Genomic DNA, 576716 nt, shown 5'->3' on the forward strand with positions numbered 1-576716 from the left:
ATATGTTTCTTTTTAATGAAATCGCCTAGTAAATATTTTTCAAAGATTTAGAAGTAGTGAAAAATGTTAACATAACAGGACTGTAGTGTTACACTTTGCCAGTTTAGCATTTGTCTCCAGAAGTCTAGAAGAGAAACCTTTTATCTCGACAATACTACATTCTTCCATTTATAACAGTTTCTGATTTATAAGCAATTTCTATTCAAAACATCTTTTATTACCTGATACAAACGCGCCTTTCTTTATACAATCAGGTAACCTGGCACGCGTGCCCTTTTTCCTTAGAACCTTTTCATCTTGAGTGCTTGATGCCTCTGACCCCACCTCCCGCCTCAGGGTGTATGTATTCTGTTTTGCTTCTAAAGGTCTCCTTTTCCCCCACATTTTAACCTGTAAGTTGCTCAAGACCTCTTGAAAGTACCTAGTGACATGTCTTAAATAAATAAAAATAAATTGATGTGTTTCTGACTAGTTGCAGATGAATGGAATTTCTAAGAAATCAGCCGCAGATTAAATATCAAAGGGGAAAACTTCACTTACAGGAAGCCCATGCATCCTTTTGTAATGCAAACTAGCAAATCCTTCTGTTTTATCATTTTAGATTTCCTATTTTGTATTTTCTTACAACAAGATGCACCTGGACCAGATGGTGGCTTTTATCATAGACTTTGGCTTTTTTTTAAGATCCTTGGTAAATGATCAGTGGGTACCTTGAGTTCAGGCCCTATTGCCTTTCAGTTCCTTGTTGCCTCAGATTCCTTGGGGACAGTGCCTCGGGCCAATATGTTGACAATCATGTCTCCACTGGACAGGACCTCAAAATTCTTCCTCCCAGACCCACTGCACAGAATTCTAGTAAAGATAAATGTGAAGATAAAATACAGTGTCGCATATTCCATAGAACCCAAAATAGCTGAAACCATTAGATACTTCATGCTGAAAACATTTATCTCAACCCCCGAGAGTGCCTGAAGCTTGATTTCCAACAGCTCCTTCTTCGGGGAAAATAGTGAAGGTGTTCCCTGGTGGGATGGGGGCGGAGGGGGGGGTTGCCTTTTGCTTCTGAGCATCATAGGCAGCCTCAGCTTTGGAGATATGGAAATAAACAATAACTCTTGAGCTAGAGCCTGGACCTGGCCACGTTTATTAAATAGCTGATGTAAATAAGATTTGCTGCCAGAGGCTCTGCGTTGTGGTCCCTCTGCCTCCTGCTGTGTCCCCGCATAGCCCATGTGGACTGTGACACTCTCTCAGGGCTGCAGTGAGTCCTGGCAGAAGGCAGAGAGCACAAGAGTCTCTCTGCAAGATACAGCCACCTACCCTGCCTGGGTGATCATTGTCTTGGCCCAATTCAGGGCTTCAAAATGATCATACCAATGACATGGTCCTGGCCCTAAGTTCTGCTAACAGTGGCACCAATGGATTCTGGAGTCAAACAGGGAACAGGCGGGCCTCTTACCTCTTTTTTCCTAAAAACAGCTCAAAAATGTGGTTATGCAATGGACTATAAGCATTCAATCGTCTCTCAAAAATCTCCTGATTTTTCCCTCTAGTGAGCCTGCTTCAGTGAGTGAAAGGATCCTCTAACACTCAAACACAATTTTCCTTACAACCTATCACTCCAATCATTTGGGTCTCCTTTTTGCATTTGCTCACAGAAAAACACTGGCTTCTTCTTAAACATCGAAAATGAAAGTGAACAATTCAACACCCGATAAATATGTATTGAGCAATCATTAAATCCATTTCTTCAACCACCATGGATGAAGAATCACTTTATCAATGGGGAGAGTAGATGCCACTCTCTGAAAATGCTCCAGCCGTGTCTCCTGTCTCCTGCCGGTTTGGAAGTCAGAACCATCCAGGGAAACTGTTACTGGCTCTGTCTCATTAACACTCCTGCGACCTGCAAACAAGCGGCAAGGAAAAAAAGGTGCTGAATTCCTGCTGTTGAGAATGCCAAAAAAAAGACACCACTGGTTTCATTCTGAATCTTAGAAATTAGCAGCTCACTGATTTGGGCAAAGGAGGTAAATACACTCTCATTTTCACCCTATGGAAGTGGCTGTTAATGAGTGATGTTTCCGAAAGTGTGATACTGTGATGAGCCCCTCAACCCCGGGACCTACTGCCTCTGCCCTCCTGGGAAGCCCCTACCTTCCCCTCTGGCTGGTCTGGGCTCCTCTGGTCCAGTCTGAGACCTGCCTCCTCCAGGAAGACAGCCCAGCTCTTACAGATCATCCCTTGCACCCCCACAACTGAGCACAGTCCTATGTTTCTTGATAACAACCTCTGTTACCTTAACCTCTGTCAAGAACAAGAACCTAGTCCTTCATTCGGCTGCCTCGGTCCATTTTGAGGAACAGGCAGGGTACAAATGAGTGGAGTGTGAACCACCTTAGAACTTCCCTGTATTCCTGAGAGCACCCAGCACAGCGCTGAGCACGCAGGAGGTTCTCAGCAAATGGCTGATTGATTAGTATGTGCCTTTGTGACACATCACAGAGCACGGTGGCTACAGTGAAAATTCAGCAGCTGTGACTTCTTACTTCCTGCTTTAATCAACGCCGTAAGGTTAAAAGGCTGGGCACACAGTAGGTGCTAAATAGATTTTTATGGATTGATTAATCACTGGAGGGACAATGACTTATGTAGGATTTATTAATGATTTGATGCCAAATGGGGGTTGTTTTAGTGAAGCATAATGTTAGAAAGACAAAACAGCAAACACGAAACTCCATTTGGCGGAGAGGCAGGCTCTTATTCTGTTTATGCCCACTGAGCTCTTGGAGACAGATGTCCTCTCAGGCCCGAGGGCTGCTGATGAGATGTCCACCTTCCAAGTGACCTGTGTGGTCAGTAATCAAAGGGATGCTTTTCCCTCTTCTACATCAGTCCTCTGGATCCTAAGACTGATTTCCAGTTCTGGGTCCAGCCCTGGCTGCTGATAAAAGGCAAAATCAGCATCCACTGTGTCTACTCAAAGGGAAAAGCACTGGGCTAATGACAAAAGAAATAGCATTCATGCGTTGAGTGTGGTGGAAAGACAAGAAGCTTTGCAACTAACTACACTCAGATTCCAGCTCAGCCACTTCCTGGCGGTGTGATTATAGGAGATCACCTATCCTCTCTGTGACTCAGCTTTTGGAGCTGATAACACTAATTTCACAAGTTGCTGTAATGATTAATAAGATATCATGGGTAGAATACCTGGTATAATGCTTGGCAAGTAGTAGCTACTGAATAAATGATTATTTTGTTGTGGTTATTCTTAGAAATGCAAATAAGGAGCAAAGTCCATCTGAGCCCCAGTGAGCATGTGTGGCACTCCCTGATGTGGCTTCCTTTGGTGTCTCTCTAGGTGACAATTGTAGTCTTTCCAGCACAAAACCCTTGTCTGATTGACTGCACAAATAATGATCTATGGCCTTAGCAGGGACTGGATGTCCTGGAGCATTTCAGTCTACTGCCTTGTGTATTCTAAGTCCACACCTTCACAATCCATCTGCTTGGAGTATATACATTAGTCCTGATCCAGAGCCCAGCTTGAGGCATTATGATCAGGGTGTCAGGATTGGGGGAGGGGGGGCATTTGAAGCACACTTCACAGTGCTGATCATGTGTTTTGTGGTAAAATCTTTGATCAGGGCTGAAGAAGTTCCTATGTACAACATCCAACAAATCTCATGTACTATGTTGAGAGATTATGCCAAGTGTGAACCGCATCCTGTATACCACAGGGCAGTGAATAATCCAGAACACATCCCAGATCCCAGCAAGAGAGAAAATCCAGAACACATAGATCAAGTTTATGTTGCCAAGACCCTGGGGGAATTGGGGCAGATGACTTGAACACAATGCTCCAGATGAAATAGTGCTCATGTCTAGACTCTAGCAACCTTTCCTAAGCAGCTGTGACCAAACCCAACAGCTCCCAGCTAGGCGGAGCCACACTGCAGAGGAAGATCTTGGCTTCAAACTCTGGAAATTCTTATTTGCATTCAGGCTCTGGGATGGAAGAAGGGTGGGGTGAGGAGAGGGTAGACAAGCCCACTGTGATTCTAATTCACATAGCTTTTCTCAGTCTCCTGATGAGCTGGACCTCCCAGTGAGCTGTTATCAAGCTCCAAGCCCAGAAGCATTGCAACAATCCAGGGCCAGGACTCTAGGCACCACCGAGGCCAAAGGAGGTACTCCTCTCTGAGCAAGCGGGCTTAGCACAGCCTCTCTACTCTGATCAAGCCAGCAGGGAAACTGGGAGAATCCTTATACCTGCACCAGAAATGGAGCTGAGGAAAGATTCTTTGATGCATAGTTTCTTCTTTCACTAGAGGATCATTCAAAATGATCTGCAAGACATAGGATTGATTCAGATCGCCAGATCATAACCTATCCCAGACCCTGCAAACCTTAGACACATTTTCATATCGCCTATAGCTGTCTTGTGTGCTGCTCCAGAACGCAGAGGGGGAAGGGGATTCCTGCAAGCTCGCAGTGGGTGGGTCCGCGCGGAGCACTTCAGGGAGCATGAATGGACACTGACTCCCCAGTGCCCTTGTTCTCCTTCTCTCTGCCTTGTGTTGACTGAGATCTTACCTGTGTATCTTTTGAAAATCCCAGGTAATCCCTGTTTCTCCCTTTTCCTGCCTACATTACTCTTCTATCATTTTTCATGCACCATTTTCAGAATTCAGCATTCAAACCACATCTCTGTTCCCCTTCAGGTGTTCCAGGGACCTTGATGAACTCGCCTCCCCTGGCTGCCGCCCTGCTCCCCCTTCAGAGCACCCTCTGTCATCCCCTCTAAACGACACACCACTTTTCCTGGCAGACCCACCATCAAGGGTGGATTCCTCTCTGTAGTGCTTTGCTCTGTCCCCTCCCCTGCCCCCCAGGCTTCAGACACCAAAACTTCATTCGATTATTTTTTTCCAGGAAATGCAGTTACTCTAACACCAACAGGCCATTTCCCTGGTGTCCTCATTCCCTTTCACTGACATTCCTCCTGCTACCCTCAGTAGATTATTATTATTTATTATTTATCAGCCGCCACACTGTACTCTGCTTCCTACAAGATATGAAAGAAGACACAATCCCTGCACTGAGTTTACAGCCAAGGAGAGCAGAGGCCTGGATTCACGTATTACAGGAGTGAGCTGAGAGGAAGGGATTTTACCGACCAAGTCCTTCCTCAGGCTGCCCTGGCAGTGGGGGCGGGGCCTGGCAGTGGGGGCGGGGCCTGCGGGGCCCGCCCCAGGCCGGCTCCTCCCAGTTATTGCCCCAGAGCCAGGGGCTCCCTACCTAACCACACCCCCACACCCCCAATACTCTCTCTCTCTCTCTCTCTCTCTCTCTCTCTCTCTCTCTCTCTCTCTCTCTCTCTCTCCCTCCTTACATACAACTTCAGGCCTCAGCATCATTGCCAAAGGATGTGGAAGGAGGTGAAGTGGGAGAGGGGGTTGACGCCTACAAGCCTTTTACATTTAGATGAGGGGTGAGAAATAGGGGTGACAGATATTTCTAATGAAATTCAAAAGCAGATTAGAGGGAGGTCCGGGAGGAGGGAGAGGTCAAGGAATAATATTCAGATCTAGAGAGTTACTAGTAAAGGTGAGACTGATGTTGAAAATTCTGGCGAGAGGAAAAGCCTTCGCGGTGCTGACACGGGCCTCCAGCTCTCCTATTCGGGTTGGAGTTAGGGTCTGTGAAGACAGCATGTCTAGACACAGAGGTGGTAGGACTAAGGAAGTTAAGTTTAGGCCGTGTGAGAGACTTAGAAGTGGGGCGCTGGACAGTGTAGACAATGCAAGGCCGGGGTGGCGTGAGTAGGGGCTGTCTAAACAGAGAGGTGGGTGGATTTAAGACGGTCAGTGTAAACTGGGGAGATCGAGTCGGGACAGACTCAAGAGGGTCGATGGTCAGGATCTGAAAGACTAGCGGTGGTTCTTCAGAGGTTGGGACAATTCCTGCTCCTCTCCGTGGCTGGAGTGTTAGAGGGAGGACGGAAACTGAAAGACGATTGGACTTTTCGTTCTCAAACTTTTCTGCCCGTTTCCTCAGATGTTGGGAGTAGACCAGGAGCTCTGCCGCGGTTCAGTCCCCCACCCTGGGCCGGCGGGGCAGGAGGCCGGGACCGAGCAGCCAAGCCCCTCGCTGCGCATCTGCCGGAGCGGCCACCGAGCCCGGCGAGCCAGGAGCCACGGCAGGAGGGCGGGGGCGGCGGACGGACGGATGGACACAGGCGCCAGCACTCAGCCCCGACCGGGCTCGCGGCTGCCGGGGATCCCTGGGGCGCGGGGAGCAGCGCCGGGTGCCCTGCCGGGGGCGCCCCGCCTCCCCTCCCTTCCACCCCCGCCCACTCGGGCGCCGGCGATTGGCTCCGCCCGCCCCTGGCTGCGCGCCGAGGCCCGCCTCCCTCGCAGCTAAAGCAGACGGTACCCGAAGCGGAGCAAGCCAGAAGGGAGCATGGTCCCCGCGCCGCGGCCGCGCCAGCCCCCGCGCCGCCGCCGCTGTCCCCGCCGCCGAGGACCTCGCTGCAGCGCCAGCCCCGGCCCCGGCCCCGGCCCCGCAGCACCCGCCAGCAGCCCCCGCGGCCGCCGCGCCTGAGCGCAGCCCCCGCCCGGAGCCGGAGCCCGAGCCCCGAGCCCGGAGCCAGCCCAGCCCCGCGGCCGCCGCGGCTGCGGGGAGAGGGCGGGGGCGATGCTGCCGGAGCCGCCGCCGCCGCCGCCGCCGCCGCCTCGGTGAGAGCCGCGCCGCGCGTAGCCGCACAGGCTGACAGGCTGAAGGACTGACTACCCTCTCCGGGCATCCTCCCTGGGCTGCCGGGAGGCGGCGGTGGAGGAGGAGGAGAAGGACTAGGGGAGCAGGCGGGCAGCAGGAACGCGAGGAGGTGGACCTGGATCCGTTTCTCCCGGCCAGGACCCGAGCGGCCCCAGCCACCGCTACCCGCCGGCGCCGTCTGCTATCCATCAGCCCTCCTGAGCCCACCCGCGACCCCCGGCTCTCGACGCGTTGGGCCGGGGCTGGAGCCGCGCGGCAGGAGGTAAGAGCCGAGCTAGAGCGCCACGGATGCGGCGCCGGGGACCTGGGGTCCTGACCGCCGCGCGGGGCCGGGCCGGGCATGGGAGCGGGGCCCGAGAACCCGGAACGCTGGGCTCGGCTCCCGCGGTGGCGGCGGCGGCGGCGCAGGAGCCTCCCGAGTCTGGACTCGCCAGGCTGCAGGAGCCCTTGCGCCTGCGCTGCTACAGTGGGGGGAAAACCGGGGGGAAAAAACTTCCTGCCCCCCGGGTGTATATGCTCCCGGGCTGCCCCGGGCCAATGTCGCGGAGATGCTGGAAGCGAGTGTCACTCCCGGCCCCGGGGCAGTCCCCTGGCTGGGCCCGCAGCGCGCGTCCCTCTCTAGGCCACCTCCCCTGAGAGGCCCAGGGCCCGGGCCGTGCTGGGGGCCAGGAGGAGGCACTCGAGAGCTGGACCCTGGGGGCGGCCGTGCGCCCTGCCCTTTGGTAAGGTGCGCACCTCTGTACAGCGAAAAGCCAGGTTAGGGTTTCTGCCCTCTCCCGTCCTCAAACCCCGCAGTTGGGGACCGGGTCTCTTTACTTAATCCCAAGTAACTTTCGAGGTAGAGGAGCTTGAAAACCATCGGGAACGGACCCGCACAGGCCTTGTTATGACCCCCCCCCCCTTAACACCTGGTGGGTGCCACAGTGTTTGGGGGCGCGGAAAGGCCAGCTTGCGAGGGCGGCGAGGATGCGGTGTCAGGTAGGGAGGGGTTGTTTATGTATGGGATAGTGTGGACTGGGAGATGTGCAATGTCGGAGTATAGACGCGCACCCCGCTTTTCTCGGGGGAGTGCAGGATGGTCGAGGGCTCACGTCCCGGTCTCCGGGGCCTGGAGTGCGCTGAGGGTTGTCTGCGGTCGGTCGTAGCTCGCGTGAGGACTCCGGGCAGCCCCGACCCCCAGCCCCGAGGGACGGGGGCGCGCTCACCGAGAAGGGTAGGCTCGAGGCAGCTCCCGGGGCAGGTCGAGTCTGCGCTGGCTGGGGAAGGCGGGGACACGCTGCTAGTCTGCTGCGGTCGTCACGGAGGAGGGGATGGGGGCAAAGAGCGAGTCTCAGATGCCTGGGTTCGCCTGCTGTGAAGCCAGTTGTCATTCCTAGGCTCTGGAACCCAACAGTAGTCACAATCTGTTGGCGAGTCCTCCGGCAGGTCCCCAGGGATGCTGATGGGTGAGGAGCCGCCGCCTCTGCCATCGCTGCTGCTCTGCAAACGCTCTTCTCGCTCCCTACGGTGCTTGCGCCACGGCGCGCCCCGGGCGAATCGTGGACGCAGGTATTTATGTAGCATTAGGCTATTGGCGCTGGAGGGACCGCACCGCTGAGGACGCGGAGCTGCTGCTGCCCGCCAAACTTCCACTTCGTCAGCTCAGGGACATTCAGGCTCCACTGCTTGCGGCTCCAACTCTAGTCAACCAAGTTACGGTGGGATTTGGAATCCTCTTGCAGTGACAGGTCTGTCCTGTTTACAGCTGCCTTTATCCTAATTTCAGTCTATTAAAAGTCATCTGTCTACTCACTACAGAGTTCTTCCCTTGCCCTTTGGTCTGATCTCTAACTCAGCCCTGGAAGGGCAGAGTTAAGGATTTATTTCAGTTTAGGACGAATGGTATCAGAGTTTATTAGCATCATTCCTGATGTAATAAAAAATTACATTGGGGGTGTGTAAAGCTAACTTTTTCACTCTTTTGGGGGAAGGGTCGTGAACAATTTTATAGATTGTTCATCCTGACACTGGTCAAAACATCTGATAACACATAGGTGAATACTTTACACGCTGGGTGGTATGGATGTATTTGAGTAAGTCATGTATTCTAGGTGTTTTTACAGGTCTGTGTGCCACTTACGAATATAGACTTGGACCCACAGATTGTTCTGGGTGCATTTAATTTATTATTCTGCTGTAAAATTAGAGGACTATTAGCATATGTACCCTTAAACTCTATATGAATTTAATGGCATTTAAATTGGTTTATGGGCTGATGCATTTAACCCATTTTAATAACTCTTTGCACAAGCATCTAATAAGCCATATTTGTCCGTGATTAAGAAAAACGTTTTCTTCTATGCCTTCTCTCCATTTGTAGCAGTTAACAGAAAATTTTAAGTCTCTAACTTTCATCTGCAAGCAGCAATCCAAACAAAACACCTAGAGTTGTACTGAAATAAAATATCCTATGGTAGCCATGGTAACAAATAGATTAAGGGTTATTGGTTTTCATCTGTATGTGGTGGGGGGAGGAATCTAGTGTTGTGTCTTTTTAATTATGTTTCTAATGAGTGGTGGTCATACTTCAAGTACTCAGTGTGGAAGATAAGCAAGGCTGCGAATTCAGTTTTGTGGAAGGTTTATTGGAACAAAGACTTGTAGAGCCCAAGAGGATGACTTCTGCTAACTGCAGCTCCTCATATCCAGAAAGCAAATGAATAAAACCTTTTTTGTATTTCAAGTAGTTGAGAACTGAGTCAGTTCCTTTAAGATAAAGAAACATATTTTGCTTTTAAGCTCTTATTAAACGAACCCTTTAAATCCAGCATCTGTTTTCTAGGAATAAACATGTTAGAAGTGTGGATGTTGGTGTGGATTGAGTGTTACAGTTGTTATCCACACCTGTCAGTCTAAGTGAGGCATATCATTAGTCTATTCAAATCTTGTCTATTTCAATATTCATGTATTTCCATGGTGATCCATTCCATCTTTGTTTACTTAGCCAACCTTACAAATCTTTGGCATCAATCTCAGTTGTGCCATCTATTTTTCTTTTAATTATCGATTTGGCTGCAAATCATTCCCACTTAATGCATTTTCTATTTCCCCTTCTAGTTCTCAAAAGTTTACTCTATTCCTTGTTACACACAGTTATAAAGGGGTTAAATTTTTTAATAGACCCAAATAACACCACTGGTGCTAATGTAGTTTTTTAGCATCTTATTTGATATGTGTGCACGCGCGTGTGAACACACACACACACACACACACACACACACACGGGTATTTTCTTTCTTCCTGCTGGCTTATGGTAAAGCTGTCTCGCTTTATGGCCCGGCGACGTCAATCCAATCCAGCAGAACTGACTAATGTTTCTCATTTCTTTCTTCCTTGTTTTCTTTTCTTCTTCTTCCTCCTCCTCCTCTTCTTCTCCTCCCCCTCCTCCTCCCCCTCCTCCCCCCTCCCCCCCCTCCTCCTTCTTCTTCTTCTTCTTTTTCCCAAGCCCGTGTGATTCAAGGACTTTTTATATCTGACTCAAACAGATTTTAGGACTTTAGTTTATTAGAATGGGCCTGTTCTTCTGGGATCTTTTATTTTCCAGTAGTAGTCAAAGACAGAAGGTCTGGAGCACCAGAATTCTCAAATGCAGTGTACATTTAGTCACAGCATAGCGCATCCCTAGGATCATAGTAACCTTGTAAGTTCACTGAACAGGCAGTTTTGCTTAAAGTGAGTGATGATTTGCTCACCTGCTTTCAACTTTGCTTTCTAATGATGCAGGCCCATGCTAATCACACCCTGTATTCTTCAGAAATATGAAGGTGAGCATTAGTACGCTACTGGCATGTTAGAATCAGGTGAAGTAATTGGAACACTTAAGTTCAAAGTCAGACGGAGAAATGGAATTATTAGCAACCTTGTGATTCTATAATCAGTCAACTAAGTGTCTACTTGGGGGGTGGGGGAGAAATATGTGAATAAGAAAATCTGGCCAGTGGTTGCGGCAGTTGAAAACACACCAAGGCAGAGACCATGTAGGATGACAAGAGAACACAAACTCTCTTGGCAGACAGAAATGTCACCTGTAGACCCAAGTGTTTAAAGCTAGAAGAATATTTGCTGTTTGTACAGAAGATCTCATTTCTTATTTCTCATGGAATTAGGGGTCACTTTCTAATATGCAATATTGCTAACAATCTCTGGAAAGTATTTTCATTTAAAGTAATTTTAGCGTAGAAATGTTCGTCATAATTTTGGTGAAGAAGGGAAAATGTGTCTGAATTCTCTACCTGCTCATTGGATCAGAAACGCTGAGACCAGGACCTCTCCAGAAGCAGACTCTGTGTCTGCCTACGGCGGCCACATACATGCTTCCTTTCCCAAAGTTCTTGGTCACAAAGGTATTCTGTACTTTCTTCAACGAAATCACTTGAAAACAGGGACAAGGAAGCTGCAAATTGAGATGAAGGAAGTTGATCACTGGAAGCAGCACAGTTATTCATGGGACGAACTTGATTATCTCGGGACATTTCCTCCTCTAGGGTGAGGAGGGGGAAATTTCTCATTTCCTGTGGGAGGATGTATGCATAAAATTCAAATGGTTCAGAGACTCTTAATCTGCAACCTCCAACGAGGATTGGGAAACTACTAGAACAGGAATGGTCGAGGATTATTACATTACAGGATCGCACTTAGGCCATGACATCAACTCCCTAAATATTTAAAGGCATTTATAATTATTTTACAATTATATTGTAAATATATAATTAATTGTTTCTAATTACTTTATAGAGTTTTGAAATTTTTAAATCATTGACTCTTTTAAAGATATCTATACATACATATATATCCTGTCACTTTTATTTCTTTAAGTTGTGGTTTAAAAGCCCACATAAACATAAAATTAACCACCTTTACTATTTTTAAGTATTATACAGTTCAGTAGGGTGAATATTCACGTTGTTGTGCAAGGAAGGGATCTCCAGAATTATTTTACCATGCAAACTGAAACCATTGACCACTAGTTGCCCAATTCCCTCTCGCCAAGACCCCGGCAACGCCATTCAACTTTCCTTTATGAACTTGACTTCTTTAGCTGCCTCATATAAGCGGACTCTTAGAAGTTTATGATCATGGGTGTGCAGATATCTCTTCGAGGGTCTGCTTTCAATTCTTTTGGGTATATACCCAGAAGTGGGGTTGCTGTATTCTAATACTTTTTACATTTACTGTATTTGTTGATCTGTTATTTAAGAGATTTGATGAAAATGCTGTCAACAGAGCACAGATAAAGGATGCACAGTCACAGATGTAACTGACATTTGTTCTACTTTTTCTGGGCGTACATTTCCTTGCAAATCTCTCCAGTCTCTCATGCGTTGCTTTTCGGGCTTGCCGAAGTGCCTACCATATTGCAGAGCGGGTAAAGGCAGGGGCCTCATGTCAGAGTTTAAGTTCAATCTCTGGTGCCTGCTAGCTGTGTGACCTTGGAAAGATCCTTGATCTCAGTGAGCTTCAGTTTTGTTTTGCTTTGTTTTTATGGAAATGGAGGTAATAACTGTGGTTGCAATAACCCCAATAAAACCTGTGTTACAGTATCTGGCCTGGAGCAGTGCCCTAGAAAGTGCTCTAGAAAGGAGAGCTTAAGTCACAGTCATAGAAGAGGCAGCAGCAACCCTGGAGATCTCAGAAGCCGTAGACACCCATCCTGTTCAATTTGATCGTAAACATTTTCATGGAATGCTGAATGTGTATACACTGTAGTCTGAGTCTCGTTATTGGTACTTATTCTAAAATGCATAAGAGATTTGCATCACAGTTGCAATAGTTCAAAATATCCTTGAGTGGATTTGACATATGGACTTTTAATTCTGTTTTTAATATCATAATTTTAAAATTGAAGTGGATTCTAGAGTTCAGCTAATCCACCTGTTATTCAATCACCAAACCTGTATCAAGCCCCAACAACAACAACAACAATAATAATAATAATAATAATAGCTTCCAGTTATGGCTGCCCACTCTGTTTTAGTACTTTACATATATTAACTCTAATCCTTGTGGCAACTCTGCAAGGTAGGGATAATCCACATTTTACAAATGAAGATGAGACTCCGAAAGATAATCAACTGGCCTGAGGCCACCAGTCTAGCCACATTATACAGCTGGGTGTGAACCCAGATCCATCAGCTGCCAGTCCGGCCATGTTTTCGTGTGTGTGTGTGTGTGTGTGTGTGTGTGTGTGTGTGTGTGTGTGTTTCTAACACTCCAGACTGGGTCTCAGTGCACTGGCACCACCTCACATTGCCTGCTATGTGCCTGATACTGCCTTGCCTATGCCAGTTAACATTAACATAGAGAGAAGGTGAGCTTAAATAAAATATTTACCAGGTCTGACCAACATTCATCATACTTTTGGGCTTGCCCGGCTACTTACATTTACTCTGGTTCCTAGAAAGCTAATGAGAAAAACTTTTAGATGCTTGAACGGCATCTATTTCCACATGGAGCACTGTAATAAATCAGTAGCAAATGAAGAATAGAACCCTTGTAGGCAGGATGGAGGATGCCCAGGGATGACTAAGGACTGACCTAGGCTCTCTTGAATCCCTAGTACCTAGCACAGTGCTTGGCACAAACCTATTCAGGAAAAATGTTTGCCTGGATAGCTTGGTGTCCAGAGACAGCAGCGGGTAATAGACCTCAAAGCCTATATTTTGGGTTTTATTTTTTTCACTCCCTGGCTATGTACTTAACTATTCATGGTTTTTCATTGTGCAGAATTTTAGATGCTACATTTGGCCATATATCTGTTAAATATGCTTGTTGATGAATTCTAACTAATCTAAATGGAATCTTCTAGGATTTATGACTTGAAACTTTGAAGACTAATTTCCTTGGAGCTTCTTCATTCCGGTGATAACCTGAATGTATTTGACAATTTGATAGTTGACACGAAGTCCGTCCTTCAGATCACGCTTACTTGTAAGGTGTCGTCCTCCCTAAGATTTTTAAAAATTTTTGGTATTTCACAAGGGCGTTGTTTTAAATAAAATGAAACGCCTAGAAATTGTACGGACCAATATGAACAAGCAGGATCACTGTATTTTCCTACTTCAGTCTTGTATTTATTCTTTAGATTGGTGGGGTGTTTGTCTGTTTTGTTTTGTTTTTTGGAGAAGGGTACGAGTTATGAATAAAGCTTAGAGCAGACCTCACAAAGATGTGTTTGCTCCCTCTTTCAACTCTTCCAACTCTCATTCAGCCAAGTCGTGACTTCCCCAGTCTGAACCTCACAGTGAGAAAGCCATGCTTACAGTGCTTGTGATCAAACCTGTAACTGAGTGACGGCACAGAAAATGCTGGGTGAGGGTGACAATGCAGAGGGGCCGCTGTCCCTGGGCTGGCACATCCGCTACTGTGTCCTGCCTGCCCAGCCTCACCCACCCCTCCCTCCCAGCTTGTTTCTACCCTAAAGGTAAAATCAGGGTGAGGCTTCCTTCTTCTTAATGCATCCCTGCAAAACTCAGAACCCGGGCGGGTTGTCTGGTCTCAGGGGAGTGAAGGGAGACAAGGGACTCTGTCATGCTGTGACAAACAAAAGCTAGGATCACTGTGTGGTCTCTCCTGCCCACAACACCATTGCCATTTGAGGTGAGCCGTGAGCAGGGGTGCCCACCTTGCACTTGTCTGTATCCCCGGGAGTCTCCCTGATGCTGAGAGAGAGCATTGGGTCTAAGCTCAGGAACCTCACACCCACATTGATCTTACTTCTGCACAGTTCTGACCTCTTGAGGTCTGGGTAGGTTTTTCTTGCCACTGAATTAACTTGCTCGTTTTGGGTTGTGTTATTTGGCCATTGAATTGGCTTGTTTGGTTGATGTGAAAAAACAGAAGATGATCACGTTCTGATTCTGGCTTTCTGAACCAAAAGCAAGAGCCACAGAATTTGGGAAGTATAAGCAATGCATTGGAAGTTGAGTAAGTGAGACCTGGAGGTGGCATGGACGGGGTGTGTGTGTGTGTGTGTGTGTGTGCGTGTGTGTGTGTCCGATCTAGCTCACGAAGAGCCTGCTGTAGGAGGACTGCTGTAATCTATTCGGTTCATGCTGTTCCAAGCAGCTTTAATCATCACAACTTGAATAATATTCAAACTGTGAAAGGAACATATTTCTTGCTGAAGCCTAGGTGTGCTAGTGGAAGTGCCAAAGCTTCTTAATCTACCGATCCACGGCAGCACATCGCAAAGAAAGAGAGGGAGCACATCGCAAAGGGAGGGAGCACCTGGGGTGCTTCACGTGACGTGAGGAAGCTGCCTTTCTCCACAACCAGAGGCACTGAGATTTAAAATTTCCTCCTTTCCACCCCAGAAGAGAAAAATGGTTTTTACGAAAGCCGTGCTTCGCAGAAGTCACCACCTCTCTTGTGAGCTGATAGAACATCCCCCACCTGGCCTCAGCTATCTGAAGGGGAGGTCTGGTAGTGCAGGGCCCACGGGGCTCCCTGGAGGAAGGGGATGTGAGTGGTGTGACTTGGAAGGCACCAGCGGGACCTAGGGGAAGGTCATGGCAGCTGTAGAGACTAGAAGGGAAGCCGCTTCAGCTACTGCCTCACTGGATAAAGACACCCAGCCTGTCACCTGTGGCAAGGGCCCAGCGCCGGCTTCTCGATGGCAGTGCCTGCCTGTCCCCACGCTCTGCACCCCCAGTGAGGACGGCATTCTAGCACCACCGCCCCGCTCAGGTTCCCACTTAGGAATATAAAGCTCATCTCGTCGCTTCTGCAGAAACTGCACAAAGCCATCTCTGCTGGTGAGAGTTCTTGGGGGAAGCTGCTGGGGTGGGGTGGGCACTCACCACACTGCGAAGTCACAATTTGAGAGCTGTCACTGTCAGCAGCTTTCATTCTAGGTGTGTCTCCCAGGCTTTCTGGTCTTCAGAAACATTTTGTTGATATCTGGAATAGACGTCCAGGTCAGATATAGTCTCCTGGGTCTTAGGAAAAGGAGAAAGCAGCTGCAGTCTGACTGTGTTCCTGTGCTGCAGGTGACCAGTGGGCCACTGGGCATGGGAACCCCGCTAGGGGATGTGAGATTGACATCTAGGGACTGAGCATGGAACAGCGTGGAGGGCAAGACTGTTCTCAGTCCTGCACAAAGTTACAGTTAAAATGAATTTACTTCCAATTCAACAACAAACAGCCTGACTAAAAAATGGGCAAAGGACTTGAATGGACATTTCTCTAATGAAGATCCACCAATAACTAATAAGCATATGAAAAGATGCTCAACACCACACTGATCATTAGAGAAATACAAATAACAAGCACAGTGAGCTACCCCTTTACATCATTAGGATGACTATTGTAGAAACAAACATAAAATAACAAGTGTCGGTGGGGATGTGGAGAAACGGGAACCCTTACATGCTGCTCATGGGATGTAAAATTGTGTGACCGCTATAGAACACGGTATGGCAGTTCCTCAGAAAAAGTAAACTCACAATTACCATAGGATCCAGCAATTCTACTCTGGGTGTGCACCCAAAAGAAGTGATAGCAAGGACTTGAATAGGTATTTATGGGCCCATGTTCATAGCAGCATTATTCACAAGGGCCAAAATGTGGACGTGACCCAAGTATTCACCAGTGGATGAATGGATAAATAAAATGTGCCATGTACATACAATGGACTAATATCCAGCTTTCAAAAAGGAGGGAAATTCTGAAACGTGCAGCAACGTGGATGAACGTTGGCATTATGCTAAGTGGAATAAACCAGTCACACACAAAAAGAGACTATTGTAGGATGCTACATATGAGAGGCACTGAAAGTCATCAAATTCATCAAGACAAAGTAGAATGTGTTTGAGGGGGAGGTTCTGGCCACGGATGGTGGTGGCGGTTGCACAACAATGTGAACATACCTAGTGCTGCTGAACTGTACCCTTAAACGGTTAAAATGATATGTTTTATGTCATGTGTTTTGCCACAGGAAAAAAAAGCGTTTAAGCATGTCCTAAACCAGTTCTGATTTTTTAAATAATTCGCTTAAGGGGGAGAATAAGGCATTTCTTAAACAGTCCAACAACTCTTATGGAGCTCTTGTTGCGTACCTAATCCTGTGCTAGACACTGTGTGTATTCATTTTATTTGAGGTGGAATCACAGTCTTAAGTGTTCAGGGCACTGAGCCTTGATAATTGTATACACCTGTGTAGCCAACATCCAAAACAAAACATAAAACATTTCCATTGCCCCAGAAAGTTTCTTTGTGACCTCTCCAGGCAATCCCCCCCCCAGCCCCACCCCATCCCCAACTGCTTTCTGAGGCCCGTCAGCATAGGTTAGCTTTGCCTGCTGTTGACTTCCATATAAACAGAATGTCCGGCTGGTTTCCCTCAGTGAACCGTGTCTGCCATGAATCCGTGTTGACGCATGTCTCCATAGCTGGTTCTTTATAGCTCAGTAGTAGTCCATGGCATGCTCCACACAGTGTGTGTCCGTTCTCCTGTGGACGGACACGGTGGCACTGTGTTTGGAGACAGCCTGCAGTGAGAGAGGATGTTAGCTGGCCAGCTGGGAGTGCCCTGCAGGGTGGGGTTGGCATGCAGCTTCTCTGTGCTGGGGGTTGTCCTGCTGGACGGGCAGCATACACGGAGTTGAATGGTCTCCAGGTAATGGTGTTTTGGTGACTGACACTAAAAATATGGCATCCAGTGAGCCAGATGCATGTGCTGCTGCTGAGCAGATTTCTCCCCTGAAGGCACGTCACCCTGGAAGCTGACTGTCTATCAGGAGGCTGCACTGGGGAGATGAAGTGCTCCATGGTCCAGAAGGTCAGCATCACAAGCTGGGTCTGCGCCATCTCCTGCTCAGATGGCCACCCACAGAATTGACTGGATGCCCGTGGTGGGCTGGGGGCAGAGTGCCATCCCCTTGGGACAGGACTAGGGTGGCCAGCCCCTGTCTCAGTTCCTTCCTTTCTGCTTTGGAACCTCTGGCCTGGCTGACCTGTTCTTTCTGTAACCATGTTAACACCTTGAGTCTGAAACAGAAGCAGGAGCATTAGTCTCTCCTTACAGATACTTTACAATTCAGGCGTCCCCAGACTACGGCCCGCGGGCCGCAATGTGGCCCCCTGAGGCCATTTATCCAGCCCCCACTGCACTTCTGGAAGGGGCACCTCTTTCATTGGTGGTCAGTGAGAGGACCACTGTATTTGGCAGCCCTCCAATGGTCTGAGGGACAGTGAACTGGCCCCCTGTGTAAAAAGTTTAGAGACCCCTGCTTTACACACTGTTGTGGTGGTCTCCGGTGAGGCGCCTGTCTGACTCTGAGACCAGGGTCCCCATCTCCACATTTCTGGGCAGTGTCTTGTCTCGGGGAATAGTGAGGTCTTATGTTCTGAGCCATGACATTCACTGCCGGCTAGATCTGGGCTCAACACCCTCGCAGGGCCACCTGCACATGGTGAGACCGTAGACAAGTTACTTCATCTCTTGGAACGTAGCAACCTCCTATGACACAAATAATAGCTTTGCTGAGCTGTGTCCTGCCAGGAACAGGCCTGCTAGGGGCTGGGGGTGGAAGGGTGGTCCTTGCCTTCCAGGAACTCAGACAGAATCCATCTGTGTGAAAGCTGAATTCAGTTGTCTCCCCTGTTTCCACATTCCTGGGCAATGCCTCATCGCATGACGTCGACGATACAAGTGGAGAGAGTGTGTGTGACAGCTCAGACTGTTGCTGTACCCTGGAAAGCAGTGGAGATACAGGGAGCCTGGCCAGGGTGGGCCATGGTCACAGGGAAGCTCCACAGAGCAGGGAGGATTTGGAGGACCCTCAAGGGTAAGTGGACTTACGATGGTCTCCCTCCTTCCATTCAGCATCCCTCTGCATCCCTGGTGGCCGTCCCAAGTCCCCAGCTCACAAGTTAACACAGCTAACAATTTCCTCTCCCCTGTGAGAGGTGACTAGAGGACCCAGCTTGGGGTTGTGCAGTGATGTCTAAAAGATGCCTTGCTCTGAGTCACCTCTCAGAGAGTTCAGTGGCAGGGCTGGGGTACCTGAGCCCGGTGACTACTGTGCTTGGCGCCCTCGACAGCACCCACAGTGTTGATGCTCATGGGACGGAGGAGTGGAGTGAAGTGTGGAATCCCTCTCAGCAAGGCAGGGCCCAAGGAGACACACCTGCCCGCCGAGGACCCCGGGAACTGCGTCCCTGGTGTGACCGGAGAGTTGCAAGAGGACAAGTTGACAGAAGGACTGTCCGCTGGCTCCAAGGAGCCACTCTCTGGCCAGGCTGAGGCCGGTCTCGCTTCCCCCCTCCCTCTTTCTTCTCTAGAAGGCTCGGACATCTCTGTGCCCCCTGTGGGTCCTGCCTGTCTTTTACAGCTTCCCCCAGCGAGAGCTCCACCTGCAGGGACGACCTGACCCATGTTCTCCACGCACCTGCTTCATAGGGTCGCCCGCTAACCTGGTGCTCCTGGGGGAATTGACCTCCTCACCGTTGGTTTCTAGTCCTTTGATGACTTTCCTCTTAGGGCCGGGGCCAGTGCTAGGCACATGTCACAGTGTGAGCAAGCCAGGCCCAGAGGAAGGGAGCAGCACCTAAAACTTGACAGGCAGAGGCAGGGTTGGGACCAGACTCGCAAATCCTTGAACACGGGAAGAGCATCACGGACCCTGCGAGGAGGGGTGGGAGTGAGGGCTCTGGGTGAAGAATCCACTCCGTGGTCCTGATGCTGCTTCAAGCTGTTCTGGATGGAAAAGTGAATTCCCGGGAGAATTTTCTCTCTGTGTGTGTTGCTTATTGTCAAATGCAAGTAGGGATGATTTTTTTTTTTTAATGTGTGACTAGATAAGTGATGCCTTCACCAGGATCTGAAATAACTGCATCCAAACCCGACCCACCACAAGACAATCATAGCTCCATTTTTACAGCACACCAGACACAAATCTCTCCAGGACACTAACCTGTGTGCTCATCTTAAGTTCTTGGGCCTTGGGGGGGGGGGTCTTTTGGGGAGAACCCAGCTTGTATTTGGCTCCCAGGTTTTGCCTGTGTCCCCCGATCCTCTTTCTGTCCCTCGCCCTAGCCCCTGGGTTTGTTTCTCCCTTTGCCCATCTGTGAACCACCTGGCTGGGTTTGCCTTGGGAAAGCCTGTCTGTGGACGTGTGTTTGGGCATGGCGGGGGGGGGGGGGGGGGGCAAATAAAAGGTGGCCTGAAAACCTTCCCTGGCCCTTCCTCTGGGCAGGAAACCACGAGGAAAAATACCAAACACTTCCTTGGAGATTGAGAACAAAATTTTCAAAGTAACTTACTTTAACATGAGCCTGGTTTTTCGAGAGAGGCTAGTGTGTAAGAAGGGAGCGTGGTTAGTTAGAAGAAATCAGGAATGTAGGCATTATGATGTCAAGTATGTAACACACAAGAACATGGAAAAACTGAAAATATGCCATAAGGTTAGCAGTAGTCATATTTCTACTTTCAAATTCTCTGGGTTTTAAAAAATAATCAACATGTTTTTTTCATAACAGACAGGATGAAAACTTGTTTAGCAAGGAGAAGAAATTTAACCGTAATGACGGTTAATTAGGCCCCTGCGGTGTGTTTGTGCCCGTGCCACACAACCCGATGACAATGTGGAAAGGACAGGCCAAAATGCAGAAGAAATTTTCTTCAAATAGACTAGTTTTTAAAGGGGAGGAAAGAACAAAATAGTTTCACATAATTCCATATCTAATATCCTTCACTGCAAATCTCAGACTCGCCTTAAAGGAACAATTCTCTCAGGGTTCGCTTTCATTCTGGGGCTCCTGCAGGTTCCAAGACTGGGGGCAGGGGCCGGGGGGGCACTTTCTTCTTAAAGGTAGCAAAGCTAAGGGGACCGGCTGTCCTTTAAAGCCTGCCTTGTTGCAGGCAGAGGCAGCTTTCTCCTATAACTGTGCCCCCAAGTGGTCGCTTGTACCTGTATATTACATCCCCAGGAAAGATCGCAATTAACCAGGTTCTGCAAAGCAGGGCGAAGTTTTTTTTTTTATCATCACCCTGAATCAATTACTATTTAATGATGATGATGACAATACACAACACAAAGGAGTGAGAAGGGAGGAACGCAAATTGCTCTGTGTGTGTGTGCTCAAGAGTGTGCGAGCTCATGCCCAGGTGCAAAGGGGCCTGGCCAGAGGGGTGTGGACGGCTGTGAGCAGAGTCTTCCCAAGATGCTGGGGACTTTGCTTCTCTGTCTCAGGAGCGTTCCCTGCGCCTTGGGGACCTGTGTCTCTGCAGCGAGACTTCTGTGATGGTCTCTCTTGGTAGTCTTGCCAGAGGCTGTTGTTGTGGAGAGAATTGCATTTTAATAAAAGGCTTTACCTCTGATACAGGTTTAAAGTGTGGAAGAAACTTTCTGTTTCTCAGCCACAGTGAAATACATTTCGCTTCTTGTGAAATGCTTGTGATTACAAGCTCATCTTACATAATTTTATTTCTTTTTTCAGTTGCTGCCTGTGAATCTCAGGGAGCAAAAAGGAGGCATATTTTGAGGATAATTAAAAAAAAAAAGTCACCTACTCATTAGCAAATCATATAGAAGTTTGGGAAGGAGAATAATTATCTTTGTGAGGACGCTGTTTAAGATCATCAGAACTTTAATTGCTAAGTGAGACAGGAGTGAATCGAGGACTATTTGGCTTTTTAGAAAATGTACTTTTGCTTCAACAAAGGGTTGATGTTCAAAAAAAAATTTTTTTTAATCTAACAAAGAAATCCTCTTAAATAACCACATTTTCAGAAATCTCTTCTACTACCAAGGTGGTCCACTGTCACGCCCACAAGAGGGCATTTTCTCATCAACTACAGTAAAAACGATTTGTTTTCTAAAGAGAAGCTGGGAGGCCAGGTGAAAGAGTGTTAATCAGAAGCAGGGGATGGAGAGCCACTTGCAACTGAGTTGTACGTATGCTTTCACTTCATATGTTCTGCTGGTGCACGTGAGCCAGTGCTACTGGCCAGGAATTCTGCTCACTGTGTTTCCTCTGTTTAATGTCTTATTCCCAGAATGACTGGGCACCAAAGGAAACCTTTACCAGAGTTTTCCCGTTGTTTTATTTCTCCCTAGATACAAGATACCACATGCTAGTATGTAGCTGGGACGTAGTGTACGTAGCTAGAATTCATTCCTAGAACTGGTATTACCCATCAGTGACTTCGGCACAGATTTGATTTGCTAATGTTTTAGGACTCTGGCTCAAATCCTCCAATACAAAGAACCCTCCACCTTCTCTGGCTGCCAGTCCCTTCCTTTATTTATTTAACAGATATTTATTTGGCACCTACAACTATGCGCCATGGTGAGCCAGGCTAAGACCCTGTGCTCAAGGAACACCCGTTCTCCAAGGGACACAGCATAAAAAGAAAACAACTAGAAACTGGAGTGTCATCTAGATCATTATAAATGCTGTGTGGGCAAAGGAAAGAGGTAGTTACTTGGGACTGGGGTAGTTAGGAATACTTCTCTAAAGAATAATATAGTCTAGCTTTATTTAATCAGCACTAACACTATTTGGATTACAAATGTTATAAATCCTATAGACACCTCTCTTTGCTTCAGAAAAGTTAGTTGCACTGTTTACTATCTTACGGACCATGAAACATGATGACAGTGGGGGCAGCAACATGGAGCTGCCCATCATTTGTTTGTTAAGTAGCATTTTTAAATTACCACCTACTCTTCACCCAATCATTTCAAAATAACAAGGACAATTTTAACAACAAGGAGTAGGAAGGATATAATCACAGAATATAAGACAGTTGAATAAATGTGGTGGTTTGGAAAACTCCTACATACCTTTTTAGTTTTCTGATTTTCCATGGACTTTGAGAACTTGATCACGGGCTTGTCCTGTTCATGATACTTGTCCTCACTTTCCCTGACCATGAGGACCAAGCTCCAGAAGGTACAGTAGTGGTGGCTCTGTGAGCACCAGTTCCACAGGCCTGCCCACCTCATAGCCTGACATAACAAAACACAAGAGCAGACAGTGTTATACTCCCCACCCTGGGGTTCTAGAATACTTGGAGGGGAGTCTACCCCAAGAAGTTATGGTGGCTTAAGAAACCTATGTGACATTTTCTCAAGCCAAGAGTCAAAGCTCTACTATGAAGACATGTTTTGGAAGGTCAGAACAATATGGGCTGGGCAAACCAAAGGGGGCTTCATAGGGGAGGTGTGCCTTCAACTTGGCCTTAAAGGATGGGTAGGTATAAAGAACAGGATAATGGATTATGAGGGGTGATATGTTCATTTTTTTTTCTTAAGTTAATAGGAACATTCTTTGGTAATAAAAGCAATACCCATCTATTGTATAATATTTTCAGGCATGACAATATAATAATTTTTAACAAACTATTATCTGGAGCAAGGGTAGTCAACCTTTTTATACCTACCGCCCACTTTTGTTTCTCTGTTAGTAGTAAAATTTTCTAATCGCCCACCGGTTCCACAGTAATGGTGATTTATAAAGTAGGGAAGTAACTTTACTTTATAAAATTTATAAAGCAGAGTTACAGCAAGTTAAAGCATATAATAATAATAATTACTTACCAAGTACTTTATGTTGGATTTTTACTAAGTTTGGCAGAATAAATCTTTATAAAACAACTTACTATAGTTAAATCTATCTTTTTATTTATACTTTGGTTGCTCCACTACTGCCCACCATGAAAGCTAGAATGCCCACTAGTAGGAGGTAGGGACCAGGTTGACTACCACCGAGAGGTAGCCAATGTTAATACTTTATCATCTTTTCTTCAAGTTTTCCATTTTATTTATTTATTTATTTTGTATTTTTACAATAACTGGGGCCATGTTATATATGAAATTTTGTGTCTTGTTGTTGTTTTTTTTTAAACTTTAGAAGACTTTCCTCTGTCATTGAAAATGATCCTTGGCCTGACCTGTGGTGGTGCAGTGGATGAAGCGTCGACCTGGAAATGCTTAGGTTGCCGGTTCGAAACCCTGGGCTTGCCTGGTCAAGGCACATATGGGAGTTGATGCTTCCAGCTCCTCCCCACCTTCTCTTTCTGTCTCTCTCTCCTCTCTCTCTCCTCTCTTTCTCCCTCTGTGTCTTTCTCCTTTTCTCTCTCCTCTCTAAAATGAATAAATAAAATTTAAAAAAAAAAAGAAAGAAAACGATTCTTAAACATCACTTCTTTATGCTGATAGTCCATTGGGCCTGCAGTTTGGTTTACTCAGCCATTCCCATTAGGTGTCTCTTTTTTTCCCTACTCTAATATTCTGGTGAGTGTTCTCATGTATTATTTTGGATCATAATTTTGGTGTCAGATAGATCTGACAAGATCCAGCTCTGAGGGTCACATCAGGCTCATTACATGGTCCATCGGGCCTCATCTTTCTCATGTCACATGGACATAACAGCACCAGCCAATGGGGTGGTGGTGGTAGTTACATGAGAGAATGTTTTGGATAGAGTTCTAGAAATAGAATTATCAAGGCTTGATGTTTTAAAATTTTTATAACTTTCTAGTTATAAGAGTAATCTCTATGGAAATTTTTAACAAACAGGGAAATCATGCCTACTGTCATCACTATAAGATAAAAACAATTAATATTTTAGAATCTATTTTTATCACTTTAGCAGAATTGGGATTGTTCTCTCTCATATATATTTACATATAAAATTTTGTCACCTGCTTTTATCTCTCTTAACCTTGTGTTGATTTCCTATTGTCATTATATATTCAGAAACATGATTTTAAAAGGCTATATTCCATTCTGTTATATTAATGTGCCACATTTAATTTCACTCACTCCTTATTGTAGAATATGGAAATGATTCAGTGATTTGCTATTATAAATAACATCACAATCAAATATTGTTGGGCATAAATATCTGCAGACCTTTTGGATTATTTCCTTGGGATCAATTCCTAGAACTGGTACTACCAAATCGGATCTAGGGACAGACATACCGAAAACATTGACCCGTATCGACACATTGCCCCCAGAAAGCCTGTTCTGTTCCCTCTCCCACAAATAGCACGTGAACACCCATATGCCGCAGTCTTACCTATTATAATTTTTAAACATATCTTAGACTGTTGGACAAATGAGCAATAGTGTCTCGTGGTCTCAGTTTGCCCTCCCTTGATTACCAGTGGGCCAGAGCATTTGTTTCTGTGTTTCTTGACATTCCTGTCCTTTGCCTGTTTTTTCTGTTTATATTCATCTTTTTCTTATTGATTTGTGAGAGCTCTTTATGCATAAGAGGATATTAACCTTTTGATGTAATGTTAGAAATGTTTTTCCCAGTTTGCCATTTGTCTTTTAAATTCTTTTATGGTTCTGCTGTTGGACAGAAGCCTTTAATTTGCTATTTATCAGCCTTTTTACTTTGATGTTTCCTCTTGTTTTTTGTGCTTCAAAAATCCTCTCCTAGCCCAACTTTTAGATATTTGTTCATTTACATTTTCTTCTACTTGTTTGATGATTTCGTTTTACAGATTCAACTTTTTATCCAGTTCTAAGTTACTTCATTTTGTTCGGAAGATGTAAGGTAGGAATTTAACTTTTTTCTTCATAGTTAAAGTAATTCTTCCAGTTCTGTTTATTGAATGATCTTTCTTCCTTCCTGGTTTGAAAAGTTACTTCTCTCTCACACTAAATTCTCATACAAGCTGGGGCATGTTTCTCTCTAACCTGGTCTATATACCACATAAATATAATATTTTGTTTTAAAAGCTGGTACTACAGATCATCATCATTATTACTATTTTCCAAAATGTTTTTAGCTACTATCTCTGACATATCTAATAGCCTGGATGAACCTTAGAATCTCTGGCCAAACTAGAAAAATCTTTGGTTGACTTTCTTTTTTACATGATATTCATATGAATTAGATAAGTATTTATAAATTGATGCATAAAGAATTGACATCCTTACCATAATAGTGAGTCTTCTTATTCAAGAATATGATGTTCAATTTACTCTCTTTCTCTCTCTCTCTCTCTCTCTGTTTCTTTAAGTTTACTTTCATATCTCTGTAAACACTTGTGGTTTTCTGCATATCAGCTCTTTACTGTTCTCAGAAACTTCACTCCTCCATGCTACGTGTAGATAGAGATCTTTCTGTCCAATTTCATTTTCTAATGAGTTATTACTGATGAATAAGAAAGATGATCATTTTTTATGTATTTAATTTGTACCTTGCCAGGTAACTGAACTTGCTTATGAATAGAATTATTTTAAGGCTTTTAAAACATGCTGATCCTCTTACCAAAAGGATGTATGTACAACCAGCAGTGTCTGGGAAAGCCCATATGATCATTTTTAAGACTTTATTAATTTGGAGGAAAATAATATCCCGTTGTCTCATATATCCATGTCAATGAAATGTCTGATGCTAAGCCTGAGTCCCGGTAAATACGACTTATTTCAGGCGCGTGACCTCAGAATGCCGTGCCTGTGTGTCGGCCTGTCCCAAAGCGATGGTGATAGCTGTGGAGGCTCTGACGCGCGGAAGGGTGCGGTTCTGAAACATGAGCGTGAGGCTCACAGCTCTGCCTTGTGGGAAGGGTGGGAGGGGCCAGCCATAAAGAAAAAGTGAGGGGCTAGCTCTGGACTTCCGGACATCTGTCCCAGACTATTTGGGTAGAGCTAACTATTATTGATGTGGTTTAATTTCACCCAGATGTACCCTCACAGCCATACAAACTTGAATGTGAAGAAACAGTCAGAAACCATTTGCCCTTTTGTTGAGCCCTGAAGGACACTCAAGGTTTCCATTCATGGCATGACAACAACCCCTTAAAGTGAGCAAAGAGAAGCGGACGGCCGACTGGAACTATAACCGTAATGTCTAGGTGTCGCTCTCAGCAGCTGTACCGGGCTCATGTGCTGGCTTTCCGTCCATTTCAGGGAAGAAAAGGATTTCTCCTATCCTGATTCTCCCGAGCATATGGCTGGGGGTTGGGGCGGGATCTCCCCTTGTCCCCACACAGAAGGCTTGTGAATGTACCGACGGGTGTGCATTTCCTCCGTTAGACAACTCTGCTTTTATGCCAGTTTGGGAAGGTTGTTTCTTTCCCACTTGAAAATCTTCCCCAGAAAGAACAGGTTGCCATCAGCAAGTCCCCTGTGCTGTAACTATCTCCTGTGAAGCCACACTGGCAGGCAAGGCCTCTTCCCTCAATGAAACCCAAATCCATTATTTGTGATTCAACCACTCTCAGTGTCTTTGGTGTGCCCAGAGCTAGCCCCAGCAGTGTGCTGGGCACCGGAACCCCATGGTGAGCAAGGACGCGCCTGGTTCTCTCCCTCAGTGAGCTCACAGCTGTGGAGGAGGCAGATGTTTGCCAGAGTTCAGATAGAAAGCATGCTGTGCTGTCACAGGGAGCCGAGCCTCCAGCCTGGATTCCAGGGATAGGAATGACTGATCTTAGCTATGAAGGAGTGCTTGGTCTCAGGATTTAATGGGAAAGGATTGTGCGTTGTAGGGAGAGGGGACAGGTGTCCTGTAACCCTAACGGGAGCGAGCACAGCCTGTTCAGGGAAAGGAGAGACGGCCAGGGTGGCTGGAGCTGAGGACGCAAGGGGCTGCGTTGTCCAGGAGGAGTCTGGGGACAAGGAGAGGCTGTGCAGGGTCTTACTGGCCACAGTTAGGACCTCTGTCTTTATTGCAAGAGCACTGACTGACTTTGATGGTCTCTAAGCAAGGAAATGGTATTTTTGAAGAGATGGTGCAGGCTGCCTGTGGGACCCTTCTGAAGACTACTAAGGAAGGAGGAGGGCTCCATCAGCACGGATAGCCGGCGTCCGGGTGAGAGTCGACCGCTGCAGGGCACAAGGTGATGGTGCAGGTGGGGAGAGGCAAAGGAGTTAGAGTCGTATAAAAAGTGGAGTTGTCGGGCCCCAGTGGCAGGGTAGACATGGGGAAGTAACAGAGAGGGATGTCCAACAGATGACACCTAGATTTCTAGTCTAAGGAACCAGATGGACAAGGTGCTACCATTGATGGTGTTGGGATCTCTGGGAGGGGGTCAGCTGTTCGAGATGCTAGATTTTGTTTAGGACTAGGTGTGGGGGCTCCTGAGACACAGCAGTGGTGGCAGGCAGGCAGTTCAATGTATGAGCCTGGCTCTCGCTCAAGGAAGAGGTCAGAGCCAGAGGTGTACCTTGTGAGGGTCCATCCAGATGAGACTGAAGAAGAGGTAAGGAACAGGTTGTAGTGCCTGCCGCTGGCCATAGTCCTCTTGGTGCTGCTGCTGTGTTCTGGCTTCCAGAGGTGGTGCTTCCCCAGGGGGTGGGGACTTCCTGTGTGTCCTCCACCGTGCGCTGGCTGAGTCCGCGCCAGGGCAGTAAAGGGGCATAAACACAGGGAGACCTCAGGCCTCAGCAGTCCGCTCTGTGAGCTTCTGCTTGCTTTCCAGGCTCCGAGGCCCCGCCCTTCATGGTGTGTCTCTGACAGAACCAGGGTCTCCCCGGCCCCACCCTCCTCCATCCTGAGCATTCCCTGCCTCCCAGTCCCTGACTTCTGAGTGAAGAGCCAACCATTTGGTTACATGAGCTAAGAAGAACATTAAATTTGCTTCAACTCGAGATTGTTTATTTAACCATACATTCAATAAGTCTGTATTAAATACATCTGCTATGTGCCAGGCACCGTAGCGTGGATAAAAATGTGAACAAAGCATGGCCATGCATACCCCTGCTAAGGCACTTCTAGTCTAGGGGAGGGGACAAAAGATGGAAGAGGTGGGATTATGGCGTTAGTGTGACACATGCTGCAAGAGGAGACTGTCCAAAATCTCATATGAGTCCAGGCGACAGAGATGGACACGTAAGATGCAGCAAAGGGCAGGGGCAGGGCAGCAGGGGCATTTGGGGCAGAAGAAACAGACGGGTAGGAGGAGCTATTTGGGGAATGTGAGGTGGTTTCCATGACTGGGAAGTATTGCAGATGTGTTGGAAAGGTCTGTGTGTGTGTGAGAGAAAGAGATTGGGGTGACAGGGATGGGTAATGGGGGTGGATTCAGGGAGATGGGGCGTGATGTCGCAGTTGCCTGGGGGCCAGCACCCAGATAGCGCAGGGCCTCACAGGGGGAGTTGTGAGGTCGCAGACTCGCCTTTGTTGTGGGTGCAAGGGCAGTGCTCTCGGCCTCTCCGGGTCCTGCTGTCAGGAGACGAGATGAGACGAATATATCCTCATTCTTCTCGCATTGCGGAATGAAAGCCTAGACTGAAATCTTAGCAGATACTGCCGGTTCTGCCTCCTCTGCCTCCCAGATGTGAAGATGGCAGCTCCCAACGTCAGCAGCACCAAGTGATTTGTTCTGGGGCTCTCCTTGGGCTCTTGGGGTAGAGCTGAGCAAGTTAAACTTCTATCTGAGTCACATAGGGCCTGTGCACGGGCCCAATCTAGTAACTACCTCCTGGAAGCACCAAAATTTAAGTTATGATGTTTTCTGACTCATGTTCTCTCACTGGAGTGACCTTTAGCTGCCTGTGGGCGTATCTTCATTAGGAAATGTCCTGGGGCTCTGACCCAAAGCAGCGGAAGCTGGGCTTCCCCCAGCCCCTCAGAACAGATCTGAGGGGCTGGGGTGCTGCAGGGTGGGGAGTCGCTAGCTTGCACCTGGACCTGCTCAGGGCTTGCTAATAGTTGAGGAATTTTGGAGAAGGAATATCAACAAATCCATTGCTCTGAATTCAGGTCCCGAGCAGTGTTTATGATTCCTGGACGAGGCTGTCATCAGTTCTCTATTGGCTCCTCGGCCAAGTTAGCTGTGGACACTGGGGGCGGAGGGAAGATGAGTGGAGGGCAGAGGCGCAGGAAGGAGACAAGGCAGGTGGGGCTGCCTGGCGAGCCTGTGGAATGCAGTGCTCGGGCTGAACCGACGGAGAAATAGTGCCACCTAGACTGAGTCACCCTGCAAGGCTGGGGAGAGGCTGGAGGACCTGACCGTCACTGTCTGGGCAAAGAGGGACTGTGGCTCCCTAAATCTCGCGATGGTGCGAAAACAGAGAGAGTGGCCCGAAGCATCTTGAAAGGTCTTCTGAGCACATGGCCCTTTCAAAGATAACCATCCTACATTTGGTAGAGGGAGAAGGTGGTGGGCAGCAGGCTTGGATCACTGCATGAGCACCTGCCTGGGTGTCTTCTGCTCAGGGGTCAAAGGCAAGACTGCAGAACTTCTCTGCCAGGCCTGACGAGGCTGACCAGGGTCCAGTGATGCTCCAAAGATTACTTATCTCCTTCTAAAGAAGCTCATCGCTTGCGTGTCCTTCCACAAATGGGAAAATAGCCAGGCCTGTCGAGGGGGTGGCTATTCCAGGCTGGTGCAGGCTTCCTCCCTCTGCTCTGACTGTCTGATTGTTTCCAAGTCACCTTTAATGTTGTAAACCACTGCTTGTCACTTTGCCAAATTCCCATGCTCTTACTTAAGCGTGATTCACGCACTGGATGTTTTTGACATTTGAAGATTACTTGGTTCTTTGGGCAATTTTCTTCTTTGCCTTCAAGAAAATGCCTGCAGTATTTCATTTGGGGGCAGGTGAGGCCCAGGAAGTATATAATGAACTTGCTGAACCACAGGATGCTGGGACCAGGGACCTTGCAGAGTGTGGCTGAGCTACCAGGTTTTTGCTCCTAAAAGGATCAAGGCAATGCCTCAAGTTCATGTTAGGGATCCTTTGCAAGTAATGATAATTCATCTTCAGAATCACATCGGCACTGAGTTGGTCCTATGAGACCTTCTCTGTGAGGATGCCAACCATACAACTGGCGCTTGGGTGGGGGAGGCACTTGGTTGGTAGCTGTCCTAACAGCACCCATGTGCTATGAGATCCTTTTACTCTGTGGCGAAGAGTCAGGCACTCCAGACCTGTGGACCCGGTTGTCACAGAATTGTTTTTTCCCCTCCACTGAGCCAGGACTGCCATTACTGGGGAGAGGTTAGTTAAGATTTCATGTAATTACCCACTCACTTATTAAGCTTCACTTACTCCCATTCTCCCAACCACCTAACCACCCTTTCCCAATGCCACAGCTGACTTTTAGCCCCTGTGGGAGACAGAAGGAAGAATGATGTGGTCCTCACCTTGAAGGAAACCATTGACCTTGTGGCGAAAAACCACAGATTCATGTACTGCTCCTTTGAAAATGTTTAACTTTTCCTGTTAGCTCCCTATTTAAACTGTCCATCACTCTCCACCCAAACCTCGTGCTCCACACCTGGCCGCCGAAGCCGCAGTTTATCCACACCACCCTCCCTTCCTCAGACATCTGGGGTGAGGACCCGGTGCCTGGCGGTGGGGTAAGACGGCATCAGGCAAAAAGATACTGAACCAAGGCAGTCTTTGGTAAATAGCCAGGTAATTCCACTTGGTAAATGATCGGAGGAGAGGCTGCTGCCCTCACGGTCGGCTCTGAGCCCCATGTGGAGCTCCTCAGCCTTCCCAGGTACGGGGCTCCTCGGATGGAGTCCACTCCATTCAAGCACTGGGAAACAGGACTCAAAGACAGGATTAAAGGTTAGAGATGATTTCATTTCAAAAGACAGAGGCTGAGGAGGGACTTAATTGTCTTTGAAGGGCACTCCTGCAGAACACATAGATGAGTTGTTCTCACCAACAGAGAGAAGACAGGAGGGTCTCAGAGGAGCAAATGAAACTCTCGGTGGCCACCCCCACCCCCCTCCTGAAGATGCATGGGGACTGGCCTGGCAGGTGGGCGGCTGGAAAGGCTGTGCCACGCTGGCAGCCGTGCTGGTGCAGGCAGTGCTGTGGGGTGGAGGGGAGGTGGAGGGGGGGGAGCTCAGCCCTCTCTTTGAAAGACAATTTTAAAAAGCAAGGAATTAACAGGGATAGCAAGACTGTGAAATCTTGGGAGCAGGAGAGATCTCCAGGGCTGGGGAAGCAGGGCTGCAGGACGGCCACAAGGATGGGCAGAACTTCTAAAAGCAGAAAGCGAGGTTGGGGCCTGGACGATGGTGAGAAAAAAGGGAGACGTGGGAATAAGCTGAGCTCATCCTGCAGACTGAAGCTCAGAGTTCCTGGAGAAAGCACAGGGCGGGGGGGAGCCCGAGAGGTTGGTTGTAACCTTTACCCACGGGCAGTGGGGACCCACTGGTGAGGCTCCAGTGGGCGGTAACCCATTCTGTGGCGCCTGGTTCTTGCAGGGGGGGGGGGCGGGGAAGCAGAAGAGCCATCCGCAGCCTCATTCTGCAGGCCCCTCCCTGCCTGTCCCGGGCTGGCCTGCAAGGAAAGGAGAAAATGACAGCCACTGTGTGGTGAGTGTTTCATAGAACTAAATGCATTTCATTTAAAGTGCTATCCTATCCGTCAAGATTCTAAGTAGCAAACAACAGAAACCAATTCTGGCTAATCGAAGCAGAAAATGAATTTATTAAAAGGATATTAGGCAGCTCAGAGTCTCTAGGAGGGTGGAGAACCAGGTTCAGAGGCCACACGGCCAGGAATGACAGCCACTCGTGCCCAGATCTGACCCAGCGAAGACCCCACTGCTGCCCTGCTGGGTCAGGCTTCGGGGTGCCTGCCACCACCAGCAACAGCTTCAAACAGCAGAGCTGCTGCCAGGCTCCTGCAGCACCAGCCCCCCTTCTTTGCATTCCTGGCTTCTGCAGAAGTGGGGGTCGCTGAGTCTGGCTGGTGGAGCGAGGGACGGAAGGCTGTTTGCCCTTTGCAGCTTCTGCAGCGGAAGGTGGGCCTTGTCTCCTGGGGAGGGCATTCCCAGACGCAGAGGGGTGTGGGTGCTGAGAGCCAGGTGAGATGACAGGAGCTTCTCCAGCGTGCCCTTCCTCCTCAAGTGTGTGTGCACACTTGTCTGTGCACCTGCATGTTCAGAATGGCCTTCCTTTGGTGAAGAAAGATGATGGGTTTGTTTGATGTTTAAGATGTTATTATTTGGTAAAAAACAAACAAACATGAAATTGGGCAACCTATTATTTGTCCCCAAGTGTTTTGGAAGTTGAGTAGCCCATGCAACGCAAAAGACTGGGGACCACGGGGCTAGACTATGCCCTTGGGAGCCAGACCCCTGGGTCCACATCCCAGGCTGTCTCTCAGTAGCAAGCTGAGTAATGATGTAAGATTTCTAAGTCCCCGTCTTCTTATATGTGCGTAAAAAATAACAATCCTTGTTTCTCAGGGTTGTAGTGAGCAGAATAAGAAAATGTGGATAAAGTGAAAATCAGTGATCAATAGGAATGAATGATTCTGTTAAATTGCAGGATCAGAATTGGCCAGAATAGCTTTCTAGGGACAGATCCAAAATAAACCAGGACAGCTGAGACTGTTCTGTTGCCTGCTAGAGGTACACCTTCATAGTAATAGGTATCTGGGGACATCCTTAACCCCTGGGTGGCCTAATTTATTTCTTCTCTGCTAACACCTGTAGGCTGGAAGGAAGCTGCTGTATTCCCAAACACTGACAGAGCTCCAGTTCAGAGCCCTGCTACTGGAAACACACTCAGAGGACCCAAACCCGCTGGCACAAGGGGATTTGGTGTTTCAGGGCTGTGGTTTGCTGGGTATTCCCCCCTTGTCACTTTCTCTCTTCTTCTTTAGCTCTTTGCTGGGATGGAGAATACACGTTGTGTTGTCCTGTCTAATTGTGTGCCTCAGTTTTCTCATTTGGCAAAAGGGAAATGGCTGATCAAGATTACTTGGTGAGAGAGTTGGTGGCAGAAGCCAGACTGAAGTCTTGTATTCATGCAAATATAAGAGATGCTATATAAAGTTAGAGTCCTGGGCTAGAGACTGTAGTCCCCTTCTGCCTGTGAGATTCATGCCACCCTGTCCGTTGGGTTGTTTCAATTCATTGGGTTGTCTCAGTATATTGCTGGAAGTACATACAGCAACCGTCATGGCCAAGGTCACTTTTCTTCCCCTTCCTGGGACTTCATCTTTGTTCTTTTACTCTAGTAATGCTCTATACTCCCAAAACAAGGGTTCCAAAATCCCTATCTTCAGCACAGACCCCACTACTGACCATAAGATCCATAAAACCAGCCCACTGAGGAAGCTCCCTGTGGGACAACCCACAGTCACCTGCACTTCAACCCTCCTGTAACTGACCACAGTTTCCCTGCCCAGCTCCACCCACACCTAGTTCTCTCCCTCCACGGTCTTGGTGGCCGCCCACCCTGTGTGAGATGCACGGGCCCGGGCTGTCTTAGCTGCACCTTGAGAGGTCCGCACTCCTTAGCTGGGCCTAGGGACAGACCCTTCCCCTTCCTGCCCCTGTGGCCTGTGGCGGGGATGGTGCGGGAGTGCGGAGGGGCCAGCACAACGAGTGCTTTGCTTTGGAAATGCTAGACTTCAGCATGATTTAGTGCCCTGGCATTTCTGAGCTAGTTTACAGTAATCAGGCATTTGTTAATGTTCACTTTCTCCTCCACGGACTGTTGCTGACACAGGAACTTTTTTTTGTTGATTAGATTTCCGCCTGTACTAAACAGTAAGCAGTGTGGGGTAGTGGGGAAAGGTGGACTCCAGCAGCTACAGTCACGTGGAGACTGGATGCCTGCACTGTCACTAACTTTGTTGGCAGCTTAACCCCTGTGAGTCCCAGCCATTTCAACTGTGAAGCAGGCACAACCCTGCCTTTCCCTGTAAGGTTATTGTGGGGATTAAAAGAGAAAGAAAGCATTCTGCTTGACTCATAGTATGTGCTTAATAAATATTTATCCCCTTTTTATTGTCCCCTAGTACCCAGGTGAAGTCGTGCTGGAACCTTTGTTCTTAAAGGTGTCCAATGGCACTTTGGAGTAAAAAGAATAGCTGTGTGATGAATGGGCTTTCTTCGCTTCTAATGAGGTTGAAGCACTGCTGCTGTTGCCCCCTGCCCAGTCCCATTCCCCATCACTCTTCTTAGCATCCAGAGCTGTGGACTACAAAGACTAGTAAATTGTCTTATAACTAAATTAAAATGGGTGGAGTCAGCAACTAGGCTTCTAGATTCCCACGCCAGTATGATTCACCCAAAAAGAAGAGATTCCATGAAGTCAGATTTGACTTGAAATTTTGAACCTTGCAGATACTGGCCCTGAGCCCCCTCAGAACCATCTCCCTCTTCTCTTTCTCCTTACTTTCTTGTGCGCACGTCATCAGTTTTGCCATGTCCAGAGTCAGTGAAGGTGGAGGCTATGTGAAGGCCAAGGCTTCCCAGGGGTTCCCATTGGCCTGATGGGTCCTGGCTGGTGTGCAGATGGCCACAGCAGAACCTGATGGGTGATCTGCTTGCCCACGCCTTCTGGGGATCCCAGCATGGGCCTGTGGCTGGACATTTGTGTGACGACAAGGCAGTGTGACCCCTCCCCTGTTCTCCGTGTGTGGTGGGGCCCAGGAAGCCCACTCTGGATATAAGAGAGGGAGGCTGGCATTGTCCCCAGCCAGCCCCCAGAGGCCATTCTGTCTGTGGCTCCAGGGAACGGCCCATCACTGGGACTCAGGACAGATGATTTATCTCCTTTTAATCACGCTGGACTCAGACGGTTTATGTTATTTTCAGGACGTCTTCTCAATTTCATTCTAAAAATACATCTTCATTCTATTCAGAACAGATTTTTAATTGCCCTTCCCTGGAAAATGTTGAGCAAAATTAGTCTTCAGAATACCAGCAGTCTTAATGAGGAGTCCGGCTTTCCACTCGCGCCCAAGGCTCACATTCGAGCCGAGTCGGCGTGGCTCCCGGTCAGGCTGCGTGTGGGGGCAGCCAGTTTCTTCATGGAGGCCTGCCTCTCTTACTCCAGGGTGCTCTGTCACTAGTTCCTAGGCGGTATGTGGAGAGGAATGGACATCTGTCATTTTGGGACTGGGGCACTGGTCCCAGCTGACCCTTGACTGGCTAGGCAACTTCTCACAACTCCCTTCTCTCTAAGCCTCCAGGGCCTCATGTATAAGTTGTCATGGAAGCCAGGTCAGCACCTCCCCATTTGTTTATTTCATGGGACATGCACAGAGATCCTTGCTTCTCATGGTGACCAGCCAGGGGGCTCCAGCTGTCCCGGAAACTGAGGGACTATATGGCAGCACATGGTGGCCATTGCCTCGTCCCACCATTGGGACTCTGGGCCAAATGACCTTAAAATCCCACCAACTAAGTTCATGTCCTCTCTGTCCCCTCCTGCCATTGATCCTCATGGACTCTCCCACATGCAATCAAATAAAAGCCAACTCCTTAGCCATTCAATGGCATCCACAGTTAGGAACTCATGCAACACTTTGGTTGTCCCTTGGTACCCATCCTTCCTGTTCCCCACTGACAATGTTACCGCCGCCTCTTACCCTTCTGGCTACGAGGGTCAGAGGCTCACTTAAGGGAGGCAGAATCCCGTGGGAACTGAAGGCCGACTGGCTGCACGGACCAGACTGTCCTGTTGGGCTTCTCCCTGTTTACACATTGTCACCTCTGTCACCCCGGGCATCTGCCCACCAAGTAATTTCTCCCTATCAGTCCTGCCTCTGCTTTCTTGTCTTTTTTCTTTTTCTTCCTGCCAATGGATAATGTATATTTTTGGTAAAATAATAATAATATATCCGAAGGAAGGGAGTCCAGTGGGCTTAGCTAATTGGCACTGCCCCCATGGGACAGAGCGCTCTGTGCAGGGCATCGTCACAGTGTGTCTGCTTGACGGTGTGCTCGCTGTGTGTCTGTGCTTCGGGGTGTCTGTGTCTGTCTTTCTGTTGTGTGTGTTTGTATGTAGGAATATGTGTCTCTGTGTGTCTGCGTCTGCTTCTGTGCATGTCTGTGTGTCTCCGTGTGCCTGTGTGAGTTTGTGTGTGTGTGATGCATGGCCGTGTGTGTGTCCATCTGCACACACAGGTAGGCAGTGAGCAGGCAGGGGCGTGGCCTTGCGTTCCTGACAGATGATGCTGTGCTCCCCCAGGTGGCCTCTAATTTCCCATTCGGTGCCAAGCCTGCGAGGGATCCAGTCACCCGCCCACACCTCCGTCAGTAAAATGCCAGCGAGCCATTTATGTCCCTGTTTCTTAGAAAATGAAAGACTTGAGTCGTTCAACAAAAGCAGCCTATGAATGGGTCTTGCCGACTTGCCTTTCAGGACCATGGGGGTGGCCTCTGAGAACTGGAGGCTCTGCTGGGACACAGGTCGGCCCCCGGGGTGGGCACGGGACCATGGGGGTGGCCTCTGAGAACTGGAGGCTCTGCTGGGACACAGGTCGGCCCCCAGGGTGGGCAGAGGTACAGCTGAGAGCCCCCCCCCCACTGTTCACCTGGAAGTGAGCTTGGACCGGGAGATGAATGTCGTTGTCCCCATTCCCCGGCTGTGTGGCGAGGTGGACAAAGGCCTGGGGAGGGTGAGAGAGGGCTCCAGCTGGGGGTGCGCTCGTTGTCCTGCCAAATCAGAAGATGAGTGGGTGCAGGCCCGCACGCTGAAGCCTGACACTGCTGAGAATGTGACCTCAGAGGTGTGTGTGGGTGCATCATGCTGAGTGGATTTCTGGGGGTGATCCTGCCTCTTCAAGCATTGTCGATGCCAGGTGGGGCCTCCGGGTGTGGGTGGAGCTTGCACAGGGCTGGCAGGCTGGGTGCCATCGCCGTTGTAGCCTGCAGCTGTGGGGCCCAGGTGAGGCGGCTCTGGTGGGGTTCCACAGGTGGTCCTCAGAGAAGCCACTTGTGTGGTGGGAAGTGGTTTTTGCCCACCTGCTTATCATTTCTTTTCTCTTTGGGATCCTCCCAAGGGGCCGTTCTGGGGTGTGGCTGGGACTGGGGGCAGTGAGCCTCTTCTGGGGACGGCTGCCCCAGACGGTGTTTGCTGAGCAAGGAGACACCGGCACGGTCACCTCCCCAATGGACCCCCTGTGAGCCAGCTCCTCATGTCTGGGGTTGCTTCTCTTCACAGAGGGGGGCCCCCATGCCCTGCTAGGGGCTCCCCTGGGCTCTGCTGTCCTTTGCCTTCACATCCTCTTTGAGAACTTCTTAAACCCCTGCACAATTAATACTTTTTCCTCTCTACTTCCCAAATGACTGAAAGAAATCCAGACTCGCCCTGGCCGGTTGGCTCAGTGGTAAAGCGTTGGCCTGGTGTATGGAAATCCCGGGTTTGATTCCTGGTCAGGGCACACAGGGGAAGCCCATCTTGCTTCTCCACCCCTCCCCCTCTCCTTCCTCTCTGTCTCTCTCTTCCCCTCCCGCAGCCAAGGCTCCATTGGAGCAAAGTTGATCTGGGCGCTGAGGATGGCTCCATGGCCTCTGCCTCAGGATAGCCTCAGAATAGCTCCGGTTGCAGCAGAGCAACGGCCCAGATGGGCAGAGCATCGCCCCCTGGTGGGCGTGCCAGGTGGATCCTGGTCGGGCACATGCAGGAGGAGCCTGTCTCTTAGCCTCCCTGCTTCTTCTCACTTCAGTAAAAAAAAGGAAAAAGGAAGGAAAGGAAGGAAAGGAGGGAGGGAGGGAAGGAAGGAAGGAAGGAAGGAAGGAAGGAAGGAAGGAAGGAAGGAAGGAAGGAATCCAGACTCATGTTTCCCACAAAGAGGAATGGCCTCTGTGATTTCCGAAGTGTGTGGTCCCCCTATGGCTTGGTGGGTCTGGTGCTGGTAGCAGAGTCAGTGAGGAGAGGCCAGCCTCAGAGAGAGGGGGACTTCATCCAGGCCTTCACTGACAGGTGTGTCCAAGCTTCGTGCCCAAGGGGGTTGTGGCTTATGCTCAGGGACTCCCTCTGAGCCCCTCCATCCTGGGCTGTCCCTGCCAGGTAACTCAGGCACAGCCACAACCCCCATGGCCCCATGTCCAGCAGTGATGCATATGAAATAGCATGTCTTTCTCCCTGCACAGAAATATGGAGCTTTGCTACAGTTTTCATGAAAAGGGTTGCAGAGGGAGCCACACATCACACCCCCAGGGTGCCTCCCACATTCTCTTTGGCGCCTCTTACCTCCAGGAAGGTTCCCTGCCCGGACCGCTCACTGCACACATTGCCTTGGCTCTCTCCTCACTCACCTCCTGGGCAGCTCCCCACCCTTCGACGCTCACAGGCCTGACCATCTGGCCCCTACACACCAGCTCCCTGTGGGACAGTTGGTGTCACCCCTCTGCTTTTCTTACAATAAAAGCATGGGCCACCCACCCTCCTTCTCCGACTTAGAACTAATACTTCTAGATCAAGTGCATGGAGCCCACTGTCGTTATAGATGATAAATGCATCTGTTTCACATTACATATTTTTAAACTGACTATTTACATAGTTTTTCCTAAAATGGAACTTTGGGAGCCTCTGTGTGCATGCATGTGCGTGTGTATGCACGCATGTGTGTGTGCGTGTATTGTGTGAGCTTACATGGCTAGTGGAAATCAGGTGACCATGCTTATTGGTCACCACCTGGTTTATCATTTTGGTTCACTTTGACCGCTATATAACTTATAAATTGTTTTTATTATTTTTCATATGGTTCCATTTATAGCCATAGTAGATAGCTTTGGCTACAAACAAGTGACAAAGACAGGAAACATAAAGAACATTTATGTTGAACCACCCTAAGCTAATGAGGAGCCTAAGAATGATAGTACTGGAAATGTGCTTCCAAAGTCATTTTTTCCAGATTTGTAAGTTGTGATTATCTGATCCAAGTCCTTATATAAGTCATTTAAGTGTCATCTAAGTGCCTTTAGTATGTTAAATGGGGGGAGGGGGGTAGAAAATACAGAGATAGTTTAACTCCCTTGTCCTTTTATTGATATGGGAAAAAATTATTGCCAGCAATGTATTATTTTGAAGAATTTATAAATTTCTCTGAATCCCTCTTTATCTTATTATTTAGAAAGCATGTGAACATTCCAAAAATAATAGAGTTGTTTTTTGTTTTTTTTCTTAAGCTCAAAATACAAGAATTCTAACAACCAGGGCACAAAAACAGTTTTATCTATTTTTGAAGCTGATACACACAATTAAGTTTTAAACATATATTGGTCCCGGCCCTGGCCGGTTGGCTCAGCGGTAGAGCGTCGGCCTGGCGTGCGGGGGACCCGGGTTCGATTCCTGGCCAGGGCACATAGGAGAAGCGCCCATTTGCTTCTCCACCCCCCCCCCTTCCTCTCTGTCTCTCTCTTCCCCTCCCGCAGCCAAGGCTCCATTGGAGCAAAGATGGCCCGGGCGCTGGGGATGGCTCCTTGGCCTCTGCCCCAGGCGCTAGAGTGGCTCTGGTGGTAACAGGGCGACGCCCAGGATGGGCAGAGCATCGCCCCCTGGTGGGTGTGCCGGGTGGATCCCGATCCGGCGCATGCGGGAGTCTGTCTGACTGCCTCTCCCCGTTTCCAGCTTCAGAAAAATACAAAAAATATAAAAAAATAAAAAAATAAACATATATTGGTCCCAAGACCTAAAGGTTATTTTTTATTTGTCAACAAATCAGCAATTCCTTGCACAATTAATTTCAAGGAAATAAAGTGTTGTTTATCACTTGTTAAGTGGGAAAATGTTGAAATGTATCCTTCTATAGAAAATGAACATTATTAAAAATTGCCTTTTAATGCTTATTAATGTAATCTTTGAATAATATACTCATATAAAATATTTAATTAAAAATCTTTTTTTTACCGTAAGCCATGCAGAAATGATAAAGCGATTTTTTTTTTTGTAATTGTAGGGGGTTTGTGAAATTACAGATTACTGTGAATGGAGTTCATTAGTCAAACGCGGGAGTAGAAATGCTGATCTAGAGACACCGGACTCAGTAGGAAACTCTCAGGGGCGAGGGGAGAGAGGTGAGCTGTCCGTGAGGGCAGGCAGGGACTGGCCTCTCGTGGTGTGGTGTGTGCACTTTCTTCGTGGGTCTCAGTAAGTACCCCTTGTACCCACCAGAGCCTGTTTCCACAGCAAACACCCAAAGCAAGCTAGGGGTGAGGGCCCTGATCCGTGTGGTTTCCTCAGACTACTTCACAGGGAAGTAAGTGTACCCTTCAGAGCATGGAGCCTGCACCTAAGACAAGCAGCGCACCTAAGACCTGCTCCTAGAGCCACCAGCAAAGCGTGTGTCTCCCCAGACATCAGCCCCAAAAGGTGCGCTCCAAGCTAATCCCCAGCTAAGCTGCTTTCCTGGCCTGCCTTAGATTAGATGAGCCGGACAGGGTGCAGGTGACGTCATTTCCGAGAACTGGCTGTCACATGACTTGGGAAGAGGCTAGCAGCCGGGCGGGATTTCATTCCCCGTACCACTTGGGAGAGCTGGGAGCACTGGACACTGGTCATCCCGGCCAGGTCTCTTTCTGTATAGGAGACCAGTCGAGGCCCAAAAGTGGGAAGAGGTTTGCACGCAGCTTCCCAGTAGCCCAAGAGGGTCCCATGTGTGCATTCCTCCAGGAAATCTTCAAGAGTGGTGTAGTTCAAGAGTCCAGAGGATGACTTCACCCTTCCCCTGCCTTGGTCATCGGTCTCAGGGGAGGGCGGAAGTGGGCGGGGCAGCATGACTGCACCCTCCCCATGCCTTGGGCGGGGGTCTTAGGGTCGTGGGGAAAGGATGCTGGGAGGGCGGAAGTGGGCGGGGCAGCATGACTGCACCCTCCCCATGCCTTGGGCGGCGGTCTCAGGGTCGTGGGGAAAGGCTGCTGGGAGGGCGGAAGTGGGCGGGGCAGCATGACTGCACCCTCCCCATGCCTTGGGCGGCGGTCTCAGGGTCGTGGGGAAAGGAGGCTGGGAGGGCGGAAGTGGGCGGGGCAGCACAGCCCGGAGGAAGGAACGTGTTGAGGGCAGAGGAGGAAGTTCACCAACAGCAGGAACCATTTTACTGTGGTCAGGGCTGTAGGTGCTTTCTGACCCATCCTGTGGGGACATTTATTTGTATCTATTCCAGTTGGTTGACCTGCCACAGCCCATCCTTAAATGTATCAATCCCAGGTACAATTATTTATAGAATCATTGACTCAAGCTCTCCAGGGCTCCCCTGCCAAGTGACTTCCCAGCGACTGCTAGTCACCTGCAGGGGCCGGAATGCACTGCCCGCCCGCCTGTCCAGTCCTTCAGGTGCACCCTGACTGAGGGGAAGCCCCCCACTCGCTTTGCCCCTCCAGTTCTTTCTGCCCTTTGGTGTCACCTAGACCAGTGGTTCCCAACCTTTTTTGGACTACGGACCATTTAATGTCAGAAAATATTTTCATGGACCGGCCTTTAGGGTGGGACAGATAAATGTATCACATGACTGAGACAAGCGTCAAGAGTGAGTCTTAAACGGATGTAACAGAGGGAATCTGGTCATTTTTTTAAAAATAAAACATCGTTCAGACTTAAATATAAATAAAACTGAAATAATGTAAGTTATTTATTCTTTCTCTGCGGACCCGTACCAGTCCGCGGCCCGGGGGTTGGGGACCACTGACCTAGACCACGCCTGGCCTACTTGCCCTAGGACGGCCTTTCTGGTCTGTGCAGACAGCAACAAGACACTCTCTGTTGCTGCCGGGGGAGCAGTAACACCTCCTCCCCTGTTCTTCACACAGACTTTTCAAGTCCTCTTAGCGTCTCGGTCACACGTCTCTCAGTGAGCCTTAGTCTGTCCACACCCGATGGAAAGTGTGGCTCGGGAACCAAATGCAGCACTTGGAGCGATGACCAGCCCAGGGCTGGTCGATGACCAGAGCCAAGGCAAGGGCTGCCCGCTCCAGGTGCCACAGCTCAGTGAACAGCTGGACCCAGTTACAACTGGCGCGCTTCTTGAAGCTTCTGTGTTCTGGTGGGGGCGATGTTGTTTGGAGTGAAGGTGAGGTGGGCATGAGGGACGGTGGACTCTGACCTCTAAAGAGACCTTTGTTTCGTTTGGAAAGAACATCTCTTTCCAATACCTTTTTCTGTTCCAACCGGAAAATCGCAATCTCAGTCTTTTACAGAATGATATGGACTTGAGACTTCAAAGTTCGTACTTAATGATAGCCTCGTGTTTCACGGGCCCCCTGATCTCCAGCGTCACCTCCGAATGTCCCAACTCTCATTCTCAAACCCAAGGACCTCAGGGTTCCTTGAAATTTCACAAGAAGTCATCGGCTGATGACACAGTGGCATCCTCACGAGAGAGCCTCCTCTGAGAAGAGCGGCTTGCGACCTGTTGATCATTCAAGGCTGAATATTTTTACGGCATTCTGCTATTCTCTCTTGACGCCAAAATGGAGGTGAACTTCACAAGATGGTGTGATCACAGGAAATGAATGAATCTGTCAAAAATCACTCCTTCCTGAATGACTTCTTTAACCCCAGTTGCCAGGAAAGCCTATCATGGTGGGAAGTCACGCTCTGAATGATGATGTGTCCTGATAGAAACTTGATACTGGTGGAAATAACATTTTTAAGAATTCTGGATATTAACAGTCTCTTTGTGTGCTGTGTGAGGCGCACAGGAGTGGCACATCCTGCGTGTCCAGAAACGTGTTCATTAGTTTTGTAACCTTCCACCGTGGCATAGTCCATCATCCCAGCAAAATTGCCACCTCTCAGCGCCTGTGGACAGTCACGTGAAAGTGGCTTTGAGGGAGAGGTGGCTCATGCAGTCAGGCATTTTGGTGTCACACTCAATTGGCTAAACATAGTCATTTGGGGTTCTATTATTGACTAATTTGAGTAATTCACCTACTGAGAAATGTTAAAGATAAAAATGTAAAATCCTGTCGGCTCCTGAGCGAGGTCCTCGGTGTCAGTCTTGTGACATATTTTTAAACACGGGAGGCTGTTCTGAAGGAACATTCTGGCATGTTGTAGTTAAGTGAAACAATGTTGAGAGCCCATCAGCTGTCTGTCTGCCCATCTTTCCTGCTCAGGGAGGCTTCTATCAGGGTAGCTATTTTATACCTGGGTGGCTCCATTTTAATAGAGAATGCCATTAACCAGCATGCCAGAGTGTGTCCCCGTCTGGAGCCTTGATTAGCCATCAGCATGCTCACAAGCTCATTTCTTGATTGGTGTTGAAATATGTCACACCCCAGTGGAGCGTTGCAGGCTGTCGCCGCTGACGGATTAATGACAGAGCACCTGCCGCTCAGCCTCACCTATGACAGCAGCCGTCCAGAGGGAACGGAGACTTTGGCTGTGTGTGCAGGGGTTCTCGGGATGCCGAGTGGGCAGCACGTAGCAGTCTGCAAGGGCCAGAGTGGAGGGACGCAGAGCCGCTCTGTGACAGGCTGCTGCGTCTTCCTGTGTTCCCTGCATGTCAGGTTTGGGAGCTCAAGGCCCAGGTTCCCCTGGGAAATGTTTTAGAGGTGTTCAGGGTCTGACACGGGCATAGCATTTTACCTAATTTTCACTCCTCCTTCCTGGCGTCCCCTAATCAGTTTAACCTGTCTTGCGTTGTGAGGGATGTGTCCTCTTTATCTACCCACACTAACAATGACCACATCCCCCTGCGTGCAGCCAGCATTGCCAGAGTGAATGTGGGTAATAAATACCTGGGGTCATGAAGGGCAACCTCCTGCACCTCACATGTTGTTGTGTTACCTGGGCTGAGCTGTGGGACATACTCAGTGCAGAGAGCTGCAACTCATCACACAGGAACTTAGGGCTGAGTAGATAGGAAGGGCCCTTCTTCTGTGTCTAGTTGGAGCTCAGCACACCCTGAAGATTTGACAAGATTTCACAAGATGCGAGGAATAATCTGAGAGCTTCGACTCTCCCAGCAGAAACAGCAGGGCCTCCAAATGCTACCCTGGTGTTTGCTTTCTGAACCCCAGTCTTTCCCATCCAGGCACCTCACCAGACAATCCCCGGGAAGTCCTCAGCCCCCTTCTCTCAGCCCAGGCGTGAGCAAGGCTGGGCGCGGGGCTCTCCCCGGACTCTGACGCGAGGTGTGACCTTGGTCGAGTGTCTCCTGTCTGGGCCTCAGCTTCCCCGTGTACACGACAAGGGGGCGTGGCACGAATGGCCAGCTCTCTGAGTTACAGTGGACATTGACCTCCCACTGACATAAGCCTGCACTTGCGTGCATGTATGTACACACACACGCACACACGTGTGTACACATGTGCTCACCTGGGTTCTGATTTCTCACTGACGAGCTCAAGGTCTGTCCCTTCCATGAGAGTCCCTCTGTTCAGCCCAGGAAGCTGTGGTTGCTAGTGTTGGGCCCTGGGCACCCACATGTCCTGCACCCTGCAGCCTCACCACGTCAACTTCTACCTGGCCCTCAAGGACAGAGCAGCGCCCCAGTCCAGGGCTCTCATTGTGCTATCTAAGTGTTTCTCTTTTGCGTTATAAGTAACATAAGTGCCCTACCAAAAGTTCAGAACTAGAGGTAAGGGGGAGAGGAATCAGCCACAACCCTTCCCCAATGCTACCACTGTCCTCTCCTAAGTTTCCCTTCCATGACTTCTCAAATGTATCCTTTAGTTCTTTTTTCATGCCTGCCACTGGACCCAGCACTTTGCGTTTATTAAGTACTTGGCTCTTTGCAACAATCCTTGGTAGGAATGACTGGGCCTCATTTTATTGAGGAGAAAATCGTCCGGGCTGCCGAGGACATTCAGCCGCCGGGGCTGGAGTGCGAACTCTTGCCTTGTGACCTCTGAACTTCTCCTCCTTCCGTTGGCACAGTGGGTCAAATGTCACCTGCATGAGAACTGCCTGCGAGCCTTGTTAGAACACAGACTGCTGCCTGGCCTGTGGTGGCACAGTGGATAAAGCGTCGACCTGGAACTCTGAGGTCGCCGGTTCGAAACCCTGGGCTTGACTGGTTGAGGCACATATGGGAGTTGATGCTTCCTGCTCCTCCCCCTTTATTTCAGCCCCCCCCCACTCTAAAGTGAATAAATTAAAAAAAAAAGGAACACAGATTGCTAGGCCCATCTCCACAGCTTCTGATTCAGAAGGTTTGGGCCTAGGGTTCTGCATTTCCTGCGAAGCCCCAGATGCCGCCGGCCCGGGGAAGCAGGCTTTGAGAACCGCGGTACTGCTCTGACTGCTTCCTTGTGTGGACCGAGGTCTAGACCCTGATCTCTACTCATCCTGAAAGCATCCCCCTATATCGCCACATGGCTCCACAAACATCACTCTCAGTGGCTATGTGGTGTGGTGTGTGTTCGTTAAAACAAATCTATTGGTTATTTGATGCACTGGGATTCACATACCATGCCTTCAGCTCAGCACCCAGGAAAATCACCCACAGTTAACTCCCTCCCAAGAAGGGCTCTCTGACCCTCCAGCGGATCCAAAAGTGACAGTATCTTAGATCATTACATCAGTGCCCAATGCCATTTCCAGTTACCTAAACCTGACCCATTCTCCAAGGCACACGCCAGCTCTCCCCCCCCCCCCCCGCCAGGAAGCCCCCCTGTCTGCACCGATTCCTAGGAAGTTCTTCCTTGCTGAGCACAGTAACATGGCTGCTGTTTTGGCTGATGGACTAGTTGAGAACCTGGAGATGAATTTTTTCTCTTCCAGAGAGTGATCCTCACATTCAGAGCCACAGACCACCAGCCCTGCCGGGTCTTTGGAGGACATTTAGTCCAGCCTCCTCATTTTATAAGTAAAGAGAATTGTCCCAGGTCACATAGAGCACTGTGCCTAAAAACTCCATTTTGAAATTAACTCAGGACAACTGTAGATTTGTTTTTTGACCTGACAGCTGTATTTGCTGCTTGCGTGACTTCCCAGATATCCGTACCCTGAGAGCATGCAGCCCGGAGACAGGCCTAGGGAAGCAGCTGCCCTCCCTCTAGCCCGCGGCCGGCTACGTGCTGCCTGGGGACCGCCTCTGGAGCCACTGCCACAGCTCTGCCCGGAGGTGCTCTCGCACCTGTGTGGGTCCTATTCCAAACGTTTACAAGGAATCCACCTGCACCACAGCACTCTGGACTCTTCTGACTCTCCAGGGCCTGTGGCTGAGTTCACAGGTGCCCGGAGTCTGCAGATGGGCCCTTTATGTACAAGTGCGACCTCTGTGCAGAGCTCAGGGTGGAGAGCGGCAAGGGGGTGAATAATGTAGAAGGAAGCCCCAGCCGGCCTTCCCCGTGGGAAGGAACTATGCCTGGAGGCTTTTGTTTCGCATCTACGCAGTGTGTTTTCTCAGAAGCAGACTCAACTGGGAGAGAATAACTGTTTCCGTGGCCCCCACCGGGCCGCCTTGGCCCCCTCCTCGCAGGAGTTGGGGACAGGCTCTCTGCTGCCCGGCTCCCTCTGCCCGGCCTCCTGGAGTTGCTCCTTGGTGGCTGCTGTGAACATGGATGGCAGCAGATTATTATTCTTCATCTCAAATTTACTGTCATGTTTTTTTATTACCAACACCATATACGTACATTATTTAAAGTCAGAAAATACAAACAAGAAAGCAGTGAATAAAATATCTATAATACCACCCACCCTGAAGATAACCAGAGCATAAAACTAATGAGTATCAATTCCAGGTCATCGTACCCTTTTTCTCATTCTCTTTCATTTCCGGTTTCTGTGTAAATAGAAACATGCTATTTAGTGTTCTAAGATTGTTGTTTTTGTTTTGTTTTTTTACCATAAATAAAATCATGCTTCTGCATACTGTAACCTGTTTTCACACAGAGTTTCCTGGGCCCCTTGCCATGTCAGTGCTCAGAGATATAACTCATCTTTGTTAAACAGCACTCACTAATTAATAATGCTGAAGTATTGATTTCCACAAACCTCTTTTGTTGGTCATTTCAATTATTTTCAAATGCTGCCCTACGAGCGATGCACACATCTTTCTGCCCAGTTACCTCCAGGTAGTTCGCAGGGTATTTTTAAATGGCAGAGCTTATTTATTATTCGTTCGAGCAGATGTTTACTGAGCTCCTGCTATGTGCCACATGCTGAGGCTACAATAGTGCACAAGACAAGGTCCCTGTCTCTGCACTTCCAGAGGAGGGATGTGGTTCATCAATAAGAAACAAGTAAAATTTTTAAATCACTGCAGACTGTGAGAAGTGCTGTATAGAATCCGCAGGGCGTGCGGCAGAGACTGAGGGAGGCGGGCAGGGGAGAGGCAGTGGAGGGTGGAGGAAAGCTCCCTCCCGGAGGAGAAGCCAGGACTGAGCAAGCCAGGCCCAGCAGGAGAGGAGAGGGTGTGGCTGAATGATGGGCTGGAGGCAGAGAAGAGGGAGTTGGGATCACTGGTCTAAGAGAAGGCTGGAGAGATCAGACCAGAGTCCTCCGGACCCCACCGACTGCAGTCAGCGTGTGGATTTCATTCTGGGGCCAATGTGACACAGCAGTGGCAGAGACCAAAAAGGGATCTGAGATTTACTTTTGAGTTGTGAGCACAGGACACAGTGATGGGGCCTGGCAGGGAGGAGCAGGGAAAGAGGAATACAGGAAACTTATAGTTTTTTCCATGAGGAGCCTCCTCACTGATTTCCAGAGTGAGCACCCCAAATCAGCAGGGTGCAGGGCACCCAGGGGTCTACCAATGCAACCCTCCCCAGGGATGGACACCTCTTGGGCTCCTCCAGCAGAAGAAGGCTTAGCTCCCTGACAAGAAAAGCGCCGGAAGCACATACTGAAATCTCTTTACCCAGTTACCAGGACACCTGCATTTTGGGGGCTAGACACCTATTTGGATGTTGCCCAGATGCTGTTATTCTAAAGACTTAGTTGCACCACTGCCCCAGGAGTGAGTCTGGGGTTGAGTGGGGGCAGGGCAGTGGCCACAGAAGCCATGGACCTGCACTTCCCCGTGCGGTGCTGGCCAGGCGTCCTGGTACCTGTGGGATACAGGACTGAGCGTGCCCGGCACCCCTGCAGTAGCTGGGGCGAGGCAGGCACTGATAGGCACATCACAGGGACAAGCACATCCCTGTGCAGGGTTTACAAAGCAGTAACAGAGCCTTTGAACTGGATGAGAAGCGCAGCTGTTGGAGTGAAGTTTGTTTCCTCCCTCTGAGAGTTGGGGAAGGTGGGGGTGTGTAAGGGTGTGGAGTCCTTTTTAAAAAGCCAGTATAATATGGTATGTCATCTGTAATTGAAAAGATTTTTTAAAATTATTTAAAGAAAAAATAAGTAAAAACAAAAATCCCAGGCCCATGGGTCATGGTCCAAAGCCAGAAACTCTGTGCTTTGACAAAGTGCAGAGCCACGGTCCTGTTCTCTCAGCAGGAGAGGAAGGCCTGTCCAAACCCTCCCCTCAGATGAGGGCACCAGGCAAGAATGCAGCCCTAATTAAAACTCTAGGCAGTCAATAAATTGCTGCTCCAGAGTGGGCCGGAGTCCTGATTTCATGCTTGGCCCTTTTGGACAGGAAGGAAAAGAGATGAGGTCCCTTCCCCTGGGCGATTCCTGGTGAACCAGTTACTGAGGTTTTATACACACTTTTACAAAAGGACAAATATTTGGGTCAGATGAAGTGGCTTTGTGGGGGGCTGTGTTTTGACATGCTGTAAATGGTTGTCCATAATGGGGTGAGACGGGCCACACTGAGCCGTTAGCATGATTAAATCCTCGTCCTCCTCAGGGCCCACGACTGTGGGTTCAGCTGTGAGCTGAACCCAGACGTCCTGTCATCATGTGGTCCAGGCAGGCTGTGCGTGCAAGGCCTGGGGTGCAGGGCAGTGAGTGGCCGGGGAAATGAGCTGTCTCACCGCCTGCCCAACGGAGGGTCTGGAGAGCGGGAGTCGGTCTGGGCTAGGACCGGCTGGGGAGACTGACAGTGTTACTGTAAATAAGACCCACCGTAAACAAGACCCACTCCTGTCCTCACACAGCGCATGCAATCATCAGCTCATGGCTCCACGATCTGGGCTAGTGTGAGGCAGAAACTGGGTGTGATGGAGGGGTGAAGAGGGTACGATTCATTGTGAAAACACCCAAAAAGTGGTGGCATTTGAGAGTGGCCTTCAGAATAGGGCATGTCAGCTGCTGTGGCAGAAAGGTGAGGTGCATTCTGGGTAGTGGGAACCATGGGGTCAATGGTGTGAAGACATGAAAACACAGGTTGAGCGTGGAAGGCACATAGTGGGCTGCTGGGGGTAGACAGGTGGATTTTGAATGATCTCAAAAGCCATCCTGAAGCATATATACTATATTTTTCGCTCCTTTAGACGTATCTGACCATAAGACACACCTAGGGTTTTAAGGAGAAAAATAGAAAAAAAAAATATTCTGAACCAAATGGTGTGTTAAAATATTTAATAAAATACCGTATTTTTTGCCCTATAAGACTCATGGGCATTTCCCCCTCTACTTTTAGGGGAAAAAAGTACATCTTATGGAGCAAAAAATACGCTAGCTCCTTCAGGCTACGGGAGCCATTGGAGGGCTCTGAGCATGTGAGTGATGGCGCCTGCATTGGAAAGATGGCTGCCAAGCAGGGACTGAAGCTAGAGGTCACTGGGGCTCATGGCATCCAGGTGACTAGGACAACACTGATCAGAACAACCCTAGTGGGCATGACAGAGGATCAGCAGGGCTGGGAATCCCTTTGGAGGACAAGGTGAAGGAGAAGTGAAACTCCCAAGTTTGGAAAATGAGCTGCTGTTATAAGTCAGTCAGTGTTCTGTTTCACTAAGTGTAGTCACTTGAAGGGCCCAAACTTAACTCTTTGGGCATAGAACGCTTTCTAAATAGCGACCATGGAACAGCACCCTCCGCCATTTTTTTAAATTTAGACAATTACATCTGACAGGGTGACATTGGTCAACTAGCCCAGAGCACATAGGTTTAGAGAGAACATCTCCAATCACTTGGACAGTCGATTATGCTGTACACCCATCACCCAAAGTCAAATCATCCTCCGTCACCCGTATTTGTTTCTCTTTATGCCCCTCCCCCCTCCTCCCTTCCCAAAGTGAGACCCTCTGCTTTTTAAGCACAGGAAGGGGAACATAACTAACCACCGTTTTGGTGGGACTGTTACTGTGCATAGCTGCAACTGTCCTCATTGTCACAGCTGCAACTGTCCTCATTGTCACCTGCCTCAAGGCCTGATGAGGTGTTTGGGACCCTTTGCCCCAGCACTGAATAGCCCCGGGCTGTTGTACTTAGGTATTTCTGGGTCTTCTCTTAAAAAGAAAAAAAAAACCCAAAACCCTTTTTTTTTAAAAAAAAATAAAAAAGCTCTTACTTCTCCCTGTTCTTCCCTGGTTTGCTCCTAGCTGTCATTTCTCAGTTGTCGAGCTTTGAGGATTCTCGTTCTCCTTCTATTTCCAAACTTCTGCCCCGAGCTTTTTGTATCTACAGTTCTTCTTAAAATAAAGTATATGTCCATTCCAGTGGCTGTTTCTCTCATTAGCTGGCGGCTCCTTTCAGTCCCTTCCACTCCCCTCGTGTTACTGCAGATGACGGAGCTGTGAGCGCAGGAGATGTTTCCAGATTCCTTTGGTATTACCAGCAGTGCCTGGCCTGCCCTGAGCTCGATGTCAGTAAACACCTATGGATGTGAGAGATGTAAATAGCTTTCTGTTTTATTTTCCCCGTCATCAGAGTTTACCTTCGGCCCCTTGAAAGCTGGTGTTACAAAGCCATCGTGGAGAGCCAGTATATCCTCCCTTAAACGGGGTGTTAATTGTTTGGCAATTGCCTGCCTGCAGCCCCGTGGAAGCCTGCATTTCAGGAGCAGCATAACTCTGCCTTTTCGCATTGTCTGTGGACTTAGGCACCTCGCGCAGCACAGAGAAAGCCGATGAGTCATCTGTGTGGGTCTGCAGATCCGCTGGGTGGCTCTTGTCGTTAAGCAGTACAAAGCCACAGGTGTGCATTCAGCAGTGGGAAGCAGGGAGAGGAGCCTTGACCATTTGGAGGGTCTCAGGGTCAAGTTAGTTACACGTCGACTTGAAAATGCTTTGGGGATGCAGCCAGGCTTCAGGCACCGTGGAGAAAATGAGAATGATTTTTGCTGTTTGCTGTAGGGGCACCATTTAAGCCCATGTCTTGCTAGGTCAATGGTTTCACGCCTGGAGCTATAAATTAAAAATATGCCTTAGACATGGGTGTTGTTTCTCTGACTAGAAGCAGGGTCTGTTTATTCCTTTGTAGTTGCTAGGGGGGCATTGTAGACCAGAAGGAAGGGAATGGAGGATGAATGATTTTAAGCCTATTTTCTAAGAGAAATGAAACTGCAAACGTCAATTCCCACAGACCAGAAAGTAACTGGTTTACAACCAGTGTAGCAAAAGCTCGTGACCAAGATCAAGACTGCCTGAGAGTCAGTCCCTGGTGCTATGGTTTAGCAGGATCCGCTGACATGATTGAAAGCTCTAATTCAGCAGGACACACTGTAAAGGTGCAGTAAGTAGGCCAACCCTGTATGCAAATCAGCATCCGAATTGGTTACTTACAACAGACTTGGGTAAAACAAATCATCAATCTAACCTAGTTCATCCGGGAGCAGCAGTTTATCTCACAACCTCATTTAATGCCATGAGATTGAGGTTGGATTCTTGATACATCAGATTGAAACTGCAGAGATCCTGTAGCATTCTGGATCTTTTTAAATTCCTGTAGTGTGAAATTTAAAAACAGATCTAGGTACTGGGGAAGCTCCTTCTAGGGCCACTTAACAGATAAAGCTGGGAATATATTTATTTAATAAAGTATGTGTTCAAATTTATATTTCCAATTCAGATTTAATACTCCCAAGTTTATTCTTAACTTCTTGGTTTTTAAAATCTATGTGTATCTCCTCACACTGAAATTTTGAATCCGATACATTAACATTATTTACCGACTTGTACATAATACTCGTAAAGACTTAATATAGTTTCAAACTTGCAGCACCAATCTTACTTATTCCTAACAATAAAACTGAGTGAAGTTTGTGTTTGTGTGTGTTGTTGTTGTTGTTTTACCTAGACAATATCCCTTTTCATAAGTACAGAGCACCGTGTTCTAAAGTCATTCTTGGCTGGTCCGATGGTAGTGGGTTATCAGAACTTATTAACTTAGTGTCACTAAAGTCATTCTTCATGTGATTCTGTTATCAATTTGATAAACAAGCTCATTTGTTGACATTTTTTGGGATCGTAAGATTTGCCCCCTCTTTCTTTTTAAATTAATTTTGGTTTATTTATTTATTTATTTATTTATTTTAGAAAACGTAAAACATTTGCGTGGTTTAAAAATTAAAACTCTATAATAAGATATCTCTTAGAAATCTCGAGATTTCTAATACCTGTCTTTTCCCCACTGTCCCCCTACATAGGTATCCATTTTGTTAGCTTTTGATTTCTCTTTCCGGTGCATCCTTTTGTAAACCTAGCAGATTTTATATTTAAGCCTCTCTCCCCTTCTTTCTTAGACAGGAGTAACATAGTGTATATAGCCTGCTCGTGTGTTTTGTCCCTTTGTCATCGAGGCCCTGAGGTCCCTCCTTTACAGCCCATCGAAGCTGCCTTCCGTCTCCCTTGCACGCGGGACACCACGTAGTGGCATGACCACAGCAGGGTGAATCGGCCAGTCCCCACCCACGCGCTGTTGGGTCCTCTCCAGCCTTTGCTTTTACCCATAATACCACAAGGCATAATCGCTAGCGCATGTCTTTTCATATATATGAATGTCCATCAAGTGGGATTAATGGGTCAAATGATAAAAAACGTATGTAATTTCATCAACTAGGGCTAAATTCTCCTCTCTGGCCGTTGTACCTTTCTGCATTCTCCCAGTGATATGTGAGAATGCCCGGGTCTCCACAGCCTTAACCACAAGTGCTGTCAAACTTGGGGGTTTTGCCAGTATGATGAGTAAGAGACGGTATTTTAGTCTAGTTTTTGTTTATACTTATCTTATGCGATACAGGTTGAGTAGTGTTTTGTAGGCCTGAAGGCCATTTCTGTTTTCCTTTCTGTGAACTGTGTCAAACTTTTTGTTCATTATTCTGTAATTTGGCCTTTTACTTCTCAATTTTAAGAGATTTTCTATATTAAGAGAGATTAGACATTTACCTCTGATATAAGTTGCAAATGTTTCCCTTTCTTAGTTGGGTCATCTGTCTTTTGAGTTTACTTCTATGTATTTTACCATGCATTTGTCTTATGCACTTGACTTATGTTTATATAGACAAATTTATCGTTCTTGTACTGCCTCTGGATTTTGAGTCATAATTAGAAAGGCTTTTCTCTCCCAGGTTATCAGGGAATTTGCCCATGTTTTCTTGTAGTGTGTGCATAATTTCATTGTCCATTGAACATCTAGTCCGTTTGGAGTTTATTTTAGTGAATAGTGTCGGAGATGGATTCAATTTTATGTCGTTCCAAAAGGCCATGCTTCTTTCCCCGGAAGTTTTCGATGCCTCCTTTATCATATATCAAATGTCCACAGGTACTTGGGTCTACTTACCAGTTTTCTATTCTGTTTACTGATCTGTCATACCTGAGATTCACGAGCATCACCGTAACCCACCTCTGAGTGGAAGGACAGTGTGTCTCTGTCATATTCTTACATGGTCCAGACTCAGCCCTATCCCAGAGGGTGAACGTCTATGACTGAGCACTTATCCTCAGTGGAGTCACTGTAGTCCATAGCGTCAAGTTGCAATTGACATCATAGACCCTCTACAACCCAGATCACACCAACAGCTTCACCCAGCACAACTGTTTACAGAGGGACTCGGGGACAGCCAGTGCATCTAGTCCAGGGGTCCCCAAACTACGGCCCCCTGAGGCCATTTATCCGGCCCCCGCCGCACTTCCGGAAGGGGCACCTCTTTCATTGGTGGTCAGTGAGAGGAGCACATTGACCATCTCATTAGCCAAAAGCAGGCCCATAGTTCCCATTGAAATACTGGTCAGTTTGTTGATTTAAATTTACTTGTTCTTTATTTTAAATATTGTATTTGTTCCCATTTTGTTTTTTTACTTTAAAATAAGATATGTGCAGTGTGCATAGGGATTTGTTCATAGTTTTTTTTATAGTCTGGCCCTCCAACGGTCTGAGGGACAGTGAACTGGCCCCCTGTGTAAAAAGTTTGGGGACCCCTGATCTAGTCCTTGGGCGAGATGCTCCAAAAGCTCCTCCTGGGTCACGCTGGACCGTTAGGTACCATGTACCAATCTATACTACTTTGGGGCCCTGTGAAATTGCTCTCAGTGAACAACACTTTATTGACAAGTCATGGTCCTGTATCGACGAATGCGCTAGGAAAAAACCCTGTGACAATTCCAGGGTGTTGGTGAGCACTCACAGTATCATTCTATCACTGCTGGTTTCATTTCACCTTTCTATATCTATCCTGATTTCCTGACATGATCTACTTGCGTCTCTTTCTTTTTTTCAATGTTAACGCATCTTTCAAACTGTTTTGGAGTAGGGGTGTATATTTTCGAAGGAGAAGGGAAGAGAGGAAGGGGCCTGCAGGGCGATGGCTTTGCCCGCCGACATGTGCAAACAAGGTGTCATGCTTGGTTTCAGGCTGCACTGGCTGCACTTCTCTAAGGCACTCATCTTTGACAGGTTTACCTAATGCTGAAAAACACCTGTGCTTCCAGGTCAAGCAGCTCTCATCCTTTAAGTCTTATCATTTTAGATCACAGAGGAAAAAATGATGAATCCTTTTTAAAGCGATACAGGCTCAGGCAAGTGTTCTAGTGACCAAAGTCAGCTTGAGACGTTTGTGTTGGCCTTGTTTGAGCAAGTCTGCACCCTAACTCACCTTGGTCTTCGTGGACCTGGGCCGGAGGGAACACTGCATTGCCCCACAGTCCAAATGCAGACCTTTTTGCTGTCATTCATCACCATTCTCCCCTCCTGGTACTTCTCCTTTGGTCCAGCAGCCCTTTTAACCTGTGTGTAGACCACACTACCTCAAGGAAGCCTTGACTACCTCATTCCCTTTGAACCCCTTGCTCCGATCTCCCCAGCCCTGGGCCCTGCTTGTACCTAAGGTGACTAAATTGACCTTGCTTCTCTGCTTTCATATTCATTTGTACCTTTCTCTGAGGTGTGTGCACAGCATCCTGGCTGTCCTGTGGGAACAGTCCTGTGGGTAGGACATGGACCCTGTCCCGCAGGGGTGCTGAGGAATATGCCTGGCACCAGGACTCACGGTGCAGGCTCTGCAGGGGACACAGTGAGTGAGGAAATGGGGTCCTGAGACTGCTGCATAGGGAGACCCAGACTGTAGGGAAAATAAACCTCAGAATTAAACTGCTGCCGCCATATGGTTCCTGGACACTGGAGACTGCTGGTTCAAAGCCTGCAGCCTCCTCCTGGGCTCTGTTACTCTCGTGTTCTTCCCACAGTGATGAAACTGCCCTCTTCGCTTCCAGACATCTCTTCCTTTGGTTTCTTGTCTCTCTGTTCTTTTAAATGTCGAAAAAGAGAAGAGCTTTGCTAAAGTCATTGCTTGGGAGGTGCCTGCCTTTGTTGCATTTGATCAAGCGTCCTTAAAACTCTAAAACGTTGCTCATCACAAATCAGCCTGCCACGCCTCCCAGATGCTGATGAGTGCCGTGCCTGGGACCCAGCCAACCTCCTTCCCCTCACACTCAGCCCACAGGCCGTGTCACCTCAGTTTTCCTTATGCAAAGGCTCATATCACTTACCCAAAAATCTGAAATAGAAAAAGCCCTGGAAACAGGAAGTCATTTGACAGCAAACCTGACCTAAACTGACATGAAGCCATTTATTGTCCTTATTTATCCCGTTAAGTGTAAATATTCATGCCTCTTTGCTATGGAAATATTAATATGTCTGATTCTGGGAGAATCACAGTATACAGCATTTGTGTTCTGAATTCTCCAGCAGGTCTGGTGCCGGGGATTGGGAATAATGGATTATAGACCTGGATAAAACCAGAGGCCTGAGACGCCTGTGATTTCATTCTATGTGACTGACAAGATAACTCATGCATCGAATTGACCCATGCCACCAAGAGTGAATATATATGATGCCCAAGACTTTGAAAATATCCAAACCCAATTAGTATACTCAAGGCTTTCTCATCCTTTGGAAATCCACAAGACATGCATGAAACCTAGAGAAAGGTCCCCCCAAATGGACTGTAACTGGATGTCTTGCAGTCCCCGGAGTTTTTCAACTCTGGGTACCCTGCCAGTAGCAGGTTTGTAGAAATCTAATGATGATAGGATTTTTAAATGTTTTTCATATGCCAGGCACTATTCTTATCACCTGCTATGGCTGAGCTAATCCAATTCTGTGACAGCACTTTGAGGTATAAAATATCAATATTCGTTTACAGATGAGGCAACTGAAGTCCTGAGAAATTAAGTGTGTCCATGAGGGGGCAGATGCCAAACAAACAAACAAACAAAAACCTCTCTGGCTATTTGAGCAGAAATTAATAGAAGAGGCCAAGCGTTTCCAAAATTATTAGAAGGTCAGGATTTAGGCTCAGCATCCAGAGATGATTCCCAATCACACAGTGGAAACCAGGCTGCCAGGGTTGCTGCTTCCACAGTTGGAAAGGTGGGGAGTCAGGACCCCACTGTAGGAACTATAGACCTCAGAAACACTCAGCTTAGCTGCCACCTGGGAACCAGGAGGGGTCACTGCAACCGCTGGTTCAGAGTTGTGTCTCCTATACAGGTGCTCTACTCTGCAACACACCCACAAAGGCCTGTGACTGGTCCCCTGGGCTCTGCTGGGCAGACAGCAGAATCTACTGCCATTTGGCACCCACCTCACTGCCTTGGCCTCTCAGATCTTATACAAGCACATCTGCTTAGTGGAACCTAAAATACATCTAGATCCCTGGCGGTGCAGGGGAGGATACCATTTTAGCTTTCTCATCTTTGAAATACAGGAAGGCACGTCAGTTGAATGGATGTTGATTGAGCCAATATCCACGTTTCATGCATTAAATAACTTCCCCAGATGACAAGGAAGTGGCAGAACCAGATTTGAAGCCCGACTGTCTCTGTAAGTTCAGTTCTCCTGCCGCTCCGACCTCACGAGCTCAAGCCAGGGCTGGCCATGCCATGTCTTCTTCATGCTTCCTTACTTGGCTGGTCCATGTGTCTGAATGGGACACAGAGGCCACTAGAGCCTAGACTCTGAGACCTTCTGGGTTTGGGATAGATGATTTCCATATACCAGGTATTAGTTAACTACTGACCCAGCAGGGATGCACAACAAGCCACCCCAAAACTGAATGATGTAAGAAAATAAACATCTGGTATTGCTTATATAGTTTGTATGTAGGTTGGCTGGTTCTTCGGGTTTTTGTTGGGTTCCTTCGTGCCTGAGTGGTCAGCTGTGGTCACCTAGGTGGTTCTGTTGTCTTGGCTGGTGGATCCCGGTTGGGTAGGCTGGTCTGTCATCTTCCAGCAAGCCCCGCCGTCGTGTTCTTATAGCAGTTTCCAAGAAGTGAGAAAGTGGAAATATGCAGCCAGGCTTCCAAGTCAAGTCACATGGTCATGCTCAAGGTCACGATGTAAAGGTCACTACCAAGTTATAAGTCAAAGAAGGCCATTAGCCTGGGCCATCAATATAAGCATTCTACCTCATTGAAGGACGTTGGGCACAATCTTTAACCTCTCAGACCATCCCCGGCGCCTGTGTGCCTTAGAAAGCACTGCTTGGATGGGACACATGCAGGGCTGAGCCTTCAGGGACCCACAGGGTCAAGTCTAATGCAGAATTCAGCAGCCAGGGGCAGTCCAGGAAGTTTCAGCATGAACTAAGTCATGTTTTCATTTCGCTGGTTCGGTTCTGTGCTTGCTCAAGCCAGGCTCACCAGCTGACTCAAGGGATGCAGCCATTAATGCACAGGGCCTCTGCTTACACAGAGCCACTTCTTAACAAAGACGGTCTTTTGACATTTCAGTGGCACAGCTGCTCGCTCGCCAATTAAAACGCTCCTGTCCTCAACGTGGCAAATACCAGGGAAAACAACTCTGCGATTCAGAGCACAAGCGGGAAGAACATGAAGCGAGTTTATCATGAATCAGGCGCCGGCCTTGTACCGGCTTTCATCTGGCTTCTTGGTGAGACAAAACACAACTCTCGCAAAATGTCCTGCGTGGCACGGCCACGCTGCCCAGGCGAGACATGCTGCCAGGCAGAGCTGGTTCGGCGGCTCCACGAAATCATGTGGAGGGTCAGGGTTGTTTCTCCGTAGCTTAGATTCCGGCAGGCAGATCTTTCGTTTTCTTAATTCATATTTAATAACCTGACAGAGCTGTCCAGTGGCTATGCTGTGCAGCCAGAGCCAAGCCCAAGGGCCCCCCCTCCCCTGGTACACCCCAGATCCCTCGGCTCCCCTTCCCTGCAGAACAGCGCCTGCCCCCAGGAGGGCTCAATCGGCAGCTCTGATTTTGGAAGACACTAAAGAGAAAGACATCCCCCCCCCCCTTTTTTTTTATTTGGATCCATTTCCCTTTGAAGCAAAGTTGCATTGTCTCCCTGGGCCCCCAGGGACAGCAGAGTTGTATATTCTCTGGTTTCCTTCTCAAGAGATTAGTTTTAACTAAAAGAAAGAAACAGAGAGAGAGAGAGAGAGAGAGAGAGAGAAAGAAAAGGAAGAAAGAAAAGCTTTAGTGCGATATAATTCACATGCCATAGAGTTCACTCATTTAAGATGTACAGTTCAGTGGTTTTTAATATGTTCACAGATATGACAACCATCGCCATGGTCAATACTAGGACATTTTTATCATCTGAAAAAGAAACCCAAACCTATTAGCAAATCACTCAGCATCCCCACCTGCCCGAGCCCCTGGCAACCACTAATCTACTTTCTCTGTAGTACCCTAATTCTGGACAGAGCAAATGAATAGAGTCACGTAACATAGGGCCTTTTGTGAATGGATTCTTCCACTTAACACAAACAAGGTTAATTTTTTAAAGTCTAGTCTTTGAAGACAGATAGATGACTGGCTTTGAATCCTGGTTCCACAGTGCACCAGCTGTGTAGTTTTAGGCAAATGGCTTAACCGCTTTGTGCCTCAGTTTCCCCACCTTAACACAAAGAGAGTTCCATCGCTCCCTCCCACAGAATTCACCGGTGAACACGTGTGGGCTCCGAGCAGTGCCTGGGTGCGGGGCTCGGTAACTCTGAGTTCTTACCACCTTTCTGGTCCTGACCTACCTTCCCCCAAGACCTGGCTGGCTTTGTCTGGGAGGCCCTGCCTCTGTTTTCGTCCCCTCAACAGACATGGGCTGCAGTGTGCACAGCGTCTCCCAGGGGCTGCGCCCAGTGAGGGCCTCGCTAACTCTCACCCAGGGCGGGCCTCCTGCACCCACCTCCTTCTCCGCAGGCAGTCTCATGACCCCTCTCTGGGACTTCGGGCCCAGAGTGTTCTGGGAATGCCACCTGGAGGGAGACGGCCTGGAGGACGTCCACCTGGCCTACTCACGGTTGCCCACCCCGCTGCCTCCCCACTATCTTTATTCTCAGTCGGGAAGAGAGTTCCTCACAGCCCTTGTTGAAAGGATCTCTCTTCCTCTTCCCTTTGCTCTTATGCGCTGATGTGCGGTGATATAGTAATATTATTAATTATAAAAATGACGCAAACACATTAGGAAAGGTCACAGATGAAATCAGGGAGATGGCGCGACCTCCCCGGAGCCCCAGAGCTGCCTCTGTGTAGCTGCTCCATTTATGCCGGGACTGTGGTTTCTTTGTGTGTTTTTATGTCTTTTCCATGTCTGGGCTTTTCTCCCCTGAGAGGCTGTAAATGTTGAAAAGAACAAGAACCGTGTTGTCTCCTTTTAGAGAGTGTGCATTTTGCAAAAACTAAGTAAAAGTAAAAATTTTCCATGTTCCTTATCTAAGCCCACACCGCTGTCTTATTGACACGAGGTCCGGGGTCTGCAGCCGTCGGGCAGACCCTCCCTGGCCCCGCTGAGCGGAGCCGGGGCCTAGCCCTTGTGCCTGTCCAGCTGCCTCTTTGTCCCAGAGCTACCTATGCTGTATACGTTGCCAGGAGAGTGTGGCCAGGGTCGGGCTGAGAAGCGGGATGTGGAAGAAGCTTCAGGATTCTGTTTGCTCATCGGGCATCTCCCATATTGAAGCTTTGCAAGAATGCTATTCAAAGGGAGAAGTGTGTGTATAGCAGTGGTCCCCAACCTTTTTTGGGGGTCACGGACCGGTTTAATGTTAGAAAATATTTTCATGGACCAGTCTTTAGGGTGGGATGGATAAATGTATCACGTGACCAAGACAAGCCTCAAGAGTGAGTCTTAGACGGATGGAACAGAGGGAATCTGGTCATTTTTTAAAAATAAAACATCGTTCAGACTTAAATATAAATAAAACAGAAGTAATGTAAGTTATTTATTCTTTCTCTGCGGACCGGTACCAAATGGCCCACGGACTGATACCTGTCCACGGCCTGGGGGTTGGGGACCACTGGTATATAGCATTTTTCTCCCTGCCAGGGGGGGGATTCTGGAAAAGGGACCCGCCCCTTATTCCAGGCCTTTGCTTCATTTCAGACCTTGGAGGAGGAAGGAAGAGCATTTGTGGAGTAAAGCCTCACTGTGGTCTGACACTGGGCCGTGATATATAATAAAGGTGGTTAGTGCTTACTGAATGCTGCCCTGGGCCAGGCCCTGCCCTAAGCCCTCACGTGTATTACTGTCGCATCTCATCCTTGCGAAAACCCTCTGAGAAAGAGATGCCCCTTTGCCAGTAAGGAAACTGGGGCACAGAAAGGAGTCATGACCTCAAAGTCCCAAAGCTCATCGTGGTGGAGCCAGTACAAGTCCACGGCAGCTACCCCTGACAACACAGAGCGACCTCGTCCTCCAGGGGCAGTCCAGGTTTGAACGGTGCTTCGTTGTGGGCAAAGCACCAGCTGTGTTTTCTCACCGGAGTCTCCTGAGCATCTTTGCAGGGTAAGGAGCATGTCAGTGGGGCCCAAGGTCCATGCCTGGTATTCACTGACTCCTCATCTATTATAGTTATCGCTTCTTTCTTAACTGTTCAAAAAGAAGAGGAGGAACTTCTCATTAAATCGTCACAACAGTCCCACAGACCTCAAGCAGTAGCGTCCCCAGAAAGGATAGGAGCTTGGTCTACCACAGGAGGTTTGTGACTATGAATGCAGAAGTATATAGTTTTCAAGTGAAAGTTAGCATGCCCTTTGATTTGTGGGTGTAGACAATAAATCAGAATTGTATTTGCCATACTTGTGACTTTGTCACCAGTAGGAATCACAGGTATCCTTGTGGTACATCTCAAAATGTCATTTACACTCATCACTACTTTGAAATTATGATAATTTAAACATGACACTAGACCTTATTATTTAATGCATTAATAAAGTGCATTGACTACTATATTAACATTTTGTCTTTTAATGTTTTGATAACTGTGCTTTTGAAAGTAATTGGTTTCTGTTATCATTTAATGTGCTTTGTTTTATGCATTTGGAGGAGACATGATTCTGAAAAAAGGTCCCCAGGCTTCCCCAGGCTGCCAAGGTGTTTGTGGTCCCTGGTGAACTCATGTTAACAGTTCCCAGCAGAGCACTTTGGAGGATTCCAAGATGGAGAATGCAGAAGGCCGGTCTCTCTCTGTCTCTCCTACACAAAATGTTAATATAGTAGTCAATGCACTTTATTAATGCATTAAATAATAAGGTCTAGTGTCATGTTTAAACTATCATAATTTCAAGGTAGTGATGAGTGTAAATGACATTTTGAGATGTACCACAAGGATACCTGTGATTCCTACTGGTGACAAAGTCACAAGTGTGGCAAATACAACTCTGATTTATTGTCTACCCCCACAAATCAAAGGGCATGCTAACTTTCACTTGAAAGTACAACACACACACACACACACATATCCTTGCTGAGTGTGTAACGGTTCCCCCAGAACCTGCCCCCTGCAGGGTGCTGGCAGCCCTGTGACGGATGCCTCACTGAGTTCTGCTGCTCTGTGCGCCCTGAGACATGGAAACCAGCTCCCTTGACTCATGGCAGAGACACAGCTTCAATTAAAGCCAGAGAAACACAATTTATTACCAGCATGTTTTCAGTTCCAGGCGATGCCTTGAAAAGGTCAGCTTATATGAATATTTAGAAAAAAGCAAGATCATAAAATAAGAGGGACTTGGTATTTTGCTTCTTTTTTTTCTTTTTTCTTGGATGAAGAAAATTCAGGCTCACTCTTAACAACTGGCAAACTCCAGCACTTTTTGCTCGACCTGCATTGACTCTTGAAAAAGGAGGATGTGTTGGAACAGTGTTGGAGGGGAAGTTCTATGTTAAGGGGATTTTGACACATTGGAAACCAGAACAGTGAGCCCTAATCTATAGGACCAATGGAACCCTGGCTGTCTAATGTCCACTGAAGACGGCACGAGAAGACACGTCTGCTCAGACGATCCTGTTCAGTGCCTAATTGTTTGTGTTTGTTTCAGCTGATGACTACTGTTTTCATTCAGGGCTTTTCACCAGTGAGTCATCTTTTGAAAACACAAACTTGATGGCGTCAGAACCTTCACTGGCTCCCGCTTTGCCGGAGGAGGAAGTACAAACTCCCAAACCGCATAGCCAGGCTCTTCTGCTCTGGCCGCCGCCCCACGCTCCGCCTCTCCTGCCTCCTCTCCCGACCCGCTCACATCGTGGTGGAGACTGACTGAGTGACAGAGTGTTGATTCTTTATTTCAGATAGTAATTGTGTTTTTTTTAAATATAACTTTATTTTTATGTTGAGAAGGATGGATTTTATTTAAACTCCTAGGCTTTAAATTGGTCTGTAGAATGTATAGTCTTGATGTTTTACATAACCTTGATATATATATTTTTTACAAAATTCTGGGTTTGTTTTTTGAAAGGATGCAGATTATACATTTTAAAGCAGCTATTTATTCTGCTTTTTCTGTTTCCTTTTATAACCAAATCAGAGAACTGAGCAATGGGTTACGTGCTCCATCGAGATGGGTAGAAGGCTCTGCCCACAGTTGCACTGTGATGTTTCCTCACCCTCTCTCCCCGCATTTTTCTATATTCTTCCCCCTGCCCAGACCTCTTCCACGGTGCATGTGGTTTTTTAAATTCCAAACAAGTATTTCTTGGTGCCTACTGCCCACCAGACGGCATGCCAAGTAAATGCCAGGTGGACAGTCTGGGGTATACAGCCCGGCGACCTGTCCCTTGGGGCTCAGCCTCCCGTCCACGGGGCCTTTAGCTTACAGAGAGCCAAGGGTTTGCACTGACAACTTGTAGACATGGGGGTGGGGGTTGGCACACTTGCTTTTTCATCACATACCCACCCTGTGTTCAATCAGTTTGTAGTCTCTGGAGATACACTTACTGTGAATTAACTAAGACCTCCCTTCAGTGCCTCCAGAATAGTCTGTCTTCTTGGGTCTGGCTTCTTGGGTAGAGTTGTCTTTAGTCTTTATGGAGTATTTAAGAGTTTTGGTTTACCCATAGAATTAGACCACCTCTGTAGTCCATGGCCTCTTGAAGCACTCTGTAAAAATGTCAACTAAATATATGTTATAAATATATAACTGCACACACACAATGTACTAAATATATGTTATAAATATATAACTGCACACACAATGTACTAAATATATGTTATAAATATATAACTGCACACACAGGTCAGAGTTACATTTGAGGTTTAAAACAATGCTTCTCAACATTAATCTATTTTACGTTAACAGTGTTTATAGCTTTGCTTGGTATGATCAGTGATTGGTTGGTCCTCTATGACTATTGTCATCATTGATTTGTCTGTTTTTAGTGAAGGCCTTTGTTAAAAATAAATAAATAAAGTAAACTCCAGTTAATGGGAGATATTGTGGTTATGCATCTTATTCAGTTTTCTGTTCAAGAACTTCCTTGGAGGGCAGATGAGTTTGCCGCTGGGCGACGTGTCAGCAGGGGGGTGATCTCCTGATTCCCTTAGTTCAACCACAATGTGGTACAATGTGCTCTTTGCCTCATCTGTTAGTCACTGTTATGCACTGAATTTGTCCCCCCAGAATTTATATGTTGAAGCCCTAACAGTACTTTGAGTAAGGCCTTTAAAGAAATAATTAAGATTCAGTGAGGTCAGATGGGTGGACCCTAATCCAACCCGACTCATGTCCTTATAGAAAGAGAAAATGAAGGCTCAGAGCCACTGGGGAGATGTGCACACACAGAGGACAATGTGAGGACACGGTGAGAAGGCAGCCATCTGTGAGCCAAGGCAAGAGGCCCCAGGAGAACCCAAAACTGCTGACAACTGAGCTTGCACTTCTAGCCTCCAGACTGTGAGATGATACATTTCCGTTGTTTAAGCCGCTCAGTCTGTTGTATTTGCTGCAGCAGCCCTAGCAGACTAACAGAGCCACCACCAAGCCTATTTCAAAGGATTCCTCTTTGGAGCAGATCCCCCTGGGGTGACAGGAGTCAGCATCCACTCCATTTTTGTCAAGGCAGAGAAGATCCCGGGCAGGGGCAGGCTGGACAGGGAGGAGCCTCTTTCAGGGTCCCCTTAGTGGCCTAGTGTCCATGCAGCCGTGCCAGGGCCCAGGACGATGCAGGCAGACCAGGTGTTCTAGAACCCTGGAAGCAGTGACTGGGGCTTTGTGCAGGAGTGTTCACTTTCTTTCCCATGAACCTTCGAAAAACATCTGAGAACTACATCTGAAACGCTTTCCTCTGGTAAAGGCACATGACGCGTGCGTCTAGCACCCATGAATGAAGAGCCAGGAGCGTCCCCCGCCAGCTCTGCAGGTTTCTGGCAATTTGCGCTTTGGTGTAAATGCTCACATTGCGCTTTCTGTTCCTGCCACTTTAACACTTCAGCCCAAATGCAGCTTTATCGCTGCTTTGGGAATTTTCTACAACTATTTATGGGTATTAAAATTATGGAGTCTTCCCACAGGAAAAAAAAAAGTGGGGTGAGGGGTGGCTTATTGTTGACTTTGAAATTTTCCCAGGATGGCAGGTTTAGAATAGCCCTGCATGGAGTCCAGTAACCTGCAGGGCTGGAGGGTGATGCACCCAGGCTGGGTGAAATGTGCTGACGGGCCCGGCTGAGAGCGCTGAGCAGAGGGAGGAGCGAGGCAGGGTCGTTCCAGGCCATGCACGCCACGGAAGAAGCAGGCCTGGGCAGCAGGGAGCTGGGTGGCAGCCATTCGCATCTCAAGTGTCAGGCACAGTGCAGCTCGGATCAAGTGCGTTCCTAGGTCTCTTCACCTCTCCCAGGTGTTTGCTGAGACCCTCCTGTGTGCCGTGCTTGTGCCTTCCTGGTGCAGGGGTTAGAGCTGGAATGGGTGGGACAGGGGCAGGAGTAGGACAAAGCAGGTTCTGCTCTGAGATAACACAGTTAGAGAGAGTGACCCTCATGCAAACACAGAGACCAGTATAGGATGATGTTGACCAACGAGTGACCCTAAAATGGGCTCTGAACAAGAAATAACCAGGTCTTTGGGGGCTGGAATAACTACGACAATTTCTCCCTTTGGGTAGTGGTGGCACCGAGCTTTGAGCTGCCGGTTCCAGGAGGCTTCGGCTAGGAAGATGCACAGCCGGGGGTCAGCTGTCTCTTCTTCATCCCCTCCATGTCCCTCCTGTGGTTCTGTCACTTTGGGGGTTTTGGTGTGTTTCTGAGTTCCTTCCCCACCCAGGACCCCCCTCCCCTGTGTGGTTGAGATGTCTTCAGACCCATGGAGCCCCCCCCCCATGTCCCTGAGCTGGGTGTGTCTCTGGAAATCCCTGTTCTTCCTTAGAGTTGTCACAGGATCGTGTCAGGGTCCAGCTGGTGTGGGGTGGCCAGTGAGAATTCCCAGTCTCTGACGTACCAGGACCCTGTAGGTAAATGAAAGTCCCCCCCCCCCCTTGCATGGCGTGAACTGTTAGCTAGGAATCCAAAGAAATTCAAGGGTTCCCACTCTGGGGAAGAGAGAGCAGGTCAGCTTGGTCCTAACTGCCCCGCAGGCCCCGTGCAGGTCTGCAGGGCCAGCGTGGCCCTAGAGAGGCCGGGAGTCGCTCACTCAGCAGGCATCCCAGCATCTGTTAACAGACACTCGCCCACTTATTCATTCATTTAACAAATTTGTATTGAATGGCTGCTCCCTTCTAGGCACTGGTGGCCCTGACTAGAGCAGAGCCTGGCAGATGTTTTCTGTAGAGAAAATATTATAGGCTTTGAGGTCCACGTTGTCTCTGTTGCCAACTATTCAACTCTTGCAGGACAAAAGCAGCCACAGACAAACATCAATGTGGAGGTGGCTCTCCGCCACTAAAACTTGAGTGACACACGCAGGCACTGGGCTGGGTTTGGCCCATGCGTAGTTTGCTGACCGCTGGACTAGAAACGCAGGTGAACAAAAGGGGACGTGGTCTCCGTCTATATGGAGCTTATACCGTAGGCAAGGAAAGCCATAATTAATCACACAGTCACAAACAAATTATAATTATGAACACTGGCGCTAGAAGGAAAGATGTATTCTCGTAGCTCTACACACAGGGAGGTGTTATTGTCTCAGGTAAGGGAAGGCTTTCATCAAGCTTTGATGCTTGTGTTGGGCTCTGAATCAGCACAAACCAGGTGTCAAAGGTATACAATTAGATGGTTAGTGGTGCTGCCCACTGAGGCCGGAAGCACTGGAGAAGTCCTGGGTTTTGTTTTGTTTTGTGTTTGGGTCAGAGGAAGAGGCATGACAGGTTGTGTTGCCTTTGAGACATCAAATCAGAGGTGTCAGATGAGCAGGTGAGATGTAGAGGTCTGGAGCTCAGAGGACAGGGAGGGGCTGGAGATGATCTGGAGAGTCAGCAGCAGCTGAGGCGCAATGAGGCCCCGAGCAGGAATTAGGTCATCTGAGGGGACAAAAATCAAGTCAAAAAAAGAGAAGAAGGCCTGACCTGTGGTGGCGCAGTGGATAAAGCATTGGCCTGGAACCCTGAGGTCGCCAGTTCGAAACCCCAGGCTTGCCTGGCCAAGGCACATATGGGACTTGATGCTTCCTGCTCCTCCTCTGTTCTCTCTATCTCTTTCTTCTCTCTCTCTCTCTAATAATAAAAATGAATAAATAAAATTTAAAAAAAGAGAGAGAAGAAGGACCAGGGAAAAAATCCCTAAGGAGCTAGGTCTTCTATTTAATAGCCGGAAAGAGGAGGATCATCCTGTAAAATAGACCAGGAAACTAGGGGGAAATATAGGCGATTACTGTGTCATGGAATCTAAGGGAAGAAGTGTTTCAAGCAAGGCTGGAGTTCAGCCTGCACACGCAGCACAGTGGGACTGACCACTGATGGCCAGTGACCATTCACTAGTCAGTGCATACCCTGTACCTAGTAAGTGCCCATGCCATACCAGCAGTTACGTATCATGATCATCTGACGAGGCGGCGGCACAGTGGATAGAGCATTGGCCTGGAATACTGAGGACCTAGGTTCAAAACCCCAAGGCCACCGGTTTGAGTATGGGATCATAGACATGACCCTGTGGTTGCTGGCATGAGCTCAAGGTCGCTGGCTTGAGCAAGTGGTCACTGGTTCAGCTGGAGCCCCTTAGTCAAGAAACATGAGAAAGCAATCAATGAACAACTAAGGTGCCACAAAGAAAAACTGATGCTTCTCATCTCTCTCCCTTCCTGTCAGTCTGTCCCTATCTGACCCTCTCTCTCTGTCTCTCTCTCTCTCTCTTGCTAAAAAAAAAGAATCATGATCATTATTCCTGCTTTCAACGTATGGCCATCAGTAAAGGCTTCTGGGATAGCAAACAAAATGAAGACTGGGAACTTCCCTTGGATTTAGCAACACAGAGCTCGTTGGTGATTTTAGCAAGAGAACTTGAGACAGGGCTCTGGGCTGAGGAGAGAGCTGAGGAGCGGTCGGGAGGCGAGTGTGTAGATGGAGGCCCAGGCAATTCCTGAAGACTGGGTGCAGAGGAGCTGAGTGGGCAGGGAGAGGGGAAGCCGGAAGGGGAAAGCGGGTTGACATTTTTCTTTAATAAGGTGTTGAAATAGTGCGAGGGACTTACTCATTGAACATAGCTGTGTTTCTGGTCACTTAGATTCTTTCTGTATCTCATTCATGTATTATATGCTCCCACACACTTAGCTCATTCTTGGGGGAGGTTTTTACTGTATTCTGAGCATGAGATTGACTTTAGGGCCTTCCTTCCTTTTCAGGAGCCATTTATTGAGCACGTACTATTTGCCAAGTACTGGACCATGCCCCAGGGATACAGAAATGAATAAGTTATAGCCTGTGTGTTCAGGGTGCTGTGGTTATCAACTGATTTTATTCTCTTTCCTTCCCTGGGAGACACTGAGCAATCGCTGGAGATATTTTTGGTTGTCATAAATTGGGAGCGGGGGAGAGAAGGGATGCTGCTGGCATCTAGTGGGTGGAGGCTAGGCATGCTGCTAGATGTCTTACAATGCACAGGACAGCCCCCACCACAGAAAACTATTCAGTCCACAATGAGCATAGGGTGCAAAGTGCCTCAGTAAATGTGTATGCATGTGGAAAGTGCAGAAGCTCAGAGGCTGGGCACTTGGGCATGCACTGTGGACTGGCCAAGCAGGAGGTGAGGGACAGGCAAGACAGGTGGAGGCACCAGCTGTGGGAAGGTGTGGGGCCACGAGGATGCTCCCAGTGGTTCAGAATGGTGACACTATGGCCAATAAGGGCAAGAGTCACTTGTGTAGGGCTGGGAGTCATAGACATCATGCCAAGTATTTTGGATTTTGTCTGTTCAGTGGAAAACCAGCCACTAAAGGACTCCAAACAAGTGGAAACAAATTCGTGCCTAAGGAAATCATTCTAGTGGCAGAGGTTATCCAACAGTAATCGCTAATGTTTCCTGAGAATCCACCACCTGTCAGGCACTTTTCTGAGTACGTCACTGAAGTACCTCATTTAAGCTCTCAGCGACCCTAAGGAGGAAGTGCTCTTGTTGGCCCATCTTACATCTGAGGAGACTGAGGCAGAGGCGCCACGAGGCTTGCTCCCTGTCATGTGGCTAGTAAACGGGGAGCCAGGACTCGACTGAGCGAGCTCGTACACGAGCGTGAGACAGCCGTGCTTTCCTCTGCCTCCCTGTGGCGTCCGGGCTCTGGAACCAGACTGGAGCCCCCACCAGGTCTCAGGTCATGTTCATACGTGTTCCAGCGTTTCCTGTGGCTTCCCCAGAAGTTCCGTCCCTGCAGTTTTGAGGAGTGTGGCCTTGAGGTAGCTAGTTTAATTCTTTCTAATTAGAAGTTCTCGTGTACCTGTTAATTTTTTAGGCACTTCGTTGCTGAAATGCCCCCATCAAAAGATGAACACTTGAGGAAAGTGTACTTGCAGGAAATCAAAACCACTCTTTGCTGTCTGAGACCTTTAAGTGGAGCCTAGTTCCCACATATAACTCCTCCAACAGAACACCTCCACCCCGCTCTCAGATGCACCCTTTCTCCTCTTTGATGCGAAGGAGTGGTCTTACTAATAAAGTTTAACAAGTAGGTCACAGGGCCCAAAGCTCCATCATTAGCCAACACAGGTCCTACTTCCCAAATTTTCATTACGGAGACTTCTCCTCCCTTTAGAGAGATGGTCTACTGTGTCAGCCCCTGGCCTGGGACTGACAGGCAGGAAGAGCAGGAGCCCAGGGCTTGCAGGTGAAGACCTGCTCCAGGCCAGATGGGAGAAGAGATTTGGCAGCTCAGGGAGGCCAGAGGTAACAGACAGAGGTGGGCCCAGGGGACGAATCCCGCCTGGCACATTTCAGCAGTGCTCATCTTGCTTGAAAGAAGATTGGACACATGTTCTCACGTTTATGTAGCTTTTAAATAAACATGTCTTCATTTATTAGGCAGTGGCAGGGTTCTGGCAGGGCGCAGGGGATGTAAGCATATCTGTGATCCGGAGGGAAACCCTCTTAGAGAGAAGGCAGGTGTCCTGGTACCTCAGACTAGGCTACCACAGGCAGTGGCCAGATTAACCTGCTCCACGTGAGCCCACAGCCCCAGCCCAAATGACCCACCTGACAGATGAAGAGCCCTAGGCCCAGCCACTGTCCCGTGGTGTGCTGGGACAGGCTGTGTTCCCAAGTCTCGGCTTTTTTCTAGGTCTCACGTCTTCCTTTAAGGATTCCATGGTAGGACAGAGAATTCTCCGGGCTTCCGTTCTTCCATCTTCACAATGAAGGGGTGGTTGGACCAAGGACCCGCTGGTGTCCCTAGTGGCTTTGGCTTGGAGATGAAACTGGGTTGTTGCCAGGGTGGCGGCTGCCCACCTACCGTGCTGAGAAAATTAATGGTACACCCAAATACAGCAGGTCCCCACTTTCCCAAAGGAAAGCTCTCCAAAAGGATTTTTTAGCCAACCTAAATATACAAAATTCTTTAGAATATAGAAGAAACTGTTGACTTAAAATATTTCATTAATCACTTTAGTGACACATCTTTAAAATTACAAAATATATAAAATATTAATTTTAAAGTGCTGCTTTTTGCACTTTTATATTTTATGGGTCATTCGCCAAACCTGTCATGTGCAGTTGCAGTTCCTGTGTGTGTTTTGTCCCCAGTATATATTTTTTATTATAGATAGCCCTTTAACCATCTTCCAGAGCTAATGGTGCTCGTTTCCACCCAGGTTTTCAAGAAATGGCTTTTTTTCTTTTTTTTTTTTTTTTATTCTGGGGATTATACCTTTCTTTAAAATTTTGTCACAGGTTTCAATTCTTATAAAGTGAAACCTTTATTTTCTTTTTTCATTTGCCTAATAGGTGAATATTCACAGTCTCTTACAGAAATTCACCATTGCTGTTTTTTAAGTGACCTTTAAAAGTCTTATTTGTAAATCATCCAAACACTAAAATTATGAAGTCATAATCCCAAGAATAATTCCTACATCTGCTTCAACGAAATTAGGTCGGAGAATACACTGTAAAATGAGTCTTTTCACTGACGTAGAGTTCTCATTTGATATATGGGACATGTTGAATAGACAGCAACACCCATTTATTTTTCTGAGGCATAACAGGAGACGAGGGAGAAAGATGGCCACGTGAGTGAGCGTAGATAAAAAGTTTTAACTTACCAAATTCTTCTTTAAAACCCAGCAGCTTGTTACACCATGCGTCTGAGCATTTCTTTACTGCCTGTTCGGTGGCCAGTATCTGAATGTAGGCAGAGGTATCCAATGGAGTCAGATCCCGAAGGATGGTGCTGGGTCTACCGGACCCCGCCCCCAACAGCTCTGGCCCCCAGCTTTCCCCACTTTCCAGACATCAGAGAGTCCCAGCCCCTTTGGCCACCATTCTGCTGACCTGTCCCTGGGCTTTTATGTAGTTTAATGAGCACAGAGTCATTGGGAAATATGTGCTGTGCTCCACAGAAGGAAATAGTAACATAATCAGAAATGATTATGATCCAGCCATTCAGCACTGTTGCTATTATTAATGTCCATTATCACTGTATCACCTAGAATGTGTTTAACAGTCACAGTTACTAATCAAGGTGCCTGTCCTGGAAAATGTGTATTCTCTCTGTCTGGATCACAATGTGTATTGTGTTGTTACTGTTTTACTTTTTTCCCCCCAATAATTGGAACCTGCGACTTCATACTCTGAAAAGTAATGTAGTGGGTGAAGCCCTGAGAGGTTCCCAGCCTACGCTTTCATCAGGAAATCATGCAATTTCCATGCAAAATGATTATAATGTTGTTCAGTGATTACATGGGGCGGGGGGGTCTGTGTTTGTTAGACTTTTGAAAGCGGCAAATTGAATTCCATCCAAGGAATCGGACGTTATGACTTTCCAGTGCACGCAGTGTGTTTGCACAGGTTGGAGGCCCATTTCCCCGGGGTCCTCCCCAGCCCGGTGTCCCCAGAGCCCTTGCTGACCACGTGGGGCAGACCGAACGTGCCAGGGAGTTTATTCCCTGGCAGCAGCTCTCAGCAGATGAGAACTAGGAGTTGCCAAACACTCCAGCTCCCTCACACCTTGGGGTGGGGGGAGGGACACCTCTGAGTCGCGCCCCTCTCTGTCCAGAGGTCCCAGTGGGGTGGGCCCAGGCACCCACCGTGGTGACCTGCTCGTTGAGGGCCATCTGGGTTGGCCTCCTTCACTTCCTCACCGCACTTCTTTACTCACCTACCTGAGCTTTCTGGGATGGCTCCCCAAATAAACCACTTGCCCCAAAGCCTTGTCTGGCTCCTACTTTGAAGGAAAGGCTCTCCTGACTCCTGACCTCCCTCCACCCTCCTCCCATCTTCAGGGTGCCAGGAGCCTCTCTGGGTTCCTCTGTTCTGTAGCCCATTTTGTGCGGTCCTCTGCAGTCTTGGTGTTTCCGGGCATCACTATCCTGAAAAACAAAAATTCTGGGTTTTTTTTTTTTTTTTTTTTGTCAGAAGGTAATGGGTATAATTTATTTCTCCCACCTCTTCTCTTAATTATTATTACCCCATTCAAGAGAGACAAGATGATTTAATCTGGGTTGTATTTAATATGCCCATGAAAAATGTCCTCATTTTGAACATGTATCTATGTGCTCTTAGATAATTTATATATAATTTTAATAGATCTGTCAACAACAGCCCTCCCTCGTTTAAGCAGGCTGCTTGCAGACAGATCACTTAATTTGCTCCTCAGTGTTATTTTTCATACATGGCTGCTGCCCGGCCGACAGATCGCAGATGATCCCATTACAAACACATTTGACACAGCGTGTACTGTGGGGGTGAGCAAACCCAGGCTCTCTTACTGTGGCAAGCAGGGTGTGTCTCCTTCCCACTCAGAAGGGTGGGGTCCCAGAGACCAAGGCCCCCGGCCAGGTGCGGAGGCTGCCATTCCCTGCGGAAGCCCGGTGCTGAGCAGAGCTTGCAGCTCCTTGCCGTCACGGAGACTGTCAGGGTCCAATCCCTTCCTCAGCCTGGACATCTCCTGCTGCCAGTTCCTGCTTCCTGCCCCTCTCTGTGTGAGGGTGCCCAGCCCTCTCATGGAGCAGCTAGAGGCACGGAGGGCTGCTATCCCGGAACCACCCATCAGTCAGTGAAAGGGAGAGGTGATGAACAAATACCCCAGCCTCCTTCCCCACCTCCGGGTCCCCAACAGGATTAAGCCCAATCGCCCACAGTGGCACCCTTCTCGTTGATGTGTGCCTGACCGGCTTTTCTCCTGTCCTATCTCACATCCCTATTTTCTCAGTGCTTCCTTGGATCAACTACCCTCTCCCCTCCCCCAAAATAAGTGCATCCAAATCCATGTTTTTGGTCCACTTTGGAGGCAAAGCCAGACTAAGAAGCTTGCCCCTCGGAATGTGTCCATATTGATGTTTCCAATGCTGTCATCCTCCAGGACCTAGATTAGGTCCTGACGAGCCCCCTCAGCCAGGAGCTCTCCCTCCTCTGGCCACCTGCAGTCCCCTAGCATAGTTGAGTCAGCACTCGTGATCTGTAGCCAGGTGCCATCCTGTAGATCCTGAGCAGGGGAGTGTCCCTGAAAGGAATCACACACATTTGTGTCATTCCACAATTCCAGGTGTATTCAAGAAGACCTCCCCAATCAGCCAATAGAGTCACATGCAGGTTACATACAGTGGAGTGGGGATGAGGGGACTTAAGCAACAGAAGCAAGCAGAACAAATGTCTGGCTCAAAGTCACAGTCACTGGCAGCATCCACTGATGGAGAGGCAGGTGTCAGTCTCGAGCAATGTGGCTGCAGTGGTGGCATGTGTCCGGTGGAATGGAAATCTAGCAAGGCTTCCAGAATGACCCATGGTACAGCCGAACTTGTGCATTGGGTGGTCAGAACTCTTGACCTCCAGGGGTCGAGGTCCTACTCATATAAATGTCCAGATGGAGGCCTCACCCACGTGTACAGACCTGTGGTTCTGGGCATTCCCTTTATGCTCCACTACCCCATCTTGACATAGCACTTGGCATAACTGGCATGGCTGACCGTGACTCCAGATTGGATTGTCCAGAAAGTCCGCTCTGCTCTTGCTCTGTGTGATGGGGCAGCCGCCAACTCTGCCAGCTCCTAGCTGACCTGAACATCCATCTGAGAGCTGATGGTGCTCCAGGCACATCCTAATTTGGAGTGAAGACCAGAGATGCCCAGCAGGGTGGAGGATGGGGTAGCTAGACAGTGCCAAGAGTGCACCCTTTGGGGAAAGAAAATGTACAAAAACCCCCGCCTTTCAGAGACTAACGTGAGTGCTGATGGAGTCTTTCTGCCGTTTCCGTCTGCTGGGGTGATGAAGAGGCACGCGTTGTGTTCCAAAGGAAAAGTGTTCCCCTGACGCGGTAATCTTTGCCATGCTGGCTTGTGACAGAGAGAACCACAACAACTTTCTCAATGGAGCGAGATGTGTGCAATGTGTAAATACACTATACATAAGCCTCTAAGAAGCATCTATGTGTTTCTTATTATCAACCTTTAGCTGTGTGCAAGCCAACTATAATGTTATATGAATCCTATATGATATGGAGTATTTTTATTTGGTACTTCATTGCTCAATGGTTTTTATAAAACAGAAGAAGGAAAAAAGAAAGAAAGAAAACCACTCAGCCCCACAGACAAAAGAAGCAGATGGCTGAATGTGACCGTGGGAGAGAAGCAGAGAAGCAGTGAATGGAGAGGGTTCTGAATGAAGGCTCCCCCTCCTGGGGACAGGCTGGGATGGCGTGGAGGGAAATGGGTTGTGTGGTTGGCTTACCTGTGTCCGTTAGCCATTTACTTTCCCTGGATTTTAAGGAGGCTATTAGTATTCAGAAGAATCTACAGGTATCTTTGTTATGGCTTTTTTTTATCTCTTAAATGTACATATAAATGAGTGTATTATTTATAGATGTCTTTGGATTTGGAAACATCAAGCCTGAGAAGTAATGCAGCAAGGAATGTTTGATTTACTGCTCGCTGGAGAGAGAAGGCGGGGACTTTCCACAGGAAGGAAGGCTGGGCTGTGATAACTTGTTTCACCTTCAGAGGGGACTTTCCTGGATCCTCAGTTGCAGTTCAACTGTAGAGAGGGACGACTGGGAGAAAGAAAGAGCAGCAGCCAGAGGTTAGGAAGCCAGCATTGTCCTCCTAGCCCTCCTGCGCATCAGCTCGGTGAACTTGAGCTTGTCAATCACTTTCTTTCCTTTGGTTTCCTGCCTGTGTCTGGACACCAGGCCGTGCCAGGCTGCGGCTCAGCGATTTGGTGCGTTTGTATTGACTGCTCTGGGCTCTGGCTTGACTCCTGGGTTGCGGGGCTCACTTGCAGAAGTGCGGTGAGGTTGGCGGGCCGTGCCTCTGTTCTCTTTTTCAGATGGAACGGAAAGCCATGTGTGATCAAGCCACTTGCCTGCACACGCTGGTAGAGATCAGGAGAACCGAATTAGCTTCTAACTCTATTTTCAGTTCCTAGGCTGTTTCTATATTGGCCAAGAAAAACAGAGAACTTACAGAAATTCTTGGGAATGACTACTTTCTGCCTGGGTACAGGGAAAAATGCCTGTCTGCGGTTTATTTTTAAATGGATAACTCATCATATCTGAGTAGAAACTACTGTAATCTCCAAAGGCTTTTCTTTCACAATTTTTTTTTCCCTGGGAGTATGGAAACAGCCGTAGATCCATTCAGACGAAGTGGCTTTTTACTGGGGGAGGAAGCAGTGCCTCTCAGACTCTCTTGGGGGCTGGACGGGGTTTTCAGCCACTGACCTTACAGGCAGGAGTGAAGAGGAGCGAGGAAGGAGGGAGTGGAAGCCATAGCAGCATCGTCCCTCAGGCCTGCACTTTGGTTTACCCATTGCTGGGGGTGGGAAGAGAAGAGGAAGGATGGTCAAGGCTGAAACTGTCCTCGTGGAGGAGATTCTAGGAAAGAGCTGTAGGGAGCAGGGGTGGTAGCTGACCACTGATCGCCTAGGACTCCTCTACTCCTGGTCACCCCACTGGTTCAACTAGCTCCCTTCCCATTCATTTGTTCTTCAGGCTCATTTCTGTGGGTGTTGGTAGCAGAGTAGGCACCCTTAGTGTGACTCCCAGTCCTCCCACAGGCACCGTATGTATCTTGCGGACACCTGTGTTTCACTGGCAGGCACGGAAATAACAAAGGTTGAAGCCACCTGTTACATGTACCATGTGCTCTGCTGAGGGCCTTTCTAATAGTGAAGCATTTGCTCTCGGAACAACATAGATTTTGGTAAGATCATCCCCATTGTACAGAGGAGGAGGTGGAGGCAGGGGTGGGAGTGGAGTGGTGGGGGCCGCCAATGTGATCTCTCTGCCATCACGGCAGAGCTGAGATGGAGGAGGGGGAGGCAGGGGTGGGGGTGGAGGGGTGGGGGCCGCCAATGTGATCTCTCTGCCATCATGGCAGAGCTGAGATGGAGGAGGGGGAGGCAGGGGTGGGGGTGGAGGGGTGGGGGCCGCCAAGGTGATCTCTCTGCCATCACGGCAGGGCTGAGATGGAGGAGGGGGAGGCAGGGGTGGGGGTGGAGGGGTGGGGGCCGCCAATGTGATCTCTCTGCCAGCATGGCAGGGCTGAGATGGAGGAGGGGGAGGCAGGGGTGGGGATGGAGGGGTGGGGGCCGCCAATGTGATCTCTCTGCCAGCATGGCAGGGCTGAGATGGAGGAGGGGGAGGCAGGGGTGGGGGTGGAGGGGTGGGGGCCGCCAATGTGATCTCTCTGCCATCACGGCAGAGCTGAGATGGAGGAGGGGGAGGCAGGGGGTGGGGGTGGAGGGGTGGGGGCCGCCAATGTGATCTCTCTGCCATCATGGCAGAGCTGAGATGGAGGAGGGGGAGGCAGGGGTGGGGGTGGAGGGGTGGGGGCCGCCAATGTGATCTCTCTGCCAGCATGGCAGAGCTGGGATTTAGACCCGGGTCTCTGGGATTATACACTTTCCAGGCCCTTGACAGCTACATGGCCCGAGCGAGCCCCAGACCCCGGTGTGTCAGGAACGAAGGTGAAAATCCAGGGTGAAGCCCCAGTCATGCTGTACAGGCCATGAGCATGGCCACAGGATTCAGACTTGGGAGAAGGGGTTCTCAAACCTCTCTGTGTCTTCATGATGGGAGCAAAAACCCACTGGGCCTAAAAGCCCACCTCGTTTTACTCTGTGAGGTCACTTTTGCCCCATCACTCCTCTCTAAAGTTGTCAAGAGGCCAAGGCCCCAAAGGGCAGGGGGTGCAGAGAGACCCTGAGCACTAGCAGCCGAGGCGTCGACCAGGCCAGTTAATGCTAACCCCGGCAGTGAGCAGACGCGGGACCCAGGAAACTTGTCTAGTGGCCGCCTCTCCTGTCCCCACACTGTCTCCAGCCCCCTGGTATGAACAGCTGGGACCCAGAACGAGGCCTCAAGGAGGTTTCTGGTGTGGCTGGCTACTTGAGTGCTTGGGGTACAGGCAAGAGGCTCCCACAACGAACTGAGGGTCGGTTACCCTGAGCCCCAGGGTCGGTCGCCAGGAAAGAGGCGGGCAGGTGGAAGGGAGGAGGAAGGTCCTATCTCTCTGGGCTCTGCCTGTGGGGTCCAGACTTGAGGTGGGCCCTTGCCTAGATGTGATTTCCTCTGTGGCTGATGCTAAGATGGGACACCGCAGTGGAGATGGGATGGGCCTTCGTGAAGAAGCTGCAGGTCACTCCTCCTTCCCACTGCTCTCAGCCACCTCCTGGCCTCTTGTTCAGTTTGACTCCGAAGACTTGAGACAAGTCTTGTTGAAGTATTCCAACCTGGCCCCTGGAGTGTCAAAGAAAACCAAAGCAGGGGGCTTGTCCACATTTGAGTCAGACTTTGAAGTAGGCAGTGCTGCCCTGGCCAACATGGTGCTGGGGGTGAAGCCCCCATGGATGCCCCACCTGGCCCGGTGACCTGGCAGGGGCAGGAAAAGAGGAAGGGGGGGGCCCATCCCCATCACAATCCCACAAGGGAGCGTCGGCAGCTGGCCTCCCTGTCAGTAAATTAGGGATGTCGGCGCGGCCCGGCCTCTCCCGGGGTCCACACGGCACTCTAATGAAGGAGAGGAGATGCGGAAACACTCCAAAGAGCCCACAGCACCAGCAAATGCAAGCGTCATTATGAAAAGCTTAAATTTATGGGTCTGAAGGAGAAGCAACATCTGGGAAGGAATTATTGCGATTTAAAGGGAGGATGGGTCTGTTTATAAGAACGAAATCTGGGAAGCAGTGTCTGACATTTTTTTTTAAGTGATTTGTATTCCAATCATGAAACTGTGGCGTGAACTTCCAGATGGTCAAAGCAAAACTGTCAAAAATGAGTTTAGTCTTGTCGGCATTTTCCTTCCTTTAGCAGAGCTTTACTGAGCAGCTACTGCGTGTCAGCCGCTGCCTGCTCTGCTGACATCTTAAATGCCACTGTGGGCCTGGCAGGCTGAGGGCCAGCGGCTCCCCTGCAGGGGCCAGGCCAGTTCTGGTTTCAGAGACAAGCAAGTCTGCATGAACTAGGTGTGAGGGCCACCTGTGCTGGCCCTGAGTGGGGGGACTCAGTCAGGTGAACCCTAGTTAATGTCATTGCTGAGGAGGAGTCTATTGTGTGAAAACAAAATGAGTTTTTTGGGGGGGTGAGGGGAGTTGACTTGCTTTTTCTTTTTTCTAGAGTGTTTCGGTCTGAGTTTCTGGCAGAGTCTTGGCATGATGTGACTTAGGTTCCAATTGGGCTGCAGGTTCCTTATCTGCTCATTCTCGGTGTCCAAATGAGATGAGAGGGACCCGGAGAAGGGCCACCAAGAAGCCTCCCTGGGTGACACGCGTGCCGTTGGTGACATTCTCTTATTGTGATTTGCCTCAAGAGTGTCTGTATTCTGGAGAGGAGTTTTCAGGAGGAAACGGAGAGAAGGCAGGTGGGAGGGGGCCTGGGGTGGGGCCTGGTGGTGTCCAGTCACAGATGCAGAGGGGAGCTCCAGTGTCTGAGGGACAGGAGGCCCGCGCAGCACAGGACACTGGGGAGAGGCCGGGTCTCCTGAGTTCTCTGGGGCCATGCCCCTGGGGGGGTGCGCTGTTTCTGTGATCCAGGTGGGAGGTGGGGAGGCCTAGACCTGGACAGCATAGTGGGGATCGGAGAGGACAGGTCACTGTTCCGAACAGTGCTGAGTGTGGCAGGAACCAGAGGGAGGAGGAGGATGGGGGCTTTGAGGACAGGGAGGCGGCAGTGCCGGTCCCTGAGATAGGGGTCCAGACAGAGCAGATTTGGAGAAAGTCAGTCAGTTCATCCATGCTGCGTCAGCGGCGGGAGGGAAGTGGAAACTGATTCTGGGCGTGGGAAAAGGGAGCAAACACCCTCAGATGTGACCAACAGTTGATGACTCTCCGAAGCGCCACCCTACCCGACAAAACCTTACGCCTGAGAATTGAATGTCTTTCATTAGAAAAAAATTTTTTTTTAATTTTTCTCTTGGAGGTGGCTGATAATGAAAAAAGGTTGAGAAAACACAAAGTTATTAGTAGTGGAGAATCTGTGAAGTGCCTTCCTGCTGAGAGAGGTTTGTGGTTGGATGTAGGGGGTAGTCTGTGGCCTCTCTGTGGAGAAGGGAATGCAGTCACCCCCCAAACATCTGGGGGCTTCAGGAAGTGGGCAGTGGGGCCTAGGGGGACGCAGTCGGTCACAGGGTTGGTGTGAGCTCACCCAGACTGATTGGAATGAGGACTTCTGCTGCTACCTCTACTTCTGTTCAGCCCGGAGATGGTGACGTCAGGGTGAACCCAAGACAACCCTGATCTCATCACTGGGGGCCCCGGACATAAGGTGGCCGGGTAATTTGGAACAAGGGATGAGAGGCACAAATCTGGATTTCCAGTTCTACCTCCCTTTCTTCCTCATTATTTGCCATTTAACTTTGAGCAATTCTTGTTTTCCACCAGCCTTGGTCTCCTCGTGTATAAAAATGGGAACTATAGTAGTGATCAGCTCACCAACGTGCTAGAAGATGTGAGAAAATGTGAGGGCGTCGGGCACAGGCCACCTTGGGCATGATGAAAATGTTATTACGTCTCCATCAGAAGTCAAGGCCTCCGAAGCTCCTTTCTTTGGACAACATGTGCGCACTCGGAAGCTTGCCAGGCCCTGCATCCCAGGCACTGAGGATAAGTAATGGGTCTCCTCAGTGGCCAGTTCTGGCTCCTTAATGGAAAGAGGAAATTTCTGCATTGCGCTGGATGGGTTGTCCTAGGTACTCCATCTTTGCGTCTTCCTCCGCCGCCCCTCCCCCCCTTTAAAAGCCATGCTTTCCGGAGGGGCCCCGTGGCCCCATGACCTGTCATGGACCTGATGGATAAACCTTCTGAGAGCGTTTATTTTGGAGTTGGCACAACGCCCGCAAGCTCTGGTGAACCCATGGCTGATATTATTAATAGATGTCTTGTTTTCCTCTCCTCTTTAAAGAGAACGTGAGTGAGAGCGGCCCTTGCAGGGTACATTCAGCACGGACATCCGTGTCCTCACCCGCACGGACAGGAGGGGGTGGGGGCGGGAGCTGGTTGCCTCACTGCAGTTTTCAGCCTCCAGTTCCTTTGCTTTTTTCTTCCAAGGAAGAAAGAGTCTTCATTTCCCGGCTGGTTGAGGGGTGGTGAGTGACTCCGTGCTGGAGCCATAATTGGGTAGCGTGGTCAAGACCCAGGCACGGCTGCTCTGTGATCCTGCATCAAACAAGAGAATCCCTGCTGGGTTTCTCCTATCTTAAGGCAGTTTCTTTCCCAAAAAAATTGATCTCTTTTACAAGGAAATTTTTTCAAAAAATGCTGGGGCCCTTGTTTATATTTCTTTTGGCTATTAATTTGCTTATTTATAGACTTACACTTAGAAAGGATCTCAAACATTTCTTTGAGTTTAATTTTCAAGAACTCCTAGCATTTAGCCAGTTATTAACCCAAAAGGCCCACTGAAGAGTCTTGCTTCCATATTGGTCTTTATGCCCTGTCACACGCAGTTAGCATCTCTCAAGTTACTTGGGAACATGAATAACGTAAGACCCATTTCATAGGCATTGACTTATTACCTCTTGTATTTTTAAAACGAGATGCAAAGAGTCCTTCATCTTTTAGCTTTTTAATTTTATTGTCCTTAAGCTTGGAAGCTGTCCTTTGATGATGAAGAGAAAGGGTCAATTTGACCAGAGATGTCAAAAGTCAAGTTCCAAGGTAGCACCTTCCTCTCATCTGAAAGTGGAAACCTAACCTCTCTCCACGTGGTCTCCTGGGTTCATTCCTGAGATTCATTCCTCTACGCAATGACCTTTGAAAAACTTAAGCTTTCATGATATTAACTTGGGAACCAAATTATTACTAGAAATCAGTTTCTAGTCATTTATTTTAAAAACCACTTGAAATGCCATGCATCTCGTTAGCGTAGAACACGCTCAAGTGCATGGATATAGTTTCTTGGCCTCCGAAGAAGAAAGAATAATGAATGAATGGTCCGTTATACACCGCCATGTGAGGGCGCTGAGGAGCAGGACTCAAATATTAAGGTAATGTCTGTTCTCAGGATGCCTAGGGTTTGACAGCAAGGAGTGGAGGTGGGGGAGAAGGAAGACGTGCAAGAAGAGGAAATAAATAAGACCACTGAGACACACACTAATGCCAGTGTGAGCTGAGGGCACTTAGAGAAACCCCTTAAGGGAGGAGCTCCCGGCCAGGGTGGGCAAAGACGTCTTGAGCGGGGTATTCATTACGTGAGACTTAGTGGGTGATAGCAAGACTGAGATGTTGATGCTGAGCATGAGGATGAGGGTTATGTACCAGTGTCTCTAGTTTTAAGAATGGGAAAGGAAGGTTTACAGGAATTTAGTAACTTTGCCATGTCATCAAGAGTAAGAGGCAGTGTTGGAATTCTAATTCAGATCTGTCTGTTTCCAAAGCCCTGCTTTTAACCATCTCTGAGAATGTATCCCTCAGGGTCTCAACAGGAAAAGACACATTCATATGTGTGATTTGAAGAGAGTCAAACAGAAAGGACTATTTACAAAGGTGTAGGCACAGTGTGAAGATATCATAACAGGGTGATACCCCAGGGCTCATAATGGGTGTGGGCGTATTATGGGCTCTAAGTTAAAGGGGTAGAGAGGGAGCAGTGGGCAGCCCTCCCTCGCCAGCCAGAGCCGTGACCTTCAGCTGAGGGACACGGCCAGCCCGTGAAGTCACTACAGCAAAGGGAAATGGCGGGGGGGGGGGGGCAGTCTCCAGCCGGCGCCTCCACTGGCTGAACCTAACCAGAGTTGTGCCGAGTCTCAGAGCTCCAGCGATGCCCTCCTCACAGATCAGGTGAGCCTCCCGAGGCCCAGGATGGGAGGAGAGCACCTGGAGGGGGAGGCAGAAGCTAGCTAGCACAGCCTGGGATATCTAACGCGTCAGCTCTTGTTAGGATCTTCTTATGAACACGATAGGGAGAAGTCCCAATGAACTGGGCTTTGCATGAGATTTATTTTTGTTCAGAATCTCATTTGAGTTATGTCCTCTAGAAATGGCCTCTGGGGGCCACCAAGGAGGAAGGAAGAGGCCATTGTCATCAGAACAAGTTAGACAGCCTGGCGGCTGGCCTCCCTCTGAACTCCTGCCTGGCCTGTGCCGTATTCATCCCACACAGCCTGGAGAGTTGACCACCTGGGTTAAGCTGACATCGGCTTCAGGGAGGTCTTTCTCAGGAGAATGGGAGCTCCTTCTAAACCTTGGTGGCCAGGATCTTTGGGCTCTTAATTAGCTAATAGCCTTTACAGTGGCTCCCCTCCCTAGCCTTACCTCCCTGGTCCGACCACAGGGCCTCTTGCCTCCACCGGGAACAGCCATGCTCCCACCAGTGTTTGCACTTGCTCTTCACTGTGCCCGGAACGCTGTCCCCAGGGACCTGCACACCCCACCCCCTTCTCACCTTCATGTATGCGCACACTCCGTATTCTCACGGGCTTACCCTGACCACCACCCCCAAAACGGCACCACAGTCCCCCAACACACACGCCTAGTTTTATTTCCTCTCTAATAAGTACCATTGACCACAATTTGTACTTCTTTTTGTTCCTGTTGATTGTGTTGTGTGCCCATCTCCCAAAGTCAAACCATTTCCCATCACTGTGGATGTATTTGTCCCTGTTTCTGCCCCCACTTCTGGAAGATGAGCGCCATGAGGCAGGGGTTTTTGTTTTCTGTGTTGTTTGCTCCTGTATTCCCAGTACCTAGATGACAGCCTGACACAGAGCAGGCCTCAATAAATATCTATGGAGTGAATGGATGCATAAATGAATGAATGAGATTCTCAAGGATCTAAAAATGGTCTGACCACTGTCTCCCAGACCTCTCTCTTCACCAGCACATATCTACCAAAGATCTTTCCCAGAAATACATCGATCATCTCATTATCGCCAGTACTGTCAATACTTTGTGGCCAAAAGCATAGACTCAGGCACGGGTTTCATATATCCTTGGAGAAAAGCACTCGGGACCTCAGCTCTGTGTCAGAACTAAGTAGTGACCGGGGCTTACTTGGCTGCCCCGCGGTGCTTATTTCTTCACCGTAAAGGGAACACGCTCTCCTTGGGGAAAATAATATTTTTGCCACCTTCAGCTTTAAAATGGCTATTTGATATGGCTGGTGTGTGCATCTGTCAGTGGCGGCTGAAAAAGCTTAGGTTGGGAGGCTCCAAGAAAGACCCGTCGTGTTGTCGGAGAGAAGCCCGTTGTAAGGTGGAATCTGTTTACAATAACTTATTTACCTGTCCAAATCCTTCATATCACATTATAGCTTTCGTCTGCTATCGGGGACTCTGGAGTGCTAAGAGGAAAAAGGAAAATCAATTGATAATGATATATTCAGTTTAGAAAAATATATTGATTCCCAGGTAATGACAGTCGTGCATTTTTGCAGGGGAGGATGCCATTTCCTGTCATGAAGATGGCTTTCTCATAGATTACATGTGAAAGAGAGGACCAGGAGCAGCCCTGCCTCTCCGGAGTAGATATTCTTTCTTCTAGGTGTTTTTCTTTTTTAAAAAAGCTCTCCAGGGAACCCGTCTTTCTTCAAGGTCTTCTTGCCCATTGTCCAAAAAAAAAAAAATTATTTGTTTTGTTTTAATTCTGGTGTCTATGTCCTATTTTCTTTTCAGCCTTAGATGAAAGACTTTAATTTCTTACTATTTCCTATCTCTGGGATTTCTTGGTTTGGATCAGATGGAAGTCAGTACCATTACTCTCTCCCTTGTTCAATGTTAATGGTTCCATTTTGGGGATCAGGGCTTTGGATGTTTGGGGGGGGGAGGGATAGTAGTGTCTGCTCCTGGGGTTCTCTGCAGCCCACTTGGGCCCACCCTGTGTGAGACAGCCACAAATCCAGTATAGGGACAAGCTTCCACTCAGGGTGATCCAAGATACTGGAGTCCCACAGAGACCTTGGCAAGGGGATACCTTTTCCCCACCCCACCCCACCTTTTTTCCTTCTGTTTCCAGACTGTCTGGACTCCTGGTGATGCTTACACTGTGCTGAGTGTTGGTGGCCATCGAGGGTGCATCCTGGGGACGAATCCTGAGCTTTCCAGAGACGGACGGTGCAAGGTAGGTCTTCTGAGCTGAGGAATAAGAAAGACATCAGACCTGGGCACAGCCAGTGTTCTCTAACACTGATTTTGTGGGGGAAGGGAGGAAAATGCAGCTGGGTCTCTCATCCTTCTAGTGGCTGACATCTTGCCATAGATGTGGGACCAACTGGTGCTCAGAGCCTAGCTAAGCCCCTGGCCCTGATCTTTCCGGAATCAACCTCCTAGTGTGTTAAAGCTCTTCTGCACTTTCCTGGGTCTTGGGGTCGTCATGACATTGAAGCTGAGGGTGGCCAGTGGTTAGGTGACCTTTATTTAAGCTCCTCAAAACTGTAATTCTTCTTTTGTAATTTAACTTTCCTCGCGAATAAAATAGCATTATTGTCATTAAAATATTTGTTCATGATAAAAGTGTTTGAAAGATAGTACCTAAAATTATATGAATTATTATAATCCTGAGAAACAACAATTTTAGTGTCTCTTTCTGGGCTTTTTTCCTGGATACATTCATAAAGTGTGCATGCAAACATGTACACACATGTGCACACATGCTTAGGTATACACACACATGCACACATGCTCAGGCATGCACACACACATGCACATATGCTCGTGCATGCACACACATGCTTAGGCGTTCACACACACACAAATGGGATTGCACTATATGTACTGCTTGATGACATGTTGTTTTTACTCCATAGCATATCACAGGTACCTTTTTTATGTCAGTAAATAGAAATCTATAGTGTTTTTAAAGGCTTTATATATATATATATACACACACAATTATATATGTATATATAAAACTTTTGAAACATATATGTACATATATACACACATACATATAATAATCTATATATATATATATGTGCATTTTGTGTGTGTGTGTGTGTGTGTGTGTGTGTGTGTATATCCAGCCATATCCAAGTTCTCTGCTGGCCAGAGAGCTCTCTTTGAACCCAGAGACAGTGGGTTTGGGTCGCGCCCTTCATTCCCAGAGCCCTTGCACAGAGACAAGAAAATGTAGTCCCAGGATCTTAGGTTGTGGGTAGCGTGGTTGTCAGCAGGGAGCAGGAGGAGGCTCCCGGCTGGGCCAGGATCAGCTGCCGTAATGGAAGAAATGTCCACTGTGCAATCCAGCCTGCTGCCACCCAGCCGCCCAGTGGGGGCGGCCAGTGGGGCAGATGGCTTTCTGACCCTGGGAGCTGTTGGCACATGTCCAATGCACCTATGGATCAGCTAGACAGCTGTCCTGGTTGCTTCTGTGACTGTCAGGTTGGAGGAGAGCTGGAGAGCTAGACAGCCAGGCCTAGATCTGGTGACCAGGGCATTCCCAGCTCCGGGGGGCGGGGGGCAGGCAGAAGCAGAGTGAGCGTCCAGGACAAGATTCAGGAGATGGTCTGCATGGAAGCCGGCTTTCCCCGGATATGCCCTTGGTGTGTAGGCACTGTGAGTGTGGTAGGGGAGAAAGGGAGAGAGAAGATGGGAGTGGTGGTTTTGATCATTCTTCTCTTGGGCCTGCTGTACTCCACCAGTGACGGGGGTGGCACAGGGTTCTTGCTCCTCCCAGCCTTCGAGATGCGTGTGCTTCAGGGTGAGGGAGAAGGGGCAGACCTGACAGAGCACACCTCGTATGGCTTCAAATCCCTGCACCCCTCAGACTGAGTCCCCGCTTGAACTCTGCGAGTCTTCCCTACCATGGGGGGAAGGTCCCGGGGATACCGGCCAGTGCCTGTGGGACAGAATCCTGTCTGACTCGTCTGTTCTCCCCTCCACCGCTCCCACCCATCGTGCTGGGGCTCTCAGAAACTACATCGCCGCACACCCCACGCCACCCTTCCTGGGAGCACCGCGGCAGTGGCCTGGAGCTGGGTTGCACTTTGCTCTCACGTGCAGGACTCCCGTTGATTCCCAAGAAGATAGGAAGGTTCCACAGGCCACCATGGCCCCAGGTGCCCATTGGAAGGAGCTATCACTTTCCTGTGGAAACTGGGCCACATCACCGGGCTGTGTGTGTCTTGCTCCAAAATGTAAACATGGAGGGCTGCTCTGCACATGCCAGTGGTTTGATGAAAATCCCCCCATAACCAAGGGTGTGGCCAGAGCCAGCTAACAGGAGTGGCATCTGATGCCTCACTACCATGTGTGACCCTGGCTGGGATGGGGCTCAGAGGAGGCCAAGCTGAGGACCTGGTTTTTGCAGAACCAAGGCTGAGCCAAGCATGGCATTACCTAGGCTTCGGAGGTGACGAAAGGCAGGCGCCAGTCCCCATCCGTGCTGAGGAACACCCCTGCTGTCATCCCCAGCCTCCATCCCTGCGACTGTCTCTCAGCACCGTCCCCAGGCCCTTTGTCCTCTCCAAGTCCTGCATCCTGTGAGGCATTGCAAATGTCTCCAGAACTAACGAGACCTGGAATGGTTCGGCCAGAGAGCACCATGCGCTGAGCCTGGCACTTGCGTGTTCACAGCAGCCTCACTGGGCAAAGCTGAAGGTGCCCTTGCTGACCGCACCTCGTCCTTTCCGTCCTCACTCCCTCGCTCCAGACAGCCTCGCTTCCTTGGCTCCTGGTCCCTCCACCCTCCTCTTCTGTTGGATCCCTCCCCCTCTGGCCTCCGTGGCTTCCACCTCAAGGACAGACCTGTGGGCAGACGTTTCCATGCGGCTACTACCAAGACGTACACTCTGTCATCCGCTTGTCCTTTGTTCTTGCTGCCTATCCCGGCCCTGCTCAGGGAACATCAGTAGCCCCCACCTCCAGTGGCGATCTGGGCACCGAGACCCCTGAGGGGACCGTATAACCACGCCAGCTGGCTTGGCACAGATGCTTTCTTAGCCAAACCTCAGCCCTGCCCGGGCACCATTTACATGCCACGGGCCCATCCTCTTCCCAGTCCCTGCAGCTGTCCCCACCTTTCCCATGGTTCCCACACCTCCAGCCTGCCCAGCCCCCCTCAGGATCAGCAAAGGGACAATCCTTTGCATGCTGGGTGCATGGGAAAAGGGAGCCCTCTCCCCTCGGCTCAGGTGGGCTGGTCACTCCGTCCTCTGGCCACGCAGCCCTCCTGCGCCAGCTGCCGGTATGGGTAGCTGGTTTTGCCACAAGGCTTCCCTCAGCTCCCTCTCAGCGCTGCCTCTGCCCCCTCTGCATTAGCTGTCCCCAGGGCCTGGTTCTCAGACGGCACCCCTGTCCCAAGGTCCCGACCATTTCTTCAGCTGAGTCCTAAGAATCAGTTACCAACCTGAGTTGCATCTCAAACTCAGCCTGGCCAAAGCAAGGCCACCCCATTGCTCCCTCTGATGCAGTTCTTGCCCTCACATACAGGACTCCTATTGATTCCCAAGAAGATAGGAAGGTTCCACGGGCCAAAGCAAGGTGGGTTGACACCTCAACCCACACCCTTTCTGGGCTGTGAACCTCTTACCTCCTTTGTTTTGGAATCCTTGTCTTCCTTCCTGGACCATGAGCTTAAGGACAGGGACCATTCTTTTATCTGCACGTCATGAGATCAGATGATCTTATTCGGATCAGAGATCACAGGACCAGAGGAGAGAGTGACGTCACACTCAGGGTCATGGGTGGGCCGTTGACTGGGAGGGAGGCCGCTGGGCTCTCATCCCAAGTCCACCATGAACTCTGGGCAAGCCCCACAGGGCTTTCTGAGCCTCAGTCTCCTCGGTTTGCAGTTTAGAAGTCCTGGCTCCCAGGAGAAGATTGACAGGGTCAGAGTGAGGACAGTGCTACCTGGGCCAGCAGTACTTAGCCTACTGGAATGACCCAGAGAGCTTTCAGAAATACAGGTGCCTGAGTCCTTCCCCCAGGCCTTCTAATTTAATTATTCTCATGAGGGTGGGCCTCGGTGTATCTGAAAAAGTTCACCATCACTCTCAACTCAAAGGTGTTAGCAAATTCCTGGATTTAAGCTGTGAGGAATTGAGATGGAAGTTAAGGAGATTTTGCAAAAACAAAACTCCTGGGTAATGTGCAGGTATTTACTCTTTCAGATATTCTAAAATCAACCCCCTGGATCAAGTTGTCTGAAAGCTGGGCACCTTGTCTGTGTCACACCATCAGCCCTGTCCTCTCTGTCCCTCTCACCCCCACAGTGCTTTTACGGGAACCCCGCGGGCTGCCGGAACATCTCGTTTTCTGGAGGACACATCGGTGTGCCCACACTTAGGATTCTGTGTGGTTAATGTTTGTCGTGGCGCCGTGACCCCTTCGCTGGGACCCTTGGGGGAAGTGCCTCTGATTTCAGCACAAATTCTTCTCTGGGGCCATTGTCACAGTGTCTCGTATCTATTCATGTTGTGAGGATCAGATTCTTGTTCGCCTCTTCCAAGTCTAAGCAGTGGCACTCAACTCTGGCTTCTTATTAAAATCACTAGGGAAATGTTTAAAATCCTGATATCTAGGCTTCACACCAGATCAGTTCGGGACAGGACCCAGACATTTGTATTTTTGTGAAGCCCCCCATGAAATTCCAACGGGATGTGAAGGTCAGAGGCGCTGCCACCTGGAGGCCAACCTGTGACCCACCTGTAGCTCACAGATGGGACTTTTCTCATATGGTTTCATGGAGGCGGCCGCCCCTGCACCACTTTCTGCTCCTCTCTTTCCTGCTTTTCATTGGCGTTGTCTTACGTGTATCCTTTTAAGTCACCGGCTGTCCTCTCTGGAAATCAGTGAGGTGAAAGCAAACAGAATAGAAAGCTTCCTGCTTCTCCCTGGCCGGGCCCTGGGCACAGCTTCTGCCCCGGCGAGGCCTCAGAGGAGAGAGGGCTGGAGACCCTGTCCCCACCCGCAGCGCAGGGGGTGCCTCCCTGTTCCTGTCACCCTGCAATGGGGAATCGCGGCCAGTTCTGCCGAGAGCTCCCCATGGCCGAGGGGAGAGGCTCGGTCAGCTCACAGCGTCTGCGTGCTGACACGGGAGTGAGGTCAAGAGGGGACTGGCGGGGCGGTGTCACTCTGCCCAGGACAGTGGCTGTGCCACCCCTGTCTGCCTTCCTCGGTCCGGGAGACTCAGCCCCACGCCGCACAACATGCTGAGCTCATGGGGCAGAGGCAGGAGGTTCCTGGGGGTGGAATCTTCCTCATTTCTGGAAGCAAAGGTGTTCAGAAGGGGGCAGGGGGTGCATGTTTGTCACTGGGGGAGCCTGACGAGCAGGACAGGAGCAGCGCCTTCTGGGAGGCACTTCTGTTCAAAGGAGAGCAGAAGTTTCCGCTGTTTCAACCTGTTCTAGGATGCAGCAAGGCGAACCCTACTCTTGGGCTGCGTCTGCCAGTCCTGACCACCCGGTGACTGCAATAGGAGAGGTCAGAAGGATAAAAAGAGCCCTTTCTCCAGCTGGTGACCGCAGTTATTAAGAAATGAGCATGCCTGGGAACCACTGTGGCTTCCTCTACCACACGGCTTGGCCTCAGAGGTTTGTGCAACATTCCAGATGTGTGACAGTTATAGGGCCCAGCATCCAGCAACTCCGGCCTGTTCTTTGAAGTGCCCAAGGCCCTCCGGGACTCTAGGCCTCAGGAGGTGGCTGCACGGTGCTGATAGTGCACTCCTACCGTGGAGAAACTGAGGCTGGAGACCCACAGCAGTAAGGGAGACACCGTGCAGGGACCTCCATGACCAGGGCCTCTGGGCTGGTCTTTGAAAGGAACTTACAGGCATAGGGTGTGTTGCTGGCCTTGCTGGGGGCGGGGGCAGTATGGGCAGGAGAGGAGCCTCTCCTGGCACAGCTAACCCAATCCTAAAGGCCAACCCACATCACCCATACCGTGCCACCTGGGCCAAAGCTCCTTCCTCCCGCTGCAGCTCCTCACGGGAGCGTGACCAGAGGCTGCCCTGACTCCCTGATCAGGAGAAGGGTGCCGGCCTCTGAGAGGGTGGGACACAGTGACCTGAGGACATCCTCCACCACTCCCGACTTCCCCTGTGCCCTTGGTTTGGCCTCCACTAACAAGCCTCCTCATACCACCAACCAGCTGACCAGCCCTGTGAAGCTGTGGCCCTCAGCCTCTACGAACGCCGCCTGGGCCCCTCCCTTGGTGACGGAGACAAGAGGGGGAACTGAGGCCTCCAGGGCTCCCACGTAGGTCGGAGGACACAGGTCATAGAAGACAAAGGCCAGACCAGTGCCTGGGAAGTTACAGATGACAGTGGAGGAACTGGGACACGCTGGTTTAGAGTGAGAGCTCTCAGATCACACCCCACTAAACCCCAGACCCACACCTTGAAGACCTTGGATAAGTTATCTGGCCTCTCTGAACCTCAATGTGCTTCTCTGTAAAGGGGACGATAACAGTCACCACATCCATAGGCTAACATTGGGAGGGTGCGGAAGAAAGTGCGTGTAGATCACTTAGCACAGCCCTTGGTACTCGGGCAGTGCTCAGTGCCATTGTTGGTATTCCAGAGACTCCACCCTGCCTGAGCGCAGGGGCGGGGTAATGCCTCGGTCAGGGATGGGGAGGGAGGGCTTCAGAGAGGCCCTGCTCCAGCCACTCTTGAGTACGGGCGGCCAACACTGCAGGCGAGGAGGATGCACCGAGGACGCCGCGTCCCACTGCCTGAGCCCTGGCCAAGACTCGTTCCAAATGGATTACTGTTTATTGGCGGCTTATCCCCTCTAGAGTCATAAATTATTTACCAGATAATGACTTCATAATTGTTAATGACTGATGCCCCAAGAACATGCTGACATACCTTCTGAGCCACAGTGTTAATTGTGGCAAAGTCCCAGAAGCCCCCAAGTGGCCACATCCAGAGTGGGGTCTGTCTCCCTCGGGCATCAAACATGAATCTAACCCCCTCACAATAGAGATCAGACAAAACACCCAAGGGTGGGCACGCTGACGCCTCCCTTGAAGGAGCATGTGGGTCCTGAAGAGTATGAATTAAGTCCACAACTCGGTGCGAACTTGGAATAATAGCAAACCCTTGTCTAGAACTCTGTTTGATGCACTATTCTCGGTGCTTTGTTCCATGAACACATCTAATCCCATATGAGGTAGGTGATGTTATAATCCCTATTCTGCAGATGGAGAAACTGAGGCATGGAGAGGTTCAGTATAATCTGGAAGTTGCACAGCTGATAATGGGCAGGAACCGTTCTACAATGCTGTGTATTGTAAGTGTTTCCCAGATGACTGAATAAACTAATATGGTGAGGTCCCTTTGGATATGGGACATGCCTTTCTCAATACGGCCCACATGTGAAATTGAGCATATTGAGACCCTGGGTTGTTCAGCAGAGACCAGGGAGGCCTGTCTTGCTCCTGGACTGTGACGTGTGCGCAGAACAGTGGAAAGGAGAGCGCTGACCTGGGTGCGTGGTGTCCTCTTGGGACAGAGACCTTGGAGGGACAGAGTCAGTCCATTGCCGTGCAGGGGCAGCTGTAAGCTGGTCGGACAGGTATGGTGAGACCGTGAGCAAACAGGTGAGACAGTTTAAATGGGATGCTTCTGAGGAAAGCACACATGCCAGCACTTCTCATTCCAGAGCCTTCTTTGTGCCAAGCTCTGGGGAGGGACCATGACTGAGACAGCCTCTGCCCCCGGGAGACTCCCAGCTGTCTCCCAAGGCAGACTAGAAAGCAGCCAGGTGCCAGGCAAGAGGCTTGTGTGATAGAGAGGAAGCGGAGGGCCCAGGAGCACAGGGAGAGGCCGTGGGAGTTGACTCTCCATTGCCAGTGCCTCTGCAGTGGTTAGTATGTGCCAGCTCTGCAGAGAGCTCCCTGCCCCCCAGAGCTTCCCGGGGGCGGGGAATAAGCCTCGACCACACTGGAGAGTGCAAGGACCGCTGGGGGCCCAAGGAGGAGCAAATGGGTGCTGGAGAGAATAGCCACGTCAGGACATCCGAGGAGAGAAAATTCCCGTGGGTGGTTGGGCTGGGAGCACTTTGCTAGGAGATGGATGGGAGGGGACAGGAGAGGCTCTTCTGGGAGGTTCAGGCTTACCAGGGCGCGTGCCCGGCGGTATGATGCACATGTGCAGGTCAGTCAGGGGCGCAGGGATCTGTCTGGACAGGAGCAGAGGCCTTGCGTGTGTGCGCCCTGGGGGTGGGGCTCACAGGAGGGGAGTCTGGCTCGCTGGTGTGGGGTCGGACTTACTCTCAAGTCGGTAGCGCAGCTGAGCACGCTCCTGTGCAAGATGGCAAAGCACTCTGAGTGCATTTCAGAAAGCCTTGACTGGTGCTAAATAAATAATCGCACTGTTTATTCTGGGATGGAGAGGCAGATGCCTCCTCGCGTGCTAATGGGAGGGCGGGCCTCTCTGGCTGGCTCGTGGGGGCTGCCTCGTGCACATCCGCGAACACTGCCCTGAGAAGGGACCCTGGCTAGACCTCCATGTCCCGACTTTCATCTCCCACTTTCAGCACCAGTCTGTGTGCCTGGAGAAGAGGGCTGGGTTAATTGTTCCCTCCTGCGCTGTGTGACTAGGTGACTTTGTAAAAACGGAAATAGGCTTTTAATGATTTTTGTTGTTGTTGTTGCTACTTTACAAACCAGATGCTTTTATCCAAATGAGTTGCTACAAATCAAAAGGAAGGCCCTGAGGGTTGCTAAGGAGAGACTGTCACACAAGGGCTAGCTCTAGCTCTGAGAATGAAGCTGAAGTCTCCTGTCCCTTCAGCAGTCTGCTCACTTACAAATAAGAGTCAGCACATGGAGTGGCAGCTGTGATTAATGCACCTCTGAGTGGTCCAGGTGCGAGGGCTTACTGAGGGCACTCCAGCCAGTGATGGCAGTTCTGGTTCCTGTTTGTCTTGGTACAGGTGAGTGACAACCTTGGTCTGGCCGACCCATGGTCTTCAGGCCTCTTGGGTCATGGTGGGTGACCCAAGGAAGGACAACCCAGTTGTGACTCTTTTTATATTCTTCCTGGGTGGGGTCAGGATGACACTGAAGCCCAAAGGATGGTCACTCATGCTGGGCTAGACACATAGTAGGTGCTCAACTAATGTTTGTGGAAGACAGGCAGGCACATGATTGACACTGGCTCAGGGCTCTTTAGGCTTCAATACAAGGACTGGCAGTGGACATGGAGGCAGGAGGCATCTCTGGATTAGGAACCAAGAGACAACTCTAGTTTCCATTCTGGTTTGACTGGTTGTGTGACCTTGGGCAAGACAGTGACACTCTCTGGGCCTCTACTGCTGCTTGGTATAATAAATGGCAGTAATAATCCCTCTGACCCCACCCCCCTCTGGACCAAGTACAGGGAATTATGTGAAAACACTTAGCAAACTAAAAGTACTAGGTCACAGGAAGAGGTAAAATAAGTCCTTGGACTCTCTAACAAATTGGGGTGGGGGGGCAGTGACTGCCCAGAGCATGAGTCTCTGAGCTCTCTTATTTTTCTATACCTCCAGGCCTTTGCACGAACTGTTCTCTTCCCCACCCCAAACCTAGACTTCAATTTCCAGCTTACAGCCACCTCTTCCTGAAAGCTTGTGGTTCTGACCACGCTACATTGCTGAGCGCCCTCATCCCTTCCAATGTGAGTTCTGAATCAGGGCTTTTGCCTCATATAGTCACTGCTGTGTCCCCAGTGCCTAAAATGATGCCTGACACATAGTAGCTACTCAAGAAATAATTGTTGAGTGAATGAGTTGTCCTCTCTAACCCTTTGTATAAATTCTTGTTGTAGTATTTATTAAATCTTATAGGAATACATTTTCTTGCTGGTCTCCCCACTGGATTGCTAGCTCTTTGAGGTCAGGGCTTTTTGTCTGACCCTGCTGGGTCCCGAACCTAGAACAATACACACTGTGGCTGAAGAAATGAAGGAATAAATGGTGGTGGAGGGAGCCCCATCTCTCCTGCAACTGTCATATTATGAGAGAAAGAGAGCACATTTATGAGTAGAATACAAAAAACTTAAAAGTTCTTTTGAATGACCTGTGACTCATCAAAAAGGAACAGAAAGAAGCTCAAGAACTTGAACATGTCTTCACACGGTCACGGGACAAATGTAGGTGCTTTCCTGAGCAGGACTCTGGCAGGGCACCTACTAGCCTCGTCGGCATTTTTGTGCAAATTAGAAATAGCACCCCCCCCCCGCCCTCTGAGCACGCAGCATGCACTGCAAAGCTTGCAGAGTGCAGGCTGGGTGTCACCCTCATGCCCGCCTGAGCCAGGTGCCCTCCGGCAGATCCAGACTCCCAATGGTGCCCGCAGCCCTGTGCTCTGGGGCAGGTGCAAGGTAAGGAAGGAGACAGGTCACCTGGAAAATCAAACTTGGCCACAAAAATAAACTCTGAGGTTTGCAGATAAGCTATTTCGAGCCCGGGTGCCAAACGAGGCTTGATAGCTATAGCGAGCTGCTGTATACGCCGCCCCAGAGGAACCGCTCTGTGTGTCTGCTGTTCCTGAACACCTCTGCTTCCAGAAATGACGAAGATTCCACCCCCAGGCACCTCCTGCCTCTGCCCCATGAGCTCAGCATGTTGTGCGGCGTGGGGCTGAGTCTCCCGGACCGAGGAAGGCAGACAGGGGTGGCACAGCCACTGTCCTGGGCAGAGTGACACCACTCCGCCAATCCCCTCTTGACCTCACTCCCGTGTCAGCACGCAGACGCTGTGAGCTGACCGAGCCTCTCCCCTGGGCCGTGGGGAGCTCTCGGCAGAACTGGCCGCGATTCCCCATTGCAGGGTGACAGGAACAGGGAGGCACCCCCTGCGCTGTGGGTGGGGACAGGGTCTCCAGCCCTCTCTCCTCTGAGGCCTCGCCGGGGCAGAAGCTGTGCCCAGGGCCCGGCCAGGGAGAAGCAGGAAGCTTTCTATTCTGTTTGCTTTCACCTCACTGATTTCCAGAGAGGACAGCCGGTGACTTAAAAGAATACGCGTAAGACAACGCCAATGAGAAGCAGGAAAGAGAGGAGCAGGAAGTGGCGCAGGGGCGGCTGCCTCCATGAAACCATATGGAAAAAGTCCCATCTGTGAGCTACAGGTGGGTCACAGGTTGGCCTCCAGGTGTGGCAGCGCCTCTGACCTTGGTCCCCTGTTGGAATTGCCTCAGGCTGCTGGTGACTAATGTGAGACACTCTAAATCTTACTTGCCCCAAAAGTTGGAGGGGCCCACCACCGTGTTCAGGGCTTGGTTCTGTGGACCCTCTGCTTCCTGTCACTCTGGCAGCTGTGACGTGAGGCCCCGTGGTGCTGCTCTCAGGATGTAAGGAGGCTTCCACATCCAGCCACTGGGACATGACTCTCCATAGCCGCCCAGTTGTGGATGGATTGACAGCAAACAAAACTATGAGTTAGGGCCCGGGAGGGGAGGCTTCAGGAGGGGGAAATTGGCCTCCGTTGTGAGGCAGCGCGCACGGCATGTCGGTGGGCTGTAGCGATAGAGCCTCCAACCTTCTAGCAGCTCCCAGAAACACTGCGCTGACACATGTTCCCGTGATCTGCCCTCCTGCTCTCAGCGAGGGAGCCACGGGGCTGCTAAGCGATGCACCGCAGGGAGGCGAGGACCTGCCAGGCCTGCTGTCACTCTCCCGTCCTGCATCAGCCCTGGGGACGGATCAGCCTTGACACTGAAGCTGCTCCCAGAGATCTCCAGGGAAGGAAATTCCATCAGCTCCCAGAGTCCCCATTCCGGTGGCTCCTGCAGACTTTTCTTCTATCTGACCTAAATCTCCCTGGCTGCAATTGAAGCCCATTTTCCCTTGTTTTGCTTTGAGTGGAAATGGAGAGCTGCGAGTCCCCAGCTGCCTCGTACCTCTGACGGAGCTGAAGCCCTCTCCGAAGCCCGCCCTGTTGAGTCCCCACCCACTGAGGCCTCCACGGAACAGCTTTCGTATTATTGCGGGAGACAGGCCCCATCTCGGGGAGCCTGGGGATGGCAAAGCCCCTCTGATGGGTGCAGCGTCGAGGTGGCCCCTGGGGTGAATGGGGGAACACAGCGGAGAAGGGCCTGTGCACAGACCGGCATCACACAGGGATGTGCTGGGAGGGACTCTGGCCAGGACGCTGGGGACCTGCCTGCCGGAGGAGGGGTGTCTGCAGCACCTGCTGGGGAATGAGAGAGAGGGCCCTTCAGGGAAATGTGGGAAAATTCTCATCCACTCCAGGTCCCACGTTTGGGTTTGAGGAAATCATTTTTTTCCTCATTCCCCTTTCTCCCAGCACCTGAACAGCCTTTTTTCCAGCCTGAGCGGCTGGTGGCGGAAGGGGAGCTCCACACCCTAGGCATTTGCGCGCCTGCACGATCTGCAGTGTTTCTGTTGGCCTTTTGATCTCCTGGACCCGTAGGTCTCCATCTTGTTTTTGTGCCTCTTTACTTCTGGGAACAAACAGCCCCCACTTGTTTCTGCTAAACATAAGCTATTTTGTAGGCCATCAAAGCCAGTTCCCAGAAGAGTTGGGTTCATAGGAGGAAAAAAAAATTTTTTTTTAAATTTGATTGTAAAACAGTAGGATTCAGCTAAGTTCTGGGTTTGAAAGGCAGTGCTGTGAGTGTGCCCCACAGCGCTGAGGAGGGCGCAGGGACACCGGCCTAGCATCCCCGCTTCCCCGAGGCCGCTGGAAGCACAGCCTTCCTGCCCTGTAGGAAAAATGGATGGAAACTGAATCCCTTTTTCCTATGCGGTTATCTAACTGAAATCCTGAGATGTGAGCAACGTCACTAAACTTTTTGTTTCCATTGCTTGTCAAGAGCTCCCTCCAAACTAACTTGGCTTCAACACGAAGGAACAAAGGAAAAAATTGATTAAGTTTAAATAATGGAATTGCCATTAATAGCTTCCATAAAAGATGATTGATTCTGACTTGGATTTGTGGGAAGTGGGGGCTCATAAGAGTAAACAGAGTGACAGTCGTTCAATATTAATGCGCTTTATGTACCCACCCCCTTCAGGGCCGGTTAACTAGATGGGCTCCTGGCCTACCCCTTCCCCCGTGCCAGCAGCTGGGTAACAGGGGCCTCTGGAGGTGGGGAGGGCAATCCGGGCCCAGTCCAGATTCCCAGGTGCCAGTCTAGGAAGCCAGGCTGCACCCCCCTTCCTTCACATCATTAGATCCTAATATGAAAATGACTGCCCTTTTTATCACGAGGCAGCAGGTGCCCCAGCCCCTGGGGGCCCAGCAGCTTTCACCCACTTCCCCTAGTTGGACTGAGGCCCCCCGAGGGGCTCTCCCTCTCCCTGTGCCCTTACAGGCTCCTCCCTTCACCTGGCATGCACAAGCGGGTGCCTGTAGGAACAATGTCAGCCTCTAGTGCTGTCGTGCTCACAGCCCAGGGCTCAGAAGGACAGACCTTCAGTGCAGGGACCTGTGGGCTGGGGGTTTCGGAGGAGTTTCTCCAGTGACTCTATACCTGCTGGCTTGTAAGAAGGTGGAGGTGAGGCCTGCATCCCACAGGAAGTGGTGGCAGAGCTGGAGTGACCTCCAGCTCCTGGGAGAGCCAGGTGATTGAGCGGCTTGGGGGACGTCGATCACGTGGCTGTCACCATGTGCATGGCTTCCACTCGTGCCTGCCTCCCTCCCAGCAGGGCCGTGAGCTCTGCGCCCACTCCTCTCACTCCCAGGGGGCTGCCTCTTTCGTCCCCATCCTGTGGTTTGAAACCCTTATCACTGTCTTCCAGTCCTCCAGGTGCTATTGATCTGTCCCTCAGCTATGAACGGGCAGCTCCCAGATCTACCCGCAGGGTCTGTCCAACATGCCGCCCGGCCCCTCCCCGGGAGACCCCTCAGGAGCCACCAGGCCTCACAGAACTGATCGCCTGTCTTCCAGCCCGCTCCTCTTCCTCAGCACCCCACCTCTGGGATGGCCACACCCTCTGCCCTGCCCCCGAATCAGACATGTGGAGTGTCTCCAGCCCTGTCCCTGTCACTCTCCAGAGTCTCCGACGTCTGTACGCTAAAGCCCAGAATCTATCTGCCTTTAGAAACCCGCATGGCCCCCATGCCAACAGCACCGTCCGTGGCCACATGGCAGTTCTGTAAGCCCGCATGGCCCCCATGCCAACAGCACCGTCCGTGGCCACGTGGCAGTTCTGTAAACCCGCACGGCCCCCATGCCAACAGCACCGTCTGTGGCCACGTGGCAGTTCTGTAAACCCGCACGGCCCCCATGCCGACAGCACCGTCCGTGGCCACGTGGCAGTTCTGTAAACCCGCACGGCCCCCATGCCGACAGCACCGTCCGTGGCCACGTGGCAGTTCTGTAAGCCCGCACGGCCCCCATGCCGACAGCACCGTCCGTGGCCACGTGGCAGTTCTGTAAACCCGCGTGGCCCCCACGCCGACAGCACCATCCGTGGCCACGTGGCAGTTCTGTACACCACAGGCCCTTTCTGAGCTCCTCCTCCGCCGCCGGGAGCTGTTCCCATAGCCCCTCCAGACCTGCCACCTGGGCCTCGGCCAAGGCAGAGTCAGCCATTCCCCACTTTGTGCTCTGTGACTTGCTGCTCAGACCTTCGGTGCAGGAGAGGAAATGAACCTTCAAGGGCTTCTTGTATCAGACACTCTTGAGGCTGCCCGCCCTTCCCGCACTACCTTCTGGAAATAGCTGCACGCACCCACAACCCCTGTTGCTGATAGCAGCCCTCCAGCCCCGGCTTACTGAGGGGTAGGTTCCTGACTTTCAGGACACCCTTCCACAGAGGGGTCCTGACTTGATGAAATTAGCTAGACCAGTAAGATCTCCCTCCTCTGGCGTGGGAGCAGAGAGCTCCATCTGGAGCCAGCACTTAGGCTAAGTAGTAATATGGATGCACGACAAGGATGATTGTTCTGGGCCCTGTGCATCGCAAGACTGAGTCTCAAAGGCAGCTGCTTGGGGAGGGCAGAAGGGAGCCGATGTCCCGGGAAAAGGAGCACTCTCAGTGAGAGAATGCTCATCGGGGCTGCTCCCTGAAGCTCTTCCTGTTTCCGCCCCTCTGCGGGTGTCCTGCGCACCCGTGCATAGCGCCCTCACGTTCCTCCCTGAAGCTCTTCCTGTTTCCGCCCCTCTGCGGGCGTCCTGCGCACCCGTGCCTAGCGCCCTCACGTTCCTCCCTGGAGCTCTTCCTGTTTCCGCCCCTCTGCGGGCGTCCTGCGCACCCGTGCCTAGCGCCCTCACGTTCCTCCCTGGAGCTCTTCCTGTTTCCGCCCCTCTGCGGGCGTCCTGCGCACCCCGTGCCTAGCGCCCTAACGTTCCTCCCTGGAGCGAGAGCCAGTGTGGGTGGGTTCTCTATAGGGAACCCATGAGCCCCAGGCAGAATAACTACCTTTAGAGCTTTGCAGTAAGACAGGCAAGTAAGAATTACTGAGCTGGTTCCACACACAGACCCTCACCTGCTGTAAAAATTGCTGTTTTTACCTATGAGTCAACTGAGGCCCCAAAATTATACACAATAGGCTCATGGTCACAGGGCCAGTGAAGAAGGACAGAGCCGAGATGCGGGCCAGGTTTCTCACCCATGGCCAAGGGTCCTTCCTTGCCGTCTCTTGTTGCATCTCGTCCTCGTTGGCTGTGTTCTCAGTCCCTTGTCTCCCACTCAGGGCTCTGAAGTCCTTGAAGACAGGAGCTGTGTCTCCCTCACCATCACCCCCCACTGCCCACTGCAGGCCCTGGCACACAGCAGGCCTCAAGTGTCTGGTGGGTACAATTCAGCTTCTCTGCAGCCTCAGAAAAGGCATTTTACTCTGAGCCCCAAGCCAGAACTCGGGTCCTGCCTCTCTCCACTGGGACTGTGTCCCCTTGGGTGGGTCACTGTACTCTCTCCCTCACCTGCAACAGAGACATAACCTGTGTTGTAATGAGCATTTGAACAAGATGATTGCTGGCGTCTTTTCCTGTGTCTCACAGATGCCCTGCCTACCCCCCAGGAACGACGTAAAGTAGAAAAGTTAGAAAGCACTCCACGTGCTCCGCCAGCTGGGGGTTTGCCTCAGCCTGTTCTTGCAAACAGCGCTGCCCTTACCCACGGCCTCGTCGGCTCAGCGCCATTTCCCGAGGCCCCCTCGCTGCAAACTTCTCTCACTGCTCGCCTTTCGGAGGGAGTTGTGCCGCGGCCAGGAGGCCACGGTGCTCACACACCCCTGCTAGCAGCTTCTTCTAATGAGGATGAGTTGCTTACACATTATTTTCATTCTTTAAAAAAAAAAATCAGCTATTAATTTGTCAGAATTATTCATACTTTACTGATATTTTCCATGTATCTAATCAGGGAGCTCATGAATAGAAATGAAACTATTTAAATACAGAGAGGGTGTACATTGTAAGATCTTGTTTCCTCAAGCTGCTTCATAATGCAGTGAATACATTTATTTCTTCCAAAAACAGGTTTTGAAACCATCAGAATTTTTTTAAGTCTTTGATTAAATATGACTCTACTCTGCTGAAGAGTGTGAGTGGCAAGTGTGTGTTTGCACACTTGTGTGTGTGGTCACTTGAAGCATGTACGCTATTTTCTGACTTTCTCCATGGGGACAGGACACTGTTTTCAGTGAGGAAAAGTGGAAGACGCACTTGAATCAAATCTTTAGGATGGATAGGTGGGAATGTGAAAATACAAATTGAAATCAGGCTGAGTAATATTTGAGATCATTATTTTGTGCAGATAGACTTTTAAATGGTTCAGAATTCCAGCCACACTTACCTACGTTGATAGAGGCTTAGCCTGACCAGGCGGTGGTGCAGTGGATAGAGCGTCGAAATGGGACAAGGAGGACCCAGGTATGAGACCCCGAGGTCGCCAGCTTGAGCGCAGGCTCATCTGATTTTAGCAAGGCTCATCAACTTGAGTCCAAGGTCGCTGGCTTGAGCAAGGGGTCACTCGATGCTGTAGCCCCCCAGTCAAGGCACATATGAGAAAGCAATCAATGAACAACTAAGGTGCCGCAACAAGGAATTGATGCTTCTCATCTCTCTCCCTTCCTGTCTGTCTGTCCCTATCTGTCCCTCTCTGTGTCTCTCTCTGACTCTGTCACAAAAGAAAAAGAAAGAGGCTTAGAATCATTGAACAAACCCAGATATTAAATATACTACTGCTATCTCTCAAAATATTAGCACGCAATGTAAAACACATGGCATCTACTCAGTGGAAAATCTGAGAATACAAATTATAATAGTTGTCTTATAAGACCTCTGGGAAGCTCGAACTAAATTGCTTAATTCCATTAATAACAAACTATTACTCTAGCTATTAAAGTAACATAAGGTAATAGAGATCATGTCAGGAGATTACACGGAGGCTCCTTCTTCACCTAGCACAAATTTATTCAGAGGCATTGATAGATTTTAATTGACTATGGCAACTGAATAGCAACAAAGGAAATTGAATGTCTTTTGAAAAGCTTCCACATTTGGTAGGAGCAAATAGCAACGCGGGAATGAGGGTTTGAGAATGCTGAGAGAGGCAGGAAGGACACTTGCACCCGCAGCCCCCCTTGAAGATGCCTTCCTGTGTGTGACTTTAACAAGAATCATCTTGGGAGCAGGGAGGCCACAGGCCTGAGCCCCTTTTTCATTTTTTTTTATCTCCGTGGAATCCAAGCTAAAACGCAACCAACCCACGCTACTGTAAAGACACGTGCTCTGTCATGAATATCCATGGGACACGCTTCCAAAATAGGGGACTGGAGGGACCTTCAAGCAGGCGGCGAAGTCCTCCCAGAAGAGTTCTAAGAATAGGCCTTGTTTCAGGCCTGAGCCCTGGTCCTGGCACGAGTGACCCTTCCTCTGGGCTCTGAAGCTGAGGACCACTAGGCTGCCAGTCTAGTCCAGGATGGATTCTGGTGGCCTGTCTCCTACTTTTCTCTTCCACTTTTTGGTTCTCTGACCATTACTTGTGGTCCTTCTGTCTTCTTGCCATACCCCATTGTCCTCGGGGAGGGTGTCTTTCTGTCCTGCACATCACATGTGCCTTGTTTTACATAAAGTTAGTTTTTGAGTTAGTGAGCTTGGGCTGCCACACAGCATACCGCAGGCTGGGTTAAGAAACAGACATTTCGTTTCTCACAGTTCTGGAGGCTGGGACCCCTGGATCAGGGCCCCAGCATATTCCGGTGAGAGCTTTCATCCTGGCTCCCAGGTGGCTGCCTTCTTGCTGTGTCTTCCAAGTCGGGGAGGAATGAGGGAGGGAGAGGAATGAGCAAGAGGTGAGCACTTTCTGGGGTCTCCTCCTATAGGACACTAATCCTACTCGATTACTCAATCAGGGCCCCACCGTTAGGACATCATTTAACCTTAACTGGGCTCATAAGTATTCTGTCTCCAAATGCAGTCACATTGGGGGTTAGGGCTCCAACATGATTGGGGGATGGGGGCTGCCATTTCATCCACAGCAGTTTGGGTGCCTCCTTGCATCCTTTTGGGCTCATCGCGCCTTTCCCACTCACCCTCAGCCCCAGCGACCTAGGGCTTCAGTGCTGCCTCAATTTCTCTGTTTGAAGGAAAATCCATTTTAAAGGAAACTGTATCAAGGTGCGAGGGGCTCCTGGAAACATTCTTGTGTTGGCATTCGAGCAGGTGGTAGGCAGCCCTGCAGGCGGTGGAGGAGGTGGCAGGGAGGACACCCCTGCTCACCCCCAGACCATGCTTGTTGGTGGGTTGGTTCTGGATCAGTGTGCTGCTTGGCTGACGGGCACACAGCCGTGTTGCTGCAGAGGTGTTTGCAGGCTGTGTCGTCTGATAGTGAGGCTGTCCCCTGGCTTTTGTGTGTGTCCTGAACATCATCTCACTTCAACCTGAAGCTGCTCATTATCTTCTGCCCTGGGTGGCAGCAAGTGTAAGGTTCAACTCTGCTGCATCCACTGGGATCAGGGACATTCTCTCACCCACTGCTTGTGGGTCCCAAGCTCATCTTCAGGACATCACAGAGGAGCTTTGGGATGGGCCGCTCCTCACACCATCACCTCTGTGCCCATGGCCCCAGCCAGGGTGCCAGCCCTTCTTCCCTCTGTCAGAGCTGGGCTGAGTGTAACCCCGGAGCAGGCAGTGCGCACCGGCCTCGTGGCGCTGGGAGAATGTAATCCCGCCACGAGTGCAGCACACGCATGTGTTTGAGAACCTGCTTGGCAGGCAGGACCTCCTAATTTTTTTCCACTTCTTGTGATTAGCATTGCAGACTAATCCTAGCACCAGACTCAACACCAGTTGTTCTGCTTGTTTTTACTTATAAACCAAATCCTGGAGCTATTGCCACATTGGTTGGTCCACTGCTCCCTGAGCCCAAGCTGCAGCTGATCACCTATGGCCTGACCTCAAGTGAGTTATCTATCTGTCTCCTGGCTGCCTCTGTCCCTCAGAGGGCTGGTGAGGGCCAAAGTCGGTTCCAAAGAGATCTTCAACATACCTGCGAAGCCAGTTAGCTAGCACAGTTCCCAGAGCCAAACTGATCTTAGAAATTTGATTTTGCATCCTGAGAAATCAGGCAACACTGGATACCATCTACAATTCTTGAACTAAGAAGACATATTCAAAATAACACACACAACATTAAGTCAGTTGTGTAAGTTAACAATAAAAGGAACACGTGATCCTACCTCTGAACTTAAGAACCAGAACAGTGCCCAACTATTACTGGGTGATTTTGCTCAGTTCTTCCCAATGTCCCTTAAATTTGAAGAGGTCTGCAGGCAGAGCACTGGCCTTGGCAGCTGTCTCCCCCCGCCCCTGACTTTGCTGTCATCTGGAGGACCAGGACCTTCTTCCAGGGAGCCCCCAGTTTGCAACAGCCGCCCACCACTGCTCAGTGGGCGGCCTGCCCAGGAAGCAAGGCCTCAGTGGCCTCCAGCCCAGCAGGAGGGGCCCCAGAGCTGTCTTGTGAGGTCCAGGGAGGGTGGACTTCTCTGGCATGTGCTCTTCTTCCCATAGCTTCCGCGCAGGGCTTGGTGGGAGGTTATTTACAGCACACAGACTGGGCTCTCAGACTCTGCACCCTTAGATGTCATCAATTTGCATTTCCATGCGAATTTCTCACATACCTAGAAGGCCATAGAAACAAATCAGGGAGTGTGGCATATGGAACATTTGCCCTCCAAACACTCCGGAGTCAAGAAGAATTGCGATTGTCAGAAATATCATATTCCTGTCGAGAGCACATGAAATCAGCTCTGTATATTGGGAAGCATCAGTCACGGTTACATTATGAGTTCTGCACCACGAGGATCACGAGCTTCTCCTAGGGGCGGAAACAGAACCAAACAGAACTGTGAACCCTTTCAGAAGGCCTTTCATATCCAGTCATAGCCGCCTCTCCCCGGCTGGGCTGTTTTTCTGGGTGCAGCATTTCAGAATGTTTCTGTCCTCGCATGTCTGGGTCAGGTTGGTCTCTTGCTTGGCAACTGCAGTGTACTTGAAAACAATGAAAGGAAATCACTCTTTGTTTTCCTCATTGGCACTGTCTCCGCGGTTTTGCCTCCCCAGTGCATGCTGTCCGTTTGGTTCTTTTTCCTCTTTTCTCTCCGTTCCTCCGTCCCTCACTTTGTTCAGGTTCGTGAATGGGGACACCCTGGAGCGGAGTGGTGGTCAGCGCCTCACATGGTGCACAGGTGTGCGTACTACTCTGACATCCTCTCCCCCCCGCAACGTTTCAGTTACCCAGGCCGGCTGGAGGTGGGGGTGTCAGCACCACAGTGACTCAGCTAGGATGAGCAGAAATAGCCCTGAAGTCACCTCTGCCCAGAGAGACGGAGCCTGGCTGGAGGTAGTCTGGGATCTCAGGGAGAGACAGAGGCCTGGAGGGGGCGAGGAAGGTCTGTTAGCCCCAAGCATCCTCCGCTGGGTCCTACCAAGCCATGTGATCTTGAGCTCTGTGGAGACAAGGGAAAACGCCAGCTGAGGAGAGAGGAGGCTGGTGTGTGTGTGCGCACGGCGCGAGGACAGCCCGAGCTGCCTCACCGTGGTCAGGAGTGGGGTCCTGGGGCGTTGCCTCCACACGGAAGTCAAGCAGAAGCAGCCACCTGGAACCATTCTGAAAAAGAAGCCTGTGTTGCCTGAGCACTGAGGAGAGAGTGTCTGGGGAGGGCGGGGGGCAAAGATTGGTCTAAGGACTGCAGAGATGTTTGACTCAGGATTGCAGGCCAGACTCCTAGGATGTTATCTGCTGGCAGGGAAAGCGAGAACCTGTGGGCTCCCAAACTCAAAGACTGGGCAGGACCGTTTTTTGTTTGTTTTGATGTAAAAGTCATCACCTGGAAGGCAGGCAAGGACTTCCCTGACAATCAGGAAGTTGGGGCTCAGGCAGCAGTAGATCTGTCTCCTTTCTCTGCAGTCCCCGTGTAGACACCGTTCTTTCGTCTCTACTGACCTCAGAGCCCAGCAGGCTGGAGGCTGGAGTGCCAGCGGGGGACCTGGACATCTGGGGAATGTGGCAGATCAGGGCAGAGGCCGCCCTGCAAGATGGAGGTGAAGGTCCGCCGCCTGGGGCCTCCCCACGCTCCCTCGGCAGAGCGGGGGGGGGGGGGGGGGGGAGTAGCCTGGGGCCCCCCCACGCTCCCTCGGCAGAGCGGGGGGCGGGGGGGAGTAGCCTGGAAGAGGAACGTGGCTCTGCTCTAGCCAGCACCCAGCCACACCACGGCTTTCCTGATGCCTCCGTTAGGAAATCCAGACAGCCAAGGACTGCCTAACCAGTCCCGTCACAGCCCAGAACTCTGCAGTCACAGAAATATTCTGTGCCGTGCTGTCTGCTGCAATGGAGCACTTAGGATGTGGTTCGTGGGGAATGGGGGACCGAATTTTTTAAATTCTATTCAAGTTCAATTAAATTTAATTGAAATGGCCTCATTGGCTAGAAGCCACTGTATTAGCAAGCATACTGACCCTAGAAGACCCAAGGCAGGGTGAGGCTGTGCCAGGCCCCCCTAGAGCCCAGGAGGTCTTTGTGTCCCTTTCTATGCCTTCAGGTGGCAGATCCTACCGAGCTCAGAGGGAAACTGTCCCAAACAGGAGGCTGGCCGGACGCTCACAGAGGCCCCTGCACCAGGCACGTTTCCTTCAGGGATAGGAGAATCGTGTTAGGCACCAGAGAAGACCCTACAGATGTTTCCAAAGCCTTTTTCTCTCTTGCTGAACAGAGTTTCCTCTCCTCCGCTGTCTGAGGAAATGGTTTTGCAAGGCGTTATTTTCAGATTTTTGGGCATATTCACCGACGTCGCCTCTGGGTTTCCGCTTTCCCTTTGACTCCTGGCTGCTGGGGGTTCACTTCTGCCCGGGGCCGTGGGCTTTTCTTTGGACCAGTGTATAGTTGTCCCTACCTGCCCCTTCTTAGGGCGTGTTGGGTGATTGGAGAGGGAATTGAGGGGCTAACTGACACCCTTGTAGGAAATGGGCCGATGGGGGCAATTTGGTCAGCATTCTACGGAAATACCTGCCTTCTTTGGTTGCAAGTTAAGAATGTCTGGAATGATGTGTGTTTTTTCGCTCTAGAACTGTCAGGCCCAAGCAGTGGCTGGATTTCTGGTGGTTTGGTGAAGTGCCCTGGTTCTGGGGTAACGGACAGGGCAATGAGAATGTGGCTCAGAACCAGGGACAAAGAGGAACAGGTCTTTAGCCCTTAGAGGACGTAGAGGCAGCGCCTGGTCCGTCCCCATTCCCACCAGCCTCCGAGGAGGTACACTTAGGATGGATTTCTGAGAGGAACGGGGCATGGAGACCCAGACTCTCCCAGACCCCTAGCGTGTTTCTTAGGAAACAGTGGAGGGGTGACGGAAATAGCTTGTCAGTCTTGTGTGCTTATGATACGTCTTCTCTCCATGGACTGCGTAGGACTCGAAAGCCTTCATCTCTGAGGCCCACTCTCTAGACATAGAGCCCTTGTCCCCTGGCTGAGAAGGGGAGGAACAGGTAAACAGAGGTTTTTCCTTTTCCCAGGTTAGAGGCTTAATGGTCTATTTAAGTGCATTTGCGTGGGGTTGAGCATTGGAGGAGTCATTAATATATATGGTACTCTCCATAAACCCACAAATATTTATTAATGCCAACTGTATGGCAGGCCCTGTGCTGTCTGTCCCCAAGCAGGAGACCCCAGCAGGGCCTGGGAGGGAAGGGCAAGATATTTAGACACTATTAACAAGGAAGAACACAGAGTAGGATGGTCATGCCAGACACTACTGTGCAGAAGCTGGCAAATCCAGGAGGGCTTCCTGGAAGGAGAAACTTGACCTGAATTTTGAGATGAGGAGCAGCCTTCAGATAATCTGGAAAGACTGAAGGAGGACATTCAATAGTTAGAACAAAGATGGAGAGGTGAGAAAAATAAGCCGGTACATGATGGGAAGCCGTGGAGAAAGTTTTATTATGATTTTCAATTAATTGTGTATATACTTGCTATGTTTAAACCTTATGAATTTGCAAACTACCTGGTGTCATTTTCTTAGATCCTGGTTTGTGGGTCTCGAAAATCAAGACCAATGCCAGGAAAAAGTTTTGTCTTCACGACCTAGAGATGCCCCTTGCCATTACCAGCCACCCCCACCTCACCCCCAGGCCAGAAAAATGGAGAAACAGACAAGATTCTGATAATAGAGACACGATTCTTTATGTGCCTGTCAATCAGCTGTGACTCTGAAACTACTTTTAACACATTTTCTCTGATTTAAAAACCTGTTTGAAGCTTTTGGAAGTCAATTTCCAGGTTTAGAAAAAAACAAAACAGTCTATTCTGAGTTTGGAAACATAATTAACTATTTCCTAGAAAAGAGTTTTCAAATCTGGTTCCTTTCTCCCCAACTCTGCATCTACTTGAAGGTCCTTTTTAAAAATCAGATTTCAAACCATGCATGAGTAGCTTTTCCAAGTTCGGTTATGCGGCTGCACTTTGACATGCTTTTCCACATCAAAATACTTTTATAAATTGTGATTACACTACTGTCTAATGAGAACAAAAGAGGCAGTCGCATCTGCTTGTCTGCGCGGAGCATCTCCCGGGCTGCGTGTGCTGTCTGGAAAAGTTGTGGCCCCGTCTGGAGAGCTGATGAGCTTCTTGATTAGCTGAAATTGCTTCCTGCGGTAGTTTGGGGCCATCAGTGCCATGATGAACTGGGTCATCTCCGGGATCCAGGACGCAGGAGCAGGAGACAGCTGCTCAAGTGACTGATGGTCCAGACTCGAGTCGGACATCCCAGCCCTTCCCAGGATGGACACACGGGCCAGCAGCTCTTCTGGTCCAGGTGGGGGTCTCGGGGTCAATTCCTTGGTGGACTAGGAGCTTCTTCAGGGCAGATACAGGGACTGACACAAGTTGCACCGAGCCTAATTGAGAGCGGCAGCTGGTTATGGGGAAAGAGACGGTGGTGGCACGGGCAGTGTCCCTAAGGTGGAGAAAGGAGGCAGCCGGAAGCAGTGGAGGGAGCTCTGCAGTGTGGACGCTGAGGGGAACTTCAGGTCAGACACTCAATTCCATTGTCATTCGGCCCAATCCTTGATGTTCAGGTTGAAGGGCCTGTGTCCACAAAGGAGAACTAAAAGTTTGGTGTTCTTTGTTTTATACATTTTAGAATGTTGCAGCATGTTAGTCTTCTTTTAAAAATAGTGAAACTAAAAATGTTTCTGATTTTTAAACTGCTACCATTTTTATCTGCAAAATTCATTGTTCCAGAAGTCCTTACCACGCCACCCTAAGGCTCCTGTCCAAATAAAGTTTTATGTCACATCCATCCGACAAGATGCCTAGATCTCAGGGGTACAGTTCAACATCCACGGAACCCACATCCCTATCAAGAAAATGAACATTTCTGTCAGCAAGTTCCTTGAGCCCCTTCCTTGTCAGCTCCCCAACTCCAGAAGAAGCCACTGAATGGTTTGTTTTTAAGATGCATTTTAATTTGATGTTTTCAGTTAAAACATCACCCACAAGTCAAAACTGAAAAGGACTGCTTCCTCCGAGGAAGGTCCACAGCCAGTTCCTGCGCACACTGCTGCCTCGATGGTAGCCAGGTCCAGGGGACGTTCTTCAGAGGCTGTCTGAAGTCTCGTCAGCTACACGACTGCACCCCTGGAATCGCAGGCCCTGGCAAGGCCTCGAGAAGAACGGATGGCGGGGAAACTCCTCGTGTGCCTATTTCAGGATCTCTGGCACGCAGCGGTGCCGGCTGCTGGAGGACTCCATGTTAGAGGCGGAGAGAGGGGCCCACTCATCGGCCCGCATAATCAGCACCAGGCATATTTCTGCCCCGACAAAGAGAACAGTGTGTTCCCCAGACGCTGCCGTGAGGATCCGGGGCTCGCTGGTGGGCGGTTCTCCTGAGAGGGAGTTGGAGTTTTCAGCAGCTCCCTGCACACCCACCACACCCCCCTCTGTTTGCCCTGTTTCTTCTGGCTCCCGAGGAGGGGGCAGTCATATAGATCCAAGCAGAGGACAGAGGCAGTTCTGGCCCCTCTGACCCTCATGTAATAGGATTCCTGCAAAACCACCTGTCTGCCCAGTTGGTTCCTCCTCTCAGTTCACCTCTTCAGGCGTGAGGCATTAGCCTCCATGGCCAGCAGGCATCCAGACCACCATTTTGGTCACTGTTCTTGTTTCTTTAGATGCAGCTCCCACTGCATCTTGTTCCCATGATGCTGAGGGGCACCCCACATTCTTAGGGGCTGTGCTAGGTTCCCAGTGACCTGTCACTCTCTCCAACGAGTCATCAGCAGCACTGTGCTGGGCACTACGGACATGTCCAGAGAGGCAGCCAGGCTGCTGGCTTGCAAGACAAAAGTGAACTAATAACCAGGCTGGGGGTGGGGGGACCCAGCCCCTTCTAGCTCAGGTCTCTCCTCTGTGGCCATCTGGAGTTGACTCTATTGGTTTGGTCACTAAAACCTCATGAGGATTCAGGTCTGTTTGGAGTGACCAGTGGTGGGAAACTAATTGATTTATTTTCTTATTTATTTCTCTTACCTGTAATTGTATTTTCCTCTTTAATCAAAGGGATTTAAATCAGGAAAAATAACCTGACACTATACATGCTTTATTTAAATGTCACAATTGTGCTCTTTGTAGAATTACCCTAAGGCACAAGGATTAAAGATGTAGAGAATTAAGGTGCATAGGACTGCAGTGGGGGCGGATCAGATCTGATGTACCCTGTGGTGCACCGGAGGACCCCGCCCTGGACGGGGTGCAGGGGCCGGGCCTGCCTTCACTCTGCCTCTCTTGTCCTTCTGGACGGGGTGCAGGGCCCGGGCCTGCCTTCACTCTGCCTCTCTTGTCCTTCTGGACGGGGTGCAGGGCCCGGGCCTGCCTTCACTCTGCCTCTCTTGTCCTTCTGGACGGGGTACAGGGGCCGGGCCTGCCTTCACTCTGCCTCTCTTGTCCTTCTGGACGGGGTACAGGGGCCGGGCCTGCCTTCACTCTGCCTCTCTTGTCCTTCTGGACGGGGTACAGGGGCCGGGCCTGCCTTCACTCTGCCTCTCTTGTCCTTCTGGATGGGGTGCAGGGCCCGGGCCTGCCTTCACTCTGCCTCTCTTGTCCTTCTGGACGGGGTGCAGGGCCCCGGCCTGCCTTCACTCGGCCTCTCTTGTCCTTCTGGCTGCTCACAGATCATTTCCTGGCCTGTGCCTCAGTGACTCCATCAGGGGGAGGGTCGGACTACAAGGTGACTAAGGTGACTTCCAGTAGAACCCTCTGCGTTTCCACAGTTCCTTTGACATCACTGATCGTTTATGTATTTTCCCTGATCACTGCCAATGAGACCGCTAAAGTTTAGGAGGTTTTAGAGGCTCGATTGAGGAAATACAGAAAAGGCCACGTGAGTTAGTGCTGCTGCATCAATGGTTTGTGTATAGTTCATGTGGACACCTGGCATGTCACCACGCCGTCACCACGCCTCCACCACTGCCTGGAGCCGCCCGCCCATCAGACGGCACAGCCTCAGTTATCCAGCCTGCAGGCCCCTGCACTTTGTTTTGTAGAAGCAGCCCCATCGTCGTGCTCTGGCTCCCACACAGCCCCCCCCTTGAGTAAAATCAGGCCACAGGACCCCCGGTGGGGGGGTCCTGACCCCGCGAGGCAGCGGCTGCCGGCAAAGGAGGCGGAGGGAGCAGAGTGAGGCTCTCGGCACGGCCTCGCTGCCTCCCGCCCGGCACACTCCTCCACACGTGGTTTTCTTTGCTTAAATAAAGACGGGATTGTCCCTCGAAGCCATAGGAATGTCAGACCCTCTGTGTGCCCGCGTCCTTCCCCCTCCTCTGATGGGAACCTCTTGCTTCAGCTCCAGTGAGTCCACTGGACTGGGAATGTCGTAGAAATGCACTGTTTGCACCAGCCAGTGAGGTCCCCAAATGCAGGACCAAACCACAGTCTTCAGGACGCTCCCATAGGGCCTTAGGGCCAGAGAGAGCTCCAGACACCCTGACAGTTTAGCTAGGTGACAGCTCAGGCCAATAGTAGGTCTTCTTGGGACAATTCCAGGTCACAGAGGGAAGGGAATGCCATGCTCCATATACCACATTTACACCCAGACAAGTTTATAGTACATTTCAGAAGTGTTTCTCATCTAAAAGCAATTCTCTTTTTTTAAAAAATTAGTACTTAGTGCTGAAAGTGACAAATGTCAGTTCCTTGGAAAATCCACTCATTTGGAAAAAATTCAGGCAGAGAGTTTGTGCTCTGATAGCCCACCAGCCTAACCTTTTTTGGAGCACGGGCCCCTAAGGCCCTTACAGGGGCTGCTGGTGAGTGAAGCAGCGGCCGTGGGGTGTCCACACTGGGGGCTCCCGCGCCAGCCCTGCGCCGGCTCCAGCAGAGGCTGCAGCTACAGGCGGGAATTCGGCCCCGTGTGTTTCACGGGGCAGCAGAGGTGGGCCTGGCCAGCCGGACCCTCCAGAGCTGCAGGGGCAAGTCCTAGGGTTCCCATCTAGGGGCGCTGGGGCCAGAGCCTGGCTCAGAAACTTCTCTGAAAGGGAGTCACAGCTCCTGTTACGGCTAGAATTAGAGAGGGACAGGCACTGGTTGGGCCAGAAGAAGGACGGGGCTATGGATGTGATCTGGTTCTATCTAGTGCAGGTAGCACAGAATCAGACTGCAGTTTCAGTGGCCCCCGGAGGAGGCCTGCCCTCTGGCCAGCACATTCTGGGCACAAGGCTGGGAGCCACAGCCAGGCAGCTGTAGCCCCGGGCTCCCAGCCCAGCTCGGGGGTGAAGCCCTGGCCCGTGGGTATGCCCCCAGCCCTCCTCCCAAGCCCCTCAGCCTGGTGGTCTCGGTGACCTCGTCTCCCACCTGGCAGCCAGCTCAAGCCGCCATGGGCGAGCCTGAGCAATGCAGTCTGCCAACCTCCTGCCAAGAGGCAGGTGTTTTCAGAAGGTCCCTCTGCCTCTCATCTTCCACGGAGAACAGACCCCCTTCACTCCTCTCCTCTCTTCTGCTAGAATGCATAGTCTTCTGTCCTGCTGGCCATTCACACACTGTACATACGTGTGAGGTATAAGCTGTTCATTACTGTCCCTCACTTTCTGCTGCCAGATGCCTTTGCAAGTGGGGAAACTGAGGCTCAGGCACTGAGGGGAGGACCGAGGTTAAGAGCCCTATTCAGGATATTGGGAGACACTAGCCTGAGTGTCCCCTGTCCCACTGACCACTTCCCATCACGGAGGATGGTGCCCCTGCAGTATGCACCGAGCGCTGGGGAGGTGCTCTCTGGATGGGTGGGACCAGCCTCCTGCGGGGGAGGCCAAGCCTGGGGTTAAGCTGCTTCTCCCCTGCATTCTGAACCCGCTCTCCTAGCCATCCTGCGTCCACGTATTCTGCCTCCTGCCCCGACATGCACCATTCAGCTGGGGAGTCTGGGTGACCCTGGCTCGGTGCTACCTTGCCTCTGGGTGAGTCCTGCCTCCTCCCTGCACCCTGCGCAGGCTCGCAGAACCCCAGCCCGAGTCTGCTGCCCAGGGTGAGTCCTGCCTCCTCCCTGCACCCTGCGCAGGCTCGCAGAACCCCAGCCCGAGTCTGCTGCCCAGGCCCTGGCATCCAGAAGGGGCGTTCCCCCAGAACCACCTGCAGACAGGTCCAGAGAGCAGGTGAAACGCCTTCTGGACCAACTTGGTGACCGGAAGGAGCGTTTTCCAGAGTGCTGCCCAATCACCGAGACTTGGGAAGAGTCCAGAGGATGGTGGGGGCATGGGCGGGTGTGTGTGGCTGTGTCTGCATCAGAAGCTCCTTCCCAGCCCCGCCCTGGGGGGGTGGGCTCCAGAGGACACCTGACCCAGTTTGGGACAGCCTCGCGGCCCTGGAGGTGTCTGAAGAGGACAGTCATCTGTCACTGCCACGCCAGGCAGCTCACCGCCAAGCTAATTAGGTCAGCGGCCCTCCCTACCCAGCCGGGTACTGGCCATGAGGCCACACTCAGGTGTGAGAACTGACCAACTTGATCACTGCCCCCACGGTGACCCAGCACCCTGTGCACGCAAATGCCCAGCACTCATGATTCTTCTTCAGGACAATGATGAGGAAACAGGCCAGCTTCCCCTGAGCGGTGGACACTGTCCACATCTACTCCATGTGGGGCCCCCGTCCTGCCGCTGGTGGTTCATCGTCCAGTAGGCTGGGCCGCTCGCTGGCTTTGTGAACAGGTCATTCGTTAGAGATGGAGCTGCTTATGTCCGTGCAGTTAGTTGCATATGCCAAGGCTCACATCCTGACCCTCAGCCACACGTGTGACTTAGATGCGTAGCCCTGCGTGGCTCCACTGTGCCGCTCTGCCTTGATTAGTAAAGTGGGTTCCCCCGTTGGCGCTAAAGAGAATCGCTGCGCGGAGTGGGGACATGGGGGAATCAGGATCCTATAAGGGAGGGGGCAGGAACGGAGCTAAGACTTGCAGGATACTTAATGGGAGGGGAAGCATACGCCACAGGGAGGAGTACCCACTGCAGAAGCCTGTTTGTGTGCTCTGACCTCCCGGATAATAGGATTACACATTTCTTATCGCCAGCGCCGACGGCTCGGTGCCAGCGCCAGTCTGAGCAGTGTGACAGTGGGACATCTGTCCTTCCTCTCCTGCTCCGCATCCTTAGCTGCAGGCACTTTGTTGGGATCTGACATCCCCAGGGGTTCAGCCTCAGGGAAGAAGTGAACATGTCTTAAGCCTAAATTTTTTGGTGTCTGCTCTCGAGTGTGACTTTACCCATCTGTTGACTCAGGAAGCCCCGACTGGAGGCCCAGGCTGTGCATCGCTGTGGGCAGTTCGGAGGGGCCTGGCCCGTGGACGTGCGCCCAGAGCGGTGTGTTAGCTCCTGCAGGCTGTGTCTGTTCACGGTCTGTCGGGCTCTACTCTCGGCTCCCCAGCCAGGGTCTGGGCCGAGCCCCCTGTGGCCTGATGCTGAGCCGGGTCAGGAAGTAGTGAGTGACAGCCACCAGGGAGACTCTGCGACCTGCATCTGTTCCAGTCATTGTTGATCTATAATTAACCATCCCCAAACGAGAGGTGTAGGAACCGTGTTTATGCTCGGAGTCTGTGGGTCAGGACTCCAGACAGCACCGTGGAGAGAGCTTGTCACGGCGATGTCTTGGACCTCACTGGGTAACTCCCCTGCAGGCCCCGGATCTCAGAGGCACCTTCTCTCACAAGTCCGGCAGGGACGCTGCCGACGTAGACTCTACCGCTGGGGCACCTGCAGGGAGCCTCTCCTCTTGCCTTGCGCTTCCTCACAGTACGGTGGCCTCAGGGGGCTGGATTCTTACATGGAAGCTCAAAGTTGGGGGGAAGGGGTGTCCCAACAACTGAAAGCCACATTGCCTTTGATGACTTAACCTCAGAAGACACGCCTTGTCACTTCTGCTCCCTTCTGTTGGTTGCAAGTAAATCACAAGTCTGCCTGGACTCAAGCAGAGGGAAATTAGATGCCTCTTTTGATGAGGTAGGAATGGGGTTCAAGAAAAGCATGAGACGACTCAAGCAGTTCAGAAACCAGCTCCCAGCGACAGTGACTTCTTATGGGAACATTTAACATGAAGCAGCTTGACACAGCGAAAGGCAGCTTCCATAGAGCAACAGAAGCAGAGACTCAGCTAGACTGCTGGCTCCAGGGCCGGCGCCGCCACTGACTGTGTGACCTTGGACAAGGTGCTTAAGTTCTCTGTGCCTCTGTTCCCTCATCTATGAAATATGGATGACAAAACAGTGCCTCCTGCATTATTAGTAGTCAGCCTAGGCTGCCATAACAGAACACCATAGACTCAGTGGCCAAAACAAGAAACATTTATATTCTCACAGTCCTGGAGGCTGGAAGTCCAAGACCAAGGTGCTGGCCTGGCCGCTTCCTGGTGAGCACTCTCTCTGGGCTTTCGCAGAGATGACCGCCTTCTCCCTGTGTTCTCACGTGGCAGCCTCATGAGGCTGTCTAGTATCTCCAGGACACGACTCCCATCAACCCTTCCCTGAGGCTCCACCTGTGTGACCTCATCAGCCTAGTCACCTGCCCCAGGTCCTACCTCCAAATACCATCACATTCGAGGGGAGGGCTTCAACATATGAATCGGGGGTGGGGGGGAGGCAGCCCAATTCAGTGCAAGCAGCTCCGTGTAGAGCTTCCAGGCAGATGGAATGATTGACTGTTTGGGAGGTGCCCAGAATGGTGCTCAGCCTGTGGTAGCCATAAAAAGCAAATGGAAAAAATCAAGGGAACAGCCCAAGGTAGGAAGCAGCCACTCGGGTGTCCAGGAGGACTGTGGCCTGTGGAGTCCTAGGAACTCTGCCTCTGCCTTGCAAAGACTCACATCCTTGATGTGAGTGACAAATGATACCCGCATGGGCTGGGAAGTGCTGAGTGGGGTGACAGGGCTGGCTGCCCAGTCCAGGGTCTTGCATTTGATTGCAGTGGAGAGATGTTACCTTTCCTCATTTTTGCAACATATGTGTTTAAGTTCATAACTTATTCTCCTCCATGGGTTTGGGAAGGGGGGAGCCGAAGATGTCTTAAATTAAATATTGCCACTCTCTCCTCCTTAAGGTCATTTAAAGTCAATAAGGAGGAGGAGAAATATCTCTTTAGAAGACCTTGCAAATGAAAAAATGCACACTACTGAATGCAAAAAATAAAGTTCTTATCTAGTCTGCATCCTTCCTTCAGTTGTGGTTTAATATGTGCACAGTGCAATATAGAAATACAAAGCAGCTTGGAAAAAGGTCTCAACCCTAAGAATCTTATAGTATTAAAATTCAAATAGTTCTACACGAAAGAATAATATTGCAAAGCCCAGGCTTGGCCCCTGCAAACTTGTGTGCTCTACCCCCTGTGGTCCGGAGGCTGTGGGACATTTCCAGGGAGGCGAAGCATGGGCTGCTTTTGACAACCCAATATTGCTAACTGTTTTTTCATTACTCCTGATGGGCCTGGCAATGAACTCTTATCAGTGTATTGTGGCAAGTACAAGTCAATTAGTTTCTTTTAAATAACTTCAACTGAAATCCTATTTGATTTATATTCCAAAAATTATTTCCATTTCATTCCTTCCTGAGATTATAGTCCTGGTTGAGTTAATCACCTGGTCTGCATGGTCACCCACACCCCAGGGAGAACCAGGATCAAGGAGAGAAGGAAATGAGAAGAAGGTGATCTGAGAGCATCCTAAAGACATATGGCTTGTTGGGGCTACCTGAGACATGGTGGGGGTGACAAAAGGCTGTCACTGTGAGCAGGGCTCCAACAGGCTTTCCTGCCAGTCTACCCATCTCCCATACAGAGGCAGGGACAGCAGACGTGACACCTTCCTGAGGGTCTCCCTGCCCACAGGGCCCCTGTTTGTCACCAGCCAGGCTTTCCAGGGGGTAATGCCTGGCTCATCCAGCAGGCGAGAGGACAGCCACACCGTCTCAGAGGAGAGGCATGAGCTGGGTGGCACTGGCCCCAGAGAGCACAGCTTAGTGAGTGGCTGATGTCAGTGATGAGAGGTTGGATCTCCACGGGGCAGGTGCTGTGGCTGAATCCCAAGGCTGGGCAGGTGTGGGGCTGGTGAGAGATGCCTAGTCAAGCTATCTTCTGCCCCAACGCCAGGCTGCTGAGTCGGACCTGGCAGGCTGCTGGCAACAACAGATCACTGCCCTCGGTAGGAATATCCGGTGAAGAATTCAGGGCAGTTAAAAGTTTGGCAAAGATGCATTTTGAAAAAAAAAAAAAAAAGAAATAAAGGTATTTGCAAAATCTCTTCTATGGGTGCTGTATCAGTTTGCTAGCTGCTGTAACAAAGTGGTCAAACTGGGCACTCAAACAACACCCTTTTTTCTCTATGGTTCTAGAGACTAGAAGTCCAAGATCAAAGTGTTGAAGGGGTTGGGTCCCCTCCAGAGCATGAGGATCTGTTCCAGGCCTTTCTCTGCGGCCTGTGGATGACCATCTTCTCCCTTTGCCTTCGCATCTGTGCCTTCCGCACCTGTCTTTGTACAGATTTCCTCTTCTTATAAAACACCAGTCATGTTGGCTGAGGGTCCACCCTACAGACCTCATTTTAATTTAATCACCTTTTTAAAGATACACAACCCCCAAATAGGGTTGCATCCCAAGCCCCTGGGGTTAGAACTTGAATGTGTGAATTCGGAGAAAGGACACAGAGCGGGCCATACAGGGCTGACCTGGAGAGGCAAGCTAGCACTGTTTCCCGAAGCGTGCACCTCAGAATGCCACCCTCAGAAGCATTGATTTAGCTCTTGATAAAAACGTGAATTTCTGAGGCATCCACCCGATTTACTGAATCAAAATCTCTAGGAGTGTGGCTCAGGATTTGGCATTTAAATAAATAAACTAAATTAGCACCCCAAGTGACTCTAACCTGCTGCTACATGGGGGGGGAGGCGAGGGGTGGCCATGGGGTGACAGCCCCACCTTCAAGGAGCTCTGTAATCTAAGAAAAGATCTCTCTGAGACAATCAGAGAAAACACAATGCAGTATATCATCAAGTGACCAACTGGTCAGCCCAGACCAAGAGACCATGGTAACTCAAGAGGGAGAAGATTCCCATGAAGTGGGGAGTGTTAGGGAAGCATCCCAGAGGGCGATGTTTCACGCATCTTTCTCTGTGTGAAAACAATTCAAGGCCAACGCTTAGAAACTGTAAGGACAAGGTGCTGGAAGACGTGAGGGTCTGTACGAAAACTTATCTCAGGGTTAAGAATATCTCCGAGCGGTGTGTGGCTCCTGTCTTCATCAGAAAGCAAGCTTTGTTTTGTGTTTCTGGAATTCCTGCTTGCTGTGTTGAGATGTCGTCAATGCCTGACACCAACACTCAGCAAAGGTCTGCTGACTTGCCGGTTTGGGTACAGTCTGTGTGGTTTGTGGCTATGGTGGCCGATCTCTCAGGAGAGAAGCATGTGGCTGGCGGGGACATTCAGCTGGCAGGGAACGGCAGACTGGAAAGGTTTGGGCACTGCTGGCAACTTCTGGCTCCGGCAGGTGAGTCTTTGATGTTTTGTTTTAAGTGACATCCATCCCACCTGTCTTCTTATACACATATTGATCCCCTGGCCAAGGAAGTCTTGACAGGGAAGCACACAGAAAGAGGTGTGGCGGGGCTCCCAGTGGAAAGAAGGTGTGCGGAATGGGCAGGAACCACAGCGAGGCCTGTGCACGTTGGAACTGGGTCTGTGCTTCCTGGCTGAGTGACCTGGGCGAGTTCCCCTCCTTCTTTGCACCTCAGCTTTCTCCTGTATACTGTAAGAAGGATGATAATGCCTATGACATAGTTTTGTGGTGAGCACTAACTAAGTTAGTTATGAAAGGAGTTCAGGACATTGCCTGGAATGTAAGTGTGCAGTAAATATTAGCGTTTGATAAGGTTTTTCCCACCTGGGTAGTACTCTGTGGATTTACTTCAAGCAAGATATCACAGCTGTTCCCTAGGGACTCGGTCATCACTAACAAATCCATTTTCCTTATTGTAATCTGTATAGCTCAGTGACTTTCCTGCTCTCTGCTCCAAGCTAAGGCAAGAGATCTTCGCCTCCCAGCCTGAAATGATGCACAAGCTAGCACAGGATCACACCTTCTTAAATGGGGCAGGGCCATGGCTGTGGTGTGTGTGTGTGTGTGTGTGTGTGCGTGCGCGCGCACGCATGCATGCACACGCATGTGAGCTCACACTCCTTCCTTCAATTCCAAGGGGGCTGCGTATTGACTAGGGGGTGCTTTTTCCAGCTCCTAGAAATTCCGGGAACACACAGCCTGCCAGGTGCCTGCAGTCTGTGTAGTGAGGGCTCTCCTTCCTGTGGGCAGTGCCATGATGCACACATTTCACCCTAGAACCAAGCCCTGTGCAGAGGCCATGGGCATAGCCAAGGTGGCACGGTGTACAGTGCACTGTCACTTACCTTGGTTGGGGCTCCACATGCAGTGGCCCCGTGAGAGGAGAGGGCAAGGTCCTAGGAGCATGCCTCTTCCCCAAGGTCCCCACTGTCACTCTGTCTAGGAGTGAGTTTTTCCCGTGCCTGTCCTTTAAATCATGGTGAAGTGTTGAATTCGAGGAGAGGGAAAAAAGCCAGAGGCAGAAATCGCTGACTCCTATGTGGGGGTTACTTATCTAGTCCAATTTTTTTTTTTTTTTGGCAAGTAATTTTATGGAAACCCCCTGGAGATGATTAATAGAAACAGAGCTCCCTGCCATCCCCCCATGGAGTCCTAGGGTGTTGGAGAACTCCTGCTCCATTCTGGGCGTCCTCCTTGTTTTCTGAGCCCACCCCTCCTGCTGGCCTCTGCTCTTGACAGTGTCCACAGCATCTCCCTGCAGAGTGACAGGACAGGGTCCAGGAGAGAAGAGACCACTCCTGCCACACCTGGGCCAGTTTCCTTTAGGATCATCATTGCAGACCTCTTGACACAAATGCACTACTTGAACTTGGCTTTCCGGCACTCTCCCAGTGCCTGGCGACTAGCAGTAACGGAGGCCATTAGCAGGAAAGTTGAACAGCTTGATGCGTTAATCCAGACTGTCTCTTAGCCCACTCAGGTTACTGGTCTCCGCCCTCCCCGTCACTCAGAAGTGCAGGACAGCAGGAATTGAGACCTACTGAGGATGCGTGGGCGTTGTCGGGGGAGCACACAAACCCTGAGTGGCTCTGTCATTAGACTTTTACATCCGCCCACCACCACCCCAACTTTTCTATTATTATTTTAACACCACATTGGCCCTATTTTTAAAATCTGCTGCGCTTGAGTGATTTTTTTTTCTGACGTCAGCTGGCTGCCTACAACTCTGCTTGAAAACAAGAATAACCAAGTCTTCTAAGGAGTAATGCTGAGCCTGCTTCAAATGCAATAAATCACAAAAACCATTGTTTACGATAAGTGGTATCTGATTGCTGTTAGAACCTGTGTTTATTGCTTTTGTGCATTACGGGCTCTTGTAATTTGGACAGCCAGAAATTGTATTCCTTTATGCAGTGCGTAGGAAGGGTTTGTAAGGAGGGAGGCATCTGTAATTATGCTACCAGGGAGTGGGCTTGGGGAGCCTCCCAGGAACATGAAATGCAATCACCTGTTTCTCCTCCGCGGAGCCGTGCACAGGGCTTCCCACTCTCGGTTCCTGGAACACGCCAGGCTCCTTCAGAGAGCTGGGCAGAGGCACACAGCAGGCGGCGGGCGATGATCACAGAGCCCCTGAGTGGCTTCCGGAGTGCAGAGTGGGTTGGGAGGGTGGATGCGACCCCAAAGGAAGGTGGACAGGTGGTTTTTCCTGGAGATTGCCTCAGACACCCCTGCAGGTGGCTTCCCTCAGTCTCGCCCATCCTGACAAGTGCCCACTTACTTGGCTTTGCTGATGAGGGCTGATGGCAGGGGTCCGAAGCAGCTGCGGGTGGTATTCCCGGTGCCTCTGCAACATTAGAGACGCTGCTTGGCCTCAGAGCCTGCCACCTGACACAGGTGCTCAGTCGTCCGTCCTTAGTCAGTGAGTCGCTGAATTAATTTTTTTTAAGGTACTTTTAGAAAGAGGGGTTGTAATTAGGGCATGGTGGGTGAGCGCCCATTCTCATGACTCAAAACATCAGGACTCAGGGAAGGGGGTTGAGTTTCTTTTTCATCTAAATAGACCCCGCTTTGTCTGCCTTCACTGTCTGCTTCTGGGGTTCCCGGCCCGGAAGGCTCCTCCTTGGCCGCTTCCCCGGGTAGGACCCACGCAGCCCTCACGTTCCTCTGCTCCATCCAGGGCATCCCTGGTTGTGTTCCTCCTCCAACAGTCTCGATCTCAGTAGAATTGCACCAGCTCCACCCAGTTTCTCAAGCCTAGAAGCTACATTCGTCCTAGACGTGCTGTTCCCCCACCCCAGTGCTACCTCAGCACTCGGAAGGCGCTCATTAGTGAACCCAATAGCCAATCCACTGCCAAGTCTGATCAGGATCGCCTCCTGACTACTTTCTTCATCGTGCCCCTCGCCCGTACACCTGCCACCACTGCCCTAAGGCGGGCCCTTGGCGGTTCTCAGCTGGACGCCCCTGCCAGACCCACCACTCAGGGACTTGGCTGGTGTTCAGGGCCACGTCTTGACCTCTGCCCCCACCCTCATCTCCCTCCGTTCCCCCCTCACCTGTTTTGCTCCATGGACCCCAAGCCCCTCTCGGCTTCCTGCCTCTGTGTTCACTGTGAAGGGAACTTTCTCTGCCTGAAATGCCCTTCCCCCTTCTTCACCTGGCGCCCCTCCTTGGAGCCAGCTTGGGCCCTGTCTCCTCGCATAAGCGTTTTCCTCCTGTGCCTTTGCGCCTCAGGGGCCCCGTCTCTGCCCCCACAACTCATTTTTCCTGCTGATAACTCCTCCTGCAATTAGGATAAGCTATGACTGTCTCCCCTTAATGCAGGAACACCTGTGTTGTCTGTCTTAATGCCCCTTGTGCCTAGTACACCAGGCCCGTAGGGGGTATCCTGCAAACCTGGCTCTCTGCTGAACTTGCACTAAAGCTCAGAGAGCGTTCAAAGAGCGTGGGGAAGGCAGAGTTCATTTCAGCCCCATGTTGTGCACGACTGTGTGTGAGAGCAGGTTCGTGGACGGCCCGCTAAGGAAACCTCCGCAGTCAGGGTCGAGGTCCTTGCACAGCCCCTGGGCATCCGTGCACCTGCCTCCCCTGAGGACCTGAGCAGTTGGCCTGAGGAGTTCCAGCCCGGCAGCATCTGAGCACAGAGCAGAGGCTCCTCCGTGGAGGCTCTTTGAGTGAGCGAAGGCACGTGGGAGAAGCCCGGCCTCACATGTTGACTGATACTTATCCCTCACAAAGGACAGGGCTAGTTGGGCATACTTTCCTGCAGAGGTAAATGATTGGTTGCGATTCTCAAGCTCTGAGTTCTGGCCTGATTGCCCGAGCCTTGGCCTCAACACACACAGCTGGACAACAGGCTTCCCCGGGGCCCTGGTGCTCAGACAGGCTCTCTGAGGTCCCTGGACTTGGACTTCAGGGTAGCAGACGGATGCCTCCTGCCCTGCCCAGACTGGCATTGGAGCAGCAGAGGGAGTGGGGAGAGAAGCCAAGGCAGGGCCCCATTTCCAGAAGACCCTCATTTTTGGGGCTGTGGGCACCTGCCTGCTGGGCTGATTGAGAGCAAATGATCAGAGACGGTCCCCTGCACACAGCCCTGCCATTGCACTTATCAAGGCCAAGGTCTCAGTTTCCAGATTAGTTGATTTCAACAAGACTCCCTTTAATATACACACACATGCATGCACACACACAAACACACCCATTCACGCACACACTGGAATGCTAAAGATACAAAGAGACACGTTCCCTCTCTCCCTACCCCACCCTGCAGACCCTCCTGGGAGAGGCACCGATGCACGTCATTCGGGCTTTGGGCCACGGCTCAGCAAGCTGGATTATGACATCAGCCTCTGTGGTCTTACTAGCAGCCCTATGACCACGGATGGCTTTGTCTCTATGGGGAAGTACAGTCTGACTTTCAACAGCTGATTTCCTGGGAGACTTTTTTGGAATGCTCACAAGCAAAGGCCTGTCAGAAGTAGACCCTTGGGCCAGTGGCCAATCAGCAAATCTGCGGGGACCCTGGTCTGATCTGGGCCCTGGGGAGGCCCAGCAGCAGTTAATGTGCAGAACCCCTGCTTCCAAAGCCTTCAGGGTCAGGTCTAGGTTGGGGGCAGAGGTGTTCTGGGTACAGAACCAAGTTCCTCCGCCCGTGTGTGTCCATGCTGATAGCTCTGAGGTGGGCAGTGGGCTTTCGGAAGGGGACACAGAGTGGGCTGGGGCAGGCTGGTGACTGGAGTGCCCCTGCCGGTCACGTTGAGTGCAGGACTGGCCCCTTTATCCGCTGCCTCAGAGCCCAGGCCACGCGGTCCAGCAGGGAGGACGTGAGGAGAGAGCACAGTGCTGCTGTGCCTCCGTGAGCCCTGTCCAAGGTCCAGGCCCACCAGCCCCTTTCTCGCTCGCTCTCCTCGGGCCCAGGGGCCTGCCATCTGCAGACTTCTTTTTTTCTTTAAACTTAGAAACTCAAGCAATTTTTTAGAAAAAAAATTTAACCCAATTAATATAAAATTTGAAATAATTGGCCTTTCCAAATGCTTCTCCCTTCTTTTCAACATGCAGAGTGGATACCAGACTCTCGTGGTTCCCGTTTCTCTCTTAATGGGACTCGGCTTCCATGTCCCATATGTCAGAGTCCATAGCACGCGGCTGGCTGGGCGCCGAGGGGCCTTGACCAGACGAGCCCGCTCCCCAGCTCCACCCTTAGAAAAGCGCGTGAGTGCCACCCCTTCTTCTCTGAGGTGTGCTTGGCTTTCCTTTCTGCGAACGTGTGAGGTGAACGATGGGGAAGAGGGAAGTGGGGGTTTGGGTTCCCCCCAGACTGTTGAGGTTCAAATCTTGACTCCATTAGCTACTAGAAGTCATTTTTTTTTACTTCTGTGCCTCAGTTTTCTCATCTATAAAATGGGCATGATACAAAAACCCGTCTCAGAGGGTTGTCATGAAGAGTAAATAAGGTAATGTGTGGCTCATAAGAAATACTTAATAAAGGATAGGAGAAAAGTCATAATTATCATAAATGCTACTTTTAATGAATATCACTAGAGTTACTGTTATTGTTGTGGGAAAGCAGACAGGTTCCGTGGGCTGGGGGCTCACTTCCCCAGCATATCTGGAGCTATCAGGAACATCCAGTTAACTAGTGCAGGCCCCAGGCCTGGCCAGAGACCCCTTCCCCGACCCCCTCTGTGGGGTCTAGAACAGAGGAGACAGGAAAGGTGGCCTGTGGTCACTTTGCTCGTGCCACCTTGATCCTTTAAGATTTGCATTAAATGTTGGGGGTGGAGTTCTCACTTAGAAGATAAAGTTGGGGTCCTCCTGGTTGAGAGTGAGGTGAGCCTCCAGGGAAGGGTGAGCCTCTGAGCCCCAGGAAAGGAGCCTGATTGGTCCCTTTTCCCTGGGAGATGGTCTGCACACGCTCGTGCCCAGCCTCGCTGTCTGCTGGGCCCTACTTTCCTCACTTGGGCTGTGGTTCTGCCATTTCCTTGGCCTGGAAAGTGAACCCCAGAAATCCTGCTCAGGCCTAGGCCAACACGGTCTTCTCCAGGAAGCCTCTGTGCTCCTCCACCCCAGCGCAGGCTCCCCCAGGCCCAGTCCCCAGCGCAGCCCCTCTCAGGGTGCTCTGTCCCACGCCTTAGCACCCTCTGTCCTGTGCCAATGCCTGGACACCTCTCAGTGCCTCAGTAGGCACCGTCCATGCTCAGGTCTCACACCCCACAGAGCCTAGCCCAGAGCCACCCCCTGCCAGGTCCCTGTTCCTGGGCCCTGGGCTGTCACCTGTGCCCCACAGTCCCTCCCAGCTCTGCCCCACCCCACAGCTGTTCCCCTCCTTCTACCCCCATGTCATAAATCCAGTGACTGTCCCCTGAGAGAGGCTCTGGGTGCTGTGGGAGCTGCAAGTCCCAGACCAAGTGGGTTTTTTTTGTTTGTTTGTTTGTTTGTTTTTTGTTGTTGTTGTTTTTACAGAGACAGAGAGAGAGTCAGAGAGAGGGATAGATAGGGACAGACAGACAGGAACGGAGAGAGATGAGAAGCATCAATCATCAGTTTTTCGTTGTGACACCTCAGTTGTTCATTGATTGCTTTCTCATATGTGCCTTGACCACGGGCCTTCAGCAGACTGAGTAACCCCTTGCTCAAGCCAGGGACCTTGGGTCCAAGCTGGTGAGCTTTGCTCAAACCAGATGAGCCCGCGCTCAAGCCGGCGACCTCCAGGTCTCAAACCTGGGTCATCTGCATCCCAGTCCAACGCTGTATCCACTGCGCCACCACCTGGTCAGGCCCAGACCAGGTCTTATAACAACCAAGTGTCCCATCCCCTTGCAGCACTCCGAGCAGTGCTCCATTTCTATAGTGGGCATGGGGAGGGCCTGCCCGTGAGCCAGGCAGCATGCGGAGAAGGAGCCTGCCCCTCACAGTGCCCTCGGGGGCACTCTCCGGCCCGGGCTGTTCTGAGCTCCACAGCAGCCTGTGCTCAGGGCTCCAGCCGAGCTGCCGTCGCCAGGCGGGGGTGGGCCTCCCCAAGGAAATGGACCTGTGCTGCTCCTCCCCTGCGGTCAGGCTTGGCCCATCCACTCTCCCTCTCCTCCCCCGCCCCCCGTCCTCCACCCAGGACACTTCTTCCAGCCAGCTTCCATTTTCACCTCCTCAGGCTCTGCAACCCCAGGGCTCCTGCCCGCCCCTCCTCCTCCTGGGCATCCTCACCTGCAGGCTCAGCCCCAGAATGTGCCTCCAACGGTGTCATGGCCTCTGGTCAGCAGCTGTGGCCGCCAGCCAGCCTCAGCCAGCCCCACAGCAGGACTGGGCTCGGGCCCAGGACTGGGGTGTCACCCTGGCTGATGTCTGTCAGCAGAAGGGGTGTCATCATAAACCACCTTTGAGTGTCACCCGCCTGCCAGGAGAGAAGCCAGGCAAGGGAGACACAGGGAGAGCAGGACGGGACGGTAAGCCTCCCACCCCACTGAACGGCTCCGTGGCCCCGCCGGGGGAAGGGGAAGGCCTCAGTCAGATGGACTCCTGCCCAGGTAGGCCAGTCCCCTTGAAATGGGGTCCTGGGTAGGGTATACCCTGGGTTAATTTTTCTTAGGTGTGGCCTTTACAATTTCATGGGATCCAGAGCAAGTATCTGCACCTCCCAGGGCCTCAATTTCCTAATCTGTGCAATGGGAGGGCAGGAGGGAGAGGAGCCTGCAGAAACCTTTCCGTCTGACATTCTGTGACTCATTGACTTTAAGACAGGGCTGGGCGTCGAGGAGAGGGAGCACAAAGCTGGCCTTGTGTGCTGGTGTTGGCATCAAGGCACGGACTCCCTGGGATTTCCCACCCTTGCTGGAGGTCAAGGCCAGGGCACTGCCCTGACTCCTGTTCCCTGGGTCCTGAGACCATGAGAACAGCAGAGCACACTGGGAAAGAGAGATGCCAGGGATTAATTACACAGTCTTTTCTTTCAGTGGGTTGTTTACATACCTCCACTCCTCAGGGGAAAGGGGATTTCTCTATTCTAGCGAATGAAAGGTTCTCATGCTTTAAGATCACTTTTTCATACATTTTTTTTTCCTTAGGACAATACACATCCTCATTATAGCTATTTCTGTATTTTAGTAAAGGGAACCATACTGAGTAATGAGATCCCCGAATAAAGTTCAGTTCATTTTCGCTTCTTTTTCTTCCCAAATATTATTGCTGGAAATGTTACATTATTACTGTAACCAGAGTTCAGGCTGCATATAGGGTTTTCAACAATTATAGTTTTCTTCTGGATACAAATTCTGATTACTACCCACGTTTTACAAAGAGCCCTCTCCGTCACTCTGGTGTTTTCTTTGTGGGCATTTCTCTTTGCTGGATACACAATCCAGATTATGAGCATTAGGAGGGTTTATGATGGAGTGTCCCCGTGTCCCCAGCTGACCATCTGGACGAGGAGCCTGAGGAAGGGGTGGGGGTGGGCTTCCCCAGAGGACCCTCCTTTGACAGTCCTTTCCCAACCCTGGAGAAGGCTCAGGGCCTGAGGTCTCCTTGCTGGGCCCCTCCCTGCAGGAAGAGGGGCTCCCACATGGCACCCTTGGTGGCAAAGCTCATGTCTTGGAAGTTTCCAGGCAGACTTCCTTCACCTCAGCCGTGTCACGTACCCCCAGCGGGGTCAGTGCTCAGACTTAACGGGGCTGGGGGGGGGGGGTCAAGGCCCTTCTGTCTGGTTCAGCAGCCTGCCCTCCGGGCCGGCATCCGGGCCAGTGCGGTGGTCATTACTGGGAGCACCTCTGGCCTGCCCTGGTCCAGCAGCTGCTCCTCTCCGCCCCCTCCCTGGTGTCTGCAAAGATCTCCCTGTGGACTTTCTGCAAAGCCTCTCCCTCACTCCCCCCTACATGGTGTAGAGGTTAAGAAACTGGCTTTGGACTCAGGTAAATCTGTATTGGAATTTCACTTACGAGCTGGATAACCTTAGGAAAGTGTCTTCACTTCTGTGAGAGATCCTGCATCTGTCTCGTGGCATTTTGTAGTAACTACGACCAAGTTGGGAGGATGGAATTACGTCACACACTTCAGGCGCCTCAGCCAGTGCCTGGCACCCACAGGTGCTCTGTGGTGGTGCGGGAGCTGTGCCCGTCTTCTTTCTTACCCACACTCCCTCCAGCTTCTCTGCTGGGTCTTCCCTTTGTCACTGTCACCCCTGATAAAGCCCTTTCTGGTATGTTTACCATCTTAGAAAAGTCACCCACTCTTCTCTTCCACGGCACATTTAATTTGAGGGCGCATCCTTTGCGTGACCCCGGCGTTGACCACCAAGCACTTTATAGGCCACCTCCTCCCACAGCTGAAAGTGGCAACTGCTTGTCTCCCCATTTCCTAGGAGGGAACAGAAGCTCAGAGAGTTCAAGCCAGTCGCTCAAGGACACGCAGATGATAAATGTCAGAGCCAGGGTGTAAGGCTCTGGAGCATGCACTCTGAACCTGTTTGCAGCCTTAAGAGTATCATTTTTTACGCAGGGAAGCCTTGATGCCCAGGAGCCCATGGAGGAAGTTAGGATGCTTGACTCTGAGCAAAATAACCAGGGGTTGCTGTGCGGGCTGAGGCTGTACTCCTGCCTTTCCCCAGTCATTCCCATTGTAGTTGTTGTTGCTGAAGCAATGGCACCCCCCCACACACACCCCTGCTGTGGATCTGCTCGTTAGAATTGTGTGCAAAGGAGATGTTCATAGGCTATAAGCAAGGATGCTGGGCCTTCCCCATGAGCAAGGGACTCTTGCATTGCAATGCCATCTGGTTTGCTTGTACCAAGGCTCTGTTTGACTGCTTTTTGACCTGTGGCTGTGTTTGGGATGAAGAAAGGGCAGCTCTTCCTTATTTCTGGACAGATTGGAGAACTTTTACCATTTTTGAAATCTGATCAGGAAAAAAAGAGAAAGTGTACTCTTGCAAGGTTGAGTAGTCATCCAAGTGGGGTAGGAAGGTGAGGCAGGCCTTCCCACAGCATGGGCTGGTTGCTCCAAAGGAACCCAAGGTTCTGGGCCGCAAGAGGAGAACCCTGAGACCCAGGCCCTGGGGAGAGGCTTTGGTCTCCTTTAAACCCAGCCCCGAGTCTGGACCCCCAGCTCTTACTCCTGACTCCAGTGTCAGGGTTCTTTAGAGGATGCCGCGTCATCTAGCATCTTCAGGATCCAGCTGCAAATCAGTGATAGGGCATGTGGCAGCCCCCCACTGTGCCCCCGAGTTTACACAGAGAGTAGACTGCCCACAGGGGCAGCAAGTGTGGTGCAGATGTAAGGACTTGCCGTGGGGATCTGACTGTGTGGTTGCCCTGATCACGGTCCTCAAAGAGCTGACCCCAACGGACAGGTGTTAGAGCAGTTTCTGTGGAGTGGAGTTAGAATCCGTGCAGTCGCCCCACAAGGCGGTGATGGTGGAGGTGGTCACATTCCGCGTCCATGGGTTCCTTTCCCAGTCTCAGTCTGCATTTTGTTCAGCAGACTCCGAGCAGAAAAAGCTTGCAGGCCGGGTGCCTGTGGGTAAGAGCGCAGTGCGTGTGGGGCGAGCGGGGACAGAGGGCCCGCCTTTCACAGGAGAGCAAAGAGGGTGCTGAGGGATTCTCCAGAGAGAGGGTTTTTTGAATCCCTCTTATGATCCTCCCTCCATTCTAAAGCAAAGGACGTAAATGCTAAACTATGGTTCTTGCCAGTGCTGATAAGGAAAACTAGTGAATGCAGGCATCTCATTAAGAAAATCCTAAAATTTTCGTCTTATCACCGCTGCAACATAATACAGTAAGTATGTTAATTCTAACCTCCCTGGGCTCCCCTGCCCCCTGAAATCCCTTTCAGCGAAGGCTGGCAGAATGAGCTGCCACTCCCACAGCCGCCTGAAGTCCTGTCTGATTCGGATTTGTCCCCTTGCCTTGGCATTATGGAGTGAATCTCCAACTTGAGTGGGCAGGGCTTTGCCCCCCGCACGCCTCCAGAGGCCTCTGCAGTTATTCGAGTCAACACACGTTGTCTCAGTCCCTACTGTGTGCAGGGTCCGGAGCGGGAGCTGTGAAATGTCAGAGTCGAGCTGAGTTCATCTCTTTGCGAGAGCCAATGAGCTGGGCGGGAGCACTGATTTATAGGCCGAGCCTGCCAGCCGACCTTGTCCCCAGCAAAGACTCATTTCAACAGGCTTCTCGTCCAAGTGATTCTTCGCCGTTTGCACCGCTCAAACTTGGCAGGGATTCCACAATTCCTGTTAGCAAGAGGAAACAGGAACCTTGAAGTAAGTACTTATCTCGTAAAGAGACGAGTCAGGGAGGAAGGCTCTGCCTCTCTCGGGAGCTTGCCTGGACACCTGCAGCCCTGCCCTGTAATGACTTTCTTGCTAGCATGCTCTGCCCTTCCAAGTTCCTTGCCCATCTGGGTTTCTTTCGCTCCCCACGACACCTCGGGAGGTAGGTTGGATTGACTCAAGTGCTCCCTTTCTCAGAGAAGGGAGCTGGTGCCCGAGAGGGGAGACGGCAGCCCAGTGCTGAGCGAGGGAGTGGCAGAGCCCGCCCAAACCGAGTGCCCAGTGCAGGCTCCTCATCCGCATCTCTCCTTCCACCACACCAGCACCGCAGCCTGCCCTGGCCTGGCCGGGAGGGCAGAGGCCTGCGTGGCGCAGGTGCCGGCGGCCCTGCCTGGCTCCGCGCAGAGGCTGGCGCTCACCGGGCCGAGGAACCCGGAGATGCGGGGCCGCCCGGGACGCTCAGGAGGGGCCTGGGACGCGCGGGGCCGCAGCTGCCGAGTCACGGTGATCGGTGTTCTCAGCTAACGGGTGTGTGCGCTCGTGCCAGGGTGGCCGTGCTGCTGGCAGGCCGGCGGGCCAGGCATCGCATGTCAGCAACATGATCTCGGCACAGCGTGAGCGAGGGGCAACGTGCCCGCCAGGCGTCTGTGGTCCTGAGCTCGCAGAGGGGCCGGGGCGGGGGCCCACGGTGTCGGAACCTCTCTGGTTCTGTGCCCTGTCTTGGCCGGCCTTGTCGGCTTTTCCAGAATAAGCGATGCTGTGTCCTCCCCAAGACCCCCTAAGAAAAGTCATGCGTGTAAGTCGGAGTTTCTGAAGGACCTCGCAGTGAGAGGAGCACACTTGGCATGAAAACGTTCCCGGAAAACAAAAGCCTCCCACACTCCGTGCCTCCCGGCAGAAAGAATTAGAAAGGCACTCTCCCGGGGAAGCGGGGGCAGGAGAGAGGCAACCTCCAGCTCCTCGGGGTCCTATTTGAAAGCCATTTTGCTCCCTGTCATTTTTTCTTCAAAACCCTCTCAGACTTTGTTTCTCAGCTGGGTGACTTAGTGATCTCCCAGATTTGCCCGCATTCTGGCCTGGAAGAACACATACTGTTACTTTCAGTGACTGGAATTTGTTTTGAAAAGGTTTCCCTGCGCCGGAGGAGGACCCAAGTGCAGCCACAGTGCTGGTCCCGGGGAAGGGAGGCTGAGTGCCCGACGAGAGGGTGCTGGGGGCCAGAGTCCCGTCTAGACACGGGGGCAGGACAGGAACGCAGAGGACGCTGGGGCTCTGTGAACCAGAGGGGCCTGGCCTGCGCCTGAGAGAGAAGAACTCTCCCTTTGTCCGACTGCCCACTGCTTGTCCCTGAGCCTGGCCCCTTGGGAGGTCAGAGCCTGGAGAATTCCTTTCTTCTTCTCTTGCTTCCTTCTGCCACGTGACTCCAGATCATGACATTTCTGTGCGATGCTGTCAGCGCCTTGGTTTGAGGGGAATGTCTGTGTGCCCAGGTCCCTTGGCCAAGAAGAAAGGTGCCTGGAGCCTGCTGGCATCTGCCCCTGCCCTCTGCCCCTGCCCTGTCTCCCTCTTTCACATGACCAGCAGATAAGGAGCAGTGCCCTTGCCCAGGCAGTGGGCAGAGCTAAACTGGAGGTGATGGGCCGGCCAGGCCCCCAGCCCAGAGCGTGCGTGTCAGGCTGCGGCTCAGCATCAGCCCTGCCCGGGGAGCCCGAAGTACAGAACCAGCATGCTTGCCTCACTCCTCTGAAACTTAGTAATCAAATATCTGTGTGCCCGGCCCCTGCCCCTTCTCAGAGGGGAGCCTACAGAGCCATGGCCCACCAGCTATTTTTAGAAGGCTATCAGGTGCACAGGACGCCCGGTTGCCTTTTTCCACCTGTTTGCGGTCATTCTGAGGATCCTGTGTCGCTGCCACAGAACCTGCCTGTTATGCCGTGAGAGTGTCACTGCGGCTGGAACGGACACTAAGCTCCCTCTCAATATAACTTGGCCATCTCTCTGGACTTGCCCGGCCATGGCAAGTGAGTCACTTTCCCTTTGGAAGCACAGATGTTGGACACTAACACATGCCCTCCTCAGCTCCCATGAGAGGGAGTTTTCAAAGGTCAGAAGTAAAGTCAGTTCAGGAAGAAATCCTGACTTGGGAGCCCACAGGGGAGAGGTGTTGATCCAATGAGCAGAAGGTCCCAGAGTCCTCGTTCCACCAGGAGGGTGCACAGTGCATGCAGCCAAGCCGGGGCTTGCCCGTGGAGGTCACTGCCAGCAGGTGCAGGGAGCTGTGGGTGCTCAGAGGAAGCCGCAGAACACACTCCTCAGGTGGAGTGTGACCTCAGCCTGGAAGGACAGGCAGGGGTGGGCCCGGGACGGTGGGAGCGGAGTGTCCCGCGCAAAGGGAACTTTGTAAGCTGCACTGTTGGCCGGGAAGTGGCCCAAGGTGTCGGTAACCTCAAGGAGACGGTGAGGCTGGCACACAAGACCCTGCAGGGACAGCAGGGGGGGAGCAGGAAGAGTGTGAGGTGGTGCCAGATGCGAAAAGCCTGGCGTGCCGTGTGAGGCACTTGGCGGGGCGGCTCAGAGCAGGGAGAGAGGGGAGCATGGCAGTGCGGTGGCCAGCTCTGCTCCCCAGTGCCAGGATGACGCGGGGTCTTTCTGGTCACAGAGCAGCAGCAGCCGCCGCTTTGAGGTGGCATCTTCTGGGCCCTGCCCGCCACCTCTTACTGACAAGGCCCTCGAGCGAGCGAGCGCAGTGAGCTGGGGCTTCCCCGGTGGTTCCCAGGAGCCCGTTGTCTACGTCTCCTCCCAGCCCCGCGTCCTGTGACATCGTATTGGTGGTGTTGGTTGCCCAAAATTGAAGTGGAAATATTTATACAACGGAGGCTGGCCAACGCTTCGGGTCAGGGTCTAGCGGATTTAGTTTGTGCGTGTGCTTTGCCCCCGACCACCATCAGCACCGGTGGTTAAGCATTCGTCAGCACAGCACTGAGAGACGAGGAGGCCCTGCAGGGACCGCTGCTGAGGCCTCAGCGTGGGGTCAGCAGTGACACCCTGAGCCGGCAGAGTGCCTTTCTGGACACGCGTCGTCCCTGTGCCCCCTGGAGGAGGTTGGAGGGTGGAAGGGGGACGGGGCCTCTGCCAGGAGAATTGAGCAGGATCAGCCACTTGCTGGCCAGTTCTGGAACCAAACTCCTTAGCCTGGACTCCGAGACCTCTGACCTTCCTCACCTGGAGGGATGCGTGAGCCCTCCCTCCCTTCCCATGTCTGCTCTGCCGCAGCCACATGGAACGGCATTCAGCTTCTTAGATGCGGTCTGCTTCCCCTTCCACGCATGGCCTGTGCCAGCCCTCAAATCATCCTCAGCTCACCTCTCATGTAGCCCCTGCCATCTTGGGCACTGAAACCCCGGGCTGGGCTGGCACTTGGGGCGACCCGGCGGATGCACGCCTGTCTGTGGCTCTCCTGCTGCGGGCTCTCCTGCTGCGTGCAAGCAGAGCCCAAGAACCAATGGGGGGACTGTTCTCCCGGGTGGGACAGACAAGCTTACTGGTGGAAAAGCACATAAGCAGGGCTTTCTTTCTTAACAGTGAGTCTGGGTCGTCGTGGCTGCATGATGAGAGCACCACGATTTTGCACAGTGCTTCACAGTGACAAAGCCTTTAGTCCATAGACTCCACCCAACAGCCTTGTGAGACGAGTAGCCCTCCCATTTTAGAGACGGGGAAACTGAGGGCCAACAGGTAGACCGCAGGCCTCAATCCTGACTCCTGAGACCCTACGTCCGGAGCTGGCTGCCCGAACTGAGGGCTCAGGTCCTTCCTTCACCCCATGCGAACTCAGACGTCGGGAGCCCTGCAGCCTCCCCCAGGGGACCAGGGAGCAAGGCCTGACTCCCGAGATGGGTGTGCAAACCCTGTGACCCCCCCCCCCCAGGACTGGCTTTGTAAACACGGGCATCGGTGGCGGTGACGAATTCACGGTTTCTTTTGTTGCTCTTTTGGGAAAAGAAAAGCCTGGCTTCTTAGAGCTGTTGTATTTTATTTTTCTGTGAAAAAATTAATTTTAGTCTTTCTTTTTGGTTTAAAATGTTGTTCTTTGCTTTTTTCCGCCCTACAATTTAAAAGGAAACACTTGTCTGTTGAGAATAGAAATGATAATTATAGACTAAAAAATTGTTTCTATTCTGATTTGGAAAAGTAACAAAAAAAAACCCCAAAAAAACCAAAACCCCACTCCCTCACACAGATTGGAGCCCCGCTGATGGAGGGTGCCCAACGCCGGAGTCCCAGGCCGCTTTGTGGCTCAGAGTGGCATCGAGGTGGATTTGGGTCCCAGCCTCGTCTGAGCGAGGGGCTTTATCTGAGTCTGGTCTCCCGTTCGGATGCTCATCTGCAGTCCCTATGGGGTCGGGACATGAGTCCTCCATGTGGGTGGCCAGTGAGAGGAAGGAGACGTCATTGATCAGCTGCCCCAGGGATTGCGTGGCCCGTCTGGTGAGCTGTGTGGACGAGGCCGCGTGCGCAGGAGCCCCTAGCTTTATTCCGTGAGCTCAGAGTGAGGCTTTTCAGCCTCACGAAACTGCGGTTGCTCCAAGTCCTTTAATCGATAAAGCAGGAAACTGATTAGGCTGTGACATTAAACTAATGATGTCACGTTATTAACCCTCGACCAGCTGGGAAAGAGCTCAAAGTGAAGGCTGTTTCCTGAATCCGCAGGACCCCTTGGATACACGTACTCATTTTTTTGGAAGTTCTCTTAGGAGCAAACGCGTCCCCCGGGCCCCTCCCTGGTTCCTGCAGACACAGTCAGTGCTGCCCGCATGCGTTCTGAGAGGTCAGGGCAGGCCGGGGTGGCCGTGTCTGCCAGGGGGCGGGGGTACAGAAGTCCTCTGGTCCTTGGGGTGCACTCAGGTCCTTCCTGTGACCAGGAACTCCTTTTGGGGGTTAAGGCCGGGCCATCCCCTAACCAGATCTGGGGCCCAACCAACTATATAGCTCTGGCTGGAAAGTTCCTTTTTAAAATCTTATATGATTCTGAGGCTCACACCACGACCACGTGGGGTTTGCTGAGCCCTGTGGGCGTTTAACCCAGGAGGGAGAGCAGTGGTCATGGTCCTTCTGTCTCCTCCTCCTGCCCCCTCCACGGCCGCCCTCCTCCCCGAGCACAGACTGTTGGCAGAGGCATGAGCACACCTGAGAGTGAGGGGCAGGTGTTGGGGCTCTTTTCTGATATATCCCGATCAATTTCAAGAGCCAGTTTGGGGGTAGAATATAGTTCTTGTCTAGAAAAGCAGTCCAGCTAGGACCGACCTCCACCTGGGAGCCTGGCCCGGGGGGACCAGGGGGGACTCTCTGTCTGAGACAACTTGGACCTGGGAGCCTGGCCCTGGGGGACCAGAGGGGATTCTCTGTCTGAGACAACCTGGACCTGGGAGCCTGGCCCTGGGGGACCAGGGGGGACTCTCTGTCTGAGACAACCTGGACCTGGGAGCCTGGCCCTGGGGGACCAGGGGGGACTCTCTGTCTGAGACAATCTGGACCTGGGAGCCTGGCCCTGGGGGACCAGGGGGGATTCTCTGTCTGAGACAACCTGGACCTGGGAGCCTGGCCCTGGGGGACCAGGGGGGACTCTCTGTCTGAGACAACCTGGACCTGGGAGCCTGGCCCTGGGGGACCAGGGGGGACTCTCTGTCTGAGACAACCTGGACCTGGGAGCCTGGCCCTGGGGGACCAGGGGGGACTCTCTGTCTGAGACAACCTGGACCTGGGAGCCTGGCCCTGGGGGACCAGGGGGGACTGCCTCTGCTGAGACAACCTGGACAGCCAGCAATGCAGACTGGGCTCCAGCCACAATACCCCCAAGGCTCACTTGTCACAGGGTCAGGGACTCCGTCTCTGGGGTGGGCAGGTCCTGAGAGGCCGCCCCTCTCACTCACCCAACAGCTGAGTGTGGACCGTGCTGAGCCTCAAACATGAGCATCGAGCACCCATTCAACGGCATCTCTTTCTACCTCCCGCTGTTCCCGTGTGCTCTGCACTGCATCTCCTGGCCCTGCAGAGCAGGGAAGGCAGGCGTGATTGACCCCCACTTCAGGGATGCATACACTGAGGCTGAGTGATAGAGGCACTTGTGTGGCCACACAGCTGAAGATGACACGAGCCCGGCTCTAGGATGCTGGCCCAGAGCCCTTAGGTTGCCTGGTTCTCCCCAGGGGGCTGCTCTGGAGCTAGCACCGTCTTTGTCCTTCCCTGGCTTTGCCCCTGAAGAGAAGTGCAGCATGCCTTTCCCTCCGCTTGCCCCCCTGCGAGACCTGTCAGTCCTGCCACAGTGGAACGTGGCCAGGGATCAGACCCTCTCTCTAAAAGTGGTGATGGTATTTAATAACTAATTACTCTAATGATCCTGCAGAAATTCTGGAGACCTGTTTTAGGAGAGATGTCAATTAGAGCCATCTGCACGGTGAATAAGGGAGTCCTGCCCCAGCTGTACTGTTGAAACATGTTAGCGTTTTCCTACCAGCGGCCATATGGTACTTAACGAAAGTGAATTGTTGGCACTGCATAGCCCGTGCCTCCCAATGAATACTAGCATTTTGTTTTGGAAAATAGTTCTTCCATCGTGTGGAATATTTTTCAATGCAATAAGTAGCAATTTGGAAGCCGGCAAAGCCCTTGAATGCAAAAAGACTTCCATCACCTCAAGATGCTCTTCCTATCACCCCAGCCCCACCCCGTCTCCCACATCCCACCTGTGCCCAGTTCTCAGCATCTGTTTCCGAATCTACTCAGGAGCGCCACGGCTGCAGGGGGCGAGGGGTGCTGTGGGGGGGTAAGGGGGGCTCCCCCATTGCCCCACCCCGCCTCCGTGCTTCCATTTGTGTGGCATGAGAAGCAGGAGGTCTGAAGCCATGCGAAGTGAGAGTGCGGAGCTCATTCTGGAAGGGCACAAAACACTGAGCAGAAGTTCCCCAAGAGCTGAAAAGTAAGTAGTGCAGGGCGTTTCATAGGACACGTGGTTTCAAGGAAGGGCTCACCATCCATATGTGGTCTGTCCCTCTGCAGTAGTGCAAATTCAGGTTGACACCTGGATGCTCTGAGGTGGAGGACGGGTGTTTCTAGGACTCGAGGGCACAGCCTGAATCCTCTGTCCTCGGCGCCAGCCCAGGCAAGGCAGCCAGTCAGTAGTGATTGAAGGTCATTGCCACCCGGTGGCCAATCTGTGACCTGTGACCGCAGGAGCCATGCAGCCATCCTGTGGGTTCTGTAGACTGCAAACAGACCTGTGTCAGAAGCAGACCCTTGCAAGATCAAGCCTGTTGTGCCAGGATGTGCGCTGGTGATTGTGCCCTGAGAGAGTGCCCCTACCACCCACCCACGGCCAGGTCATGCAGGGCAAGACAACCCTCCCCACCCCCCACCCCCCTTGGGGCTCTGTGGCCGGGGGAGCCGACGGCCCTGCTGTCAGAGCCACCAGGAGGAGGCTGTTTCATTGCAATCTGCTCTGGGACTAACAGGATTTCACTTGCCAGCAATGTCTATTCCGGAACTTTCCCTAGAACCGAAGTCACTTATTAAAGCTTAATAAAAGGCAAGATTGACTGCAGTTAGGGATACAGAAAATCTGCTGCAAGCTCTGACACTCGAGATGTGCCTCGGAAAACCGCGGTTCCATAAATCTCACTTATTTCCAATTCAGCAGCAACTGATCCCAAGTTACAATAATGATCCTAAGTTCAGCCAAACACGTCCTCAAAGGAAATCCTTCTGGGTGAAAATAGCAGACTTGTGCTCACACGGGTCCCCGATCTGTAGACTGTGCCATTTGCTTCCCGCATCTACACCGTGGGTATTTTCTCATTCTCCCTGATACCTGGTACCATAACAGAAAGAACCAGGTCAGGCGATGCCCAGGTGGCCATCTCAGCAAGGCCACCAAGGCCTGGGGCTGCCTCTATTGCCCTGCCATGAAAGGTACCAGAGCATCTCCAATAAGTCACCAGCCTTTCCAGGAGGCTGATTCTAGAACAATCTAGAGACCAGAACCCACCCTGCTGCCCTTTTTACACCCAGTTTGAGGCCATGCCCGGCAGTTACACTAAAGAGTTAACCTTTCTTCACTGGGGGGGGGGGGCAGGGAAGGCTGGGGCCAGTCTGACACAGGATGCCTGGGCTGAACGAGGAGGCTGTACTCAGACACTGAATTTGATGAATTGCATTGTAAAATTTAAAAACAAATTTAAAACTCTATTAACTCCCTGTAATGGCCTCCTCCTGGGGTGCACAGACAGCAGCGGCTACCGGCACGGAGGAAAGAGACTCGTCTACAGCGGGCTCCCCTTGCAGCAGAGCAGAGACGGGCAGGGCGGCTGAGCGGGTGGCGGCCCACACCCCCTCCACGCTGAGCACTGCTCCTTGCTCCCAGGTCACTAGCAGGACCCTGCAAGCAGACCAACACGGGGGTGCACATCCCAGGGCGAGACTTGAACTGGCTCCTATGTTAACATCTAAATTCTGCTTTCTTTTGAGGCTAAAAGATTTCTTTCAAGACCATGGGAGTGATGAGCTTACAAGACAGGGCTGCGGCCTGGGGGGCGGGCAGGTGGCCCATTCACACTAGAGGCCTATGGTTTGTGGGTCACATGTGCGCGGCAGGCAGGAGGAGACATGTCTCCGCAGCCACCCACCCCACGGTCTGCACGGGGAGAGCGTCAGCACAGCAGAGCTGGTTGTTCACTGCGGCCTCTGCAGATCGAAAGGCGCTCGGGGGTAGGAGTGGACTGGCCCGGCTCCAGGCTGCCCACTGGAGAGAGATGAACTTCTGTTGAGGAAGGAGGCCGCTCCGCAGCTGTGCGTGCACATGGGCAGGGAGGAGGGGCCCGCTGGCAGAAGTCCTGTGCCAGGGGCGAGTTCCCTCCACGTCCCTGCAACTCAAGAGACCCCAAGCTGAGGAGGACAGGGGGTTCCAGTCATAGGGAGCTCGGGAGGTTTCCTGCTGGACAGCAGCCCCTCTGTGTGAAAGACAGCTCCCAGTCCTCCCATGGCGTAAACATTTTGGAGATGTTTGCGGAGTGGTTTATCCCTATGGCAGGCCTGGCTGGCCAAAGGCAGCAGAGAAGCCGTGTGTCCATGTGTGTGTGTGGATGAGAGTGCATGGCCACTTGCAGATCTGTATATGTAAAAGTAACCTGTGCCCGACGATGGGCTGCTCGTTGGCCATTCCTGAAACTATGGGTTTAGCGTAGTCTCCTGATCGGGGACGTCTGTCTTTCTGAGAACACCCTTCCGGGCTAGTGATTTACCCATGTTGGGGAAGAGGTTAGGGTTAGCAGAACTGGGGTCCTGAGGATGCTCAAAGCTCCAGGCCAGGCAGGACTCATTGCATTTGGTTTCAGAGACTGCGTGAGCCTCTCCCAAGAGTTAAGCTACTGATGCAATGTAAGGAGCTCCAGGCCATGGGCACAGTTTCTGTGTGGCCTCAAGGGAGACTTGACCTTGACCAGCATATAAAAGCCAGGGAGGTCCTAGAATGTTCCTCTCCCGGCAGTTCTGGACTGGGGGTGGGGCAGGGCGTTAGGAGTGAAGGGAAGGGAGGTAACAATTTTGATAGTTTGAGGATGCCCCTGTCTCCTGGGACTAACATTATAAGCAAGAATTAGGGACATCCCCGGTAATACAGAAAACAAAATTTCCCTGTGCAAGTACACTCTCTAGAACATCCATTCATGGACTGTTGTGCTAATTACAGGCCAACTGAGCTTCCAACCTTTGTGAGCCTGCTTTGGGCCATTTTGTCCAAATGAGTGCTTTTAGAAAAAATAATGTTACTAATTAGCCCTCGTTATTTTAAATAAAAGAGATTTCCCTATGTCACTTTAAAAAAAGAGAAAAAGAAACAGAGATCTATGTATGCATGATGCAGAGTTTACAGAGTTTCTGTGAGGGTAATATTGCTCCCGCCATTTACAGGAAATCTGAACCAAGGGAGGAACCACCAATCGCCGAAAGCCACTACACATTGTGGTGACAGGCCCTTTCCCACGGCGGCCACTGCTTCCATTCTAGTGTATTTCTCCCCACACACGTTTCTTTTCAGAGCACAGCACGCAGCAGAACCACATGGGCTGCAGAAACACCCAGACCCAGGCTGAGTCCAGCTCACTGCTCCATAAGCCTGGCATGTCCCTTAGCCACACTGCACCCAGCATGGCTTCCCTTGTAAGGGTACTTGTCTTCCTTATGATTTTATTTTTGTTAAACAAAATCCTGAATGTGTGAAAACCGAGCCCAATGCCTGTTGCGGAGTAGGCATTTAATAAATGATAGTTCTTAAGTCTCATCGCCTTTGTCAAACACACGCTATCCTCCCAGCCTGGGATTTTCTCCTGTTTCTTGAAACCCTGTGCATGCATCCTTTAAAGGACTAGCCCGAATGCCCCTGCCTCCAGAAAGTCAGAAAGTCCTCCTTGTTGGCTCAGTCAGGAGAGAGCATGCCTTTGTAGCATCACAAGACGCACATGTGTTTTCCAGCCCAGATGTCATTCTCTCTCTCTTCTGCCCACTGTCTCCCCAGCTGCACTGAGTTCTGTGCCTGTAGGGACCGTTCTTTCCCCTTCAGCTAGCAAGGCAGTGCCCAGCCCCATGCTTGGCACAGAGCGGGTGCTCAGGACAGGCCTGTGTAAGGGAATGGGCTTTGAATTGTTGAGTGGAACAGGTTCCCCAGTCTGCTTGGGGCTCCAGTGGCTCAGAACTTCCCTTGCCAGAGCACTGCAAAATTAGAAAGAGAACAAAGTGCCTTTTGTGGGGCTCGGGCTTCTTACAAGTCCCCCACCCCTGCCAATGCCACAGCAGCGTGGGCTGGCCTAGAGGAGGTTGCTGAAGTGCAGTCTGGCACAAAGGGACTTTCTGGGCTGATGGAAATGGTCTTGATTGTGTGGTGGTTACGAGGATGCATACATTTGTCAGAACTTTTCAAACTGCACCTGAGAAGTTACTGTGAGAAAATTACACCTCCACAAATTAGTTAAAAGAGTGCAGATGGGCCAGGCAGAGGCCCATTCCGGTCTTCGTCTCCTCCCTCCTGCTGGACGGGCAAGGCGGCACCAAGAAGTGTGGCTAAAGCCAGTGTGGCACGGATCGCTCTGGGAGGAGAGGGACAGACGGCCTCTGTGTCGTGGAATGCTAATCCCCACAATCCTGAGCTCGGCCTCCCTGCATAGGTGGCCCCCAGCCCCCACCCCGAGACCTCACCCACGCCTGCCTTTGAGGAACTGCCCAGCGCCAGCTCTCAGCTTTGCAGCCTTGCTCGGCCACGAGCCAGAGCCCGCCTCCCACCAGAGGGGAGAGGATTCACACTAATGTAAACCCCAAGACCCCTCCAGACATCCCCTCCATGGACATTTGCACACCCATGTGTGTAATAGCAGTGTTCACAGCAGCCAAAAGGTAGAAGCAACCCAAGTGTCCATCATCGAATGAATGAATGGGAAAAAAATGTGGTATAGACATACAATGGGATATTATTTCAGCCTGAAAAAAGAAGAAACTCCTGCACTCGTGGGTATTTACACAACACAGACAAGCCTCGAGGACATTATGCCAGATGAAGGAAGCTAGACACAAAGGGCAAGCGTTGTGGGGTACCCCGTATAGGAGGTGTCTAGACAGAGTCATAGAGACAGGAAGTAGCAGGTGGTGGCCAGAGGCAGGCGGGGAGGCAGGAATAGAGAGTTATTGTTTAATGAGTGTAATTTCAGTTGGAGAAGATGAGAAGTCCTTGAGATGGACAGTGGCAATTGTTACACAACATTGTGAATGTACTGGTGCCATTAAAGTATTCACTTAAAATGGTTAAAATGGTCAATTTGGTGCCCTGTATAGTTTACCACCAAAAAAAAAAAAAAAAAAATCCAGAGCCTAATAAGCCTGCTCTCCGGCCCCCTTGCATTCTGACATCTGTCTCAGAGGTGTTTTACTGAGATCTCATTTCCAGTCATGAAGACAAAGGTGTAGAAAATGCAGGCCATCTCTGACTTAAAGTCAGAGTACAGGCCCTTTCAGATTGACAAGTATCCGTCCTGAAAGCCAGGGTCCTTTTGTCAAGACAGACACAATCACACCACTGATTTAACTTGATGTGCTCATGTTGACGCGCTCAAGTGACCCGTGGCCTCAACCGTGACAACCACGGGTGGCTTTTCCTTTGTGGCTCCAGAAACTCCCAGCATTATAATTGGAGTGACCCCATCCTCAAGACCCCAGGGACCCCAAGCTACAGAAATTAGCACAGTCTGTCGAAGGGGCCTGGCTGTCAGGGTGGGTTGGCTCTTCGCTGGTAATTCAGAGTGACACCTAGCAGTTGTCACAGCGGGAAGCCGAGCCCAGGACAGGCACAGAGCGGTGGATTTAAAGGAGACACCCTCTCACCTCTGCTCGGGGCCCAGATTGGATTTGTCTTGCGAATGTCATGAGGCTGCTCCCACAAGCACCTCAAACTCCCGGCTGACACTTTGCGCACATGGAGGAGGACCGTCTCCTCACGGCAGCCTTCTGCAAGGGGCTGCTGACCTTTTTGTTTGAAAAACAGACCAGGAACATTGAGTCCTAATCGCTCTGGCCTTGTTGCATTTAGGCGTTGAGAGGATCTCTGAAAAAGGGCTGAACCCCTATAGTGGAAAGAAACTATATACTGTGTACCCCAGGGTCACTATAAATAAATACATACCTGACATTGTAAACAAGGATGGCAACATTCTAAGACAAACTCCTGGCTTCTCCTCCCACCTAATAAATAGTGAAAAACAAAACACCCGCACACACGCATGGACACACATGCACACACACTTCCCAGGCATGGTGAAAAGGACTGTTCTGGGCCTGCCGGGCATCCTCTCTTGAGTGATGGAGCCCAGATGAGTGGACGTTGCCCGTGCCCCACACCAGCCTACGCCTGGTTGTCATCTTCCTACAGTCTAGCTTTCCATCTCTGTGCTTGCATTTGTCCTGAGTTCACTCTTGGGCTGTCTGTAGCCGTGAACCTCGAGTGGCTGCTGGCCTCCCTGCCTCCCTGCCTCCCTCCTTGCCTCCCTGCCTCCCTGCCTCCCTCCCTCCCTGCCTCCCACCCTCCCTCCTTCCCTGCCTCCCTGCCTCCCTCCCTCCCTGCCTCCCTGCCTCCCTCCCTCCCTGCCTCCCTGCCTCCCACCCTCCCTCCTTCCCTGCCTCCCTCCCTCCCTCCCTCCCTGCCTCCCACCCTCCCTCCTTCCCTGCCTCCCTGCCTCCCTCCCTCCCTGCCTCCCACCCTCCCTCCTTCCCTGCCTCCCTGCCTCCCTCCCTCCCTGCCTCCCTCCCTCCCTGCCTGCGTCCCTGCCTCCCTCCCTCCCTCCCTGCCTCCCTGCCTCCCTCCCTCCCTGCCTCCCTGCCTCCCTCCCTGCTTCTCTCCCTCCCTGTCTGCCTCCCTGCCTCCCTCCCTCCCTCCCTGCCTCCCTGCCTCCCTCCCTCCCTCCCTCCCTCTCTCCCTGCCTCCCTGCCTCCCTGCCTGCCTCCCTCCCTCCCTCCCTCTCTCCCTGCCTCCCTGCCTCCCTGCCTCCCTCCCTCCCTCCCTGCCTCCCTCCCTCCCTCCCTCTCTCCCTGCCTCCCTTCCTCCCTGCCTCCCTCCCTCCTTCCCTGCCTCCCTCCCTCCCTGCCTGCCTCCCACGGGCAGCCTGCAAACTCAAGGTAGGGGTCTGCTTCTATCTTTTGCCCCCTCCATCATGCTACTATGAAGGGAAGGGCATTTAAAGCCCGTTAGGGAGGCAGAATCACTCCTCGGTTGGGTTTCAGTTGTGGAGTCCAGCAGTGGGCAGGGAGCTGGACTCCATGCCACTTTACATATGACACAGTTACACACAGACATGTCCAGCAGATCAGCGAACGGTATCCTCTGTGACCGCTCGTGACCAATAATATGTCAGCTGCATTAGTGCTTGGAATGCAGAGTTGTTTGAACAATAAATATACCAGGATTTATCTGCTGGCGGAATTTAGAGCTCAGAACTAGGGGGTCTAAAGAAAGCAGGAAGTCCCGACTGGTCTTTGGGATGGAATGGTCCCGGGGCCCTTTGCTGAGATTCTGATATTTAGGGCTTGGCCACCTGTGACAAACCACCTGTGGAGCGGAATAGAAGGGCAGGTCTTGGTCCAGCCTGGCACCTCTGTACACTCCGTCAGGGGCTGACGGGCTGGACCTTAATGATGCTCGCTGGACCCTTGGTTTGATATTTGGGGCTGCTGGAGGCTTTCACAACAATAAGAGGTGCTTCTGAAAGCCCATGATGACCTCTCCATGAGGAGAAAGGACACTCTGGACTATAAAGTGAAGGCTCTGTTGGCATGCGGTCACCTGCAGACCTCACGTTGACAGATCGGGGGTGCGTCATTGAGCCCACTGGGCTGGACCCCGGTTAGCACTTGGGAAAACAGGGGCCAGAAAGGAGAAAGGACTTAGCCACATTCACACCATGTATAAGCGACAGAACTAGGGCTGAAGCCCAGGTTTCTCGGGACTCCCGACACAGGGACCTTTGGCCAGCTCTCTGAACTGGATAATGAACAGATCATGAACTGGATCAGGCAGCACTTCTCAAAGTGAACCTGCTTCATCTGAGGGCCTGTTCCAATGCAGCCTCTGATTCCGCGCCTGGGGTGGGGGTCTGGGGTTCTGTGTTTCTCACGTGCTCTCAAGTGCTGCTGTCACTGCTGGCCTGGCGCCACGCCCTGAGAAACCAAGCTGCCGAAGGCAGTGTCGCTGGCCAGGAGGCCGGGTGGTTGGGTGCGAAGCTGGAATGCATCATTCTCCCTCGTATCCACTTGGCTCCATTCTTGTTCTGCTATATGTTTACCAAGATGTCTCAAAGCTGTTGGCCTAGACTCCCCGACTAGGAGGTTATCTGTCACCCTTTGTCAGTGCTTTGCTACCCGGATCCCCGGTCCCCGCCGGCTCTGGCAGGCAGCAAGCCAGGATCCTGCCCGGCACGTGCACTCCAGACACTGGGAGGAGGGCGCCTGTGGCTCTGTGGGGGTGAGCATGAGAAACGACCTCCAGTGGCGGGAGGGACGCTTGGTGGAGTGTGTCACTCTGTTAGTTGTCGGGTCTGCAGCTGGATTAACTCTAGTGGATACTTTCCGTCTTCAGCATATGCGAGGATGCGACAGTGCCTGCCACTGATCTCTCAGAGTAAGATAGCCTCTCGCCAAGACTGTCAGGGCCTCTGCTTTTCCCACCAGTTCTCTCTTATCTGGAATCCTCTCCAACCCACTCAGAGCCTGGGTTGAGAGAAGACCAGAAAGCGGTTCTGAGAGGCTGACCAAGCAAATAGGGACCCCCATTGTGTGTGCCCCAGATCTGGTCCTTTCTTCATTCTCAACCCCTTGGGCATTCATTTATAAAATTGTTCTTTTAAAAATATATACACAAACTGGCTTATACGATTCTAAATTCGAAGCCATTTTTGCACGCTCCCAACCTGGCAAGAGTAGAAGGTTCAGAAAGATAACAGAAGCAGGAGACATTTGCTAGAAGCTAATCGGAGATGCAGCAACTGCAAAATGCTAGACATGGATGTGCATGCAGTCTTTGGGGACACTGCAGCCTGGGGCCAGGCGGTGCGGGGACACGGTTCTTACAGGGCTCCTCTGGGCCCAGATACGGCGCTATGTCACAGCCCAGGGTCTCTGTTAGGTTAAGCGTAATTCTGTTCAGCATATTGGGAAGCATGCCGTATATTTCAGAATATTCGGTCCTTAAAATGGCTAAGATATTTTGTTCTTGTTTAGGATTGGATAGTTAAAGGAATCAATTTCAGTTATCTCAAGAATATGTCTGCGTATAAGAAAAAATGAGACTTCCATTCATAATCCCAGCAGATGTGGACGATGCTATGCTGTCCTTTTCTGCCTCCTTCTGGTTACTCCACACATCTCTCTTCCTTGTCCTTTTTCTGGCCTGTTGGAGCCTTGCAATATATGTACTTTTATCCTACTATAGTTTGACCAGTCTGACCCCCTAAATCCCAGGGAATCCAAACACTTGTGTCTCCAGACCCTGACTTCCTGTGCAACGACCTTCCCCATCCTGGTGTCCCCCCACCTCTGAGTCTGTATACCCAAATCAAAATCCTGCATTTCCTGGCGTTCTGCACTGCGGCTGTGGTGAAGGATCCTACCGTCCCCCAGCCCTGTGAGTTGGCTCTGGTGTCTTCTCCTTTGAAACTTCTCATTCCTGGCTCCCCCCTGTCGTCTCCGCCACAGTGCAGACCCTCCTCCACCCTCCCCTGGGCTGTTCGCATCAGCGTCCCAGATGGTCTCCGTCTCCAGCTCTGCACCTGGAACCCACCTCCCTCGTGGCTTCCCGGTCCTCAGAAGGGCTGCCTCTTTGTCACACTCTCTCCCTGGGGCCTTGGTCCACACCTGCATTGTCCAGTATGGTAGCCTCCAGCCAGGTATACTCTTTATTTTATTTTATTTTTTTTTAATTTTTTCTTTATTTTTTATTTATTCATTTTAGACAGGAGAGAGGGAGAGACAGAGAGAGAGGAGAGACAGAGAGAGAGAAGAGGGGAGGAGCTGGAAGCATCAACTCCCATATGTGCCTTGACCAGGCAAGCCCAGGGTTTCGAACCGGCAACCTCAGCATTTCCAGGTCGACAATTTATCCACTGCGCCACCACAGGTCAGGCCAGGTATACTCTTTAAATTAATTGAAATTAAACAGAATTTAGGACTTCAGTTCCTCGATTATATTAGCCAATTTCCGAGCACTTGGTGGGTACACAGGGTCGGACGGTGCTGCGCCCTCGCTGGACAGGGTCGGACGGTGCTGCGCCCTCGCGGGACAGGGTCGGACGGTGCTGCGCCCTCGCGGGACAGGGTCGGACGGTGCTGCGCCCTCGCGGGACAGGGTCGGACGGTGCTGCGCCCTCGCTGGACAGTGTCGGACAGTGCTGCATCCTCGCAGGATAGGGTCGGACAGTGCTGGTCCACCCTGTTTTTGACCCCGAGCATCTTTCCTTCTCTTTCCTTCTCCCTGTTTCCCAAAGACTCACAGAGAAGCCTCCTTACATCCCAAACCTCATCTAAAGCAGTTTTATGAGGGTATATTAGAACACATTATACCTCTTGACTGCAGCAGACAGGTACTTAACCCAAATTAATTTAAACCAAAAACGGAATGCGTTAGTTTTTGTCCCTGAAAGGTGTAGCAACAGCTTCTGTCACAGCCAGACCCAGGAGTTCACAGAACATCCGAACTCCCATCAGCCCCTCAGCTCTGCTTGTCTCTGTGTCTGGCTGCATTCCCTGCTCTGCAGAACACTCCCCCCCCCCCCCATGGCAAGAGGTACAGTGGCCAGGAGCTGTTCCAACTTACAACATCCGTACTGTCACAGTCCCGAGGGCAGAGAGACCCTCGCTTTCTGAGTTCATGTATCAGATTTGGGTCTGTTTGGGTGATAAACACTGACTCAGGAATCATGGCCAGGGGATAGTTGGTAGTAAGTACACCGGTAGTAAGTCAGAAACACCCAAGCCATATCTAATGGGCTGCACATGGGAAATGATCTGCTATCAGACGGGGGAGGGGGTGAGTATCAGACAACAGAATTTACTACTGAGTTCTGCTCGGAAGCACTCTCACCTTCCTCATTTGAGGGTGATCTGGATGTCAGGCCGATGATCTGCACAAACAATCAGCAAACAGTCAAAGCACTAATGGTGGAGAACTGAATCAATGGGTGGTGGAGGGGTGGGCGGAAGAGTGAGTGTGGGATGAATGCATGGACGGAAGGATGGGTACGTAAATGCCCAGGTAACACTCTGGGCTTCTGTGAGGAAGGCCTGAGGAGAGAACCAGGTCCCAGAACTTAAGGGGCCCCTTGAGTCTCCCCACGCTCATGCCCCTCAGAAGTGGCTCTTCCTGTCTGATTCTCTGAGATGCTCTTGAGGACCAGTCTACCCATCAGAACGAGGCTCCTTGGGGTTATCCTCTGCCAAATACCTGCCTGCCACCCCCCACAGCCCTGGCACAGTGCTGAGAACTAGCCAAGGCTGTGCACCTTCTGTTTCAGAAGGCCAGCAAGGCAGGGGCCAACCAGCCACACAGCGTTATTCTCTGTGGCTGCAGCTTTCCCTGGGTTCCTGGTCCCAGACGCACTGTACTCAGCATTCTTACTTAAGCCCCTCACAATTAAAAACATGTTTTCTATTTTAAGAAGTCCAAGCCAAAAAGTCCATAGAATGGGCATTCCCCACAGACGGCAGCAAAGTGGGTGCCTCTTTCTCCTGCGAGAGGATATGTGGGTTTTGGCCCCGGGTTCAGCCCCAGGGAAACAGGAGGCGTGTCCTCCATGCGGAAGCTCTTGTTTCTGGCAGTGGCCGCAGCACCACCCTGCTGGAACTGTCTAGTAGACTGAAGAATTAATCCTGGGAAGTAATTAGCACTCCGGGGAGTGGTCAGGGTGTGGGCAGCGTTGTCAGTGCCGTTGTGCTGGTGGCCTTGGGAAGCAGCAAGCAGTTAACCGGCCAACAGGGCTCAGTCAGGCGGCTGGGGTGGTGTGTTCTGTTTTGTTCTTCTCTTAATTTCCATCGTTTTAATCTCTGGTTTAAAATAGCCTCTCAGAATTTAGCCCTTTTGACTCTGGTTTAAAATAGCCTCTCAGAATTTAGCCCTTTTGACTCGGTCAGTCACTGCTTTCCCATCCTTTCTTTAATCGCATCTTTTTCTGTGCACACGTTCATCAAGGAGCAGAAATTTGCTGGGCGCCTAGAGGACTTATTTCAGCCTCCGTAGAGCCTTCGGTCTGGTAGCTGTACAGGAGGGATGCTCCCGCGGATGAGAGGCCCATCTGAGCGGGGTCAGCCGTTGGCTGTCGCCAGGTCTGCCCGGGGGGCACTCCCCACCTCTGTCCATCTCTTGTTCTGTGTCCCCACTGCACGTGTGCTCCAGTGGGGTGGCCTCCCTCAGGGTTTAGCTATTTGGGGAGTTGCTGAGTCCCTGCTTTCTGGAGTTGACCTTTTCTACAGAGCACGTGCGATCCATCGGGCTAGTCGGCATTTGGGAGAAGACAGTCCCCGGGGAGTCAGCATCCAGCCCCTGTCCTTCCTGCTTTCTCTCCCCAGGGTGGAGGCAGGGGAGGGGCAGTTTCCTGTGTGGATCCCCACGGAGTCAGCCTCAGTGTTGCTCAGCCCGGGGGAGCTGAACCTGGAGGACGGGGGCAGAACAGCTGCCTCGGCCCCTCCCCTGGGGCATCTGAGTGGGGAGGGGGTGACCAGGTCTTGTCAACACTCACATGGCTCCTGCATGCCTGGATCCAGGCTCTTGGTGACTTTGGGCAGGTCACTTTCAAGTCTCTCAGCATCCGTTTCCCTCCCTGTAAAATGAAGATTGCCTTAGTCAGGGCAGGCTAGCTGCGAGACAACCCCAGTAGGTAGTAGCTTAATCCAGTCGAAGCTTATGTCCTTCCCAGGACGCAGGGTTGGCAAGAAGGAGCTCTACTCTGTGAGCCCGACAGGAAGCAAGGCTTCTCCCGTTCTCCCGTGCTGTGTCTCCGGCGTCTGGGCCTTGTCCTTCCCGAAGTGGACCGGGAATGAGAAACTGTGACCATGTAACCTTAGGGACACCCACATCACTTGTGCACATCTCACATACAGTGGTGAGAACTAGCCACACAGCCCCAGCTAGAATCGAGTGGTCCTGGGGAGTGTTGTCCCACTCTAGCCCCTAAGAAAGAGGGGGCAACCGCATGGGGAGCACCAGTGTCCTTTGCCACCAAGACAACAATCACATGGCCATGCCCAGGCCACCTGTGAGGCTTAAATATAGAATGTGCCATTTTTTTAAGCACAGTGCCTGGCCCCGGAGATGCAAAGAAATTGTTATTTTTCTTTTCTTGAGGTTATTCCCATGAGGTTTATGCAAATAACAGAGACCAAGGCAAGAAATTAAATACGTCCCTCACCTCTGAAGCTGCTTATTTCCCTGTTTCCTCACAGTGTAACATTTCATTAGACCTTGCAGATGGAAAGAGCGAGCAGATTAAGAGTCCGATAGTGCCTGGAAGCCCACTCCATTGGTTTTGAGGATGGCTGGGGCTTCAACACTATTTGGTATTTCCACGTCGGAAAGGCCTCCTCGGGAGCAGTTGTGTTTTAATAAATGGCCGCCTGAGTAATTTTCCTGGAAGGAATTGCACTGTCTTCTCCTGGGGGGGCGCTGGCTGCCCTCTCCGCGTGCCAGCGCTGCCGGGGCATTGTGAACAGGGTGCTCGGAGCTGCAGGAGCCCACCAGCTGTGCCCGCCCTGTGGTCGTGGTGCTCCCCCCTGATGCACCCAGCAGACTCACCAAGCTTCTGTGGGAGGCACTGAATGGGAAAGAGGCGTGGGAGCCTGGCTGTGCCGCGTGAGGGTCTTGACCACGGTTCTGAGGGGATGATTTGTCCACCGAGCCCGTCCCTTCCCTCTGGCCATAAGCAGAAAGAACCATTTTAAGGCGCAGATGCATTTAAGGAGCAGATGCATTTCCTTAACTGACCTTGACTGACATTGCCCCCATTGGGTATGGGTGACCCAGGATGAGACAGCATAGGAGGCGACAACAGACAGAATCTCTGTCTGTAGGGAGAGAGGACGGCACCAGAACCACCCTGTCATGGGACTTCAGTGGTCACTCATTCCTTCATTCATTCATTATTTCCTGAGAGCTCACAAAAGGTCAGGCACCGCCTGAGCCAAGATGTATCAGTGAACAGAACCGGGGGCCAAGAGCATGGGGGCTGAGAGCAGCACTGCCTGGGTTCAAATCCTGGTTCTGCCGCATGCTGGCTGGGTGAGTTTGGGCAAGTTGCTTGACCTTTCTGTCCTTCAGTTTCCCCGTTGGAAAATGGAGATAGCCATCATAATAGTTGACTGTTCTGCAGATTAGATGAACAATATTTATAAAAATCTCTACCATTTTAGAAATTACAACCCAGTAGGGGGGAGACAGAGAAATCAAAGTAAATTGTGTCATCTAAAAGAAGCTCTCAAAAAAAAAAAAAAGGAAGAAAAAAATATGCAAAGAGTTTGCCATTTTAAAATAAGACGGACAGTGAAAGCCTCACTGAGAAGGTGATGTCTGAGAAGAGACCTAAAGAAAATGAGAGTGCTAGCCACGTGGATGACTGGAAAAGAGTGGGACAGCAGCGCAAGCAGCATGAGCAAAGGTCCTGAGGCAGGAGGGGCTTTATCATGCCAGAAGAGCAGAAAAGAAGTCAGTGTGCTGGAGCAGAGTCTTGAAGGAAAGGTAAAGCAAGAGAAGAAAGTGGGCCAGGGTCTCATGGAGCTTAGAAGGGTTTGGCTTTTTCTCAGGGCGAGGTGGGCGGCCATTGCAGGGACTTGAACCTCAGAGTCAGATGACCTGATTGGGGTTTTGTCAGGATCACTCTAGCTGCTGTGTGTGTAGACTATGCTGAATGAGGGCAAGAGAAGGAGGGAGATGAGTTAGGAGAGAGGTCGGGAACCTATGGCTCGCAAGCCAGATATGGCTCTTTTGATGGCTACATCTGGCTCGCAGACAAATCTTTAATAAAAATAATAATAACGTTAAAAATATAAAACATTCTCATGTATTACAATCCATTCATTTCCTACCGCTCATGTTCATGGTTGTGGGTGGCTGGAGCCAATCACAGCTGTCCTCTGGGACAACACCAAATTTTTATTGGATAATGTGTAACGTACACGGGTTGTTGTATGGCTTTCACGGAATTACATTTTAAAATATGTGGCATTCATGGCTCTCAGCCAAAAAGGTTCCCGACCCCTCAGAGGCTCTTGCAGAAACTTAAATGAAACATATTAGCAGCTCAGACCAAGGTGGCCAGGCGAGGGGGAGGGAGAAGTTGTCCCAAGTCAGGAAGTAACTTACAGCTGTCAGTCAAAGGGGGGTGGGCCTATAAGAAGCATAGTGAGTTTGGGGCAAAGGATCAGCACTGGCCTCAAAACCAAATACAAGAACTTGGCTCTTGGTACCACCACTTCCTCCCTTTGTGGCCTTGAGCAAGCCAGCTAATCTTTGAGTCTCAGTTTCCCCCTCTACAAAATAAAAGCAGTGCTATGACTTATGGTGAAAGTGTCTTTCAGAGTGACAGGCACACTGCAGGTGCTCGGCAAAGGCTGCTGCCTCTCCTCCCCGTCTGTGCAGCCGAGAGAGGGAGCCTCCACACGACAAGGCGGGGCCCCCGGGTCAGGAGGCTGACACTGGCCACAGGGCGCAGGGTGTGGAGGGTAATGCAGACACCAGCTCATGCCCACGTCCCTGACTTCATGGGTCTCCCATAGGTGGGAGTCCCTAGTGGCTTCGGAGTGAGCACGCCCTACAGCTGCTCCTGGGGCGGGGTCACTTCCTAGGTGGCCAGGGAATGGGTGCCAGACCAGCCCTCTTCTCTGGCATGAGTTATACTGAGCTTCTTTTATTCTGGTCCCAGAAGTCCATCTTGATGGTGCCAGGCTGGCATCTGACACCAGGTCCTCCCGACTCGGGCAGGGACTCTATTCCTCCCTCCCCCGTCCTAGCCCAGACCTTTGCAGCGTCCTTTGTTGAACCCAGACAGTGGGGTGTCGGCCCCGCTCTGGGCACCCGCTGCAGGCTGGTGCTCTGTAAATGGACCACTTGTGTGTGCAGACTGGCTACACTGAGCCATGAACAGATGGCCGTCTCACCCCTCTCCCAGGGGCTGCTGCAGCTGAGATCTGGCCTGCAGAAAGCTCCCCAGCACCCAGTCAGCGGCCCCAACCCGGTTGTCCCCATTTGTCCTCAGGGTGCCCATTCCCTTGCCATCAGTAGACTCTGGGACTGAGCTCTGTGCAGCTGGGACCTGTACAAATGGGACTGTGGACAAAGGACATGACTGGTCGGTGTAAGTAGGATTTCTTTGCAGGCGACAGGTAGGGGATAGCCAATGCGATGTGTTTGCAGAGTGTGATACGTGATCAAGCATGTGGGACCCTGCAGAACCAGGGCTAAGAGGCAGTGGGGCCAAAAGGTAAAGCCAAGGCCATGTGGTATTATCAGGGAGGCTTCCTAGAGGAGGTGAGAACTGAGCTGGAAAATGAGTGACTTATCTGTAGCAAGATTTTAAATTAGACTGTTCCTATTTCTGGGAGTCTCAGACAAGTCCCAAGGCTGAGCATGAAAGGCACCAATCTCCCACATTAAACAGGGAGGACTAGGTAGCCCCAGGCTACCTCCCTGCCTTCCCCAGCCCATAAGTTAGGAAAGTCTGGCAATGACTATAGGCAGTATCATTCCTGAGAAGAGAGTTGTCCTAGAAGGGAGAGCTGAGGCTTTGCCCTCCCATCCTGGGGCAGTGCCATCAAGAGAGTGCTCTGTGGGACCTGGTGTTACCCTGAAACTAGAGCACTTGGGAGGGAGGATGTGACCCATGGTCCCTATGGCTGGGGATACCAAGACTGTGCCTGACTCTGCAAGATGAGTTGGCCAGTGAAGGTAATGTCACAGGCATGCTTCCAAAGTGGACACTGCACAAGGGATCCAGACTTGAGCCATCTTGGAAGAGCCCTCAGAGCCCTGCAGGGAGCACCCTCAGCACCGCCAGACCATTCCAGTCACTCTAAGGACCCACAGCAGTGCTCACAGGCAGCAGAGCCATGCCTTGCCGTTGTTTCAGCATCCCTCCTGTCCACTCTAGGAAAGCCAGAATCAGTAGTTAACGAGTGAGAGGATAGCAGGACCTGGAGAGAGCCAACCCCCCACCCCATGACAGGATGCTGAGCTGGGTCAGCAGGAGCTGGGGTGGGAGGCTGGCTCTGTATTGGATATGAGATCAAAGTTCCAGTAAAAGATTGGGCTTGGGCCCTGGCTGGTTGGAGAAGCACCCATCTGCTTCTCCACCCCTCCCCCTCTCACCTCTCTCTACCCGCCCCACCCTGCTCACAGCCATGATTCAATTGGAACGAGTTGGCCCCAGGCACTGAGAATGGCTCCACGGCCTCTGCTTCAGGCGCTAAGAAAAGCTTGGTTGCTGAGCAGTGGAGCAGCACCCCAGGGTGGGCAGAGCATCACCCCCTAGTGGGCTTTCCAGGTGGATCCTGGTTGGGGTGCATGTGGAGTCTGTCTTTCCACTTACCCTCTTCTCACTGAATTAAAAAAAAAAATACTGGGCTTGGCCAAGCCAAAGATGAGATTGTTTTTAGAGTTGACCTTGCCAGTTATTGACTGTGTGGCCACATAGGTCACTTTAAGCTGTAAGTTACTTAAGCCTCTCTGTGCTTTGGTTTCATGAAAGTACCCACTTGATAGATCTACTCTGGGGATGGAAAGAGCTGACACACAGGCAGCCCTGAGCACAGTGCCAGGCACGGCAAGTGCTCAGTACGCATCGGCTGTTGGTAGTAGAAGTAGCAGCAGCAGGGATAATAATAATAATAGAAGTAGTACCCCAGAATGGCCCCCCCAAAAAAGCTGTTTGCATGCAACAGTATAGTAGTGGGAGGAAAAGAAATCTGCTTGCTGCTGCTGGTCCACCGAGTTCAGCCTATCTAATAATCCCATTATATGATGATCATTGCTTCATAGAATCTGCAAAAGGAGACGAGAGCCGTCTGGGTGCTACAGAAGGCCTGGGCAGCTAGCCCTCCTACCTGGGCGGGCTAGGGGAGGTCGCTTGGCTTGGGAATGGCAGGTCTGGGGTCTAGTTCTGTCCCTGCCCTAACACTCTGTGCCTCAGTTCCCACTCTTGTCCAAGGGGGTTGGTTGCTGACCCCAGAGCTGCCATGAGAATGCAGCACAGTGTGGCTAGAGCAGTCTTTTGGGACCTGGGAGTCCAGAAACAGCTGGCAGGCATCCTGCATTTATTAGCTTCCCTGCCTTGGACCCTGGGGGCCATGGTGAAGACCAAACCCAGGGTGGTCTGGTGCAGGACAAACCCAGGACACAGGGGACCCAGAGGGCAGATGGTGATCCTTACTGCTGGCAGGCACAGGGCCAGTGGTCCCAGGCTGCCCGACAGAGGTAGAAGTGGCAGCCTGGAAGCCAAGCCTCTCTGCTTGGTTAATCTAAAAATAAACAGATAGGCAACAAAAATCTATGTTTCAATTACTGCACACAAGCTGTTCAAATAGCCAGCTCTGCACTGGAGATGTGAACTTGTCAACAGAGGCTACCTCATTTGCATGCTTGGGTGGTGATAAAACACATAACCTCGCAACAGGCTGGCCTCTGGTCTGGGTGCGTTTTTTTAATTAAATTAAATTAGAACCACGGACACTGAATAAAGACAGTGAAAATCTGAAGCGAGTACATTGAGATAAGACAGCAGCTTCCACAACAAAGGCGGAGGAGCCTCTGGGGTCTGAGATAAGCCTGCTCTCGGCAGAGAGGTCAGCAGGAGTGTGGCCAAAACAAGGGGTCAGTGGCCAGAACCAGGGGACAAAAGTCTCAGTTGGCCCAAAACACCCTTCCTGCTGATCCTGGAGGGAGCCCCAATGTGCAGTGTAGGCCGTCAGCTCTAGTGGCAAAGCGAAGGCCTTTACGGTGCCCCCGCTACACCACGAAAAGGTGTGTTGCAGCCCACGAATGTGGGCCGCGCTGCAGCCCAGGCGCACGGCAGGCAAAGCTGCATTTCCACCCTTGGCCATGCTGCATTCACTCCGTCACCCACGTGCCCGGCCTCAAGTAAGTCTTTCCTCTGAAACGCCTGGAGCCCCATAAAGCTGAGCTACCCTGGCTCCAGAGCCCCCTGCCGCCCCTGATGGCTCCAGCCCAGGCCAACCGCTTCCTCCCCTGAGCCCTGGCCTGCTCTCCCATGTCCTGACTGGCATTGTCCTCCTGAGCAGCCCCACTGTCCCCAAAGGCGGGGGCCATCCGTGCCTGCTTTCAGTGTCTTGCACAGAGCCGCGTAAGGGGACAGGGGGTGGACAGTGAACTTGATGTGATTTAAAGAGGACTATGCAGATCACGTTCTAACCCAAGGGCATGCCTAGAGGTTTACTGGGGAGGGAGAAGGGGCACAGGGTCCTGACTCCTAGAGTGGTGCCGGAAGAGGAAGCCAGCTACTCTCCGGGTTCCAGGGGATGAATTCAGATCAACAGAGCCCACCAGAGGTGGAGACAAGAAGCAGCGTGCTCCCACTAACGCATGTGGAGGTTCCACAGATCCTGCGTGCTGACGCGGCTGTCGGTTCTGCATCCACCTGGACAAGGACTTGAATGTCCCAGACCTCAGTATAATTCTGCAGCCGTCAGCCCAGACGCGACTTACACGGGGAAATAAAAGAGCAATGGAGTTTCTCCCAAGGAAGATAATACCCTGTCATAGGTGGTGTGATCTGCCAGCCATGTGACGGCTATTCCCTGATGTTTCCAAATAGACTTAAATAGACTCTTGCCTGGAAGAAAGCAAATTATAAGAGCCTTTTCTTTTTTTTTTTTCTTTTTTTTTTTGGTATCCAAATAAAAAGCAAACAGCAGTCCTTCTTCTTTGCAACTCTTGCTCAGGGTCTGGCTCCAGGCACCTGGTAGGGTTCATTTATCCACTTGGATCACTAATGAACACCATTTGCTGTGCAGAGAGGTCTCGTTGAATTAGTTCTGCAAGATTCAAAATAATCAGGTGTGGGCTGCGAGAGGCAGGAGGCCCTCTTGGAGAAGAGAGTAGCTGCAAAGCCAAGCTCCCAATACTGCAATCATGTGTTTGCAGGTCCATGAGCAAGCGGGCTCCACATTTTAATGTTTTCATCCTCTGTGGAGCCACCACAAAGGAAGAGTCAGAAGGGGCAACGGTGGTGACTCGTAATGGTCACTCTGGTTAACCCTTCTGTAAGCTATCAAACCAGACCTGCCCTCCATAGCAGCCTCATTGTCCTGATGTTACCAAGCCCCTATTTTACACACGCCTCTCTTCTTACCTTGGTTTATGCTGCTACTATGTTGCCAACTATCATTTCTGGAATTTTTTTTTTTTTTTATTTCTCAGTATCACCATTATAATGATTTACACCAGTAGCAATAGCACAAATGGGTAGTCAGTGAGTCCTCATGAGGAAAGTCTGAATCAAGTGTGTCTTTTCGGGGAAAAAAAAAATCACTCCATCAAAACCCACAGCCAGATTTTCTCAAAGCAAAGGGAAGGGAGGGAAGTGGGAGGCTTGTTCTTTTAATATTGTTCATCTAAAACAGGCACTGGGTACCACCTTCCTGAGACAGGGAGTTTGTTTTTTTGCATAAGAAATTGTGCCCAGGAAAGGAATTGGTAGTTTTCCCGAAACCTGTTATCAGAAAAGTGTTTCTGAAACATTTGTCTTTTAGCTCACGTATTAAACCCTGTAATTGTGGAATATGGCTTTTCCCCCAAATGCCTCTGTCCCCCAGGGCTGTCTGAGGACCACAGTGCAGCAGGGAGCATTGACAGAGTGTGGCAATGCCTGGGTCCTGGGGTAACTCTGGTCCTGCTGATGATCAGATCTCAGGCTCTCACCTGCTTTGGAGTCCCATCCCCACCAAGGACCGCACCCCACCCCACCCCATCTTATTAAAAATGCAAACTCCGACTTAGTTTTGCTGGGGTGGGGCCGAGAGTGTGCGTTTCTAAGGAACACTCGGGTGGTGTGGATGCCGCCAACCACAGACCCCGTGCTGGGTCCAGGGGCCAAGGCCATTCTCCCAGCCCTCGGCTTCATCCTCTTCTCTCGTTTTGCTCACTTAGGAGAAGCATTGGGGCATCCCTGCCTGTGCCCTGGGATGCCCCTGGGGTGCTGTGGAAAACAGCTGACATGCAGCTCTTCCTTGTTCTACTTGTGAAGAGAGTAAGAACCCATTAGGACTAAGAGACCGTACTGTTGTCGCTGCGGCCACTGCTGGACTCCCTCCCTGCCGAGTAGGGTCTCAGACCTGCTGGGCTGTGTCTCCCCAAAGCTGTGGGCCAACAGAGACTGGGAACTGCGTGTGGGTCTACCTGGCAGTGAGTAGTGCAGGTTCCCATCTTCTCTTTATTTCTGGCACAGCCCGTATAATTTTAATGACCCCCTTGGGAGAGAGGGAAGGTCAAACTACCCACTTTTGAAGACATCTCAAAGGTGTCTGGCATTTTGGTTCAGAAAGGATTTGGCTCACTCTTTCTCTGGCTTAGGATACTAAACGGCACATAGACTTTGTTCAACGGCTCTGGGCTGGGGTGGGACAGAGAGTGGACAGGGAGGTGGCCTGGGACAGCTGGGCAGAGCAGGGGGTGGGCCCAAGCTCTTGTGGCTGCGGTTCCAGAGCAGTGGGCTGGCGAGTGGGGCAGTGACGCCCACCACAGCAGCACCTGCCCAGGGCAGTGGGCTGGTGAGCGGGGGGCAGTGACACCCACCACAGCAGCACCTGCCCGGCCTGAGGCTCCGAATCCACCCTGCCCGCCACCTCTGTCCACAGGAACTCAAGCTCACCCCTGGGCACATCTCCTTAAAGGCAAAGCTCATACCCTGAAGCCCTCTGTTACAGAGACTGATGCCTCCTGGAGAGTGGAAGAGGAGGTCAGAGGTCACTGACTTGTCACACCCCTGACTCCACTCTCGTCCCAGCCTGGAGGGCCTGGTGGAGCCGTGCTTGATTGGGTTAGACCCTGGGGCCACTGCATGTCTTGATGGAACCTGCTGAGCAGGGCCTGACAGGGAGGTGGCCAGGGAAGGTAGCTGGGGAAAGCGGGCTCAGGGGTATAGTCACACGAGGGCAGTGGTTACTCTGGGCTGGGCAAGGTGAGGTGGAGGGGAAAGGCCCTTTCAGAGCGGAGGTGAAATGTGAGAACGAAGACTGTTCAGCTCACTGGGACCTTGGTCTTTTAAGGAAAGAAACTATAATTATAATAAAAGTCCATCTTAGGTCACTCATCCTGCAGAAGGAACAGGGAGAGGCCGGCTTCTCCCTATTAGCTTGTGATAGCTCCAGAGCTCTCTTGGCTGCTGAGCTGGTCCAAAGGATTTGAAATGAGGTGTTGGGCCCAGGCTGGCGTGTATGCTGGCTCCTACTACCTACACATTCCATGCCTGTTGAAGGTGCTAAGTGCCTGCACGCCCCTGGGGGGTAGCTCACCCTTAGGGGTGGTTAAGCAGGGCCAGGACAAGGGCAGGGCGGGCTAGGCAAATGCAAGGACGTTTCCCTTCCAAGGCTGCAAGTACAGAGTGGACCCTGCCAGGGAGGCCTGGCATATCTTCACCCTAGGTACTTTTCTTCACTCAGCCTAGGCCCCAACCTGCCCTGTGCTCCAAGCTAGAAAGCGTCCGTTCCTGATTCTGGGAGCATTTCCTAAGCCCAACCCCACATGCCCAGCCTGTGTTCAGTTTGCCACATGGAGGAAATGGGGTGGGGGTCCTCTCTTTAGGGAGCACCCTTGCAAGAGCTGTACTCACCTAAGGGGACGGGTGATGTGCCAGTCCATCACTGGATCATAGGCCTGCCCCTGTGAGCTCTGCTGAGAGGGCTGGTCAGAGAAGGCCTCCTGCAGGAGGAGGCTGACCCCCCCCCCCAGCCTCAGCCAGAAGCAAGGCTTCTGATTCAGCAAGGACTCGGTGGGGTTGGGGGTCAGTGGGAGCTGGAGTGACCCCAGGGAGCAGAGAGGCACTTCCGAGAGGTGCCCCCGCTCCAACTAACGATTTGTGCCAACTCCTGGCCGGCGTCTCCATAACCACCCGGAGAATTCCTTTGTGTTACGTTTGCCAAGATGGTGTTCTGACTGGTGTTTATTATTTTGCTTTAGAAGAAAGGCTAAAAGATGCAGAGAAGGAAATGAAAATAAGAAAGATGGGCACGGGCTGTTCCACCCGACTTGGCTGTGCGTCGTCCCCAAACGAGGCAATCATACGTCTTCCATTCGGGGCTGGACGGCCGTGTCAGCACCCCATCTGGAGGCAGCGCGGGCCCCCGACCTTCCTGTGGATTAATCATGCCTCCGGGCCCTCACAGCCTCCACCCACTCCTCCACGTGCCTTAATGACAAGCATGAGGGAAGGGTCATTAGCCACCTGTGATTCTGGGCGCGGCACGCGCACAGGGGACGTGGTCGTAGGTGCAGGCCATTACTGGTTTCCAGACTGCACCGACTGGGTCCTCGCACACAGAGTTTGTGGACAGTGGCCGCCGGGCTCCAGCCCCACATGGTCAGTACAAATGACCGTGGTACACGAGATTCCTAATTATTTACTCATGAATTATTCATAATGAGGCAAATCTGTGCGGCTGGGCCACTGATCTGGTATCCAGCAAGTGTCCAGGAGACAGAATTACAGAGGCACAGCCAGGCACTGGGGCTGAGCCTGGTGTCAGCTAATCCCCTCTTCCGGGCCATCCTGAGGCCCCAGGTGACCCAAGCCTCTTGTAAGCCTGCGCCTGAGTTCACTAGGGTACCCCTGAACCACAAGAAGAAGCCCACCCATCAAGGCAGGCTCTGGGGTTTCTGAAAAGCAAGCCCCAGGTCATGGGTGCCCAGAGGATGCCCTCCTCCCTCCCCAGGCTGTTATCTCAGTGTCCCTGGGTGACAGAGCCCCCTACAAAGTCCTGCCCCCCTAGCACAGGGTGCCTGGGGGAGTCCATGCTGTGTGTTTCAGATGCCAGACCACAGACAGCTTCAGAACTGCCAGCCTCCTTTGTCCTCGTCCTGGACCCTGGCCAGTCACTGTGAGCCTTGAGGTCACAGGCCTCTTCTTCCCTGCCCTGTGACCTTAGGACCTGAGCAATACCTGAGACAAGGCCCTTTTAACAGGGTTGGCCCCTGCGGAGAGAATGGAGGAAAGGGGTGCGGGGTGGAGCCCCAGCATGCTAGCTAGCTGGGTGTCAGGAGCAGAGAGGAGCTATAGGGAGATGGGGGTTCTGGGGACAGGCCTTGGACAAAGGTTTTGGATAGGAGCTAGAAAAAAGTCAGGGGCTGAGGCAATTTTGCCATTTTTCAAAAAGACTTCTATTAATTTTTTTTGTTTTGTTTTCGAGAGAGAGAGGAAGCGGGAAAGAGAGAGAAACATCGATTTGTTGTCCCACTTATTTATGTATTCATTAGTTGATTCTTGTATGTGCCCTGGCCAGGGATCAAACCCACAAACTTGGGATGTCAGGATGACACTCCAACCAACTGAGCTACCCGGCCAGGGCTGTCATTGGTTTTTATCCTAATTAGCAACCCGGCGTCTCCTCCAAGGGACCCGAAAGAGCCCAGGTGCAGGTGGTCCTTCAGTCACTCCTGGTGCCCAGTGGTACCTGGCAAGTGGAGGACTTGGGCCAGCAGCCAGCAGGCAGGGACGCTGACTTCTGTTCACTCCTGAGGCCAGAGGAGCCCAAGGTGAGCAGGTGTGGGGAGGCCCTGGGAGGCCCCGTTTGGGGCGGGGGCCTTTGCGGTGGGCACTCTGCCATCGTGGGGACCACACCCCATTCCTCAGAGGTAGCGCGGTCCACAGGAGTAGCTCCCCTCGCTCTCTCTAAGAGGAGCCCATGGGCAATAGGGTGCCACTGGGCACACTTAGGGGGGGCCTCTGTGCCACTGCTGAGGGGACATCTCTGTTGTGAGGCAGCTGAGCTTGACAGATATGACTGAGCTGGTCATTGTGGCATTGCTGAGTTTCTGGGATGCTAGGGGACTTCTGGGATTGGGCTGTGCCTGTGTGTACTTAGGGACAGGCATGTGTGGCTCAGAAGGAGGGAGCTGGGGGTGGGGCTGAGCAGCGGGACCAGCAGCTGAATGCTTCCCCTCAGGCCTGTAGCATCGTGAGGCATCCCCATCTTGCTCTGGTTCTGTAAAGCAGCGGTCCCCAACCTTTTTTCAGCCACAGATCGGTTTAAATGTCAGAAAATATTTTCATGGACTGGCCTTTAGGGTGGGATGGATAAATATCACGTGACCAAGACAAGCATCAAGAGTGAGTCTTAGACGAATGTAACAGAGGGAATCTGGTCATTTTTAAAAAATAAAAACATTGTTCAGACTTAAATATAAATAAAACGGAAGTAATGTAAATTATTTATTCTTTCTCTGCAGACCAGTACCAAATGGCCCACAGACCGGTACCGGTCCGTGGCCTGGGGGTTGGGGACCACTGCTGTAAAGGGCCTCTGCTCCCCCTCTGCTCCCTGCGGGAGGAGAGGTGTGAGCACACAGAAGGGACCTGGGCACCAGAGGCCGGCTGGCTCCTGTGGTGGTGTCCTGGGCCCAAGCCCCAGCCTCTCAGGCTCCGGATCTGGCTCTGAGGAAAGACCTGGATGTCTGCACATGGGGCCACCACGTGAGCTTTTAGAAGGACATGTAGTTTGTCAAGTGGGAGGTTCTGTGCAAGCCTGAGACTTCAGGCAAACAAAGTAGGGTTTTGCCCCGCTCGGAAAGGACCCAGCCCCCCTTCCCTTCTCTGCCAGCCCAGCACCCCTGGGATGGTGCAGAGGGCAGTGAGTGTGGCAGAAAAACTGGCCAGGCTACGCAGGACCCCAGAGGCCAGAGCTGAGTTCTGCGCATAAAACGCCCCTCCAGGAGACGTTTCAGGCTGAGCCCAGACCCGCACCAAACATCTCTACCCTGGCCCGTGGTGTGGCCGGCCTCCGCCCACCAGTACCAGACTTTCTCGACCCCGGAGCTCTTTCTTCACACATGTGCATGTAATTTAAACACATACCACCCAGAGTTCTGGCTTCTTTATAAACAGTCCCCCGCCACACTCAGAGGAATGGCCGCTGTCCAGACCACCTCCCTCTCTCGCCGGAGGGCCCCAGGGCCAGGCTGTGCGGGTACACAGGCAGCCTGCCAGGCAAAGGTGCCCACCTTGACAAGGAAGCAGTTCTACGGGTTTTATCCGTGATGGCTTGAGCAGTCTCGTCTGAGACACCCCTCCCGCCTGCTGCGCACGGCCTGCTGCCTCCCCCACAAGTGGCCCAGCGCACTGTGGGGCCCTGGTGACATGATGGCTACGTGCCCAGCAGGGAAACTTAAGTTGCCACCTCTGGAGCGAGCCCTCCGCCAGCTCACCCAGGGTAAACTGTGCAGCCTGTCTTTCATTCCATCTGAAAGAGGTAATTAAATTGAGGGATGAAATCCAACCCAAACCTGGCATGCAAACGGCTGACCTTTGTTTTGAACACACTTCATAAGCCTAAAACCAGATTGCATGGCCTCCGGCTGCCTGGGTCTCGTCTTCTCGCTAGCGTTTCAAATGCAGACTTGAAGAGAGTAGTGGGGGGTGGGGGGCTGCGAAGGCACGGGCTGCTGGGGCTGTGAGGACAGTGGAGCCACCCCGTGGTCCAGCAGGGGTCCCCAAGGCAGCCCTCGTTGACGTCAAAGATGTCACTGTAGCTAAGGAGGCCCCTTTGACCTGACCCCATGCACCCTCTGCCACCTGTGGGCACCTCAAAGAACCCGCCCGCCCCATCTCCACCCTCCCCAGCTGGAGGGAGATGATGTCTTTTCCTCGAGGAAGCAAATATACACCAGGCATTTCTGGTGAGAGGGCTGCGGGCACCAGGTGTTCAGGGGACAAGGGAGGTCTCTTGCTGCACCCGAATGGGCAGGTCAGGGCAGCCTCCTGCTAGAGTCAGCGTCTGAGCTGAGTCATCGCAGACGTGCAGAATGTAGCCAGGGGGAAAGAGGGAAGCCACTCCTGCAAAGGAGCCATGTGGGCTCGGACCCAGAGCTGACAGGTGCCTTCAGGCACTGTCAGGCATTTGGAGTGGCCGGGCGTCGCCTCAGGGGTGACAAGAGTGACCACGGTACTAGAAAAGGGAGCTGTCCAGACCCTCATGTCCTCTGGGCCCCCCGAGGAGCCTGGACCTTATTCTGAAGGATAGGACTTAGAGCAAGAAAGTCAAGTGTCGCCCTGGCCAGTTGGCTCAGTGGTAGAGCATTGGCCTGGCGTTCAGGGGTCCCGGGTTCGATTCCCGGCCAGGGCACACAGGAGAAGCCCCATCTGCTTCTCCACCCCTCCCCCTCTCCTTCCTTTCTGTCTCTCTCTTCCCCTCTCACAGCCAAGGCTCCATTGGAGTAAAGTTGGCCCGGGCGCTGAGGATGGCTCTGTGGCTTCTGCCTCAGGCGCTAGAGTGGCTCTGATTGCAACAGAGTGACGCCCCAGATGGGCAGAGCATCGCCCCCTAGTGGGCATGCTGGGTGGATCCGGTCGGGTGCATGGGGAAGTCTGTCTGACTGCCTCCCCGTTTCCAACTTCAGAAAAATACACACACAAAAAAAGAAAGTCAAGTGTCATGGTCAGATCTGCGCTTTAGAATGTTATTTATCTGGCCCTTGGGTTGGGGGTGGGGGAAAAGAGTGAAACCAGGGGCGGGAAGACTGGCTGAGGTCACCCATGTGTGAGACGGTGACTCGGGTGGTGAGTGTGCAGGTGACAAGGGGGGTGGGTTTGGGAAGTGACCGAGGCAGAAGAATCAAGGACCCTGCTGTGGGATGGGGGGTGGCAATGGGACAGTGGCCCTCCCCAAGAGGGAATTTCTGCACATGAGTGTCCAGCGAAAAAACAGTGAGTTCATTTGGGGACATGCAGGATTTAGGGACCTGGGGACCAGCCAAGTAAAGGTGTATTGCAGGCAGCAGGGTGGTGGGTGTGATGCTCAGGATGGGGAGGGAGTCGTTGGTGAAGAGGTGACAGCTGAATGAGGCCACCAGGGAGAATGTGCAGGGAGGGGACGTGGATCCTCAGGCTGAGCAGAGAAAAAGGAGGAGCAGCAAAGAGGGAGGGGGTCCCAGAAACCACCAAGATGTTTCAGAAAAAGAGAGAGGGGATCGACCACGTCAAATGTGGGAGAAGTGAGAAAGACAAGGACACACATGCCCACTGGGCGGAACCAGCAGAACCTTCCTGTCGGGAGAACAACTTGCCAGGCGTGGCCAGAGCGGAAGCCACACCGGAGCAGGCTGAGCGAGAGGAGGAAAAGTGGCCGCGCCGAGTGCGGACACCCTCTGAGGAAGAACCTGGGAGGGGTGGTCAAAGAGGGGACTCATTTGTATTTTTTGTTATTAAAGACATCCTTTTGTGGCATTGTATAAGCCATGAAGCATAATGATGAAATAGACAGGGAGCCTACCGTCCGACTTAAGATGCCATGGTCAGCTCTGCTTCAGGTGGACCTCAGGCTTAGCTCAGGTCTGCTCCATGTGCCAGGCAGAGGGGACCGTACCAAGGGAGGGATCAGTGGCTGCCAGGGGCTGGCCAACCACACAGTGGGACACAGGTAACAGATTGCTAGGGTTGGCCCACACTCTGGCACTAGAAGCTGACAACCGGGTCTGGATATGCAAGGACCTGAGTAGGATCATGCTTGTGGCCTGTCCATCCACTAGCCCACAATCCCAGAGCCCCCACCAGGGCCAAGATGGATTGGCGGGAGGGGAATTGAGCCAGGAGCCATCGCTGACCTCCAGGAGCTTACCACAGACAGGACATGACTGGAAAATGGAAAAGAGTGAAAGAAAAGCAAGTCACGCCTGAGCCGTGACCAGGACTGGGCGTGCGACTTGCAGGGTAGATGCCACCCTAGCCCTCGGTCTGTGCCCTGGTACCACCATAACCTCTGCCCTCTGCCTCACTGAGCCCCTTGGGCTGAGACAGCCTCTCTCTTCTTTACGTCCTTCCTTACCGAAGGGGGCATTGGGCCCAGCTGGGCGGGGAGCCAGGCCAGTCACCGGAATGCCAAGCAAAACGCAATCATTATGATGCTGAAGGCCCTCCGAGGATCTTGGTGTGTCTTAGTCTCCATGACAACACGGGAGGCCTTATGTTCAAATTCAGGAAAGTCACGTGGGAGTTGGTCTGGTTAACAGAGGCCAGGGAGCATGGGGTCTCCGGGGACAACAGCTGAATCGTGGGTTTATAAGGGAGAAGTCTAACTTCTGGAGGCTTAACACCTTCTCAGACTTGAGTCCTGTGTTGAGCAGCAGCAGGAATGCCGGGATCCTGGCCACATGCTCACCTTCTAGTTCTCTGACCTCGAAGAAATCGCTTGTTCTTAATGAGCTCTCTGGTCCATATACTGGGGACGGCCCAGCCCCTGCCAGCTCGCAAGCTACTGTGAGGATCAACGAGATTTGCATAAAGGGCTTTGTCCACTAAAGTGAGAGTCCGGTCTTGGCTACTGTTACCCCAAACGTGGCCTGAGGAGTCCATGGCGTCTCGCGTTCACAGTGGGGAGGTCGGGATAGAATCCCAACCCTAATTAAAGTCTCCCATCTGAGCCACTCTGGGAAGTGTGATGCAGGAGAACAAAAAGCATTACTTTACACTGTGACCAGGTTCAAATCCTGTCTACTACACCTTTGTCATGTGATCCTGAGCAAATCATTTAGTCCTCGCCTGGAAGGTGGGGCTAGTGGCCCACACTCGGTGAGCTCGCTGAGGATGTGAGGGGAGCTAACGTCTGAAAGTCCTGTCACACAGCAGGTGCTGACCCGGTGCTGACAGGGGTTGCCACCCCCTCGCGTGCTAGCACGGCCGCCGTTTGTCTAAACCTCCCTCCTCTCCACTCTGTGCCAGCAGGTCCGGCCTCTGCTTCCCCGTGAGGAGCTGCTGCAGCCCACCGAGATGTCCCGGCACCACAGCCGCTTCGAAAGAGAGTACCGCGTGGGCTGGGACCGCCGTGAGTGGAGTGCTAATGGGACGCACGGGACCACCAGCATCTGCAGCACCACCGCCGGGGCTGGGTGTGGCACAGCCAGCAGCCTCAGCGCCCGGCCCGGCCTCCTGCCACTGCCGGTGGTGCCCTCCCGGCTGCCCACGCCCGCCACAGTGCCCGCTCCCTGCACCACAGGGAGCAGTGAGGCCATCACCAGCCTCGTAGCCAGCTCTGCCTCCGCCATCACCACCAAGGTAAGACCCTGTGTCCTCTCTGAGCCGGCCCAGGCCAGCGCCACAAGCTCATAGCCTGTACACGAGACACTGCGTTCTACGGAGTGCTGGCCTCCCCAGAGCTGGGCTGGACATCTGTTTAAGTTAAAGTTAACTTGGTTTTATAAATCCCCTCTCTGTGCCTGGCTTGGAGGAAGGAGGACAGGCAGGTGCCGAAGCCACTCCTTGTCAAATACTGTGTTTATTAAATGCTATTTAACGAGTGAAACAACAGTGAGTTGAACGTACAGGATCCCTAAAGAGGTGAAGTCAGACCAGGCAGGTCCCCCTGCTGTCACCAGTGACTTAGGTTTGCAAGAAGATACCGACTGGCAGGATGTCATAAATGATCATAAACCCACCACTTAGTCACCGCTGTGGTGAGAATTCTCACACCCACTTTCCCCGTGTTGCAGCTGAGAATGTGCAGGTACACCAAGGTCAGGGGCCCAGCCAAGCCTTGGGCCCCAGCAGTCAGACGTGGGGACGTTCACTGCAAGCCATTCCCTCTCTTCGGGAGGTGGCTCCTCGAGAATGACAGCAGTTTCCAGGCTGTGTTGTGAACTGAAATGTCGAAATGAAAATGTCAGCAAGGCTCTTGCCGGGCTTTGGTTAGAGCTGGTCCCCTGTTACGCTGCTCAGAGCCCCAGGGCTGGGGCTGGTGGCAGGAAGCCCGTTCCTCATCATCCATCCCGTCTCCTTGTCTGCCAAACGGGGGCTCCACGGGCCGCCTGTCAGGGGCCCTTCTGGGGCCTGAGTACACACGTGTATGTATGTGTGTGCAGGCATGTCTCATCTTTTCTTTCCTGCTCTCATATAAGTTGCCAGAGAAGTTAAAGGCGGGCGCCCGACCCAGCCATTGTGAGGCCCCCGTGGCATTGGAAAGCCACACGCCAGGTGTGCTGCGCCTTTGTCTCTGGGATTTTCAAAGCCCCTTTCAGGCCTGCTTCCCATTAATAACAGCGAGTGCTGCCGGCATGGAGCCTGGCGAGGCCCGCGACAATGGAGCTCCTGGAGGCCAGCTCGGAGCACGCCGCCGTCTCGCTGCAGTGCTTATTGATTTTATTTTCCTGTTATGAAAACACCACCCCGCTGAGGTGGGGAGGGAAGGAATGTTGGATGGGGAAGAGGAAAGGGAGGATTATTTGGGCACAATGCCCCCAGACTAGCCAAACACATTTGTCCTCTAGACGCCAGCCCCCAGGACTGGCCCGAGGTGGAGACCTCTGGACCCAGCCGGCTGCCCTGCCGGTCACATCTGGCTGCCACTCCGCAAAGCCAGCTGTTGGCCATCTGGAGAATGGCAGATTCTGGAGCTGACCGCTGGAGGCTCCAGATGGGGAGAAAGTGGACCTGCGCGCCCACTTCATGGTTTCTTCCCTCAAGGATGGAAGCCTTGTTAGGGCTGGCATCATGCTGTGCCCCGGGTGGGCGTTGGGCCCTGCCAGGCCAGGGATGTTGAGGAGACACCGCAGTGCGGGCCTCCCACAGGGCTACCCTGCCTCTACTCTGCTCTCAGGCAGCTTAGTATTCACCATCCCCGCCTGGCCGGGCCCCAGACCACAGCACGTGGGAGGAAAGGAACCCAGCCTCAGACAGAAAACAACAGCTGGGCAAGAGCTGAGGCCAGTGGCCAGGAGGGGAGAAGGGGCAAAAGTTCAGGCCTGTGCGGACAGCCAGCTCCTTGGCACCCTTCTCCTCCGTAACCAGCTCCAGCCCAGTCTCAAACCTGCAGGGGCTTGTCCCATCCAGCACAGGCGCCTGGGTCTGCCCTGCATTCTCTGGGTGCTCAGGAGATGGGGGCGTGCGGGGAGAGGGAGGGCAGCCGCCAGCAGTGGCTTCTGTCGATGCTCCTGTTGAAGTTGAGCCATGCGCTTTGCTGCCATTCAGCCCTGGCCACTGCCCCCAGATGCCTGTCCCCAGCATGTTTGTCTAAACCCATGTGAGCGCCACATCAGTTGACAGGCCGCGGAACTGAGAGATCTGTGGTTTCCCTGGTCAACAAACAGTCTCACTGAGCAGCCAAGGGCCACTCCTGCCCTCAGGGAGGTCACGGGCTGGGCTAGAATGAATCTGCGGCCTGGACAGGGTGACCAGATGACCTGAGAATGTCTCTCCCGTTGAGGTTATTGGTAGAGGCAGCTCGGTGAAGTGAATAAACACAGACTTTGGAGCCAGGCTGCCTGGATTTGAATTCTGCTCTATCACTTCGTAGCTGAGCTACCTTGGATAAGCTATCTAACCTCTCTGGGCCTCACTTCTATACAAGGGGAACAGGTAGCAGTACCTGCCTGACTGCATTGTTGTGAGGGTCATGTGGGTTAAAACACATGTGAAGTGCTCAGAACAGAGCCACGCCTGGCACATGGTGAGTTCTATACACGTATTGTTGTCACTGCCATCACCATTGTCCTGTTACCCAGGCAAGACCTATGGGACAGGTCCATGTCCCTATAAGGAAAAATGATCACTTCTAGCCTCACAAAGAGGGCAAGCTAAGTCTTCAGATAAGAAACAGCAAGTGAGTGGGGAAAGGAAATTGTGTTTCTGAGTGTTTGGGGCTCAAGGTGACCTTATGACATAGAGGCATGATATAACTCAGGTGACATGGCAGCAGAAGGGATAGAAGGAAGAGGGTTTCTAGTGGGTGCCCCACTGATACTGATTCAGCACCCTGGTAAGCCAGATGATGGTGTGAAATGTTGTTAATGCTCTTCCCAGCCATGGGGCCCTGTCCTCACAGGAAAGCTCAGTGTGTAAACAGGGCTGAGACCCTGCTCCGAGGGAAGCGAGAAGTGTGGGAGGGAGCTGCAGAGCAGCCAAGGGCAGAGTTGTGTGCTCCCCTCTGTGCTCCCCTCTGTGTGCTCCCCTCTGTGTGCTCCTCTGTGTGCCCCTCTCTGTGTGCTCCTCTGTGTGCTCCTCTGTGTGCCCCTCTCTGTGTGCTCCTCTGTGTGCTCTCCTCTGTGTGCTCCTCTGTGTGCTCCTCTGTGTGCTCCCCTCTGTGTGCTCCTCTGTGTGCTCCCCTCTGTGTGCTCCTCTTTGTGCTCCTCTGTGTGCTCCTCTGTGTGCTCCCCTCTGTGTGCTCCTCTGTGTGCTCCCCTCTGTGTGCTCCTCTGTGTGCTCCTCTGTGTGCTCCTCTGTGTGCTCCCCTCTTTGTGCTCCTCTGTGTGCTCCCCTCTGTGTGCTCCTCTTTGTGTTCCTCTGTATGCTCCTCTGTGTGCTCCCCTCTGTGTGCTTCCCTCTGTGTGCTCCTCTGTGTGCTCCCCTCTGTGTGCTCCTCTGTGTGCTCCCCTCTGTGTGCTCCTCTGTGTGCTCCCCTCTGTGTGTTCCTCTGTGTGCTCCTCTGTGTGCTTCCCTCTGTGTGCTACTCTTTGTGTTCCTCTGTGTGCTCCTCTGTGTGCTCCCCTCTGTGTGTTCCTGCTGCCCCAGAGTTTGCTTCAATGTATGGACCCGGCTTTCTTGGTGAAAGCCTAGTGTCATGCCTGAGGACTCAGGGACAGGTGTCAGCACTGTCAGGCCTTAGCATCCATCCTTCCTGGGCTGGACCTAGAGAAGCAGGATGAGCATCACATGAGCTGAGGACTGGGGACAACCACCAGCACCCAGGCCGCCACTCTGGTGGAGAGACAGCCTGCCCTCCCTGTCTCCTCCCTGCAGCCCCATGGGCCCAGTGGCAAGCTCATCCCTGGGCGGTGGGTCCACTGGGATCTGTGGGGTGGGCAAGGCTGGCTGTCTCCCTGCGGCTTATTAGGTGACGACGATTCTTGTTGTCACTGCTACCTTTGGGCCAGGGTTGATTTTTCTGTTTCTTCCTTTTTCCACGGCCTGAGGAATTCTTGCAGGTCTCTGATGAAGGTCTATTGGACAAGCACAGACTCCTGGGTCACTGAGGCATGGGGAGGACCTGGCCAGATGCAACACGCACATGCACACACGCATGCACACCAGTCTGACTTGTATACTCATTGCTCAGACCAATAACCTCCTTTCCTAGGGCCTGTATCAGCTTGTGAACCTCCAGGACACAACCTTCAGAACCCAGGAGGAGCTGGGTGATGAGGCCTCCAGGCCTTCCGTTTTGAGGTCAGAAGAGTGAGGCCCAGAGAAATCAAGACCTGCCAAGGTCCCTTAGAGAGCGAGAAACAGAGCAGGCCAGGTCTGGCTCCCTTCCAGCCTAGGCTGCCTGGCATACTATTGCGTTCACCATGGTAACCACTATGGCTGCACTGTGGTGGGAACTTTCCCTCCTATCCTCCACCTAGCTGACCGCATACGCCAACTCTCAGTGAGAAAAGGGGCACACTGCAGGTGTCCAGATAACTGTTCAACATCATTTCGTTATAACATTGACAAGAAAAAAATCCCTTCCCAGCCAGGGCCCTGTCTGCGAGGAGTTGGCACGTGCTCCCCATGGCTGCGGAGGTTTTCTCCGGGGGCCCTGGTCTCCCCCACATCCCAGAGCTGCTGTGTGAGATGGATTGGTGTGTGTCAGTAGCCTCAGTCTGAGTGAGTGTGTGTGCGTAGGTGTGAGTGGCCCTGCGATGGATGGGTGTCCTGTCCGGGGGTGGGGGTCCCACCTTGTCCCCTGAGCTGCTAGGAGAGGCTCTGGCCACGCAGGACCCTGAACTGGAATAAGTGGGTTGGAAAAGTATTCTCTTTCTTGTTTTTATTCACCTTTCTTAAATGTATCTAATACTCACATTTATTTCAATATTTAATATTAGAAATGTTTGGGGGTCTTTCTATAGAAGTGTGGTGATGTTTTTATGACCAGATATATGCCTTAGGAACTTAACTTCTCATAGATATGTTAGCCTGTGGTTTCGTTACACATCATTTTGTCTAAAGTCATCGTCTCCAAGAACCAATCCATGACGTTATTTCCTGCCTGTGTTAGAGGTGGCAAAACTCAGGTCGAAGTTTAAGTGGGACCCTGCATGCACTGCTGGTGAGAGCTCCAATCTCTCAATTCAGACAGAAGTGGGCGGAGCCCAGCCTTTGCCACCTAGGGGCTGAGTGAGTCTCTGAGTCTCAGTTTGTCTTTAACATGGAAATGACAGTAGTATCTTCCCGACGGAGACGTGAGGATTGGTTAACTTAGTGTGAGTGGAAAAGCTCAGAATAGCACAGAACACTTGTTAAGCACTCAATAAAAGTTAAGTTTAAACAGTTAAATCAGAGAAAAATGAAAAAAAAAGGTTAAATCAGAGATCTGGTCAGACCAAGTATCCACACATTCAGGGAGAAACGAGTGCCCCTGGCAGTTGGTGCTGGTGGGCTGTTGGGAGGCTCACTGGACTGTCCCCTCCCCTGATGGATGTGACCTGAGGCGAAGCTGAGAGCTGGGACAGCACCAGTCCCTGGCCCGCCATGCCACGGGTGCTCAGCTCCAGGCGGTCAGGCCCCAGGGGCAGAGTGGTCCATGCTGAGCAGTAGAAACCAGGGACTCTGCACCAGCCTGACTGTGGGATGGAGAGGAAGCCGCGCTGCCCCACAGTGGCAGCTGCATGAAATTTGAATTATTCTCAGCAACCTGCTTGACAGATTAAACCGGAAAGGGACAGCTTCATAAAATGCAATTTTGTTCTTGAAAGAATGGACTTTGCAGAATCCTGGCGGATGTCTGTGAAATGTATTGGGTTTTGTTTTTTAATTCGTTGTGGTCAGGAGCACTCATGCTGAAACATTCCCTTCGTTCCTGGGAGCTAAGCCCTGGAAAATAATTTGGGGCTGGGCAGAGAGAAACTTCACCAGTGTCTGAGGCCCGAGGACACCGAAGGAGGCTGTGACATTTGCAGGCTCTGTCCTCTGAGCACCAAACACCCAGAGTTTTGACACTTCTGGGCATTTAGGGTTTTCAGGGTGTTTATTTGTCATCATAAGGATGACCCCGGAGACCATGTCCTCCCCGTGCAACCTGAAATTTTCCAGTGAGGTGTTCCTCTTGGTGGAGACGGTCTGGGATTTCTGCGGGGAGTCATGGGAGTGAGCATGAGGCCCCTCTCTCTTGTGGTTCTAAGGTTCCATGCGTGGACAGAGGCGCTGTCGCACAGAGTGAGGGTCAGACCTGCTTTCCTCTTGTATTTGTGTGGAAAACCGAAAGCTGCGAGCAGGGTTGGTTGGGAGAATCACTTGAGCCCTTTTGCGGTGAATTGCTAGACAGTGCGTGACTTTCCCCAGAAGACTGTTTCTTGCTCCATACATGAGAATCTGTGGTTTCCCTAGTGATGAATTAACAGGCACTGGTGATGCGTGTGAGACAACTTGTGCGTGCACATTCTGGGCTAATGGCTTTGCTTGTTCTTTTCGCTGCAACCACAGCTTGGACTGTATCTTCATTGACTTAAAATCCATCTGTCATGAAGTGTGTACAAACCTGAAGGATGTCACAACTTCCAAAGCACCCATTTCAAAGCCTACAGTTTAGGGAGGGTAAGTTTGAGGTATTCAGGCTTAAATTTCAAAGGCCAAAAAGAGGAGAGAAGATTGTGTATTTTCCTGTTTCTAAAGGGATGAACTGGAGTCCAAAGGAAAGTTATTAGAAAAGGCCACTGATTAGAGCCAGATGTATATAAGTTAGCTTTTGCTGCATAACAAGCATCCCAAAACTTCACGGCTTAAAACCATCCCAGCTCTGTGAGTTGGCTGTCAGCTCTGGCCTGGACTGGCTTGACTGATCTCTGCTGGGTTCTCCCATTGGTCTTTGCTCAGTTACCAGTTGGCATGTGGCTAGTAGCTCTTGGCTTATCTAGGATGGCCTCACTCATATCTGTGCTTAGCCGGCTATTGGCCAAGGCATCTCAGTTCTCCTCCATGTGGCCTGTCATCCCCCATCTGGCTAGCTCAGGCTTATTCACATGGTAGTTTGAGGTTTCCAAGGGTAGCAAGAAGGCAAGGTTCAGAGCACTAGTGGTTTTCAGATCTCTGTTTGAGATACTTTCACTAGAATCTCATTGGCTGAAGCAATCACATGGCCAAACCAGGTTAGAGGAGTGGCCAAGGAGATCCAGCCTCCTATTAGGAGGTGCTGCAAGGGCACATTACAAAGGGGAAACATTGAAATGTTTCCAGCACAATTGCTTAAACACAGTTATTTACCCTCTAGATTCCATGGCTCAGGCAGAAAGAATAAACTCAGTCTATTACTCTCCTCTGAATGACCTGATGTCAGGAATCAGGAACACATCTGGGCTTACACGCATCCCATCCTCACCAAGAGCTGCCTGGTGGCATCTGAGAGAAGACACCCAGCAGGGATTGTGTGGCCAGAGAGAAAGCGGTGTAGCTGGCCCCCAGGGAACCTCGGCGGGTACATTTCCCTTGACAGTCCACAACTGGCCAGTTCCTGGCCCCCGGTCCTGAAGGCTCCAACACTTGATCCTGTCTCTGTTGTGGAGTTGGTGGGACTGGGACACCGCTCTTCGCAGGACATTCACAAGGACAGGTGTTAACCTCCTTGATTCAAAATAAAAAAAACTCCACCCCAAGGAGAGCACCTTCATGGATTGTGACCAGTGATTTTTCTTCCAGTGAGAATCCACATGGGAAAATGAATTCTGACCAGATGACTTTCTGATGAGCCTGAAATAAGGAAAGGAAGCCAGTTCCGTGATGTAAATGCCCAGGAACCGGAGATCAGACAGCCTGATGGCTCTTTCTCCCTAATAGAGTGAATCCCGTGCAGTTCCCAAAAAACCCTTGGAAAGGCCTATTCTTAAATTAAATTAGGTTTTCTGCAGACAGCATCATTCAAGATGAACATAAATCCACTTCTTATTCGGTTTTAATGGTTTTCCTTGTTTCATTTAGTTACTCATGTTGCAATTAAACAATTTTTTTTTTCATTGCAAAAGGACAGTGTCTAAGCTACATTATGAGTTTAATAGGCTTTGAAGAACTAGCCTGCAAATCTCATCATCATTTATAACATTGTTGATGTTTTTTTATCGGGGGAAAGTATGTTCCAAAATCTAAACAACCAAATTACAAATGAACTTTCAGAACCCAACCCATTTGTTAACTGGGAACTGTCTGTAGTGCTAAAAATAACTCAGGGAAATAAGCATAAAAAGGAGAGCTGAATGCCCCTCCGTATTGTCTGTTCCTCATCGGCCTCTATAGATTCAGTTTCATTTCAAGAAAGACAATTTCCTTCAAATCCAGACTGGCCCTGGCCCTGGCCCTGTTTTACTCACCTTCATGACACAGGCAGCCAAATTGACGTGAGTTCCTCCAAAGCACAGTGTCACCAAGAAGAACCATTGCGAAGTCCCTGCAGAGCTCAGTCGACGTCACATAGCCGGGTATCAGTCAGCTTCAACGCTCCGCTTCCCTATGATGAAGGCTTAGGAGAACTCTGCACCAGTCCAGCGGCAGCCTCAGCCAGGCATGCCATGTGAATATACCTCTCTAGAACCTGCAGGCAAGACACCTCATTTTCCTCTCGTAAATCGAGAGCCGCAAGAGCTCCACTGAGCGTCAGGTGTGCCTGTGGAGGTGCCTGCCACACACCTTTTTTCCTGGCTGGGGTAGGAGTCCCGCATCTCCAGCCTCTCCTGGGGGAGATGGGTGAGTACTGTGGACGCTGGAGATGGAGCTAGGTGCATTCCCAGATCGCAGGCTTTGTAGTGGGGAAAAAGTTCTACTCTTTCTCTTGTTCCCATAAAACTTGTGTTTATGTCCCTATGCTATACGTAGGCAGCGAACTCCGTAGAGACAATCCCCACGTGATGACCAATATGTAGAGGTTCTCAGTAAGAGGTTGAGGACAGAATGAGTGAATTGACGCCTATGTGTACATTTATTCGTGGGAATGAATTGATGCATATATCTGGCTCCTCTTGATGAGGTGGGAAGGATGAATGCCTTTGATATCATCTTTACCTATGTGGTGGGTCAATCTTCAAAAAATGAGCGTTTCAGTGGGTGCCCATGAGGGCAAAGATGAGGACGGGCCTGCACGGTGAGCCGGCATGGGCTCGCTGAGGGGCCAGCTAACGGAGCCACGCCAGCAGTGTGGGCTTCACGTGTGCAGGTCTCTGCCGTGGGTTCTGCACTCCCTCCCACCGCTCCAAAGCGTTTGGATTTACAACCTCGCCTCTCAGATATTAGTAGTTCCTTGGGATTGTTCTTTCATTGGCCTGTACTTCTTTCTCAACAGCCTTTTGCATTTATTTTATTCAAGGTGTTGTCTAGCAATTACTTTGTTTCGGGCATGATGCTAAGCGCCTTCCCAGCATTAGCTTTGAAGTCTTCGCCATAGCCCACCGAGGTGACTCTGATCGCCGCCACTCAGAGATGGGAGAGGCTAGTGACCTGTCAAGGAGCACTTAGCCGGACGGGAGCATCTCCCCGATCAGGCCGACTGCAGGCGTGTAGCTCTGCACAGGCCGGGCCATAATGCTCTCAGTGAAATTTGTCAACTAGGCAACTAGTTATCTTTTCACTAACATTTTTCCCTGGGGCTAGCAGCATCTCCTAGACAGATGGCTACAGTCTCCCCACGGAAGCCGTTTTGCTCATCGGCTGTTTAAAACAACCTCAGATGTCAGGACCACGGCTCGTGGGGGTATGTGTAGTCCATTCCCACACCAGCTAGGGGCCCAGGCACAGTTCTGTTCAATTTCTCTCTGACTGGCTGACCTTCTTTCCTTTACAGCCCAGCCATGTGGGTGACATAGACCCTGCTCAGATGCAGGATCATGGGGACTGTTGAGCCTTGAGGGCACAGCCTCTCTCTCTCTCTCTCTCTCTCTCTCTCTCTCTCTCTCGGGGTTTCTGACTTTGGTCCAGGACAAGTGTGTGGCTGGTGCCTGCTGGACCAGCTGCTGTCAAAGCTGCTTTGGCCCGTTCCGCCCCAGAAGGGCAGTATGGGCTGTCACAACAGCCCACGAGTATTTCAGGGTAGGCTTGGAACAATACCCAAGTTCGGGAGGCAGGGGAGTTCCCTTGTGTTGTTGGTTCCTCAGCTGGTCTGGTGGGTTTAAACGTGGCCTGAGGAGTGGAGATGCCGTAGCGTCATGGGTGACTCTGGAGAGGTAGGAGCAGCCCTGGTGGCTCCTGCTTCTCTGCTGACTCAGCACTGCTCTCGAGGACAGAGAGAAAGGACAGGTTCCTGTCTGTCAGGGGTTCCATCTCCAGCCCCTCCTCACTAGGGGCAGTCCTCTGGGGATAGAGGGAAAGGCCACATTTGAGAAGGAGCCTGGGTTGAGGGAAAAGCCCTAGGCTGAGGGCAGCAGACGGGGTTCCAGGCCCACGTCCACGCTTCACGCACTGAGTGAGCTCAGTTGGAACACTTGAGCTCTCTGAGACTCAGTTTCCTGGCCTGTGAGCTGGGTACAACACAGCCCACTTTGCTGGGCTGTTATGAGGTCTATGTGAAATAGCCAGGTAAAAGCACATTAAAATAAATTAATAAATAAATGCTGTAATTCATAGAGACAGAAAGTAGTAGATGCGAGATTAGAGGTTACCCGGGGCTCAAGTGGAGGGATGGTGGATGGCGTGTTATTATTTAATGGGTAGAGTTTCTGTTTGGGGTAGTGGAGAAGGCTTCAGAAGTGAATAGTGGTGATGGTTGCATGACATTGTGAATGTAGCGAATGCTCCTGAATTGTACACTTAAAAATGGTAAAAAGGGCAAATTTTATGTCATATCTATTTTACCACAATAAAAAAAAAATTTTTAGATAAGTATGTGCTCCACCATCCAAAAGGAGAGAAAATATCTGTGAATTCAGGGAGAGTTGACACACCAAGTAATTTCCTTTATTAAAAGAAATGGAAGTGCCAATCACAGTGGCCACAGTGGGGCCAGTCAAAGGATGGTACTTATTGCAGACCAGCATAGGCTTGATGGAAACGAACTCCTGAGGCGCGCGCGGCGGGCGACCCCGCCCCCAGGAGGCTCCTGGGTAATTGTGGGGTTGGTGTCACAGAGGAGTCTCTGTCATGACTCGCGGCAGCCTGACTGCCTTGGGGAGGAGCTCAGCCGTCCCACTCGGTTCTCTCTCAACTGCAAAAGCCCCTCAGGCTCTGGGACTGCCCAGCAACAGCAAGGTGACAGCCACGCACAGTAAGAAAGCCGACCTTTGAGAAGGAGGGTTCTGGGGGAAGCCTGAACCATGAGTGGGCTTAGTTTGGGTCATTTTCACCAGCACTCCAAGAGCTGGGGCTGCAGGTAAAGCTCAGCTAGGCTGTTGAGTGGTAGTTATAAATCTCACCAGCAGCCGGGACTCCACACTAGAGATACAGACCTTCCTGACACAAGTGTGCCTTTTAACCCTGTGCACTCAGAACCTATCTTAGGAAGCAACTCAGTGCTGCCACCAACTTGGACACTACATATGTCCTTGGGATTGCCACTACCCTCATTATCACTATCATCATCACCATCATCATCACCATCACCACCATCATCATCACCATCACCACCATCACCATCATCACCATCATCATCACCATCACCACCATCATCATCACCATCACCACCATCACCATCATCACCATCACCATCATCATTACCATCACCATCACCATCATAACCATCATCATCATCATTATCACCATCATCACCATCACCACCATCACCATCACCATCATCACCATCACCATCAGTAATGGTTACTGAGCGCTCACTATGAGCCAGCCTAGGTTCTAAGTGGTTTTGCTCATGGTAACCCCCTGCATCCCACAGAGATCGTACGAGGCAGGTGCCATCACCGTCCTCATTCCCCAACTACAGTGAGACTAGGCACTGTCCAGGCCTGCATGGCTAGCACGGACCGTCCAGCTCACTATTTCTTATTATGATTCTGTAACATGGAGACAAAGGCCACGGTGAGGCGGGGACAACCTGGTGCTCTGGAGGTGAGTGTAATCCTAGGAAAGGGCCGTGAGGAGGAAATATTCATGCCACCCCCGTTCACCCCAACTGTGCTGGCGGGCCTTGCCCACCATCTGCCCAACACGGAGCCTCCGCCCCAGCCAGGAGCAGACAGACCCCAGATGCTGTCACTCCGTGCATCAATAATATGCTGAGGGTCTGATTTTTATTCCCCCACCATATTAGGCTGGGGAGAGGATATTGGGCATAATACACTGTACCCGTAATTCATATTAATGGGAATTCAGTAGTGGCAACTTGTCCTCTGCCAAGATTAGAAGGGAATATTGTGAAATTTGTGTTCTAAAGGCATTAAAACGGTGTTACAAATTAGATTCTACTGCACCACATCGGATTCCTTGTAAATAATTGAGGAAGAAACTGGTGCTCGAGTTTGGGATTATCCGTTTTTGAGATCCCAGCAGTTCCCTCACCAGGCTGATGGGGCCCGCATTGATCTGACAGGTCCCACGACAAGGAAAGCCTGCACCTGGCAGGCCCGGAGGCACCACAAAACAAGCGTTACACTTTCAGAAATGCTCTTCCTCCCCTCGGAAATTAGTAACTGCCACCTTCAGCAGACCCGAGACTATGGGTCTTTCCTGCACAACCTTCCCGAGTCTGAGTACCTGTCTCCCTCACCTCCAGTCTCTGGAGCTCGGGCTTCACTGCCAGGGCCCCGGCAGGCCCTGGGGCACGTCCGGGTCAGCAGCAGCCTGCCCACCGTCGTTCATGCCCACCTCAGTGGCAAGGGTCTGAGAACCAAGGCAGCCATGTGAGCAGCTGGTCAAGCGTCAGCAGCTTCAGCCCTGTGGAAAGAGCTCTGGCCAGATAACAGCCACCTCCAGGGGACTTCTCAGTCCTGCTCTGCCAGCCTGGCTGTGCCACCTCTTAGCTCAGCCCCTGCTGTGGTGTCTCCCCTATGAACAATAAACGGGGCTTCCTGGCTGGGGCCTGGTTCTGTCTTTTGTTACCAAATCCAAGAACCTAGCTTGGAGCAGAGGAGTGGCTGTCTCTAAGGAGAATCTGAAAGAGGACAAGTAGGGGAAGAAGCTCAGAGTCTTGGCCCCACCTACAGAACAGGTGGACACTCATCCTGTGTCCTGGATTTGACTGTTCAAAAGTCACTCCATAGCTGACCCTGCCCCATCTAGGGACTGCAGGGTCTGGAGAAGTTCTCTAATGACCACTGCCAACTTTGTGGACAGTTCTGAAACAGCTGGTCATTGGTAAATTAGTGATTCCCCCTTGTCATTAGAGGTGGTGTTCCAGGATTTCAAATTTAACATCTGTTGGCTGGCATGCCAGGGGGAGGGGAAAGGGCTGTCATTAAGGGACAGTCAGGGCTGTCCCTCACATGGAAGGTGAAATGATTAGTTGGTTAGGCAATCGCTTTAGTCAATCCTGGTTAGGATACCTGCTGCCCACCAATATGTATATAAGTACTTAGCACACTTCTTTGCCAACACAGTGATGGGGTTAGGAATACACACTCCAGATTCAGCCTTCCCAAGTTCAACTCCTGACCCTTCTACCTTCTAGTTGTGTAACCTTTAGCAAGTTACTTACCCACTGAGAGCCTGGTTTCCTCTTCTGCAAAATGGGATGATAATACCATCTATTTCATTGGGCCATGATGGGGCAGGTGGGAGGCAGATTAACTGAATTAACAATGCACATGTGTACACTAGGGTCTGGAGTCTAACACATATACTGTAGATGTGATCTGTTGTATAGATATATATCACCCTGGCCTTTAGTAAGTAGCCTTCACCAACAGATCCTGTCTTCTTCAGTTTCAAATTTCTAGCACCTCGCACCTGCCGGCTCTGTGCTCAGTAAATATGTGTTGATCGCCTGACCAGGTGGTGGCGCAGTGGATAGAGCATAGAACTGGGATGCGGAAGACCCGGGTTCAAGACCCCAAGGTCGCCAGCTTGAGCGCGGGCTCATCTGGTTTGAGCAAAAGCTCACCAGCTTGGATCCAAGGTCGCTGGCTCGAGCAAGGGGTTACTTGGTCTGCTGAAGGCCCGCGGTCAAGGCACATATGAGAAAGCAATCAATGAACAACTAAAGTGTCACAACGAAAAAAAATGTGTTGATCTATCAGAGTGAACTGTGGGTAGAAGGAGGTGTAGTCATGGAGCTGCACTTGCTTTACTGAACAAAGAGCTGTGCACTCTTGGAGATCACGCTCCACTTGTCCACGGTCACACGGTCTCACTTCAGAAAGGCTCCCTGACTCTCTCTTTCTTCGTTCTTGGGAAGGCTGGCAGCTCCGTGAGCGCAGCCGACAAGCCCGTCAAATGCAGATCTGAAATGCACGTAGCTCCTCACCAGTTTGCGACATCCCCAAGGAAGGCATTTAGCAATGTGGTTGCTGTGCTTCCCAGCACGAAAACTCACCTCCCTGTTGGATGAGCTACAATCTAGAACCCGCGCCCGCGAGGCCTGGGCTCCAGCCACCTTCTGTGTCTTGGTGGTCGGTTGTGCTGGTAGTTATGTTTATTGTTGTCGTTGTTTTGTTTTGTTTCCTTATCATTTATAGAGGCCCAAACCAAGAGCTTCACGTGTTTTATCTCAGTTCTGACAATAACCCCATGTGGTCAGTCTGCGAGTATCCCCGTTTTACACATGAGGAAACTGAGTCCCAGAGCCTGGGGAAGGTGCTGAGTGCTCTGGCTCATAAGAGGCAAAAGTGAGGTTTGAATTCAGATCTTTCTGCCTCAAGCCTGTGTCTCTGACTCCCAGTACTTTTTCCTGGAGGTCTGCCCTTAGACATCTGCCGGGAGGCTCAGGTATAAAATGCTCAGAATTATTTAATTCTGAGCCCATATCCCCAGCCTTGGACCTGTCCTCCTCCCTGGCACACCTGGCTGAGAGGCAGGTGCGTCACCACCTGGCTGTGCAAGCCGCTGGACGGCCCCTCCCCTCTCCTCACCGCCCACCCTGCCTCCAGATGCTTCTCGGGTCCTCCATTCCCCCCTTTTCCACTCTCCCTGCCGTGGTCTGGGCCACCATGGGACCTCACTTAGGGAACAGAGGCAGGCTCCCTGCCCGTATCCCCGCCTCCAGTCAGCCTGCTCCCTCTCATCCGTTCTCCCCACCACCGGAAATCTGCGCTTCCCACGCCTCTGCTTTAAAAGAAAAAAAAAGTGCAATTTCTCCACACTTGCCCTGAGGATAAAGTGGCTTAAGGCCCTTGGTTATCCCCTCTCTGCTCACCTTGCCAAGCCTTGCCCCTCACCTCTGGGTTTCCACCATCCCCCCTGCCCCGTATCACACATGTCAGCCACACATCAGCGGCAAGCCCCAACTCTGCTGCAGGGGAGTCTGGCTACAGCGTGCCTGTGTGTGCCCGTGGGGCCATGCCCGGCAGGCCTTAGAGGTGGGTGGTGTGCCCGTGGGGCCGTGCCCGGCAGGCCTTAGAGATGGGTGGTGTGTGTGCCCGTGGGGCCGTGCCCGGCAGGCCTTAGAGACGGGCAGTGTGTGTGCCCATGGGGCTGTGCCCAGCAGGTCTTAGAGACGGGCAGTGTGTGTGCCCCTGGGGCTGTGCCCAGCAGGTCTTAGAGGTGGGTGGTGTGTGTGCCATGGGGCCGTGCCCGGCAGGCCTTAGAGATGGGCAGTGTGTGTGCCCGTGGGGCTGTGTGCCCAGCAGGTCTTAGAGACGGGCAGTGTGTGTGCCCCTGGGGCCATGCCCGGCAGGCCTTAGAGGTGGGTGGTGTGTGTGCCCGTGGGGCCGTGCCTGGCAGGCCTTAGAGATGGGTGGTGTGTGTGCCCGTGGGGCCATGCCCAGCTGGTCTTAGAGACGGTCAGTGTGTGTGCCCGTGGGGCCATGCCCAGCAGGCCTTAGAGATGGGTGGTGTGTGTGCCCATGGGGCCATGCCCAGCAGGCCTTAGAGGTGGGTGGTGTGTATGCCCGTGGGGCCGTGCCCAGCAGGCCTTAGAGTGGGGTGGTGTGTGTGCCCGTGGGGCTGTGCCCGGCAGGTCTTAGAGACGGGCAGTGTGTGTGCCCGTGGGGCCGTGCCCGGCAGGTCTTAGACACGGGCGGTGTGTGTGCCTGTGGGGCCAAGCCCGGCAGGCCTTAGAGATGGGTTTTGTGTGTGCCTGTGGGGTTGTGCCCAGCAGGTCTTAGAGACGGACAGAGTGTGTGCCTGTGGGGCCGTGCCCAGCAGGTCTTAGAGACGGACAGAGTGTGTGCCTGTGGGGCCGTGCCCGGCAGGCCTTAGAGACGGGCAGTGTGTGTGCCCGTGGGGCCATGCCCGGCAGGCCTTAGAGATGGGTGGTGTGTGTGCCCGTGGGGCCGTGCCTGGCAGAGCCCGGAAACACGCCTTAGAGATGCAGCCTGGGGCTCACATCTTTGGTAGGTTGCTAACCGTCTGTGCCCTCATTCTTTTCATCTGTAAAACAGGGATAACAACATATACAACGGGAGTTGTATATGAATTAGAGAAATTCCAGGTTAAAAAAAAAAGCCTAGCTCATCACTGGGCAAACAGCAGGTACAGGTGGTGATAGTATGTGAAATACGAGTTTTGTTTTAAACAAATTCCTGGGGGGTTAATTTTTTAAAGCAATGGACTCTCGTCTGAGAAAACACAAAGTCTGCGCCTCTGAATGAGGTCTTGCCAGTTCTTTCCCCATGTTCCTGAGTGAGCCGCACAGCTCTGGCCTCGTGTTGCTCCTTGCGTGAAACTCGGGCCTTTCGGTGTGGGTGGGTGGCCTCTCCTTCTGCCCCCACATCTGCCCAAAATTTTGCACATCTTGGCCTCCTCTCTTCATTCATTCATTCATTCATTCATTCATTCAGCACATGTGCTCACTTTGTCCACTGAGAAGATTCCTGTGGCTCAGTTGGTCTGGCTTGGACTTCTGTGAAGGCAGCCTCCCTGCTGGAGATGAGCCCCAGGGCCCTCCCCTTTGGGCGTCCTGTGACAAGGATGTGGCAGGTTGTGGGCACTGACTGTCCGTAGCCGTAGACCGTCTGTTGCATCCACACATCCCTACCCTGGCCCTGTGGAGCACAGAATGACTGTGAAAGTACTGGTGTTCGTCTTTGAAAAAGTGGGTTGAGATATTAGGTCCTGAAGGGTAGCCTGTCCTCCATCCTCCCCGCCCTGGGTCCGGCCTCCTGGTGACTGCACGAGAGAACCAGAGCAGATGCTGTACGGGTCAGAACCAGAGGCCTCGCTTAGAGGTAACACCCCTGCCCCGGCTCCCACCTCCAGAGTCCCCCCAAACTCCAGGGGCTTGCTCAGCAGGGCAGGCAACAAAACAAGGAAGAAAACTCTTTTTAGACTGAAAAAACGGGGCTGCTGCTGTTTTATGGTGGTGTGGTTTATAGTTTTCAAACGTTTTAATTGGTTTCATATTTTAATATAAACACACCCTGATGTTTTGTGCAGGAAGGGCACCGTTCTTAAAACCTCAGCCATAAAGTAGGAAAATGACAGATGGGCTATTAAAGTGTCACACTCAGATGTGTTATTATTATTATTGTTATTTAACATTTCTGGGCGCCAATCCTGAGTCAGGTGTGGTGATGGGGGGTGGAGCATGAGAAGACCCAAGGGTGCCTACATGTTAGGTGTTAGTGTTAGAGGCTCCCCGAGGCCTGGCGTGTGCATCTCAGCTGCCTGAGACCGCCCTGCCCCCGGGAAATGTCTCAGGATGCCATCAGCCATCTACTTTATGGGCTGAGAACACAATGGGGGTCTAGGCTTTGTGCTCCAACCCTGTCTTATGGCCTCTTGTGATGTCGCTAACATTTGCCAGTTTCCCGAGCCACCCAGGTAGGGCTCTGAGCCCTACTTTAGGCAGGCCTCCCCCAGAGCAACCCATCTCTTCTTTAAAAATCGGAATCGATAAGAAAGCAGGGTTAGATGGACAGGACTCTACTTTCTGGGCATTCTCTGGCTAGTGGTTTGAATAGTGGCCCCCAAGTTGTATGTCTTCCCAGAACCTCCGAGTGTGGCCTTGTTTGGAATTAGGGTCTTTGCAGGTGTAATTAAGGTAAAGTCCCCAAGATGGGATCATCCTGAATCAGGATGGGCCCTAAATCTAGGGGGAAATATTCTTTTAGGAGAAAGGAGAGAGGATTCGGCAGAGAGAAGACGGCAGGGGAGGAGATGGGAGTGATGCTGTCGTAAACCAGGGACAGCCGGGACCATCAGAAGCTGAAAGGGATGAAGCCTTCTCCGTTAGTGAGAGCCTTCAGAGAGATCGCGGCCTGCTGACCCCTTGACTTTGAGCTTCTGGCCTCCGGAACTGAGAGAGGATAACTCTCTGTCATGGAAGCCACGCAGTTTGTGATCATTTGTGGGGGCCGCCCCAGGAAACTACCTCGCTCTGTGAACGGCTCTCTTGCTAGCACCTCCTTAAAGGAAGCCCACCCAGTGGGGCTGGTCTTGATGCTCTGACTTCAATCCAGGAGCAAGGATGGCCTGCTGACCTCCTCTCTGCTTCGATGACATGAAACGCCGTTGCACCTCTTTCCTTGAGGTCAGAAAGTGTTTCCCCAAGCTTTCTAACGGCCACCTGCCTGCTCCCGGTGCACGGGGCCTCCAATTAGGACAGCTTTCAAAGGGCAGTGAAAGCGAGAGGCTCCCGGCCTCCCACGTCCCTCTCACAACCTACAGCGGTGTCCCGGTCTCCTGGGCACGGGGAGGCGCCCGGCCCTCATTTACATGTGCCCGTGTCCGCAAAGGGTGCGGGTGCCTGAGTGCGGTGGGACTTCCGCAGTGGCCTCCATCTGAAGAGTGTCCCAGCAGCGGGAATCAGGAAACGGGGGGGACAGGCTCTGCTGGGGCCTCCTCTGGCCAAAGCCTCTTGATCAAACTCGGAGAGTCATCAAGGACAGTCTTTAAATCAAAAAAGAAAGAGAAACCACACCAGCCAAATAAAAGCTCCAAGCACCAACTGCACCCGTCTCCTCACTGACTTTCATTCAGAAGAAAATTCTCTTTGCTGCCATCCCCAGCCCTCTTTATCTCGTGGTAATTGAAAGGAGAAAAAAATTGCCAAAGCTGTGGTCTTGGGCATTCCACCTCTTCAAAGGTCGCACGTTGGCCATGGCATTTCTAACAGTTGCTGGCCCCCAGGACCCAAGGTGGGCCCTCCACGGGCAGAGGCCTCTCTAACCCACACACCCACCTCGATGATACTGCCCAAATGAAGCCAAGGTTTATGGGCCTATTTCAGAGGACGAGAGATCCCCAGGCAGGCTCCAGTCAGTCTAGCGGGTCTGGGCTGTGTCTTTTCCCCAGCTGTTCCCTGGAGTCTGGGTATGAAATTAGATTGCAGCCCAATTGTTTACCCAGCTGTTGCTGGCAGCCCAGAGCCCACACCGGAGAAGGCAGCAATGCTGGTCAAAAGATATTTATTCCTCAGCCATCAGGATTGGAAGCAGAGCTGTGAACCATGCTCCTGGAAAAAAACCCTCCTCCCAGATTTGCCCTCTGGGCATTAGAAAGAAGGGCAGGAATTCTGGGAGCAGAGGATCTGCATTTGGAAGTATTGGGCTGCCCAGTGGTGTTCATCTAACTTAGGTCTTGGAAGTGACTTAATGACTTGGGTTTAATTTCTTTAGAGAAACAAATGAACCATTTGAGTTAACCATGTCCCTCCAAGCCTTTGGTGGCATTGCAGCCCCAAGCTGGCAGTGCTGGCATCCTGAGGCACAAAGACTGGGGGGTGACGGGGTGGAGGGGCACAGAGAAACCAAGGGCACCACCTCTTGGTGTAGAAAATTACACTCAACCAGGGAGATTCAGTGGAAGCCACAGACCAGGGGACTGACCGGACCCCACAGTAGAAACTACCACCAGTGGGTACAGATGCTTTGGGGGACACCGAGAGTCTCTCAGAAAGCCCACATGAATGAACGGATTGGCTCGGTTTTCCAAGTTTGCAGAAGACTGCTCCGAAAACGGTGCCTTTAAAGGTCAGGGCAGTCCTTCAGCAACATGGCAGCTGAAGTCGGTAGAAGGAAGAAGATAGATTACAGGAGGTGGAATCCGTTACTGAAAGATTTTTGGAGGCTAGCAGCGATAGCCACAGCTCACTGCTAACCGGGAGATTTATGTGACAAGATTATCGATGGTATTAAGCACATTTAGAAGAGAGGATTATACCTACTTCTGGGTCAGTTCTGTGCCATCAGGCCCCAGTCTAGCCAGCGTGTTAACAGATAGACTGCTGACTGGATGAAGGTGAAGCTAAATATTTGCAGTCACAGGAAGGGGGGATTCAGCTGATGAGCTCAATGCTGGGTGGTAAGTTCATGTCCAAGGGAAGGATCTGGCTTAGGGTCTCTGCCAGTCTGAGGAGAGCTCCGTCTCCCCCTCCTTCCTTTCTTCTCCCCCCCGGCACCCCAAGCCCTGGCGGCCTCCCAAGATCTCTGGCTTGGCGATCTCCCCTAAACCCTGGGGTGGTGTCCTGAGGCAGTAAGGAGTGACAGGAAGGAGAGGCTATGCTGAACCCACCACCACCACCACCACGTACCCAGAAGTGAGCTTCTTCTCTGCCATGGCGGACTCCTCTCAAGAGAAACAGTAGCTCTGCCACAGAAGCGGGTTTGAAATGAGACCAGGCCAAGTTCCAGAGATTATGCTGTAGGGAGCAGTTTGTGGTGACCTTTCAGAGAGTGGCTGTGATGTGGCCCCATGGGCTCTTTCCCTCTCTGGTGTGTCAGCCCAGCCGGAGGCCAGGACGGTGCAGAGAGAGCGAGCGGCCAGCCTCCGAGAGGACTTCGCTGAACTCTGAGGATGCCGCACCATCTCGGGTTGTCGGCTAACCCTGGAAGTGGCACCCATGCTTAAATAAAATCAGACCTTGGAAAACATTACTTTGTAAAAGAAAATCAGAGTAAAAACATACAGACACATAAAATCCACCATTTTCCATTGCACAACTCAGTGGCATTTAGTGCGTTCAAAGGTTTTACAGCCGTCATCACTCTCCGGGTCCAGAACGTTTCTGTTGCCCCGAATGGAAACCCAGACCCAGGCAGCAGTCACTCACTCCCCATCCCCTGCTCCCCGGAAGTCTCACTTCTCACAGAATGGACGCATGGAACGCCCACTTGGCCCCACACAGGAGGAGGGGCAAGGCCTTGTGCTTGGCAATCTGCCGTCCTTGGCAGACAGCAAGCGCCCCTGCCTGAGCGCACACCGCCCTGTGCTGGAGTCGTCTCAACTCTCTCTGTCCCCATGGCCTTGTGATCCAGAGGCTGCTCTGTGACCTCAGCTCCTAACCTAGCCACTGCCACATAGCAAGTCTCAGAAACACTGATTGGATGGAAGGCTAGAAAAGCCAGCAATTCAGTAGCTGAGATGCTACTTCTTGTTGTTTAGGGACGTCACTCTGCCCTTGCGTTGTCATACATTTGAACCCTGCCCCGAAGGAAGCAAAGCCCAGCGCAGAAAGAGCAGGCCCTTCGCAGCACTCCCTTTAATTGGACGCCCTGTGGAATGGCCGCGATTTTGCACAGTGGGTCCCTCTCAGCGCGTCTGGGCGCTCTGAGGAAGGAAGCTCTTCACCAAGGAAGCCAGGAGATCGTGTTCTTCTTTTCCTCCTTATTTTTCTTTGAAGATCCTACTTTACTTTTTCTTTTTTGACAGTTTGCTTTGTGCCTGTGCCGTTCATTGAGATTTGTGTATATAACAATGCCCCTTTCGCAGAGGAGGTGCAGGTGGCGCAGTGGGTCCCTCGGGGCGCCCCCACTGATCACTCCTGATGGAGTGAGACTTGGAGAATCAATTCTCTTGCCTGACAGGCTGAAGAAATTCACTGTTTTCTCACCCTTTTACGTGGAAATATAAGCCACCCGGAGAGCTCAGCTCCAGTGTCCCTCTCCACCACCTCCCTGGGCCACCCAGTCCCCCCTCCGCTGTCTGGCGGGACCTGGAAAGATCAAAGGGACAGATGACAGTGCTTGGTGCCCATTTGTCACTCCATTGGAGCGAACCAGTTGCACTGTTAACAGTCAGGCCTTGTCCCGTGTTTCATGAATATTTTAGGATGTTTGCAGGCAGAATTCTTACTGCGCTGTGTCCTCCTCGGCATACGTGTCACCCATATTCCAGAGTTTAATCGGAGCTCCGTGGGAAGGGAGCGCCGCTTCTCCATCCGTCTTCTTTACGATCCTGCAGCATGCCGGCCAAGCTGTGCCGTGTCCCGGTCCCAAGCCACATGGTCCTGCTGATTGTTGCCCCACACCGGATCCTGACCAGGGCAGGGAAAGCGGTTCCGTCACGATTGACCGAAAGCTGAGGGGCTAGAGTAGGACCAGCCCGTGTGCCGGCCCCACTGGAGCGTTTTTCTTGTGCGTCTTCCAGCCTGTTCCTCTGAGCTGGTCTGTTTCTGAAAAGCTGTCTCTCCTGCCTTCCACCCGAATCCCAGCTGTGGCCCACCACCTCCGGTCAGCCTTCAAAGAAACCTCTGGCAATGCTGGGCATCCTCGTCCCCCCTGTGCACTGTGGGCTTGGTGTGGCCCCTTGGCAGGGACCCAGGACAGGCCTGCTCTTCCTCCTGGCCTCCTCACTGCCCAGCTGGAAACCACGTGCGCCTCAAGCTGGGGGCTGAATTGGGAAGAAGCCACATGGTGCCCGGGCCTCTCCCTTTGCCCAGTGGGAAAACGTACCCGCCCACATGGGAGCAGGCCCAGGAGGGGCCTCAGCCCCCCTCACCAGCTGCCAGGCCAGAGTTCCAAGGGGTCCCCTCCAGCCACACCGAGCCCTTCCTGGGCCTTCCTCGGCACCCGGGCATTGCAGACACATGCTCCAGGCACAGGTGGGTCTGTTTTCCCTTCACACGGCAGCACCTCCGGGTTTTTCTCAGGCCCCATCTTTGTGACCAGACCTGCCTAGGCTCTCTGGGGACAGAGGCTGTCATCACAAAGCTGTTTTTAAGAGAGACAGAGCAGTTGACTCTCTCCTCTGCTAAGCAGTCACATGGACTCCCAATTTGTGGACAAAAATGTGACTGTGTGTGCTGAGTGTCTCCAACCCCCGGAAATGGAAAAATGCCCTGAATCCCTAATTCCTGACCAGCTCCCCTTAAAAGAGGCTCCCCCTTGGCAGACTGTGAACCAATCACCTTGCACAAGGCAGGCTCTGGAGCGGCCAGGTGAGAGCCGCCACCAACCTGGAGACAAGCCAGCCGGGTTCAATGAGGGCCATCCTGGTGCTCGATCTGGGCCCAGCTCAGCGGGCTCTGCACTAGGAACCTCGGAGGTGAGGCTGGTGTGGACCCTGCCCATGATGGAGTCCGGTGGGGGATTCAGGACAGCCAGCAAGTTAAACAGCATCCAGAAATGAGCACGCCTCCTCAGAAGGACATGCTGTCGTGCCCGTCACCCCCATATCTCCTCAGAAGGGTCTAGAGCTGTCGTACCTGTCACCCCATATCTCCCGTGACACCTGAGGAACAAGGGAAGGGTGGGTTGTATTAAATCTTTGGGAATGTGGAATTTGCATTCTTCTTGGACCGAGGATTCTGATACACACACACTCATGCTCCACTGGCTTTGAGGTCTGTAAGCGCAGAACTGGAAAGATTCCCCCCTAGGTTACTGTCAGGGGAGGCTTCCTGGGGCCACACGTAGACACGCAGGTATGTGGTGCAGAGGTCGGTGGCCTGGGGCCAGGTGGCCTGGGGTCAGGTGGCCTGGGGTCAGGTGGCCTGGGGCCAGCTCTGCAGCCCCTCATCCACACTGTCTCACCCTGAGAGTCATCCTAGCACTTCATTCAGCAGCTGCTGACCCCACGCCATGGGGGCTGTCGGGAGGGAGTAAAGGGGCTGAGGGGGCATGGATGCCCCCGGCCTTGCCCCAGGAACCCAAGTCCATCCCTCGGGTGCCTGTGGAAGAGGCAAATTCCCAGGTGCTGCCTCTCCCACGACCAGGGTTTACTGGTTCCGACTCTCCAGGGCTGCACTTAGCTCCGCATGGCCAGCAAGCCTGGCAAGGCGCTCTCTGCACGGAGGGCTGCAGCCAGGGCCGGTCGGGCTGTCTCCGCGGGTGGGCTGGAGGATAAAGAGGGGGAGGCAGAGAGGTGTGGTCCTGGGCCCGACCTGGAGACTCTCCAGTCCAGGAGGACCTGCCTCAGCCGCAGCTCCCGTTAGGCCCGGTGAGGTTTGGGGGTGCTGCCTCAACAAAGACAGGCCTCCCTGCACCCTCCGGTTGTGAGCCCTGTGGGGGTGTGGCGGATCCGGTTCACCTTTGTGTCAGGCACTTGACTGTGCCTCAGATGGATGACTTCAGACTCAGGTCCTCTGGCCCTGTCCTGCCTGCCCCCCTTACATGTCACACCATAATTTTTTGTTTAGATGTGTCTCCTGCAACGCAGGGCTCCTCCAGGCTCAGGACCCGTCTTACTTATCCTTCTCTCCCTCGAGATCGGGTTTGACATGTTGACGGTGGTCAATAAATGTCTGTTCATCTAATGTAATCGAATTGCTGAATTGAGGCAGAAAAGGGCCTGGCGGCCTGTGTGCCCCTGGCCGTGGACCCAGCCAGCAGGGGTGGAGGGAGGGCCTGGCCTGTCACCGGAAGCCCTTATACCTCCCCTGGTAGAGGAAATATTGATTCTGCTGTTTGTTTTGCAAGGAAGCTGTCCCCACTGGGACAGCCAGATCCAGTGCAAGAGAAATGGAAACTGAAGGAGGCGGGGCTCTCCCAGCTGGTCTATTAATAGGGCGGTCCTGGCATGTCCAGGCCAGGAGAGGCCAAGGCGTGGGGCCGCCCTGGACCTTTGGGCTTGGGGGGTTTCTCTGGAATCCCACCCACCCTCCCACCTCAGCTCGGGCCCACTTCGCACTGCTGTAGACAGAGACGGGAATGCGTCTGTGTCAACCCAGGTCACCTTTTAAGTGGGAGCCAAGCTGAGCAGCCCTGGCCCAGGACTCCAGAGAAGAACTCCTAAAACTCCAGCTGGACGCCGCACAGGGTCAGCAAACGAGGCCCACGTGGGACCGGCGTGGGAGCAAGGCTTTCCTTTCCGCTTCAGAAGAAACCTTGAGTTGAGCAAAGCAGGTTCGAGCAAGCAGCCATCTGGATGCTACACAGCCCCGAAGCTAAATCCAGGACCCCCATTACCCAGAGCAGTGGTCGGAGCAGCCTTCCCAGATATCGGGGCTGGATGGTCCTGAAAGGGGGTGCTAGTGTCTGACGTACGGGCCAGATAAGGCTGCCCATACCACAGCACAAGCTGTGCCCTGAGTGACTGTGGACTTCCATTCTGGGTCCTGCCCGTTGTCATAAGTTACAAGGGGACGTGACTGGCGTCCTGCGGGAGCCCAGCTCTCCTACCTGAAGGAGGCCACCTGAGTACCAAGAAGTGGGGCAGCTAGCAGACCAGCAGGCCCGTGTTTGAGCCTCTCCTGTGCAGATAAAGACAGAGGTGGGGGGGGCGTGGCCACGGTCACCTACCGTCTTCGGCAGAGCTGACTGTATAGCCTGGCCTCCTGGCACCTCCTGCCTCTTATTACCTTTTCTCCTTGATTTTTCTTACATTCTACCTGCCCTGGAGCCAGTGAGGGGTGCCGCCTTGAAGGGAGCCGTGTTCTGGAGTTTCCTGTCTCTTCCCAAGCAGCAGTCCGAGGGGGTTGTTCTCGAGGCCCCAGGCTAGGCTGGCTCTTCTGCCTGCTGTTTGTTCAGGCGAAGGCCCATATGTTTTGTCCATTTCACGCTCCCCGTCCAGCTCTCCCCAGGTTATTTCCTGTAGTTCTGAGGTTTTATTTTTTGCCTCTGCCCCTGCCAAGGTATGTGGGTTGATGTTCAAGCCCTAAAAACTCAGGGAGCCTTCAGAGCAATAAATTCCATCTGAAGCCCAAGTGCACTGCCCGGGCATTGCATTCCTCTCTAGACGTGTGTGAGGCTCGGGGGTGAGGCTCAGGGTGGCTGAGCACGTGCTGATACCACCACCCACAGAGAGGGAGAGGATGCATTTCAGCCTCTAGACAGTAGGGGCAGCATCGGAAGCCCAGGCCACCTGGAAGGAAGGGTCCCGAGGAGCCCTTCTAGGACTTGAAGCCTTCAACCCCCAGACTCAGAGCGAGGCTGAGAGGGCACCAGCCTGAGACAGCAGCAAACCAAGGTGTCCTTTATTCAGTGGAGGTGGGGGTAGGGCTAGCCAGAGGCCAGGAATGGACTCATTCCTCACTCAATAAACATGTTTACTTAACTCCTACTGTGTGCCTAACCAAACAAACATCCCTGCCTTTATGGCACTTAACATGTTCATGGAGACGATAATAAAATTAATGACTATCAAGTGGTGGCAAGTGCTGCAGAGAAGGAAGCACAGGAGGAAGTCAGAGAGGCCAGGGTGGAAAGCGGGGTTCACTGAGATTTTGAAGGCCTGTTGAGATGACATTTGACCAAAGACCGGGAGCAAGTCAGGAGAGCTGTGTGGATTTCGGGGCAGGAGCATTGAAGGCAGAGGGTGAGAACATGGAAAGGCCGAGGGGGAAGTGCGCCAGCCGGTGTGAGGGGGCTGAGGCCAGTGCCTGGGACACTGGGACTGGACCCCTCCGGCTGCCACAGGAGGGAGGGAACTGAGAGGGGCGGGGGCAGAGCTGGGACACAGTGCAGAGGCTCCCACACCCCCTCCAGTCAGGCTGGCCCTCTTCCTGGGCTCCCAGTCCATACAACCAGCCGCTTCCTGAGCAAAGCTGTGGGTGCCTCTGGGGCCCGCCGACTCCCCTCACAGAACCCTGACCTCTCACCCTCCTGCTGAGTTTCCTGACTCATCTCCCCTCGTCCAACCCAGGTGTCCGTCCCTGACTCCTCCACCCTTTCCCCCTTCCCCACCCAGCCCCTCCTCTCCCTCTGGTGGCCACAGTGCCAGATCCTCGCCCAGACTTCCCTGGGTCTCCCAGCATTCGGCCCCTGTCCCTCCGGCCTGTCTCCCCACCTCCGAGACCCCTCCTCACCAGGATGGAACCCCCCCCCATTCTACTGCAGCCTCATCAGCTGTTCCTCAGCGTGGCATCCCCAGTGTAGGTGCATTTCAGCCTGTCCCCTCCTTCCTCCTCCTCCTGCAAAGCCCCATCATCCCACCTGGGGGACACTCGCTGGTCTCCCAAGACGTGGCCCCATCTCCTCCTCTCTGAGTCTTTCCTGCCAGCCCCCAACCCCCAAAGGTGGAATGGCGTCTTCCCAGTCTGACACATGGAGTCCTGGGAAGTGTCAAATGGAGAAATGAGGACTCTTGACGGTCCCCAAACTCCTTCCCTCAGCACCTGTCCACCCTGGTGTCTGGGCTGCTCTGGGGCCTGCTGGGCTGCGGGCGAGGATAGTGCACAGTAAATGCTCGGTGAGAGAGGGGGCACGTCTTGAGTCCCTACTTGAGCCAGCCCGCACCCGCTCACCACTGTGGAAGAGAGGGCCCAGAGCAGCCTCCTGGGGAGGGGCCCTCCTCGTCAGTGCCCCCAGCCAGCCCATGGCAGCCGTGGGCTTCACAAAAGGCCAGGGCCTCAGGATGGTGTTAGAAGCCTGGGCATTAGGCTCCAGGATGGCAGCTCGGAGCGGGGGCACCGGGGATCCTTCAGTCCCAGGGAGTGATTCCCACGTTGACCCCCATGCTTCCCGTCCAGAGCTACAGGTCACTTTGACCCGAAGACCCAGGCGTCCTAGAGGCTCAACCCACTCATCTGGGCTCAGCCTCCCAGAGCTGTGTCCTAGGATGGCTGCACAGGCCCATGGTTACTGAGGGACAGGGAGTGCAGGCGAGCCACCCCACAGAGGAGCCCAGGGTCTGCAGGCCCGAAGCCTCTTGGGGAACACAGAGATCCGTCCAGGCCCCCACCGGGCCACTGCAGCCTGGGTCTGCCCTGGATCAGACCCCGCTTTGGGGTCTAATAGCTTTCTTAGCAGGAATAACCAGTTCCTTTCTGGCATGGCCATGCCGGGGGTGCGGCTTTATCTGTCCGTCATGGGGTCGCACAGAAGTGAGCAAGCAGGAGGAAAAGAGGGTCCTGAGTATCCTCACGGCATTAGGGTGGCCACAGATGTCCCATGGGAAAGGGCTCTGGGAGTACTTGGCAGATTGTCACCCAAGCTGGAAAGAGAATATCTCTGTCATGAGGGTGCCTCATCTGGTGTGTGTTTGACAGGTCTGTGATTTCTGATGTCTGAGATTCAGAAGTGGAGAAAACGAGTCACTTTCCCCAGTGTTTTGTTTGCACACCTGAGTGGTGTGGAGCCGTTCAGACCCTGAGGGGTGTGGGCCGGTGCTTCCCCTTCTCTACCTGGATAAGCGGTGCACTGTGTCAGAGAGTGGACGGGTTCGGGGTGGGACAGAGCCACAGGCCTTTCTCCCTCCGAGAGCCCGCTCCCACAATGCTGCCGATTCTGGGTCCCCCCGATGGCAGAGTATGGGGGCCCCTCTTTCCCGTGCCAGGGTCACCTCTCCCACCCCTCTCCTGGGGCAGGGGTGAAGGAATGGGAGGACATCAGACCCCTCAGGGGACGTGGGGTCAGCTTCTCCATCCCCACGTACAGGTCCCCAATTACATAAGAGCACCAGCTGGGGACGGACCAAATCCTCTGAGCTCCTGTGCCCCAGTGTCCCTGCCTGTGCAGCTGGGATAACCACCTGTGCCCCGCCCATTTCACAAAGGAGTACAAGGCTGCAATGAGAGGCTAGGTATGGCAGGCTGGGAGGGGGAGAATGGAAAGGGTGTGGATATGTTTATTATACAGCAGCGGTTGAGCATTTCAGAGTTTCTGCCTGGTGTCCCTAGGCTGGCCTCCGGGAGCCCAGAGAGCTGCAGGCTTCAGGGAACGCGCATAATTTCATGGTGCCACGGACGCTGGGCTGTCGGCATGTGATTGGGGGGTGGAGGGGGGCGTGCATCTGGAACTGATTGACATCTTCCCGAAGCCAGAGGCTGTCTGCAGACTTCCTGCCCGGCTTCTGCGGGCCCTGGAACGGTTCCCACCTGGACCCAGCACCAGGGACCTGTCATTACCCTGGATGATTTGTGTCCCAGACCTGGGAGAGCCCACCCCCAGCCAGCAGCAGGGCCATTCCTGGCCAGCTCCTTTTCATCTTCTTTCTGTAAACACATTAAAAACGGCCTTCCCGAGTTCCAGGTCTCCACCTCTCGTACAGTCGTCTGGCCTCCCCTGATTTCAGCCTCCAGGATTGAAATTCTTTTTCTTCGTCTCTGTGAGGAATTGGTGGAAACAGGAAAAAAAGCAGGAAATTAATGTCCCGGCCTCGGGGCTCCGCACAGCATTAGATGGAATTAAAGCAGAATAATGAGTCGATACACAAAACTCTGTTGTCTTTCATTTTCCTTTCAAAATTCATGTAGTGAACGCTTCCTCCATCCCACACCATCTTGGGCTGGGAGACCCTGAATGAATTTACATACCAAATGGGTTTTAATTTTATATTTTCCCCTTAAGGTCAGGACATTTATTTATTATCATTATTTATTACTGAAGCACGAATGGTTTTAATTATATTAGTGTTCCTCCTACAAAGCAGGGTCGCTGCTAGCGCCGGAACATTTTCTGTTTCCGCTCACATAAATAATATAGTTTTTAATTTCATGAAGATTTAGTGTTCATCCGCTTTGTAAATTAAAGTCATTGCTTACCACAACAGAGACGGAGTGTTCGGCACGTCCTGGTGGGCTTCGTCCGCGTCCCCTTTGGTGACCCCCTTTCCCAACTCTGATCATGTTGTGCCCATGCCCAGAAGGAGGGCCGTGCGTTCCGGCCGGGAGGGAAGAGGACAGGGGGTGTGGGAGGGAAGAGGACAGGGGGTGTGGGAGGGAGGAGGACAGGGGGTGTGGGAGGGAAGGGGACAGGGGGTGTGGGAGGGAGGAGGACAGGGGGTGTGGGAGGGAAGGGGACAGGGGGTGTGGGAGGGAAGGGGACAGGGGGTGTGGGAGGGAAGGGGACAGGGGGTGTGGGAGGGAGGAGGACAGGGGGTGTGGGAGTGAAGAGGACAGGGGGTGTGGGAGGGAAGAGGACAGGGGGTGTGGGAGTGAAGAGGACAGGGGGTGTGGGAGGGAGGAGGACAGGGGGTGTGGGAGGGAAGAGGACAGGGGGTGTGGGAGGGAAGAGGATGGGGTGTGGGAGGGAAGGGGACAGGGGGTGTGGGAGGGAAGGGGACAGGGGGTATGGGAGGGAGGAGGACAGGGGGTGTGGGAGGGAAGGGGACAGGGGGTGTGGGAGGGAAGGGGACAGGGGGTGTGGGAGGGAAGAGGACAGGGGGTGTGGGAGGGCAGGAATGCAGGCAGGGAAGTGAACCGCTTCTGTCATGAGATGTCTCTTGCTCTCACACATACCCCCCCTCCACTGGGCAGAGGCCGGCGGAGACTTTGGCCGGCACGGGTGGGAGCAGAAACAGAAGGAAGGAGCACGCAGTATGGACAGACGACCTCGGCCACTGGCCAGGCCGTGGGTGTGACTGTGTGTATCCAGGTAGATGAGGAAGCATCGCGTTTGTCTTGGGGGCAGAGACGCTCAGTGCTGTCTACACACAGTGTCCCCCATATACCGACAGAAAATGTACTCCAGCTCTTCCCTGGAGTAGCTGAATCTTGGGGAACTCCCCTCCCCATTGTCTCCCCTCCCCCCCCCCCACTTTTTTTTTTTCACCTGATCCTTATCTCTTTCTGGGAGGTGGCCAGTCAGTAAATTACAAGCTCGCAGCACAGGGCGAATCCCCACCGTATCTGGGGTTGCTTGTCTGTAATTCACTGTCCTGCCTCTTTGAGGCCCTCCCTGGGCTGCTGCACCCTCCGGAGGCATCCTCAGAAGGCAGCAAAGGTCAATCGGGAAGTTTTTTTACACTCCCAGCATTTGTCACGAGGACACTGTTCTATGGGACCAGGTCCACTTTGCTGCCAGCGTAGCCTCTGGAAGGAGCAGGCTGTTTGGGGTTGCCATGGAGAAGCTGGGCCCTTTGGTGGTTTGAGCCACACTATGGTAATCGAAGGCCCTCTCCCACCAGCCAGGGCAGCAGTCTCACTCCCGGTGCCCTCCCTGGACAGCCAGCCTCATCCCATCCCTTAGGGCTGTTCACAGGTGAAAAACATGAAATTTAAATGACAGCAGCTCCATTCTACATGGGTTTTCTTGAGTTGTCATCCAGGCTCCTGCCACAAGTCAACCCCTAGGAGACTCAGTCCCCAAGCAGTGGTCTTCATGTCCTGGTCACCGTGTCCTGGGGGAGAGGACGGGGTCGGTTTCATAACCGCGTTTATGTCAGCACCAACCAGAGTGGCTCAGACACACGCTCACCATGATTAATCAGAGGCCCCGCCACACTCTCCATGTGCACCATGTGGCTTAAAGGGAAGGAAAAAACAGAGCTCAGGCTGAGTCATCCTTCTCCATAGCAGAGGATGAGACTGTGTTTCGGGGAATGCAGCGTGTGAGGAGTCCCCTGCCAGAGCGGCGATGTCCCTCTTCAGCGCATCTTGAATCCCTCTCCTGTGAGCATCTCCCGCTAAACGAGGGAGCTGGGAAGACGGCAGTGCTGGGCAAAGCCACCTCTTCCCTGGAATGATGAAATTCTTTTCTCCGTCTCCGACATTGGCTCCCCAGGGGGACACACGCATGAGAGCTTCCTGGTATGCACTTGACTCATTCTTCAGCTTTTCTTCCTTCTTGCTCACACACTAACGGAAGTGGTACTGCTGGACTGGTACCAGCCAGATAGGCACGGGGGGAGGGGGGTCTGAAAGTCTCAGGGCTGCATTTCGAATTAAATGGTTAATGGCGAAGTCCCTTCCCACTGAAAAGGGACATAAAATAGCTTTCAGCATTGGATCTCTTACTGCTTTAAACAGGGCGCCCAGCTTTTGGGAGGCAGACTCCCCCTGAAATCCAGACCCGTGCATTCAAAAGACATTTTTAACTTTCTTTTAAAAGGTGCACTTAGGCATTTGATTAGCGTGTACCCTGTTTCGCAGAGGAGAGGGTGGAAGCCCAGTGATTGAGGGGCCGGCCTGCTCACGTAGCTGGGAAGAGACATGCCTCCTGCTCTCAAACCTGGAAGCCGGTTCTGTGAACTATTTTTTGAGAGTCCAGGTGGGTCCAGGCCTCTGATGAGAATATTGTTTCCTCTGCTCAGCCCTGCACCTGCCCTTAGGGACCCACAGTCTGGCTGTATAAGCAGAACTAGGCGAGGGGAAAGTCAGGGAACAAGATGAGGCCATTCATAAGCTTCTGGTGACAGCAGGCATGGCGGCGTCCTGCAGGAGTCTGGAAGGGTGGGTTTGGGTGGACAGAGACTGGGAAGGGCAGGTCAAGGGGAAGCAGGGTGGTCAGGGGAACCAGCCCAGCGGGAGCAGATGGTGCCCAGCCGAGAACGGGAGAACGAGGCTGCGCAAGGGACGGAGGAGAGAGCGAGGCTCCGATGCCTGGAGGAGACACTGGGCTTGGGAAGCTGTACATGGGAAAGCAGTTTCAGAGTCAAAGTCCAAAGCCCCAACCCTCCTCCAGACTCTGTGGTCCCTTCGCCCGTCTCTAATACAAGCGTCTGTAAGGTCTGCTGTGCCCCTGACATGCTCCCAATCCAGGACAGGACGTGGGCAGCCCTGGCAGCTTCTTCTAAAGAGATGCAACAGGAGGCTTCCATGGAGGCAGATGCATCTTCTGGGTCCCTGGGTCCTCTGCCACCCTGCCTGTGGAGCCCTGGGGCCTCACCCTGGGACGGCTGCCCCTCCAAACTCAGACCCCCTCTGGGCCTGGCGCCCGGTCAGGCTGCTCCTTTCCAATCAGGGGAGCACTTGGCTGTGCAGGACTTGGAGGCACCAGAAAGCCAGCCGGGTGGCTCACAGGGCATGGGGGAAAGGGCGCCACATCACAGGGACACTAATAACCAGGCTGAGCTCACGCGACGTTGGTCATAAGAGCGACAGTAATAATGATTGACATTACAAGCACACATTTTTGTAGCAAATCCTTTAAGACAAATATTATCCCCATTCTAAGATGAGAAAACTGAGATTTAGGAAAGTTCATTTACCAGGATTATTTGCAAAGTACATGACTTGCCCAGGTTTTGACTCTAAGGTTCATCTGACTCTAAGGCTATGCAAGAGTTTAACACCCTTGTGTTTGCCCCAAGAAATTGAAAATTCAGGTGGCATTCCTTGTACTTCTTGCATACACGTGGGCACACTCACACACCTGCTGTGCACGGACACACACAGCCCTGTCCTGGTCTTACCCACATTCCCCCGATGTGCAGTGTCCCCGGCAGTTGTGGGTGGCTGCGTGGGATCTCTCACCACACCATCACAGAGAGAACTGGTGTCCCCTTGCCAAGGACAGATCACAAACTCACAGCACAGCAGGGTCTGCCACAGAACACTGCCTGAGTGCCTGTTCTGGCCCCGTGGCGGCCCAGGGGAAGGTTCCGCAGAGGCCTGGGCCACAGTGCATTTTGCCCATGTTGGGAGCCTGCTAGCTCGCATTGACCGGCATTGAAATGAGGCACAGATCACAGGAGCGGCCTTCTTCAGACCCAGAAGGCATGGGGAGAGGTGGGCAGGGGAAAGCCAGCCCAGCCTGGAAGCCCTTAGGACTCCGTCCAGTCTGGCCAGCTTGCCTGGGGAGGGTCCCCAGAAGCCCCTGATTCCTACCTCAGCATTCTTTCCTATGGTAAGGGGTGTCTATTACTTGAGCAGCTGCACTGAGGCCAGCAGGGACACGGGAAGGAGGAACTGTTAGGTTGCTCAAGGTCTGAGAGCACTGCGGAGAAAAGAGCATCGTGCAGAATGGTCTGACCCTGGTTGGTGACCAGGATGCTGGCTGCACTTCTAGCCCAGGGTTCAAGGCCCAGGTGTGCCTCTGGCCTTGCTGAAGTCTCTTAGACTGTCTCGTTCCGCTTCCTCATTCATTAAGTGGGAGAAACACAATAGCCCTGATTAGCTCACAGGCAGTTTCAGAAAATGTCAAGGAGCTCTCCAAATGAGCAAGCCAGGCCTTCTCCCACCAGAAACAACAAGAACAAAAGGTATGGAAGAAAACGTGTTTCTTTTGCCTACTTTTCAATTACCATCAACTCTGAAAGGGATGAACTCTCTTTAAATATATTAAAATATGTTATATGTTATGTAATATACCTTATACACTTAATGTAGAAAATTTAAATATTTGTATATTTACACACATCTGTACACATAAATATACACAAACACATATACAAGACCTGGCCAGTTGTCTCAGCGTTAGACCGTTGACCCAGCGTGTAGAATTCTTGGGTTCGATTCCTGGCCAGGGCACACAGGAGAAGCATCCATCTGCTTCTCCACCCCTCTACCTCTCCTTTCTCTCTATCTCTCTCTTCTCCTCCCACAGCCAAGGCTCCATTGGAGCAAAGTTGGCCCGGGCACTAAGGGTAGCTCCATGGCCTCCATCTCAAGTGCTAGAATGGCTCCTGTCACATCGGAGCAATACCACAGATGGGCAGAGCATTGCTCCCTGGTGGGCATGCCTGTCGGGTGCATGCAGGAGTCTGTCAGTCTTCCTCCCCACTTCTCACTTCAGAAAAATACCAAAAAAAAAAAAAAAAGAACCCACACACATACACATATGTATTCTGGAAAAGACAGAACAAGAGGAATTCTAAATGAGGATACTGACCCTAGCCAGCTGGCTCAGTGGATAGAGCATTAATCCAATATACAGTTATTCTGGGTTTGATTCCTAGTCAGGGGACAGAGAAGAAGCAACTATCTGCTTCTCTCCCTTCTCCCCCTTTTTTCCCTCTTCTCATCATGCAGCCATTGGCTCCACTGGTTCAAGCGTCAGCCGTAGGGCACTAAAATTAGCTGGTTCATTGGTCCAAGCGTTGGCCTCAGGCACTAAAAGTAGCTCAGTTGATTTGAGCATCAGCCTCAGAAGGGGATTGCTGGGTAGATCCCCATCAGGGTACATGCAGGCGTCTGTCTCACTATCTCCTCTTCTCTCACATTAAAACTAAATAAAAAAACAAAAAAAAAAACAACTAACTAAATGAGGATACTGGTACTCACTCTTAATTGTAGTCATAGTTGTTGTTTTATTTGGGGTTTGTTTTTTTGTTTTTGTTTTTTGTCCTCTAGCATTTTCTATTGTGTGGTCAAGGATTGTGTACATTACTTTTTTTATTTTTGAGAGAGAAGGAGAGAGGAAGGGAGAGAAATAAGAAGCATCTCCTCGTAGTTGTGGCACTTTAGTTGTTCATTGGTTGCTTCTCGTATGTGCCTTGACTGGGAGGCTCAAGCCAAACCAGCAACCTTGGGTTTCAAGCCAGCAATCTTGAGATCGTGTTGATGATCCCATGCTCAAGCTGGTGAGCCTGCACTTAAGCCAGCAACCTCAGAGTTTCAAACCTGGGACCTCAGCATCCCAGGTCAGCACTCTGTCCACTGTGCCACCACTGGTCAGACATGTATGTATTACTTTTTGCAGCCTCTATCCAAGGTGCCGCTGGGTGCTGTGTCCCCTCTTACGCTTCCTTCCACAAGTTGGTTACATTGAGCACCTCTGGGTTCAGCCATGGCTGCCCAGGTTTCTCACTCCGCAGCCTTCCTCACGGTGTCCCCAAAGGCCCTGGCCCTGCCTCACATTCTGCAGCAAACATACATCTATGCCACTTGAGAAGATATGGCACGTTAACTGGAAGGTCTCTTTATATCTTATGTGTGGGCCTAGGTAGGAGTGACGAGGGAACTCATCCCCACACATTAGCTGGAACACAGCCCAAGCTGGAGGTTGGTGACACCAAAATAATTGGAGGTAAGAGCTGTGAGGCCATTAAGATAAATTTTTGACATAAAAATGTAGGCTGGTTCATAAAAGGTTGCAATGACAATAGGTTATAGTGACAGCTTTTCAACAACTGAATAAGCCTCCAGATGGAAGGGAATTCGGCGTAATGAATTATGGGCAGTCTGGACAACACAGCATCTTTTTATAGGCGTAGATCTAAGGGGAGAATAAAGCTCTTCAGACTGACCCGTGTTAAATAACATTATTGTTAAAGCAGGAGCAGAGTCAGAGGAAAAGGCCGAGCTACTTAAAGACTCAGCTTCTGAGGCAGAAAGGCCTTGGTCTTCCAACCTGGGCACTGGGCCCATGGGGCTCCATTCTCCCGCCTAATGAGTGTCTCTGCCCACAGGATCCTGAGCTGACATCCACGATTGTTCAGCAGGGCTCCCGGGCCTTCCTGTGAAGGCCACCCCCATCTTTGTATCTCCACAACTCAGCTCTTTGTGCAGTTGTACCCTTTTTTTTTTTTTTTTTTTTTGTATTTTTCTGAAGCTGGAAACGGGGAGAGACAGTCAGACAGATTCCCGCATGCGCCCGACCGGGATCCACCTGGCACGCCCACCAGGAGCGACGCTCTACCCACCAGGGGGCGATGCTCTGCCCATCCTGGGCGTCACTATGCTGTGACCAGAGCCACTCTAGCACCTGAGGCAGAAGCCACAGAGCCATCCCCAGCGCCTGGGCCATCCTTGCTCCAATGGAACTTTGGCTGTGGAGGGGAAGAGAGAGACAGAGAGGAAGGAGAGGGGAGGGGTGGAGAAACAGATGGGCGCCTCTCCTGTGTGCCCTGGCCGGGAATCGAACCCGGGACTTCTGCACGCCAGGCCGACACTCTACCACTAAGCCAACCGGCCAGGGCCAGTTGTACCCTTTTGACGAAATCGCCTCCATTCACGCGTGGCTGAAACACGTGTGACCCTTCCTAAGCGGGCTGTTCTCTGGCTGGGAGAATCTAGCTGGAAAAAAGAAGGCTCTGGGAAGGAATGGCATCCGCTGGGCAGATAGGTGGAGAAAGGCCTGTCTCCCACCAAACCCTCCGTTCCAGAGTCTGCTCCTGACCTCTGATCAAGTTCTTGTCTGAGTCAGAGAACACCTTTACTTAGCAAACAGGTAATAATAACGGCCACAATGATAGCCACCAATTCCTGAGTGCCTACAGTGTATCTGACCCTGCAATGAGCACTTTTCATCACCTCATATGAGGCTCATGGTAACCCTAGGACAGGGGTTGGGAACCTGTGGCTCGCGAGCCAGATGTGGCTCTTTTGATGGCTGCATCTGGCTCGTAGACAAATCTTTAATTAAAAAAAATAACATTAAAAATATAAAACATTCTCATGTATTACGATCCATTCATTTCCTACCGCTCATGTTCATGGTTGCAGGTGGCTGGAGCCAATCACAGCTGTCCTCTGGGATAACACCAAATTTTTATTGGATAATACGTAATATACACAGGTCGTTGTGAGGTCAGGAAGTAAACTTCCCTCCTTTTAATCAAGTAGTCAGCTAGCTAATTGCAGAAACCCTTTTGACAAAGAAGATGGCTAAAAGAAAAAAAGATGAGTATCGTACTTTTCAGCAGGAATGGACAGAGGAATTCACCTTTGTGGAGAGAGCAGGTTCTGCAGTATGTCTAATATGCAATGATAAAATTGCATCGATGAAACAGTCAAATATAAAGCGGCACTTCGACACACACCATACCACATTTGCATTGAAATATCCAGCTGGGGACAGCAGGAAGAAAGCATGTCAAGAGCTACTGTGCAGAGTGCAAGCTAGTCAGCAGCAACTCCGTGTTTGGACCCAACAAGGTGACTGGAATTCGGCTAGCTTTGCTGGTGCTTTAGCCATTGTGAGAAACGGAAAGCCATTCACAGATGGGGAATATGCCAAAACATTCATGCTTGATATTGCCAATGAACTTTTTGGCGACTTTTTGGATAAAGACAAGATAATCAAACGAATAAAAGACATGCCTCTGTCGGCAAGAACTGTTCACGATCGTACCATCATGATGGCAAATCAAATTGAGGCAACACAAGTGAAGGACATAAATGCAGCACCATTCTTTTCTGTCATTTTGGATGAGTCAACAGACGTAAGCCATTTATCCCAGTTCAGTGTGATTGCAAGATATACTGTTGGCGATACACTATGTGAGGAAAGTCTTGCTGTTTTGCCTATGAAAGAGACAACAAGAGGGGAGGATTTATTCAAGTCTTTCACTGAGTTCGCTAAAGAAAAAAATCTACTGATGGATAAACTTATTTCGGTGTGTACTGATGCTGCTCCATGCATGGTGGGGAAAACCAGAGGATTCGTAGCGCTTCTTCCTGAACATGAAAAGAGACCCATCCTAAGTTTTCACTGCATCCTACATCAGGAGGCACTTTGTGCTCAGATGAGCAGCTTGGTGAGATGATGTCACTGGTCACTTGGGTGGTCAACTTTATTCTTTCCTGACATTTAAATGATTGCCAGTTTAAAAAACACTGCTGGATAAAGTTGGGAATAATTATCCTGGTCTGCTTCTGCACAGCAATGTGCATTGGTTGTCAAGAAGGAAGGTGCTCAGCCATTCTGTGGCTTGTCTGAGCGAAATCCGGACTTTTCTTGAAATGAAAAACGTCGAGCATTCTGAATTAGCTAACACTGAGTGGCTCCTGAAGTTCTACTATCTTGTGGACATGACTGAACATCTGAATTAGCTCAATGTGAAAATGCAAGGTATTAGAAATACATTCTTATCCCTTCAACAAGCAGTGTTTGCATTTGAAAACAAGCTGGAACCTCTTCCTCACCGACATTGAAACAGGTCATTTACTACACTTTGAAAAACTGGGAGAGTTTAAAGATGCATGCACAGCAAGTGACCCTGCTCAACATCTTGATCTCCAGCAGCTAGTGGGCTTCACATCTAATCTCCTGCAGTCATTTAAAGCATGCTTTGGAGAATTTTGTGAGTGCACTCATCTTTTTAAGTTCATCACCCATCCACACGAGTGTGCAGTGGACAGCGCTGACCTGAGTTATATCCCCGTCAGAGATTTTGAGCTACAAGCTGCTGACCTGGAGCCTCAGACATGTGGGTGAATAAGTTCAAGTCACTGAATGAAGATTTGGAAAGACTTGCACAACAGCAAGCAGAGTTGGCGAGCAAACACAAGTGGGGAGAAATGAAAAAACTTCAACTCGTGGACCACCTGATTGTCAAAACTTGGAACGCGCTTCCTGTCACATACCACACACTGCAGCGTGTGAGTATTGCTGTACTGACAGTGTTTGGCTCTACGTATGCATGTGAGCAGTCTTTCTCACATCTAAAGAATGTTAAGACCAACCTACGATCACGTTTAACGGATGGAAGTCTCAATGCCTGCATGAAGCTTAACCTCACCACGTATCAACCAGACTACAAAGCCAACAGCAAAACCATGCAGCACCAGAAGTTGCATTAATGGTAAGAAGTACTTTATTCATCGTTGGTTAGTAACAGCATAACAACATTATTAAAAAGAATTCAGAGACTTATTGTACTTTAAAAGTGTTGGTCTTACATAAAATGCACACATTTACTTGTATTTAGTGTTAAACATATTGTATGGCTCTCACAGAATTACGTTTTAAAATATGTGGCGTTCATGGCTCTCTCAGCCAAAAAGGTTCCTGACCCGTGGCTGCCCTAGGACGTAAGTATTGTTATCCCTGTTTTACAGATAAAAACACTAAGGCTAGTTGAAGTTAATCTACAGCTGGCTAATGTTCAAACGGTTTGGAATTTAAATCTGCATCTGTCTGACCCCCGAGTCTGGAGTCCTGACCCCCGCACAGTAGTGTATCAGCCCGTGAACATTCACACGCTCAGAATTGAACGAAAGCATCATCAAGACCGGGAGAGAGCTTGTGAATGACTTCTAGGGCTCAGCCAGTGAGGATGCAAGTTTTGTTCTGCTGCTAAAATCCGCACACATTTTAAATAGGCTTTGGTTGGGAGGAAAAGCGTCCCTGATAGTAAAGTGTCTGAGTTCAGTGATTTTTCTGGGCATGTGAATTTATATTAATCATTTGCTAATGGCAGTTAAATGAGATGAAGTAATTTATGTGGCTATAAGGGAGCAAATTTCCACACAGGAACGGACATCTGTCTTCATGCCCCCGCTCTGCGTGGCCTGCTGTAGGAGAGCTCTGGCAGGTTTGGGGTCCTGTTAAACCAGGCTTCTGCTTGGGAGTGAGGCCCTCGGGGGTCGCTGCCCTCAGTAAAGGGCAGACCCTTTAAGGACCATTTCAGTCCCCAGGGAATTCAGGGCCAAGCCAGGGTCACTGAGAGCTGAGATGTAATTTCCTTTCTCAGTTCTGGAACAAGAACAAATTCCTCCAGCCCAGACCATGGGAGTGTGGGGAGATATGCTCTTAGCTCTGAGATGCCCACTCAATTTCGTGAGTGCACTTCTGCCTTCATCTGGCTGCAATAACAAAAATAGTGTAGACTGAGCAGCTTCTAAACAGAATTTTATTTCTCACATTTCCGGGGGCTGGAAGCCCAAGATCAGGGTGCTGGTGTGGTGGGGTTCTGATGAAGTCTCTCTCCCAGCTTGCCAACTGCCAACTTCTTGTATCCATACATGGCAGAAAGAGCACAAGAGAGCTCTCTGGGGTCCCTTTTATAAGAGCACTGATCCCATTCATAAGGACTCCACCCTCATAACCTCCCAAGGGCCCCACATCCTAATAGCATCACATTAGGAGTTAGGATTTCAACATATGAATGGGGGTGGGGCACAAACATTCAGTCCATAGTCCATAACAACCTCCTCACTACACAGTGCTTCTTTGGCTGTTAGGTTTTTAGGTTAGTCCACCGCACTGGCTGAGACGGTCTTGCCTGATGACTCTTCTGTGTTGTCCCCAGGGCTTCCATTCATATCCTAGCAGGTCACCTCCTTGTGCCCGAACCCATTTTGGGTCATGCTGGATACACACTGAGCCCTCCCTGTGTTGGGCACATGTGGAGCTCACCAAACAGCTACAGCTTCCATGACACGCAGTGAAGAAAACTCTCGGGCCCTGGGTCCGGAGGAGGGTGAGTGAGCAGGCTGAGGCAGGGCGGAGGGATAGAGTCCACTGGTCATGGCAGTCGTGGCCCTGGAGAAATTCACCCGGGGACGGAGGGCAATAGGAAAGGTCCCTGGTTGTGTCCCTGTTCCTCTGTGGCCCCAGAGGCTTCCTAGGCCATGCCTACTTTCTGAAGAATTTGGAGACAACCAGAGCGTCCTTACCCTAACAAGGGTACGGGCGTGCCACGCAGTTAGAGATGACATCGCCCCTGTGTCTCCCAGAGCATCTCCTGAGTCATCTGCCCCTCCCCCCACAGGGCGTGTCCAAGGCAGACGTGTTGTGTTACCCTTTCTCCTTGGGCTTTTCTTAGTAACAGCGCTGGCTAGGCGGCCGCACGGAGGCCTCCTGGAGACATTCTGTCCTGGGCAGCCACAAGGCTGACGCTGAGGCAATGTGTCCACCCCACCCAGGGGCCCTTCTTCCTACCCTGGGTGAGGTCAGTGGCACAGAGGGGGTCAAGAATGCCAGGGCTGTGGCATATAAGTTGGTGACTGTCCCTCCCAGCCATGGAACAGCTCCATGCAGCTGTTCTAAGTGAGATGCTTATTTAAACTCCGCTCTCCTGAGGATCTGATTCTTGGGTCTGAAGGAATGACCTGGAGGTGTGTGAGGCTGGATCTCAGGTGCTGCCCAGGCCTGGCCACACCCCAACGGGGGCAGCACCCTATTGGCTCAGAGAGATCAGAAAGTAGGGAGAGCCTGCCTAGCCTGGACCACCTTGAACTGGCCAGGAGCTCTGGACTCTGCTGATTTCTCAGGAAAAGATGTCACAGCTCTTGCCAATTGGCAAATGGGACACTGAATATGGAGAGCACAGTCCCCTGCGCCCTGCCTTGTGGTGCAATCAGGGATGAGATCATGGCTCAGGGCAGTGCCACTCCTCAGGGTGGGTCAAGGTCAGGGCAGTGTACCCCCAACCCCAGGGCAAGTAAGGGCTTAGAAAAGCAGGTCTGAGATGCGAGGTTCAGTTGGGCAGAATTCTCGGCACCTGGAGTGGAGGTGTGCCTCGCCTGTAAGGGCTCTGGTGCCCCCTTATGTGCTCTATAGGCCTGGAGCCTGTTCAGGCCAGAAAAGGCAGCCAGCTGGGCCTCAAACCACAAGTGGCCTCTCACCTTACCCAGCAGTCAGGGGGTTCCTAAGCTGGACACTGCAGGATCAAGGGGTCAGGACAGGGTGTGTGCCCCAGAGAGGGCAGCCTGACCCTGGGCTGTTGGAGCCTCAGACGGCCTCCAGCTGGCCCTGAGCTCTGTGTCTCAGCCCCAAAATCAGAGATTCCAGAGTCCCGCGAGCCTCGAGGTCTCCCTGCCGGCCATCAGGGTTCAGTTGGACTCTGACTTGCAGGCCCTTTACCAGGCCCTGGATGTCTGGAGGAAGACTCTCCCCTGGATGATGCTCTGAAAGAGGAGGCAGGGCGGGGTGGCCAGGGCAGCGTGCCCTCTCCCTGGCGCTGGGGTCCAGGAAAGCCGTAAGCACCGTTTGTGTCCACACCCCACAGCCCCTCCCTGGACCTGTCTCACATTTGCCGGGCCCTGGGGAGCAGCCACCCGATCGTGGAGCCTGGTGGACCTATTATCAGAGGCCCCAATGCAGCTGCCGTTGGGATCCACAGGGAAAAGGAGCCTCGCTGGGCTCCCGGAGCTTAGTGCAGGGACGTGTCCTGTGCGGCTGGCCACCCCTGGTGACCCAACACTGTTCCTTCTCCTCCCGGGGTACCGTGCCCAGAGGTGAGGCATGGGTTTGTGGGGTGGCGGCTGTGACACCCTGGGGTCAGTACCACAGGTCTGCGTGCCTGGTAGAAAGTCTGACTGTGGGTCTAGACTCAGCACCCAGGTGCGGGGCAGCCTCAGAGGGGCTGTTGCCACCCAGCAGGAGGCATTTGGACCCTGGAACGTGGGGCGGCTGAATGATCATTTCCCCTCTTGTAACTGAGGCACTAGCTGCTGGTTACGAGGCCTGCTGTTAAGTGGTCCCACTGGGACAAGTGTGTCACCAGAGGAAAGAATTGACAATGATGAAAGTGGCAGACTTCCTGGGAGACAGTGTCCCTTCCAGGCAACAGCAGGAGCCCTGGAGGTGGACACTAAGAGCTTTTCTTTCTGGTTTTGACACTGAACTTGCCCTGAGGACTCAGGCCCCTGCAGCACCAGGTGCCTGTCTGCAAAATGGAAAGACCAAGTCACTTTGGGTCATTTGAGTTCATCGTACATATAGAGGAGCAAGAGCAGGCGTTATAACGGATAGGATTTTACAACATGCACACATGCTACCCCGCCCCTCTGAAACTAGACAGGACCCCTTCCTGGACACCTGTCTCCTTCCCTTCCTCTCCCACACCACCTATCTGTACACTCGGCTGCCTGTTGACATGAGGATCCCATCCTGACTTGGGCTCCCTACCGTCACCCAGGGCTGAAGCCGAGGCCTGGAAGCAGCTGCCCTAATGGCCAGGCCTCTGTGATCATCAAGAGGAAGGTTTCACAGGATCCTCCGCTGAGGGTCCCATCTTCCTTGTTGGGACCTGACCCAGCCTGACCTGACCTCCTTCCTCCATGAGACCCTCGAGTCAGACCTCGGCCCCTTGGAGGACAGCATGGCCCTGGAGGGTGCCCTGAGAGGTCCAGCCTTGCCCTGACAGAATGTGTCCCTGGTTCCCAAGGGACTGCTGTCCTATGAGGGGCACATGGAGGAAGCCCTCACGCTTCATCTTCTCTCAATTTTTCTGAGATATAAAGTAAACTTTGTCATGTTATTAGAAAATGTAAATCTATATTGATTAAATTGCCCATGTAAATTAAAACCACAATGAGATATCACCTCACCCCTGTCGGAATGGCCATCATCAATAAATTCACAAACAAGTGCTGGCGAGGATGTGGAGAAAAGGGAACTTTCCTGCACTGTTGGTGGGAATGCAAACTGGTGCAGCCACTGTGGGAAATAGTATGGAGATTCCTCAAAAAATTAAAAATCGAACTGCCTTATGACCCAGTGATTCCACTTCTGGGAATATAACTGAAGAAACCCAAAACACTGATTCGAAAGAATATATACACCCCTCTGTTCATCCTATGTTCGTTGCAACATTATTTACAAGAGGCAAGATTTGGAAGCAGCCCAAGTGCCCATCAGTTCCATCAGTAGATAAATGGATAAAAAAGCTGTGGTACGTTTACACAATGGATCACTACTCAGCTGAAAAAATAAAAAAGGAAATCTTACCGTCTGTGACAGCATGGATGGACCCGGAGAGCGCTGTGCTAAGTGAAATAAGCCAGTCAGAGAAATAAATCATTTCACTTTTATGTGGAATCTAATGAACAAAGTAAATGAACAAAGCAGAAACAGACTCACAGACACAGAACAGACTGACAGCTGTCAGAGGGGAGGGGGTAGAAGCTGGATGAAAAGTTGAAGGGATTAAGCAAAAAACAAAAACAAAAAAACACCTCATAGACACAGACAATGTGGCCATTCCCAGAGGGAAAGGGTGGTTAGGGGAGGTAGGAGAGGCGGCAGGGGGAATAAAGGTGATGGGAGGAGACTTGAGTTGGCTTGGTGAACACACATTACAATATACAGATGATGCGTTGTAGAATTATAAACCTGAAACATATATAAATAATTTTATTAACCAATATCACCCAAATAAGTTAATTTAAAAATAATTAATAAGTAAATAAATTGTTCATGTAAATCAACACATATTCTTTCCTCTGAGCCTGAAAGAAGGAGGAACTATGATAAAAGCAGAAAAGGTATCCAGAACCTTTCTTCTCAGGGACTTCAGCCTGGGGGAGTTCTATCAGGTATTCAGGAACTGGGAAAACTTGTCCTGAAGGACAGTTTAGGGCAGGGGTAGTCAACTTTTTTATACCTACTGCCCACTTTTGTATCTCTGTTAGTAGTAAAATTTTCTAACTGCCCACTGGTTCCACAGTATGGTGATTTATAAAGTAGAGAAGTATCTTTATAAAATTTATAAAGCAGAGTTACAGCAAGTTAAAGCATATAATAATTACTTACCAAGTACTTTATGTCAGATTTTCACTCAGTTTGGCAGAATAAATCTTTATAAAACAACTTACTATAGTTAAATCTATCTTTTTATTTATACTTTGGTTGCTCCGCTACCGCCCACCATGAAAGCTGGAATGCCCCCCAGTGGGCGGTAGGGACCAGGTTGACTACCACTAGGTTAGGGAATATGGAGGTCAGGTCAGGGACCTGTGAATGTGTGTGTGTGGGGGGGGGGGGGGGTATGGGTGTGTGTAGGGAAAAAGAGAAAGAGATTGATTAGTTCCAGAACATTCTGTTCATACTCAGAAAATGGCAGAAGTAGAGGCCGTGCTTCAACTGCAACACTGGGCCTTGCATGCAGTAGGTGCTCAGGGCTGTCTGCCCGAGGAGTGGTCGGGGCGATGCCACCGGACAGACAGGAGACGGTGCCTCAGAGCCAGCCAGCCCGGTGCCCAGAGCACAGAGAAGCAGAGAGGGGCAGGCAGTTTGAAAGGAGGCCTTCTGACTTCAGAAAAGACTGTCCTCCCCCTCGCTGGGGGCGCCAAGAGGGATGGGGTGGGAGGGAAACATGATGGAGGAATGCGGGGGGTGGGGGGAGGCAGAAAAGGAGGTGGGAGACTACCAGTGACTCATTTCGGTTCTTCCAGTCTTGGACCAAATAGAACGCTTAATTTTAACTGGACATCTGAAATTGAATCCTATCCAATAACACGTACACTTGGTACCTCATTCCTTGACGGGCCCTGAACTCGTTTCTTCCGTGAGCAAGGCTCTGCCGTGACTGCCGTCCCCCAGTTTGTCCGTTTGGCTGGTGTGGATTCTCACACGCCCCTCTCTCGCTGGGCCTTGAACTGGCCCAGGATGGGAAGGAGGGGCAGTGAGGCTGCAGCTGAGAGGCTATCTGTGGTGTAGAGGTTATCTGTACATAGGGCTTGTCGACACAAACACAGTCGTATTCGTCTCTGTTCCTGGTAGGACCGGGGAGAAATAGGCGATGCCCAGAAATAATTTGGAAGATGTTACTACATACAGAAGGGAGTAACACTGTGTCTGTAAACACTAAAATGGTAGTGTCTGCTGGTGAAGTTTTAGTCTTTTAATTTGTTTTCCTCCTAAACCTATCTTCAATGTATTTTCCGTGCCAGGAGCTCCCTGGGAGAGCCTGCGCCCCAAATCCCAGCTGAACACTGGTTAGGTTTTGTGCGCACCCCGCTTCCCCAGCAAGGCTGCGGTCTCCTCCAGGTGGGGGGGCCTGGCTCTTCTCTCCCTGTCTTATCTCCAGTGCCCAGGGTATCACAGGAGCTCCTAAAGTGTTTGTTGTTTTGTGTTTATTCAAAGTTACAGCTATAATTCACAAAATACACACCTCACATGGACTCAGGTAAATTCTTTCTTTAATTGAAATGCATTCATTTAGAGAAAGCGATGCTGATAGGAGCCAGGTAACCGGAGAAATGATGATTTTCTAAGCATTCTGGGTCCCGCAGGATGTGAATTACAATGTGGAACATTTAGATACCAAACCTGGGGGGGGGGCACCGACCATTATCCGTTCTCGCACCAAGCACTCAGTCCCAACCCCAGCTCCTATTAATTAAAAATTCTAAATCACGTAATTTTTTTTCTGGAAATACTTTTATGCTCTGTTTTATTTACCACCATTAATAATAATGATAATGATAATGATAACAATAAAACCACTGTGTGATTAAGGTGCAGATACGCAATTAGGAAACAAAATACAGGTTTTTCATGAGCCTTGAGCTAGAAACAGAATAATTACAAGGAGGTTCATAGGAGAACTGGTTCCAGAAGATTCTTCGATTGGGAGTTAACCCGTTTCCTGATATCAATCAGTCACTCATCCATTTGATAAATATGTGTGACGTGTCTCATACATGCCAGGCAGTGTGCCAGAGGCTGGGGTGCGATGGTAACTAGAACCATCCCCCCTCTCTAGGTCTGAGAGCGGTTACAGACAGGTGTGTGTCTCTTACAGCAAGACGTGACGTGGTCGGCAATGGCGGTGGTAGGTGCAGCGGGCTCTATGGGTATCTGTCCAAGCTGGGACCTATAGGATGAGTCGGAGATACAGGGTGGAAGTGGGCCAGTGGGGGAGAGAGAGTTCCCTGGGGAGGCCCAGTGATGAAAAAGAGCTTAGTGCTTTGGAGGACTCGGAGTAGCTCAGTCCCTTTACTAAGAAGGGTAGCAGACAGACATGCGCGGGAGAGTCCAGTTTGGACGACATCCTGAGAACAGTAGGGAGCCACTGCAGGTTCTAACGGGATAACGGTCAGGTGTGCACCTCAGAATGTTCTCTCTGACTAGCAGTGTGATGTCCTGAGACAGAGGGCAAGGATGTCAGCGTGGAGACAGATGCAGAAACTCAGGATGATGGTGGCCCAGACATTATACATAGCTGTGAGGGAAAGAGGAAAGAGAAGGGTTTGAGAGACTCGGGAAAGGCAATAATAATAACAAGGACATGTACTTAGCGAGCTCATACCATGCGCCAGACCAGTAGTAAGTGCTTTACGTGTTTATATGGTGTACTCTTTAAACAAGACCTATTATCCCTGTTTTGTGGGTGAGGAAACTAAGGCCCAAAGGCGTTCATTGATGGGCCCAAGACACACCACTAATCTGGGTGGCAAATGTGAACCATACTCCTATTTGGATTTGAACCCAGATCCCTTCTTAATTTCAGATCCTGTGGTTATGGGAAGTCTGTTACTCAGGTGGGAAGGGTGGGCTGAGCAGACGAGTGTTGTGACACAACAGACAGCCCCTCGGGCGTCAGTGGAGAGCCTGTATCGCCAGGGTGGCCTTCTCCCTGTCCACAAAGACGTTTTCCCCAAGGCTTAGACATACTCGGGGTGGGGGTGGGTGGGAGAAGGGGCACATCCTCCCTCTGCCCTCTCAGGCCCACTGAGCTGTCCCCAGACCAGGCGGGGAGAGCTCGTGCCCAATGCACCCTGACGTATTCGCTCTCATGCGCCTCGAGAACCAATTAATCTCACAGCTCCCTGTCTCGTCACCATCTGAGCAAGCTTTTATGGAGAGTTGGCTACTCTCTGAAGTTTGTTTTTGTTTTTTTGTGTTTGTTTTTTTTTTTACAGAGACAGAGAGAGAGTCAGAGTGAGGGATAGACAGGGACAGACAGACAGGAATGGAGAGATGAGAAGCATCAATCATTAGTTTTTCGTTGCGCATTGCGACACCTTAGTTGTTCATTGATTGCTTTCTCATATGTGCCTTGACCGTGGGCCTTCAGCAGATCGAATAACCCCTTGCTCGAGCCAGCGACCTTGGGTCCAAGCTGGCGAGCTTTTTTTTGCTCAAGCCAGATGAGCCCACGCTCAAGCTGGAGACCTCGGGGTCTGGAACCTGATCTTCCGCATCCCAGTCTGATGCTCTATCCACTGCGCCACCGCCTGGTCAGGCTCTCCGAAGTTTTTTATGGACATTTTCTTCACTTGTTTGCCTGAAATAAAGTTCATAAGTTGGTGTTTTTGGAGGCAGGGCACAGAATGAGCTGAAGGAGCAGCAGTTTAAAAACACAGTTGCCCCTCACTTTCTGCTCTGCCAGCCCCGTTCCGCATCTGTCCTGCGGGACTTGGTGGAGTCTGATCCTGAGAGTCTCCGTTTCATCAGTTACCTGGGGAGCCTGTTCCTCCTTGTCACCACTCCAGCCTTGTCCCTGGTCCCAGGACAGGAAAGTAGCTTCATGCGGTGGGGATGAGTACCCTGAAATGCTACTCCGAAGCCCCGGGTCCTGACTTACCCCAAATCACTACAGAAACTTGGCCCAAGTCACCTCACTGTCTGGACTGCACATACTTCTATAAAAATAGAAATGCCAGTTTCTGCTTGTTGGTTAAATCTTGTGGCTGTAGAGTCAGATAATAGCTTCAGGCATGTATTCGCCCCACTATGTGTTCAGCACCTACTGTGCACCAAGCCCAGTTTCAGGTGCTCTGGATAGAGCCGTGCACTAAACAGATGGGATGTACTGCTGTCAGGGAGCTTGGCTTCCAGTGAATGGGAAGACAATAAGGCAGTCAGTAACAAAAATATATAATGTGTTACATCATAGGAAGTGCTGGTGAGTTCCATGAGCAAGGTGGTAGAGCAGGGCATTCTGACCAGTCCTTCTGCTCCTTGGGCATTTATGAGGGAGTGGGGAAGGACAGAGGCACAGGGCTAAGCCCAGCATCCTGGGTCAGTTCTCCCCTTGGACTGTTGGTCAGTTCTGAAGGGACAACTGAGAGCTAATCAAGACTTTCAACAGCCTGTGGGGTCACAGGGACAGGATTGGAGTCCCGAGACTCCCCGGGGCCAGTGGAAACCGGCGACCCCCCCTTGCTGTGCCCGGGGCCCCCTCCACGTCACATCGTCTCAGTTCTCCAGACTGAACTCAGGTGATCTCAGCATGCTTGTGCACCCAGGTGCCGTGGAAGCAAACAAACCGTCTTGCAAGGAAGATAGCCTCACCCTGGGGCTCAAGTTGTTGTTTTTTAAAGTAATGTGCAAAGACAGAATCCAGCACACAATAAAAAATAAAAATAAAGAACTAAACACAAGGACGCAAGATGAGCAAACATCAGTGGAAACAACAGAAGTTAGAAACAGAACCCCACAGGGCTCCAGATATACTGGAGTCATCAGATACAGACTTTATACTTATCCTGACCGAGGCGTTAAAAGTCAGAACTGAGGTTGTCAGCAGTGAGCTATAAATGATACTTTGGAAAAGAACCCAATGTCAGTAATACCCCAAATGAAGAACTCAATAGTGGGTTTAACAGATGCAACCGAGGAGAAAATTGTGAACTAAAAAGACTGGTTAGAAGAAATGTCCAACGTTAAGTACAGAGAGATGGGGGGGGGAACCAAACAGAGAAGGTGAGAGGCATTGGGGTTGCAGTGGAAAGGGCTAACGTAGGGATGATCGGAATTCCAGAGAGAGCGGAGAGAGAAAACGGGCCAGAAGCCATCGTGCAGGAGATAAAGGGTGACAGCGTTCCTAAACCATTGAGAAGACATCGAGTCGCTGGTTCCAGGCACGCTGGGACTCCGAGCAGGGTGGGGAGGAAGGACTGCGGCCCTCTGGGATACTCCCGCACCCCGGACCTGCGCACACCTGCCCCATCAGGCGCTGTCTCTCCTCTTCATGAACCTGGAGACAGGCATTGTCACTCCCATTTCACAGATGGAAAAACTGTGTCCAGGACGTGAGCACTTTTGAAAACCCAGTCTCCTTACAGATGCTCCTACGACCTCCCATTGGAACTGAAACCAGGTTCTGCTGCTGGCCCAGTCTGCAAAGCAGCCACCTCCAGCAGCCACCAGTCTTCCTCCCACCCTGTAGGTATCTCTGGGCCCAGAAAACCAGTCAGGATGCTCGGAGTCTCCCATAGGCATGTCCAGTCACCCCCGGATAATACCTTCAACATCCCTCACTACCTGACAACGTATTATACCTTAAATCATCTTGTCTCATTTTTGTCTCTCAATCCCACTAGACCCATCAGAATGGGGACAGGGTCCTTGTTGGGTTTTGTGTGTTTGTTTTCTAGTTCTGTCTCCCAAGCAGCTAGAATAATGCTGACCTGTGGCAGGAGCTTAGTAACTATTTGGTGAATGAATGATTGAATGAGGCTGGTATTATTATCGCATTTGATAGTTGGAAAGACCAAGACCCAGAGACATGATGAGCTGGGGAACCTCCAGGAAGCTGCAGGAGCCACACTCAGGGTCTCTTACCTCCGAGGCACACTCCGTTCACCACACCCAGAGTTCCAAGTTCCTGCGATAGCAGAGAGAGGATCGGGTGCTTTGGAAACTACTCTGGATACAGATGGCCCCAGAGCCTCAATCCTGGCTCTTCCGAATTGGTGTACAACATCTCTAACACTGGGTGGGTTTATTCGAAGTTGAGCATGGTTTGAAATGCCTGAATAAAATTAGCAGAAACGTCAAAGCACTTTTCGCAGTCCTTCATGTTGCAGCATTCGGCTAGTCCACGCGTGGGGAAGATACCTGTCCCTTCCCCAAGGCTGCTTTTGATTTCGGAGTGATTAGATGTCTTCAGAGCTCACTGAAATCAGCACACCCTCAGAGAAAGCCACGTTCATGGCCCAAGGCTGGGAGCCCACATGTCCAGGGGCCTCTCTCTACTGAAATCTGCTTGAGAGTGACATTGTTGAAAGGGGATTCATGCCAGGGAGCAGGTCCCAGATTCTTTGGAACTGGGTCCATCTAACAGTGGATAGTAGGCCCAGCGCGTGGGCAGCACAGGGTGGGAAGAAACATTGCTGATTCTTCACTTTGTATGGACTTCCCACCCCAGCTCCTTGGAGAGCACCCATTATTCCAGTCTGGGTGGTTTCACACCCACGGTCACCTGCACACTCGCATTTGCAGCGAGTTGATTACGCACCTGTTGGGGTCATGGTGTGGACGTGGCGGGCACTGGCTGTTTGGGTTTAAAATGCAGTGGGCCATATCAGTCCAGTTTGGCTGCGCCAGCCTTCAGCAGAGCAACGTTAACATCTTCCTTGTTCAACACAAGCCACTGCTCATTTCTGTCCCCAACCAGAAAACATTGCACCCCTGCTCAGGGCACAGGACCCGGCCCTGCTTCTCTTTTGGGAACCAGGATCACTGTGGCCTCTGGTCTTCCTGGCCTGGTGGCCTCACTTCCTCCTCATGAGAGATCCCAGGGTCCGTGCCCTCGGGGCCCCTGAGCATGACCTTGCTGGCCTGTGGGTCCGCCGGGGTATCGACCTCTCTGTTCCTCCCACTGAGCCAGGCCGGCTCCCGCCACACCCCCCACATGGCAGTGTGTGCCCAGGTTAACCCCTCCCCGCAGCCACACTGGGCAGTGTGTGCCCAGGTTACCCCTCCCCGCAGCCACACTGGGCAGTGTGTGCCCAGGTTACCCCTCCCCGCAGCCACACTGGGCAGTGTGTGCCCAGGTTACCCCTCCCCGCAGCCACACCGGGCCTGCCCACTGATCCTTGCCCAGGCAGCCCCAGACAGCCCAGGAGCAGTCACCCTTCCTCTTCGGTCCCGGCTTCTAGTCTACTGCGCGCCACACGGAGATCACGCCCAGCCGGCTTTGTCTTAGTCTTCAGTTCTGCGACAGGAAGGCTGTGTGGGTTGTTGGAGTCTCGTAGCTATCACTTCACCTAAAATAACCTTTCTTAAATTCTGGGGGGCTGGAAAGGGTGTGGAGGGAGCAACCAAAGGAAGAAAAAGAAAATGTGGCAATGGGCATTAATGTGAGAGATTTGCGAGTATCTAAATAGTGTACTCACCACGCTCCCAATTTCTCAGAAGAAAACAGGGGTGCCTTCAGGCCTCTTTTAAATCAAGATTTTATTAAAGAGAAACAAAGTTGTAATCACCGAGCAAACAAGTCACAAAGACATGGTCTGGAATAACAAGAATAACAAAAGCTATCATTTTGGAGGTCAGAGTCCCCACCCGGCCCTGGGCTGTGCGTCTGACGTCCATCCTTCCTGCCTACCCCATGTTCTTACTTCCTGTAGATCAGGATACAGGTTCAGAGATGTCTGGCGACCTGTGCAAGGACACAGAGCACGGGCGAGGTGGTTCTGTGACTTGCACCAGGTCTGGGTGGATCTGGCACTGTCCCCAGGACCACTGACAGTGGAAGCCCGCTCAGGTGGAGGCAGGCAGCCAGAAGCCACGGGGAGCCTCCTCCTAGGTAGGGGACCCGCTGCAGCCTGAAGCTCGTCTGAGTCCCAGAGCGGAGGGGAGGTCACAGCGGGATCCCGCATTCGGTGTCTGTCTCTCACTTCTGAGTTTTTTCTCTGAATGGGAGCTGTGACCATGTCACACCATGTTGGCCCAGCCCGGTTTGAATTGTGAGCTAGCGCAACAGAAATATCCCTTGTGAAAATATGAATGCACTCTTGCTTACCAAAATGGTAAACTAAGCCTTTCACTGGTCGGAAGGTTTCCATCTTTCTGCCTTTCGTTTCTCCTTAGCTTGCTTGGATTGCCCATAACATTAACCTTCCGAAAGAAATGAGGGTAAACAACCAGGCGAATCCAAAAGCTCCTGATTTCCCGGCTGCCCCTGCAGCAGGCCCTCAAGGGAGTTACCTGGCAGGGAGGCCTCACAGCCACCCCACACCTGTCCCCCGTCTTTATGGGGGAAGGGACTCCTTGCTGGGCGCCTACGTAACCACTCACCTGGCTGGCGCTCCGTCCAGCTGGCTCTGCAGGGCTGGTGCAGCTCTGTGCTCAGGGCTCCACGACTGGGAAGGAAAGCGCAGTCCGTGCAGGACTTGTTCTTGCTGTAGAAACCATCTGTGTTATTTTGGGGGTGCTGTGTTCATAGGGGAAGGCTGTTTCTTGGAAAATACCGCCTTCATGCACTGTGACTCTCTTTCGGATCAGAGAAAAGCACATTAGGCAGACACTCGGAAATACAGCAGCTCCCTTTCTTGAGAGGGGGGACAGGGGCGGACGACTACAGGCACGTCCGGCAGTGGCCGTGCGGAGCGGGAATCTGCCGCGGTTGCCTTCCTAATCAGCCCGCAGTCTGGATAATATCAGCAATACCAAAGGTTACAGCTTTTTCTGTGATATATTGCTTCTTCAGAGAGTATTAAAGTGTTTTGAATCTATTTTTTAGGCATCTTGAAACCGCCAGTGGAACATTTCTGATGTTGTGGGTAATGCATAAAGCAGCCGCTTGGGAAGGCTGGGCCTGGAGAGGTACCCAGGGTGGCTGCAAGCGTGGAAGGCTCTACTGGTTACAGTTTGAGCAGTGAGGACGGGAGCTTGGGGGGGGAGGCACATGCTGAGATGGGGGAGCAGATGTGGCTAGGCAGCGGCACTGTTTCTTTTTCTTTTTTTTTTTTAAGATTTTATTTATTCATTTTAGAGAGAGGAGACAGACAGAGAGAGAGAAGGGGGGAGGAGCAGGAAGCATCAACTCCCATATGTGCCTTGACCAGGGAAGCCCAGGGTTTCGAACCAGCGACCTCAGTGTTCCAGGTCGACGCTTTTACCCACTGTACCACCGCAGGTCAGGCGGCACTGTTTCTTTTCTGCGCCAAGAGGGCGGGGTGTGATGGGAGGAAGCAGCCCTGCCTCTCCTGGGAGTGGACATTTATTCAGAAGGGAGAGCTGAAGAAAAAGTTCTGTCATCACGGAAGGAATTCTTATTGTTTGGGCCTTTTTTTTTTTTTTTTTTTTTTTGGTCCTGCCTTACCCAAAGCACAGGTTCCTATAAAAGAAATGATCTAATTGTGTGTAGATGTTATAGTCGACAGTGGGATAGTTAATTTTGTGTGTCAATGTGACTGGGCCCAGGGGTGCCCAGGCGTTTGGTCAAACATTAATTAGTCTGGCTGTGCCTGGAGAGTGTTTCCGGAGCAGATGCGCATCTGACTCCCTGGCATGAGGACAGGGGACTGCCCTCCCTGTCGTGGGTGGGCCTCATCTCATCAGTGGAAGGTCAGAATGATTCAGAAGGCTGACTGAGACCCCCACGAGTTAAAGGGAAATCCTCCTGCCTGACTGTTTGAGCTGGGACATTGATTTTGTTTGGGTTTTTTTGCCTCTGAACTTGCACTGAAACGTCAGCTCTTCTCGGGCCTCGTGCTGACCAGTTTTGGACCAGAACTTCCACCGCCGGACACCTGAGTTCCCAGTTTGCCGACTGCATGCGATTCTTGGGACTTCTCTGCCTCCATAATCCCGTGGACCGTATATATATATACACACATTTTGTTGGCTTCATTTCCCTGGAGAGTCCTGAATAATGCAGATGACATTAATAAGGCAGGGACTGAGATATTAAAGTCTTACCTGAATTCATAACCTGACCAGATTAGCTGTGTCTTCTATGAGGAAAAAAAAGGGTCCCTGAATCCCCAAAGTGTTCAGAATGAGGCCAGTGGCTCCGGGAAGCTCTGTGGCCATTCCTCTCTGCTGAGAAAGTCGGAGGCTGTGAATTGTATGAATGGAAACAAGGAGAGGGTGACATGCGGGACAGGGAAACGTGCATGGCCCTGGCCTCTCTCACCTGGTACCTCCCGCCCCCCCCCCCACAGAATGCACTTGGAAGAGCAAAGGACTCAGGCCCCGCCCCACGGCCCCCACCCCCAGACTGACTTGAGCTTCTCCCAGTAGTAGGCCCAGCCCCCTGGTCCTGCTGGGCTCCTGGAAATGACACTTAACACTGTCCGAGTGCCTAGACACCCTCTGACTGTGATTGAGACCCAGGCCCTTGCAAGAGTCCCTCCCACACCCTCAGGACTGCTTTGGTGGGAAAGAGAGAGAGAGAGAGAGAGAGAGAGAAAGAGAGAGAGAGAGAGAGAACCCTCCTGCAGCCCTCCTCTCCCAACTGCAGCTCTCTCAGAGTGGTCCTGACCTCTTTTTACCAGCACAGCCTCGGTTTCTGCCCAGACGATGGGGCCCTGGGGCCGGTGGGAGGGGCAGGAAGGGGGGCCACACAAACCTGAGACTGGAAACCGAGAGAAGCTGAGGTCCCTGACTCAGAGGCGAGGGCTCCCCGGCATCCACACCCAATGGGCAGCTGTGGTCTGGGGGGTTGATGGAGTTCCTATGGGGTAGGGACTTCAACTGATGCAGACTCCACGGCCCACCTAGGCACTTTTTCCAAGGATGAAAATGACCCTAGGCCCTGTAGCTCAGTGGTTAGGCACACAGGTGTTCTAATCAGATCCAGCTTCATAGCTTCTCAGCAAGTTAAGTAACGTCGCAGAGACTCGCCTGTGAACCTTGTTATGAGGAATAGATCCAATTGTGTAGTAAAGAGTTGCACTCTGTATTTAAAAGGATTAGTGCTCCATCAAATGTTATCATTTTCTGTTTAAACCGTCAGCACTTTTTACCAGATATCAATACCCCTAAGATGACCCATACCTTTCAGGTCTTGGAAAAGAACAGCATTCTGTCTGTGGAAATAGTGTAAAAATGAGTCTGAGTGAGCCACTAAAATATTTTAAGGGAGGAAGCCCCAAGAGAAGCCATGTGAAGTGACCAATTTCATTTGTACTCTCATTCATTCATTCATTCATTCATCAAACACATATTATGCCAGCTATGTTCTTGGCCCATGCCCTTGGGGAACTCACAGGCTAGAGGAGAAAACCCCAGATCAGGATCAGCCCTGAGACCCATCACAGCCCAGAGAAGAAAAATACAGCTCAGAGTTGGGCATAAAGAATCATCAGGGAAGGTCTTCCTGGAGGAGGTAATGCCTATACTGAAAGGTAGGCCCCAGCTAGGCTAGCAGAGATGGTGGCAGAGCACTGTGGCTACAAAGGCAGAGGGACCGGAAAAGAATGGAGAGGGTGCAAGAGAGGGTGCAAGAGAGGGTAAGGAGTGTGGGAGGCCTGGGCTGAGGACCAGACTGAGCCCGGTCTTGGGTGGACTCGTGGGCTTCACGGCAAGGCCCTGAGGACAGAGGAGGGCCCCTGAGGAGCTTGCAACAGGAGCCGTGTGGCCTGGTTTGCGTTTTGGAAAGTGGGGGGACCTGCTAGGCTCCCAGCCTTGGGATTCTCCCTTCTAAGAACGTCACCAAGGCCTGACCCGCCAGAATCCGGAGTCCTTCGGCCAGGGCATGCCTCGGCATCCACTAGAGATGCAGTGCACATGTGTGTATATGTGTATATATGCATATATATACAATACCCAATATTTATTTTAACTAATTGGCTCATGTGATTATAGAGCTTAGCAAGTCCAAAATCTACAGGGTGGCTTATCAGGCTGGACACCCAGAGAAGAGTTAATGTTGCAGTTCAAGTTCAAAGCCATCTGCCAGCAAAATGTCCTCTTGCTCAGGGTGGTCAGTCTTTTGTTCTAGATAGACCTTCAACTGATTAAGTGAGGCCCACTTACATTAGAGAGGACAATCTTGTTTATTCAAATGTCAACGATTTAAATGTAAATCTCACCCAAAACACAGTCACTGAAACACCCAATATAATGTATGACCGCATAGCTGGGCACCATGGCCCAGCCAAACTGATACAGAAAATTAACCATCCCAGGCACCCGGCCAGGTCAACATAACCCTTGGCCAGGCGCCCACTCAGGTGAGCAGAGAAAGGTGCTGTACAAGGACAGACATATGCTGCCCCCCGCACTGTGTCTGTGGGTCTCTGCTCTCTAGCCTCTTGCCTGCTACCTGTCCCTGGACCAAACCTGTGGCTGCCAGGAGACGGGGCAGGGAGTCACACCCAGCGTCCCTGCAGCTCCTCAGCCGGGAAAGGACACTCTCTCGATTGCAGGTGGTAGGTTCCATTCAGAGCCCCTGCTCGTTGGTCCCCAGACCCAGTGACTGCCCCTCTGCTCACCCCCTACAAGAAGGGGAAGGAAATGTGAATGAAATGTTTTAAAATAATGGTTTTGTGATTGTCCCCACAGCAAGTGAGGCTCTGAGCCTAACACGTCACACATGGGGGCTTCTCCAGGCAAGCCGAGAGCTAGGATTAGCTTCTCCTGCAGGGTTAAGTACATGGTCCCTGCCCGGGCCAGTGGGATACTTTGAGTCACTAGGTGCTCTCGGAGAGGCCGGGGGCCTCAAAGCGACTGGAGAATGAGGAGAGTTGGTTGGAGAATCGGGTCCACCCCTGCAGGCCGTGTCGAGGGCTCCTGTGGATTGGGGTCCCAGTGGGCACACGCTGAGCTGGAGGTTCAGGCAGACACCCAAGTGCAGATGTCCGGCGGGCACTTGAATATGCGGGACACGGTCTTTAAAGGGGACACAGGCAGATCTGGCAGTTGTGCGACACTTAAGTCTAGAAGCATGAGCAGGAGTCCATCTGGGTGTGTGAATAGCACATTATAGCATCCTGAGAAACAGCAACACTTAGACAAAGACAGACAAGGCCACAGAGATGGATGTATAGACAGAGGCCAGTGTCCGCCATGGAGCGTGAGAACTACCCATGTGAACAGACCTACCTGGGAAGCCAGACCCCCCCTCCTGGGACCAGTGTGCAGGGAACGAGGGAGCCAGACCCCCCTCCTGGGACCAGTGTGCAGGGAACGAGGGAGCCAGACCCCCCTCCTGGGACCAGTGTGCAGGGAACGAGGGAGCCAGACCCCCATCCTGGGACCAGTGTGCAGGGAGCGAGGGAGCCAGACCCCCATCCTGGGACCAGTGTGCAGGGAGCGAGGGAGCCAGACCCCCATCCTGGGACCAGTGTGCAGGGAGCGAGGGAGCCAGACCCCCATCCTGGGACCAGTGTGCAGGGAACGAGGGAGCCAGACCCCCATCCTGGGACCAGTGTGCAGGGAACGAGGGAGCCAGACCCCCATCCTGGGACCAGTGTGCAGGGAACGAGGGAGCCAGACCCCCATCCTGGGACCAGTGTGCAGGGAGCGAGGGAGCCAGACCCCCATCCTGGGACCAGTGTGCAGGGAACGAGGGAGCCAGACCCCCATCCTGGGACCAGTGTGCAGGGAACGAGGGAGCCAGACCCCCCTCCTGGGACCAGTGTTCAGGGAACGAGGGAGCCAGACCCCCCTCCTGGGACCAGTGTTCAGGGAACGAGGAAGCCAGACCCCCCTCCTGGGACCAGTGTTCAGGGAACGAGGGAGCCAGACCCCCTCCTGGGACCAGTGTGCAGGGAACGAGGGAGCCAGACCCCCATCCTGGGACCAGTGTGCAGGGAGCGAGGGAGCCAGACCCCCCTCCTGGGACCAGTGTGCAGGGAACGAGGGAGCCAGACCCCCATCCTGGGACCAGTGTGCAGGGAACGAGGGAGCCAGACCCCCCTCCTGGGACCAGTGTGCAGGGAACAAGTGGGACATTGTAGGTGCTCAGCCTGGCAGCTCAAGGCAACATCTCCCCTGCGAGGACAGCGCAGACCTGCTGCTCGTTTCCAAGTGCCCGTTTTTCTAATGAGTCTCAGAGGTGAGAAGGGCCTTGTCCAGGTCACACAGCGCCCAGGCCTCCAGCTCCCCGTCTGCTGCCCAGCCCCTGGGGAGGCCTGGGGACCACGTGGCAGAGGGCGGAGCCCGGAGACAGCAGTGGGAGGCTGCAGCATGTGGGAGGAGCGGAGTGTGCCGGTCCCTGGTGCTAACGGGACAGACTCCTTCAGGCAGGAAAGTGGGCAGACTGAAAAGAAGTAGGAAATGCTGACCCCCTGCCCTCCCTTCCCCAGGAGAATAAGAAGGAACGTCGATATGTTTTAAAATAGGAGCTGCCAAAATAGGATGTAGCAGAAAGCCTCCCTGCTGCACTGTGGGGTGCTTACCAGACAGGCCGCCTGATTCTCATTCGTAACGGACCCCGGGGTGGGGTGCAAGGAAGGATGAAATATATCCTCCCTCCCTTCCTCCCAAGCCCCTGCGCCTGCTTGCTGCCGGCCACACAAAAGGAGCCCAGAATCATATCATTCTGTGAGGGGTAAATGCAGCCCTCCTTATCCAGGGCCCTGGACCAGGGGCAGCCACGGCACACACCCAGCGGTTAAAGGCTCAGCGGAGTCGAGGGGCTGGGAGAGGGAACCTGGTGTGAGCAAATGGGGAGCTTTGGGGTGTACAGCGCATGCCAGCTGACATCTCTTTACACCCTTGTACGTGGCCACGCGAGAGGCAGCATGCGTCAGCTCAGGCTGCCTTAGCAAAGTCCATGCATAACCCGGGCAGCTTATGAACGACAGACATGTGTATCTTACCGTTCTGGGGGCTGGAAGGCTATCGAGGCACCAGCATGATTCACTTCTGGTGAGAGCCCGTTCCAGGACGCCGACTGCCTGCTCTCTTCACATGGGGAGAAGTTGGGTCCTCACGTGGCAGAGAAAGACAAGAGACGCAAGCTCTCCCGTGGTCTCTTGTAAAGGCACAGTCCCTTTTGTGAGGGGTTTGTGACCTACTCACCTCCCCAAGGACTCACTGCCTGAAACCATCACATGGAGGTTAGGATTTCAACATGAGAATTACGGAGGACAGAAACATTCAGTCCATAGCAGGGTGAGGACACTTGTGATCAACTGGGGTGCTAAGGAGTGTGTGTGCCACGTGAGAACTTGTGTGTGTGAATGCATCTAAGAACGGGACACAGGGGACAATTCCTGTCCAAAAGACAGGGTCACAGCAGCCACTGTGGTGAGCATTTCAGTCAAGCCAACACTTTTTATTTTATTTTAGTGAGAGCAAAGGAGCAGAGACAGACTCCTACATGTACCCCAACTGGGATCCACCCAGCAAGCCCACCAGGGGGGCGATGCTGTGCCTATCTGGGACCACTGCTTTGTTGCTCAGCACCTGAGCCTTTATTTTTTTAGTACTTGAGATGGAGGGCACAAGTACACCTCGGTGCAGTGCCTGAGGCCGAGTTGCTCAAACCAATGGAGCCATGGCTGTGGGAGGGGAAGAGAGAGAGAGGGAGAGAAGGGGGGAAGTGGAGAAGCAGATGGGCATTTCTCCTGTGTGCCCTGACTGGGAATCGAACCCAGGACATCCATACACCAGCCAATGCTCTACCACTGAGCCAACCAGCCAGGGCCAAGCTGGCACTTGATACACATCCTGACGTCCATGCTTCACAGGCCTGGGAAGGAGACTAATTCTTGTGCAGGTGGGGACAATGAGGCTCAGAGAAATTAAATCCTTGCCTGGGGCCTCCAGTAAGGACTCAAACCCCTCATTCTCAAAGGCGCTGTGCTCTCTGTGCACCCCCACGCCCCTCCTCCTGTCGCTCCAGCCTCAGCCTCCTCCTGCAGGAAGCTTTCTTGGACCCACTCAGCTGGAGTACGTGCTACCCTCTGTCACAGCACTTGATCTCTCTAGATTCCTTGCCTTTCTCTCCACCAATCTGATCTGCTGGAGGGCAGACCCCTTTTCCTGCTCAAACCACAAAGGATGGACAAAGGGTGGTCCTAAGAGACGGAACATGGCACAAGACCACAGGCCTGGGCATCTGCTCCCAGACCCTCCGACACCCCACACCAACAGCAGAACTTATCCAAACTTCTGCACATGTCCTCCCCTGCTTGGAATACCTATCCGTCCTTCAGGGCACAGCTTACGGCCTGCCTCTTCATCCCTCCGCCTGGCAGGCCTTGACTGACACTGAGTGAGGACCAGGCAAGAAGCAGTTCTCCACGTGGGAAATAACAAGACAGCTTCCACACGCACCCCTGTGCGCCAGCCTAGCTATGAGTTCCTTGCAGGTATTAATTCATCATCCCATGGTGTAGGTTCTAGAATTATCTTTATTTGTTGGGTGAGGGAATAATGCACAGAGAAATTGGCTTGCCCCTGCTCACCCCACTTGTAACTCAGGACTTGCATTTGCACCAGACGGCCTGGCTCCAACCACCGCGCACAGGAAGAGGCACTCCTGCCCTCAGGCTGCTGCACAGCCACGTGAGGAGGTGGTGAGGGCCCGCCCAGTGTGCCCAGTGTGCGGGCGCTCAATGCCTGTCCTTTCCTCCCTGGAGACCTAGCAGCTTGCAGGGTCTTGTGGGCCAGCCCTACGGTGCCTGGAGCCCTTTGTGGCCCCTCCGAAGCAGGGGTTACACAGGAGTGGCCGTGGGATGATGTGCGGTCTGGGACGGTACGTTTGCCTGCTCTGCAGAGGGAATGGCTCTGCTTTCTCCTTCCTGTAATTGTGACCATCTGGTTCCCGCCATCGTGTTTGTTGATGTTTTCTTGTTTTAAAACTGAAATGAGTCAGTTGGATGTGGGTTTAGGAAAAAGTGTCTGGCAGGGAAGGAAGCTCCAAGTGGCCATGGGGGCTCTGTCTCAGAGCCACTGAAGAAAACAAAGATTTGTGGGACAGGCGGGGGCGTCTGCCAGGGTCTCCTGTCCTGGGGGGGCTGCAGCCCCCCACGACCTGAGCAGGCAGGGGAGCCATGGGTTTGCATGGGGGAGTGAAGGCATGCGTGTGGGCTTGGTGTGTACGTAGGTGAATGCGTGTGTGTGCGCACTCACACACCTGTGTGTTGTCGGAGGGGCTGTAGTACACAGACAGTGTGGGTGGTGAGTCCTGTGTGGAGAAGGTATGCAGAAGGAGGGGGCCACAGGCTGGCCATGGCCACGGTCTGGAGAGTCCCCCATCTCTGAGCAATGCAGATGGTGATGTCAGTGCTGAACCCACATGAGGATGAGCGAAGGGCTGGGCTGTGTGGGTACGGGTTGATAGCCCCCAGAGGTAACGTTTACAAGGGGGCCTTGGCATTGAGCGCAAGATGTACACAGCTGCGTGGAGCCTCCCTTTCTGGGGCACCTATCACCTGGAGGATTCTATTGCCCTGTCTGCCCCACCCCCGGGCTAAGCTTAGGGTTTCTCTGTAGGGCCAGGAGGTTTCGGTGTCCTGCCAAGCACCACGGGGTAGGGATAGGCTTCCTGAGCCAATAACACAGAGGCCATTAGCTGCCATTTACCGGGAATTTTGAGTCAGTGTCTTGTGCCTCCCTCTTCCTGTTCCCAAATACCAGTCACCTTAGACTCTTGGCTCCTAACTGCTGTTATTTAAGCCAAGGAAGGGTGCCCTGTGGCTCTGCCCCTGCTAACTGGGTCTGCAAGCTCCACACAGCTCTGCGACCTTGATGTGAATTCAGATCGGCTGCCACCAGAGCCAGCGGCCCTGGCTTTGGTCTCCTGGCCAAACATCTCGGCTTCCTGTAGACATGGTGTGGGTCGTGGGGTCCAGCCTGCTACCCTCTCTTCTTGTCCCCCCCTGTCGGGAATTCTCTGGGCCCAGCAACCAGACAGAACTGATACAGAAGACTGCCGTGGGCCCAGCATCCTTCTGCCATGCGAGGGCCCCTCATAGTAATATTTGCTGCCATTTGCTGAGCTCTGTCCCAGCTGCTGTGCCAAGGCCCTGGAAGCAGAGGAGTTTCACTCCTCACTGAAATCAGTCTTTGGAAGAAGACTTAAAATGCCTGTTTCATAGCTGAAGGGGGGGAGGGGCTAGTGCAAGGTCACAAGGCAAGTTGGAGGGGGAGCAGACCTCAAACCCAGACCTTCTGCCCGCCAGGCCAGAGCTCTGATGATTCTGGAAGGGGAGGCCCTTCAGGGGACCTGCGTGCTCTCTGCCTGAGGATGGATGTGTGGCCACCCAGGCTGGCTGGGCTTCCAGCAGCAGCTCTGCAGTCCTGCTCTGCCCCCACCTCTCATCCTGAGTTGCTCCTCGCTCGCAAGCCGCCTGGTGTGTGCTCGGCCTAACTGCACGAGGCAGACAGTGCAACTCCCCTTCCTGTGATGCTAAGGAGCGCGCCAGGGAAACTTCTCGGGTCTGCATATTTAAGCGTTTTTATTAAGTGGAACAAGCTATTTCTGAACACGAGAATGGCCAACAGCCTTAGAGGAAATTAAAATGAACCATGACAATGGAAAATTGCACAGGGGCACGGCAGATTCTCTGGAGATAAATACAACAAGCCTTTCAACAGCGTTTGGGAAAGACTAGAGATCATGGAGATTATGTTGTGAGAGAAAAAAAGCAAAGCATCAGAAAATTAGAGCTCAGGCTGGAGGGAGGACCGTATGCTGGTCAACCCCGTGGTGTCCCTCCGTTAGAACCCCCCACCCTGCGGCCTGGAGGACAAAGTGGGGCAGAGAGAGCTCCATTCAACTCAGCCAGCATTTTCTGAGCACCTACTCCGTGCATGCTGTGTGGGTGCAATGGATCCCCAGTTCATACATTGAGTCCCTGGCTGCACTGTGATGGTGTTCAGAGATGGGTCCTTTGGGAGATAATCTGGTTTAGATGAGGTTACGAGGATGGGGACCCCGTGATAGGACTATGAAAGAGGAAGAGACTAGACTGTCCTTTCTCTTTCTCTCTCTCTCTCTCTCTCTGCCATGTGAGGGCACAGCATGAATGCAGCCGTCTGCAAGCCTGGAGGATTTCTCACCGGAAGCCAACCAGAACCCTGATCTGGGACTTCTAGTGTCCAGAACTGTGAGGAATAAGCTTCTGTTGTTATGTCACCCGGTCTGCAGTATTCTGTATGGCAGCAGAGGTGACTAATGCAGTGGGGGAGGGAGGCAGATACCCAGACCTTGGCTTCAAAAAACTCCCGGGTTCTGAGGGTTATAAGCTGGCACATCTAAGGGTTCAATCGGTATTACAGTAGCTGTTCCGGTTATGATTATAATTACGATTCCTCCATTAGCCGATGTGCTCCCCTAGGCCAGAGACTATTCACTGTTGTGTCTGCAGTACAGACTAGCTTCTCAATAAGAGTAGGGTGGACAGATGGATGGACGGACGGATGGACAGATGAGTGAATGAATGAATGATGCACCTGAAAGGGATTGGCCCCTGCACGGAGTGGATGGCGCTGTGGCAGCCAGGGGGTGCTTCCTGCAGGTCAAGGGAAGGAAGGCCTGGCCCAGGCTACGTGGCCCCTGCTAAGGAAGGGGCACTGTAGAGGGTGCTTGTCTGGAACCCCCTCCCCCTGACCCTGGTACACACGCGAGCAGCCACAAGCGGAACGCCCGGCAGCCCTCTCCATGGTGGACCAGGCCCCGCAGGCCCATGAGTTGGGACAGGGGTTGCCCCGCCTCTCACCAAGCACGCCAGAGCCTCACACAACTCCCGTCACCCAGAGCCTCACTTCTCCTCTGAGGTCACAGCCCAGGAAAAGAAGTCGATCTGTCCATGTACCCAGGAGGGCTTCTTCTCTGTGTCTCCCGCCCCTCCCACCGCCTCCTGAGAACCTTACCCCTCGCTCTCTGCACCCGGATCTCCAGTGGGTGGACTCTGTCTGCCCAGCGAGCGTTCTGAAGCCCAAAGAGAGGGGCTGGTGCAAAAGAATGCCGTTTCCCTTCAAGAAAATCACTTAAACTCTCTCATTCTGCACAAAGGGAGCTGAGCTGGGCTGTGACCAGAGGACACGCCTGTCCATGGGCCCCCTGCCTGGCCGCCCGGGGCTCTCGAGCCCAAGTGGAAGGGGAAGCCAGGCACCTGGGAAGATGTAAACGGGGTGCTCGTGTGCTTCTGGAGAGTTCCACTGCAGACCTGGTCAGTCCGCTGGGCTCCAAAGCCAGGCTCCAGTCCTGAGTCGCACCTTGGGCCCGGACTTGCTTCGGGGAGGCTTGAAGTCCCGGCTGTAAACTGCTCCAGCTCCTTCAGCTGCTCCGCCCGTCTGAGGACCTGCCTCACAGGGACGTTTGTGCCGCCTTGTTTGTTTCTTTGTCCTGCCTGACCTCGGGGTGACCCTGCCACAATCCTCGTTCTTGTTAGGCCTCTAATGAGGTCACTGAAGACGCCTGTGCCGCGCTGGGCGTGGAGTGGAGCTCGGACTTGGCGTGTGAGTCGCACGGGAGGCTTCAGGATTCAGAAGTGCTCCTGTCGCCAGCAAGCCTTTGTCTGCGGCAGAAAGAGGCGGCAGTCTGTCCAGGCCCACCGCTCAGAAGGCGGGTGGAGGGGGCTTTAAGAAGCATCGGGTATTTGTTGAAGAAGGGGCCCTGCAGGAGTACAGATGGTCGGCAAGGACTCAGTCTTGGGGTTCTTTCTGGCTCTGGGTGGGCCCTGCACCCAAGGGGGCTTATTTTATCTGGGAACGCTATCTTGTGGGGCAGAGGGACCCCGCCAGCCCCTGACGGAGCCGTTCTGAGGAGTATGATGCTGCCCCTGGGCCAATGAGCAGCGGTCTGCAGGAGGGCTTCGCTAGCGTGGTTTAAAATTAATATTAGGACTCGGAGTCTAGGCCTCTGAGGACCAGGTGGGAGCATCACACAGTCCAGTAGGGGACCTGCGTGCGTCCCCACGCTCTCGCTCAGCTCAGCCGCCCACACAGAGGGCTTTTCCTCCCCAGCTTCACTGGGGATTTTGACCCTGCAAATAACAAAGGCTCCTGGAAATGGCTGATGTCTGATGTGTGTCTGTGAGTCTGCAGCTGACCCTGGGAGAGACAGGCATGTCACAGGCTCTGAGGCTGGGAGGCCGAGGGGTGGTCCCAGAGTCACTGCCTGCGGGGCCAGCATTTGGGAAATGTCCCATCAAAGGCCAGAGCGGGACTGCCCCTGCCCTGCCTGTCTTCCCGCCCACCTCAGCAACAAGAATGACGGGGGTCACTGCTGCCCAGGGGGACCCGCCTTGTCACAGACGCTGAGGTGAGCAGGGGCAGGCAGGGCGGCTGGGCCTCCGAGCAGGACCGCAGGCTGGGGAGCCGCGAGGGCCGAGGGGAGGGGTCGATGGGAGGCCCGCCCCAGTGCTGCAAGCAGGCGCCCTCGCCCTCCTCCTCCTCGCTGTCCTCCCGGCCGCTAGCTCACATCACAGGCTCTGCCGAGGGCCAGGCCTGCCCTGCCCCTTTCAGCCGAATGAAAGGGAAGCTGCTATCAGAAGGGCGCTGAAGCCCAGGAAAGGGCCTCTGTCTTTTCAAAGACTTCCATTTATGATGGGCTTTTTTTTTTTTCTAGGTGATCTTATTTCAAAGCCCCTTTGAAAATTGTGTGGGTTTTGTAATGGATGAAAAGTTACTTGGAAAATGGGACTAAGAAGTTTTCCGTTGTAAGTTGTTAGAGGAAAGTTGAAAGCTTTGAGCTGCAAGTTCGGCAGATTTATCATTTCTTTTGTCCACAAGGCCCTCCGTTGGGACAGGTTCCAGGGGCCGGGACAGGGCACACACGAGAGCACGTGTGTGGAAATCCAGCCCCGGCCGTGGTCGTTTTACACGTGCGAGGGCAGCCATCTGTGCTGAACTTTGAGCAAAAATGTCTCTAAGGTGTAGACTTTGAAGTCGGAAAGCGGAAAAGCAAATATACTTACAGAATATTATAGGAAGCTGGGTCCTATCAGAGACAATGGCTACCACACAGATGTTCCATATCAGAAAATAATCATGAAAGAACATGGGCCTGAGAGATGGAGGGGAAGACGCTTGGAAGGAGCCCTGGGCACGTCCACATGGGAGAACGGGCAGGAGAAGCCAGTGAACGGCGCGGGAGGGACAGAAAGCCGGGGGAGGCATTGTTGCAGCAGCAGGAGGGGGGAGTTTCGGAAGGAGAGGCAGGAAGCTCGCGGGCGGGGTCGGAGAAAGAGGCTGGGAAAAGCCACTGGGTCTGCAGCGGAGAGGAGGGGTGGTCTCACTGCGGTGCTGAGGTGGGCAGCGTTCAAAGGTGAAAGTGACAGAAATAGAGTCCCAGGTGTTCTGAGCCCCCGTGGAGGGGAATGACAAGGAGAGGGGAGAAGGCAGAGGGTGCTGGAACAGCAGGTGGAGTGCTCAGACAGGGCTGTCTCTGTCTCCACGTGGGAAAGCCAAGGGGAAGGGGCTCACGGGGTGGGGGGAGTAGAAGAGGAGAGAGAGATGTGAAGGATGGACCCTGCCAGCTTTGGAGAGGGGTGGAGGTGTCAGTCTGTGCCGCTCTGGTCTGAGACTGAAGAACTGGCCCCAATGAAAAGGTCCAAGGCCACACTGGCAGAGGTTGAGGGAACACGTCACTGGCCTAGGGCCAAGGGGGTCTGAAGAGAGATGGCCTGGGAACATTCCAGCCATCCCAGAGTCTTAGGATAGCATAGGCTGGTTAGAATCCCAAGCCTGGCATGCTCTAGCTGTTAGGGCCCTGCTCCAGGCCTACTCCCTCATCCACAAAGTGAAGGGGAGAGCACGGAACTCCTCAGGAGGAAAATCATGTCATGCCCAGGCCTGGCCTGTAGGAGGCGCTCATACATAGGAGCTGTTAAGATGGCAGCAGGCCGCCTGGCGTGCGGGGGACCCAGGTTCAATTCCCGGCCAGGGCACATAGGAGAAGTGTCCATTTGCTTCTCCACCCCTCCCCCTCCTTCCTCTCTGTCTCTCTCTTCCCCTCCTGCAGCCAAGGCTCCATTGGAGCAAAGATGGCCCAGGCGCTGGGGATGGCTCCTTGGCCTCTGCCCCAGGCGCTAGAGTGGCTCTGGTCCCAGTAGAGCGATGCCCCGGAGGGGCAGAGCATCGCCCCCTGGGTGCCGGGTGGATCCCGGTCGGGCGTATGCGGGAGTCTGTCTGACTGTCTCTCCCCGTTTCCAGCTTCAGAAAAATACAAAAAAAAAAAAAAGATGGCAACAGGCCGGGCCACTTTATGGCTGGGGCTTCTTGGGTCCCTATGGTGATCCAATGAGAGAGACAGCACAGGAAATGATTGGTGGATCCAACTTAAAATATTCACAGGTAACGCTCAGGGCAAGACACAAAGCCTGGGACCACAGGGCCAGGTTAGAGGCGGACCCCAGGCCTCTGCAGTTGTCTCTCCCACCCAGCGTGTGGCTGCCCTCAGGAAGCTGCCCCTGGACTTACTCAGAGCCCTCACTCGTCCCCACGTCACACTGTTTGTCCCCACCCAAGCTCCCAGCAGGAAACTACCCTTCAGAGACATCATGTTCTGTAATATGATTGGAATCTGAATATATATTTAAAATGACAAGATTGAAATTAAAATTTAAATAAAGAATTACTTTTCTGTAAGTTGCTCCAAAAGCAGTAATTTAGCAGCAAATTGATAGAGAAAGGTAAGCACTGGTCCTTTAAACCATCACGCAGTTTCCGGCATGCGAGCCAGAAGTGTCTCAATTTAACACATCATTGGTTAGTATTATTAGAAATTTCATCGAGCCCTGGAGCGCATTATGGCGCGGCTCCAAAGGGGAGACCAGACCGAGGGCACCGGCCTGGGGCCGGGGGGCCAGAGAGGACAGCCTCATTAATGCGGGCAGGAGGGGCTCCAGAGAGCCTCCCGGCCCCAAGTGGGGTTCTAACTGCGACTGTTCTCTTGTTTGTAGTTCTGTAGCAGTGGGAATTGAGAGACTCATAAATGTCATTTGCTCTTCCCAGAGGCCACAGATTTATAGCTTTGGTGTTTGTCAACATGTCCTTCTGACCCCTTGAAAGCTAGGCTGGGAACAGGAGCCCATCACGACAGCGTGACCAATGAGCTGGCGCCTATGAGTCCCTACAGCGAGACCCAAAAGTCTGTCCCATTTAGGACCTGCCAGCAGCTTTGGCTCTGAGGTTACCCCTTTCAGGGCACAAATGGCCTGAGAGCTTGAATGTCAAGACCCCGGAGTAAGGTCCAGGGACTACCTGCGTCACCTGCTAAAGCTTGTTAAAGAGCCATGTTTCGGGGTCTCCCACCCCAGACCTGAATCTGAAGCTCTGGAGGTAGGTCCCGAAACCTGCATTCTTAACCCCCGACACTAGTGTGCACGCGCACTGACGTCAGAGAACCCTGACAATGAGGTGGTCAGTGCTCACCTGTGTGGTCTTGGAACCAGTGCCCGCATTGACAACCTGACCGTCCTAGAGAGCCAACAGTCTAGGTGTGTAAACCATAGCCGTCGTCTGAAAACCAGACACCAATAGCGCTCTTCCCCATGCCTGAAATCCCACCTTTCAATACCATTCTTTTCGGTAAGAACTGCCTTTCTGGGGCCTCCCCTTTGCAGTACAGAGGCCCGAGAGGCTCTGTCCCAACACACCAGTCTGAATGAGTTGACTACGTACTGGCGCCCGTCAGCTGCACGGGCGGACCTAAGTGCCTTGCAGTGGAGAGGATGCTGAAAAGGAAGTGACACGTCCACTCTGCAGGGAATGGCCCACCCAGCTGGGCTCAGTCCTGGAGCTGGCAGCACTGTGATAGGAGAACCTGCTCTTGCTATGCTAGAGGAGACCTGAGAACCCTCTGATGTTGGGCCCAGGACACCAAAGCCCTCCGCCATCTGCATGCTCCCAAATTCACGTGCCTCTGCCCCCGGCCTCTGTGGAGCGTGGACTTGGAGCTGTGCTGGTTTCCTCAAGTTGCCCAACTTCCAGACTGAAGTCTCCCCGTGTGTTTGAGCAGCAGGCACGTGCCTGTGCTCCAGCTGCAAGGGAAGCTGGCAGAGCATGTTTCCTGGCTTCAAATCAGAAAATGTGTCAAAGGTCCACGGCAGGGATCAGGCATATCAGCAGCCCTTCATCAGAGGTGCCCTCAGAGTCCAGAGCCAAGGGGGATGGGGTATCACAGCAAAGCTTGTCTTTCCCAATGTCGGCAGAAATTACAAGGAGTCGTGAGGCCAAAATGAGGCTGCAGATCCAGCTCAGAGTGCGGTCTGCCCGGGTCACCCGTGGCTTCCCAGTTGTCCTCCCTGTGGCTTCTCAGTTATGATCCAAGGCCATTTCCTGTCCCCACCCCCCACCTAGCTGCATGTGCCTGGGAAGAGGCGCACCAACTTTAGTTTAAGCACTTACATAACTACAGTCCCAGTTATGGTTACCCTGCCTCTGGTCCTCTGTGGAGCACAAAGGGATGCATATGACACTGTTGTGTTTATATGTCAAGAGCAGCACACAAAGGACTTTCGATCTTTTACTATTTTACAATATACACAGTAGATGGTGTATCCTTTTGTTTAAATATTTTATCACATCTCACAAATTTGTGCACAGACATTCTGAGCGGTCTTGGCTAGACCGTCTAAACTGCCATGTTGACTAGAATCACTCGGTGGTATTCATCCGACCACTGGCCTGGTCTGGAGGGTCTGAGAGACCAAGCTAGAGGTCATGAGTCTTCTTCAAAGACGAGGCCCAGAGCTGGCATAGTGACCCAGCATCGTGGTTCTGTTCCCTATGGTTGCTCTGCCAGCCTGTGTCATCCTCACAAGTCCTTGGCGCAAATGTTTCCCACCCACTAGTATAAATTCCCCAAGGGCGGGAATCATGCCTTGACCATCACTGTGCCCCGGTGCCCAGCAGTGCTTCTGGCCCAGAGCGAACACGGAAGCATTGTCTGACCAATTACACCGAGGTAAAGGTGGGGACTCTGGGCTCCCCGGAGGGGAGGGGCCCATTACTGTAAGGGGTGAGACTGTCTGTGACACCCGGCAGAAGGCATCCCTGCCAGCCCTGTCAGTGCCACACAAAGGGCAGCAGTGTCAGGCTCGTAGGTTTCAGTCTGTGGAAGCAGTTTCATCAGCAGGAAAGGGACTTGGGTGCTGGCTTTGTCATTTCCCTGTGTGAGCCTAGCCCTGTTATTTGTCTGTGGGCTGGAAGCATACTAGTTGTGCTGCGGGGTCCTTGGTGGCTGACTCCAGTCTAAATCTGTCATCCTTACTCAATCCTGTTTAGTTTTCATGGCCCAACACCAGCCCCATGCATTCCAGAAGCTCTCCCTGACTTCCAGACTCCACTGATTCGCCAGTCTTCTTGGTAAACGGCAGAAGAGACTGGGTTCTGGTTTCTCCAGTGAACCCTTCACCCTAGCCCCACAGAGGTGGGCACCAACCTCAGCATCCAGTTTCACAATACTCATGCCCGTGAGCCAGGGCAGTAGTTTGGGGCATCAGGCCCCTGAGCAGCCTCCAGGGCAATGATGTTGGGGGTCTCAGCACATGAGGCCCTCACAGTCTGGAAACCTCATCACCCCAATGAGGGGACCTCATTGCATCCCATTGCCCAAGCACCCCGAGCTATTTCACTCTTGTGCTCACAGTATCTACTCTTCCTGAGTGCACACCATGCATTCACACACGCACTGAACCTACAGTGACGCGTGAGCCTACTGTTGACCCTGCTCCCATTCACTCATTCGCTGGGCACCTCCCAGCCTGGGCACAGGCTGGGCCAGGCTCCGTGCTGGATCCCTGCTTTCATGGAACCGGCCCACCAGTACGAGGTCAGTACAGCCCCAGAGGCAGTGTGACCGACCGTCGTGCACACAGGGTATAGGGATAAGACACAGCAAGGCGCGTGAGGACTCCCAGAGAGGCTCATCCTTTCAAACCACCCCGACCACCCAGACGCTGCTGGCCCATTCAGCACCTACGTGTCAGCAGGAAAAACTGCTTCCTCTGAGTGGACAGGTTAGAGAAAGCAGCCCCTCGGGGCTGTCACAGCTTCCTGGGCACATAGCCCAGTGAGCAAACGGTGCTCTGTGGGAGGATACATGCCTCTGTGTCCCCAGTGGCATCAACCCCTCAGCCCTCTGCCAGGCACCTCTGCAAAGGGCACCGCTGCCCCCGCACACCCTCCCCTGCACGGAGCAGAGCCCCAGGGCAGCGCTGTGGGCCGCGTAACCGGCTCTCCCCAAGCTAATAGACACAGCTCGGTGGCCCAGGGAGGCTTATTCCAGGAGGTCCCACCCATGACCAGCGGGCACTTCGGCCATGCCACCTCTCACAGTCTCATCTTTAAGGATCAGGGTCTTGAGTGTTCTTCAGTCACAGAAAGAAGCAGGATGCTGTCAGCCACCGTAAAAATGTGACCTTTGAAAATTTACAAGAGCTGGGGTTTAAAAGCAGCTGCGTTAATGATGCATCCCATTAGCATCTCATTAAAGTGAAGCAGAGAGAAGCCTCCTTTGGCCCGATGATGGGCAGATAGGGCCGCTTCGCAGCGCCAGGCAGAAGGAGGGCTCTCTTCATTTGCCTCTCTCTGCCAGGTGCCATCGTGTCACAGGAGCAGAAGCATGGCCGGGAACGCTGGGGAAAGGCCAGATGTCTGGATGCCTTCACTGATGCTGCAGACGACCACAGTGGCAGGGGGCAGAGAGGGGCTCTCCCAGCCCTGCCTTCCCACCCCGGCCCGAGCTGTCGCCCTGGTTAGTTTCTGTGGCATTCTCGTGTACACGGCAGCCCCTGGCGAGGAGCAAAACTCCAGGGGGCCTGCTATTTGGGCTGGGGGTGGACCGGAGAGCCTTTGGTGGCATCTCGGACCTCTGAACCGGACCGTGGGGGAAAGGCGTGGCAGGAGCTGGGTTCAGAGCTGGAGCCGCCGACCCACACACGTTCCCCAGAAGCCTTCAGAACCCGGACCACAAGTTATTTTGGACCTGGAGCCTGTTGCAGGAGGCTCTGGTCAGGCCGAGCTGACTCACATTGCCGGATGTCCCCCAACCTGGACGTCCAGGCACCTCGGCAAAGCACACACACAGCCCATGTCCATGTTTTTTCTGGAGGGAGTGGAGGACGGAATGTTCATGTCATTACTTTAATAGAATAAATAAAAATTCTTGAACTGCAACTTGCTCACAGTTTCAGAAGCCACTAGTGCTAGGTGCCATACGAGTGGCCTTATTTGTTTTTCCTAAAGGAAAAAAAAAAAAGATTCTGTTTTTCTTCTTACAGCAGAACACATTTCCCGTACATAAGAACTCACTTGTAATATTCATGAAAGACAACCAGACAGCAAACCACTGTAGCCACACCCAGTCTCCCCAGTGCCCAGGGCCCCCTGCGCCCAGCTTCCTTCTGGAGTCTAAGTCCCTCACTGTTTGCAGGGGTGGCTGAGTGCTCGGCTCTGCTGGGACGCGTGACCCCAGTGCCTTGGGCTGGGCTGGGGCCGGAACAGGGGTCCAGGGCTTGCTCGCTGAATAAACCAACTAACAAAGACGCGAATGACTGAGCTGGCAGAGCTGTTTTGGAACTGATATTAAGGCAAAACGGGAACTCCTGAAGTTGCAGAGTTCAGGGCCTCGTTACCCATTCTCAAGGGAAGGCCCCAGCCGCCTCTGCTGACGGCAACGCCTGTTGTAAGGGCCAGACCCAGGGCTTCCGAGTTTCCAGAGCCCTCACCTACCCTGTCAAGGCACCAGGCAGGGCCCGGGATGCTGATTTGGCCGGGAGAAATGAGACTATTGGAGGTCCCTGAGAACCAAACCTGCCTCTGGCCTGGGAGGCCTCCAGAAATCCCAGGCAGCAGAGAGGAGCTGCAGCGCCCCCTACTGGCAGGAGGAGGTTTTGTCTCATCAGTGGAGGAGGGTGCTGATGAGGAGGATCGTGTCCTCCTTCAGACTTCCCCAAACAGAGCCTTTGATGGGACATCGCACAGGCTCTTGCCCCCTCAGATGCGCCTGATTGCGAGGAAGCAACCTCTGAACCCCCAGCACCCCCAAGAACCTGGGAAGCCAGAGGGGCTGCAGACAGGACACAATTCCCACCCTTTCCCCCACCCCAAGCCTGCATCTGTCCCACAGACAAACACAGGGCAGGAGCCTCTGATCAGGAAGTTTGTCTGTTGAATGTTCTTTCCTCAGGAAGGTCGCTCTTTCCTTTTGTTTCCTGCTCTGTTCACAGGCACAGAGCATCCGAAATGCAGGCCAGCGATCAAGTGCAGCCTAATGCAATTAGCTGGGTGTGGCCTGTGGTCCTAATGGGACATGGCTCCTCCCAGCAGGCCCCAGGGCAGATGTGGCTGTCCCCTGCGTTAGGCATCAAAGTCCCCACGAGAACTGTCTGTCTCCCAGCTCATGCCCCCCACCCCACCCCCACCCTCATCAGCCTGGGGTCAGAGGCTCAGCAGGGGGCGCCAGCCCCCACCCACTGGGTTACTGGGTCAACTTCCATCAGAAGCCACCAGGACCATGGCTTCACCTAAAACGGCCTGCAGGTGCCTTTTGTGACTGTCTCCAGTGGGCAGCTAGCTGCCTCTGTCCCCCAACACCCCACCCCACCCTTTACCCCAAAACTTGCTGGGCCCCAGCTGTGCTGCTGGGAGCCATGGTCACTCCTGAAGCTACCTCTGCTGAGACCCACCCCCTCCCACCCCAGTTACCCCAGCCCCAGGCTCTCCGACATGCTTTCGGGAATGATTTTGTTTACTACACAGGGAGGGGCAAAAGTAGTTATTTGTATGGAAAATAATACAATAATTAATAAATAATAGCACAAGAATGAACTGTGTTTCACGTACTCACAACTGTAAACCTGCCTTTTTTTTTTACCTGTAATGGTAATGGCTGTAGTAGAACATCTGGCAAATACAGAAACATGTGGACAAGAGAATAAAAGTTATCCATAATCCTCTCACCCAAGGATAGCATCCCTGCTAACGTTTCAGTTTCTTCCTCCTGCACATATTGTTTACATGGTGAGGTTATATTTGTGTCATTTTGTGTCTTGCTTTCTTCATTTAACATTACAGTGCAGGTATTTTGCCATCTCATTAAGAACTCCTAGCAAACATGATTTTTAGTGATTATATATTATTCCACCATTAGGCTGTGGCTCAGGGAGACCAACATGGGCCTAATGATTGTTTCCACCCTGAGGTTCATTTTTTCTTTAATCTAAATATCTGTTAGACTGTGAGATCCTGGAGCCGGCGTCTGCCTCCGGCCTGCTGTGAGGAACTGAGGGTCTTGGTGAAGGTGTTTCTTGCCTTCCCTCCCCGGTGGCAGGATGGGGGCTGTCCTCCCACTAGCCTGGATCCCCACTCGCCCTCTGTCTCCTCTGAAGTGGGACTTCTGGGGTCTCCGAGGCCAGTGTGGGGGCAGGATGGGACCTAATAGGTGAGCTTTGGAAAGCCGTCCTCTCACATGTCAGAGGGCCAGGCACCTGGTGGCACTGAGCCCAGGCTGAGTAGTCAGTGCTCAGCGCATGCACGTGGATGTTGTTGCAGTTTATTAATGAGCCAGGGGTTGGGGAGACTTCACATCTCAGGACAGAATGCTCTTTCCTTTGCGATAGCTTCCGTGCAATGAGTAGCCACAGAGGGTGGTCAGAAAAGTACTGGGTTGAGTGCTCCTGGAGGTAGGAGTTTAGCAGAGGTCACAGCTGCTGCTACTGTGCCAAACGCTCTGTAATCCCCTGTGGGACTGGGTGCAGGCCAGGCCTCTGCCTCGGCCCCCTGGCTCAGGCAGCAGGAGGACTGGCGGGGGAAAGGGGGGTCCCAGGGCAGGGCCCTGGCTGGGCTGTGCTCACAGTCCTGTTCTGCTTCTCCCCAGGCGCCCGGCATCTCCAAAGCGGACAGTCAGTCCCAGGGACTCACGACCAGCATCCGGTGGGGGCAGACGCCCATCAATCAGTCCACACCCTGGGACACTGATGAGCCACCTGCCAAACAGATGAGGGAGAGCGACAATCCAGGTGTGTACTTCCTCCACAGACGGAGACACCTACGCTAGGGCTGGGAGAGGTGCCAGGGGCCTCCTGGGTGCCCAGCGCCTTAGCAGGGCCTGCGCGTGGGCCTGCAGCTGCCCAGGCCTCAGCCTGTGCTCAGCAAGGCAGGCCGTGCATGTTATTTCCTGGGCAGTAGCTCTGTCTCTACCCCTTTTTCTGCTGCACAAGAAAGTGTTTGGGAGAAAGCAAGGGAGTGAGAGTGACCTGGTGGGGGTGACTTTGAATCTGCTTAGGGTTATTTTGAACAGTTAGTTACTCCCAAACATCAATACCCTGATTTATAACAAATTTCTCAAGTTATACCTTCCAGTTAGGTTCTGCCTTGCCAATGGTCACATAAGAACAGGGTGCCCCAACCCCGCCCCCCAGGACTGGGAACTCAAACCTCTTACAGGATCCCTGCCTTCTCTGGACAGCTGTGACCATAACAAAAGCCTCCCCTGTTGTCTCCCATTGGGATACACAGACAAGTCCACCTGGCCCTCCATTCCTCCAGCCTACATATATATATCTGGAGACCCCACTCATGCCCCCGCCCAAGCCTGCTGCGGGACAAACCCCCAAGTCCTTCAGCCATGCCCCAGAGCTCGTTGTTTCCAGGCCCTTTATCATCAAAGGGGTTCCTCCAGTCGCATTGTTTAACAGGGATCCCAGCCATCCCAGCCAGAATCCATGTCTGGCCTGCCCGCACCCCTTCTTCCAGCCCCTCTGCTACGGTCATCGGTCATCGCAGCCATCTATCACTTCAGCTCTGCTGGCAGCCACATCACGTGCTGTCTCAACAGTAAGATCCAATACTGCCAAGTGGCTGCTCGGACCCCTGTCCCTCTCCTCACAATCTGGCGAGGCAGCTGGGTGCGGAGACCCAAGGGCAAGACCTTGTTGATGTCTTTTTGTGACTCTTAGGATCTCCTAGGTCCCTGCTTTTCCTGCTGACCTGGGCCTAAGACTCCCAATTACGTCACCTGCAGACTTAGACATGATGTCTTCCATATCATCATCCAAGTCGTTGATACACATGGCGGGAAGGGCTGGGTTCACATCACTAGATGTCTCTCTCGGGCGCCAGCATCCTCTGGGCCGTTCCTCAGCTCCAGTCAGTCACCTCTGCGACACGGCATCTTTGTATCCTCACTGCGAAGCTGAGACCTGGCCAGCTGCGCTCTGAAGTCCTGGGGCGTTTTTCTGCTCCTCCTGGAGAAAACCCAGCTCAGGAAGACATGCCTTGTCCTTAAGACAGCAGGCTGGCTTCCAGTGATGCCGCCTCTTCTCCTTCAGGCTGGGGGACATGGGGGACAGCCCCCTAAGCAGCCAGGCTAGAATCTTGCTGGTGACCGCTGCACCGGCGTTTGCCAGCTTCCAGGTTCCTCCCACCTCTCTCGTCGTTGGGCTTAGCACTCTTTGTCACACATGTCTTCTGTGCCTTGCTCTGTCAACACAATGCTTGCAGCAGCCCTGTGAAGTCAGTGTTGTTATTGTCCCATTACAGATGAGCACATCGACCCGGGGGGGGGGGGGTGCCTAAGGTCACTCGGTTAGTGAGGGCAGAACCGGGACTGCCGTCCTGGTTCCTCTGACTCCAAGCCCAGCTGTTCACCACCAGCCCGGATGCTCTCCCTTTGGAAGACTCCTCGGGGACAGCGCCCTCTGGTGGTGTGATATCGCCCTGCCATCTTGGTTCTTTCCAGGCCACCTAATCTTATTGTGTGTGGGAGCTCCCAGCCTCAGTATCTAGCCTCTGGGGCTGGTGGTCCTGAGTGGCCTCCAGCCCCCACTCTCCTTCCTCAACTCCTTCAATCTGTCCTGCCACTCCAGAGCCATCATGAAAACTAAGGTGATTTTCAGGGGACAGAGACCTAGATCTACAGTCATTCCGTCAGAGGCAACCCAGACTGGCCTTGCCTATCACACTGTCTTTCAGTCTCACTCACAAGCTTGCTTGAGTCACCTCAGTGTCAGCTCGGCTCCGGGACCCCGAGCCCTGCTCTGCCTGACCTGGGCACAGCTGGTCTTGTGCCTTGTATTGGGTCTCAGGACGCCCCTCTTCTCAGGATTTCCCCAGGGCTAGCTGTGCAGAAGTTGCCTGGCCCCCAGCAAAGCCGTAGAGAGCAGCCCCTCCCCGCATTCCCACACCGCCCCCACCGCTGGCTCTGCCTTCCTGCAGCACAGGGCCCATGCGTGGGGTCAGGCTCTGCTGCCCTTGCATGGCCCAGGAAACCCTGTCATCACAGTCCAGCTGTCACCTTCAACCTTTCCTAGGCAGTGATTGATTCTCCAAAAAGAAAGAGAAACTACCAACATCTGTGGAACACTGGGCACATACTAGGCACTCTGCTAGAGTTTTTAACGTCTTTTTCTCACTCAGTTCTTCCCAGAAGACCTATAAGGTAGGTATCGTTAGTTCCATGTAACAGATGGGAAGAATGAGGCTCAGAGAAGTTAAGCAACTTGCCCCAGGCTCTTGGCTAGTTAAGTGGCAGAATCAAGATTTGAACCCAGATCTCTTTGAAGATCTCCCCTTTTTTACTTCCTGCTTTGTTGCCTCTAGACCTCTCCCGGGCAGGTTGTGCTTCCTGCTCTAAGCCCTCACAGCTATCTGTTTATATATTCCCGTGGCACCTATCTAGTGTGACTGTAGTCACAGATTCTTATTCTGTGAGGTCCTGGGCACAGGTGTCTTGTCCAGCTTCGTGACCTCAGTACCCAGCCAAAGGCCTGGGGCAGTCGGTGTTTGTTGAGTGAATGTATAACCAGCAGATGACATCTCTTCCATCTCCATTGCAGGCACAGGGCCATGGGTGACCACGGTGGCCGCCGGGAGCCAGCCCACCCTGATCGCACACTCCTATGGAGTGGCCCAGCCTCCCACCTTCAGCCCTGCTGTGAACGTCCAGGCCCCGGTCATCGGGGTGACCCCCTCACTGCCTCCACACGTGGGGCCCCAGCTCCCGCTGATGCCAGGCCACTACTCGCTCCCACAGCCACCCTCTCAGCCACTGAGCAGCGTGGTGGTCAACATGCCTGCCCAGGCCCTGTATGCCAGCCCACAGCCCCTGGCCGTTTCCACACTGCCTGGCGTGGGACAGGTGGCCCGCCCGGGGCCCACCGCGGTAGGCAACGGTCATATGGCAGGGCCTCTGCTGCCTCCACCACCGCCAGCCCAGACGTCTGCCACTGTCCCCAGCAGTGCCCTAGCCACCAATGGGCCCCCCACGACTGACTCAGCCCACGGGCTGCAGATGCTGCGGACCATTGGTGTGGGGAAGTATGAGTTCACCGACCCCGGGCACCCCAAAGGTAAGTCCTGCTACCACATGCTCCGTGTGTGCCTGCGTCTGTGCCGTCCCCTGTGGTCACGATGACACAGCATGGACAAGAGTGTGGCTCCTGGTGCTCTGTGCTCTCCAGCAGGGCCCCGCTGGCCTCTCCCACCCGGGGGGCTACAGGAGGGCCTTGGCCCTGCCTCAGGCTGAGGAAGCAGAGGAGAAGGAGGATGTGGCCAGGAAGGCAGGCAATGTGAGCAAGACAAGAGGAAGGAAGGGGAGAGTCCGCAAAGTCCAGGGGCTTGTCGCCTCCAGGTCAAGCCCTGGGCCTTACCCTGAACCCAAGGCCAGGCTAAGTGTAGAACAAGCAGAAATCATCTGCTCCTCTAGCCCCACGGGACAGTCCCTTTGGGCCTTCTCCATCTTCCACCCATGAGGACAGTGGGAATATCAACTGTCTGTGTCCCTCCCCAGAAAAGCGCCCTCGCTGACCGTCAGACGGAAGCAGCTCTTGGGGTTTTCACTGAGGCCCAGGAGACACTCCCAGACCATCTTGAGCCAGTTGGGTTTTTGTTTCAAGGACCCAAGGGTGGTTCCGTGAGGCTCTGGGAAAGAGCACGGGAGCACCCCCCTCCTGCTGAGAGCAGAGGGCTGCAGCCAGGCCGGGGCCCGGTGCAGTAGGAGGGTGCAGGGGCAGGAGGTCTGTCTGCTGGGAAATCCAGGCCGTCTTCGGAAGGAAGGTAGATGGACCTAGGAAGTGTGGACCTCTGGGCATGATTCTCGGCCTCCTTACTTAGAACCTCTTGAGACTGCACCTCAGGGGGTTAACTTAACCGCTTAGCAAACCATTGACTGCCACGAGCCATTCTCTGTCCCACCTGAGCTCATAAGTCTCTAACTCCACCCTTCCGGGCGACTCCCAGGCCTTGTCAAGCATCCCTGCAACAAAGCTGTGTCTGGATTTTCCCTGGGTTTAATTCCCAATCTGATGGTGCCCTGACTGCCTTTGTTTGGGAAATCAGCACTAGTTTTAAATGATAAAATTATAGAAAATTACATCTAAATTCTGATAAACTCTTGCTTTGTTTAAGATCTTTTTTTTTTTAATTGAGAAAATTGATTTTTTGTTTGAATTGTTTTGGTTAAGCTCTCTCTCCCTTTACAAAAGCAAAAAACTTACTCCCAGTCTATGCGCTGCCAACTCTGACACAATGGCCTGGGTGTCCCAGCTGCTCCTAAGGCCTTGCCAAAGCCCAAGGCGCTGGGTGGGAGGGAGCCCCTTCTGCACCATGTGGAGGAGTGCAAACCCCCTACCCCGATGGGTTTCTGGGGCCGTTGAACGGTCCTGCCGACATGCCAAGTTTCAGACATGCATCTAGGAAAAGGTAACTGGCCCAGACGGGACTGGAGTTCCTCATTTGAGATTTAGCAGAGATCAGGGGTCCTCCCCAAAGTTGCCAGGCAGCAGGCACGTGGCGTCACCATTGGGCACCTGAGTCCATAAGATCAGGAAGATACGGTGGTAAAAACGGGCTCCTGCTGTCCCCTGGGCACACAGGGCCAGCAGGTCATAGCAGAGCCACACCTGTAACGTCTTTGTGAGGCCAGAATACATGAACTGTCCTCTGTGGTGGGTCCAAGCCCATGGACTGGAGCGGAGAAGAAGAGGGGCCTCGATGGGCTTTCCTTGTCCAGCCCTGAAGGGTAGATTCAGTGCTCCATGACTCCAGGGGTGCAGCGCGCCCTCAGAGTGTCCGTGGACCCCTCCCGGTGAGCCGGTGAGAACCCCAGCTGCAGCCAGTGACCGCCCTCATGCGGACCTCCGTGCTTGGCCAGAGGGCTAGCTGTTCCCCAAGAAATCATACCCAGCTTGCTTCTCTGTGTACCGCCCCCGTTGACTGACTTCGCTCCCTGTATTCATAAGAAAGACCACGCAACATGCTCATTCAGATGCCTGGGTGGGTTTGTTGGGTTTTTTGATGTGTGTGGTTTTTTTTTTTTTAAGTAATTTCTCCTTTCATTTCTAATCCTAAAAAGGCTTTATTGCTAAAGCTATAATTTGTCTGTCAGATCTGATGTCAAACAATGGCATATTTTTTAAAATAAGAAACCCGAATTTTGAAAGCCAAATCTTTGAAACGTACCATGTGAGCATCATATTCCTGACAAGACCGTGTGGGTTTGGATTTGGGTCACTTTTAATTTTGCCACTCGGGATTTCACATCTCCGGAGCCCAAATGATTTCACAGTCCTAAATGACAGACAGCTAGCTCCAAACGGGGACCAAGAGGCCCTTCCTGCCTGACGGTGCCAACACTGGTCTGAACTCTCCTTTAAAAAATAAAGAACTTTCCTTGCCTCCTGTTCACTGTGTGAAACCTTGCCTAGCGTTATAATCAGACCCACCGTAGCATGCCTTGAGATCCAGCTCATTAAAGTCCGGCGATTTCCCTACTGTTGTTTGACGTGACAACCGGGCCTCTCACCGGCTGAGTAATTATGGAGAAATCCTGTCCATGAAGAGTGGGTCTAGCCAGCCAGAGGGATGGACCACCGATATTTTTAGACTTCATTAGTGCCCTGATTTAAAATTTCACATTTTGTTTCTTGTAATTATCTTCCAATCAACTGAGCTAAAATTTTGGTGGGGGCTATTTATGTTAGTCTGCCTTCCCTAAAAAGGGTGTTGGGACTTTTAATTTAAAACTTAACCAGTTGAAAAATAAAGGTGGTGTGGAACTGCTTTTTGATTTGCAATAGGTCAAGAGAATGTCTCTCATCTGTGACTGGAGAAGGCAGCTTGCATGCAGTTCCCTTTAATGAGTGTTATTTAAATGCATTGAGCACATATAGCTTTTTTTAAGAAACTTCCAAGATAAATCTCTTTCGCTAAGAACCATTTGAGAGTAGGAGATATATGTGGGATTTCTTTCTTTTTTTTTTTTTAAGATTATATTGTTGAAAGCTAATTAAAATAGATTTCGTGTGTGCAAAGTGATAAGGGAAGAAAAAAGAATTAGTTCTAGTTGTATCCCGTTACAAAATACCGGAGCCATTTGTCTTGTTGTTGGACTGGAACCCCTGAGCTTACCCATGGGCAGAGCGGGTGGCCAGCCTCAGGCCTTGAAACCCTCAAGTCTAATGTCACTGCAGTGGTATCATGTGAGCCCAACTGAGTGTGTCACAGCTGAGGTACGAGCTATTGATGTCGTTCTTTCTACCCGCTTTCTCTCAACAAGGAGTACTGGTAGCTAAGAGAGCTAAGAGGGTAGCCAGAGACCTTGTGAAGCCCCAGCCCCTGGGCCCAGTAGTGAGCTGCAGAAAAGCTATGACATTTTCACCTGCATGGCCCGGGAGAGAGGAATCAGACCATTCCTGCTCCCACTTGCTTCTGGACCAAAAAGCAAGTCCAAGTTGACCTGAAGTGGGGAGGTCTGTTCCGACTTTAGATTGTGTAGACCCAGAGTGAGGGGCCATGAGGATTCCCAGGGTCAGCAAACACGCAGTGGGGTGTGCATGGCCCCTTCGTGTGGTTCCACATCTCCTCGCTTCCCGTCCTGGCCCCTGGCCCGCCGCCCCACAGAGCTCTGTCTGTCCTCACACCACCTTTTCTGCTTGGCAAGCACAGGATCTGCTAAGGGTACTTTGGGCACCGCGAACAGCTGTGTGACTGGGGCAAGTCTCCTAACCTCTCTGAGCCTCCTTTCCCCCATCTACCCTCATCAAGTATAGAGGAGGATTTAATGAGACCATACACATGAAGGTACATAGTACTGTATCCACTTAACACCAAAAACAGTTGTTTCGTCAACAGTAGCCCCAGGTCTGGAGAGTTCAGCAAAGAAAAGAAGCAGGTGAAGGGGTGGAAAGCCAGGGCCCCTCCCCAGAGCAGAAGGGATGGAAGGAGCCCAAGCTTGTTCACAGGGCTGGCAGCCCCTGATTGAGCTGCTTCATGAGACCTCCATGCCCCCTTCCCTAAATGGAGTGGGGTACAGCAGCTTCCCGGTAGGGGGATTTGGGACTATTGTCCCCAGCCATGAAGCCAGCACAGGTCTCGTGTCTCTCTCCCTTGCCCTCGGACATGCCAGGGCTCCCTGCTCTCTCTGCAACCTCATCAACCTCTGGGAGCAGCGGGAGTGCGTGAGAAAGCCTTCTGCCTGCTCATGTGAGCCGGGAGGCACAGAGTGTCCAGCCTGACTTGTCTTCCCACAGAACTGCTCTTCCTGTCTCTGTCTCTGAAATGGCATCATGACTCCATCCAGGAGTTCAAAGTCACAGCTCGTGGTTGTCCTTGACCAGCCCTCTCTCCGTCAGGCACTGAGTCTGGAAACTCCTTGGACTCTGCTTCCTGTGGGTCAGTCCTCTCCTCGCCACTGTCCTGTATTGGTGACCTCCGGGCCACAGTGCAGCCAGGGCAGGCTTTACAGAATGCAGGCCTGGTCCTGTCACTCCTGACCGAACACATCCACTGCCCCTCACCTCTGAGGACAGTGCCAGCCCCAGACAAGGTGCGTCAGCATCTGAGCCCTGCCCGTCTTCCCCTCCTCTCGTCATTCTGCTCACAGGCTGCCCAGCGGCCTCTCCACATGCGGGGTTCTCTCCCATCCAGCTGTGCTTGGGGCCACGGCAGAGCACCTGTTCCTGGGTCATCCCCCCAACTAGGCTGCGAGCCCCGGAGTAGGGACCCACAAGTACTCTTTCTGATTCCCATGCCATCCCCAGCTTCCCAGCCAGGGTCTGGCTCTAAGGAACACTCAAGAAGCATGAGATGGATGAAGGCACAAAGCCCTGGGCGGGCATGACCACCACGGTCCTGTGACTTCTGCCCAGCTGCCTCCTCCCTTTGTGTGGGGAAAGCAGGTTGGTATTCCAGGGCCCCGAGCATGTAACAAAGTGCCTGTGTAGGACTTCATTCTGCAGCCCACCACCCACCCATGTGTTTCCCACACTTCTGGGAACAAAAGCACGTCTACTCCTATACCCAAGCACCTCCACCAAAGTACTAGGCCCAAAATGTGGGGTCTGAAACTCTGTCTCAGTTTCTTCATCTATAAAAGGGGGGTGATAATAATAGAACCTGCTTCTTCCAGTTGTTGTGATGGTTAAAAGAGTGATTTTACATAAAGCCCGGGAAGGGTGCCTAGTACACAGTCATTGCTATACAAGTGTCTGCTGTTATTATTTTCACCACCGGTACCAGGGTCATCTTTCTGTATGCATGGTCTTTTAGGAGCTCAAATGTGACTCAACCAAAGGTCAGTTTGCCTTCCCAAGTCTCGGGAGATTGCATAGACATCATTCACATCGTGATATTCACAACACCTAGTTCCCAAGGGTCCACCCTGAACAGAAGAAACTTGCCTTTCTTCTACCTCTGTAACATTTGATCTCCACCATCACTAGAACAACCGAAAGGACCCAGGCCTGTTACTGGACTCTTTCCTCTAATTCCAGGAACTATTTGTCTTGGGAGGGCTCCTCCTAACTCCCCTCAGGGTTCTCAGCATCCTGTGACATTCAGCTTGAGATCAGGGTGCCAAGAACACTGCAGGGGCCACAGCAGTAGATGGAGGGATAACCCACTAGGGCTGCAGGTGGAGAGGGTTGGGAAGGAGCAGGTGTCTGGCAGCATGGAAGGTGGCCAGGAGCACCGGTTCTGCACCACATTGCTTGGGTAGAATTCAAATTCTGCTTCCTGCTAACCCAGAGAACTTGTGCTAGAACGGTGGTGTCCTTAACCTCAGTTTCCTTATCTGTAACACGGAGACATGGCAGTGCTGTCCTCATCCACATGCACTGAGGATTTAATAATGTATGTAAAGTCACAGTGCCTGGCACATAGTAAGTAAGCTCGCAATAATGTTAGCTGTTGGTATTACTGCCACTGCAGTAATTTCTAAAGAATCCTAGAGAAGAAATACTGTTTTTAAAGCAAGGCTGTCCAATAATCCCCCAGATCTGACTGACACAACCCTCGACACAGGTCTGAAACCAAACCCAGAGTCCCGCTGTGGCCCTGTCCAGCACCCACCCCAACACGCTCCCCCTCCCCGAGGAGATGTGCCGAGCCTCTGGGATCTGCAGCTTGTCTGCACGAGGTCTTTCCTCCTCCCCTGGACAGCACTGCCCCAGCCCTGCCTCTGAGAGCCTCCTCCCCTCCACGCTCTGTCCTCCAGGGCTTTGTTAATCATTAATTGGAGGGTTGTCTGGACTTAACGGTTTTGTGAGCAGATCATTTGACAATGAGTGAACCAGGCAAGCAGAGAGATGCAGCCGAGACAGCCAGATGACCCAGAGACCATGAACTCCTCGGAGCAGGGGATGACCGCCCCCCACACCCAGCCTGGTATACCTGTCTCCAGGCCCCACTGCTCAGCGAAACAGAGGCAGAGCGAGCACCCCGGACCTTCTCGCTGAGCTGAGTACATGGAGCTGAGAGTAGCATACGGCCTTCAGCCCCAAATCTCTGCTGAGCATCTTCAAGGTCAGAAATCCTGCTCTGGCCCTAACTGTCCCACAGAGCGGTGGCCATATGGACATCAGCAGGAATTACCACTAGATTCTATTTCATGAACACTCAGGGGGCACACGGGGCTTTGAGTCATGTCACCTCGCACCATGCTATATCACCAAGCTTTTATTGAGCAACTAATATGTGTAGTATTAGGCACCTACTGTGTGCAGACCCTACACCTGGTTTCTCCCAGGCAAAAGCTACAAGACAGTGTGCTGGCTGCATCCCCGGATAGGTCTCAGCTCCTGCTGACATAGGCCCTGTGGTGATGCCCACAGTGTTCCAGACACTGTGCCAGGCCCTGGAAGGATAGAGGTCTCCCGGGAAGAGCCTGTTCTCTATGTGGTGGTTCCAGAGGTGCCAGCAATAGGAGCTATAAGGGGCTGGAGAAAAGAGGTCAGTGTGGACTATATCTTTAAAAGCAGTCAGTGATGGAGGGAAGGCACACAGAAGGCAGATAGTTCTACAAATGCCCAATCCTAAGGAAGAATGCTTGGGATAAGTGCCAGGGATGCAGAATAATGATTTCTCAATAGATTCATCTGTCATAGAGTTGCACACACACACACCTCTACTCTCATAGCTCACAGGGCCTGTCCTGTTTCAAGACAGGTTCTGCGACTGATTCACACTTACGTACCCAGGAATTCCACTGTCTGAATCCTTGGCACATGAGTCCATTCCTGGGCTTCCTTCCGGCTACCCTGCTGCTGCTGCTGTGTGTGTGTGTGTGTGTGTGTGTGTGTGTGTGTGTGTGTGACAGAGACAAACAGGGAGAGGGACAGATAGGAAGGGAGAGAGATGAGAAGCATCTATTCTTCATTGCAGCACCTTAGTTGTTCATTGATTGCTCTCTCTCATATGTGCCTTGACCGGGGAGCTACAGCAGAGCGAGTGACCCCTTGCTCAAACCAGAGAAACCCGCACTCAAGCTGGCAACCTTGGGGCCTTGAATCTGGATCCTCCGTGTCCCAGTCTGATGCTCTATCCACTGCGCCACCACCTAGTCAGGCCCTGCTGCCTTCTTCTTCCCAGCCGGGAATGGTCATTAGGGGCCCATGCTCCTTATCAGTCTCCAAGTCCACTCTGATCCTGCCAGGTGAAGACCCGTCTTGTCTTCAGGGGCTTTGATGTAGTGAAGAATGGGGGAGGGGAGAGGGGATTAATTTGGCTAGGAAATCACAAATTTACATGGTTTGGGAATTCTTTGTAAACCTTTCTCCCCGCTATTGTGACAGAGGCAAATAGCGAGTTTCCTGGTACCTTATCGCTATCTTTGCTAGGAAAGGCCTGCTCTGTCAGGCTGACCCCTAGAGTGTTCCCATTTTTGAGTCCGGGAATGAGTTTGGGAGGAGATTTTTTTAATTTATTAAACTGTAGTTGACATACAATAGCATATTCATTTCAGGTGTACAGCATAGTGATCTGACATTTATATGCCTTACGGAGTGACCACTGCACTGAGTCTAGTAGCTGTCTGTCACTGCGCAAAGTTATTACAGCATTATTGACTGTATTCCCTAGGCTGTGCACCCCATCCCCGTGGCTTCCTTGTTTTATAGCTGGAAGTCTCTGCCTCTTACTTCCCTTCGCCTTTTCACCCAGTCCCCTCCCCCTCCTGCTCTGTTTCTAAGAGTGTGTTTTTAGTGTGGTTTCTTTGCTCATTTGTTTTGGGGTTATTTTCAATTGGAAATGAAGTTTGAGAGGAGGAGAGCTAGGCAGAGGTGTGGCATCCCAGCAGCCTGCCTGCACCGTGGAGGGGGAGGTCACGGTGCCCCAATCCGTGAAGCAAACCTGGAGAGAGCATGGAGCCACGCGGCCTTCACAAGAAACGGTTTGGTGGAAATTACATTCCATTCAGGAGCGTACTTGCTCATCTGGAAATAGGAGAGGTGAAAATAATACCAGCCTAGTAGGTTAGGAACACAAAACATTGTGTAAATTGCCCGAAGGGAAAAAAAATGGCCAAAAGGTTGTTATCTATTGAAATAGCTGTCATTCCCTGTTTCCTTAGAGTAATTCTCTTTTCCTTTAAAAAAATATATCTTAGAGGGACGTGCAGGGCGTTTCAGTGCATCTCCAAGGAGGTGCTCTTCTCAGCCTCCCGTGTCCCGGGACCACTGTCCATGGCCGAGCACAGAGCATGAAGTGTGCCCTCGCCGCCTTTCCTCCCTCCTCCAAGCGGCCACTCCGCGTTGTCCTTGCTCACTGTTTCAGACCCGGGTCTGTGCACACCCCAGGCAGATACGTTGTTTGTTTTTCACCATCTTCTGTGGGGCCAGTGCCATGGCTATGTGTTAGTGTGTTCAGGCTGCCATTACAAAACACTACAGACTGGGGGGGGGGGGGGCTTAAACCACAGAAATTCAATTTCTTATAGTTCTGGAAGCTGGAGGTCCACGGTCAGGGTGCCATCAGGGTTGGTATCTGGTGTGGCCTCTCTCCTTGGCTTGCAGATGGTCGTTTTCTCTGTGTGTCCCTCCTGACCTCCTGATGTCTCTTCCTCTTACTAGAACAACAGTCATAGTGGATTAGAGTCCCACCCTTATGGCCTCATTTAACTTTAATAACGTCTTAAAGGCTCTATCGCTAGATGCCTTGGGGGTTAAGGCTTCAACATAGGAATTTGAAGGGGACACAATTCAATCCAGAACCAGCTGCATGTCAATCTAGTTGACAGATGAAAAGGGTAGCCCCCTACCACAGCACAGGTACGATGTAGTCACAACCAGTGTGTGCCTTGGCTGAGGATATTTTCGGTAGTGATAGTTATTTGGATCTTTCCATAAATGTACTATTGTCATTCTTAGCACAGTTCACCTATAAGCTGCTTGCTCCATTCCTTGTTAACTGAGCACTGACTATATTTTCCATTATTAGAATCACCCACATATAGGGATAACTTTTCACTGCCATAGACCCTTCATGTCAGGAGGAATCCCAGAAACCCTCTAGTGGAACCAGGAGTCTGCCCTGCACCACTGGGGATGAAGCAGGCGCCATGGATTGCTAGGTAGTTCATCCTACTTGGTGGTCAAGAGCTGTCGTCCTGTGCCTCACATGGTCCTGCCCTCTGGGGCCGCCGCAGCAGCACAGGTTCCTATTCTGCATGATAGCCCTTCAGATTCGTGATGGTAGCAGGATTTCCTTTTCTACAGATGAAATAGCTCAGTGACCTCAGATGCTCCTCTGTTACCTTGCTGGGGTCCTCCCTGGTCCTGCTTCAGCTTGTCAAAGTGCCTCTTAAAAGGACACAAATACCAGGTGACAAGCCATGTGACAGGGAGAGGAGACTGTTACCTCCTTGGTCCTGAGGATCACACTGCAGATAGTCTAACTTTTCTATGACGATCGTGACTTATTTGTATAAAACACACAATCACACACACACACACATACAAGCACACACATACTCCGACTTCCAAATTAAGAAAAAAATTTCACAAAAGTCCTACTGTCCACGACACTGGTTTCTCAGGGGGCTCCTTCCCCGCTTTCTCGTCAGGATTGTTGATACCCCTTTTCTTAGAGCCCCTTTACTTCTGTGCCTTTTTGCCCCATAGGGTTGGCCATGGCAACAAGTTATCCTTTCCACTGCAGGTTTTTTTTTAAATATGTAGAAAGAGGTCTTGGAATATTTTATTTTATTTTTTTCTTTATTCATTTTTAGAGAGGAGAGAGAGACAGAGAGAGAGAAGGGGGGAGGAGCTGGAAGCATCAACTCCCATATGTGCCTTGACCAGGAAAGCCCAGGGTTTCGAACCGGCGACCTCAGCATTTCCAGGTCGACGCATTATCCACTGTGCCACCACAGGTCAGGCTCCACTGCAGTTTTTAAATTACTTTCTTTTGAGTCTCTGAGTTCGGCCTAGCGCAGCCCAGCGGACCCCAGCCCACCCCAGCCATGCTCTCCTAAGCAGCTCCTCACCTCCCGCTCTGTTAGTGAGAATTAACTTTCCAGGCAACAATCAGTCTCTCCCTCTCCTTCTCTATACTTTCACCCTGTCCCCAACACCTCCACCCCCTTCTCCCTTCAGCCCCTCTCCCCCACACACACCAAATGTAAGAGTCAGATATTACCTTAAGGGTCATATAGAAACCCCACTTCATTTTATAAGTGGGGAAACTGAGGTTCAGAGGTGTCACCAAGATAGCCCATTACCTCAAGACACTGTCTCTAGAAAACCGTCTGAGAAACTACACCCACTCCCTAGGTGCCCTCTAATTACTTCATGTGCTACTAAGAGTTCCTCATCCCAGAAGCCTTCTCTGTCCCCACAAACTGAAAACCACACAGAGACAGGCCCAGCGTCTCTGGGCCACACTGGCCCGCCACCATGCCTCCCCAGGCCTGCCATGGGGTGCTGAGACCCAAGAACACCATCCCCAGGGGCATGTGCCCACCAGCTGCTCCACAGAGGGAAGTGCAGATGAGACACGCACACGCTGAGCGGGGGCCCGAGTCATGCACGGTTCCACGTGGGCACAGTCAGTGCTGGCCGTGTGTGTGTAGTGTCGCCGGGAGGACACACTGCCCAGAGAGGAGAGGGAGAGGTGACAAGGACAAACTCCAGCTCAGGCTACGGGACCTCCCCTCATCTCTCCCCTGGCTGGGGCTTCTCTTCCCATCACCCTCTGTGTACCCTCCTGAGCAGAGTCCTGCTGCCCGGGTTTCTATGAATATTGGGGGGCTGTTGTTTTGTTTTGGTTTCTTAGTGGTTTTCAGAAACTGTGCTTATATTCTGGTTATTTCAGTAAGTTGAGGTCCATTTAAAGAACCCAGCTCCCTCCTGGACACGTGAATACCTTTAGTGTTGTTATATGGACAGCCATGCTTGTCCATTAGTGTCCAGAGTGTCTTTAAGAGCCAAACAGTGGCCCAGTGAGCAGGTCCAGGATGCCTCCTCTGCATGCGAACCATAAACAGGACATGCGGCTGAAGACCTCGGAAGCCCCTGAGTTGAGGATCCACCCTGTGGTGATTCTGAAGGCTCCTGCTTGATCTGGCCATTTAACAGGCAGGTTTCAGAAATTCTGTTTGATCCAAAACTAATTCCTATAGTTTCAGTCTCCTCTTTATGGAGACGTTCATTACCTTCGTAGAGTAAATGATTGCTTTATGAGGCAGTTTTTTTGGTGAGGCAGTGACTCCAAGATTCCTGATTTAATGTTATTCATCACAGAGAACAGAGTAGACATGTGCCCCCCCGGGGGTCTTTGCAGTAATGACACCAGCCAGCACCAGAAGGCTAGCCCTGCTGGGTGGTCCCAGGCTACAGGTCAGGGACCACCATTCCGGGGAAGCTGGTGAGCAATGCTAGTCGATGCAGCCACATGTTCTGAAAGGGAACGGAGTGGGCGTTTTATATTCAGTATGGATTCACTCTGTACTTATGTAATCCTTGCAGCTGCCCCATGAGGCAGATCCACAGACAGAAAACCAAGGCTTAGGGAAGATGCTTTCCCAGGTACAAGCAGGAGAGCCAAAGAGACAGCATCCAGACTGCCCGCCTCCGCTGCTCACACCCTTTCAACCCACATCATCAGCAGGCTTGGTCACCAGCAGGCTCGGTCTGGGCTAACGATGGCCAAGTCCCATCATGGCCGCCCAGTGTCTTCCAGAGCCATGTGTCTGATATTTCTCTCTATAAATTGGCGATCCTGGGGTTCTTTCCTCATCTCCAAAAGGTTGTGGGATGAATGGGCATGTGGGTGGACTTAATTCTCAATTGGGCACTTTGAGGCAGCTGCAGACAGGGCACTGGTCGCAGCAGAAGCCGGGTTTGGGAGCCAGGCAGCCTTGGAGGGCCTGTCTTGCTGCTGATCTCCCCCACCTCACATAAAGCATCGCCAATGCAATCAAGTTAATGGAGCCAGTCGTCCTGCGAAGGAACCAATTCGGTGCAAAGATGATACATCTTTGAAGTTAATGAGGCCTATTAATTGAACTTATGCCCTTTTAAATGAATGAAAGTCTTGAAAGGTACCAATCAGCAGCACTTTCATTTAGAATTAGTTATTGATTTCTCCCATCTATGTCACCAATGGATGAGGAGCCACCAGGGCAGAGCTCTGGGAACTAGCTTTCCACTAACATCTCACACAGCCTCCAGCTCAATGGATGTCGTGTCTGGCCAGCCATTCTCATCCTTGGCAAAGGCCAAGACCAGCCCAGGACAGCCATGGGGCTTGGGTAACCATGTGCTAAACAGCTCAAGGGAGAAAGTGATCAACTTGAAACATGGATCTCTTGAAGAGAACCCATCCAGGCTCACAACCTTTAGACCCGACCTCAGGACTAGCTGGGAGAGGTGACCAGGAGCACAGCTAGACCGCCAGCCCTTCAAAAACGGCCACTGCACCAGTGGGCCTCGTGCTGGGTGGTCCCTGGGCTGGGGCAAGGTGGGCAGACACGGTTTCCAGGAAGTGCAGACCCGGAACTGGCCGAGCAGAAGCAGGACGTCTGGCTGCAGACTGAGCAGGGAGTGTCACACTATGGTCCGGGGAGCTCCTGCACACTCACCGATGCTCTGCCCAATTCCAGTCTCCTCCCCAGTGAGCACCGCTCACAGTTGCTGAGGAGCACAAAGTGGTACTTGTTGTGCCTACAGTACATCTGCTGAAGGCAAAACTTGTGTTTATAGCTCTTCACTTCAAAAGACTGGCCGTGTTATAAAAAGAAAGGGACCATCTGTCCCTCTTCTGGACCCCAGCGCCTCTTGGAAAAGGTTTGTGTGCAAGAAGGCAGTGAGAAGTCAGCTCTGACTCTGGGAAATATTTTGAGGCTGGAAGAGAGAGGTGCCCGCGGAGGGAAGTCGAGGGGGAGGGGACGGTGAGAACTGGCTCTGTGGAGGCCGTGATGGTGACACCGGCAGAAGGACACGTGCTACGACAGCCCACGGTGCCGCCCAGATGTTCCTGCCGAGCAGAGGACCTCCTGGCAGATAGAGGGGTGTGAGGGCAGGTGAAGGGCCAGGAGGCACTGGGGTCTCCAGGAAAAGGCATGGACGGTGCCAATGCCAGTTTGCACATATCTGCCCAGCAAAGTCAAACCTCACCCGTTTGCATTCCTCCACTGGGCTTGTCCGGCCTGTTTTATCCAAAAAGCCCTTGAGGACAGTTCAACATTTCGGGAACCACCTTGGGCTCAATGATTCCTCCCATTGGCTGGTAAATGAGATGTTCTTCCAGAGCACCTGCCCAGGAGCTGTTGGCCTCCAGGTGGGCAGCACCCGGATGGAGAAGTCACCTGAGAGCCCGGAGAAGAGGGTGAGGCCTGGAGGGGGAGCTATGCTGAGCTACAGGTACAGTGTTCACCATTCACCAGGAGAAGTTTCCTGGCTTCTGGCCGCACTGTCCCAGGCTGGGCACCCAGTCCTCCGGTCTCGTGCCGGCTGTTCTAGCTCCTCGCTTGAAGCAGACCTGCTCTTGCCCCCCTCCCCCATGAAAGGGTGTTTTGTTTTCGGGAGTGGGGTGAGGCTGCTTTTTAAGTAAGGTAACACTGATTCATAACACTGAATACGTTTCAAGTGTACTGCGTTCTAGTTCGATATCCGTCTACTCTAGTGCAAACTCATCAACAAACGTCTAGTTTCCTTTTTTAAAAAAAAAAAAAGAATCCAGGCAGATTCTAGAAAGCCTTGGTCTGTGAACCTCTAGACTTGAGGCTTATTTTGTTTCAGATCAAAACCTGCCTTTCTTCTTAGCTTCTATCCTGGGGTGGAAACGGGGGGGAGGGGAGCTGGAGGTCAGGCATGGGGCCCTCTCAGGACGCCCCTGTTCCCTTTCCTGCTTGTCCCTGACAGAACGCCCCCTCCAGCTCATCTTGGGGTGAATGAATTGAGAGCTTTGCCTCCATCCTGGGGAGGACTCACAGGTTTTCATCCACATTCTTAAGTACACTGAATTCCCTCCACCTGGGCGCATGCATTTAGATTCCAAGGATGCTGGCAGGTCCTGGTGCAGCGTATTCAGGGCTCCTGGATCCTAAAAGGTCACAGTTCTTTTATTCTTGCCTCTTTTCATTTCTTTTCTGTTCCTATTGATTTCTTGGGGCACATAAGAAAACACAGTAGGCAAAGCCTGCTACTTTCATTGAAATAAAATATTCTGCAGTCAAACCACACACCATAAAGAAATAATTGCAGTCTGTATATATTGCTAATGGACATCTCTCAGCAATTCCCTGTCTCATAAGCTTTAAACACAGACATTAGTATAAATATGCAGAAATCCCCATTCGGCAAATTACTCTGCATTTCTGAACAGAAGGAAGATTAACCATGTGTTGATATCTTTGAAGGAGCTCAGCAGAGCAGGAAAAATTCGCTGGCCCTCTCTGGGAGGGAGCTTGGGACTCCCTGGAGCCTAAAGAACAGAGCTGGAGGCCTGCCTAGCGTCCCCTCCCCTGGGCCCGGGCACACGCACACACACACACACACACCCGCACTGAGGGCTCAGCCTCCAGAGGAGAGACTGGCCCCCACTCTGACCAAATCAGCCTCACTGAGCTGCTGGCCACCTGCCTATCCTCCAGCTCCCAGGGCTCTGGCAGGCAGGGGAGCTGAGAGGTTAAAGATGCATTTTTCCCCTGGCCTCTCAGCAGCTCCACAGGAGCCCTCAGGGACCCCCAACTTTGGAGGCAAAGACCCAGGAGGAGCCCTGGGGAGGTGTTGCGCTGCATCACCATCCGAACTAGGACCTACAATCTCCCTTTCCCTGAGCCTTCACACTTCCCCCACCAGCTCATCTCTCTCCTCTTCCCTCTCCCCTCCCACCCCTCCCCCTCCTCTCCCCTGCTCACTCCTGTTGATGGTCCAGCACTCCCCAACAAAGGCCAGCACAGGGGCGAGGTCTCTCTTCTCCAGAATTCAACAGCCTGTGTCACCAGGCATAACCCCAGCTTGAGCTTCAGGGGTCTGGGAAGAAAAACCCTCCCTTTTAGAAATCACCCCTGAGTCCTAGTCACCAGAGTAGGGAAGATGTCCCCGTCAGCACAGGTCATTCAGTCTGGGGGTGTCTGGGTCTGGCCCCCACCAATTGCTGATTGGACTGTCGGCAGCAAGTCTGAGGAGGGCAGTGTGATTCTAGGGCCCCCCACAACAACCACCAGCATGTATCCAGCAGGGGCCACCGTGTCCCCTTCACTGACAGAGGCTAGGGGCTCTGTTCTCTCCGGGCAGAGGAATGCTGGACAAGCACCAGGGCCAGCCTCCTGGTGGACGTGAGAGGTGACTTATGAGCTAGTCAGGACCTGCCGGGGAGCAGGGCGCGGGGGTCCTCTGGTTATTTAGTTGTGTCCACCTGCCTTGCCCATGGCAGAACTGAGTGCAGAGGGAGGGGGCTCAGCATTGAAAGTTCGAGGTGGAGGGAGGGACTGGGGCCTCTCGGAGGCCGAGCTGCAGGGCCATGGCCTTGCCTGTGGCGGCCAGTCTGGACAGCACAGGCGGAGGTCTGGGAGCGGGGCTGTCAGCCCCAGACTGCCCACGAGACAGGGTTTCCGGAACCCCAGCTTTCCAGCCAGAACGCAGAGGCAGCAGCCTCAGCCAGAAACAGGAGACAGGAATATGCGATCCTTGTCTCTGAAGTTTTAAAAGATACCCTTTTCTCAAGACCCTTGCCTGCCACCTACCAGAAAATTGTCACAATAACTAAAGAAATCGATGATGACTGAGAGGCTAATGGCGCCCCCTGGAGGTGTGCAATGTGCAACTTGAGCAGTTTGTAAGTTATTCCTTGAAGGTGTTACCTTCCAGGCCTTGTTCTAAGCATGTTACGGGTATTACCACGTTTAATTCTCACAACAAACCTGAGGCGGGTACTGTCAACCTCCATCTTACAGGTGAGAACACCAGGGCTCAGAAACACGAAGTCCCTTTCCCATGTTTACCCACCAGGTCCCCAGCCACTGTCCCCAGACCCCCTGCAGCTGTCAAACAGAAACCAGCAGGGGCCCTCCCAAGGAATTCCAGTGTCCCTGTCAGAGGGTTCTGGGAAGGACAGAGAATTCCGTTCCATCCCAACCGGAGCTGGTTCTCACAGCCAAAGAGAGGAGAAGGACTCAGGGGACTGTCTCCCCAGCCCCAACCCAGGAGGTTCCAGACCCCTGGCGGCAGGTAGCACTGGGGCCTGGAATGAGAGCTAGGGTTGATCAGAGGCGTCCAGCCAGCCTCTGCCCTGGTCGGTCAGTAGGAGAGAAGCCCAAGGTCTGAATACTACGTACACCCAGGAAACCCACCTGAGAAGGCTCCAACTGTGTCCGAGCCCCGTAGGTGCACCTGCACACATGCCCCGGCCTCCCTCAGCAGTCACCAGAGGGCCAGTGCTCTGCCTGTCCCAGTTGCACTTGTCTTAGAGCCCTCCTGGCTTTGGCACAGAGGGAGGGGGAATATGAGGGTATAATCCCCCTCCCAGGACTAGGTCATTTATCTGGAAAGAAGTGGTTTTACCCATCTTTTATTAAGATCCACTCACCCCACTGACCCTGTCCTGGGAAAGATCTCCAAAAAACATCAGCAACCCCCTGGGGTTTAGGAGGAAGGGCAGAGAGATGCTGAGTCATGAGGCTTGAGGCTCTGAAAAGCCATTTGCTGGGAGCTCTGGTACCAACTGCAGCCAAATGCGTGATCAAGGACCTCTCCGCATGACTGTGCTGCCCAGCCCTCCTGAAGCAGCTAAACCTCACCCGCCCTTGAGAAGAAGATAGGTCACCAAACAGCCCGAGACTCCGTGTTCCACAGGGGCAGGGCTTTGGTCTCTTTTGTTTATTCCTCTATCCCTACTGCCTGGAATGTGGTAGATGTCAATAAATATCTGCTGAATGTATGAAGGAATGAATGAATGAGTGACTGTCGCCAAAAGAGATCAGTTCTATCCATAGTACTGAAGTTTAAACCCACTGTGGGTACAGAGCGTGGATGGTGGGACTCCAGGGAGACAGAGTGGCTGAGCAAGGGCGTGGAAGTGGTCCCATCTTTCAGTCATCAGTTCTATGATTTTGTGTAACTTAATTCAAATGTCATGCACTTTGTCATTTTTCCTCTTGTCTGGACACTTCTGTAGGGTTTGGCCTCATTATCTTATTATTGCCTTATACCGCAGGCAACTTGCCCTAGTCAGGACCACATCGTGCGCCTGGGCAGTGAGCAGTTTCTCTCTCCAGAGGAGTTGTGAGCTCAGGGGCTTTGGCCACATAAGCCCTTAGCAATTTGTAGGTTGCCCAGGGTAGTGCAGCTTCTGGTCTGTGACCAGGGAGCTCACCAGCCCCACCTGGGATCCTACACCCTCCCCCTGGGTCCATCCTGCTGCCCTCCTTCCTGGAAGCCTAAGGGCCCTTCACCACCCCAAGGCCAGAACCCAAGTCCCCAGCTGGCTGCGGATCCACTGTCCCTGCTTTGCCTTGGCTCTACCCACCCAGCCGCAGGCTTCTCCCAGGGTGTCCCCAGCTGGCCCTGCCAGCCAGCTCCCAGCTGGCCTCCAGAGACCAATCCAACCAGCCCCAATCCCTGGCACCCCCATCTTTGTCTACATCATGACCCTGGGCCTCACCTTCCTAAGTGACCTTAAATCTTCCTGGTCCCCTGGGTTTGCACTGCCCTGAGGGCAGCTATGGCAAGCAGAAAGCAGCGAAATACAGCAGTTTCCAACTCTGAAAGCAGGGCTTTGAATTAAACAGAGCTTGATATAAAACCTTGCTTCTGCCACCCTGTGGCCAGGAACCTTACTCTCTCTGAGCTTCATTTTCCACACCTGTGAAGTGGGGACCAGCAGCCATCGAGTAGCCTTGAGGATTAAAGGAGATCGTGTCATCAGTGGATCTCAGAGGGGATGGCAGGAAACCTGCCTTCCAGGGGTTTTTCAAAGTGCAGGTGCTTCCTGCTTCTCCCCCACCCCACCCCAGCCAAGTGCAGCAGGGGGGGGGGGGGCTGCTGGGCATATGTGACTGGTAAACAGTCTTAAAGGTGATAATTAAAGTGCCCAGCACTTTAATTTGGCCCAGCACTTGACAAGTGGTAAGCAACCCATGCAGCATTTGGGCTTCCTCTGTATCTAATAGTCGCCTACGTTAAAGCCCAGCCCAAGACCCGGATCTAGCGGGTCCCTCGAGCTGAGCGGAAGTGCCTGCGCCGGGGTGGGCGCCCGCTGCGGGAGAAGGGAGGACCCGCCTCTAGTGACGTTTGGGCCCGCGCCCTCGGGGAGACACACGTGCTGCCGCCGGGGAGGGCGGGGCCGCCGGAGGTTCCCGGGGCGCAGCGGCGGGGCTCGCCTGCCAAGGCTTATTTGCATATGCGCAGGCTGGATATTTATAACTTCTCTTCAGCCAGTTCCAAGTTATTGATGTCTTAAAGTGACTTTAATCTGCGCCTTCTTTTCTTCAAATGGGCTTTTGATTTCCGGAGTGATATTATACATGGCTGTAAGCTATTGACTGAGCGATCGCTGTTGTGTTCTCAATGTGCTGATGCTGAAAATCTGCGATATAAATAAACTTCCTCTGGTAGAATCATTATAAAGCACAAGCAGCAGAAATTTATGGAAAGAACAGATTAAATGCTTAGACTTAAATTCTTAAGTGTGCTGCTTGCCTGAAACTGCTGTGTCTGGAGTTTGGGCTGCTGATTCAGGTGGAAAAAATCAAACGGACACATCGCTTGTCGGTGCATTTTTACTATGATCTATTGTGTTGCCAAAAGAGAAAGCTCAAAAGCTACCATTGATAATCCTGGTTAAAACTTGCAGCATAAATTATTAAGACGTGTAGTTTCTTTTCGGAGTGGTTGGGGACTGGGGCATACAGCACAGTAAAGAAATATAACATCAATATGTGCTTATGCATTGTAATGTGGGACATTTTTATGCCCACAATAAAACATTCTGCCTACAACTCTGTTTATGAAAGCAACAGATAGGAAGATCCATAATGCCACTTAATAGAATTAATCACCTCCCATCGGACCTGTTTAAAAGGGTTTTTATTGCATGTTGAAAAGCTCTGACCATAATTAATACTCTGCACACTGTCAGGTGCCAGTCAGCGGGCTGGGGGCAGCGAAGGAACTTTTTAGCACACTTGGCCCAAGAGGGTTCTCAGGATCCAGTCCAGGTGTCCGGCTTCCAGGTTTTTAAATCAGGAATCTAGCCTCTGGGTCAAGGTCTGGCTGGGGCTTTAGGTGCTAAATTTTAAGTCCTAGACTCTAGAAATAAATTTTGAGTTTGTTCTTATCACTAGGTTGGCTCTGGGCTCTGGACTGGTTCTGGGCTCTCAACTAGACTCTGGGCAACCCTTCCTGGGTCCCTGGGTCCTGAGTGAGATGGCCTCACGATATGTCTATACCCTGCTCCGGGAGGAGAGGAGGGATGTTTCCTAACAGTCTCAGTGTGGTGAATCCAGTTGACCACAGAAATTTACCCTGAGTGCCCTCTCTTCACCTCTCACTATTTCAGCTACTTTCCAGCAAGGGAGGAAAACACTGGATATGCTCATGACTGACCTGCCTGGGGGTCAGCATGTGGGCAAAGGCTGATCACTCAAAACAGCAAGCTGCTGCGAAACAGAGCCCAGACTCACTGGCCAGGCCCAGGGCCAACCAGCCATGGTCGCTCCTCCTTCCCCTCCAGTGCCTCGATCTCCTTTGTTCCTTATGGCACAGCTGAGTGCCTAGAGCCCCAGGGAATCCCCCAGACAGCCTAGAAAAGCTGAAGAGGTGAAGGGTCAGCCTGAAATGATAACGAATAAAATTGCCCTTTAGAAGCAAGATGCTGACCAGCAAGCCTGAGGCAGGCAGCAGGGAGAGAGCACTGCTCTCCCAGGCCTGGGTGGCACTTCTGGGAGGACGGTAGCTGAGCTGGAACCGCGGAGACCCAGGCAGAGAATTTTCCAAGCATTGCAAGCTCTGCCCCTCTTGAGAACCTGAGCCAGCTGAAACTAAGAGTGACCTTTGAGGGCAGTGAGGTCCAGCTCTGTCTCCCAATATGACATGGTGGACTTCTCTCCAATGGACTGGAAGCTCAGGGCACCTTAGGGCTTGGATTGATAGGTTGTCACTAGGGGCTCATATTTTTTAGCTTGATGGACAGCAGTCACAGGTGTTTGCTGAGACATGATTCATTCTTGAACTGACATCTGACACCCACCGGAGCCCCCATCGCTGGGTTTCCATCTTGGCCTGACACCCCTTTGCTACCACCCCACCTCCAGCACCACCCAAAGGGAGAGCTGTGCTCAGTGAACTGGCCTCTTTGATGAGGGAGGCTTGTCCCGACACAGCTGTGCACTGGGTCCTTGGGAGGGGACTGTGCACAGCTGCCCTTCGGGAGGTGAGTACTCTCAGGGTAACACACCAGTTCTCCCCTGTCCCCAGGTGTGCTTGAAGTCACAGGACAGCTGCTTCCATCCTGTCAGCCAACACGAATGTCGTGCATGCCCACCATGCCTAACAGACAGAACTCCACCCCCATGGAGCTCACCTCCTGACTCCCCCAAGCGTCCCAATGCTTATGGCCTCCTCTTCCTGGTGGCAGCGACCGGAGAAATAAGAATTTGAGTGTGACTTTTGCAGGGCTGTCCAGAGAAGGCCGAAAGAGGATCCCAAAGTGCCAGGGCCCAGTTCTCAGGGGCCCTGCCCCGCCCGGGGGGCTCCCTCTACCACAGGCCGCCCCTGGGGAGGCAGCTTGGGGTGCACCCCTGCTGAGCACGAGCCTGCAGGAAGGGAGCAGGGAGGTCTCAGTTCCTCCCCGTCCTTCTCAGGGAGCAGGGCCAGGGCTCAGTGTGCTGTAGAACTGACTCAGTTTTCAGGCGGTAAAGCAAAGGTGTCCCAAAGTTCCAGCGGCCATGACTGCTCCACGATCCCGGGGAGAAGGGGTTACAAACCAGTGCTGGAGCCTCATCAGCACCCCTGGAGGAAGTGGCCACGGCGGGGAAGCAGTGCCTCATCTCAACTGGGAGTTTTCTTCTCAAGTCCCGTGGCTCCCACTGGGCTTATGTAAACGAGCTGTCGGGCCTGGCCAGGCAGACAGCACACGTGGGCACCGGGTCTGAGTGGGGTCCAGAGCCTAGGCACCTGCCGTCCCACCCAGCCTGACACAGAGTCGAAGGCCGCCTGGCACCCGGCAGTCAGACCTGTCTCCCAGCAGCTCTCCGGCCCCTCGCAGTTGCTGGCCCCGTTCTCTGCCCGTAGCCCTGCTGGCCTTGCAGTGCCCACCAGCAGCTGTTCCTGATCCCTCCCTGGCCCGTGGCCTTGAGTGAGCCCTGAGGCCCAGCGAGTATGGGAGGGGATTTGGGGTCATGAGCTGGGCTCAGTGAGCGGTTCCCTGGGATGAGTTTGCTAATAGAGATGTCTGTTCTGAGAGGTCGTGATGCCACCTGTCATTAACCTGGGCACCCTGCCCAGGGTTCTCACCAAGAAAATCATAGGCAGCTGCTTGCAGGCGGGTGAGTGATTTGCAAGGACCACAAGAATATTTGCATGAACATATGTATGGAAGTGTGTATTTATTTGCATTCATTTGCATAAATTGCTGGCACCTAGAGCTGTTGTTCTTTAATTTTATTTTATTTTATTTTATTTTATTTTATTTTTTTGGTAATTTTCTTGAGCTCAGAGCACAGCTCTGGACACTTTGAGACTAAGAACAAAAAGACAAAAATGGCAACAGCACTGAGGCACGAGACCAGACGTTCTCAAACTTGGCTGCATATTACAATTTTCTGGGGAGCTTTTAGCTCCCCTGGTGCCGAGGTCACCCCCATACTATTAATAGAAACTCTGGGGGTAGGACCCAGATAGCAGCATTTTTTTTTTCAGCTTCCAGGCTTACAGAATGAGGCTAAGTTTTCTGGATGAGGAAGAGGAGAACATTCCAGACAGAGGCAACAGTCTAAGCAAAGAACAGCCTGGTGCTCGTTTCTGTGTTCACAGTGCAGCCCTCACTTCCCTTCCAAGTACCTACGTCCCAGTGAGTGTATCACTGCTCATCACGCCGAGAAGGCTCACGAGGGCAGAAAGCAGGGTGGTGCTTCTGAGGGTGTAGGCGGATGGTGTTGGACACAGCCCATGGGGACAGACTGGGGGTAGGGGGGACTCATCCTCTCAGCTCTGGGGTCCGTGCAGGGGCTGGAGCCACCCCATGGGCCCACCTTCATCCAACCTCAGAGCACAGTGGCAGGTGGCCACAGTGTCCACCTGAGCAGATGGCCCCAAACCCAGGGCTGCAGCTGAGACACGGGCCCGGCCCGTGCAGCCTGGCTCCTCTCAGGTAGAGTTTGTACAAACAGTACCCTGGCTTTATTATAGGATCTGATAGGTTCAGCTTCTCAAGAAAAATAGACTGTCAGGGTAAATAAGTGTGGGAAGTGGCCGGGCGGAGAGGGGTGTCACTAAAGCCAGCAGCTCAGCTGAGGGAGTGGGCACAGTGTGAAGGGCCCGTGTCTGGGAAATCTCTCCAGAAGGTCATGGAGCACAGCCAGGGTGTCCAAACAGGCCCGCCCTTCCCACAGCAGGCATGTCTGTCGGTGCTGGGGACAGCTCCTGGGGGCCACGCTGGGACCCGTCCTGTGGGCCGCTCTGGGCTCTGGGGACAGGGGCCTGAAAGGCAACACCTCCACCCCATTAGCATTCAGTCTAACCAGACACAGAGTTCAGCCAGCAAAGATCACACATCGAAGAGGAAGGGATGGGCCGGGAGAGTCCTGAGCTGAAAAGCAGACAGGAGGCAGAGTCAAAGGGGGTCGGATAGGAGGGTGTCAGCAGAGCCTGCATGTGGGCCTTTGTAAGGGCCCTCTGGGGCTGGGGCTGGGTGCCTTCTCCACAGGCTGGTGCATGGAGGACCCTGTCAGCCAGGGTGATGGTGGGGCGGGTGTGCAGGACATGATGGCCGGTCGGTGAGAGCACAGAGAGAGCGTGCCCGCCTGAGGCTGGCCAGGGCCAGCTCCCCCGCCCTGGTGGCCCTGGTCCCTCCCTGGGTGGGATGCCTAGGCTCCCAGCGGACACTCTGTGGCAGGCCCGACCCTCTGTCCTTGCAAGTGGCTCCTGATTACCAGGAGGGCACAACCCTTCTTTTTGCTTATCGGGATTTTCTAATCTAGAATGATAGTGGCAATGGCTTGCGTGATGGTTAAAGACCACTTGCAATATAAAAATCTTAAATGATGCCTAGCCTTTCTGGAATGGCAGGTGGTGATGTGTTTCCTTGGACCTGACCCTGGGCAGGCCCGACAGGAGGGGTGTGCACAGACAGACCCACAGGTAGAAAGCCCCTCCCGAGAGACACAGAAGGCACAAGCAGAACAGAGAGCGGTCCACACACACACAAGCTCACACACACACAAGCTCACACGCACACAAGCTCACACACACACAAGCTCTCACATGCACACAAGCTCACACGCACACAAGCTCACACACACACACAAGCTCACACACACACAAGCTCACACACACACACAAGCTCACACACACACACAAGCTCACACACACACAAGCTCACACGCACACACAAGCTCACACACACACACAAGCTCACACGCACACAAGCTCTCACACGCACACAAGCTCACACGCACACAAGCTCACACGCACACAAGCTCACACACACACACAAGCTCACACACACACACAAGCTCACACGCACGCAAGCTCACACACACACACAAGCTCACAGGACCACACCCCGCCTCCTCGCCCCGGCCCTCTGGACTGCGTGTGCTCTTACGTGATGGGGTTCGCGGTGCTCTGAGTTGCCGTTAGCCCTGGCACCTGGGGCTCCCATTCCCCTTCCCTCTTTACCTCGGTAACAGAACTGATTGTCCTCCCAGCTCCAGTTCCCTAATTCTTACAAATCCTTTAAAACTATTGGTTTATGTGCTCCTCCATGCCCCCCCTCTCCTCTGCAGCCCCCTTCCCTGCCCTCCCCCACTCAGCCCAGGGCCTTACACCTTGCAGGCACCCAACAAATGTGTTTGGCTAGCTGGCTGTGCGCCTGGGAGACTCGGAGAAGGGGTATCGAAGGGGCTGGATGAGAGAGGGCAGCATGAGAGAGGAGGTGTCTGATGGCACGCCACAAGGGAGCAGTGGGGGGGCCTCTTCACTCTTTCCCATAAAACCCACCAACAGCCCCCAGTCTCCTGTGGGATAAAAATCACGGGTGGATGCGTTTCTTTCACAATCCAGTATGGGCCTGCCTTCCTCTGTAGCTTCTCTCCATGTAGCTCACGTGCACACACCACCCATTCAAGCACACGCATGCTTGTCCACATGCATACACACATGCTCACACAGCTTACACTCATACGCACATACTTATGCACGCCACACACTCCAACACACACATGGCCCTGTCGTTCACACATCACCCCCCCAGCCCACCTGGTGAGCTCCTACTTACCTTTTGAGTGTTTCCTTCACCATCTGCCCTGTGGGAGCCGCCCTGAGCAGAGCCAGCCTCCCCTCCCTGCCCCCCTCTGCCCAATGCTTGCCCAGTAAAACCCTTCTCACAGTTAATTAGCCCCCCATTAAACCATGACATCTCCACTCACATGTGCCCCAGGACCCCACCCAATGCCCAGCACACAGGAGACGAGACAGACACCTCTTTAATGGATAAACGGTGGGCAAACGGACACAAGCTGCCGTAGTTCCCAGAACTCGGGATCGCAGTCTGCCTCTGAAACAGGCACCCTCAGGTGCATTCAGCTGTGGACTCTGTCGCCTCTCAGGGCACCCCTGACCCCTCTAGAGCCCTCCCTGCTTTCTGCTCTCTGTCCTGGCTTCTTGACTCTAGACCCTCCAGCCAAGAGTCACCCACTGCCTTCCAAGGGTCCACCCTCTGATGGAAAGAAGAAATACTTCTGACTATACTGTGTGCAAAACACAGCTTCCTAGAGGCACAGAGCATTGTGAGAACCCAGAGGGAGGAATTAGTTCCCCATCTTAACCTCAGACATCAGGTTCAACTCTGTCCATGGGGCCAGACACAGTCTCACCCTCCTGTGGTCCTGAGGCCAAGGTCTAGCCCCCAGAAGGGACACGCACATCACAAAGTGACTGTAGGAATGTCTTCCCTCCAAACCCCCAACCCCTAGCTGCTCCCAGCCCATCTGCCTTGGCCTCCCCCGGCCCCTCTGAAACCCCACCCCTAGGCATCTGTTCCCCACAGAGCTCTTCTGCACCCTGACCTCCCTCATGCAGATCGAATTCCCTGGCACTGCCCTCCCAGCTCTGGCAGCCATGCTGGAGTCCCAGCTCCCACAGAGCTCTCAGCACCCTCATCTCGACCCGACTTCTCACATGACTCTCCCAAGCCCTGGCATTTCCCAAAGTCTCTGAGACCTGACACCGCATGACACGCTCCTCCTCTTCTGCTCAGAGTGCTCCTGTCACCCCCTTGGCCTCCGTTTTCTAAGTAGGGGAAGGAGCCAGGTAGACGCTTCCTTACCGGGAGCAGGAAGGACTGACCACTGCTGGTGTTCACCTAACCAGGGCACTTCCCTCCGACCGCAGCCTCAGGGTCTGCCCAGTGGCCTACTCTGGTCAGCCAAGGGTCAGCCCCACCTCTGCGATGACCACCCTCTGGCCAAGGTCCTTGAGCTGGTGTTGGAGTCCTAACAGTCTGCCCCCTGCCCTCCCCTGTCCTTCCACACAATAGGCCCTTCTGTTTGGCTCCTGCTGTGCCACCACAAGGCAGGAGCTGTCAGTGAAAGTGACCAGTGCTTGGCCTGTGTTGGGCAAATCTTACATTCAGGCAATCGGGAACCTCTCTCTGGCCACTGCATGTGCAGGCTCCTTGTCTACAGTTGCCCTGAGGCCTTCAGGCTGCACCTGTGCTCAGCGGAGCTGGGGGGTGGTCAGTCTGTCCCAGGAGGACCACTCAGGGTTCTTCACAGCCACTGAGGCTAGCGGAATAGATCAGTTCCTTCCCAGGGAGGTCCTAGACAGTTAGTTAACGATGCGTTAGCAGTCGTAGATTGGCATACACATTGTGAGGTCATCACCGTTACTACTAACACTGGTGTCTACTGACAGTAGAGGGGCCTTCGTTTTTGAATTCTTTCTGTTCAACTCCACACAACTGACATTTCAGACAGTTCTATGGATCATCTTTGGGGAAATCATTCTTACCACCAAGAACATATTTGCATCTGGTCTGCAACCTACCTTGAATTCTAATCAGAAAGGAACTTTTTGTGCAAAGCATGATGCCAGATGCTCAGGAGCCCAGAGAGACGCACCCCCCAGGAGATTACAGGCGAGAAAGGAGATAGACGGGCATTCCTCTGGAAAGAGGCAGCCAGAGGTGTCTGGTGTAGTGAAGGCACTAACGATACGTCTGTGGCCAGGAACTCAATAAGGGTTCTTATAGGATGGGATTTAAGCTGAGGCTTAAGGGATGGGTGGGACCCTAAGAAACATGTGTTGGGGAAGACTTGATCAAAGGGGCAGAAAAAGAAATGACCGATGTGAAGGAAGTCTACGGCCATACCACCTTGAACATGCCTGATCTCGTCTGATCTTGGAAGCGAGCCAATGTGAAGGGATAGGGCAGGGGTCGGGAACCTATGGCCCGTGAGCCAGATGTGGCTCTTTTGATGGCTGCATCTGGCTCGCAGACAAATCTTTAATAAAAAAATAATAATAACGTTAAAAATATAAAACATTCTCATGTATTACAATCCATTCATTTCCTACCGCTCATGTTCATGTTGCTGGTGGCTGGAGCCAATCACAGCTGTCCTCCGGGACAACACCAAGTTTTTATTGGATAATGCGTAAAGTACATGGGTCGTATGGCTCTCACAGAATTACATTTTAAAATATGTGGCGTTCATGGCTCTCTCAGCCAAAAAGGTTCCCGACCCCTGGGATCAGGCATACTGGGTGTGAACTTAGAGGTGTGAGGGATATGTGGAGATGAGATTAAAGGTTGAAGCCATGACAGAGGTAGGAACAGGTCATAGGAGGTCCTGAGGGCCAGGTGAGGAGTTTAGGAATAAGGGACCAGGCCTTCCTTACTGGGTAGACCTCTGGATAAGGAAAGAGCCTTTACTCAAGGTCACAGGGGCATCGTGGGGCTTCCATGGCTAGGTCTGGGATCTGCGTCATGCCAGGCCCAGCAAGCCCGGGCTGGTGGCTGCCGCTGGTCAGTCCTTGGGCCTGAGACACAAAAGCGCAAACCCAGGGGAAGGGAAGGTAGTGTTCCTGTTGGTTTCATAAGGGTTTCAAATATTTTTAAGGAAAATAATTTAAATGACATATCATCTCAGAGGGCATGAGAGTGTCCAGCTGGGAGGTAATCTTCAGTCCCACCTAGCACATACACCACACACCCTCCAGTATGCAGCCGTGGGTCAGGGGCTGCAGGAACAGAAAGGACCTTGGGTGCCCAATTCCACTATTTAAGAAATAGGTCTTGCCTGACCAGGTGGTGGCGCAGTGGATAGAGCGTCGGACTGGGATGCAGAAGGACCCAGGTTTGAGACCTCGAGGTCGCCAGCTTGAGTGCGGGCTCATCTGGCTTGAGCAAAAAGCTCACCAGCTTGGACCCAAGGTCGCTAGCTCCAGCAAGGGGTTACTCGGTCTGCTGAAGGCCCGCGGTCAAAGCACATATGAGAAAGCAATCAATGAACAACTAAGAAGTAGCAACGCACAACGAAAAACTAATGATTAATGCTTCTCATCTCTCCGTTCCTGTCTGTCTGTCCCTGTCTATCTCTGCCTATGTAAAAAAAAATTAAAAAAAAAGAAATAGGTCTTGTCACCCAGGGTTAGACAACCAGGAAAAGGCAAGGCAAGCATTTTCTTTGGTGGTGACTGTTCTCAGGACTTTTGCTCCCTTTCGGATAAATGGCAAGAATTTTCACGTGGACAAAAGGACAGCCAGGAGGTCTCCTCAGTAAAATTCTGGGTCAGCAATAAGTCTGAGTCTTCTCTGGAACTCCCTTCTCTGAACAACCCCATTTCCTGGGAAGGTTTGCCTGCGTGTGGCTCTGGCAGGTGTGACTTCCGGTGGGGGACCCTCCCTCCCGATCGGGCTGGATGCACACAGGTAGTTTGAGTCCGTCCTGCCTGGGAACGGGAGCCCAGCGGAGCCCTTCAGTCAGCTCTGAGCCCGGTGCAGAAAAGGGGAAGAGGAGGTGTGGATAACCTCATCACTGGTGGAGGAGGAGGAGGAGGAGGAAGCGTTCAGCCCGAGGACTTGCCTGTTCGAAGTGCTTCCTGACCGCTGCGTCCCCACTGAGTAGTGGCAGCAGGTGTAAAGGCACCGTTTGTCCCCACAGTGTCTGCCTATGTCAAACTCCTCTGCTTCTCCCGGCCTGCACGACACAGCCTTCGCTGGGCTTTCTCCGTCGGCTTCACCACTGCTCTGAGTTTATAATTTTCTCAGGCCCTCTATCAAGTATGTGTCATAAATACCAATGGGATCAGGACCATTTATCACCTAGCTGGGTTCTTACTTGAGCTCCGGAAAAAATTACTTGGCCGCACAACCTTTCTCAGGGCTCTGATTTAATGGACTGCCCGGCTGCGACACCACTGAAATTCATTTCCTTTTAATATTTGACATTGCTTCCTCTTTATTACCACCTTGGATAGCCCTTCTAGCCCAGCTGGAAAGGGCCCATTAGTCTCTGACAAATAACTTGTGTCATTTGGTGAAAAATAAGCAGAAGTTTGGCTGCAACTTCATCTCCAGTCTTGGTTCTGTTTGTGACCTCACTCCCCTCTAAACAGAGCACCCAGGCCCGGCCGACCCTGCCCAGGGCCTGCTTTCCCTCTGATGCCACCTGTGGCTGGGTCTACAGAGCCAGGGTACCTAACCGTTTATAACGGGGCATGAGGTGGGGTATTTAGAGATGTTCATAGCTGGGTGTTAAGAATTAGCCAAAAGGTGGAAGCAATACAAGTGTCCCCCAGCAGATGAACGGATAAATACCAGGTGTTACATGCATACAGTGGAGTAATAGCCTTAAAATGGAAGGAAATTTTTTTTTTTTTGTATTTTTCTGAAGCTGGAAACAGGGAGAGACAGTCAGACAGACTTCCGCATGCGCCCGACCGGGATCCACCCGGCACACCCACCAGGGGCGACGCTCTGCCCACCAGGGGGCGATGCTCTGCCCCTCCGGGACGTCACTCTGCTGCGACCAGAGCCACTCCAGCGCCTGGGGCAGAGGCCAAGGAGCCATCCCCAGCGCCCGGGCCATCTTTGCTCCAATGGAGCCTTGGCTGCGGGAGGGGAAGAGAGAGACAGAGAAGAAGGAGGGGGTGGGGGTGGAGAAGCAGATGGGCGCCTCTCTTGTGTGCCCTGGCTAGGAATCTAACCCGGGACTTTTGCACGCCAGGCCGACGCTCTACTGCTGAGCCAACCGGCCAGGGCCAGGAAGTTTTGATGTATGCTACAAACGCGTGGGCCTGGAGAACTTGACGCTCAGTGAGATTAGCCGGTTACGGAAGGCCAATACTGTACGATTCCACATAGGTGATGAGGTGCCTAGAGCAGCTCAGCTCATAGGGACAGAAAATAGAGTGGCTCCTGCCAGGGGCTGGGGAGGGAGCGTGTTGTGGATTAATGGGTACAGAGTTTCAGTTTTGTGAGATGAAAATACTTACAGGGTTGATTGCACAACAGTGGAAATGTACTTAACACAACCCAACCATACACTTCAGAAATGGTTAAGTGGTTAAATTTGCTATCATAATAAAGTAATAATAATTAGCCCCAAACTGAACCAGCAAAGGAGAAACTGACACAGAGAAAGCTCTCTGAACGCGGAGGTCTGTCGTGTATTCTGTGATGCCATATATCATGTGCTTTCTAGATCACCTGGCTCTTGCTGCGTAAATAACCATTCGAAGATTGAGTGGCGTAAACCAACAACCACTTACGTAGGTTAGGATTCTGGTTTGCAGTTTGTGTCAGGCTCAGTTGATACTGGGGGACCAGCGCTGTATAAATGGTTCATCTGGGGTGGCTCCGTCTCTGCCCCACAAGGTCTCTCAGCCCCCAACAGACCAGCCAGATTTGTTCAGATGGTGCTGGTGGCAGGATTCAGAGAGAATGAGGCTCACAACCACGCAGTGTTCTTTGGACCATATTCTATGATGCGAAACAAGTCACAGGGCTAGTCAAAATTCAAAGGGTGGCGAGATGAACTCCACCCCTTGCTGGGAGGGGGTGCAAAGAATTTTTGCTCTCTACCACATACACTATGTATACACCAGGCTCTGTGCTAAGTGTTGAAGATGAAAAAATATGAATAAAACGCCATGAAGTGCAGGAGGCATGTAAATAAATCATTACAGCAGATAGAATGCTCTAAAGGGAAGCACAGGCACCTGCTGCATCTGCCGAGGACAGCGGTGGGCACAGGGACATAATAATACTTCAACTGGTGTTGAAGAATAAATGCCATTAGCCAGGAGAAGAAGCCAAGCAGAAAGGTCTGGGCAGAGGGACAGAGAGATGAGTGAGGTCTGGGAGGGGACCTGCCTGGGGGAGGGTTCAGTGGAGAGAGAAGGGCCCGCCCTGAAGTGGACGATCTGGGGGGACGAAGGGGAACTTGCTTTCCTGCTCAAACCAGATCGGTTTGTCTAAGCAGGGGCCGATGGCGAAGTTGCTGTGAGGCATGGCTTAGAGGGGGACGGGCGGAAACAGTAACTCTCTTGGCAGCCACTGCTGTGCCTCAGGTGAAAGAGGGTGGCGGCTCCAACAGGGTGCTGGCCTGAGTGGGCCAGAGAGAATGGACCTGGTGTTGGGAGGGGGAGGGGAGGAGCCAAGGAGTCGGCCTAGGGACCAGTCAGGCTGGCCTGTGCTTTCCAGGTGTCCACCGGGAGGGTTCCCTGCAGAGGGTCCGAGGGCAGGGCGAAGCCACTTATGTGGGTGAGTGAGAGTGTCAGGGGTTTCACAGGCACAGGAGGGACATCCTGCTCCAAACTAGGAAAGATGAGTCAAAGACCAGAAAGCAGGCTGACAGAGCGGGACCCTGAAGGCAAAGCTTCTCTTTCCCCAGGTGGGACGGAGCCCAACTCCACTGCGGCTCAGGCTGGCGGCTCAGGCTGGCTGGCCTGTCACTCAGCCGGCCTAACCACACTCTCCCAGAGGAGACCCATAGGGCATGCGGGCCACCGTGTCCTCCACAAGCCTGCAGTAGCCAAATTCTGCAGGGTACTGGGGTGCTACTGGAGTTCATTCTGATGACCCAGCACTGGCCACCCCCCCCAAGCCTGGTGGCTAGCTAGAAGCCTTCCCCAGGAGCTCACAGTCCGCCACACCCCTCAGACATTAAGGGGGTGGGCAGGAGCGCAGCTTGTGCCCAGAGCTGGGGCTGGCTTCCTCCTGTGGATCCTGGGTCACAGTGTCCCCAAATGCCACCTCTCTGGCTGGATACTCCGCCAGTGGCAGTAAACACATACCGACTGATCAATACTTTGAATGCACTCAGGGCCCTGCTGTGAAAAGGAACCCTTCAGTGAGTGTGTTCATCAATTGAAATTTTTTTCTGAAACTGTGTAATCCTGCACAGCTCTTGAATCCAGATCTACACAATGTGGGAATAGACAGCATCTATTTACAATGAACCTGATCTCCAAGCACCTTCCAGATCCCCCCAGAATCCCTGGTCAGGGGCGAGGAGGCATTCTGCTGGGGCTGGGGCTGTGGGCGGCATCATTGCTGAGACAAAAAGAATGCTTTGGGCCCAGAGGGAGTGCCACTGTGTGTGTCGCTGTGTTTTCTGACTCCCTGAGCCTGGTTAGCTCAGCAGCATGCAGGGCTGCGTCTGTCACTCACGGCAGTGTGCTCAGGGTCACAAAGCCAGCTGGTACAGAACTGGAATGAGAACCAGCATCCGGGTCTTTGGAATTCCAGCCCAGAACTCTTCCCCCCACACGCACTGCTTCACTCAAAAGGTGACATCCTCCACCTGGCTCATGGTTTGAGAATTAATTCGGTTGGTGGCTCTTTTGAGAGCTGCTGTGGGAGTGAACAGTTCCGCCTCCACCCAGCCTGACCCCGCAGGCCCCGCTAAGCTGCCCCGCCATGCCCAGGCCATACACTGACGGTGCAGGTGCCCACTGCCTCACCCCCAGCCAGGCCCCAGCCACCGCCTCCTACACCATCCTGACCCTCTCCCTCCAACCCCTCCGTGTCCCACAGACCCTAACCCTGACCCCAAAACCAAACCCATCATCCTCTCCCTCCCCCCTGTCCCTCCAGAGACCTAGAGGCAGCCCTCACACCTCCGCCTGCCACACCCCCTCCAGCACTGAGGACCATAGTGTCCACAGAAAAAATACTCGCCTCTCTCTGTCCTTCTGTGACTGTTACAGTTCAGGCCTTTGTCACTTGCCACGTGGATTATTGAACCATCGCCATCATCAACAATAACAGTGAGCCCACCTCATGTTCCCTAGGCACTTACTGAGTGCCAGGCACATGGCTCACGGGAACATGGATTAACTTCCAATGTCACGCAGCTGACGGGAGGCAGAGTTCTCCCGGGTCTGACTCTGAGGTCCAGCTTCCTGCCTCCACCCGTCACTCCCTGCCCTTCCTCTAATGTGGCTGCCAGAGCGATCTGAAACCCAGACCTAACCTGTCCCTCCCAGCACAGAATCCTTGGTGGCTCCCTGGTGCCCAGAAGGCTAGGCTGGAGTCCCCTCAAAAGTTCCTGCCTGCCTACCCATGGCTCCCCGTAGCTCCCTGGGCCTCTGTTCCCCTGCCTGCCTTGCGAGCTCCTCCTCCTTGCTCTCCGCTCAGCGCTTTGTGCCCTGCTGCTGGTCTGAGCACACCTGCGAGCGGCCTCCCAGCGGCCTCAGCCAGCACCCCCCACACACACACATAGCCCTGCAGGCGGCCCGCTGCAAAAGCCTGGTCAGATGTGGGGATGGGGGGTCAGTGACTTGCCACTGCCGCACTCCTCAGTGCCCTGTGTGGAGTGTGCTCCAGGACCCCTGTCTCACTGTCTTGCCTGGTCTTAGCAGAGTCAGGGGCCAGTGTGTCCTCACCACGCCCAGAGGCCCTTGCTCCTCCCTAAGCAGCTGAACTTCACCAGGCTCTGGGAATAGAGCGGGAGCCTGCATCCCCACTTCACAGATGTAGAAACAGAGGCTCAGGGAGCCCAGGGGCGTCCCCATGGACATTCAGGCGTCAGAGGCAGCACTGGGCTCTGCAGGACACCTTGGCAGACAGCTGACACTGGCCCGCGTGAACAGTGATGACCAGTCAGATGAGAGCAGGGCACAATGGAGGTTAAGGCCAGGACACCAGCCAGGGTTCAGCACAGACCTGGAGGGCTGCGGTCATGATAGGGGCTTAGGGGACAGAGCTCACCCTCTCTCATTCACCTGCCAAAAGACACAACAGTCTAGGTCATTCTGGCCCCAAAATCTAGGCCTGTGATGTCCAGCTCCCAGCAATGCTAAGCTCAGTCTCTGCCCAGAGGTCCGGGGGGCGAGCAGGCAAGGCAAGGCTTGTGGGAGCACTGGAACCTTTGCAAGTGAAGGAATTTACGTAAACTAAGCAGGGCAGTGGTCAGGCCGTCCTCCTTCCTCTTGCTGAGCCTGCAGGTGGTTCTGGGAGAAGCTTCTGACATCCCCAGGTTCGGAGCCCAGGGTCCTGGGGCATTCTTTGTGCCAGCCCCATCAGGCAAAGGTAGGTGTGCATCAGGGTGGGAAGGCCCCAGCGGCCACTCCTGGGAACCCCGGGGCCGCAAGCCAGGCTGTGCCCTGCTGCAGCCCCAGGCAAGGGTGGGAGCCCCAGATGGCCCAGGGTGTGGAGGGGGGACAGGCAGTCTCTACCCCTGGCTTGCTGACCCAGCAGTCCCCGGAGTGTGAAATGGAAAGAAATGCTCCCCAGCTCCCCACTCCACCCTTCCTTTTGAGGGGCCCCCTCCCTCCCTAAGAAACTCTCCCCAGCCATGGCTGTGAGTGTCTAACATAAGGGACGCTGTTTTTGCAGGTTTTGTGGGTTTTATTCCTTTGAACCATATCCAGCCCATCTTACATCACAATGCCATGCTTTACTTGGTATCAGTACATCGGCACTCATTGGCATTTGGAGAACTTGTTCTGTAGTGATACAGAGTTTTTAGTTGTCTGTGATAACGTATTCACTATGTTTCCAATTGTCACTATGGGACTCTCTTCCCGGACCTTTCAAGTTCTGGGTTTAATTATTTTTTTTATTGTATTTGTTTAGGGGTTTTTTGTTTTGTTTTGGTTTTGGTTTTTTTTTTGCTTTGGAAAGTTGCGGTTCCCTTGGTTACGTGGCCCCTCCCCATTGCTGCTTGTTTATGCATTATGTTTGTGACTTCCTTTGACTGTCAGTGTTGAGCCAGTCTTGCCAAGAAACAGTATCAAGTATTTTCCTATTTCTCTACTTCTTGAAAAAAAAAATTTTTTTAATTAAAAAAAAAACTCTTAATGGGAACCTGGCCCTGTCTGTCTTCTCTGTTCTGCAGAAATGTTGAAGGAATTGAACCAGCAGCGCAGAGCGAAAGCCTTTACAGACCTGAAAATTGTTGTTGAAGGCAGAGAGTTTGAAGTCCACCAAAATGTTCTAGCTTCCTGCAGCTTGTATTTCAAGGACCTGATTCAAAGGTTTGCCTTCCTTCCAGCTGTGGTCGGGTCTGTTCCTTTGTAGGACGCTTTTGTGTCGCTTCTCTCCTCCCCTCTCTTGCAGGTTCCTGAAGTGTGACTCCCTGTCACAGAGCCAGTAGCCATCTCTCCTCCCCCCCCCCGCCCCAGCGCCCCCCACATGCAGCCTCAGAGCAGCCACTGCCCCCAGCCTGCCCCTCACAGCTTGGCTGGTCACCAGGGGCCTCTGCCAGCAGTAGACCACCCCCCTGCCCAGCCCTGACGAGCCTGAGTGCTCAGTGGCTCACAAGCCCTCCCTGAGATTAGGGGGACTGTAGACTCTACCACGTTAAGGGATACATTGCCCCACTGGGCCTGCACGGGGGACCCAGCACCGTCGTCACAGCTGTCGATGGTGAACTTAATGCCGGAAAAGCACCTCGACCAGACCAGCCCCTGCTGAGGAGCAGGAGGTGCCACGGGGCCCCTTTTCCACAGCCCGAGTCGGGGAGAAGAGACTTGTAGCCAAAGCCTCATTCATGCCTCATGTCTTCATACTTGTCCACTGAGCCTCAGCCGGCGCTGTCTGAGCCCAGACCAGCTGTGTCCTAAACACGGTCTTTCTCAGCGTTTGCTCCTCCCCGCCTGCCCTCTGCCCCGGCTATTTCTACCTGAATGAGTCTTAATGGTGCATGAGCATCTTTTTTTTTTTTTTGTCTGTTTTTTGTTATTTTTCCATCCCGTTGACTTTTTTTGTCTGCTTCATGCCCTTGCAAAGAAGTCAGGGGCCACCTTCTAGCTCCTTAGTGAGGGAGAGCCGCGGAGGGGCCAGCCCAGGGTCACACCCCTGTTTCTCTCACCCATCAGCAGATTAATGCCGCTGCTCATTTTGCCTTGCAGCCTCTCCGGGGCGGACGCTGAGCCGGGCCTGTGCTCAGAGGGGGAGGACAGGACCTCTGCTTGCTTCCCAATGCTGTGTTTGGACTTGCCAACTAATCCCAGAGTGACTGTGTTTTGTTTCAGGATGGCACACTGGCTGGCATCTCCTTTCCAATCCGTTGTGTCCTTTCACTTAGAGCTGAGCTGCCCGGCGTGCACAGCCCTGCCCAGCGCGCTGGCCTCAGCCACGCAGGAAGGGGCAGGCTCCCTGTGACTTCAGTCTCACGGACAGCTTGGGTCTCCCACCCCTGCTGCTTGGGTTCCCTCTTGTCTGAGCACAGGGGCCAGGGGCATGAGCTCTGGGGCAAAGGGACATGTCCAGTGGCTCCTTCGGGCCAAAGGAGGTCTCTGTGCTTCCACTCCTGGCAAATTCTGGAACTGGCACTGATGGCGCCTGGCTGCTGAGTGTGGTGTCCTAGGGCCTTAGACCCCTCTCCAGACCCGCTGGAGAGCACAGAGGGGCAGGCTGCAGGGGCAGGTTGGTACTGAGCAGTGGCCTGGCCCCCAGCTAGAAAGATGTGGGCAGGAGGAGCGCAGAGGCCCTTTGACTGTCCTCAGAGGACTCACACAGAAAGTCAGGCTCTCGCACACAATATGCAGTAGGTAGCCTGGAATGAGAGTTGAGAACAGAGACAGTTGTGAGGGGGATGGGGAGATGGCCTTTCCAGAGATGGGCGTGATGGGGGTGGCATGGCAGACAGGCCCTGACTCCTGGGTGAGGCCTCTGGGCTGGTAGGGCCATCAGGAGCATGGGGGAGGGGTGCCCACCTGAAGGTGGGAGAGCTTGGGGTGTGCCTCAGTGACCCTAAGCAAATAGGGGGGGGTGCTGGGGCTAAGGCAGTCGCTGGAGGGAAGAGGGCACTGCCTTGGGAGCTAGGAGACCTGAGTTCTACACCCGACTCTACCCCTGGTCCTGTGACCCCAGGCAAGTCCCTTCTTCTCTCTCAGGCCTCAGGTTTTCTCATCTGTAAAACAGGAGGTTGGTTCAGATGGTACCCAGGTTTCTCTCCGGGTCTGACAGCAGGCGACCTTAGAGGGTGGACAGGACCAGCCCTGGAGAGGCTTCCCAGGTGCGAGCACAGGACGCCCAGAGAATGAGGTCACGTGGGGGAAGGCAGGTCCCCGACCAGTGCCAGGGGAGCTGGGGGACAGGTGATGAGTTGAGTGTTTGGCGTGTCATGTTTTAGCAACCTGAAGGACAGGCAAATAGAGACGCCTGGTAGGCAGTCAGATGGAGCACAGAGAGGCCTGGGGTCTGGTAGACAGGAGGGCCCTCGGGGAGAAGGGGGCCCGAGGCATAGCCCAGAGGGGCAGCTGTGCCTAAAGATCAGAATGTTAGTTTGTAGCCATTTTAAACTGTACTTCGCTTGTCCTCACCATGGACATGCGTCCCCATTTCTGCCCTGCCGAGAGCTGCAAACAAATTCCTTCCGTGGGGAGGAGAGAGACTGCACAGGGTGATTTCCTTTCCGGCCATGTAAAGTCCCGGAGGATTTCACACCTTAGAGGTCTGGGAGCAGCTGGTGGTGTTGCTGTCATCTCAGTCCCCTCGAGCCCATGACCCTGGAGACTGGCCGTGCAGGGGCCGGAGTGGCCCAGCTGGGGAGACGCAGCCCACCGCACTCGGTCCACATGTGTTCGTAGCTTTGGTGAGCCTGCGGCAGCTTCTTTTTCTTAGCCTTATTTAGTTCCAAACTCGTCTTCTTCCTCTGATGAGGGCAAGACCAGCCACAGAAGCCTTGAGATGTCTCATGTCAACCTGAAAATCTGCCCACTAACCCGAGAAGCAGGTACCCTGAGAACCCCCACTTTACAGGTGGGGAAATCGAAGCCAAGAGAAGTGGACACAGAGGAAGAAGCTGGGATTAGAGTACAGGTCTGACCCCAAAACCCATACTCTTACCCTCCATTGCTAATCCCAAGAAACGAAGTCTAGTACTTATTTGTACACAAAGTCTTTGAGGAAAGAAAGCGAAGTCTCAGGGCTGACACTGTGGACAGGCGTGCAAGGGAAAAGGATGCAGAATGTGTGTGTGTGTGTGTGTGTGTGTGTGTGTGTGTGTGTGTACATGCATGTATCTGTTGGCCATAGGATCTTTCTTACCCACGGTAGACAAACGTACCCCACCTGAGGCAGGGACCTAAGTCGCAGGCAAGCAAACCACACCTGCAAGGGAGCTGCGCCCCTGCAAGGGACTGAGGCCTGGAGGCCGAGGGGGCCGTGGAGCCGTGCACACGGGGCCGTGGGGGAGCTCAGAGCCTGTGCTGAGAGGGGCGGCCCTGCCCCACCCTCCTTTTGTAGCCCCTCCGAGTCCCTGTGACAATTGGTGGAAACCCCGCAGGAGAAGGAGCTGTGGCTTTGTCTCTGGGTAATGTGAGGCTTGGTGCTGCATAAGGACCACCCCTCAGCTGCATCCAGGCCAGAAGGGAAGACCCGGCAAGATTTCGTGGAGGGGAGCCCCAGGCTTTGGGAAGGAAGAGGACATTTTGAGCTGACTAGACCTAGGGGGGTGCTGGGGTTGCAGCCTCCCAAGCCCAGGGTCACTTCTGAACCTCAACAAGCATTTAGTTTTTGGACCCTGGACACGAAGTCCTCCCCTTTACCCCCTGGGTGCCGAGGACCCCTCAGGGATGGCCCGACAGGCCGCAAGCCCCACCAGCGAGGGCAGGGGACTGTTTGTCTTTGGAGACAGCGGGGGCGCCACCCTCCCTGCCAGCACTTCCAAACACGTTCCCCAGGTCCGGGTGAGGGAGGAAACGGACAGCCACAGAGAGGACACACCTCCTCATCACACCAAACAGGGCAGAAACCTGACCCTCTCCCTCCCAAGTCACAAAGCCTATTGGGCCCAGCGGCACACTTGAACTACAGCCGCTGTTCTTACTGAATGCTAATGGATGGACACATTGATTTGTCACACACCCCATGTACCAGTTCTGGGCTGCTCGTCCATCTCCCTCTCCAGGGAAGCTGAAAGGACCCGAGAGGCCCAGATCTTGGACGTAGGGGCGCCTGCTGGACTTCAGTGCAGTAGGCAAGCACTCGCCTCCCCTCTCCTTCCCATTGAAGTCAGGCGGTCTGCCCCTTTCCTGGTAGAACAGACAGGTGTGTCTGGAAAACCAGATAACAAGAGGAGAGACCCACACATCTCGGAGGCTGGCAGAATGAGGTGGGCCAGGCCCATCACCAAGTGACTGTGGGTGGGCAGGGCCTGTGAGAGCTGCAGAGTCCTCAGGACCCAGGGAGACGGGCGTGTGCCCATGTCTGCGCCTGGGGCCATGTCCCTGGAACTGATAACATGGCTGAGCTCCTCTGCACGGGGCAGGGTGGGAGTCACATTGGAAGGGTGGGGTCATCCTCCTCAACTTCATCCCCTGCTTTTAACAAGCTGGCCCCCACTCATCATGGCCCCACAGTTCCCTTCCATTATTACCAATCCAACTTGCAAAATGAAAACATCTACTCACTGAGGAGTGGGAGGGTAGGGAAGGGACTCCGTCCTGAAGGCTGAAGAAGGCAGTTTTCATCCCACTTGAGGGAATTGCTAATGGTGGGGTGTCGAACATTCTAACACTTGGGACAAGCATTCCTGGCACATAGCCCCGGGCCTGCTGTTTCCCATACCCCTTGTCTCTCCCTGGCCACACACAGCCTTGGGAGAGAGTGGCCCAGGAATCATTGTCTTCTAACAGAACCCATGGGCCCTGTGTAGGCTACCCCTCATTCCCACGGGCTCCTGCACAAGTGCGAGACTCACAGTCCCCACCCATGGGCCTTGTGTGGGCTACCCCTCATTCCCACGGGCTCCTGCACAAGTGTGAGACTCATAGTCCCCACCCATGGGCCCTGTGTGGGCTGCCCCCATTCCCACAGGCTCCTGCACAAGTGTGAGACTCATAGTCCCCACCCATGGGCCCTGTGTGGGCTACCCCCCATTCCCACAGGCTCCTGCACACGTGTGAGACTCACAGTCCCCACCTGGCAGGGTTACCGCTGCCCTTCCCCGCCCTGCTTCACCTCCCTCCAAGGGGCTACCCCTCATTCCCACAGGCTCCTGCACACGTGTGAGATTCACAGTCCCCACCCATGGGCCCTGTGTGGGCTGCCCCTCATTCCCACGGGCTCCTGCACAAGTGTGAGATTCACAGTCCCCACCCATGGGCCCTGTGTGGGCTGCCCCTCATTCCCACAGGCTCCTGCACAAGTGCGAGACTCATAGTCCCCACCTGGCAGGGTTACCACTGCCCTTCCCCGCCCCGCTCCACCTCCCTCCAAGGGGCTACCCCTCATTCCCACAGGCTCCTGCACAAGTGTGAGATTCACAGTCCAACCTAGCAGGGTTATCACTGCCCTTCCCCGCCCTGCTCCACCTCCCTCCAAGGTGCTACCGTAGCCCCAACTTCCCAGTAGCTCCTGCATGGGGCTGAGTGGAACAGGACGCTGGACCCCAAGATGCAGCTTAAGGGACGGGTGGTCGTCTGTGAAAGCACAGCTCCCCACCAGTGCTCAGGGTCACCCATCGGGGTGATGCTTCTCAGGGTCTCTCTGCTCAGAGGGAAGAGGCCTAAAGAGCCCTGACATTCAGTCCCCGGGTAGTGTGATGGTCATGGCTGAAGAGTGACCGCCAGCCTCCCTGAGCTCCCACAGCTGTCTGGGCTCCACCCAAACATCTGTGCAGAAAAGCAAGCATGTGCAGGCGAGCGGCACAGGGCCTCACTGTCCGGGGTCTCCACCCTACAGGTCTGGGATTTGGACACCTGATAAAGCCTCCATCACATTCCCAAGTCTCCCTCTGTGGCCGAGTGCAATACCCATTCAGCTCTCGGTGTCTGGCATCTTGCCCCGGGCCTCCAGCCACTCCTTTGCCCAGCGGTCCCCTTTTCCCCATGGGTGCTACACACCAGGGTACCCTGAGGAGCAGAGCCACAGCTGTAGGTCATAGGGACATTGGTCCTTTCCAACCATGGAGAGCACCTGTGATGGCTGGCCCCTGCGTGCCTCCCCAGGCACTCCCGTGCGGGCACCACCTTGTCCCCAGCTCTCTCCCTGACTCCGACTCTGAGCAGACGGGCATCTCTGCAGAGGGACAGCCACTTTCGTCCCATCTTCCCCATCACTACTTGGGGCCATGGGCTCCACGGACCTGCCATCTGCTCCACACCCCTCCTCACAGCTGATTCTGGGGTTCTCAGGATCACGTATCACAAGCATTTCAGTGCATGTGTGAGTATGTGCATGTGTGTGCATCTGAAGTCCCACCTCAGCTGTTCACTGAGTTTAAGTTCCTCTGGAGGACCATGGTAGACAGGAGGGCTGGCCAGAGTTGGAAACAGCGGTGGCTGGGGGCCTTCCTTGGGAGAGGTGAGCAGCCCTCCCGGGGCCTTGTCAGCCTGGCCCCGGCTGTGACCCGGCATGACCTCTGCAGATTGCGAAGGGCGTGAAGAGGACTAGCAGATAGGCATGTAGGAATGAGGGCAGAGGCAGCAAAGACTGAGAGGAAGAGGTTGACCAGATGGCCCCTGAGGCCTGGGCTGTTCAGAATTCCTATGGTTTCAAGTGATTACATAATGAACTCTTTATATACTTAACCAAGTCGCCCAAGTACACACATCCATCTCGATACAGGCTAGGTGTGTTATAACTCTGAGTCACACACACCTGTGTGTAGGTCTGCTCAGACTCTAGCAGCACCTGCCCCTCTCAGCCGCCTCGGGGCTGGGGGGCAGAATGCCCTTTCAAACCCCTGGTCGGTGAGCCATTCTGTGGCGAGGGGAGCCCTGGACACTTCTCCAAGCAGGAGGAGAGCAACTGTACCTGTCACCTGCCAGGTCATCTCTGTGTTGTAAAGGCCCTGGGTGGCCAGCGCCCAACCAGAGAGAGCATTGCCTGAAGGGTGGTATTTCAGGTACTGTGTGAGGAGCAGAGCCTCATGGGAAGGGTGCTGTCCAGCCTCTGTCATGTCATCTGCCTGCAGGACTTTGGACCTCGTCCAGGTCAGCCCTCTTGTTTGCAGAAGAGAAGGTTTGAGGGCCAGAGAGGTCACGGCTGCCCGCCTGTCAGTGACAGAGCTGTGGCACCCAGGTCGCTTAGCTCCCTGTTCACACGGGGTGGGGGTTGAGCTCTCTCTAGGGTAGCCAGCTTCCTGCCAGACACCTCCACACCCTGCTGCCAGCCACAGGTGCACCCGAGGGACCAGGCACGAGAGTCTTGGCCTCTGGCCTCCTCAGGAGTGGGGGCATGCAGAGGTCACTCCCCAGGACCGTGGCTGAACCCAGCCCTGGGCAGAACCAGGCTCGGAGAGAAGCAGGACTGGCCCGAGCAGCCGAGACGGGTGCCCAGCCAATCACTGAGAAGCCTGCCTCCTGACTGTTAATGCTCTGGGTTTTTTTCCTCCCGGTCACTTCTGTACTGGTGTGACTTTTCTTTACCTTATCTGTTTCCTTCTAGGTCCAGCTGTAGGGCATGGCTGCCAGGCCTTAGGAGCCTTTGCAATGGTTTTGTATTTCTGTAGACACCAGATATAAACATATTTATATATTTGTGTCCCTCCCCCATCCCCCAGTTCACAAGCCCGACGCACACTCTACACGCAGGCCACTCTGACCTCTGACCCCGTGTTCCATGTGGCAGGAGGGCCCCGCCCCGGGCCAGATCCCAGGTCATGGCTGCTGGCTGTCTGTGGCGGAAGTCCTTGGTTGCTCCCCCTCCTCCTCCTCCCAGCTCTAACCATTCTGTCTGTCTGTCTCGTCTTGTCCTCAGTTTCAAAGCAATGTCATGAAGGGCTTCCTTTCCATGCCTAAAAGGAAACAATATGCTTTGGGAAAGCAGTGGGGTTGGAGTCAATGTTCCGGGAGAGCTTGGGGCCCTTAGTCTTTGGGGCGTTTGAGGAAGCCTCCGGGTTGGCTGTGATCACAGCCGGTTGGGAGCCTCAGTCACCCGCGGGAGGCAGAAGGGCCCCAGGCGTGGCACCTGCAGGCCGCGTTTGGCAGAGACAGGGGGGCTAGAGTGAGGCTGAAGCGTATTGTTTCCCTTTGAGGCTGGTCCTGGTCCTCGTCCCCATCCACAGCTCATGCTTTTTGATTTGCATCTTTTTTTGCATGGACATGCCGAGTAGTGATAAGCAGGGTTTTCTGTTCTTTTTTGGGCGTCTCTGGTCAGACTCTTCTCTTTCAGATCCCGTGTAAGGTTGTTAGGTTCAGGCGTGTCATTGCCGTGTCCTTTGAGTCCTAAAATGAAGGGTGTGAGCGAGGCATGCAGGGAGACCTAGCCCTGTGATGAGGAGGCGGCGCCGTGGCCGCGGGGTGGCAGGTGAGGACACCCTGGTCTCTGTGCCTAGGTCGGTGCAGGACAGCAACCAGGGCGGCCGGGAGAAGCTGGAGCTCGTCCTGTCCAACCTGCAGGCCGACGTCCTCGAGCTGCTGCTGGAGTTTGTGTACACGGGCTCCCTGGTCATCGACTCGGCCAACGCCAAGACCCTGCTGGAAGCGGCCAGCAAGTTCCAGTTCCACACCTTCTGCAAAGTCTGCGTGTCCTTCCTGGGTGAGCTCAGGGAGCACGTGTGTCACCTGGGGGAGGCAGGGCAGACGTGGGGAACACAGGAGCAGTACAGACTGAGAGCAGAGGGCTGTGTGTGCGCCCTCACGCCGGGTGACGCCCGAGTTCGCAAAGCGGTTTCAAGATGATAACTCCCTTAGCTGTATGCAAGGACCCCTGCTCACCAGCATGAATGGCGGGGTCCTCTGCATCGCCTCCCCACGACTGGGCGGCTTTGTGAGGACAGATGGGGCGTGAGGGTAATGTGAGTGGTCCTTTCACGGGCAGCCTGCCCCAGCCTCACAGCCCTGTTCTCTAAACACGGAACAAAGGAACCACAAACTTGATCCCTTCACATCTGTAATTTCTGCAGCACACTCGGTATCTGCACAGGTCTAGATGTGGGGACTGTCCTTACAGACCCAGACCTGCTGTCCAGGATAGGGATTGAGGGTCACGGCCCGTCCAGCAGACCCCCCGCCCAGAGAGCACACTTCTTTTACAGTTTGGAGCTGCCCTGCTTGGGTGAGAGTAAGGAACGTGGAGTAAGGACAAGAGTCACAGGAATCCATGGCCTGGGCATGGAGTGTAGAGAGAGGACTAAGAGCTGAGCCGAGGGACAGGAGCCGTCAGGCGGCGATGGCCAGGGGCCAGAGACGTGACCCTGGGAGAACAGAGTAATCCAGAAGAGTCAAGAACTACAGCTTCAGAGTTAGGGTCCCAAAAGTATCGGTGTCCTGGGCCCAGGCACTCCTAAGCAAGGATGACCGTTAGTGGGCTCTCAGGAGAGCTGACCAGACTGACCCCAGGTTAGAGGTCAGGTGGGGTGAGACTGAGGTCCATAGGAGACGGCAGGTGGGCATGGGTGGGGTGTTACTGTTCCCACAACTCTAAAGTAGGAGTCTGTGGCCCCAGACTCGCCTGTCACACCTATGGAAGACACAATAAGCCTCCAAAGTGTGACCGCACGCCCTACCCCATGGCCCACAGGCAATAAGAAAACTGCAAGCCTGGTGCCAACACTCCATACCTCACAGTCTTCTGGGACCTGCAGGGGCAGAGGCAGGCCCTGGGATAGCCAGCATGAGACGGGGCAAAAGAACCCCAGGAAATGGACACAGGAAGTGGGCTCATGGAGACTGGTTCTGAAGGCAGATCACTACAGAGTGACAGGCAACGGGAACCCACCCGGGTGACACCCACCCAGGGCCCTAGGGTCAGTGGCCATGTGCTCTCGCCCCCAGAGAAGCAGCTGACAGCCAGCAACTGCCTGGGGGTGCTGGCCATGGCCGAGGCCATGCAGTGCGGCGAGCTCTACCACATGGCCAAGGCCTTCGCGCTGCAGATCTTCCCCGAGGTGGCCGCGCAGGAGGAGATCCTCAGCATCGCCAAGGACGACTTCATCGCCTACATCTCCAACGACAGCCTCAACACCAAGGCTGAGGAGCTGGTGTACGAGACCGTTATCAAGTGGATCAAGAAGGACCCCACGTCCCGCGCCCAGGTGAGGCCTGCCCCTCCCTTCTTGGGCCTCGGGCCAGGAGGAAGGAAGGCCAAGGGGGCCAGCTGCCTGGTCTGACCCGTAGCGGGAGCCAGTAGGCCCGGGCACAGGGAGGCTGAGGCTGCTCCCGTGGCCAGGGGACAGGTACAGGGAGGAATGGGAGATGAGAAATCGGTCACCGTGGGTTCTCCAGGGCTAGCATTCCACCTGCAGGAGACCCGAGCTGACCCAGAGGCCGCAGGGCCCGGTGGACAGCATTGGGGCCCTGCAGGGAGAAGTGCGCCTGAGCCAGGGTGCCCTGGACCCCCCACCCCACCCCCCATTGAGCTCAGACCAGCAGGAGGAGCCCCGCCCACGCTCCGGGTGTTGAGAAGGTGGCAAGCAGCCGAGCCGCAGGGAAGGCACTGCACATGTGACAGGAGGGGGGCAAGTCCCTTGGAGGGGACAGCTGGAGGGATGAGAACCAGGGTCCAGGGCAGAAGAAAGGGAGGGCAGGGTCCCCAGGAAGGGCACCTGAGTCTCAGGAAACCAAGCACCTCCCAACAGGATCTCTGGGCCAGAAAGCAGTGGCTGGAGACCCCGCTGCGGATGGGATTTCCTTGGTTCTCATGTATGAGGAGTCCCTGGGAGTCAGTGCAGCCGCCCAGGCACCCAGCCACCTGGTCACACTCTGCCTCCCTTGTGCTTACCCCCTGCCCCTTAAGTGGGTCGACTTCCCCTCCAAGGCCTCCCTGATCTCCCCAGGATTCCTGCAGTCATGTCTGAGTGGTGGTCCTGCCTCTCTTCTTCCTCCAGATTCATTTCCACCCTGCAGCTTCCCCACAGAGTGGCAGGGCCCAGGTGCCAGTCTGAGGCAATGCAACGCCACTGAAGGGGTTTGTCAGTCTCGGGAAGATGCGGGTTCTGACATTGTGACCTGCGAGCTTGTCAATCACCATCTTCTCTCCAAAGCTGATCACCATCAGCTTCCCTGGTCCTCCCACCTGTGTACGCACACCTCCTTGGGCATTGGGCTGCCTCGATCTTAGCCCCTGCAGCCTAGCGTGCAGGGCAGGTGCATGCCTGGGGCGGGGGTAGGAGTGAGGTGCTGAAGAGACAAGTGGATGACCTGCCCCAGGGGCAGCTGCCGCTGGCCTGACCCCCTGTCCCCCTGTCCTTCCTCTTCTCACCACTAGCTGCTGGGAGCTGTCTGGCTCTGTCGAGGCTGGCAGAGCAGAGTGGCTACCTCCCAAGCCAAACATGGACTGAGGAGCCGTGCCGTGCAGTCCCAAGACAAGCCGTGAACGGTGGCTCCATCTGCACAATCTGAGATGCCGTGTCTCTTGACCCCACAGTATGCAGCAGAGCTCCTGGCCGTAGTCCGCCTGCCCTTCATCCACCCCAGCTACCTGCTCAACGTGGTTGACAACGAGGAGCTGATCAAGTCGTCCGAAGCATGTCGGGACCTGGTCAACGAGGCCAAACGCTACCACATGCTGCCTCACGCCCGCCAGGAGATGCAGACGCCCCGCACGCGGCCCCGCCTCTCAGCAGGTACTGGGGACATGCCCAGCCCCCCAGATGCAGGTGTCGTGGGGACATGCCCACCCCCCCCAGATGCAGGTGTCGTGGGGACATGCCCACCCACCCCCCAGATGCAGGTGTCGTGGGGTCAGCCGGACTCTGCATGGTCCCCCGGAGAGGCACGGAGCACAGATGATGAAAGTGTCGGGTTGTGTCCCAAGGGTGCCCCTCTGTGTCCCTGCAGGTGTGGCTGAAGTCATCGTTTTGGTTGGGGGCCGTCAGATGGTGGGGATGACCCAGCGCTCACTGGTGGCCGTCACCTGCTGGAACCCACAGAACAACAAGTGGTACCCCTTGGCCTCACTGCCTTTCTATGACCGTGAGTTCTTCAGTGTAGTGAGCGCCGGGGACAACATCTACCTCTCAGGTGAGGCCCCTTGGCACTGGGCTGGGGGCTGGGCACAAGCTTCCCTACGGGGCCGAGGAAGGCCAGGGCCCAGGAGTGTCTGCTTCGAAGGTAGAGCCTTCTCCTGACCCTGGGGCTGGGCCTGCCTGGCCACGGGCCCTTCCTCACTCCCTGCCTACTCTCTGGACCTCCCATATTGCTACAGGTGGGATGGAATCAGGGGTGACGCTGGCCGACGTCTGGTGCTACATGTCCCTGCTTGATAACTGGAACCTCGTCTCCAGAATGACGGTCCCCCGCTGTCGGCACAACAGCCTTGTCTACGACGGGAAGATTTACACCCTCGGGGGACTTGGGGTGGCAGGCAACGTGGACCACGTGGAAAGGTAATGGGGCCACGGTCACACTGGGGCATCCTCAGACATGCACTGGAAGCTAAAATGCCACTGCTCCTCCTTCCCAACAGCCACCCAACTGAGACAACTAGAGAGTGGCCATTTGTAAGGTGACCGTCCCAGGCTCTTCAAACACAGCGGAGTGAGAGGACTGGGGGTGGGGAAGTAGAAAGGCAGCAGCTGCCAGTCGCTGCCCTTCAGGCATCAGACAAACCGGAGGCGTGAGACCCAGTGATGGGAAGGTCCTGGGTGGGTCTCGCAGGCCTGACCTGGCAGCCAGTGAATGCACTGGGGCCAGAAGCACCAGCCCAGAGTCTCACTGGAATTAGGGCAAAGCCAGAACCAATGGCCCAAACATGTGCCCTGCTGATGGCTATGCCACTGTGTCCCTGTCAAGTGGGAGGGTACACACCAGGGAGCTCCTTTTCTCCCTCCATCCCACACATACCAGGAAATCTGTTTGTGACATCGGGAAGGACCACACACAGATCTGGCAAACCATTTAGAAATCTCCAGAAGAGACTAAGCCAATGGGCCCCAGAACCACATGTGTAAGCTTGCCCTGGGCTGGAAGTCCCAGGCTGACTTCCCCAGGCCACTGAAAACACACATACAGAGGTCAGGTCTAGGCAGAGGAGCCAGCAGTGGAATGGGTGAAGGCTTCAGTGCAGTCCTCCTTTTGAAAAACAAGTGCCAGCCCTGGTCAGTTGACTCAGTGATAGAGCATCTGCCCAGTGTGTGGATGTCCCAGGTTTGATTCCCAGTCAGGGCACCCAGGAGAAACACCCACCTACTTCTCTACCCTTCCACCCTCCCCTCCTCTCTTCCTGCAGTCATGGCTCAATTGGAATGAGTTGGCCCCGGATGCTGAGGATGGCTCCATGGCCTCCACTTCAGAGGCTAAAAAAATGGCTCTGGTTGCAATGAAGCAAGGGCCCCAGATGGCAGAGCATCGCCCCCTAGTGGGATTTCTGGGTGGATCTGGGTCGGGGCACATGCAGGAGTCTGTCTCTGCTTCCCCTCCTCTCACTAAATAAAAATGAAAGAAAAGTAAGTGCCCCGGAGGGTGACGCGGTCAGGCTGAGTTGGCCCCAAGTTCCAGCCAAGATCACCAGAGCCCTTTCACGTGTCCTCCCCACACCCTAGCCCCCTCCCCGGCCCACTCATCAGCTTCCAGAGAAAGCCTGTCTTCCCGCGTGGCAGCTTTTCCCCTATGGAGCCACACATACCCCTCAGCGTGTCCTTCTTCCTCGGTGGCTAATTGGACACTTGACAAACGTTACAGCAACAATAGTTTCAGAGTGAGACAGGCTGGGTATGTTCACGATGGGCTTTTAACTCCCCCAAGTGGAGCCCAGAGATGGCTCAGTAACAACATTTAATTGTCATATTGATTGGGAGATAATGGGGAATTCCTCTGTTACAACGAGGATGTTAATACTGCCTCAGAACCTGGGTCGGCCCTGGTGCCAAAAGCCTTCAGTGGGACCCGCTGTATGGCCACCACGCCCCAAGCCTTCCAGAAGCACCTTTTATTATTGGACGGCCACTCATTCATCATCCAGTAATAAACACATGGAAAAGGAGACATTTTCTAGGTAGGAGTAACTGAGCTAGATCTGTCATCCTGTCTTGCTTGTGTCAGCTATTTTTAATCTCCTAAGACATTGATTACTCATTTTGCAAACTTATAGTTGTTGATAAATACAGGGATTTGTTGGAGGATCAAATACACCAAGAGGGGGGTAAGTCCTACTCCCCTTGGGCCCGGGAGCTGTTTGTTCTCCAAGGCCTGGGAGCAGCCTATGTGGGCTTTGGAGGGGGGGTGACAAGACCAGCCTGGGACCCCGTAGATGCAGGAGCAGCCCAGGACAACAGAGTACCGTGAGGAGCTCTGAGCCCTTCGTCGCCCCACTGCGGTCTGGCAGCCGTCCTTATGGGAACTGAGCAGACTCGAAGACGCCTGGGTGTGTGCACGCCAGTGAGGTGGAGGGTGCAGGGCTCCCGAGGAGCACAGCTGAGCCCTTTGGGCAAGTCACGTTCTGTGCCGCATAGGGTAACAGGGACAGCACCAGGGTGCTTTGCTCCCGGGAAGCGCTAATGGTACAAATTGCTCTTATATCGATAATGAATGAGATGGAAGGTGCATTATAATTATATTACATTACTGTATTACAGGAATAGAGCAAGATTGTGTAATTATGGATTAAAACAACAGTGCAATAGACACACCTGTGTTATATTATTATATAAATAACTGGGTCTAATATTTTATAGCAATGTATCTCAGTAGCTGTGGTTACTGGATAAATGATAGTGGAGCGCCTCGCTGGTGGGGTCATTTGCATGTCATTAGCATATCCTTCTCAAGCAGGAAGCTGACAGATTGAGTTGACAGAGGGGCTGTGGCTTGGCAATCAGCCACCTGGAATACCAAGCTCTCGGGAAATTTGCATTTGGTGGAATGTGCCATTATACCGAAAGCCTAAAGACTAACAGTCACAGTCTTCCAGTCTCCCAGCTCCTTCTGCAGGAGCTCTTTGGATCTCAGCCATATTGGCTTCAAAAACAAGATACCTGAACTTCTGACACTGTCCCAAAAGACACTGAACCACCTGCTAGCACGTATCATTCAGCTGGGGCTTAATTCGTTGAAGCTCTGCTGCCCTTTAAGGTACTTCAGCGTCTTCTCAGACCCTGAGTCTGCACAGGCTCAGCAGGACGTGTCAGCTGTCCCCTCATCCCCCTCCCAGAGCCTGGGTCACCAGCAAAGAAAGGCTGTCTTCCCAGGTCACTGAGCTGTGACTGTGTTATGGTCACGCTCCAGGAGGCTCAGGGGAACAAGTGGGCCCAGAAAGCACCCGTGTGCTTCCCAGGAAGGATGTGCTGGGAAACCCAGTGTGCTGTGGGCAGCACACCACAGCGGGGTCCCGCCTTGGCTCCAAAGCCCTCGACAAAGCGGTCAACAGTGCGGTGACGGGCCCGGCCAGGAGGCCCAGAGCGAGTGCTTGTGTGGTCGGCACACAAGGAACACGAAGCAGACGCTGAGGACTGGGTCCCAAGCTGCCCAGGGAGAAAGCCCTTGAAGATCCTCAGATGAAGTCTACTGAATCCCTGTTCTCCTCTCCCTCTCAGCTGCTTTCTGTTCTCACGGTTTTCCCTGTCTGGTCTGGAACCCGGCCCGGCACCCCCCAGGTTCAGGAGGAAGGCCCAGAGGGCTGGTTTGGGCCGGACCGTTGGTGGCTTTGAGTGGTTCATCCCAGGGCCGCAGCTGTGTGGTCCCAGGAGTGCCAGTGCTGGCCAGGGCAGGAAGCAGAGGGTGGTGCTCCTGACGTCTGCTGCCTTGGTGGAGACTCGCACCCCACGGGGCCACCTTGACCCTGGGCTCTTTCTGTCCTCCCTCGGCAGGTATGACACCATCACCAACCAGTGGGAGGCCGTGGCCCCCCTGCCCAAGGCAGTGCACTCTGCTGCAGCCACCGTGTGCGGCGGCAAGATCTATGTGTTTGGTGGCGTGAACGAGGCTGGCCGAGCAGCGGGCGTCCTCCAGTCCTATGTTCCACAGACCAACACGTGGAGCTTCATCGAGTCCCCAATGATTGGTGAGAACCAGCTGTCTCCTCAGCCCAGGGCCAGCTCAGCATCCCCACCTCATTATTTCACTCGGTCTCAATAGCCCAGATCGGGCAGGCTCGGCCCACAACTTCTGTGAACCCAAGTCCATGGCGGGAGGGGGAGGCGAACCCCAGCCCAGGTGGAGCTGCGGATCCCACCCCCCAGACAGACGGCAAGCTGTACCGTGGGCCAGGTGCCTCCTGGCCCCAGGCCTTGTCCTCAGGGCAGTCTTTCCTGCTCCCTTCCTCTGGAGACCCCCCGAGGAAAGACACAGGGGGAGACAGCCAGGAAGCCATGCCCTGACCGCCCTGCTCTCCCCACAGACAACAAGTACGCTCCCGCTGTCACCCTCAATGGCTTTGTGTTCATCCTGGGTGGGGCTTACGCCAGAGCCACTACCATCTACGACCCAGAGAAAGGGAACATTAAAGCAGGCCCGAACATGAATCACTCTCGCCAATTCTGCAGGTGAGCAGGCTGCAGCAATCCGGCCAAGGCCGGGAAGGAGGAGGAGAGGGAGGGACAAGAGGAGAGGTTTAAGCACAATGAGTGACCACCATTCACTGACCAAAGCAGTCCTAGGCCCAGAACAGCACCCCCTGCCCGCCGCAGGTGTGGGTATTAGGGGCAGCCACCCTCACCAAAGGCCAGCCCTGTGGCTTTGACTGACTCCGTCTCAAAGCCAGAGATGAAGGGCTTCTGACAGGGAGCAGGCCCAGGTCCTCAGGGCCACACCGTCTCTCAGCAGGAGGTGAGACAGTGCTGTGAGGTCAGCTCTCCCCAAGACCACTTGCCCCATTGCAGACAGGAGGCAGTACCAGGCCAGAGCTGTGCAATGCCCGACATGGGACAAATGGCTTTTTGGGCAATGTTCTAACGGTATGATGATCCTGATGGCCTTTTGGAGCTGGACCTTGCAAGTGGCACCTGGAGTCTGAAAGCTGACTGGGCAGAAACACACACGCACCAGCCCCGCCCCGGGAAGAGAGAGGCAGAGGTCAGAGTGTGTGGTTCCCAGTCATCCTAGCCCTGTGGTCCAGAAAAATTAAACTCCCCTGGCCAGTGAGACACAGATCTTGCTCCTCTACCCCACTTTTCCCTGGAATAATAGGAACAAGGAATAAAAAGGAGCCTCAGACCCCCTTGTTAGCGTTTCCATAGCAGGTTCCTCCTGAAGACGTTCCGTGCCCCTGCAGAAGTAGTCACCAAGTCCTCAGTACATAAAAAGCCTGAAGTACTTGCTGAGTGCCCACTGTTTGTGAGGCAGGCATAGCTTTAAAAAAAAAAAAAGGAAAGCTATAATCTTCTACTGACCTGTCACATGACCTTGGACAAGGAACTTTCCCCCTCTGGGGAAGTTCTATAAAACAGGCCATTGGACGAGACAGCTGCTAAGGGCCTGGTCACATGAGGATTCCAGCCTTACTTTCCTGTCACATCCTCTAATTAGTGGCAATGTGCAGGCCAACTCTGACTACACCCCCCACTGGTAAAGACAGTTGGACTTTGAGCAGGGCTGTGGGAGGACTCCTAACCTCATCTGAGACTCAGAGTGGGTTCAGGAACTTAACGCCTGAGGGGAGGTGTAAGCTGAGTCTTGCAAGAAGAGCAGGGAAAGCATAGGCCCCAGAGGGAGGAATATGCAGGCCGTACAGCATGGAGCAATTGAGAGAGAAGGCTGCTCAGAAGTCAAGACTGGCGTGTTCTGTTCAAGGCTCAGAATTTCAGAATGGGTGAAGACTTTCAAAGGGTATCTATCTGTTCAGCTTCAGGGATAGCCAAGGAGACATGGCCATTCGCTCAAATGAGAGAGCAGTGCAAGCTAAAAACGTGCATCTATGTGACAAGGTGGCTTCCAGGCAGGCAGGGAGGACATGCAGAGCTCACAGGAGGGGCCACTGAAGCAGGACCAAGCCAATGGCGGCACACAGGGTCCACGTGGTCACCCTGCAGAGAGCACCCCGGGCCTTGGCAGGAAAGGGTGAAAATCGTAGTCAAGGGGCCAGTTATGACTTAGGTCCATATTGTCCTGTCTGCTGTCCCGTGAGTCATGTTTCCAGCTTGATTTCAGCAGTAGGCAGGCTCCATGTGGGCAACAGGCGTGATGGGACTCTGTGCCCCGAGCTGGGAGCCTGTACACAGAGGCTGTCATCTCTAGCCATCTCCAGTCAGTCCGGTGGGTCCAGGGCACCCAGAGTAAGTGTCACCCACAGCTCCCAGGGTAGTCCAGCAGGGCATCCGAATTGGCTCCAGAGGAAAGATGTTTTTCTTACACCAGCGTGGGTCAGAGGCAGACAAGCACAGCGAGATCCCATATGCCTTTTGCAAAGGAGGAGAGGCGGCCTGCGACCAGGCAGGGCCTCGCAGAGGCTGTCTCCGGTCCGACACAGAAGTCCAGCAGCTCACGCTCTCCCTGCTTTTCCTGACAGTGCTGTGGTTCTCGATGGCAAGATCTATGCGACAGGGGGCGTTGTCAGCAGTGAGGGACCGGCGCTGGGCAACATGGAGGCCTATGAGCCCGCCAGCAACACGTGGACCCTCCTCCCCCACATGCCCTGCCCTGTGTTCAGACACGGCTGCGTCGTGATAAAGAAATATATTCAAAGCGGCTGACGTCAGCAATGCCCACACGAGACTGCGAACAAGTCTGGTGAGGCAAGTACGACTCACAATGATCAATTTTCAGCAACACCAATAAGAGGCCGACAGACACAATCAAGGAACTCACTGCGCTAAACATTCGAATACTTTCTACATTGAATGTAGAGCATCGTCCCTGCCTTTGGAGGAGACGGGGCTCAGCGCTCCGAGCAGCAGGAACCGGGACGTCCAGCGAGCGGGGCCTCGGGGCTCCGGCAGGACTTGCTCTGAACAGAGGCGCTCACTCTGCCTGGTGCAATAGAGTCTTACATATTTTTCAACTGAGAGAGAGAAGGTGATTTTTTCCTTCCTGCAGAGCAAGCTTGACCCCCTAACCACCATTGATCAGTTACCCTATGACAATATTGGGTGTCGAGCTCTTGGAATACAATCAAAGTGTCCTTACCACTTTGATTCCTACTTTTGTTTTTAACCAATCTACACTTCCAGTGGACGAGAGAGAAAAAAGGACAAGGCTGTACAACAGGGGGCTGAGGAGGCTGCTGGTCCCCGCCAGGCTGAAGAGAGAGGTCCAGCGCCTGTGCAGAGCCGGGTGTGGCGGGGGCCGCGCTGCGGGGGCCGCCAGAGGGATGGCAGGGGGGAGCCTTCGTCCGTCACAGGTCTCCCACGTTTTTGCCGAAGACAGACAAGATGACCGTGCTAGCTTTCTCTTATCCAATATGAATTATTTAGATTTCCAAGGCATTTTCTTGATAAACAAAAGGCTATTTTTAAGTACTGAGAGGAGGCCACGGGAGGGAGAAGGCGGGAATTCCCAAAGCTCTTTGTAGGCGGTGCTGGAGGGGGGGGAGATTTGCTCTCATTTTTCTATGTGCAAAATAGAGGAGCTCTCCTGGGGGCTGGGGGTGGGTGCCCCCATTTTATTTTTAGAAAGAGTAACTCCCAGACAGCCCCAAAAAGCTGTACCTCCTGGGACATTGTCAAAGGAAGTAAAAAAAGAAACTTCTGCTCTAGAATGAAACACCGATCCAGCTCCCTCCATGAGGTAAAGCTGAGGACCCAGGCTGGGTAGGAGTGGAGGAAGAAGGTAGGATCAGTGTCTACAAAGCACAGGAGACTATTTTTGATATTTATAGCTATATATTAAGGCACCTGCCACAAGAGCTCTCAGGATGGGGACAGCCTTCTTACACCGAGCCATGACAACTAAGGGACTGAGGGGCATGAGCAGAACCCCTCTCCGCAGAGCATAGGAACCCGAGAAGGGGAAGCCAGGAGGGAGGTGACACCGTGGCTCAAATGAGAAAGGCCTTCCCGCCAGTCCTCAGACCCTCAAACCTCACACAGTGACCAGTTTCCATTCCAGGGCAAGTGGAATGCCATCGCCACTGCGCTGTGTCAGTTGAAGTTGGTACCAAATACGCATCTACCATTTTTATATCTGGAAAGTCAACTTGCTGTCATTTCATGATAAAAAATAAAATTAAAAAAAATTAAATTACTTATAAGGAAACAAGGACAGGACACGCTTTCCATAGTTCAGCGTTTGATGACACAAACTTCCAGCTCACGCCAGGCGTCAACTTCTAGCACTCACAAGTGTGGCTCCCTCCCGCCGGGACAAGATGCCGAGCTTCGTTATGCAGTTTTTAATATTATTTATTCTTTTAAAAAAGTAATAAGCACAAAACTACATACATTGTATGTCATTTAAAGTATTTATGTCAAACAGGGTGCAAGTGTGAACCCAAGGACTGGAGCACAAATTTCTAACTGCCCGGGTCAGGGCTAATGTTAGCATTGGGGTGCGTCTGCCTCCAAAGGAGGTGTTAATGGTCAGCAAGACTCAGTACAGATGACATGGACATGCTGTTTCTCTCCTCATCGATCACACTGGAGCAAAACTGGCTATTTCTGTGAATGATATAAACAGGGTTCTCTGTAATGGTATTGTACATAGTATATGTTTATTGTTAAGTTCTTGTTATAATAAATATATTTATAGATCTAGACTCGGGAGTCGGTGTGCTCTCTGCGCGTGCCTCCGTCCTCGCCATGGGGACGGGAGGCCCCGGTGTGGGCCAGCTGCCAGGCGCTGTCCCAGGCTTCTGTGCACATCTGGGTGACTAGAGAGGCTCAGACTCCCTAGCAAGGGAACGGAGACAGCTGACAGGAAGCCCAGAGTAAAGCAGTGAAGGTCAGTGTGGACGGGGCCTTGCAGGCAGTCTGGAGTGGGATCTGAGGGCCTCCCTTCTGTTGTAAGTGACGTCTCACTGTGCGTGGGCAGCGGAGGCACTGCAAAGTTAGCTTCCCATGGGTCTAGCTCCCCTGTCTGGGATCATTTTGGGGGGACTATGCCAAAACCACGTGGCAACTCCAACTTGTCAGGCCGAGAAGAAACGCAACATGCTTCCTCCAGGAAGAACAACAAGGTCTGGCTTCCATCCTCAATTTAGACCAGGTGGCCTCCCTGCCTTCTGCCGTCACGCCCAAGGCTGTTCTCTAATGTGGCACGTAGGTGGACTTTGCTAAGGGCACCGCTGCAATGCTTCCCAAGTAGAAAATGTAAACCACTAGATAGGACTGCACACCCTCTTGCAGGGAAAGAAGCTTAGGTTAGTAGGAGAAGGTAGATTTACCAGCATTTCTTAATCCCCAAATCTCACCAAGACCTAATTTCTCTTTGCAAGAAAAAAAAATCTGAAAAAGATGGGCCATGGCAGGTGAGAATGGGAGTCCAGGGAACCTGGCGGAGGCCTTAGGATGAGGGGACGCTGTACTTGCCCAGTGAGTCTCTGCAGTGCTGTCCTCAAAAACATCAGTCCTAGACCAAAGGAGGGAGAATGTTGAGAGGCGTCCAACCGTGATGTGCTGAAGTTACAACCTGTCATAAAAGCCAAGCAATAGGTTTGTCAGCTCCTTCGCATCTCGTCTATTTTCCTAAATCAAGGGGAACATATTCTCTGGGTCTCTCTGAGGAGCCTGTGTCCTTTGGACTTAACTCTGGGGTAGTAAGCAGGTTACATTTTACCATAACAGACATGTGTGTCCACTATGTTAGGAGCCCACAGAACCACAGGGAGTCTCTCTCCTGTTGGACTCAAGGGACTGCCATCAGACCTAGTCTGGACCGTGAGAAGGTTCACTGTGACAGCCGCCAACAGGAGATGACTCACAGTGTGTGTGTGTGTGTGTGTGTGTGCGCACGCGTGTGTGTGGTGTGTGCGTGCGCGCATGTACACGTGTGTGGCAGAGAGTATTTTTAAAAAACTCATAGCCAAGATAAGTCAGGAAAAATATTTGCAGTTCATATGACAAAGGATTAATATCCTTATTAAAGAGCCCATGTAATTCAATAAGAAAATGTTAAGTGATTCCAACTGTGAAATAGGTCATAAACAGACCCCACAAAGAGAAAACATTGCTAATAAACATTACACAAAAAAGTGCAACCCTGGTAGTTGTTAAATAATGAAACTTAAAATAACAAGGTAACATCTTCACCTACTGAATCAGCTTACCAATGCTAACAGTAAGTGGTGGGAGGGGACTTGAAGAACTGCTAAGGACTGGTGAGTCACCCCCACACACACAACACACAAGTCGTGCAAAGGGCTTTGTAAATGGAATGGCCCTCTTAGGAAGCAATGTGTCAGGTGCCATGTATCAAAAGCCTAAAGAGTACCTGACCCAGGAAATCCACTTCTGGGCATCTAGGAAATAATATAAACTCTGGGTAAGTCACAGAAGAACAACTCCCATTTATTGAGACTCTATGTCAGACTCCTTGCTGAGCACTTAAAGCTTGGAATCTTCCCAGTTCTTCAAGACAGGTGTGAAAGACATGCAGCAATATAGAAAACATTAGATGGGGGGAAAAGCAAGATTTATATTTGGATATGATTGTGGTTATGTACGATATATATCTAAAAATAGGTTCACATTCTATTCGTTGTACTGATGGGATTGTGATGACATTACTTTTATAATAAAGGTAACTATTTTATTTTAAGTGGGGAATGAGGGATGGAAAGTAATCTTTCCCTATAGTCTGAAAAATTGTCAAAGATTATTTCCTACTTTGGACACCATAGCAATGGAGACATTAGGGTTCAGAGTAAAATAAGAAAGAATTACACATAAGAAAATGATTGCTAGTAATAAGCAAGACTTATTTTTAAAACCTAAAAGTTAGGGGTGAATGGATTATATATTTCAGTCCCTGAGAGAAAATGATCATCAAATTATTCTCTGTGTTGCCTGACTGGTGGTGGCGCAGTGGATAGAGCAGCAACCTGGGACACTGAGGTCCCAGGTTCAAAACCCCAAGGTCACTGCCTTGAGCGTGGGCTCAGCAGCTTGAGTGCAGGGTCACCGGCTTGAGTGTGGGATCACCAACATGATCCCGTGGTCACTGGCTGGAGTAACGCTGCACCCCCGATAATGCACATATGAGAAGTAGTCAATGAACAATTAAAGTGATGCAACTACAAGTTGATGCTTCTCATCTCTCTTCCTGTCTCTCCCTCTCTTTCTTGCTAATATATATATATATTCTTTGTGTTCTTGGAAGTTCAAGTAAGATAAAAAAGACAAAATGAAGGAGGAAAAATTTTAGTTCAACATAAGGATACATCTATGAGCGCTAAAACTCGGTAATTAGCGAGCAGGATCTATATTTATATAACATAACTGCACACATTATCTCCTTTTATCCTCTCAATTACCCTCAAAGGCATAGGGGCATCATCTCCACTCTTCAAAAGGAAAAAGTCTCAGAGAAGTTAAGGGACTTGTGCGGTCGCAGCCATGCCATGCCCCAGTGTCCTCCATACGCTGGTACAGAAGATAGTTCCCACCTCTGCACAGGGGCGGCCTCAGGTTAAGTAGAGATTTAGGCTAAGGCACATTAGTATTCAGGCCCAGCTCAGGGAGAAGTCAGAAGGCCTGGGCCACATCATATGGTCTCTCCAAGCCTGTCTGCTGTTGTCTCGCTCTTATGACTCCAAGACTAATCTTCCTCCTCCCCAGCCTATCTCACTAATCTCAAAGAGAATTTTGTAATGTGATATTCTGCTCTGGGTTAGACACAGTCCTCTTAAGAGGCAAGTTTTGAAATGCCTGCTAAGAGTCTCAGCAGCACAGTGGTTTCCTCCAGCTGAAGGCTTGGCTTTACCCAGGAAACGGGGTCGGGGGGTGAGAACCCACTAAAATGTCAGACCACCCATCACTGTCTCCTTTGAAACTCCTCCCGTGAGTCTTCATCGTGCAAGGACGTCTTCTGGAGTTTGCACCGTTCTTGCCACGCACAGCTCCCGGCCTGGGAGAGTCAAGGGGAGAGCACGCTGGCCCTGGCTGGCAATCCTTGGCCCCGGAGGGAATGTCATGACCTTGGCACCCCAGGAGACAGAGGAGAAAGTGCTACCTCATCATACTGAGCATGCTCAGCTGTAGCTGTAGAGGACTTCACCAAATTGCTTTTTTGTGTGTGTGTGCCAAATTGCTCTTAAAAGCATTTATCAGCCCTGGCCGGTTGGCTCAGCGGTAGAGCGTCGGCCTAGCGTGCGGAGGACCCGGGTTCGATTCCCGGCCAGGGCACACAGGAGAAGCGCCCATTTGCTTCTCCACCCCTCCACCACACTTTCTTCTCTGTCTCTCTCTTCTCCTCCTGCAGCCAAGGCTCCATTGGAGCAAACATGGCCCGGGCGCTGGGGATGGCTCTGTGGCCTCTGTCTCAGGCGCTAGAGTGGCTCTGGTCACAACATGGCGACGCCCCGGAGGGGCAGAGCATTGCCCCCTGGTGGGCAGAGCGTCGCCGCTGGTGGGCGTGCCGGGTGGATCCCGGTCGGGCGCATGCGGGAGTCTGTCTGTCTCTCCCCGTTTCCAGCTTCAGAAAAATGAAAAAAAAAAAAAAGCATTTATCATCCTGCCATAATCAATGTGTATGGGAGTGTCCATTCCCCTGCACCTCACCAATACTAAATATTGGCAGACTTTAAAATTTTTGCTAATATCACACATGAAAAATACTTTTTGGCCTCTTGTACCACTATCTGTAAATTTCCTTTATATCTTTTGCTAGTTTCTTGTATGTTTTTATTTACTATCAAGTTGTGTTTTATTTATGGGATCTCTTTATGTCTTATGACCCTTAATAACCCTCTCTCAGTCATATACACAGTAAATATATATTTTCTCCCACTTCATCATTTGTCTTTGAAATTTTGTCCTTCATTGTAGAGGATCTTAAATTACTATGTAGTCAAATCTAGCTGTTATAGTTCAGAATGGTTTCCTTTACCCTGAGTATATATTTTTTAATTCTCTTATATTTATTTTTATCCTACTATTTTTTTCCATGTTTACTTCTTAAATCCACTATCCTGAAATGTCTTTGTGTAAATGCAAAATAGAACACTAACATTTCCCCTCACTCCATGGATCACCCATTGATCTGGTTCCCGTTAATTAATCTTTTTGATTTGAGATGCCAACTTTGCCTGACCAGGCCGTGGCGCAGTGGATAGAGCGTCGGACTGGGATGTGGAGGACCCAGGTTCGAGACCCCGAAGTCACCAGTTTGAGCGCGGGCTCATCTGGTTTGAGCAAAGCTCACCAGCGTGGACCCAAGGTCGCTGGCTCGAGCAAGGGGTTACTCGGTCTGCTGGAAGCCCGTGGTCAAGGCACATATGAGAAAGCAATCAATGAACAACTAAGGCGTCACAACGAAAAACTGATGATTGATGCTTCTCATCTCTCTCCGTTCCTGTCTATCTGCCCCTGACTATCCCTCTCCCTGACTTTCTCTCTGTCCCTGTAAAAAAAAAAAGAGAGAGAGAGAGATGCCAACTTTATCTTCTATTATTCCCATAGATATAAACCTGTTTTTGGTCTATTAATGCATTGATCTTATTGCCTCTCTCTCTCTCTCCCTCTCCATCATAATTTTATAATAAATCTTGATATTTTCTATGGCAAATATCATCTTGTAATTATTTTTTAGATGTAATTTTAAAAAACTCCAAAAATCTCTAGGTTATTTTGAAGTTTTAACATCTTCTAAGTAAATTTAAGATAGGTGTTATGTATTCTTTTTGAAGCTTAATCCTGTTGTTTTCTAGTTTTTTGTTACTACTGTAAATGGGCTTTTTTTGCTCCATTACATTTTCTGTTCATTAAAAATATTTATATATTTAAAAGTTGTTGATTTCTCTGTTTTTTTGTGGTGTTGTTTTTTTTGTTGTTGTTTATTTGTTTGTTTTTAAGTGTTTTCACATCTGGGTCAAGGAGCTAACTCAAATGAGGACCCATCTCCAAGAAGTCCACCTTTTCCGGGCAGCAGACATAAGATCACCCAGTACTCTGTGTTCACCCGAATGCAAAACGCCGGACTCTGCTGCCCTCTAACACTGGGCCGGTCACTTGAGTGTCTTGCCTTATGACAGGTGAGGACACTGCCTTTGAGTGGATCATACTAAAGAAAGACTACATTCTTGGCAGGCAAGGGACATGTCCTCCTTCTGCGCCCACAGAACACCTCACCCTGATAAGTAGTGACAGATTACCCAAACTCTGTGGCGGCAGAGAAAATGTGTTCCGTTATGAGACGTAGAAGCGCAAGGCCTCTGCTTCGTGCACTACGGCCACCGTCCATGTTGCCCACAGAGGACTACAGCAAGCATCGTTTTTGTTAAAGGGGCCATGTTTACTATGTACACAGAATCCTTCCTCCCCCCGAGAGGCCAGCCACCGCTCCGGGCGAACCCCTGCGCCAGGGGGCCATTGCTGCCCTTTCTCTCTGGGGTTTTGGCTCTGGGGACCCTGCATCCCCAGCAGTGAAACTCCATCACTGAGGCACTTCAGTTCACCCTGCATTCTCTAAGCATCTTTCCATCCGCCTTAAGCCCTCATCGCTCCTCACCTTGGTTCTTATCATAGCCTCTTCCTTTAACATCACAGCTTTATCAACATACAATCCACCTATGATAAAATTCACCCTTTTCAAGTGTATACAAGTCAGTGGTTTAAGTCCATTCACAGAGTTGAGCAGTCACCACCACTAATTCCAGAAAATGCTCATCCTGTCAAAAAGGAACCTGTATCCGTGGGCAGTGGCACTCCCCCTCCCCTGCCCCCAGCCCAGGGCTAGCCCTGATCTCCTTCTGTCTCTGTGGGTTTGCCTATGATGGACACTTCCTGGAGATGGAATCATACAGGGTGTTCTTCTACCTCGGGCTTCTTTCACTTAGCATCGTGTTCTTAGGATTCGTCATGTTGTAACATGCATCAGTACTCCATTCCTTTTCATGGCCAAATAATATTCCACAGCACAGATACAGATATATAAATATATAATGGATATATATAAAAACAGATATACTTTGAATATCCATTCATCAGCTGATGGACATTAGGTTGCTTCTATATTTTAACTATTAGAAATAACACTGCAATAAACATTTGTATACTATACAAGGTATGAGATTAAATAAATTTGGGAAATGCCGAGTTTAACAAGTTTAAACGGGTTTCTTTACTATAAGATTTCTCAGAGCCAAAAACAGACTAACATTCACCTTAATTTTATTATGTATGAGGCAGTATTTCAAACTTACTTGGCCAAAAATCTAAAAAACTTTTCTTCTCCTCTAAATTATGATAACAGTTCAAATAGTCACATGGGATCCTGGGATCAATATGTCTGCTCATCTTTAGAACTGCCAAAATATTTCTTTAGAAAAATTGACACATTTTCATATGGTAGCAGAAAAAAACAAGATCAGTACTCTTTAAAGTCAATAAAATCCTTCTGCATACAGAAAAATGTTTCACCATAATTTTCTAAGTCCACCAAAGACCTTAGCATCTCTATTTAAACAGTAATGTTAAAAAACTGGGGAGAAATGGAAATAAACAATCACAAAACAACTGCTCTACACAACAACTAAAATACCCAACCCACATGGGCCCTGATAGTTGCAAAAGTGTGACCTGACATTTTCTGAAAAGATTCTTGGGAATTTTGTGCTTTGTTAATTTTGAACAACATGAAAATCTTCTCAACAAGTCAGCTGTAGCAAAGAACAGAGAACACGATCACCGTCCCATCAATATTTAAAATTCAAAACATCTACATTCTAGTATTCTCATTAAAATAGCATAGTAAAACAAAATCATTCTATGTAATATTTGTTAATAGTGAGACAAAGTCTCATCCATTCCAGCAATAAAAGCTTGACTATGTGAAGAAAAAGAAAAGAACAAGCTTTTTATTAAAAAGATCTGTTGCTGTTTTGTTTCTGTAGAGATATAAGTTCAAACAATGTGGAAATTAATGCAAAAACATTCCAAAGCTGTGAAACTGATTTTTATAATAGTGTGACAAGCAATTATCCGTTTCTTTGCTACAAACTTCATTTTAAACTATCTTATTAAAGGAATTTCTTTATTAAACTGTGGTAAACTACAGGGCTGACAGCTTACTGTTTTCTTTGAATACATGAAGTATTTGAGACTTCCTACTACAAATAACCTTTCTTTCAGTAACATATTAAGTACAGTGTTACTTGGGGACTGTCACATTTCTTTTTTAAAAAAATAAAAAACATTCTGTTTTGCAAAGTCTTGTTAAAACACTTCGCATTCATTAAAGTGCTAAAACAGAAATTTATAATTAATTTCCAACACTTTCTCAAGGAATATTAAGCTATACGAAAAATAACTATATACAATGTTTAGAACTGATGCTATCTCTTATCAAAATGAATGTCACCTCACTGCCACCACATCGTGTAAGAAAAGCTCTGCACTTTCTGCAGAGTGCTGCAGACACACAACTTGGGCTGCTCATGTGTTTTTTTGTTTTTTTGTGGGGTGCTTTTTTTGTGTGACAGAGACAGAGAGAGGGACAGATAGGGACAGACAGACAGGAAGGGAGAGAGATGAGAAGCATCAATTCTTCATTGTAGCTCCTCAGTTGTTCATTGATTGCTTTCTCATATATGCCTTGACAGGGGGTGGGGGCTACAGCAGAGCAAGTGACCCCTTGCTCAAGCCAGCAACCTTGGGCTTAAGCCAGCGACCTTGGGCTTCAAGCCTGTTACCTTTGGGCTCAAGCCAGCAACCATGGGGTCATGTCTATGATCTCACGCTCAAGCCAATGACCCCGTGCTCAAGCTGGTGAGCCAGTGCTCAAGTTGGTGAACTTGGGGTTTCAATAGCCTTTCTATATGCCAACAATGAAACATTTGAGAATGAACTCAAAAGAATAATCCCCTTCACGATTGCAACAAAAGAAAATAAAATACCTAGGAATAAACATAACAAAGAATGTAAAGAACTTATATAATGAAAACTATAAACCATTGTTAAGGGAAATCGAAAAAGATATAATGAGATGGAAGAATATTTCTTGTATTTGGTTAGGAAGAATAAATATAATCAAGATGGCCATATTACTCAAAGCAATATACAAATTTAATGCAATTCCCATCAAAATTCCAATGACATTTTTTAAAGAAATAGAGCAAAAAATCATCAGATTTATATGGAGCTATAAAAAACCCTGAATAGCCAAAGCAATCTTAAAGAAAAAGAATGAAGCTGGGGGCATTACAATACCTGACTTCAAACTATATTATAGGGCCACGACAATCAAAACAGCATGGTACTGGCAGAAAAATAGACACTCAGACCAATGGAATAGAATAGAAAACAAAGAAATAAAACCACATATATATGGTCAAATAATTTTTGATAAAGGGGCCAACAACACACAATGGAGAAAAGAAAGCCTCTTCAATAAATGGTGCTGGGAAAACTGGAAAGCCACAGGCAAAAGAATGAAACCCGACTACAGCCTGTCCCCGTGTACTAAAATTAACTCAAAATGGATCAAAGATCTAAACATAAGACCTGAAACAATAAAGGACATAGAAGAAAACATAGGTACTAAACTCATGGACCTGGGTTTTAAAGAGCATTTTATGAATTTGATTCCACAGGCAAGAGAAGTGAAGGCAAAATTAATGAATGGGACTACATCAGACTAAGAAGTTTTTGCTCAGCAAGAGAAACTGATAACAAAATAAACAGACAGCCAACTAAATGGGAAATGATATTTTCAAACAACAGCTCAGATAAGGGCCTAATATCCAAAATATACAAAGAACTCATAAAACTCAACAACAAACAAACAAACAATCCAATAAAAAAATGGGAAGAGGACATGAACAGACACTTCTCCCAGGAAGAAATACAAATGGCCAACAGATATATGAAAAGATGCTCATCTTCTTTAGTTATTAGAGAAATGCAAATCAAAACAGCAATGAGATACCACCTCACACCTGTTCGATTAGCTATTATTAGCAAGACAGGTAATAGCAAATGTTGGAGAGGCTGTGGAGAAAAAGGAACCCTCATACACTATTGGTGGGAATGTAAAGTAGTACAACCATTATGGAAGAAAGTATGGTGGTTCCTCAAAAAACTGAAAATAGAACTACCTTATGACCCAGCAATCCCTCTACTGGGTATATACCCCAAAAACTCAGAAACATTGATACATAAAGACACATGCAGCCCCATGTTCATTGCAGCATTGTTCACAGTGGCCAGGACATGGAAGCAACCAAAAAGCCCGTCAATAGATGACTGGATAAAGAAAATGTGGCACATATACACTATGGAATACTACTCAGCCATAAGAAATGATGACATCGGATCATTTACAGCAAAATGGTGGGATCTTGGTAACATTATACGAAGTGAAATAAGTAAATCAGAAAAAACCAGGAACTGCATTATTCCACACGTAGGTGGGACATAAAAGTGAGACTAAGAGACATTGATAAGAGTGTGGTGGTTACAGGGGGAGGAGGGAGAGGGAGAGGGAAAGGGGAGGGGGAGGGGCACAAAGAAAACTAGATAGAAGGTGATGGAGGACAATCTGACTTTGGGTGATGGGTATGCAACATAATTGAATGACAATATAACCTGGACATGTTTTTTTGTTGTTGTTTTTTTGTGGTTTTTTTTGAAGCTGGAAATGGGGAGAGACAGTCAGACAGACTCCCACATGCGCCCGACCAGGATCCACCCGGCACGCCCACCAGGGGCGATGCTCTGCCCACCAGGGGCGATGCTCTGCCCCTCTGGGGCGTCGCTTTGTCGCGACCAGAGCCACTCCAGCACCTGGGGCAGAGGCCAAGGAGCCATCCCCAGCACCCGGGCCATCTTTGCTCCAATGGAGCCTTGGCTGTGGGAGAGGAAGAGAGAGAGAGGAAAGAGGGGGGTCGTGGAGAAGCAAATGGGCGCTTCTCCTATGTGCCCTGGCTGGGAATCGAACCTGGGTCCCCCGCACGCCAGGCCGACTCTACCGCTGAGCCAACCGGCCAGGGCCTGGACATGTTATCTTTGAATATATGTATCCTGATTTATTGATGTCGCCCCATTAAAAAAATAAAATTATTTAAAAAAATACATTCAAAGCTTGCTCTGGCCAGGTGGCTCAGTGGATAGAGCATCGTCCCAACACACTGAGGTCGCAGGTTCGATCCCCAGTCAGGGCACATACGAGAAGGAATCAGTGAGTGCACAACTAAATGGAACTAAGTAGAAAAATGGGTTGATGCCTCTCCCTCTCAAATCAATAGAAAATTTTAAAAAAAATTCAAGGATTGTCACATACTAAAATACAAATATCTCTAGCCTGGTCCTCCATAACAAGACCCTAAACTATGTGTACAGTTTATCTTTCATCACCTTTTCATATACATCTATTTTTACATTTTTAAAAGACATTTATCTATTAATTATAGGGAGCGAGGGCAGAGAGAGACAGAAAGAGACAGGAACATTGAGCTGCTCCCGTATGTGTCGTGACCAGGGCTTGGACCAGCAAGCTCTGCACTTCGGTACGATGTTCTAACCAACGGAGCTAACCAGCCAGGGCTATTTTTACATCTTTGATTCTAAATTACTGTCTTCCCAAACAACTCTTTGACCCCTACTTCTTTCTCAAATCATTACAACCCATAAAAATGTTGGCCTTTTAAATATAATATTTACTTAGCAGCACACTAGCAATTAATCTATAATGCTGTATATTTAACAACACTGTTGTCATGGATACCTGAACGGAATGGTCATACACCTCGCTTCCCTAGCTCCCGCAGATGAACAGTAGGGGAAAGCCAAGATTAGCTTTTTATTTAATTTATAAAAGATAACACATACATAAGAAAAACTGAGTTTTTTACCTGCTTTACTCACCTTTCCCCCCAGTCCAGCCTTTCTCCATCTTCCTTGGCTTGAAGCTCATCAGAACTAGAAAGGAAGGATTAGCATCTTCCCCTGAAATCATGCTTCTTCTTTTAATCAAAACACTAATTTGAAAAGGTTTTAGGTAGCCAGAATTCCAGAAGGAAATAGAAATTCCAGTAAGAAAACCGGGGTATCTTCGGACGTTGGGTGTGTAGCCTTTCGGATCTACCTCGTTAGCCATTAATAGGTAGACCCATTAACCCAAATGGTTCTACACAGACCAATCGTTTCTGTTTCTGAAACAAGTGCTGTCAGGAAAACAGGTGGCATTAATAGAAGTCAAAGAAAAGAGAAGGCCTGACTCCATCACCTCCAAGGGCTGTACAGATAATTGTTGCTCCTAAAGGAAGGAGAAGCCATCAGTGCAAAATCATCCAAAACCATTTCCCTCTGAGTTCCTGTATCTAATAGACTGGCCCTAGTGAGGGGAAAATGAGGCTTGGAGGGCAAAGGTGGCAATAAACATAGAAGTACACATGAATATTCAAAAGTATCAAATTCATTTGTAAAAACAATTTGAAAAGGAAGGCATTCCCACTAAAGAGACTTTTAGTCAGATAACCAACCAAACTACAAAGTTTCAGGTCAGTTCATATAAGATCAGTGATATTAAAGTAGCCAACATTTAGTCAACTTTGTGCTTATTATTTCTAACCTATACAACTGTGTCCCAGGATCCGGCTGGTCTCACAAGGGAGCCCCAATGTTACCATAGTAGCTGTTCCCTGTTGGTCTGAAGGTTACTTCCCAGGGAGGGCTCTGCTGTTCTCCTTTCTGGAGAGTCTTGCCCTCAGTTCTATCAGCAGCTTTTCAGTCCCCCTGTTCTTCAATATGAACAGAGAGTCAAGAATGACCAGACACTTGAGAAAAGCTCTAACATTGTACAGGGGCCAAAACAAAAAGGAAAAGCAACTTGGAGATCAGACTCCATGCAGGGAGAAGAAAAACCAAGAAAGAAAAAAAAAATCAGTATCTTCCAAGAGATGAGCTGACTTTTGCATTTGTGAAACAAGAAGAAAATGATACTTTCAACATCAAGAGAACAAAAATAAAAATTAATATAGAAATTGAAACTGGGAAGGAAATCGAAGATGGTTGAGAAAGGCCAGTATCTGAATTAACAGTGGTTCTAGAAATAGAGAAAGAAGAGAACACAGGCCAGCCAAGCATGAGGAAACAACTCAGGGAACTTTCTCAGAATGCAGGGACATGAGCTCCAGAGTGGAGAGGCTCGGAGTCCAGCACAGACGAGCCCCCAAGACATGTCTGTGACATTCCATCAGAGAAAACGTGAAGATTCTAAAACCTTTAGGAGAGGAAAACAAAATGAGGACATGGGGGGGGACTAAAAATAGCCCTGGAGTTTCAGCAGCAACAAAGGACGTAAGTGACAGTAAGAGAAAGGAAAAGGATGCTATTGAGGGAGGTCCCGAGAAGATGGCCGTGCCACACCTAAGGACACACCAGCGCACACCTGGAAACGGCTGGAATGCTTCAAGGGAAATTTTCTCAAAAGGATGAAGTGCTGGAATACCTTATGTATTAAAACACTAAGAAGAGTTGGACTGCTGGGGACAAATTTAGGTGCAAACCAGCAGTAATACATATAAAGTAGGCAAATAAGGGCAATTCATAACAACAACAAAAAGTAGACAGAAAAACTAATCATAGTATGCTAAATAGCTCAGCTGTCAATAGTTTTTGTATAGTCAAAATAATGTAAATACTGAATAATGATTTAATGAAAATTATAACCAATGGGGAGGATGAGTAGAAGTGTGAGAGTGTGTTAGAGACAGGTGTGACCATCTCTTCCATGGAAGGAAGTCAAAAGAGAATGGTAAAACCCAGCATATGAGATAGTAGCCATATGAGAATATCACTTAGAGATACTCTCGTGCTAAAATAACCAGTTAGAGGTATAGAGAATAATTGCTTCTGGGGAGAATCATAAATTTCTGACTTAAATATATATATATATTTATATATATATAATTTAAAGCAAAATGTAAAAAAAAAAAATAATTCCACTTCTGACATTTTTAAACTCCCAAACCATTTTTATGGATACATACAAATATAATAGTTGTAATAATTAGAGTAGAAATGACTAAGACTTATTGGACACTTTGGTCCTGTTTTAAGTGCTTTACTGTTGTTGACTTGAAGGCTCACGATAACCACGGTGTGGGCTTGCTGTTATCACAATCCCCCACCTCAGAGATAAACTGACGCGCAGAGAGAGGAACGAGTTTGCTGCCTGTCACACAGCCAGGAAGGAGCATAATTAGGATTCAAATGCAGTCTGGCTTCAGCACCCATCCTATTACTTTCTCAAGTAATGAATTAAAAATACAGGAAAGCTGTTCATCCCAGTCGTCCAAGTGGGTCCCTCTGGGGAAGGAAAGAATGGGACTGGGGAGGGTAGGAAGGAAACTTTGACCTCACCTAGATTTTTTTCTGTAAGAACTGAAGTATGAAAAACTGTTCTGGATGGTGGACACATGCACATTCTCTGCAGTAGAGGCAGTCCCGGGGTTATGAACAAGACAGATTCTGTAGATTTGTGCTTAGGTTGAATTTGTATGTAAGTTGGAACAAGTACATTCACCTATTAAATGCAACTTAGACAGTTGTTTGTCTTAACATAGCATTTATTTTTACCTTTCTCTGCATATAAATACTTACACATTTTCAAACCTACAGAACCTATTTTGTTTGAAACCCAGGGATTGCTTGTATTCTATAGTTTTAAAAATATTAATAGGAGAGAAAAAACTGAGTAAGGACCAATGAATTTGTAACTCACCTAATAACAGATCAGTTAAGAATCCAAGCTTTGAAGTCACACAGCTGCGTGACCCTGGGCAAGCTGCTGCTCCATCTCTGTTTCCATTTCCCCTCCTGGTAAGTGGGACTAACAACAGTACTTATCTCTCAGAGATGCTGTGATAGCTAAGTGGTTCATTCTGAAAACAGTACCTAGCTCTCAGATGTTCGCTGCTATTACTACTACCCTACTTATGGTCACCCTACCACTGGCCACCATTAGGTAATGTCCTCTAGACTGTAAGTTCCAAGAGAACCAGGCCCTTGCTGTCCTGTCCTCAGCTATAACTTGAATGCCAAGAGCTGTGCTTGGCAAGCGGCAGTGGCTCAAATAAATGTGTTCAAAGTGTTAATCTGTGGTGACATGGAACTGCCTGTACCTCTCCTGCTGTTGTCCTGCTAGGTCACATCCCTGGCCACGGTCCTGTTGTCCCTCCTGCCTGGAAGGCCTCTGCCATCTTGATGCTTCCGCTCAGCGTCAGGTCTCCCAGGGAGGCTTCCTTGAGGCCGGGCGGCACGCTCCTCGTCTGTGCACATCTAGTGCCTTATGCATAACTCAACAGTGTGCAACACGGGCCACACCGTCCTGAGGGGCTGCCCACCCCAGAAGCAGCAGTCAAGCATAGTGATTCAGAGCATCCACTCTGGAGCCAGATGGCCTGCGTTTGAAGCCTGGCTCTGTGACCTTGGGCACATTACTTTAGCCTCAGTTTCTTGATAATAACACCTATTATTTCACAAGGTTCTGGACTAAAAGAGCCTGTGCTTGTCTTTGTGAAGCAGTCCGAGCAGTCCCTAGAACCTAGCAAATGTGATGTATGTTATAGTATAAAAATCTTGTTGAAGACAGACACAATGTCTTGTCCATGTTTACATTCCCCCAAATTCATGCCTGCCACTAGACCAAACTAAACGATTATCGCCCTAAATCACTGCAATGAAGATGGAGAAGGGGAAATGGGTATGAGACATGTTGGGGGGGGTTTAATAGGACATGCTACATGAATAAGATGGACCATAAAAAAGATAAAATTTGCCTGACCTGTGGTGGCGCAGTGGATAAAGCGTCGACCTGGAAATGCTGAGGTTGCCAGTTCGAAACCCTGGGCTTGCCTGGTCAAGGCACATATGGGAGTTGATGCTTCCAGCTCCTCCCCCTTCTCTCTCTGTCTCTCTCTCCTCTCTCTCTCTCTCTCTCTCTCTCTCTCTCTCTCTCTCCTCTCTAAAAATGAATAAATAAAATAAAAAAAAATAAAAAAAAAAAGATAAAATTTATGATGACGTCTAAGTTTCAGGATTTGGATACTTGATGGATATGGTTCTAGTCACTAAAATGGGAAATACAAGAACAAAGACGAAAACGGAGAGTTCTTGGCATAATTTTAACAACAAAATGCTTCCCTCAATGCCTAAAGAAAGAACACTTTAAAAAGATCATCTGAACCCTGATCAACCATGACAGAAATGTGGTATTACTTCTAAAAGAATTTAAGCTCCATGACGACAGAGACTTTTTCTGTTTTGTCTGCTTGTTTCCAGTAACTGCGACAGTACCTGGCACATAGTAAAGAGTTACTATATTATTTGTTGACTCAATAAAAGAATGATTTAGGTAAATTTCAGCTTTCACATCAATTAAACCAAAAAAGAATTAAATAAGCTTCTACTATGTGTCCAGCAGTTTTAAATTCCTACAGAAAATACAGAATAAGATACTTCCTTTCTATCCCTTCTGTATAAATAAATTGCCAAGTTTTGCATAATACCAGTAATTTACATTCATGCAGTACAAAATACAGCTAAGTTCTAGGAGGAAAGATCAGCACAGGCTGTCACAGCAACGAGGTTTATTGGTGTTGACTCTAGGCCTCACCATGAAATAAGGATGATTTGAACAAGTCAAAGTAAAGATATTCCCAAGTGACAACTGAATAAAGTGATATGATGTAATAATAAGGTCCTGAGAAACTAAGAAAAAGTTTTGGTAAAGTGGAGCTTTGACTCTAGAAAAGCCAGAAAAAGGGAAAGGGCAAATAAAACATCAGCTCTCTCTGAAACTTGATCTCCTTCTCCCCACTACTAAACAGAAGAAACCAGCTCCTTCTCAGAACTCTGAACACTGTGCTCCATCTGTGACAGCCTATCCCACTGAATCATTACTGCTGGTCTACGCACCCCCCCACCCCCAGCAGACCAGAAGCTACCTAATGACAGAGACTGTGTCGTCTATGTGTCACATATGCCAAGCAGAGTGCCTGGGACATAAAAGACATAGGATGTGTGGGGGAAAAGAGGAACTTATATATATTTTTAAAAGTCAACAGATAGGTTTGCAGGTGGTAAGGCACAGGGATAAGATGAAGTAGATATTTCAAGGTTATTGTGAGTCCGATGCAAACTAAAGCTGGAAAAATAAACCCAACTTCATGTCCAGAGCCGTAAAAACTTGACTGAGACTCAAATGCAATTATAAACTCCTCATCTAAACATTCAAATAAGAATTTTCAAAATGTTTCCCAGATTCACCCTCAGCAGTCTCTGATACACAGGGACACCTTGTCCTACTGCGCTCGGCAGATGCTGTATTTTTACAGCTGAAGGCAGGACCCTCCGCCAGCAACAGACAACTCGCTGGAGGTTCAGATGTTCAGCGTTTCTTAGCAATAAAATATTTTTAATTGACATGTAGTGTTTTTTTAGACATAATGCTATTATACACTTAGTAGACTACAGTATATATAGTGTAAATATAACTCTATATGCACTGGGAAACCGAAACAACTCATGTGACGGGTTTTACTGTAATACTGGCTTCAGAGCAGCGGTCTGGAATGGAACTGCAACACTTCCGAAGTATCCCTGTATATACAGTCAAAAGTAAAAATTACACAACCTGCAACACTAAAAAATAAAAAAACCAAGTCTTCTTCAAATTCAACCAGCCCCTTTTTACTGAGATTAAAAGTAAAAATTTAGGCCCTGGCCGGTTTGCTCAGTGGTAGAGCGTCGGCCTGGCGTGCAGGGGTCCCAGGTTCGATTCCCGGCCAGGGCACACAGGAGAAGCGCCCATCTGCTTCTCCACCCCTCCCCCTCTCCTTCCTCTCTGTCTCTCTCTTCCCCTCCTGCAGCCAAGGCTCCATTGGAGCAAAGCTGGCCCAGGTGCTGAGGATGGCTCCATGGCCTCTGCCTCAGGCACTAGAATGGCTCTGGTTGCAATAGAGCCATGCCCCAGATGGGCAGAGCATCGCCCCCTGGTGGGCATGCCGGGTGGATCCCAGTCGGGCACATGCGGGAGTCTGTCTGCCTCCCCGTTTCTATTGAGGAAAATTACTATACTAATCTTGGAACGTAGAAAGGAATTTCAGAGTAGACAGCAAAAACATGGGCGGTCTAAAGCCAGGAACACTCTGTTTACTTGAAGCAACAAGCCCTTCAAATTCTGATATGAAATCTCCATATTTAAATTCCATGTACTGTTCTAAGTATACTGATAACTATGTGATGATCAAAGGGAAACCACTATAAAATAAATAAACCATCCTGCCCAATCATCTACGTAGCACAGTCCTTCAATTAAGTAACCCAGTTACTTTTACACAAAATTTAGCCAATCTTCAACTTAAATTAAAACCACACTTTCTCAGTACAAAATATTTTAGCTAAATAGACTCAGAGCTACTAAAACCTAGAGGAAACATAAACTTGTTGGATGCTTAATAAACAGCAATATGCCCTCGCTGCAACACCCATGAATTCGGCAGGGAAAGCTACTGCATTGGCAGCCAACAATCATCATAATTAAGCTACAGGAAGACATGTTTTTCTTGTCATCTTTATTCAAGTATTTCACAGCAGTTATATTACAAATTACAGTAAATGTTCAAAATTCCAGAATTCAAAAATTAAATAATTTACTTCAAACTAATGTAAAATGAAGTCAAATGCAGAACATCGATTTAACACAATTCTAAATTAAACTACAAACCCAAAATAGACCATAGTGAAGTCTGCTTAAATCTACAAAGTAGACACACATGACTGAAACCAAAGAGGACTCCCAAAGTCTAAATAACCGAATGTACAAAATACAAAAGATGCGGTACAAGCCCAAATTCAAGCTTACAATGTGATTACAAATGATAATTATAACAACAATGGCATTCAGCTACGGGACTCGACACTGACGATACTGAATAGCACCATAGCTGAACCAACTTAATCAAAAAGTGGGAAGATAACACCATCCCACTCTCTAAAAAGAAAATCCAGTAAAACCTACAAATACATTGGCATATGAGAAAAATCAAGTCATGAAAGGACGTAAAACAAAATAAAAATAAATTTAATCACAGGTGAGATTCAAGCTCAAAAACACAATGAATTCCACAGCCATCAGTTTCAATCCTAGTGTGGTTCCATCATCTTCACGCGGCTCCCACGGTCCCCACAGCTGCGCATTAGCTGTTGCTGGGCTGGGCTGCGATACAGAGTTTACTGATCTGAGAGCAAGGTTTTACACAGGAGCTCATCATTTATAATGCTCACAATAGGAAATAAGAACAGAGGTCAATTTCTACATATTTTTGCCAATGCTATACAGCAAAAATGAAGAACTTACAGAAAGGTAAACAAAGTCGAGTCCACTTGAATAATTTCACAAGCTGCTTTAAACTAGAGAACCACCAGATATCTGTAAAATAAGCGAAACTGGTATAGTGTATTTCTTTTGGGGGAAGAAGGGGCTGGAGGAGTTGGTACAATTTCAGCTCATTTTTCTCCCCTTGGCATTTGATTGGCTTTCTCTTGAAGACCTAAACTGTTCAAAGTGGCAGTTCCTATCATACTGAGTTTGCCTCCGATTTCTCCATCTATATTAAGGTTAAAATTTTTAAATATATATATATATAAAAAGAAAGAAAAACGTGATCTTTTGGAAGCATTTTAATGCTGAACATAAATAAATTTTCCTTGTCAAACTCACTGATGGCTAAAATCTTAATAAACTTGTACAAATTTAGTAACCTACTAACAATATGTGCGTTTTTATTTTTCCTTTCACAAGTGCTGCTGTTACTTGAACAGAATGCTTCTGAATTAGAGTAACTGGAATAAATATTTAAAAAAAAATAGTGCAGCAAGAACCTGAGACTTGCAAAAAACCCTTTTACCAGAAACTTGCTACAAAAAATCTGCTACATCTTATTTCTTCATCAAATCTTTAAATTCTGTAACAATTTCCATCAAAATACAAAATGCTAATGTATTCGACAGTAAAATAGTCTGAACTGGTATGATGGTAATAAATACTAAAGAAAGCATGATAATCCTTCCAATAATCAAATAAGAGGTCTCAAATAACCTCCCCTTTAAAATGGTTCATCGTTAATCGCACTTGCCCACCTTAAAAATACAGTGTGTCTACATGGGTAGCATCTTGAATTATATGACTAACTGGATATTATGAAAACTTTAGACTAGGTATAAAGAAAACAAGTGGCATTTTTCAAAAATTAAGGTAGAATTAGAAGGCGTAGGATGTTAATGCAAACACAAAGAAGCACTTAGGATTACTGCAGTAGCCCGTGGCCCAAGTGTGCCCAGCTCGCCTGCATCCAGCACACTGCAGCGGCAAGGCAGGCGATAAGTACCTTAGCTTCAGCATGTAAACGGTGGCAAAGTGATTACAGGACACTGTAAAACACAAAAAGCTGAGGTAGCTCAGTATCTCTGCAGTAGTCCAAGACCATTTGCTCTAACTAAAACCCGAGCTACATGTGTTGCATATACCAGAAAGACACGCCTGCAGCTGACAGCTATAATGAATGAAGGTATCAAGCCAACTTGTCAAAATTTTCTACTTCTTTTTGTTTAAAAATCATCTGATAAAAAATGTCACTGTACTCCCTTTGCCTTTTGCAACTGCCTAGACTGTGTCTCTAAATTTGTAGAAAGTTTTGTAAAATTAGTAACCCATAATTAATTTTAGGTTAGTACAACTCACAGAAATCACTCAACAGATCCAAAATGGGTTCCAATCAAAATGAATAGTTGTGAAAAGGTTAAGCTTAAGGTAAGGGATTTAAATATTTAATACTATTATTCGAAGGACCACACCCAAGCTCCCTCACAAGAATGCTTTAGAAAACGCATCTGACAGAGCTTCTGACAAACTGGCCATTTGGCAAGCTCTGGCTTTAAAATTAAACAGTAACAATTCACTCTCAGTGACAATCATTCTTCTCTGGGAACTCAAACACGAGTAACTAGTAAATTGCCACTGACAGAAGAAACAATGTCCTTATTTTCTGGTCATCACTGTCAGCAATACAGAAAAGTGTACAGGTTTTTGGTGGACTGTGGATTACTTTGTTGTTGTTTTATTAAGTGTTTTTAAAACAGAAACAAACCATTCAGGAAAACGTACCCTTTTAATATATTATGTGGCTTACCAAGTATCTTGGTTGAGTTTTTGAACACAAGATAGGCATTTTATACCAAAATACTGGTTGCCTCTTAATGACACCGAGTATCAAAACTTCTTTTTAAGGTTGTGATCTAAGAAAAGCTTCTAGTTCACTTGCTACAAACAAGCCCATCCTCCTTTTGTTTAGCCTTATCTTTCTCAAATGAATAAAAAGGCACATTAAAGGCAGTTCAAAAGAGCCTAATCTAATTTCATCCAGTTTCTTCAGTTTCCCATTAGAATATACCATAGCCAACTCTTAAACAGGTTTCAGTCCGTTACCCAGAGGGAAAAATAGACACAAATGCAATAAAAGGGGTAGAAAAGAGAAAAAACAGAACAGGTTGCCCACTGTTTCAACACTCCACCTCGGTTAGAACTGCCCCCTCCGGGTTCCTCCTGTTTGCTGGTCTGCTCCGCTTCCTAAGAGAGAAGCTTCCGAAAGAGAGTGCACGAGAGAGGAGCAGCGAGAGCAGTTTCTGTAGCACCAAAATCTCCAATCTGGGGGGGTTGTATTTTTTATTTGTGGAAAATACAACATGTTTCTGAAGTTCGGTTTGGTTCTTGTAGGCTGGTTGGTTTCAGGTACCTGAGACAATAGCACCAAATTCAACAGAGAGAAAGAATGAGGGAGAGAGCACTTCACACCAAGGCTCTGCACGGAATTGGTGCAATTTGAAATTGAATGGCTCAGAAGACTGCTCTGTCAGGAGCAGGTTGGAGAGGATAAACCACTCATCTTGAAAAGTTCATAGGAATGTCTCAAACATATGAACTGTTCTTTCCATCTCCTATAAGGGGAAAAAAAAGTACGTGTTAAAGGAAAGACGAGTTACTATGTGAAAATTCACTCTAACTTTCTAAAAAAAGAATTTTAGATACAAGTTAAGCTTTAAGTATCTTCCTGATTACAATAATACCATCACTACTCTGTAAGAGTATCTGCCCTACACTTTCAATGCCTCCCATTTTATATTTAGGCTGATGAGGATGATGCTAGTAACACTCGAAGAGTCCTTATTATGCCAGATATTGTACTAAGAAATATATATGTGCAAATAATTTGTCACCTAATAAATTCCTTACTCATTTACATTCAACTAATTCCCAAAGCAAAATGAATGCACTGAGTACAGTAAAACTTGTCCCAGAAGCAGAATATACCCTGATCCCACTGCTACTCACTCCAACCAGGGATCAGAAAAAAAAAATCCAGGAGTCACTGCCATCACTACCACCAGGAATGGCACTGACTGTTGATTCTGCTAGAGGTCCCTCCCCTCTCTAAAGAAGGCCTCTAGATAACAGGGTTCCAAGCGCCACACTCAGAGTTGGATCCCTGCTGTCGAGTATTCAATTCATTCAAGCTAATCACATATCAACAAGATAAACAAAGAAGTTCTAGAATAAGGGGGAAAAGTAAGAACTATACTCCACACATTCCAATCAGATGGGCAAATATCAAATATATCTAAGACATGTATTTGGTTTTCCACCTCCAAAGATATTATAATCTACATTCTATAGAACTAATAGGCTATACTAACAGATTACCACCGATCAAAAAGTTCTTTTACATGATCAAAATCACTCCTGCTAAATGTCTTATCATATATAGCAGGGTAGGAAAAAAGCCAGTTTGTGAAATAGTATACAACACGATCCTAATTTAAAATACATATTCACATACTTACACATCTTATGTACAACTAGACATTTTTAAAGGATGCAATTTATTCCAAAAGATTGACACTAAGTTTCCTCTAGATGGGAGAATGTGGGGGATGTTTTTATTTTCTCACTTGTGCTTTTTTCTATTATATCTATATATTATATAATGACAGTATGATTCATAAAACTATGACTTATAAAAATGCGATTAGTTTTTAAATGCTCTCTTACTTTGATTCAAGTCCAATATTCCTTATTACACAAGGGGAATAATCATGCCCTTCAAACATGAATCTCTCATCTACGTCCTAGAAATACTCGTTGAGAGCGGGGCTTTGTCTTCCTCAGATTTTGCATCCCAAACACCAAGCACACAGTATCTGGACCCGCAGGTCCTTAATAAATACTTAGTAATTAGACCACCAGATAAACAAACTAATAGGTAAATGAACAAAGACACTCTAGCAAAGTCACTTAGCCTTTAGTGAGCAGATGAGGGAGTACATTTGCTCAGATGGCCTCAAAAAACAAAAGTGTGGCTTTGTGATGTAAAGTATATGAACACAGATATAAGTTCATATTTATAAGGAAGCACTTTATTACAACCCAAAGTTGTTTAGAACTGGACTAGTTTAAAGTGTCTGAGCAAAAAGACAATCACTCCTTCACATGACTATTTTACAGAACTAAATCTGATTGAGATGACTTCTAAGTTTTCTTTCATCATGAACTGGGTGGCCAATAGGTCTTACTGCCCATACCAACTCCTTTCAATCAGCAGTAGCTGCTAGGGAGCAGCGGTCAATACTGAGAGGCCACGCCTACACTGAGCAGGCCCAGAGATAACCTACTCAGTGATGTCAGTATAAGGGAGGGGAGAACTGTCACATGCTATTCAGTGTATCTGTCAATCCAGAATCATGAAGTCCTGTGTTTTGATAAACAAAAAATTCCAGATTTCTTCTGTCCTAAGACAAAATGGTACAAAAGACTTTATTCAAGTCACACTCTTAATGCTTTTTCTATTCTTAAACCTTTAAAACATTCTTCAGTTACTTGGTAAAAGACTAAAATAATTTTGGGGGGGGACAAGTAAAAAGCACATATTTGTTTGTTCTACATGAGACAAGAACTTACCTCCACGAGTTGTGATTTGTCATAATCTTTACGATGACGATAGATGCACTGACTAAGAAGAGAATATAACCTCTCAAGTTGATCAACTGCCAGATTGTTGCTTTTATCTACCAACAAATCAAGCAATTTCTAAGAAAAATTAGAAAAAAAATAAAATAGTTTGATTTCATTATTCAAACTGCAACAGTTATATTCAATGGCTAGGCAACAGACACTACAGGTTACGGTGTAACAGTGGCACTGGAGTTTAGAAGATTCTAAGGCTTAGTTAATTACCAAGACAAAGCTCATATTTCTAAACCCCATAAAGAACACATAACCTTTTTTTTTACTAGTAGCCCTAAAGCACATATATTCCTAGCTAGAGCAAAAGGTTATCAAAAGTTTTATTCTGCTGCCTACAAAACATATTCAAATCTCTTTCCATTCATTTAAAACTAGGAATAGCCAAACTTACCTTCAACCTCTCGTGATCAACTATAAGCGGAGGCACAGGCTCAGATGGTTCTTCTGGAACCAGCTCCAGGGTTGTTGTTTTTGCCTGCTCTAAAATTAACTTACGATATTTCTTTACTTTAGAAGCACCTACAATTGAGGGGAAAAAAGAAAAGAATACACTGCAGCAAGTAAAAGTTAACAAAAATCAGGTTCAAACAACCATAAATTCGTTTATCTACCATAAATCCTTCTTGGAATAAGAGTGTATTCTTCAAATGATAAATGTTCTTTTTTTGCTAAGCATAAATAATCCAAATTAAAGAGAACTAAACCTCAATTAGGAAAGCCAAGTCATACTAGAATATCATCTAATAAATATATCCACTAAGAGGAAGACAAAAGCAAACTACCTATAAACAGTAACTACAATAGTATAAATTAATTACTTTCCTCCCAACATCTTGCTAAGATAAAACATACTGAAACAAACAAAAATACTGAGTTGACTGAGTATAACTGGGGAGCACCCGGCACTTCTGGGGCTCAAGAGAGTAGGCAGACCATGGAACCCTATGCTCCCCTAAGTAGGAGTACTCATAAGAGGAAGCTAAGAGAGAAGAGCATGAGACAAACTTGGACTATTTCAGAACTTTACAAAAGACCTGGCCCATGTCTGAGATCCTAAGAGGAGCTTTCCTCCTCCCTCTTGCATTAGTCCCCTTATTCCCAAGTCGTCAAACAATTCCTTCTCATCAATGCCTACTTTATATGTAAGTTAAGAGCTAAAATGTTGCCTTCAAAAGCATATTCCACAATACACCCGAAAATTTTAAATTTCAGACGTTTAGAATGAAAGCTTTGCTTTATGATTCAATTAACATACACTAGAAGTTTTGTTAAGACCATGATGACACTGCTCCTACATTCACAGACTTCTAGAGGCCTGAGTGCTTCAATCAGGAAACAATGCATTAGCTAACACTGCCCGACAATTACAAATGAGAACTTCAGGTAAAGCTGTGCTCAACAAATATCTCTAACACTTTGAGATCACCAACTGAACATAATACTGAGTAACAGCTTTTCTGTAAGCGAAGATCTCTAGTGAAGTAGTATTAGAAAGGGCTCCTGCACACCCATCCTGCCTCATCCCCCTTTCCCACTCTGTCCCATCACTTAACCTTGGATTAACACAGTTTCAAAGTCCTGGCTCTATGATCAGCCAGCAGCTCTTAAAACTATTTTCTATTATTAAATACTGAAGAAAAAGAAAAATTACTTAAGAATAGTATTTAAGAATAGTACATCTCTCTTTATCCATTAAAAGAATTCTAAGACTTTGCTCCAGGGAAAAGCAACCTGGTCTCAACTCTCCAGGCAGAGAAGAACAGAAGCTCCATATCCACGCATGCTGCAAATGGCTTTTTCCAGTCTACCTGAATCATTAACAGCTAGAAGCAGCGGTCATTGGGACTTGGACATGAGCTGCGAAGTATAGAATGGTGACAACAATTCCAGTGCCATACGGACTTTTCCTGTGGGGAACTTTCCTGGACTCCTGCTCCCTGTGACAGCTCCTAACAGACTGAACTGTGGTTGGGTTGCATTTTTCAGGGATTTGGCATGGTGAGGGGGCCAACTTGGACTTGGGGAACATGTTAAGGACACTACTCATTTATGGATTCTTGCTGTATTGGCCAAGAGTTTGCTTAAAGGCTTTTAATCACTGTAAAAAAAAATAGAGGACTAGATGAAGAAGATGGGGCACATATACACCATGGTATATTATTCAGCTAGGAGAAATGGTGACATTGGATCACTTATAGCGGAATGGTGGAGTCTTGGTAGCATTGTGCGGAGTGAAATAAGCGAATCAGAAAAAAACAGGAACTGCAGGATTCCATACATTAGTGGGACATAAAAGCGAGACTGAGAGGCATGAACAGGAGTGTGGTGGCTATGGGGGGTGGGGGGAGGGAAGGAGGGAGAGGGGGAGGGGAGGGGGAGGGGTACAGAGAGAACTGGATGGAGGGTGGCAGAGGACGATCTCTCTTTGGGTGATGGGTATGCAACATAACTAAATGACAAGATAACCTGGAAATGTTTTCTTTGAATGTATGTACCCTGATTTATTGATGTCACCCCATTAAAATAAAAATTTATTTATATATATATATAAAAAAAAAAAAAAAAGAATTCTAAGACTTTGAGTAGTATCTTCCAGCCTCCTAATTCTGCTGGAGGGTTCACACAAACTGGCAGCAAAGGACTTTTCCCACCTAACCCAAATCCCAGGCTAACGTCTCCATTCTGTATGGTTTAGAGAGCACAATTTCAAAACAGCCTACTAAGAGAAGAGTACCTGTTCAGGAAGAAACTGTACATACACGGCACAAGGTAGATCTCTAACTCACTCCATCCCACTATGGGCTAAACAATAACGACCAACAACTTGGGACTAGAAATCCTCAATTCCCCTTTCCACTTCTTCTTAAGAGAATCCTACAGCCAGGAGCTGGCAGAGTGCCCTGACTGGAAGAAGAGGGGTCAGCGGCTTTCCCCGACCGCTGGCACTAAAAAGCAATGGAGCCTCGTAGACTAAACATCCCTCAGATTCAACTACAGTGACTGCCTGGAATGAATACACCTCGGTAAATGCCAGGTACTAAAGAGAGAGAATTAACATACATGACATACATAATCCCTGCAGTGTCACCATTTTCAAGTTTAATTTAAAAGATGAAAAACCAGGGTTGGAGAGTACAGTAATTAGCTCAAAGTCACATGATTATAATGAGCAGGAGCAGTAATGTACTGTGGTCTACAAGACTTGAATATACCACACTGCTATAGTACCCAAGTCTTCTCAGACCACCTCCAACTCACCCCAGCAATTTTTTTGTTAGAATTCCATCTTCTTGGCACTTGCAATGTACTCAGCTTTTAGTCATAAATCCATTAGGATGGAAATGATAATCAGGTGGGAGCCAGAAGTGTAAGCGGCCAGGAAAGCAAAGCATTCTGGACCATAAACCCTCTGAAACACCCACCAAAACATAGTATGTATGTGTCAACTTTCCTAGGGAAAGGGGATGAAAACTTTAACAGATTCTCAAAGGGGTCAAGTTATTTGGCAACTATTGTTCCTGAAGACTAGACAAAGCATGCAATTAACTAATTCTGGAGTGCAAACCTTCAGAAGACTTATTGAAATATTATTTCTACCTTCTTTATCCAGTTCTGCATCTTTGACCTCCACATCGGGGCCAGGCTCTGACTTCTCATTATTGCTACACTCCAGTGCTTCGAGTTTCTCAGGATCATCTCCATGACTTTCATTCGAAGGTTCTGCTTTTTCTTTTGGCTGGTCCTCCAGAAGAATCTTTTGTTCAGAACCACATTTATCTCCACTACTACAGAAAGAAACTACTTCGGCTTTGCCATTCTGACACTCTAGAACTGGTATTCCTTCAAAACTGTCAGTGGAGGCCTCACCATTGAGACAGCTTCCTTTAAGAAATGGCTCTTTCCTGGAAGTCTGCTCTGGATTTAGAGAACTGCTGCTGTTGACGAGCAGAGACTCATTCGAACTTTCCTCTTCGGTAGATGCAAAGTTCTCTTTTGTGCCCGCTCCACTGTTGAGCCTCTGCCCCTGCTCCATGTCCATGACGTCACACGACGATTCGTCATTGGTCATAGATAAGTCTCCAGTCTCCTCTCCATTTTCCTCGTGGCAGTCAGTGCTTATCTCAAACTCTCCATTCTCTAGCAATTTCCTGCCCTCTGTATGGTTCTCATAGTCTGCAAATTTGGTATCGTCTTCATCTTTTTTTAAATTATTGACTTTTCTTTTCTTAATAATTCCTTTACCCCACTGTGATCGCCGCCTCGATTTTCTCCGAACTCGAACTATTTTATAAGGAAGGAAAAAGATATGTAGAACTTGGGAGAGCAATTCTTGTTTTACAAATGCACATTAACTAAGACTCAAAAGAAAGTAAACCCATACTGGTACAGCACATAAGCAAAAACTACTGAGATCTTGACGCCTACGCTCACTAACCCTCACACCAGAAGTGGAGCAGGTAAGAAGTTGCGGATGAACTCTGAAGAATGAAAATTTGTTCAATTCATGTCCTATTTATTGCCTGGCATTAAATTTTTTGTTACTCTAGATTCTACTTTACAGCTGTTCTTAACATCCAGAGGCCAAGCATATAATATGCACATTTTAAGAAATGACCAGATTGCCAGGGTGCCTGCAAGGTGTGGAGTGACAGCCCTAGATTTCACCAGAAAGGTGAGTGTTTAGTTACCAAGATAACCCAAAAGCACATAATCCTGAAAAGAAATAAAGGCATGAGCCAGTATATCATGACAGAATAGTTACAAGTATCTATCTCACTGCCTCTCCTTCCAGAAGACAGAATAACCCACACTTAATACAGTCATGAACAGAAGTCCCGGGTAGGTTATAGGGACCATCTGGTTAGCCAACTGTTAGCCCCTCTACCACAAACAGTTCATCTAGTAGCATCAATTTCTTGCAGTTATTTGATAATATCAGAAAAATTAAGCCATCTGCCATCAAGGTGGCAACAATAACACTAACAAAACATTGAAAATAAAGGCCTGATTGATTATGTGAAAAGAAAGACCTACCAATGTTGTAAGAATTATACTCTTAAGCCCTGGCCAATTGGCTCAGTGGTAAGCATCGGCCTGGCGAGTGGATGTCCTGGGTTCGATTCCCAATCAGGGCACACAGGAGAAGTATCCATCTGCTTCTGCGCCCCTCCCCATCTTACTTTACTCTCTCTCTCTCTCTCTCTCTCTCTCTCTCTCCCCTCATCCTGCAGCCATGGCTCAATTGGAGCGAGTTGGCCCTGGGCGCTGAGGATGGCTCCATGGCCTCTGCCTCAGGCACTAAGAACTCGGTTGCTGTGCAATGAAGCAACGCCCAAATGGGCAGAGCATCATCCCCAGTGGCAACTGGATCCCAGTCAGGGCGCATGCAGGAGTCCTGGTCAGGGTGCATGCAGGAATCTGTCTCTCTGCCTCCCTTCCTCTCACTGAATTAAACAAAAAAAAAGAATTGTACTCTTAGATGCTATAAACTATCCTGAGCTTTATGAGTACACAGCTGGCCCTTGCATGTATGGTGGACCCAGGCATCTTTAATTTCTCATGTATTTATCAAAGATAGCTGGTTATACAAGTCTATTCCACTGTCCCTTAAATAAGCAAAAAGTGAACTCTTTTTTTGCAATTTGGGACAGAGGCACAAAGAAATCTTAATATAAAAGTTATTAAAGCATAACTAGACATCTGTTACTTCTGATATCTGACACCAAATTCTAAATATTAGTTTACTGAAAGCCATCAGGGCCTGACCAGGCAGTGGCGCAGTGGATAGAGCATCGGACTGGGACACAGAGAGCCCAGGTTCTAAACTCCGAGGTCGCCGGCTTGAGCGCGGGCTCATCTAGTTTGAGCAAGGGGTCCCTTGGTCTGCTGTAGCCCCCTGGTCAAGGCACATATGAGAAAGCAATCAATGAACTAAGGTGCCACAATGAAGAATTGATGCTTCTCATCTCTCTCCCTCCTTCCTGTTTGTCCCTATCTGTCCCTCTCTCTCTCTCTTTCTCTCTCTCTGTCACACACACACACACACAAAAAGAAAGCCATCAGGGTAAAAACAACTCATTTTTTCCCAAGGCTATAAAAGTAATGTCAAGTATGGCTTGATTATTAAAAAGATTATACTTTTTTTTTTTAGGTGAGAGGAGGGGAGATAATGAAGTCAACTCCCACATGCACCCAAATGGGATCCACCTGGCAATGCTGTCTGGGGCCGATGCTCAAATACCAAGCTATTTTTAGCACCTAGAGCCATGCTCAAAAGAACTGAGTTACTGACTGCAGGAAGAAAGAGGAAGAGAAGGGGGAGGTTGAAAGGGGAGAAGCAGATGGTCACTTCTGCTGTGTGCCCTAACTGGGAATCAAACCTGGGACATCCATACACTGGGTCAATGTTCTATCCACTGGACTACTGGCCAGGGCCAATATATACTTTTAATATATAAAAGCTGAACAGCTTCCTGGCAGGACATTTTAAAAAGGAAATACAAACATGAGATCACTAAATGTAGACTGTTTAATCCACAGTTTAAGAATTGCTTTTGAAAAAGTAGAAAGTAATAGGGCCTTATGACACCTTTGTTTCTTATTTCTTATATCATACTGCTTAATATGAACTTATAATCCAGCAACCGTGTAGTGTTTTTGCATGCATTTTTCATCCTTTCATTTTTAATCTGTACTAAGTCTATAAAGATGTCAAGATATTCACAGGAAATCAACAAATTGTGATATATATATTCTTCTTTCTTATCTAAGAGTAAATCTACTAAAGATTTCTGAAATCATTTCCAAAATTCAAGGTAGTCACTTGGCTCAAAATATATTTTCCCTTCAAAACTGTAATATCATTAGAATCATCCTTCCATTCCTTTTACCCCTGTAATTTCTGTTTACAATTTACAATCACAGGGTTAGTTGGAAAAGAAAGTTCTGTATTAGTCTACTGTTAAAAGCTGGACAAAGGCTAAAGTGATGGACATTCATAAGCATTCCATTAATTATAAGAAAAACTAATCCAGCCCACAAAAATATGAAAGAAAAGTATTTAGCTTGCTCTTTCTCTAAAAGGTGAGCCGTTAGGTCTTTACTACCTAACAAGGCATTCCTGACATTGTGGTCTCACTTATTCTCCAACCATGTAACCGAAAGTACAAATGGTTCCCCTTTTCTTTCCTCATTAAAGCCATGAAACTCCAGAGCAAGAGGCTGAACACTGCTCAGTCAAGAGCCAGCCCAATTACTTGATATGTATGTAGTTCATTAAACAAAGGCCAGAAGCCTCCTGAAGCTAGTTTACTTCTAACACTTTCATCCCAGCTAAGAACAGGAAAAAAGTTCTTACTTGGGGAGAGATCCAACTAGAGAAATTTTCTCACTCCTTATTTAACTATTTCTAACAGTCAGTATTATTTTAGAAAAATAAGAGAAATATTTTATAAGCTCCACCAGAATAGGGTTTGTTTTAGTCACTGCCCAATCTCCATAGCACCTGTTTGTGGCAGGAGTGTGTATTTATATACTACTTTTCTTTTCAGGGATGCTTGTGTGAAAAGCCCATTTAGAGGCACAATCTTTAGAGTCAATATTTATAGTATCTTTGAGCTTGTTTCCAAAATTAAGACCTTAGGAAAGCAACTCTGTTTTAGGGACATTTAGATTTATGGGTTAAGTTAATATAAAACAAGACACATCACAAGTCAAATATGCCATCTACTGGTAAGAGAAAACAAAACTCCTTTGTAGATTAAAGGAACACTTTAATACTTAAAGAAACTTAAACTGCTTAAAGCCCATATCCAACTTGTTTGAGTTACTAATTGTTTGTATCAGGTGCAGAGAATGTAAAGGATTTTAAGTTTTAAATCAAAGTGTTTTGTTACATAATCCAGGTCATAATCTGAGATACAACTGGGCCAAATAACTTTAACCAGTTTCATGAAACTAAATGCACCATGATGTGCCAGAAGAAAAAAAAGTCTCATATATGAAGGCCTTATTCCAAAAAGGACAAGCTAAAAAGTAGGGACAGTTCATTCATGCAAATTCAGTGCCATTGTTGAAAGAGCAGGTATGACCAGCTTTGCAGACAGCTAGAGTCACCACTGCAGTGTCACCACCCTCGCACCCCAGAACAGCGCCTCTCTACCAAGGATGGCTACCTGCAGTGAGACCTAAGTACCTTACTACAAAGATGCTATGTTTATTAACACTGGTCTTTGAGAATTTTACAGATCACCATGAATAAGAAAAATTGAAGACAACCTAAACACTAAATATTCCCTCTAAATAGATCTTCTAAACAAAATTAGATAAAGGAGGCTGTACAGATTTTTTGAACTCAGCACAAAACAGTTTCTTAAAAAAATCAACTTCCTGCTATCAAATCAGCCCCTCTCTTCAGCCAGAGTTTCCACTGCCACCATAAAGACAACATCTCGCGTTGCATACAGCAAGGGTTTGAGGCTGGAGATGGGTAGATAAAAAAATACCTCGGCTCCACATCTTCACCCTAATTCCAAAGTTTAAAACTAAGAACATTCAAGCTTCATTCAGTTACAACAGCAAATACTGAATGGGAACAGAAAAGAGTAAATAGGGTTAAAGAAATACATTTGTGATTCAGCCTCTTACCCCACAAGCTCTTCACCTGACGGGAAAGATAAAAAGAGCTGCAGGGACAGCCCCGCTTTGGTATGCGTACCCAGTGCCTAGGAAACCCACATCATTCTCAGTTGTTCCCACTGCTGGATAACATGGTCTCGAACACTCACACGCACATTTATTTGCAGAGTTGTGCCAGACATCCATTAGATTTCTTTGTTTGTGCCGAAATGCCTCTTCAACTCTAGTTTCTGCCTTCCGAGCTCCAGTACCATGAGGATTTATTTGTTCCGCCGTTACCGATAGGCCTGCACGCAGAAGATAAGCAGTACCTATTTAAATATTCCTAGCTACATACACCAACAAGGTTCAAAAAGAGTTGGAAATACAGAACTGAGTTTTAGTCATTAATTATACTTGGACAGTTTATAATTTGGATGAAAATAGTATCTTTTAAGATGGGAAGGAAACTAGATAAAAAATCATAAAAATAACCTGGAAGGTGATGCTTACACTTAATCCCCAAAGGGGTCCCATGTTAATTTGCAAAGCAATACAGTTCACATTTTTTTTTTTTTTTTGTATTTTTCTGAAGCTAGAAACGGGGTGAGACAGTCAGACAGACTCCCGCATGTGCCTGACCGGGATCCACCCGGCACGCCCACCAGGGGGCGACGCTCTGCCCACCAGAGGGCGATGCTCTGCCCCTCCGGGGCGTCGCTCTGCCGCAACCAGAGCCACTCCAGCACCTGGGGCAGAGGCCAAGGAGCCATCCCCAGCGCCCGGGCCATCTTTGCTCAAATGGAGCCTCGGCTGCGGGAGGGGAAGAGAGAAACAGAGAGGAAAGGGGGAGGAGTGGAGAAGCAGATGGGTGCTTCTCCTGTGTGCCCTGGCCGGGAATCATACCCGGGACTTCTGCACGCCAGGCCGACGCTCTACCACTGAGCCAACCGGCCAGGGCCCACATTTTTATAGATTGTAGATATTTTAAAAGTTATGATTTCTGCCATCTTAGTCTGTGAGTTTACTGGGCCAGTAAACCTCGTTCACACAAACTGTTTCCATCTGATCCGCTGCCTGTCACACCGCACTTCAGTGAAGTCTGGTTTTCCTGCACTGAGCTCCGTAAGAGTAACTGTTCCATCTCAGTTTTCACCAGATCTCTCTGTGCTCTGTGATCCCTCAACATTGATGTTTCCCAGGGTTGTGTCTGGAATCCCTGTTCTTCTCACTCCTGCATCACAAGGTGGCGCTCTCACCTCGGTCTCTACTACCATTATACAGTAATTCCCAAACCCACAGCTCTAGCCAGGCATCTCTGGCACTTTCCTAATCCATATAGCCAGCTGTCTATTCGAGCTCTCCCACTGGCTATCCTAAAGATAGGTCAAGTTATCCTTCCCCACAAAAAAAGCCTGTTTAAAAAATTCTTATATACCCCCTATCGCTACTGGTGGCATTAGCATCCACTAACATTAAACCACTAACAGGGCGGCCAATGTTGACTCTTCGTTCCCTTCACGAAGCCCTTCACCCCGACAGCCACATCACTCTTATGTTAATCCACATTTCACTAATTAAAACTCTCAATAACTACAACAGCTTTAGTAAAGTACAATGTAGATAATGTAAAAATCATACACTTAAATGCTTTTTAGTGAAGTTACAGCGCTATGCAATCATCACAGCACCCCAATCTTCAGTATCTACCCCAGGCAACCGCTAATCCACTTTCTAGCTCTACATCCTTGCCTTTGTGAGCATTTCATAGACATAAAATCATACAGTACGTGGTCTTTTCGGGCTGGCCTCTTTCACTTCACAAATGTTTCTGAAGCACATCTATGTTGTAGTGTGCACCAGTACTGTGCTCCTTTTTATGGCTGAGCAGTATACCATGTATGATATACCGTTTTGCTTACCATTCCAACTGACAGACATTTGGGCTGTTTCCACATTTTAGTTGTTGTGATTAATGCTGCGAAAGTCTTTATATAGGCATGTTTTCATTTCTCTTGAGTAGATTCCTAGAGTAGAATCACTGGGTCATATGGTAAATGTTAAGTTTAACTTTTTAGAACTACCAAACTGTTTTCTACACTGGCTCCAAGAGTTCTGAACTGGTCTGTCATTTTCCTACCCTCCACACTGAGACCTCGCTATTTCTTGATGCCAGGGCAATTCACCAGTTCATTCCACAGCTTAAAATACTCCAACAACTCCGACTGCCTATGGCAATGGTTCTCAGCCTCCAGTGTATATAAAACCCTCTTGAATAGTGCAGAGTCCTCAGCCTTACTACTCTCAGAGAACCTAACTCAGTGGGTCTAAGCTAATGTGGGAAACAGGTGCACCACTACAAAAAACACTGGCCTATAGATAAAAGCCCAAGCTCCTTAGCCAGGCATCAATTTACTCAGGTATTTACAGAAAACCTGTTGTATACTAGACACAATTCTGGGGACTGCGGTGGAGCTATGAACAACACCAAGTAAGGAAGGGAGGAATAACACAATGCAAAGTGCTATGACAACCAGAGCCTAATTAGATTAGGTGGCCAGGACATGCCTGTCTAAAGAAGTAGAAGAAAAGCTTCTTAATAATTTCAGGGTCCTAGAAGCAGCTCACCTCTTGAGCCCCATTTCTCACCATTCTATACATCCTTAGCAATAGCAAACAGTGTGCAGTTCTAATATACCATGCGGTTTCACATCTCTGTGCCTCTGTACATGTACAGGGGTCTCTTACCTGTGCCACAAACACACTCCAACCAGAGCATACACCACACTGTACTGGATTTCACTCTCTCTCCTACTCAAGTGTGAGTTCCTCAAGGAAAGGATTTTTTAGTGAATGAACAAACCATATTTGCTACTTGTGTTTATGTTAAAAAAAACTGCCCATTAACTTCAATATGGAAAGAAAGAAAAGTATTCCTAAAAAATTTTTTAAAGTAGTAGTATTGGGTGTAAGCTCATGATCAATAAACCATCTTCAGATATGAAAGCCTATCTAAATTTTTTAAGAACAGAAATAAACAACAAAAAGAAATTTCAGTAAGAAGCACTTTATTTCAGCAACTTGTACTGTCACACTAAAATTTTAACAGGAAGTAAAGTTTTTAAATAAAGTTTTGAGAATTTACATGACACACATCAGAATCAGAAATTAAAGACTGTGCCGGAAAATACATTATTTTCACGACACCGGGAACCCTGAAGAAACAGCGTCCAAGGACACCCAATGAGTCTTGGTCTTTGGCAGCAAGTCCATGTCTATAACTTACCTCTTTTTATTCTTGCTTCCTTAATTTCTTCACAGAGTTTATTAAACTCTGGGTCTAGTTCCGCAGCAATGATGGCGTGTGCAGTGTCCTTCAGGGTGCAAGCCCTGTGCCTAATTATTTTGTCTGTTAAAAACATTGGTATACATTTAGTACATGTATAAATAAAATGATATTAACAATAAGAAATGATGACATTGGATCATTTACAACAACATGGATGGACCTTGATAACATTATACTGAGCGAAATAAGTAAATCAGAAAAAACTAAGAACTATATGATTCCATACATAGGTGGGACATAAAAATGAGACTCAGAGACATGGACAAGAGTGTGGGGATTGCAGGGTGGGGGGGAGGAGAAGGGAAGGGGTTGGGGGAGGGGAGGGCACAAAGAAAACCAGTTAGAAGGTAACAGAAGACAACTGGACTTTGGGTGATGGGAATGCAGCATAATCAAATGTCAGAATAACCTGGAGATGTTTTCTCTGAACATATGTACCCTGATTTATCAATGTCACTCCATTAAAATTAATTTAAAAAAAAGATATTAACAAAGGGCATTTTAATGAGAGGTAAAAAAAATACATACATTTAAATAAAATTGTACAAAGCATATGTGAGTTCATTTAAGTGACAAGTAAGAAAATATAAGCTATTCAATCAAGTTGATAATTCTCTGAAAACTATACTTTTAGAACTTCAAAGTACTAAGTCTATTTAACAAATTATTACCTCAATTATATTACTTTATTTTACATTTTTGAAAATAAAAATGTATGAGTTTCAATAAAATCTTTAAAAAGATCTAGGATATTCACCATATACCCAGCACCAGAGTTCCCATACATGGATTCTGAGAAATCAGAAATCCTTACATAACTATCTCCATAAGTGAAAACTGTGCTGAAGAATATGTTCTAAGTAAGGGTGATCTTTAAAAACCAAGACAGAAACAGACAAATACAGAAAGATATTTTAAGCTACAGAATGCAAAATGGTATAAAAATTGTAGGTAGATCCAGGAAGAGAAATACTAGTATTTTTTGGCTGTAAGCTCATGAACAATAAGCCCTCTTCAGATATGAAAGCCTATTACATAGTTCAAGGTAAACTATACCTAAAATTGGTACTAAAAGCAGGGTCTTTGTTTTATGCTTATTCAGAAGTCTTCATTCATAAACAATACAATGTAAACAGCGCCCTCTAGAGCCATGCAGCTTAGAAAAAGCCAAGAAATAGTATGTCAAAGGCTCTTATTTTGTAACAGTATCAACAACTAGAACCCAAAGTCTCAAAATAACATTTGCCTTTTCATTTCTAGAAAATACAAAAAGTATAAAGACATAATTTTATTAGAAACTCACTGCGGAAATCTTACAAAAACAAGCATGCAGTACTCAAAAGGCAACCACTGATGTATTTCCTTTCAATATATTTTTCTTTAAATATTCATTCAATAAATGTTATCAACTATACCAGGAACTGAGTAGGTGATGGCTACATAGTGGTGAACAAAACAACGTTTTCACTTTCAAGGAGCTTTTTAAACTACTATAAGAAAGAGGTATTAACGAAATAACCTCACACACACATATAAACACCACCACCCCAACCCCAAAACCACTGAATAACTTGCCTGACCTGTGGTGGCTCAGTGGATAAAGCATCGACCTGGAAATGCTGAGGTCGCCAGTTCGAAACCCTGGGCTTGCCTGGTCAAGGCACATATGGGAGTTGATGCTTCCAGCTCCCCCCCCCCTTCTCTCTCTCTGTCTCTCCTCTCTCTCTTTCTCTGTCTCTCCCTCTCCTCTCTAAAATGAATAAATAAAAATTAAAAAAATTTTAAAACCTATAGGGTATTGATGTGGGTGCCCACTGAGGCTGGGCTAGTCAGGAAAAGGCTCTCTGAAATGGAGGCTGAGGCTGAGACCCGAAGCATACACTGGAGCAGCCACTGAAAGTCTAGAAAAGCCAGTGCAGGCTCAGATAATACCATGAGAAAGTTCTGGAGTAAAAAGATCTTGGAGACTTCAAGAAAATGAAAGAAAGATAGCCTGTGTGCTTAGAACACAGTCAGCAAGAGGCAAACAGGAATCTGACCATATTTAAAGGCTTTTAGATTTTATCCTAAGCGCAATGAAAAGTCATTGAAAAGATCTGAGCAGGAAAGAAACATGACTTAATTGAAATCCTCAAAAGATCTTCAAGTTTAATTTTATATCTCCTTGCAGTTCTATCAGTTTTTGCTTAATGAATTTTGAAGCTTTGTTATCAGAGGCATAAATGTTTAGAATTGTTTAATTATTTGATGATTATGAAATAACCTTTATCCCAGGTAATAATAGTCTTTCATCTGAAACCTATGTTAGTATTTATATAACCATACCAGCTTCCCTTTGCTTGGTATTAATATATCTTTTTCAACTTCTTTTTAACCTATCTGTAGCCTTATATTTAAAGTGGGGTTCTTGAAAAGATGCCTCAGTAGCACAGCAGGTAATGAATGTGTCAGTCTCATAAACTGGGTGGGTTTCTTATAAATGGCATTTGGTTGGATCTTTGCTTTTTTTATCCAGTCTGATCACCGTTGCTTTTATCTAGGATGTTTATGCTGGGGGTCAGCAATTTTTTTTTGTATAGAGCCAGAGAGTAAACATGTTAGACTTCACGGGTCATAGGGTTTCTGGCAAGTACTCAAAATCGTCCTAGTAGCATAAAAACAGCCACAGACAGTATTACATAAATGTATGCATCGTTGTCTTCCCGTTTAAAAAAAAAACAACAAAAAAACTTCATTTATAAAACCAGGCAGCCAGTTTGTTATTCCTGGTTTATACTATTTACATTTATTTTCAATTTTTTTTAATTTACTGGAGACATTAGTTAATAAAATATGTTTTAGGTATAAAATTCTTTAATACATCAATCTGTAAACTGTCTTGTGTGCTCACCTCACAGTCTCCTTCCATTACCTTATTCCCCTTCATTCCCTCTGCCTCCACTCCTCCCACTCTCTTCCCTCCGGTCATCACCATACTGTCGTCTTCAGAGATTTTTTAAATCCCTTTACTTTTTCACCTAGCCCTCGACCACCATCACCTCTAACAACTATCAATCTGTTCTCTATCTATGAGTCTGTTTCTATTTTGTTCATCAGATTCCACATATAAGTAAAATCATATGGTATCTGTCTTTTTCTGACTGGCTTATTTCACTTAGTATAATACTCTCCAGGTCCATCCACACTGTCACAAAAGGCAAGATTTCCTTCCTTTTTTATGGCCATGGAATAATCTATTACGTAAAGGTACCACAAATTTTTTTTTTAATCCACTGATGGGAACTAGGGCTGCTTTCTAGTCTTGATTATTATACCTAACATTGCAACGAACACAGCTGTGCATATATCCTTTCAAATAAGTGTTTCCGGTTACTCTGAATATATTCCCAGAAGTGGAATCACTCGGGTGATAAGGCAGTTCCATTTTTAATTTTTTGAGGAACCTCCATACTGCTTTCCAGTGGCCGCACCAGCCTGCATTCCCTCCACAGTGCACAAGGATTCCCTTTCTCCACACCCTCACCAACACTTGTTGTTTGCTGACTTATTGATGATGGCCATTCTGACAGGGGTGAGGTGATACCTCATTGTGGTTTTACTTTGCATTTTCTCTGATGATCAGAGTTGTTGAACATCTTTTCATATTTCTATTGGCCATCTCTATGTCCTCTTTGGAGAAGTATCTATTCAGGTTCTTTGCTCATTTTTAAAATGGACTGTTTGGGTTTTTTGGTGTTGAGTTGTATAAATTCTTTATAAATTTTGGATATTAACACAGCCATATGTGCTCTGGGCTGAGAAACCCCGCTTGGGGTTGAGACCCCAGCTCCTCAGGGGAAGCTCTGCAGATGAAGTGTCCCTCCTGCATTTCAGCCAAGCCTATAGGAGCAGGCCCTGCTCTTTTCACATCTACCAGCATCAATGTGGCTTCTTCTGTAAATCCTTGGTTATAAGACTTCTCTTCAGCTAGTCTTCAATTGGTTATTCAGGTTGACTGTCCTATATTTTAGTTGTAATTCCAGTTTGGTTCTGGGGGATGAGTGTAACATCAACCTACTCCACTGCTATCTCGGATCTGCCTAGACCAGTGGTCGGCAAGCTCATTTGTCAGAAGAGCCAAATGTCAACAATACAACAATTGAAATTTCTTTTTTGAGAGCCAAAGCTGTTAAACTTAAACTATATAGGTAGGTATATTCCTTATCGAGGCAGCGCCTACATGTGGTATTTTGTGGAAGAGCCATACTCAAGGGGCCAAAGAGCCATATCTGGCGCGTGAGCCGCAGCTTGCTACCAGGGGGCTAGACCATTTACATTTAATGTGATTTATATGATTATCAATTTGGTTGGTATTTATTTTTTCATCTTTTTCTCACTTGTTTTAGATTTTATACACACACACACACACACATTTATAATTCCATTTTATCTCCTTGTTGGATTATTAATTCTACTGCTAACCCTGGTGATCTTTTTTTAAAAGTGAGAGAAGGGGAGATAGTGAGCTAGACTCCTACATGCACCCCAACTTGGATCCACTCAGCTACCCCCATTGGGGGGCTGATGTTCAAATCAACTGAGCTATCCTCAAAACCTAAGGCCAACACTTGGAACAACTGGGCTATCCTCAGTGCCTGGGGCCAATGCTCAAACCAATAAAGCCACTGGCTGCAAGAAGGTAAGAGAGAGATAAGAGGAAGAGGGAGGGAAAAAGAAGCAGATGGTCGCTTCTCCTGTGTGCCCTGAACAGGGATGGAACCCAGGATGTTCATATGCTGGGCCAATACTCTATCCACTGAGCAAACTGGCCAAGGCCTTAACCCTGGTGATCTTCAAAGAATATTCTCTTTCTCTGGCCTCGGGTAGCTTCCTCACATGTATATACTGATCAATGTCCAACTGATGCCTGGAGGACAATCTTCTGCAGACCTCTGAGTGCTCTCTCCATGCAGCATTCTTCTTTCTGGTACTCTGCCCTGACATCTCTACCCACTTTGTCCTCCTTATATTCTCAGCTCTATCTCTTTTACTAAGGGCAAATTCCAGACTCTGCCTGGGTTCTTCCTTCCCATGTTACAGTCTAGAAACTTTCTAGGCAACTATAGTGCTCAACTTCTCAGTTCTCCTCTATTTTTTTTTTTTTTTTTGTATTTTTCTGAAGCTGGAAACGGGGAGGCAGTCAGACAGACTCCCGCATGCGCCTGACCGGGATCCACCCAGCACGCCCACCAGGGGGCGATGCTTTGCCCATCCAGGGCGTCGCTCTGTCCCGACCAAAGCCACTCTAGCGCCTGGGGCAGAGGCCAAGGAGCCATCCCCAGCACCCGGGCCAACTTTGCTCCAATGGAGCCTCGGCTGCAGGAGGGGAAGAGAGAGACAGAGAGGAAGGAGAGGGGGAGGAGTGGAGAAGCAGATGGGTGCTTCTCCTGTGTGCCCTGGCCGAGAATCGAACCCAGGACTTCCGCACTCCAGGCCAACGCTCTACCACCGAGCCAACCGGCCAGGGCCTTCTCCTCTTTTAAAAATTACTTTCCTTCATTTCCTGATATCCAATGGCTTCAAAATTATTTTTTCACATATTTTGTTGTTTTTCTTTTCTTCATTCTTTGAAAACCAAACTTTAATGGCTATGTAACAAGCCAAAGAAGAATGTACCTTAATTTTCAGACCTACTGCTCTATTTTTTAATGTTTTAAGATGATTCAAATTTTAGCTACTATAAACAAGAAACTACAATGAACATCTTAAAGTAGCTATATGTCCAGACTGATAGCAAAGTGGGAGGATTTCCCAGCACTCCTCCACAGGCACTCTGTTCTCCAGCCATGCTATTTTTTTCATACCTTCATACACTACTTACATACCTCTTCTCTCAGCCTAGAATGAATGCCCTTCCTACCCTCATTCAACTCGAGGCAATGGCTTCATCTCTGTGCTCCATGCACACTGTGCACATATTTCTAATACAAACCTAATGAAACTGCATTAAAATGATCTGTTGCCGCCTCAATGCTATCTCCATACCTTAATTATATTTTTATTATACTAATCAATAATTAGATATTTGTCATTACTAAAAAACAGTGAGTTTTTAGATAGCAAGGCAACTGTATTTATCTCTGTATGTATATAAATATATGAGTATATATAAATATGAGTATATATATAAGTATATAAACTGTTATGAGCTAAATTGTGTCATCTCCCAAAAAAATTCATATGTTGAAGCTCTCCCAGTACCTCAGATGTGACTATATGTGAAATAGAGCCTTTAAAGAGGTAATTAAGGTAAAATAAGGTCACATGATAGGCCCTAATCCAATCTGATCTATGTCCTGATAAGAGGAAATTTGGATATACCAAGGGTGCACGCTCACGGAGAAAAGACCATGTGAGGACACAGCGATAGGAGAGCCTTCTGCCAGCCAAGGAGAGAGGCTTCAGGGGGAACCAAACCTCCCAACACCACCTCCAGAACTATCAGAAAATAAGTATGTTTGTTTAAGCCACCTGTAATATTTTGTTATTAAAGCCCTAGCAAACTAATACCATAACATAGCATGATGTCTGCCACGTAGTAATTATTCAATATGTATTAGTGAACTGAATATCTCTATTTCAAGAGGCAAGAACTGTCATATTCATCTTCGTACTGTAAGCACCCAGCTCAGTAACTAGCACATGGTATTCACAAATACTAAAGAAAATATGAATGAGTTTGGCTGAAGCACAACCCACAGAAAGCTCCAAAAGCTGGTAAATCTGTAAGCTTTATTCTTAAGTAACTGGTACAAAATAAAAGATTTTGAAAGGAGACTGCAAAATTAGGGCTAAAATTTCAGCAAAAATTTGCTAAATAATGGTATGTGCTTGAGGGCTAGAGAAGGGATGCACTATAAGACAAAGAATGAGAAACAGTTAAACATCATATATCACAAAAGATACTAATTGTGATCAAATGTCTGATACTGAACACATTTAGAATCTACAGATTAAAAATCTCTGGCTAACAGTTAATTTCTGTCCACATTATTCTCAAGGGAGCGAATCTAAATAAACACTTCGGCAACACGTATAGCTTTCAAAATCTTTGCTTTTACCTTCTATGCATGCTTTTGTCTTCTATGTATATGCTAGTTTTTTACCCAACTGGCCAACTATTTGGCAAAACAGAACATGGTAAGCTTTCAAATACTCATGGGAGCTTGTAACAGTAATACAACATTCATGTAATTTCCACTTGCTACACAACAGACCCTGAGGTGGGTTTTTTAATACATAACAAGTGGTTCTGTTGCTGTGGAGAAAAAAAGGCCTCTTGACTAAAGATATGAAATAATCTGAACAGAACCAAAATCATGCTTTTTGAATTTTTCCATCTAAAACAGCGGAGTAAAGTTACAAATGTACCATGTCAAATGTAACTGTGAGGTACAGTCGTGTTCTTTGATTATACAACTGCATTCTGTAGTAAAAGGTTATCATGCACCAGAAATCACTGCTTCTTTCTTAAAAGCAATATTATTTCAATACGATTATAATTAAGTTACACAGGGGGAAATATCTGGACTGATCTTTTCAACTGGCTTTCTCTAACCACTCGAATTCACTTTTCACTATCAGATAACTGAAACATAAATACATTTTAAAAAAATAAAAAGTATCTTACTTGTTTATCACTGATGAAGAAACAGAATTCTCAATAGAATGCAAAAAAAGAGTATCAGTCCTTGTCAACTGGGAGCTGGCCAGCTAAGACCTTGGTCTTCCCATGTTAAATATAAACAAATTTATAAAACACCAATGTCGGAAAGGGCTACTCTGTGACCCTGATGGACAAGATAAACACAAGACCATCCCATAATGATGTCTAAAAATTATCCTATCCACCAAAATAATGAAATAAAATCCTCCCATGGATAGTATGATTGCTGCTTCTTTACCCATCAGCTTTAATCTTGCTCCTGTCTTCTCGCCTTCCAGCTTCTTTACCTCATCACAAAATTACTCCCACTCCCTAAAAGTATCCAATCCACTATAAAGTCCTTCTTTCATTCTTCCCCAAAATCACTTATCACAAATGCAAACCCTACAAGGCTCCACATAATATATATATATATGTATATTTCCATTGATTACCATGAATCAGTATATTCACCTGTTAAACTACAGCTATGTTCCTGGCAATCTTCCCTGGAAGGCACTGAAAGAGTTGGGACTACAGACTTGAATACTAGGTAGGATTTGAAGTAAAATAATAAAATTACATAAAAATACCCACAATCTATAAAACAGATAATGTCTACCTAAAGAGGTCTTTTGATATGTAATTATCCTATAATGAGCTCCCACAAATTCAAAATTCCCAGTGTTTATCAGCACTGGTGATAGTAACTAAATAATAAATGTCTACATTCTCAATCAGTTCTCCATCTTACCTAGACAAAACAGGAATCTAAGTATAAAAAGTGAAAGGTAGAGGAAACTAAACCTTGAACATTATACAATAATAAAATCCTCTAATTTAAGTACATTATTTAACAAATTAATAATTTAAGTATATTAGTATTAGTTCCTTATCAAGAGGAATTAATATGTCTTTAAAATTGATCTGAAATATGGGCATGCTTTAGTATTTAAACTTGAAACTACTCAATCACCAACGTGAAGCCTGCTTATTGTGTGCTTACCTCCTGGGTCCTTATCTGGATTATATTCTAAAGCATTGCTACAGATGAGGTCAATGTCTTTCAGGAAATCCTTAGCAGTCAGGTAATTATGCTTATCAATTTTAGTTATGACTGTTGATAAATCCATTGGTTCCTTGATTACTTCAAGATAATCTGAAACCTAAAACAAATAGGATATTTTCATGAAAATTACTTACCGTATTTCATATATCTACTCATAAAAACACAAAAGAAAACTACATAGTTATTTAAAAAATTAAATCTACATATCTAAGAAATAATTAGATAAGGATAAAATTATAGAGCAATTTATGTTTCTAAAGTTACTATGTCATACTTTCCATGAAAAGCTTCCTTTTCAAGTCAGATCTAAATCAACTCTGAATGTTCTCATCGTGAACTATGAAACCAATTGTCAGCTTTTTTTTTTGGACATATCTGAGAAGAGAATGTGTAGGTAAAAGCACTAATAAGCATCAATAAATGTTACCTAAAAAAAAACACCAAACCTTTTTAAAGGAAAATACTTTCTTTTATATTATTAAAGAAGTTCTCTGGTAAATCTCTTTAAAAGCTTTGAACAAAAAAATTTTTTTTTTTCAGTTTAGGGTGACTCATTTCATGGAAAGTGTTTTCTGCTCCTTTGGAGTCATTATAAACATTCTGACCCAATTACATAACAAAAACAAGCCTTGCTTTCATGACTAGTAAAAGATCTGCCGGACTTGTCCATGAATATAAATAAATCTACAAGCAAAAAAATACATTTTGCTCCATATGTAGATTTTCTGGGCAATAACCCAAAATAGAAGATATTAAGTCATGCTGTGCACAATAATTTATGTTTTATATCCCCTGACCTATAAGAAAGCCCTACCAATTTATATATCTACTGCTTTCTCCTATGCAAACCTCAAATCAAGTAATTAGGTCTGTTACAAAATTACTAATTAGAAATATCTAGTCCAGGACCACATTCTCGAGGCAGAGTGATTTCTGCTAAGAAATTATAGGCTAGTTTTCTCGACTGCAGATGGCACTGATGGCTTGTTTATTTAAAACTTACATATATAGATATAAAGGCACAAATATATGCAGATATACCGGTATATATGCACATACACGTATTTGATATGTTTTTATAATTTTAGGTAGGTGTGTGCATTTTATTTTTCACTCTCTATAATCTGAAAAGCCAGTCAATCTCCTTCTAGGGGAGGTAGTAAAGCTATACTGAACAAGTAATAGTTCAGAAGATATTAGTTGGATTCTTGGCTCTGGCACTTGGCATACCTTGTGTACATGTGGAAAATGCTTTATTCATATCATCACCTATGCTTAATTTTAAATTCAATATTTACTTTCTAAATAAACATTTGCATACTCTATTTTGGAATTTGATAAAGTTTTAGACATTTCATATTCATTACTTGAATAGAAATTTTTGTGCTTTAGGTTATCTAAATGTTATTTTGTTTTCTCCTCTGTCCTTCCCAGAAATCCCTATATTTTCAGTTTTAAAAGCAGACAAAGAACCATGAGTAGAATGAACCTAAGAGAGAACAAAAGAGAAAACTAGAGAAAATATAGCCCTTAAATAAAAGTCTTATTTGACAATATTTTCTGTCCCCGTCTACTGCCTTATCATCATTTATAAAATCTTTATCACAGATGGCATTTGAAATATGACACTCTCTTCTGGTTAGAAAGAAAAAGATTTTTCCCTAGCAATGCAAAATTGTTTACTCTCAGGACAGGAGGCTAACTTGGGGGCATCCCTTATCAATTAAGTGCCAGAATCGCATACCAAATTTGAAATAAACACTGAAAATAATCTTTAAAGTGGGCAGATAGTTTTAAGGTTATCTGATAACACTAGAATGAATAAAACTGCCCCAGAAATATAAAATAGTATGTATTAATTACAAAAGCAATTTTGGCAAGTCCTATCATTCTAGCAGAAAAAGACAAAAGGTAGCTGTAAAGTAATGTAAAGAATGTGGGCTTTAAATTTTTAAAAACTTTTTGAGTCCTGACTATGTAACTTGCCAAAGCATCTCAGTTTCCTCAGCAACAACATGAAAATAATAATAAGGACCTTGTGAGGTTGCTGAAAGGATCAGGTGGATAAAACTATGTATTGTAGACAAATACACAAGTAAAATTACACATGGTTCCTTTATTCCAAAAGAAAAGGAAAAATAGGTATTTTTAGACTTGCTGAGGGGTTAAAAAAAAACCTAATGCTAGATCATTTTCCCAGTTACAGACAGGTAATGCTTTCAAAGGAATCTGCTCATATGCAAAAGTACAGATTTCACAACAAGAACACAACATTAAACTCTGAATAATTTCAAAATTCAAATTTTAAAAAAAGATGAAGAAAAAATTAAAATTAAAACACCAAAACTGTTCAAACATGGAGTCTGAACTATAAGAAGGCCAGTAAAGATTATAATGTGTTCATCCACACACTATATTATCCCAGGATAAAAAAACAAAAACAAAAAATTTAATCTACAGTATTATAGTAAATTCCAAATGGAAAATTTCTTTTCATCACAAACCATGCTCCCACAAGGACACAAAACAATGCACATAGAAAATGAGAAATTTTCCACCAGAAGCAGGAAAAATGCTAAGATAAATAATTTAAACTGCAGAGGATGCAGTTAACTTCAAATAGCATCTTAGTCACAGGCATTTCTAAACTATGAAAGACACATTTCAAGTTTCTTAGCCACCTCTTACATAATTTGGAAAAAGCCAATATTAACTGGTATTGTTTGGTTAATACCAATACACTATCTGAGAAAATTTATCCTGGGTAAAAATAGTCTAGTATGGACATTTCACTAAAGTAACTTAAAATCCTCTTCTTGTATTGAAAAGTAAGAGATATTAAGAGGACATATACAAATTGGTCACTAATTTCATCCAAAGTCACCAGATGTTTGCTGATGACACCAGTAGTTATCACATGGATTAAAACTTTACAGGCTAGGGGTAATTATTCATCCATGCCTTTGCTTTTTTTCCTTCCAAAAAAAGATGTCAATATTTTTTTTCTTTTAGCCAGTTCAACTTCACTGTTTGCACACTACTGAAACAAGACCTCTTCAATATCCACCGGTTTGCTGAAGATGTTAAAGCGTTTATCTGTGGCCAGCCTCTTGGTTACATCCCTGAGAAACAACCGCAACTCTCTTAAAGTGTTTTCCTCCTGGTCCTCCATCCGAGTTTTTTCTGACTCTGATAACTGACGAGGTGGAGAAGGTAGTGCAAGAGGAAGCACCTCCAGAGCACAAAGACCTAAAGAAAATTGAAGAACATGTTGAATCCAACTCGGCACATCCAGGACCCCAATTTCTTTTCTGGCATTCTCTCAAAATGTTCTTTTAAGAAAAGAAAAATTCTAAACATAGATGAACCATGCAAGTACAGCAAGTAAAAATTTGAATGGAAACCAGAAGTATATTAGGAAACAGCTTTACTTATGAAATAACTCACAATAGAACTCCTTTAAACGGCAAATGATGATTTTAAATAATTTTATTTTGAATACCATTTACATAAAATGAAAAATATTTCAAACCAACATAAATATCTTCAGGTGAAGTATGGCAGAGCAGTGGTTCCCAACCCCTGGGCCGCAGACCAATACTGGTCCGTGCGCCATTTGGTACTGGTCCGCAGAGAAAGAATTAATAACTTACATTATTTCCACTTTATTTATATTTAAGTCTGAACGATGTTTTATTTTTAAAAAATGACCAGATTCCCTCTGTTACATCCCTCTAAGACTTATTCCTGACACTTGTCTCGGTCACGTGATACGTTGCCGCCAAAATTAAACCTATAAACTAGCAAAATGAGTGAAAAACAAAATTCCATCGAAAGTTTTTTTGCGAAGTGGAAAAGGGCCAGTGAGGAGACAGAAGAAGAACCTACGACCTCAAAGAAAAAGAAGGCTTCATTTAACAGACAATACCAGGAGTCCTACTTGAAGTATGGATTTATCGCAACTGGTGATTCTCGCGCACCAGGGCTGCTCTGCATAATATGTGGCGACTGCCTAAGTAATGAGGCAATGAAGCCTTCAAAACTGCTTCGCCACTTGGAGACCAAGCACCCTACTTTAAAAGACAAGCCTTCTGAGTATTTTGAAAGAAAAAAGCATGAACAAGGACAGAAACAATTACTGGTGGCCACTACATCAATAAATGCAAGTACACTGAGAGCATCATACTTGGTGGCTAATCATATTGCTAAGACTAAGAAGCCATTCACCATTGGTGAAGAATTGATCCTTCTAGTCACTAAAGACATTTGTCGTGAACTTCTAGGAGAGGCTGCGGTTAAAAAGATAGCACAGATGCCTCTTTTGGCTACCACCGTCACACAGCGCATTGAGGAAATAGCAGAGGACATTGAATCACAATTGTTGGAAAGGATTAATAAATCACCGTGGTACGCTCTCCAGGTTGACGAATCTACAGATATTGACAACAAGGCAATGCTACTTGTTTACATGCGTTACCTTTATCAAGAAGATGTACATGAGGATATGTTATGTGCACTATCGTTGCCAACCAAAACCACAGCCGCAGAACTATTTAAATCGCTTGATGACATTTATATATCAGAAAACTGAAATGGTCTTTTTGTGTCGGCATATGCACAGATGGAGCTGCTGCCAAGACCGGAAGGATGTCTGGTTTAACTACTCGGATTTAAGGAGGTTGCACCTGAATGTGAGTCTACGTATTGTGTCATTCACAGGGAAATGCTGGCTAGCCAAAATATACCACCGGAACTTAACAGCGTATTGAATAATGTCGTTAAAGTTATTAACCACATCAAAGCACACGCTCTTCACTCGCGCCTATTCGAGCAGCTTTGTGAGGAAATGAACACGGAGCACAGACACCTTCTCTTATACACAGAAATAAGATGGTTATCCTGAGGGAGGTCCCTGGCCAGAGTGTTTGAATTACGAGAGCAGCTGCAGAGATCTCTCAGAAAAAAAGTCACCGCTAGCAGCACATTTCAGTGATGAGGAATGGGTCGCAAAACTTGCTTACTTGTGAGACATATTTAACCTCCTCAATGAATTCAATAGGTCACATCAGGGGGAAATGACAACTGTCTTCAAGTTGGCAGATAAAGTAGCTGCATTTAAAGCCAAACTGGATTTGTGGGGATGATGCGTGAACAGGGGTATATTTGACATGTTTCAAACATTCGCGGGAATTTTGGAAGAGACTGAGCCCAAGCCTTCATTGTCCCAGCTGGTGCACGATCACCTGTAATTACTTTCAAAAGAGTTTGAACGCTACTTCCCAACCACAAAAGACCCACGAATTGCCAAGGAATGGATCCACGATCCATTTGTCAACAAACCAGGTGAATCCAGCGTGTCTATGCAAGAAGAGGATCAACTACTGGAGATGGCAAATGACGGCGGCCTTAAAAATATGTTTGAGACTACAACTCTGCCGGTGTTCTGCATTAAAGTCATGGCAGAATACCCCGAGATCGCCACAAAAGCACTAAAAACCCTGTTGGCATTTCCAACATCCTATTTGTGTGAGTGGGATTTCCTGCAGTGACAGCAACCAAAACAAAATTACAGAATAGACTGGATATAATATACTTCGGGTGTCACTGTCTCCCATTACTCCTAGATGGGACCGTCTCATTGCAGAGAAACAAACTCAGGGCTCCCACTGATCTAGCATTATGGTTGTTAAGAGATAGGCTACTATCTCTCATTCTATATAAACATTATAATAAATAACCCTTAACTTACAATATTCATAACAATGATGAGTTGTATTTTTCATGCACTTTATATTTGTTTTTGTGTTGTATCTTATTTTAAAGGCATGTTTAAACGTTACCATAGTGACTGGAAAGTGTTTGGAGGCAGAGAGGATGTTACTCATGTTCTGTTGTTGGTGCGATGTTAAGAAAACGCTTCTAATAAAGTTGCATACGAGTACACAGTGGATTCATGTTTATTTTTATTGTCATAGGTTCATGACTGGTAGTGAGCCTGAACCTATCATGTTACATGTTGATATCAGACATGAAACGTTGTCAGAATAACAAACTTAAATACAACCTGAATAATGAGGACATGCTCGTTCCTCCTTTAACTTAGCCCAATAAATATTGTAAGTTCGACAATTATATTTAAAAATACCACAGTTTTTACGCTGATCGCATAATTTTATTTTGTGCATTTATCCGTCCCACCCTAAAGGCCGGTCCGTGAAAATATTTTCTGACATTAAACCGGTCCGTGGCCTAAAAAAGGTTGGGGACCACTGCTGCAGAGTGATTGTTTAAGTTGCCTTGTTTAAAAACTGCTTCTCAAAATGGGGTTGCCTTATATGCATGAACGTTAGATGGGCAAGTAACAATTCTTTGATTCTTCCTGCTCCCAAAAGAATTCTGATTTTAGTGCCCTACCCTCATATTCATAGTGCAACACAGTAGGAATAGTAAATGGCACCTGTGGGGAGCGGGGGGGGGGGGGGGGGGGGGGGGATTAGCGACTAAAAAGAGAATTCCTAAGACACAGAAAGAGCATGGGAAACTGAGTCTAAAATGTTACATATAAAATCTATGGTCTTCACTATCTACTCCCTCCCTCCAAAAAAGACAAAAAAAATTTAAAAGGTTAAGTATTAACTTTTTAAATCCTAGTTCTCTAATTCCTTAAAAGATTTTCCTGGTATCATACTGAAGCTCAGGGTTATAATTCTAAGGATTCTTGCTGATTTCAAACAGCCTCTATGATGAAAAATGAAAGCCAACAGAAGCAATTCAAAAAGGAAAAGAATTCTATTAATCCTTAACACAGAAAATTCAGACCTATGGGACTAAAATATGTCTAGGAGCACGCAAGATACCTTATTACAATGAATCATTTTCATAATGAAGTATTTTAAATACTGTTACTGAAAAATATAGAAGACAACAATCAATAATCACAAGGTATAAAGCCCATATTGAATTTACAAGGTTTCTGGGGGAAAAAACCCTCACAACTGTAGCCATTTGATAGGTGTTCATTTTTAAAACACTGAGAAAATGTGGAAAAGAGCACTAAAGGACCATAATTTTTTTTTTACAGAGACAGAGAGAGTCAGAGGGAGGGATAAGTAGAAACAGACAGACGGGAACAGAGAGAGATGAGAAGCATCAATCATCAGTTTTTCGTTGTGGCACCTTAGTTGTTCATTGATTGCTTTCTCATATGTGCCTTGACCCAGGGGGCTACAGCAGACTGAGTGACCCCTTGCTCAAGCCAGCGACCTTGGGTCCAAGCGAACTTTTTGCTCAAACCAGATGAGCCTGCACTCAAGCTGGCAACCTCAGGGTCTCAAATCTGGGTCCTCTGCATCCCAGTCCGACGCTCTATCCACTGCACCACCACCTGGTCAGGCAAGACCATAAAATTATTAATGTGTTGGAGAATATAACCAGTGAACAACAAACAAGTAGAACGAATATGGAAAAGCAAACACCTGACAGGGATAGAAAATGTATTTATTTTAACATCCTACAAGAACAGCTAATAGAAATATAAAAGAACAAGGGGAAAGAGCCTTAAATTATTTTTTTAAGAAACAAAATTGCTATTTTCTAGAAGAGGCTAAAAGATTAAGTATGTGGATCTTATCTTTTTCATATCTTTAGGATTAGGAATAAAAACTCTTTTGAATGATTTATAATTCAGTCCTTATGTAAGGCAGGATTCTGAAATCTGACAAATTCTGAGGCCCCTCTTAATGTTATGAGCCCAAATCTAAGAAAACCATAATGTTTAAATGAAAGCCATGATAGCCTGATGGGTGGTGGTGCAGTGGATAGACCATTGACCTAAGATGCTGAGGACCCAGGGTTGAAACCCCAAGATCACTGGCTTGAGCATGGGGTCACCAGCTTGAATGTGGAGTCACTGGCTTGAGCGTGGGATCATAGACATGACCCCATGGTCACTGGCTTGAGCCCAAAGGTTGCTGGCTTGAAGCCCAAGGTCGCTGGCTTAGGCCCAAAGTCGCTGGCTTGAGCAAGGGGTCACTCTCTCTGCTGTAACCCCCTGATCAAGACACATATGAGAAGCAATCAATGAACAACTAAGGAGCCACAACTACAAGTCAATACTCTCATCCCTCTCCCTTCTTGCCTGACTCTCTCTGCCTCTCTCACTAAAAGGAAAAAAGGAAACCATATTTCCAAGTGCCTAGGTAGCATAAGGTATCTAAGATAATAATAGGTGCTCAATAAATATTTGAAAAATTAATCAATAAATAAACCAGAAAAGGCAAATGTTCTAATCAGCTCTTGGCTCATCAAACCTATCCTGGCCCATAGGGTAGGCAAGCACAAGTAATCAGCACAACACCTGGTATTCACAACCTTGGTACTTAAAGTGACTAAAACAGAGCAGAACCAAAGACATTTTTTCTTTGACTTTTTGAGCCTCAGAATGTGAAATCTAACAAGAACATCTGGATTGATGAGAAGGGGGATACTTCACTAACAGTCATCTATTACTAAGCTTTAACAATAAGGCTGTAACTCCCCAATTTCCTCAAGTCAGGTGAACACAATGATCACTTCCATACAAGTCCATCTAAAGATAAACAGGGCCTGAAAAACTGTTTTCACTTCCACAAAGAAATGGTTTTTAAAAAATGACTCCAAGAAAAGGTATTTCTTTTTTTTTTTAGGTCTATTTTTATTTTATTTAAAAAAAATTTTTTTTCTTATATTTTTCTGAAGTTGGAAACGGGGAGGCAGTCAGACAGACTCCCGCATGCGCCTGACCGGGATCCACCCAGCATGCTCACCAGGGGGCGATGCTCTGCCCATCTGGGGCATCGCTCTGTTGCGACCAGTGCCATTCTAGCGCCTGAGGCAGAAGCCATGGAGCCATCCTCAGCGCCCGGGCCAACTTTGCTCAGTGGAGCCTTGGCTGCGGGAGGGGAAGAGAGAGACAGAGAGGAAGGAGAGGGGGAGGGGTGGAGAAGCAGATGGGCGCTTCTCCTGTGTGCCCTGGCCGGGAATCAAACCCGGAACTCCTGCCACCAGGCCGACGCTCTACCACTGAGCCAACCGGCCAGGGCCGAAAAGGTATTTCTTAACTCTACCCCCAACCCCGTTTCCCTAAAGGCTTTAGGAACTTTACCAGTGCGTTTCCTTCGCGGTGGAGCCATTGATGCCTGATTGAGAATCAATTCTTGGAAAAATTTTCTTCTGTCTTCTTCAATAGGCCTTTGAATATATAAGACCTCTTCATACTGTATTCTAAAGATACATTTAACCTACAAAGACATTTAATATAGAGAGAATTAAAAGCTTATGTATTATACCAAATTATAATTTTTTTAAATCTTTCTTTTCTCCCCAAAGTGAGAAGCAGGGAGACAGAGAGACTCCCGCATGTGCCCGACTGGGATCCATCCAGCATGCCCACAAAGGGGCGTTGCTCCGCTGCAATTGGAGCCATTCTAGCACTTGAGGTGGAGGCCATGGAGCCATCCTCAGTGCCCGGGCCAACTTTGCTTCAATGGATCCTTGGCTGTGGTAGGGGAAGAGAGAGATAAAGAGAAAGGAGAGGGGGAAGGGTGGAGAAGCAGATGGGCGCTTCTCCTGTGTGCCCTGGCTGGGAATTGAACCTGGGACTTCCACATGCTGGGCTGACACTCTACCACTGAGCCAACCGGCCCGGGCCCAAATTACAATTTCTTCATTCTCCAGTACCATCTTCAATCTTCATTTAAGATTCATGTGGGGTCAGGGTTAACTTAGTCCTTGGGTTATACTACTGAAAGACCCAACCTCATGGACTAAACAAGAATGGAAGAATGATTCAGTTGCCCAAGTTATTAATGAATTATACTGTAGCTAGAAGAGTCAGATGATAGCAAAAAGGACAGGTGATTGTAATATGGCAACAATCTCAAAGGGTTTTTTTCACTGAAAAGTAATTATCTAGCATCTACAACAGACAGCCGGAAAGATGGCACCAACACTGCCTTCCTTATGCTGTTTCTGTGAACTTCCTCTCCTGACTTCCCTCCCTGGGTTCTTTCCACACCAAGTCTATTCCACTGTATGTTCTGAAATCCTGGTTTGACCACCGATAAACTATACCTTTGGTCTCATGACAGACTGCTCCAAAATGCCACCTGCCTTGCAAAACTCCCAAGCAAAATTTAGTTCTTCCAGCTGGTGATTACCATACCACTCCTTTGTTCAGCTGCTCTATAAAGACTTTAACTTCAGATAACCCCCTTACAAGGTATGCTTTTGAAATTCTCTTTATATTATCCACATTTGTCTGCACGCTTAATTTATTTTTTTCCTAGAAGGTCTACTTTCCATTTCTAGATACCGAACTCCCTGAGAATAGACCATTTCTCATTCATCTATTTTCCTATACCTGACCACAGTGCCTGGCACACAGTTATGCACAAGGCATGTACTGAATGGATAAAGCTTGTGATTCTGTTCCCCATCCCACATCAAACTGGAAACTGCAATTAAAAAGAGAAGAAGTCACTAATATGAAAAGTGCCAACTATGACAGTATGGAAATACTGGATTGAAACTTAAGGCATCAGATTTTAGCCCAAATGTAGCCATATGTTTGTGGTAAACATTGGATATCCATTCAGTTTGTTATGTCTAACCACTTATTGAATTGAAGACTATGGATTGAATACTAAAAATTTCATAAATATTACTTCAATCTTTATAACAATGAGAAATGAATGCATCCCTCACTTTAAAAATGAAACTAGGAAAAGTTGAAGTAACTGGCTTAAGGCACAAAATGAATAAACAGAGAAGAAAATATACACTTATTTTCTGCTACCAAGATCTTAAGAGTCTCCTAAGAAAGCATTATGATACCACAGAGGTAGAGAAACATAGAGGACACCCTGCAGGAGTGAAGAGGCATTAGACAAGATACAGCTAATATTAACTGTCTTGAAAAAATAGAACACAATACCCTAGAAGTACCAGGATTTTGTTCAAAGGTAGTAAAACATTTATTTTCAGTTTTAAATATTCTTCCTTCTCAAAACTTTCAACATTGTGTTAAACTTTGTGAATACAAAATATACCAAGAGTAAATCTCAGAATACATAATTTTATAAGTGGGCTAAATTATTTTTCTTTCAATTTATTCCTATTTTCTAACATTCTCAGCCACAAAATTTATCCTTCAAGAAGAAAAGCCTTGAATAATTCCCTAAAAAAAAAACATGCTGTCTTTCACAGTGGTTCACACTGGTCTTTACATATGCTATTCACTGTCCTAAACTGCTTTTCAACTCTCCATTTAAGCTGATGCTTTTTGGGTGATACTGTCTCTAACTTTCCCAGATACACTTAGGCATACTTTCTAATACCTCTCATTAAACCTTTTTTAAGCTCAATGGTTTTTAGTAAATTAATTCAGTTGTATAACCATCACAAGTCAGTTTTAGAACATTTCCATTAACCTCCAAAATGTTCCCATCCACATATTAAGAAGAATCATATAATATTTGTCCTTTTGTGATTGACTTATTTTATTTTTTTATTAAATGAGAGGTGGGGAGGCAGAGAGACAGACTCACACATGCACCCCAACTGGGATCCACCTGGCAAGCCTCCTACCAGGGAATGCTCTTCCACATGCTGGGCTGATTGATGCCCTACCACTGAGTAAACCAGCCAGGGCCAGGCTTATTTCACTAAGCATAATGTCTTCAAGGTTTATGTATGTAGCATATGTCAAAATTTCCTTCCTTTTAAAGCTAAATAATGTTATATTGTATGTATATGCCACATTTTGTTTATCCATTCATCTGTCAATGAACACTGCTGTTGTATCTACCTTTTGGCTATTGGGAATAATGCTGCTATGAATGTGGCTGGACAAACAACATCTGTTCGAATACTTGCTTTTACTTCTTTTGAGTATGTACCAGAAGTGGGGTTGTTGGACCATATGGTAATTCTCTTTAATATTTTTTTGAAGCACCACAACATTTATTTTGACAGTCTGCACAATTTTACATTCCCACCAGCAATGCACAAGGATTCCAATTTCTTCACATCACGCTGTCTATTTTTAGGAGCCATCTTAATGGGTATGAAGTAGTATCTCATTTTGGTTTTGATTTGCATTCTCTATTTGAAAATATTCCTACTATATGCATATTTATTTAAATATACTATTCTACTAATATTATTTCTATTATAAACACATACACAGAAAACATTTGAGATAATATAAAAAATAAAATGAATAGGAGTTCTACTGTTTTCCTTAATATCCCACTGCACTGTCCCAAGTAAAAATTTACTTTGGGGACTACTGAATTAGGAGAGAGATCTATACAAAGATACATTTATAAGAGAATGTTAAAGGGGCTCTAAGAATTGAGATTGTCTTTTTGTTTCACAGAGAGAAAGCAGTTTTATATTCCTAATAACACATTAATACCATAGTGACCAATTCTTTTTTGGTCTTGGTTTGTGACCTACACCAAGCAAGTCATTCTAAGGGCTCAGTCTAAATTAGAGGACTGGGCAGAGGAAGTTTTCATAAGAACAATTAGTTAAAACATGTCATCATTGCTCTGAAAGAATTCCCATCATCTTCATCCCACAAGTGTGAATATCAATATTAGCTACTTGGTTAATAAGAACAGAGAATACAGAAGACAAAGAGAAAAAAAGAGATTAAATTTCAAGATTCAATGCTAGAAAATTTCTAATATTTTAACTGCTAATCAAGGATATTGGTGAACATATAATAAAAAATTGAAAATTATAACAACAATACAGCAACACTGAAAATGTGATGCGATGTGAGCTTTAAAATTAAAACAATAAACTCACATATGCAAATAAACAACAGAAGTAAGCAAAAGTTACATTGCCATATCAAGCAGATGAGTTCATAAGATTTTTATTTTCAAATTTTCAAACAATGAAAGGAAAACTTCAGGTATTACATATTCCTAGCCAGAACCCCTAATTATTCCAAATTTTCTTATTCTCTTAGAAAATGATAATAAAACTACTTGACAGTGAGGATCTAAAATTTAAAACTAGCTCCTAGGTTAAGTCTAGATTCCATCCATTTTTCTAAACCAATTTCAAGTACATTCCTACTTTATAATACTAATATAATACCAAACAGTTTATAGCTCTGTGGTTTTCAAAATAGATTCACATATATTATCTCACAACAAGCCTGTTATTATCCACATCTCATAGATGAGGAAACTGAAGCTACTCTTCATTCAAACACTTATCCAAGATCAAAGGACTAGTATGTCAGTACTTTGGTTTTTCTGACTCTTACTACATACAGCATTCTACTAAATGTTTCTGCCCCTATAAAAATATTTTGATTAATGGTCTTCAAATATCAGATTCTGAACAAAAATTAGTTTCTACATTGAATATACTTTCTTACAAAAACAGTAAGTTGTACAAATCCACTTTAGCAAGACTACTAATAAGCAATGAAACAGAACAAAAGAATACAATACACGTATCTTAATCATAAAATTCTACATAATCAAGATTTATATTAGAGCATTTAAAACATGCAAATCCTTTATAGGAACTGTGTCATCTGGTCAAAATATTTCTCAAGATTATTTCAAAATCTAGTAAGCTCACCCTAGCCAGTTGGTTCAAGGGTAGAGCGTCAGCCCGGCATGTGGATGTCCCAGGTTTGATTCCTGGCCAGGGCACATATAGAAGCACCCATCTGCTTCTCAATCCTTTCCCCTCTCCTTCCTCTCTATCTCTCTCTTCCTTTCCCGAAGCCAAGGCTCCATTAGAGCAAAGGTGGCCCCAGCACTGAGGATGGCTCCACGGCCTTCGCCTCAGGCGCTAGAATGTCTCGGGTTACAACCAAGCAATGTCCCAGATGGGCAGAGCACTACCCCCTAGTGGGTCTGCTGGGTGGATCCCAGTTGGGTGCATGCAGGAGTCTGTCTCTGCCTCCTCACTTCTCACTTCAGAAAAATAAAAAAATTAAAAAACCCAAAAAACAAAATCTAGTAAGCTCAGGATCTTAAAATAACTTTTAAGAATCAATTTCATTCACCTGAGTTAACCTAATAGTCTCTAAAACAACTGATTTTACTTTTGATTTTAATATATTAAATAGTTAAATTTGAACTCAAAAGCTAAATATCAGATTTGAATAATATACACCATAATAATAATATTCAGCTTGGTATGATGCTGCCAATGAAGAAGCTGAAGAGTCAAAGTCGGATGAGAAAGATAATTATAATGGCAGTGATGATCATACAGCTAACACCTTCTCAGGGGGGCTAGGCATGGTCTGGAATTATCTCAATATTCCCAACAGTGAGGAAAACATCACTATTATACCAAAAAAGAAACAAACTTAAAATGTTAACTAACCTGTATATGGTACAAACCAAGGCATGAATCTTGACAGTATTGATTTCACAGTCATTAAAATGTCAAATTTACAAGGTCAACTATTTTAAAACAATATAATGAAGATGGACATTCAATCAGTTCTTACCTCTTCAGGCAGTTCACTGTACATGGTTTCAGAGGTAGACAACAAAAATATAGGTGAAAAGGATGGTATATCTTGTAGTAAAGTCAGAAAAGTTGCTCTCACAGTTTCACTGACAGCTTCCCACCAATCACCAATGTGAGGCATGTACACAATACTAGGTACTGTTCTTCGAGCTTCACGAAAAATCTAATTAAAGAAAGAACTGGAATTAAAAATTCAAGCTGATATTATTCTAAAGTCTAACCAGTAAGCCCAGATACATGAAATGTGCCAGAACTCTTAGGGTAATTGTCTTCAGCCCCAATATTTAAGATGTGCAAGATCCGAAGCACAAACCTTACATACCACTTCTATCTACCCTTGCCCCACCTAAAGTATTTTTTGCCATTTTATTATTCCTAGTCAGTATATTATTAGTAGTATAAACATATCAAACTGTTCCATTATCATGTAAAGATAAAGCAAAATACCACTATAAAGTATGCTGCAAATGAACAGATAAGTATGTCACCTCTGACAGAGTGATATCAGCAAGCAAAGACAGTGTACATGTTTATGCACATTGCCTAGAACCACTAAACATATGAAATAGACATTTTAAACAAAATGTACCACCCTAGACTTCTAAAATTAATTACCCACTGAAGCACATCTTTACCTCCCATTACCTTAATTAAAACTTCAATTCGAAACTGTCACAAAATGCCCTTAAGTTTCTAAAGAGCAATAAATATATTAGCAAAATGCTCTGAGACACTTTTACTGTCACAAAAAACAAAATAAAGTTTCTCAGGTGTTAAAAGGAATCCTACCATAGTTTCAGCCGCACTTAGCCAACACACACCAATAAGAAACGGTTGACTATCAGTAAACTGCCACGCAGAGCTACTTACTGCCCTTAACACATACATCAACAAAGGTTCAACAGTCCATCAGTTAATTCTCATAGGTTAATATGACACCTCCCTACAACTTTTAACAAGTGTAGAAATGAATGTAAAAATCTGACTATCTTTCTTCAATTTAATTTGGGAATTCTATTTCTAAAATTATCTACTATTTTCCCTTACTTTAAAATACATTTCAATTAATCTGCATAATGTACAAGATACAGAAATAAGAATTTAATATTTAAAATGATTAGGATTAATATAAATGTTCCTTAAAATCAAAAGAATTATTTTTCTTAATGAGAAGCCTACCAGTTACATGAATTTTTCAAATATTATATTTTATATAACTTTAAACCTCCTAAAATATATTGTCAATTTAATAATGAACCAGATGAAAGATGCTCAAATAAAGTGTTACCCTCAAATTGGAAATGTAGATGCTATGATCACTCACATCAAAAGTAATTATTTGCCCCTTCCCTTCCTTTAACATTTGCATATCCACCAATCCAGAACAGTTGTACAGTACAACTCCTTCAGGACTCAAATTTTGACCTTTTTCTGAAAACACGCACCCTCTTATCCTGGATCTTGAAAATCCAAGGATTATTGTTTTCCAAAGTTCTTGTAGAAGATTTATTAGAGAAAAACAAGCATAAGTATTGGCAAAACAAAGGAACCACACAGCAGCACAAAGCCAAGTGAGACATTTGATTAAAAAAAAAAAAATTATTACATGTCACCCAAACCAGGCATGGTATATGGAAGACAGTGACCAACGTCTTTTGTCACTTTCCAACTCCCACTCTGTGCCGGTACAACTAGGGAGAGTCAGCAGGGAAAGGTGATTATATGGAAAAAGACTAAGAAGCTGTACAGCTTACTGAGAAACCTAATTGAGACATGAAAGTTACTACGTGCACAGGGATAGATGAGAAACCCATGCTTTTTTAAAAAAAATGAAAATTTGCCTTTAATTCTAGTAATTGTTGGTTAGGTTTTCTCAGAGTATTTGTTGAGAACATGTAGCTGCTAACAAGTATCAAAGAGTATGAGCAAAGCAACACAAGGTCAAGTGATAATACAAACTTTACAAAGGCCCTGGCCTATCCAGTACAGTGGATAGAGTGTCAGCCTGGCATGCGTACTTCCTGGGTTCGATCCCCAATCAAGGCACACATGAGAAGTGACCATCTGCTTCGCTTCCCATCCTTCACCCCCTCTCTCCCTTTACCCCTTTCGCAGCCAGTGGCTCAATTTGTTTGAGCATCAGCCCCAGGTGCTGATGATAATTCGGTTCGTCCGAGCATCGGCCTCTGGCACTGAAAATAGCTCAGTTGATTCCAGCATTGGTCCCACACGGGGGTGGGGATGGAGGGATGTTGCTGGGTGGATCCCAGTCAGGGTGCATGCAGGAGTCTATCTCCCCTCCTCTCACTTCAAAAAAAAAAACCAAAAAAAAACTTTACAGAGCCAGAAGTTGAATATGTGATACTGCAGGTGTTTTAAACTTATTTGTAATGCAAAACTAGATATTATAAGAATCATCAACTCTATAAGAGTTGAGAGTTTTTCAATTATTTTTCTTCTTAGCCTTTAGAGGGAAAACATCCTTAATTTCTAAAAAAATTTAAAAGCACTACTAAAACAAGTTTTCTTTAGATTCCCTATACCATGGTATCGCAGAATAATAAAACTTCATATTTTCTTCATATATACAGTCAACCTACTCTAGTTCTCCAGCTTGCTTTATATAATGGAAATTCAAAAAATACAGTCTGAGAATAGTATCTAAAAATTCAGAAAAATGTTTAACCCTATTGTGATTTTTCTATAATACAAAAATAGTTCTTCAGCAGTTTGCTGGTAACTTTTAAAGTTGTAGAATAAGATACACTCTGTGAAATCAATTAAGCAGATAATTCCAAGTAGAAAAATAAAGTCTAACTTGAGTGAAGCAGAAAGTGTCCTGGGAACTAGTGCTGCCGTTTGATAACTAGAAAAATACTCACCCACGGGGTGTCTTGGATTGGTGGATGTGCAAGGTGTAGTAGAAAACAGAAAAACTGTTATAGAGAAAAAAAGACAGTAGGCCAAATTACTGAACCAACCGTTTCAAAAACCTCTGGCATGACCAGCACTCTTGCACAAATAAAATGAACAATCATCAGTGTATGGGAACTGTTCCTGTTGACTCTTTAAACAATATACTCTTATTCCCTTCTGGCTTCTTTTTGCCCCAGACATCATGGTCCCTTATATAACATTTTTTTGTTTCTTTATTAAAAAAATATCACATATTACTCCCTCTGAATATTAAAGCTATGAAAGACAAAAATCATGCCACTAAAGTTAGAAGTAGCCATATAAGAAAACACTAAAATAAAATAGTCCTTACCATCTCAGAACCCTAAACTTTCAAGTTAGTATTTTAGCGGCCAAATTAAAATGTTCAGGGCATAGAAACTTACTATATTTTAAAAATTAAGAATATATAGCCCATGTCATTTTCTTCAGAACCTGAAAACTAGAATAATTTAAATACCACTGTGAACAAAGCACACATTCTAAGCCAGTACAACTTTCACTTTCCTAAAAGGGGCTGCATATGAAAGAGGAAAAAATTTTCTGTCATCAGTAAACTTCCAAAATTTGTCTTGGTCACATTTACAGTATTATGACTGTGCTAAATTTATACAGCATAAGAAAAAGAAAAGTCTTGGGGGCTAAAATAGTCTCAATTTTTTAAAAAAAAAATCACTATTAAATTTAGTTCCTTACATACTATCACAAAATATTAAAGATCTATATTGCTATCTTTGCTCCATATATATAATTTTACTCCATTTACATTCTATTTACCTAAGATTTATTGAGCACCTCTGTGAAAGAAGGCACTGTCTGCGATGCAAAGATCCATGAATAAGAAATAAAGTGACCAATTTCTTTACAAGCATGCAAAATCAGTCTGTTGTAAAACCATAACTATACTAGGATTTCTGAGTAATGGTTGTAATATAAATAAATGTGTTATGAAAATTAAATCATCCAAATTTCCTCACTCATATTTTCATTGCCTAAAAATTTCCATAAATGTGGTACACTCTAGACCAGTATAATTCAATTTGTTTACAACTAAAAAAAAAATTGTTACTCTAGTAAAACACAGAAAGCCACTTGTACAAACACAGGAGTATACAAAGTACAGACAGACTTCTAGGACAAACCCAGAAACTCCTACGAACAAAAACAAGAGAATCCAAAGTAAACACAAAGGTAGGTATATTAGTGCCTTAATGCTACTTAAACAAAAGGATTTTCTCTTAGCATTTCCAAATACATTTTCTTCCTAAGGAAAGAAAAGTACTAAAATTTTCACCGAAAAAAGGTCTTATTGACCACTTTAAATTATTCATAACATTATACAGGCCCAAACTCCAAAGCTTTAACAAACCATATAAATTATATGAATATATAATTTAATATATAATATATATAAAAATCAATCCAATTATACTTCTGTATTAATGAAAAATATAAAACAGCACACAGATCAACCCCTTTTTGCCTAAATCAACAACAGAATACAAAAGGCAAAAAAATACATTTGAAGATGTCAGAAAAAGGGAATCATAGTTGTTGCTGTTGTTGTTTTTAAAAGTGTTAATATAGATAAGTCTCTTACTACAGATACTGACAACCATAAATCTTCCAGGATGTACCTGGGTTTTCCCTTCTCCTGCCAGAGCCTTTGGAAGACTATGAAACACATACATACATAAACATACACACACAGCCACTTTATAAGCTCTGGCAAATGTTTCAGTAATAAATGTCTAACTAGTGTCCAAGAATCGGCAAAATACTACATTTCAAGTAGGATCTACAGAAGACCTAAAATAGTAACACCTGAGATATTTAAAGTGCAGATTCCTGGGGCTTCCCCAAATTTAACGAATCAGAATCTATGGGTGTGGAGCCAAGGAATCAGAAATTTTAATAAGTATCTCCAGAAAATTCTTATGCTCACTGAATCGTAAGAAACAATGAAAAAACCCTATGGCAGACACTGACTCCTCTATTATTTTTCACCCGGTTGATAATATTAATCAATAGCTGAGGCAGTTCAAAGGAGAGAAGGAAGTTTTGTCATAAATATGCTTATGTATGGGTATATTTTATATGACTAAGAATTAAACATGATTCCCACAGAATAAAGAAACACCAAGTGGCCCTGGCCGGTTGGCTCAGCGGTAGAGCGTCGGCCTAGCGTGCAGAGGACCCGGGTTCGATTCCCGGCCAGGGCACACAGGAGAAGCGCCCATTTGCTTCTCCACCCCTCCGCCGCGCTTTCCTCTCTGTCTCTCTCTTCCCCTCCCGCAGCCAAGGCTCCATTGGAGCAAAGATGGCCCAGGCGCTGGGGATGGCTCTGTGGCCTCTGCCTCAGGCGCTAGAGTGGCTCTGGTCGCAACATGGCGACGCCCAGGATGGGCAGAGCATCGCCCCCTGGTGGGCAGAGCGTAGCCCCTGGTGGGCGTGCCGGGTGGATCCCGGTCGGGCGCATGCGGGAGTCTGTCTGACTGTCTCTCCCTGTTTCCAGCTTCAGAAAAATGAAAGAAAAAAAAAAAAAAAAAGAAAAAGAAAAAGAAACACCAAGTAAGGCTCTTCTCCATTCCCATCTTATCACACATATAAATACAGTCCTGTAAAGGTAATTTAGAACTTCTTTACGATTACATTTCATGTTGGCAGTGTTTTTCAACCTCTGTTTGTGTTACAGTATTTAGTAACCAATTTCAATTTAAACTAAGCATCTTAGAGACAAAAGAGAAGAGCACAGAATAATTTGCCACAGACGGAACCTTTATATTTCACATCTATTTTGAGATAATCCTGCCAATAGGACAAGCTCCCAAGGGAAGTAAGCAAATGGCAAGAAAATAAAGGAAAACAGAAATAGAGAGAAAGGGTTTCTCATCTTCCCAGCATGTCAGCATCCGCCTCCTGTACTCTCTCTTCCCTAGGACTCTTAAACCTCCTTATACCCATGCTTGTCAATCTCTACAAATTAAGAATAAGTTTCTAGTTTCATCATATAATAGCCTCTTTTTGAATTTTTTTTGAATAGACTGTATGTTCATAAATTTAAAATTAATTTTAAATATGCACTTAAGATACAAAGAGAAATTAACCAGGCCAGTTTATCTAGTCTCTGGCCAATGTTCCAAGGAAGTATGAGCTTTAGCTACCATGACTACAAGAGTCCCTAGGTATAAGACACACTCTTTTTGAAAATTTTTGGGTCTAAAAACTAGGTGCGTATTATACAGTGGTTGTAGATTTCTTTTACTTGCATTTCCCACTTTTTTGCGCTTGTTTTTGCGCTCATTGTTGTAGATTTTTTTACTTGCACTTTACACTTTCTCACACTTGTCTTTTTTTCAAATTTCAGGCCCCAAAATTAAGTTATATCTTATACATGGGAGCGTCTTATACATGGGGAAATATGATAGTTCCTGGCAAACTGGGCATCCAGGTGATGGTCACTCAAGAATAAGCTCTACTTCCTATCCAGAAGCTTACAGGTGAAAGCAGAGAATATCAAACTTGCTTAAAACTTGATTTAAAATTTGCTTTTTTCACTAATATCTCCTTCATCTTTCTATCTCAGTCTTGTTAATGGCTTCACAGTACTCCTCTGCATGTCACAATATACCATACTTTATGTTAACCAGTCTACTATTAAAGGACCTTCAGTTTGTTTCTTTTTGTCTTATTTTGTTTGGCAATTTTATACAATGCTATGATGAATACCCTCATATGCTCAGTAGTGAATACTTATAGGTAATATACCTTTAAGGAAAATTCCTTTAAAGTAAAATTCCTGGGTCAAATGGGATATATACTTGAAATTTAAAAAGTGCCAAACTACATTCCAAAGTTGTTAAATATATTTACATTTCTACTATCTCCAATGCTCAGCATTATCAAGCTTTTTATTTACACAATAATTGTTTGTTTTTAAGTAAGAGGAGGGGAGATAGAAAAACAGACTCCTCCAAGTGCCCTGACTGTGATCTACCTGGCAACCCCTGCCTGGGGCCAATGCTTCAATCAGTCACACTATCCTCAGAGCCTGGGGCTGATGCTCAAATCTATCTAGTCACTGGCTGCAAGAGAAGAAGAAAGAAGGGGGAGAGAAAGGGAAAAAGAAGCAGATGGTCGCTTCTCATGTATGCCTGACCAGGAATCAAACCCAGGACATCTGCACAACAAGCCAGGGCTCTATCCACTGAGCCAACTGGACCCAATAGTAATAGTTTTAAGATGGTATCTTGTTGCTTTAATTTGTATATTTTTTCACTCTAAGTGAGGCTAAGAATCTTTTCAAACTTTTATTGGTTACTATTTTTTTGTATTTTTTTTCCTCCCTATAAGTGGCATGTTCCTATTTTGCCAGTTTTTACACTAGGTTGTTATTATTTCTTCTTATTGACATTAACATTTCTTTTATGTTTAGGAAACCTGTCCTTGACATGTGTGTTACAAACTTACTTTTTAACAGATTATGTCTATTAATGTTATTCAAAGAATGTTTTTTGCCAAATGTAATATAAAAATTTTAAAAAGTCAAATTTGCTCATATCTTTGTTTTCTGGATTTTGTCCATTGCTTAGAATGATCTCATATCCAAGATAATAAATATATTGACCTTGAGAATTCTCCTAACACCTTTTATAGTTCCATGACAGTCTAGAATTTATGTGCTGCAGAGAAAGGTAGAAAATCCAGTTTTATTTGTTTTCCCCTCATTGAGCCAGCCAGTTTTCCAAGACCATTTATTAAATAATCCAGCTATTCTATCTACTAATATCAAATGTCATCATCAACATCAGATACTAATTTCTATACAGGCCTAAGTGAATTCTCTTTTGTTCTCTTCCTTTGTCTATCTATCCCTGCACTAATACAAATTCTTTTTTTTTTTTTTTTTTTTTTTTTTCTTCCATTTTTCTGAAGCTGGAAACAGGGAGAGACAGTCAGACAGACTCCCGCATGCGCCCGACCGGGATCCACCCGGCACGCCCACCAGGGGCGATGCTCTGCCCATCCTGGGCGTCGCCATATTGCGACCAGAGCCACTCTAGCGCCTGAGGCAGAGGCCACAGAGCCATCCCCAGCGCCCGGGCCATCTTTGCTCCAATGGAGCCTTGGCTGCGGGAGGGGAAGAGAGAGACAGAGAGGAAAGCGCGGCGGAGGGGTGGAGAAGCAAATGGGCGCTTCTCCTGTGTGCTCTGGCCGGAATCGAACCCAGGTCCTCCGCACACTAGGCCGACACTCTACCGCTGAGCCAACCGGCCAGGGCCTACAAATTCTTTATTACTCTAGTTCTATTACATCTTTTAAAACCTGGCAGGGCTCTCTCAATATATATACTTTTCCCTCTAGAATTCACCTTGCTATGCTCGTATTTATTATCTACAGAAAACATGCCATCCTTTTATAACTTCATTTAAATTTTGGAGAAATTATAATTGAGATTGCACTTAATTTATAAATTGAATTAGAAAAGAACTCACAGCTTTCCAATTTTGAGTCTGACCAGCTGTGAAAGAAGCTGCTAACATCTGTTAAGTACTGTTATGCCAAGTTTACAGGATAAGCTTACTTTAGTAATCACAACCCCCTCTCAAAAATAACCCACAACTTAGGTGGCATCATTACTTTTATTTTATCGATGAGAAAATGAAGGCTCAAAGAGGTTAAGCAACTTGTACAAGGCCACACCAACAAACAAAGTAGCTGAGATTTTTATCTGTGCAATTTGAATTGAGTCCACACTTTGAATTATAGTATATAATTAAAAACAAAGTGTGGGCCCTGGCCGGTTGGCTCAGTGGTAGAGCATCGGCCTGGCGTTCAGGAGTCCCGGGTTCGATTCCCGGGCAGGGCACACAGGAGAAGCACCCATCTGCTTCTCCACCCTTCCCCTTCTCCTTACTCTCTGTCTCTCTCTTCCCCTCCCGCAGCCGAGGCTCCATTGGAGCAAAGTTGGCCCGGGCGCTGAGGATGGCTCTGTGGCCTCTGCCTCAGGCACTAGAATGACTCTGGTCGCAACACAGCAATGCCCCAGATGGGCGGTTGGCCCGGGTGCTGACGATGGCTCTGTGGCTTCTGCCTCAGGCACTAGAATGACTCTGGTCACAACACAGCAACGCCCCAGATGGGCGGAGCATTGCCCCCTGGTGGGCATGCTGGGTGGATCCCGGTCAGGCGCATGCAGGAGTCTGTCTGACTGCCTCCCCGTTTCCAACTTCAGAAAAAAAAATACAAAAAAAACAACAAAAAACCCCACAAAGTGTGTCTTTCATTATTCCAACTGTCCTCAGCTGAATTTTTAGGGTTCTTCTTAGGCCCTGCAAATTAACTGTTTAAGTAAATTCCTAGGTAAATTGATTGCTATTTTAAATGGGACATCTTCTTCCATTATATTTTTAACTTGTTGCTATTTATATAATAGAACACTATTAATTTTAAAATGTTAACTTTGAAAGTGTCCCCCTTATGAAATTATTTTATTGTCCCTAATAGTTTTTCAGTTGATACTATAGGTTTTCTAAATATACAATTATATTACAGGCAAATAATTATAACTTCAACATGTCACTCCAATATTATCTCTCAATGTCTAACTGAATTAATTACATATGCCTTAATAATGGCATATTACTCTGTTGATGTGCTCCTAGATTCCATTTGTATCACTTACTTTATGACAACTGTGTATGAGATTAGTCTACAGTTTTCTTTGTATTTCTTTCAAAGGTGTATCATCACTGTTTTTGTTGATTTCAGATTTCCTTCTTTTTCTATTCTTTAAAACAGTTTAACTAGTATTCAGACCTCGGTCAGGGCACATACAAGGAACAATTAATGAATGCATGGATAAATAGAACAACAAATCAATGTCTCTCTGTCTCTCAAATCAATAAAGTTTTAATAAAACATTTAAAAGTTTTAAAAACATTTCTTGCCTCAAGGTGAAGAATGGTTTTCAATGGTATATGTAGCCTGACTGGTGCTGGTGCAATGAACAGAGCATCAACCTGGGACACTAAGGTCCCAGGTTCAAAACCCTGAGGTCGCCGGCTTGAGCAGAGACTCATCTGGTTTGAGCACAGGCTTGCAAGCTTGACTGTGGGATCATTGAAATGATCCCATGATTGCTGGCTTGAGCCCAAAAGTCACTGGCTTGAGCAAGGAGTCACTGGCTCGGCTAGAGCCCCCCGGTCAAAGCACAGGTGAGAAGCAATCAATTAACAACTAAAGTGACACAACCACAGGTTGATGCTTCTCACCTCTCTCCCTTCCTGTCTCTCCCCTCAAAAAAAAAAAAAGTAAGAAAATAACCATACACATACATGTATTAAATATTTATAAAATATAACTAAAAAAACAAAATTGTGTGCAATGCTCCTAAGTGTTACTACTCCAGTCATCTAATCTCTAAAAATAGGACAAATATCAAAGTAGTAGAAAAGTGACACTCCTCTCTCTAGCTTATTTATAAGAAACATTATTCAAACATTCAATGAGCACCTACTATGAGCTGGGCACTGTGTCAGAGATACAGAAATAATGAAGACCGATCCCTTGGCTCAAAACACTCTCCACACCTCTAATTACAATATGACACACTTATAATAATAAATTCATATATTACAATCTCAAGAAATATAAACAGCCCCACTAGAACTTTACTTCACAACTAGCTAATATGAAGTAGTTGAAAATCAAATATCAAACACACTTTGTTAATATAATTACAGATAAACTTAAACTTATATTACATTTTTGTATAAAATTTAAGTCCTGGCATTTCAAATTGGATAGCATTTCCCTTCCTATAACAAGGCTCTCAGTACAGAGAGAAGTCTTAGGCCCTGAAACCACAGTGCTGAAAAGAGGGTCGGAAAAAAGGCTTAAGAAGCTCCCTTTCTACACTGTTTAATTAAACTTAAATATAAGAAACAGGATATTAAACTTAAGAAATGAATGAAGTACCATGGTAAAAGCAATGAGCTCACTTTGAAAAATGTTACATATCTAAAAGATATTGTCTTAATATTCTATTAAAAAATAAGGAACAAAAAGTTAATATTTATATTACTGTTCTTTGAAAAACTTGTCTATAAACACTACCAAGATATACACAATAAGATAGTTAGAAGGCTCTGATAGAGTATAAACCTACCTGTGCACATGATTCTTCAGGTGTTTTGGCACTAACTGAATAAAGTGCTGGGAGATCTAGTCTGTGCACAGAGAATTTTTCTAGAGTGTGCAAAAGTGCTGGAGCAAGGTGAGAAGTTTGACCTGAGCCTCGTTCTCCAGACAGCAATAATCTTGGCCTGTAAGAGGTTGGCTGATGATATGGTGACCTGCAATACAGGTGAGACATAATAATTATTTTGAAACCATGCACTCTGAAGATCAATATGAAATGTTAGGCAATATATTTACATTAAAAGAATATATAACTCCAAATTAATATAACTTCCCTATCTTATTTTTTAAGTATAGTGAATTACTTTTTTTAATTGTTTTAAAATGTTGATCTCTCTGACCACATTAATAATCAAGAGGTAAAAGTATAAAAATCTATTCTAAAAGAAAGAAAAAATATGTGGGTATCATACCACAAATACTGTATTAACTTGGAAAATGCTTCAGACACTAAGCATGATTTAGTTATTAATTATCCATGGTTCAATGTTAAGGATCCCACTTCTCCAACAAGGAGGTACTTCTGAAGATTGCCCAAAATGTAGGACTATTTTTTATTAATGGTTAAAATTAAAATGTTTAACCATAATTTTTAAAATAGAAAAAAAAGTAGTACTGTTTCAGTGGCAGCAAATTTTGTTTCTAGGCCAATAAAAACTATTTTTACCCTAAGACATGACATCTAAAGCCCTACACTAGAGAAGGTAAATACAGGAAAATATATTAATGACACTCAAATAAATGAAACAAATTTAATTGATCACTATAGATAATGGAAGAAATTCTAAGCAATGAAGTAATAATAAAACAAATAAATAGAAATAATGGAAAGAAATAGGAAAAACACTGTTACTTATAAAGGATGATTATGTACTAAAAGGTCCAAGAGAATCACCTAAAAGCTGTCAGAATCTACCAACAAAGTAAAAAGACAAAAAGACAAAAACAGAAAAGTCGAAAGATTTCCTAACACTGTGAAGAACCAATATTGGTGGTCCTGGGCAGTTGGCTCAGTGGGTAGAGCATCAGCCTGGGGCGCTGAGTATAGATCAGTTGATCTGAGCATGTCAGCCTAGGGCACTAAAAATAGCTCAGTTGATTCCAGCATCGGCCCCAGATAGGGGCTACTGGGTAGATCCCAGTCCAGGAGCATGCAGGAGTCTGTCTCACTGTCTCCCCTCCTCTCACTTCAAAACACAAACAAAACAAGATACAGATAGCATGACCAAGCAGTGGCACAGTGGATAAGAGCATTGGACTGGGATGCGGAGGACCCAGGTTCAAAACTCCGAGGTCACAGGCTTGAGTGCAGGCTCACCAGCTTGAGCGCAGGGTTGCTGGCTTGAGCGTGAGATCATAGGCATGACCCCATGGTCGCTGGCTTGAGCCCAAAGGTCGCTGGTGTGAGCCCAAGGTCACTGGCTTGAGCAAGGGGTCACTCGCTCTGCTGTAGCCCCCCAGTCAAGGCACATATGAGAAAGCAGTCAATGAACAACTAAGGTGCTGCAACGAACAACTGATGCTTCTCATCTCTCTCCCTTCCTATCTGTTCCTGTCTCTGTTGAAAAAAATGATACAAACATAACATTTTTAAAAAATGTTCTCATTTAACAATTGTATACTGCTTATGCTGAATGCTCTGGCCCTAGGTATAAAACAATATCACTGTTATCACAGAGTTCATTATTAAATGGTATTTAGCAGGAAAAGGAGATAGATACACAAATTGCTATAATACAGTGTGCTTTACTAAGAGGCATTATTTCTGTGTAGGATGCTTTGAGAGATCTCAGCTAGAGAATCATAGAAGGCTTTCCTAGTCAAGTCTTACTGAAGCACAAACCCAACACTGGAGTCAAAAAAGATGAATTCCAAGAAATAAAAACAGATGGGCAAAGGACCAGAGGCTAAAAAGGTCTTGACCCTTTTGGCTAATGGATATGGCTCACACAGCCAGCTTCTTTTAAGGTCTTGATGTATCCTGTGCTCCTGGAATACTGTGTGTGGCGGCGCCGCAAAGCGCAGCGTTGCTCACATACAGTACTACTTCCGGTGATGCCGAACGCATGCATCACGGCTCCGGAAGCGCGTCATATCACTTGTTACAGCTAGCAGTGACAAACATGGAACCGGACATTGACCATCTTATTAGCCAAAAGCAGGCCCATAGTTACCATTGAAATACTGGTCAGTTTGTTGATTTAAATTTACTTGTTCTTTATTTTAAATATTGTATTTGTTCTCATTTTGTTTTTTTACTTTAAAATAAGATATGTGCAGTGTGCATAGGGATTTGTTCATAGTTTTTTTTAGTCCAGCCCTCCAATGGTCTGAGGGACAGTGAACTGGCCCGCTGTGTAAAAAGTTTGGGGACCCCTGTCTTAAGGCAATGTAGGGGTAAAGGTACTGGGAGGTTAGCAAAGGGAAGCAGAATGGAAAATCAGGCTATGAAAGGCTAAGAAGGGTCTTATAAACCATGTTAAAAGTTTGGAATGGACTCTTCAACCAAGGAACGCTGAAGAAGCCACAGAGACTGGTAGGAAAAGCGGAAACGGGGAAACACGGAGAGGGCTCCCCAGCTTCCCGGAGCGAACGGCAGCAGGGAGAGACTCGTGTGGCGGAAAGTGAGTTTAGCAGAGGGGGAAGGGTCCTGAGCCCCAGGAACAAAGCCCAAGCCTACAGCCCCAGAGCCCAGAAGAGGCATAAGGACAGTATTTAGCTGAAAACAAGTCGGGATACCGTTTTTGAGAAAGAGTCTGATTTCTCAGACCCAGGATCCTTCTTAAAGGGACCGTGCAGAACATCTCTCTCATAACCACCCACCCGGGGCTCCTGGGGATGGGGGGAGAGAGGAGAGGACCAGAGGAACAGGAAGAGAGTGTAATTTAGGAGGCACAGGGAGAATCATTTTGGGAGATAGCCACCCTAACCCCTGGGACAAGTCACTCCCCAAAGCTGAAGTGAATATTTTCCCTGGAAACAGCAATACCAGCAAAGGGAAGCAGGAGAGCAGCCAAACAAGCTCCCTGGCGGCACTCAGAGCAGAGTCGCATAGAAGGAGGGAGCTTTTGGGCCTACAGTAGTGAGTCTTAGGGTCCGAGCTGCAACGCCCCCACCCACGTGGCTGAGAGCGCTGGAGGACAGGCGGCAGCGGGAGACAAAAGCGTGGTTCTGCTGGCAGGGGTGGAAACCAGCTGGCCACCACTCGGCTCAGGTGTGAGCTCAATCTTGCCCGGCTGGGGAGAAGGGGGCGTGCAAAAGCGGTCAAGCTCAGCTGCCGGCAGCCTGTAATCCAGCCGGGGGAGGGGGGGGGGCGGGAACCCCGGAAAGGGTGGAGACCAGCCCCTGAGCAAGGGCAGAGGAGCACAGCCTTGCCCTGCCCGCCCGTGCAACCCAGGCTTGCGGTCTGACTTGGTAGCCAGCTCCTCCCACGGGGGTGGAGCCAAAAGCCCAGAAGAGGCGGAGTTCCGCTACTGAGCTGAGCTTGGGAACGCAGTCCTGCCCAGTGGTAGAGCCAAGGCTAGCAGCCATTCCTTGAGTGGGCTTCTCCTGCAAGGGTAGGGCGAAAGCCTGGAAACAGGTGGAGACCTGCAGCTGAGCAAAGGTGCTCGCCAGTGCCCTCAGGACCGAGTATAACGTCACACTCAGGGGCAGGGCAAAGGCCAAGGCCACCAACGCTTGTGCACCCAAGGCACATGATTACAGCCACTCCCGTGAAGAGAAAATGCGGAGGCAGAGAAATACAACACAAATAAACCAAGAGAAATCCCCAGAAAAGGACCTAAGTGAATCAGATATAACCAAATTACCAGATGCAGAGTTTAAAATAACGATTGTTAGGATGCTCAAAGATATCAGAACAACCATAGATGGCCATTACGAAAACCTAAATAAAGAGATAACAAATATAAAAAAGGACATTGAAATAATAAAAGAGAATCAGTCAGAAATGACAAATACAATATCTGAAATAAAGAATACAATGGAAGGAATTAAAAGCAGGATGGATGAAGCAGAGAATCGAATCAGTGAGTTAGAGGACACAATAAATAAAGGCACGGAAGCAGAGCAGAAAAAAGAGACTCAAAAAGTCTGAGGAAACTCTAAGAGAGCTCTGTGACAACATGAAGAGAAATAACATCCGACTCACAGGGGTTCCTGAAGAAGAAGAGAAAGAACGAGGGATAGAGTCTTTGTTCAAACATATTATAGCGGAAAACTTCCCCCAATTAAGGCAGGAAAACATTACACATGTCCAGGAAGCACAGAGAACTCCATTAAGGAGAAACCCAAAGAAACCAACACCAAGACACATCATAACTAAAATACCAAAGCTAAATGATAATGAGAAAATATTAAAAGCTGCTAGAGAAAAAAAGACTATCACCTACAAAGGAGCCCCCATAAGGATGACTTCTGCCTTCTCAACAGAAACATTTGAGGCCAGAAGGGAATGGCAAGAAATATTCAAAGTAATGCAGAACAAGAACCTACAACCAAGACTACTTTATCCAGCAAGGCTATCATTTAAAATTGAAGGAGAAATAAAAAGCTTTACAGACAAAAAAAAAAACTCAAGGAATTCACTGCAACCAAACCAAGGCTGCAAGAAATGCTAAGGAACCTGTTGTAAACAGATCAAAGGGAAAAAAGAATATAGCAAAAGAGGAATACAGTTTCAAAGAAAAAAATGGCAATAAACAATTACATATCAGTAATAACCTTAAATGTTAATGGATTAAATGATCCGATCAAGAGCCATAGGGTAGCTGTGTGGATAAGAAAACAGGACCCATACATATGCTGTCTACAAGAGACACACCTTAAATCAAAAGATGCACATAAACTGAAGATAAAAGGATGGAAAAAATATTTCACGCAAATGGAAACGAAAAAAACGCTGGGGTAGCAATACTTATATCAGACAAAATGGACTTTAAAACAAAGAACATAGTTAGAGATAAAGAAGGTCACTACATAATGATAAAGGGAGCAATCCAACAGGAAGATATAACCATTATAAATATCTACGCACCTAATATAGGAGCACCTAAATATATAAAGCAGACTTTGATGGACTTAAAGGGCGAGATCAACAGCAATACTATAATAGTAGGGGATTTCAATACCCTATTAACATCATTAGATAGATCCTCAAGAAAGAAAATCAACAAAGAAACAGCAGATTTAAAGGACATATTAGATCAACTCGATTTAATAGATATCTTCAGAACCTTTTACCCTAAAACAGCAGAATATACATTCTTTTCAAGCGCTCATGGTACATTCTCTACAATAGACCACATGTTAGTGCACAAAAGCGGGCTCAACAAATTTAAGAAGATTGAAATCATATCAAGCACTTTCTCTGATCACAATGGCATTAAACTAGAAATCAACCACAATAGAAAAATGGGACACAGCAAAAGCAGTCCTGAGAGGGAAGTTTATAGCATTACAGGCATACCTCAAGAAGCTAGAAAAAGCTCAAATAAACAACTTAACCCTGCATCTAAAAGAACTAGAAAAAGAACAGCAAGTAAAGCCCAGAGCTAGTAGAAGGAAGGAAATAATAAAGATCAGAGCAGAAATAAATGACACAGAGGCTAAAGAAACAATACAGAGGATCAATGAAACCGGGAGCTGGTTCTTTGAAAAGGTAAACAAGATCGATGAACCTTTAACAAGACTCACCAAGAAAAAAAGAGAGAGGACTCAAATAAATAAAATTAGAAACGAGAGTGGAGAAATAACAACTGACACAACAGAAATACAAAATATTGTAAGAAAATACTATGAAGAACTGTACGCCAAAAAACTAGACAACCTAGATGAAATGGACAAATTCCTTGAATCATATAATCTTCCAAAAATCAATCTGGAAGAATCAGAAAACCTAAACAGACCAATTACAACAAATGAGATTCAAACAGCTATCAAAAAACTCCCAAAAAAGAAAAGTCCTGGGCCTGATGTCTTCACAACTGAATTCTACCAAATATTCAAAGAACTAACTCCTATCCTTCTCAAGCTATTTCAAAAAATCCAAGAGGAAGGAAGACTTCCAAACTCCTTTTATGAGGCAAGTATAATTCTGATTCCAAAACCAGGCAAATACAACACAAAAAAAGAAAATTATAGGCCAATATCCCTGATGAACTTAGATGCAAAAATCCTCAACAAAATATTAGCAAACCGGATCCAGCAATATATGAAGAAAATCATACACCATGATCAAGTGGGATTTATTCTTGGGAGGCAAGGCTGGTACAATATTCGCAAATCAATTAATGTGATTCATCACATAAACAAAAGGAAGGAGAAAAACCACATGATAATTTCAACAGATGCAGAAAAAGCATTTGATAAAGTCCAGCACCCATTCATGATCAAAACTCTCAGCAAAGTGGGAATACAGGGAACATACCTCAACATGATAAAGGCCATCTATGACAAACCCACAGCCAACATCATACTCAATGGGCAAAAATTAAAAGCAATCCCCTTAAGATCAGGAACAAGGCAGGGGTGCCCCCTTTCACCACTCTTATTCAACATAGTTCTGGAAGTCCTAGCCACAGCAATCAGACAAGAAAAAGAAATAAAAGGCATCCGAATTGGAAAAGAAGAAGTAAAACTATCATTATTTGCAGATGATATGATATTGTATATAGTAAACCCTACAGTCTCAGTCAAAAAACTACTAGACCTGATTAATGAATTTGGCAAGGTGGCAGGATATAAAATCAATACTCAGAAACCAGAGGCATTTTTATACACTAATAATGAACTGTCAGAAAGAGAAATCAAGGAATCAATCCCCTTTACCATTGCAACCAAAAAAATAAAGTACCTAGGAATAAATCTAACCAAGAAGATTAAAGACTTGTACTCGTAAAATTATAAAACATTGATAAAAGAAATGAGGGAAGATACGAATAAGTGGAGGCATATACCGTGCTCATGGATAGGAAGAATAAACATCATTAAAATGTCTATATTAGCTGACCTGTGGTGGCGCAGTGGATAAAGCGTCGACCTGGAAATGCTGAGGTTGCCGGTTCGAAACCCTGGGCTTGCTTGGTCAAGGCACATATAGGAGTTGATGCTTCCAGCTCCTCCCCCCTTCTTTCTCTCTGTCTCTTTCCTCTCTCTCTCTCTCTCTCTCCCTCTCCCTCTCTCTCTCTCTCTCTCTGTCTCTCTCCTCTCTAAAATGAATAAATAAATAAAAAAAAAATTTCTTTTAAAAAGTTAAAAAAAAAATGTCTATATTACCCAAAGCAATTTATAAATTCAATGCAATACCGATTAAAATACTGATGACTTACTTCAAAGATATAGAACACATATTCCAAAAATTTATATGGAACCAAAAGAGAACACGAATAGCCTCAGCAATCTTGAAAAGGAAGAATAAAGCGGGAGGTATCACACTTCCAGATATCAAGTTATATTATAAGGCCATTGTACTCAAAACAGCATGGTACTGGCATAAGAACAGGCACATAGATCAATGGAACAGAACAGAGAACCCAGAAATAAACCCACAGTTCTATGGACAACTGATATATGACAAAGGAGGTAAGGAAATACAATGGAGTAAAGACAGCCTCTTCAACAAATGGTGTTGGGAAAATTGGACAGCTACCTGCAAAAAAATGAAACTAGACCACCAACTTACACCACTCACAAAAATAAACTCAAAATGGATAAAAGACTTAAATGTAAGCCGTGAAACCATAACATTCTTAGAAGAAAACATAGGCAGTAAGCTCTCTGACATCTGTCGCAGCAATATATTTGCTGATTTGTCTCCACAGGCAAGTGAAATAAAAGACAGGATAAACAAATGGGACTTTATCAAACTAAAAAGCTTCTGCACAGCTAAAGACAATAAGAACAGAATAAAAAGACAAACTACACAATGGGAGAATATATTTGACATTGTGTCTGATAAGGGGTTAATAACCAAAATTTATAAAGAACTTGTAAAACTTAATACCAGGAAGACAAACAATCCAATCCAAAAATGGGCAAAAGAAATGAATAGACACTTCTCCAAAGAGGACACACAGATGGCCAACAGGCATATGAAAAAATGTTCAACATCACTAATGATTAGAGAAATGCAAATTAAAACCACAATGAGATATCACCTCACACCAGTCAGAATGGCGCTCATCAACAAAACAACACAGAATAAGTGCTGGCGAGGATGTGGAGCAAAGGGAACCCTCCTGCACTGCTGGTGGGAATGCAGATTGGTGCAGCCACTGTGGAAAACAATATGGAGATTCCTCAAGAAATTAAAAATCGAACTGCCTTTTGACCCAGCTATACCACTGTTAGGAATATACCCCAAGAACACCATAGAACTGTTTGAAAAGAAGAAATGCACCCCCATGTTTATGGTAGCATTGTTCACAATAGCAAAGATCTGGAAACAGCCCAAGTGTCCATCAGAGGACGAGTGGATTAAAAAGCTTTGGGATATATATATACACACACACACACACACACACACACACACACACTATGGAATACTACTCAGCCATAAGAAATGATGACATAGGATCTTTTACAACAACATGGATGGGCCTTGATAACATTATACTGAGCGAAAGAAGTAAATCAGAAAAAACTAAGAACTATAGGATTCCATACATAGGTGGCACATAAAGATGAGACTCAGAGACATAGACAACAGTGTTGGGGGTACAGGGTGGGGGGAGGAGAGGGAGGGGGTTGGGGGAGGGGAGGGGCACAAAGAGCATGGTTTTTCAGCATTTGCCATATTCCCCCTTTAATCTATAGAGAGACAGCAAATAATTACTTATGGTGTTTCCACTATAAAGACTACTGTCTTAGGGACAAACGCTGATGAACTATTTCAGCAGTTCCTCCTTCTTCAAAGACTTGTATGTCAACATAGAGCTCCATGTTTCATAAGACATACTCAAGCTCACTCCATGCTCCCTGGAGCTTTAACACAAGGGAATGCCCTTTTTGTTGTTGTTGTTGTTGTATTTTTTCTTTTATTTATTTTTTGTATTTTTCTGAGGATGGAAATGGGGAGGCAGTCAGACAGACTCCCGCATGCGCCTGACCGGGATCCACCTGGCATGCCTACCAGGGGGGAATGTTCTGCCCATCTGGGGTGTTGCTCTGTTACAACCAGAGCCATTCTAGCGACTGGGGTGGAGGCCATGGGGCCATCCTTAGTGCCCGGCGTGGCTTTGCTCTAGTGGAGCCTTGGCTGCGGGAGGGGAAGTGAGAGACGGAGAGGAGGGATAGGGGGAGGGGTGGAGAAGTAGATGGGCACTTCTCCTGTGTGATCTGGCCAGGAATCGAACCCGGGAATCCTGCACACCAGGCCAATGACTCCTACGGGTCTATCATATCATGCTTTTTACTTTTAAAAAAAAAATTTACATTTCTTTTGAATGCTGATGAACAGGAGACACCAAATCTTTTTCGCCTGCAAACTACTACCTTCTTTATTAGATCCAGCTAATAACACTGTTTTGTCTTTTTCCAAATAGCTCCAGATATATGGAAAAGATTTATATAGGCGGATAGGGATCCTCAAACCCCTCAACGAGATCTTCTGAGCATGGCTTTTAAGATACCTAGAGGCAGAAAAAGCCCAATAGAGATCAGGGGAACTACCAGCTTTTAGGATACACCCTTAAAGGCTCCAACGCCCCAAAGGGGTCTCATAGGATGCCATCTGGGTCCTGCTTCAATAGTGGAAAGGAAGGTCATTGAGCTAAAGCCTGCCAGGCTTACATGCCTCTGCTGTGAGGAAACAGGGACACTGGAAGGTAGGCTTCCCCCTCGCTCCTCTAAGGGAGGGTTCAGTCTCTTCCAGCCCTGCTCCAGCCACCTATGACCTAACCTTGCCTAGAAAGCTGGGGTTTGCCACTGAAGGCTGAAGGTGCCCAGGGCCATCGGCCCCATCTATGACATTGTGGACAAACCTAGGGTATTTCTTCCAAGAAGCAGGTAAACTGATCTCATTTGCACAAGGGCCACTTAACTATGTCTTGCCTGAATAGTCAGGTTTTTTATTCTTCCCTCATAGATCTCTGTTGTGGGTGTTGATAGTCCTATTTTCTGCTGATTTGCTTAATATATAGTGTTTCCTTTATCCCTCCTACCTCAATGTCCCACTCATATTTCAGGCTGGGACCTACTCCTACTTTAGAGCTCTCTTTCCCCCTTTTGCCAACTTGTATTATGAATTTAGCTTTGCCACCCAGCTTAGTGTATCCCAAGGTTCTCTTTACCATGCCACAGTTGCAGAGCTCCAGGGAAAAGCAACCTGGTCTCAACTCTCCAGGCAGAAGAGAACAGAAGCTCCATATCCAGGCATGCTGCAAATGGCTTTTCCAGTCTACCTGAATCATTACCAGCTAGAAGCAGCAGTCATTGGGACTTGGACATGAGCTGCAAAGTATAGAATGGTGACAACAATTCCAGTGCCATGCGGACTTTTCCTGTGGGGACTTTTCCTGGACTCCTGCTCCCTGTGACAGCTCCTAACAGACTGAACTGTGGTTGGGTTGCATTTTTCAGGGATTTGGCATGGTGATGGGGCCAATTTGGACTTGGTGAACATGTTAAGGACACTACTTTTTTATGGATTCTTGCTGCATTGGCCAAAAGTTTGCTTAAAGGCTTGTAATCACGGAAAAAAAAATAGAAGACTGGATAAAGAAGATGGGGCACATATGCACCATGGTATACTATTTAGCTAGAAGAAATGATGGTATCAGATCACTTACAGCAGAATGGTGGAACCTTGATAACATTATGCGGAGTGAAATAAGCGAATCAGAAAAAAACAAGAACTGCAGGAGTCCATACATTAGTGGGACATAAAAGTGAGACTAAGAGACATGGACAGGCAGTGGTAGAGCGTCGGCCTAGCGTGCGGAGGACCCGGGTTCGATTCCCGGCCAGGGCACAAGGAGAAGCGCCCATTTGCTTCTCCACCCCTCCGCCGCACCTTCCTCTCTGTCTCTCTCTTCCCTTCCCGCAGCCAAGGCTCCATTGGAGCAAAGATGGCCCGGGCGCTGGGGATGGCTCTGGGGCCTCTGCCTCAGGCGCTGGAGTGGCTCTGGTCGCAACATGGCGATGCCCAGGATGGGCAGAGCATCGCCCCATGGTGGGCGTGCCGGGTGGATCCCGGTCGGGTGCATGCGGGAGTCTGCCTGTCTGTCTCTCCCTGTTTCCAGCTTCAGAAAAATACAAAAAGAAAAAAAAGAGAGAGACATGGACAGGAGTGTGGTGGTTACGGGGGGTGGGGGTAGGGAAGGGGGAAGAGGGGGAAGGGGAGGGGGAGGGGTACAAAGAAAACTGGATAGAGGGTGACGGAGGACGATCTCTCTTTGGGTGATGGGTATGCAACAGAACTAAATGACAAGATAACCTGGAAATATTTTCTTTGAATATATGTACCCTGATTTATTGATGTCACCCCATTAAAATAAAAATTTATTTATAAAAAAAATAATAATAAAGCAAAAAAAAAGTTTGGAATGTTCACTGAAGAAAAGAGAATGCCCTAAGATGCTTTTTTTTTAATTATTTTTTTTATTTATTCATTTTAGAGGAGACAGAGAGAGATAGAGAAGGGGGGGAGAGCCTTGTCCCGGCAAGCCCAGGGTTTTAAACCGGTGACCTCAGCATTCCAGGTCCACGCTTGATCCACTGCGCCACCACAGGTCAGGCACCCTAAGATGCTTAAGCAGGAAAAGTGACATAATCTCACGTTTTCATAAAATAACACTAGCTGAAAATGTCAGTATAAGAAAGCATTTTGAAAGAAGGCAAAACAGAAGGAAATATGACCAGTTAGTGATCTGCTTTAATAACTTAAGCATGAGATGTTGGTGACAATCTAGATAAGAACAGTGTCACAGAGGTGAGAAGAAACAACCTGAGAGGAAACTTTAGTCAGGACTTGGTCATTGACTAGATACAGAAGGAAAGAAAGAGGAGGAAAAGTTGATGATGATGTCCAATTCTAGTTGGGATGACTAAATGAATAATAGCTCATAGGAAGAGAAGGGGGGACACAGTCCAGTATATACTAAAAGACCCAAGGGTTTAAGGCTCAAGCATGATCTAAGCCTGAGGAAAATTTCATAGTTATTAACAGATGAAAAATTATGAAAAATGGGACCCTGGCCAGCTTAATCAGTGGATAGAGCATTGGCCTGGCATATGGACATCCTAGGTTTGATTCCCATTCAGGGCACACAGAAGAAACCATCTGTTTCTCTCCCCTCTCTCTTCTCCTTCCTCTCCCCTTTCTCTCCTTCTTCCCCTCCCACAGCCAGTGACTGGCTCAAGTGATTCAAGCATCAGCGTGGGCACTGAGAATAGCTCATTGGTCCAAGCTCAGCCTTAGGTGCTATAAACAGCTCAACTGATTAGAGCATCAGCCCCAGACAGGGGCTGCAGGGTGGATCCCCATCTAGGCGCATGCAGGAGTCTGTCTCACTATCTCTCCTCCTCTCACTTTAAAAAAAAAAGGCTTTAATCTGTTAGATTGATAAACTAAAAATTCATTTTATTACTCATTATTAGTATATGAGAAAATTGGCATTTTCTTGACTAGTGAGAGCGCAAAAAAAATACAATTTTCTAAAATTAAATTTGGCAAATACGTCAAACATATACCAAAATGCATATCCAAGGATATTTGCAACTCACCTCACTCCCCAAAACTCCCTTACCTCTTAGCATTCTCTCTGTTTTTTTCTTCTGTGTTTTATATTCTAACATTTTATCTATTATTTTATTGTCTGTCTCCATCTAAAATGTAACCTGAATGAGAGAACAGGGATTATAGCCCACTTTGCTTACTAACATATTCTAGATAGCTAGGACAACATCTGGCACATAATGGGCACTTTGACAAAATAACTGAATAACTGAATAAATGAATGAATGAATATATGAAACAAATGATTCAAATAAACAAGATGTTATTTTCATCTATCTGGTTGGCAAAGATTTAAAAAGATAAACCATGCTCAGAATTGACAAGGATGTAGAAAAAAAAAATCACTCTTATATAATAGTGATGAAAATGAAATTGGTACAAGCTTTCTGGAAGGCAATTTACCAACCTGTACCAAGTTTTGAATATATATAACCTCTAACACAGCAAAGTTTTTAAAATTTACCCAAAGCTCTGAATCAAATAATGGTACACAGCTGTATACTTAGAAATATGTCTATCACAGTACTGTTTATAAAAAAGGAAAATTGGAAACTTCCATTTTTACCAGTATTGTTATATAAATTAAGGAACATTCAAAAATAAAGTACTATGAAGCTATTTTAAAAGAATATTAAATACAGTGACATGAAGTAACATTCCCAACGGGGGGAAGAGCAAGATATATTAAAAACCTTGTAAGGAGGATATAATTTATAAAAATACAATATGTGGGTCTGTCTCTACATTCAGAGAGAGAATATGGAAGTATGGAGTCATCAAAACGTTAACAAATATTACCTTCAGATGCTTTGGTTTTAATTTTTACTTTCTTCTTTATTACTTTAATTTTCTACAGAGTATATAATCTTTCTCATTAGAAAAAACATAGCTATTTTCATTTGGAAAACATCAGAGAGCTATATTTCTAGCCCCCTTCTGGTAATATGTAATAAGAAAACTTATTTTCCACCATAAGGGTTCTCTACCAGATTGATAGACCTTAAGTGTCTTTATTATATTTCATCTTAAATCTAAATAAAATATTTCAACATTATTTTAGAAAACTATTCCCAGAAACAGAAACCCACCAGCAATGCCTAAGCTAGTGTTACCGAAGACCAGAAATAAAGTCATGCTTTTGTGTGTCCAGCACCTTTTTGCTATTGATCCGGCATGCTAACATGTTATTCAAACAAGAAGCCAAAGCAAACCAATTAAAAAAAAAATGTTTAGCCCTTATTAAAGACCTATATTTGAAAATGTGAAAAACCTTAATTGTCCAACCTACCCAGAAAAGCAATACATTTTCCTATCAATTATACATAGAAAATTCAGAAATCAATTTGGAAATTGCAGAGTGTAAGAGAAAAAAATACTATATGACCCCAGGAAACAAACAGTACATGCCCTGGTACTGCCACCTGCTAGCAGCATAATCATGGGCAATTTATATAATTCAGTGTTTCAGTTTCATCATTTATAAAATAATGATAACTACAAATTAGCTATATGATCACTGAGAAACCTACATGAATGATCATATATAAAGCTCCAAGTTTTATATAGTACACTGTTCGCAAAAATTAGGAGATATTTTATCGCTTCATATTCATTGTGAAATATCCCCTAATTTTTGTGAGCAGTGTATTTACCACATGTCTAGTTTGTATTAATCAGATGCTAACTCCCATCCCTTCAGACTCAAAAACCAGCAAATGTCATCATTTCTCCTGTGAAGCCCTCCTGGACTTCCAATGAAAGCTTCTTAGTTCTGCTTTGATAGCACTTCAGTCAAATCACAATGTCTGTCACCCCCAAGAAGAACTTCTCCAGAATAAGAACTAGACTAGACTGTACCTTAATCATGCTTATGTTTTCAGCACCTACTACAGTGCCTGTCACAGAAGAAACACATAAAAATTGGCAAAATGGCTGCATAAATAAATAAAAGTTATCAAAACATCTACAAAAAAAGTTTATTCTAGGATATAGCTGTCACACTATTAAATCAAAGTCAAAGCAGAACTAGAAAAGCTTATGTCAAGGAAGCTAAAATTAAACGAATTTCAGAAAGGCTAAACCAAACAAAATGAGGCATACCAGCAATAGCCATTAAATCAATGGCAGAGAAAATTCTTAATAAAAGTCAAACTCAAAACTGCATGTGAAGTTTTCTCATATCATCTCTGTATCACTTTACTGACAACAGAGCTATCTTATAAAACTGGAACATCTATCTTTCGACAGTTTCTTAGCTCTGCATCATGTTTTTCAAATCCAAATAACTAAAATTGTCAAATCATACATGCACACACGTACACACACACACACCCCCCACGCAGGATAGCCAAGTGGGAAAACAATGACTATTTGGCTTTCCTTAGCCATTAATGAAACAGATCTGTAAAATTACTGAAATAGTCTAGGTAAACTTCCCTAGGGCATAAAAGAAAGGACCTGAAGTAAAAAAAGTTTCTAATAGAAGAGCTTTCTGCTAAAGAAAAAAAGAGTGAATGAAAGCAATTTAGTCTCATTTCTAAAAATGAAAAATAAGCAAGAGTTATCAATGCAAATAATCAAATTAACACTTTACCAAAATCTACATGGAAAAAAACTTCAAGTGGAAGACTTAAAATTTGTTCAAAATAACCACGGACAAAGATGGCGGCGGCCATATGAAGGCGGCTGAAACCCGCGGTCCAGGGCGGTCACTGCACACCACGGCCAAGGCCGCCATCAGGACTCCAGGCATCACCAGCGCAGATGTCGCAACGGCCCCTGTGGAACACTACCCCCCTAATGTGGCCTCCCCGTCTGCCAAAAGCAAGGCTGAACACTGGCAGCGCGTGGAACGGTGGCTGCAGACGGTACATGCCGTCCAATCCGTGGACGAGAAGATAAGAATCTTCACCAAGATGCAGTTCACAAAGTACGTGGTTTGCCAGGAGACCGTGGCCCTGAACGCCGACAGCTGGTACCAGGGCTTCCCCAAAACCACGCGTGATCCTGTCTGGCCTGTCGCCACCGCCCACTGTGCCAGCGACAGCGCCGGCGCCCACGCCCGCGCCGCACCCGCCCACAACCGCCTCCTACAACAACCGCCTCCTACAGGAACACTTCTATCTGCCGTGCAAGGAGCATGCGCCCATCTATCCCAAGCAGGAGGCCGCCGCCTCGCTCATCCCGGACCAGCTGGTGGGCGCCCTCTTGGGTCAGCACAGCACTAACAACACACTTCTGGCCACCGTCCCCCCCCCCCCCCCCCCATTGTAAATGCCCCGTTCACTTTTACTGATGGTGAAGTGAAGAAATTATACCTCGCAGTCACTGGAAATGTCGAGTTGATGCTTTGAGTTACCAAATAAATGGTAAACCACACAACCAGATATGAATACCTAAACAACTCCGAGTTTGTGCCACTGGATTATTCTGTACCTATAGAAATCCCCATTATAAACTGTAAGCCAGACAAACTTCCATCATTCAAAAGACAGTATGAAAATACCATATTTATTGACTCAAAGACAACAGATCCATACTGTTATGTTCATCCAGTTTCACCTATTACCTTACAAATTAAAAAGGAAAAGGCTATTGAAACAAAACTGCTGATCAGATAGAAGTTGTTTTTAGAGATAATGCTACTGCAAGCATTTTTGCTTCGACTGGAGCGCACAAGCTACGAATCAAGGATTCTTTAGTGAAGCAGATGTTACTTGGCCTCTGGTTTCTCAGAGCGTGATCGCAGATGGAGAACTTTTCCTTTTTCTGCTACCAGTCAAATACTTTGGCGCTGATTGCACAAGCTTAGCAAAATAACATTCGTAAAAATGTATGTTGGGGTACACAAAATAAGCCCCTTTATGAAACCATCCAGGATATGATTTAAAAGGTTTTAACAATGATGTTCTGTTTCAGAGAGTTCACTTTCTACTGCATAGACCAAAATAAGAAAAATCACCACGCTGCTAGAAAACTAAGAAGAAACACTGGACTCAAGACTTTGGGAACTCTTACATTTTATTGAAGCAACAATAAAAAGAATTTTAATGGTGAGAAAGAAATTTTGTTCAAGATATGTCAAAAGAAAAACTACTTAAAAGTACATACAACCCAACATCTTTGAATAAAAGTGCAATTAAATCTACCTGACTGGAGCATTATGGTCTTTCAACTTTCATGATAATTATGTAAATTCAAGTGATAATGCTATTAGTATTTGAAAACTATTTGGTCCCTTAATTTAAAATTAGATTAGCACTAAAACTGTTTACCTGTTAAAGTGCACAGCAAAAGCTACTTTGAGATAAAGGGAAATGTAAATAGAAAAACCATAAAATCTAAATTAGGAAAAGTGTAAATTAATGGAATTTTGGAGAATCAAAAAGTTATTTGTTTAATTACTAAGCAATTTCTAATTCAAAATCTCTTTAGTACTGACAGAGTCCCTAAATTATCTGATATTTATTACAAATTAAATTACTATAGACCATGGCAAATATATATTTCCCTTCTGTTCATTTTAGTTCAAATAAAAAGCAATAAAATAGGGGATATGAGTTGATTTTCTAAAGATAAACTTTTCTTTCACCCTGGTTTAAATAAAAATCACACAATCAGTTTAGGAATAAACACTTTATAGTTCACCAATTAACCAATTTATTACCACATGAAAAATCATACACAGTAAGGGTTCCAGAATTGTACACCAACAACAGAAAATCAAAATCCTCAAGGTATACACCATAACTACACCATAATTCTAACTATAAAGTAGTAAAATTCATGCTAAATGGGAAGAAATTTGATATGTTACTTACATTGTAAAATGAAGGTAGGATTTATGCACAGCAGCAGCTGATGACTGTTTCTTTGGTGATCCTGAGTGACAACTGGTCTCAAAAATTGATAAAGCATTCTCATCTTCACTATCATCTAAAATTAGAGTAGCTATATCTGTTCAAAAACAAATAATCATACAGATAGAAGCTTATAAAGTCATTTAATATTCGTGCGCTACAAAAGCTCTTAAAAAGCATTTAAAAATCAAATGATATTATTAAGTTATCTATCAAATAACACAGGCAAACTGACAAACCCAACGTTTTAAATAATATAAAACTGAAAAATATGTAATTCTTTCGCTTTTACAGAATACTTAAATATTGTAAGATATAATTTGGGAAACTTCTTAAACTATAAGAAAATTGGAAAAGGCTCTCTCATAAAATACCCATCTACTTATTAAAAATCTGTAAGTTAATTTTGACCAAAACCAGTACATTTCATTGAAGATATCTGGCATGATTAATAAGGCACCTGACCCAGAACCAACACCCAGTGGCTGGCTTTACACCACATCAGAGCACAACCCAATTAGCTCCACAAGTGGCATACTGCAAAGCGAGATCTCAGCAAGCACCAAATCCCAGTGGAATGAATTCTGCTTCATGTGGTCAACACCTGCACAGCAGTTCTACACTGTGGCCAGGGTCAATCCTCACAGTAAGCCAGCCTGAGGGTCAACCCCATCCACAGCCAGGCCAATAGTAATCAAGACTCAGTTACGATAGGAAAGCTCACATAATCCACACAAGGGACATTCCTGGAACACCTAGCTCAGATTGATCAAGGAGACTGCGCCACTGAGCCAGAGAACACTTACTGGGTCACCCTACCAAGAGTGAGAGATATAGCAGATCTACCTAATAGCCAGAAACAAATACCGAGAGGCAGCCAAAACAAAGAAACATGCCCCAAACAAAAGAAGAGGAGAAATTCCCCCAAAATAGTGCACTTGAGTTATGGCCAGTTCTTACAAAAGCAATAACAATGCCTGACTGGGCGGTGGCGCAATGGATAGAGCATCAGATTGGGATGCCGAAAACCCAGGTTCGAGATCCCAAGGTCGCCAGCTTGATCGCAGGCTCATCTGGTTTGAGCAAAAGTTCACCAGCTTGGACCCAGGGTCGCTGGCTCGAGCAAGGGGTTACTGGGTCTGCTGAAGGCCCGCGGTCAAGGCAAATAGGAGAGAGCAATCAATGAACAACTAAGGTGTCGCAATGCGCAACAAAAAACTAAAGATTGATGCTTCTCATCTATCCGTTTCTGTCTGTCTGTCCCTGTCTATCCCTCTCTCTGTAAAAAAAAAAAAAAAGGCAATAACAAACAAACTGACCCTTATTTTTTCACATGGTACACATTTTCAAGGAAAACGTAGACTAGTTGAGAAAGGAGTTATTCATTCAAGTAACACTAGTTTCTTTATATGGGTCTTAAGTTACTATTCAATGGACTAACAAACTGAAATCCCTATCAAAAGTACAATACTTAAAAATTCACCTGGACTACAATCTGAAATATTAATACCTGTACTTCACTCACACCTAACAAGTCATCAATTTATTCAATAAAAACCAATGCTGGCCCTGGCCAGTTGGCTCAGTTGATAAGAGTGTTTGGCCCACGGTATGGATGTTCCAGGTTTGATTCCCAGTCAGGGCACACAAGAAAACAACCATTTGCTTCACTTCCCTTCCCACAGCCATGGCTCAACTGGTTCCAGCAAGTTAGCCCCAGGCGCTGGTGGCCTCTGCCTCAGGCACTAAAAATAGCTCAGTTGCCAAGCAACAGAGCAACAGCCTAACATAGGCAGAGCATCACCCCATAGGGGCCTTACTGGGTGGATCCTAGTTTGGAAGCATGTGGGAGTCTGTCTCTTTGCCTCCCTTCCTCTTACGTAATTTAAAAAAAAAAATGAAAGAAAAGAAAAGCTAGAATGAAAAATTTACTTCTCATTTTCTCCCTCTCCCTCCTCCCCATAAAATCAATAAAGAAAAACTAAAAAAAGAAAAAGAAATGTTCAATTTATGGCAGAGTACTTGGCTCAAAATAATAAAATATTCCCTTCCCTATTTGACCAAGTTAATAAATTAAGTAAACCATGTATTTCATGAGCATCCATCCTTAAAAAATTAAGTTTCTGAAAATTTGATTTAGACAACAAAATCCATTGACTATTGATGGTTTTTACTAAAGTCTTCCTGTAAATGTGGTGTCTTTAAAGGTAGTTTTCTGTTTTTTCCTAAGTTCTGAACTACAATCTTGAGGCTAGAATTCAAGACCTTTTCCAACCAGGTTCTAACTTACACCCTCACTAAAAATGTATACTCCCTTAGCACAGCAACCTGCAGACTGCCCTGCCAGTAATAACAAAATATATTTTTGATGAGTAGACTCCAGAGGGACTTTATAGCACCACAGTTAAGAACATGGGCTCTGGAATCAAGATCTCTGGGTTTGCATAAGCCCTAGAACTCAATGAGTGATCCTATATAAGTGAATACCTTCGTCTCCCAATGTTCTCTTTTATAAAATAAGACTACCTATCCCACAAGATTATAACGAGGATTAATAAATGACAATTTATGTAAGGGCTTCACAATAATAAAATAAATATGTCATTTTATTATTATAGTCAACATCAAGACAATAAAAATGTCCCAAGAGCAAATAAAAAAACATTCTCTTTTTATTTTTAAACAAACATTCACTAGGCAACTACCATATGAACAGGCCTGGAATAGATGTGAATAAAAAAGACATTTTCAATATTCATGACAAATATAAAAAATATGAATAAGCTTATGAGAAAACTCAAAATTTATTTATGACTATGCTTGTTTCATTTTAACAGTATGAAAAATAATTTATAGTACCTTCTTTTTTGTCACTCTGGCTAATTTCTGCATGAGGAAACACTTTTTGCAAGACTGCTAGGATGTTGTTGAAGCTTCTTTCTAGCAGTGGCCTTATGATGGGGGATAGTGCATGCCCTGAAGACATGACAGCACGCTGGGAAGCAGGCACAATATTCTGCATTGCATGATAAAAGTCTTGGGCATTGAGCACTATTGAGGAAACGTCTAGCTGTAGTTTATGGCTGCTAGCATAGATCTGGGGGTAACGTCTCCGCAGGGCGATCAGGGCAGCTTCAGTACACAGGGCCTTGATATCAGCTCCACAGTACCCTAATGCACAAAAGGAAAAGGACAACAAAGGTCATTCTTTTCAGTACCAATTATGTTTGGCAACTGAACACATCTTTACCTAAGGAAATAATACAAGAGCAATAATCATTTATAATTTTATCAGCAAAATTAAATCTGATCATTTAAAATCACCTAATAAAAGTGTTTACTCATCAAAGCTAAAAATGTTTTGAATATTTTAATTAACAAACTCATGAACTAATAATATTAAAACAAGTCATGTATTTTCTTTTTTTTTTCTTTTTCTTTTTTTTCTGAAGCTGGAAACGGGGAGAGACAGACTCCCGCATGCGGCCGACCGGGATCCACCCGGCACGCCCACCAGGGGCGAGGCTCTGCCCACCAGGGGGCGATGCTCTGCCCCTCTGGGGCATCGCTCTGTTGCAACCAGAGCCACTCTAGCGCCTGGGGCAGAGGCCAAGGAGCCATCCCCAGCGCCCGGGCCATCTTCGCTCCAATGGAGCCTTGGCTGCGGGAGGGGAAGAGAGAGACAGAGAGGAAGGAGAGGGGGAGGGGTGGAGAAGCAAATGGGCGCTTCTCCTGTGTGCCCTGGCCAGGAATCGAACCCGGGACTTCTGTACGCCAGGCCGACGCTCTACCACTGGGCCAACCGGCCAGGGCCAAGTCATGTATTTTCTACCAATACCACTAATTATAATGTACAACTTTTCTTTCAAAAAATTAAAAAAAAAAGTTTCATCTCAATTCTTCACCAATATTCTCAATCATTACTTTAGTCTTTATGACATTACATTTACCTATCCATTCTCCAATATCACTAATGTCCAAACATATATAATATAGTACAAAGTAGTATATAAGCAGAAAGTTCAAAAACAGAGCTATTCTGCTAGAACTTTGAGTGCAACTCATAATATCTAATTACCCCCAAAATTTTATTTTAAAGTTGTAATCATCACTGATAGTTACAAAGGTATTAAAGAGAATAAGAATCCATTAATTTTTCACATAACTTCATATCTCTTTTTTTTTTTAGTTTAAAATGACTGGTAGTCTAGTTCTAAGGGATATATCAACAAGGATATTAGTCATTACACATATTTAAATTATTATAATAGTTAAACAACAGATCAACCTCCCAGTGCTTTTAAGTCATTTCATTCACTTGACCAACAAATACATACAAAAGTACAGGAACTGTTAGATCTTTACCACAAAAAGAAGTAAAACTCAAACTTTTTATATTAGCAATTAAACTTGCGTTTGGCCACCTTTATCAATTATGCCAGCAGGGGGAACCACTCGAACTAGTTATAGAACATTAGTCCCTAAACTCTTCCAAGAGTGGCATCAGGTTAGTTATCTTTTTATTTCTCATAATGATCTCATTGAACACAAGTACTGAAATAAAAATGGTTATTAGACAGAAAAACTATAGGAGAGAAGAAATAGCTCTAGACTATGGTAGAAAAAGAACATTAAGGGGTAAACCTATACAAATCAAACTGCAAGTGATTCACACATCTACAATGAACTATATCCCTATTATTACTAGGGCAAATGATCTTGTTAATCAAGTCCTACAAATAACAGAAAAATCCTCTTTACCCTGCTTTCTTTTTCTCATAGTACTCACCACCTACTCAATTACCTATTATGTTTACTGTCTGCCTTCCCCAATCAGAATGTGAGCTCTGTGAAAGTAGGGGTATTTTGTTTTGATCACTAATGATTCTCAAATACAGAGAATAATGCCTGGCATTCAGTAGATATCCAATTAATACTTCTTGAGTGAAAGAATGAATGGAAAGAGAAAAGAATAACTCCAAGTTTACAGTTTGGGAAGATATCTGTTAGGTTACTATATACTACCAAAAACAGTAGATAAATTATATCCACTGAGGCCCTGGCTGGCTGGCTCAGCGGTAGAGCATCGGCCTGGCGTGCGGGAGACCCAGGTTCAATTCCCGGCCAGGGCACATAGGAGAAGTGCCCATTTTGCTTCTCCACCACCCCCCCTTCCTCTCTGTCTCTCTCTTCCCCTCCCACAGCCAAGGCTCCATTGGAGCAAAGATGGCCCGGGCACTGGGGATGGCTCCTTGGCCTCTGCCCCAGGCGCTAGAGTGGCTCTGGTCGCGGCAGAGCCACGCCCCCGAGGGGCGGAGCATCACCCCCTGGTGGGCAGAGCATCGCCCCTGGTGGGCATGCCAGGTGGATCCCCGTCGGCGCATGCAGGAGTCTGTCTGACTGTCTCTCCCCGTTTCCAGCTTCAGAAAAATACAAAAAAAAAAAACCAAATTATATCCACTGAGCTCTGCTTTTCTTCTAAGAAATCTAAATAATTTTATTACTAAAGTAACTTAATCATTGTGTAACAACTTTAATAAAATTATGAAAAACATAGAAAGTACTGCATTCTTAAAGAAACATTTACTCAGAATTAGAAGAAAACTTATTATGACTGGTGAGAATTTAATTCAGAAAACTATAATATTAAGAATTAAAACTGTCCCATGACAGCAATTAATCTCCCAAATAATTCTGCAAAATAACAAAATTTACCATTATTCTCATTTTATTTTCCATTTCTCTCTGAATAACCCTGAAAATAAAATTATCTTTTCCTGTGCCATACATATCTGTTAAATTAGTTCAACATTCTAACTGTAGAACACCAGCTCAGTTATAAATACTTAATGAAATAATCTGTTTCAGAGAAAGTAAAGAATAAACTACTATCTTTTATCAATATAAACTACCACATTTCTTTTTCTTCTTTAAAAGTATATACACAGTGAACATACTATATATATAATATGATCCTAATTTTGAGTGCAATATCTAAGTTAAAAAAGAAAAAGAACTCAGAAACAATGCAAAATAAAAAAAAAAGCCACTAAAAGGTATTTTATGTAGTAAATGTTGCCCATAACATTTGTTTACATAATGTTAACAATATACATAAGAGTAATGTATTGTTCACTTTCTTAATTTATTAAAAATAATTTAAAAGCTTAGCAATAATAGCATTTAAAGAAGAAAATTTTCACAAGAATTATCATAAACAATAGACTGTAAAAGATAGGATTTATCTTCTTTACATTTCCTCGTGAATGAGAATTATTAGTTTTTGTCTGTGGTGCACAACCTTGACTACTCATCTGAATAAACCATAAAACTGAAACAAAAACATATTACCAACAAACTTAGTAAATCAGAATCTCTTGTGGTTTAATATTATAAATGTGTATTTTGAGTAAGCTTTACAAGTGATTCTGGTAAATACAAAAAAAATAGTAACTACTAAATTAATAATATACTTCCATTATGAGACTCTAAAACAGAATTAAAAGTACAGCAAAACTATAGCTAAACAGGTTACATTTTGGGTGACCAAGTGCCCTGGTTTAGGCCTCTTGTCTTGTCATAATTAAGAACATATGTTTTCACTCTCAAAAGAGTCCTGGTTTAGAAAAATAGATGATATAAACATGCTAGAAATACTGAAAATATACTATAGCCTTTTGAAAGTTAAAAGTTGATGTTAAGGGAAAAAATCAACATCTTTATCATATAAATTCCATAACCATACTAATTCTACCATTACAATTCTAAAACTCTGATGAACCCAAATATCTATTTACCAAAGAAAAAGCACTTTTGAATATAGCTATTAAGATGGAAATTTGTCTGATTAATCTATCCAAGGAGGTTACAGACAAGTAGGCAATAATAAAATTTTATAAGTTATTTTTAAGTAAAACATCAAACATAATGAATGAAGGCTCGCAAGACAGATGCCTCAAAGGTACACTTTGTTTTGGACCTCTTACTGAAAATGAATAGAGAAATATGACTCAGTTTCAACTTCTTATTAACACTAAGCTCCTACTATTTGTGTATGTGTTCTGGATACCGAAATTATTTTAATACTACTTAAAAATCACACCTACTATGCATGCAAACACCTTCAAGTACTTGTGAATTTATTTCACAACTTTTACCAAAGTTACCAAATCCATAACCTCTAAGAGGTCAGCTATCTTTGCTGCTGTTCAACAAGACTGCATACTCTTTGTTAGGCCTGAACTGAACCCATACTTGTTAAAACATGTCTGTGATACATAAAGTGGTAAGATCATAATGAATTTAAAAGTAATTACTATTTCATTCCTGTTTGAAGATCTGCCTTTGATTTTTTTTTTAAATAAACTGGTTTTTTTTTAATGAAATAAATGTCACAGGCAAAAACTATAATGGGATTTTATGTCTTTTTCCAAGAAGAAAATGGTGTGTATGTGTGTGTAGATTCTAAACCACCACCCAAAAAAAGGCAAGAGAAGTTTTTCAGTCCTATAAAAAATTATGTGTTAATTTTTAACTTAAGAAACTGACTAAAAGCTAAAAATAAATCACTTGGGAAAATGGTAGCAGTGGTCTTTGGAAATAAAAAAGGAAACTAAGATTCTAACTTAGGATGAAGAATTAAGAGTATATATTTCACATAGTAGATAGGGTAATAGAAAGAAATTTTTAAATACCTATGTTTTAGGGAGTTTCCAAAATTATTTGAAGACTTCTGGTTTTTTCAGTTTAGGATCATTCTGTGATAAATTCACAGAAGAATCTACAAAGATTCCCCAGTCTGAGCTGTACTCAAATACAATATCATAAAAATAGCAGGAAATAAAAGGGGTCCAATTTCAAAATGGGAAAAGACTGGATTCTGCACCAAATACCACCCTTTCCAATAAAGCAGCACAGGGCTTTGCGAAGGTCAAGCCAAATGTACATGAAATAGGTTTGGCGCATGCTCTCTGATACCAGGCAAAGCTTAAACTGGAGTAGTGCTGGAGAGATTTACGTTTTCTCCTCACCAGAAGATGTCGAGTTCTTTGAGGTTCAAAAGCTGAGATGCTGCTTCGGAGATGGAGGTCCCTGTGGATGAAGAGGATAATTCGGATGTAGCTAACTGAATGGACTAATGTTCTATTTAACTTTTAATTAGTATTTGATGGTGGATCACAATGGTTTTTTTGTAACTAGTTGTTCTTTTGGTTTTGGTAACTTTAAAGTTCTCCCAATAGGCTGCTGATGTTTAGTGGACTTATTTTTAGGAATTTCTTCATAATATTTTAAAAGTTAATGAAGAGAGATCTTTTATATTTTTGAGAAAAATTAGAGGAAAAAAGACTTAAGACAGGAAAAGAATGAAGGAAAAATACCTATGTGTATACGTGATTGCTTAAATACGTATTTTATTTCAGACCTGATTAGAACCCAAACCCCTAAATTCCATCTCCTATGTATAGTCTTTTATATACACAAAATATTCTCACCACATCCTTTTAGGAAAGTAGTTTTCATTTACTCTGTGGGGAGATCTTCCATCTGTTAAAAATTTAACATTAAATTGGAAAGTTTTATATTTGGGGAAATACTAGCAGATGCCATTAAGTATGTTCTTTGAAGACTCCTCTCACTCAACTTCATGAAGGTGAGTCCATCATGTAATCTGCAAAGGGAAAGACTAAAAATCCTGCCTTTGACGTGAACTTTTATCTCTCAAGTTTATAGTTACATACTTTTCTTAGTAAAATTTCTGAAAGGGACATTTCCTAAAAGGAAACACTATAGTAACATTATGGAAATCCAGCACTCAATGAAAGTAATATTACTACTGAGCTTTGTTAGTAAGTCACCTAGTGACAGCTAAAATCCTAACATAGAAGTGTTTAATTTTTAAGTGCAATGTTTAAAATAATTTTTACATTTAAAGGTACAGCCATCTATTGCACAAAGATAGGATTCATAACTATATTCATTCACATTCCAAACATAAGGGGAAAGGAAAGCTGAGAGGAACAAACAATGACAATCAAAGAGTTAAAATAGTAGCACTCACCAACACATTTTTCAGCCAATTCACCTAAAAAAGCATCTGACAATTTTGGATTCCAGTCTCTGGTATGAATCTGTAGTATGTGTTTTCTTGCCTTAACAAAGCAAAACAAACAAAAAAACACAAGTCAATAAATTTCTTGTCTTTATAAAAAAAGTACAATAAAATATATCAAGTTCTCAAATGTATTTGTTGGAACAAATATATGGATTAACCATACCTCAGAAAAGCAAATGAGTTTTTATTTTTAAAGAATTTACAGCTGGCCAATAGGCATATGAAAAAATGCTCAACATCACTAATCATTAGAGAAATGCAAATTAAAACCACAATGAGGTATCACCTCACACCAGTCAGAATGGCGATCATCAACAAAACAACACAAAATAGTGCAGGCGAGGATGTGGAGAAAAGGGAACCCTCCTGCACTGCTGGTGGGAATGCAGACTGGTGCAGCCACTGTGGAAAACAGTATGGAGATTCCTCAAAAAATTAAAAATCAAACTGCCTTTTGACCCACCTATCCCATTTTTAGGAATATACCCTAAGAACACCATAGAACTGTTTCAAAAGGAGAAATGCACGCCCATGTTTATGGCAGCATTGTTCACAATAGCGAAGATCTGGAAACAGCCCAAGTGTCCATCAGTGGATGAGTGGATTAAAAAGCTTTGGTACATATATACTATGGAATACTACTCAGCCATAAGAAATGATGACATCGGATCATTTACAGTAACATGGATGGACCTTGATAACATTATACTGAGTGAAATAAGTAAATCAGAAAAAACTAAGAACTATATGAATCCATACATAGGTGGGACATAAAAATGAGACTCAGAGACATGGACAAGAATGTAATGATAACGGGGGGGGGGGGGGGAGGTACGGGGAGGGGAGGGGCACAAAGAAAACCAGATAGAAGGTGACGGAAGACAATTTGACTGTAGTTGAGGGATATGCAACATAATCAAATGTCAAAATAATCTGGAGATGTTTTCTCTGAATATATGTACCCTGATTTATCAATGTTACCACATTAAAATTAATAAATTAAAATGAAAAAAAAGAATTTATTTATTTTTAAAGAATTTAAAGACTTCTAATACCCTGGCATCCACATAATTCTGATTCTCATAATAACCCTGTGAGATGTATAACAGAGATCTTATCTCTGTTTCACAAACTAAGACACTGAATATTCTGAGAAGTGAAGAAACCTGACTAGTGGCACATGTGAGTAAGTGCCTGGCTTGAGCCCGAGGTCTGATTTCCCAGGCAAGGTACTTATGAGAAGTAATCAATGCACAACTAAAGTAAAAGCAACTATTAGTTGATGCTTCTCACTCTCCTTCCCTTTCTCCACCCCCTCATCCTCTCTCTTTCCCTTCCTGCCTCTCTCTCTCTCAAAAAATAAAGAATCTATTATATAGAGTATATTAACAGTACAGGCAACTTACACAAGACCCTTAGAAAACCAGAAACACATAAAAAAAAAATTTTAAGCCGGAAGAGATCCCAAAAAAGATCTGTTCTTATCTCTTCATTCACGAAATAAGGTTCAGAGAAATTAAATTAATTACGTAAAGTCCAAGTTATTGTCAGGTCTTTAAGATATTTAAGTGCCTTGCTCTTTCTCTATATAATCAATCATAAAGACAAGAAATAAAATAAAGAAAAAATTATTTAAATCAAGAAACATCTAGCCCTGACCAGGCACAGTGGATAGAGAGTCGAACTGGGATGAGGAAGACCCAGGTTCAAGACCCCGAGGTCGCCAGCTTGAGCGCGGGCTCATCTGGTTTGAGCAAAAGCTCACCAGCTTGAGCCCAAGGTCACTGGCTCAAGCAAGGGGTTACTCAGTCTGCTGAAAGCCCGCGGTCAAGGCACATGAGAAAGCAATCAATGAACAACAAAGGTGTTGCAACACGCAACAAAAAACTAATGATTGATGCTTCTCATCTCTCCATTCCTGTCTGTCCCTGTCTATCCCTCTCTCTGACTCTCTTTGTCTCTGTAAAAAAACAAACCAAAAACCCCATTTCATTACATACCTTATTCTATATTGCATATAGAAGAATAAGTTATATGTCTTCCCCTAATAGAAAAGTAGCCTCCTCTACTGAGAGGTAAAGGCAAATTCAAGCACTCATTTTTCAGAATACATAAACATACACATAACATGTATAACAATAATCATAGTGTTAATGATAATACTGTATAAAGAAGATATTTGGTATTTTATGCTAATATATAGTTAACATTACTAAAATTTGGAACCAACACTTACTATTACTTTCTCTTTTTTTTTCTTTTTTACTTTTACTTGGTCATATAGGAAGAGTCATAATATTCCATTGCCCAAACTAGGGGACTAATATGAAACACTGACTGGTATCACTTTAAATTAATGACCCAAATAGATTCTTATGACTGACCTTAATCCCTCCTTAGTCACTCATCAGGCCTATCTCCTAGCAGACTAGTTCAGCCTGTCTTCACACTCAGTTTCTCATTCAGACCTTGCTTTCCAAGTCACTGACTGAAGCAATCAGAAGAAAACTTCCAAAGACAACCCACACCAAATCTGTCCACCTGCCAGCATGTGCACCTACAATATTGCCGTCCCCCTATTATTACACATGAACTATCCAATTCCTATCCAAAGCCATTCTCACTACTCACTAAATCCTATTCCCCCTCATTCCAATTAGGGACACTCTGATAATTCTTTTTCAATTTCATCACCAAAATTTCCTTCTCTACTGGGTACGCCTCTCAATCTTAAAAGTTACAAAACACCTCTTGCCTCCTGTTCCCTCAAAATCTATCACCTCAATTCTCTGCTTCCTTTAACAGCAAAACCGTGAAAACATATCTCCATTCAGTGCCTCTAATTCCTCCTCTCTTAATCTCCCTTAAATTAATCATACTCCAGGCAAGCTTTTTTGCACTTACAACTAATTGAAATTGCTCCCATCAGTTTACCAATGACTCACATAATGCTAAATTCCTGCACAGCTAATTTTCTTTGTCACCTGATTTAAATTACTGATTTAAATCAGTACTGATTTAAATCTGTCATTACTTAATGCACCTTCTTAACATGGCTTCCAGAATCCCAGTCTCCTCATTTTCCTCATATTCACTGACTGCTCTTAAAACAAAAGACTTGGGGATCTCATCTAGTCTCATAACCTTAAATATCAGCTAAGGAAAAAAGGTGAACAGCCAGTCCAGCTCTTTTCAACAGACCCAAGACAGAAAAATGACCTTAGGTTTAGGAGTCACAGCACAGCTCCCTTAAAACATAGTTAAAATTAATATGGAAAACTATGTTCAAGATCCATGCTGTACAATACAGTAAGCTACCAGCTATATAATGCTATTTAAATTTTTTCATTCAATAAAACTTAAAATTCAGTTCCTTAGTCACACTAGTGACATTTCAAGGGCCCAACAGCCACATTTGGCTAGTGGCTGTCATATTGGACATTGTTCAATGGACAATGAAAATAAAGAACATTTCCATCATCACAGAAAATTTAATTGGACAATGCTATTTTAGACCTTATTTATTGTTAAACCTCTTAACTGTGAGAAATATGATTGGCTTATAGACCCTGAGGCCTACACGAATAGACAAGATAGAAGACAACTGGGAAATCAAGGTAATGGCTTCCTGTACTGAAATGAAGACTCTTAGAACTAAGCACAGTCCCCATATACTGGGAGAGCCTAAAAGATATGCTTGACCATTGTAAGATCTCAAATAAGGCCACTGCTGTTCTCCCGTGCTGAAGTAGACCAAAACCACTTCAGCTTCGACTTCTACAACTAAGCACACCTCTAGGCATTGGTACAACCCTGGAAGCGGCACTTGGATAATGAAAATGTTACTGTGTTATCTTCCCTGTCCTGACAAAGCTATGGAAACCTGGTGCCAAATTAAGTCCTATAAATTGGATTGTCAGTCCAAAAGCGAGAGAACTACTAGTGGCTGTGCAAACTGATATCAAATTGAGATGTTGCCTGACCAGGCGGTGGCACATTGGATAGAACGTCGGACTGGGATGCGGAAGGACCCAGGTTCGAGACCCCGGGGTTGCCAGCTTGAGTGCGGGCTCATCTAGCTTGAGCAAAAAGCTCACTAGCTTAGACCAAAGGTCACTGGCTCGAGTGGGGGGTTATTCAGTCTGCTGAAGGCCCGCGGTCATGGCACATATGAGAAAGCAATCAATGAACAACTAAGGTGTTGCAACGCGCAATGAAAAACTGATGATTGATGCTTCTCATCTCTCTCTGTTCCTGTCTGTCTGTCCCTATCTATCCTTCTATCTGACTCTCTCTCTGTCCCTGTAAAAAAATTAAAAAAAAATTTTTTTTTAAATTGAGGTGTTAACTGCTGTACATCATAGAGCCACTGCTGTCATTTCCCCATAGTCTTCTATACTGTCTTAATAACTAAGTCTTTCACATCTATGTATATAAAGCAAGCATTTTATATAGAAACCTGAAATCAAAGCCATATAACATGAGTGTGTTTCTATATACATATATTTATATATAGTACCTTCTATGCTTCTTTAGTTTATATGTATATAGCTAAATGTTATAAATATTACAATTAGGCTTATGTGATATGTTAAATTGCATGGGAAGCACTGCCAAATACTGTAGCTTCTCTTCATATGTCTCTCCTTCTCAAATATAAGTTCCCAGGAAAACAACCAAAAAGCCCATCAATAGATGACTGGATAAAGAAGATGTGGCACATATACACTATGGAATACTACTCAGCCATAAGAAATGATGACATCGGAACATTTACAGCAAAATGGTGGGATCTTGATAACATGATACGAAGCGAAATAAGTAAATCAGAAAAAAACAGGAACTGTATTATTCCATACGTAGGTGGGACATAATAGTGAAACTAAGAGACATTGATAAGAGTGTGGTGGTTACGGGGGGGAGGGGGGAATGGGAGAGGGATAGGGGGTGGGGAGGGGCACAAAGAAAACAAGATAGAAGGTGACAGAGGACAATCTGACTTTGGGTGGTGGGTATGCAACATAATTGAACGACAAGATAACCTGGACTTGTTATCTTTGAATATATGTATCCTGATTTATTGATGTCACCCCATTAAAAAAAATAAAATTATTAAAAAAAAAAAAATATATATATATATATATATAAGTTCCCAGGAAAGAAAGTATTAATGATTAAACTGGTCAAACCAAAACTAACAAAAATTACAAGTAGAATTAGGAAAAATGATTTAATTACACATTCTTTTAAAAACTATACTGTAGTGAATAACATATGCTGCTTTTAATTAAATATGATGTTATGGTTATTTCTATAAAAATTTGTATATTGGGATCTTATTCATAAACCCACCAATACTCTACAAATATTATTTTTATGGGAACAAAGCTACATTGTCTAACTAGAGCCATATAACCTGCCATATAAAATAATTACTACAGGCCCTGGCCGGTTGGCTCAGCGGTAGAGCGTCGGCCTGGCGTGCGGGGACCCGGGTTTGATTCCCGGCCAGGGCACATAGGAGAAGCGCCCATTTGCTTCTCCACCCCCCCTCCTTCCTCTCTGTCTCTCTCTTCCCCTCCCGCAGCCAAGGCTCCATTGGAGCAAAGATGGCCCGCGCGCTGGGGATGGCTCCTTGGCCTCTGCCCCAGGCGCTAGAGTGGCTCTGGTCGTGGTAGAGCGACGCCCCGGAGGGGCAAAGCATCGCCCCCTGGTGGGCAGAGCGTAGCCCCTGGTGGGCGTGCCGGGCACATGCGGGAGTCTGTCTGACTGTCTCTCCCCGTTTCCAGCTTCAGAAAAAAAATACAAAAAATAAATAAATAAATAAAATAAAATAAAATAATTACTACAGCCTGACCTGTGGTGGTGCAGTGGATAAAGTGTCAACCTGGGACACTGAGGTTACCGGTTCGAAATCCCAGGACTTATCTGATCAAGGCACATACAAGAAGCAACTATGAGTTGATGCTTCCTCCCCTCTCCCCGCCTTTCTTTCTTTCCTTCTCTCTCTACTCACCCCCCAAAAAGATAATTACTACAATCTGTAGAACAAAGGAGTTAAGTAAACATCCATAGTAACTTAATCAAGTGTTCTCTTACTTCCTTAAAAATCATAAACTTTCTGATAACTATTAATATAAAAAGACCAAATTATTTAATAATTACAATGTATTTTAAAGACTTAACCAGGATATCCCATAAGCATCTATTTTAAAAAGAAAAAATTATAAAATAACACTCTCAAAGTATATGTATGTTTCATAATTGAATCTCAAATAACTTCTACTATATCAAAAACAGAACTCCTGCCTGACCAGACAGTGGCACAGTGGATAGAGCATCGAACTGGGATGTGGAGGACCCAGGTTTAAGGTCCCAAGGTCTCCAGCTTGAGTGCGGGCTCATCTGGTTTGAGCAAGGCTCACCAGCTTGAGTCCAAGGTCGCTGGCTTGAGCAAGGGGTCACCGTCTGCTGTAGCCCCCCAGTCAAGGCTAATTTGAGAAAGCAATCAATGAACTAAGGAGCCTCAATGAAGAATTGATGCTTTTCATCTCTCCCTTCCTGTCTATCTGTCCCTATCCCTCTATCTCTGTCTGCCTCTGTCACAAAAAACAAACAAACAAAAAACAAAAACAAAAAAACCCGGAACTCCTACCTTTTGATCAGGCAAGTTGAAAAGGAATTCTCTGTCAAAACGACCAGGTCTCCTGAGAGCAGGATCTATAGAATCAAGTCTGTTTGTAGCACCAATAACAACAATTTCACCCCTATTGTCTAATCCATCCATAAGAGCAAGCAGGGTTGACACTATGGAGCTGTAACAAAATTTTCAGAAAAAATTAAAATATTTTTAAATGAAAGAAAAAATTGTAAAAAAAATGCCACTTATACTGACTTTAATCAGTCTTAAAATGCAAATAAAATTATAGCATAATTACATCTTAATTCAAGATCAAGTAATATACAAAAACCATTTTCAAAAGTAGTACTCAAACAATACACTGATAGATACCTAAAACACAGCAACAACCAAAAAGATAAAATGAACTGCATTAAAATTAAAAGGTTTTCTGCTTTAAAAGGACACTATTGATAAAGTAAAAAGGGCAATCTAAAGAATAGGAGAAAGTATTTGGAAATTATATATAAATATATATATTTAATAAGGGTTTAGGGTCAAGACTATATAAAGAACAATTATAACTCAACAATAAAAAGAAAATAACAATTTAAAAACAGTCAAAACATATAAATAGGAATTTCTCCACAGAAGATATATACAAAGGGCCCAGAATTAGTCATTAGCGATATCCAAATCAAAACCAAATAAGATACCATTTTAAAATCATTATTATGGTTATAATAATAAAAAGATAATAACAAGTGTAGATGAGAATGTGGAAAAATTGGAACACTCATACACTGCTTGTAAAATGTTGTGCCTCTTTGGAAAAGAGTCTGACACTTTCCTAAACCACTAAACATAGAGTTACCATATGATCCAGCAATATCCACAAAAAATTTGTACACAAAGTATTCATAATTTTACTTATAACAGCCAAAAGTCAAAGCAATTCAATGTCCATCAACTGAATAAATGAATAAATAAAACCTGGCATATCTATACAACAGAGTATTATTTGTCAATAAAAAATAAATTAAGGCTTGACCTGTGGTGGCACAGTGGATAAAGCATCGACCTGGAACACTGAGGTTGCCAGTTTGAAACCCTGGGCTTGCCCGGTCAAGGCACATATGGGAGTTGATGCTTCCTGCTCCTCCCCCCTTCTCTCTCTCTCTTATTTCTCTCTCTCTCCTCTCTAAAATGAATAAATAAAATCTTTTTTAAAAATAAAAATAAATTAAGCATTGTTAAATGCTACAATATGAATGAACCTTGAAAACACTATGCTTATTGAGCTTACTGAAAGAAGCCAGCCACAAAAGTCCACAAATTGTATGATCCCATTTATATGAAAAGTCTAAAACAGGCACATCTACAGAAACTTAAAGTATGTCACTGGTTGCCTAAGGGCTTGGTGGGAGATAAGGCGGAGGCTGCAAAGTGATGGCTAAAGAATAGATAAGGTTTCTTTCCGGGGAGATTAAGATGTTCAATAACAGATTGTGGTAATGGTTATACAACTATGTAAATAAACTGAAACTACTGAATCATACAGCTTATGAATGAACTGTGTATGTGAACAGTATCTCAATAAAGCTGTTTATAAAAAAAGAAAACGAAATACATCAGTCTTTTTTAATACCAATCTTGGCTGGGGTAATGTCTGCCAATTTATATTAAGTTTAGAGTTCCCACAGATTTACATTTGCATTACTGTTATACTTTTTAGAAAATTTATTTAGGATGGCTACCGTTTTTAACTTAAGTTCAACTCAAAATCATTTTATACACATTTTAGATTTTTACAACTATGACTTCAAACATTACTAAATAGAAATGTTTTATGTCTAATTATAAGATAAACCATAGTTCTAGTAACAATGGTCTTCTTAGTGTTTTCCAACTGTTCTCACTTCTATCCCTTTATTCTTACTGCTAACATCAACCTGAAATAACTTTTCCAATATGCTAACATGTTAAAGAAATCATTCTCACTCCTAAATAAACTGTTCTGTTTCCCAAATCTAATAATGGAACCAAAATGCTAGAGACCCAGTATACATGCATATAGAGTATTTGTGCTTTACTTTTCTACTGAATAACTGAAAATTAATGACATGCTTGCCTCACTCAAAAAGGGGTGATAAATAAGCATCCTTAAGCGTTAGCTCATTATTTAACCTCAAACTTTTCCTCAGTATTTTTCAATCACAGAGAAACATTTTAAATGTTTGCTAGGATTTATCAACATTTTTTAAATGTTTTGTACAAGGGTTATGAGAAAATCAAGTCTCAAACATGGCCAAAAACAGAATTACAGTCTCGCTTAATTTCTACCAATTTTTAATTATCAGCTCCTGGATCAAAATACTTTAGTGAGCCTGACCAGGCGGTGGCGCAGCGGATAGAGCGTCAGACTGGGAAGCGGAAGACCCAGGTTCGAGACAGCGAGGTCGCCGGCTTGAGCGTGGGCTCATCTGGCTTGAGCAAAAAGCTCACCAGCTTCGACTCAAGGTCGCTGGCTGGAGCAAGGGGTTACTCAGTCTGCTGAAGGTCCGCAGTCAAGGCACATATGAGAAAGCAATCAATGAATAGCTAAGGTGTCGCAACGAAAAACTGATGATTGAAGCTTCTCATCTCTCTCCGTTCCTGTCTGTCTGTCCCTATCTATCCCTCTCTCTGACTGTCTCTCTGTCCCTATAAAAAAAAAAAAAACTTTAGTGACCTTTATTATGTTTAAAATAAGTCCAAACTACTTACGGTAATCTATATTTGAGGCCTAGTTGCCTGCCCTAACCCTTCTACATTATCTTTTAAAAGCACTTGTATTATCTATCTAAAATTCCAACAGAGATTGTTTTACAGTATCTCCCCATGTATAAGATGCACCTTAATTTGGGGGCTGAAATTTGAAAAAAAAATGTATTACATAAAGTTATTAAACTCAAGGTTTATTCATCATAAAATCCATACAACTCATCACTGTCAAAACTCCCATCCATTAATTAGCTTGTCTTCATCTGTGTCTGATGACGAATCACATCTTCATATATTGCCTCATCCTCAGTTCCATCTATGGCATTTGAAATGCTACAACCACTGTGTAAGACACACCCAGTTTTTAGACCCCAAATTTTTCAGGAAAGGGCGAGCCTTATATATGGAAAATACAGTATATAATGTGAAGAATCCAGTTTTATTTTTTCACCAACTAGATAATCAATTTTCCAGCATTATTTATTGAAAACATCATCCTTTCCCAATAGCACTACACTGCCTGTTTTATTATAAACCAAGCATTCATGTATGTGTGGATTCATATATGGTCCTGGGCTCTGTTCCATTAGTCTATTTGTATAGTCTTAGCAATATCAAAATATCTAACCCTAAGAAGTCTTAATAACCAGTAAAGAAAGTCTTCCCACTTTGTTCTTCCAAAAGTCTTCACTCTTCTTTTCCTTTGTATTTCCAAATAAATTTCAGAATCTTTTCATCGTTTCAAAAAAGTTGTGACTTTGAACAGGATTATACCAAATCTATTAATGTGGAAGAACAACTTAAAAATATTCAGTCTTGCCTGACCAGGTGGTGGTGCAGTGGATAAAGCGTTGGACTAGGATGCTGAGGACCCAGGTTCAAGACCCCGAGGTTGCCAGCTTGAACACGGGCTCATCTGGCTTGAGCAAAATAAAAAATGCTCACCAGCTTAGACTCAAGGTCCCTGGCAAAAGCAAGCGGTTACTCCGTCTGCTAAAGGCCCGCGGTCAAGGCACATATGAGAAAGCAATCAATGAACAACTAAGGTGTCGCAAGGAAAAACTGATGATTGATGCTTCTCATCTCTCTCCGTTCCTGTCTGTCTGTCCCTATCTATCCCTCTCTCTGACACTCTCTCTCTGTCCTTGTAAAGAAAAAAAAAAATCAGTCTTCCAACTCCATTGGTATTTCTCTCCATTTATTTAATCTTCCTTTAATATTCCTAAATCAAGTTTTATTACTTTTTCCAGAAATATTATATGAAACCTTTCAAATTTTTCCCTAAAACTTCCTTTTTAAGGGGATTGTCAAAAGTAATTATCCAGTTTTACATAATTACTAGTACACATCAAAAAATATTCTATTGATTAGTCTAATCTTGCTGAATACTCATTACTATATCTAAGAAGTTATCTAGAGATTGCTTGGAAATTTCTACATAGAAATGATATCATCTACAAATGATAATAGTATTTTTTATTCCTCTCCAATACACACACCTTGTAAGGTTTTGTCTTACCAGACTACCCTAACTGAGATCTACTTGGAGCGTTGATCAGAAGTGTTCACAGCAGCCATATTCGCAATTCCCCATATCAAAGTTTTCATTTTTCAACATTAAGTACATTTGTTATAGAAAGTGGCACTGGCGCCACAGGCAGAAACAGTGACTCACTGATGTCACCACTGCCGACTACTTTTCCAGGAGACAGGAGTGAAAGGCCAGTGAGTTGGTCAGAAAGGCAGAAGAACTGAATGAAGACTATCAGCAGAAATTCATGAGTATTTATCAGCATTTGAAAATTCCACTGGTGCTGTAAATCAGTGGTCCCCAACCCCCGGGCCACGGACTGGTACTGGTCTGTGGGCCATTTGGTACTGGTCTGTAGAGAAAGAATAAATAACTTACATTAATTCCGTTTTATTTATATTTAAGTCTGAACGATGTTTTATTTTTTTAAAATGACTAGATTCCCCGTTACATCCGTCTAAGACTCACTCTTGACGCTTGTCTCGGTCACGTGATACATTCATCTGTCCCACCCTAAAGGCCGGTCCGTGAAGATATTTTCTGACATTAAACCAGTCCGTGGCCCAAAAAAGGTTCGGGACCACTGCTGTAGATGACATAATAAAGACAATGATGTCTGTTTCTAGAAATGAGGTGTCTCAGAAGTTGGATCCATTTGACAAAGAAAAAGTAAATTTAGTTTCTGCTTACACATAAAATTCAATGTTTTGGGTTTGGCAACTTGCGGAGTTAATCCTAAGAAACATTCAGTAAAGCAGGATTTAGAATCAAGTGTACAGATGAACAGAGCCAAGGAAATAACAGGCAAGAAAAAGGCTGACAAACTGGGCACATAGATGCAGCTTCAAGATTTGTGAAAATGCCCTCCGGGAACCAAAACCTAAAAATGCACCCAAAATTGCCAATGAAGGAAAAAGGAAAAAATAATCCTTTGGTTTTAATGTACACATGTTCAAAAAGTACATCATTTTTGTTATTTTACACAAAATAGATGATTATATGACAATGCACAGTTTAAATGTATTCCTTATTGAATTCATACATAAAATTTTCATTTAAATTTATAATGCTAAATACATTTGCCCCTAGAAATATTAAGTTATCTTTATTGATCTTCCTATTGAGCACTATGAGGTTTTTAACATTGCAGTGTACTTTATATTTATTGTTTACCATCTCTCTCAACAGAACTCTTATTTCCTTATATAGGTCAACTTTTCAAGTACCATTTTATAATCAACTATGAAATTTAAGTTAAATGTTCTTTAAAAAACATTTGTCTATTTGAAATGAATAATGACTATGAAGTATGCTTTTTTGAAGGCTGAAGTTATAAATACATCTGTTTACAATATATACAAGAAAAAATGAGCCTGACCAGGCGGTGGTGCAGTGGATAGAGCATCGGACTGAGATGTGGAGGACCCAGGTTTGAAACCCCAAGGTTGCCGGCTTGAGCAGGGGCTCACTCACCAGCTTAAGTGTGAGGTTGTTGGCTTGACCGTGGGAATCACAGACATGACCCCATGGTTGCTGGCTTGAGCCCAAAGGTCACTGGCTTGAAGCCCAAGGTTGCTGGCTTGATCCCAACATTGCTGGCTTGAACAAGAGGTCACTTGCTCTGCTATAGCCCCCCAGTCAAGGCACATAGGAAAAAACAATCAATGAACAACTAAGTAGCCACAACGAAGAATTGATGCTGCTCATCTCTCTCCCTTCCTGTCTGTCTGTCCCTATCTGTCCCTCTCTCTCTCTGTCTCTGTCAATAAATAAATAAAAAGTGAAATGATTTAAATGTCCATTATTTTTTTCTGTGCAGTTACTTCATGTTTTCATGGTTTTGGGAACTGTTTCTTTTGATATTTAAACTATAAATTTAAGACTTTATGGTTGTACTTTAATTTTTGGCACTTTGCCTCTATGTTCAATATAAAGTAAAATATATTCCTATTAATTGTAGATGAGAAATAAGGTTGTACAGTATATTGATGGCTGAATTTTGGAATAATGGCTATATCCTATCAACCAAGGCTGTAAATGTTGTGGGGGGAAAATATCATTAAGTATGTTTGTTATAGGAATTTTATAGATACTTTTAAGGAAATACCCTTACATATCTTGTACTCTAATATAAGAGATCTTATTATGAATATTAAATTTTATCAAACATATCCTCCACACTTTTGAGATGGATAGATTTTTCATTAATAGGATAATGTGATTCATTTACCTTAATTAATTTCTCTCATGTTAAACAAACCTTCTATAGGCCCTGGCCGGTTGGCTCAGTGGTAGAGTGTCGGCCTGGCGTGCGGGGGACCCGGGTTCAATTCCCGGCCAGGGCACACAGGAGAAGCGCCCATTTGCTTCTCCACCCCCACCTCCTTCCTCTCTGTCTCTCTCTTCCCCTCCCGCAGCCAAGGCTCCATTGGAGCAAAGATGGCCCGGGCACTGGGGATGGCTCCTTGGCCTCTGCCCCAGGTGCTAGAGTGGTTCTGGTCGCGGCAGAGCCACGCCCCGGAGGGGCGGCAAAGCATCACCCCCTGGTGGGCAGAGCATCGCCCCTGGTGGGTGTGCCAGGTGGATCCCGGTCGGGCGCATGCGGGAGTCCGTCTGACTGTCTCTCCCCGTTTCCAGTTTCAGAAAAATACAAAAAACAAAACAAAACAAAAAAAAACTTGTATATTTGAAATAAAATCAATTTGGTCATGAAATATTATTCTTCTCATATCTTCCTGGATATTATGAGTTACTACTTTTGGGAAATTTTTATATCCACATTCACAAGTAAACTGGCTTCCAATTAACTTTCTCATACTGTTCAAAACAGGTTTTTAAAGTCTTTTTAAGATATAATTGACATATAATACACAGAACATATTTAGGTATATAATCTGCTAAGTTCTGAAGTGTGTATACACCTGTGACACTATCACCACAATGAACATAAGTAGCACATCCTTCATGCCCTTCCTCATGTCCCTTTGTAATCAATCCCTACTGCTCCTCCTTAACCTCTACCCAATCCCCAGCCACTGATCTGTGTTCTCTTATTATTGCTGAGGTGTTTATCAGTTTTATTAGTTTTTTTTTCAAAGAAGTAACCTTAGGAGTCCTTGATATTTCTGTGTCTTTGCAGTTCATATATGGTTTGCTATAAGTTTTTGTTTTATTAGTAACACAGGTTATTTAAAATTAGAGCAATAGTTCTCTTAGTAACAAATATAAAATTCTCTGCTTATCGTTTTGTTTCTTGAATTCTGTATATTACTAAATTTTATAAATTAGTTATGATTTAAGGCACAACTTCTGATCAATTTTTATACATGCTGTGTATGTTTGAAAAAGTGTTCATTTTATATTTGTCTTAGATTAGTATACCTAGTAAATCAGATTTATAATATAAGGCTGTTCAAAAAATCTATACAGCCCTGGCAGCTTGGCTCAGCGGTAGAGCATCAGCCTGGCGTGCGGGGGACCCGGGTTCGATTCCCGGCCAGGGCACATAGGAGAAGCGCCCATTTGCTTCTCCACCCCCTCCCCCTCTTTCCTCTCTGTCTCTTCCCCTCCCGCAGCCAAGGCTCCATTGGAGCAAAGATGGCCCAGGCGCTGGGGTTGGCTCCTTGGCCTCTGCCCCAGGCGCTGGAGTGGCTCTGGTCTCGGCAGAGCGACGCCCCGGAGGGGCAGAGCGTCGCCCCCTGGTGGGCGTGCCGGGTGGATCCCGGTCGGGCACATGCGGGAGTCTGTCTGACTGTCTCTCCCCGTTTCCAGCTTCAGAAAAATACAAAAAAAAAAAAAATCTATACAGCATTAATTTGGGTTTTTTTCTCATTTGGTCTGTCACTTACTCAGAAGTACATGATATCTCTCACAATGTTTACCAATATGAATCTTACTTTGCAGTCTATCAATTTTTGTTTTATATAGCTTGAAATGTTAATAACTACATGCAAGTTTTCAACTATTATACCTTCTAATAAATTGAAGCCTATATCATAAGTTGCTCCTCTTTATATGAATAATACTTTTGCCTTATAGTCTTTTTTGTCTAATACTAACATAGCTATAGCAGCTTTCTATTAGTATTTACTTGATATATTTTTATACCATTTTATAAATTTGACTATTCTGTAAACTCTTATACAAATAAAATAGTACAATAATGTGACCTATTGTGTCTGGCTTATTTCACTTAGCATAAAGCCTTTGAGGTTCAACCCTGTTACATATATATACATATGTATGTGTAAGGTACACCCATAAGACACTATAAAGCCTGTATATAATAATACATAATACATAATAGCTGAAGGAACTGGTAAGTAAACAGGTACAGAGATTCTGAAGGGAGTTCATAGTCATTTGGAGAAAGATAGAAAGCAAGTTCCTCTCTCTTTGGCTTTTGACATGAAGCTAAGTGAAGTGGGAGAGGAAGATTATGGGGGAAATCCCTTAACTTTCCAGTCTGAGAATTCAGAAAAGAAAAGGTAGAGAACCGTTAACACTACACAATGTGGGGAATCCCATAAAGGCCAGAGCCAGTGAGGACATCCCCAAACTCTATCTACCCACATCTCTGAATAATTCCTAACAAGGACACAGAGAACTCAAAGAATTAGGTAAAAGAGGAAAGATCTGAAAGGAAACCAAAAATGCCACCAGGAAACAGTCTGCATTTCAAACCTAAAACAGAAAATTATGTGCTAAAACAAAGGAAATACTATTCATAAAAAAAAAAGACTCTACAGCAGGGGTCCCCAAACTACGGCCCCGCGGGCCACATGTGGCCCCCTGAGGCCATTTATCTAGCCCCCCCGCAGCACTTCCGGAAGGGGCACCTCCTTCATTGGTGGTCAGTGAGAGGAGCACATTGACCATCTCATTAGCCAAAAGCAGGCCCATAGTTCCCATTGAAATACTGGTCATTTTGTTGATTTAAATTTACTTGTTCTTTATTTTAAATATTGTATTTGTTTCTGTTTTGTTTTTTTACTTTAAAATAAGATATGTGCAGTGTGCATAGGGATTTATTCATCGTTTTTTTTTTATAGTCCGGCCCTCCAACAGTCTGAGGGACAATGAACTGGCCCCCTGTGTAAAAAGTTTGGAGACCCTTGCTCTACAGCCTCCAAGATGCAATCAGAAATCATCTAACAAATAAAGAACCAAAACAGAACACACTTTCAAAAGAAAATCAAACAGGTCTAAAAGTGAGGTGAACCAGATGCTGCAACCAACACAAGAAGATTTTAAAGTAACTATTATCTTGATGAATACTAAATTTTAAATGCATGAAAATCACAGTAGAAAAAACAATGAAAAAGAACCGAATGTAAGTCCTACAACTAAAAAATATAATTTCTGAAATAAAAAATGTGTTGGCTGGACAAAACAGCAAAAATAGACATGACCAAAAAAAGTGAAGACTGGCTGAAGATAGATCAATAAAAACTATCCGAGGGAAGAAAGACTAAAATAAAATAAAAATCTTCAGATACATACATGATAAACACCAATCAGAATAAACATAAATCCCAAACTGAGGCATATCATAGCTAAACTGATAAAAAAAAAACCATATAGAGCAAATATTGAAAGAAGGAAAGAAACATATTATAAAGCATGGGAACAATGATCCAATTAATGGCTTTCCACTATCATGTTGCAATGTAGGGAAAATAAACTCCTGGTGGGGACTAGCTGATCCATTAAATGGAAGAATCAGAGCTGAGACCAAAAGGAGCAGCATTCATAGAAAAAAGTATCAGAGAGGAGAACACTGTACAGAGGATAAACTTAGGAGATACACACACACACACACACACACACACACACACACACACACAGGGCCCCTCAATACTTTAGCTAAATATTTACCAGTGCACACATGTGAGAAACTTACTCAAATCACAAGGGGAAAAAATACCCAGAAGGACTAGAAGTACTTTACACTCACAGAGAGCCAGTAACATTGTCAGTTCCCATGAGCCAGACTGGTAAACCTCATGATTCATGGGTCATTGTACATAATATACAAAAGAACCCTACTCTATTAGTGGGGAATAATTAGCCCTAAGTGAAGACTACTCCAGATAAATAAATCTTAAAAGCAAAATTCTAAGGAATCAAACTGTTTTCAAGTGAGTTAACTGTGCCCCCACAAAAAAAATCATGAATATTTACTTATAATATTACATTTAGCACTCAACTAGGTGAAATTTATCATGTGCATCTGTGGCTTCCAAAACAAATTGCCAGGTACACAAAGAAGCAGGAAAATCAATCAAATAAAACTAACCAGAACTAAGATATTAAAATTAGTAGATAAGAACATTAATGTAATTATTATAACTGCATTCCATATGTTGAACAGTTCCGTATATCTTCATACAGAAGATACAAAACAGACCCCAATAGAACTTCTTAAGATAAAAACAAAAATATATAAAAAAATATTATGAATGGGATTAATGACAAATTAAACACTGAGGAAAAAAAGGTTAGCTAGAAGACAGAGCAATAAAAACAATCCGAAAAGAAATATAAAGGCCCTGGCCAGTTTGCTTAGTGGCAGAATGTCAGCCCAGCATGTGGATGTCCTGTTCGATTCCCAGTCAGGGCACTGAGGAAATGGTACTGCAACCATCTCTGCAACTATCTGCTTTTCTACCCCTCCACCTTCTCTCTCTCTCTCTCTTTCTCTCCCCACACACACATACACCTTCTCTTCCTCCTCCCACAGCAATGGTTTGATTGTTCTGAGTGCATCGGCCCCAGGTACTGGGGATGGATCTGTGAAACCCTCACCTCAGGAGTTAAAAATAGCTCATTATGAGCATGGCCCCAGATGGGGGTTGTTAGGGCACATGCGGGAGTCTGCCTCTCTATCTCCCCTTCTCTCACTTGAAAAAGAAGAGAAAAAAAAAGAAAGAAAATAATAAAGTAAAATTAACAAATTGTCAATGAATAATGGGATTGTATCAAGAAACTTGAGAAATGCCCAAAAAATTACAACTGTGATGAAAACAAGAAGTTCACAGCCTGACCAGGCGGTAGTGCAGTGGATAGAGCGTCGGACTGGGATGCGGAAGACCCAGGTTCGAGACCTCAAGGTTGCCAGCTTGAGCACGGGCTCATCTGGTTTGAGCAAAAGCTCACCAGCTTGGACCCAAGGTCACTGGCTCGAGCAAGGAATTACTCGGTCTGCTGAAGGCCCGCGGTCAAGGCACATATGAGAAAGCAATCAATGAACAACTAAGGTGTTGCAACATGCAACGAAAAACTAATGATTGATGCTTCTCATCTCTCCATTCCTGTCTGTCTGTCCCTATCTATCCCTCTGTCTCTGGGAAAAAAACATACGAAAAGGAAGTTCACAGACTTAAGCATTTCCATCCAAGAATCAGAGAACTCTACCAAGTGCCTTGCCAGATAGCTCGGCTGGTTCAAGTGTCAACTGATATGCAAAGGTTGTGGTTTGATCCTCAGTCAGGGCACACAGAGAAACAGATCGATGTTTCTTTCTCTTTTTCTCTTTTTCTCTCTCCTTCCCTCCCTTCCTCTCTAAATCAATAAATAAATTTTTTTAAAAGGAAACTCGCCCTGGCTGGTTGGCTCAGCGGTAGAGCGTCGGCCTGGCGTGCGGGGGACCCGGGTTCGATTCCCGGCTAGGGCACATAGGAGGAGCGCCCATTTGCTTCTCCACCCCCACCTCCTTCCTCTCTGTCTCTCTCTTCCCCTCCCGCAGCCAAGGCTCCATTGGAGCAAGGATGGCCTGGGCGCTGGGGATGGCTCCTTGGCCTCTGCCCCAGGTGCTAGAGTGGCTCTGGTCGCTTGCGGCTGAGCGACGCCCACAAGGGCAGAGCATCGCCCCCTGGTGGGCAGAGCCTCGCCCCTGGTGGGCGTGCGGGGTGGATCCCGGTCGGGCGCATGCGGGATTCTGTCTGACTGTCTCTCCACGTTTCCAGCTTCAGAAAAATAAAAAAAAAAAAAAAAAAAAAAAAAAGGAAACTCTACTAAGGAATATCATTAAACAAATTACGCAAAACCAGTGATGAAGAAGGGAAAACGATTAAAAGCAGTCTAAGGAAAAAGATATATTACAAACAAAGAAACAAACATGACAACAGAACTCTTTACTAAAACAAAATGGGTTAGGGCAAGGACAGAAGACCAATATCTTTTAAGTACTGAAAAGGGGAAAAAGACTAAAATTCAAATTCTATACCCAGAGAAAATATTCTTCAAAAACACAGGCTAAGTTTCTCAAAAAGTTGACCATAAAATTACTATATACCCAAGCAATTCCACTCTTAGGTATCTACTCAAAAGAGATGTAAACATATGTTCACACAAAGACTTGCACATGAATAACAGCATTATTCATCATAGCCAAAGCACTGCCAACAACCTAAATATCTATCCAATGTGCAGTGTTATCCATACAATGAATACTATTGAGCAATAAAAAGGAAAGAATACTGACCTATGCTAAATCATGGATGCTCCTCACAACCATCATATTTAGTGAAAGAAATCAGACACAAAAGACCACATATTGGCCTGTGGTGGTGCAATGGACAGAGCGTCAATCTGTAATGCTGAGGTCACCAGTTTGAAATCCAGAGCAAAATGACCTGTGGTGGCGCAGTGGATAAAGCGTCAACCTGGAAACGCTGAGGTCACTGGTTCAAAACCCTGGGCTTGCCTGGTCAAGGCACATATGGGAGTTGATGCTTCCTGCTCCTCCCCCCTTCTCTCTCTCTCTCTCTCTCACTCTCTCTCTCTACCCTCTCTATAATGAATAAATTTTTTTTTAAAATCTTTAAAAAAAAAAAAAAAAAGAAATCCAGGGCAAAAGAGAGACTACATAGTGTACAATCCCATTGAAATGTCCAGAAAAACCAACTGTATAGAGACAGATATTATGAGTTGGCCGGGGGGGGGGGGGGGGGGGGGGGGGGGCAAACACAAGGTTTTACTGAAAATAGGCTGTATCTCTTAGAGGGGGAAAGTGTTCTAAAACAATCTATTCTAATGGTTATACTACTAGGAATAGTTACTTCAAAAACCATTAATTTTACATTCAAATGGGTGGATTTTACAATATATAAAATATAACACAAAGTTTTTTTAAAGGGTTAAGTAAAGGCTGTTTTGAACATGGAAAGGCTGAAAGAATTTGAACCTTGTGGATCTACACTGTAGCAATATAAGCAGAAAGAATAGTACAGTACATGGCAATACAGATAGGTACAAAAGAAATGGTAACTACATTAATAGTTCCTTAAAGTATTACATTTTTTTAATCTCATGTACGTTCTAGTGAAAGATGTTTATAACGAGAGAGGCTATGCACGTGTGTGAGCACACAGTATATGGAAAATCTCTGTACCTTCCCCTCAATTTTGCTGTCAATCTAAAATTGCTCTTAAAAACTTCATTAAAAGTTTAAAAGAATAAGGTTGGAGGGCTTATAATATCAAGATTTAATCTAAAGCTAGAGTAATCAAGACAATAACAAAGATAAATATATAGATCAATGGAACCAAATAACATGTCTAGAAACAGACAATTTAAAAGGTGGTCAATTAACTTCTGACAAAGATGTCAGTAACTTAATTGGAGACAAAGTAACCTTTTCAATAAATGATCCTGGAACTGAAAAAAAAAACAAAAACTTCAGTGCATACCTTGTATCATCTATAAAAATTAACTTAAAGGCCCTGGCCAGTTGGCTCAGCGGTAGAGCATCGGCCTAGAGTGCAGGGGACCCCGGTTTGATTCCCGGCCAGGGCACATAGGAGAAGCGCCCATTTGCTTCGCTTCTCCACCCCTCTCCCTCCTTCCTCTCTGTCTCTCTCTTCCCCTCCCGCAGCCAAGGCTCCATTGGAGCAAAGATGGCCCGGGCGCTGGGGATGGCTCCTTGGCCTCTGCCCCAGGCGCTAGAGTGGCTCTGGTCGCAGCAGAGCGACGCCCCGGAGGGGCAGAGCATCGCCCCCTGGTGGGCAGAGCGTCACCCCTGGTGGGCGTGCCGGGTGGATCCCGGTCGGGCGCATGCGGGAGTCTGTCTGACTGTCTCTCCCCGTTTCCAGCTTCAGAAAAATACAAAAAAAAAAAAAATTTAACTTAAACCCTGACTTTATATTGACATATAAACATGAACTTAAAATTAATCATTGATCAAAGTTTAAGAGCTAAATATTAAATATTTTAGAAAACAGAATTGCCAACAAACTGGTTTAAGTAATTATTCCCAAAACAAAAAAATATATACAAAAATTTTATATAATGGGCTTCACAAAGATTCAAATCCTTTGTTTTACAAAAGTCAAGGGTTAAGCAAAAAGACAAGCTAATAGAAATTTTCAAAGCATAAATCTAACAAAGGACTTGTCTTGAGAGTACATAATCTGACAATAAGATGTACAAACTGTTTTTTTTTTTAAAGGGAGTAAAAGATTTTAATAGACATTTCACAAAAGAAAATATCCAAGTAGACTGACTGTAAGTACATACAAATTTACTCAATATTATTACATATAAAGAAAACAAAAATTAATCCATACACTCTAGAATGGCTAAATTTAAACACAGTAACAATACCAAATGTTGGCAAAAATGAGAAGTAACCCAAATTTTCATACATTACAGGTAAGAACATAAAATGTAAATACCACCACTCTGGAAAATGGTATCAATTCAAACATACATTTACAATAGGATCTAGCCACTCCTTTCAGGTATTTACCCAACAGAAATGAAAATGTATGTCCACATAAAGTGTATGTAAATGTTCACAATAGCCAAAAAGAGAAGCAAATGAAGTCTCCATCACATGGATTAACAAATAAATAAATAGTTTTTTATTTGTACTCCCCCAGGAATGAAATGAAAAGGAAGAAAATATTAATACACAGCACATGGATAAATGTCAAGAACATTATTATGCTAAATCAGAGTTAGAAAACACTTTTTGTAAAGAGCCAGCAAGCAAATGTTTTAGGCTTAGCAAACCATCTGATCTTTCTCTCACAACTCAATTCTGCTCTTATAGTGCAAAAGCAGACATCTATAGTGGGAAAAGTATTAAACATGACTGTGTTCCAATAAAGCACTATTTACAAAAACAAGCAGGAAGCTAGATTTGGCCCAAAGGTCATGTGTGGCTTGGCTGATCCCTGTGATAACTGAAAAGTCTTCCTCAAAGACACAGATCACATTTTATAAGCCTCAAAGCACTCATCCAAGGGCTAAGGCTAAATACTATGTCAATGAGTGAAAAGACTCTATCATAATCAAATTTTTAAAAAAATTACCTGTGAATCTGATCTTGTCTGCTAGAACGAACTGGAGCTAATCCATCTATTTCATCAAAAAATATTATAGAAGGTCTCATCAAATATGCCTAGCATAAAAAGAGAAGTTATTTATTGTATTATTTTCCATTTTTTATATTTAATTACCATGTTTTCTTAATAGCTAATATAAGCATATGATACAACATGCAGCAGGTAAGAAAGATTATGGAGTAAAAGGAAAATCTCCTTACTGCCCCCCCATCTCCAACCACAAGGTGTTTCTCCTATTAGGCATCTATTGTTTTCAGTTTGTTTATTCTTCCATACATATCATTTAAACCCATGCATTTTAAATGCATTTAAACTATACACATTGCTTTTTATCATATAACACAGTCTATTTTATGAAACAATATATTTTAATTAGCTTCCATCTAAGTACATAAAGACCTCCTAAATTCTTTTTTAACAACTAAAATATTCCCCACTGTATAAATATGCCATAATTAAATTACAGCCCTAGTCATGGGCATTTAGGCTGTTTTCAACCTTTTCCTATTGTCAACAATGCTTGAATGAATATTTGTGTATACTGAACATTTCACATTAGTGTAAACACATCACTACAGTAAATTCTAAAAGGGGAACCATTGCTTCCAAAGACATGTGTCATTTCTAATTTAGTTAGACATTTGCAAACTACCTTCTAGTGGTATGCCAATTTACACTGTCACAAGCAATATTTAAGTGTGTTCACCTGCAATGTATTATCAAACTTCTAGATCCTAATATTTTGGATAAAGAATGTTATCTCATTTTCATTCTAATTTTTATTTCTATTATCAACTAAGATGAGTACTCTTCCTATGTTTAAGACCCACTTATGTTGCTCTTTGTATGAAAGATTTTCAAATTGTTTGTCAATTTTTCTATTGGATTATTGGCCTTTTGCTTACTAATTTCTAAGAGCTATTTATTTTAAAAATTAGAGCTCTCTCTGTGAAAGGAAATGCAATTTTTTTTCTGTAAGGGGCAATATTTATCTTTTGGTTTTGCTTACAATATTTTGTTGCCATGCAAAACCTCAAAAAAAATTTTATACAGTGGATTTTTTCTTCCATAGTTACTCTCCCAACTTTGAGAAACAAAATTCTCCTGGTACTTTCACAGTGTCATTTTTCTCACTTAAATTTTAGATCCAGCAGAAACTTAATTTGATTTAAGGTAAATGAATATTAGATTACACATGAAGTCTTTTTTATACAATTACTTCAATATAGTTTATTTATGTCTCAAAATTACTTCTTAGTAATATTAGTTCACAGGAAGGTCAGTTTACTAAAGAACAGATACAAATTTTCCATGTTGTCCTAACTAATATGGTACACATTAAACTTCAGTGTTCTCTAATAATTTGAAATGAAGGGCAATTCACCCAAGTAATTTAGGGTTCGAGAAAAGATTTTCTAAGATTAAATTATGTAATAAGAGAAAAACTATAAAGATTTGATTATTACTTTTATATTATATATATGACACACAGCTCTTTCTTAAAACTACAGAATTTCAAAAAGGAAGTACTGTATAGTATACTATACGCTTGTTGCAACAAGCACTTTATATACTTCCTTTTGGTAAAATCTCGTAGTCCAGTGCGATAGGTATTATTTCCCATCTTATAGAAGAGGCAACTGAGAATCAGATGCTTCCATTTACTTAGTTATATACTGAATAGTAAAGCCAAATATAAACTAATATCTTTCTGACACCAAAGGCCAAACTCTTAGCCAATATATTATACCTCCTTCATTTCAGTTAGTGCATACATCATGTGCCTAATTTAGGTATGTAGGTTCTTTCATTTAAAAAGATAAGAATAGCCCTGGCCGGTTGGCCCAGTGGTAGAGCATCGGCCTGGCGTGCAAGAGTCCTGGGTTCGATTCCCAGCCAGGGCACATAGGAGAAGCGCCCATTTGCTTCTCCACTCCTCCCCCTCTCCTTCCTCTCTGTCTCTCTCTTCCCCTCCTGCAGCCAAGGCTCTATTGGAGCAAAGTTGGCCTGGGCGCTGAGGATGGCTCTGTGGCCTCTGGCTCAGGTTAGAATGGCTCTGGTTGCAACAGAGCAACACCCCAGATGGGCAGAGCACCGCCCCCTGGTGGGCATGCCAGGTGGATCCCAGTCAGGTGCATGCGGGAGTCTGTCTGACTGCCTCCCCGTTTCCAACTTCAGAAAAATACAAAAAATAAGTAAATAAATAAATAAATAAAAATAAAAAGATAAGAATAACCATCAGTAATTACTTTATAAAAAAAAGCAAACATTTCCATGCTCTTACCCACAAAGAAAACTATGAAACACAAATAGAGCAAAAGTAGATTTAAAAAGCAGTATAATTTATGGTACAGTTTTAAATGAAACCAAGCCCTATTTATTCTCAGTCCCCAGCATAAAGTGGCTAAAAAATGTAACTGTCGAAATTTTTAAATTAAAAAAGAAAAATTTTAATCAAGAAATTGGACAATGCCTGCATTCTCAAATTAATGCTTCCCTCATCCACCAATGTTATTTTATATCTATGTATTTCAATTATTATTAAATTCTCTTGAAGCATACATACTGCATATGTTTGACTTCCCAATAAACCTAAGCACCTTGAAGGTAAGAATTTTACCCTATTCCTCTTTTTAGATCCATTACATAAACACAGCCATTTTCAATACTAATAACTAAAAATGAGATTTGATCGGTTTTACCAATGACAAAGGACTGACACACAACTCAACAATAGGAATGCTTGTTAAAAGCAGTGTTTTTATTTCATGTGAATTGCCTTAGGCACAATGAAATGTAGGCTGCAGTGCCAAATATGAATAAATTCATTCCCTAACTGAAACCATTCAAAGTGAACTTTTATCAGGATTATTTTTTATAAATATTAGGAAATAATGTTTAAGTAAATGTTATATATAAATAGAAAAGACAGCCTACACAATATTCATTCACCTTATTCTTTTAAAAGCATTTATCTATTACTGAATTCTTCCAGCACATTTACAAGTAATAAAAATAATATACTGCCTTGTGAAATTTTATGCTAAATTTTTTATGCTTGTTCTATTTCCTCAATTAGATTACAATCTAATGATAACTTTGTTATAACCAGGGTTTCCAAAAGCCCCTAATATGGTATTATGTGCCAAGTAGCCACCTCAATAAATGTGTTGTAAATCATCTTAAATTCATACTAGTAAAACTATTAAATACCTCTAAGGTATTCAAATTCAGATTACTGATCCTAAATTTAACATACTGATTGATAAATATGCCTCCTCATGAACAGTTTGCAGACTAAGTGCATTAAATATGCTAAAGAAGATATTCCCAAATTAGCTGATTTCATTTACCTGATCAAAAAGAAGCCTAAGTTGCCGTTCTGATTCACCAACCCACTTGCTCAGACAGTCTGCTCCTTTTCGCATAAAAAAAGCCACCTTTTTGTCTCCTTGACTGCACTCATTAGCTAATGCTCTGGCCACCAAGGTTTTACCTGTGCCAGGGGGGCCATAAAACAGACAGCCTCTACAGGAATAAAAAAGTAATAAAAGTAAATTAATGTTATCACCACCACTAATAACCAATATAAAATTATGCATCTCCCATATAATTTTGTATTAATATATATTAAAATTATTAGACACTAATAAAGCTTTTGTGGTATATAAACAAAAGTTGCTCTTTGATGAGAATCATCAAGAATGCTCTCAAGCCTGACCAGGCGGTGGTGCAGTGGATAGAGCGTCAGACTGGGATGCAGAGGACCCAGGTTTGAGACCTCGAAGTCCCACCTTGAGCGTGGGCTCATCTGGTTTGAGCAAAAGCCCACCAGCTTGAACCCAAGGTCGCTGCCTCTAGCAAGGGGTTACTCGGTCTGCTGAAGGCCCGTGGTCAAGGCACATATGAGAAAGCAATCAATGAACAACTAAGGTGTTGCAACGCGCAATGAAAAACTAATGATTGATACTTCTCATCTCTCTCCGTCCCTGTCAATCCCTCTCTCTGACTCACTCTCTGTCTCTTAAAAAAAAAAAAAAAAAAAAAAAGAATGCTCTCAAAGCACCAAACGTTAGTAGGCAAAAAAGTTAAATCAGAGTAGAGAGTAATGTGGAAAGATATATCAAAATTGTAAATGTGTTTTTCCTGTGACCCAGGAATATTACATCTTAGACTGTATCACATAGAAATACTCAAACAAATGTTATTTTAAAAATTTTAAATGAATGCTCAACAGAGCAACTTCTAATTGTGAAAAGTTAAAAAATTTCAAATGTTATTAACAAGCAAAAGATACACTGCTATATCTATAAAACACTGGTATGGTTTCACCTGACCAGGCAGTGGTGTAGTGGATAGAGTGTCAGATTGGCATGCCGAGGACCCAGGTTCAAGACCCCGAAGTCGCCAGCTTGAGCGCGGGCTCATCTGGTTTGAGCAAAGCTCACCAGCTTAGACACAAGGTCACTGGCTCGAGCAAGGGGTTACTTGGTCTGCTGAAGGCCCACAGTCAAGGCACATATGAGAAAGCAATCAATGAACTAAGGTGTCGCAACGAAAAAACTGATGATTGATGCTTCTCATCTCCATTCCTGTCTGTCTGTCCCTATCTATCCCTCTCTCTGACTCTCTGTTTAAAAAAAAAAAAAAAACAACAAAAAAACACTGGTAGGGTTTCAAAAATAATAAAAATAATATCTATATTATCAATATGAAAGATGTCTAGAATACATTATAGAATTAAAAACAAAGTTATGTAAGAGTACTATTGAGTAATCTTATATTAAATGTTTATATGTGTATAATAAGCAAAACATATCAAGATTGCATATCAAGATGACGCTCCAACCAACTGAGCTACCGAGCCAGGGTAAGCCTTTCCTAATATTTAACTAGCTAACCAGCTCATGATCAAACACAATTAAAATAGTCATAAAAATAAATGATCAAGCTTACTATTTCAAAAATACCGCATCATAAAGTGAAAGAAAAACTTTATTGAAATTGTGCTTCCAAACACTAAACAATAGAGCATCAAACTCAATGCTATCTGGAAGCCAAATTAAGAAAAATCTGTTTGGGCAATCCACTTGTATATTCCAGGACTATATAAAGAAGTTCATCTTGTGTCTGACCCTAAAATATGGAAATGTAAACTTTAAGAACACAGTATCTACAGCCTTAGAGCCCTAAAAATTAAAATTTCTTTCCTAATTCTCATTGCTAGAACATATCAAATAATACATATGAAATATTTATATTTATAATCATTTACTAGTTAAAATTTAATAAATTAATAGCAATAACAATACTTACCTTGGAGGCTGAATTTTAAATTTTTCAAAAATTTCTGGATATAATAGTGGGAATACTACCATTTCCTTTAGTGCATGAATGTGATGGCTCAATCCACCTATGCTATCAAACAGTACCTTGGAAAGAAGGGAAAAATTTTTAACATAAAATTATTTTAACTGTTCAATAGATTTTTAAAAATACATGAGATAGTCTTATGATTCAGAAATACATGCCTCAACAGGAACTACTGATCATAAAGTTTTAAAAATTACACATTTGAAATAAGTATAGAAAAATAAGGTTGGCAGTAAAATTCAAGTGTACATTTCAGACAAGCCAAATAAAGCAATCATTATTTAATCTCCTAGTAACTAAGGACCAAGATTAATGCCCAGTCCAACACTTTAATGATTATCTCTAGCAGGCATTATGTTGTATATACACTCTAGTAATTTAAATGACTTTCAAATTATCATCTATCACATGCGTTCTCAGCAGGGGCAACATCGCACCCAACAGGGCAAAAATTGGTCCAGAACTAGTCCAGAAGTAGGGTAAAAAAATCTCTGCTATTATAATGGTTTGTGACCCTCCAAAACTCAACTTTACTTGACAAACTCTCAATCACTAATACTAATTCATCTAGATAAAAAGGAATTTAGTTTTTGCCCTTAGGGGACAACAATAACAAACAGTTTGAGAAAAACTAATCTATCACAAGACACAATAGAGATTATTTGTCCCACCCCTAACAGTTTAAATATCTAAAACAGTTCGTCAATTAAAAAACAGTATAGAAGAAAGTGCTTGAAGAAAATAGTGCCAAAATATTAATAGTGATCACCTCTAACCATTGAGTTCTGGGATATTTCTTTCCCTTATTCTTCATTCTGTTATGGTACTTTAAAATGTTTTACAATGAATATATTACTATGATAAATAATGCTTAAGTAATCTAAAAAAATAAATACAGAGTCTAAATATCAAGCATTCCAAAAGTAGCAAATTTTCTTGCATATAATAAATTTACTCTAATTGACTAGCAGAGATGTCTAAAATTAACTAGATTAAAGAGAGTAAGGTGCTGACAAACCAAATAAGTAAAGATCATTGAGTAAAGTCCTCCGAGAATGTGAACTACTAGACATGAGATTCTTAAATTTCCTTAGATCTTCACTAAGAAAATTAATATTTTCTCCTATGACTTCAGATTGGAGACAGCTAACATTTCATTTTCAAATATGTATACAACTTTATTTTTTAACTTAAGTCTCTTACGTGAGAATCAGTTATATTACGTTGAATAAAAAGGTTTATGGGATCAGAGAAAAAATAATCAAATACATTCTTGGTTTATAAAGCTCAGCCTCATTTCCTAACATTTTCACTATATACTCCATTAACACTGAAATGGGGAAAAAAGGAAAAACTTGAATAAATATCATATGTGACCAGAGATCTAGGTTCTAAAATCTATACATCAAAAAACTAATAATGGTGATACCTAGACTTTCTACTTTTATTGTGTATAGCTTTAGATATAAGAAAGGACCTTTCAAAAAAGGTACTTCTAGCCCTGGCTGGTTGGCTCAGGGGTAGAACGTCGGCCTGGCATGCAGGAGTCCTGGGTTCGATTCCCGGCCAGAGCACACAGGAGAAGTGCCCATCTGCTTCTCCACCCCTCCCCCTCTTTCCTCTCTGTCTCTCTCTTCCCCTCCTGCAGCCAAGGCTCCAATGGAGCAAAAAGTTGGCCCGGGCGCTGAGGATGGCTCCATGGCCTCGCTTCAGGAGCTAGAATGGCTCTGGTTGCAACAGAGCAACGCCCCAGATGGGCAGAGCATCGCCCCCTGGTGGGCATGCCAGGTGGATCCCGGTTGGGCGCATGCGAGAGTCTGACTGCCTCCCTGTTTCCAACTTCAGAAAAATACAAAAAAATACAAAAAAACAAAAACAAAAAAAAAGTACTTCTAGAAAAACATTTACAAAACTTACTGATTTATCAATGTTCATTGGATCAACATCAGCCAAGCTTGCACCCACTTTGACACGTTCTCGAAGAATACCACTAGCTAAATCTTCTGTTCTTATATTCATAGGCAAACATCTGAAATTTATAAAAATTCACATAAATAGCATTAAAAGTTTCATATTTTTAACTCCAAAGTCAGTTTAAATCTATGAAATGTTTATCTCCTTTTTATCGTAAACCTGAAAATAACATTAAAAAATTTCATATTTTTAATTTTTCTTTATTTATTAACTTTTAGAGAGAGGGGGGAGAGAGATAGAGAGAACGAAAGAGGGGGGAAAAACAGGAAGCGTCAACTTGTAGTAGTTGCTCCCTGTATGTGCCTTGACCAGGCAAGCCCAGGGATTTGAACCGGCGACCTCAGTGTTCCAGGTCGATGCTGTATCCACTGCACCACCACAGGTCAGGCAAAAAATTTCATATTTTTAAACTACTTTTTCTAAATTCTTTTCAACAGACCAAAAATAAATTTATTCACTAGATAAAGCAAACAAGGTCAATAATCTGTTCAAAAAGGCCAATCTATTCCAACTTAGAAAACTTAACCTACCTGATAATCTATGTGTACTATAGTAATGACTCTGTATACTATAATATATGACATTAAATGAACTCAAGCTTTAAAATAATATTTAAGATATTATGTGAATATGTCCACTCAGTTCACATGACTGAAGAACTTCCCTTTTATTCAAAGGAAACCAAGTCTAGACCACCTTTTGAAAACTAAGCTTTATTTTTTATGTAACTACCTTAAAATAGATCTTTACCAAAAATCTTATACTGGGTTAGTTAATTTTATTACCCCTAAGAAACCAAAATCTACATCTTCTTCTAATCTTAGGTAAACACTAAAAAATGACAGCCTCAAAAAAGTATAGCTTCTATAATGATTGTAACTTTGATAACATTTCTGAGTACTACCTTCTCTTTTCTTTTTTTTTTTTTTTTAACCTTCTCTTAAAAAATGTATTTCCAGCCTGACCAGGTGGTGGTGCAGTGGATACAGCATCAGACTGGGATGCGGAAGGACCCAGGTTCAAGACCCCGAGGTCGCCAGCTTGAGTGCAGGCTCATCTGGCTTGAGCAGGGGGAAAAAAAAAAGCTCACCAGCGTGGACCCAAGGTTGCTGGCTCGAGCAAGGGGTTAGTCTGCTGAAGGCCCGTGGTCAAGGCACATATGAGAAAGCAATCAATGAACAACTAAGGTGTCGCAACAAAAAACTGATGAATGATGCTTCTCATCTCTCTCTGTTCCTGTTTGTCTGTCCCTATCTATTCCTCTCTCTGTCCCTGTAAAAAAAAAGTAAAGAAAAAAAAATGTATTTCCAAAGCAGATATCAGAATAGTTCAGATTAAATAGGCATTAAATTATTTTATTTAAACTTAGATTTTTATTACATTTTCTTTCCATCATCTACATAAAGAATTTCTGTCTTCATGCAATTTTCACCACTCCAAACTTGTTTTTAAGACCTGCTAAATAAAAACTTGGTGTTTTTACAATGAATATATAATGGCAAATTAATTAAAGAAATGCTTGGTCAGATGTAAATTTTCAAAATATAATCTATCCTTAGTATTATAACTATAAACTAGAAAACTAACTCAAGTTTTAAAGAATAAATTATAATCTGAAGCATTAATTATTACTAAATAAAATACCCCCAGTGAAAACTTTTGAGGTTTTAGGGAGCCATGTAGTAATCAGTCACATACCCTAGTTAGGCAAAGACCACCAGAGGTACTCATTCAACCAAAACTATAACAAAATTTTCCAATAAAATTCAATGGCTCCTGAGATAATTCTATTAGAAGGCAAATCCGTATTCTGAATGCTATAATCATTATATGCATCTAAAATCAGCCTCAGTGAGTGCCCTGGCCGGTGGCACAGAGGATAGAGTGTAATCCTGGAGCACTAAGGTCGCCCATTCGATCCTAGGGTCACCAGCTTGATCCTGGAATCACCATCTTGAGCCTAGGGTTGCCTGCTTGATCCCAAGGATGTCACCTCAACCCCGAGGTTGCCAGTTTGGGCCCCACTCAGAGTTCAACCCGGAGGGCACCAGCTGGACCCTGAGGTAGTAGTTCAAGCACTGGCCAGGGCACATATGAGAAGTAATCGATGGCACAACTAATGGAACAACCAGTTGATACTTCTCTGACTCTCTCTTTCTTTCTCTTTCTCTCTCTCCAAAAACATAAAAATAAAATCAGCCTTGTTAAAAAAATTATTTTTAATAAATAAAATCAGCCTTGTCCTGGCCGGATAGCTCAGTTGATTGAAATGTCATCCCAAAGCACAGAGGTTGCTGGTTCGATCCCTGGTCAGGGCACAGACAGGAATATATCTATGTTCTTGCCTGTCTGTTTCTGTCTCTCTCTCTTCTCTATCTCCCTTCTTCTCTATATAAAATCAATAAAGTAAAAAATAAATGAATAAAATTAGCCTCATTAAATGAATCTGAGATTGAGAAAAGGTACAGAGAAAAATACTGCCACACAGGTTGGCCTCTTCCCAGTGGCTCTTCTTCCTTTACCTTCCACACACTATTTTACTGAACACCTAAACAGTAAGTAACCCCCCCCCAAAAAAAAAGAACAAAAAAACAAAACAGTAAGTAACCCAAGGTCAGATGTCTTCTCTAAAAATTAAAAACCAAGTCAGTGCACTATTGAGCCTGACCAGAGGTGGCGCAGTGGATAAAATGTTGACCTGGAACACTGAGGTCGTCAGTTTGAAAACCCAGGTTTCATATGTGCCTGGCCAAGGCACACATGGAAGCAACTACTATGAGTTGATGCTTCCTGCTCCTCCCCTACCCCTTCTCTCTGTTCTCTCCTCTCTCTCCTCTTTCTAAAGTCAATAAATTAATTTAAAACAAAATATGTGTTGACTATCAGTGTTAGCAAAATGCCAGTACAGACAAGAATCCCATTCAAAACATAAAAACAGAACTACCGATTAAGAAGTAGGTAAATGCAGTACTCGCCTCCTCCCACAACCACATCAAAATTACAACTAAACTACAGACCCACCATCACTCAGAACCCCCTGAAATTTAGCTGAATGGAAGTCCTACAACTAAAGAATTAAAGAAGAAACTACATTGAGTCTGGTAGTGTGTTAGGCAGTTGGACCAACATGAGCAGAGTAAGGATGGTGGGCTAGGTACAGAGGTCACCAGAACAAGGATAACAGGCCAAGCCCCAGTTGTGTTTCAGCTCCAGGCCCAGAAAAGCAACAAAACTAGACAAGCAACTCCACAGCTGACCTCAGGACCAGCTGCACTGATTAGATACTCCTGCCCTGACACTGATCAATCAGTGAAGACCACAACCTTAAAAATGCATACCTGGGCCTGACCAGGCGGTGGCACAGTGGATAGAGCGTCGGACTGGGATGCGGAAGACCCAGGTTCGAGACCCCGAGGTCACCAGCTTGAGCGCGGGCTCATCTGGTTTGAGCAAAAAGCCCACCAGCTTGAACCCAAGGTCACTGGCTCCAGCAAGGGGTTACTCGGTCTGCTGTAGCCCCACAGTCAAGGCACATATGAGAAAGCAATCAATGAACAACTAAGGTGTTGCAAGGTGCAATGAAAAACTAATGATTGATGCTTCTCATCTCTCTCTGTCCCTGTCTATCCCTCTCTCTGGCTCACTCTCTGTCTCTGTAAGAAATAAATTAATTAATTAATTAATTAATAAAAAAAAATGCATACCTGGAGAACAGATGAACACTCTATTGAGATCCTCTCCTGGAACCTCCCCTAATAGCTCCACCCTTAAAAGCCCTGAGGACAGAGGACCCAGTACACTCACTCTCCTGAGAGCACACCCCTGCCTTTCTCCTTCTCCTGCTCTCCCCAGACCTCTAGGCACATTACCTTTACCCTTCTCTCTCCTAAGCTTCAATGGCCCCTTCTTTTGCCTCTGTAACTTGTCTCCTAAAGCCCATTTCTTCTACCTCTGTGACTTTATAAATAAACTTTCTCTTACATTTTGTGTCTTGGCTCTGAATTCAACTCAAGTACTGAGGTCTCTGAACCAAAGTCAGGTCTGACCCCACTAGTCTAATACCTGGTACCATTTATGTTCTCACCGCTGCCAACAGCGGAAGAGACAGAGATGCAAACAAGCTGACCCCACATCCACATGTGGTGTATAAAGGTTAGGAGGCATATTTCAGTTGCAGAGGTCCCTGCTGAGGAGCAAGGGATCCAAGCCCAACACCAGGCCTCCCAACCCAGGGATCCAGTGCCAGAAGTTCCCATAACTCTGGCTGTAAAAACCAGCAGGGCCTGAGGCTGAGAGAGACAGAAGACTGCTGGAGTACCAAGCAGTTCCTTTTAAAGGGCCCACACACAGACTTACTCAGACTCACTTTTTCTAAGCTCCAGCACTGGGCCAGCAACTTGAAAGGCACCAGAGACATACAGGGAGGAACTGGATTGCGCAGCATCAAAGTGAGAGCTAGCGGGGTGAGGGGCAGCATTCTCCCAGACAGAAGTACAGGCAGAGGCCATTGTTTTTTTGATGAGGCCTCCCCCCACAGAGATGGCAGGTAGATGCCATATCTGAGACTATATTAACCAGGTTCATACTGTTTGCCCCACCCTGGTGATTTCCCTGAGTCCCCACCCCATCCAACTTTCAGGCCCACCCAAGCTGTTTCCATATGAATGGTCTGTCCTGGCTCATGCTTCAGATTTTCCTGAAATCTCTCAAACAAGCAGCACCTGGCTTCACCATGCCTCCTACCTCTTGCTAAGGAGTCCCAGCCCTGGCACTAGCAGTGATTGGCCTTGGTTCACAGCTTGGCCTTCCTGGGAACCTCCAAGCCCAGCACAAGCAGCACCCATCTGCAGATCACTCTGTAGCTCATTCCCAGTAGCCCCAAGCAGAAAACAGGCAGTGGCTGCCCTTGGCCTGCACCTCCCAAAGGGCCCGAGAGCCAGCACATCCAAGTGAACAGCTTCAGACTATGTCAAAGCTTCATCAACCATCCACTCCACAAGTGACACATTCAAGTGGTAGACTCAGCAGGCACCAGAGCCCTGCTGAAGTAAGCCCTGCTCTGTGGGATGGGCTCCTGCACTGCTGATCCCCCACAGTGGCCAGAAGTTGGGGAGTAGCAATCACTGCCAGTCTTTGCAACTGATAAGCCTAGGAGTAAATCACTCCCATTAGTGTGCCAACAGTAATCAAGGCTCAACTACAAAAGAGGAGGGTGTGCACAGCCAACACTGGGGGCACACCCTGAGCACCCAGCTTAAGTGATTAGGCAGGCTGTGCCACTGGAACCAAAAGAAAACATACATTAGGCCACTCTTCCAAGCCAGGGAGACATAGCAGCTCTACTTAATACATAGAAACAAAGACAGGGAAACTGCCAAAATGATGGGACAAGGAAACATGTCCCAAATAAAAGAACAGAACAAAACCTCAGAAAAAGAACTAAACAAAATGGAGAGAAGCAATCAACTAGATATAGAGTTCAAAAACACTGGTTATAGGGATGCTCAATGAACTTAGTGAAAACCTCAACAGCATAAAAAAGGACCAGTCAAAAATGAACAATTCACTAAGTGAAATAAAGAATAATTTACAGTGAAGCAGGTAATAGAGTATATAAAGCCAAAAATCAAATTTGTGATTTGGAATATTAGGAAGCAAAAAACACCCAATCAGAACAGCAAAAAGGAGAAAAAAAATCCAAAAAAAATCCAAAAAAAAGTGGAAGACAATTTAAGAAATCTGTGGGACAACATCAAGTGTACCAACATTTGCATCATGGAGGTACCAAAAGAAGAAGAAAAAAACAAGAAATTGAAAACCTATTTGAAAAAATTATAGAAAACTTCCCTAACTTGGTGAGAAAAATAGACATACAAATCCAGGAAGCACAGATATTTCCAAACAAGATGAACCCAAAGAGGCTAAAACCAAGACACATCATAATTAAAACATAAAAGGTTAAAACAAAGAGAGAATCTTAAAAACAGCAAGAGAAAAGCAGTTAGTTACACAAGGGAGCTCCCATAAGACTGTCAGCTCATTTCTCAACAGAAACTTTGCAGGCCAGAAGAGGGTAGGAAGAAACATTCAAAGTGATGAACCAAGATTATTCTACCCAGAAAAGCTATCATTCAGAATTGAAGGAAAGATCAAGAGCTTCCCAGACAAGAAAAAAACTGAAGTTCATCAGCACCAAACCAGTACTATATGAAACATTAAAGGATCTTCATTAGGAGAATGAAAAAAAGAAAATATGAACAAGAAAATGGTAATAAATACATATCTAAAAATAATTGGATCAAAAAAATAAAAAAAAATAGATGAACAAGCAGAACAGAAAGCGGCTCATAGATACAGAAACCATTTTGACAGATTCCAGATGAGAGATGGGTGAAAAAGGTGAAGGGATTAGAAGTACAAAATGGTAATTACAGCACAGTCATGGGGGTGTATTCTAATTACTATGTATGGTGTCAGATGGGTGCAAGATTTATCGGATGATTCCTTAGTAAGTTATGTAATGTCTAATCACCAGAGTGTACACCTGAAACTAATATAATAATGCATGTCAACTGTAATTGAAAAATAAAAATGACTTTAAAATGAAAAAATATATATATATATATACATAAACTGTTCTTCCTTTTTTCACCAGGAAAGTAACAATTAAAAAGTTACTAACCTATTTCTTGCTCTTGCCATGCTCTTTGATTTTCTTCTTTCAAAGCGTTCTTCATCAGAAGAAGTTGTGTCACTACTATGAATAGCATGCTTCTTTCTCCTATTTAAAAAAAAATTCTTAAAATTATTACAGAAGCCAACGATTTTTATTACATACATTCACCCATTCATTTAGTAATGGTTATTAAGCTCCTTGCATTTATGCAGTATACAATGAAAAAAGTATAAACAGCAAGTTTCACAGAGAAAAAGAGAAAAAAAGGAGAATAGGGAGCCTACAATTTTTTTAAATAGGGTAGTTTAGGAAGGCACATGTAAAATGACAATTATGCAAGCATATTCATTATATCATACTTTACAATAGCAAAGGACTGAAAACAACTCAATAAAGGACTAGTTTTAAAAGTATAGTATATCTACAAATGTAATATTATCCAACTGCAGTGGTCCCTTGTTGATCGCAAGAGTTAGATTCCAGAACCCCCCCCCATGATAGGCAAAAATCCTCAAACTAGTGACCTTATACTTATTTTATTATTTATATATTTTAAGGCTTTATAAACCCTCCCCACACTCTTATAAATATTTCCCACACTGTTATTAACCTTTCCCACACTCTTATAAACACTTCCTGTGCTCTTAAACACTTTCTACACTCTTAAACCTACATAATTTTAAGAACATGTAAAATTCTATCTGGGTACTTACTAGTAAATACTAACATGCTTTAATTAATTTTTTTTACATTTTTTTATATTGTTTTCAATTTTTTAGGCTAGAAAATGCTTATTTTACTGCAAAAATAATTAAAATAATAAATATATAAAAATACCTATATATTGCAAAATTCCTCAATACAGCGAAAAATCAGCAATACAAAATTAGATATATACAATTTAAAAATCCACGATATAGTGAGACTGCAAAAAGTGAATAGTGAGCCTGACTAGGCAGTGGTACAGTGGATAGAGCGTCGGACTGGGATGCGGAGGACCCAGGTTCAAGACCCCGTGGTCACCAGCTTGAGCGCGGGCTCATCTGGTTTGAGCAAAGTTCACCAGCTGGGACCCAAGGTCGCTGGCTTGAGCAAGGGGTTACTCAGTCTGCTGAAGGCCCACGGTTAAGCAATCAATGAACAACTAAAGTGTTGCAACAAAAAATTGATAATTAATACTTCTCATCTCTCTCTGTTCCTGTCTGTCCCTATCTATTCCTCTCTCGGACTCTCTGTAAATAAAAATAAAAAAAAGTGAATAGTGATATGGCGAAGACAACTGTATTACATAAATGTGAAATTTCACTAAAGAGACAGTTAAAATAAATTGTGGGGAAAAAGGTACAGGACAATGTACGCAGTACATTTTATGCAGAAAGAAGGAGTAACAATAGATATGTGTATTTCCACATATATATGAACATATTGCAAAGGATATATAAATAACGATGTTAGTATGATAAAATGAGAGACTTCTGAGGCTAGAAAAAAATTTTTTTTTTAAACTTACTTTTTTTTTTTTTCAGAGAGAGTCAGAGAGAGGGATAGACAGGGACAGACAGGAACGGAGAGATGAGAAGCATCAATCATTAGTTTTTCATTGCACATGGCGACACCTTAGTTGTTCATTGATTGCTTTCTCATATGTGCCCTGACTGCGGGCCTTCAGCAGACCAAGTAACCCCTTGCTCAAGCCAGCAACCTTGGGTCCAAGCTGGTGAGCTTTTGCGCAAACCAGATGAGCTCGTGCTCAAGCTGGCGACCTCGAGGTCTCAAACTTGGGTCCTCGGCATCCCAGTCCGATGCTCTATCCACTGTGCCACCGCCTGGTCAGGCTAGAAAAAAACTTTTAATGTTCATTTTATTTTAATTTCATTTACTGAGTTTTAGAGGGAGAGAGAGAAATGCTTGTATGTGCCCTACCCGGGCATTAAACCCGCAACCTTGGCCTATCAGGACAAAACCCTAACCAACTAACTTATCTGACAAGGGCCTAAAACAATTTTCTTGAACCATGGGGAATAATAGATTACCATTTCAGGAAACATAATTAGACATGATAAAATTTCAAACACAAAAGATTTCCTTTGTATCTACATGTAAAAGAAAGAGAAAAAGCAAAAAAAGTAGTAAAGACTTAACTACTAAACCAATGCTTTGAATGAAAGCAATGTGTGTCTCTTAGATTCAACTGTACAAAGGGACCAGAGAACTATGTAGCTTTAGAAAACATTATTGTTAAAACTAATTATTCCAGGCAAACTGAATCAGGAAGATAACAGTCATATGCAGGACAATAATTATTAGTAACTAATTAAAGAAGCTATTTACATATGACCAGTAAACATGAAAAAATGTTCAACATCACCATTTATCAAACCACAATGAAATATCACCTCACACCTGTCAAAGTGACTATCAATTAATAAGCAAACAAGAATTAGTGAGTCTGTGGAGAAAAAGAAACCTTCATGCACTATTAGTGGGAATGCAAAATGGTATAGTCACTATGGAAAATCACATGGAGGATCCCCAAAATGTTAAAAATGGAACTGCCAATATAACCCATTCCACTTTGGAGTATATATCTGAAGAATTTCAAAACACTAATTCGAAAAGATATATGCACCCCTGTGAACACAGTACTGTTATTTACAATTGCCAAGATATGGAAGCAACTTAAGCACCCATCAATAGTTGAGGGGATAAAAAACGTGTACATATATACAATGGAATATTACTCGGCAATAAAAAAATAAAATCTGATCACTTGCAACAACATGGATGGACCTTAGAAAGCAGTGTTTTTTCAACCACCAGTCCACCAGAAATTTCATGCCAGTCCACAAAAGAGTTAACCGCCCTGATGTTGTATGAGGATCAAAGATTATAGACTCAATGACTCATACATACCGGCATCAGTCCATGGACACATGATTGAAAAACACTAGCTTAGAGGATATTGCACTAAGTGAAATAAGTCAGGTAGAGAAAGACAAACATCATATAATTTCACTTACATGTGCAATCTGAAGAACAAAATAAGTAAACAAACAACAGAAACAGACTCACAGATGTAAGAGAATAAACTGTTGGATGCCAGAGAGAAGAGGGGTGGTTTAAGGGATGGGTGAAAAAGGTGAAGGGACTAAGAAGTACAAACTGGTAGTTACAGAAGGGTCATGGGGATGTAAAGTACAGCGCAGTGAATAATATAGTAATAACTATGTATGGGACCAGATGGGCATTTGAATTATCAGGGGGACCACTTATAAGTTATGTAACTAACTACTATGTATATGCCTAAAACTAATATAAAATAATATCAAATGTCAACTGTAACAGAAAAATAAAATTTTTTTAAAAAGAAAGATGCTATTTGTCCCTCCCTGGTATCATCATTTATACCATCAATACCTATATTATAATTAAAAGGCACTAAATTATGTATTATTTAAAGGATATACATGTCTAAATGACAGATGTAAATATTTCCTCCTTTCAAAAACCCACAAAACGTACCTGATATGGCTTCTTCTTGCTGGAGACCTGTGAATATCAAACAGCGTATTTTCCCTCTTTTTTTGATGAGCTGGTACTTAAAAGAAAAACAGGATAATATAGAAATTAATAATAAAGTTAATGTATGAAAGGGGTAGAAATTCTCCCATTAACTTTCTGAATAGAAGCTAGTCATATGTTTTCAAGTTCTAAATAATGCCTAGAAGGAGCACAATAAAAAAGAAAAAACTTGTGCAGTAAGTTGTAAATATATATTCTAAAAAGATGTTAAATTAAGTCTTTGTAAGTATGGGTCAAACAAGGATTTCTTAGATATGATACCAAATGCACAATACTTTTTTTCAAATTGATAAATTGAGAATTCTTCAAAATTATAAATTCTGCTCTTTGAAAGACACTGTAAAGAGGATTAAAAAACAAGCTATAGACTAAGAAATATTGTAAATCACATATCTGATAAAAGGCTGATATCCACAATGCATGAGAAACTCTCAAAATTCAATAATAAGAAAATAAACAACTCAATTGAAAAAATGCATTAGAAATTTGAACACACACTTCACCAGAAAACACTAGCAAATCATCACATAAAAAGATGCTCAAAATCATTAGTCAATAGGGAAATATAAATTAAAACTACAGTAAATACATATTAAAATTAATTTTTAAAACTGACCATAGTGTTGGCAAAAATATGAACCAAATATAGAAACTCTCATATACTCTTAGTGAGAGGGAGAAACAGTTGGCAATTTCTTAAAAATTTAAACATACCCTAACCATAAAACCTAGCCAATTCCACTCCTAGGTGATTATTTCTAAGAAAAATGAATGAAAACATCTGTCTAACAAAGATTTTCTCATGAATGTTTGTAAGAATTTTATTTATAATAGCCAACACTAGAAATGTCAATAATCCCAATATCCACAAAACGAATGGATAAGCAAATTGTGATATATCCATACAATGGAATGCTACTCAGCAATAATAAAAAAAAAAAAAGCACACTACTGTTATGTTTAACAACATGGATAAATCATACAATAATTATGCTGAGTGAAAGAAGTCAGAAAAAAAAAAGATTGTGTAATCTATAGCAGTGGTCCCCATACCCCAGGCCGCGGACTGGAGCGGCCAGTCAGCCATTTGGTACTGGTCCGCAGAGAAAGAATAAATAACTTACATTATTTCCATTTTATTTATATTTAAGTCTGAACGATGTTTTATTTTTTTTAAATGACCAGATTCCCTCTGTTACATCCCTCTAAGACTCACTCCTGACGCTTGTCTCGGTCACGTGATACATTGCCACCAAAATTAAACCCATAAACTAGTAAAATGAGTAAAAAACAAAATTCCATCAAAAGTTTTTTTGCGAAGTGGAAAAGGGCCAGTGAGGAGACAGAAGAAGAACCTACGATCTCAAAGAAAAAGAAGGCTTCATTTAACAGACAATACCAGGAGTCCTACTTGAAGTATGGATTTATCGCAACTGGTGATTCTCGCGCACCAGGGCTGCTCTGCATAATATGTGGTGACTGGCTAAGTAATGAGGCAATGAAGCCTTCAAAACTGCTTCGCCACTTGGAGATCAAGCACCCTACTTTATTTTATTTTTTTTATTATCCATTTTAGAAAGAAGAGAGAGAGAGAGAGAGAGAAGGGAGGAGTAGTAGGAAGCATCAACTCCCATATGTGCCTTGACCAGGCAAGCCCAGGGTTTCGAACCGGCGACCTCAGCATTTCCAGGTCGACACTTTATCCACTGCACCACCACAGGTCAGGCCAAGCACCCTACTTTAAAAGACAAGCCTTCTGGCCCTGGCCGGTTGGCTCAGTGGTAGAGCGTCGGCCTGGCGTGCGGGGGACCTGGGTTCGATTCCCGGCCGGGGCACATGGGAGAGGCGCCCCTTTGCTTCTCTGCCCCCCACTCCTTCCTCTCTGTCTCTCTCTTCCCCTCCTGCAGCCGAGGCTCCATTGGAGCAGGGATGGCCCGGGCGCTGGGGATGGCTCCTTGGCCTCTGCCCCAGGCGCTAGAGTGGCTCTGGTCGTGGCAGGGCGACGCCCCGGAGGGGCAGAGCATCGCCCCCTGGTGGGTGTGCCGGGTGGATCCCGGTCGGGCGCATGCAGGAGACTGTCTGACTGTCTCTCCCCGTTTCCAGCTTCAGAAAAATACCAATAAATAAATAAATAAATAAATAAATAAAAGACAAGCCTTCTGCCTGACCAGGCGGTGGCGCAGTGGATAGAGCGTCGGACTGGGATGCCGAGGACCCAGGTTCGAGACCCCGAGGTCGCCGGGTTGAGCGTGGGCTCATCTGGTTTGAGCAAAAGCCTACCAGCTTGAACCCAAGGTCGCTGGCTCCAGCAAGGGGTTGCTTGGTCTGCTGAGGGCCCGCTGTCAGGACACATATGAGAGAGAAATCAATGAACAACTAAGGTGTTGCAACGTGCAATGAAAAGCTGATGACTGATGCTTCTCGTCTCTCTCCGTTCCTGTCTGTCTGTCCCTGTCTATCCCTCTCTAACATACTTACTCTCTGTCTCTGTAAAAAATAATAAATAAATAAAAATTAAAAAAAAAAAACAAAAAACCAGACAAGCCTTCTGAGTATTTTGAAAGAAAAAAGCATGAACAAGAAGGACAGAAACAATTACTGGTGGCCACTACATCAATAAATGTGAGTGCACTGAGAGCATCATACTTGGTGGCTAATCGTATTGCTAAGGCTAAAAAGCCATTCACCATTGGTGAAGAATTGATCCTTCTAGCCACTAAACACATTTGTCGTGAACTTCTAGGAGAGGCTGCGGTTAAAAAGATAGCACAGATGCCTCTTTTGGCTACCACCGTCACACAGCGCATTGAGGAAATAGCAGAGGACATTGAATCACAATTGTTGGAAAGGATTAATAAATCACCGTGGTGCACTTTCCAGGTTGATGAATCTACAGATATTGACAACAAGGCAATGCTACTTGTTTACGTGCGTTACCTTTATCAAGAGGATGTAAAGGAGGATATGTTATGTGCACTATCGTTGCCAACCAAAACCACAGCCGCAGAACTATTTAAATCGCTGGATGATTATATATCAGAAAACTGAAATGGTCTTTTTGTGTTGGCATATGCACAGATGGAACTGCTGCCAAGACCAGAAGGATGTCTGGTTTAACTACTCCGATTAAGGAGGTTGCACGTGAATGCGAGTCTACGCATTGTGTCATTCACAGGGAAATGTTGGCTAGCTGAAATATACCTCCGGAATTTAACAGTGTATTGAATGATGTTGTTAAAGTTATTAACCACATCAAAGCACATGCCCTTCACTCGCGCCTGTTCGAGCAGCTTTGTGAGGAAATAAACGTGTCTACCTTCTCCTGTACACAGAAATAAGATGGTTATCCCGAGGGGGGTCCCTGGCATGAGTGTTTGAATTACGAGAGCCGCTGCAGAGATTCCTCTCAGAAAAAAAGTCACCGCTAGCAGCACATTTCAGTGATGAGGAATGGGTCGCAAAACTCGCTTATTTGCGTGACATATTTTACCTCCTCAATGAACTCAATAAGTCACTTCAGGGGGAAATGACAACTGTCTTCAAGTTGGCAGATAAAGTGGCTGCATTTAAAGCCAAACTGGATTTGTGGGGATGACGCGTGAACAGGGGTATATTTGACATGTTTCAAACATTCGCGGGAATTTTGGAAGAGACTGAGCCCAAGCCTTCATTGTCCCAGCTGGTGCACGGTCACCCGTATTTGCTTTTAAAAGAGTTTGAACGCTACTTCCCAACCACAAAAGACCCACGAATTGCCAAGGAATGGATCCACGATCCATTTGTCAACAAACCAGGTGAATCCGGCGTGTCTATGCAAGAAGAGGATCAACTACTGGAGATGGCAAATGACGGCGGCCTTAGAAATATGTTCGAGACTACAACTCTGCCAGTGTTCTGGATTAAAGTCATGGCAGAATACCCCGAGATCACCACAAAAGCACTAAAAACCCTGTTGGCATTTCCAACATCCTATTTGTGTGAGTGGGATTTCCTGCAGTGACAGCAACCAAAACAAAATTACAAAATAGACTGGACATAACACACTTCGGGTGTCACTATCTCCCATTACTCCTAGATGGGACTGTCTCATTGCAGAGAAACAAGCTCAGGGCTCCCACTGATTTAGCGTTATGGTTGTTCAGAGATAGGCTACTATCTCTCATTCTATATAAACATTATAATAAATAACCCTTAACTTACAATATTCATAACAATGGTGAGTTGTATTTTTCATGCACTTTATATTTGTTTTTGTGTTGTATCTTATTTTTAAGGTATGTTTAAATGTTACCATAGCGACTGGAAAGTGTTTGGAGGTAGAGAGGATGTTACTCATGTTCTGTTGTTGGTGCGATGTTAAGAAGATGCTTCTAATAAAGTTGCATACGAGTACACAGTGGATTCATGTTTATTTTTATTGTCATAGATTCATGATTGGTAACGAGCCTGAACCTATCATATTACATATTGATGTCAGACATGAAACGTTGTCAGAATAACAAATTTAAATACAGCCTGAATAATGAGGACATGCTCGTTCCTCCTTGAACTTAGCCCAATAAATATCGTAAGTTCGACAATTATATTTAAAAATACCACAGTTTTTACGCCGATCGCATAATTTTATTTTGTGCATTTATCCGTCCCACCCTAAAGGCCGGTCCGTGAAAATATTTTCTGACATTAAACCGGTCCGTGGCCCAAAAAGGGTTGGGGACCACTGATCTATAGTGAAGAAAGCAGATCAGATCAGTGACTGCCTAAGGACCGGGAGGGGGGAGGCACAAAAAGGTTAGGAATAAATTACAAATAGGCAGACTGAAATTTTGGGGGTTGATGAACATGTTCATTATCTTGCCTGTGGTGATAGTTTCATAGGAATATACCTAAGGAATTTCAAACATGCCAACTTATACACATCAAATATGTGTAATGGCAATGGACTATAGTTCACTATACCTCAATAAGGTTTTTTTTTCAATCCAGAAAAATGGTTCACAGTCTTTTTTTAGTTCCAAAACACCTCCTCCATCATTAACAGGATTTTCTGTGATAGGGATTATTAAGTAGAGAAGTATCCACATACTTGAGCAAGCTTCTAATGAGACAACTCTGACAGACCCCTTTCAGAGAATCAATAATTGTTTTTAGAAAATAGAGGAGTTTGAATAAAAAGATCTAGGTTCTTCCTTGAAAGCATTATACTAAGTGAAAGAAACTAAACACAAAAGGTCACTTACAGGCAAATCTAAAGAGACAAAAAGCACAGTAATAGTTGTTAAGGACTGAGGGTGGGGAAAAAGTGTAGAAGTAGTAAAATGTTCTGGAATTAGATAATGATGACTGCACACACTTGTGAATACACAAAAAAACCAATGAATTGTGCATATTAAAAACCAGCAAAAATGGTGAATCTCATATGTAAATTATATCTCAATTTTTAAAAATTTGCAGGGAATCAAAAGTGATGAAATTTCCTAAGAGCTAGAAAAAGTCAATAAAATAATCCATGTGGACTTGATTAGTTGCCATTAGATTTAAATATTTTCCTTTAAAAAAAACACCAAAACTGTTATTGGCCAAGCTGCAGCCATGTACCACTTTTGGGACTAAATTACTCAACCACTGGGAACATAGAGATACTTGTCCTAAAGAACTGCTATAAGTGGAAGTACTCAATAAAGTAATACAAAAGAACAGCATTTATTATTAAATTTACAGTTCTTTAAATAAAATATACGTGCTCTATGTAATCCTATAATATTGCAACTAAGAATTCAATTTTATCCCTATTGTGTGTGTAAATAGAAGTCTATGCAAGAAAAGATATATGGAACCAACTAGAGATTTCATTCTTTTAAATTCAACAACATTAATTTTTTAAAGAGATGGAGCAGAATAAGCTACTCAACTACAAAAAGAAAGAAGTTATTTAGAGACTCCTACCTATTGGAGGTGCTTGATATCGATCCACTGTTTTCCTTTGTCTCAAATTATATGGTCTATCATTTTCTTCTCCTTCTGCCTCTTCAACTTCTATATCTCCATCCTCCTCTTGAGATTCTAGTTTCCCCCATACAAAAGAAAAAAAGCACTATTTTAATCCACAGGATTGGTCTACTCTAGAACGGAATACTTACATTTTATCTTTTACTCTTTCTGCACAGGTGACATGTAAAAGTATCAATATTTTATGATACAGCATAAATCAATAAAATTAAAAATCAACCTAGATAGATGTAAAAGAAAATTCCTTTCCTACAAATAATTAATAATAGTTTTCTGCTAATGAAGCACTATGGTCATATTTTACCTCTTTTTAATTTTTTTTATTGATTGGTTTTAAAGAGGGGAGGGAGGAGGAAAAGAGAGGAACATAGATCTCTTCCTGTATGTGCCCTAACCAGGGATTAAACCAGCAACCTCTTCACTTCAGGACGATCTAACCAACCGAGCTATCTGACCAGGGCCATATTTGACCTCTGGATTTACTTATGATTCAGAATTTTACTACAGCAAACTTCATTCAATGGCCATTTAACCAGTGAATTAGATTAGTATTCAAATACCATTTGGCAGTTCAAAAAATGTGTTTAAAAGATAATCACTTTTGCTAATGTTACAGCAAAAGTGATTTTTGTTGGTACTGTAATAAGTTTGTTAGGCCTACTGACAACAGGTAAGCATGGATTAGTTACATTTGGCAGAAAAATGCAGGTAGGAATTGGGAGTACGAAGCAGTTTTCCGGGGTATTGATAATACTCTAGTAATTTCTTGACATTAGAGATTGCCTTATGATAATTCACCTAGCTATAGGTGGAAACAATAAATTACACATAAGTCCTAAAAGTTTTATTTTTAAAAAGCGGTTTAAAAAAATTGTTTGGTTATAGCTGTGATATGCCATCTATTACAGTTTAATAACATGTTAATGAAAATTCATAGGCTTAAGCTCCGCAAGTACAATATACTTTATGATTAACTTTTGACCACAAGAATTATCAATATTACACAAAATATTAAGGCATAGGAAAAATGTTTTAATTGCCAGTGATAATGAAAAAAGACTAAAAATGCAAAGGACCTTACATTTTATTCATGGCATCTGAAAGCTTCCTCTAGGTTTTAAAATTTTTTATTATTATGTTATAGAGAAAATCAGCAAATAAAATATTGTTTATCTAAATAATTACTTGTGCCCAAATAAGTTTCCTAAACATTAAAAAAAATACTTTCTAAAAAAATGCCTGCACAATAACATTATTAACTATGGGAAGAAATTCCATATGTGTCAAATCTACTTTGAAAACTCCACATATGTGTTCAGTTAATGAAAAGGCAAAAATCACATTATAAATCTGTCTCACCTATCCTGATTTTCTACAAAGGAAGCAATATGGAGATGCTAGCTGTAACACAATAATATGTGTTCAATAAAGTGCCCTCCTTAGAAATATCAGCTTTTCATAACCTGCTAAGAACATATTAATTACAAAACACATGAAATAAACCTTCTCCATTTAAGCTACACAAATAGAACTAGTAAGATTTCCTGGTAAAATACAAGTACCCTGCATTTACAATATACCAAATCTTCTAAAAATCCACTTCAGTAAAGAGGCTAACTTCTACAGAATTAAATTCTACAGATGTACTGGTCATTAATTTATAATTCTTGGGGCAAATGTACTTCCATCATGTTCCCAGCTCTAGCTCTATAAATTCAGGGTTTCGTAGGTCTTCAGTTTGGAACCTAGACATGCCTCAGAAAAGTAAAACCCACTCTTACTAGTACCACCAGTCCCTCTTTATCTGAACTTCACCATTCACCAGTTTATAACTAAATTTGGGATCCCAATAATCAGAGATTTAAAGGCTATGGACAGAAGGTGACTTAGGATAGAGGCCATTAGAAGGTTCCTAAATACAAAAGAGGTCTCGCATAACAAGCAAATTAGTTCACGGGAAAGACCAGATATATTTTATCTTTCCTTCCATTTCAACTTTCTAGGATTTATTTCATAAAGTGTTTTACAAACCTTCTTCTTCACCTTCAGTAGAGACTTCATGATGATTCTGTATTCCATAGCTATTTCTTCTCAGTGACTTTCTTCGCCTTTTCACTCTTGAATACATATCCATGTTTTCCTTTTAAAGAAAGAAATCTGTCAAGTATTAACATGAAATTTATTCCTGGTTATATATATTATAACCCAATGGGACATGCTCACTCAATAAAATTTACTGAGCACCTATTAAGACACAGATTCATGAAAACAGAGCTTCCTGAATTCAATAAATATAAGGAACAAGACAATAAATAAAACTCACAAAATATCTAAAAATTTTAAACTATAATGCCCTGAGCTCTCTCAAATAAATTACAGGCTAGGATGAAGTAAAACACAGGTAAGTATAAAAGAAAGTAAAACAAGTTAAATGCCATAAGGAAAGGTACAAAGTAGAATTCAAAGAGAAGACTTCCTCATGGTAAAGGCAGGGAAAAGACGCAAATTTGAAATGAACCTTGAAACAAGGTAGCATTGCATCAGTCCTGAACCTGAAATATTAAAGAGGTGTAAAAAATAGAAGAATGACTTGTTTATAATTGGGCAATGGAGTGTGAGAAGATAAAGTTGAAATCAGGTTGGCCCTGGCCGGTTGGCTCAGTGGTGGAGCGTCGGCCTGGTGTGCAGGAGTCCTGGGTTCAATTCCTGGCCAGGGCACACAGGAGAAGCACCCATCTGCTTCTCCACCCCTCCCCATCTCCTTCCTCTCTGTCTCTCTCTTCCCCTCCTGCAGCCAAGGCTCCACTGGAGCAAAGTGGGCCCGGGCGCTGAGGATGGCTCTATGGCCCCTGCCTCAGGCACTAGAATGGCTCTGGTTGCAGCAGAGTGACGCCTCAGATGGGCAGAGCATCACCCCCTGGTGGGCATGCCAGGTGGATCCCAGTCGGGCACATGCAGGAGTCTGACTGCCTCCCCGTTTCCAACTTCAGAAAAATACAAAAAAAAAAAAAGTTGAAATCAGGTTACGAAAGCCAAAGTATTTTTAATGAATTCAGTACACAACACAAAACTATTAAAGGTTCATGTCAGAAAAGTTATAGAATCGGAGCTATACTTTCAGATGACTTTTCTGGCAAAAGCATAGAGATGATCCTTTTTGTTTTGTTTTAATTTTTCCACTGATTTTGAGAGAGAAAGAGAAGCATCAAGTTGTTGTGTCACTTGGGTTGTTCCATTTAGTTGTGTACTCACTGATTGCTTCTAGACATGCCCTGATCAGGGGTCGAACCATGACACCTAGCATGCCAGGTCGACGCTTTATTCACTGAACCACCCAGCCAGGGCTGAGGAGATCTTTAGAGGAAGGTTGTGGCAAAGTAGGGTATGGATAAAGAAGCAAGAATGCAATAAAATCCCAAGCTAAAAACAAAGAAGAAACAATGCTGTTAACCCAAAAAACTCCAAATGGTGTTTTCATTCTCCCTTTCTATTCCTCAATAAAAATTAAAAATTGCAAAGGTTGTTGAAGTTAGGATACTCACAAATTCTGTATCTGTCCACATTCGAAGTCGTTCCACTTCTCCTGATCGACGATTTCGTCTTATGTTAATGTTGTCCATTTCCTGCAGTACAGCTTCAGCAGTACTACAACCATATAATAAAACTAGGGTTTAGACGATTGTGGAACCATAGACTGTGTCGTCCATGTAAAGGAGATCTTCACCAAAGTATAACTGAATCATCTCTGTTTATGTCACTGTACTTAACAACCTTTTCTCAACTGTCAGCCATCAAAAGTTAATGCTTCCAGAAAAGATGAAACCAAAATATCTTCTACCTTAATATATTTATAAAAATAAAACTTACAAAATAAGAGACTTTTGTTTATAAGGCTTCAAATATTTAAATCCAGAATGTCACTACAAATAACTAATTACCAGATCCATGACACTGAAAAAATAATAATTTAATCTTTTTATTTGAAGATGGTGCTAAGAATTATATAGGATAAAGAATTTGTAAAATGTTTAAAACCAAGAAGGTAATAGAACAGGTATTTTTAGAAATTAGAGAACAATGACACCCACCAAACACATGCTGACATTACTACATTTTATCTTTTAAACACTATTATTTCCAGACACTGATCTAAGTATTTAACAAACCTACATCTGACACTAATACAAAATAATAATGAATGTAAACTGTAATAGAAAAATGTAAAAAGAAAGAAAAAAAAATAGGCCCTGGCCAGATAGCTCAGTTGGTTAGAGCATCATCCCAGAACACAGAGGTTGCCGGTTCAATCCCTGGTCAGGGCACGTACAGGAACAGATTGCTGTTCCTGTCTCTTTCCTGCTCTTTCCCCTTCCTCTCTCTAAAATCAACAAAATAAACATCTTTAAATGGAAAAAAAATAAAAAAATAATAACTAGTACTCAAATTTGATATTATCACTATAGAATATAATTTCCTCTCCTAGTAGGGATTATACTGACCTCCCTCCTCCAGCACTTTGCAAGGATTAAGTAGGATAATTTATTATCTGCGAAGAATGAGACACTGAGCAATTAGCTAGGCTGACTTTCCAGCTATAGCCTACATACTCAGTCTAAAAAAGACCTTTAATTCAAAATCTGAACTAAGCAAAACTATATTATCAATAATAGAACTTAATGTTGCTTGAAAATTGTCAAGAATACAAATGTTAAATGAGGAAATATTAAATGACTATGGTGAAGATACAATAAAATTACTTTTTATAGTATCTATATACAAGAGCTTAAAAAGAATGAGAAGAATTTAGCTGTTACATAAATTGTTTTAAATCTAGTAAACTGACTAGAAACTGACAATCACTGCTAACTGCTGTTAATTCAAATTACATTATAAAATAACTATTTATTACATAGTGCTTAAGTTATTTTTAAAAACATAACTGGCTTAAAAATCAAATCATTAAATGAAACTGCTTTCTGCATAAGCACTCATACCTATTCACTAGTTGATCAAATAACAAACTCTGGTTCACGCTTTCAAATCTGTTTTTCCTGGAACGACAACTTTTTCTGACTTCCATGTCACCATTTATACAAGAAAGGTCTCCATCTCCCTTCTTTTCCGCTCGAAGGGGATGGCTTCGAAGGGCTACAAGAAGAGAGATATTTCCATTTCAAAGTACAGAGTATAAAAAGAAAGTAAAAAAATCAAAACTCTACTTTTAAAAGATTACAAAATGTTTAGCATAACCTCACAAAATGGCATTAATATCCAATCATCTAAAATTTCTAATGCTTACAATATGTCATAATTTAAATTATTTCCCTTGTACTGATTTTTCAACATTTAACAATTAATTTGTATTTATTATGACTGAAATCCAGTCATTCCCAACTGTTAGCTGAGTATACTAGTAAATCACTCTATTTTACCCCACTTTAATGTTTTGACAACATTCTAAGAATTTTAGTACTAACCAGTTTCATAACAGAATACTCACATAAGCTACTATGTCCGTTTGGTAATGTAGCACCAGGCTGAGAAGTTAACCTAGAACACAATTACATTTAATATTCAGACACATCAATATTCATTTAAAGAAGCAAAAGATGCAATAATGGTGGAATCACTTGAATCTTTAAAATGTCAGTAATATAGTATTTTTTTTAAAAGAGTAAAGTCTTTCTTACTCTAACACTGATAATATACCAATTAATAAAATATACTGAGTCACTTCATTACTTCAAGAACAGCTTTAAGCCCTGGTCAGTTGGCTCAATGGTAGCACATCAGCCCAGTGTGTGAAAGTACCACATTCAATTCCCAGTCAGGGCACACAGGAGAAGCACCTATCTGCTACTCCCCCCTCTCCCTTCTCTTTCTCTCTTTCTCTCTCTCTCTCTCTCTACTCCTCCCGTCCTGCAGCTATGGCTCAATTAGAGTGAGTTGGCCCCAGGCGCTGAGGATGGCTCCATCGCCTCCACTTTAGGCACTAAAAATATGGCTCCAGATGCAATGGAGCAGCAGTCCCAGATGGGCAGAGCCTATCCTAGTGGGCTTGCCGGGTTAATTGGAGTGCATGGGGGAGGCATCTCTGCCTCCCCTCCACTCACTGAAAAAACAAACAAACAACCATCTTTAATAATAGAACTCACTCTCTTTAACTCTGTAAGTTAAAATCCAATAAAAAGGCTTAAGCCTAACATGTACCATAAATTAACTCAGGCCATTAGTAGCAACTGTTGTAGACATTTACTATTGATTTGGTTGACAAAATAAAATTGAAACAACAAATACATTCAAACAAGAATTAGTAAGAAGAAAAAAGTACTTGAACACCAATACCACTTAAAAGTTTCTTCAAATATTTTATTGCACATTCTAAACTGACAATAAAAACTTAATTTCTCAAAACAGTCACTGTATAATTCTCCCTTTTGGGTGAGGAAGAGAAACATCAAAGAAGAGATACTTAAATGGTCATCAAAGCATAAAGACTTAGGAAAAAAGTAAGCATATGCTTTATTATATTGAGAGTTAAAAAAATAAATTGATACATAAAAGAGATGTCAGTATAAACTCAATAGTTTTTTTGAAAAATCCAACAATTATTATTTTCAAACTTAAAAAAGAAATCAATGGGAGGACATTAAGAAAATAGAAAAAATACATAATTCTCTTCTACTATCTATGTAATTTGCACAAATTTTTTTTTAAAGAAATTATTGAGGAGTTTATTAGCTGGCTAGCTACATGGGGCACAATCCCGAATGTCGGGCAAAATATTTGGTTGTTTCTCTTTTTGTGATTTTTTTTAGAAACTGTTGATACTTTATACCAACAGCCTTGCACAAATTTTAACTAAAATATTCTAACATTTCACTCTGGCCAGAAAGCTCAGTTAGTAAGAGCACTGTCCCAACATGCAGAGGTTGCCAATTTGATCCCTCATCAGGGCACATACAAAAACAGATTGATGTTTCTGTGTGTGTGTGTGTGTGTGTGTGTCTCTCTCTCCCTTCTTCTCTCTAAAGTCAAATAAAAAAATTAAAAATTAAATACTCTAACATTTCTGATTATTGTCAATTATAAATATCCCTGTCTAGTAAAGATCACAACGAGGATGATTAAAAAAATGAATGGCCTGACCAGGCGGTGGCGCAGTGGATAGAGAGTAGGACTGGGATGCAGAGGACCCAGGTTCAAGACCCCGAGGTCACCAGCTCGAGCGCGGACTCATCTGGTTTGACCAAAGCTCACAAGCTTTGACGCAAGGTCGCTGGCTCAAGGGGTTACTCGGGCTGTTGAAGGCCCAAAGTCAAGGCACATATGAGAAAGCAATCAATGAACAACTAAGGTGTTGCAACATGCAATGAAAAACTAATGATTGATGCTTCTCATCTCTCTCTGTTCCTGTCTGTCTATCCCTCTCTCTGACTCACTCTCTGTCTCTGTAAAAAAATACATAAATAAACAAATAATAATTTTAAAAAGTTTATAAAAATAAACAAACAAATAAATAAATAAAAAATAAAAAACATGAATGAAGGCCCTGGCCAGTTGGTTCAGTTGTAGAATGTCAGCCTGGCGTGCGTGAGTCCTGGGTTCGATTTCTGGCCAGGGCACACAGAGGAAGTGCCCATCTGCTTCTCGACCCCTCCCCATCTCCTTCTTCTCTGTCTCTCTCTTCCCCTCCCGCAGCCAAGGCTCCACTGGAGCAAAGTTGGCCTGGGCGCTGAGGATGGCTCTGTGGCCTCTGCCTCAGGCACTAGAATGGCTCTGGTTGCAACAGAGCAACGCCCCAGATGGGCAGAGCATCACCCCCTGTTGGGCGTGCCGGATGGATCCCGGTTGGGCACATGCAGGAGTCTGTCTGACTGCTTCCCCATTTCCAACTTCAGAAAAATACAAAATATATATACACACACACACACACACACACACACACACACACATATGAATGAAAACTCCAACTACTACGTGTCTTCTGTCAAAAAAACAAAAACAAAAACAAAAACTCCAGCCCTCCTTTCCCAAAAAAACAACAAATCTATCTTTGTCTAATATACTACCTCTTAAAAAGTACTTCATGCCTGACCTGTGGTGGCGCAATGGATAAAGCGTCAACCTGGAAATGCTGAGGTTGCTGGTTCAAAACCCTGGGCTTGCCTGATCAAGGCACATATGGGAGTTGATGCTTCCTGCTCCTCCCCCCTCTTCCCTCTCTATAATGAATAAATAAAATCTTTAAAAAAAATAAAATAAAGAAAAAAATAAATAAAAAGTACTTCATTTTAGCACCTTTGTATACCAAGTACACAATTCTCCTGATATATGAATTTTACTATAAAGTATTGAAATTGATGCATTACATGATATTCCTTAGAAGATTATATATGTGGAATTCTCTAAAATCAATCTGAAAATCCACTTAATACTAAATAGAAAAATCAATTTTATTCATAAATATACTTTGGCTTAGAACCCAACATAACATTAACTCAATCTAATCAATTTCTTCACAAGTTTTTGCACCAAATGAATTTTAGTTATATACAAAGCTGAGTGGTTAAAATTATATACTTAAATTATTCAAAAGAATAAGATGCTAACCTAAACTATTTCCACAAAAAATCTAAAACTTTTCTGAACAACAGCAACAACCCTGGGGGAAAAAGAGCACAGTAAGTTCTTTGTCCCATTGATTAAGATGATGCTTATTACTTGGTTTTTATTTCTTTGCCAATGAGAGATGTTTTATGGAAGGAGGAGACACACATGTTCTTCAATCTAATTACCTTATAATCACAGATTATTGTCATCATTTTATCATTTCTCTTTATAAAAAATATTTTTTATTATTAATTTTAATGGAGTGACACTGATAAATCAGGGTACATATGTTCAGAGAAAACATCTCCAGGTCATTTTGACATTTGATTATGTTGCATACCCATCACCCAAAGTCAAATTGTCTTCCATCACCTTCTATCTGGTTTTCTTTGTGCACCCCCAACCCCGTAACCACGACCCTCTTGTCCATGTCTCTGAGTCTCATTTTTATGTCCCACCAATGTATGGAATCATATAGTTCTTAGTTTTATTTGATTTACTATTTAATATTTCACTCAGTATAATGTTATCAGGTCCATCCATGTTGTTATAAATGATCTGATGTCATCATTTCTTATGGCTGAGTAGTATTCCATAGTATATATGTACCAGAGCTTTTTTTTTTTTTTTTTTTTCTTCTTTCATTTTTCTGAAGCTGGAAACAGGGAGAGACAGTCAGACAGACTCCCACATGCGCCCGACAGGGATCCACCCGGCACGCCCACTAGGGGCGATGCTCTGCCCACCAGGGGGCGATGCTCTGCCCATCCTGGGCGTTGCCATGTTGCGACCAGAGCCACTCTAGCGCCTGAGGCAGAGGCCACAGAGCCATCCCCAGCGCCCGGGCCATCTTTGCTCCAATGGAGCCTTGGCTGCAGGAGGGGAAGAGAGAGACAGAGAGGAAAGCGTGGCGGAGGGGTGGAGAAGCAAATGGGCGCTTCTCCTGTGTGCCCTGGCCGGGAATCGAACCCGGGTCCTCCGCACGCTAGGCCGACGCTCTACCGCTGAGCCAACCGGCCAGGGCTGTACCAAAGCTTTTTAATCCACTCGCCCACTGACGGACACTTGGGCTGTTTCCAGATCTTCGCTATTGTGAACAATGCTGCCATAAACATGGGGGTGCATTTCTCCTTTTGAAACAGTGCTATGGAGTTCTTAGGGTATATTCCTAAAAGTGGGACAGCTGGGTCAAAAGGCAGTTCGATTTTTAATTTTTTTTTTCGATTTTTAATTTTTTGAGGAAACTCCACACAGTTTTCCATAGTGGCTGCACCAGTCTGCATTCCCACCAGCAGTGCAGGAGGGTTCCCTTGTCTCCACATCCTAGCCAGCACTTACAATGTGTTGTTTTGTTGATGAGCACTATTCTGACTGGTGTGAGGTGATATCTCATTGTGGTTTTAATTTGCATTTCTCTGATTAGTGATGTTGAGCATTTTTTCATATGCCTATTGGCCATCTGTATGTCCTCTTTGGAGAAGTGTCTATTCATTTCTTTTGCCCATTTGTTGATTGGATTATTTGTCTTCCTGGTGTTGACTTTTACAAGTTCTTTATAAATTTTGATTAACCCCTTATCAGATGTATTGTTGAATATGTTCTCCCATTGTGTAGTTTGTCTTTTTATACAGTTCTTATTGTCTTTAGCTGTGCAAAAGCTTTTTAGTTTGATATAGTCCCATTTGTTTCTCCTGTCTTTTATTTCACTTGCCTGTGGAGATAAATCGGCAAATATATTGCTGCGAGAGACGTCAGAGAGCTTACATTACAGCCTATGTTTTCTGCTAAGATGCTTATGGTTACACAGCTTACATTTAAGTCTTTTATCCATTTTGTTTATTTTTTGTGAATGGTGTAAGTTGGTGGTCTAGATTCATTTTTTTTGCAGGTAGATGTCCAATTTTCCCAACACCATTTATAAAGAGGCTCTCTCTACTCCATTGTATGCTCTTACCTCCTTTGTCAAATATCAGTTGTCCATAAAAGTGTGGGTTTATTTCTGGGTTCTCTGTTCTGTCCACTTATCTATATGCCTGTTCTTATGCCACTACGAGGCTGTTTTAAGTACAATAACCTTGTAGTATAACTTGATATCAGAAAGTGTGATACCTCCCACTTTATTCTTCCTTTTCAAGATTGCTGAGGCTATTTGTGTTCTTTTTTGGTTCCATATAAAATTTTGGAATATGTGTTCTATATCTTTGAAATATGTCATTGGTATTTTAATTGGTATTGCATTGAATTTATAAATTGCTTTGGGTAATATAGACATTTTAATGATGTTTATTCTTCCTAACCATGAGCACAGTATATGCTTCCACTTGTTTGTATCTTCCTTGATTTCTTTTATCAATGTTTTATGATTTTCCAAGTACAAGTCTTTAATCTCCTTGGTTAAATTTACTCCTAGGTACTTTATTTTTTTGGTTGCAATAGTGAAGGGGATTCTTTCCTTAATTTCCTTCTGAAGGTTCATTGTTGGTGTATAAAAATGTCTCTGATTTCTGAGTATTAATTTTATATCCTGACTATATTGCTGAATTCATTTATCAGGTCCAGTAGTTTTTTTGACTGAGACTTTAGGGTTTTCTATATACAATATCATGTCATCTGCAAATAATGAGTTTTACCTTTCCAATTTGGTTGCCTTTTATTTCTTCTTCTTGTCTGACTGCTGTGGCTAGGGCTTCCAGAACTATGTTGAATAAGTATGGTGAAAGGGGGCACCCCTGCTTTGTTCCTGATCTTAAAGGGATTCCTTTTCATTTTTACCCACTGAGTATGATGTTGGCTGTGGGTTTGTCATAGATGGCCTTTATCATGTTGAGGTATGTTCCCTGTATTTCCACTTTACTGAGAGTTTTGATCATGATGGGTGCTGGATTTTATCAAATGCTTTTTCTGCATCTATTGAAATTATCATATGGTTTTTCTCCTTCCTTTTGTTTATGTGATGAATCACATTGATAGATTTGCAAATACTGTACCTGCCTTGCCTCCACAGAATAAATCTCACTTGATCATGATGTATGATTTTTTTCATATATTACTAGATCCAATTTGCTAATATTTTGTTGAAGATTTCAGCATTTAAATTCATCAGGGATATTGGCCTATAATATTCTTTGTGTTGGCTTTGCCTGGTTTTTGGAATCAGAATTATGCTTTATGCTCGCCTCATAAAAGGAGCTTGGAAGTCTTCCTTCCTCTTGAATTTTTTGAAATAGCTTGAAAAGGATAGGAGTTAGTTCTTCTTTGAATATTTGGTAGAATTCACTTGTGAAGCCATCAGGCCCAGGATGGGAGTTTTGATAACTATTTGTTGGGAGTTTTTTGATAACTATTTCAATCTCATTTGTTGTAATTGGTCTGTTTAGGTTTTCTGATTATTCCAGATTAATTTTTGGAAGATTATATGTTTCAAGGAATTTGTCCATTTCATCTAGGTTATCTAATTTTTTGGCATACAGTTCTTCATAGTATTTTCTTACAATATTTGTATTTCTGTTGTGTCAGTTGTTATTTCTCCATTCTCATTTCTAATTTTATTCATTTGAGTCCTCTTTCTTTCTTGGTGAGTCTGGTCAAAGGTTCATCAATCTTGTATACATTTTCAAAGAACCAGCTCCTGGTTTCATTGATCCTCTGTATTGTTTCTTTAGCCTCTATGTCATTTATTATATTTCCACTCTGATCTTTATTATTTCTTTCCTTCTACTAGCTCTGGGCTTTACTTGCTGTTCTTTTTCTAGTTCTTTTAGATGCAGGGTCAAGTTGTTTATTTGAGCTTTTTCTAGCTTCTTAAGGTATGCCTATAATGTTATGAACTTCCCTCTCAGGACTGCTTTTGCTGTGTACCATAACTTTTGAGTTGAGCCTGACCAGGCGGTGGTGCAGTGGATAGAGCATCAGACTGGGATGCAGAGGACCTACATTCGAGACCTCGAAGTCACCAGGTTGAGCACGGGCTCATCTAGTTTGAGCAAAAGCTCACCAGCTTGGACCCAAGGTCGCTGGCTCGAGCAAGGGGTTACTCGGTCTGTGAAGGCCCGCAGTCAAGGTATATATGAGAAAGCAATTAATGAACTAAGGTGTTGTAACATACAACAAAAAACTAGTGATTGATGCTTCTCATCTCTCTCTGTTCCTGTCTATCTGTCCCTATCTATCCCTCTCTCTGACTCTCTCTCTCTGTCTCTGTAAAAAGAAAAAAAATAAAATGTCTTTAAAAAAATTTTTTTTTGAGTTGATGTATGCTCATTATCATTCATTTCTAGGAAATTTTTTATTTCCTCTTTAATCTCGTTAACCCATGCATTATTAATAACATGCTATTTAGTTTCAAAGTGTTTGAGTATTTTTCAGTTTTTCTGTTGTGGTTGATTTCTAGTTGCATGCCACTGCGACCAGAGAAAATGCTCAATATGATTTCAATCTTCTTAAATTTGTTGAGACCGCTTTTGTGCCCTAACATGTGGTCTATCCTAGAAAATGTACCATGAGCACTTGAAAAGAATGTATATTCTGCTGCTTTAGGGTGAAAGGTTCTGAAGATAGCTATTAAATCAAGTTGATCTAGTGTGTCCTTTAAGTCTGTTTCTTTATTAATTTTCTTTCTTGAGGATCTATCCAGTGATGTTAGTAGGGTATTGAAATCCCTTACTATTATAGTATTGCTGTTGACCTCGCCCTTTATATCCATCAAATTCTGCTTTATATATTTAGGTGCTCCTACATTAGGAGCGTAGATATTTATAATGGTTATCTCTTACTGTATTTTTTTTCCATCCTTTTACCTTCAGTCTATGTGCATCTTTTGTATTAAGGCGTGTCTCTTATAGAGAGTATATGTATGGGTCCTGTTTTCTCATCCACGCAGCTACCCTATGTCTTTTGATCAGATCATTTAATCCATTTATATTTAAGGTTATTATTGATATGTAGTTGTTTATTGCCATTTTATTCTTTAAAGCTGTATTCCTCTTTTGCTATATTCTTTTTCCCCTTTGATCTATTTACAACAGGCTCCTTAGCATTTCTTGCAGCATTGGTTTGGTTGTAATGAATTCTTTGTTTTGTTTTGTTTTGTCTAGGAAGCTTTTTATTTCTCCTTCAATTTTAAACAATAGCCTTGCTGGATAAAGTAGTCTTGGTTTTAGGCTCTTGTTCTGCATTACTTTGAATATTTCTTGACATTCCCTTCTGGCCTCAAGTGTTTCTGTTGAGAAGTCGGAAGTCATCCTTATGGGGGCTTCTTTGTAGGTGATAGCCTTTTTTTCTCTAGCAGCTTTTAATATTTTCTCTTTATCACTTAGCTTTGGTATTTTAATTATGATGTGTCTTGGTGTAGATTTCTTTGGGTTTCTCTTTAATGGAGTTCTCTGTGCTTCTTGAACTTGTGAGATGTTTTCCTGCATTAATTTAAGGAAGTTTTTAGCTATGACATGATTGAACAAAGTCTCTATCCTTTGTTCTTTCTCTTCTTCTTCAGGAACCCCTATGATGCGGATGTTATTTCTCTTCATGTTGTCACAGAGCTTTCTTAGAGTTTCCTCAGACTTTTTGAGTCTCTTTTCTTTTTTCTGCTCTGCTTCCATGCCTTCATTTATCTTGTCCTCTAACTCACTGATTCGATTCTCAGCTTCATCCATCCTGCTTTTAATTCCTTCCATTGTGGTCTTCATTTCTGATATTGTATTTGTCATTTCTGGCTGATTCCTTTTCATTATTTCATGTCCTTTTTTATATTTGCTATGTCTTTATTTAGGTGTTCGTAATGACCATCTATTGTTGTTCTAAGATCTTTGAGAATCCTATCAATCATTATTTTAAACTCTGCATCCAGTAATTTGGTTATATCTTGACTCATTCAGAATTTTGTTTTTAAAGGTGACAATATTAAATACTGTGTTTATAAAGAAAAATACTTGGATTTTAAAGACTGGCCTGCCTATACAATATTATATGCCTAAAAAAGTCTCTTGAATCAATGTTCCCAAAAGTTAATCATGTAAAATATAACCAAGTGGGTTTATTGCTTAAATGAATCCTCCAATAAATCCTTCATGACTTATGACTATAAAGTCTTCTGTGATTTTATTTTGCTTTTTTTTTCTTTTCAGAAAGAGAAAGAGGGGGAAAAAGGAAAGTAGAGAGATGAGAAGCATCAACTCATAGTTGTGTCACTTTGGTTGTTCATTGATTGCTTCTCATATGTGCCTTGACCAAGGGAGTCAAGCCTACTCAGTGACCAGTCTTGGGCTTCACCTTTGGGCTTGCCAACTTGAGTGCAGGATCACTGGCTTGAGTGCGAGATTACAGACACAATCTCATGATGGCTGGCTTACACCCTGACTGACTTGAGCCCAAGACTGCTGGCTTGAGCAAGAAATCAATAGCTTGGCTAAAGCCCCCTGGTCAAGTCACGTATGAGAAGCAATCAATGAACAACTAAGGTGGCGCAACTATGAGTTGATGCTTCTCATCTCCCTTCCTGTCTATCCCTATCTATCCTTCTCTCTCTCTCTCTCTCTCTCTCTCTCTCTCCCTCCTTCCTTCCCCCTGTCTCTCAAATCAATAGCAAAATTCTTTTAAATTTTAAATATAAATAAATAAACAAATGGAGTATTGTACTCTAACATACATACATAGATGAAAACATAATTACATGTTTCTCCTCCCAAAATTTTTTAGGTCTTTTTATATAAAAGATATCAATTTACATAAAGACCTTCTGAGTGGATAAGATGTGGGAAATCTAGTGTACTACATCTTCACACTTGAATTAAACTGTTAAAATTATCTTACAGTGAAAGGTCCAACTTTAACACTAAAAGAACATTTTTTAGAAACATACATCTAGAAAAAGAAGCCTGATTCCCTTACTAACTAAATATAAGAGACAGATTGTAACAGGGAGATCAAGTCTAGAAGTGTAATTAAAGGGCTATACTCATCTTGAGAATATCATTATAGTGATCTGGATCTGTTTCATCTCATATATGAATGAGTTTGAGAAAAGAAGAAAAAAAGTCAACAGACTATAATGCCTGTATTTTTCTACTTAGCTCACAGACAATACAAAATAAAAACTTTAGCCTGACCAGGCGGTGGCACAGTGGATAGAGCATTGGACTGGGATGCAGAGGACCCAGGTTTGAGACCTTGAGGTCACCAGCTTGAGCATGAGCTCATCTGGTTTGAGCAAAGCTCACTAGCTTGAACCCAAGATCACTGGCTTGAGCAAGGGGTTACTCAGTCTGCTGAAGGCCCACGGTCAAGGCACATATGAGAAAGCAATCAATGGACAACTAAGGTGTTCCAACGAAAAACTGATGATTGATACTTCTCATCTCTCTCTGTTCCTGTCTGTCTGTCCCTATCTATCCCTCTCTCTGACTCTCTGTCTCTGTAAAAAAAAAACCAAACTTTAAAATATCACTATGCTGTCCCTAGCCAGTTGGCTCAGTGGTAGAGCATTGACCTGGCGTGTGAATGTCCTGGGTTCAATTCCCAGTCAGGGCACACAGAAGAGGGGACCACTTACTTCTCCACCCCTCCCCCTCTGCCTTCTCTCTCTTTCTCTTTCTTTCTCTCTCTCTGTCTCACCCTCTCACAGTCATGGTTCAATTGGTTTGAGCACATCCTCCCTGAGCAATGAGGATGGCTCCATGGAGCCTCCACCTCAGGCTCTAAAGATAGCTCGGTTGCGATCATGGCCCATTTGGACAGCGCATTCACCCCAGACAAGACGGGTTGCCAGGTGGATCTCAGTCAGGCAGCATGTTTGTCTACCTTCCTTATGTCACTTGGAAAAAGAAGAAAAAAAATAAAAAATTTAAAGAAATTTAAAAATATCATGATGCTATATACCTGAAACTAATATAAAGTTGAATATCAATTAAAATTGACAAATTTTAATTAAAAAAAAAATTTTTAATAAAGTAGTAACTTTTCTGGATCATGCTGAAATAGATACAAACTCTTTAGAGACTAGTAAATGTACACTGGCTGTCAAAGTTTACGTAATCCCAAAGATTTTTTCCACAATGAATACACACACGTGCGTGCGCACACAAATCAATAGTTTTAAATACTTCAAGGAGAAAAGAAACCAAAGAATTTCCCTTTCACTTTAGTTTGCAGTTGGTATATCATCAGCACTTCTCTATCAAAGACTTTGGAGAAAAGAGAAGTTATAGATTCTGAGTTTAAAGTTTAAATCATTTCTGTGTGTGTGCTTATCCTATCCACATTAAATTGTTACCATTTAATTTGGTAAGTAAAACTAAGTTTTCCTGCTACCCATTAAATCAGACACAAGCAAATTTTAGTTGAAAGCAAGAAGATAAATGAAAGATTTCTTTAAAATTTTTGACTTTATTATATTTCAGTATTTCAAATCAAGTGATATGTTTAATAATTTTAGAGAGATTTTTACCTATTTTCAAATCAAAAAATTAATTTTCAGGTCCATATATACATGTATGCATGTTTAAGAACTATCAAAATCCATATTATTTTAGTAATAAGTTTCTATTACATACGACATATTTTTATAAAAATATATTTTATAGCATATTTAGCTATAATAAAATTATAATATAGAAATTATAAGGTAAGTTTAATACAATCCATAACTATTTCTAGATACTAGTAGCATCTTTACCATTTAAGAAAATTAACATTGCCCTGGCCAGTTGGTTCAGTGGTAGAGCGTCGGCCTGGCATGCAGGAGTCCTGGGTTCGATTCCCGACCAGGGCACACAGGAGAAGCGCATATCTGCTTCTCCACCCCTCCCCCTCTCCTTCCTCTCTGTCTCTCTCTTCTCCCGCAGCCAAGGCTCCATTGGAGCAAAATTGGCCCGGGCGCTGGGGATGGCTCCATGGCCTCTGCCTCAGGTGCTAGAATGGCTCTGGTTGCAACAAAGCGATGCCCCAGATGGGCAGAGCATCGCCCCCTGGTGGGCATGCCGGGTGGATCCTGGTCGGGCACATGCGGGAGTCTGTCTGACTGCCTCCCCATTTCCAACTTCAGAAAAATACAAAAAATTAAAAAATTTTAAAAAAAAAAGAAAATTAACATTAACATCAGCCCTGAATCATATCAAATAATTCATTTAAATACAATCAATGAGTTATCTCACTTCTTACCTGGCCTGTCCAGTTGGTATGTTCCATTCCTCTCGCTGAGCAGTACTTCGTGATTTTGATTTGTCTTTGCAAACAGAATCAGGTTGTTTCAAAGTGCGTTTGGCTGGAGGAGACACGTGGCTATCACTTAAACTACCATCAACCTCAGATTTCTGAAAGAAAAAGTTAAAAATATATTTATTTTCCTATTAAAATACATAGAATTGTTTAATTCTTAGATAAAGTATAGCATCTATTCAATCAATAAATATTTACTGAATGAATCACTCTACAAGTATAGCACAATGTAATAATCTGTAAATACAGAAACAAAAAGTTAGAAATGTTTAGTCATGTTTGTATTTTAAAACATATTCAAGCATACAGAAAAGGTGTATGTGCCTGACCAGGCGGTGGCGCAGTGGATAGAGCATCAGACTGGGATGCAGAGGACCTAGGTTCGAGACCCAGAGATTGCCAACTTGAACGCGGGCTCATCTGGTTTGAGCAAGGCTTACCAGCTTGAGCCCAAGGTCGCTGGTTCGAGCAAGCGGTTACTCGGTCTGCTGTAACACCCCCCCGCCCCCCGCCAGGTCAAGATACATATGAGAAAGCAATCAATGAACAACTAAGGTGTCGCAACAAAAAACTAATGATTAATGCTTCTCATCTCTCTCCATTCCTGTCTGTCTGTCCCTATCTATCCCTCTGACTCTCTCTCTGTCTCTGTAAAAAAAAAAAAAAAAAAAAAAATGATACTGTACATACTACACCTATCCATCACTATCATATTTATCACTGATCAAGTTGGTGTTTCTCTACTGCAAAGCCTATTTTTCCTTTGTATTTTATTAGATTATGTGGAATTCTAATAGTTTGGCAGTATCTTATTCCTCATCAAACCTCCACCCACCAGCCTCTTGCCTTAAATCCATCACCATTATGATTATGATCATCTAATCCCATTATTCGGTCTACATTTTTTAGTTGGCAATCTACTTTAAAGAGTTTTCCACTCCCCTGCTTTACCCACTTCATTTACTCATTTATAAGACTATACTTTCAGGGATCATTTCTATAGTTTGTTATTTACTCATTTATTTCAATAGGCACTTCTGAATTCTTATTTTATTTATGGGTTATAATCTATGGTGGCATTCAATTTTTTTTTTTTTTTGTATTTTTCTGAAGCTGGAAACGGGGAGAGACAGTCAGACAGACTCCTGCATGCGCCCAACCAGGATCTACCCGGCATGCCCACCAGGGGGCGATGCTCTGCCCACCAGGGGGGATGCTCTGCCCCTCCGGGGTGTTGCTCTGTCGCGACCAGAGCCACTCTAGCACCTGGGGCAGAGGCCAAGGAGCCATCCCCAGTGCCCGGGCCTTCTTTGCTCCAATGGAGCCTCAGCTGTGGGAGGGGAAGAGAGAGACAGAGAGGAAGGAGAGGGGGAGGGGTGGAGAAGCAGATGGGCGCTTCTCCTGTGTGCCCTGGCCGGGAATCGAACCCGGGACTTCCGCACGCCAGGCCGACGCTCCACCACTGAGCCAACCGGCCAGGGCCGGCATTCAAATAATTTAACAACTGGTTCTCTGCCCTAATGGTCATTAAAAAAACAATATATCTAAAGATAGTTTACTATTTCATGCATTCAGTCTTAAATAAGAACAATAAAAGAGATACACAAAACTAGATTAAAAGTTTTTAAATATTTAATGAAAAAATATTAAATAATACCTGACAAAAAAACAATAAAACTGTTATTTAAGATATTTCCATTATGTTTCTTGATCGGCATCCTCACTTGCTTTTTTTTTTCACTTATGGATGTCATGAACACTATGGGTGCTTAGAATAAACTGTTCTGCAGATGAATATTAAGAAAAAGTAAGGAATCTGACCAGGCAGTGGCATAGTGGATAGAGTCAGACTGGGACGCAGAAGACCCAGGTTAAAAACTCTGAGGTCGTCAGTTGGAGTGCGGGCTCATCTGGTTTAAGCAAGGCTCACCAGCTTGAGACCCAGGCCACTGGCTTGAGCAAGGGGTCATTCGGTTTACTGTAGCCCCCCCATCCCATCAAGACACATATGAGAAAGCAATCAATGAACAACTAAGGTGCCACATGAAAGAGTTAATGCTTCTCATCTATCTCTCTCTTCCTGTCTGTCCCTATCTGTTCCTCTCTGTCTCTGTCACCAAAATAAATTAAAATAAATAAATAGATAGATAGATAGAGGAATGTAAATTTGTGAATTCTACATTGGGTGGCTGCCCAGGCACCTACCTTAGAGAAAACCCAGATTACAAGTGCTATTTTAACAACTAGTTCACTAAATTCAACAAAAAATTAGGTAATCGGTTCTGCCAAACTGGTGCAAACAAGCTGAATCCCACCACTGGTTATTCCATTACTCTATTTATTTCGTTCCTCAAATTATAAAAGATTTGGCCATTGAAAGCCCTTTCAAAATGGTTCCTGTATCTTCTTGACATGCATCCACCATTTTGAATATTTCCTTACTTTTTGGCACAAAAGAAATCTCCAAGCTCATCTTCTACTTTCCCTCCCTGACCTAGAATTAGCTATTTCTGAAGGAGCCTTGGTTCCCTTCTGTTAAGGATGGCATTTAGAAACCAAGATCTGGGCAATATGTGTGCTCAATGCTACTGGGGGTTTCACTGCTACTAGGTCCTCTCAGCAAAGAGAACTAGATAATGTATGAATACACACACACACACACACAATCTATACCTATTTCTTTTTTTAAATTGATTGGTTTATATTTTGGAGAGAGAAAGAGAGAAGAAAGGAGAAACATCAATTCATTATTCTACTTATACATTCATTGGTTTTTGGTTGTTTTTTTTTACAGACAGAGAGTGAGTCAGAGAGAGGGATAGACAGGGACAGACAGACAGGAACGGAGAGATGAGAAGCATCAATCATCAGTTTTTCGTTGTGCACTGCGATACCTTAGTTGTTCATTGATTGCTTTCTCATATGTGCCTTGACTGTGGGCCTTCAGGAGACCGAGTAACCCCTTGCACAAGCCAGTGACCTTGTGTCCAAGCTGGTGAGCTTTTACTCAAACCAAATGAGCCCACGCTCAAGCTGGCGACCTTGGGGTCTCAAACCTGGGTCCTTGGCATCCCAGTGCGACACTCTATCCAGTGTAACACCGCATAGTCAGGCCTCATTGGTTTATTTTTATATGAACCCACAACGCTGGCATATGGGGACAATGCTCTAACCAACTGTGTTACCAAGCCAGGGCCTATACCTATTTATCTGTGCATGAATAATGAAAAATAAACAAATGTGTGTACACCAATGCTTCTAATTCTAATCCCACACCTTAAATTTCTTTCTAGACATTCTCTTTTCTGTTTGTAAACTCTTCTCAGCGAGAAACCTGGTTTCCATCATCTTCAGCACATTTATTTTTATGTACTCTATCAATTAATTAATTAATTAATTTTATTTTGTATTTTTCTGAAGTTGGAAACAGGGAGGCAGTCAGACAGACTCCTGCATGCACCCGACCGGGATCCACCCGGCATGCCCACCAGGGGGCGATGCTCTGCCCATCTGGGGCGTTGCTCTGTTGCAACCAGAGCCATTCTAGCGCCTGAGGCAGAGGCCATAGAGCCATCCTCAGCGCCGGGCCAACTTTGCTCCAATGGAGCCTCGGCTGCGGGAGGGGAAGAGAGAGACAGAGAGGAAGGAGAGGGGGAGGGGTGGAGAAGCAGATGGGCGCTTCTCCTGTGTGCCCTGGCTGGGAATTGAACCTGGGACTCCTGCACGCCGCCAGGCCTATGCTCTACCACTGAGCCAACCAGCCAGGGCCAATTAATTTATTTAAGGTAACCAATCTCTCAACCAGAGACTTCCATCCAACACACTTCAATTACTGCCTCCCCAGCTGCATGTCCTCAGACTACAGGAAGGTCATTCTCTGCACAGCAGCTCTCCTCTTCACCATGCAATTCCCTGGGACACCGGGTGGGTGGGGAAGAGAGTGGGGAAAAGGATCTTTTCTTTTGAGACAGTTTAACTGATATGGTAATACTTTATCACTTGACATTATATTGACACTATACATCAGTATTTTAAAGGAATATATGATCATTTTCAATAAGCTACCATAGAAAATATTTTATTTTGGTCCCCTTTTATGCTACAATTTTTTTTTCATTTTTATTTATTGATTTTAGCAAAGAGGAAGGAAAAGAGAGACAGGAATAATGATCTGTTCCTGTATGAGCCCTGACGAGGGGTGAACCAGCAACCTCTGTGCTTCAGGACGATGCTCTAACCAACTAAGCTATCCAGCCAAGGCTGCTACAAATTTATTTTAAGAAAAAAATACTAAAAAACTATCCATTTCATAAATGCATATTTCTATATATGCAAAACAAAGCAAAAACAACTACATTCTACAAATAGTCAAAATATAGCCACAAACATAAAAATACTTACAATGTATGTTTAAAGACATTCAAATATAGCCTATAGAATTAATTTACTTACTAAAAATTTTTTCACAAAAAGACCAATTTCTAGTTTTGTGATTTAATACAATTTTATCATGAGCTAGTTTTAAAGCCACAAGACTACACTCATATTCAAAGGCACAAAGAGAAAAACCATTAGAAATTCAAACATCAGAGTGTCTATAATTAAGAATAATAAACATGTTAGTGCCTGACCAGGCGGTGGCGCAGTGGATAGAGCGTCGGACTGGGATGCAGAGGACCCAGGTTTGAGACCCCGAGGTCGCCAACTTGAGCGCGGGCTCATCTGGTTTGAGCAAAAGCCTACCAGCTTGAACCCAAAAGTCTCTGGGTCCAGCAAGGGGTTACTCGGTCTGCTGAAGGCCTGCGGTCAAGGCACATATGAGAAAGCAATCAATGAACAACTAAGGTGTTGCAATGCACAATGAAAAACTAATGATTGATGCTTCTCATCTCTCTCCGTCCCTGTCTATCCCTCTCTCTGACTCACTCTCTGTCTCTATAATTAATTAATTAATTAAAAAATAAAAAAATAAACATGTTAGTTATGTAACAATGTACCACAACTTATTAGTTTGAGCTCCCAAGAAACACTGGTTAGATACTTCCAAACTATCCTCAGTAGACTGACTACCCTTGTCACTCCAAATGTGCTCCACCCTAATCAGAAACCAAGTTTGACAAGACCCCCAGGTGATTTGTGTGAACATTAGGGTTTGAAAAGCATTATTATCTTTATTATATGTGGCTTAAGTGTCTGTTTGTCGCTGATAGCTTATTGGTTGCTTGCGTAACTGTACTAGCCAATGCGGTGAAGTTGCCATGGCTGAACGCAAATTGAGCAGGTCAGGGGGAAGGTGAACATTTGTTTGCATTGGCAATCATCTGTTTTACATAAAAACGTCTTACCGTAATTTCTTTTAAGAATGCCTCTTAGAAAATACAGCACTGAAGAGGAGAGAAAAGGAGCTAAAGCTGCACAAAAACGGCTTTCTCAACAAAAAGAAACCACTGAGCAGAGAAAGACAAGGCTTGCTTCAGTCGCAGAGCAAATGCGTCTTTCTCGGCAAAATGAGACTGATGAGCATAGAGAAACAAGGCTTGCCTCAGATGCAAGACAAAAAAGCCTGTCTCGACAAAATGAGTCCCTTGAACAAAGGCAGGAGAGAAATGCAAAAAAAACGACAGAGTAATGCTGACCGAAACGCAAAAAGGATTATAACAGTTTCAAACGGAGAAACTTTAATTTTTGAGCATTCCTCTGGTGACATGAATATTAAATGTGAACACTGTCAGTCCTTAAACTTTAAGTTAGAAACTAATCGATTTGACTGTGGCAAGAAAGGATTTTCTCAATGTTGCAAGTACGGAAACATTGTAGTTCCACTAATTGAGATTATCCACCACTCTTGAATAAATTATTGACTAATCAGCATCCAAATAGCAAACAGTACATGGATAGCATTCGATTCATTAATAGTTCGTTTGCTTTTGTGTCCATGGGAAACAAACCAATTGACTTGCCTGGACCAGGACTTTATTGCTTTCAATTTCATGGTCAAGTTTACCATCAAACTGGAACTTTGCATCCTTCTGACGGGAAAAGAAAGTTTGCTCAATTATATATACTTGATCCTTCAGAAGCCAGTTCGGCACATTTAGAATGGATTAAAAGAGTTCCTGAGACCTTACTTAATGAAATGGGGGAATTATTTCAAGACATTAACCCATTTGCTACTGCATATAAAATGATGCATGAAGTTGAAAAAAAGTTGGCCTCTAATGCTATAGCAAGCAATGGGGCATCCTCGCCGCCTGCCCTGGGTAATTCAGTTTGAATTAGCAGACACCTTTGCACAAATCATTTTAATTACTATTTATAATATCTAGAACAGCGGTCATTTCGTATGACCGCCGGGCTTTCTAGTATAACATTTTCAACAAGTACTCATTGAAGAAGTAATGTTCTATTGTTTATTTGTGAACACAAATACTGATACCTATAAAACTATATACTATACCAGTACTTTTTTTTTTAATTTTTTTTTATTATTATTTATTCATTTTAGAGAGGAGAGGGAGAGACAGAGAGAGAGAAGGGGGGAGGAGCTGGAAGCATCAACTCCTATATGTGCCTTGACCAGGCAAGCCCAGGGTTTTGAACCGGCGACCTCAGCATTTCCAGGTCGACACTTTATCCACTGCGCCATCACAGGTCAGGCTATACCAGTACTTTTTAAGACCCATCTCTATCCTGAAATCTTATCTAAAGAATCCAACCTAACTGACCTTTCCCCTCTACTAACTGCAATCATTTTGGCAGTTAATTATATTCAACTTAGTACTCTATGTTTACCATCATTAACTGGTAACCAAATCTTGAGATACTAGCAATATTTTAAGTTCTTTAATTTAAAAATATTACCCCATTTCAAAAAAACATTACTATTTCTTTTTCATTCCACACAATAGCAATCAAAACAATCAAGATTTCCCCAAGTTTGTTCAATAAATTATTAACAGAAATTATTAGGCAAAACAAAGGAAAGCTAATGGTCAAATAAGTTTGGAAAATAATATAGCCCAACGTTTTGGTTGCAAGACTTCTAAGAGTTTTTACTATGTTAATATACAGTGTAAATCTCTAAGTATGGAAGTTGGTAGAACATATCACAAACGTATTTGATCATGCTTTCTTTTTTTCATGAAGCATCTGCAGGTAATAAATTTTCAAACAGACTCTGGGAATAAGTATTATGTACTTATTGAATTAAATAAAAAATAAAATATTTGAAGTTCAGTCATTTTTGAAATAATTTGAGTTATTACATAACTCTCTGATTTCTATTTAAATGAATTTGTATGTTTATTGGTCAATCTCTCCTATTCTACTGGCTTTTTTTCAGTTCCATTCTGGGCTTCTCTCAAAGTGTCGTCTACAAACTACCTGAATCAGAAATCACCTCGATTTCTCATTGGAGAAACATAACCTGTTAAACTATAATCACCTGAGAGAGATATTTTTAATGAGGGCCTCTAAACAATTCTTAGTACATGGAAGTTTGAGGACCTCTGGCACATAACACAGTTTTAAGTCTAATATGAGGCACATAATACTAACTGCTGCACTAAACTATAGTACTTCTCTTATGGAAGGGTTTCGGTCTTGGCTCTGTGACAGAAACCACAGAATAAATAGCATTAAAAAAGGATCCTTCCTTCTAAAGAAATGTAGAGATTTAAGTAAAGCAAATGAGTAAGATGTAAATATGTGCAAAATTATTAACTTTGGGAAAGCTTTTACCTTCAAAACTGATTCTAACAGTTTATCTTTAATAGGATAATCATAGGTTCAAACTTAACTTTTTCACCTTCAAAGCATTTTACTAGTTAATTATAACCCAACCCTTTGAGGAAAGGCGTTACCAGTTTCAGGCCAAAAAGTTTAAGAGAGATTATGCAATATACCCATAGTTATTTGGCAATCTATGTCAGAGTCATTACAACCCATAAGTAGAAAAGGCATCTCAGACTAAGGGAAAAATTTCATTTAACAATGTTTATCGAGAACCTACTATGTACATAAGACATGAGGGCAGCCCTGGCCGGTTGGCTCAGCGGTAGAGCGTCGGCCTAGCGTCCGGAGGACCCGGGTTCGATTCCGGCCAGGGCACATAGGAGAAGCGCCCATTTGCTTCTCCACCCCTCCGCCGCGCCTTCCTCTCTGTCTCTCTCTTCCCCTCCCGCAGCCAAGGCTCCATTGGAGCAAAGATGGCCCGGGCGCTGGGGATGGCTCTGTGGCCTCTGCCCCAGGCGCTAGAGTGGCTCTGGTCGCAACATGGCGACACCCAGGAGGGTCGCAACATGGCGACGCCCAGGATGGGCAGAGCATCGCCCCCTGGTGGGCAGAGCGTCGCCCCTGGTGGGCGTGCCGGGTGGATCCCGGTCGGGCGCATGCGGGAGTCTGTCTGACTGTCTCTCCATGTTTCCAGCTTCAGAAAAATGCAAAAAAAAAAAAAAAAAAAGACATGAGGGCAATGGTAAAATAGATTAAGACCTACTTGAACTCAATATATATACAATCTACTGGATTGACAAACAGTCATAATGGTGATATATAGCATATATTAGTAAATACTATTTTAGAAGTATACAATTCTCTAAAAACAAAAAATAAAAATGAGAACTGTGAGTAGAGATAAAAGGAAGATATCATAAATGATGTAGACTTTATTTTTTAACAACATAATAATGGAGTATATAGAATGTTCAGAGGAACATGATTCAAGAATGAGATAAGTTCCAAGAGAAGCAGTATAATAATCGTGTCCAATGCTACAGAAAGTAAAAGTACAATGAAAAAAGTCATTTTACCTAAGTGACATTTTTTTCTAAACTCTAATCTTATAAACATTAATTTTTCCAATTTTCAAAATCCATTTTCTCAAGTCTCATCAGCTACCACAAATGCTGACCATTCCCCCACAAATTGCAAAAAAAAAAGTAGGCAAAAGACCTTGAGAATAATGAAGCAAATATTTATGCTGTTTCAGTTTTCAGGGAAAGCTTCATGCTCATATCAAAATTCATCAGAAATCCAGAACCTGATCTTTAATGTAAAGACAAAAACTATATATCCAAGTACAACATTAAAAAATATGAAATTCAAGGACATAACTGGATTAGCAGACCACTAAATTAATTCAAGACCTGATGATGGCCTCATCTAGAATTGCAGAAGTAGAAAATAAAAAATTAGTTCCAGAAAGCAAAATAAATAAGATATTAGTGAAACTAGTATTCAAATTAAGACAATAGAGCAGGTGTAAAAGTGGTTGTTGTTTTTTAGTGAGTATGGGAGGAGGCCAGGGCAAAGACCTTTAATAAAGAAATGTTATGCTGAATTCTACTTTTTTTTTTTTTTTTTTTTTTACAGAGACAGAGAGAGAGTCAGAGAGAGGGATAGACAATGACAGACAGACAGGAACGGAGAGATGAGAAGCATCAATCATTAGTTTTTCATTGCGCGTTGCGACTTCTTAGTTTTTCATTGATTGCTTTCTCATATGTGCCTTGACTGCGGGCCTTCAGCAGATGCAGTAACCCCTTGCTGGAGCCAGTGACCCTGGGTCCAATCTGGTGAGCTTTTGCTCAAGCCAGATGAGTCCACGCTCAAGCTGAGCTGGCGACCTCGGGGTCTCAAACCTGGATCCTTCCACACCCCAGTCCAATGCTCTATCCACTGCGCCACCGCCTGGTCAGTTATGCTGAATTCTAATTTCAAAAGTTAGGCTTAGAATTCTAGCCAGAAATCTAGGGAGAAGTCTATCAGGCAGTAGGAAATTCAGCAGAGGTAGAATGAGGCGAGGACTAGAGACAGATATGAAATGGTAATAAAAGAATCACAGGTAATAAAAAGAATGAAAAAATAATAAGGCAAAAGTCCAAACATTTAAAAATGCCTACATGGCCTGACCTGTGGTGGCGCAGTGGATAAAGCGTCGACCTGGAAATGCTGAGGTCACTGGTTCAAAACCCTGGGTTTGCCTGGTCAAGGCACATATGGGAGTTGATGCTTCTAGCTCCTCCCCCTTTCTCTCTCTCTCTCTCTCTCTCTCCCCCTCCCTCCCTCTCTCTAAAAATGAATAAATAAAATAAAATTAAAAATGCCTACATTATAGGAATGAGCAAAAAGAAATCTCATATACACTAGAGAAAATGGTGTCTCACTAAAACAGGAGGAATGATGTTTGCTCCAAAGAGACCAAACAGGAGAAAAGATGATAAACCTGTGGACTGGCATTTTACTAAGTAAATTAGCTACAGTAACTTCCGATAGGGCAGTTTCTGCAACATGCTGAATGGAAATCACTAGATGAAGAACTGAGTGGTAAGAAAATACAAGAGATGACTACAGCCTGACCAGGCAGTGGTGCAGTGGATAGAGCATTGGACTGGGATGTGGAAGGACACAGGTTCGAGATCCCAAGGTCGCCAGCTTGAGCGCGGGCTCATCTGGCTTGAGCAAAAGCTCACCAGCTAGGACCCAGGGTCACTGGCTCCAGCAAGGGGTTACTCAGTCTGCTGTAGCCCCATGGTCAAGGCACATATGAGAAAGCAATCAATGAACAACTAAGAAGTCGCAATGCACAATGAAAAACTAATGATTGATGCTTCTCATCTCTCCGTTCCTGTCTGTCTATCCCTCTCTCTGACTCTCTCTCTCTCTGGAAAAAAAAAAAAGAAATGACTACAGAGTTACTCTTGATTAAATTTTATTTATTTATTATTATTTTTTTTTTACAGAGACAGTGAGTGAGTCAGAGAGAGGGATAGACAGGGACAAACAGACAGGAACGGAGAGAGATGAGAAGCATCAAACATTAGTTTTTCATTGCGCATTGCAACACCTTAGTTGTTCATTGATTGCTTTCTCATATGTGCCTTGACTGTGGGCCTTCAGCAGATCGAGTAACCCCTCGCTTGAGCCAGCGACCTTGGGTCCAAGCTGGTGAGCTTTGCTCAAACCAGATGAGTCTGCACTCAAGCTGGCAACCTCGGGGTCTCGAACCTGGGTCCTTCCGCATCCCAGTCCGATGCTCTATCCACTGCGCCACCTCCTGGTCAGGCTACAGAGTTACTCTTACAAGAAGTCTCAGAATTAGAGAAAGAAGAAAATAAATACAGTCAGAGAAGTCAGGAAAGGAGTTACTTTTTAGAAAAGATAATACAATTTCTTATAAATAGAAAAAAAGAAATTGCAGAAAAGAATAAAATAAAATGAAAATCTAAAGGGTAAGATAACTGATGTGAAAAAGATCCTTGAAGGGACAAGAAAAAGAGAATGAGGTACATTATCCCCAGGTCAGATCACAAAGTATCTGGGTGCAATCAATGTTTTCCAATTTCCTTTATAGGAAAGCCTTTTTCCCTACCTTTTTATTTATTTATTTATTTATTTATTTATTTTATTTATTGATTTTTTTTGGGGGGGAGAGACAGAGAGAGAGAGAGAGAAAGGGGAGGAGCAGGAAGCATCAACTCCCATATGTTCCTTGACTGAGCAAGCCCAAGGTTTCGAACCGGCAATCTCAGCGTTCCAGGTCAACGCTTTATTCCACTGCGCCACCACAGGTCAGGCTTTTTCCTACCTTTTTTAAAAAATAAGTCCTCCTGCTTTCACTAGAAATAGAAGTACAGTCAATTTCTTTTTCTTTCATTTTAAAACAAATGTGCAGAAGCAGCAGTTACCATGACTGCAGAAAACAAAACTTTTACTACTTATTTGCTTAGGGCCAACAGTATTCTACAAAATCCTAAAACTCAAGGACATACAAGGTCCTAAATTTTCCTCAAATATCGCAAGAACACTGGCTTACTAGCTTAATATTTCTAAACAATCATCATGGAAGAATATGAAAAGGAAAAATACATATAGAAATGAGATGAGACATTGTAAAAAGATAAAAATAGTCCATTATAATTTAAAATGAATTTTTCTTTCTCCTAATGTTTTTAATCTGAAAATATTACATAAATAAAATGAGAAAGCAACAATGTGGGTACTAAAAACTGCCACAGATTTAAAAGTTGGACTGAACCAGTCTTACACTATAGCACTACCACTGTAATTTAACTATTTACCTCATAAGATTATTAGAAGAAACAGGTGAGGTAGTATAAATATTATACCTACAGCTTGACAATGGATACAGTATAAAATAAAGATACTTGTTTGGCTCTGTAGGACTAATAAAACTTCATAAATTTATTAATTATCTTCAGTTGACTCTTGTATGTGCCCTAACCAGAGATCAAAACCATAACATTGGCCTATCAGGATGACACTTTAACCAACCGAGCTACCCTGAGCTACCCAGCCACAGCTATTATCTTTAATTCCTTTCATAAAGAAAATTTATTAAGCATATATTATAGTGTTACATACTAAAGGCACTTGATAAGAAAGTCTCTGCCCTTCAAGGAAGTTAAAGCCTAACTTCTTAAAAGGTATAAAAACTTCTTTTTTTTTTTACTTTATTTATTGATTTTTAGAGAGAGAGAGAAAGGGGGGAACAGCCAGAAGCATCAACTCATAGTAGTTGCTTCCGGTATGTGCCTTGACCAAGCAAGCACAGGGTTTCAAACTGGTGACTTCATTCCAGGTCAATGCATCATCCACTGTGCCACCATAGGTCAGGCAAAAGGTATAAAAACTTATTGTTGCTCAGAGTATTGGGGAGTGAGATGTATACTGATTTAGCCTGTTGATGGGACAATTTGGCAAAACCTATATAAATTTAAAACACATATATCTCTGACCTAGTAATTCAACTTCACCTAAAAGTGAAAGGCAATTTTAAAAACAGGGAGGCAACCTAATTGTGTAAAAACAGGGAACAGTTAAGTAAGTGGACGATACAGTGACACAACAAATATTACAAAGTCCCCAGAAGAAGAGTTAAGAATGTACATGATACATAGTTGACTTAAAAAAATTAATTATTGCCTGACCAAGTGGTGGCACTCTGGATAGAGCATTGACCTGGGACACTGAGGACTCAGGTTTGAAACCCCGATGTCGCTGGCTTGAGCATGGAATCATGGACATATTCCCACAGTCACTGGGTTGAACCCAAAGGTCACTGGCTTGAGCTCCCCACCCCATGGTCAAGGCACATATGAAAAAGCAATAAATGAACAACTAAAGTGACACAACTACAAGTTGATTCTTCTCATCTGTCTAGCTGCATCTTTTGAGGAACTCTTAGAATCTTAACTGAAATTTACATGAAAAAATAAAAATCCTTGAATATCTAGGTCACTCTGAAAAATAAAAAAGAGGAACTTGCCTTTTAGGATATTAAGACACATCTCAAACCACACTCATATAAATAGTATGGTACCTCTACAAAAATAAACATATCAAAATAAATAAACAAACAAACAAACATATCAACAAAAAAGAACAAATTAGTCTAACTGGTGGTGGCACAGTAGACAGAGCATCAACCCGGGATGCTGAAGTCTCAGGTTTGAAACCTCAAGGTTGCCAGTTTGAGTGTAGGCTCACTAGTTTGAGCATAGAGTCGCCAGCTTGAGTGTGGGACATAACATGACCCCATGGCCACGGGCTTGAGCCCAAAGGTCGCTGACTTGAAGCCCAAAGTCACTGGATTGAGCAAGGGGTCACTGGCCCGGCTGGATCCCCAGTCTAGGCACATATGAGAAGGAATCAATGTTGGCTCAGTGGTAGAGCTTTGGCTCAGCGTGTGGATGTCCCGGGTTTCATTCCAGTCAGGGCACACAGGAGAAGCGCCCATCTGCTTCTCCACCCCTCTCCCTCTCCTTCCTCTCTGTCTCTCTCTTCCCCTCCTGCAGCCAAGGCTCCATTGGAGCAAAGTTGGCCTCTGCCTCAGGCGCTAGAATGGCTCTCATTGCGGCAGAGCAATACCCCAGATGGGCAGAGCATCGCCCCCTGGTGGGCGTGCCAGGTGGATCCCAGTCGGGCACATGCAGGAGTCTGACTGCCTCCCCATTTCCAACGTCAGAAGAGTACAAAAAAAACAACTAATGATTGATGCTTCTCATCTCTCTCTGTTCCTGTCTGTCTGTCCCTATCTATCCCTCTGACTCTCTCTCTGTCTCTGTAAAAAAAAAAAAGTCACTCAGTTAGCCTGACCTGTGGTTGTACAGTGGATCAAGCATCAACCTGGAATGCTGAGGTCTTCAGTTCAAAACCCTGCACTTGTCTAGTCAAGGCACATATGGGAGTTGATACTTCCTGCTCCTCCTCCCCCTTCTCTCTCTTTCTCTATCTCTCACTCTCTCCTCTCTAGGAAAAATGAATAAAAAGAAAAAAAAAGAGACTCATTTATTTAAAAAAAAGTCACTGGGTTAAGGTTAGGCTTATATAATACTCTTGGAAAATAAGAAAACATAGCAAAACTAGTAGTAAATAGAAAAATAGGCAAAAAATATTAAGTATTTCAGAAATGAGGAAATTTAAAAAATACTCTTCACATAAACAGTTGCTCATAACCATTAGTAATAAAAGAAAAGCAATCAAAAAGGTAAAAAATTTCAAATACTGGCAGAGGTGTGGAGATACAGAAATCCATATAGTATACTACTCCTAGAAATAGAGGCTAGAGCAGCTAACTTGGAAGTAATATTTATTTTAAGTACATGTATACTCTATTCCACTCTTGAGGTCAAGGGACATTGTATGGGGAAAATACCTTCATTGCAGCATATAACATATAAGGAGTGCACTGTACAACTCCAAGAGGTGCCATTCACATAGAATATAGTATGAATGGTGCCTCCTTGACTTTTGCAACATGGAAGTCCTATAACACATGAACCAAAGAGACAGAAATGCTTGCCCACATAGCACTTACATTTTAATGTTGTAGCTGCCTGATAAATATCTTTTGACTGAGTATAAGAACAAAGTTAAAAGCAAGACTCACCACCAAAAGTTAGGGTTGATTACCTCCTAAGTATCTGTCTGGCAAGTTTAAAGAACATATTTTATGAGGACCTGAAGCACCACTGCTTCAGAGATCCTGATTTGGGTCCTAGAATACAGGCACAAACTAATAATGCTAAACATGTTTAATTCACTAGTGTTTACCTTCATATATAAATATACCACATAATGTCTTTTCAAGAGGTTTAAAGTAGGAATATTTTTCTCAAATGAAAAACACACATCTACCCTAAAGATAAATAGATTCCAGAACATAAAAGAAAATACACACAATGATAAATCAGTATCACCAAGCAGAGGGAAAGATGGCAATACAAGTATCCCTCTATTGGAGACAACAAGCCCCACATTTAGTCTCTTTATAGGGATATTCTTTTTCCCAAGCCACTTTTAAAATATTAGGAAGCAAAGATATTGCAAAATTATCTCACAATGTGCCTGTTCTCTTCCTATACCCACACCCTACAATCAGGCAGCAAGCAATTACTGAAAATCGCTGTTCTAAAATTCATATCCCTACAGGCCACTGTTCCTACTTTCAGTCCCAGCGCAACCCTAGACACAACTCCAGATAGTATAGTAAAAATCTGTCTATACACAGTATGCACAGAGTGTACTGACTATGCAACAGCTGCCTTCCACACTTCTTCAGGCATTTGAGGAATCCACTGATTGAACAGCATCAAATAGTAATACAGATGAGATAGTGACATACAAGTGGAGAAGACAGAACTAGATTAGATATTATCCTTTCTACCTGGCCTTCTACTGGCCATTTAACCAGACCTAGAGATTTATATATTTACCTATTTGGCCTTCTACGAGCCATTTAATTTCTGCAGCAACTCAATACCCTCAGCTGTAAAACAGGAGCCCCAGCCTTACAGGGCTGATGCAGGGATTAAATGAAACAGCATTAAACACCTGGTATGAGAAGCTAAATAAACTTTAGTTTATCATCTCTTTATTTATCTTCTCTTTATTAGGCTACCAACAGATGGGCAGACAGGCAAAATGCAACAAGTGAAGATTGTCAATATTTAACTAATTTTAAAAAGAGGCATACTTTCCATTCATTCATTCAAAAACTATTACTGAGCAATATTTAGCAGGCAGTATTGCAAGCACTCAGGAGACAGCTGTGAACAGGACAATCTCTGTCTTTAAAGAACATAAACATTCAGTGAGGAAAGGATTAGAACTCTTACCTTCTGAGCATCTATATCGTTCATTTGGCACCAACCTTGAACTAATTTGTCTTGTTAATAATTTCTCATAAGTCTACTACTGTGCATACTTAACAGTCCTGAAGATAGGAACTGTGTTTCATTTATCCTCTATTCTCAAAGTTTGATCATCACAACTTTCACAAAACAGACAGGATCCTTAATGTGCTATTTCATTCATTTAACAGATATTCATTAAATATTCTGCTCACAAAAATTAGGGGATATTTCAAAATAAACATGAAGCAATAAAATATCCCCTAATTTTTGTGAGCAGAATTAGGGGATATTTCAAAATGAATATGAAGCCCTGGCTGGATGGCTCGCTTGGCTGGAGCATTGTCCTGCAATGCAGAGGTGGCTGGTTCGGTCCTTGGCTGGGGCACATACAGAAACAGATTGATGCTTCTGTCTCCCCCTTACCCCCCTTCCTCTCTCTGGATTCAATAAAAATAAAAGATTTTTAAAAATAGAAAAAAATAAAGACACAAAATGAATATGAAGCTATAAAACATCCCCTAATTTTTGTGAGCAGATCTGACACATCTTCTGTGTGTCAGATGCTACACCACGCCCTGGGAATACAGCAGTTGGGTGAAAATAAGATATAGTACCTGCTCTCATGGCTCTTACAGCCTACTCTAATAGAAAAATCTAGGGGAGAACAAGCTCAATCAAATGTATATCCAAATAAAACTACAATGACAATCTAAAAATGAAAAAAATTAACAAAATACTTACAGTTCAAAATCATCTGTCATCTTATAGAGTCAAAGTATCTAAAAGATAATACAAATTACAGCCTATTGACTTTGTGAATGTCTTTTCTACTGTTTGATATAAGCCACATAAAATATTTAACTCTCTAGACCTGACCTGTGATGGCGCAGTGTATAAAGCATTGACCTGGAACGCTAAGGTCGCCGGTTCAAAACCCCAGGCTTGCCTGGTCAAGGCACATATAGAAATTGATGCTTCTTGCTCCTCCCTCCCTTCTCTCTCTCTTTCCTTTCTCTAAAATGAATAAATAGAAATCTAAAAAAAAAAGAAAAATATTTAACTCTCTAAAAATCTCTAGCTAATATTTAAAATAAAGTTAACACATTTTATATATGGCTTTCCCCCTAACTTTGTACTTGCATAGAACTTTTTATCCAAAAAGCCTAAATGCTTTTTACTCAGTGACTCATTTTTCACGAAAATCCTCCCCCAGCAAAGAGGCGTAACAAATATAAAACATTCCCCATACAAGACCAAAAACCCAAACATCAAGAAATTAACTCAGTAATGCTGTAAGTTCATACTTCTCATTCGATAAATAAAATCTTTTTAAAAAGAAGAAGAGGAGGAGGAGAAGGAGGAAGAAGAGGAAGATAAATAAAATGCCAAGTATACAATTCAAAATAATACAGCACTTTTCTGAAGTGAATCCTTGAAGAGACAAGATCACTCACTCTATTCAGGTGCTGACGCTGGTTGGGCTTCTGAGTTCTCGTAACAAGTTGTAATCCTACCACCTGTGTAGCTGGTTCCCCGAGGTTATTGGTTTATCTATGATTATGTATTTAGGAGACATGCAATCAAGGACCTATCAGAGGACGGTTAAAAAGACTGCCAGGGAAAATGATTTAGGAATATGCATTCACTTCTACAGGTGTTATAAATTTCATCCATGACCTTAAAAAACTGCAAGTGAGTATAGTATTCAGACTACAAAAATGTCCAGTAGTTGAACTGTTCAAGTTGCATTTTCAGTTGGCTACCAGAGAGAATTCTATGAACTCCACAGTTGCTATGATTCAAAATTGTGACAGGGGACACTGCTTATCACATTATTCAATATCACCTATATGATGTTCCATGTGAATTTTTTTTTAAGATTTTAACTTATTCATTTTAGATAGAGGAGAAAGAGAAGGCAGGAGAGCAGGAAGCATCAACTCATAGTTGCTTCCTGTATGTGCCTTGACCAGGCAAGCCTGGGGGTTTTGAAACTGATGACCTCAGCATTTTAGGACCAGGCTTTATCCATTGTGCCACCACAGGTCAGCTCCACGTGAACCTGATATAAGGAAAACTTGCTCACCTCTGAGGAACTTGTATTTTTCCCTACTCATCAAAGTTATAAAGCATTATTACATTTCCCTCCCAGGCTCCTTTTCCATGTTTAATCCCCAACTTTGATAACTCTGCTTGTGTCATGTTGGCAAATATATAAGTGTGGAAAAGAGGAAGTACAGGTAAAAAGGAGTACGTGTTCAGTAATATTAAAAAAGGACCCAGTGTTTTTTTAAATAAAATTAAAATGAAGCAAGTTTATCTATAAAGTTACTCAAAATATTTCCATCCTCTCAGCACGTGGATTCAGAGTCAATGACCTTGTCAAAAAAGTACAAAAAGCTAATGACAAAGCCGAAAGCACCAGCAAAGAGACCTAACAGAATGATGAAAGAGTTGAAATATTTTTCAAAGACTACTTTCCAAATCTGAATATAGCATCAGTTTGTTTGCTGAGACTGACTCTGAGGTGAAGGAGATAAATGCTAATCGCTGATGGTCAGATTAACTGACCTAAAAGAGGTCAAACTATGTATACATGGTAAACAAACAAAAAACCCAAGTAGATAGAAGTAATTACAAGAACTGCAAAACACAAGTCAACTTGACATTTAAAAAGTGTGGGCACAAAAAATCACCCCAATAACCTACAGAATGTATCATGTTTATTTTCTTATTCTACAAATACCTGGGGGAAAAGCAAAACTATAGACATAGCTCATGGTCCAATAGCTTTTAAGAACAAATAAAATGTCTCCAAATACAATGGATGAAATAATCTAAAGAGTCAGAAGGTAAGGAGAAGGAAAAAAATCAGCATCAAGTGTAAAGAGAAAAACTTAACACAAAACTAGAGAAAGGGGAACCTCCTCAATTATGTATATTTCTTCCTACAAAAATAAGGGTCTCCTAAAGTAACAGCAAGAGCAGCTCCACTTCCCATCAAATAAGTCTTTACAGACACTAGCAAACATCTAAGACTCCATAGACATAGAAGATGTCTTTAAGCAGTACGCCAGAAAAGAGTGAACCAGGAGTGCTAAATTCTTGTAACATAAAACCAACTTGAGAGGAAGAGCTCACCAGGCTCAAATCAATACTCTTTAGAAACATACGGCAAAGAAATAGACAAGCTGCTTCAGAAATATATAATCCATAAATTTTTAAAAATCGGAACTATAATATCCTCTTCTAAAGCAGTGGTCCCCAACCATTTTTGGGCGACGGACTGGTTTAATGTCAAAAAATATTGTCACGGACTGGCCTTTAGGGTGGGACAGATAAATGTATCACGTGACCGAGACAAGCGTCAAGAGTGAGTCTTAGAAGGATGGAACAGAGGGAATATGGTCATTTTTTTTAAATAAAACATCATTCAGACTTAAATATAAATAAAATGGAAATAATGTAAGTTATTTATTCTTTCTCTGTGGACCGGTACCAAATAAATGGCCCACGGACCGCTACCAGTCCGTGGCCCGGGGTTTGGGGACCACTGTTCTAAAGGAACTACTCACAATTTAGGATTATTAAATCTCTTAAATTTCTCAGAGAAAGCAATTGGATCATTCCATCATCTACTACAACCAGAATACAAATCTTAAAACTGAAAAATAGCCTGACCAGGCAGTGGCGCAGTGGATAGAGCATCGGACGGGGATGCGGAAGGACCCAGGTTCAAGACCCTGGGGTTGCCAGCTTGAGCGCGGGCTCATCTGGCTTGAGCAAAAAGCTCACTAGCATGGACCCAAAGTCACTGGCTCGAGCAGGGGGTTACTCAGTCTGCTGAAGGACCGCGGTCATAGCACATATGAACAACTACGGTGTTGTAACAAAAAACTGATGATTGATGCTTCTCATCTCTGTCTGTTCCTGTCTGTCTGTTCCTCTATCTGACTCTGTCCCTGTAAAAAAAAATTTAAAAAACTGAAAAATATTTCAAAGTGAATCTTCATTACCCTGTTATTTATGTGGTCTTTTAAAACATTTTAAAAGGATCCTTGAAACCAAGTTTCATTAGCATCCTTATAGAAAGAACTTTATATCTTTCATTCTTCTAGCAATTTAAAAGCTACCAAGTGTTCATTTCTACATTAGATTATTGATTCCTTGCCTTTTAACATCTCCATAACAGCTGCTTGTCAAATTACCTCACCTCATTCCTCAGGGGGTAAAGACAGCATGATATCCATGAATTCAAAATTGGGACCACAAACTGATCAGTGACAGACAAGCTAATTGCGTCAGATGAATTAAGACACTGTTGTAACACTCTAGGCACTCATACAGCGTTATACAATTAAATGCTTATACTCTAAATATTTTATTTTCCCTTAAGTGTAAAGGACAGACCTTTACTTTCATTTTAAAATATATGTTAGTTTCAGAAAGTCAATAAGCTTGTACATGTGGAATAGTTTCTACTGAAAGCCTAGTTTTCAAAATAATTACTCTGAGCAGTTGGCACAACTTTTAGATTTGGCTTTGTTTCCATCTAAAAGCTCTCTAAGCCCCCAAATAGTCTATTAAGACAATTTTGAAAACATTTTCCAGAATTTCAGAAAATAAAAGCCAAATGTATTTTCAAAGATACAGTAAAAATCCTTCAAAATAGTACAGCAAAATGTCTGTTGTATTTACCTCAGTTCTTTCTGATTTGTGTCAGAGAGAAAGAGTGAGATACAGAGAAAAAGCACACACAAACCGTAATATTGTAGAGTCCTGTAGAAAATAAAATATTGCTTTCCTCCCATAGGAATAACAAAATGGAGTAGATTTAAAGGCATGTTTTAAAAGAATAGCAACTTCCAGCCAAATTCCCCTTGCTAAATTAGCTTGTTTCTAGACAAAAACAATCCTCTCTTTTCTGAATTCAACCCAACTCATACTACAAACTTACCAGTTCCTCTGAAGTGATAAAAACATATTGCCAGTTCAGAGTTTTACGCTGTACTGAAATTTCAATCACTTAAAAAAAAAAAAAAGAACTAAATCAATGGCCTTCTCCAAACGTCAGTTTTGTGACGGTGGGACAATGAGGGTGTTAATTCACCTTTTATAGCTATTCTCATAACAAAAATGTAGACCATCCAAGAAACCACGGGACTCGGCGATGACTACCTACTATCTGAAACCTTCGACATACCCCTTTGGTGACCCGAAAGCTCTTCCAGGTCCCTCACTAGAACCCCAGCCGGCCGGCTGGCTGACTCCAGCTCCAGGATGCCGTGTGATCTCTCCTGCGGGGCGAGGAGACAGCGCTGACTGTTTTCAAAGTTGGTGTCAGAGCAGCTCCAAACTTTTCTCAGCATCCCTGCCTGGCTGCCAAGTGGGGCTCTCCACTCACTTCCTCACCAGCCCGAACCAGCCCGGAGCAGTCGGGGAGCGAGCCGGAGTGCGGGACCGGCAGGAGCTGACACCCTGCACGGGAGGGTTTGACACCGCAGAGAACTTTCACTTCTCACCTCCGGCCCCGACTCCCCCGGAACCCTGCTCGCCAAGGCAGGACGAGGACGCAGAAACTAGACCGTTCTAAAGTCCCCGAAAGGTCCCCCCCACAAAGCCGCGTCCAGAGGAGGACTCAAGTGCTGTTCTTGACACAAAAGAGACGGGCCAGCAGAGCTGTCGCGGCCCTCGCCAGCCGGTGCCAGCCTGCCCGCGCCCGCAGGACCCGCTCCCCGGCCGCCCGAGGTGCCCGCCGCAGGCTCCCTGCCCCGGCCGGCCAGACAAAGCCCCCGCGGCCGAGCCGCCGCTCTTACCCGGGCCTCGTCCGGAGCGCCGCCGGCGCTGCCGCTGCCCCCGGCCTTGGCGGCGGGGCAGCTGGCAGCGCGGGTCTTGGAGGAGCGGGTCCGAGAGGAGATGAAATGGCTGCTGCCTCCGGCCGCCCCAGGCTCTGCTCCGGCCCCAGGCCCGGGCCCTGGCGACTTGGACCCGAGGAGGCGCAGAGAGCTCTTCCGGGTGTTCACCATGGTCCCGCCGGGAGCAGGGGTCCGCGCCGCGCCCGCTGCGCCCGGGAGAGCGGTGCAAGGCCGGCCCGCCGGCCGGGCCGTCAGGGCTAGCGGAGCCGGGCCGGGAAACGATCCCGCCGGACGCTGCGGAGCTCTGACGAGGCCCGGCGACGGGAGGGCAGAGGAAGGGAAGTCGGCGTGAGCAGACAAGTAGCGAGAGGAGGGAGCGATGCCCCCGGCCGACGGCTCAGACCCTCCGCCGGCTTCGCCCTCCTCAGCGGGAGCCGAGCGGAGCCGCCATTTCTGCCCCTTTCTCTGCCGTTCTCGCTCTGGAGCTCCGTGCGTCAGGGCTCCAGCGCCGCAGGGCCGACAAGGCTGCTTCCGGCCGTGGCCACTGCGGGGCGCTGCAAGGCCAGCCAGCCCTTCCCTTGCCGGAGGCTCCCTCCTGTCCCTCCGCCCCTCCAGGAGGCCCCGCCCAGCTGCGTGACGTCAGGCTTGGCGGCCAGGGCAGGGACGCTCTGGGCTACGTCAACTCTATGGTTTCCAGGTCTGGCCAGCCCTCTCGGAAGGGGGATGGGAAATACCCGAAAGCTCACGGATGATCTCCTAGACTAGACCTTCCAGACCCAAGTACCTTAACATCCCCACCATCACCACAGCTGGCTTGGACGGAGCACTGAGAAAGGTTAGGGGAGGGAGGGTAACCTGATGACCAGGTTGCTGTGGCCCGAGTTGGAATCTCAGAAATACCGAAGGCAAGACACTGAACTTGAATAACACTTTTCATGGCTGTAAAAAACAAAAAGTGACAAGTGTGATAAAATAGATCTGTGCCGTATCTGGCACACAGTAAGCTTTAAAAAAGAACAAATGCTAGAATCCTGCGTTTTTAAACAAAACAAGGGAGGGTCGTTTTCTATAACCCTAGCCAAATGTAAGGCAGATTCACAAAGAATAAATTCTTTCTATTAAGAGCCTCCTTTATTACTGCCACCCCCGCCTGCGCAAGAATTAAGAATACAAAAAGCTGAACACAAAAATTGTTAATTTGTGCCTGACCAGGCGGTGGCGCAGTGGATAGAGCGTCAGACGGGATGCCGAGGACCCAGGTTCGAAACCCCGAGGTCGCCAGCTTAAGCGCGAGCTCATCTGGTGTGAGCAGAAGCTCACCAGCTTGGACCCAAGGTCGCTGGCTCGAGCAAGGGGTTACTCGGTCTGCTGAAGGCCCACAATCAAGGCACATATGAGAAAGCAATCAATTAACAACTAAGGTGTCACAATGCGCAACAAAAAACTGATTGATGCTTCTCATCTCTCCATTCCTGTCTGTCCCTGTCTATCCCTCTCTCTGACTCTCTCTCTGTATCTGTAAAAAAAAAAAAAAAAAAAAAAAAAGTTAATTTGTGATTAAAGCACACGATTAATATAAAAAGCTCTGTTTTAAAGTAGGAATTATGTTCATTTAAAAAATTCTCGGTAGATTAGAGATAGAAAGCCTTACTATTCGTTGGGCAGAAGGTCTTTATGTTTGCTACACTAAGAAAAATTGAGAACTCGTGAAAAGTCTTCAATTTTATGCCAAGCTGCATAAAAATTAGAGCAATCTAGCCATCCACACTCCCAATGACCCTAGGAATGGACATCTTTTTTCTGTTTGGTGAACAGTGTAGATCCCAGGAAAGCGGACTAGTCTTTCTTACACTAATTTGCGTACCACACTGTCCGCAAGACACCACCCACCTCTTAAAATTGGCCTCTCATAGGTATAGAGATCTCGTAATGGCAACGACCTAGGGATTTCTGCATCGGTTAGCTACCATCGGTGAACAAAATAGTTTCATTTCCTGCATAAAGAGGATGGCTTTAAATATTATAGAAGGGTCCTGAAGGCTCGTCAAGGCATGCTTCAGCCTATACCACCCACTCTAACACTGGTACACCACGTCCCTGTCAATGTTGAGTCCAGGCTCCTCACTTCTGCCAGTGTGGCCCTTGCTCAGTCCCAATACCAGTTTTCCACCCAGTCCTACATTGGGTCATCCCTAGGCTCAACAATTTTACACTGGATACCAGATGAGCCCTACCAAGATCAAACAATAATGCTATTTGTAATTTGTGAGCATGAGGGAGGAGTCATGGCTGTCTTTTCCTGGCTCTAAATTTTTTACAATGGACTATGATGAGCTTGTTCTGTAGGGGCCCATTGAAGCAGAAGGTTTTTCTCTGGGGAACCTGTCTCAGTGCTGACTGCACTGTTGTAGTCTCTCAAAGTCTGCCCTATTTTTTCCTTCTTTATTTTTGTGACAGCAGCTTTGGTATTTGGAAGAGTTCAGATGCACATCTTCTGCAGCTACCACAGAATAGAGACCATTATAAAGTTACTCTTTGAAATATTTTCTCTGACTTTATTTCTATAAATGCTTTAAAAATAAAAAGTATCCAGAAGAAGTATATGGTATGCAAATTAGCATACAAAGGTTTTATGTGCTTTCCTTCTTTGTTTTGTTTCTGTGTTTGTTTTTTCAGTCCTAACTTGGAAAGCCAGGTTATGGGTTGGGTTACTATACCATACCATTTATTAACAACACACATTTAATCTAAACCCAACTGGTGTTAAATACTATACTAGGTCAGGAAATGGGAGGTTTGGGGTGGGCAGGGCTTGTTTGTTTTTAAGTATCAACAAGCAAGCAACAACTTAAATGAAGCAACTATGAGTTGATACTTCTTGTTCCCGACCTTCTTCTCTCTGTAAAATCAATAAATAAAATCTTTAAACTGCAAGGACTAGCAACATGCTAGGGGAGGAAAGGTCACCCTGAGGGTAAGTCCTAGCCTGTAATACTTGTTTTCCCAGTTTTACCCATTGCTAGGCACCCAGGACTTTCTGCCCTAGTGACATTCCATACTTAACCAATCATTCCTGCTCTGCTTATGTCTGTCTAACTGCCTATTCTATCAGAATAACCAAAACAATCTCTTTTTAAATTTTTTATTTAGTGGTTTTAGGGAGAGACAGACAGAAACATCAATCCTGACTGAGTATTGAAGCAGCAATTTGTATGTATTTGGACAACACTTTATTTTTTTTTATTTTTTTTTCCCTAAAGTTGGAAATGGGGAGGCAGTCAGAGAGACTCGTGCATGCGCCAGACCAGGATCCATCCGGCATGCCCACCAGGGGCGATGCTCTGCCCATCTGGGGCATCGCTTTGTTGCAACCAGAGCCATTCTAGTGCCTGAGGCAGAGGCCACAGAGCCATCCTCAGCACCCGGGCCAGCTTTGCTCCAATAGAGCCTTGGCTGCGGGAGAGGAAGAGAGAGACAGAGAGGAAGGAGAGGGGGAGGGGTGGAGAAGCAGATGGGCGCTTCTCTTGTGTGCCCTGGCCGGGAATCAAACCCGGGACTCCTGCACGCCAGGCCGATGCTCTACCACTGAGCCAACTGGCCAGGGCCAGGACAACACTTTAATCAACTAAATTATCTGTCCAGGATCCGAAACAATCTTTTTTTCTTCTTCTTTTTTTCTTTTTAGAAAAAGTTGGAAACAGGGAGGCAGTCAGACAGACTCCCGCATGCGCCAGACCAGGATCCACCCGGCATGCCCACCAGGGGGCGATGCTCTGCCCATCTGGGGCATCGCTTTGTTGCAACCAGAGCCATTCTAGTGCCTGAGGCAGAGGCCACAGAGCCATCCTCAGCGCCTGGGCCAACTTTGCTCCAATGGAGCCTTGGCTGCGGGAGGGGAAGAGAGAGACAGAGAGGAAGGAGAGAGGGAGGGGTGGAGAAGCAGATGGGCGCTTCTCCTGTGTGCCCTGGCCGGGGAATTGAATCCAGGACTCCTGCATGCCAGGCCGATGCTCTACCACTGAGCCAACTGGCCAGGGCCTCGAAACAATCTTGATAAAAAAGAACAAAGTTGGGCCCTGGCCGGTTGGCTCAGCGGTAGAGCATCGGCCTGGTGTGCGGGGGACCCGGGTTCGATTCCCGGCCAGGGCACACAGGAGAAGCGCCCATTTGCTTCTCCACCCCCCCCCTTCCTCTCTGTCTCTCTCTTCCCCTCCCACAGCCAAGGCTCCATTGGAGCAAGGATGACCCGGGCGCTGGGGATGGCTCCTTGGCCTCTGCCCCAGGCACTAGAGTGGCTCTGGTTGAGGCAGAGCGATGCCCCGGAGGGGCGGAGCATCGCCCCCTGGTGGGCAGAGCAGCGCCCCTGGTGGACGTGCCAGGTGGATCCCGGTCAGACGCATGCGGGAGTCTGTCTGACTGTCACTCCCCGTTTCCAGCTTCAGAAAAATACAAAAGAAAAAAAAAAGAACAAAGTTGGCCGGCTCATACTTTATGATTTCCAAAGCTACTACAAAGCTACAGTAATCAAAACATTATGATACTGACATAAGGACAGATCTTAATAAACCAATACATCTATGTCAATTAATTTTTGACAAGGGAAGAATCTTCACTTAATCAAATGGTTCTGGGACAGAAAAAAAAATTAAAAAGAAAGAAAGCCCTTTTAAAGCCACATCCATCCTCTCCCATTACCATCCTTCATCCCTGACAACCACTGATCTTTTTGTCATCTCTATAATTTGTGTGTGTGTGTGTGTGTCTGACAGAGAGAGGGACAGATAGCCACAGACAGACAGGAAGGGAGAGAGATGAGAAACATCAATCTTCGCTGCAGCTTCTTAGTTGTTCATTGATTGTTTATCACATGTGCCTTGACGGAGGGCTACAGCAGACCGAGTGACCCCTTGCTCATGCCAGTGACCTTGGGCTCAAGCTGGAGAGCATTGCTCAAACCAGATGAACCCGTGCTCAAACTGGCGACCTCGGGGTCTCGAACCTGGGTCCTCCACGTCCTAGTCTGACACTGTATTCACTGCGCCACCGCCTGGTCAGGCTGTCATCTCTATAATTTTATTTTACTTTATTTTCCTCTATAATTTTATTTTAAGAATGTTGTATAAATGGATCATATAGTATATAACCATTTGGGATTGACTTTTCTTAGCACATACTCTGGAGATTCACCCAGGTTGTTGCATATGTCAAGTGTTTGTCCCTTTTTATGGTTGCATAATATTTCATTGTATGTTCATTGTTGGTCAAATAAGTTTAAATATGATATATATGTTTGCTCGCTTATAGTTTGTATTGGGTGTGGGAGACAGCTGTAAGTAGGCTGGGTTATTATAGCCTAAGGCTTAGTTTTAAGACTAAGCTTTTCCCCACACCTTTGATGATGTGGGGTGGTGCACTCTCATGAGGAATCCCATTATGCCTCAGATAAGTGACTTTGTATCAGAGACTTCCTCATTTATATATTGCAATAAAGGTTTTGATTTCTACACTATAAAATGGGAGCAGACCAGGGGCTTGCTCTCTTGGTTCCTGAGATTAACATTAGAAGAGAAAGCAGAGAGAGACCACATGGAGGAGGCCAGGAGAAGTAGCCAAGATGGCAGAGTGTTGAAGAAGACGCCAGTTAGTGCAGAGTTTGTGTAGAGAGAAGGAGATGGGGAACAAAGGGTAGTGAGCTAGAAACCTTTGATTCTAGGAAACTCGGATAAGTCAGTAGCTTTGTGAGCACTGAATGAGTGGGTTTTGGAACCCCGTGTGTGTTTTTACTTGCCTGCAGGGTGCAAGCTAGGATTAAAGATAATGGCCCACCAGTTCTTGGCTCCGTTGTTTCATTACTGTAAAGCCAGTATCCACGGCCACTATCACAGCTGCCTGGCCCAGGCAGGTTCGCATTGGATTCGAACAGACAGTAATGAAACAACAGAGCCACGAACTGGTGGGCCATCATCTTTAATCCTAGCTTGCACCCGGCAGGCAAGTAAAAACACACACTAGCTCCAAAACCCACTCATTCAGTGCTCACAAAGCTACTGACTTATCCGAGTTTTCTAGAATCAAAGGTTTCTAGCTCACCAGATTAATTCACCTTCTCCCTGCACAATCTGGCTTTTCCTTCAGCACTCTGCCATCTTGGCTGCTTCTCCAGGCCTCCTCCACAAGGCCTCTCTCTGCTCTCTGCTCTCTAATGCTAATCTCAGGAACCAAGAGAGCAAGCCTCCGTTCTGCCCCATTTTATAGTGTAGAAATCAAAACCTTTAATCCAACATACAAAATAAGGAAGTCTCTAACACAGTCACTTATCTGAGGCATGATGGGGTTGCACCACTCCCCATCAAAAAGGGTGGGAAAGGCTTAGTCCTAAAACCAAGCCCCGGGCTACAAGGATCCTGCCTGCCCACAGCCCGCCCCCAACACACATTAGTATCACCTGGATGACAGGCTTCCCATGTGGGCAGCGTCATCTTTAACAAAGTGAGCATAATATATTTTATCTGCCCAACAATTATCGTCTGTCCGAATCCAATGCAAACCTGCATGTGAATGGCCACAATGGTGGCTCCTGGCTTTACATTCATTTTTCTAGTTAAGGACATCTAGGTGATTTCCAGTTTTTGGCTATCCCAAATAAAGCTGCTATGAACATTCAAATTTAATTTATAAAATAAAAATAAAGGTGTTGGGCAGATAAAATATATTATGCTCACTTTATTAAAGATGGTGCTGTCCATGAGGAGGCTGTCGCCCAGGTGATATTAATGTGTGTTGGGGATAGGCTAAAGGCAGGCAGGATCCTTGTAGCCTGGTGCTTGGTTTTGAGATTAAGCCTTTCCTACCCTTTTTGATGTGGAGTGGTACAATCCCATCATGCCCCAGATAAGTGACTTTGTATTAGAGACTTTCCTGTTTTGTATATTGGATTAAAGGTTTGGATTTCTACACTATAAAATGAGGGCAGAACAGGAGCTTGCTCTCTTGGTTCCTGAGATTATCATTAGAGGAGAGAGCAGAGCAGAGAGAGGCCACATGGAGGAGGCCAGGAGAAGCAGCCAAGATGGCGGAGTGTTGAGTGAGAGGCCAGTTTGTGCAGAGTTTGCAAGGGAGAAGGAAGGAGATGGGGAACAGAGGTGAATAAGTCTGGTGAGCTAGAAACCTTTGATTCTAGAGAACTCGGATAAGTCAGTAGTTTTGAGCACTGAATGTGAGTGGGTTTTGGAGCCCAGTGTGTGTTTTTTGCCTGCCTGCCGGGTGCAAGCTAGGATTAAAGATGATGGCCCACCAGTTTTTGGCTCCGTTGTTTCTTTACCGACTGTCCGAATCCAATGCAAACCTGCATGGGCCAGGCTGCTGTGATGGTGGCTGTGCCTACTGGCTTTACATAAAGGATAGAAAAAAAAGGAAGGAAGAGAGGGAGGGAGAAAAAAAGGAAGGAAGGAAGGAGGGAGGGAGGGAAGGAAGAAGGGAAGGAAGGAAAAGAAAATAGGACTCATAAGAAACTAATGAAAATCTCTTTGCCCAAAGGAGTCAAAGTAACTCCTTAGCACAGGCTTCAACAGACAGGATTTCTGGAGCACTGGTTTGAAAGTAGCACTCACCACAGGATCCCAGAATCAATTGAATAGGATTTCAAAAGATTCATGAGGTACCTCTACCTGGGTGAGGATGCAGGGGTCTGTAAGTGAGGCCCAATCTCATTTTGAACCCTGGCACTAAAAATTCTCAAGTAAAAAACAAACTGGGATATAGGGAAGTGAGATTTTATTTTGAAAAATTATTGCAACTGAGGGGATAGAGACTATTTTATTTCAATAAGGTAGCAGGGCAATTACTATAGGGAAAATATTTGACTGTCAAATAAAAACAAACAAAAAACTAGCTTTAGGTAAAGACATTTCATTGTAAGAGATTATTCCAAGAAGAAAAGGACTATTGCAGTGGGGTGTGTGGTATAAGGGCATGATTAATGCTATAGCGGAACTCTGACCACGCACAAGATCTGCAACTGTCTCCAAGGTCTGTTGGGCGTGTGTGTGTGTGTGTGTGTGTGTGTGTGTGTGTATATATATATATATATATATATATATATATATATATTTTTTTTTTTTTTTTTTTTTTTCCATTTTTCCAAAGCTGGAAACGGGGAGGCAGTCAGACAGACTCCGGAATGCACCTGACCGAGATCCACCCGGCATGCCCACCAGGGGGCGACGCTTCGCCCCTCTGGGGCTTCGCTCAGTTGCATCCAGAGCCATTCTAGCGCCTGAGGCAGAGGCCACAGAGCCATCCCCAGCGCCCGGGTCATCCAGCTCCAATGGAGCCTTGGCTGCGGCTGCAGGAGGGGAAGAGAGAGACTGAGAGGAAGGAGAGGGGGAGGGGTGGAGAAGCAGATGGGCGCTTCTCCTGTGTGCCCTGGCTGGGAATCGAACCCGGGACTCCTGAACGCCAGGCCGACGCTCTACCGCTGAGCCAACCGGCCAGGGCCTGGGCATTTTTTTTTTACAGGGAACAAAGGCTACAAAGAACAGGTTGTGGAAAAGTGGGACGAACGGCTGGAGGTAGCAGTGATTAATTGCACCTCAGATTAGCGAATATTTTACAAGGAAGTCAGCCTATTTTCAGGATTGGCAGATAAGAAGCTGTATGCTGGCTCAGGTTGAGGGTTGGGTCAAAGTTTAGGGGGCTGGAGAAAGGAGAGAAGCTTAACAAAAGTTTGGTCAAGTCTAGGTAGCCTGTGTTTTGTCCACACTGGTTAGTGAGTACGATCAGTTCAGCGAATCATGTACGAGGCAAAAAGAATGGGAAGTTGAAGTGTTTGTGTCTGACCTTGTCATAGGTAAACAAGGGGGCATCCCTGAGTCACATCTAAATCACATGGGGAAGGTGGTTTGCTGTAAACCGTTTCAAGAACACACAGAAGTAAGGAGGATTTCCTTAACTGTCGCTTTCCACAATCTCAGGGCTCAGATTCAAGTTAAGCATTTCCAGGGTTCAGGTTTAAGTTCAACATTGTCAGAATGCAGGGAAATCTCTCCACCAATTCGGTCAAAGGCTGAAGAAGTACAGCGGGGAAGGAGACGCTGGATGCTCAGGTGAGCGCACACCCAGCTCCCTGCTGCGCGGGGTGCAGAGGCCTCCAGCAGTCGCGCTTAGCGGCGGGACGCGGGTGACCGCCATGAAGCTGGGAACCCCGAGGCCAGACGCACACGCCGCCAGCCCCGCCCCCACGCGCGCCCTCGGGTCTGCGCAGAGCCGGTTCTGCGCGCGCCCGCCAGCCTCGGGCGGCGGTCACAGAGGAAGGCGGCCGGGTCCCGCAGGCGCAGGAGGTCTGGGCGCTCCGGTGCTCGGGCTCTGAGGAGCTCCAGTCTGGCGGCGGCGGCGCCCGCGGCCCCGAGCGCGCTGAGGACGGAGCCGGGAGGGGACAACACGGCGCGGCCCCCTCCAGCGGCCACGCCCGGAGGTGAGTGTCCCGGGGCCGCCCCGCTCTCGGCTGGGTGCGGGGCTGGGCGGTCCGTTCGCTGCCGGGCTGGGGCCGGCGTTTCGCGGGAGGGGCGATGAGGACGGTCGGGTCGGGCCGTGCTGCCGCGCTCGTCTTTGTCTCGGTGAACCGGGTCCCGGAACGGTTTCGGACCCCTATCTGCGACCCCGAAAGGGCGCCATCGGGCGGCGGCGGGCCGAAGCTCCGGCCCAGCCCCGGGAAGCCGCGGATCTGGACCGCGGGCTGACTGCTCCCGAGCGCGGACTGTGCCAGAGCCCCGCCCCTGGTCTGCTCCTTCCGAAGACGCTCGGACACTTCCAACTGTGCTGTCAGAACGTCCCCATTTCCAAAGGGGAGGTGCGGAAGCACAGCATGAACTCCACGGCACCTGTTTTGGATCGACATTTCTTAGTTAACTTCATTACCAGGCTCCCACAACTCACTTGACTTTTGCAGGTTTCGTGTTCGCTGCTTTTATACTTAATTTCTTTTTTTTTTTTTGTATTTTTTTTTTCCTGAAGCTGGAAACGAGGAGGCAGTCAGACAGACTCCCGCATGCGCCCGACCGGGATCCACCCGGCATGCCCACCAGGGGGCGACGCTCTGCCCATCTGGGCCGTCGCTCTGTTACAACCAGAGCCATTCTAGCGCCTGAGGCAGAGGCCACAGAGCCATCCTCAGCGCCCGGGCCATCTTTGCTCCAATGGAGCCTTGGCTGCAGGAGGGGAAGAAAGAGACAGAGAGGAAGGAGAGGGGGAGGGGTGGAAAAGCAGATGGGCGCCTCTCCTGTGTGCCCTGGCCAGGAATTGAACCCGCGACTCCTGCACGCCAGGCCGACGCTGTACCACTGAGCCAACCAGCCAGGGCCCTTAATTTCTTTTTTAAGTGTGCCTGTTTTTCTTTTTACTCGCAGTTTATTGCTTCTCAGCAATAATGAACATCAGTGCGGTTTTCTATATTGGTCCCTTCGTACATAAATTGAGATTGTTGAAAATAAAGATAGGAAACTGACAGTCTCTATGGATGTCACTGTGGAACTGTCAAGTGTGGCAGATGGTGTACGCAACAAGAAAATCAACTTCCTTATTTCATAGTCATGGCTCAAGTGTGTTTTGGGAGAGTTTATAAGTTTTTAAATTATAGTTTAGTTTTAATAGGACAAACTTAAAGTTGTGTTGATTTTGTGTCTTCTATATAAACATGCTGAAAGTCATATTGACTTAAAATCCAATTTAATTCAATGAATGTTGAGCATCTATGTGAAACAGTTATTGTTAGTGCTAGGCACTGGTTGTATCTAAAAATAAGTGAGAATTGTGTGCAAAATGAAGTAAGTGATTAAGTACCCAAATAATAATGATACAGGCAGAATACAGTATTAACAGACACTACTCCTTATTGACCATTTACTCCTGGTAAATACTTTACATGCATACTTTAATTATTTAATGTTGGTCAAATAAGTTTGTAAATATGATATATATGTTTGCTAGCTTATAGTTTGCATTGGGTGTGGGGACAGGCTGTTAGCAGGCAGGGTCTGAGGCTTAGTTTTTTTAAATTTATTTTTATTTATTTATAGAGAGAGGGATAGATAGGGACAGACAGATGGGAATGTAGAGAGATGAGAAGCATCAATCATTAGTCTTTCATTGCGCGTTGCAACACCTTAGTTGTTCATTGATTGCTTTCTCATATGTTCCTTGACCGCGGGCCGTCAGCAGACCGAGTAACCCCTTGCTTGAGTCAGCGACCTTGGGCTCAAGCTGATGAGCTTTGCTCAAACCAGATGAGCCCGCGTTTAAGCTGGCGACCTCGGGGTCTCAAACCTGGGTCCTTCCGCATCCCAGTCCGACACTCTATCCACTGCACCACCACCTGGTCAGGCTCAAAGTATTTCTAATGACTTAGCCCCAACACTTGCTTTGCTGTAGTTGGGGATGGCACCTTAAAATATAAGGTACAGGGGATCTCTAATTCTGCCTAAAAGTATAAAAAATTGTGGGCTTCTCACTATCAGCAGTTTTAAAGGTAGAGTCAGAACAGAACAACCCCCATAAAGTATCAAGAGATAACATTTAGACCTTAGTTGTGTTTAAACTCCAGGCCCAGCCTGACCTGTGGTGGCGCAGTGGAATAAAGCGTCGACCTGGAACGCTGAGGTCACCTGTTCGATACCCTGGGCTTGCCTGGTCAAGGCACATTTGGGAGTTGATGCTTCCTGCTCCTCCCTTCCTTTCTCTCTCTCTCTCTCTCTCTCTCTCCTCTCTGAAAATTGAATAAATAAAATCTTGAAAAAAATAAACTCCAGGCCCAGAAAAACTGCAATGGCTGATGACCCCTACACTAGCGGTGACCAATCGATACCTCTGGGACTTTGAAAGGGACACACCTGGAAAAGCTGAATATTCTATTGAGATCCTCCCAAGACCTTCCCTAAAATCTTCCCCTTTGGAAAACAGATTAAAACCCTTAAGAGGAAGAACCCAGCCTGTGTCTTGAGCACACCCTTCTTTCTTCAGGTGTTCTATCTCTTTTTCTCTCTTTCTCTCTCTTTCTCACTCTCACAAGCACTCCCCCGAGCCTTTTCTTTCCCCTTTCTTTCCACAAGGTGTGTACCCTTGCTTTCTCTCTCCTAAGCTCCAGAGGCCCTCTTTAGCCTCTGTAACGTTTTACTGAGTTCATGCAGCCCAGTTGGCTCACTTCTTCTACCTCTGCAACATTCTAAATTAATTTTCTCTTATAGAGTTCTTGGCTCTCAATTCTTTCTCAGCCAAACTCAAGGAGGTCTAACTTCACTGTTCACTATTAACATTGTGATGGCAACCACTATAGATTTTTTTTTAATTTTTAAAAATTTATTTATTTATTCATTTTAGAGAGGAGAAGGAGAGAAAGAGAGAGGAGAGACAGAGAGAGAGAAGGGGGGGAGGAGCTGGAAGCATCAACTCCCATATGTGCCTTGACCAGGCAAGCCCAGGGTTTCGAACCGGCGACCTCAGCATTTCCAGGTCGACGCTTTATCCACTGAGCCACCACAGGTCAGGCGTCCACTATAGATTTTGTCTTTAAGGTCTTTACATTGTGTTGGGCAGATAAAATATATTATGCTCACTTTGTTAAAGATGGCGCTGCCCACATGGAAGCCCATCGCCCCAGGTGATATTAATGTGTGTTGGGGAGGGCTGTGGGCAGGCAAGATGCTTGTAGCCTGGCGCTTGGTTTTAGGACTAAGCCTTTCCCACCCTTTTTGATATGGGGTGGTGCAATCCCATCATGCCCCAGATAAGTGACTTTGTATTAGAGACTTCCCTGTTTTGTATATTGGATTAAAGGTTTTGATTTCTACACTGTAAAATGAGGGCAGAACGGGAGCTTGCGCTCTTAGTTCCTGAGATTAGCATTAGAGAGCAGAGCAGAGAGAGGCCACTTGGAGGAGGCCAGGAGAAAAAGTCAAGATGGCGGAGTGTTGAGTGAGAAGCCAGTTTGTGCAGAGTTTGTATCTGGGAGAAGGAAGGTGATGGGGAACAGAGGTGAATAAGTCTGGTGAGCTAGAAACCTTTGATTTTAGGAAACTCAGATAAGTCATTAGCTTTGTGAGCACTGAATGAGTGGGTTTTGGAGGCCAGTGTGTGTTTTTACTTGCCCGCAGGGTGCAAGCTAGGATTAAAGATGATGGCCCACCAGTTTTTGGCTCCATTGTTTCTTTACCAACTGTCGGAACTCAATGCAAACCTGCATGGGCCAGGCTGCTGTGATGCCACGTGGCCCTGGCCGCTGGCTTTACACATTGTCATTGAGGGAAACAGATATTAAACAATCATCGCACAGTAAATGCCAACAAACCTAGATAGAAGCTAAAAAAGGAAGAATGTAGAGTGTTGTGAGAGCAAGTAAGGGTTTGGCGTGGCGGGGCTCTTACCCTAGCCAGGGAAATCAATTAAGGTTTTCCCTAGGAAAGTCATCTTCAAGCTGAGATATGGGTAAGTATGCATAGGTGCAGGTGACTCCCAAAGGAGGCAAGAAAGGACCAAAGGAAATAGGTTTCACAGAGGCTTGGGAGGATTTCAGGAACTGAAAGGTCAAAGCAATTGGATTGAATGTAGAAAACAAAGGGAGGCAGTGGTTAGGGCCAGAGAGATGCTGCAGGGCCCCTTAAGCAATGTTAAGGATTTGTGACCAACTTTCTTTTTTTTTTAAATTTTTTTATTTTATTGATATTACACAGGGGGAAAGCAAGAAGTATATTGTTTCACTTTTGTTATTTATTGCTTGCTTGCTGCTTGTTGCATATGCCTTGACTAAGTTAGCCCAGGGTTTCGAACTGGCGGCCTCAGTATTCCATGTTGACTCTCTATCCACTGTGTCACCACAGGCCAGGCATATTTTTTAAAACTTACAGAGGACTTTTCTGTTTTTTCTCTCTCTTTTTATTATTTTTTTTCTTAGCTTGATTGATTTTAGACAGAGGATAGAGAGAGAAAGGTGGGGGAGGAACGGGAAGCACTAGCTTGTAGTAGTTGCTTCTCTTATGTGCCTTGATGGAGCAAGCCTGGGGTGTCTAACTGTAAAGCCAGTATCCAGGGCCACTATCATAGCCACCCGACCCATGCAGGTTCGCATTAGATTCGGACAGTCGGTAATGAAACAACAAAGCCAAAAACTGATGGGCCATCATCTTTAATCCTAGCTTGCACCCAGTGGGCAAGTAAAAACACACACTGGGCTCCAAAACCCACTCACACTCAGTGCTCACAAAGCTACTGACTTATCCGAGTTTCCTAGAATCAAAGGTTTCTAGCTCACCAGACTTACTCACCTGTTCCCCATCTCCTTCCTTCTCCCTGCACAAACTCTGCACAAACTGGCCTCTCACTCAACACTCCACCATCTTGGCTGCTTCTCCTGGCCTCCTCCACGTGGCCTTTCTCTGCTCCCCTCTCTGCTCTCTCCTCTAATATTAATCTCAGGAACCAAGAGAGCAAGCTCCCGTTCTGCCCTCATTTTATAGTGTAGAAATCAAAGAATCCAATATACAAAATAGGGAAGTCTCTAATACAAAGTCACTTATCTGAGGCATGATGGGATTGTACCACACCACATCAAAAAGGGTGGGAAAGCCTTAGTCCTAAAACCAAGCCCCAGGCTACAAGGATCCTGCCTGCCCACAGCCCGCCCCCACCACACATTAATATCACCTGGGCAACAGGCTTCCATGTGGGCAGCACCATCTTTAACAAAGCGAGCATAATATATTTTATCTGCCTAACACTAACCCACCACCTCAGCATTCCAGGTCAACACTCCTATCCACTGCGCCACCACAGGTCAGGCAGTCTAGAGAGGACTTTTGAAATCACCAAATTTAGTGAGAGAACAGGACAGTGAACTTCTCTGTAATATTATCCAAAGGATTTGTACCTTATTCAAAGAGAGTGGGAGTTCCTTGAAGGGTGTTAAGCAAAGAAGTCCCACAATCAAATTTGTATCTTGCTTGACCAGGCGGTGGCGCAGTGGAAAGAGTGTCTGACTGGGATGCAGAGGACCCAGGTTCAAGACCCCGAGGTCGCCTGCTTGAGCGCGGGCTCATCTGGTTTGAGCAGAAGCCCACCAGCTTGGACCCAAGGTCTCTGGCTCCAACAAGGGGCTACTCGGTCTGCTGAAGGCCTGTGGTCAAGGCACATATGAGAAAGCAATCAATGAACAACTAAGGTGTTGCAATGCGCAATGAAAGACTAATGATTGATGCTTCTCATCTCTCTCCGTTCCTGTCTGTCTGTCTCTGTCTATCCCTCTCTCTGATTCACTCTCTGTCTCTGTAAAAAAAATAATAAATAAATAAAATAAAAATTTGTATCTTAATCAAAAAGATCGCCCTGAAATCTGTGTAGAAATCAGATTGAATGGGGACACAAATGCATGTGAGAAAACCAGCTAGAGATGGAGTTCTGCTGTAAAAATAAGGCAAATTCTAAGGGTATGTAACTGATCCCTTCCTGCTGTGTTAGGAAATCTATATTCATATCTTTTGGAGAAATTATCGCAGGTTTTCTAAAGATTGTATTTAGTATGGGTTTTTAAAAGTAGATAATTTTTCAGGAACCCTGAATTTCTTGGTGTCAAAGGATGGGTGACTCAGTGACCTTGACAATATCTACCAAAGTTTCACCTTCCCCTAGGATTTTCTCATCTAAATTACTTTGTCACTATCACTTTAGTCCTTCAGAACATATAACTCACTCATAAACAATTTTTCTAGAAGACACAAAGCTATTTTCTTTTTTACAGTGATTCCAGACAGTTAAGCTGAAACTTTCCAAAAGGTTTTATTTTTTTATTACTTAATAGTAAACTAGAATTCATGAAATATACAAATATGACTGATTCTGACACTACCATAATTCGCACTTGGAAGCCTAATTCTATTCCACAGAAGATCTGAGTGAAGGAACTCCACATGGGAATGTGACCCACTGTTTTCTTTTCCTTTGTGTTCAGTGCCAGAAGTGGCTTTACCCTTAAGGAGAAACTACAGCTTCCACATAAAGATAACCTACTCAGTGGTATGATATCTTTTTTCTTTTTTTTTTTTGTATTTTTCTGAAGCTGGAAACGGGGAGAGACAGTCAGACAGACTCCCGCATGCGCCCGACCGGGATCCACACGGCACGCCCACCAGGGGTGACGCTCTGCCCACTAGGGGGCGATGCTCTGCCCCTCCGGGGCGTCGCCCTGTTACCACCAGAGCCACTCTAGCGCCTGGGGCAGAGGCCAAGGAGTCATCCCCAGCGCCCGGGCCATCTTTGCTCCAATGGAGCCTTGGCTGCGGGAGGGGAAGAGAGAGACAGAGAGGAAGGAGGGGGGTGGTGGAGAAGCAAATGGGTGCTTCTCCTGTGTGCCCTGGCCGGGAATCGAACCCGGGTCCCCTGCACGCCAGGCCGACGCTCTACCGCTGAGCCAACCGGCCAGGGCCTGGTATGATATCTTGATACAAATTCTTACCTTTGAAAAATGTAGCCTGCCTGACCTGCAGGCGGTGGTGCAGTGGACAGAGCATTGGCCTGGGACACTGAGTACCCAGGTTCAGAACCCTGAGTTCACTGGCTTGAGTGCAGGATTATCCAGCTTGAGCGCAGGGTCTCTGGTTTGAGCCTGGAATCATAGACATGACCCCATGGTCGCTGGCAAGAGCCCAAGGTGTCTGGCTTGAAGCCCAGAGTTGCTGGCTTGGGCAAGGGGTCACTGGCTCTGCTGGAGCCCCTTGGTCAAGGCACATATGAGAAAGCAATCAGTGAACAACTGAGGTACTGCCTGACCTGTGGTGGCACAGTGGATAAAGTGTCGACCTGGAACACTGAGGTTGCTGGTTCAAAACCCTGCACTTGTCTGGTCAAGGCGCATATGAGAGTTGATGCCTCCTGCTCCTCTCTCTCTCTCTTTTTCTCACTCTTTCTCCTCTCTAAAATGAATAAATATATTTTAAAAAATTAAAAATTAAAAAGAAACAACTGAGGTACCGCAACTATGAATTGATGCTTCTCATCTCTCTCCCTTTCTGTCTGTCCCTGTCCCCCCCCCTCTCTCTCTTGCTAAAATAACTTTTATTATTATTATTTTTTTGTATTTTCTGAAGTTGGAAATGGGGAGTCAGTCAGACTCCTGCATGCGCCCTACCAGGATCTACCCGGCATGTCCACCAGGGGGCGATGCTTTGCCCATCTGGGGTGTCGCTCTGTTGCAACCAGAGCCATTCTAGTGCGTGAGGCAGAGGCCATGGAGCCATCCTCAGCGCCCGGGGCCAACTTTGCTCCAATGGAGCCTTGGCTGTGGGAGGGGAAGAGAGAGACAGAGAGGAAGGAGAAGGGGAGGGGTGGAGAAGCAGATGGGCGCTTCTCCTGTGTGCCCTGCCCGGGAATCAAACCTGGGACTCCTGCACGTCAGGCCGACGCTCTACCACTGAGCCAACTGGCCAGGGCCTAAAATAACTTTTTTTAAAAAATATTTTTTTTTATTTATTCATTTTAGAAAGGAGAGAGAGAGGGAGAGAGAGAGAGAGAGGAGAGAGACAGAGAGAGAAGGGGAGGAGGAGCAGGAAGCATCAACTCCCATATGTGCCTTCACCAGGCAAGCCCAGGGTTTCGAACCGGCGACCTCAACATTTCCAGGTCAACGCTTTATCCACTGCGCCACCACAGGTCAGGCCTAAAATAACTTTTTTTTTTTTCTAAAATAACTTTTTAATGTAGTCTGTATTATCTGTTTATAAAAATAAAATTGGTAATATGCAAAGTTTTCGATTTAAAGTCTAACATAAACATTAAACACACAATCTATTTTTTTTCTTTTTCCCACTTAATCTATTTTGACTGGATTTTCTTTTTAGTGGATATGTTCCAAAAATCTCAATCTACTCTTTGTCTCCTGACTGAGTTAATCACTGCAGTTGTGGGAGTAAGTGGGATAAGGTGTTTGGTAAACTGTGATATGCAATACAAATGTAAGATAGTGGTGGTACTAATTGGAAATAAACTGAAGCAAAATGAAGAAATTGTTCCTCTGTCCATTCTGAGGCCCACTTCATGCTGGTAACTTAGATATCTGTCAGATAGCTTCTTAAATTCTCTGCTGTACAGAACATGGCTTAGGCTCATTTGTATTGCATGACTGTGATAATTGTGGAAGCTCACTCAATGGGTATAAATAAATTTTATATGTTTCATTTACATATTACTAATTTATGGTAGGAAATACCTAAAATAATGGTGACTTTACATTCATGTTAGAGTAATTTCTTACTTCTATGTCATATTTTAAGTTAGTAATTTATTTTTTCTTGTTAGTCTGTAAACTCGCTGGTAATAAAGGCTGTCTGTCCTATTGATCATTCTATTATAGATTCTAAACCAGTGCCATGCACACAGTGGTAAGAGGTTCAATAAGTATATAAAATGTTTTAAAAGTTTGTTAGTGAAATCACAAGTAAAATTTTATAACCATGTCAAAATTAAAACTTTTAAGACTGATGGACAGATGAGAAAAGAGAAAGGAGCATAACATTATTGTATTTTCAGTATCTCCTTTGCTCCTCAAAACAACCCTGTGAGGAGGATAATTATCTCCATGTACAAGTTTGGCAACTGAGACTTATATTAAGTTAAAATGTTAAAGGTCACCCAGCTCAAAAATGATGTAACCAGTATTCCAGTACAAGTCAGTTTGAAACCAAGTTCTCTTCATTCTCTTTTGCTCTGATAAAACAAGCAAAACAATTTATCAGTAGCCTATTAACTATGAAATGATGAAAATATTAGTAATTTGTTAGAAAATTCTAGCCAGTTAATGGGAAATATCATCAAACACTTTGCACTTGCTATGCAGTGGCAGAAACACAAAATGTGCAAGTCACGATACCTGTCCTCAAGGATCTTGGTTCCAATAGAGAAAGCCTGGCCTGTGGTGGCACAGTGGATAGGGCATCAGCCTGGAACACTGAGGTCGCCAGTTCATAATCCTGGGCTTGCCCAGTTAAGACACACACGACAAGCCAACAAGCAAACAGCTAAAGTGAAGCAACTCTTGAGTTGGTACTTCTCCCTCCTTGTCACTTCCTCTCTCTGTCAAATCAATAAACAAAGTCCTTAAAAGACACAGAAGCAGCCCTAGCCGGTTAGCTCAGTGGTAGAGCGTCAGCCTGGTATGTAGGAGTCCCGGGTTTGATTCCCAGCCAGGGCACACAGGAGAAGCACCTATCTGCTTCTCCACCCCTCCCCCTCTCCTTCCTTTCTGTCTGTCTCTTCCCCTCCCGCAGCCAAGGCTCCATTGGAGCAAAGTTGGCCCGGGCGCTGAGGATGGCTCCATGGCCTCTGCCTCACGCACTAGAATGGCTCTGGTTGCAACAGAGCGATGCCCCAGATGGGCAGAGCATCGCCCCCTGGTGGGCGTGCCGGGTGCATCCCAGTCGGGTGCCTGCGGGAGTCTGTCTGACTGCCTCTTCGTGTCCAACTAAAGAAAAATACAAAAAAAAAAAAAGACACAGAAGCAGTAGTAAACAATATCAGACAATATGATTTAAACGCCAAAAATCTAAATGCTTTAATAGTGTTTATTATTTCATCCTTATGGTAGAAGTGGATCTTGGGTTGGGACTTGGAAGGATAATTAGGATTTCAGTGCTAGAAGTATAGTTACAATTGTGCCAAGAAGTGGAATGAATATGTTATGTTTATGATAACAATAAGGATTATATCTAAACTAAGGGATTATCTTAGAGTATGTAATTGAAAATAATGTTGGAAAATGTCAAGTGAAATAAAAGCAAACAGCACCACCAAAATGTAATGACCACAAGTGCTGGGATATTTTTTTTTTCTTTTTCTTTTTCTTTTTGTATTTTTCCGAAGCTGGAAATGGGGAGAGACAGTCAGACAGACTCCCGCATGCGCCCGACCGGGATCCACCCGGCACGCCCACCAGGGGGCGATGCTCTGCCCCTCCGGGGCGTCGCTCTGCCACGATCAGAGCCACTCTAGCGCCTGGGGCAGAGGCCTAGGAGCCATCCCCAGCGCCCGGGTCATCCTTGCTCCAATGGAGCCTTGGCTGCGGGAGGGGAAGAGAGAGACAGAGAGGAAGGAGGGGGATGGAGAAGCAAATGGGCGCTTCTCCTATGTGCCCTGGCCAGGAATCAAACCTGGGTCCCCCGCACGCCAGGCCGACGCTCTACCGCTGAGCCAACCGGCCAGGGCCAAGTGCTGGGATCTTTGTTTTGTTCAGTATGTATCCTAGAATTATGCCTGGTATGCAGTAGTTGCTAAATATATATTTTTTAATTTTTGAAAAAACTTTACTTGCCCTGGCCAGTTGGCTCAGTGGATAGAGCGTCACCCTGGTGTATGGACATCCTGGGCTTGATCCCTGGTCAGAACACACAGGAGAAGCGACCATCTGCTTCTCTTCCCCTTCCTTTCTCTCAGCCAGTGGCTCAACAGGTTCGAGCATCGACCCCAGGTGCTGGATAGCTCAGTTGATTCAAGCATCTAAAACCGGGGTTGCTGGATGGATCCTGGTCGGGCAGATGCGGGAGTCTGATTCACTACCTCCCCTCCTCTCACTTAAAAACAAATAAATCTTAGGTATAATTAATATGCAATAAGGTACACATATTAAGGCATACCATTTAATGAATATCTTTGTATTAAATATTAATACTTTATTTAAATATTAAGTACTATTAAATATTAAATAAAATAGTAATTCAGTTGTCATGTTTGGTTTTTTTTTCATTTTTTATTTTTTTACAGAGACAGAGAGAGAGTCAGAGAGAGGGGTAGACAGGGACAGACAGACAGGAATGGAGAGATGAGAAGCATCAATCATTAGTTTTTTGTTGCGCATTGCAACACCTTAATTGTTCATTGATTGCCTTCTCATATGTGCCTTGACCATGGGCCTTCAGCAGACTGAGTAACCCCTTGCTCAAGCCAGCGACCTTGGGCTCAAGCTGGTGAGCTTTTGCTCAAACCAGATGAGCCCTCGCTCAAGCTGGCGACCTTGGGGTCTCGAACCTGGGTCTTCAGCATCCCAGTCCAACGCTCTATCCACTGCGCCACCGCCCGGTCAGGCCATGTTTTATTTCTTTCTTTTTTTTTAACTTTTTTTTTGTTTTAAATTTTTATTTATTTATTTTTTTACAGAGACAGAGTGAGTCAGAGAGAGGGATAGACAGGGACAGACAGACAGGAACAGAGAGATGAGAAGCATCAATCATTAGTCTTTCATTGCGCGTTGCAACACCTTAGTTGTTCATTGATTGCTTTCTCATATGTGCCTTGACCACGGGCCTTCAGCAGACCAAGTAACCCCTTGTTGGAGCCAGCGACCTTGGGTTCAAGCTGGTGGGCTTTTCCTCAAACCAGATGAGCCCGCACTCAAGCTGGCGACCTCGAGGTCTTGAACCCGGGTCCTTTGCATCCCAGTCCAACACTCTATCCACTGCGCCACCGCCTGGTCAGGCCATGTTTTATTTCTTAAGTAAACTAAAAGAAGCAAATAAGTCAAAATGTAAATTTTTCTGAATCTGAATGGTACGGATGGATGTTTATATTTTTCTCTATTTTGTGCATGTTTGAAAGAGAAGCAGGTTTTTTTTAATGATTTATTTTATAGATTTTATTAATTTTTAGAGAGACAGGAGAGAGAGTGAGAAAGAGAGAGAAGGAGGAGGAGCAGGAAGCATCAACTCCCATATGTGCCTTGACCAGGCCAGCCCAGGGTTTCAAACTGGCAACCTCAGTGTTCCAGGTCAACGCTTTCTTCACTGCACCACCGCAGGCCAGGTGGGAAGCAGTTTTTAAAGGCAAGCAATTAAATAGTTTCAGAAATTATGAGATTTGAAGGACAAAGTCTTAGAAGAAAACACTAGTGGACACGAAATTCTGGTTTTCTAAATATATTTTTGATTTGTTTTCTGGTTTTTAAACTTTTTTAATTTTATTCATTTTTAGAGAGAGAGAGGGAGGGAGAGAGAGACAGAGAGAGAGAAGGGAGGGAGGAGCTGGAAGCATCAACTCCCATATGTGCCTTGACCAGGCAAGCCCAGGGTTTCGAACCGGTGACCTCAGCATTTCCAGGTCGACGCTTTATTCACTGCGCCACCACAGGTCAGGCTGGTTTTTAAACTTTTTATCGAAGTAATATACACAGTTTAAAGAGACAGTGTGGGCCCTGGCCGGTTGGCTCAGCGGTAGAGCGTCGGCCTGGCCTGCGGGGGACCCGGGTTCAATTCCCGGCCAGGGCACATAGGAGAAGTTCCCATTTGCTTCTCCACCCCCCCCCCTCCTTCCTCTCTGTCTCTCTCTTCCCCTCCCGCAGCCAAGGCTCCATTGGAGCAAAGATGGCCCGGGCACTGGGGATGGCTCCTTGGCCTCTGCCCCAGGCACTAGAGTGGCTCTGGTCATGGCAGAGCGACGCCCCAGAGGGGCAGAGCATCGCCCCCTGGTGGGCGTGCCGGGTGGATCCTGGTCAGGCGCATGTGGGAGTCTGTCTGACTGTCTCTCCCCGTTTCCAGCTTCAGAAAATATATATATATAAATAATAATAATAAAAAAAAATAATAAAGAGACAGTGTGGCTTTATTGACTGCTACTTTACCCTGTAGCTAAAAGGTAGAGTCTGAAGTTATTGCTCAGGATGCTGTTAAAGATGATGTTCCCCACCTGTGCTCCCTACTCAGTCCTCAATCCCCTCTTTTCATTTATTTATTTTTATTTTTATTTTTTGTATTTTTTTTTCTGAAGTGAGAAACGGGGAGGCAGAGAGATAGACCCCTGCATGCTCCAGACCGGGATTCAACCTGGATCCCCCCAGCATGCCCACCAGGGAGGGGGTGATGCTCTGCCCATCCAGGGCACTGTTTTGTTGCAACCTGAGCCATTCTAGCACCTGAGGCAGATGCCACGGAGTCATCTTCAGCACCTGGGCCATCTTTGCTCCAGTGGAGCCTTGGCTGTGGGAGGGGAAGAGAGAGACAGAGAGAAAGTAGAGGGGGAAGGGTGGAAAAGCAGATGGGCCCTTCTCCTGTGTACCCTGACCAGGAATCGAATCCAGGACTTTCACATGCCAGGCTGTTGCTCTACCACTGAGCTAGCCAGTCAGTGGTAAAAAAAAGCTAGCCCTTTTTTTCCTAAAGAGATGGGGGGAAGACAGGGACAGGCAGACAGGAAGGGAGAGAGATATGAAGCATCAATTCTTTATTGCGGCACCTTAGTTGTTCATTGATGGCTTTCTTATATGTGCCTTGACTGGGGGCTCCAGCTGAGCTAGTGACCATGGGGTCCTCTCTATGATCCCACACTCAAGCCGGTGAGCCCACACTCACGCTGGTGAGCCCATGTACAAGCCTGCGACCTCAAGGTTTCGAACCTGCATCCTCAGCATCCCAGGCTGATGCCCTATCCACTGCTCCACTGCCTGGTCAGGCCCCTCTGCCCTTTTGAATTTCCTTCCTTTTTTCTTCCTGGTAGTTTCACCTAGTTTCTCAGAATTGCCCACAGTTGTCTCATGAATATACGAAGAAATAAATTTACCATCAGTTTATATTCAAGTCATAATAAAAACAATAAAGGTACTTATTTATTTATTTATTTTTACAATAAAGGTATTTAAAACAATTTTCAAGGATAGAATATTTTCCAGAGCAGACTCCAGTGTTCTACTTGACTTCCTAGCAAAACAGAGGCTACATGGGAATTAGTGCTCCAGCCAAACTGGCTGTGGCTATGGGCCGGGCTCCATTAGCAGTGGGAACTGGAATAGGAGTCAGGACCTGAGACCAGTCAGACTTTGATTTTATCTGGTGGAAGCTGCCCCTGGAGGCTCGCTTACCCAGATTAACTTCACCTCAAGATCCTTTGGAGATTTTTAAGTGGGGCCAGTAGACTACTGTTAGTCCCCATTTTTTTCCTGGTTCTCATGGCTTTGGGATGGATCTGGTGGACCTTCAGGAGCCGTGCCTGAGGTCTGCTTTCTATTAAAATACACTTAAGACTTACATTAGCAGTACTGTATTTGCTTTCTGCATATGCACTCTCTAGAGAGAATTTAAAAAACAAATTCTTATTTGATACACTCTGTTTGAAAGTTGAAACATTTTTAATGCTTTATAAAAATTTAGCTTGATTTTGTAAAAATCTAGCTTGATTATGTCTCTTTTTGGGTGAGCGTTTTTCTTTTTTTTTTAATCTGTAGTGTAATTTCTGGGACCTTCATATCATAAACAATCTATCATGATCCCATGTTAACATTCTTTTTTTTTTTTTTTTTTTTTTTGTATTTTTCTGAAGCTGGAAACGGGGAGAGACAGTCAGACAGACTCTCGCATGTGCCCGACAGGGATCCACCTGGCACGCCCACCAGGGGGCGATGCTCTGCCCCTCCGGGGTGTCGCTCTGCCGCAACCAGAGCCACTCTAGCGCCTGAGGCAGAGGCCAAGGAGCCATCCCCAGCGTCCGGGCCATCTTTGCTCCAATGGAGCCTCGCTGTGGGAGGGGAAGAGAGAGACAGAGAGGAAGGAGAGGGGGAGGGGTGGAGAGGCAGATGGGCGCCTCTCCTGTGTGCCCTGGCCGGGAATCGAATGTTAACATTCTTAACTATATTGTTTTAAGCACATATAAAAAGTTGTAATCTGGTTTGGGGATGACTTTTAAAAGTATAGTCATGAATTAAAACTAACATAGAGGTTTACTAATGCAGTACACTAATATTTTTTATAGCTTATTTAATTTTAAAACATTAAAAAGTCATTGATTTGTGTGTGTGTGTGTGTGTGTGTGTGTGAGAGAGAGGAAGACAGACAGACAGGAAGGGAGAGAGATGAGAAGCATCAACTTGTAAATGCAGCACTTTTAGTTGTTCCTTGATTGCTTCTTATACATTCCTTGACCAGGGCCGGGGGGGGGGTAGGGGGCTCCAGTCCATCCAGTGACCCCTTGCTCAAGCCAGCGACCTTAGGCTTCAAGCCAGTGACCTTTGGGCTCAGGCCAGCAACCATGGGGTCATTTCAGTGATCTCAGGTCATGTCAGTGATCCCACTCAAGCCGGAGACCCTGCACTCAACCTGGTGAGCCTGTGGTCAAGCCGGCGACCTTGGAGTTTCAAACCTGGGTCCTCATTATCCCAGGTCAACTCACTATCCACTGTACCACCACCTGGTCAGGCTTGATTTCTTTTTTTTCTTTCTCTCCATAATCAGTTTGGTTGTGTTTTTCTTAGTTAAATAATCAGACATCCCAGATTAGATAAAAAACAGACCTGATTTTTCCTAACTGGAATTTTTTTTCATTGATTTGAGAGAAAGGAAGAAGGAGAAGGGGAAGAGAAAGAGAGGAAGGGAGAGAGAGAGAGAGAGAGAAGCATCAACTCATTGCTACACTTAGTTGTGCACCCATTAATTGCTTCTCATACACACCCTGAGTATGGCTCAAATTAGCAACATTGGTAAAAGGCAAAAGATTTATGCGATCTGAAGAGAAACCAGAGTATATTGAATTAGCAACCTTGGGGCCAAGCCAGTAACCCCAGGATCGAGCCAGTTCCCTGAGGATCAGCAACCCCAGGATCAAACTGGTGGCCTTGGTGCTCCGAAACGACCCTCTATACTCTATACATGCACCACCAGCCAGGGCTCCTAAATTGAATTTTTAATTTTTATTTATTGATTTTTTTTAGAGAGAGAGGAGAAGGGAAAGAGACAGAAACATCGATTTGTTGTTCCATTTATTCATACATTCATTGGTTGATTCTTTTTATGTATTGATTTTTAGAGAGGAAGGGAGAGAGAGACAGAGAGAAACATTGATTTCATTCTTCAACTCATTCATGCTATCATTGGTTGATTCTTGCATGTGGTCTGACTGGGATCGAAACTGCAACCTTAGCATGTCAGATGACACTCTCTCTAAGCTACCCAGCCAGGGCCTCATTGGTTGATTCTTGTATGTGCCCTGACCAGGGATGGAACCCCCACCTTAGCATATCTGGATGATGTTCTAACTAATTGAGCTACCTGGCCAGGGCCCTAACTTGAATTTTACAAACTCAGTTTTAATTTTGCAATAGGCAGACAATTCAAAACTATTGTCTCTGCTTGTCTTCACATAGCACATTTGTGTGCTGCTACTCTATGTAAGAAAGAGGTGGACATAAATATTTGCTTACGTTAGAAAAAAAAATTTTTAAGTACGGTTACCCATAAGCTGGGAGAGAGAGGACAGGGTAGAAGTAGCAAAGATGGGAGCTGATTCTTCTGAATATATCTTGTTTTTTAGGTTAACTTTGGAACCATATAAGTATTTTACACAAAGCAAATTAACTGAATTGACTATGAAGTTGGTGGCAACACCACACAGGAATTATTTCAGTTTAAAACACAGTAATTTTACTGTGTATTCCAATGACAGCTTTGGGTTTGGTCACTTATTATTAAGACCTTTTAGTGTTACTTTAAAATACTAAATTTGCAACTTTATATATTTTTTTACCTTTATAGTAAAGCAGAAGAGAATGAAAGAAGTCGATAATGTTGAAAGTATAAAAGAATGGTAAGTGAACTCAGTCTACGAAGTTCCTTTGTTATTAATGCCTTTTTTTTTTTTAACAGAGACAGAGAGAGAGTCAGAGAGAGGGGTAGACAGGGACAGACAGACAGGAATAGAGAGAGATGAGAAGCATCAATCATTAGTTTTTCGTTGCAACACCTTAGTTGTTCATTGATTGCTTTCTCATATGTGCCTTGACCGTGGGGCTACAGCAGACTGAGTAACCCCTTGCTTGAGCCAGCGACCTTGGGTCCAAGCTGGTGAGCTTTTGCTCAAACCAGATGAGCCCACACTTAAGCTGGCGACCTCCGGTCTCAAACCTGGGTTCTCTGCATCCCAGTCCAACACTCTATCCACTGTGCCACCACCTGGTCACCACTGTTATTAATGCCTTTTAAGTGTCTTTTTTATTGCATTTCACTAACTAGAATAGTAAGTGTTCATTATGATTATCTTAGTTAAATGCCTAATGGTAATATATTTAAAATTTTTATTTATTTTTTTATTTATTCATTTTAGAGAGGAGAGGGAGAGACAGAGAGAGAGAGAGAGAGAGAGAGAGAGAGAGAGAGAAAGAGAAGGGGAGGAGGAGCTGGAAGCATCAACTCCCATATGTACCTTGACCAGGCAAGCCCAAGGTTTCGAACCGGCGACCTCAGCATTTCCAGGTCGACGCTTTATCCACTGCGCCACCACAGGTCAGGTCGGTAATATATTTTAAAGTAATTTTTTTTCTTTTTGTATTTTTCTGAAGTTGGAAACGGGGAGGCAGTCAGACAGACTCCCGCATGCGCCCGACCGGGTTCCACCCGGCATGCCCACCAGGGGGCAATGCTTTGCCCATCTGAGGTGTTGCTCTGTTGCAACCAGAGCCATTCTAGTGCCTGAGGCAGAGGCCACAGAGCCATCCTCAGCGCCCGGGCCAACTTTGCTCCAATGGAGCCTTGGCTTCTGAAGGGGAAGAGAGAGACAGAGAGGAAGGAGAGGGGGAGGGGTAGAGAAGCAGATGGGCACTTCTCCTGTGTGCCCTGGCCAAGAATTGAACCCGGGACTCCTGCACGCCAGGCCAACGCTCTACCACTGAACCAAGTGGCCAGGGCCTAAAGTAATTTTTTTTACCATTGCAGCATTGAGTAGATTTTAGTGAAGTCACTAAATCTTCTTGTTATTGATAAAAAAAAAATTTGTTAGGACAGTTGACGTGACAATTGCCAAAAGTATTTTTAAGAATTTAAGTGAGCCTGACCAGGTGGTGGCACAGTGGACGGAACATCAGACTGGAATGCAGAGGGCCCGGGTTCGAGACCTCGAGGTCGCCAGCTTGAGCTCAGGCTCATCTGGTTTGAGCAAAGCTCACCAGCTTGGACCCAGGGTTGCTGGCTTGAGCAAAGGGTTACTCGGTCTGCTGTAGCCCCACAGTCAAAGGCACAAATGAGAGAGCCATGAACAACTAAGGTGTCGCAATGAAAAACTGATGATTGATGCTTCTCATCTCTCTCCGTTCCTGTCTGTCCCTATCTATGCCTCTCTCTGACTCTCTCTCTGTAAAAAAAAAAAAAAAAAAAAAGAATTTAAGTGAAATAAAGACATTCTTCTTTATTTTTTTTGTTAAATTTTTCTGCTTGCATGTTATATCTGTCATATAAGTAAGAAATTCAAGAACTGTTTTTTTCGTTAGCCTTCTATATTGGAGTCACAGTGGAAATATTTTGTCTTTGGGGTCCGATAAACCTAGGTTTGAATCCCATCTCTGTCTTATACTATCTCTCTGACTTTTGAAGAACTTAGATAGATTATTTGAGCTTCAATATTGCATCTATAACCAGGGGCTATACCTAGGAACCTGAAAGATTTGGGGAAGAATTAGATATCCAGTATAAAGCACTTAGTGTAGCATTAGCCTGTAGAAGTCACTCAATAAATGGATGATGTAAAATCTATGATTCTTACCAATATAGGTTTTATTTTCACTTATCTGAGGTGAAATACATTTTGTCTTATGCTCTTTTTTATTACTTACCTATTTTTTTTAGTTTTGAGAGGAAAAGTAGGCAAGAAAGACAGGAAGGGAGAGTGAGGGTGAGAAGCATCAGCTTGTAGTTGCTTTCACTTTGGTTGTACATTGAGCTTCTCATAAGTGCCTTGTCCCGGGCCACGTCAGCCTCCCTTTGCTAAAGGCAGCAACCTTGGTTTTTTCATGCCAGCGACCTTCTGCCTCCAGTTGGCCAGCTCTGGGATCATGTGCATGCCCCCCACCTTCTGCCCCTTTCAAGCCAGCCACTCCATGCTGACAAGCTCACCCTCAGAGCCAGCAACCTCAGGGTTTCTAACTGGCGACCTCAGTGTTGAGAGTTGAGACTTTATCCACTGTGCCACCTCTGATCATGCTCTTTTTTTGTAGAAACAGACAAATATTTATTTCACACTTACAAATACTTTGTAAATGCTTCTGTATCAAAGAAACATTTGTTATTTTTTTCACTGGTGTTTCTTGTTTTATATATATACTGCTCACAAAAACTAGAGGATATTTTATCACTTCATATTCACTTTGAAATATCCCCTAATTTTTGTGAGCAGTATATTTGATACTAGCTATATCGTTGTGAGATTGTGTCCTAAGACCACCCCCAGGTTTGCTGATTTGCTGAAAGGATTCATAGCATAGACTCCTACTAATGGACACAAAGCGAAATCAGCAAAGGGAAACAGCACATGGGGTGAAGTCCAGGGGAAACCAGGCACAAGCTTCCGAGAGTCCTCACCGAGACATACTATGTTCTTTTTGCATGAAACTATATAATATTGTATGTCACCTCACTAAAAAAAGAAAAACAGAGTATTAAACCACTAGAAATAAAAATGTTCAGTGGGACATCTCATTCTGACACGTGCCAAGTAGCAAAACTATGATTATGACTTCCTTCTGGATTATCACCCTTAGTTTCAGGAGTGCTTTCTATTATCAAAAAGTATAACCTCTTCTAAAGCCTTTTTGAGCCCTTTACAAAGAATACATTTTTTACTCTGGACCAGTGGTTTTCAACCTGGTGAAATTTACCCCTCACCCCCATAGCAGAGATGTTTTTGATTGTTATAATACTTTGGGGGAGGAAGAGAATGCATACTACTGACATCCAATGGTTTGAGGTCATGGACACTTCTGAACATCTTTTAATACATAGGACAGCTATGTATACATATACCTCCCCAAATGTCAACAGACTGAAGTTGAGAACATGCTGCTCAGGATCAAAATGGTTAATGACTTCCCAATGCCACATATCTATTATCTTAACTAAGAGGAAAGTCTAAACTATGGGCTTAGAAGTAGCATCTTGGCCCTGGCCAGTTGGCTCAGTAGTAGAGTGTCAGCCTGGCATGTGGATGTCCCAGGTTCAATTCCTGGTCAGGGCACACAGGAGAAGTGACCATCTGCTTCTCCACCCCTCCCCCTCTCCCTTCTCTCTGTTTCTTTTCCCCTCCTGCAGCCAAGGCTCCACTGGAGCAAGCATTGAGGATGGCAACATGGCCTCAGCACAGATGCTAAAATGGCTCTGTTTGCAATGGAGCAACGGCCCCCGATGGGCAGAGTATCGCCCCCTGGTGGGCTTGCCTGGTGGATCCCGGTCGGGCACATGCAGGAGTCTGTCTCTCTGCCTCTCCACTTCTCACTTCAGAAAAATACCAGAAAAAGAAAAAGAAAAAGAAAAGTTCAGGATCCCTTAACTAGGATAATTTATGTAAATTTTTAGAGAGCTAGTAGTTGATAATGCTTATTTTTTTTGTGTGTGTGTATAGGGTTTGTGAATCAGGACCTGACAGTCAACCTCTGAGTGATAATCGACAAACATCCTGTGAATATTTTGTTGACAGCCTTTTTGAGGAAGCTCAGAAGGTTGGTGCCAAATGCTTGTCTCCCACTGAACAGAAGAAACAGGTAAGTGCCCATCGCTTTTTTCTCTTCAGTATTTTTCAAAATATGGACCTTTTAGAGAATCCACGAGGTCCAAACTGTTTTCATAATAATAGTCAAATGTTATTGCCTTGTTACTACACTGACTGCACTGATGCTGCAGAAGCGAGGGTGGGTCCCAAAGCTGCTGGCCCCTTAGAAGGAATCAGTGGCACCAAACTGACTTCTAGTAATTCCTGAATTCTTAGCTTGCACTTGTGGGGGAAATAAACCCTAGTTAAAACTGAGAGTTTTGTTTTGTTTTTTACAGAAACAGAGAATCAGAGAGAGGGATAGATAGGGACAGACAGGAACGGAGAAAGATGAGAAGTATCAATTATCAGTTTTTCTTTTGCGACACCTTAGTTGTTCATTGATTGCTTTCTCATATGTGCCTTGACTGTGGGCCTTCGGCAGACCGAGTGACCCCTTGCTCAAGCTCGAGCCAGCGACCTTAGGTCCAAGCTGGTGAGCTTTGCTCAAACCAGATGAGCTCGCGCTCAAACTGGCAACCTCGGGGTCTCAAACCTGGGTCTTCTGCATCCCAGTCCGATGCTCTATTCACTGCTCCACTGCCGAGTCAGGCGAGAATGTTTTTGATGAAGCAGTAAAAATTATAAACTTTATTAAATCCCAACCCTTCAGTACACGTTTTATTAATATTGTGTGACAAAATATGAAGTACAGGTAAAGCATGTCTACAGGATACAGAAGTATCATACTTTTTATTAACATGATGCATTGTTTCTTTTAATAATTGAATTTATTGGGGTGAACATTGATTAATAAAATTATGTAGGTTTCAAGTGTACATTTTGTTTCTTTCTGCTATGCAGGTAGATGTAAGTATAAAACTATGGAAAAATGGATTCACAGTCAATGATGATTTCAGAAGTTATTCAGATGGTGCAAGTCAGCAGTTTCTGAATTCCATCAAAAAAGGGTAAGTAATCTGTAAATAGAAGGGTATTTTAGGCATGTTTAATTTGGAGCGATCCTTTTTTTTTATTTTTCTGAAGTGAGAAGCAGGGAGACAGAGAGACGGGATCCACTGCATGCACCCGAAAAGGATCCACCCAGCAAGCCCACTAGGGGGCAAGGCTCTGCCCATCTGGGGCCATTGCCCCATTGCAGCCAGAGCCATTCTAGTGCCTGAGGTGGAGGCCATGGAGCCATCCTCAGCGCCCAGGCCAACTCTGCTCCAGTGGAGCCTTGGCTGCAGGAGGGGAAGATAGAGATAGAGAGAAAGGAGAGGGGAGAAGGGTGGAGAAGCAGATGGGTGCTTCTCCTGTGTGCACTGGTAGGGAATCAAACCTGGGACTTCCACACGCTGGGCCTACGCTCTACCACTGAGTCAACCAGTCAGGGCTGGAACGAGGGATAGGGACAGACAGGAACGCAGAGAGACAAGAAGCATCAATCATTAGTTTTTTGTTGCGACACCTTAGTTGTTCATTGATTGCTTTCTCATATGTGTCTTGACTGCGGGCCTTCAGTAGATTGAGTAACACCTTGCTCGAGCCAGCGACCTTGGGTCCAAGCTGGTGAGCTTTTGCTCAAACCAGATGAGCCTGTGCTCAAGCTAGTGACCTCAGGGTTTCAAACCTGGGTCCTCTGCATCCCAGTCTGACGTTCTGTCCACTGTGCCACCGCCTGGTCAGGCTATGTTTAACTTTTTGAAGAACTGCCAGACTATATTCCAAAGTGATTGTACCATTTTACATTCCCACCAACAGTGTATGAGAATTTCAATTTTTTCATATTGTCAGTACTTGTCAGTTTTTAAAAAACCTGTTATAACCATTGTAGTGGATATGAAGTCATATCTTACTGTGGTTTTGATTTGCATTTCCTTAATGACCATTGATGTTCAACATCTCTTCATGTATTTATTAGTCTGTGTATATAGTCTTTCAAAAAAATTTATTCAGATTCTTTTTCCATTTCTTTGACTATTTAAAAAATTTGGTTATTTGCCTTTTTATTGAGTTGTGCAAGGTCTTTATATATTCTGGATACAAGTCCCTTATCAGATGCATGATTTTAAAAGACTTTATCTCATTATTTGTGTTGCGTTATCTTTTTTTAAACTATATTTTTATTTTATTCATTTTAGAGAGGGGAGGGAGGGAGAGAGAGAGAGAGAGAGAGAGAGAGAGAAAAGGGAGAGGAGCAGGAAGCATCAACTCCCTGGGCAAGCCCAGGGTTTCGAACAAGTGACCTCAGCGTTCCAGGTCGACACTTTATCCACTGCACCACCATAGGCCAGGCTTTTATATTTTTATTTATATATATATAATTTTTTAAACTGATTTATTTTATTTTATTTATTCATTTTAGAGAGGAGAGAGAGAGACAGAGAGGGAGAGAGAGGAGAGAGAGACAGAGAGAAAAGGTGGGGAGGAGCTGGAAGCATCAACTCCCATATGTGCCTTGACCAGGCAAACCCAGGGTTTCGAACCGACGACCTCAGCATTTCCAGGTCGACGCTTTATCCACTGCAACATCACAGGTCAGGCTAAACTGATTTTAAAGAAAGGAATGGCACCCTGACCAGGGATCAAACCAGTCACCTCTGTGCTTTGGGACAATGCTCTAACCAACGGAGCTAACTGTCCAAGGCCTGCTTTTCATTTTCTTGATGATGTGCTTTGAAGCACAAAAGTTTTTTATTTTGATGAGGTCTGATTTATCTGTTTTTGTTTTGGTTACTTTTGCTTCTGGTATCATATTTAAGAAACTGTCGTTTAATTCAAGGGCTTGAAGATTTACTCCTATGTTTTACTATAATTGTTTAAATTTTGATATGTGTCTCTGATTACTCTTTCAGGATAGATTGCTAATAAGAAAATAAATGAATTAAAAGCATGAACATTTTTTCAGCTATTGATGCTCATATTCATATCACTCCAAGAAGGATATACAGTATTAAATTTCTGTTCCATGACACTCTGTCCATAGCACATTTCTTTTCTTTTCTTTTTCTTTTTTTTTTTTGTATTTTTCTGAAGCTGGAAACGGGGAGAGACAGTCAGACAGACTCCCGCATGCGCCCGACCGGGATCCACCCGGCATGCCCACCAGGGGCGAGGCTCTGCCCACCAGGGGGTGATGCTCTGCCCCTCTGGGGCGTCGCTCTGCCGTGACCAGAGCCACTCTAGCGCCTGGGGCAGAGGCCAAGGAGCCATCCCCAGCGCCCGGGCCATCTTTGCTCCAATGGAGCCTCAGCTGTGGGAGGGGAAGAGAGAGACAGAGAGGAAGGAGAGGGGCAGGGGTGGAAAAGCAGATGGGCGTTTCTCCTGTGTGCCCTAGCCGGGAATCGAACCCGGGACCTCTGCATGCCAGGCCAACGCTCTACCACTGAGCCAACCGGCCAGGGCCATAGCGCATTTCTTTTATGTATAACATCAATTTACATTGCACCACAGTGCAAAGTACTGTTTTTGTTAGTTTTTAAAACAGCAGGATTGGCCTGACCTGTGGTGGTGCAGTGGATAAAGCGTCGACCTGGAAATGCTGAGGTCGCCGGTTCAAAACCCTGGGCTTGCCTGGTCAAGGCACATATGGGAGTTGATGCTTCCAGCTCCTCCCCCCCGTCTCTCTATCCTCTCTCTCTCTCTCCTCTCTAAAATGAATAAATAAATAAAAATAAAAAAATAAAAAAACAGCAGGATTGGTAGTGACCAATTTTTTGTTGTTGTTGTTGGGCCATCATCTTTAATCGTAGCTTGCACCCTGCGGGCAAGTAAAAACACACTGGGCTCCAAAACCCACTCATTCAGTGCTCACAAAGCTACTGACTTATCCGAGTTTCCTAGAATCAAAAGTTTCTAGCTTACCACACTTATTCACCTCTGTTCCCCATCTCCTTCCTTCTCCCTGCACAAACTCTGCACAAACTGGCTTCTCACTCAACACTCCGCCATCTTGGCTGCTTCTCTCAGTAGTGACGAATTTTTTTTTTCCTCTTTTTGTATTTTTCTGAAGTTGGAAACCGGGAGGCAGCCAGACAGACTCCTGCATGCACCGTGCCGCCCACCAGAGCCATCCTAGCACCTGAGGCAGAGGCCACAGAGCCATCCTCAGCGCCTGGGCCAACTTTGCTCCAGTGGAGCCTTGGCTGCGGGAGGGGAAGAGAGAGACAGAGAGGAAGGAGAGGGGGAGGGGTGGAGAAGCAGATGGGCACTTCTCCTATGTGCCCTGGCCGGGAATCGAACCCGGGACTCCTGCACTCCAGGCCGACGCTCTACCACTGAGCCAAACGGCCAGAGCTGGTAGTGACCAATTTTTTTTTTTTTTTTTTTTTTTTCTGAAGCTGGAAACAGGAAGAGACAGTCAGACAGACTCCCGCATGCGCCCGACCGGGATCCACCCGGCACGCCCACCAGGGGCGACGCTCTGTCCACCAGGGGGCGATGCTCTGCCCATCCTGGGCGTCGCCATGTTGCGACCCTCCTGGGTGTCGCCATGTTGCGACCAGAGCCACTCTAGCGCCTGGGGCAGAGGCCACAGAGCCATCCCCAGCGCCCGGGCCATCTTTGCTCCAATGGAGCCTTGGCTGCGGGAGGGGAAGAGAGAGACAGAGAGGAAGGCGCGGCGGAGGGGTGGAGAAGCAAATGGGCGCTTCTCCTATGTGCCCTGGCCGGGAATCGAACCCGGGTCCTCCGCACGCTAGGCCGACGCTCTACCGCTGAGCCAACCGGCCAGGGCAGTGACCAATTTTTAATGTATACATATACATCTCTGTATATATACATGTGTAATATATATACAGATTTCAGATTGCTTTATAATATATAATGTGATTAATTTTGAATCTTCAAAGTTACACAAAAGCTGCATAGTACAAAGAACTTTTTTCTAAAACCATTTGAGAGTAAGTTGCTAAAGTGATATTTCTATAAGCAAGGACATTTTCCTACATAACCACCATGCAACCTTGTATTGATATATTATTGCCATTTAATCCTCAGACTCTATTTAAGTTTCATTGTTTGTCTTAATATTATCCTTTAGCAGGGGTCCCCAAACTTTTTACAGAAGGGGCCAGTTCACTGTCCCTCAGACGGTTGGAGGGCCGCCACATACAGTGCTCCTCTCACTGACCACCAATGAAAGAGGTGCCCCTTCTGGAAGTGCGGCGGGGGGGGGGCCGGATAAATGGCCTCAGGGGGCCACATGCGGCCCGCGGGCCGTAGTTTGGGGATGCCTGCTTTATAGCAAAGACATCCAATTCAGAATCACAGGTTTCATTTAGATGTCATGTCTCTTTAGTCTCCTTCACAATGGAACAGTTGCTCAGTTCTCTTTGATTTTTTAATGACCTTAACACTTGAAGAGATTATAGAACCAAACTATATAGAATGTCTCATACTTCAGATTTCCTGAGTTTTGTCTTCATGATAAGATTAAGATTGCATATTATCAGTAGAAATATCACAGAAGTTATGCTATCCTGACTTTAATAATTTATTTTTGCTGTATTTATAGTTCTAACTCATGTATCGTGGATTCCTAAACACTGCGATTTCATTTCATCTGTTTTTGAACTTGATGTAAATGGAATGTGTTTATTTTTTGTGTCTATTCAGGTTACTTCTTTTGCATATTCATCCCTGTTGTTGTATATAGCTATTATTGACATGAATTCCAGAAGCAATATAAGAAAGATGGATAAATTTGATTTTATAAATATTAAAAGCACATATATCAAAAGACACTATATACAGTCTAACAATAAATACCAAGCTGAGCATGCTTGTTTCACATGTGTCATATAAATGGAGATTATACACAATTCTGACAAATCAGTAGGAAAATGTGGGAAAAAATATGTTTTGTATTTTTCTGAAGTTGGAAACGGGGAGGTATTCAGACAGACTCCCACATGCGCCTGACCGGGATCCACCTGGCACGCCCACCAGGGGGCGATTCTCTGCCCATCTGGGGTGTTGCTCTGTTGCAACCAGAGCCATTTTAGTGCCTGAGGCAGAGGCCACAGAGCCATCCTCAGCGCCCAGGCCAACTTTGCTCCAATGGAGCCTTGGCTGTGGTAGGGGAAGAGAGAGACAGAGAGGAAGGAGAGGGGGAGGGGTGGAGAAGCAGATGGGCGCTTCTCCTGTGTGCCCTGGCCGGGAATTGAACGAACCCAGGACTCCTGCACGCCAGGCCGACGCTCTACTACTGAGCCAACCGGCCAGGGCCGGAAAAAATATGTTTATATTATTTGATCTGCTTTATAACAATAATGGTGTGCATTTGGTAAAAATGAATGACATATATTGGTATGCTAAGACGAGAATATTTCAGTGGTATTTTGCTTTAAAAAAAAGCAGTTTGCAGAATACAGGATAGTGTGTGTAGATTGATACCATCCATGGCAAAATGCAGAGTTTTACCAGATGTGTAGAGAAAATCTAGGAGACACAATGTTATACTTTTTCATTAAAGTAAAAGTGCTATTATAAGGACCGAGTTTCAAGTTGATATGTATTTACATTTTTTAAGCCTTAGTTTTTTAGAACAAGCATGTATTACTCATAAATTTAAAAGTTGGAGGCCTTGGCCGGTTGGCTCAGTGGTAGAGTGTCGGCCTGGCGTGCAGAGGTCCCGGGTTTGATTCCCAGCCAGGGCACACAGGAGAGGCGCCCATCTGCTTCTCCACCTCTCCCCCTCTCTGTCTCTCTCTTCCCCTCCCGCAGAGAGGCTCCATTGGAGCAAGGATGGCCCGGGCGCTGGGGATGGCTCCTTGGCCTCTGCCCCAGGTGCTGGAGTGGCTCTGGTCGCAAAAGAGCGACGCCCTGGAGGGGCAGAGCATCGCCCCCTGGTGGGCAGAGTGTCACCCCCTGGTGGGCGTGCTGGGTGAATCCCGGTCGGGCACATGCGGAAGTCTGTCTGACTGTCTCTCCCCGTTTCCAGCTTCAGAAAAATACAAAAAAAAAAAAAAAATTTAAAAGTTGGAAGTATAACAGCCTGGCCTGTGAGGGCACAGTGGATAGAGCATCAACCTGGAATGCTGAGGTCACTGGTTCAAAAAACCCTGAGTTTGCCTAATCAAGGCACATATGACAGCAATCAGTGAAAAACTAAAGTGAAGCAACTATAAGTTGAACTTTTCATCCCCTGTCCCTGTAAAATCAGTAAATAAAATCTTAAGACAAATATTTGAAGTATGATAATATACAGAAAAGTACACAAATCATAAGTATATACTAAATAAATTTGTATCAGTTATCAGAAAAATAATTTTCTAAAAGGTTATCACAAAAGTCTTTAAATTTTGTTAAAATTTATAATTTGTTAAAAATTTTCCCATGTAACTTCATTGCTTCAAGTATATGCTGTAATATTATAAACTTTCAAGTTCCTTTAAAAGATCATAAGAAAAAATAATAATAAAAGGTCATAAGATTCAACAGATAACTGTCCACATCCTGCTGTGTCCCAGGATGTGCTCTTGGGAGCGTAATGTGTTTGAGTAAAGTGGTCAATGCTTTATCCACTGCGCCACCACAGGTTAGGCTTGAGTAAAATGGGAGAGATATTTGTGGTGTACTAGACAAAGCCCTAGACTGGGTTTAAATCCTGTGTTAACTTTAATCATCCTGTTAGGAAGATAAAATGTGAAAACAATTTTTAAAATTCACACATTTTATACTTTATTTGTCATTTCCAGAATAAATGTTTTCATTGAAAAATTGAAATGAGAGCTTGATTTTTCTAGTACATTTTAAGCCCTATTCAGACACCTATAAATATGATCGAATTGTTTAAATTTAGCAGCATATAGTCATCAAATATCTTATGACTTTAGTACTATTCTAGGTACTCCATAACTTTCTGAATAACTCAAGCTGTTCATGAATTTGTAGTCTTAAAAATTACTCTATATTGTTCCTCTTGATTTTTCTGGTATTCATACTATTTAACTTATTTCAAGTACACTCTTTTTTTATTGCAAAGCTTATTTGTCTTATTTCTATATATTTTTCAATTCTTTTTGCATATAGAATATGTTTTTCAGAGAAAGAAAAAACACTGGGATCTTTTTTTTTTTTTTTTAAATATCTGATTCTTTTTTTTTTAATTTTTTTTTTTTTTTACTTTATTTATTCATTTTTAGAGAGGAGAGAGAGACAGAGAGGGAGAGAGAGACAGAGAGAGAGAAGTGGGGAGGAGCTGGAAGCATCAACTCCCATATGTGCCTTGACCAGGCAAGCCCAGGGTTTCGAACCGGCGGCCTCAGCATTTCCAGGTCGACGCTTTATCCACTGCGCCACCACAGGCCAGGCAAAACACTGGGATCTTTATGACTTTGTTTCTTTCCCTTCTAAGGGAATTACCTTTAGAGTTACAGGGAACGTTTGATAAAGAGGAGGTGGATATTAAAGTTGAAGATAAGAAACATGAAGTGTGTATATCAACGAAGCCTGTGTTCCAGCCCTTCTCAGGACAGGGTCACAGACTGGGAAGGTGAGTAGGCTCATGACCTGTGCTTTCCGTTAGCAGAGATGTGACTAATACTCAGCCCATCGCTACTTTACCAGGTAGACCACAAATACAGAGCTTAGCATTTCTCTCACTGGAAATGAAATTTTTCACATTAGCTTTTATGAAGATTCCTTTAAGTCATATTTACCTTACTGTAAATTAACATACGTTGACACTACAATAAAAAAAAAATCTTGAAGACTTGTTTGATTTCATCAAACCAAAAGGGCCTGGCTTATTGAGGACATGTTTCTCTGTATATAAAATCAATAAATAAATTTGAAAAAAAGATCTAAATTTGAGGTAATAAAAATGAAAAAATGCCTGATAAAAGTTAGTATCAGTATCAGAACTTTGAATTATTTTCAAATTTTACAGTCTTTATTATATCTAATTATGCTTTATGATAATATGCAAAGAGGTTAGATGTGGAATCACTTTTATTTTTATGAACTCCCATTTATTATCAAGATCAGTAATTCACACATTTAAAATATCTGGATGTGATTTTCAGAATGATCAAAAAGCTTTGTTCCTTTTCACTTCTTTTAGAAAATTTAACCTGCAGTAGGTAAAGGTCAAGTCTGTATAATTTAAATATACTACTAACAATATGTTTTATGTGGCACTCTATAAGCTTACAAATTATTTGGATATGCATAGTATCATTATATATCAATAATCATATATAATGGACATAACTAATGTCTTTATGTTATTATTGAGGAAACAGCAGTGACTTACTAAAATCTTCCTAAAAGCTATACTTAATGTAAAATTTTTATAGTAGTTGTTTAATGATAAAGTTCTGCTTAATAAAGAAAACATGCATCTGACTTTGTTGTCTGAATTTTTGTAGTGCCACACCAAAAATTATTTCTAAAGCAAAAAATTTTGAAGTTGAGAAGAAAAATAATTTGTCTACTGTCACACTAAACTACCTGGAACCAATCACTAACATACAGATTTGGTTAGCGAGTGGGAAAAGGATTGTTCAAAAATTTAACATATCTCATAGGTGAGTCTTTTATTTAATTATTTGTCTAATTTTTTTCCTGATTCTAATTTTTATTTCTTCTATTAAGTTCGGTCAAGAGTTGTTTTAAGAACTAACCAAGAATCACCTGACTGGTGGCACAGTGGATAGAGCGTCGACCTGGGATGATGAGGTCCCAGGTTGGAAACACCAAGGTCGCTGGCTTGAGTGCAGGATCACCAGCTTGAGTGCAGGGTTGCTTGCCTGAGCCCAAGGTTACTGGCTTGAGCAAGGGGTCACTAGCTCACCTGGAGCCCTCAGCCAAGGCAAATATTAGGAAATAATCAGTGAACAACTACAGAGCCACAACAACAAGCTGATGCTTCTCGTCTCTCTCCCTTTCTGTCTGTCCATTCGTCCCTGTCTCTTGCTAAAAAAAAAATTTATCATTAGCATTATATGCATATCTTTGTTAACTGTAGAAAAAGAATGAAAATAGTCCTGGATGCTTGGCTCAGTGGTAGAGCATCAGCCTGGCATGTGGAAGTCCCAGGTTCAATTCCCAGCCAGGGCACACAGGAGAGGCACCCATCTACTTCTCCACCCTTCCCCCTCTCCTTTCTATCTCTTCCCCTCCTGCAGCCAAGGCTCCATTGGAGCAAAGTTGGCCCGTGTGCTGGCACCATAGCCTTCGCCTCAGGTGCTAGAATGGCTCCGGTTACAACGGAGCAGCAGCCCAGATGGGCAGAGCATCGCCTCCTGGTGGGCATGCCAGGTGGATCCCTGTCAGGAGCATGCAGGAGTCTGTCTTTGCTTCCCTGATTCTCACTTCAGAAAAAATACAAAAAAAGAAAAGAATGAACGTACTGGCCTGACCTGTGGTGGCGCAGTGGATAAAGCGTCGACCTGGAAATGCTGAGGTCACTGGTTTGAAACCCTGGGCTTGCCTGGTCAAGACACATATGGGAGTTGATGCTTCCAGCTCCTCCCCCCCTTCTCTCTCTCTCTGTCTCTCCTCTCTCTCTCTCTCCCTCTGTCTCTCCCTCTCCTCTCTAAAATGAATAAATAAAAAGAAAAAGAAAAGAAAATGAATTAAAAAAAAGAATGAAAGTACTGCAAAGTATTGAAAGAAATTAAAGTCCATTTAAATCCATCACCCAGAGATAATCACTATTATCAGTTTAATGGATGTTTCCAATCTTTTAGGTCTTAAATTATTTTTCATTTCAATTAAAGATAGGAACATATTGTATATTGGTTTCCTTCTTTATTTAAAAGCACTTAAAATTTTTGAGACGGAAATATTATACAGATAATCAAAAATATATATGCATAGTTAAAATAGTAACAAAACAAACACATGTACCACTTAGCTCAAAACATACACAAATATACCTATGTGCATTTCCCTGATCATATCTCTTCCCTTCTGTGCAAGAGATAAACTTTGTTTTAAATTTTTGTTAATCATTTTTTACTTTTATTCAGTTGTACCGTGTCTATAGGTATCCCTAAAAAAAGAGTTGTTTTGTTCATTTTCAAATAACTGGTTTAAATATTAAAACAACCATAACCATACCGAAAAGTTTCAAGAACAGTATAAGAACTGTTCTAACTATTTAAGACTAAGTCGCCAATCTGATGATCCATCACCCAAAATACTTTATTTCCTATGAACAAGAACATTTTTCCACATAACTACAATCCATCCATCTTTAGATGGGAATTTAACATTGATACACTTCTACCAACTAATAGTCACCCATTCAATGTTTGCCATTTAATCAGGTGTCATCTTTATTCCCCAGCCCATTCAGAATCACACATTGCATTAGTCGTCATGTCTCAATTTGAAATATAGTTTCTCAGTGTTTCATTGCTTTTCATAACCTCAACAGTTTTTAAAATTACAGGCTAATTTTGTTTTAATTTGATGGTTTCTCGTGATTATATTTAGATCACTACTTTTGGCAGGACTATCAGAGAAATGATACTTTCTATGTTTCTTGGCATTCTATCAGATAGCATCATTCACATTTTGCCCCATTGTGATGATGTTAAATTTGTTCACTTGATTAAAATGGTATCTGCAAAAAAGGCAAAAGAAAAAATAAATAAATAAAATAATAAATAAATAAAATGGTATCTGCCAAGCTCTTACACTGTTTTTTTTTTTCTCTTTGTAAGTAGTATATATTTATGGGGAAGAAGTTTGAAGTTGCATAATTATCATGTTTTTCCTAATATATCAAATTTATTCATTTATTTATTTACATCTGTGTCTACTCATGGTTTCCTATTTTATGCAATGGGTTATATACAATCTTACCAACAGAGTCTTAGATTGTCCCAGATATAGTCAGTGGGACCGCCTTTAAACTTTTGACATGGTCATTCTTTGAGCATTTCTTTATTTTCTGGCACAAAATAAATTTTCAGGTTTGTTCTATACTTTTCCTAAGAAGCCCTGGTCCTGTTTCTTGCACGGTGGTGTTGAGAAAGCCAGGTTCTGGGTATGCGGGATTCTTACTGCTTATTTCAATGCCCAGGCCCTCTGAGTGAACAGAGCTACAGGTATATACTCACACATGAATGTATGTGCACATATATACACACACATGTGCACATACATTTACATCTGTATCATTATATCTTTGTTTATCAAAATCCATGATTTCACATACATACCTCCAACTTCAATCTACCACCACCACAGGGTTTATTCTAGTTTTCCCCTTCCCATATTTGTAATTTCTCCCACAGTGAGAAAAGCCTGGCTGCAATTATTCTTCGCATATTTATTTATTAGTCATTTCTCCTGTATGTAACCCATCTCCTTTACCTACTGTTGCCTCCTCCCCCACGTGGAAGCCTCTTCACAGGGTTTAACTCTCCCTGTTGAGTTCTCACATAGCTTCCCTTCCCTTCCTGCTGGGTCTCTTGACACATAAGCCCCGTGCCAATGACCTCTTCCCCCTCTCAGGCTCTGAAACTGTGTCTCCCTCCTCCCGGTGTTCCCAACACTCTCCCCACCCTCTGGTTCCACTGCACTGCACTTGGCCACTCCTCTGCGTGAGCTCGTTTTCTGCTGGCAACAGCCTGCTCTATGCCTCTGCTCCTCCTACCCCTCAATTTGCATAGGGCTCCACCCCTTAATTTGCATACAACCCTACCCTACTTGGCCTCTGACACCCTGCACTGGACTGCTCTTCTCTGTGGACACTCACCTAACCTTCCTTTGCTCTAGTACACCACCACCACCACCCAACAACGCCCCCTTCCCTCCCCCCTGCCTCACCACGCCTTTGCACGGACACCCTCCTCCTGCTGCTCTGCTGACAGCCTGCAGGGGAGGCAGGGGCAGCTTTCCTGTCATGTGCCTTCTTCACCTTACTTGGACTTTGGTTCCCTGTTCTGGGCCACCACAGCCCCTTCTCACTTCTGACTGGGGGCTTCTGTGTTTAGCCCTATTAATGTGACTCAGACTGAGTTACTCACTGGGAAAAGAGAAAGGCAGTTTTGAATGGAATCATACTTAATGGATTCCGCTAAACTTTTTTTTCATTTGTTCAATATTATGTTTTGGAGACTGCACCCATGTTGATATGTATAGCTGTAGCTCATTCATTTTCATTACTGTACTATAATCCTTTATATGACTATAATTATCTGTTCTATTTTTACTGGTAATGGTCCAGGCTCATGTTTGTTTGTATGGAGGTATCAGTTAGCATTGCTCAGTAAAGAGTCACAAATATCTCATGGCATAGAACATTAAGTATTTATTTCTCATGTGTCAAGTGTTGTGACTTTGCTGATCTCAGCAGGGCTCATCCATACATCTCCAGGTCATCCATGGGAGCTCTGATATTACTAAAGGTCTGTGAGTGAATCACAAACTACCTGCCTGTGCGGATCTGATAGCGAGGGCACGGGCACAAGAGGGCAAGTTGCACTAAGCAAGCATTTACTTGTATTACTGTATTAAGATCCCAGGTCAACAGCAAAGTGTTGTTTATTGCACTGTGTATGGAAAAGACTATCCTTTCTTGACCCAATTACTGTGGCATCTTTTTGTAAATCAAATGATCTGTTCTAGACTCTTCATTCTGTTTGGTCTGTCTATCTCTCCTTTTGCCAACTCTACATTGTCATTATTGTCACTATATTATCAATTAATTATTGATTTTTCTTAACGTTTATTTTATCAGTTACATAGAGTTGTGCTAAAATCCCCAGCTGTGACTGTAGATTTGTCTATTTTTTCTTTCTGTCAACACTCACTTTATATATGTTAAAACTATATAATTAGGTTTGTACAGAGATAAAATTGCTGTGTGTGTTTTTATTAGTTGACCTCTTTAGCACTAAGAAATGTTGCTTTTTGTCCGTAATAATTTTATGTTGACATTTACTTTGCCTGTTGTTAATGTAGCCACAGCAGCTTCCTTAAGATTAGTGCTTGCTTGGTATATCTTTCTCCTTCCTTTTAATTGTAACTTACCTACATATTGATCATATTTATCGGTATCTGTATATTTAAAAGTGTTTCTTGTAAATAGTTATTTGAATATGGTTTATATATCTAGGCTAGGCTAACAGTCTTTTTTGGTTTTGTTTTGTTTTTAGCTACAATCTACTGAGTGCTTTCTATCTGTTTGGCTATCTCCACAACATTTCACTTACTGTATTTACGCATGTATAAGATGCACCCTTTTTCGAAAACTTTGGGGTCTAAAAACTGGGTGCGTCTTACACAGTGGTTGCGGCATTTCAAATGCCATAGTGGAGCTGAGGACGAGGCAACATATGAAGAGGATGATTTGTCATCAGACACAGATGAGGACAAGCTAATGAATGGGAGTTTTGACAGTGATCAGGAGTTGTATGAATTTTATGATGAATAAAACTTGAGCCTGACCAGGCAGTGGCACACTGGATAGAGAATCGGACTGGGATGCCTAGGACCCAGGTTCGAGACCCCAAGGTCGCCAGCTTGAGCAGTCTGCTGAAGGCCCACGGTCAAGGCACATATGAGAAAGCAATCAATGAACAACTAAGGTGTCGCAACGAAAAACTAATGATTGATGCTTCTCATCTCTCTCTGTTCCTCTCTATCCCTAACTATCCCTCTCTCTGACTCTCTTTGTCTCTGAAAAAAGAAAAAAATAGGCCTGACCTGTGGTGGCTCAGTGGATAAAGTGTCAACCTGGAAATGCTGAGGTCGCCAGTTCGAAACCCTGGGTTTGCCTGGTCAAGGCACATATGGGAGTTGATGCTTCCAGCTCCTCCCCCCCTTCTCTCTCTCTGTCTCTCCTCCCTCTCTCTCTCTCTCTCTCTGTCTCCCCCTCTCCTCTCTAAAATGAATAAATAATAATAATAAAATAAAATAAAACTTGAGTTCAATAACTTTATGTAATACATTTTTTTTCAAATTTCACACCCCAAAATTAAGGTGCGTCTTATACATGGGGAAATAACGGTATATTATTTTCTTTTTTTTTCTTTTTTTTGACAAGAGTCAGAGAGAGGGATGGATAGGGACAGACAGGAAGGGAGAGAGATGAGAAGCATTAATTCTTCCTTGCAGGTCCTTAATTGTTCATTGATTGCTTTCTCATATGTGCCTTGACCAGGGAGCTACAGCAGAGAAAGTGACCCCTTGCTCAAGCCAGTGACCTTGGGCTTCAAGCCAGCAACCTTTGGGCTCAAGACAGTGACCATGGGGTCATGTCTATAATCCTACACTCAAGCCAGCGACCCTGCACTCAAGCTGGTGAGCCCACAATCAATCCGGCAACCTTGGGGTCTCAAACCTGAGTCTTCCATGTCCCAGTTTGACACGCTATCTACTGCACCACCACCTGGTCAGGCTCACTTATATTATTTTTTTTTTAATTTATTTATTCATTTTATAGAGGAGAGGGAGAGACAGAAAGAGAGAAGGGGGGGAGGAGCTGGAAGCATCAACTCCCATATGTGCCTTGACCAGGCAAGCCCAGGGTTTCGAACCGGCAACCTCAGCATTTCCAGGTTGACTCTTTATCCACTGCGCCACCACAGGTCAGGCCCACTTATATTATTTCTAAATGTCAAAACTATCCCAGACAGCTAGAATCAGAACTGATTATCATAATAATAGACGAAGCATGTGTTTAAAATAGTTCCCTGAAATGTTTTGTGATACAAATTTTTTTCAAATGAAAGGAGGGCACACTAAAATGTGGAAAACAGAAGGGAGGATTTGTTATTCCTGTCCAAGTTTGTTTCTTTTTAGGGAAATAAAATATTTTAACCACACTTCTTTGCCTAGAAAAATACTTTTGATATTTCGAGTAACAGGTACCCACCTAGATTATTTTCACCAAATGATTAAAGCATTTAAAAAACCTTGATTGGCCTGACCTGTGGTGGCACAGTAGATAGTGTCATCCTGGAATGCTGAGATCACCGGTTCAAAACCCTGAGCTTGCCAGGTCAAGGCACATACAGAAAGCAATTGATCAGCCCTGGTAGAGTGTCGACCCGGTGTGTGGATGTCCTGGATTCAATTCCCAGCGAGGGCACACAGGAGAAGCGGGCGCTTCTCCACCCTTCCCCCTCTCTTCTCCTTTCTCTGTCTCTCTCTTCCCCTCCAGCAGCCAAGGCTCCATTGGAGCAAAGTTGGCCTGGGTGCTGAGGACGGCTCCATGTCCGACGGCTCCATGGCCTCTGCCTCAGGTGCTAGAATGGCTCCGGTTGCAACAGAGCAGCAGCCCAAATGGGCAGAGCATCGCCCCCTGGTGAGCATGCCAGGTGGATCCCGGTCAGGCGCATGCAGGAGTCTTTCTCTGCTTTCCTGCTTCTCACTTCAGAAAAAATACAAAAAAAAAAGCAATTAGTCAATGAACAACTAAAGTGAAGCAACTATGAGATGACACTTCTTGTTCCCTCTCTCTCCTTTCTCTGTTAAATCAATAAACAAAATCTTTCTAAAAATTTTTAAATAAAAAACTTTGGCCAACTGTACAGTGTTTAATCCATAGAGTAGCCTGAACTAGTTGGGTTCAAGGCTGTCATCTTGCTCTTTGGTTTTTCTTCTTTTTTTTTTTTTGTATTTTTCCGAAGCTGGAAATGGGGAGGCAGTCAGACAGACTCCCGCATGCGCCCGACCGGGATCCACCTGGCACGCCCACCAGGGGGCGATGCTCTGCCCATCCGGGGCATTGCTCTGTCACGACCAGAGCCACTCTAGCACCTGGGGCAGAGGCCACAGAGCCATCCCCAGCGCCCGGGCCATCCCTTGCTCCAATGGAGCCTCAGCTGCGGGAGGGGAAGAGAGAGACAAAGAGGAAGGAGAGGGGGAGGGGTGGAGAAGCAGATGGGCGCTTCTCCTGTGTGCCCTGACCGGGAATCGAACCCGGGACCCCTTGCACGCCAGGCCGACGCTCTACCACTGAGCCAACTGGCCAGCGCGCTCTTTGGTTTTTCTTTATTTACCCCATGTCTTTTTATTCTTTATTCCTTCTTTCTTGCTTCCTTTTGAGCTTAACAAGTATTATTTTAATCTTCTTACAGCTTTTAAGATTTGCTTTTTTTCATCTTAATGTGATTATAGAGATCACAATATACATTTGTAATTTTTACTATACAGTTCCTTTAATCTTTACTATTTTATATTTATGTTGTTTGCCACAAAGTTTAGCCTTTAATTGTTCAATTTTTTTTTTCAATCAAGTGAGAGGCAGGGAGGCGGAGAGACAGACTCCTGCATGCGTCCCAACCAGGATCTACCTGGCAACCCAAGTCTGGGGCTAATGTTCTGCCCATCTGGGTCCGCTGCTCTGTTGCTTGGTAACTTAGCTATTTTAGCGCCTGAGGCGGGCCGTGGAGCCATCTTCAGCACCGGGGGCTAACTTGCTCATTTGAACCATGGCTGCAGAAAGGGAAAGTAGAAGTGGGGAGCAGATAGTTGTTTCTCTTGTGTGCCCTGACTGCGAATCAAACCTGAGACTTCCATAAGCCAGGCCAATGCTCTACTGCTGAGCCAACCAGCCAGGGCCCAGTTGTTCAATTTTTGGTACCCAAATAAATACACAGGGCCATGTCCTAGACATTTTTGGTAACTGCACAGGTTAATAGAGTGGCAGTTCATGATTTTTAGTGAACTGATTGAATGAGAGAATTTTATCTTTCTTGCTATGCTGTATTTAATTCTGAATTGCACATTTTTTCACATTTTAGCATCTCTGAAATGGGGATGCATCTATTTTTGGCCATATGGCAATCATGTCAGAATTGTCTTTGCTCTAATGTCTGCTTCAAAACATGCAGAACAAGTGTCAGCTGAACAAAAGCATCCCAGAGACAGTAACAGAGCACCTTGTAAAAGAAGCTCCATATCACAGCACACCTGATGTCTCAGAGGGTGGGTGTTATGTGGAAAACATGTATAGAACTACCAAATCCAACATGAGTCAGAGGGTCCAAGTCTAATAATGTTCAAATGGATTGACAACCATTTTCTTCTATTTCTATTATGGAAGCACATGAGTGATTTGATCAATGTTTGTATGATTAATTTCATACTTATTAAGTTCTCTTTTAATAAGTATAAAATAAAAATTCTATGTGTTCAGAAAATATTTTCCGTAATCCTGGATTTTTAATACGTAAAAGGATGTGTTTTAAAGTCAATGTCATCTTAGCTTTGGTGAACTGCATACGCGCTCTCCCTCTAAATATACACACTTTCTTCGGTGAACAGAACTCTGAGCTACCTTCAAGACTGCAATGATTATTTTCTATAGAGGTCGTTATACTAACTTAGATTCTGTCTGCACCGAGTAAGGATTTTCCTGACTGGAGTTGAAGCACAGCATGACTTGGTATTTAAGAGAAATCAGTGTCTGTCTGTGTAGAATTCCTAGTTGGACCATTTTTGTTCCATTCAGAGCTAGATATGTAGATATGTAAACTTTTGATGATAGAAACTCTGAGATCTATACAAAAGCAAAGAGAAGATACTGATCTATCCCTTAGTTTTCACTGACCTATTTTTGAGTAAATCCCAGACTTCACATAGTTTATATGTAAATATTTCAGTAGGTATCTTTAAAAAATAAGTACAGTGGGTCCTCATCTCTTGCGAGGCTTAGGTTCCAGAACCCCTGCGATAGGTGAAAATCCGCAGAGTAGCAGTCTTATATTTATTTTATTATTTATATATATTTTAAGACTTTATAAACCCTCCCCACACTCATAAACTTTTTCAATTTTTTAGGCTGGAAAATGCATATTTTACTGCAAAAATAATTAAAATAAATATATAAAAATACCTATATACCGCAAAATCCCACGATATAGCAAAAAATCAGTGATACAAAATTAAATATATATAATTTAAAAATCTGCAATACAGTGAGACCTTGAAAAGTAAACCGCAATATGGCGAGGGACGTCTGTACTCTTTAAAAAGTTAACCATGGCCCTGGCCAGTTGGTTCAGTGGTAGAGCATCGGCCTGGCGTGCAGGAGTCCTGGGTTCGATTCCCGGCCAGAGCACACAGGAGAGGCGCCCATCTGCTTCTCCACCCCTCCCCCTCTCCTTCCTCTCTGTCTCTCTCTTCCCCTCCCGCAGCCAGGGCTCCACTGGAGCAAGGTATGCCTGGGCGCTGAGGATGGCTCTGTGGCCTCTGCCTCAGGCGCTATAATGGCTCTGATTGCGGCAGAGCATCGCCCCCTGGTGGGCAAGCTGGGTAGATCCCGGTCGGGCGCATGCGGGAGTCTGTCTGACTGCCTCCCCGTTTCCAGCTTCGGAAAAAAAAAAAATAAAAAATAAAAAAAAAAAAGTTAACCATAGCCTGACCTGTGGTGGCTCAGTGGATAAAGCGTTGATCTGGAATGCTGAGGTCACCGGTTCAAAACTCTGGGCTTGCCTGGTCAAGGCATATATGGTGATTGATGCTTCCTGCTCCTCCTCCCTTTCTCTCTCTCTCTCTCTCTCTCTCTCTCTCTCTCTCTCCTCTCTAAAATGAATAAAATAAATAAATAAAAATTAGCCTGACCTGTGGTGGCGCAGTGGGTAAAGCTTTGACGTGGAAATGCTGAGGTCGCTGGTTCGAAACCCTGGGCTTGCCTGGTCAAGGCACATATGGGAGTTGATGCTTCCAGCTCCTCCCCCCTTCTCTCCTCTGTCTCTCTCCTCTCTCTCTCTCTCTCTCTCTCTCTCTTTCTCTCCTCTCTAAAATGAATAAAAAAATTTTTAAAAATAAATAAATAAAAATTAAAAAAAAAAAAGTTAACCATAATAGGCCTGACCTGTGGTGGCGCGGTGGATAGAGCGTTGGTCTGGAGCACAGAGGTCACCAGTTCGAGGCCCGGGGCTAGCCCAGTCAGTCAAGACACCTACGACAAGCAATCAGTGAACAACTAAAGTGAAGCAGCTATGAGCTGAAACTGCTTGTCCCTACCTCCTCTGTAAAATCAATAAGTAAAGTATTTAAAAAGAAATTTTTTTAGAAAACCATAATGCTCTTGTCACACCTAAGATAATAGTAATTTCTTACTATCACCAAGGGTCAAAGTTTAAAAGATAGCCCAAATGATCAGTTCTGTCATTATAATTTGATATCCTATATATTAACACAGTTAGATAACTTCACAATTTACTACTTTAAATGAGCTAATTCAAATTTTCATAAAAGTATATTAACAGTTTGTGCTATTTTACAGGATAAGCCACATCAAGGATTTCATTGAAAAATACCAAGGATCTCAAAGCAGTCCTCCATTTTCCCTGGCAACAGCCCTTCCTTTCCTCAGATTGCTGGATGAAACACTCACATTGGAAGAAGCAGATTTACAGAATGCTGTAATCATTCAGAGACTCCAAAAAACCACTGAACCTTTTAGAGAATTCTCATAGCATTGATTACTGAAACACTAAGTGGAAAGTTTGCAGAGAACTGATGATTATTAGTGGACATGCAAACCAGAATAGGAGAAGTCAGGTTTGCTGGACTTTTGGTTCAAGTGCTATTTAACTCCCTCCAGATGAGAAGATTTTTAAGTAAGTACAAGCTAGGAGAGTAAACAATGACTGGAAACTGTATTTACTGCACTGTCTCCCAAAGGCTACTCAGAAAAATATATTTTCAAATACCAACTATTCAATGTAAGATATATTAAATAACTATCATTTGGTATCTTAATCTGGTATAAATTAACAAATATGTTCCCAGTTTCATTAATTTAAACATTCTCAAACAGCAGTGATTGATTTTAAAGTTAGCTATCTCAGCATTTTTAAATAGCAATACAGTAAAAATTATACATGACAGGATAAAAGCATCAATGTAATTATTTTATACCTGAGATACAATCAAAAGGCTGGAAGGAAATACTTTCACAACTGTTATACCTAAACCTCAAAGTGTTCTCAGTTTGCATTCGCTAATGGCAAATACACTCAAATACCATTTGGCAATAGTATCTAAGATGTATTTTCATATAAGAATAAAATTGTGTAGCTTAGTATAATGTTAGTATTAACCTGCCTACTCACATTTCAACATTTGCAAGAAGTGTGATTTTTAAAAAAATTTTCTCTCCAGGAACCCCCGTTCATCTCCTATTTTATTTTCTTTCAAAAATTAGGTACTGGTTCTTGGCTAACATTTGGAGTAAGCCATTCATTTGAGACTACTTAGTTAGACTCTAAAGTTGTGTTGTCACATTGCTAATTAATATTTTTAAATGCATCATGTAATATATGGTTTTCTATTCCATACATTAGGGACAACCTGTATATACATTAAAGAATGATTACATTCTGACATCACCAAGGAAAACATGCTTTATTTCTTAAACTTTAAAACTGGTTAGACTTCAATATTTTACTGTCAGATTACATACCCATGCCCAAAATTAAGTTTATGGAGCAGTTTTGCAAATGATCTATGGAATCATATTTAAAGTGAAATATATACTGAGTGTGCCAAGGAACCAACTAGCTGTGTCAGAAGTAATGTTTGGCCCTGGCCAGTTGGCTCAGCGGTAGAGCGTCAGCCCAGCATGTGGAAGTCCCAGGTTCAATTCCCAGTCAGGGCACACAGGAGAAACACCATTGGCTTCTCCACCCCTCCCCCATTCTCTTCTCTCGCTCTTTCTCTCTCTTCCTTTACTACAGCCATGGCTTGACTGGTTCAAGCAAGTTGGCCCCTGGCACTGAGTATGGCCCCATAGCCTTGCCTCAGGCACTAAAATAGCTCTGTTGCCGAGAAACAGAGCATCAGGCCCAAATGTGGGTTGCCAGGTGGACTAGTAGATCCCGGTCAGGGTGCATGCAGGAGTCTATCTCTGCTTCCCTGCCTTTCACTTAATAAAAATAAATAAAAAGAAGTAATGTTCACAGGGCACTGGATACATGCTAAAAAGAGCAATCCTCAAACTTCTTGGTCTCAAGACCTTTTATTTATGTGAATTATATTAAAAATTAAAAGCTATAAAATATTTATTCATTTAAATATAATAAACTAGTTAATATAAACATTTTTATGAAAAATGCATTTTCTAAAACAAAGTTTTAGTAGAAAAGTGGCATTGGATTCTATTTTTTGCAAATGTCTTTCCTGTCTGATTTAAAGAAAACAGGTGGAATTTTGTATCTGCTTCTACATTCAATCTGTTGTGATATCACACATCATGTAGCTTCTAGTAAATGTCACTGTACATTCATGAGAAAATGAACAGAGCAAATAATGTCTTAGTAGGATTATGAAAATAGCTTTGACCTTGCAGACCCTCCAAAGAGCCATTCTTCTAAAACAATGATTTGCTGTGATTCTCAAGTCTTAGTGTAAGCCTCAGTTGGGAAGCTTTTCAGAATGCCTTTTCCTGCCACTTGCCATGCACATTCGGATTCATCGTATCTGGAATGAGTCCCAGATCGCTGCATTTTTCATCTCATTTGATTCTTAGGTGTGTAGTGTAAGAATGGGTCTTGAGCAAATCCTCCTGCATAAAGGCTTCCACCCTAAAAAAATAAGCCCTGCATGCCTCACCATGGACAGTGGAAGATCCTCCAGTGAAATGGGCTGCTAGTCCTCTAAGTTTTATCTTTGTCCCTCACAGTTCGTTCTTAGACTGTTCCCTTTTAACCGTGAACTAATGATCATGGCATAACCCTATACTTGCTCTTCTAGAAGCATAGCTGAGACAAAGCTGGAACAATTTAATAAGATTTTCATTAAAGGCTCAGAAATTATAAAAGGGAAGTACACAGATAACGAGATGGCCTGTTTTATAAAATATATCTTCTGTTTGAAGTCCATTCAAGGAATGCTTTTTTTAAATTGATTTTTAGAGAGAAAGCGGAGGGAGAGAGAGAGAAGCATTCATTTGTTGTTCCACTTAGTTGCGCATTCATCAGTTGCTTGCCCTATGTGCTGTGGCCCAGGGTCAAACCCGCAACCTTGACGTTTGGGGACAATGCTCTAACTGAGCTAATGAGCCAGGCAAGAATGCTTTCTTTCCTAGCTCCCAGCTTTCTACATGGTAGAGGCCTGTCTTTTCATTAGGAAGAGAGGGAGGACAAAGGAAAACCTTTTCCTTTTGTTATTTACTCAGAAATGAACAGATATATAATACAAAAATTGTCAGTAATGTTTATAGCTGTGGTAAAGCCCTCTCTAGTGAAACAAAAATAATGGCATTCTGTAAAATATTGAGGAAACAGTAAAATCAATGAACCTCTCTTTCAGTTATAAAATAACATAAGATGATTATTAATATATCTTCAAGAGTATGTAAGAAAATGTTTCATATAGGCCTATCAGTTTATGTTTTATTTGTATAACTATAGTCATGTGATTCTCCATATATTCCTATAAAGGGGCCTTTCATTGGGAATAGTCTTGTACCTATAAAAAAGCCTCCTATGTGGATTTTCCAGTTTATAATTATTTAGCCAGAAGACACATTGGAGGTTTTCTTGTGTGTCCATGTACAATATACCCCAGTGATAAGTTCCTATAGGGAAAGACCTGTCACCAGCAATAATCTTCATTTTTGTAACTAAAATTGTCACTAATGTGAATAATATACTCAGAGGTTTTCTAAAATGAGAATTATCTGATAAAGTTTTTTAATAATAAAGAATTATCTGAAAGTTTCAAATGTAAAATTGTTTATTAACTGTGTAGAACTTAGAAAACATAAACTGAATTATCAAGGGAAGGCAAACTGGAAAATAAGCATCTTAGGTGTGGAATATAGTTTGTCCTAAGTAGTTTCAAAACTGTGGTCAGTTTCTTGAAAAAAATCATTGTTAGGGCTGACATATAGAAGTACATTTATAATTTTGCAAATCCTAATTTATTGGTTCAATTACTATGCATTATCCAGGTCATAAAAGTGGTCTAATTTATTTTATATACTTCTCTCATTCAGAATACATTTTTTTTTTAATTTTTTTTTTAATTTTTTTTTTATTTATTCATTTTAGAGAGGAGAGGGAGAGACAGAGAGAGAGAGAGAGAGGAGAGACAGAGAGAGAGAAGGGGGAGGAGCTGGAAGCATCAACTCCCATATGTGCCTTGACCAGGCAAGCCCAGGGTTTCGAACCGGCGACCTCAGCATTTCCAGGTCGACGCTTTATCCACTGCGCCACCACAGGTCAGGCTCATTCAGAATACATTTTATTACATTTCATTGTGTTGAAAATATGGTCTGTATACATCTTTAGTGCCTTAAAGTATGATACTTTGAAAACAATCTTTTGCTAATGGTTAAAGAACTAATGTCTTAAGGATGAGATACGATTCATTAAAATGATCTGTAAAATAATTTATACTTGTTTGTTATAAAATAGTTACACATAGGTATATTTGTCAATTTTATTTGGCAAACTCATTCAGTTTGAAAATCCACAAATATTTATTAGGTGCTTTCTGTTTTCCAGGTACTTTAACCAATGTTTCTTTCACTTAATACTTAAAAATGTTAAAAATGTGATTTTTTAATACTAACTCAATGGTTGTGTTTAGTTTTTAAATCATCCTTTATATCCTGGTTGAACAAGCATGAAGACTCCTTGGTAGGGTTTACTTCTTGTTCTTTCCCTAAGTACAAGCCATTTAATTAAAAAATTGTTCATCACCATAAGTCTTTAAATAGCAGTGGTTTATTCAGTAGAGTAATATTTGAGTCTTTGTTTGTGTTAAATGTATTTTTGCACAGATAATTAATATACATTGTAGAAAATTATAAAATGCAGATATGCTTAAATGATCTTTAAGTCACCTACAGTATTATTTCATCATTCAAAGATAAACACTGATAACATTTTGTTGTACATCCTTTCAGATAGATTTAAGTGTATCAATCTTTAGTTTTGTTTTAATTAAAAAGCAGGCTTTTGGGTGATTGTTACCTTGCTGTTTATTGAAATCTAATATATCTGTCTTTAACTAAAAATTGCATTAGGAACAGACCATTACTTTTTTTTTTTTTTTTTTTTTTTTTGCATTTTTCTGAAGCTGGAAACAGGGAGAGACAGTCAGACAGACTCCCGCATGCGCCCGACCGGGATCCACCCGGCACGCCCACCAGGGGGCGATGCTCTGCCCATCCTGGGCGTCGCCATGTTGCAACCCTCCTGGGTGTCGCCATGTTGCGACCAGAGCCACTCTAGCACCTGGGGCAGAGGCCACAGAGCCATCCCCAGCGCCCGGGCCATCTTTGCTCCAATGGAGCCTTGGCTGCGGGAGGGGAAGAGAGAGACAGAGAGGAAGGCGCGGCGGAGGGGTGGAGAAGCAAATGGGCGCTTCTCCTATGTGCCCTGGCCGGGAATCGAACCCGGGTCCTCCGCACGCTAGGCCGACGCTCTACCGCTGAGCCAACCGGCCAGGGCGGAACAGACCATTACTTTTTGAGAGAGGCAGGGAGAGAGAGTCAGGAACATCGAGCTGCTCCTGTGTGTGCCCTGACTGGGCATCGAACCAGCAACTTACGTGCTCTAGGAGGATGTGCCAATCAACTAAACTGTCTGGCCAGGGCGTTTTTTTTTAATTTGTTGATTAGTTTTTAGAGAGACAGAAAGAGGAAAAGTGAGTGGGGGTAGAGGGAAGGTAAACATTCATTTGTTGTTCCACTCAGTCGTGCATTCATTGGTTGCTTCCCACGTGTGCCCTGACCAGGATCAAACCCATGACCTTGTTGTTTCAGGATGATGCTCTTTTTTTTTTTTATTTTTATTTTTTTTTTTATTTTATTTTATTCTTTTTTTTTTTTTTTAGAGAGGAGAGAGAGAGAGAGAGACAGAGAGGAGAGAGAGACAGGGGGGAGGAGCTGGAAGCATCAACTCCCATATGTGCCTTGACCAGGCAAGCCCAGGGTTTCAAACCGGCGACCTCAGCATTTCCAGGTCGACGCTTTATCCACTGTACCACCACAGGTCAGGCCCAGGATGATGCTCTTAACCCAATGATCTAGGCAACATTCTATTACTTTAAGTAAAAGAATAGCTGTTAGGAACAAATGCCTTTCCTTCCTTCCTTTCTTCCTTTCTTCATTCCCTTCCTTCCCTTCCTTCCTTTCCTTCCCTTTCTTTCCTTTCTTTTTTTTTTTTTTTTTTTTGTATTTTTCCAAAGCGAGAAGCAGGGGGAGGCAGACAGACTCCGCATGTGCCTGACCAGGATCCACCCGGCATGCCCACTAGGGGGGCGATGCTTTGCCCATCTGGGGCATTGCTCCACTGTAATCAGAGCCATTCTAGTGCCTGAGGCGGAGGCCATGGAGCCATTCTCAGCGCCCGGGCCAACTTTGCTCCAGTGGAGGCTTGGCTGCAGGAAGGGAAGAGAGAGAGAGAGAGAGAGAAAGGAGAGGGGGAAGGGTGGAGAAGCAGATGGGCACGTCTCCTGTGTGCCCTGGCTGGGAATTAAACCCAGGACTTCCACACGCCAGGCCAATGCTCTACCGCTGAGTCAACCAGCCAGGGCATGCCTTTTCTATTCATTATATATTTGTACCAAAAAAAAAAAACCCACGAAGGCATTTTTCCTTTTTACTCGCTTCAAAATTAAAGTTATGGAAGTATATGCAGCAAAGTACAAATACTGGGAATGAATTGTTTCTAGACCTTCTAAAAATGCATATAAATGATGTAATTGAAGGTAGATTGATTATGCAGCCTCACCTGTGGTGGTGCAGTGTAAAGCATCAACCTGGAACGCTCTGGTTGCCGGTTTAAAACCCTAGGCTTGCCTGATCAAAGCACATATGGGAGTTGATGCTTCCTTCTCTCTTTTTCTCTCCCCCTCTCTCCCTTCTTTCCCCTCTCTAAAATGAATAATTAAAATCTAAAACAGCTTGACCAGGTGGTGGCGCAGTGGGTAGAGCGTCGGACTGGGATGCGGAAGAACCCAGGTTCGAGACCCCGAGGTCGCCAGCTTGAGCACGGGCTCATCTGGCTTGAACAAAAAAAAAAAAACAAACTCACCAGCTTTGCTGGCTCAAGCAAGGGGTTACTCAGTCTGCTGAAGGCCCGCGGTCAAGGCTCATATGAGAAAGCAATCAATGAACAACTAAGGTGTCACAACGAAAAACTGATGATTGATGCTTCTCATCTCTCATCTGTCTGTCCCTATCTATTCCTCTCTCTGACTCTCTCTCTGTCATTGTAAAAAAAAAAACTAAAACAATATAAAAAGTAGATTATCCAAAAAACTTCAGCTTAAATTTATGTTTAATTTTCAAGGAATTAAAGCACATGCATTATCTACTTATCCTTTCCCTGCTGATAAGGGCACGATCAAGGAAACAAAAGGTACCCATTTTGTAGAATAAAGAATTGAGGCATATTTCACAATATATATACATACTGAATCATGTTGTACACCTGAAACTAATGTTAATTGCCATGTATACCTCAATTTTAAAAAAGAGTTGAGGGTAGCTTGACCAGGCGGTGGTGCAGTGGATAGAGCGTCGGATTGGGATGTGGAGGACCCAGGTTCGAGACCCCGAGGTCGCCAGCTTGAGCATGGGCTCATCTGGTTTGAGCAAGGATCACTAGCTTGAGCCCAAGGTCACTGGCTCAAGCAAGGGGTCACTCAGTCTGCTGTAGCCCCCTGGTCAAGGCACATATGAGAAATCAATCAATGAACAACTAAGGAGCCGCAGTGAAGAATTGATGTCTCTCATCTCTCTCTCTTCTTGTCTGTCTGCCCCTCTCTCTGACTCTCTGTCTCTACCACAAAAAAAAAAAAAAAAAAAAAGAATTGAGGGAAATGAAATGAATGGTTTGCTTTAGACTAAGTAGTATATTCTTTAGGATCATAGACTCCTGTATTATTGATCTGCCAATCTCAGAATGTAACTTGAAGTCTCAAAATTCCATTTGCATATTCATCCAGTAGGAAGAAGCAACAAAAATATTCAATAGCTCTATTGGTATGTAATTCACATTACACCCATTTAAAGTATACAATTCAATAGTTTTTAGTATATTCACAGGATTGTGCCACCGTCACCTCAGTCTAGAACATTTCATCCGCCTGACTGGGTGGTGGCGCAGTGGATAGAGCGTCGGACGAGGATGTGGAGGACCCAGGTTCGAGACCCCGAGGTCGCCAGCTTGAGCACGGGCTCATCTGGTGTGAGCAAAAGCTCACCAGCTTGGACCCAAGGTCGCTGGCTCAAGCAAGGGGTCACTCGATCTGCTGAAGGCCCAAGGTTAAGGCACATATGAGAAAGCAATCAATGAACAACTAAAGTGCCACAACGAAAAACTGATGATTGATGCTTCTCATCTCTCTGCATTCCTGACTGTCCCTATCTATCCCTCTAGCTGACTCTCACTCTGTCTCTGAAAAAAAAAAAAAAAAGGAACATTTCATCCCTTCTAAAAGAAACCCCATTCCCATTTACAGTCATTTTCCACCTGTGGTTCTAGGCAACCACAAATCTACCTCTTTCTAGATCTTTTCTGGACATTTCACAGGAATAGTACAGCATGACGTATTCTATGACTAGCATCTTTTCAGTTAATGTTTTCAAGCTTTATCCATATTCTTTTTATTGTTGAATAATAGTCCATAGTATGGAAATACCTACCACATTTACTTATCCATCAACTGATGGACCTTTGGGTTATTTCCACTTTTTTGGCTCTGATAAATAATGTTGCTATGAATTTTCTTGCTCAAGTTTTTGTGTGAACATGTTTCCATTTCTCTAGGGTATATACTTAGTGGAATTGCTGGGTCATGTGTAAATTCCATGTTTAATTTTTTGAAGAACTGCCAGCTTTCCAAAGTGCCTGCCCTACTTCACACGCCCACCAGCAGCAGTGTGTGACTTCTCCACATCCTCCTAACACTTGTTACTGTCTATCTTTTTAAGTATGGCCATCTACCTGCAGTGGTAGCTTGAAGTTTTGTATTTCCCCAGTGACATAAGCATCTTTTCATGTCTATCTTTGGAGAAATAGCTATTGAAATCCTTGCCCATTTCTAGATTGGGTTACTTGTTATTGAGTTGTAAGAGCTCTTTATAGTATATTCCAATACAAGCCCTTATGATTTGCAAATATTCTCTTCTGTGGGTTCTCCTTTCACTTACTTGCTGAATGGCTTGCAGCAGAAAGTTTATTTAGATAGAATCCACTTTGTGAGGTGTCCTATCTATGAAACGGTTGTGTAACCCACACTTGTGAAGATTTGCTTCTGTTTTCCCCCAAGAGTTTCTAGTTTTAGCCTTTACACTTTGGTCAGTGTGGCATTTTCACTTAATTTTTGTATATGACGTGACCCCTTCCTCTTTAGCATCTTTCTGGGAAATCGCACACACCAGCCTGCTCTCAATTCACCCTCCAGAACTTAGGGACCCACGTTCCATATGAGGCTGGAAAATGGACATTGCAGACATCAGGTATCAAATGTAGCAGCTTGTAAGCCTCTTCAGCCATGATCTTAATCTAAGCAAGTCAATTCTTTTGCTTCCTCTTCAAATTCACTTATTTGCTGACTTTTAGCTTTTAGCAGGAGGGTTTAGTGTGAACCGCCTCTGGTTCTCATGCCATTGCAGACCTGCCCCAGGGAAAACGGTCCCCAGGGACTTGCCAGCCTTTTCCCCAGCGATTTTGAGCTGTAGGTATTTTCCCCTTTGGGGAAAGGAAACTTTCACAGCTTCCCGTTTTCTCCCGTGTCCCCGGACCGGCCCGCCCCTCCCCGCGCCTAGCCCACTCCGCCCAGAGCCGCCCTCTCCGCGGACGTTTACGCCCGAGGGCTGCAGTCAAAGGAGCAGCAGCCCTGTGCGATGGCGGCATCCCCGGGAAGGACTCTGGCCCCTGCAGTGGAGGCGCCTGTGCCCCAGCCAGAAGTGCACATCCCAGATCCTGGCTCCGTGAGCTCAAAGCGAGGGGGAGCCAGAGGGGAGGTGGGGGGAGGTGGGGTGGAGAGCGGGAGCAGAGGAGCTCCAGGGACTTTGAGGGTGTCTGATCGTGCCCTCCATGCAGCCAGGGACAGCCTTGCTGAGCTGGGTCCTCTGCCTGAGCCTTCTGACTTTTAAACTGCCTCTAGTAGGGTTTGACAGTTCAGGGCGCAGAGGCTGAGGATATAGGAGCCCGGGAGAGAACAGCATGCAAAACTGAGTCCTAGATAAGTAACTTGCTGGATTGGTCAATCTAGTCAGGCAAGACCGGAGCTGGCCTCTGGTCTCCCCGTTCCCAGTCCAGGGCACTCACTGGTCCACAGCACTCCAGGCCTCCCCAAGACCTCCTAACCCTGGGCTGCCTGATGAAGCATCCTTTCTTCCCCAGTCCAAGCCAGGTGGTGTGCACTTAGCCACCTTCTCAAACCCTGCCCTTGTCCAGGCATCGGAATCTCCTTTGGGAGAATGCGCGGAGCAGTGTCCTTCCTGGCTCCTGGGCCCCAGGGTGATTGTAGAGGGCAGGTGGGAACCCAGAGCATGAGGCCGGGCCTCATGGTGCAGTGGTGGGTGTGCTGGACTTAGTGTCTGCCGAATGCAAAATCCCTTCCAGCTCCAAGTGAGCACGTTCACTGTGGCTTCACTTCGCCACCACCTCAATTTCCTGCATCTCTTCTCGGGCACCTCAGAGCAAAGCACTGTGGCCCCCAGAAAGAAAGTTCAGGAAGGATGACTGTCATTTTGCAGTGAAATTTAGAAATCCAGGGAGAGATTAATAGCAAGAGGGAAAACTAACATTGCCAGCGAAGTGCCAGCATTTACTTCTCGTAACAACCCAATGGGATGGAATTATCTTCACTTAACATGTGAGGAAGCTGAAACAGCACGTGAGCTAACCTGCCCCGGTCACACAGCTAGCACTAGCGGGTGCAGAATTGGAGTCCCAGTGTCTGTTAATGCTAAAGGTTGTGCTCAGCCAACTGTGCAAGGCTTATGATTTAAGTATATAAAATTGTCATGATTCCAAGATTGTATCATATACCCGGTTTCAGCTGGAATCCCCCCCCCCCTATTTTTCAAGTTCCTTCTATGTGCCAGAAACTATGTGCTAGGCACATTTACGGAGAGAAATAAGAATCCCATTAGAGTTGAGGCAGGAGGCCTATCGTGGTGGACTCTGCCTATTGTTAAGGTTTTTCTGGAAGTTGAAATAATTACTGTTCACATGATGTCAGAAAAGGAGACCACATCCTGCTTCGTGTATGGTTTTCTTCTGTGCGTAGGAAGAGTGTGCAAAGGATATGATAAACTCTTATCTGGGAAGACCTTGCCTTCAAAAAAGCCCAGCTGGGTGTCCCACTAGATACCAAAGTGGGTGAAGCCATAGTCCTCTCCACTCCTCTGCCAACCCCCAAGCAAAGCTGAGAAAGAATTCCCAGCATCTTTCAGAGAAATGGTGCTTTACACAGTGTATTCATGGCATTTATTCCTTCAGCAGATATATACCGAGCATCTACTACGTGTCAAGCGTTGTTCTAGGTAGTGGGAATGGGGGTGAGCAGGTCACACTCTCAGAGAACTTGTATTCTGATGAAAAGAGGCAGGAAATAAGAGTACTGTATATCAGACCTGACCAGGTGGTGGCGTAGTGGATAGAGCTTTGGCTTGGGACTCTGAGGACCCAGGTTCGAAACCCCAAGTTTGCCAGCTTGAGCATGGGATCTTAGACATGACCCCTGGTCACTGGCTTGAGCCCAAAGGTTACTGGCTTGAAGCCCAAGGTTGCTGGCTTGAACCCAAAGTCACTGGTTTGAGCAAGGGGTCACTGGCTCGGCTAGAGTCCCCTGGTCAAGGCACATATGAGAAGCAATCAATGAACAAATAAAGTGGCACAACTATGAGTTGATGCTTCTCATCTTCATCCCTTCCTGCCTATCTCTCTGCCCCCTTCACTAAAAAATAAATAAATAAATTTAAAAAAGAGTATATCAGGTAGTAAGTACAATTGAAAAAGAGACTTGAGTGGCCAGGAAAGGCATCTCTTAGATAACATTTAGGTCTATTTGAATGACAAGGAGTCAGCTCTATAAGAACTTGGAGGAAGAGCCTTCCCGATAGAAGGAACAGTAAGTGCAAAGGCCCTGAGGCAGCAATAAGCATGGTCATTTTGAGGAATAAGAAGGAGCCTCCTGGCCTGACCTGTGGTGGCGCAGTGGATAAAGCGTCGACCTGGAAATGCTGAGGTCGCCGATTCGAAACCCTGGGCTTGCCTGGTTAAGGCACATATGGGAGTTGATGCTTCCAGCTCCTCCCCCCTTCTCTCTCTCTGTCTCTTCTCTCTCTGTCTCTCCCTCTCCTCTGTAAGATGAATAAATAAATAAAAAAAAATTAAAAAAAAGAAAAAGAAGGAGCCTCCTATGGTTGAGGAAAGCTATCTGAAGTGAGGGGAAAGGGGGCAGATTGGGTGGGCTCTTGTACACTGTGGTGAGGACTTGGGAGTTTTATTCAAAGTATACTGGCAAGCTGTTGGAGGGTGTATATGTATGTATATGTACACACATATTTGAGGTCATAAACATTACTTTATTTCAGTGGTGGGCTGGTGTAAAGCCAGTAGGCACGGCCACCATCACAGCCGCCTGAACCATGCAGGTTCACATTAGATTCAGACAGACAATGAAACAACAGAGCCAATTACTGGTGGGCCATTACCTTTAATCCTAGCTTGCACCCAGCAGGCAAGTAAAAGCACACACTGGGCTCCAAAACCCACTCATTCAGTGCTTACAAAGCTACTGACTTATTCGAGTTTCCTAGAATCAAAGGTTTCTAGCACACCAGACTTATTCACCTCTGTTTCCCATCTACTTCCTTCTCCTGCACAAACTCTGCACTAACTGGCTTCTCCCTCAGCACTCCACCATCTTGGCTGCTTCTCCTCTCCTCCACGTGGCCTCTCTCTGCTCTCTTTTCTCTGCTGTCCTCTCTAATGCTAATCTCAGGAAGAGAGAGAGCAAGCTCTCGGTCTGCCCCACTTTATAGTATAGAAATCAAAACCTTTAATCCAATATACAAACAAGGAAGTCTCTGATACAAAGTCACTTATCTGAGTGAGGCATGATGGGATTCCTCATGAGAGTGCAACACCTCACATCAAAAAGGGTGGGAAAGGCTTAGTCTTAAAACTAAGCCTTAGGCCAGTGATAGTCAACCTGGTCCCTACCGCCCACTAGTGGGGGTCCCAGCTTTCATGGTGGGTGGTAGTGGAGCAACCAAAGTATAAATAAAAAGATTTAACTGTAGTAAGTTGTTTTATATAGATTTATTCTGCCAAACTTAGCGAAAATCTGACAAACTACTTGGTAAGTAATTATTATTATGTGCTTTAACTTGCTGTAACTGTTTTATAAATTTTATAAAGTTACTTCCCTACTTTATAAATCACCATTACTGTGGAACCGGTGGGCTATTAGAAAATTTCACTACTAACAGAGATACAAAAGTGGGTGGTAGCCTGACCTGCGGTGGCTCAGTGGATAAAAGCATCAACCTGGAACACTGAGGTCGCCAGTTCGAAACCCTGGACTTTCTTGGTCAAGGCACATATGGGAGTTGATGCTTTCTGTCCTCCCTCCCTTCTCTCTCTCTCTCTCTCTCTCTTCTTTCTAAAATTAATAAATAAAATCTAAAAATAAATAAATAAAAATAATAAAATCCTTTAAAAAAAAAGTGGGCGGTAGGTATAAAAAGGTTGACTACCCCTGCCTTAGGCTATAACGTTCCCACCTGCTTACAGCCTGTCCCCCACACCCAATGCAAACTATAAGTGAGCAAACATATATATCATATTTACAGACTTATTGACCAACACTGGGTGATGGGCTTCTATGTGGGTAGCACCATCTTAAACAAAGTGAGCATGATATATTTTATCTGCCCAACACAGTCTCGCTGGGAAAAACAAAACAACACAAAACTGATTTGCAATGTTTGCTGATTTCAGTGGTGCAAATACTCTCACCGTGGCTGGTTTCAGGCTGCTAATCATTCAACAACTGGCTGCTAAAAGTCCTAAACAGCCTGACCAGGCAGTGGCGCAGTGCATAGAGCATCAGACTGGGATGCGGAGGACCCAGGTTCAAGACTGACGTCGCCAGTTTGAGCGTGAGCTCATCTGGTTTGAGCAAAAGCTCACCAGCTTGGACCCAAAGTCGCTGGCTCGAGCAAGGGATTACTCTGTCTGCTGAAGGCCCACGGTCAAGGCACATATGAGAAAGCAATCAATGAACAACTAAGGTGTCACAACGAAAAACTGATGATTGATGCTTCTCATCTCTCTCCATTCCTGTCTGTCTGTCCCTATCTATTCCTCTCTCTGACTCTCTATCTCTGTAGAAAATAAACAAACTTTATGTAAATGGAAAAAAAAAAGTCCCAAACATTGTCAGCACCTGGAGTGGTTACCTCATTTGCTCACCAAAATGATCCTGTTAAGTGGACAGGACTTTTCAATTTGACAGATAAGGTTAGAGAGAAAAAGCGGTTTATTCAAGGTCCAACAGGGAGATGGTGGCAAAGTTGGGAGTCTCCTGACCCCCAGTTCACTCAGTCTTGCTGATTCAGAAAATAAAAGACTACAGCAGGAAGCACTGAGGCGGAATACAAGGAAGAACTTCCCCCTGGAAAAGTTTAGAGATCATGTTTTAGAATTTTTTTAAAATTTTTTTAAATTTTATTTATTCATTTTTTTTTTTTTTTAGAAAGAGAGAGAGGGAGAGAGAGGAGAGAGAGGGAGAGAGAGGAGAGAGAGACAGAGAGAGAGAAGCGGGGAGGAGCTGGAAGCATCAACTCCCATATGTGCCTTGACCAGGCAAGGCCAGGGTTTCGAACCAGCGACCTCAGCATTTCCAGGTTGACGCTTCATCCACTGCGCCACCACAGGTCAGACTAGGATTTTATTTTATTTTATTTTTTTTCTCTTTCTGTCTCACTTCCCTTTAAGATGCTTTGAGGCAAATTAGGACTGAAAGGTTTCCGGAAAGGCCTCCGGACATAGGGTGCTCTGGGAAGTCAGGGGGTTGGGGAGCTGTTGTGTGTCTTCGAGGCAGGGGCTTAGCTCCTGTTTCGTCCCCAGGACAGCAGAGCTGGTCGCCTCTCGTTCTGCACCAAGGTGTGTTATGGCATCGGTGGGGTTCCCAACCAGGTAGCCTCCAGCGCCACAGCCTTTTACCTGCAGCTCTTCCTGCTAGATGTGGCACAGGTGAGTTTGGGCAGTAGCCCAGGGTCCCTATTCCCATCTTCCCCGGCCTCTGGTTCTTCCACCTCCACCGTCCTCGACAGATAGTACTTTTAAATGTACTTCTACAATGTAGAAGCAGTTGGGTAACACCTCATACCACCTCCATATACAGGGGGTCCTCCAGTTACTACACAGTTCCATTCCTACAATGGTGACGTAACCTGAATTTTGGTGTGGGTCGAAACACCCTAGCCTAAGTTATTTACCTATCCTAAAGCAGTTGTAAAATCATAATCTAGAACATAACGTTATAAAGTATGTTACTTTAATCCGCAGGTTTCATAGAAACGCCAAAGCAGGATACAAAAGAAATTTTAGGAGGAGATTTATTAATAAGCCAGCTACATATAACTTACATGGGGTATAGCTAACCCAAATCGTGCAGCCTCGAATATAGCTCTGAGGCTAGTTATATAGACATGATCACATACAGGTTGGGGGGAAAATGAGGGGGTACACGATACAAAAGTTATTTACGGATAAGTTTGCAACACCTATCTATAGGATATATTAAAAGGAAAAACATTCCTACTACAAAATAACACAGTAGTGATAAATGTCATTTTACATATCAACACAGTAGGGATAAATGTTTTACATATCAAAGACATTCCCAAATCTTCTAGGGTATTCATTTATCCTTGTTGCCACAACAGTGAAAAGTTTTAGCTTAGGATAAGAAATTTACATTTGTTAAAAGTGTTGGGGTCCCCTGCTTGCTTTAGTTTACAAGTTTTATACATATAAAGAATTTCAAAAGAGATGATTATTAAGAAGCATATAAAATGTTACAGAATGCAGGTTTTTCAAGCAAGGGGAGTGGGCTCGGGATCCCTTTGTCTAGTATCCATTACTCTCAGGACTCCAGGAGGGGAGGAAGAGTTAGAATTAGTGTAGGATATGTAAACATGGTCTCCTAAGGATCTTATTGAAGGGGAAGAGGAAGTTTTAATTATTTATTTTTTTAAGGGTTTTTTTGTTGTTATTTTTTGTTTTTGTTTTTACAGAGACAGAGAGTCAGGGAGAGGGATAGACAGGGACAGACAGACAGGAATGGAGAGATGAGAAGCATCAATCATTAGGTTTTTTTAGTTGCGTGTTGCAACACCTTAGCTGTTTATTGACTGCTTTCTCATATATGCCTTGACCGCGGGCCTTCAGCAGACGGAGTAACCCCCTGCTTGAGCCAGGGGCCTTGGGCTCAAGCCAGTGAGCTTTTGCTCCAACCAGATGAGCCTGCGCTCAAGTTGGAGACCTAGGGGTCTCGAACCTGGGTCCTCCACATCCCAGTCTGACGCTCTATCCACTGTGCCACCGCCTAGTCAAGCTAGAGGAAGTTTTTAGATACTAACTTTTGCCCCTTTAATCTCTTTCTTTGAGTTTTTTTCTTTTCAGAAAGGAGGGGTAAGGGGGCCTGACTCTTCCTTTTAAAATACTATTGTTAACAATTTTTTGCAATTCTTCGGCACCTTATCACAATAAAAACACAACTAAGCCACAGAAAAAGGAAAAGGCCATAAATATATTGTAGTGTACACTGTACTGTAGTAAACAAAAAAAAATAGTGTAAAAAAAAAAGTACGGTGCTGCCTGACCAGGCGGTGGCTCAGTGGATAGAGTGTCAGACTGGGATGTGGAGGACCCAGGTTTGAGACCCCGAGGTCACCAGCTTGAGCGCGGGCTCATCTGGTTTGAGCAAAAGCTCACCAGCTTGGACCTACGGTCGCTGGCTGGAGCAAGAGGTCACTCGGTCTGCTGAAGGTCTGCGGTCAAGGCACATATGAGAAAGCAATCAATGAACAGCTAAGGTGTCGCAACGAAGAATTGATGTTTGTCATCTCTCTTTCTTCCTGTCTGTCTGTCTATCCCTCTCTCTGACTCTCTGTCTCTGTAAAAAAAAAAAAAAAAGAGTATGATGCTAACGGCTTAAGCCAAAACACTCACGTCTTGTCTCAATTTTTTAAAGTTTTTATGGGAGTGAGTGTCATGAACTCAAAACATCATTATGTTGAGACTGTCGTAACCCAAGGACCCCCTGTAATAGACTATTATGTAGCCATTTAAAGAATGGGTTAGATCTATACCAGTTGACTTGGAGGGATTTCCGGGATGCACTGTCAAGTGAGAAAAGTTAGTTTTAGAAAAGACTATATAGAATGATTACATTTTAGCAAAACAAAGACACGCCCCCTACCTGTATTGCATAAATGTGTGTCAGTACATAATTAAAAAGGAGCGTGGAGAAAAGGTACAGAAAGTGACATGAGACTGTTAATGTTGGCTGGAGGAGGGAGTGGTGGGAGAGAGAGAGGAAGCAAAACAGAAGTTTTCAACAAGGTATTCATGATTTTTTTTTTTTTTTTTTTGCATTTTTCCGAAGCTGGAAATGGGGAGGCAGCCAGACAGACTCCTGCATGCGCCCGACCGGGATCCACCCAGCATGCCACCAGGGGGCGATGCTCTGCCCATCTGGGGCGTCACTCTGTTGCAGCCAGAGCCATTCTAGCGCCTGAGGCAGAGGCTACAGAGCCATCCTCAGCGCCCGGGCCATCTTTGCTCCAATGGAGCCTTGGCTGTGGGAGGGGAAGAGAGACAGAGAGGAAGGAGAGGGGGAGGGATGGGGAAGCAGATGGGAGTTTCTCCTGTGTGCCCTGGCCGGGAATCAAACCTGGGACTCCTGCACGCCAGGCCAACGCTCTACCACTGAGCCAACTGGCCAGGGCCGGTATTCATGATTTTTTTTAAATGACTTGAATATTGTTGTGTTTATGTAAGATCATAAATCTCAAATGTATATAAATGCAGGAAAGGATGACCATCAAATGCTTCTGGCAGTGTCTCAGGGTGGTGCCGTTTCAACTGAGCTTTGCTCAGTATTTTTCTGTACTGTTTGAATGTTTTTACAGTGAGTGTATCATTTGTGTAATCGGAAAAGAAATCAGTAAAACATTTTTATTACGAGACAAAAAGTCTACCTATGACTGTCAGCCTAGGTGCACCTGCTGTGAACCAGCATGGCTAGTAATTCCAGGTCCTGAGTAGGAATGGTGCAGAATTAAGAAACCAGACCTAAAGAGAAAAAGGATGGGCTTGGGTGGACCGTTTGCAACGCAGAAGATAGCTTGCAAAAGGCGACCCTCCACCCTCGTACCTGCTTTGTCTATAGGGCAAAGTGAGGCCATTAGCAAACAGAGAAATCATTAAAACAAAGTCACATTTCCAAGGCAATCCAAGAATTCTCCCAAGTGAGAAAACCCCCACCATACATAACATCTTAACTTCACAAAACAAAGGGTTGCTTCCAGTCTTTCTGAGGGACATGGGGGATAGGGCAAGTACAAACAATCCAGCACACAGCTAACATGAAGGTGTGGGGGAAATAGCCTTCAGCAACTTCACAGAACAAGTGAGGTGGGGGGTTGGGCAGACTGTCAGCTTACTGCCAGTTCCCCACACCTCTGTCCCCCCAAAATCTAAACTGCAAAGACCCTGTTGGCTTTCGGTCCCCAACATGTGCCCCTCTTGCATGAGGCCACCTCGGCTGAAGGTCTCTCGTGTCTTCTCCAAAAGTGACTCGGCATGAGTGACAATGGACATGTGCCAGTGGGAGTCTGTCAGCGCCCTCCCCCACCACTTTCTTCATTAGTGCAGTGTGCCCCGAGAGCTTTCCAGAATAGTGTTCTGGGGAGGAGGCCAAACAGGACTTTACACGGTGCCTCTGCCCCAGCCTGGTCCCCAGCTCTCCCTCCTGATGGGTGGGCTGGCCTGGACACCTGTCTGACTCTGCCAGTCCCTGGCTATCTCCTCCCTTGCCCATTTCAGATCCCTGCTGCCCAGGTGTCCCTTGTCCTGTTTGGAGGGAAGGTGTCTGGGGCAGCTGCTGACCCCGTGGCTGGGTACCTCATCAACAGAAGCAGGAGGACAGGGTCTGGAAGACTCATGCACTGGTGAGCAGCCCATGGTCTGTAAGGTCCAGCACCTGCTCATAGCTTGAGGTCATGGTGTTTGTCACAGCTCTACCTGTTAGTAGAAAACCCTGTGGATGGTTAGAGGACAAGACTGGACATGAGGTGACCATACTGGACTAAATCATGCAGAAGCTCAGAGACAGTCTTAGGGACGTTCCCTCACCAGATGGCCCAGGGATGGACAAAGCCTCCAGGACTCCCGGGCCTGGCCCAGACATCTGAATGTGGCGAGTAGGCTGGAGATCACGGAAGGCCTCATAGAGTGATAACAGCTCTTGTGCTCCAGGGTCCCTGGTATGGGGAATGGCACCACTGAGCACCAGGTGTCCTAGCCAGAGTCCCAGTTCCTACTCCATGTACCATCAGCCCTCCCCCTTCATGGCTCACACTCTGAGAGCCTCAGCCCAGGACTTGTCCAGGGACAGAGGACTTGTGCCCAGAGGGGTGAGGTTGCTCCAGGCCCACCCTTTGTGGCCCCAGCCTTGGTGCTGTGGGCATTCTACCTCCCCCATGTTCCCACAGGGTGTTGGGCTGCACGCCCTTCATCGCCTTGGCTTACTTCTTCCTGTGGTTCCTGCCCTCCTTCACCAGCCTTCGGGGCCTCTGGTACACGACCTTCTACTGCCTATTCCAGGCCCTGGCCACGGTAAGCAGGTGCCCCCTTCCTGGGCCTGGATCTCTGGAACGCCATTGCTTAGCAGTGCCTAGCCATCTACCTTTTAGCTCTTCTGCCCACTGGGCTCGGGGCTAGGTGCCCCCTCCTGCCCCTCAGCCTCTGATTCCCAACTTGAGGGGATCTGTGAGGACAGGCCAACCTGTCATAGGGGCCATCTGGGCAGAGGGGGCCACATAAGCTCCATGGTGCCCCAGTTCTTCCAGGTGCCCTACACGGCGCTCACCATGCTGCTGACCCCCAGCCCCAAGGAGCGGGATTTGGCCACCGCCTACCGTGAGTGCAAGTGCGGGCGTGGGGGGTGGGTGTGGAAGATGGTGCTGCCCTGGGCCCGAGAGCTCAGTCACCTTGAGCGCTCCCTGTGTCCCAGGGATGACCATGGAGATGGCAGGCACACTAATGGGAGCTGCAGTCCATGGACTCATCGTGTCCGGCGCCCACAGTCCCCACAGGTGCGATGACGCGGAGCTCCAGGGGCCTGTCACTGTCTCCCCTGACGCAGTGAGTGCCCACACGCATGACCCACTGGGATGCCCTCCGCAGGGTCACCTCTTTCCTCTAGGGCTGCTTTTGCCAGGGCCTCTTGGTGGTCGGTTGGGCGCTTCGCTCTGCACACTGCTCCTCACATTCCTTCCCTGCTCCTCCTCCAACCGATCCCTGACCCACGACCCCACCCCGTATCCTCTGGCAACACCTGCTTTTCCTCCGCCTGGGGCCTTATAAACAGCAACACAAACACCCCGGCAGGCCATCTGGAGGGAGGGGGCAGACCCCAGAGAAGGGGCAGGGAAAAGGGCAGCATGGGGGCTGGTGTCCTTGCAGAGCTCTGGGTAAAACTCCTCCTAGGGCCCCTCCCCCCAGCCCTGGGCAAGCGGCCCCCTGGCCCAGTATGAAAGGAGAGGGGAAGCCCCCAACACACAGGGCTTCCCTCCAAGCGGGTCCCTGTGCGGCCACTGGGCCTGCATTTATTTCAGCCGTCCAGTTCATCTGCTTTTTCCTTAAGCAAATGCCATCATCACCCCAGAGCTTAGGTACAACCCTTGACTCTTCCCTTTCTCCCAACCCCCACTCCAACCTATCACCAACCCTCCATGCTCCAGGACAAAACTCCTTTGCATCCACTACTCCCATGTCCTGGCCTGAGCCTCTGCACCCCCTTCCCTTTACTGTCTGGGTGAGTGGGGGACGGAGGGTGGCAGTGGCCTTGAGTTGGAGGACAGGAGACCAGGCAGGGCCTGGGGTGCCAAGAAGTGGGGAACAGAAAGCTGAGGACCCCCCCCCAACGGTGTAAAGTGTTCAGGTGCCTCTTGGTAGCTCCAGCTCTGTTATCCCATCGACTTCACTTACAAAAGACAAATTCACAGAGAAAATCATCTAGAACAAGACAGCTGCAGCAGAGCATTGACCCCCAAGTACAGAGTCCTTCTGAATGTGGGGCCTGTGCCCTTGTGCTGGGCCCACCCCAGTGAAGCCCTGCCTGGCTCCCTCTTTCCTCCCCTCTCCCGAGGCACTTCTGTCTGGATCAGGTGACTGGTCTCCCCTGTATGCCTTTATATGTACCATATTCCCCCATGTATAAGATGCACCATTTTTCGATAAATTTGAGATCTAAAAACTGGGTGCGTTTTATACAGTGGTTGTATTTTTTTTACTTGCATTTGACAGTGATGAGGAGTTGTATGAATTTTATGATGAATAAAACGAGTTCAGTAATTTTATGTAATACTTTTTTTCAAATTTCGGGCCCCAAAATTAAGGTGTGTCTTATGCATGGAAGCATCTTATACATGGGGAAATCAGGTATGTATTTTACCACGTGAATGACAGGTAGCAGTGTCTCTTTTTTTGACATTTACCTGGGTCCTCATGCATGACACTGTAACTTTCTGCTCATGGGTCTGTCTTCCTCCCACACTCCAAGCCCCTCATCGTGGATGCACAGTGGTCACAGGACACACTCATCACTGTAACCTCAGGGTCTAGCCTACAGAAATCAGCAACAATGAATGTTTTAAAAAATGAGAGAGGTGCCTGACCGGGCAGTGGCGCAGTGAATAGAATATCTAACTGGGATGCACAGGACCCAGGTTCGAGACCCCAAGGTCGCCAGCTTGAGCACGGGCTCATCTGTTTTGAGTAAAGCTCACCAACCCGGACCCAAGGTCACTGGCTCGAGCAAGGGGTCACTCGGTCTGCTGTAGCCCCATGGTCAAGGCACATATGAGAAAGCAATCAATGAACAACTAAGGTGTCGCAACGAAAAACTGATGATTGATGCTTCTCATCTCTCTTCATTCCTGTCTGTCTGTCCCTATCTGTCCCTCTCTCTGACTCTGTCTCTGTAAAAAAAAAAAAAAAAAAAGAGGAAGGAGGTGGTGATGGGGGGGGAGGTGCTCAGCCCCTCAGCCCCCTGGTGGCACAGATGCATGCAGGAGACACAGGGTCAGCAGGACCAGGACCATCCTGGGCCCTTAGCTCCCCCTCTACTGCTGGGCTAGTTGGGAGGAGTTCCCAGCATTCTCGGTCTTGGGCTGATGGGCCCTCTGCTCCCTTTGGGAGGTACTCGTGCCCTGTCCCTGGGTGTCCTTGCCTCCGTGGGTTGGAGACATCGCCCCCACTCCAGTTCTCTTCCGTCCCACAGACTCGTCTCTACTCCATTGCAGCTGCCGCGGTTGCTGTGACATACCCTGTGTGCAGTGGTTTGCTCTGCCTGGGTGTGAAGGAGCGACCAGGTATGGAGGTACATGCAGAATGTGGGGATCAGAAGCTGGGGGCAGGCCCTGGCCTGTTGGCTCAGCGGTAGAGCGTTGGCCTAGCGTGCAGAGGACCCGGGTTCGATTCCCGGCCAGGGCACACAGGAGAAGCGCCCATTTGCTTTTCCACCCCTCCGCCGCGCTTTCCTCTCTGTCTCTCTCTTCCTCGCCCGCAGCTGAGGCTCCATTGGAGCAAAGATGGCCCGGGCGCTGGGCATGGCTCTGTGGCCTCTGCCTCAGGCGCTGGAGTGGCTCTGGTAGCAACATGGCGACGCCCAGGATGGGCAGAGCATCGCCCCCTGGTGGGCAGAGCGTTGCCCCTGGTGGGCGTGCCAGGTGGATCCCGGTCGGGCTCATGCGGGAGTCTGTCTGACTGTCTCTCCCTGTTTCCAGCTTCAGAAAAATGAAAAAAAACAAAACAAAACAAAACAAAAAAAGAAGCTGGGGGCAGGGCTCCTCTTGGGCATCGGTATTGGTTTGGAACTCTGCCAAGTTGAGATGTCACCTTCCTGTGTTGCAGACCCCTCTGACCCAGCCTCCAGCCAGGGCATGAGCTTCCTGGCTGGGTTGGGCCTCACTGTCCGGCACCCGCCCTACCTGAATCTGGTGGTCTCCTTCCTGTTCATTTCAGCAGCCGTGCAGGTACCGTCTGGCCGGACCGATCCCCCTGGCTTGGCTCCAGCCACGCTGAGCTTACGTAGGTTCAGGTTCAGTCTCGTTCCCATTGCATCCCAGGTAGGCTGGAGATTTAAAGGGAGAGACCACTGGCTGGCACGTGACCCAGAGAGGCAGGTGCTAGAGGAGAGAGATCATAAAGAGCTCATGGGATTGAGGAGGGTCAGGGCCCAGACACCAGGAAAGCAGGGTCAGGGGTGGTCAAGTCTACCTAATCTAAGTTGTGCAAGGGGTGGGTAGAAGGGGTGGGTAGATTAGGAATGGTGTTTATATCTGTGTCAGGGATAAGCTTCCTTTGTAGGGGGTGGGGACTGCATGATGGTGGCAGCAACCAGAGTTCAAGATCCCAAAAGGGAGGCCAGACATGAGACCTAGGCCTTGTCCTTGACTTCTGAGATCCTGCCATTCCCTGTCCATGACCACTTCCTGTCAACTTCCTTAGGTGGAACAGAGCTACCTGGTCCTGTTCTGTACTCATGCCTCCCGGCTGCATGACCACGTCCAGAGCCTGGTGCTAACCATCCTGGTAAGGGAACCTGGGGTGACAGGGCCAGGGTTACTCAGGAGCCTGAGTTGGGGACATGGGTAGTCCTTGACATGGCATGTGTGACCAGAGTTCTGATGGTGAACGTTCTGGGCTCAGCTGATGTCTTGGTCATCTGTATTCTAGTGGAGGGTGGCACTAGCGCCAGGGTCATAATTTTTTATTTATTTATTTATTTTTAGAGAGGATAGAGAGACAGAGAGAAGGGGGAGGAGCTGGAAGCATCAACTCCCATATGTGCCTTGACCAGGCAAGCCCAGGGCTTTGAACCAGCAACCTCAGCGTTTCCAGGTTGACGCTTTACCCACTGCGCCACCACAGGTCAGGCAAGCGCCAGGGTCATAAAGGTCACAGGCACTGGTACCAACCAGAGGGCCAGGGTGCAGGCAGGTATTCCACCTAAAAGCCAAGAATTTGAGAAACTGGGCAGTGGCGCTGGCAGCTCGCCAAACTGTGATGGTTCTGTCTGCTCACAGATCTCGGCTGTACTGAGCACCCCACTGTGGGAGTGGGTTCTACAGAGATTTGGGAAGAAGACATCGGCCATCGGGATCTGTGTGAGTGAGGCAGGAAGCAAAGCTCGGAGTTGGGTCGGGGGAGGTTGACCTGAGCATCCTGGGGGCCAGCAGGGTAGATCGCTCATGTCCTCAGTGCCCAGCACAGGACCAGGCATGGGGTCGCTGGTAAAGACCAGGGAGTGTGTATAAGAAAGAGCAAGTGGGGGTGGTGGTGGAGGGAGTAGCTAGTGTGTGTCTCCCCAGGTGATGGTGCCTTTTGCAATCCTGTTGGCTGCTGTGCCCATAGCACCTGTGGCTTACATCGTGGCCCTTGTATCTGGCATGAGCATTGCTGTGTCCTTGCTGCTACCCTGGTAGGCTGGGCGAGGGGAAGGGAGTGTGGGCACTTCACCTCATTCTTCTTGGGTCTGCCTCCTTCATGTCAACCTGCTGTCCCAGGCCGCTGTGCTTGGCCTGGGCTGGGGAGCCGCTGTTCCACTTGCCGGGGCTGGAGGCTACCAGCTTCATCCTGGAAGCCCTCATGAAAGAGCACCATGCATGGGGGACAGCCAGGGGTGGGGGTTGTGGAGGTGGGGGTGGAATACAGGCACACAGATCGCCTGTCTCCCTGTGGGCCAGTGCCTGTCCTGAGTGGACTCAGATGACTGACTTGGTCTCTGTTCCCAGAGTTTGCAGGCGGGTGGCTGTCAAGGGGATGAAAGGGATAACTTTGCGGCCCCTCCACCCCAGGTCCATGCTTCCGGACGTGGTAGATGACTTCCAGCGGCAGCACCAGCACGGCCCGGGCATGGAGACCATCTTCTACTCATCCTATGTCTTCTTCACTAAGCTTTCGGGTGCAGGTGCCCTGGGCATCTCCACACTCAGTCTGGAGTGAGTCCCAGAGTTGGGCCTAGCGGGGTCATAAAAGGGCAGTCCTCCCCAGCCACCCACCTCGGAGACCAAGCTCTGCTCTTTGGAGGGTGTGGGGGAGCCACCTGCCCTGGGTTTCTCTGTGACTTGGGCTGAAAAGGGCCTTTCTTGAGGACCTGACCCCTCTGAAGCCTCTGCCCCACCCCCACATTCTCAGTTCTCTCTGAACTCCTCCCTGACCAGCCCACTCTGTCAACACTCCCTTCCACCATGGTTAGGCTGATCTGGCCAAGAAATACACCCGAGTTGCAGGACAGTGTGGAGGTGGAGGGTCTGGGACTTCTCCTCCAGGGAGCCGGGCTCGCAAGGGTCTGAGCTGGACGCCCGCGGCTGTTTCTTCAGATTTGCAGGGTATGAGGCAGGAGCCTGTGAGCAGGCAGAGCAGGTGGTGGTGACCCTCAAGGTCCTCATTGGTGCCATGCCCACCTGCATGATCCTCATTGGTCTTTGCATCCTCATGGTTGGCCCTGCTCCAAAAGTGCCAAGCCAGGACACCTCTCGCCGGCTGAGTCTTCGGAGGTAGGCACCCCCCGTACACGGCACACACAGCACAGCTACCCACAGACAGGGAGGCACATAGATGTGTGCCGCTGTCAGGCCGAGCAGTCCACAGGTCCCCCGATTGGGTTTGCAACACTGTCCAGTCCAGTGCAGACACTTCCCTCAGCTTCAGTGAGGCTCCTGGCTTCTTGTCCGCTCTGGCGATCCCTGCTCAGTCCCCTCCCTTCAGTAACCTGTCGGGTGCTGGAGTGGGAGGTGTCCTTGTTCACCCCTGCACCCTTCGCTCTCCATCATCTCGGCACTTCGTCTCCTTGCTTGACCTCGAGCGCCTCTTGTGTTTGGTGACTCCTCTAGCTGTCCCCCTCCCTACACAATCCCCTCTACTTCCTCCAAGCTCCAGGTCTACACATCTGGCTCTCATTTGGACATCTCCAGCTGATGTCCCACAACCATGGCAGTCGGTCTTAATAAGCCAAAAATAAACTTCATCTTCTTGTCCCAATTGGCTCCCTTCTCCTGTGCGCTGTCCCTGGGAATGGCACCATCCTCTAGCCTGGGAGCTGAAACCTGGGGACTGATCATCTTCCACTCTTCCCACAACAGGCTGTGCGGGAGCTCTCGGAGCCGCCCCTCCCGTTTCGGGGCAGTGATTCCACAGCAGGGAGGACCTGCTCACTGTGGGGCTTTCCCAGTAGACTGGGGGGCCCTTAAGGCTAGAGCTGTGGTTATTCGTTTTTGTGTCCTAAGAGCCGTGCACAGAGCCCAAGGCCAAGCAGGTGCTGCAGTGTGTGCATGGTCCCACAGACTTGCACAAGCGTGGGTCCAAGTTTCAGCAGGTGCTCATGCACTAACAAATGCGGGCCCATGTACACATGGAGGACCACACAGGGGAGGCAGGAAGCGGCATCATCGTCAGTCCCCCACGGCTTAGTGTGGCTGGTCTCCGACGCCAGCCAAGTAACACTGATGCCGAGTGACCCATGAGTAAGGAAATGCTTGATGGAACTCGGGGAAACAGGCTTATGGCTTTACTCACAAGGGTGGTGAAGGGGAGGCGTTGCTAGGAAGACAAGGGACAGCCACTGACACGTCCACAGGGGTTTGTGACAGGACAGAGACCCCACCCCTCTCTCATCCTCTTTGGCCTCTTTCCCTTCCTGCAGGAGGACCAGCTACAGCCTGGCTTGAAGTCCGAGGCTTCTGTGAGCGGAAAGAGGAGAAGCCAGCATCTTCTGGGCTCGAAGCCCCGCCTTCTTCTCAGTCCCTATTTTGCAGCTTACATATGACCACTCCCTGGGATGTGGGGTCTTCAGTGACCTCTCCCAAAGGGACTGGCCTGGCTTCCACCTGTCATTTCTTGCCTGTTGATCACACACCATTTCAGATAAACCTGTGCCTCTGACGACCCAGCTCCAGGCAACGTTTGGCCTGGAAAGCATCCCTATAGCAGCTTGTGCTGGAAAACAAGGAAGCCCTGCAGGCTCCCCAGGGGAACACCTGGCCCAACAAACTGCCGACCTGACGGGACAGACAGACAGACCTCTTGTTCCTCCTGATGCTTCAATGGACATCTGGGGGACTGAGAGACACCACATGTCCTGGAGTGGCGACAGATGGGCATGCTGGGGACATTCGGTTAGGAGACACACACAGATGCAGTGAGGCCAGCAGACCCTGAGAGAGCAGATGGGGGCAGCAATGGGATGAAAAGACTGAGCAGGGCACAAGGCGTTTCTCACGCCTTTGCCTTTGTTCACAGGTGGATGACACTATTTCAGAGGTGGAACCAGACTGGTATTGAATCACCAAATCTCACTCATTTTTATGAATATTTTTGTGGAACTATTTTTCTGCTCTTTTATCTTCTAAGACGTACAGGAACCACAGTTTTCTAGAGGCTATATCTTTGGGGAAGAAAGATCCACTGAGGTTTAATTTTTTCCAAAAAACAAATGAAAAGGCTTACTTTCTATTGAGTCTATAAAATGTGATAGTGGCCAGCCCTCTCATCCTACCTCCTGGAAAACTCTCTCCACAAAGAGCAAAGGGGAGGGTGCCTGATGTCACTGCAACTGGCTGTCCCCTCAGCCATATATCCGGGATTCTGCATTTCCTCGACCAGAGATGCCAGGTAGGAGCGGTTCCCTTTCTTCCTTTAGAAGAGACAAGTTGAGGCTCTGGGATAGTCCAGGGCAGCAGGCCACAGTGAATCTTACAGGTTGGGGCTTATAGGGGGGCTGGAACCTGTGGGGACCCCTTACCTCATCAGCAACTCTGCCTCCAAAAGTCCAGACGCCTGAAGGGAGACCAGGAGGTAAAGGCGTGCCCCTGAAAGTCTTCCCAGCCCCAGCTGTCTCCTCCAGGGGCTCAGTTATCCTAAGCCACTGCCTAGGGCTAGGCTCTGTCCCCTTCCTCTTTGGGCCTTTGGCCACCTCTAAGGTGTGAGACTCACCCCTAAGACTGCCAGAGCTCAGACTCATGTGCAGACAGGACACGCTCCTGAGAGCTGAACGCCTCTTGCTTCCTCCACAAACACCATGGCGTGAGAGGGGACTGACCTCCCTGGGAGAGTGCAGAATGTGACCTGGTCTTCCTAATCCCCGAACTCTCAGGCCCTTGTGACACTGACATGGGCATCCGATCCCTGAGGTCACAGGGCACTAGAGAACGAGTTGGCTCGGCTTCTCTGCATTGCCCTTGATTCAGGAAGCGGCCGGCGGGAGGCCCTGCCCACCGCTGCTGTGCATGGGCACGCACACAACCGTTTCAGAATGTTGGAAAATCACACCAGCCATGTAGAGACAATGCCTGGTAAGACACCAGGCAGGCCAAGTTTCTACCATGTCATGTTAGGCGTGCTTCAGAAACCTGGCCAATGCAGGTAGGTTCAGAAACTTGCACCAAATTTTCTGTCATGTAGATTTCCCAGGGATGCAGTCTCCAATAGCAGGGCTCTCCAGTGCGGACAGCAGCCGGGGCATCTCTGGGGTCCGGGGCTGGGTCTGAGATACCGGGGTGAGCATGGGCTGGCCAGAAGCCCCCTTACCACTGCTGCCTCACAGCCACCCTGTGAAGCAGGAACTTTCATTTTCAGTTGAGGAAACAAGCCTGAGAGCTTAAGCAACTTGCCTAAGGTAGTTCTTGTGGAAAGGGTCTTGAATCTAAGTCTGCCAAACTCCAGAGCTTGTGGTGAGAGCCAGTGCTTGAAGCATTTGTTAAAAAAAAACAGCGGGGCCCTGGACTTCGGTATCACCAGGGCTGCTCTTCTGAGACCCATCGCCTGGCTCCCTGTCCCGGACGCTGCTCCGCTTCCACGGTAATCCCCCTCACTCTGCTCTGACCTTCATTTCCATTCGCCCACAGGGCCTTCCCACATGTCCACCCCCCTCTGACAGCCACCCTGAGCCTGTCCTGGTTCAGAGGAAGAGACCTCTCCTTGCCACCAAGGCCAGACTTGGGGGCTACCACTGGCCAAGAGCAGATCGCCCCTCGCCTCACCCTCTCTGCTACCTTCTTCTCCACCTGCATTCAGATAAGTGCCTTGCTGGAGACACTCAATTGCCAGCAGCATCCCTGCCTCTGACTCAAATCCCATCACTTAAGTCCTCACAATGCTCCCAAGGCTTCGCAAGATCAGTGGCTGCTAAAGCACTCCCCTCGGTGAAGTCTTTCCTGCTTTCTGGTCGGCTCACGGCCAACCCTTCCTCCTTCCCAGCACTCAGCTCTGCCCACAGGACCCACTCCACGCACCAGTGTGTTTACCGGTGGTTTATTTATTGCTTGCCATCCCTGTTAAAATGTAAACTTTATTAGGGCATGGAAAATGACTGCTGTATCCTCAGTGCCTAGAAGCAGATGAATTAGTGTTTGCTGAATGGCCCTCATACTAAAACAAAAGTCTTTCCTGTTCCCTAGCTTTCTCCTCTCCAAAGTCTGTATCACTCCCCTGCTCCCCTCCAGGTGGAGGATGGAGACAGGAAGCCTGGTCTCCAGGCACCTCTTTCCTAAGTCTACCATCTGCGCAGACTAAGGAGCAGGGGCAGCTCCAGCCTGCGGAAATCCGGAGCACCACTGCCCACCCTGAGCAGCAAGAGACGGGAACCTGTCGCCAGGAATGGCCACTTTCTCCCTCCGGACAGGGTCCAACACCTGGTCCAGGGAGGACCTTGTCTCTCCAGGTGGCAGAGCCCTCTACCCCCCACAGCACTGTCACAGCCGGTAGGAGCCCCCTTCACAATCTCAGAGCTGCAGTTTGAGGAGTAAGAGGAAACATCAGTGCCCAACATGCTAGTGCTGCCTCAGGGACCAGATGGCCCCCTTTTCTGTTCACAAGGAGTTTCCCCTTCCTCAGCCTCCCCCCGCTCCGCCCCATCGCCTGAACTGGACACAAACAGCCACCCTGCACAGAAGCTCCCTCTGGGCTGCTGCCGCACGGGCCCCACCCCTCACACTGCCTCCTCTGTCCTGTCACTGAAAAGCAAACAAGTTACAAAAAAATGTGAAAGACTAAACTTTTATAAAAGATTGATAAACGTGACTTTATTAATGTTTGTTCAACAAAACATACCATAAAGAAAAAGAAAGGTCACAAACTGGGATATTACCCACATATTAACGATGTCTAGATTACATAAAGAATCCTAACAATTCAACAAGAAAACGACAACCCAATAGATATTTGGGCCAAATACACAAACAGTCATTTCCAAGAAAGAAAACTCAAATGGCCCAGAAAAAAAAAAATTACAATTACAGTGAGAAACCATTTAAAAAAAAAACCACTTTTTTTTTTTTTGGTATTTTTCTGAAGCTGGAAACAGGGAGAGACAGACAGACTCCCGCATGCGCCCGACCGGGATCCACCCGGCACGCCCACCAGGGGCGATGCTCTGCCCACCGGGGGGCGTCGCTCTGCCACGACCAGAGCCACTCTAGCGCTGGGGCAGAGGCCAAGGAGCCATCCCCAGCGCCCGGGCCATCTTTGCTCCAATGGAGCCTTGGCTGCGGGAGGGGAAGAGAGAGACAGAGAGGAAGGAGGGGGTGGGGGTGGAGAAGCAAATGGGCGCTTCTCCTGTGTGCCCTGGCCGGGAATCAAACCCGGGTCCCCCGCACGCCAGGCCGACGCTCCACCGCTGAGCCAACCGGCCAGGGCGAGAAACCATTTAAAACAACTAAAGTGTTCTAAATTAAGAAACCTTGAAAAGGCCCTGGCCGGTTGGCTCAGTGGTAGAGCGTCGGCCTGGCGTGCGGAAGTCCCAGGTTCGATTCCCGGCCAGGGCACACAGGAGAAGCGCCCATCTGCTTCTCCACCCCTCCCCCTCTCCTTCCTCTCTGTCTCTCTCTTCCCCTCCCGCAGCCAAGGCTCCATTGGAGCAAAAGATGGCCCGGGCGCTGGGGATGGCTCCTTGGCCTCTGCCCCAGGCACTACTAGAGTGGCTCTGGTAGCGACAGAGCGACGCCCCGGATGGGCAGAGCATCACCCCCTGGTGGGCGTGCCGGGTGGATCCCGGTCAGGCGCATGCGGGAGTCTGTCAGACTGCCTCCCTGTTTCCAGCTTCAGAAAAATACAAAAAAAAAAAAAGAAAGAAGGAAAAAGAAACGTTGAAAAGACAGAATAAGATCTCTTACCCACTGCTGTTGGGAGTTAAGACTGACATAACCACCTTCAAAAATAATTTAAGTTTACACATACTGGGTGCTCCTGCAATTCCAAATCCTGGTCAAAGACCCTAGAGAGGCTTTCCGAACAGTTCTACCAGGGACGTTTATCAAGAAGTCAAGCAATATTGCTTATAATTGCAAAATTAAAACCCAGATATGCATGGCAGAAAAATGGATCAACTGTGGTAACTCATAGCAGTGAAAGTAACAGTAATACACATAACAAGTATAAAGCTTAGCAACAACACTGGGTGCCACTGTTGACACAGCATGTCACAGAAGACTATATACAATACACATAATACGCTGTATAAAGCTCAAAAACAAGGGAACATAAACATTCAGGCCAATGCTTACCAGTGGCTTGTTTATTGCTTAAACTCCTTTTTAAAAAAGAAAAAAAGGAAATTATAACAATGAAGGGTTAGTTACCTTTAGGATGGAGTTGCCTCTATGAAGGATTCATGAAGGAAACAGTGAATCTGAACAGTTTCTAGCAATGTTCTAGTTCTTAAATTAGGTGGTAGGTGGTTGATTTTATAATTAAGCCTTCAAATACTTTATATCTATTGCAAGTATCAAATACTCATACAAAATTCAGAAAAATTTGGGCACAAAATGGCATTTGTAAATAATGGCTTTTCTTATGCAAAATATTCTCAATATAACAATACTTCAAAGAATTGAGCTCTTCTCTCTGTCTCTAAAACTAGCAAACACTAGATTATCTTTGCTCCAGTGACTAACAGCAGAGGCCAAGGGAACATCATTTGTATGAGTTGTCATGGAATCAGATTTGTCGTAAAGAATTAAGTAATATTCTGGACTGAGGCAGGACAGTGAAGAGCTAGGAAAACTCCTTGGCAAGTGGATTGGGGAAACTGAGACAGCTGAACAAACTGGTCAGGCATTTTACAGCCAGATAATAGAGGGCTTACCTTCCTAACCAAGGACCCTGGAGCCGATGGTTTACACATTCCAGACCGTGCTGGGGCAGACCCACCTCAGCCTCGGTACCTATTCGGTGAGTCTGTGAAGGTGAAACTGACCAGAGAATAACCTGGACCTCTCTATTTGCTTACCATATTTTAACAAATCAGCATATTGAAGGACAAACGTAGAAAAATGATGAATATTCTATTGAGACCCTCTCTTGATAAAATAGGAAAGAACTCCTAAGAAGCCAGTATGGCTCTCTCTGGAGCACGCCCACACCTTCCTTCCCTCAGATGTGCACCTTTCCTTTTCTCTCCTAAACTCTAAGGGTCCCCCAAGACTTGCAACCAGGGGAATACTGGGCAGTGACTGCCTGAACCGGACTAACCCCCGGAACCTGTCTCCAAGGCCCCCCTTTCTCTGACCTTTCAGAAGGTTGACAGCAGCTCTGGGTTGGCTCACTTCTGTCACTGTGGCCTTACTTCTCAGTCAGTGCACTGTGGCCTTACTTCTCAGTCAGTGCACACTGGCCTTACTTCCCAGTGTGGCCCACAACTTGCCTGTTTTAGGAGCCAAAGCAAAACACCACTGAGACCCTCTCCTGTTGCTTCTTTTCTATTCTAGGCCCTTCTTTGTTTCAATGTCCCCAGCTTTAATAAACATTCTCTCAAAATCACCTGGACTCATATTGTGAAGTCTTTTCTGCATGAAATCAAGAACCCACATACTACAGGCCAGCCCAGCCCAGGCTTGCTCCAGGCCCAGTCCTTTTCTGGCGACATGTCCACCAGAAGAAATAAGAGATAACACACACATGCATAAAGTCAAGAACATTTCTCTATACTGTACCAGCAATCATCACGAAGATAATATCATCAAAACGTTCACAATAGCCATATCAACCATGAGTGATTTTATTGAAAAAATCAATCACAAGGTTCTGACCAGCGAAATGCTGATTACAACACACATCTTGAGGCCCCCCACTGCGAGCTTACCACAGGGACCCCCAGCCCCTTGCTAGGCTTTGCAGTAGTGTGCGTGCACCCCACCCGAACACTTCCTTTGTGAATGGAGCCAGGCCGCAGGCTGTCCTCAGCCCCTGCTCTCAGGCAACTGATTCCAGACAAGTGGCCTTCACTTTCATTACCCCAGCAGCTCTCTAATGCACCTGAACCACAAAATGGGCCCTTCCTTCTTTCCTATTCCCGTTCCATCCTTATAAACTCTGACAGCAGTCCCCAAGGGCACAAACTATTTCTTTCCAGAAAATTTTAAAGAAAATGGAAAAAACGCCTGCGTGCTAATGGAGCCTCAGTGGCTGAAACACTTCATTTGTAGATGTGCTCTGACTAGCCAAACACTGATGTCACGCTGTGGAAAATGAAGTTCGTGACTGAGTCTGAAGGCAGTGAGAAGTGCTGTGTATTGAAGCTGGGATCAGGGCTCTTTCCACTATACCAAGCTGACCCTTTAGCCCATAAGTATAAACATTTAAAAAAAAAATTATTAATGGATTTGAGAGAGGGGGAAGCACTCATTTGTTGTTCCACTTATTTATGCATTCACTGGTCGTCTCCTGTATGTGCCCTGATCGGGGATCAAGTCCGCAACCTTGTCAACGCTCTAACCAACTGAGCTAAATCAATAGCAAAGCCCTAGTTCAAAATAATAACATACTTTTTAGAACTACCTCAGATTCAGTGAAATTTCCAACTTTCTGAAATACTTTCTCTCACAGAATCTATGCTGGTCTCTAAGACTTGAATGTAGGAAAAAGAAAAATACCCAAATTAAAAGTGACAATTTAAGAGTTGATTACAAGGAGAAGAATAGATATTTTTTAAATCCCCAAACTGGAAAAATTTTTCCAGGGAGAAAGTCAGGAGTGGCAAGAACACACCGCCAGGCTTGGGCCTGCCCGGGCCCAGCACTGTTCTGAGCCGAGGCACACTCGAGCAGGGCCTACAAGGATCCAGGCGTTTGGAATGCCATCTGAAATTTGCCCAGGGCCAGTTTCTAGGAGTATCTGGACCTTAGCTAGAATTTTCTAAGGAAACAAAGAGGGGTAGGCTTCAATTCTGGGAGGTCCAGACAACTAATCCCTGTTCCAGGGAGCCGTGGGGGTAGAAGGCAACGGGCTTGTCCTCCTCAGAGCTCGCATTCCTGCTGGCTGGGGTAAAGAGGGTATACTACGAGGCATGTTGGCCGACACTCTACCCTCATCTTTTTTTTAAAATTTTTTTAATTTTTATTTTTTTTACAGAAACAGAGAGAGAGTCAGAGAGAGGGATAGATAGGGACAGACAGACAGGAATGGAGAGAGATGAGAAGCATCAATCATCAGTTTTTCATTGTGACACCTAGTTGTTCATTGATTGCTTTCTCATATGTGCCTTGACCATGGGCCTTCAGCAGACCGAGTAACCCATTCCTCAAGCCAGTGACCTTGGGTCCCAGCTGGTGAACTTTTGCTCAAACCAGATGAGCCCGCGCTCAAGTTGGTGACCTCGGGGTCTCGAACCTGGGTCCTCTGCATCCCAGTCTGACGCTCTATCCACTGCGCCACCGCCTGGTCAGGCTCTACCCTCATCTTTAAGCCAAGAGAAAGATCTGTAACAATGCTGAGGTGCCTTCTAAGTGCTTCTAAGACAGCATTAACACAGCTTTGGACAAGGGACAGAAAGCCTCAGAGAACCCATAAAACGCAATCTGTATGGCACCATTACATTGTCTAGTTCTGGGAAGTCTGCCCTTACACAAAACCACAGGCATGAATACATAAACAAGCACTTTCTAAGCCTCTAGGGAAGACTGCCTCTGCTATAAGCCGAGTCTCAGCCTGGGGGAATGGGGCAAAAGTGGCCGTGATGACCATGGCAAAAGCATCCCCTCTGTGCAGCTGAGCAAATCCCAACTGGGAGAGTCCACAGGGAAAAACAGAGCTTGTCTATAATGGTCTCATCTCCAAAGCTATGCAGCAAACACTCCATAAACAAATATTACGTTATACAGCCTAAATGGTTAGAATAGCCAGTGGAGCCGAAACTTTGGGCTATAAGTCTCGAAAGACTTCAAGACAAGGACCAGAATCAAGACCCCGAGAAAAAGAGTCTCAGAAGATATTTGACCTGAGGCCCTAGCCAGTTAGCTCAGTTGGTTATGCTGTCCCAAACAAACAAGGTTGCAGGTTCAATCCCCGGTCAGGGCTTATATGGGAAGCAACCAATGAATGCATAACCAAGAGGAACAACAAATGAATGCTTCCCTCTCTTTCTCTCTCTCTCTATCCCTTCTTCTCTGTGCTAAAAATCAATCAATTATCAAACTGCAGCCCTTTGACCCAGAGCTGCCATCTCTTATGACTATTTCCTGTGCGGCCATGAAGGTTAACGGGACGAAGCCTTCACTATCGGCAGTGAGTACGATCCAGCAGGAGCCTGCAAAGCAGAGTAAACACACAGGCAATTTAGGACATTTCATCTTATGCTATAAGGAAAAACAACACATAGAACTTTTTGAGGGGAAGAATGCAGTAGCTGATAATTACTAAACCTGACCATTACAAGACTTTACAGAGAATGGGGAGATGGAAGGACTGATTGTTATGTAGGGTCTGGTTAAGTGGCAGGGAGGGGATGCTGATGACGTGGGCACAGCTAGGGGACAGACATTTTCACTCAGGCTAGGCATTTAACATTCAGTGGTATGCACGTGTTAGGGGTTGTATGTGGAGTGTCCTACCCCATCTACATGCTCTTAGTCAGTTTCTCCCGAAAATATGTGAAGTTGGGATTAGCCACTCTTATGGATGGAGCTTCTTTATTCTTCAGATCCATACCGACCTCTGGACACCCAAGGAGGCTGAGGTGACTAGAGCTAGACTAGAATGGCCCAGATAATCCAGAATGGCTTGTTCCAGGGTAACCAAGGGCCACCAGCATAACACATGCCTGGATCTTCTCTGGTTCTTCAAGGCTGCCTTTTGACCTTGTAATTTCACTTCTGAAAATCTATACTTTCCAAACACAACATGTAAAATATGCAGACAGGTTCATTATATGTATATATAACATTAATATTATATATATTATATATATGTAACATTAATATTTTATATATTATATATATTATGTATATATAATATTAATGTTATATATACATATAATGAACCACCATTGGAACCCCCCTAAATGTCAATGAAAATATGGCAAAGTAAAATATGGTACAATTTAGAATGGAATATTAACCCCACCCAGTAAAAATGACAATTAGAAGTCATTATCATAAACGTATGTGTCAAAACAGAAAAGTGTTGATGCTACAATGTTATGAGGGAAAATGAAACAAAATTTTGTTTTCAGTGTAGTAGCTACTGTGACAAGAATTAGGCATTAGAAAACAGCCATCTGATGGAACGCGGGCATGACTCAGTCCCTCGCCATCCAGAAGTGTCCTTCATATCCACATGTTTGTTGCACATTAAAACAACTCATTTCAACGCTGGCTGGGTATCTCCATTGGTTAGTGTTGCTCCAATATTCCAAGGTTGTGAGTTCAATGGCCAGTCAGGACATATATAAGAATCAACCAATAAATGCATAAATAAGTGAAGCAACAAAATTGATTTTCTCTTCCTTCTTCTCTAAAATCAATCAATAAAAAAATTTTTTAAACCTCCTTTCAGAAATATTCTGCAACGTTGCCATGATCATTATGTTCTAGTGTATGTGTGAAGTTTTTATGTCATTTCCTTGCAGTTGTTATATTGGCTTTCTGAGGCTTTTCTTGTTTTTCATGTACACATTTAGGTTTTCCAGCTAGGCTGTATGTTCCTTAAGGGCAGAATACGTATTTTCCATGTGTTTGGTGTATAATACATCTGAGTATACAGCAGAGAATTAATAATACTTGTTAATTAACATTTGGTAAATCACTAAATGATTGGTACATGTCCCTTTTATTATTTTTTTACAGGGACAGAGAGAGAGTCAGATAGAGGGATAGACAGGGAGAGACAGACAGGAACGGAGAGAGATGAGAAGCATCAATCATCAGTTTTTTGTTGCGACACCGTAGCTGTTCATTGATTGTCCTCTCATATGTGCCATGACCGCGGGCCTTCAGCAGACTGAGTAACCCCCCGTTCGAGCCAGTGACCTTGGGTCCATGCCAGTGAACTTTTTTGCTCAAGCCAGATGAGCCCATGGTCAAGCTGGCTATCCTGGGGTCTTGAACCTGGGTTCTTCCGCATCCCAGTCCGATGCTCTATCCACTGCGCCACCGCCTGGTCAGGCCATGTCCCTTTTATTACCAGTGAAAGTTACAAAGTAGATGGTAGAAGGAGGGTATTGGATAAGGACTCCTGGATTTTACCTACCATGCAGCATTTCAATAAGAGAGAGGCCAAAAATCTGCTGAACTGTACTGAGCCTTAGTTTGCCATTGCAGAGAAGCACATCTCTTGTTTTAACAACGGGATCTACATAATAAGAATCCTTCAAATACAAAAATAAAAGTTGTTAAACCAATTGCAGAAGCACTGGGGTTAACATTTCTTAAACACAGAAAGTGACCTGGCCTGTGGTGACACAGTGGATACAGTGTCATCCTGGAACGCTGAGGTTGCTGGTTTGAAACCCTGGTCCTGTCCAATTACGGCACATAGGAGAAGCAATCACACGTGAGAAGAAATCAACTACTAGTTGATTTGATACTTCTCGCTCCCCCCACCATAAAAAGTGCAAATAGTTTTTTAAACCCCTTATCTATTACCACTATGAATTAGACTTCAGTTTTACATAAAAAGCTTCTTGCTATATTATTTAACACAACTAAAAAGTCAAAACAAAACACAGCCCCTACTTTACTTTTCCTTTTGCTCTGTTATTTCCCTAGGGATGTGTCCTTATCACTGGGAACTACCTGTCCCAGACTACTAATAAACACTATAGGGTGATGGATGACAGCCTAAAAGGCACAACCTGATGGTGACAAACAGCTGCTTGGCTATTTTAGGTATAACTAAGAAACTTAATGCTTTCTTTACTGGGGAAACCAACCCTGGCCAGTTGGCTCAGTGGTAGACCGTCAGCCCAGTGAGTGGATGTCTTGGGTTTGATTCCCAGTCCAGATACACAGGAGAAGCAACCATCTGATTCTCTACCCTTCTCTCTTTCTCTCCTTCCCGCAGCCATGGCTCCACTGGTTCAAGTGCACTGGCCCTAGGTGCTGAGGATGGCTCTCTGGAGCTGCTACTTCAGACGCTAAAATAGCTTGGTTATAAGCATGGCCCCAGATGGGCAGAGCATCAGCCCCAGATGGGGGTTGCCAGGTGGATCCTGGTTGGGGTGCATGCGGGATTCTATCTCTCTATCTCAACCTCCTCTCACTTGGAAAAGAAGGAAATAAAAATGCCAAGAAAGAATGACCTAAATGGTAGCATAGCAGAGGATTTGCACAAGTAAACAGACTGGTCAAAATTCACTTAACTTAGAAAAAGTAAAAATTAAAAAAAATTTTTTAAGTACAAATAAAAATATTTAAAAAATTTAAAAAGCTTATTAATCTTTTAAAAATGGTTTCAAACATCCCTAGCAAAAGAAAATATAAAATAATTATAGTTCTAATGTAAGATGTACTAAGAGTCTAAAGACGTAATCATAGGACATAGAATAAAAAATAAAATTTCTAATTAAATATAACTTTTTTTTTTTTTGTATTTTTTCTGAAGCTGGAAACGGGGAGAGACAGTCAGACAGACTCCTGCATGCGCCCGACCGGGATCCACCCGGCACGCCCACCAGGGGCGATGCTCTGCCCCTCCGGGGTGTCGCTCTGCAGCGACCAGAGCCACTCTAGCGCCTGGGGCAGAGGCCAAGGAGCCATCCCCAGCGCCCGGGTCATCTTTGCTCCAATGGAGCCTTGGCTGCGGGAGGGTAAGAGAGAGACAGAGAGGAAGGAGGAGGGGGGTGGAGAAGCAAATGGGCTCTTCTCCTGTGTGCCCTGGCCGGGAATCGAACCCGGGTCCCCCGCACGCCAGGCCGACGCTCTACCGCTGAGCCAACCGGCCAGGGCCTGTTTGGGATTTTTTTAATCTAAAGTGAATGTAGACCAAATATAACTTTATTAGTAAGTTATAACATCATGTTGTTAAAATGCCCACTACTCATTTTCTGACTGCTGAGAAACATAGTTTTATTTTAAATTGATTTTTGGAGAGAGGAGGGGGGGGGGGGAGAGAGAGAGAGAAAGGGGGGAGAAACGTTAGGGTTGGATTATGGAGAATTTTTACTTTCATTATTAATTATTCCTATATTGGTTACCTTGCTTTCCTTCAATGAGCACATATTACTTTTGTAATTAGAAAAAAATTTTTGCAGATAAAAAAAGAAAGCTCTGTATGCTGATATGGAGAATCTTTGAGAATATACTACTAAATGGAAAAAAAAGAAGATGCAGAACATTGGATGTAATAATGCCTTACTTTTTGTGTACCAAATGGAGAAATAAAAATATATAGTAAGATCTAATAGTATCTGCATAAAATATATATATAACTTTAGTGAAAGAGAGAGACAGATAAAAGGGAAAGGTGAGAACCATCAAATCATCACTTTCTAGTTGTTCACTGGTTGCTTCTCATACATGCCTTGAAGGGGGGGGTTCAGGAGAGCCAGTGACCCCTTGCTAAAGCCAGGGACCTTGGGGCTCAAGCCAGTGACCTGGGTCCTCAGCCTCCTAGGTTGACAGTCTATCCATTGCGTGACCACCTGGTCAGGCAAGGTAAAACTTTAACCATGACACACAAATGGTTATCTAAGTCTCAGAAAATAGAAGTGACTCATACACAAAAATTTAAAGATTGAAAATATAAATGTAAAAAACAAGATAAAAAATATTGCAAGAAAATCTAGACTATTACAATGTATATAAATTTCTACAATATACAAAAACTTCTTGGGCCCTGGCTGGTTGGCTCAGTGGTAGAGCGTCGGCCTGGCGTGCAGGAGCCCGGGTTCGATTCCCGGCCAGGGCACACAGAAGCACCCATCTGCTTCTCCACCCCTCCCCCTCTCCTTCCTCTCTGTCTCTCTCTTCCCCTCCCGCAGCCAAGGCTCCACTGGAGCAAAGTTGGCCCGGGCGCTGAGGATGGCTCCATGGCCTCTGCCTCAGGTGCTAGAATGGCCCTGGTTGCAACAGAGCAACTCTCCAGATGGGCAGAGCATCGCCCCCTGGTGGGCGTGCCGGGTGGATACTGGTCAGGAGCATGCGGGAGTCTGTCTGACTGCCTCCCTGTTTCCAACTTCAGAAAAATACAAAAACCCCCACAAAACAACAACAAAAAAACCCAAAACAACTTCTTGTAAACTGGTAACCCAATAGAAAAAAGTAACAGGCAATTCACTCATTGGCCCCAAAACATAAAGACATAGGTACTCTAATTCACTAATAGTAAAGGAAAAATAAACTAATAAAAGTGAATTACCACTTTACATTTATCAGATTCATTAGGATGTGAGGAAAAGGTTGCAGTGAGCATGTGATAATATATTGTTAAGTAAAAATCTTTAAAAGGCAATCTGGCAAATCTTTTAGAAGTAGAAACATTTATTCAAATTGCACTTCTGCTTCTGGGAAGCAACCCAACAGAAATAAAAGTGAATACATACAAATACTACTGCTGCACTGTGGAGTGGCTAGGAGCTGAAAACAAAGGGAGTGACCATCAACAAGGGAACCCCGGAATGAACAGCATACTCACAGCACGAAGTAAAGGGGGCACCAAATGACCCTATTTTTGTAAAACAAGAACCACCCTGAGCCTTTATTTTTTTATTTTTTTATTACAGAGACAGAGAGAGAGTCAGAGAGAGGGAAAGACAAGGACAGACAGACAGGAACGGAGAGATGAGAAGCATCAATCATTAGTTTTTCACTGCACATTGCGACGCCTTAGTTGTTCATTGATTGCTTTCTCATATGTGCCTTGATCGTGGGCCTTCAGGAGACCGAGTAACCCCTTGCTGGAGCCAGTGACCTTGGGTCCAACCTGGTGAGCTTTTGCTCAAACCAGATGAGCCCGTGCTCAAGCTGGCGACCTCGGTGTCTCGAACCTGGGTCCTCAGTATCCCAGTCCGACGCTCTATCCACTGCGCCACCGCCTGATCAGGCACCCCTGAGCCTTTATATATCTTGCACCTGTATGTATCTATGTATACAAATTTCTGTGTAAGATTATATGAGTAAAAAGTACACTATCGTCTGACTGGGTGGTGGCGATAGAGCATTGGACTGGGATGCAGAGGACCCAGGTTCGAGACCCCGAGGTCGCCAGCTTGAGCACAGGCTCATCTGGTTTGAACAAAAGCTCACCAGCTTGAGCCCAAGGTCACTGGCTCCAGCAAGGGGTTACTTGGTCTGCTGAAGGCCCATGGTCAAGGCACATATGAGAAAGCAATCAATGAACAACTAAGGTGTCGCAATGTGCAATGAAAAACTAATGATTGATGCTTATCTTTCTCCGCTCCTGTC

General features: G+C 46.9%; 5 protein-coding genes and 3 pseudogenes across 15 annotated transcripts in view; 6 read left to right on the top strand and 2 right to left on the bottom strand.

Annotated features, from left to right (window-relative positions):
* The first annotated feature begins 6780 nt into the window (after positions 1 to 6780).
* Positions 6781 to 302002, top strand: KLHL29 (kelch like family member 29). 3 transcript variants are annotated; one of them, XM_066236180.1, is made up of 14 exons: positions 6781 to 7042; positions 84954 to 85058; positions 167154 to 167486; positions 242976 to 243117; positions 245935 to 246447; positions 281382 to 281520; positions 289773 to 289975; positions 291214 to 291473; positions 292805 to 293003; positions 293218 to 293400; positions 293585 to 293765; positions 297183 to 297376; positions 297713 to 297857; positions 299819 to 302002. In XM_066236180.1, exons 3-14 carry the CDS (start codon positions 167202 to 167204, stop codon positions 300000 to 300002), a joined length of 2628 nt encoding a protein of 875 aa, XP_066092277.1. In that variant the 5' UTR covers positions 6781 to 7042; positions 84954 to 85058; positions 167154 to 167201; the 3' UTR covers positions 300003 to 302002. The 3 variants fall into 3 exon arrangements, with proteins under 3 accessions (XP_066092277.1, XP_066092278.1, XP_066092276.1); XM_066236181.1 differs by having other exon boundaries at positions 167157 to 167486; XM_066236179.1 differs by lacking the exon at positions 6781 to 7042 and having other exon boundaries at positions 84962 to 85058; positions 167157 to 167486; positions 301357 to 302002.
* Positions 302003 to 320740: 18738 nt separating this feature from the next.
* On the bottom strand, positions 320741 to 484856 carry ATAD2B (ATPase family AAA domain containing 2B). 5 transcript variants are annotated; one of them, XM_066234020.1, is made up of 29 exons: positions 484295 to 484856; positions 462265 to 462416; positions 449999 to 450048; positions 449493 to 449646; positions 448041 to 448143; positions 446530 to 446638; positions 444436 to 444552; positions 438430 to 438505; positions 434914 to 435012; positions 428175 to 428286; positions 426201 to 426316; positions 424238 to 424412; positions 420852 to 420940; positions 405276 to 405435; positions 398567 to 398657; positions 392368 to 392679; positions 389470 to 389605; positions 371882 to 372068; positions 363639 to 363692; positions 360734 to 360919; positions 355343 to 355478; positions 349268 to 349449; positions 346138 to 346297; positions 337385 to 337507; positions 334269 to 334406; positions 329080 to 329763; positions 325874 to 326001; positions 325417 to 325545; positions 320741 to 323399 (listed from the first exon to the last, which is right to left on the bottom strand). In XM_066234020.1, exons 1-29 carry the CDS (start codon positions 484502 to 484504, stop codon positions 323358 to 323360), a joined length of 4410 nt encoding a protein of 1469 aa, XP_066090117.1. In that variant the 5' UTR covers positions 484505 to 484856; the 3' UTR covers positions 320741 to 323357. The 5 variants fall into 5 exon arrangements, with proteins under 5 accessions (XP_066090117.1, XP_066090116.1, XP_066090115.1 ...); XM_066234019.1 differs by having other exon boundaries at positions 334275 to 334406; positions 349253 to 349449; XM_066234018.1 differs by having other exon boundaries at positions 349253 to 349449.
* Positions 374390 to 388600, top strand: LOC136308370 (large ribosomal subunit protein mL65 pseudogene; annotated as a pseudogene).
* LOC136308371 (nuclear nucleic acid-binding protein C1D pseudogene) lies at positions 406016 to 410460 on the top strand (annotated as a pseudogene).
* Positions 463294 to 463364, top strand: LOC136309697 (small nucleolar RNA U3; annotated as a pseudogene).
* An 8816-nt stretch (positions 484857 to 493672) lies between the features above and the next one.
* Positions 493673 to 539477, top strand: UBXN2A (UBX domain protein 2A). 2 transcript variants are annotated; one of them, XM_066234685.1, is made up of 7 exons: positions 493673 to 493805; positions 510865 to 510916; positions 514715 to 514853; positions 515705 to 515811; positions 523203 to 523340; positions 524218 to 524376; positions 535047 to 539477. In XM_066234685.1, the coding sequence occupies exons 2-7, from the start codon at positions 510879 to 510881 to the stop codon at positions 535237 to 535239; spliced, it is 774 nt and encodes a 257-aa protein (XP_066090782.1). In that variant the 5' UTR covers positions 493673 to 493805; positions 510865 to 510878; the 3' UTR covers positions 535240 to 539477. The 2 variants fall into 2 exon arrangements, with proteins under 2 accessions (XP_066090782.1, XP_066090783.1); XM_066234686.1 differs by lacking the exon at positions 535047 to 539477 and adding an exon at positions 528964 to 530202.
* A 5154-nt stretch (positions 539478 to 544631) lies between these two features.
* MFSD2B (MFSD2 lysolipid transporter B, sphingolipid) lies at positions 544632 to 565004 on the top strand. 2 transcript variants are annotated; one of them, XR_010726031.1, is made up of 15 exons: positions 544632 to 544718; positions 549877 to 550002; positions 553864 to 553988; positions 554532 to 554655; positions 554880 to 554958; positions 555053 to 555183; positions 557324 to 557414; positions 557956 to 558077; positions 558553 to 558636; positions 559131 to 559211; positions 559416 to 559525; positions 559902 to 560045; positions 560427 to 560603; positions 561749 to 562716; positions 563949 to 565004. XR_010726031.1 is itself a non-coding variant. In XM_066235088.1 (14 exons), exons 1-14 carry the CDS (start codon positions 544632 to 544634, stop codon positions 561771 to 561773), a joined length of 1506 nt encoding a protein of 501 aa, XP_066091185.1. In that variant the 3' UTR covers positions 561774 to 565004. The 2 variants fall into 2 exon arrangements, 1 of the variants encoding a protein (XP_066091185.1); XM_066235088.1 differs by having other exon boundaries at positions 561749 to 565004.
* A 3070-nt stretch (positions 565005 to 568074) lies between these two features.
* Positions 568075 to 576716, bottom strand: part of WDCP (WD repeat and coiled coil containing) — an 18506-nt gene continuing 9864 nt past the window's right edge. For 2 of the 3 annotated variants that reach the window (XM_066234777.1, XM_066234778.1), the window contains exons 3-4: positions 572563 to 572680; positions 568075 to 570622 (exon numbers count right to left, since the gene is read on the bottom strand). In XM_066234777.1, the coding sequence (XP_066090874.1) occupies positions 570495 to 570622; positions 572563 to 572680 (246 nt within the window). In that variant the 3' untranslated portion in view covers positions 568075 to 570494. The remainder of the gene's footprint in view (positions 570623 to 572562; positions 572681 to 576716) is intronic. The other variant, XM_066234779.1, reaches the window with a different exon arrangement.

The sequence above is a fragment of the Saccopteryx bilineata genome, chromosome 6 (genome assembly GCF_036850765.1).
Source record: "Saccopteryx bilineata isolate mSacBil1 chromosome 6, mSacBil1_pri_phased_curated, whole genome shotgun sequence".
Classification (NCBI taxonomy): Eukaryota; Metazoa; Chordata; class Mammalia; order Chiroptera; family Emballonuridae; genus Saccopteryx; species Saccopteryx bilineata.

What these genes read in the sequence shown, in the direction of transcription:
- ATAD2B (XM_066234018.1), bottom strand. Translation starts at nt 484,504, where the DNA reads ATGGTGAACACCCGGAAGAGCTCTCTGCGCCTCCTCGGGTCCAAGTCG. An exon ending in ATACCAACTGGACAGGCCAG is followed by an intron (nt 450,049 to 462,264) that starts GTAAGAAGTGAG and finishes ATTGTGTTCTAG; the next exon opens with GTTAACTTCTCAGCCTGGTG. An exon ending in TTGATCACGAGAGGTTGAAG is followed by an intron (nt 325,546 to 325,873) that starts GTAAGTTTGGCT and finishes AATTTTTCTTAG; the next exon opens with AAATTGCTTGATTTGTTGGT.
- MFSD2B (XM_066235088.1), top strand. Translation starts at nt 544,632, where the DNA reads ATGGCGGCATCCCCGGGAAGGACTCTGGCCCCTGCAGTGGAGGCGCCT. An exon ending in TCCTGCTAGATGTGGCACAG is followed by an intron (nt 550,003 to 553,863) that starts GTGAGTTTGGGC and finishes TGCCCATTTCAG; the next exon opens with ATCCCTGCTGCCCAGGTGTC. An exon ending in CATCGGCCATCGGGATCTGT is followed by an intron (nt 559,212 to 559,415) that starts GTGAGTGAGGCA and finishes GTGTCTCCCCAG; the next exon opens with GTGATGGTGCCTTTTGCAAT.
- KLHL29 (XM_066236180.1), top strand. Translation starts at nt 167,202, where the DNA reads ATGTCCCGGCACCACAGCCGCTTCGAAAGAGAGTACCGCGTGGGCTGG. An exon ending in GCGGCCCCGCCTCTCAGCAG is followed by an intron (nt 293,004 to 293,217) that starts GTACTGGGGACA and finishes GTGTCCCTGCAG; the next exon opens with GTGTGGCTGAAGTCATCGTT. An exon ending in CATCGAGTCCCCAATGATTG is followed by an intron (nt 297,377 to 297,712) that starts GTGAGAACCAGC and finishes CTCTCCCCACAG; the next exon opens with ACAACAAGTACGCTCCCGCT.
- UBXN2A (XM_066234685.1), top strand. Translation starts at nt 510,879, where the DNA reads ATGAAAGAAGTCGATAATGTTGAAAGTATAAAAGAATG. An exon ending in GTTGAAAGTATAAAAGAATG is followed by an intron (nt 510,917 to 514,714) that starts GTAAGTGAACTC and finishes GTGTGTGTATAG; the next exon opens with GGTTTGTGAATCAGGACCTG. An exon ending in AAATTTAACATATCTCATAG is followed by an intron (nt 524,377 to 535,046) that starts GTGAGTCTTTTA and finishes GCTATTTTACAG; the next exon opens with GATAAGCCACATCAAGGATT.